The sequence below is a fragment of the Camelus ferus genome, chromosome 1 (genome assembly GCF_009834535.1).
Source record: "Camelus ferus isolate YT-003-E chromosome 1, BCGSAC_Cfer_1.0, whole genome shotgun sequence".
Classification (NCBI taxonomy): domain Eukaryota; kingdom Metazoa; phylum Chordata; class Mammalia; order Artiodactyla; family Camelidae; genus Camelus; species Camelus ferus.
Window position 1 is genome coordinate 75,062,885 of NC_045696.1, and position 576,716 is coordinate 75,639,600.

Consider the following 576,716-nt stretch of genomic DNA (forward strand, 5'->3'; position numbering starts at 1 on the left):
TGTGTCATCGTAGGGCTGCATATGTGTAGTATATCTGTTTCTACAAGCAGCAGGCGGGCTAGAGTAGAGATACAGAAAGGAGTATTGGGAACAAGTGAGTCCATTCACTTTTGCGCCCATTAAGGAAATGAGATTTCCTCTCGTGGGGAGAGAGAAGGGGGCGCGGTGGCTAACCACGGCTGTCAGCGGCTAACCAGAAGTGGATATCGGTACTAGAAAGAAGGCATTTTACGAAACTTTGTTGCGCGTCCTGCCAACGTAAGTGTTAAGTTGTAGCCCATCCCGAAAGAGGAATACACTGCCACAGCCCTCTGCAATCCTTTGACTCACTCGGGGAGACGTTTTGCAATGTCCTTTTTTTCAGATTTGAATCAGCTTGTAGGATTCAATTCTGACTATTCAGAATACGTACTTTTTTCGCGTCTTTGCCACAGAGACTTCAAAAAAGCCATTTTGGCTGCAAATTAGATTCAAAGTGGTGCTTGGTACTGCGTACCATAGAAGCCTGTTTTTGCTTGAGAGTAATGGGATCTTGTTGCCTTTGGGGATCACTACTGGTAAGAGTCGGATTTTCTGCGTGTTTCTCCCCCTAGTGGTCCTTCATTGTAGTGGAAAGGCGTAGAAACAATGATTCTTAGAAGTTTGCCATACAAGTCCTAAAACTAGGGCTTTCACTTGGATTTTTAGAGAGTAAAGGGCTTGGAGGTGACCCACCCTAGAGATGTTACAACTTGTCATCCAGAGCAAAAAGCTCACCAATAACCAGTTTTTGCTCAAATACCACAAGCCTACACCCAATCGTAAGTGAATGTATGATTGTTCAGTGGTGCAGGGTTAGCATTTACTGCCCAATTCACAGTTGATGTATTTGGTTTATTTGGTGACTATTGATCTATTATGTTTTATCTTGCTTCCAAAGGTGTTTGCACTATTATTCAGTATTTAGTGTATGTTAAGACATCTATATGACAAAACCCATTGCTCAAGTTCCTGCAACTGAAAAAAGAATGTTTTAAAGGAAAAACTGAAATAGTGATTCTTAGACTGTTAATCAAATAAAAATGGAACACTTCAGAATTAAAGAATTATTTTCTAAAGTCAGGAGGTGAAATGTCCAAGACATTCTATTCTATTACTATTCTATTCTATTATTCTATTCTATTCTATTCTATTCTATTCTATCATTCTATTCTAACACATTGGAATGATAATAAAAGTTACTTGCCTTTTGGTTTCATTTCCATTGAAAATAAAGGTAACTGATACACAAATCTGACAGTCAAAACATTCTCTAACACTTAAGTTACTACTAAACTTTGAAGTCATTTGGAAACAGGAGTCAACTTGCTTACAAAGAAATATACTTTGGATGTATAAAATTGCCAAGTCAAACAGTAAAAACACCGAGTGATAACACAAGTGAGCCGTCGTGTAACACGTTAATTTGGTTATGGTCAGAAAACATACTTTTAAGATTTCATTTCTTTTCCATTTGTTAAGGTTTGTTTTGCCCCAGAATATCTTGGTGAATGTCCTATGTACACCTGTAAGGGAATATTTCATGTGTGTTGCTGAGTGGAATGTTCTATATCAATTATATCAAGTTGGTTGATAATTTTAGGTCTTCTGGGGTTTGGGTATAGCTCAGTGCTAGAGCACATACTTGATATGTGTGAGGTCCTGAAATCAATCCCCAGAACCATTAAAAAAAAAAAAAAAGGTCTTGTATATCCTTACTGATTTTCTCTAGTAATTTTGTTGGTTTCTGGGAGAGGAGCATTGATGTCTCCAACTATAATTGTGAATTTGTCTATTTTTTTTTCTCTTATGTATATTTTTGCTTTATATGTTTTGACGCTGTATTGTTAGGTGTACATGCACTTAGAATTCTGTTTTTGATGAATTGACTCTTTTTATTGTTATGTACTATCTCTCTTTGTCCCTTGTAATATCTGTGTCCTGAAATCTGTTTTTTCTGATATTATGTAGGCATTCTACCTTTCTTTGACTAATATTTGCATGATATATATTTTCCTATCTTTTATTTATCTGTATTGTTTTATTTAAAATGGGTACTTGTAGACAATACATAGGTCTCTCTTTTTTTAAGTCAATCTGACAATCTTTTTCTTAATAGCTGTGTTTAGATGATTTACATTTAATGTAATTATTGATATTGTTGCATTTGGGCCTACTATTTTATTATTTATTTTCTGTTTGTTCCCCATGGTTTTTCTGTTCCTACTTTTCTGCCTTCTTTTAGAATATTTGAATATTTTTAATATTACATTTTAATTTATATATTGTCTTTTGGATCTATTTGTATTTTTTAAAATAGTTGCTCTAGGGCTTACAATATATACACGTAAACTTTCATGGTCTGCTGAGTGTGAATATTATATAATTTCAAGTAAAATGTGGAAAGACACCTTGCAACCATTTAGGTTCCTCTCTCCCCTACTCACTGACTTCTATTTTATACTTGGTATATGTATTGTATTTATATATATGGAAACCCCATCAGACAATTCTGTAATTTTTGCCTTCAACAGTTATACAGGCATACCTTGTTTTATTGTGCTTCAGTTTATTATACTTCGCAAATATTGCATTTTTTACAAATTGAAGGTTGGTGGCAATCCTGAGTCAAACAGGTCTATATGGTGCCATATTTTACAATAGCATTTGCTTACTTCATGTCTCTATGTCACATTTTGGTAATTCTCATGATATTTCAAACTTTTTCACTATTACTATATTTGTTCTCATGATCTGTGATCTGTGATCTTTGATGTTACTACAGTGACCCGCTGAAGGCTCAGATGATGGTTAGCATTTTCAGCAGTAAAACATTTTAAAATTAAGGTATATGCATTTTCTTTTTTTTAACATTTTTTTATTGAGTTATAGTCATATTACAATGTTGTGTCAAATTCCAGTGTAGAGCACAATTTTTCAATTATACATGAGTATGTGCATTTTCTTGACATAATGCTATTGCACATTTAATAGACAAGTGTAGTAAGAACATATCTTCTGTATGCACTGGGAAACCAAAAAATTTGTTTGACTTGCTTTATTGTGATATTTACTTTATTGAGGTGGTCTGGAACTGAACCTGCAGTATCTCCAAGGTATTCCTGTGCATATTTTAGAGAACCTAAGGATAATCTCCACTCCCAACTCCTATATTCTCTTGGCTAGCTTGCTCACTTCTTTTCATTTAAATGTCAAGGTGCATTTCCCTGACCAGCCTTTTAAAAATTACACACACTCTCTCAACCAGGGCTCCTATTATCCCTTCCCAATTTTGTTTTTCTCCATAGCTCATTACCATCTAACATATTACCTGCTCCTTTGTTTATTATATGTCTCCTTCTACAAGAGTGTAAATTACATGAAGGCAAGGATTTTTATTTGTATTATTCACTGCTATGTATGTCTCCAGTTTTCAGAGTAGTGCTTAGCTCAGAGTAGCTACTCAATAAATATGTATTGAATGAACCAATGGATTTTAGTGATATGCCAATCAATAGTCAGGTTATTTTCAATTTTTCCATATTACAAGCAATAATGCTTTGGATATCCTTCTATGGCTCATGTATGAATGCAAATGTCTAGGTAGTACTGTGCACACATTTTCAATTTTGCTGAATTGCTAAATGCTTTCCCCAGTTGCTATACCAACTTACCATCCTATCAGTTGTGAATTTCCCCTTATCTTTTGTAACAATTGATCACGTCAGAATTTTTAACTTTTGCTAAGTGATGAGTAAAAACTGACGTTCTATTTTTGTTAATATTATCTGCACTATAGTCTGTCAGTTTAATCTTCTCTTTGCTGTACCATCTGGAAAGTATTTATTTCAGTGTTTTTTTTTTTGTTTGTTTGTTTTGTTTTTTTTTGCAGAGGTCGGTAATAAGGTTATTTATTTAACTTCTTTTTTTTTTTTTTAATGAATGTACTGGAGATTGAACCCAGGACCTTGTGCATGCTAAGTATGCACTCTACCACTGAGCTATATTCTCCCTCCTCATCTGGAATGTTGATCTGATCCCTCTATTGAGTTTTTAGTTTTTATGATAATGTTTTAAAGTTTTCCAGAGCTATTTCTTGTTCTCTGATTGTTGCTTAAAGAAAAAAACCCAACCTATCCTGTTCTAATATATGGCATCTAATTTCACAACACCAACACAGAAGCCATGTTATATATGTGATATTGTCCCTTTACCCACTAGTGAGCATAACAATATGCCTGGATGTTTTCTTTTATGTATTTTCTTGCATCTACATTGGGGGTCCTTCCCCCTCAGTTACTCCTCACCTCTGTTTTGTTTGTTTGTTTCAGTATTATGTATTAGAGAATATTGTATTCTCTGCATGTATTATGCATTTCCTCAAATGTTTGGTGACCCAGACTATCCATTTATATTTTAGAATGAGGTGCTAAAAAAGCTGAGTGGCAGGCCTCACAGTAAGATGATTCAGCGGTTAGAATCCCTAGACATTAGTACTAGATATTACTAAGTAATTGTTCCAGAGCCATTTAATTTCTTTTTAAAAAAGGATCCTCTAGTCTTCTGCTTGTGAGGTATGTGACTGATCCTTGGAATTCCTAGGATGAAGGAAGGATTCTGGTTTCTCACTACACAAGATTCAGGTTTTTACAATTACTTCTACTCTGCTGTGCCTGTTTGGTTTAAGCAGAGAGACTTTCTGATTTCAGTTTCTTCAGAGAGGATAGTGATTTGGCTGTGCTGAACTGAGGAGAAGACCTGTCATTCCAGTCATTTTGCACACAAATCGTCTCGCCAATTTCTCTGTTTTCATCCCTGCCTCTCATCGATGAGACTTTCATTGAGGATCTGATTCATCCATGTTTGGAGACTGTCAGGGGTTCAGTGAGGTAAATCAACATCTTTCTCTTTGATAAGCATCTTAACTTACAGCAACTTCTTCTTTTCTATTATCATCTCTCTATTCTCCATTTTCCAAAAATTTGCTGATGTCATTTGCCAGCTAGTATCCCGTTGTCCTCCTTCCCCCATGAGTTTGTTCTTTTTCAAGAATCCATTTAATGTCATTTTTAGGTGGGACTTTGGAAAAAGAGGAATTAAACTTCTGTCAATGTGCTATCCATTTCTGTCTATTTTAATGTATTTATTCTTCTTGATGAACTTATAATCAGTTTCCCATGTTATACATACTCCTCCATACATGGGAATTTATATAGAATTTCATTGAATCTATAGATTAATTTGAGAGGAACTGATATTTCTACGATACCTAATCTTGATTTTGAAGATTCTCTGTTTATCCAAGTGTTCTTTAATATATTTCAGTAAATTACTAACAGGTTCTTCTTATAAAGCTTGTATGTTTCCTATAATCATATTGATAGATATTTTATCTTTTTGATTGCTCTAGGGTATAGACCCCCTACTCCAATTCCCGCATTACATTTCTAATTGATTATAGAAAAGATTTGTATATTTGCCTTGTACTGACCCCTTTGATGAACTGCAAGTTCTGAAAAAGTATAGTTGATTATTTTATGTAAATGTGTAAAAATGTAACTTGTAAATGTGTATCATTTTATAACAAGAATATGAAATGAAAGCTGTTTTATTAAGCTTGATAAAGTTTGTTCATAAATATTATTTTTTATTTTTATGCAGCCATTAATTTGTGAGACTTTTTTTTCTATTTTCTTTTTATGCAAAAAAGCATTGTTATGTTAGAAGTTCCTCTTGATGGAGATACTTTTTATTTGAGAAGTAGTCTATGATCAAATAAATTTGAAAAATGCTGTCTTAAAATACCCCCCAGCACCTCGTATAGTGCCAGACACTTAGCAGTAGGTTCAACAAGAACTTAGTAAACAGATTTATTCAGTCCTTCCAACCATCTTCTTTCCTTCAGGCTTATTCTCTAAACTCAGACAGATGGGAAACATTTTCTAAAAACTCTTCAAGGTGAATATTACATAACATCCCTGGAAACCCATGTTAGTGTTTAACAAATCTCAATGTCAGGAAACTTCCTTACCCTAAGGCTATTTTACTGTAGTTTAAGTCATTTCCTTTTATTCTTTCTTTAATGCTATTAGAAAACAGGTTACCAGTTCTTGTGTATAAATTTGAGAAGAATGTTACATGGAACTAAAATTTAGCTTAAGGTGTACTTTAGAAATTCTTTTTTCCACTTTCTGCCATGATTCTATAAAATGAGGTTAATTCTACCACCCACAAAAAACAATGGATTTATGTATAGCACAATATTGGAAAAATATGTCCAACAATTTTAGTGAAAAGCAATACTTCAGTATGATAATATTTATCTCACTCTCCTCAGAACTCTTAAACCTCACTGGTTTAAGATGGTTTCCTGAACTTGACTAATCTTTAAAAATACCTGGGGAACTTAGTAGATATAAAGATTTTTAGTCCCCATGCAAATGAATTAAATTTGATTACCAGATAGGTGGTGCTTGGTTACTGTAAGAAAAAATAGACCTTTAATCCAGATTCTCAAATTCCCAACTAATTGGAATATCAGGAAGAAGGAACAAAGGAAAGAGGGAATAATTAAATAAATTTTTTTTCCAGAATTGAAGGACACAAATCCCTAACTTCATAAAAGAGTTTCCCTACTGCCTAGCACAAAGTATAAAAAATGACCCCAACTAAAACATGGTAACACCAGAAATAAAGAGGAGATCCTAAAAGATTCCAGAGTGGAATTTTTAAATTATAAGTTTCCAAGCGCCGTCTCTGACTTTTTTGTCAACTTTTTTCAAGTTGACTTTTTAATGTGCATGTTAAATTTTTATTTTGATGGTCTTGCTTTGACTCTATTTATAATTTCCTAGAGCTATTTTTTCCTTCTTGTGTGTTGGTTCAAAGTATTTCCACAAATTCTTTGATACTTTCATCATAAAGTAGAGCCTAATAACCTTTCCTTTGAGTATAGACTGGGCTTAATGACATGCTTCTAATGAAGGAAAAAGAATGTAAGTGATACTGTATGTTCTTTTTTTAGTATTCTGTTCTTGTTTCATAGATGCCCTGTCTTCTGTCATTTCACAGGACATTAGTAATCTTTATTTGTTTAAGTTTTGTTTTTTTCCCTCACTGCATTGTCTCTAATTCCCTTGAGTTTCATTTTTTTTGGATTCAGGATAGTTGAAAAAAAGTCAAAGAGATGGAAGGGGATACAGGTTCTGGGAGTGAGGTCAGGGAAGAGGAGGAAAACAAAGGCTAAGGTCTGCTACAGGAATCAAGAAAAGTAAAGTGAAAGGAGAAGATTAAATATCCCTGAAGAGGAAGAGATATATGAATATATTTTAGAGGTGTTTGTTCTTTTGTTCACAATTTCATCAACTATCATCAGTACTCAAGTTCCTTAATCCATACCATCTTTGACAAAGATTTCTAATATGTTGTAAGTAAGACATACTCAGTGGTTATTCTACACTGTTTTACTTGAATTTGAATTCTTCTATTCCCAAAACTGTATGATAGACAAGCCAAGAAGTTATAAGACTGTGCTAAGAAAACTTACATATTGTTTGTATAACAAGTGGATTGAGTGTTGCATTAGTCTGACAGTAGTTTTCAGACGAAGCTGAAGGTCAGTAGAATCATTGTAGACTCCATTCCTGCTGTCTGTTATTTCGAGTATGTTTTTCAAATGCTAAGAGCCTCTTTTGTAAAATGGGCATATTAATGGTACCTACCTGGGGTTGTTATACAGATTTAATGAGATAAATTGCTTAGAATGGTGCCTGGCACAGTGTTGCCTGTCTTTTCTTCTCCATCTGCTTCACCTTCTCTATTTTCTTCTCCTCTTTATTCTCATTTTTTCCCTTTTCTGCTTCTCCTCCTCCACCTCATATTTCTCCTTAGCATAGGCATACCTCATTTTATCACGCTTTGCAGACATTGCTTTTTTTTTTTTTTTTTTTTCCTGATAAATAGAAGGTTTGTGGCAACCGTGTGTCAAGTAAGTCTCTTGGTGCAATTTTTCTAACAGCATTTGCTCACTCCATGTCTCTTTGTCACATTTTGGCAATTCTTGCAAGATTTCAAACTTTATTATTATTATATTTGTGGTGGTGATCGATGGTCCATGATCTTTAATGTTATTATTGCAATTGTTTTAGGGTACCATGAATCACACACATATAAGACAGCAAACTTAATGGATAAACGTTGTATGTGTTCTGACTGTTCCATGGACTGGCTGTTCCCTAGTCTCTCTCCCTCTCGTCAGGCCTGCCTATTCGCTGAGACACAGTAACGTTGAAATTAGGTCAATTAATAATCCTACAGTGACCGCTAAGTGTTCAAGTGAAAGGAAGAGTTGAACATCTCTCACTCTAAATCAAAAACTCTAAATGATTAGGCTTAGTGAAAAAGGCATGTCAAAAGTCAAGATAGGCCCAAAGCTAGGCCTTATGTACTAATTAGCCAAGTTGTGAAAAAGTTCTTGAAGGAAATTAGAAGTGCTACTCCAGTGAGCACATGAATAATAAGAGAGTGAAACAGCCTTTTTGCTTTTATGGAGACAGTTTTAGCAATCTGATACAAGATCAAACCAGCCACAACATTCCATCAAGCCAAAGCCTAATCCAGAGCAAGAACCTAACTCTCTTTAATTCTGTGACGGCTGAGAGAGGTGAGGAAGCTGCAGAAGAAAGGTTTGAAGATAGAATAGTTTGGTTCATGAGGTTTAAGGAAAGAAGTCATCTCCACAACATAAGAGTACAGGGTGAGGCAGCAAATGCTGATGCAAAAGCTGTAGCAAGTTATCCAGAAGATCTTGCTAAGATCAAGAAGGTGGCTCCACTAAACAGATTTTCAATGTAGCTAAAACAGCCTTGTATTGGAAGAAGATATCTAGGATTTTCATAACTAGAGAGGAGAAGTCACTGCTTGGCTTCAGAGCTTCAAAGGACAGGGTGACTCTTACGAGGGCTATGCAGCTGGTGACTTTAAGTTGAAGCCAAAGCTCATTTACCATTCCCCAAAGACTAGGGCCTTTAAGAATGATGCAAAACCTCCTCTGTCTCTGCTGGGACAGCAGGGCCTGGATGACAGCACGTTTGTTTACAACGTGGTTTACTGAATATTTTAAGCCCAATTTTGAGATCTGCTGCTCAGAAAAAAAGATTTCTTTCAAAATACTACTGCCCATTGACAATGCACCTGGTCGCCTAGGAGCTCCAATGGAGATCTCCAATGAGACATATTTTTTCGTGCCTGCTAATAAAACATCCGTTCTATAGCCTGTGGATCAAGGAATAGTTTTGATTTTCAAGTTCTATTATTTAAGAAATGCATTTTCTAAATTCTATAGCTGCCATAGATAGTGGTTCCTCTGAAGAGCTGGGCAAAGTAAATTGAAAAGCTCCTAGAAAGGATTCATCGTTCCAGGTGCCATTAAGAACATCTGTGATTTACAGAAAGAGGTCAAAAAAGCAACATTAATAATAAGAGTTTGGAAAAAGTTGATTCCAACCCTTATGGTTGACTTTGAGGGGTTCAAGACTTCAGAGGAGGAATTAACTACAGATGTGGTGAAAATAGCAAGAGAACTAGAATTAGAAGTGGAGCCTAAAGATGTGACTGAACTTCTGCCATCTCATGATAAAACTTGAATGAATGAGGAGCTGCCTCTTAGGATAAGCAAAGAAAGTGGTTTCTTAAGATGGAAACTAGTCCTGGTGTAAATGCTGTGAAGATTATTGAAATGACAACAAAGGTTTAGAATATTACATAAATTTCATTGATAAAGTAGTGGCAGGGTCTGAGAGGACTGATCCCAATTTTGAAAGAAGTTCTACTGTGGGTAAAATGCTATCAAACAACAATGCATGCTACAGAGAAATCATTTTTGAAAAGGATAGTCAATAGAGGTGGCAAACTTCACTGTTGTCTTATTTTAAGAAATTGTCACAGCCATCCCAGTCTTCAGCAACCGCCACCCTGATCAGTCAGCCGCCATCAACATCGAGGCAAGATCCTCCACCAGCAAAAAGATTGACTCACTGAAGGCTCAAATGATGGTTAGCATTTTTTAGCAATAAAGTTTTTAATTAAGATATGTATATTGCTTTTTTTAGACATAATGGTATTGCACATGTAATAAGCTACAGTATTGTGTAAACCAAACTTTTGTATCTACTGGGAAACCAAAAAAATCAACATAACTCGCTTTGTTGTGATACTTGCTTTATTGCAGTGGTCAGACACCAAACTTGCGACATCTCCGATGCGTGCCTATGTTAGTATTATACAACAGTGTCTTATCATGAACCTTGAATCTGTTTTGGAGGGACTTCAGGCATTTTGGCCACTTTTACAAGTCTTATCAATATGCTGCAACATCAAATAATAAGATATCGGCACTTACATTTGTTAAGTCATAAGCAGACCTCTAACATAGAAGCTTGATTTCTGTAACACAGCTAAACCACTCAACAAATTTTTACAGAAGGCCTACTCTGTGAGAGAAACTGTGCTGTAGTGGCTATATAAAAATATAACATACTGCTCGTAGTCTAGTGGAGGAGACAGTCAAATTTAACACAGAACTCACAGTTAGAGGCGTTCTCAGAATGCCATGAGCACATACAAGAGTGAACTCTGATGTGCTTACAATGGTCACTGAAGGTTAGGCAAAGGGAAAGCACTTGTAAGGGGTGGTGTGTGTGTGCGTTCTCTGTGTGTATGTGTCTGTGTGTGTGTGTGTGTACGGGTGTGTGTGTTTAGCAGGGAGTTGGGCATAATTCCAGATATACAGAACAACAGAGAATAACATGAAAAACTAAAGAGGTATGAGAGTGCATGTTATGACTGGAAACTAGCAAGTAACTGAATGTAAAATCTGAGAGCCTACTTTGTATCAAAGTTATACAGTAAAGAGAGAGTCTTGAAACACCAAAACATAGGTCTTACCTGTAGAAGAGCAATAAAGTAAGTCCTAACATGGTATCTAAGAATTATAAAATCGGCGTAGAGGAAGTACTCCCATAGCACTTGGTAATAGCCTAAGTATTTGTTTCATACTTTGTTGATGTTTGTTGAATGAAGGAATAAGGAAATGATAAATCTTTAAGAATGTTCAGGAGTCAGCCAGGTTTTGTTTTTCCTTCTGAAATATTACCTTTATGGCACTACTAACTCCAGTGCTTCAATATTTATGTGATACTCCAAAATTTCCTTTATTTGGCCCTTCTAATTATTTGCTGCCATCTAGTGTAATAAAGTTGATGTTGTAATGCTTTTTCCCTAGGTTTATTGAAAAATAATTGGCATATATCTGTGTGTAATTTTAAAGTGTACAGCATGATGGCTACATATATTGTGAAGTAATTACCACAATAAGTTAAGCTAACATCCATTCTCTCATACAGAAATAATAAAAAGGAAAGAAAGGAGAAAAGAAAAAAGGAAAAAAATTTTCTGTTTGTAATGAGAACTCTCAGAATTTACCATCTTTAACAACTTCCCTGTATATTGTAGAGCAGTGTTGGCTACAGTTATCTTGTTGTATATTATATCCCTAGTATTTATTTATCTTATAACTAAAAGACTGTACATTTTGACCACCTTCCTCCAATTCCCCCTCCCTATACCCTCTATCTCTGGTTATCAGAAGTCTGATCTCCTTTTCTAGAAATTTGGTTCTTTTGCTTCATTTTATTTTATTTGGTTTTGTTTTAAGATACACATATAAATGGGATCATACAGTATCTGTCTTTCTCTGTCTAATCTTACTTAGCATAATGCCCTCAGGGTCCATCCATGTTGTCACAAATTGTAGGATTTCCTCATTTTTATGGATGAATAATATTCCATTAGATGTATCTATATAGCTCACATTATATAATAGATTTATAATGTCTATATCTCACATTATAGATAATATAAATATATAATATGTATATAATGTCTTGGCTATTATAAATAGTGCTGCTATGAACATGGAGGTGCAGATATCTTTTTGAGTTGGTGTTTTTGTTTCCTTTGGATATATTCCTATCCCCCCAAAATGGAATTACTAGATCACATGATACTTCTATTTTTAATTTTTTGAAGGTTGTCCATACTGTTTTCCATTTTACAATCCTCCATACTGTTTGCACCAATTTACAATCCCACCAACAGTACACAAGGGTCCCCTTTTCTCCACATCTACACCAGTATTTGTTATCTGTTGTCTTTTTGATGATGACCATTCTAACAGTTGCGAGGTGATATCTCATTATGGTTTTAATTTACATTTCCCTGTGACTAGTGATGCTGAGCATCTTCTCATGTATGTGTCGGCCTTTCATATAGCTTCTTTGTAATGTTGTTTTTAATTAACATGATATTCTGTTGGTTTTTTAGGAGTACTGCCCTTCACATTTCATTTTATTTTAAAAAATATTTCATTTATTTATTATTATATTTAATTATTTTATTTTGGGGGGAGGTAATTAGGTTTATTCATTTTTAGAGGAGGTACTGGGGATTGAACCCAGGACTTTGTGCATGCTAAGCATTCATATTTCATTTTAAAATTTAAGCCATAATTAAAATTTGAATAAAAAGTGGGAAAGTGTCATAATGATGGTAATATTTAATAGTAATGAGTATTCAGATTAGAGTCTATATATTAAAGCTAAGTCAGTGAAATAATCTGATATAAAATTCATGGAATCGTGGGTATAAAAGGTAACTAATATTACTTTAAAAATTAAGAACACTCTAAGGTAGTGCAATAGAACATGGTGCAATCTGGAACACCTATGTTACTGTCTCCTGGGTTCCTGTACTCCATCTGCTCAAAGTTCATTAACATTTACTTAATGATGACTTTTAATGTTTAAAAATGACATAGACTGTATCATTTCTTGATAATTAAAAAAAACCCTAAGTAAATTAAGGTCAGAAAATACCATTTAATTTATTCACTGACTCTAATTGTCATCTGCCTATCATAACGTCATTCTCTCTTTCTCCCTCCATCTCATTCCCTTTCTTTTTTATTCTGTGCAAAGGAAAATACTGCTTTGGTTTTTATTTCACTTTAGAAAACCTGTGGCCCTGAAGAAAGTGTTGACTGGGTAGGTCTGCCATGACATCATCACTAGACTTTCAAGGCAAATGTAAAATTAAATTGCTTTTGAAGCCAGCACTTGCTGTGATGGAGGAGACTCCGGAAGGAGGACTTCCTGCCTTTCCAGGCTTAAGGCCTCTTGGAGTTTCCTGTGGGAGTTACCAAATTAGAATTGACATCTCTTATTAGAATATTTGATCTTTCTTCCTGTCCCCAATTCTCCATCCCGTTGTACTATCAAACACCATGAATTCCTACATACAAGAAACTCCGAGCTCCTGCGGGGGGACCTGAATTTTAGCTCCTGTTATAAGTGATGGTATGACAGTCGAGACACATGGGCCTTACTTTCCTCTTTTATAAATTCAAGACTTTAGATGGGCTTTGTGTGTGTGTGTGTGTGTGTCCTTTCCATCTCTAAGTTGCAGTGATTTTTTTATGCTACTTACTTTGCTGAACTTTATTTATGCTCTAGATTTGAGGGAAATGCAAACCTTGCTTACAGAACAGTTCCTGAACAGGGAGGGAAATTACAGTAAAAGAGTTGTTGGAGAAATAAGGAAGGCTGGGGGGTAGCATATAGCTCAGTGTAGAGTGTGTGCTTAGCATGCAGGAGGTCGTGGGTGCAATCCCCAGTACCTCCACTGAAAAAAAAAAATGAATAAACCTAATTACCCCCCACTGCCAAAAAAAAAAAAAAAAAAGAAAGAAAGAAAGAAATAAGGAAGGTTAACTGCTTGCCATTTTTCTTTTCAGTCCATCTGTTAAAAGATAGCAGAATCATTTCAAACATATCCTCATCCTCTCAGAATTAAAAAAAAAAAAAAAAAAGACCTGGTAGATTAAGTCTGAACAAGTGTTTCTGTCATTAAAAGGATTCAATATCCAGTATTGGGAAAGATGTAAGTTCATGATACACAGTTTTTCACAAGGAAGCCTAAAGCTGGGGGTAGATAAAATGAAATGGAAGGTACAGTATGTACTAGAGGCATGTTTAAATATTCAGAACACCGCAGGAGCTGCAGAATATCCTGACTCATCTTTGATAAGTTGCAGGCTATAACCATCTACTTACAGTACTTGTGGAAACTGGAGCTCCTTTTTATGAAGTAATTATTGAGTTTCTAGAGTGGTTTATGGAAATTGGTCTTATTATTGTCTCATAACTAGGATGTTAGACTTAATGAACACATTCTTCAGATAATCTGAAAAAAAGGAAGTTTCACCTTTAAAAGTGAGGCATTTTACTTCATTTAGGGATAGCACAAGGATCCACTTAACCTGATAAAGGAAATAAAAAGTTATGTGTTAGGTTGAGACTCTATCCCTGTTAAGAACCTTTCCCAGGAGTTTGTATAATGGGAAAGAAGATTTAAGCACTTCATTCTTCCTTTTCTATTTTCTACTTTCAAGCCCCTAAAACCTATCCAAAGACATTTATTTAGCACCAGTTCCCCACTATTGAAGGGCCCTTATTAAAAACCTAAAACAATTTATGATGCCCATCTCATAGTAATTATATTTTTGTATCTAGTAATTAGAAGATGACACACATATAAAAACCTGCCATGAATTTAGACCACTTTGAATGGAATTTGATTAGTTATGCCTAGCACTTCTTTACATTTGGAACATAGTACATACATTATCTGGAGATACTATTCAGACTATACATCATGTTAAGTGAGCAAAAGGATTGGATAATCTCTTGTATTATCTCTACAGGTCCAAGGTGCAAAGGTAGGACCCTGTCTACTGCTCTGGAACATCAAAATTAAGCCAGGTTGAGGGTGGAGGGGGCTGAGATGCATATTGGTTGAGTTCTCTCTCTGGAGTTAGTGTTATAAAAACAAAGGGTATATTGAAAATATGTATGTTTTTCTCCCTCAAACATTCTCCGGCCTTGAGATTTGTGTGCTGCCTTGCCACCTCCCCACCCTCCCTTCAGTACCTCTCCAGGAGCAGTGGTTTCTGCCCTTGGAGATTTCACACACAGGGAACATTTAATAAGACAAAAACAAGTAAGTTTTGGGAGAAATGGAGAAATTGTATGGTTAGGAACATTAAAAAAACACCACAATACACTATCATTATCATATTTTAAAAAAAGATACATCAAGATTAGAAAAAACATAGTTTCAGTATAAAGAGTCAAATTTTAGTTAAATAAATTTAACTTAATGGAAAATTGACTGCATTGTCCTTATTTTTCTCATTTTCTAGCAGATTGGTGAAATTATTTTTATGGTCTGGTGGTTTGGAATCACTGCTCAGAGGATAAAAGCATAATCTTCATTTCAAATAACATATTTTTGTTGAATTTTTGTTTCCTACCTAGAACTTATGTTCAAATCCTTTAAGAAAGCCTCAGGTGATACAGGTAATAACTTTGTTTCTTCCACATTGAAGAAAGCCTCAAACTTAGGTCTAACATCGAATGTTTACTTCTTTCCTTATATCCTGTTATCTTCCTTTGGTTATATTTCTTCATTTTGTCATAAAAAGTACTTTGCCTCATTCCCATAAAAACTATCTGAGGTGGCTTTAGCATATATTGTAATAAAATTAAATAAGAAGAAGAGGAAATGGAGATGAGAAAAATAAAAATAAGGAAATAATGCATTGAGAGTCCTGCATAACTTTTAGAGGTGAGCCTCACGTTTGAATCTAGGATTCCTAACAGTCAAAAGAAAGAGGGAAGCAGATTGATAAATTATCTTTTATTGTATAACAAGTTACCTCAAAATTTAGCTGCTTAAAATACCAAACATTTATTATCTCTGGGGGTCGGGAATCTAGGAGGGCTGGAGCTGGGTGGTTCTGGCTCAGCGTCTCTCACAAGGCTGAAGTTAAGATGTCAGCCAAGGCTGCAGTTGTTTGAAGGCTTGAGTGGGGCTGCAGGATCCATTTCCAAGGTAGTTCATCACATGACAGTTGGCTGAGGCTGATGGTCTTGGTTCCTGGCTGGCTGTTGGCAGAAGGCATTAATTCTTCACCATGACTCTGCACAGGGCTGCCTGGGTGTCCTTATAACATGGTACCTGGATTTCTGAGAATGAGTGACTTAAGAGAGAAGGCAGGAAAAGAAGCTGTATTGCCTTTTATGATCTAGTCTCAGAAATGACATACCAATACTTCTATAGTATTCTGTTGGTCACACAGACCAACCCTATTACACTGTGGGATGAAACTACACAAGAATGTGATCCTTGGAGATCACTGGGGGCCATCTTGGCAAATGGCTTCGCAATGATCAAATTAAAAGATTTAGCATTATTAATTTAAAACACAAAGAAGTTTTGTTGGAAAAAGAAAGCTGTTCCTCCTCCCACCTCAAACTGAGATATGAAAGAAATTTAATTTATTTCATGGAAATGCATAAAGAGGATATTATATGAGGTCATATAAAATGCTCTCAGCAATATGCCTGAAAGAATTCTATATGAATGTTTTTTATGTTACCTTTTGTTATAAATTAAGTGGTTGTGTCCTTTCAAAGTTTATCATATACATGTTATATGATTTTGGGAAGTGGGGCTTTGGGGAGATAAGTAGATTTAGATGAGGTCATGAGAACATGGAGTCAGGGTCCTCATGGTGGGAATTTTGCCCTTACAAGAAAAGACCAAAGAGTACTCTCTCTTTCTGTCTTCGCCATGTGAGGACACATCAAGAGGATGGCCATCTGCCAACCAGGAAGAGGGCTCTTACCAGACACTGAATCTGCCAGCACCTTGATCTTGGAGTTCCCAGCCTCCAGAACTGTGAGAAATAAATTTTCATTGTTTAATCCACCCAATCTATGGCGTTCTGTTATAGCAGCCTGAACTGACTGACGTCCCTTAATGTAAACTGATGGCATAAAAACAAAATATCTCTAGGTGGAAGCACTGATAACAAGAAATCTACACAATCAGTCAAAATTCAAAGTGTTCAGATGTATTAGCATAATACAAGGATAATCTTTAGGGAAATTAGAGTGATGCTTCCCATGTTGACATAATTCTGTTCCTGGGATTATAGATATCAGTGTTCTGAGGATACTTTAAACCAAAGGATTAACATGTCCTATCTTTCTGAAGCATTAAATTTATATGAAGATTTTGGAGGAAAATCGTGAATATTTTTTATCAAAATATTGTGTCACATAAATCCACAAAAAAAATCAGGAGTCATCTTGTTTTGTGTTTTCATGGTTTTATTAATTTTTTTACCAATTTTATGTTTTACATTTGTTCAATTTGTGTATGTTTTAATATTTTTATACACCAGGAATTACTGGGAAATTTGGACTTCTGTAACATTGAGGAAATCTCATATATTTGCCCCTTTGACCCCTCCCAATTGGGAACATTTTTGCTGTGAGCCCACTTCCTCCCTATCATCCATCCCCTCCCCCTGCCTCCAAAATAGTGTTTAAAACTAGGCTGTGTGATATCTCAGGCTACCTGTGGAGGCTCACACATTTAGTATTTTGAAGAATGAGATCACCTCTTTTCAAACCCCTGCATGCATTTGTTTGTGTAGTTGTTTATTTATGATATTGATTATAGAAAATATTTTATTCATAAGTCATCTCAACTTGGTAACATAATTTCCCATAATTAAGTCGTTTGTTTATAACTATGAAACTTCACTTAGTTATACTTTCCATGGCAGTGAGTTCCCTTTTAATATAAATACATCTGAAATTCTGCTTTAGAAATTACTGTAATGCCTCTCTTTTTCTTCTTAAAAATACAATATTATATATTTAAAATTGTATTTTCAAATAGGGCCACCTATTGATAGTGGCAAGTGAAATTTTGATGTATAAGCTTAAAACCTATGAATACATAAATTACTCATACTCAAGTAAAGAAAATAAGGGAAATGATCAAAGGTTGTGAGCATTGTCCCTGAAGACTGCCTCACTAGCAGAAAGTAAGAGTTAGCAGTACTCCAATCATAATAGTAAGAGTCAGCAGTAATTAAAAAATGTAGACTATATTCAGATACTAGGTTATGTGTGGTAGCAAATTAACCTCAAAATCTTAGTGGCTTAATAGTACAGTGGCTATTTCTCATTTGACCAGTCAGTTGTGGGTCCAGTGACTCTCCAGGGCAGCTCTGTTTCAAATCTATTTCCATATTGTGACTGTTATCTCAAAATCTGGCTTCCAGATTAGATCACATACTGGCTGTTAAATGCTTTGAGTTAGAAATGATAGGCATTGTTTTCTTTCCCAGCCCAAAGCTGGCCACATGGGCTTATCTAATGGCAAGGGTAAAGGAATATGGAGCTCATGTATATTTGGTGAGCAGGATATGTCTCTGCCACGGATGCTTCTTCAAGCGTGAGTCTTACTATCATGGACGTGCGAAATAGCTTGAACTTTAGTATGACTTATGGGGATAAAGTCCGAGTAGCCGTGTAAAACCGCCCACCTTTCGGTGGTTTTTAAAAATCAACCACACAAACTATGAAGAAAAATTACTAAAATTTTTAACAAGAAATGAAATAATTAAATCTGCCTTTGAAATCAATTTTAGAATTCTTGTGGACAATGATGCTACTGAATAGGAGAAAATTTGGTGGTAATATGGTACTGTAGATTTGGCTAAAATATGTTTTACCTCAAAAATTCGTATCTAAGCGGAAACAATTGACCTTTTTGAACTTTACCATCGAAGGACACATTTTTATATGCTCAAAACATGTACTCAAACATGTTAAGACAAATATTATTCATGTAGCTTTTCATTGATTTTTGTTTATTTTTATTTACTATGAGAATATTTGTGAATTTGTTTTATTTGCAAAGTGCAAACAAAAATATTTTCAACAAGATGGTGAGTTTTCAGTGAACAGAATAGCAACTGAAAAAATTAATAAATGGGGTGAAATCTATCACATATAAAGCTGTGGGGTGGTTGTCTCCTGAATTTATTAGCTAATACTGTACCATTTACTGAGAACATTTCACCTGAAAAAATTTGCCTTTTAGTATGTTTAACAGGATGGTTAAAAGTGATAAATTGTGAATTTTTTTTTACTGAAAACAATAGCATGCTTCAATGAAAAACTAATTTTGAGGGTAGGTGAATAAAGTTGTTCTTGAGGATCATGAACCATTTGAGACTTAAATTTACATGTGATTAAAAATTATAGCTTTAATGGTAAAACTTCACTTTCTTCATTGAAAATGTTTTTTGACAAGTAATCCCCAAATGATAAAATATACTGACCCTGGATTAAGGAGACTTTCAGTCTTTCTTATGTCACTAGTGGCTTTTTCTTACAGAATGTCTGACATCAGCCTGAAATTTCTGCTTGCACTCAATTATCTTTGTACCTGTATTCAGAGTTTCTCCTTTTGGTGATTTCTCTTCCTAGCTTGTAGTGTAGTAAAAAACAAACAAACACTTACAAACAAAAGTTTTGTTATCTCTCTCTGCACATTTATGGGGTTCTGGGGTCTTCAAAGTATTGTTACCTCAAGAGAAAAGAGAAAATTGACAAGAAATTGAAAACATGCTTGGTAGGAGCTTGCCTCAATCCAATTTTGCAAAATTGGTACATTCTTTGTTACAGCATTTTGTCCACTTACCACAAGTCTGTGCTTTTACTAAACTTTTCCCTGATGGTAACTAATTCAAAACATTGTTTCTATATTCAAAGACACATATTATAAATTAGGATGCAAGGGTTCTAATAGGAAGTTTTTATTTTGGAGTTCCCCATCAGGTTGGCCAAGACTGTTAGAGCCACATTGTTTTTTGAAGACTTTTCCTGCCCAACCCTGACTTACTCCATTTAACTTTGGTAGATATCACCCTCCACAAACCTCATGCACTCCTAATACCATCATAGTGTCTGCTTACTCAAGGACCTTTAGTGACAAAGTAAGGCACCAGCAGTGAAGATTATAAACTGGATCATTCATCATTTGGCTGGCAATGATAGCTGCATTCCAGGTGGTATGTGAGACAGAAATATTTTCTAGCACAAGTTAACAGCCAAATTGCTAACATTTTCACCAATGGTGATTTGGGAAAATGGTGGAGGATACCTTGACTGGTACAATAATTCAGGCTTTGGAAAAGTGCCAGGGTAGTGGTGGGTGGACAATGAATACAAAGACATGAAATTATCTAGCTGGTATTACATTTCATTGATGCTTTGCTTTACAGCAGGCTAATGAAATGTTGACGGCATTTAACAAACAGTTGAAAACCAAGTGTGGAGGTCATAAGGCCTCTTTAGTGATTACAATAGCTTTTATTTCCTGCATTGAGAGAGCAGAAATTACTGAAAACCATATTCGGGACTTAGTTTGAGTCATCAAGCTTCATAGACTTCATTTACTTCTTAGCTAAGACAGGACAGCAATTCGTCAAGATCAGGGCTTTGGTTGGGAAACTTGGGTCCCTGATACATGGGATGAGGACATTTGTGTGGATAACCTCAAAGATTTTGAATCCTCAGATTTCTCTGAACCTTCAGAGCCTACAGAGATGACCTGCCCCTCCCTATTAAGAGGCAGCATTCCTACCTTTTATTCCCCATGGGGAAGACACTACAGAGGCCTCTCCGCTGCAAAGCAACAGAAGCCCTCTCCCCTGGCTTTCAGGCCAATAACTAAGATTAAGGCACAGAATAATCCATCCAGGGGTGTGTGTGTGATTGATATATATATATATTTTTTCATTTTGCTGTACACTGAAACACTGTAAATCAACTATACTACAAGTAAACATAAATAAAATAGAAAAAAGTACTGATCAAAAGTGACATATTGTATGATTCAATTTATATGAAATGTCTAGAATAGGCAAATCCACCGAGAGAGAAAAATAGATGAACAGTTATCAGCTGCTGGTGGGGATTGGGGGAATGGAGAATGGTCACTACTACTTAATGGGTATAGAGTTTATTTTTAGAGGTAATAAAATATTTTGGAATTAGATAGTGGATAGTTGTACAATATTGTGAGTGTACTAAAAATCATTGAATTATACATTCCAAAATGTAAAATCATGAATTTTATGCTATGTGAATTTTATCATAATTTAAAAAGAGATGATCCCTTGCCCAGACCTGAGTCAGTTTTCAGGTCTAGAACCTGCTGAATGAAGAGGTGGCCAGATTCTCAAGAAGAAGTTCCCTGAAACATCACAGCAAATACATGCTCTGACAGTAGCCTCAGTCCTTGTCCAATGACCTAAGTTCATTTATTCAGGTGACTGTTCTGTTCACTGAGGAAAGAGAACTGTCTGGACATGTTGAAGACTATTAGACACTACAGGAAATAAGTTGACACTGATAAACAAAATATCAAAGTGGCATCATGCCCCCTATTAGTCTGCTTGGGTTTGCAGTCCTAGTCACAATCAAGCAAGATAAAGAATTAAAGGAATTCAAATTGGAAAGAAAGAAGTAAAACTGTCACTGTTTGTAGATGACATGATACTATACATAGAAAATCCTAAAGACACCACCAAAAAACTACTAGAGTTTATGAATTTGGTAAAGTCACAAGATACAAAATTAGCATACAGAAATCTGTTGCATTCTATACACTAACAATGAACTATCAGAGAAATTTAAAAAATCCCATTTACCATGATATAAAAAACAATGTAATATCTAGGAATAAACCTACCTAAGGAGATAAAAGACCTGTATTCAGAAAACTATAAGACATTAAGGAAAGAAATTGAAGACAACACAAACAGACAGAGAGATATACCATATTCATGGATTGGAAGAATTAATACTGTGAAAATGACCATACTACTCAAGGCAATCTATAGATTCAATGTAATCCTTATCAAAATACCAATGACATATTTTACAAAGTAGAACAAACAATTCTAATATTTGTATGGAAACACAGAAGACCCCAAATGGTGAAAACAATCTTTAGAAAGAAGAACAGAGCTAGAGGTTTCATGCCTGTCTTTTGACTATACTACAAAGTTACAATAATCAAAGCAGTATAGTACTGGAACAAAAATAGATCAATGGAACAAAAATGATCAATGGAACAGAATACAGAGCCCAGAAATAAATTCACACTTATATAGTCAATTAATCTATGACAAAGGAGGCAAGAATATACAATGAAGGAAAGACAGTCTCTTCAGTAAATGGTATTGTGAAAACTGGACAGCTACATGCAGAAGAATCAAACCAGACTCCCTATAAACAATGTGTCCATTTAAAAAATTTTAATATAAAGTATGTATACATAAACAAAATCAGTTCAGAAAATTCTGTGTTTTCTACGGAGACATGAAGGATTACTCTCCCCAAATGGCCTATGTACACTAGCTGTGGGTGTGATTGCTAAACAATCATTGTATTTATGAAGCCATTTCTAGAAAACAGTCAATTTGGTTTGTTGGTGGTTGTACTGGAAGGTGTGTTTCAGCCAAAGAAATAGCCTTAATTTCCTGCAGTAGTTTGTCTACTACTAGGGCACATGTTGCTATAGTTAGATCTCCTTGACAGTTTAATTAATGATTAAAAAATAAGCATACAACCCTGTGAATGTACTTAATGGCACTGAACTGAACACTTAAAAATAGTGAACATGGTAAGTTTATGTTATGTATATTTTACCCCTCCCCCCATCCCCAGCAAATACTACTATGGGAGAATTTACAAGTTAATAAAATGTTAGAGTTTGAATTTCCTCAGCTCATCATGAAAGTGTTGAAGTTGACTATGAGAGGATGTGACATTTTAGCTTTAGGCAGTCTCTTCCTAGTCTTTACTGCCTTGCAAGTGAAGCTCCAGGGGTCAAGAGAAAGTGTTCTCTATCTGTTTCTCTTTCCCACTTTGACGCGGGGGAGAGGGCAAACGTTCTTGTGTGATTGGAGACCATTGAGAAGGCAGCCACACTATTCTTCCTCCATCCCGGGAAATGTGCAGTTTAAAGTTTCTGTCGCAGCAGTTTAAAGAATCCTGGATATTCTAGCAGCTCCACTCAGCGACTTTAGCGGCAATCAGCGGACTGAGGGCGGGGCTGGAATGAAAAAGGTTTGGAACTCAAAGATACGAGATGAAAGTTGCAAAAACCCTGCCCAGGTTTCTGCTCTGGATCAACTTTCCAGGTTATATGATGAAGAGCTCTTACAATTGGTGGTGGTGCGCCGTTCCTCTGACTCGTTCCTTTGCGCCCTACACCAGCTCAGCACCCCTGCGTTCACAGTCCTCGCACCTCGTGAGCGCGCACCCCACCCGCCGGTGTTGCTGGAGCCTCCGCCACCGCCGCAGTCGCAGTCTCTGCCGCCGCGGGGCCTCCTCCGCCAGGCACATGCGCACTAGCGACGCCGGGCCGGCGCCTTCAGTCTCCTCCTCCGCCGCCTCCCGGTTCCGCAGTCACTTCCTGCAGCTGTTTCCCTGTGGGTCCGGTCGGACTGAGTTTTGACAGTCAGCCTTCAGCAGCCAAGGGGGTTCTGCGGGGCCAGCCGCGAAAGTTGCTCGGAGGCAGGCGGAGTTGAACCAGGCCGAGCCGGGCGCCCAGGACAGACGGCGGCGGACTTCCCGGGCGGACGCGGCGCAGACTCTCCGCGGCGCGTCCCGGGGGTTCCGGTAAGTGCGGGCGATCGCGAGTCTCGGAGCATTTAGGACGAGCCCAGGAACTACGGGACTAGCGGTTCCTTTCCGGTGCGGGCTTTCCACCTGCCCTCCACGTGACTGGCTTGCGCTGCTTTTATTTATCTGTTTGTTTTTAAGCAGCATTTCACGTGTACTCTTTGGATCATCTAGGCGTGCAGCTGCCTTGGCCCTGGCGCTTGCCCCAGCCCCGTGGGAGACCGGGGATTCCATCTTTCGTGATGGCATCCTTACGGAATTGAGGTGCGTGCATGTGTGTGTGTGCACTCTTGTGTGTATGCATGCACATTTTAGGAATGTAAGGTATATGTGGGCGATGCTGAAGTATATGTAGCTTTAATTCAAATATGTAGAAGGTTCCCTAGGATTAGGAACCGTCATAGCTAAGTCTGAAAAACATTCGCCAATTCACCGAGGCCTCTTCTACCCCCAAATTCCTGCGTTCTTTTGAGTCTTTCTTATATGATATACCTTACCTCATCTGATCATTTTTCTATTTTTCTCTCTCCTATTCCTGCTCCCTGCGTTCTGTTGACCACTGAATGATGGTCACCGGCTTTCCCTCCTGTCCAGATTTCCCAATTACAGACTTCCCTAGTTTGCTGAGGTGCTAGTAACCTGTCCCTTTATTGTGTTCTCTTTCCTCAGAAGATTTCTCAAAATGAGAAAGTGCTTGTCTTTAATACGGTATGTGACGGAGTAGGCCCAGTCCAATCATGAAAACTAAGTATGCTTTGATCATTCGTTTTCTTTAAACAGGTATAATGTGAAGCTTTGATTTTCTTTATTGTCCCCTTAACCCCTTCGAATCAGAACATTAACCATCGTAAATCCTTCATTTATGCCACTTCAAGCATCATATTGAATGGCTTTTATGGTTTGAGGAATATTTTATTTACATCAGCCATCATGTTAGTTTCTTTCAATCAAATGCAGTAGTTAAACAGATCTGAGTCGCATCTGTTTTGAGTATCTTTGTATCTTTATATTCCATCATGTCTGCTTTCACCAAAGCCTTCGTTTTAGTATTTCTTTTAGATTTTTATTTTATGCTAAGTTTTTCTTTTTTTGGCATGTATAGTAATACCTGATGTAATTGTCCTGCACAGGTTCTTTTGGGGGAGTTGACATCATTTTGATTGTTAAATATTATAAGAAAGAATTTTGGACTATTTATTCTTTAAATATTATCAAGGTAAAATGTAATCATGGCAAGTCTCTACTTGGTGAGAATCTTTTCTTCAATGCAGGGAATTTTATCACCTCTGGAAGGGGGCCTCTTGTACCTCTGTCCTTTGAGAAGGTCCTTTATTTTGATGGAAACCTGTAGACAACACTGGGTTAGATGCACGCTGGTATTTCCTCAAGTGGGAGTGAGCTTTCATAAAACAAGTCCAGACATGTCTAGGCAATTGGTAGCATTAGATTTTCTGTTTATATTGCTGATTTCCTTTATCCACATGTTTTAACACCTTCCTCCATCATTTCTCTTCTGAGCTGGCAGCTTGTCATTGGCACTTTGGTATCCAGTATGTCTCTGTACAGGTGGTAGGTGTAGTCTTTTAATATTACGAATTATTATAATTAGGTAGTTAAACTTTTAAAAAAACATAGTTCTCCTTCGTTTTCCTTTTTAAAATATCTGTATCTGTCTTTGCTTGATTTGAGAGGAATAATGTGATTATAGAGAACCTGACTTTAAGTGTTCTAAATCTATAATGCCTTTATTAAAATGTTCTCAGAGATATGGACAGCATTTGTCTGCTTGAGAGTAGAATAATATATTTTTTTCTAAATATTTTGTTTAATGAGAAGTATTATTAAATACCATGACTAATAATTTATATCCTTGGCCCATTGCACTGATATTCTCTGTTGCCCCTGACCCTGAATTTAGTATAAAAGTTGTTACTTGGTTGCAGTTTCCACATGTGTATACTTATTAACTGTGGTAAAAGAGTCTTTTAACTTCCCAAAACGTTCTTGGTTAATTTTAGTCAATCTATTATTGTCATAAAATGTACACATTTCTATTGCAGATGGAAAATTTCAGCAGCTTAAAATAGCCATATTCAATTGACTAAGAAAAGAGGTTTTAATAGTATTGAGAGTGGAAGGAATAGAGGATTTTGAAATAAGGATTTTAATTTGGGTTAATTAGAATCGTGGGAACTCAAAGCACATACTGTGGTTCATTTTGAGATACTCAGGGGTAGAAGTTGCTATCAGTGGGAGGCAGGAGAAATCATGTATAAAATTAAAGAGGGATTGGAACATACTGGGTCTTTTCTGAGGGAAACAGAATAAACACTATCAGTTATTTAATAAGAAGGGGAACAAACAGTTGAAAGACTGAGGAACTAGAATTACATTGGGGCTTATGGTAGTGTGACCCAGTATTCCGTAGGACACTTACTTAATACATTATTCTGTGTAGGTGATTTACTTCTAGAGGGAGAGAAAACATTCTGATGTTATAGGGGACTCATGAATACAGTTTAAGGCTATATGAGGTGGGGTCCTACACTCAAGCCTATAGGAAGCAGGCTGAGTGGGGACTGAGGTGGCCTGGAGAAGGCAAGCTTGGCTACCCAGGATGGCACCTCTCCCCACTAACTAGCTAATTGTTGCCCATGTCAGACCCTCGGCCAAGTGTTGCCAGATCATCCTTTTATCAAGAGAAGCCACAGATCTTTTGATTTTTAAATGTTGATGACTAATTCAATTTAAAAAAATGAAAGCAAAACAAAACACTGTATTTTCCAAGCAGAACATATCTGTGACTGCATGTGGCCTACAGGTTGTCTGTTTGCAGCCTTTCCTCTGAAAAGTCATTGGCTCAATTATTTAAATATTTCTAGTTGGTAAGAAAGTACATTTATTTGTCTTTGTCCCATGGTAGCTCTGAGTTATTCCCAGAGTTCCTTGATATTTTAGCTAGTTTCAGATGAAGCATTCTGAGGAGTGACACTCTTTATTTCACTTCTTTTGATAGCATTTTGATGGAATGGAGATATTTGCTAAGGTTCTTTGCTGATAGTTTTTTTTTTTTTGTCTATCTGTGAGTATCATCAAGAGTGTTTAAGTGTGCCTGAGGGAAGGGGTCTGGGCTAGGTGACCTTTGATGTCCATTTCAGCCATGTGACATTTAGATTTAATTAGCCACGGATGCAATGCTATTAATGTTCACTGGGCCAGAGGGATCTCAGCTGGAGCTGTGCCATGCAAAATCAAGCCAAATCTATAAAGCTGTTCTCAGTGGAAGAGCATTGTGTCAATGTGGATTAACAGACAGAGGAAGTCTACTAGATGCGGCAGAAAAGAAAGAAGTCCCAAAGATGATTTGGAGAAGTAGAGGAAAGGGTCAGACGGTCTAGTCATTTACATGTCGTATTGCTGAGGACACATTTTTAAGTAAGTATTTTTTTGCTGTTAATTCAGATTTGAAGACCCAACTTCTTGTCACCCACTGGATTATGCCCAAGGCTTTCCTACCCAATGATCCTCTTGCAACACGCCGGGCTTCCTCTGCCTAAGCGGCCCTCATCCTCTCCTCCTATGTCAGTGGCCGCCAGGTCTACAGGAACCTTGCAGCTTCCACCGCAGAAGGCTTTTGGGCAGGAGGCTTCCTTGCCTCTGGCCGGGGAAGAAGAGTTACCTAAGGGAGGGGAGCAAGACTCTGCCCTGGAGGAGCTGTGTAAGCCCCTGTACTGCAAGCTCTGCAATGTCACCTTGAACTCAGCACAGCAAGCCCAGGCTCATTATCAGGTAAGGGAAGCAAAGAAAAATCAGGCGTTTAGTGGGAGAACATTTTAGGGCTCTGCTCATTTCAGTTGTCCCTGAAATGACCAAGTGTGCTTGGAATAATAAGGTGGTCTTAAGTATTAGTTTGTTTGGCTAAAAGTACAATGTTCCTACTTTGAAAGAAAGCATCACTTTTCACAGAACTGGGTCTCTCTCAGCCTCCTACACTTAGCTTACCAGTCGCTGTAGGCAAATGTGAATCATCTATGTGTGTTAGAACCTGTGATCCTAAGGAGAACAGGTATTTGAAACGTGATGTACCAAACTCAATTCGGTGTCAAATTGTTTAGAACAATAAACATTCTCTTCCAGCTAATATAATTTATATCAGTTCAGGGTACTCTCTACCTATGAATCTTATCCTTTTTCTTATGACCTCTAACTCTTCCTGCATATCCTGTCACTGCTAAGGAAAACACAGGTATCTTTCTGTAGTGAAAATAAAGTGACATTGGAATACTGAGCCCTGTCCTTCTTTCATAATAATCATACTGTGATTCATTTTAGTCTGTTAGTATGAACTGTTACTTATTTCTAGGATTTAAAGCTTTTACCTCCATGTAGAATAGCTAGTGGAAAGGACAATTTTAAAGGGTATTATTACCTAAGAACAAATAGAAAATTAAATTTTGGCTAGAAAGAGACAGTACAGTATTTCTTTTTATTCTAGATTGTTTTCTGTGTGTAAAACTGTGTAACTTCCTTTTTTTTTTTTTTTTGAGAAAAGAGACCCAAGAAGCCATTGAGACCAAATGCCATTGAATGAAAGTACCTATTCTGGGTCATCACTGATTTGACTAATATTTGAAATAATAAGACAATATGGTAGAAAGATGACTGTTACAAAGATATTTCTTCTATCGTGCCTCTATAACTTTCTCCAGCTTAAAGTTTTCATTTACTCTGGGTGTAAGTCTTTTTTGTTTTGATCTTCAAAGCTGATAATTATGTCACTTTGTGACTGTGCATCAGAAATACTTTGTCGGTGAATTGTTTTCTCTGGGATTTAGGGGAAGCATGCTGTGTTACTTCTCTTGAGTTCCCTTTGTTTGGGTTTGTTTTGCTCTCTGGTGCAAAGAGTTGAGTTAATTATATCACTCAGCTCTTGGCACCTGTCATTATTGGTTCATAAAGGCCTCTTGTGTTTTATTTACACTTTTTATCTTTTTCCACCTCCTACTCTCTCTCTGTGTACCACTCCCCATGACAATGGTTTGATACGGGGTCTTCCTTTGCCGGTTTTACCACTCAGTTGGAGTCTGGTAGGATGATGCATCTCAAATCCAAGACCCAGTGCTAGCTTTTGTCTTCATTTGTTCCTATGGAATGTTCTGTTTTATGGCCTGAGGAACACTTGGAGAAATCAAGCCTGGTTTCTAAAGTTTTGATATTTAGCTATATAAAGCCCTTAATAAATCATTAACTTGGGAACAAACCCACTTGTGTGTCATACACATATATAATTACCTTTTACAGAAGAGTTGTTTACTTTTATGAGGGAAAACTCTTGGGCAATGTGTAATTTTAATGTGTGCATGGATTATCCATGAACCTCCTGCCTATTTTTCTCCTAGTATCACTTTGTGGCTTTCCAGACAGTGGTGGATACTTCTGGTTATGCATAGAGAAAATTCAGTTTGAGCAAGGACATTGGATTATAAGGCTTAAATTTGATGAGAAAGAGAATCAGCATTTATTTAGGTTTTTTCTTTTCTTCTACATTTGTGTGTATGTGCTCTCTGAACTTTTTAGCTGATGCGTAGTAATTATACTCAATTTCAGCTCCCTCAGTGAGTCAGTGAATATATAAATTAGGAAATATAAGAAAATAGAAGTAAATTTTAGATAAATTTCTCAGTAATCAGAATTTTTAAGTGGAAAAGTTGGTGGAAAGGGATAGCCTGTCATAGAAACAATTTAGGTAGCCAAGAACTAAGGAAAGTTAGAGTAAAGAAGAAGCAAGTGGGTATTAAGAGAATGGAAACTAATGGAAAGTGAAAAGTGTGGGTATAATAAAAGCAGGTTCCTCAGAGCTTATACGCAAAGATTTGAATGAAACCAGTGCTGCTGGTAGTTCTTAAAGAGGAAGAAGTTTTTTTTTGTAGAGAAACAAAGCAAAGCAGTATGAAAGTACAGGGCAGTTTCATTAGGATAGCATAAAAGAAAGATAATATAGAAGTGAAATATGGATTTTAACAAGGTAGAAATGGTGACGATGAGAGAGAGTATGGATCAAAGAGTAATAAACAATCAGAGCATGACCATAACCTAAAGGTGGGTGAACCAACATATAAGGAAGGCATAGAAATGTTAGCCTGAAAGATGCGTCAAAGACTACACCAAGCATACAAGAATAGGCAGTGATTTTAAAAGGCTACTAAAGACAAGGGTAAGACCAATAAGTAAGGCTTACCAAGAACCAGAAATAGGCAGAGTGTAGACTAAGAAAGCAAAGTGGTTGGTGAGATGATGGAAGTCAAGTTTTATTTCATCTCTAAAAACCTGCTTCGTAATTTTTTAATACAGAGTGATACCAAGATCACAAATTCATTTTTTCAGTTATGTGTGAGATGAAAGGGCTCAGTGGTAGCCTTTTTGTAAGCTGGACACACATTCGTGTGAAGTGATAAATCACTGTTGATTACATTATTCAAAAACGTTTGAGTCAGTTGATACCATTGTTAAAATCTCAAAGTCTCAGATTGCCCAGAGTATTGTAAACAATCTTCGGTCTGGTTTGAGCGGTTTTATACTAGAGTCTGACCATATCATGTTCCAGTAATCCAGGCCACACAATGGAAACTGCTCAATAAATACTTCCCTTTAAGCTCACTACCGTCTTTCCCTGCCATATTCCTGTTGCTAAACTGGGGCTGCCTTAGCAATGACCCACACGTAGCAGTGGTCATCACAGATTTACTTTTATTCCCAGACTTTTTAACCCAGTCACCATGCTTCAGAATACCCTTAGCTGTTGTTTTATTTCTAATGAGATTACCTATTTTTGCAGTCTCAGAATTATGGCTTTACTTATATCTTAATTTAAAATAAAACCTTTGGAGGAAAAACATGTCTTCATTTTATTAAAATCTGTCTGCAGACTTCAGGTTACTTAGGGCAAGCCTGGCATGGAGTAACATAGCACTGTTTCAGCAGCATAAATGCCCAGAGGAAGAACTACTGTAGGATGGAAGGCTATTAACAGAAATTTAAAAAGCAAAAAGCATGGATAAATTTTGCCAAGACAGCCACAGTTTAAAATAAAGTTAATGAGTTTTTCTACTCATTTGCGTACGCATTGAAAAAGAACTGATAATTCAGAGTACCTTTCTAAAATCTGTCATAAACATGGATTTTTATTTTTAATATTTAGTAGCCAAATAACAACCTACCATAGTAATTAGATTAATTTGAAAGGGAGATGGAGCACATGTGAAAAAAAGTAGCTCTTGAATTATAGTACTAAAGTAGTGATATTAACTCATAATACAGAGAATGCAATTGATGTTATTTCCAAATTTAAAGTACTTATTTTGGCACATACATTTTCACATGAATCTCCTAGCTTTGGATTGCATGATCAGAAACCCTACTCTGAGCTAATTTTTTTGTTTTCAAAATGTTCCCATCTGATTGTTTTCCAAATGAACTTGCAGTGTACTGAGAATGGTCAAGATATGCTTCATTAGTGGATAGACGCTCTCCATGATATGCTCACCAGCTTTCTGCCTCCTCAGTGGAGTCCACCCCTACATCATTTCTTTACATTTCGGAAGAATAGATATCCCTTCTTCTGTACAAGGCTGATTCCTCACCTGGCACTCTGGATTTCATTACCTGTTATCTGTTCTTCATCTCAATCCAGTTAAAACCATGCTCAAGTTTTTTTTCCATATAAATAAAGGTAGCAACAGCAACCTCCCCTTTCCTTTTAATCCCTCTTATTAGCAACCTTTCTCCTTTTCTCTCCTGTCCTTAGAGTTCTGCTAGGTATACTTGTCCTCTTCAGGTCTTCATTTTCCATTCATTTCCCAGCCCACCAAACTCTGGTGACCATTCCAATATTCTATGGAAATGATCCTGTTCAAGTTCATCTGTGATCTTTCAGGCCAAATCTAGCTCTTTCTCATTTGACCTCTTTGTGGCATTTGCTGCTGGTAACAGCTTCCTCCTTAAAACATTCTAAGGTATTTTGCTCAATATCATGCCTGCAGATCAAAGGGCTTGTAATGAAAAGTGGTTATCACCTGTTCTCCCTTCTGCACCCGTACCCTACCTTTTCTTCTCCGTTCTTCTTGCTACCTCCCATCTTGGGTTGGCTGTAATTTTATTTTGACACTGTCAAGGTTTATTCTTATTTATGCTGTAATCAAATGAAGTTCCCCATCCTCCATTTGCAGGTTGATCCCCATTGTTGAAAACTGATATTCAGCTTTTGCATTATTATCAGTAGGGAAATGTTCACTGCAAAGTTGTTTCTTACTCTTTGTCGCCAATGTCATGATTCCATACTACTTAAAAGAGATGTTCAAATGGATAGCCCTTTCTTGAATGTCACCAGTTGCTCAGAAATCACATCTATTTTAGTTTGCATCATATGTGGGTTATAACTTTGAAACAGCTTTTTGTTTTTCTCTGAATTTCGTACTTTTTTTTTTCTTTAAGTAGGGGAAAGAATCTTATGCCTTAAAAAAGTCTACTAGCTTCTTAATTCTTGTTATTATTTACAATCCACTTCAATTACTTCATGAAACCCACTGATTTCCTGTTCTAATTTGGACTAGTTGTTTTGCATTTGGATCATGACTTCATTGTGTAGCTTTTTGTATTTCCTACAGTTTTTAATTGTTTTCCTCTTTCCCCTTCTTTTTCTTACATAATGTATCTTTATCATAGCTTCATTTTCCTCTCCAGACTCTCGATCACTCTATCTATTGTGTGTTAGCCCACTTTTTATCCTGGATCTGTCTATCTTCTTGCTCCATTTTCAACTGGTTGCCCCCTGGGTTTGCTGCACAGCTGTTAATTTTGAACTTCTCTTTGTTGATCTATGGTTTGAGCTGCTATTTTCTAAATACACATGTTTTCTTTTTTTTTTTAATTTTGTTTTGTTGGAGTACATCTTCACATTACTTGAAGGAAGAAAGGATAAATATAAATCTAAATGACAACATGTCTTTCTCTTTAAAGTGAAGGAATAATGGGAAATAAATTTTTCTGAGTTCTTATATGTCTAAAAATGTCTGTATTGGGTCTTCATATTTGACAGTTCAGTTCCAGCTTGAAAATTATTTTTCCTGGGAATATTTAAGGATGTACTCCATTGTGTGTGTGTGTGTGTGTGTGTGTGTGTGTCTTCCTAGTGTTGCTGAAGAGAAGTCTTATTCTGATTCTTATTCTTTTGTGGGTAACCTACTTTAATTTTGGGCTTTTTTTTTTTTTCCTGGAGGCTTTAGGCTCTTCTTTTTATCCTTGGTATCTGAAATTTCACAATGATGGATATGTCTAAGTATGGGTCTTTTTTCATTTGTCTCTGTCAGCACTCATGAATCCTTTCAGTTTGCTTACTCCTGTTTCTCTTGAGCTCTAGGGAATTTTCTTTGATACTATTTCCTTGATAATACTCTTTTCTATATTTTCTTTTTTTTTTTTCCTGGTAATTCTATTAGCATTATCTTGGATTAGCTGGATTGAGTCTTTATATTGCTTATCTCTTCTCTCTTTTATCATTCCTTTATTTTACATTCTGAGAGGTATTCTTGAATTCTAATGATATGTCAGATTTTTTTTTAATTTTGACAATCATATCTTTAATTTTTAAGGAACTCTTAAGTTCTTATTATTTCCTTTTCTAGCATCTGTTTTATAGGATATTAGTTAAGAACATGAGGTCATGGGCTTTGGGTGTTCAAGATGTAGACTTACTATTTACTGGATGTATGATATTGGAAACATTTCCTAACTTCTCTGTGCTTTATAAAGATGCTCATGATAATGATGATGCTAATAATACATGCAAGTTAGTATGTAGTAAGGCATTTAGAACAGTTCCTGGTACTGAGAAAGTCCTTAATTTTGTTTAGTTGTCCTAGGGTGCACAGGAATGAGATCGTTCTCAGCTAGGCCATTTATTTATTTGTGGATTTGGACAAGGTTAATTTTATTTTATTAACTTTTTAATTTGAATAACTTTTAACTTACAAAACACTTACAAAAATTTCTGCATGCACCTCATCAGCTTCCCCAAATATTAAAATTTTACATAATTACAATACAGTTATCAAAATCAGGAAATTAATACTGATAACAATAAGAATATCTAATCTATAGGCTCTTTGAATTTTCCTAGTTGCCTATTAATATCCTTTTTCTGGTTCCAGGATCCAATGCAGGATGAAATTTTGTGTGTAGTTGTTATGTCTCCTTTAATCTAGATGGGTTAAGTTTTTCTTTGCTTTTTACCATCTTGCAATCTTTGCAGAGTTGTTTTGTAGAAGGTCTCAATTTGAGCTTGTGTGTTGTTTTCTCATGATTAAATTTAGGTTATGTGGTTTTTTGGGCATGCCATATTGGGAAGGACATGAAGTCAATATTTTGCATCACTGGTGCTGTTAGCTTTGATCACTGGTTACAGGGGTGCCTGCCAGGCTTCTCCTTTGTAAAGTTACTGTTTTTCCTCTTATGTTTAATAAGTACCGTGTGGGGAGATACTTTGGGACTATGTGAATATTTCTCCTATTTTTACTTAGTGATTTTAGCATCTATTGATGGATTTTTTCCTGCAGTGATTATTGTGGTATTTGCCAAATGGTGATTTTTCTGTTTTAATCATTCTTTTTACATGTATAGTTAGAATTTTGCTTTAAATAAGAACTTTTCTTATTAATTAATTAATTTATTTCACTATGGATGATGGATTTTTATTTTATTCCAGGGATATAATCTCTTACTGTCATTTTTTTGATGTTTTAACTGTCCCAGGTTTGACCAGAGTGAGTCCCTTCAGTCTAGTGATTGTAATCTTTTGACATGTCCCCATAAGTTTTTGCATATTCCTTACTTCTGACAATAAAAAGTATTCCAGGATTTTCTTGTACTTTCCCCATACTAAGCATTTCTTCAAGGAACTAGATTTCTTTAATGGAGAATCCCATTTAGAAACCAGAATCTGAGTGTTAGGTGTGCTTGTTGGTACTGGAGTGTCATTGCTTCTAGATTCTCTCATGACAGAGCTAGTAATCTATATGTATGTATACATACGTTTCTATTTATCTATGTGTACACATACTGAAAACTGAGTTCAGACTGATGCTTCCAGTTTCAGTACACCATGACAGAGTTCATTCCAGCCTTCCATCTTTTCTTAATATTAACTCCTTTCTTTGATAGTGAGAAACCTGGGCTTTCATTATCCACAACACATGTGCACACACACACTCACACACACACACTCATACACTCTCACTCACTCACCATACATATAAAGTAGTTCAGTGATTGATAATCTATGTCCTTTTGAAAAACAAACCTACTGGTGAGAGGATAATGTTTTTACAGTGTTCTTTTGGTCTTTAGCATTACAGTGTGTAGTCAAACTACTGTTTTACAAAGTTATTTAGTTTACAAGGGTGCTGCCTGCTAGGGTTGTCCTTTGTATTTTTCTTTTCATGTTTAATAAGTATCATGGGCCAGATACTTTGAAACTATGTGAAAAATTTTTTTCTTCCCTCCCCTGTCAGTGTGGTGATGTTATTTATTTTTTCGTACAGGTTGGCTTATTTCTATTTGTACATTTTTTATTTTTGGTCCTCTTCAATTATTCTTGGCTTTGATTCTTTTTCTAAGTCTGTAAAATGTTAATATAGTTTTAAAAATCAGAATCATACAAAAAGGTATACTTAGAACTAAGTGTCACACCATGCCATCCCTTGTAGTCCATTTTCATTCCCTTATTATTTATACATTTTTAAATGATTTTACCAGCCTGTTGGTGTTACTATCTGGTTTTTCACTTCTTAATTGTATCTCAGCTATTCCTTATTACAGAATCAATGAGCTTATTCTACTTTCCTCTTTCTTTTTCTTCCCATTTTTTCCTAAATTGTTTCCATTCTGTCATAATGTGTAATATTTGAACATTAATCTTTCACCCTCACCTTCACCTTTTATTTAGTCTTTGATACAATTATGTATGTGAAAATACTTACCATCAGCCCTTCTGAAGTTTTCCTAATCATATCTTGTTGAATGAAACTCTAATACTTTTAAATATTAGACTTTTATGTACTAAATTCCTAAGGTCTTGTATGTTTAAAAATGTCTTTCTATAGTCTTGACACTTGATATAGGAATAGTTGGCTGGACATAAAATTCTTAGTTCATACTTTAATTTGAAAAAAAATGCTGCTCCATTATTACCTTGTTTTGCATATTGTGGAAGCCATTCTGATTCTTTACCTTTGTAAATTACTTGATCTTTTTGCCTAGAGAGCTTGAGGACTTTTTTCTTTTTCTGTGAAGTCTCATACCTTTTAAATTTTCCCAGGTACCTGGTATGCCTTTCAATATGTAGATTCAAGTCTTCATTTACTTTTGAACACTTTTAGACAATTTTGGACAATTATAATTTCAAATATTAGTTCTGTTTGATTGTTTTTCTTTTCTTCTTTAGGGATTCCAGTTTTACATGCGTTATTTCTTCTTTACTTGTCTTCCACTTCCATTGCTTCTTTTCTGACCCTTTAAATTTTTTTATATCTTTTTTTTTTATTGGTTTTCTTTCTTTAATGCCTCTTGTTACATTTTCATTTGAGTCTATTCTTCTTTGACACTTGTATTTATTCCTCATTTTTGACATAACTCTCTTTATCTTTCCTGAGTTTAATTTCCCTTATTCTTATTTCTCACTGTGTTTTGCCCATTTTTCTTTGTACATTTTTAATTCCTGATTCAAGATGATTTTTTAATATCCCCCAATTTTCGTTTGAATACTACATTTAATTCTATTTGCTGTCTTCTTCTGTTTCATTTTCTGGCAGAGTCTGGTTCATTTGCTGAGGTGTGTTGATCTTTTGGTAGTAACTTTGTATAAAGTTGGTTTGTTTTTGTCTGTTTATTATGTGGATTTGTGGTGGTTTATGAGATTCCTAATTCAATGGCGACATCTTCTGTCACTGCAGCAAAGTCCAGTTCTTTAATAATTTGGGGAATTTTTTTTTAATAGTGGCCAGGAGAGGGTTTGTATGTCTTCTGATTTTCTCCTTGTTCTTTTTTGCCTTGTAGGATGCTAGCTTTTCCTGTTTTGCCTCTTTTCCTCTTCACCTCCCAGTTGCCAAAGGGTGCCTCTCCCTTCCTTTTTGCCTTTTTCTCCTCTAGAAGCCACTTTGAAGATAGCCACTTCAGATCATGTGTGCATTTAAGTCCCTCTCCAGCAGTTAGTGGCTAGATCATGCTTTAGTACTTACAAACTTAGGGGACTGACTTTTTCTAGTGGTGGTTATAAAGCAATTTTAGGGCAGCTGCCAGATTCCTCTTCTTTCTATCCTGCACTTTTTGTCAGAGTGCTCTTGTTTACTTTGAAGGCTTGTGGCAGGAGTATGAGTGATTGCTCACTGGGGTTTGATGTGTTTTCTTTTTTACTTACAGTTATTTTGAGGTCTGGGCATTCTGTGGCTTCCAGTTGTATGAAGGATATGGTTTTTGTGCAGTTTTATTTGTTTTTCTTATTGTTCTCTATTGTTTGTAGGATATATGGGGAAATGCAAATCTAGGCAGCTGCTGCCTAGCTATGGGAAAGCTCTTGCATAAATTTCTAATTCTCTAAACTTAGTTTCCTTGTTTGCAAAATGGGGATAATTATTATCCCTACTTGTAGAGATTTCATGAAGGTTAAATGAGAAAATATTTATGAAGTGTTTGGAACACTGTCACGTAAGTGGTTAAAAATTGTTAGCTGCCATTATGATCATTATGTATGGAGGCAGTAGCTGCTTGAATACTGCTATGGATCCTGCTTTAGAAATAAAATACCTGAGCCTGTCTAAAGTTGGTCCCTGTCATAGTCCTGTGGATGTCGTCTTCTTCTTCCTTTTTTATGGGGTATGCTTCTGTAACTATGCTTCAGCTCCTGCATCATCTGTGCTTCTGTTTTTACTGATTTCTTCCTGTAGTCATGCAGACAAGCCTAAGCCATCTTTAAAAAAAATCTTCTATTGACTCACTCCCCCCTCCAACTCTATGGTCTATTTCTCTGCTCCCTGTCATGGTGGAACTCTTCTACATAGCCTCCTATACTGGTTGTCTCCATTTTCACATCTCCCACTCTCTCCCTAAGCTACTCCCTGTGACTTTTTATCCCCTACTGCTCTACTGAAATGGTTCTTACCAAGAGTATTCTTGACCTGTGTCTTTTCAAGTATTACTTCTCTGTCCTGACCTGGTGAACCACTCCTTTTTTTTTTTTTTTTTTTTTTTGTTATTAGTGTTTTAAAATTATTTTGAAATCCTTCAGACATAAAATTATTTAAAATAATATAATGAACATGTGTATTTTCCATCTAGCTTCAAGAATGAAAATTACCAATTCATCTGAAGCTCTCTGCATCCTTTCCCAATTGCAGCTACTCCTGTGTTCCCAGCTGTCGCCACTGTACTGACCTGGGATTTATTGCCTGCCGTTTTTTTGTACTTTCACTACATATGTCTTCCTATATAACTTGTAGTGGTTTTCATATTTAACCCCCAAATTAAAAAGGTTGCTCTTACATATTTTCTTTCCCAACATGTTCTTTTTATTCAACATTTTGTTATGAGAATCATTTATGTTGCTATGCATGGCCCTAGGATGTGTGTTTTGACAACAGTATAGTGTTCCATGCCTACTGCAAGTCCATAGTTTGTAGTTCCAAACTATAGACTACAGTTTATCCATTATCTTGTAGTTGGACACTTAAGTTGTTTCCACTTTTCAGTGGTTACAAACAGTTCTTCTAGGTATCTCCTTATATGTGTGTTTCCATTTGGTGATACCTAGAAGTAAAAGTTAGAATGTGATGGGTTATAATGTATCTAGCTAGACTCTTCTTGTGAAACACCTTATTCTAGACTTCCATAATGCCACACTTGTCTGATTTTTCATCTTACTTCTTAGGCCAGGCATTCTCAGTCTCATTTTTCTGGGTCCTCATGCTCTACTATGCTATATTATAGTGTCCTCAGGCTTCGTCTTTGGCTCTCCTCTCTATCTTCCCAGCTTCCGTCTATTCTAATTTATTCGTCAGGCTGACCCCAGGATAGTCTTTATCAAATGCAATCCAATCACGTAGCTGCTTTGCTTAACGTCCTTCAGAGTTCCCCTGCTGCCTCTAAAAGTCCAAGTTCTATATTATGGACAAGATCATTAATGATTAGCTCCCTTTGTATATACCAGCTCCTACCTCTTTTTCAAAGGATCATTTAGACCGTTTCTCCAGCAGGGTGGGCCTTTGCTCACACTGTTTCTTCTGTTCACAATTTTCTTTCACCTCGCTCCTTATCTGCCTCGTAAACTTTTGTTTATTCTAAAAGATGACTCAGATGTCCCCTTTTCAGGAAAACTTTTCCTGACACACTCAGGCAGAAGTAAGAAATTCCTTCTTTGTGAACTCCTAGCATTTTCTTCCTTATCTCCGTGATAATACTTGATTCATTTGTCCAACAAATATTTATTGATTGCCTGCTATATGCTAGAAACTGTTCTAGAAATCGGGGCTAAAACAGTAAACAAGACAGACAAGGTCTTTATTTTCAAGACAAGGTCTTTATTTTCAAGAAGTCTACATTCCAGAGGTTAGGAAAGAGAAAAAATAGGTAAATGAACATTATTTTAGGTAGTAATAAGTGGTACTAATAAAATAAAACCAGACAATGGTGGTGATATGATGGAGATTGTGTGTTGAGGGAGTGGGGCTGGGGAGATGGGCGTGGCACTTCAGACTGAGTGAGATGCTGTTTGGTGTTGTTTGAGTTGAGACCTGAAGGATAAGAAGGAGCCAGCCACGTAGAGATCAGAAAGCAGAACATTCCAGGCAGAAGGAACAGCAAGTACAGGGGCACTAGAGCTAGATGTGCTTGGCATGCATAGGGAACAGAATGAATGGCAGGGAGGCAGGGACATAATGATGAGGGAGGAGGGGTGCTGTGTGAAGTAAAAGCTGAGAGGTAGATAGGACCAGGTCAGACATAGGTATATTAAAGGTAAATATCTTATAGGTAAGATTTGTTGATTTTATTTCAAGTGTAGTTGGAGGCCAATGGAAGATTTTAAGTGAGAGAGTGACATGAGTCTGATTTATGTCAGAATTATCTCTTTGGCTGATTTGAGGAGAATTGTAGGGGGATGAGAGTGAGAGCAGAGCCCGGCTAGGAGTTGTTGCCTACGACAAATGAAAAACTTGGTAGCTTGGATTACTGTGGCATTTATTTGAGTGTCCATGGAAAGAAATGGAATGATTCAGGATATATTTAGGAGGTAGGCTGACAAGACTTGCTGATGGACTGAATGTGCTGGCTTTAAGGAGGGATGGAATCAAGAAAAGAACCCCTCTGCTTTTCTTGAGTAACTGGGTAGAGGGTAGAATCATTTACTGACATGTGGATGAATAATGGTAGCAGTGATGAGAAAGTTCGGGGGGAGGAGACCAAAATTTATGTTTTAGACGTTTTAAGTTGGATATGCCTCTTAAGACTGCAATGTGTGAATAGCAAGGAGGCAGTTGACCTTTAGTTGGCTCTGAAGGTCAGGGATTGTCTTAGTCTGGTGGGGCTGCTGTAAAATTACATAGCCTAGGAGACTTAAATAACAAACATTTATTTCTCATGGTTTTAGAGGGTGGAAGAGATCAAGAAGCTAGCATGGTTGGGTTCTGGTGCAGTCCTCTTCCAGATTGCAGATGGCTGATTTCTCCCTGTATCCTTATGTGACTGAAAGAGGGTGAGGGAGCTCTCTGGCCTCTTCTTACAAGGGCACTAATTAGGCTCTACCCTCATGACTTCATTATCGACCAAAGTCCCAACTCCAAATACCATCCCACTGGGATTAGATTTCAAAATAGGAATTTTGGGGGGGACACAGTCAGCAGAGACAGAGATGGAGATAGATAATTTTGGCAGTCACCAACTTATTGACTGTATTTTTAAGCTATGAGACTGGGCAATATAACCTGGAGTTTACATGTAGATGGAGTGAAAAGAGGACCAAGGGTAGTGCATTGGATGCTGCAGCATTTAGAGAATGAGAGGTAGGGAGGTAAAAGGGAGTCCTAGAAGACAATAGAGTAGAAGGGGGATATCAGTTGTATCAAGCTGCTAGAGTTGGAGTACAGTGAAGGCACAGGCATGACCACTGGATTTGGCTCCCTGGAGGTTACTGTGACCATGGTAAGAGCACCTCTAGGGCATTCCAGTAGCCAAAACATGGAACTTAGCTCATTACTGTAACTGCTTACATATCTGTCTCCTCCTCTAGACCATATGCTAGCCTGGTCTATTTCTAGGGCTTAGCATATGGTAGATGGGGAATTAATGTTTGCCTATAGGTTTGAATTTATAGTGCAGTTTAAAGAATAATATGCTGTTTTACCCTCATTTAGAATGCTTCTAGACCACTGACCCTGCCCACCAGTTTGTATCAGCTTATGAATACAGATTATAAATAATAAATTAAAACACGAGGAGAGAGGCAAATCCATTTTAGTGGAGGCTCATGGTGCATCCTGAAGCCATCTTGCTGTAGTGAAAAAAGGCCTTGCTTTGGATTCAGAAGACCTGCCTCACACTCTAGTCCCTCTGCTAGGCCTGCTGAAGGTGTTGGGGCAGGTTCCCCACACTCTCTGGATTGCAGTTCCTCAGCTGTCATAAGTAGATAACAGTACAGGTAAGAAATTCCTCTTACAGAATCTTTGTGAGCAGCAAATAAGCTAATGCACATGAGAGTTCTTTGTAAGTAGAAAAGATACTCTGTAAGTGCTATTTTTGTAAAAGTAATTGGATTATCCATTTCATTACTGATTTATAAAGATTAGATCAGAGTGTCATAAAACTCATATTTAGGCAGTGGCATGTGAATAGAAACAAGTTGGGGTAGGACATAGATCACTAGAAAATGTGGTACTTTTCCAGAAATATATAGGAAATTAATTTCTCTTGGCTTTGTTCCCTTATCTTCTCCAGATAAATTTAATCATTCTGTTAGCATCGAAGAGCAGACTCTTCTACTTCAAGATCTAATAATCATATCTAGCTAGTGGACTGTTTACCCCAGTGTTGCATATCTCTGAAAGAATAAAATGATAAATCTCAGCAATGTTCTCTTGGGCAAGCTACCCAAGCAATAGAAATAAAAGCAAAAATAAACAAATGGGACCTAATTAAACATAAGCTTTTGCACAGCAAAGGAAACCATAAGCAAAACAAAAAGACAACCTATGGAATGGGAGAAAATACTTGCAAAAGATGAGACTGACAAGGGCTTAACCTCCAGAATATATAAACAGCTCATACAACTTAATAAGAAAAAACAAACAAACAACACAATCCAAAAATGGGCAGAAGACCTAAACAAGCAATTCTCCAGTGAAGACATGTGAATGGCCAATAGGCACATGAAAAAATGTTCAATATCACTAATTATCAGAGAAATGTAAATCAAAACTACAATGAGGTATCACCTCACGCCAGTCAGAATGGCCATCATTCAAAAGTCCAAATGATAAAGGCTGGAGAGTCTGTGGAGAAAAGAGAACCCTCCTACACTGCTGGTGGGAATGTAGTTTGGTGCAGCCATTATGGAAGACAGTATGGAGATTCCTCAAAAACCTAAAAATAGACTTTCCATATGATCTAGCAATCCCACTCCTGGGCATATATCCAGAGGGAAGCTTAATTCAAAAAGACACCTGCACCCCAATGTTCATAGCTGTACTGTTTATGATAGCCAAGACATGGAAATAACCTAAATGTCCATTGACAGATGACTGGATAAAGAAGTTGTGGTATATTTACACAATGGAATACTACTCAGCCATAAAAAAGAATAAAATAATGCCATTTGCAGCAATATAGATGGACCTGGAGATAGTCATTCTAAGTGAAGTAAGCCAGAAAGAGAAAGAAAAAGTACCATATGATATCACTTATATGTGGAATCTAAAAAAAAAAGAAAAAGACAAATGAACTTATTTACAAAACAGAAACAGACTCACAGTCTTAGAAAACAAACTTATGGTTACCAGGAAGGAAGAGGGTGGGAAGGGATAAGTTGGCAGTTCGAGATTTGCAGATACTCACTAATGTATATATATAAAACAGATAAACAAGAAGTTTATACTGTATAGCACAGGGAACCATATTCATATCTTGTAGTGACTTACGGTGAAAAATAATATGAAAATGAATATATGTATGTTCCTAAATGACTGAAGTATTGTGCTGTACACCAGAAATTGACACATTGTAAACTGACTATACTTCAAAAAAAGTATATTTTTTTAAAAAAAGAATAAAATGGTTTTTTCTTCTTTTTTTTTTTTTAGTGAATGCATTAACTCAATTTGACAACTTCTCCTCACAGTGATTACTCATTTCATTTTACTTCTAGGGTAAAAATCATGGTAAGAAACTTCGAAATTACTATGCAGCGAACAGCTGTCCTCCTCCTGCTAGAGTGAGTAACGCAGTGGAACCTGTGGCGACTCCAGCTGTTCCAGTCCCTCCGCAGGTGAGACCCACGTGTTGGTGTGAGGGCTGTCCTATGCACAGATGGTTATGTGTGCAATTTGTCATCTTTGTGCCCATGAAGTTACAGTTGGGCAAAGACTCCTGAAAGGTCCTCATTGGTGCTTTTAACTCCATGAACTGTGGTGCTGGATTTCATGCATGCAAAAGTCTATGATCCCCACAGTTTCTCATTGGCTTTGGTTATGATGCATGAAGTGATGAAACAAAATTATTTCCTGAGTCTTCTGTGCGTTTCTCAAAATTCTGGGTTCAGTGGCCTTGAATGTCTAGGCGAAGCCCTGAGTGAAAAGAGAGATTTTTAAACATTTGTATCTTTATTGCAATTAATCCCATTGACTTTATATTTTGCCTTCCAGCAAGATCAGGTTCTTGAGGCTGCCCTTTTCTTACCTCTATGCAGAGAACCTGGATAAACTCTTTTTGGACTTCGGTATCATGACACACACATGAAAGCCAAGTTCCTTTCGTTCTTTAGGCAAGATATTTCTGTACTTTAGTAGCCTCTGAAATATGGACTCTATTATGTCTTTGAAGTATTATTTTTCTATAGAATAAAATAAAGTTCATTAATAATGGTCACTTTAGTTGAGTACTTACTATGTCAGGTACTCTGCTAAGCACTTTTCATGCATTACTTCATTCAGGGCCAGGACTACAGCGAGGTGAGGGATGCACTTGACTTTGGCACAGAATTTAAGAGGCAGCCAAAACACTCAGTAATCAAGATAAATAATTTAATGTGATATTTTAAAAATTCAAAAGTAATGTGATAAAGTCAATGGTGAACAAAATGTTAAAAACTTAAAGACAGAATAAGTATTACTGATTTTCCTTTTGCCTCAGGCTGCAGTCTGGCTTGGCATGGCTCTGTTGTGGATCCTGTCTTTATTTAAAATTTTGGTATTTTGTTCCTCATTGATTTTTTTTTGCATTATGTTTGACTTGTAAAAATGTTTCTTAAAATACTTTAAACTTTGATTGCTGAGTTTTTTGATGCTCCCTTAAATTTTGTGCTCATGGCAAGTACCTCCCTTACGTCATTCTTGGCCTGGGTCCTAACTTCATTTCATGCTTGCCACAACCTGGCCTTATTTCTCAAAGTGTGATCCGTGGACCAGCACATTGGTCTCACCTGGGAGTTTATTAGAAGCCCAGGTAAGCTAAGGAACTTCTCCACAGCATTACAAATTTTGTAATGTGGTGGAGCAAGGATTTCTCTTGACCTTAGACCTCTACTCCTAAACATCAGGGTATAATTACTTCTCGGAGTGCCAGTTTTCCAGTACTTACAGTATGGATAGCAACACCAGCTCTTCCTCCATCCTCATTAATTTGTGGAGTAAATGAGATATGTTACAAACAGAATCAGAGGACAGGAAAATAGCCAGAGAGATCTTCAGCCTGAGTGGTTGTCACAGTGCTGATTCCTGAAGGCTGCTCTAGAATTGAATGGCTGCTTCCTACTAGGGACTGTTTTCAGCTGGCTACATCCTCCTGGGCAAATAGCCTTAGCCTTCTTTCCTAACATAGCCCTTTGTGACTTTTGAAGACAGTTATTCTGTCCCCAGAAAATCTTCCCTTGCATGTGAAACAGTGCTGTTTTCTTCAGCTGGTCCTGATATGATATGCTTTCTAGATTCTTTGTTTAATATTTTATTCTTCTTTAGCCAAAATCTAATTTGTCACGTTTGTTAACCCAGCAATATTTATCGAGTGCATATTATTTTCCAAGCACTCTGTTAGGTTTCACTTAACTTGTTTCCCAACCTGAATACAATTGTCTGGATCTTCTGGGTATTTCCCTCTAATTATATCATGTCTGTAACTAATTTGTTGACTCTCTGAGGACAGGGGCTGAGTTTTAAATACATGCCTATGTATCACTTCTGCATTAGGTAGCAAGCCCCCTGTTAACAGTAGGTGTTCAGTAAATGCTTGTTGATGGATTCTGAGTGAACTTCGTTCTTTCTGGTAATGTGATTTTAGGCCTTACCTGTACTGCCCTAAATCTTCCATGCTGGGCTTTTTAACTTCTTTTCTAAAATTTCTTCGATGGAGATGGCAGTGAGGCATTCATCAATTTGGTACACAGGTGATTATAATGCAAAACCATGATTAAGTGTCTCCCAGCCTTTTTTTCTTTTCTTTTCTTTCTGGAATGAATTATGTCCTGTCCTTGTGAAGCCGAGTGCTTGTGGTCATGCTGTAACCTTAGGTTATTTTTCAGCTTGTAGAAGGAAGGAACTTTGAGGAGAAGAGAACAAACTCCACATTTTTAAGCCTTGTCTCCTGTGTCTTTGCTGTCAGATGGGCTCCTTTAAGCCAGGAGGCAGAGTGATCCTGGCCACAGAGAATGATTACTGTAAGCTCTGTGACGCCTCCTTCAGTTCTCCGGCGGTGGCTCAGGCTCACTACCAGGGGAAGAACCACGCCAAGAGGCTGCGGCTGGCCGAAGCTCAGAGCAACTCGTTCTCGTAGGTATTGCCGCTTTCTCTGAGGCCAGAGTGTTCTGGGAGACCGACTGTCTTTAGAGAAAAAGGGTAGAAAGGCATCCTGGTTTAGAAGTCTCACTCTTTTAAAATTTCTTTTCTCCAGAGAGCCCTCAGACATCGGTCAGCGGCGGACCCGGAAGGAAGGGAATGAATACAAGATGATGTCTAATAGGAGAAATGTGTATGCAGTACAGAATAATTCAGGTACCCCGTGGATTTCCACATACCTTGGCTGCGTTCTGCAGATTGTCTCCTCTATTTTTGTTTCCTTTAATGGTAATAGATAGCCCTGAGAATTCGGGGGTAGCTGTCATTCTGTTGAATTGGTCTAGTGGCTTTTCAAGCTGGTGTTTATTTCAGGCCTTGTTTACTTATTTATTTATTTATTTCCTATTTAGTATATTATTTGTTTTGATTTTAAACCAAGTGTATGCTTTAAGGTCTCTGGTCATAGTACCTTTATGCTTCTGGTTATTTGCCAGCTGAGAAATTTAAACATTAAAATGGGCTATTTGGTTTAAAGTTGCACCATATTAAATCTCCATTTATTGGGAAAAATAAAAAGATTGTAGCAGTGAGTGTTTAACCAGGGTAGTGAGTCAGAATTACCTGGGGAGTTTTTATAAAATACGCATGGCTGAACCATGACTTAGAGATCTTCAGTTAGTTAATTGAGAGTGGGACTCTGACATATGTGTGTTTTGAAAATGCTTCCTCAGTGGTTCTTATATATAGCTTCAGTTCAGAACTGCTAGTTGACAAGAGTGTTTTCTGCTTTTTCCGATTAGCTTCCCTAGGGAGAGTAGGACTGCATGGTCCCTCCCCTTCCCCCAGCCTCCCACGCATACCCGTAGGAGCAGAGGTCATTTGTGTGAACAGTAAAACGGACAGCCTTCCCTTAACTGGGAAGACAGAGAAGCATAGAAAAAGGGGACATATAAAAAGCATAATGCAATATGATTAATAAAAGACAAAACATATACCAGGTCACTGCAATAAATGTAAGCTTACTAAAGTCCCAGTTAAAAGAAAAAGACTGTAAGATTAAATAAAAAATACTCAACTGAAGTGAAGGAAACCTGTGTTAATATTAGATTAAAAAACTAGGACAGAAGGCAGTTTAGACTCATGTTCTCTGATCAGAGTACAATTAAATGAGATGTCAGTTATAAAAATCTGAATAAGCAAACAAAATTTTTATGTGTTTGGAAAATTTTAAACATATCTAAATAACTCATGGGCCACAGAAGAAATCATACTGGTAATTGAAAATTCTTAGAACCAAACAGTAATAAAAATGTATCAAAATTTGTAGCATGCAGTTAAAGTAATATTTTGAGAAAAGCCTTAAATATTTATTACTATACTAGAAAAGAAAAACAGAAAATTATTGAACTTAGTTATGTAAAAAAAGAAAATAAAATTATCAATAATTCTACCAACATTTTTGTATATATCATTCCAGTTCTTTGTGTATATTACTTCTGTAAAATAGAGATTTGATCATATTTTATGATATTCTTATTTTACTTAATAGCATATTATAATCAAATATTATAATTAAAGAATTTTCTATAACATTGTTTTTAGTGACTGTATAGTTTTTCATTGCATTCATCACTTAATTTTTTGAGTCATATTTTTGGATCTTTCCTTTTCCCTCACCCCCCCAAAAAAAAGCTTTTATCAAGTCTAATGAAATAAATATCCTTGCTGATAAATCTCTGTGCAAAAATTCTCAACATTTTCTTAGTATAATTCTTAGAAGTAGAATCGGATTAAAGAATTAGCATAATCATACAACTCTTGATATGCTTGGAAATTATTTTTTAAATTATATTCACTTTTTAGAGACATTGCCATTTAGAGTTTGGGTTTGGCCCTACAGTAACGTTTCTGACAATGGTTGGAGGAATCATTTTAGTTTTTAAGATTGAATCTGAATAAACTTGTAATTTCAAAAACCCATTAACATTACATTCTTTTAAAGCTAGGAATCTATACTTTCAGCTTGGAGTTACAAATTATAGTGATAATTGGTCAGCCTCCATTCACTTGGTGAATATTTTGAGGTGAATACATTATTTTTGTCTTTTTTTAGCAGGTCCTTACTTCAATCCCCGCTCTCGGCAGAGAATTCCACGTGATCTTGCCATGTGCGTTACTCCAAGTGGCCAGTTTTACTGCTCCATGTGTAACGTTGGGGCTGGTGAAGAAGTGGAGTTCCGGCAGCATTTGGAGAGCAAGCAACATAAAAGCAAGGTGTCTGAACAGCGGTACAGGAATGAGATGGAGAATCTGGGCTACGTATAATGATTGTCATATTCAAGTAGAGAGCTTGTCCTGCCTGTGGTTTGCCTTCTGTCAACATGCCCTGCTTTGTGATTCTTTTGATATGAGTACATTTCTCTGCCTAATGTTAATACATGTAACCTTGCAGTGGTACCATGAGGGGTCAAAACTGGAGAATGAAGAGAACGTACTTAAGTCATGATGTTTTTTCAGGTCAGTTGCGTTGAGCTGCTTAGAGCCTGTGACCTACCTACCCCATGAGAAATAACTTATCTTGACCAAGTTCTGGTCAACTGTAGCCTGACCACTTAGAGCTTTAACTATTTAAAAACTTTGTCTTTTTTTTTTTTCAACTTTAGTGTAATGTACTGTTAAATAAATAATTGTATTGAATTCTTCAGATCACAGTGAAAACAGGTAAGCAGAGGTTTCAGTTTTCCAAGGCTTCTTTGGAATCCACCTCAACTCGATGTATTTTCCATAGAATTCACTGTATAAACTGCAATAGAGTCCTTCTCAGGATAGTTTTTATCATGTCCCCCCTTTACTGACATGCAGGTTTTCTTGGATTCAGACATTCCTAATGTGCTTGTGTACTTCAAAAGAGTGAAACTTCATTTCCAGCTTTCAGTTTCACACATTTTAATTCACCTTCTTTCATCCTCTTTTTCTCTCCCCTAGTTGAATTAGCTTATCTAATAAGTTCATTTTCATGGCCCAGCTATGTTGTAGGTTTTCCAAGCCCCACATTTGAATATCCAGTGAGTTTTTATATATGTATTTTTTCATCTGGTTTTAGGAAATGAAATATGTGTTTGATTTTTCACTTGAGTTATTTCATGATAATAACATGTACTTATATGATGACCTCCACCATATGTTCTGATCTCTTAATATTTGTCTTGGTAAACTTTTTAAGATAAACTGATCCTTACATTTTACTTACATTCTTTTTTGTCTTGCTAGTTTGTTGACTGTCCTGAAAAATACCATGACCTTACTGTTTCCCAGATGCAGAGGAATTTTTTTTAAGTTAGTCAAATTTCAGTATCATCATTTCTAATAGAAAAATACATGAACTTTGGCTTTATCCTTTATGATTCAGCTTCCTTGAAGATAATGAAAATATATTATAGATTACTTTCATATCTAATAATTACAACAGTATTATTATTTTTGTTCTGTTTTTTTAAAAATAGCTCTAGTGTTATACTTAGATTAACTAATAGAGGACTCTCTGAACTTTCATTAACTGTATTTACCTATTTACTGTATTGACGTGGATAAGACCGTAAGTTCATCTCTACTTTTTTGAAAGGTCACGTTCACCAGGAACTTTATATTGAGCAGTATCTTTGCACTATGGTAAATTCACTTTTTATTGCTTATATTACTAATTAAAAATAAAACTCCTAATCTTCCTTGAGAATTCTATAGGCAAAGAGTTGGGGAGAAGGAAAATTATAATCATCATTCCTTTCCTTTAGAACTTCTGAACAATTTTTGAACAATCTAGACCCATATTTAAAATTCAGTTTTGTAATTAACCTCTGGTACACTAACAAGTTACTGTTCCATTGAAGTGGTGGTTTTTTGAAAAGCAGAATTGTTTAGTAATTTTATTTTCTCCCAGAAACAAAAGAATGAAATAATGTTCTGTTGAGTTCTCGCTACATCTGTGACTCTTAGTATGATAACCCTTTTTCCAGTAATCTGTGAAGTATAATTGATTATTTTAGGGCAATTTAGAGCTTATCTTATTGGTCAGTAGTTTACTCATTTTGCTGCTAAGTATACTTTTTTGGTAGATTTTAATATTACAGTGCTGGCCACATGGCTCTATGATTATTTAAAAACCTCACTTTCCCTCCTCTCTTTGTATGTATATGTATGTGTGTATATATATATGTATTTATATACATATACACACACACACATATATAACTGTGTATATATAATTTTGTGTGATACCATAGAGAAAATTTCATCAAATCTTTATTTCAGATAATAGTAAAAGATTGTGGATAAGAACTTACATTTTGTGAAAGTGGCATTCATCCACTTTCAGTTTTTCCTTAGCAAATAAAATTAGAGGAAAGATTTGCCCTACTCTCCCCACTTAACAATTTCATATATAAATACACACACACACACACACAAAGCAGTGGACTTAAGGCCTTGAAGGTTATCCTGGCCTTGCATATTCAGGTTTCTAGTCTCTCAGTGCCCTTAATGGATGTTATGAATGCATAAACGCATTTTCTTTTAAAGAAGACAGTTAGATTTATAGCGTTATTTCTTACTTGTTATATTTCTTTGCACTAAAAAAGAGCTATGTGTTTGTTTTATATGACACTTTAAATACCATATTGCCTACAATAGCTCAGTTTGCTCCTTAATTTCTAGGAAGTTGATAACTTCCAGGATCATTTATAGAGATTATATACACATCCCATCCCCCCCAGAAAAATCACAGATCTCTGTGATAATGGGTTGTGTTTTGGGCTTGTTACCTTGCAATAGTCTCCTGTGTTCCTTAAGTGAAACAAAAGGTGACAGAGATGTCACAAAGGAAACGCCTAAATAAATCCATCTCTGCATGGTACAGTTTCTCATACTCATGCATTCCTTAAAGACAGTGTTTTTCCCTGTCAAAGAAGGCTGTGGTTACTACTGCAGTCAGTGATATGTGATCTCCATTGATTTCATTTTGTGAAATTGAGTCCTGTTCTGTAATGTGCTTTAAAATTTGCAGCCTGTGCTCCCCAGGAATGATACTAGTATCTTTTTTATGTTGTGTACAAGGATGGACAAGAGGCCTAATCAACGGAAAACCTTTAGCCAAATAAGTCAAATAGATTCCAGTATTCATCTGCAAGAACGCATAGCATCAAAGTCTCTTTTCCCTGTGACTATCTGTGTGTAAGTTGTCATTTCAAAACTCAATGTTAGAAGATAACAATTAGAAACTCTTCGAAGATATTGAGGGCAAGAAATTGTAAAGGAAAAAATTTCAGTGTTCCAATTAAAAGATTGGATTGCTTATGCCTTCAAAGTGGTTTTTTTTTAAAGTTCAGCTGCACAACTGAGTGTGCCAGGTAATCCTTTAGACTCTACGTTGAACAGAAAATACTTTATTGGTCTCATCTTTGTGTATCATGTATTACAACTTGTAAATATGTGCATGTTGTTTAGGACATTTGTCTGCTTGTCTCTTATTGCACTGAATTCTGCAAGGTGAATAGTTGTTTTATACCATTCATTTTGAAAAAGTTCCTCCTCCAACTCTTCCTCTCTATTTCCCCATTTCATTAGTTGGTGAGCCTAGAAAACTGTTTAGAGTTTTTGAAACCCTGAGACTGGATGAAGAATCATGGCAATCTGAGACCATCCTTATGTCCCTCTGACTTAAACAGCTAAAAGGAAAGCATGACATTGTCCACCTTACTTTACAAAGCTCTTCTGCAAAACTGTGTGCTTGCTTATGGCTACCTATCTGTACTTTGAACAAAGATAAATGGATATGTGTGTCTATACCTGGTTAAATCTTCCTCCGCAGATAGATTCTAAGGATTAGTGGTGGGATTAATGATTGCTTCACTCCTGAATTGGCTGGGACTGTGAGCAATGACAGTTTGAGGACTGTCCAGTGACCCATATAAAATGAGTCTCGCTTGTCCAGGGGAGACATGTAACTGTTCTGCATAGTATCCTCTACACACGGGCTTAGGAGTGATGGATTTGGAACCTAATGTGTTTAGTTTCCTCAGTGTCAGAACATAGGCTGGGAGTACTTTCTAAAAAATTTGGTGGCACATATACTAAAGACAACAGAGGTGCTTTAGAAATAGAGAAATGTTTTGTTAGTAGTAGGTAAAAATTTAGTGTGGGCCTCTGAATAGTTATTTTGAAAATATTCCACCCTACCAAATTTTTTTTTTTTAACCAGCCAAGTCACCATTCAGGAGTTTCATACATAGTAAAGAGTGCTTAAGAATGCTTTGTTTTTGCTTTAGGGCTTTTTTTTTGGCAGTGAACTCCATTGTGAGCTATTACTATCAATCTAACTGAATGGACAAATAGCTGTGTAAATAGCTTCTCATACGACATTTCTACTGATAACTGACTGTGTCTTCCCGTTATGAATGGGAGGATCATTTATCAACTCCCTTTCTGGGTGGCTACCAAAAAAACACTGGCTTATGGTCCCATGTGACCCTGTCTCCGTTAAGCCCAGAATATGAGTGCCTTTAGCAAGTTTTAGCATTTCACAGAGAGATGATAGAGTTATTGCCATTAATCACAATTCATAAAACAGGAGCTTAGGGATAGCAAAGGTTTGTGTGAATTCTATGTTCTACATCTTTTTTGTTTCTTCATGCAATCTCAATTTGATATTGAGTAAAACTCTTTAATACTTAGTAACTGTGCTAGTTCATCTCTATATTAAAAACAGGCATCTTCACAAATCAGGTTCAAGATATTTTAAAGCAAAATATTCCCGCTTAATTTAAAATTCTAAATTGCCTGAGTACTTTGAATTTTTAAAACACACTGCTAAATTAATTTTATTGTAGAAATACTAACATTTTCCTCAACATTTTATTATGAAAAATTTAAAACATCCATTAGAGTTGAAAAATTTTACAGTATACCCACCGCTAGGTTTTACCGTCAACATTTTATTGTACTTGCATTCCTGCATTTCTGTCTGAACCTATATTCACCCATCAAACAATGGAGTGTTTAAAAATACACATTTTAATGTAAATTTCAGATGTTATTTTTCCCTTAAACAGTTCAGCATAGGTGTTATTAACTAGAGTTTAACATTTGTTTGAATATTAAAATCTTTTAAAAAGCAGTGTGTGAAGTTGATAACCTGAGCCAATTAACATAGGTCTTTGTCTCTTGTGGACTCTGGCTTTCCAGTTTCTGTTTTTGTATGTGCTTCAAGTGAGGGGAGACTCCTTTTCAAACTGAAGTTTTCTAGGGTTGGTCATTTTAAATGCTTCATTGTCATACATTTTAAAGCTTCACGATAAGAATTTTTTCTTAACCCCTCCTCTTATGATGTATTTTTGCTGAACTATGCAGCTTCTTTAAAAAAAAAACTGTAAATGACCAGTTAGGGTTTATTAAATCAGCTTATACCTCATTTCAATCTATGGCTGCTTTTTCCTTGGTGTCCTTTCTCCTTTTACTGCTTTCACCTGTTCTACTGGGAAGTAGAGATGCGTGAAGAGTCAACCCCACAGATGATTAGCTGTATTAAACAACTCTAGAACTGATTAAGTAGTTGAGAAAGTTGAAACCATTAATTTATCCAAAGCCTTTGAATTCCTTCAGAATTCTAACTGCCCATGCCCTCTCTCCAGCCATAATTAGCAGGATTAAAAATGATTGTACTGTACACTGAGTTGTTGAAATTGTGAGCCTTAGTAACCATCTTTAGCTTTACTCTAGTCCTGTTTAGGAAAAAAAAATTGACATATACCTTTATTTTTATGCCTTTTTTTTGTGTATGTGGACAAAATGTGAAGAATTTAAGTGACTTGTTGGGAAGATTCAGTGGGTAAGTCAGAACTGAAACTTCAGTATTCCTGATTCATATTCTTGTGCTTGTTTAATAAGATTCATGGCTTTCAAAATAACTAAACACTTCCTTTGGGACCCTTAAAGTGAAAATGTGTATTTTTACTAATTAGACTTTTATTTTTCAACATTTCACAATTCTTTGAACTTTGAAATTTTTGCATGAATTTTCCTCATTGAATCAATGCAGCTGCTAAAAATCTCACTTTGCTTTTGAATCCTAACTAATAATACAGGTTTTATCAGATTTCCTTTTGCATTTAAATAACCCTCATGATTCACTCATAATTTTCTATGTAAGTGCTTAAGTGACCCCCTCACTAGTGAAAAGAAATGTTCTATATCACTGATTATATGTATATTCTCTACGTGATATATTTTTTTAAGGAAAAGTAACCCCATCCCATGTGTCCAGATGAACGATATTACCTAGGGCAAAGCACACATGAAGTGGTTTATTTCTACTCTGAAAATCTGGCATTTACGGGAACAAAACTCTTTTAGAGTGGCTGGTCATTGTTTTACCTTCTTTTGGTACTTGAGCACCTTTCTGTGGTTTTGTAAATTAGTCTGTCATTTTGTAAGAATTTCATGTTGATTCTGTGTTCCTTGGTGTTCCCCTTGTGGTATCCTCAGCTGATCATCATAATTTAATTTGGGTATGGTTGTGTGTCTGCTTTGAAATGCCTTACTAGAGCATGTCAGACTCTGCTCTGAAGCATTCCGTGTATCTGCTAGGACAGCAAGTTGCCTCTCTTGGATGTATGTTGCCTCTCTGGATGTATCCAGAAGCAAAACTGATTTTGCTTTCACTGTTAAGGTTGCATTTTAGTGCAGATACTGTTTTAAATTAGAGAATAAAATCATGGAAAACCAAGGGGGGACTTTAGAACCCTTCATCTAACGGCATGGCAAACTTTTAAAACTGCTTTTGCTATTTCACTAGAACAATGCCTCTGGTAGAGGATAGAGCTAAAAAATGCCAGCCCAAACTGTATGAAATTGGGACTGTTTCCCACAGTTTTCTCTAAATGTCATACAGGGGTTTAACATCTGTGTATATGTTTCCCAGTGACTACTGGGGAAATCTGTGCTCTGAGGCTTCATAAATGACAAACGTGTCATGAGGTTAAAACCAATCAACTGTGAATTGTGAAATTGAAATTGCTCTTTTGGTTTTATTTTATTCAGCATATTGAATAGAGGAATCTGAAAGTTATTCAAAATTTACACTGCTTATGTTGATGGCTCATTTTGGCTGTGTATCCTCACTTATGTACTGATTTCTGATAAAGGCTTGACGTTATTATGACAGTCATTTTGTGTTCAATTTAATAAAAAGTTTCTGAGTCTTGTCTGCAAATTGTTTGGTTATGAGTGGGAGATCAAGGGAAGCAGGTACTCAGCACCGAGGTGCTGAGGTGTTATTTTTGATGCAGATGGTTGATGGCAGTGTATTCACCATTCGTCAGTCTGCACATACGTGTTCTGCCACCTGCTTCTTGAACTCACGCAGAGTGTTGTCAGCTCTTGGGCTTGCCGTAGAATTGACCCAGCTGCCCACACTACCCATTCCCCCCGTCTCTGAAAGTTAGCCTGGGACTAGAGCAAGTTCTTAATTTTATTGGTATATTTTAAAGTTTATCTTCCCTTCAAATTCTGAGCAAAGTTAGGCTTAGCGCGACCATAACTGCTGCTTCTGGAAATAAACACGTTAAAAAGGCATATATGCCCACCAATCCTTTGGGTGTTTCACATGTAAAATACTCTTACAAATATAATCAGCTTATATAAACAATATATTGAGGTATGGTCTTTTAAGCATTCTGGTTAGCTGTATGCAATGTGCTTTAGAATTTAAATGCTCATTTGAAAAAGAAGATTATAGGGCTGGAAGGTGCTGTTACGGTTTGTTTAGTCAGGATGCAAGACACATACACTTACTGTCGTGGGAGAAATTCTTGTGTCTGCAAGGAAAAATGTTTCTGAATGAAGTGAAAGGATCACATTGAATCTGTCTGTGTGTTGTAAAATACTCAAGGCATCAGCACCTTTTATTAAATCATCTCCAAGGGATTTTTAGCGTGAAAGAAACCCATGCTAATGGGCATAAAAATAAAGTCTTAAACCACAAGAGCTTTTCTTCCTTCAGGCATTTCTGAGACTTATCTGTTTGATGAAAATCTATTCAAGGTCAAGCATGGGGTGTTATCTTTTAAAGTTGCCTATATGGAAAAGACTAGCATTGAATTTTCCCAACCTATTATAAATTGATAAAGGATTGTAAAGAGAGCAGAAATATATCTTCTTGTGATAAGTTTTAAGATTTTTATCATCTGAGTTGAGATTTAACCCACCAAGTTTTATTCCTATTTGTGAGATATTCATAAACTGTTGAAAATCAAGACCTTAGAAAAAGATGAAGGCAGGTAATTATTGTGAAATGTAAATATTATTTAATGGAGATGTGATTGAGTCCTTACCTTCACCAGAAAATAATCACCTAAAAAAAAATACACTGCATTGTGTGTGTGTGTGTGTGTGTGTGTGTGTGTGTGTGTGTGTGTGTGTGAGAAAGAGATATTGAGGGGGTGTATGTGGAAATATGTTTAAGGTGATCAAATACTTGTAATGAAGTATGTCCAAAGGAAAGAGATGGAAATTTGCCACTGGAAGAAATATGCTCCACCACGGGCAGTCTATAACTTCTGCTTGGCATTTCGGATAAATCTTGAAGTGTGTAATTAGAGTTTCAAATGTTGGCTGGCAGCCACTCCTCCAGACAGGAACAAGATGTCTTTCATGTTAGCTTCAGGTTTTAATCTTTGCTGGTGCCAGAGGCTCTTCTCTATCCCTGTTTTCTAGAAATAGCTACTAGCTTATGGACTTTGACCAAAGGTATCTAGTGCCACCCTGTGGACTCTCTAAATCTTACAGTTAGTCATTTGTGTGGTTGGTATGCTCCCTTGGAAGCAGGATCTTTGGCTGAAAACCACCTAGTGGAAGAAAGGAGTTTTTATCCTTAAATAAAGCAAAGGCAGACATATCTGGGAGATATTGAGGAGTGTATTCTTTTATGGCTTTAGTTGCTAAAGTGTGCAGAGCGGGAAAAGTGGTGGATCAGCCTTCAGGATACACATGTAGGTGTGTATGTATATAAACACATATGTGTGTGAGTGGGTTTTTTTTTTTATTTTTAAAAATGTCTATTTTGCTTTAAAAAAATCCATTATCCAAACATTTTTGGGTGTGTGAACAACAAACATGGAAACTAAATTAAAATGATAGTCAATGAAAGTCCCAAACTGGAAGGAAGGACTAGAAAAAAATCTCTCATCAAAGACTGTTGAAAATTTAAAAGTTATATACAGGAGCAAATGTTAGCACAGGTGTAAATTGTGCTGAAAATATAAAACCTGTACTACATAATTCTAAGGTTTTCCCATACAATTTATTTTGGAGAACATAATGTTTTCTGATTCAATAAGCTAGCAGCACATTTTAAAGTCTTTTATTAAATTTCCAAACATTTAGAAGGAGACATTTTAAAGTCTTTTATTAAGTATTTCTAATGTTTAGAAAAAGTACACACTAAGATAACTGGTCCCTGTTCTGTCACCTGTGTGTTCTTGGGCATGTTACTTAACCTCTCTAAAATTCAGTTACTCAGAATTGGAGTATGAGTTGTGAATTCTAGTCATTTATTTTCATCTCTCCTGGGAGTATGGGTAATTTGAGAACTGATCATTTAAAATCAGTTGAGGTTTTTGAATAGATAAGTCCTGAATTCATGCTCCCTTGTTTGCTTCCCTCGAGGCAATCACAGTTACCAGTTTCTTAGGTATTTTCCCAGAGATAGTCTATGCAATATGAATGGTGGCATTCCAAACACATTTTTTTCCAGTGACCAGTGTGCCTTGGCAATTATTCTATACAGTACATATGGATCTCATTCTTTTTGACTATGTGGTGTTGATTGTATGATTTCCAAAATTTCCTTTACTGGTCCTCTACTGACGGACATATAGAGTGAATTTTTTTTAGTTAAAAAACTTCTAAAATTGTGGTAAGATATACATAACATAAAGTGTATCATTTTAACCATTTTTAAGTCTACAGTTCAGTGGCATTAAGTACGTTCACATTGTTGTACAACTGTCACCACCGTGCAACTCCAGAACTGTTTAAATCTTCCCAAACTGTAACTCCATAACTCATTAAAAAATGCTGTCTCCCTCGAGCATGGCAACCACCATTCTACCTTCTGACTTTATGAATTTGACTACCCTATGGACCTCATGTAAGTGGAATCATACACTATTTGTCTTCTTGTGACTGTCTTATTTCATTTAGCATAAGGTCCTTAAGGTTCATCATGTTACAGCATGTGTCAGAATTTCCTTTTTAGGCTAATACTCCTTTTTGTGTGTATACTACATTTTATTTATTCACTCATGGTTTGATGAACACTTGGGTTGCTTCCACTTGTTGGCTATTGTGAAAAATGCTGCTATGAACGTGGGTGTACAAAAATTAAAAACTTTAAAAATTATAAATTATTTCATATGCGCAAAGTATAGAGGCTAAGCAAAGAGGCATACATATACTCATCACTAAGCTCGCCAGCACCATCATCATTTTATTCTGATATTTTTAGGAGAAAGAAAACATACAGATTCAGCTGAAGCCCACTGTGAACCCTTTCCCAATTCTAATCTCATCCCACACCAGATAAACTCTCATCTTGAACTTGATATTTATTATTTCCATGTACAGTATTAATACCATATGTATTCATAAACAATACATAGTATTGTTTAGGCTTTCAGTATTAATATAAATGGCATCATAACATGCAAATATCATTATTTTTCTTTTTTCTCAACACTTTTTGAGATTTATCTATCATGACACGTGTAACTATAGTTTATTCATTTAAAATGCTGTATAGTGTCCCACTGTCTGCACCACAATTCATTCATCCTTCTGGACATGTAGGTTTTTTTTTATTATTTCCTTATAAGTAATACTGCAATGAATTTTTAAAAATTATCTCCATAGACTCTAGAAACTAGATCCTTACTGCAGCACCTTGAAACTTGTTAGAAATGCAGCATCTCAGGCTCCACTCCAGACCTACTAAATTAGAACCTATCTTTATGCAAGATCCCCAGCTGATTCGTAGGCAGGTTAAAGTCTGAGCAGTTAGTTGTTCTCAAACTTAGTCCCACAGCTGAATCATCTGGGAAGTTAGATCCAACAGCAGTAACAATAACAGCAAACTTATATCTACTATATACCGCAGAGATTTTGATTTAATTGATTTATTTGCTCTAGGGTGTGCTGGGGTGTCCAGCGACTTTTAAAAGCTTCTTGGGGGTTGGTATAGCTCAGTGGTAGAGTGCATGCTTAGCATGCACGAGGTCCTGAGTTCAATCCCCAGTATCTCCATCAAAAAATAATGAAAAGCTGAGGTGATTTTAATATGTAGCCAAGATCTAGAATGACTGCTTGGACCAAAACAGCCATGGCTACATTGTACTTGTTGCTTGGCTTTTACTGGGATGCCCCCTTAGAAAGGACAGTTTTACTCACAAGGGACTGGAGCAGGCAGGTAGATACTATTATGGGACTTCTAGTCTAGTAAATTATCAAAACACTTGAGCAAACGCTTTGTCCTGTTTTAAGCACAATTAGTGCTTGGTCCATAGAGTTTACTTAACACACATTTGTCAAGCACTAACGCTATATATCAGATAATCTTCTAAAAAGCACTTTATTAATGTTACCCCCAAATTTATTGGAAAATTTCCTTTCCACTTAAGAAAACTTTGAAATTGTGAGGGAAAAACTTTATTGTGTCAGAAAGTCAGAAGAATACATTAGTAATAAGAAAGTACGCACTGCAGGATGGTGAGTTCCTAGCTTTGGGCTTAGCGGGGCGGGGCGGCACTCCCCTTTCAGCATCCAGTCTGGGGCTCTTCCTGGGGGAAGCTGCCACCCATTCTCCGACAGGGCATGGGTTTTGAGTGCTCAAAGCTACCGCATCTGGAAGGAAGAGAATTCAGTCGAGAATTTGTCCCTCTAGTGGTGAAGACTTTTCTGTCCAACACTAAAATTGGGAAAATTCCTGACCTGTCAGTGGAGTCTTGGGACTACCCACTCCTCTATCCAATTACTCTGCATTTCTGTGAATAAGTCGTAGAACAGAGCATTAAATCACAACTGGATCAGCTATTGCAAAGTTTATGTGACCTGAAAGAACTTTCTCAGAGAGAGGAAATTCTTTTTTTTTCCCATTAGTTAAATCACATAAACAGACATACATACATTTTCACTGTCAAATATTCCAACACTTTTGAAAAGGGAAAATATTCCTTAAATTCCCATTTTCCCAATCCCACTTTTCCCTTCCTAGAGGTAACTAGTACTATTAGCATAGTGTTTATGCTTCCAAACATTTTTCTCTGTATCTCTAAGTATGTAGTTTTTATGTTTTACTGGAGAAGATTTCTAAGTCCTGTACTTTTAATATCTATTCTAATGCTTCTTATTTAACCATGTATTCTCATCTCTATCCCAGATTTGCTAAACTCTTCCATGTACTACACTAGATATGAATTTATGCACCCCAGATACAGCTTAAAAATACACTCTAGGGAATGAAAACAAATGACCAAAGTTGAAGAGTTCACTGCTGTAGAAGAATTTTATTTTAAAAGGCAAGCAGTGACACCTTAGTTATATTATATTTCCTGTTTTGGATGGAGAGAGCTGTAAGGCAAAGCCTTTCCCGGAACTGAGAAGTGTGCCTCTGTTTTTGCATAAGGACTGCCTTTCTCTTTGCTCTAGTGCCAGTGGCTCTTGGCAGCCTGGTGCGGGTGGATTTTCATTTGCTGAGTGTGACGCTGTTCCTCCTCTGTTCCCTTCCTCCACCTATGCAGGAGGACTGATGCATTTTGTTCCGTAGGAATTCTCTCTGATTGCTGGCAGAACAGTATCCAGCCGACAGGTTTGTAAGCATTGTGTTCTGCAGGTGTTCACTCTCAGAATGGCAATTGCCTGATACCATTGTATATTTCATCCACATGCCCTCCTGCCAAGTCCTTCTTAGTGGACTGAGGAAAGAGAATGAGCAGCTTCATATTTCTTTGCATGGGATCACCATCTTATCACTTGGTAGCTTGCAAGGAAACAGGAATTCATCTTTGGGCTCAAGGACTCCACAAAGTCACTACCAATTAAGAAAACTGTGGCCCGTGCTGGATTTCAAGAGAGATTTGTATGCTGTCTCATAATTGCCCTATCACAGGTGGTTGCCACTTTTGGAATTCATGGGTTGATGCGCTGAAGAGTAAAAGCAAAGAATTCGAAGAAGGGACCCATTTCTAAATTAAATCTGGCCAAGACACTCTTTTGCTTAAAAACTTTCACTGGTTCTCCAATGCCTAAAATTTAAATTCTGTTGTCATAGAATTAAATCAAAGCCTTCTTAAGGCAGAGCTTATAAACCAGCAGCGTAGGACTGAATTTGTCTTGCAAGTATAGTTCATGTGGCCCCACAGTGTTCTAGAAAAATTAGAACTAGTTACCAAGAGACCAAGGTCAAGGGATTTAACGTAAAATTTTGATTTGTGGACATACTGGCCAGCATTTCTGTATAAATCAGATGCAATGAGTTGTGGCTGCACTCTTTGGATGGGGCATGAGCCCTCCACTTTGCAACAACCCACCGTGTATTGGACTCCTCTGGGGCTACAGGTACTATAAGCGTTGCTTCTGCCCCACGGCTTCTTTGCTACTGCAGGATGGGAATCAGGAAAGAATGCTCTAAATTTTCTGATGCAGGTGCAAACCTGTATGTGTCAAGATGTTAATACCCTAGGTGGCAACGCTTTAGTAATGAGGATCAAGAGCCAGCTGATCAATACTCCCTATTTTTATGTCTTAGGGGGTAATTCCAAGGTGTGTTCTACACAGCAATTCTCCAGAGCTCCTGGGGAGTCCCCAATGAAAGAGCTGCAGTTTTCCACCGCAGTATCCGGATCCACATTCACCCTTGAATTGGCTTTCTCTCCTCATTTTCACTCTTTCCAGTCCCTCACTCTCATTCCCTGGGAACACCTCCTAAAATAAACTGCTTGTTCGTAAGCCCCTATCACAGGTTCTGCTTTTCAGGTGAGCACCAATGCTGAGACCTCCTCCATTCCCTATTTTCTTAACCAGCTCACTTGATTCATCCAGTTTCCCTTCCTGGCTCTGCAGGCCTTTGCAGTTATGACCCTGGCTTAGAGATTCACCTTCAGGGACTCATCCCAGGTATTCTACACCATGACCATCCCCAGCAAGTCCTCAGACACTCCATGCCCTTTGCTAGTGCTGTTTCCTTTGCTTGAAATCCCACTTCTGCAGCCCTACACTGATTCCTTACTACCCTCCTTCCATCAGCAAATTCCTACTCAGCCTTCAAGGCCAACTTCAGTTTAGATACTGCTGGGGACCCTTCTCTAACTCCCCCACACTCAAGCATCTTTAAAGGCCAAGGAGAAAGAGCTAGGAGAGAGGGAGAGATTGCAGACAGAGGAAGAAGACACTGATGGAGCCAGCTCTGGTTGGCGATGATGGGAGTGGCATCAGGAGCACAGATACAGGGGCTTACCTCTAAAAGGAGATGGACTCTTCATTCTCTGAGATAGGAATAATGATAGCAAACATTGCTATATATCTACTACGCCCTAGGCACTGTTCTGTTTTCAAAATGTTTAATAAATATAAGCTTTTCTTCTTCGCAAGGACTCTCATATACTGTGAGGTATGTATTATTACTACCCCCACTTTACAGATTAAAAAATTGAGGCACAGAGAGGTTAAGTAACTGCACAACATCACACAACTGGTAGGGAGTCAGGTTGCCAGGCTGTCTGGTTTCAGAGTTCGTACTCTTGACCAGTATGTCTTATCACTTCTTAAGGGAAGCTAATGTATTAAAGATACATGTAAGGAAAAGAAAGCTGAGATGGGTGATGTTAGTTGACCTAAATTTTCTCAATGGAGTAGGAGACAATGACAGCCACTGTGATTGTAGGAGGTGGTGACCCTGTTTGAATTTGACTAGAAAGTGAGAAAAAGAAGCAGGAAGAGCAAATTGGTCTTGATCTTATGTTTCAAAAGCTTTTAAAATATCAGTAACACTGTGCCTGCCTCTTAGCATATTGTCAAGTACTTGGCAAATGAAATTCTACTTTTGCCAAATAGCATCATTCCTCTCTTGTTCGTTTTCCTTGTGGCACTTCCAGAAACCATAGTGCCTGAGGCCCTGATATGTTTTGGAAATGATAGTTACAGGAGTGAACCTCAGACTTTCCAGAACATGGGGAAATGTGCTTCTGGAAAAAGGACCTTGGCCTTCCTCAGCATTGCTGTGACCACCTAGCACGGGTTTGGGCACGTTTTGAAGTCTGACGTAGCCTCGGTGGTTTCCAGGACAGAGGGGCATTAGATCTCCATGAGAATGGAAGATGCGTCTCCTGTCCAGCAAATTTTCATGCCCAGGATGATGGTTTATCCACAGCCTGTGGAACGTGGGGGGACCTGGAAAGTTTCGCTTCTGTTTGTGTTATCACCTGCTTTATGTAACCATTCTCAAAGTTTTCACATCATCGCCATTAAAGAAACATCACCTGCTTGATGTCTGTGGGAATCTTTCCCTTAACTCATAACCATCCTTGGGGAACACACACAACTGATTCACCACAACATGGGCAGGAATAAGCGTGGAGTGATGGAAGGACACTGTGCTGGACTTGGGGATGTAACACTCAAATGATTACATTTAACACATTTAATCAGGAGCCTAAATCAAAGTAAACCAACCAACCAAAAGTGTGTTTGCATATGTAGGTAAAGTAATGGGAAAGAAAATGTGGGAAAGGGAAATTGCATTTTCCCATTGAGGCTGGTTTTCCCATATTTAGTTTTGTGAAAATCTTGTTCGCCATCACCATCCTTGCCTTATGGAGTAAGGCGAAATAAAAGCCCTTAAGCTGGGGCAATTACCATTTCACTCACCGGATGGCAACAAATGATAGAACAAGAGTGAAGAATAAAAAGTAACATTCTGAAAACAATCAGGCCCTTTCAGCCTCAGGGCTTTCTGAGGTGAGGCTGGAGATCTCAAGCTTCAGGGGCAGTATAATCCCTGGGGTGCGGGTTCTTCAGCCCCACTCTCAGCGGCCCCGAATTAAGTCAACCTGAGCTGAGTCAAGAAATCTGCATTTTAAACAAGTACCTAAGGTAACCCTGATGGAGGGGGGCCCACACTAGTTTAGATGGAATGTTTTGCTTTTGTTTTAAAAAGATAAGAAAATGAAAAGTAAGTATCGCTTTAAAACTTTAATTTATTGCCAGGATTATTAAGATGAGTAGCCTGGCAAAATCTTGATACTTAGGCTGAGTTTGTCTAAATTGTCAATGTTTGTTATGTGTACTGGTCCTAATACATAGTATTCCCTTATTAACCCTTTGTTGGCTGTGGGATCTATAGTGATATCCCCCTTTTATCTATAATTTGTGTCTTCTCTCTTATTCACTTTTGTCAGTCTTGCTAGAGGTTCATTGGTTTTATTGATCTTTTCAGAGAACTAGTTTTGTGTTTGATTTTTCTCTATTGTTTTTCTGTTTTCAATTTCATTGCTTTCTTCTCTTTAGTATTTCCTTCCTTAGGCTTGCTTTGGGTTAATTTTGTTCTTCTTTTTCTACGTTGTTGAGGTGGAAGTTTAGACAATCTATTTGAGATTTTTCCTTGTATCTGACATACACATTTAGTACTATAAATTTCATTCTTAGCACAGCTTTAGTAATGATATTTTGTACTTTCACTTTTGTTCAGTTTAATATATTTTTAAAAATTTCACTTGAGACTTCCTCTTTGACTCACGGATTATTTAAGAGTGAAGGGTGTGTTGCATAACTTCCAAGTGTTTGGAGATTTTTCAATTTTTCTATTTTTCATTTCTAGTTTGATTCCACTGTGGTCAAAGAACACTGTATGATTTTAATTCCTTTAAATTTGTTGAGGTTTATTTTATGGCCCAGAATATGGTCTATTTTGGTATATATTCTGTGGCAACTTGAAAAGAATGTGTATTTTGCTGTTCCATGGAATATTCTATAAATGATTAGATCATGTTGATAAGTTTTTGAGTCCTATATCCTTGCTGATTTTCTATCTGAATGTTTTAGTAATTGTTGAGAAAGGAGTGTTCAAGTCTCCAACTGTAACAGTGGATTTGTCTATTTCTCCTTTTAGTTTTATCAGTTTTGCAGCACATATTTTGAGATTTATAGTTGGTGTTATCTACACCCAGGACTGCTCTGTCTGCTTGCTGGGTTGGCCCCTTTATTATTACGTGATGTCTCTTTCTGTCTCTAGTCATTTTCTTTGTCCTGAAGGCTTCTTTGTCTGATATTCACATATCCACCAGTGCTTTTTTAATGAAAGTGTTCATGGTACGTATTTTTCCACGCTTTTACTTTCAACGTGCTTACATTGCTTTATTTAAAGTGAGTTTCTTATAGACAGTATATAGTTAGGCCATAATTTTTTAATCCACTCTGCCAGCCTGCGTCTTTTATTTTTATTTTATTTTTTTTTTTTTTTGGTAAGGGGGAGGAGGTAACTGGGTTTATTTGTTTATTTATTTTAATGGAGGTCCTGGGGTTTGAACCCAGGACCTTGTGCATGCTAAACACGCACTATCACTGAGCTATACCCTCCTTCCGGCCTGTCTTTTAATTGTTATATTTAAATCATTTCCATTTAATGTAGTTATTGACTTATCTATAGTGTTTTGGTGGTATATCTTTGTGTAGCATTTTTAATGATTGCTCTAGGTATTACATTATGTATACTTAACATCACATTTTACTAGTGTTGTCCTTTTAGTATTTCAAGTGAAGTGTAGAAAACTTACCCCCATTACATTCCTTTATCCTCTCCTGTTTATAATTGACTTAACTATTTTCTCCACAAACATTTAGAACCAGGTCACAGTCTAATAATTTTTGCTTCAACTCTCAATCATAATATAGAAAACAGAAGTGCAAAGGGAAAGTCTATTGTATTTACTCATATTTTTGGTTCTTGTGTTTCCAAGGTTGCTACCTTTATCATTTCCTTTCTGTTTAGAGAACTTTCTTTAGCTATTCTTTTAGGGTAGGTATGCTGGTGACAGATTTTCATAGTTTTTCCTTTGTCTCGGAGTGTATTGATTTTCTCTTCCTTCCGAAAGGTTATTTTTGCTAGATATAGGATTCTGAGTTGACAGTTCTTTCTTCAGCACTTGAAAAATGTTGTGCCACTTCCTTCTGGCCTCTGTGGTTTCTAATGAGCAATCCACTGTCATTCACGTAGTTTGTTCCTATAGATAACATGTCTCTTACTGCTGCCAAGTTTTTGTCTTTCACTTTCAGAAGTTTGACTATAGTGTGTTTTGGTGTGGATTTCCTTATTTGGGATTTTCTCCCAAACTGAATCTGTAGGTTTATGTTCTCTGCCAAATTTGGGGAGTCTTTATGCATTATTTCTTTGAGTTTTTCAGCCCTTCCCTGTTTCTCTTCTCTTTTTAGAATTCTGATGACATAAATGTTTGATCTGTTGCTATCCTCCCACAGGTCCCTGAGGCTATGTTCATTTCTTTAAAAATGTATTTCTTTTTGGTTGTTCAGATTGGGCAATTTCTATTGCTCTATCTTCTATTTCACTGATTCTTTCCTCAGTCCATTTCATTCTGCTCTTGAGCCCATCCACTGAGTTTTTTATTTTAGTTATTGTATTTTTCATTCCTAATACTTCCATTTCACTTTTCATTAAATCTTCTGTTTCTTTGTTGAGACTTTCATTTTTTTATTTGTTTCAAGTGTGTTTATTATTGTTCATTGAAGCATTTTTATAATAGATAATTTAAAATATTTGTCAGATAATTTTGTCATCTCAATGTTGGCATCTATTAATTATCTTTTTTATTCCCTTTGAAATCTTCCTGTTTCTTAGTATGGTAGATGATTTTCTATCAAAATCTGGGCACTCAAGATAGAATTTGTTATGAGACCTTGGATCTTAATTAAATTCCCTGTATTAGCTGGCTTCCTGAAGCCCAGCTCCAGCAGGAATGGGAGGCAGAGCTTTGTGACTGCCAGGTGAGGATGGAAGTCCAGGTTTCCCACTTGGCATCTATTGACATTCAAGAGGAAGCTCTGTATTACTGCTGTTCAGGGCTGGGAGTTCTAGCTCCCCATTCAGCCTCCACTGACACCTGCCTGGCTGAGAGGGGCTGGAGTGCCTTGTTATTTCTCCCCAGACAGACTCAAGTAGCACCATGCAGGAAGAGTGGCCTCATCACTACCGGGCAGTGGTGTGTATCCTGACTCATCAGTAGGCCCCCTCTCATACCACACCAGCGGGGAGATGGAAGTCCAGGCTCCCATGTGCTCTCCACTGACCCTGCTGGAGTGGGGAGCTCATTCCTGGCTGACGGGAATGCAAGTCCAGGCTCTCTACATGGCCTTCTCAGACACAACCCTGGCAGGGGAGCCAGGTGAGGGTGGAAGTCTAGTTCCTACTCAGCCTTTGTTGGTGTGTGTTGGGAACCAGTTCTTTTCTGTGGTGTTTGGCTCAAGTATAGATGTTATTGTCTGAAAGTTTACTATTTTGCTTGGCTCCTCTTTGTTTAGTCCTTTGGCTAGAGACAGCAGGCTTGTGTTGGAGCTTTTAAAAAATCTGCATTTGTTTATTGGACAGCTGGTCTCCTTAGCTCCAAGTCTGGGCATATATGAGGCAAACAGAAAATCCAGGGTACCATAACCATGTCATTCCGTGGGTCTTGAGGTCCCTAACTATTTTGCCTTCTTTCCTCCACCTTTCTGATTGTTTTTATGTTTGTTTCACATATAACGTTGTACTTAGTGAGAAGAATAGAGAAAAGCACATTACCTCATCTTCCCAGAAACAGAAGTCCAGAGATTTAAAAATCCATCTCCACAAAACAAATGTGAGCTATGAGCTATAGCTACTATTTCTACTTAACATTTTATTATGGAGATTCTCTTTAGGCTGTAAGCCCCTGAAAATTACCACTTTCAACTGTTGTATAACATAGCATTGCTTCAATGGGCCTTAATTTGTTCAACTAATCCCTTTGTTTACATTTTTCACCAGTGTAGATAACACTAAATAAACGTAATTTTTCATAATAATTGTCCAACTCTCTGCTTATTTTCTTAATATATATTTCTAGAAAGGGAGTTCCTAGATCAGGAGGTACAAAACATTAAAAAGCCCTTGGTACATATTTGTTTCCAGAACAGTTGTACTGATTTTTACTCCTAAAAGCAGTGTATGAGAAGGCCAGACTTCCTGTACTCTAAAATTGAATACTATCAGTTAAAGTTTTTACTTATTTAAAAGGAAAAAAGAGTATTTTAAAATTTTAAATAGGATTTCTTTGATTAAGGATTTCTTGAGGTTAAGCTTCATTACAATTCTAATTCAATAACTTTATGAACAATATAGAACCTTAGAAAAACAAATCACCATATTCTGGAGATTTAAAGCTTGATAATATCATGGTATGATATGATATTGTAATATCATATAATGATAATACATGATATATCATAATATTACATGAATCTCCATGTGTGATAAAATCACACAGAACTATATATTCACATAGAAATGCATACAAATGAGCACATATAAAACAGGTGAAATCCGAATAAGGTCTGTAAATTGTACCAATGTTAATTTCTTGACTTTGATATTGTACTCTAGTTGCATAAATTGTTACCATCGGAGGAAACTGGTAGATGGGTACATGGGACCTCTATGAACTATTCTGTAAGTTTTGATAATCAGTGTCCTCTATTTTCATAAACACTTTTCTTTTGGAGTGTCTGAACCAGTCTGGCTCTTAAAGTAGTTTCTTTCAGTTTCTCTGCTTAGATCAGGGACAAAAGTTGTCTTTACTCTAGCTGTCACACCTGAATCTGATATGGAGACTTGTCCTTGGTCACAGGGAGGCCTCACTCCTGCTGGACATATCAGATATTTGGCTGGGACATTGCTTCATGCCTTGTTCCTGACTCATACCTGAACCTGGAATTGCTATTTTCCACTTCATTATTCTGCTGGTTGGGACACTGTGTCTCCTGCCATTTAACCCCAGCTGGAAATGGAGTTTGTTCTGTCCTTTGTTTTTCCCAGAAGAGGATCTTATAATTGTCCACAGAACCTGTGACAATGGGGGCACATGAAGAATATTGACAGGATGGTCTCTGATCAAAAGTAAGAACAGGCACATAAAATGACTGAGTTTTAAAATAGTAAATAATTCTCCGAAGACTATAATAATAGTAAAGAGATCAGGGTGAAGGAATATTCCTAGGCTGTTGGGATTTCTTCTGTCAGGCAGGACCAGAGCCAGGACTTAAAAGGTTGTTTTTCATTATATCTGCTCCCATAATAATAAAAATCAAACTTCAACTTTCATAGTTATGATTTGGGTCATAGAAAACATCCTCACTTAGACATCAAAGTTAATGTGCCTTGCAGGTACATTCCCAAAGTACAGAATTGACAAAATATTTTATTCAAAAGAGGTCTTTTGAAATAGGTTTGTGTGTCCAGATCAGAGAGGGTAATGGTTTCATCGGACTTTGAATTAGTAGGCGGGAATTTGGAGTGCCATGTCCAGTTTGTGATATTACACTTTGATGGGGCCAGCATATACCAGCACAGTTTCTCAAGTATGGATCTTACGCCACCTGCATCAGGAAGGGAGACCTAAACATTCTGCTTCAGATCCCATCCTAGATATCCTGACTACATCAGAATGTTATGGCAGGGAAGTTTGTGTGCCCAAGGCACAGTGAGGACAAACGAACCGAAACTTCAGAGTTTGGAGCAGAAAAATGTTTATTGCAGGGCTGAGCAAGGAGGATGGAGTGGCTCACGCCTAAGAAAACCCCGAACTCCCCAAAGGGTTTCAGCAAAGCCTATTTAAAGGCCAGGTAATGGCGGTTGTCACAGGGTAGCAATCAGCTCGTGCACAATTCTCTGATCGGTTGATGTTGAGGTAACAGGGTGGTCAACACTGTCAACCCTTAGGTGCCAGAGGGTCTGGGAGCTACTTGCTCTCAGTCTTTAAGTAGTCCATTTCTTCCCTTAGGTGGTGGTTTTTAGCATCTGAAAAACTCAGGAAATATACATGAGATACTATTATTAGAGAGGACCTATAGCAGATCAGAGAGGACATACAGCAGAGGTTATGGGGGAGGGGTCTGTCCCAGGAAGGCCCCACAGGGTCCTGCTCTGGTACAAGAACATGGGGTGGGGCTGGGGCTGGGGCTGGCAGGCTTCATTTCACCTTTAACAAGCATTCCAGGTGATCCTTAGGAACACTGAAGTTTGATGTCAAAACACAGCCCCTAGTGTTTTGAGAGACCCTGGAAACCATGCCATCTGAATTTCAAAGGGTACTGCAGCTATTTAATCTAGAGAAGAGCAGGGACTGACGACTCTCTTCATTTCTCAAGAACTGCCACGGAGAATTATTCTCGCTAATCCAGAAGTCCTCAGATCAGTAAATATGAGTTATATGGAGGCTGATTTCATGCCAAAGTGAAAAGAAACTTTTTTCTTTCAAATTAACATTTAAAAGTGTAAGAGTGCCTTGGTAGTAGCCTTCTGCATACTGGAAAATCTCAGTCAAAAGGTACAGGATCACGTGGAATGGAGCAAGGATCTACATCTCTAAAACATTTTCCAAGAATCTGTGATCCTATGTCATTTAATTAGTTCTTCTGCCTTCAGGGTAAGGTCTGTTTGGAAAATCTACATAATTTACATCTTCCCTTGTTAAGCCTTGGTAACCAGTGTGTTAACTGCTTTCTGCTTTGAGGTGCTTTTCCAGATGAGACCTAAATCCCTTTTGATATGTTGAGTCGCCTTCTCAACCCTAGACGTCTATCCAAAGCTGAATTTGAAAGGTTTCCAGGCATGACAGTGTCATGGATGCTTTCCATTATCCTTCTACTTCTTTCTTTCTTTCTTTCTTTTTTTTTTAGGTTTTCCAGTCAGGCTTTTATTATAAAGAAGGTTCCAGAGCGTCCCAGCCTCCCCCTCCCGCGCAGCCCCGAGACTGTCTGGTGCCGGGTGGGTCTGCGCCAGCGGCCGGGTCTTCACAGACGGAGCTTCTGACAGCTCAGGAAGGGCAACTTTCTCAGGGCGTCGCGGGGGTCTCTGCCAGGTCTGCCGGTCCCTGGAGCAGTCGTTTCCAGTGTTGCGCTGGGAGCCCCTGGGGACCTCTCCCCGGGTCCTCTGCGCGAGCGGCAGCTATTCACAGTTGGCGAGTGGTAAGTTTTTTAATATAAAAGCTTTAAACAACAACAACAACAACAACAACAACAACAACAACAACAACAACAACATTCTAAAGATGCTATCTTTAGAAACACTTCCAGCAAGATCAAGTAGCCCAGCTACAGCCTTGGTACAGCGCAGCCTCCCCTCTCGAGGCCAGGATCGTCGGCCCGCCCAGCTCGTGCGGCGGCCTTGGAGCCTTCCCGCGGGCAGTGGGCGCGGCCCCCGCCACCAGCAGCTGCTCAAGCAACCAAAATATGACACTGCTTGAACCCGTGCGTAGTCAAGAACTCTCCGGGTGAGGGGAGACGGGAACAATGTTTCAGTGGCTGAAGCAGAAACCAACCGAGGGCTGGTTCAGGGGGACTCCCTCCGCCAGGTTGGATGAGGTAGTGCTTCCGGCTGCTGGCCTGTGGGCCAGGCGGCCCGTGGCCCGCGGGTTGGTTCGCTGGCGCTGGACTGCGTAGGGCAGGGCCCTCGGCCGTGGCGGGGGGAGTGGGGGCGCCTTCCAGGCTGTGCTGCATGGCCGGCAGGAGCCTCAGCCGGGATGGGCTGCAGGGTTCGAGTTCCCGTCCCAGAGCCCGGGTCGGGGGGAAGGTGGGAGGGGACGGTGCCTGAGGGGCCAGGGCCGGGGGCTCCTCCGCCTGGCTCAGAGAGGCCCATCGTCCCCCACCCCGGCCGCCTCTTCTCAGTCATTCCCCAGCCGGAGTCAGAGGCACTGGGAGCAGAGAGAAGCGGAGGGTGGCGCCCCTCGGCCTCTGCCCCGCTGCCTCAGGCTCAGGCCTTGCTGTAGCACCGGTAGATGTTGTCCTCCATCAGGGCCACCACCTGCTCGAACTTGTGCTGCAGCTGCGTCCTCCGGGCCGTGGGGTTCGCCTCCAGGGTGGTCATGATCTGTGGGTGATACCTCTTGGCGTATTTATAAATCTCTGCCATGGCCACGTTGGTGTTGAACTCATTCTGGTATTTCCGCAACTCCTCGGCCAGGTGCGCGTTCATCTCCCGCTCGCTGAGCAGGGGTCATGTCGTGGATCTGTTTGTAGTAGCGCTGCACGATTTTCTGGTACTCGGGAATCCCCTTGGCGTAGAGGAGCTTGTTGGTTGGCAAATCCTTGCCCAGCTGCAGGTCGGAGATGGAGGAGACGTCGATGAAGGCCTGTGCGATGACCAGGCAGGGGTCGATCTGGTGCGTCTTGTCGATGTCGAAGACGAACTCAGGGTTCTTCAGGATGTTCACCCAGAACCAGAGAGGAAGGCTGTTGGTCTTCCAGATGTGCAGGGTGTCGGGGGTCTGAGATCCCCCTCTTACTCGGCTTGCTCCTCCAGAAAGTCAAAGAAATACTTGACGACCAGTAGAGGCTTGTCTTCACGGATGCTCAGAATGGCCTTGAACAGGTCATCTAGAAACTTGTGCAGTGTGCCCTTGGTGGACAGCAGATAGATCTCCAGGAGCACCTTCTTGCAGTGGCTCTGCCAGTGGGACTTCTTGGGTTCTGCTAGCTCATCCGTGGGCAGCACCAAATGGAAATACTGCTCTGCGTCCAAGTCTCTCACTCGGCCCAGCATGTTGTCCTTCTTGTCTGTGAGGCTCATGGACAGGGAGGCACCTTCAGGGATCTTGCAGTGGGCCAGCGTGTTGAGCTTCTTGCCGCCATCCTCCACCACTGAGGTGTCGTCCATGTCCCGCAGGATGTAGCTCTGCATGCTGGAGGCGAACCACTCCAGCTCGACGTCCTCGGCACGCGGCCACTAGGAGTAGGGCACGTTCTTGGAGAAGACTTCCAGAATCTTCTCCTTCACCTGCATCAGCGTGTCCGTGTCCATGGCTTGCACACTCAGCGCGCCCATGCCGCAGCCCTAGAAGGACACGTTGAGGTTGTGGGGTTTGGCCTTGATGTTCTCGCGCAGCAGCCACTCCTCGCTGAGCGTGTAGCGGGCCTTGCCGGTGATGGCGTCGATGGTCCATCTACTTCTTAAATGATAGACCTACTCGGCAGAAAAGCACCCCTGATGATGAAACCTCACCGTTCTTCTCCATTTTGTAATCACACACACTTTCAGCCCTTACTTTACTGATGAAAAATATTTATAGTTATTTCTGTCTACACTTTCACCTTTCTGAGGTGATTTTGAATGTGCTGTTTTGAGTAAATGTCTAAACTTATGGGCCCAGGGTTACCCTTGGACTTCTTGACTGGCTTCTGTGAATTTAGTGAGTCTTTTACCCATTCCACCTGTTAAAGGTTATCCGTTAACCTTTGAGGGTTACCAGCTCGTTCAAGGGCAGGATGGTGTATATACACTCACGTGCTGCACGCACGTGTGTGTGTGTGTATGTGTGAGATAGAGAACTGATTGACAACAATGAGCTCCAAGAGCCTCCTCTCTCCAGGTGTCCTAGAAGAGGGGCAGAGTATGCCGAGAGAGGGATGTTGCACTTTCTAAGTTAATACTGTTAATATGTATCAGAAGGGGCAGATTATGGAAGAGGAAAGAGCCCACACTTGGCCAGCATTTTCAAAAAGGAATCAACATTGCCAAGTGAAGAAAGTGGAAAGTGTGCATGTTCCCAGATAGAGCAGTCTTATTCCTGGCAGGTGACATGGTTTGGCTTCCTGTAGAAATGCTAAAATATCCCTGCTATTATCTGTTTTTACTGTCAACAATTCAGACACCAAATATGTAGGTTTTCCACACTAAGCAATTCTCTAATTCTATGTGGAGTCCAACAATTTAATACAATTTTGACACTACCCAGAGTTACAGACCCCGGAGGTTAAGGATTCAGTCCCATAAGGCTGCCCCTCACTTCAAAAGCCAATTGCAAGTAGTGGGTCCCCAGGTAAACCACACTTCTCTCTGACTTGGCTACACATTGGAGATTCCCCAGAGCCCCTCTTCAGGTTCAGTAATTTGCTATAACAGCTCACAGGACTGAGGAAAACACTTTACTCACTATTACTGGTTTATTATAAAGGATATTATAAAGGATGCAAATGACACCCAGATGAAGAGATACCAATGGTGAGGTTAGGAAGGGTGTGGGAGCTTCTGTTCCCATGGAGTTTGGGGTGTGCCACCTTCCTGGCACATGAATGCAGTCACCAACTTGGAAGCTCTGTGAACCCTGTTTTGAGTTTTTATGGAGATTCCATTATGTAGGCACAATTGATTAAATCATTGGCCATGGGTTCAATTTCCAGCCCCTCTCCCTGCCTTGGAGGTCAGGGATGGGGCTGAAAAGTCCAACCTTCCAATCACATGATTGGGATTGGTTACTGTGTCATCCAGCCCCATCCTAGAGCTATTTGTGTCCACCAAGAGTCACTTCATTAAGCATAAACTCAGGTAGGGTTGAAAGAAGATTATTATGAATAACAAAAGACTCTCCTCTTACCCCAGCCACTCAGGAAATAAGGGTTTTAGGAGCTCTGTGCCAGGAACCAGGGATGAAGTCCAAATACATATTTCTTATTATATCACAATATCACAGTCCTGTTCATTCTTTTAAATTTTTATTTAAAAATTCCCTTTCTTAAAAATAGGGTGAATAATAGCAATGACAGCTTACTACAGGGAAAGTTGGCTAATGAAGTTAAACTTATTTGAAGTTCTTGAGACCATTGCTTTGGAAGAGAAAGCCTTATTAGTATTAAAACTATTAATTATCATTTATGTAATGATGATTTTTTTTTCTAGAGGATTATAAGTGAATTCTGGGATTTGAATCCTCCCTTCCCTAATTTTAAAAACTAAGTATTGTGTCTGTGTCTCCTATAGAGAGGACCCATTTTGGAGTCCTGGTTGAGGTGGGGGCCACTCACTGTGGTCACTTGGTCGTTGCATCTAACGGGGTAGAGCACTTTACAGTCCAGCAAGTGTGTTCACAGATGTTGTCTCCTACAGACTCACAGCAAACTAGTGAGGAAGGCTGAGGATTAAGTGTTTGGGGCTTTGGGGTTTCCTGCGTGACTCTGCTATTCAGTGAGCTGAAAATCCTGGTCCCGATTTAGCTTGCCTCTGCTTTTGCGACACTGCCCGCTCTGCACCTGCCTGTGGAGGTGCACGCTGTCCGCTGTGCATGGCTGCCTCCCCCACCTCCAAGCCCTCTTGCCCGTGGTCACTGAGCCTCCACCACAGAGGAGTCCTCTCCTCTGAACTGTAGCACCTTAAGTTTCAATGAGACTATTTTGAAAAGTGTCTCAATGGTGGGTTTGGAGTCTTCTTTTCTTTCTTCTTCTTACACTGTGTTCTGTACATTTCCTGTAGGGTGAAGAAAGTGAAAATGAAAAGTAATAAAAATCTCATTGATTTGATCATTTTTAGTCATAATCAAAGTGTATGCAGTTCATGGTGGATGATCAGTAAATATCTGATGGATAAATGAATGAATAGCCACACTTGACGCCTGTCCTGGACGGTAGTGTGTGGTGCTGCAAGTCCTGGAGCCCCGGAACCAGACTCCCTGGGTCTGAGTGTCAGAGGTCCTGACGTCAGGAGCTGGGAGGCCTTAGGCAAGTTACTTAATTCCTCTATTTCAGTTTCCTTACCTGTAACATAGGGATAAAATAGTCTTTACTTTATCAAGCTGTTGTGAGGATTAAATGAGTTAATAAATAAAGGCAAAGGATAGCATTAAAGTGCATTTCCATATATTATCTCACTTTTACCTTAACAGCCACTTGATAGTGTAGTGGGAACACTTCTGAATCTCATGGCTGAGGAATCTCAAATTCAAAGGACTGGTGAGAAGCAGAGAGTGTCTAAAATTCAGTTCTGATTCCAAAGTCTCATTTTCTAGGTTGGAGTTATTTGTTTAGTTCTGAAGATGATTGAAAGACAAAAAAAAAAAAAAAAAAAAAGCGAATAGCTTTGATTTCAGTCAAAGGGTACACATCTTAGAGAAGGACAAACTCACTTTCTGTGGTTGAATGAGATGAAAAAAGGTTGTGCGAAGTATCAGAGATGAGAACAGCCGCTGCCCTTATCACAACCCCTCAGTGCCTCCAGGGAAGAGGAAAAGAGGCAGTTTAGAAGAACTGAGGAAAGGAATCAATCAATTCAATTTAAAACTACATAATACCTTCTTTATTCTTTAGTGTTAGCACTGAGCTTCTGCTGAAAAATCGCTTTGCTCTAAAATGGCCTAATTTTTCCTTTTAATTTGCATTTCCTTCCTGCCCAGATGCTACTGGCAGCTGCCCAGTGGTAGTTTCACTAAAACAACTGTGCTCCACCTCGATGTGTATCTCTAAACTGTCCTTTTACATTTGTTTCTTTGCATAATTTGTCAAACTTTGCAAGTTGCAGAGCAAAATTCTGCCAACAAAAAACAGGAAGTTTGGGCCATCTTTCTGGGTTTACTGTTACTGGTTTTTCAGCAACTAGAATCAAACCCTGGTGAAAGTATTTAACACATTAACAGTTTGAAATTGTGCTCAAGGCTCTGGGCAATGAATATTAAAAAAACAAAAACAAAACAAAAAAAACCCAAAACTGAGCAACAAGGGGACTTGGACACATTATTTATACATTTGGTGAGCTCATTCACTCACCCAGGGAAATCAGGCACACGGCTGCCAGCCCAAGGTTAATTTTATTTTCTTCTCAGCCAGGAGCAGGGTGTGCTATTATACAGAGAGAGAAATGAGGACTTTTTAATTGGCCAAGAGGAACTTCTGCTGCACAAGGATATATTCCGATTGCTGGAGGTCAATGGAGTGCTTTAGGATTTTAAAATCCTGCTGCGTTCACAGTTTAATATGAAATCCTCCAAATTGCTAGAATTCAAAAAACCCTGCATTAACAGTTTTGAAACAGAAGAGGGCATCTCATCATGTTTTTTGTCTGTTTGTTTTTTGGGTTTTTTTTTTTTTTTTTTTTTTTTTTGAGAATGAAAAGGAAACTGGTCTTTGAATGAAAATGAACAGCATTTCCTTTTCGGAATGAATGAATGAAAATACACTGTTCGTGTTTTCAAAAGTTTAAATGTGACTAAAAATGCTGTATTTGCTTTCTAATTGAAGACTTCTAATACCAAGCTGTTTTATACTATAAAGTAGCTGTTAATTAAACACATTATCACATGGATTCCCTTCTTCCAAGTTGCCCAGCCCTTATTAGCCCAACCTCCCTTAACTTCTTATGTTCAGATGACAGTTTTTCTCAAAATCCAATCTGTCTAAGGGTCGGTGAGTCTTCTATAATTGTGTGTAAAATGTGTGTTTGTGTATTTTTTTTTTTTTTTTTGGAGATTTGTAGTTTTAAACATACCATCTACTTTCTCAGGATAAGCCCCTAAGAAGTTTCCACGTTTAATTCCATTTTATACAAATTGGTTCTTTACATTCCGCATATATTTAAATGCTCAGTTTATGACACCTTGGACAAAGCCTGTTATAATAAATACCACTGAATGGAAAAGCTCAGGATTTTCCTAATAATTTAAACCATACCATTATGGAATACAGCAGCAAGCCTTTTGAAAAGTCTTTGGTATTCTTTATATTAATTTCTAGATAGAGCTGAGAGGGAACTTTTTGATCTAATCTGTTCATTTTACTTATTGGTGCCAGAAAGGTGTGAGGTGGGAAGCCCCATAAAAAAGACCGGCAGGACCCCCAGGCAGGGCCACTACTCTCCTGCCAGGGCCACTACTCTCCTGCCAGCACCATCCGGTTCCCTGGCCCAGCGACGTTATCTCACTTTTTGCCTCTGAAATGGCTTACTTCTAGGAAAGTGGAACTTACCCTTAAAATTCTATAGGTTCCCTGAGATCACTCCTGATTGGTTATTTCCTTCACTCCTGATTGGTCCATTTCCCTCACTCCTGATTTGTCCATTTGTAGTACTTCATTTGCATGGAGCTCACTCCTGATTGGTTATTTCTCTCCCTCCTGATTGGTCCATTTCTACAAAACTTGTTCCTAATTAGTCAACTTTTGTTATACCTTATTTACATATGATGTTGCAAAATGTAAACTGGCAGCCTATAAAAGCCTATGTAAACCTACAGACGGGGTCCAGAGCTTGGAGTGTTAACTTCTCTGGGCCCACTGGCGTAAAAAACCTGAGTTCTCCAACTCTCCGAGTGCTGCTTGGTCTCTCGCCTGGATCCAGGCTGCTGTCACAACTGAGCTGTAACACGTTTTTCTGCAATAGTGCAGGGTTCTGTGAAGTGTTACACAGGTAGTAACGTGTTGTGTCAGAGTTCAGGATTACAGCCCAGTCTTTGAGCTTTCAGTCTATTGTTCTTTTTTCTCAGTCTTGCTTGGTCCAAAGCTTGCACTGGTCCAAAACACATGGGACCCTTATATCCCTCTGCTCGTGCATATATGTTGTTTGTCTGTGTTTTTTAATGTTTTGGGTAGGTTGATTTTCTACGTGAACTCTTTGTAGAAAAATATATTTTGTCTTTTTTCCAGTTGATCTAAATTGTTTAACCTGGCAGTGCTCAGTTCAGTTTTATGAAAGAATGAATTTAGTGAGGGCAAAGTGAGTTTGGAAGCAGGAAGGAGCTGTTGGACAAGACAGGGTAGGAAAAGTTAGCTCCAGATTTGACCTCTGGACTTGTTATAATACTTATTGTAAGTCAGAACCTGGTGTTCATTGTTCTATTAATGTCTTCTTCAGTGGCCCCATTTAAAATTTGAGACTGGCCCTTTGTAGCATCCTCTCTATTTCTCTGGGAACATCTAGAACATCCAAGTTGATAATTTTCTAAGAACAATTAAACTTTCAAGAAAAAAAAAATTCCTTGTCATATGGGACATATTCTTGAAGCTGACCCACTATCCCTGAGTCCCAGGATTGGGGTAAAGGTGAGGAATGTGTGTAGCACATATTATTTGGTAATTAAAAAAAAAACTTTTATATTTTAAGGTAGCTATTTTGACTTGATTGATCAAATCCATCAACATAATATCTTGCTTTGCCCTGGGAGTCTTGAGTAGATATCATAAATTACCCTAGAGTTGAAAGTAGAGCCTTTGGGAACCAGACTGGCCTAGGAAGGGTCCTTTCTGGGACTACAGATTTCATGTTCTAGCTAAGGCTGAAGTGCAAGGATCTCCTTGTCTTGCTGGGCAATGTTTCAGCCTGTAGGTTACTTCCAAGACAGACAATTAAGGCTCATTGTGTGCTATTCAATGGTATTCATACCCATGTATCTTCTCCTTACTGCATTTATGGAAGACATATGTTGGAATCTAACAGCTGTCTACGGCATTTTCTTTGTAAAACTATAAGTGATGCTTTGTGCATTCTTTTGCATTAGGTAGATGTTTTATTTTCTTTCCTTTTATTGCCTCACATCACACCCCAACCTTGCCGTAACGCCCTAACCATCTAAGCAGAAGTGTGGGGGACAATGGAAAGGAAATTTAGTTGTAGACACTTCATTTTGGAAAGGAAAAAGTCAGAAGCAGAGTAGGGAGCTCAAGGGACTGGTATTTAGATGGGATATCAATGTTTATAGAACCATAAGGGGAATATTTGTTGAAGACATAGTTGTTATTATTTTTAAACAAGTTACTTAAAAAATTAGGAATATGTATGCAAAGTGAGTAATTCAGAGAGTTGATGCAAATATTTAGACATTTCAGGACCCAATCTCTATTAGTTGCTTTGAAAGGTTAAAAAAATTAGGACCTGATTTATCTGGGCAAATTAAGTGTCTGCATTAGTTAAATTTATTAGATAATTGCTTTGTTCTCTATTTAATTTTTATTGCATAGACATAATTTTATAAAAGCATTTATATATATCCTGGAGATAAAGTATTTTTACAAAGCATGATTGTCAATTCCATTGACACTGGACAATGTCAAAGTGTTTATAGTGGCAGTTGCTTTTCTGTAATAACAATAGCAGACATGTTTATAGCATTTACTACTTACTAGGCACAGTTCTGAGCACTTAATTTCATCTTCAAGTTACAAGATGAATGCTATCATTATTTCCATTTTATAGGCAGGACAACTGAATCTCAGAGACATTAATTTGCCTAAGATCACAAAATCCATAGTGATCTGAACCCAAGTAATCTGGCTCTAGATTCTGGGCATGTAACCACTACACTATGCAATCAGTTGATTTTTGAACAGCTTCTGGATTACCTTCTGGCATCGGCCAACTTGATAAGCAAGAATCCTACAATCTTGAATTATTTTTATTTTAAGTGACTGTTTGGTTTTAATCTAGGAACAGAAAGACAGGGAGCATTAAGTGAAGAGAGCTGGGTGAAGGATAATCAAATAGTCCTCTTAGTTTCTATTTTTCTTCCCATTTTTAATTAAGGCATTTAAAAAACATTCTCTATCATAAAAAAGAAAAATAATGCAAGTGAAATGATTGATGGTAGCTGACTTTGGTTCTCAGTGTTAGGAAAACTATAGGGACAGGTGAGGATTGTAACATATTGGAGATTGCTTGTTTTTATAAAAAGGGCAGACATTATTAGGTGTGGTATCACCAGGTCTTTTTTTTTTTTTTTTTTCAAAAAGAAGCAGGTACTCATAATTTTATCTGACATATGTGAATTTTAATTATTAGCTCAATATTTTAAAAGGTATAATAAGAGCTAAATAAAACCTATTTTTCAGCCAGAGGTTACCAGTTTGTATGTAGCCTCTGAAATAAAGAATATCTTGGCGTTGTGTTTATGGGCATGTGCAGGTAAAAGAAAACATGGAAAAATTGAGTAACTTTGTACCTTAACAGCCCAAAAGTCAATAATAAACTATTACATTTATCACCTTTAGCTGGACTATATTATAAGTAGGAGTTATTTTCAATGATTCAGCCTCCTAGTCAGAGAAAGAAGAGCTATGGAAACTTATAACAGGTTTATAGATTTATAAAGTAAAAAAAAACTTCATAAATATTTAAAGTGAATTGATATGGTCCCTGGACAACGATAATAGATTTTTTTTTTTTACTGTATGCAATTGCTATGGCAATTTGCATCTTGATGGATGGATCATTTTATTCTGTAAAATATAGGCTTAGGCAATAATACTCTTTTGCTACTGAGATATTGAGAAATGTAGACAATAAATACGCTTGAAGGGAACAAGAAACAAAATTGTTGTTAATTCCCACTCCATCCAGTCCCATCCCACCTATGCAGAGTGAACATTTCTAGAAGCTTCTCTGCCTCTCTTTTCACTAATAAGAGTACGGTTGCAATGTGGTAATGGCTCTTTTCTTTTCTTTTCTTTTCTTTTCTTTTTTTCAGTTAATATCTAGAGATTGGGAGTGGTAGAGTGAAGAGCATAGCAAATCCTCTTCCCATAAAACAGTGATAAAACTGGATAACACTGCCAAAAACAACCATTACAGAAATCTGAAAATTGACTAAGGGTATGCAACAAATTGATGTGTTTAGTTTACAAGAGCTGCTGAACTTTGGGTGCAAGCAATGAATCTGTGCTGTATTGACCTAGGCTGCTTCCATCCCACCTCCCTCAGTTCCATCATGTGATAGTTTGGTCAGGGTGGGGCAAGCCATGAAAAAAAGGCACCTAGCTACTGGAGGCAGCTGACTCAGTTTGGAGAGGGGAGTGGGAAACCTGATGCCCTCAATTATTTGTCAGAAACAGCAAATAAACAGGGAAGGCTAATGATGCTGCTAGTCTGACTGCTGTGCTCCTAGTTGGAATAAACAAGACACCAGCAGGCTGGTGAGAAGTTTACCAGGGAATTAAAAGGAATGAGATAGCCACAGCAGTCTGCTCACAGGGTGCTAGAAGCCTACCTGCCTGGAGGGGAGGCTTTATCCCTGCATGAATAGATGCCAAAGATACTCTTAGCTGTACTGTAAGTCCTCTCTTCCTTAAAGTGTGGAATGCAGACTTGACAGTATAGGACCTATGTGCACACGTGCTTCATGTTTATTAAACTTAGTTTGCATAGATGCCCTTAATGTGTTTGTGGTCTAGGGTCATACGTGATAAAACTGAACGCAATTATAGATCACAGGACCAGACCAGCTGTCTGAATCTGGGATTCTTTCCAGCTGTAAATAGTGCCTGGGCACAGAATCAACTAGCAAAATTAAGGGGTGGAGGGCTTGGGTATTTGGGAAAAAGAAGGAAAGAGTGCTAAGACATCCAAATGTTACAAATTAACCCTCCAGGAGCAAGAGCAGTAGAAAGCTACCGACAACAGCAATTGAGGGCAATAAAGCTTTCAGGAAGGGAGACGTATAAATTGGTAAAGAGGAAAATACAGTGTATTTTGACAAGCTAAACCCCCTCTTAATCAGAACCCCCTCCTTTTAAAAATAATTGGAAAGATTCTACTCTTTGAGGAAATTATTTGTGGGAAAATGTGAATCTTTAAGTTTCTAAAATAACTGCAAAAATAAAATTAGCATTTAAAAGGGTTTTGTGTGTGTGAATGTCATAAAAAGCTATATTTACTTTCTTAGAAAACATCATGTATTGTTAAAGTGTCTGGAATCATGTAAAATTCCCAGTTGAATTAGAAAGCTCTTCCCTTCATTATTGTTTTGGTAAAAAATTATTACACACGTAACACATATAAGTGGCAGAAAAATTTAGAAACTCTAGCTAAGTGTAAAATTTTCAAAATTACTCATTTTCCACCACCCAAAGCTAATAGCATAAACATTATAGTGTGGATCCTTCTAGATACATTGTATGTATCATGCTAAAACTGGCTTCTACACTATTATTAAATTCTTGAGATTGGTTGGAATACTGTATAGGGATCATTTTCAGTCACTTTTAGAGGGGTTTAATTTATGTAGGCATGGATGCATTTCTTTAACTTTCTCAAAGATATTACTTGTTGTGAACAAGGGTTTATTTGTCTATCTGTCTGTCTAGCTGGCCAGCTGGCCAGCTGGCTAGCTTCCCTGGATCTAGACTCCTTCCTATATTTGGGGAAGTCCTGTGGCAAAGCTTGCCTTCCATGGTAGAAGCTGAAAAGGTCAGATGCATGTTCTTCAACCTTTCATGTAGCTAGGGATTAGTTTAGGGCTTCACCTTAACATTCTTTGGCTCTTGAAGCAGACAACCAAGGCCAGGACAGAATCCAGTCTAGGGGCAAGGCAGCAGGGGCAGAAACACGCAGGGTGCTGGGTGCAGTGGCTGCTATGTTGGTGACCCCACCAGTCTGGTCTATGACTTAATTTTTGTTTTGGTCCTGGCTGCTGCCAAACTTCCTTTATTTCTGTGTGTTTTCCTATCCTGTTTCTCCACCTTTTCTGGTGATTCTGGAAACTATTCAGAAATCTTAAATATTTTTTTCCTTCTAAATCAGCTAAAGCCTTTTGTTATTTGCAGCTAAGAACTCAGATTGATAGAGTGCACCTCCCAGTTCCACTCAGAAAATGGAAGATTTCAACCATCTCCAAGGAGCCTTGAAATATAGACTAGAAAGAATTTTGGAGATAATCTTGTCACCTGAATATAGTGAAGGATTCATTTCCTTCAGTGGAAAGAGCTAGAAATGTCTGGGCTCCTCAGGTCCTCATTGTCACTTGCCAGCTATAGGATATTAGGACAATCAGTTAATTCCCTGGGTTACATTTTTATGTATATGTGTGTATGTATATGTATATAACCTTTAAAGTGAGGGAGTTAGACTTGAATTTCCTTTAGATTTGGAATTCTATGACTTTTAATCAGATTCAGAAACTTTAGATTTTAGATCATAGCTCCTAATTCTGAATTCTCAGTCCCACTAAATACATTACGCTGAGTAAGTATAAATACTAATTAAACTATCAAGGAGGTGTGCAGGGAGTAAATCTACACCCTTTTTTTGAAGTTTAAATCCATTTGACCTTTTGATAAATTAGTAGCAGCACAGATATCCAGATGGAATCATTTGTGGATGAAGGGACAATGTGTGCTCATGTTCATAGCTGAAGACACGAATTAGTCTTTCAGAATTATAAATTATTAGTTTCCTCTATTATAGCTTCTCAGCTTATAAAAGGAAGTTCTTAAATGTTGTTAATATTGTGTGTGTTAAGTATGATGTCTTTCCCAATAGCATTCAAAGACCCAAAAATCTTATCTCAGGTGAAAGTTTGAAGATTGAAACCAGAGATAGTTTACCTGTATGTTCATGGAAGGCACAGGTCAGTAAACTTTACACTGTCAAGTTGGTGTTTGGATAATGAAAATTTCAATCTGCTTCCTGTGATGCAGAACCCAGCAGTGGCAGAAGCATGAATATTCATAGTAATTTAGTGCTCGAAAAGACCTGGTTAACTTCTATATTTTATAGGTGAGAAAAAAGAGGCTGACAGATTAAATGACTTGTCCAAGATCATGTCACGACCTTCAAATTCAGTGGTAGATTTGAGACTAGAACCCAGGACTTACATCGTAAGCAATATGATGGCTGAGATGGTGTTTCTCTTGATCACTGTTGAGACCCAGAGCCTTGTGCGTAGTGGGCACTTCATCATTAAATGTTGACAGTCAGTCAATTCCAGCACAGTGGAATTTTTGCTATGACATGTATACTGAGGAATCTGAAAAAAAATATTCAAAGATTTGATTTAAAAAAAGCAAGACTTAATATTTTAATGCTGGGAGCCAGTGATTAATGCTTATGTTTAGATTCAAGTTGCTCAAATCTGTGACTGTGAATATAGTATGGAAATAGATGAAAACTGGCCTCAGTCTTTCATTCTGAAAGCTCGAGTTGGTGTAGGATGATGGTGACATTTCTCTCTCTTTAAACAGTTTATCAGAATATTAATATTGATGTAGAGCAGGTGGTGGGGCCGTTTAACCTGTGCTCTAATTAACAGGCCATTAAGATTCTATCAAGGTATCTGAAATATGCACAGCATGGCTCAGGGACGGTTCTCTCTTCCCAGTTGTGTAAGGATTATTTGGGTAAGGTTTTGATCTGAAATATTTACAGTGTATTAAATTGTATGGGCACTTATTTGAATGTGACTAAAGCAGAAAAGCAAATCTTCTCCAACAGTGTATAATGATAAAGTTAAAATGTAGTTTATCATATCAGACTGTTATGTTCTAACAATATTGCTCCAGTTGAGTTAAAATAAAGAGGAGCAGAGATAAAATCCTATTGAAGATAAGTTCAGAAATATGTGTCTAGATTAACTTTGGAATCTTGGTCATTAAGATACAGCTGATCTGATTTCTTAGATCTCTGCCTCTTTCCGCATTCCACTATCATCTCTTCCCAAGTGATGGTTCCTCTTTCATTTTCTGCTTTAGTGTGCTGAGATTTTCTTCCTCTCCAGTGAGAAGAGATTGGACTTCTTTTCATCCATGAAAAAGCAGTCCTTTACATCTTAAGGTTTGCAGTTAGTTCTCTGGAGTTAGAAGATCTATTTGAATATGATAAAATTTTTTAAAAAGATAAAATTTTTTAAAAAGTATATTCTTTAATACTTAGATATCTGGAGTTTCCATATTGGGGATATTTTTTGGCACAAGACAAGTGGCTTTGAATACTTAACTGCAGGCACATGGCTCTGAGATTTTCTGCTGGGGGATTACCGTTTTAGACTGTGGCTGGGAACTTTCCAGGTTCTGTGTTCTACAGAGTACTGTGAACATTATTTATACATTGATGCTAGTTAGAAGACAGGAGAGTAATAGAAGTTACCCAGGATAAATAGTAACCACTCTGAAAGGAGGTAAAAGGAAGTGGCATTTTTAGCTGCCATTAAAGAATCACATTGTATGCAATGCATTTTCAACAAATATTCTGTTATCTAATATGCTAGTTATTCCATTGCTCCATTACCTGGTGCTTTTGTGCAGATACTGTGCAGAAAAATGTATGATAATAATAATGATCTGAGTCATTGTGAGATTATTATGTTTGTTTTATTAAACAAATGGGTTTCAAACTAAAAAAAATTAGTGGAAAAATTAAAAAATGAAATCATATATAAAACCACCATATTAAATAGGAAAAGTAGAACTGTTTGGGACTTATGTGGATTGCAGTTGTGGAGGGGCTGAGCCTGATTCGCTGAGCCACCTGTTTCTGCTCTCTCCATGCCTCGTTTCCCTACACAGTGTTTGCAAACATATTTTTACAGTTTCAGAGAAAATTTACATCCTGTTTGGTATTATTTTAGTGTAACATATTTTAAAAATCAAATTCTAATTTGGAAAATATCAATCTATATTTCACGTATGTTGAGATTCTCTATTAACTAGAATAGAAAATCCATTTTCTGACCTTGCTAGGTAACAGTATATTATCCAAGCAGATTTCATAAGTAGGTTGAGTAAGTGGCTTCACTTATGATTACATTTGAAGGATGTCAAAAGGCACCTGGGCAAAAATATCTCCCTTTCAAGAGGTCATACCTGAAAGAGAATTTTGTAAGGCCCCTCGATTTAAGTAGTTTAAGTAATTACCTTATCTGGGCAGGTAATATATTAGCAGGGAATCCAATCCAATTCGACATGATTGTGTTGAATGCCTGTGATATACAAGGCATTGTGCTGTCTTTTAGGAATACAAAAATGAATGAAACATCCTTTCCTCAGAAAGTCTATGGTTTGGTAGTGGATCCTGGCAAGTGCACATCTCCTTATATGATATAATTTTTGTTTATGGTAGGAAGAAATATTTTGGTGGAATGATACTGGTGAACTTGGGGAGGGGAGTGGATGCTACTGGGAGAGGTTGGTGGCCACAGTCCTGTGGGATTCATGGGCAGATTTAGTATCAGTCTGTGAAGTGTGTGCCATGAAGGTAAGATGAAGAGTATTATAAATAATTTTGTTCCCTCTAAAAACTTGAATTTTACATAGTGCTGTTGGAGCATGGCCAGGAGAGACCAGCTGAGTGCGTGTCAAGAAATCTAACAAAGCAGAATATATCTCTGTTAATTTACCCAAGTCTGGGGTTCGGCCGGTAGCTCTGTAGACTCAGAATCTCTATGTGACCTCCCAGAACTGATGGCACCCCTAGATATTGACTGCCTTCAGCTCACAGAATTGCAAGAGAAGGATTTTTAAAGTAGAATGCCAACACTTAATTTGTCATAAAAATATATGATTGTCAAGTCGATTTTGACAGTTTATGGAATGAATTCTCTTTCTATGGGAAAAATTTCAGAATCTTGTTGGATGATCATGAAATCAGAATAAGGAGAATTATTTTTATAGTCTAAATATTTAATAGCATCAGGCTCTGATGCTTCCATCTTAATAGGCCTATTACTGGTGGTTCATAGGACATTTGGGCCTTTGGATTGAAATTCTGCCTTGGATTTTCTGTCTCTGTATTACCAGGTTCCCTACTATGTTCCCTCTAAGTTTACACATTTCTTGTGCATCTTTCCAGAGATATTCTGTGCATATACCAGCAAATATATATATGTACTCCACCCACATTTTCATCTAAATGATAGCACATTACACAAAATGGACATCTTTTCTATCAGTAGTTATAGTACTTACTCATTCCTTTTTCTAACAGCTGCAAATAATTCTACTATAGAGTGTCATGATTTATTTAATCAGTCCCATATAGATGGGCATTTCATTATTTCAATCTTTTGAAATGTAGCAATGGCATAACTTCTACCTCTTAGTCTCAGCTGGCTTAAGTGGTGCCAGTTCCCTTTCTTCTTAAATTTTATGTTCCTCAAGATTTTATCCTCTTCTCTTCTCACAGTACTCAATGACCCTGGGAAACAATAGTCGGTCTCATGGCATTAATTATCATCTATGTGCTATTGCTTCTCTCATCTGTATTTCTAACCCATATCTTCCTTTTCATGTTCAGAACTATTTATGAATTGCCTGTTGTACAATTCATTAGGATGTCCAGTGTGAATGTCAAGTCTGATACATGCTCTAAAGGATCTCTTTTTATTCACTACTTTATGCCCCCATCAAATATGTTCTTCCTTAGTATTCCCCCCCTACCTTGATGACTGACCCCACAATCTCCTAGTTGCCTAAGGTAGAAAGTTGAGAAGAACCATGACTCCTCCCTTCTCTTCAAAATCTTCATCCAAGCAGTCACCAAGGATTGTTGATCCGATTTCTTAGGTACTCTCTGCAATATTGATTTGTAAGAAATATATATTTGGTCTTTGTCCACATTTCCTGGCTCACAGCTCCCAAAATCCTTGGAATTTCCAAAGTGTTGAGAGGGACAAAGGTGTCTTTTGTTATGTAAATGAAACGACTCTTAGAAGCTCCAAAGGATGGAGATTCACTGCAGGAAGAACCAACCAGGTGATTAGAGGGTTGGGACTTTCAGTCCCACCCCCTGATTTACAGGGAGGGGAGAGGGGCTGGAGGTTGAATCAATCACCATTGCCCAGTGATTTAGTCAATCATAACTATGTAATGAAGCCTCTGTTAAAAAAAAAGAAAAAGACAGCTTTTTGGTCCCTTCTTGGAGAGCTTCTTCGTCAGGGAATCAAAGTGCTTCTGCATGTCAGGCCCCAAGCTCCACGAGGACTGAAGCTCCTTTGTTTGAACCTTGCCTTATCTGTCTCTTCATCTGGCTGTTGATTCATATCCTTTAATATCCTATTATAATAAAACAGTAATATAGTGATTAAACAGGTTTCCTGAGTTCTGTGAGCCATTCTAGCAAATTAATTGAACCTGAGGTTGTGGGAACCTCTGACTGATAGCAAGTCACTCAGAAGTACAGTTAACAACATGCACTTGTCACTGGCTGAAGTCGAGGGTGGTCTTAAGGGGCTGAGCCCTTTGTCTGTGGAGTCTGAGTCTATCTCTGGGGTAGAGAGTGTCAGAATTGACTTGAATTCGCAGACACTGCTGGTGTCTGAGAACTGCTTGTTGGTGTGGGGAAGCCCATTTACTCTCAAGTACTATTTTTGTCCCTATAGGCCAGTGGCTCTCAAAGTGTTGTCCCTGGACCAGCAGCAGTATTAGCATCACCTGGGAACTTATTTGAAATGCACATTCTTGAGACACACCTCAGACATACTAAATAAGAAATTCTGCTCTAACAGTTCCTTTATTGGCTATCTTTGCTTCTGTAAATAATATCTGGAAATTTCAATTTCTCTTTCCATCAGTGACTAAGGACCATGGGGCTAGAGCAGGTTTCTCTGCTGTGATATGAGGGTCATACCCTGGAGTGGGGATCCTGACTGGCATCTCCCTGTGAATAGGTGAGGCACTGGCTTTGACAGGCTTCACTTCAGGAGGAAAGTGGTTTGCCCAAGGTCACACAGGTATGCAGAAGAAACAGAACCAGAACTCAGATCTCTGGATGACTAGTTCACTGCTTTTTCTATTACATACATTTGAACAACTTCAATTATTTTCATGTTCTTTTTGGGTCTAGTCTTTCTCTTTGCCTCTTTTTGTCTTTGCAGTGAAATTTAATAACATGCAATGCAGTATGCTTAGTCAATGGAGTATAGCGAAGAGCTCAGAGGACAGTCCATCTGTATGCCCCCAAATAAATCCTTTTTTTATATTCACACTGATTTTGTGAAGGTGGATTTTGGTTTTACTTGAGCATCTTTGAAATCCCTTTGTGTCTCTAGAGGTCAGTGTGGCTTAAAGAAACTTTGTTTTAAACTATATTCAGTTAACATTTAATTCAAGGCACTTTAATCAAAGGTGACAATAAAAATGATGGCCCAGGGGAGCATAAATTAATTCAGAATTACAAATACTATAAACATTAACATATACAGTCATATTGATTTTGTCACACGGAACTTTTCACTGACCCTATTGACCTTAATCTTAGAAATAATTGAATTGATTCCTATAACTTTTAACAAGTAAAATAGTATCATTTTTGCTTAGAAATGTATGACTCAGCCATTCTAAGTTCCTTTTAGAATGAGGTGTTTATACTTATATTGAAGGCTGTTTGAATGAACATTTGTGTCTAGTCATCTTTGTTTATGATGAGACTTTGAAGCAGTTATATGCCTTTGTCTTCACATGGCATTTAATGCAGAAGAGGCTTTGTGAGCTACCTGGGATGGAGAATTTCCATGGGGAAAACAGGGATGTTATTGAAAAGTCTGTGACAACTACAAGTTTTATTATTCACAGAGCTTTCAAAATTCTTTTCCTTTCCTATTCCTCTTTCTCACTTTTTTTTTCTTTGTTTGCTGGGATGGGTAAGGGTGAATGTGACAAAATTAGTAGGTTTGTGCCATGAATAAGAAATCTTAGATAAGTTTGTCCATTGCAGTGCTTTTCAGTGATCAAATAGTAAATCTGAGGCAAGGAGAGAAGAAGAAGGAGAGCTTATGTTTACTGAGAGTCTCCTTGGGGCCAGGCAGCTGCTAAGTGAGCAAATGCCCCACCTGCCACAATCTGAACCTGCTATAATATTTTTCCCTTTATTGGGGTTCACGGATGAGTTTATTTGGAGAAAGTTTCCCATTGCTAAGATTTTAATAAGCATTGTATAGCAATTAGAGACAGCAAGTTATAAGAAGAAAAAGGAGTGCTGACTAGAAGAAGCAAGCATGTTGGAGGCAATGAAAAGCAGGAGCTAAACTTTGACTATAAGGCAAGAGAAAGAAAAACCCAAAGTGTGGGCCAGCAGCTCCCTATTCACAGCAGGCCGGGCTGTTGTGTGAAGGGAGATGACTCAGCGTACCTTGTCATTCTCACCATTCAACAGTATTGAGCTCTGATAGGGTGCCGGGCACTGTTTTATAGCTGGGGGTGCTATTCTGCCCTAAAGTTTAGTTGATGTGGAAAGGAAATATATTAAAAGAGAAAAAAACCCCTACCCAATTACCATAGTGTATACGGTACCAGAAAGTAACAGAAATGTTCAGAGGAGGAAGCGTTGGATTTGTCAGGAAAGAAGTCACAAGCAAGTTCAACAGATACTGATGGCTACTTATCAAACCCATTTTCTCTTCTTCCTGGGCCCACAAGCCTCCCTTGCAGTTTTAGAGGTGGTCAAGGGAATGAATTTTAGCCAACAGAATATTAACAGCCGTGATGTGTGCCAGTTTCAGTCCTAGTCCATGGACTCCCCTATTCATGACCCTCCGCTTTCTCTTTCTGTAGCAGCAGTGCTGAAAGCCAAGTGTTAAAGATGGCAGAACCACTGGACGGAGGGAGCCTAGGTTCTTGAATCCCTGCTTGGAGAGGAGCCAGGTGACAATCAGAAACACCCAATTTGGACTTCATGAGAGCAAGAAACAAACTTCTGCTGTTTTAAACCACTGAGATTTGGGTGTTTTTCAGTCACAGCAGCATATGTTACCTCACTAATACAGAAAGTGAGACAACAACAGAATGTGAAACAATGTTAAGAAATATGCAAGAGATTAGATAATTGTAGATGGTGCTGAGGATATCTGAGACAGGAAGGATGAAATCAGCACCGTCATGGGAAAGGGAATGCAAGACCATTGGCTAAAATGGAATATTGAAGAAGATAATCAGAGAAGCCACCTTAGCTTGTGGAGGTTAAGGAGTTTGGACCTGACTTTATTGCTGAGGTAGCAATTGGAAAGATAAGAGGAAATAATATTACAATGAAAGTTCAGTTGTGGTTGAAGCATGTTCTAGGAAGATTCATTTGGTGGCAGTATATGGAATGGTTTAGTTGTTGGTGAGGTCAGAATGGAGTCAGAGAGATCTAGGAGACTGTGGGTGAGCTACTCAGACTGGGTAATTAATGGTGGAGGGGACCAAAGCAAAGGCTGAATGAACGAGGCATTATCAAGTATGGATATGAATGACTAAATGTGGGAGAACTGAAAAAGGAAAGGACTATAACTTTCAGGTCCGTAGGTTTAAAAAAACAGTGTAATGCTTGCAATGATAAACTTGGCACAAAAAAAGTGTAATGTTTATTGTCTTTAAGAAAGCAAAGTAGTATATAATATGTTCCAGAAAGACTACTATCAAAATAATTAACATAGAAAATGTCAACATATGGCATGCTTACAAATTCTTTTTACCTTCCTGGGCACATAGAAGGCACACCAGCTTTCCTTGCAGCAAGGTAAAAACATGTGGCTGAGTTCTAGCCAAAGGAATATGAGTATAAATGGTATGAACCACTTCTGGGTCTATCCATAAAATACTGTTTTGATTTCCCAGCCCCTCTTCTTCTTCTGTGGCAATCTTGGAGGCCCAAATGAAGAGCTGCAAACACTCCAAGATCCCTGAGTCAGTACTTGGATGAGGGCTTTTCAGAATTGTCACTCAACCACATTGAACCATGACTTGAGAGAGAAATGAATCGTTGTTTTAACCACTGAGATTTCAGGGTGTATTTATTATAGCAGCATAGCTATTCTCTTTCTGAACTACGCATAACACTTATTCAATCATTCAGCAAACTTTTATTGAGCATCTAATATGTTCAAGGGATGGGCAAGCCCTAAAGTCAAATTTTATTAGTAGTATCTTTCAGTAGAATAGTTCCATGACAGCGCTGTCCCAACGGCATTGTTCTAGAAATTCATTAAAATTTTGAAGTCTCACAACTCTTGTTTACTATCATGTGCCCATTCTTTGGATCTTAATTATTAAATTCTGGTCTTTGTGCAGTTTTTTTTAAACAGGAGAGTTGACATTTTATTTTGACTGCCTTTTGTTAAATTCCTTTTTGACAAAATCTCTACTAACCAGGTGAGAGAGGCTTACAACATATCTCACAATACCTTGCCTGAAATAGTTTTGAGGGTATTGACAGATACAGTTTAGGATTTCTTTTATTTTTCCTTTATCTGACAGCCAGTGACTTAATGATGCCAGAACATCTGCCCACATGTACAAATCTGTGCAGAAACTGAAAACCTTGATCACCTTGGGAATTTCAGTTCTGCAAAAAGAAGTTAAATATCTGAACTTTTTATTAGAATGGCTTTTTATGTCTTCTCTCAGTCAAATCCACCTTCACATATGTAATGTGAGAGTCTGATGTGAACACTCATCAAGGAATAAATTAACTTCCAATGTACTTTTAAATCCTCATCATTATTTTCATTGAACAGTGTCGGAGCAATGACCAAGCATCACTCTTTATGGAAACTGTTTCCAGACTGATCTCTGGAAAACCAACTGTGGCTCTTAATTAGTGTAGCTTTGTGCTTTTAGGTGGGTTGGAAGGTGATAGCTAATATACAGTTTCAACATTCTCCCCCAAATTAAAAAGCAGTTTTATTATTTTTATGATTATAAATATACTATACGAATATTTTACAATTGAAGCAGTATAGAAAAGCATAGGAGAGAGGAGACGGATACTCTAAAACCTACTCAGAAGACAGAACTGCTATGAACATTTTGGAGTATATCCTTTAAGCCCTCTCTATTCACAAACAAAAAATACATACACACAAAGGCAGACAGTTTTGCATAAATAGAATCACAATACAGATATTTTTATAATTTAAATTTTCACTCACAAACCTGACATAGATGTCTGCTTGTCAATAAATCTAGCGGCACAAAATCATTTTAAAGACTATAAATTCCTTTGTAGGAAAATATCACAATATAACCAGTCTGCTGTTGATGGACATTCAGGTTGTCTCCAGTTTTTCACTATTATAAAGAATGCTGTCACAAGTGTATATGTTTATATGTTTGAATTTGTGTGAGTAGTGTAAATTACTAGGGTGAAATTGCTGGGAGGAATGTGAGCACATTTACTGTTTCCTACTTTAACACTGCTGGAATGAGAGCATATTTATCATTTTGGCTAATGCATTGGTAGGACAGTGGAGAGGAAGATGACTAAATTCAAAAGGACTGAGAGAAGGAAATTCACTTGTTTAGTCTACCAAGAATAAGTCAAAACTACCTGAAATACATGACAGAACATGTGCTTCTTCTAAAGGTTATTCTGTGGTTCTTTAAAATCTTTCTTTGTTATGAAGCCTGGAATTCCAATGTACGGCAACCTTTGGTGTATCATGATATTTATTAAAGTTGCATCCAGGATGTAAATTTAATGTGAGTGGCAAGAAAGGGAAAGATTTTATTGGAGCAGAATAATGTCACAGCCCTTCTGCAGTTCACCTGCTTCTTCTTTTGCTCCAAGCCAGTCTGTGGAATCCCTCATGACACTGGTTCTATACGTGTGCTGTGAACAACAATAAACCCATAAAAATCTCTGAAGTCTCAGGGGATTAACACAACTAAAGTTTGTTTTTTGCTTTTGAAAAGTTTGAAGTGCGTCTCAGGAGTCCTCACTACAATTCTCTTCTATGTAGTATCACATGGATCCAGGATTTCTCTGTTTTGGAGAATGGCTTGGCTTCCAGGGTTGACACTCTTAAATGCTTTAGCTCAGACGTAACACACATCATTGTCATCTGCTCATAATTTGTTTTGCTCACAGTGCATTGGTTGCATGACCCCAGCCTAATTGCATGGAGGCTGGGAAATGTACAGTAGCACTGCTGTTTGGTGCAGTCAGACTTGGTATTAATAGTTCTCTTTCTTACTAGTGTGTGAATACTCCTGTGTCTCAGTTTCCTCATTTGTACAATGGGGATTAGAATAACTCTTTCACATGGTGTGAAATGAGAATATGTGTAAAAGCACACAGCAAGTTCTCAAGAAAATAGATGATAGTTGCTAATATTAGTGGTAGCTGCCCTGGGAAATGAACATAATTACAACCAGTCAGGACTAAATCTCTGTAGAAGATCAGATGAGAGAGAACTCACTTCCAGTAAGGTTGACAAAGGAAAGTTCTAGTGTGGAGAAAGCACTTGAGTTCTGAAAAAATTTGCTCCGTCTCCTTTAAATCCCTGCAGAAAAAAGCAGTTTTGCAGAGACTGGGGCATTTTAGGGAAGAAAAATTAGTACTGAGCATATTTCAGTGTGTTCTGACCTGAAATGAAAAACGAATTATGAACAAATGACAGGTAAGCTGGTGTTAGTTACGAGTCAGTAGTCTGTGCTTTATAACCAAAGGCTTCAGTCCTATAAACAAGATGTTATTTTTGGGGTCTGCTGTGTGGCTGGGTAAGCCACATCCCTCTGATGCAGGACCACCTCAAGGTTTGACCCCCAAAATTCCGAGTTAGGGGATAAACAACTCTCTAGATGAGCCTGGTTCTCTCGCAAGAAGTTTCAAGCATATTGATAGCTAGATTTATTTATACCTTTTCAAACAAAGGAAATTTATGGGGCTCAACTGTGGGGACAAAGGGTGAGTAAGGCATTTCCCTGCTTTTGGAACCAGCCTGGTCCCCAGCTTGCTGATCTTTGATTTTAGAGCTCAGCTTCTGACCTCTGCACTTCTCCCTTGGTTTGGCGAACCTGTAGTCTCTTCTCTGGTTTGCTTGGCTTGCCTTTCTCCTCAATGCTTAGCCCTGCTTATTTTCTCAGTTTTAGTGAGAAGCAATCTTAACTGGCCCCTGACTTGGGGAACCCCTTTGGCCTGGCTGAGCCCTGGTCTCCTCCCAGCTGGTCCCAGGAGTCTCAGTCTTTGTGGTGGGGTGGTGTTGTCAAGAGTGAATGCCATGGGCCCAGGCTGCCTGTGTTAGAACCCTGTATCTGCCACTCACTGGCTGAATGACCTGTCAAAACACTCAGCCTCTTGTGCTTTTTTTTTTTTTTTTCATTTGAAAAATGTGGATAGTAATAATAGTACTGGCCTCATAGGGTTGTGAAGATTAAATAAGGATTATATTGAATAAAAGTGCATAGAACAGCACCTGGCCTATAGTAAGTACTTAATGATTTTCATCTATTATTATTTAGAACAAGGATACTCTGGGGTACAGGAGGGAAGCAATTAATTTGGCCCAGGAGAGCCAGGAAAAGCTCTATAGAAATGATGACATGAACAGAGTTTGGATCAATGAGTGAATCCCCCGGGAGGGCTTGGAGGGAGGGCTAAGAGGAGAAAAAGATTGATATGAAAGCTCAGGTATGGGCATAAAATAAAAAGTTCATGTCATGGAGCATTGGATGAATGGTGAGAACAGGGGAGAGGGCAACATGGCAAGTGTCCAGGCTGGAGAAGTGGGACAAGGGGAAACTGAGAAGGACTTTAATGCCAAACCAGTAAGTTGGTACTTGACTCCCAGGCAGCAGGATGCCAACAAGGATCTTCAGGCACAGAAGTGATTATGGTCAGGTCTGTAAGATCCTACTGGCTGTGGTATAAAAGATAGATTATAGTGGGCTGGAGTGTTGGCAAGGAGTCCTGTGTAAGAGGCTCTTTCATTAATCCTAGGGAAGAAATCATGTGAGAGCTTTATATAATAGGTCATTAATAACGACTACTCTCCTCCCCTCTGCCTACTGGGTGTTAGATGGGTATGAAGTTTTTTACTTGTTTGTTTTGCTTTTCTGTTATTTTAATTTTAATGTTTTGCCCCCAAAGCATAATATGAAAAATGTCAGATCTTCTTATACTAACAATTCACAGTATAAATCCAATATACTGCTTCGTCTTCACCCACCCACTGCATAGTCAAACTTTTCTGGTCAGTGCTGCCTATGGTTGGTTAAAATGTATTGATGCGGTATTGCAGCTTTAAGTATGTATGAGCTTTGACTGCCCCGGAATTTAGTTTTTCCTCTGCTTCACTTATCACACTATTAGCAATATACCTGGGTGAGTGACCTAGGGTTAAGGATTAAGTTTAAAAACCATCTTGGCATTTTTCTGCTTGCATTGGTTGGGCTTAGACTGATATTTCATTAAATATTTAGTTTTATTTAGTTTGCTGCAGGGTAAAGTCTAAAAGAAGTTCAAATGGTCTTTTATTTCTTATAGTTAACCTGCACTTCTTGTTATTCTCAAAGGAAAGAATCCTGCCTTCAGATACAAAGTTATTTCAAGAAATTTTACTAGCATATGCCCTACCTCATGTGTTTTGAGTTATGTTACCTATAGAACTAATCCATCAAAAGCTTTGTAAAAGCTCTGCACAGGTCTGGAGAGTGTGTCCAATTGGAATTCTAAGCTATATTTCGTATCTAAAACTTCCCTTCATTTATAAAGCGCATGTTTTTTTTTCTCCCCATTGCTTTGCACCTCTTGAAAAAGTAGCAAAGCTACCCACGGTTTTAGAAATTTCTTTTCTCAGAGCAGCTACGGCAAAAATCTACAAAGACAGAAGAAAACCCTGGCAGATTTTTTTCTCCCCAAACACATTTCTGTTTAGCATGAGAAAAAGACTTTGCTCATGCCATGCAATTCAGCGTTCCTTTTCATTAATTGAATAAAAAGGTTTTTAGAGTTGGCCAGTTCACCCTTCTTTGAAATATTCCGTTTCATTAAACAACCTTTGGAAATGTTCAGCCCAACCTGAATAGTAATGAGGTCCGTCCTTCCTCCCTCCCTCCCTTCTTTCCTTCCTTCCTTCTTTCTCTTTCTTCCTTCCTCCTTCTCTCCCTTCCTCCCTCTCTCTTTCTATCTTGCTTTCCTCCTTTCTTTCTTCCTTCCTTTCTTTTTTTTCCTTGGGTCTTTAGAGTAGGAGAAGGTAACTGGTACTGCCTCCAAAAGTGATTTTTCCAGAGGCAATAAATTAATCTGGTAAACCACTGCTAGAAGTATCTCACCCCTCCTTCTCTGGGAGAATTGCTGGGTTTTTCAGAGGGCTTTTTGAGGGACCTCCTGCTGACACTGAAGACTTCTCTCTGTTGTAGCATCTTTTGTGAAACTCTCTGAGTGTGCCAGAAAGATCCAAGAGTTTAAAGATCATCTGTGCCTCCAAAGTCACTAGGGGTTCTACTTAATTTTTCTTTCTTTTACGCCTGCATTGCCATCTTTCTTTAGAAAAGAACTCTCAGCTTATGTGTAGCCAGCCTCTCTGGAGGGTTCTAGAGGAGCATGAAAGAGGTCTTCAGTGCTTGAAAGCCCATCGAGTGGAGGAGGCTTTAACATATTTGAAATACAGCTCTGAGTGATAGTACCAGGATAAGTAGGCAAAAAAATATCAGGAGGCAAACATTTTCCTCCGTGTACATTCTGCAGGTCTGTGGAATGCTGATGGGTACCAGGGTTGGTGTGTGGAAGGCTTCAGGGTTAATGAAATTAGAAAATGCTGTGTTAATGCTGTTAAACATCAAAGCTAATGAGTGTTGTAAATATCTAAGAGGAGTGTATAGTGTATGCTTATTTGACCACGGAATGTTTTTCATGGAGCAGGTTAAAGGACAGATGCTCCTCATACACCAAGAAAGTTAGGCTCTGCTGCCTAACATGAGAATAAGTTTTACTGTTGTAAGTTAGAAGCCTTAGTAGTGAGTCCACATCTTGATTAACTTTAATCAAGTCCAGTTTATAGATTTTTTCATAGATCATGTCTTTGGTATTGTCTCTAAAAGTCATGGCTGTACCCAAGGCCATCTAGGTATTCTCCTGTATTATCTTATAGGAGTTTTATGGTATTGTGTTTTACAGTTAGGTCAATGATAGATTTTGAGTACATTTTTGTGAAGGGTGTCTAATTTATCTTCTTTGCATTCTGATGTCCAGTTGTTCAAGCACCATTTGTGGAAAGTTATTACATTTTAAGAAAGATAGAAGCAATCTTAGTGCATTCAGAGGAAAGAGACCAAGACAGTGAAGGGAATTTTGTGCTATAGGGAAGGAAGCTTAGGTTTCATGAAGTGCTGAAACTTGTGAAGAGAAAATAATCAGGAGACAAATATCTGTCTTTAATGTTGGAGGAATCGTCAGATGCATCAGTGATTAGACTCTTATGGCCTCAATGGGTGGAATTTGACCAACAGGTAGAAGGAAATAGGTTGTAGCTCCTTTTCAAATTTTTCTGAAAGCCAAAGATCTCCAGAAATGGAATGGGTTGGCACAAGTGGGAGTGAATTCTCTGTTACTAGGTGCCTCCATGGTATGTAGTTCAGCTTTGGGAAATAAAAGGACATCTCTTCTAATTTTGATACCCTGAGCTCTTAAGCCTTGCATAGATGCACTAATCAATCCTTGTAAATGCACAGCAGTGAAGGAGAAGGGCAGCCTAAGTTAGACATGTTTTAGAGTAACTTGGAAACAATACTGGGAAACAAACAAACAAACAAGTCACCATCAGGGCAGGTATATGAGCTTATTCATGGAGATGGTCTGACTTTGCTGCGGATTTTACCAGAAGGCTATCTGCTCACTTTATAGCTGTCCACTAACCCATAGCTGTAGATAATCTTGGAGATAGATGTGTTTAGACCTTTTGGGGCATGTGAGCCAGGGTCTGGAAGTGCCACCTAGAGGACTGCTCTGCTATGTAGCCATATGTCTAGGTGTCCTGTGTCTTCTGCATATGACTGTCAGGATATCACAGCCTGGAATAACTTAATTGAACCTTCAACTTAAAAAAAAAGGTAAATACATACTAAGCATCTGTTACATGCCAGGCAGGCACTTTATTGAAGCTGGTCATGTTTCATAGAGTGATATAGAGAACAATTTTCACTCATTTCTTTGGAAAAGATTTTCAATTTAGTATACCAAAGATTTCTATTCACTGGCTATTCTAAACCTAAGGATTTTGTTCCTTCAACTGAGGAATTCCATAGAACCCTGATGTACTTCAGAAATGTCTCTTTTGTAAATAATCATGAGGGAAAGAGGCTAGGAAAACATGTCTAGTTCCTAGTTGGGAACACTGAGATAAGACTAATTTTTCTAAAATTGGCTGCATTAATTTATAGTCTTATACAATAAATTGAAACCATACAATTGAAAACCATATTTGCTAATGTTTGGTAGTGTGGAAGGACGATTAGCTACTTAAATCATTCTCTATGCTTTAAATAAGCATGGTCTGCATATTCATCATAGGCCATGAGTGACACTCCAAAGATGTTGGAGCTAAAGTTGAAAAGCATGTTGATTGTTATGGGACCAACTGTCTTCCTGGGTGAGGATCAGAATGATAATAAGTTTAATTTATTAATTTACCCAGAAATTAATTCCAGGATATAGTCTTTTCAAATATGCTTTTCCCCTTCTTCCCTCCCTTCTTCTCTATGATAAAATTGGCATCAGCCAACATTTCTCTATTTTTTATTGTTTGCCACAAAGCTCAGAACTAAATTTAATACTTAGTGACAGAAAGTATCACTCATTCATAATTCCTCGTTCACTGTTCTCTCATCTATTTAATGATCAATGATCATTATTTTATGTCTATTTCAGCTATTTGGCCTCATATACATCTTTATATATTGCTTCAAATTATTTTTTAGAAATGGGCAGAATCTACATGCAATATACATGGTACATAAAAATGAAGGCCAGAAGGCACCATTAATAGATGAAACTGTTGGCATTTCACAAGTATTTTTGAAAGTCTTAAGCTTTGCATTTCACCCCAGAGAATCAGGATCTATCATAAGGAGACATCTAGTATGAAAATATTAAACATGACTTAAAAAAGGATGGGTGCCATCTGCTTAATGTTTTCATACTGATTAGAATTTTCCTCTACTGAGAGAGTTTTTCTGAAATAAATACAAAGCTTCTCCTTGCCAGTCTCCTCAGCCACCACAATAACCAGAAATAATTATATAATTGTACATAGATCTTCAAATTCCGAGACCTGATACATCCTGCACAGGGCTAGAGATGTTGGAGGGGCATACGGAATATGAGAGAGAACTGATGTTTGTGTCAGCTAGGCGGAGGCTGGCTCAATGCATGCAGCAGAGAAGGTTGATGGAATGAACCTGGTCAAAGCTGTACTGCCAGAGAAGAGATTCAGCAGGTGCTTTGGAGTGCTGATATCAAACTTGGCTGTGCACTGGAATCACCTGGGAAGCTTTAAAAACTACTGAAGCCTGGATAAGTGTGCAGAGGTCAGTGGTTTTTAATTTTTGTTTATTTCTGTGTTTTGTTTTTTTGGGTAGATGATTTTCTCTGCAGAAGAACTGTCTAAATCATCACTAGCTTCTGGAGGATGTGGGGTTGCCTTCCAAAGGGCTTAGGAGTGGAGGGAAGCTGAGCTTTTTTTCCTTTAGAAAGACACTGGTGACTAGTACTCATGTAACTGCTCTAGGTGACTGTTCTATTTTCATTTGAACAATGTAGCTTTAGCGTAGCCTCTTACTTGTCCATCAGAGACAGATATTGTGTCCATAGGAGGAACAAATATATTTACTTATTTCAAATGACACTTTCACAATCAATACATATTGCCCTGTGATGAGACATGCAGGACCCAGAATTGATTGTCTAGTTTTGAATGCTTTCTCCACTGCTTACTAGCAGTGTCTCTGGGCAAGTTACTTAACCTCTTTAACTGTAGGATGCATATTAGCAATATCAACCTCTTAGGTTTTTCTTTTAACTATGAAATGATATAATGTAGGTAAACAATGTAGAAGGTGGCCTGGGATATAGTAAACACTAGGTCAGTGGGTTTCAAACTGTGGTCCCTCCACCAGAAGCATCAGTGTCCTCTAGGGACTTGTTAGATATGGAAATTCTCTGTTCCCATCACAGATTTACTGATTCAGAAATACTAGGGGGTGGGGCCTGGAAATCTGTGTTTTAACAAGCTCTCTAAGAGATTCTGATGTTGACTAAAATTTTGGAGCCACCTGTGTTAAAGATTATTGTGGTTATTTAATTAATTCCCACCAGCACATATTTCAAATGGCAAACTCATTCTGGTAGTTATTACACTATCTAAAAAGAAACATCCTCTTGTAACTAATTAAACTAATTACATTTAAATAGTCAAATTATTCTCCTTGATTCATAATTCAAGCAATAGCTTTAAAATGATTTGTTTATAATTATCACCTCCATCACTGAAACATCACTACAAAGTTTTCAAACTGGAATATACCAATCTAGGACAAAAAATTTCAGCCTTCCTCTGGGATACAGATTTTGAAAATCTTAGGAACAAGGGTAGCTGTCCTGGATTGTGAAGCAATGGGCTTGACTAGAGCCCTCCAAATTGTGATAAATCAGGCTGACCAGGTGGGATGACACTATTTATGAAAAACCCTGAAAGTCAGAAAAATTAAGCTTGATCTAGTAAAAATTGGTAAGGACTATTGAACTTTTTTGAATGTGGGAGTGATGCAGTGAATGGAAAGTGGAAAGGTTGAATTGTAGTGAGGAGGGCTGGGTACCCAAGGCCAGTGTCCTAGAGCTGGCTAAGCTGAGAGATGTGGAGATGCCAGAGGTCTTAGGTTGTAGAGATGGGGAAGAGACTGGGAGAGAAAACTCACTGGTCTTTGCCTGTGACTATATGTCACATTACAATACAAGCAGTGGCAGGCCCAGGCCCAGGGATGTCATCTAGTGGGGGTTGTGGAGCTATAGGATTCCTGAAGGCAGGCTAAGCAATTGCTTTATATTTCCAGGTGATCTTTCTTCATTGGCTAGTGTGTGGAGGCACAGGCTGACAAGACAAAACAAGTCATCTGGACATCTTCAAATGTTCTGAGATTGGGAGAAAAATGTTAGTTCAGAAGCATGTATTTTCCAGGATTTGTACCAACTGTACTAGATATGGACCTTAAAGCCAACAATTGATCTGGATTCTAGTGTCCTAAGCTGAGTGTGTGTGAGACACTCTGAGAATGGATTTTTTTTCTCAGGGAAGTCTGAGTCTTCCTCATTCTAAGTGGGAACCAGGTTGACTTCCACCTCTTGGGGAACTCTTGCTTAAAAGTGTCTAGGTTCTCAGAGTCAGTTGCCCTTTTTTATCATAGGACCTGGAGCTGTTGGGTGTTGAGTGTCACAGAATTTAATTTTTGCCAAAGTCAATGTAGCATGGAAGTTTTTCCTCCAGTGTAGCTTTTATGATGGGGGTAGGGAAGCAGACCCAAGATTTTTAGGGAATGCCTTACTTTGGTAAACTTAGAGCACTGTGATCGTCTATTTGTGGGAAGATTTGAGCATTAGAACCTAAGTAAGTCTGGGAAGTCACTCGTAGGTTGGTCTACTAAGGCAAAAGAAATAAAAAGCAAAAATAAACAAACGGGACCCAATTAAACTTACAAGCTTTTGCACAGCAGAGGAAACTATAAACAAAACAAAAAGACAATCTACGGAATGTGAGAAAATATTTGCAAATGATGCAACTGACAAGGACTTAATTTCCAGAATATACAAACAGCTCATACAACTCATTATCAAAAAACAAACAACTTAATCCAAAAATGGGCAGAAGACCTAAACAGACATTGACATTTCTCCAATAAAGACATGGAGATGGCCAATAGGACATGAAAAAATGCTCAATATCTCTAATTATCGGAGAAATACAAATCAAAACTACAATGAAGTATCACCTTACACTGGTCAGAATGGCCATCATTAAAAAGTCCACAAATGATAAATACTGGAGAGGGTGTGGAGAAAAGGAAACCCTCCTACACTGCTGGTGGGAATGTAATTTGGCACAAGCACTATAGAAAACAGTATGGAGATTCCTTAAAAAATGAAAAGCAAACTTACCATATGATCCAGCAATCCCACTCCTGGGCATATATCTGGAGGAAACTCTAATTCGAAAGATACATGCACCCCAAAGAAGGATATACATGTTCATAGCAACACTATTTATAATGACAGCCAAGACATGGAAGCAACCTAAACATCCATCAACTGATGACTGGGTAATGAAGATGTAGTGTGTGTGTGTGTGTGTGTGTGTGTGTGTGTACACACACACACACACAATGGAATACTACTCAGCCGTAAAAATGAAATAATGCCATTTTCAGCAACATGGATGAACCTAGAAATTATCATACTAAATGCAGTGAGTCAGAAAGGGGAAGACAAATACCATATGATATCATTTATATGTGGAATTAAAAAAAAAAAAAAAGACACAAATGAACTTATTTACAAAACAGAAACAGACTCACAGACATAGAAAACAAACTTACGCTTCCCAGGGGGGAAAAGGGGTAGGAAGGGATAAATTGGGAGTTCGGGATTTGCAGGTACTAACTACTATATAAAACAGATAAACAACAAGGTCCTACTGTATAGCACAGGGAACTATATTCAATACATTGTAATAGCCTACAATGAAAAAGAATATATGTATATCTTTTATATTTTCTTTATATATATATGTATAACTGAATCACTATGCTGTACATCAGACACTAGCACAACATTGTAAATAAACTATACTTCAATAAAAAAAAAATCTGGGAAATCATTTAAATTATGCTTCAAGTTGCCCTGATTTAGAGTGCACTCAGGTTTTGGTAGGTGAGATTGCCCAAGGTCACCAGGATTGCCTCCATCTATGAGTTTCATTTCTCAAACAGAGAAAACCATCAGGCAGCAAGGATAATGGAGATCGCTCTCACTCTCTCCTCCTTTCTCTCCTTTTCTCCCTTTCCCTCCTTATCTTTCTCTCTCGCTCTCTCTCTCCACTCTGTTTAGACAAGGACTATACAATCTTAGTTTGTGATGAAGATACTTCTGTCAGAATATAGAAATAATTTCTTTTTAAAACTTTAGCTTTTAGAACTCTATTAAAAAAAAGCATGAGATCCTTTAGATAATAATCTAAGTTAATGTTTTAGTTAAAAAAAACAGTTTCAGTGAAACAGGTGAGTCTGAATATAGGGCTAGTTCAGTGCCACCTGCCAAGGTATTATTGACCTTTTGTGTCCGGCTCCAACAAGGGTCCTCCTGCCTGGTGTCTGCTTGTGCCAACAGAACAACCCCAAGTTCGGTTCTGAAGCAAAGGAAAGCTCTCTTTTTGGATCAGAGAATGGAGATGTGCGAGTTCAAGCTCTGCAGCACACGCTCCGGTGATAGGCCATGGGCAGGCTGCTTTACCGGGTTCTCCGCAGCGGGGAGAGGCGGAGTTCTCGCGAGGCTCCTGGAGCTCCCGCGGCTGAGCGGCTCCCTCGCTCCAGGTCGCAGTGCCGGGCGCAGCGCCTCTGCACACGCCCCGGCGGGCCGGCGCCATCTTGAATTGCGGAGCCCTGTGCAGAAGCGCTGCGTGTTGACGGGTCAGGCTGCCGCCACTCCTTGAGGAACTCTGGTCAGAAGCGTCGGGTGTGAGGCCTATGCACGCGGTACCCTGTGAACGAGGGAAACAAAGCGGAGAGGAAAAGAAAAAGGTTAGACTTTATTACCCTGGATTCTGTTTTTATTCTCAGGGATTCTACCAGCCGTTCTCGCAGCTCCCACCTAATGAGATAAGTATCAGGGTCTTTTGATGCAGAGGCACAATGTGGAGGTAGAAACCCCTTTTCAAGAGGATAATGAAAGGATGAAGATGGGCAGTTTTCTTTTTTTCCTGATTCATTCTTCTTAGTAATATAATAGCTGAAAGGCCCCCCTTATTATTCAGAAAAGTCAGAATGTTACAAGTGAGAGAGGATCTTGAAAGAGCGTACTCTCACTAGGAAGAAAAGAGCAACTGGTTGTTTCGGAGGTGTGTGCGCGCGCGCGCTGTGGAGAGCGAGCGAGCGTGCGACTGTGTGCATAGGGGGCCTCAGGTATTAAGCATTTTACAAAGTGTGGGCACAGCTGGTGCTTGGGGATTGAGTCATGTGATCTCTGAAACATAAAATAATCCTTCTCTGTGCATCTACTTTGTAATTACGGCCTGTCAAATTTTATTCTGGTGTTTTAGAAATAAGTACCCGGCCGGAGCCATTTAACCCTTTCCATGCCTTCGAGCTGTTCCATGTGCGTCGACTCAGATGTCACCCTGAGCTGTTGAAACCTGCCTCTGTTGCATTATATTATGTAACCTTTCATTTCACACAGGTCAACACTTGGCTTTTAAGTGGTAGTAAATTTCAGGCACTACTGATTCAGGCTGGGCAGCTAGAGGTGAAAGGCTTTATCTCCCTGGAATTTTTGTGAAATAGTCACTCAGAAAGCAATTCTGAATCTTTTACACAAAGCAAAAAGATTAATGCTGTTCCTGAGGTGACATAAAAGAGATACATCTGCCTCACAAAACTAGTAGCTTTTTCAGTGTCTCATTCTGTTAATGGAGGTTACTCTGAGTTGTTGGCTGTGTCCTCTGGTCTTTTGGAAGCTTGGCCAACGGACAGGTAAATGTTATTTAGTCTTGTCATTATTATTGTGAGTTTTTTCGATCAATTTTTGGATGGAGGAACATCAGTCTGTTAGGTTCATCTTTTCATATCAAAGCCTCAGTTGAAGTTTCTTAAGTTTATCACTACCTCAGATCTGCTGTTTAGTACTTACCTAGCATTCCTTGTTTGGAATTATCAATCCAATTCTAGAAAAAGTGTGAATTACGGAAAAAAGTGTGAATTCTAGAAAAAGTGTGAATTACCTCCTACCATCTTCTCCTTTTTGCAGAGTCTCTAATACTCAAGATTCAGGGTAGCTTGGAAACATAAGGCTTCCTGGCCATAGGGCAGTCTAAAGTTATACTTTGAATTTCTTTAGGGAGAAGTCTACTCTCTCTAAATAACTCTATTTCATGACACTTCTTTGGTCTTGTTAACATTTTGAAACTATTTACCACCTCCTAAGAAGAAAGGAGAGAGGTTTGGGGATGAGCTAGCTCCCAGCTGAAGGATACCCTATATGGAAGCCTGGAACCAATGGAATGCAAAAAGTAGAAGCTATATGCCTGTTTTTTTTTTTTTTTAATGCCGTATGCCCTCATGCCCATACAAAACTTGGCAGGAATTATGACTGAAACCATTAAAAAATTGTGGAATGTATTTTTTTGTGTGCCAGTTGTTATGCTAAGTGATGGTATTGACAACATTGTGAGATTTATGGGACAGTTATTACCTTCGTTTTATAGGTGAATATACTGGAGATAAGATACTGTAATAAAAAAAGTACCCTCGCCCCCCCCCCCCAAGAGATGGATATACTGAAGATAAGAAAGATTAAGTGAATTACCCAAGGTTTCATGGCAACTAAGTGGCAAAGCTGGATCAGAAACCTGTTTCCTCTGACTACATGTCAAGTTCTTATTTTGCACATTCAATAACATAATACAGGTCAACTTCTTGCTACTTAGTTCTGTCTCCTTACTCCTTTCCAGGTCCATGCTCCAGATCCTCCTTCCACCTGTCCCCCTCTTCAGGTCACAGTATAGATAACACTCTGTTGAATGTTATTTCTTTTGGGAATTCTTAGCTTTCCCAGACAAAGAAGTCTTTCTGTTACATGCTCTCAGTTCACCCTGCACTTTTCTTTCAGAATGTATATCACAGCTAATAATTATCTGTGCAGTTATTTTCTAAGGCCTCTTTTACATACAAGACTTTATAGTCCATGAAAACATAGATCACTTCTGTCTTGTTCATCACTTCTCTAGCCCTTGGTGGAGGCAACATACCTAAAACCAGCTCAAAATCTATTCGTTAAATGAAGGAAGGAATAGATAGCACTCTCTGAGTATTAGTTGTTGTGTTATATTTATTATTTTTGATAATTGAGTAAGATGCCTTGTGTGGATACTCAATGAGGTAGTTGAAGAACCTGTCAGAATAACAGGGTGACAACAGAAGTGTCAGGGTTAGTGATTTCTGAGCATGGCTTGAGGTTGATGTGATGGCACAAAGAGGGATAACATGTCCAAAGTGGAGTCTGGAGAGCAGGATGAAGGCAGAGCAAGTGAGCACACTATGCCTTTGACCTACCTGCCAGTCACTTCTCAAGAACTTCTGAAAAAGAGTAGCCTTTCGACTGATAGCTTTGTTTTAAGGGAAAGAATCGATTCATCTCTTAGCTTAGTATGTTAATAAAGAAAGACTTAGAGGCAACTTCAGTTACATAGTTTTTCTCCAAGTATTTTCCAGTTTATCCCATTGTTTTCTAGTGCTATTTAATGGCTTTCTACATTCTAAATCATAATTTATTTTTGAGCCAATGTCTTCATGTCTTACATACTTGAAGAATTCTTTCATATTTGTGTAAGGTTCTAGGGAGAGATTTTATTTTTCCCTCTCGGTTTTGCTACTTAGTTAAAGTCATGTGAGATAACCTCTGTTGTATTTTTATCAGGTCTGTTGCCCAGTATATCAATTCTGTGGTTTTTGCAGGATCTAAGGTGAAGATAAAATAATCTAACCCAAGCTGCCTCTGATTGATGAGTCTGATTTGTAGATTGAAGTTTCATACTAGAGAGATGTTAAGAATGTCAATTTTTAGAGTATTCAGACTAGCTAAAAGAACTATTGTAGCAGTGTTTTAATCCATTCTAGAAGATTGTCGTCAGTGAATATTCAATGCTATGACAATACAGTAAAATATTTTAAACCAAGGAAATTTGATTTTACTGTACCAAAACCTATTTAAGACAATAAAAAGACAGCAGAAACAATTTCTTTTTCTGTATAATAGGAAAATTATGGTTATAAGCAAGTAAGACTGAGGTAGTCAAGTATGTAACAGAACATGCAAGCACACAAATGGCTATTAAATACAAAGAGAAGTAATTAAAGCTAAAAAACAATTATTCTACTCATTCAAAGAAAGAATTAGGTAACCTACAGAAATCCACAAAATACAATTAGGTTTAAAAATAAACAAAAATGTTTCTATTCAATTTAGGACCAACATGAGAGTAGAGAGTTTTGTTAAGTTGTTTGATTAAGTAGTAATAGACTTTTATTTTTAAATAGCAGAATCAAGTTTTTACTTTGATGGTGTCAGGCTTTTCTAGGTGCAGTGAAAGAAATGTACTATATCAGTATATGCTTGATTTAAGAATAGCCAATTTAGGAAGGATTTGCCCATGCAAACAAAGTCAACTTTTCCTCTTCATTTCCTTATAGAGACAGTGGCCCACTGGTCCCCATTTTCACTACTAGGAAAAAGAGTAAATGAACTGGAAAGATCTTTTATTATAAAAGCATAAAGATATAGAGTCCAGAAAGGCCAGCCCTAGCCCTGTCTTTCCCTGCTCTGCCCCTCCCACCAAAATGGTACTCAAATCTGTTTCTGGCAATTATTGATGCTGAAGTGAGTGAGGAACAGAGAATTAGAGAATCTGTTCCATTCGAAGTTTATTTCCCTTTATTTTTATGTCGTTATATTTTATTTTTTTAATGAAAACATTTAGACAAATGCAGAAATCATGTACCCACCATCACAACCAGGATACAGAAAAGTTCCCTTGTCCTGCCAAATTCTGTCCTGCTGTACCATGTATTAAAATTCTTTAATACTCTTTAAAACATTTAAAACTATGTATTAAAGTTTTTTTGCAACATTAATTTTCAGCTTTTTAATATAAATACTAGGAGTGAAATTTCTGACTCTGAATCATATGGTAAATGTATATTTAACTTTCTGAGAAACTACCAAATTGTTTTCCCAAGTGGTTATGCCATTTTGCATTCCCACCAGCAATGTATGAGAATTCTAGTTGCTCAAAAAACCCCCCGAAATTATTCTCTTAGAAGTGTAGTTATCTTTTTGTGGTTTCAGTCTGCATTTCCATAATGTCTAATGATGCTGAGCATCTTTTCATTTGCTTTTTTGTCATTTATACCTCTTCTTTTATGAAATGTCTGTTCAAATTTTATGCCCTTTTTTTGTTTTCTTGCTGAGTTTCAAGTGTTCTTTATATATTCACAGTACATGGGAATGTGATATACAAATATTTTCTCTCAATGTGTACCTTGTATTTTCACTCTCTTAATAGTGTCTTTCACCAAGCTTTTGATGAAGACTAATTTATCAGTTTTTTTTCAATGGATCATGGTTTTGGTGTTGTATCTGAAAACTCTTTGTACCCAAGTTCATAAAGATTTTTTCCTGTGTTTTCTTCAAAAGTGTTACAGTTTTCTGATTTACATTTTAAAGCTATGATGCATTTCAAGTTAATTTTCGCATAAAGTGTGAAATATAGGTCAAGATTCTTTCTGGGGGGAATATTTATGCCTATTGTTCCAGCACCATTTGTTGTGAAAATTATTCTTTCTCTGTTGAGTCTTCCTTTGCATCTTTTCAAAAATCAATTGGTAGAATTCATTGGTAAAAGCATTTGGATCTGGAGTTTCCTTTGCCAGGAGGATTTTAATTACAAATTCAATTTCTTTAGTAGATATAGGAATATTTAGGTTATTTATTTCTTTTTTAGTAGGTTTTGGGTTATTCGAATCTTTCCAGAAACTGCTTGATTTTACTCATGTTATTGAATTTATAGCTATGGAGTTGCTTTTTAGTATTCTTTTATTTTCCTTTTAGTGTTTCTGAAGTAAATGGTAACATATCCTCTTTTATTCATGATATAAATAATTTATATCTTTGCTTTTTTAAAAAAATTGATCTGTCTGGCTAGATATTTATCAAATGTATTGATTTCTTTATAGAACCAACTTTTATTATTGAAGTATAATCAGTTTACAATGTGTCAATTTCTGGTGTATAGCATAGTAGTTCAGCTGTGCATATACATACATATATTGGTTTTCTTTATTGGTTTTTTTTTCATTATAGGTTACTTAGAATGAAGTTTTGATTTAATTTCATTTTCTTTGTTTTCTTTTTTCACTTTCATTGGTTTCTGGTATTGTAATCATTTCTTTTTTTCTACTTGTTTGGGGTTTAGTTTTCTCTTATCTAATTTCTTAAGTGGAAGTGTACCTTATTGATTTGAGATCTTTCTCCTTTTATAATAATAGCATTTAATACTATAAATTTCTCCTCTAAGCACTGCTTTAGCTATATCCCTCAAATTTTGATGAGTTGTATTTTAATTTAATTCAAAATATTTTCTAATTTCTTTTGAGACTTCTTATTTGACCCAAGGATTATTCAGAAATATACTGTTTAATTTCCAAATGTTTGGGGATTTTTTTCAGACCTCTATGTTATGATATCTAGTTTAGTTCCATTATGGTAAGTAAACACATTTTGTATGATTTCCATTCTTTTAAATTTCTTAAGGTTCATGTTACAGGTAGAAAATGTCCTCTCGGTGAATGTTTCATGTGCATTTGAAGGAATATGTAATCTGCTGTTGTTGAGTGGAGTGTTTGGTAAATGTCAATTAAATCAGCCCAGTTGTATGATGGTGTTCCGTTCTTCCATATTTTTTCCTGATTTTTCTTTCAGTTCTTTTGATTGTTGAGAGAGAAATGTTGAAGTCTCCAAATATAATGTGGATTTGTCTATTTCTTCTTTCAGTTATTAGCTTTTGTGTTGGTTATTTTCAAGGTCTTTATTTCAGGTGCATAGAAATTTAGGATTGCTGTATCTTCTTGGTATGAATTGACTCTTTTATCATTATGTATTGATCTTCTTTATCCCTGGTAACCTTCCATGTTCTAAAATTTCATTTTTGTCTGATATTAATATAACTTTCTGGCTTTCTTGTGAGTAGTGTTCCTGTGGTAGATCTTTTCCCATCATTGTACTTTTACCCTATAGGTCTTATATTTTATCTATTTTGACAACCTATTTTAATTAGTATATTCAGACCATTTGCTTTCAGTGTAATTATTGACAATTATGGTTGGATATAGGTCCGACAATATTTAATTTGTTTACTGTTTGTCCCCTCTATTTTTCATTTTCCTGTTTTTCCTTTCCTGACCGCTTTTTGATTATTTGAATTCTTTTTGTTGTAGATGACATGTGTATGACATCTACATAATTTTAAACCCCACCAGACAATGTTATCATTTTTGCTTTTAATAGTCATACTGTCATAGATATTTTAAAGAATGTAATATAAGTATGGCTTTTTCACCTAGATATTTACTACTTATGTTATTTCTTCTTTATTCCTGAAATTCCAAGTTTCATTCTGTTATAATTTCCCTGCTGCCTCAAAAACTTCTTTTAGTATTTCTTTTAGAGCAGATCAACTGCTGATGAATTCTCTTAGTTTTCCTTCACCTGATGATATCTTTTTTCCCTGTTCATCTGTGAGGGATATTTTCTCTGGTTGGTAGTTCTTTTACTGTGTATAAAATGTTCCGTTGTATTTTGTCCTCCATGGTTTCTGATAAGAAATCTTTAGTCACTTGAACCATTGTTTCCCTATATTTATTGTGATATTTTACTCTTGACTTTTTCTATTTTTTTCTTGAAAAAATTGGTGTTTAGTTATTTGATTATGATGTATCTAGGATTCTTATTCTTTGAGTTTATACTGTTGAGGTTCACTGAACTTCTTGAAGTATGTAAATTTACATCTTTCACCAAATTTTGGAAAATGTAAGCCATTATTTTTTGAAATTTTTTCTTCAGAAATTCTTTCTTTTTTCTTTTTAGGATTCGAATGATCTGAATTCTAGAATTTTGAGATTATTTGACAAATTTCTGTCACTCTGTTCATTTTCCTGCAATTTTTCTTTCTGTTGTTCAGATTGGATAATTTCTATAGATCTTTATTCAGTTCCTTCACTCTTTATTTTTTTTTATTGAGTCCACCTCATTAATATTTTATTTTAGTTAATATATTCTTTAATCCCCAAATTTGCATTTATTTGTCATTGTATATAGTTTCTATTTCTTTGGTGAGCACTTCTGTCTTTCCATTCATTTGAGAGAGCTTGCTCTTCCTTCATGGAGCTTAGTTTACAATAACTACTTTAAAGTCTTTGGTAATTCCAACATCTGGTCATCACGGGATTGCCATCTGTTGACTGTCTTTTACACTGAGAGTAGTTGAGATTTTGATTAATGATGTATTGTGTCCTGGACATTTTGAATATAGTATTATGAGTATTATAGTATGAGTATTACAGTATTATGGTATTTGGGTCCTATTAAAATGCTCTGGAGAAAGTCAATAGTCAACCTGGTTCAATTTAGACAAGAAGTTCTAATCCATCTTCTGCGGGCTGTGGATCTGATGTCAATTTAGTTTTTAGAGCCTTTTTAGGGCTCCATCCCTGTGTGAGACCTGCATCAGATGAGCGAGGAGGAGACCTGAACAAGCTCTGCTTGTTTTCCAACCAGAGGCCAGTCTGTGACCTCAGCGGTGGTCTGTTCTGTAGGTTCATTCTCAAAGCCTTTGCTCTTCTGCTTTGGATCAGTTCCACACATGCGCAGCTCATGCATGAACCCAGGACATCATGCGTAGACTTAGGGGGTCCTCTCTCTTCTCTTTAGCTCCCAAACCCTCCAGTTATATGATACCCCTTTTAATAGACCTCTAGTTGCAAAGCTGGGGTTTTATCTTCTTTGCACTGTCATCTATTTCCCTCAACCAAATCTGCCTCAGTGATGAAACAGCAAGAGAAAAAGGGAAAAATCACAGGGATTCTCCCTACATTGTTCAGAGCTCATCAACCTCATTTCCAAGTTTCTCTAGTCAAAGAGAAGATTTTCTCTCACAGTTTTAGTGCCTGCACACTGCTTCTGCCGCAGGGTGCTGCCTGTGGATTTGCTTCAAGGAAGGGCCAGGAGAGTAAGGTGTGGGGTGTATTTTCCCTATACTCTCTGTCGCGTAGGCTCCCACCTCCATCTCTTGTCCTTCAGCTAGAAAGAAGTTTCTTTTGGAGATTTTTGCTATGAAGTTCTATGATTCATGCTGTCTGTGTCTGAGTAAGGAGGTATAGGAAAGGAAAAGAAAACTATGAAACTCACTACCATATTGATCATTCCTCAAGGTTTGATTTCCCTGATCATTTCACATGCTGTTATTAACTTTTCAGTTTTCAGATAGTTGCTTTATTATTTCTTTCCAGAGTTTTTGATTTTAATTCATGGGAAAGATAATAAACTTTTTCCATTTAAATCCAAACGGGAAATTTCCCCTTATTTTTCAAAGCATTTATTTATTCTATAAACGGTGGTCACTTGTAGTTGAAATAGTTCTATTTATTATGTCCTTCAGGTATGTCATGAATTAAATAGAATTTCAGGCTGTCTGCATAACTTATTTCCATTTTAGCATTATTTCTATGGGAAACTATATTCTAAATTCTAAATAACCATCATATGAAGATGACATTTGGAACGCAACTAGCTTTTATCATGTCTTGCAGATGATAAAGGGGCTTGGATCCTGAGGTAGAAATTTGCTTTGTCATTAAAGTTTTCTTTATTTCTGTGTTCTGTACTCTATTGTTGGTTTTGGTTTGGTCGTGTCTTGAGGTATGCCTGCCTCTCTGATTCAGAATCTGTGTCAAGCTGTTTCCTCATGGTTTCATGGCCTTTTTGCTTGATCTGTTCCTTTGCTTCTGTCCTTCTGGGTCTTGATCTTATGCTATTACAGTCTGTTCACACCCTTCATGCTAATAATTGGAGAATATTACATTGACTGAGTATTTTGTCCTCCTCCGATTTTTATGTTGGTGCAAGATAGAGTCTTTGGCAGGTAATTTGGTCATGAGGGTGGAACCATCATGAATGGGATTAGTGTCCTTATAAGACGAGAGAGGTGATCTCTCTCTTTCTTCCCTGTGAGGACTCAGCAAGAAGATGGCCATCTGCAAACTAGGAAAAGGTCTCTTACCAGAATCTGACCATACCGGCACCCTGATCTCAAACTTCCCAGTCTCCATAGCTGTGAGAAATAAATGTATATTGTTTAAGCCACCCAATCCATGGTATTTTTATTGTAGCCTGAACTAAGACACTGACACTATTATGATTTTTCTTCCTTTTAATTGATTTATTCAGAAGCTTTTGTTTTCTATTCTAGGCATTGCTTTAGAAATTGGAGGATACCAGAATGAATGGCATATAGCCTCTGACTTTAGGAAGCTCATCCTTCAGTAGAAGACTATAAATGACTGTACTATATATAAGGATGAAAGAGTGGCTAGGGGAATTTAGAGAAAGACTTAATTAATTCTTGCTGGGGAGTTTAGAGATGACTTGATAAAGGAAGTAGCATTCGAATTGACCTGAGAGAAGAAGTAGGGTTTAAGGATGCATAGAAAGGAGGACAATCATATTTAGAGGAAACTGTATGGAGGAAAGTCAAGGAACAGGAGAAGTTCAAATTGGGATCCATGAGTTCTGTTCATTGGCTGGCAGTTAGGGATTCAGAAGAAGTAGCATATTCCCTTTCATTAAGTACAGATGTGCCATGATATAACCATGATCCTGTTGTTCAGGAAACCTCTTCATATCCTCCTATCTCTTCCTCAGCCTCTGGCCTCCCCTAAGGCATGGTTATTGTGGAAATCAAGAAAGCAACATGCCATGAAAGATGCCAAATAAACACTGGGGCTTCTTATTCTTCAAGGGATCTCTTCCCAGTTTCCAGGTGCAGGTGCAGGTGCAGGTGCAGGTAAAGGTCCAGGTCCTCCAACCTCTCAAAAGCATGGCTATCTTAGCTTGGGAAGTATCTGCTTCCAGGAAGCCTGGATGTGGGCCCTCTGCTCCCCAGATGGAGCAGATTCTCCCTTTTTGTTGGCTGCAGATAGATCCCAAGTGAGACTTGAGAACTGGAGGTCTCATCACCCAGCTCTGGAGACATGTCCAGAAGGAGAGTTTCCAAAGTATTCTAAGTAACTGGAAGGGTTTTGGAATAAGCAAATTGACTCCCAAGATGACAGTACTCATTTGCACTTAAATTTTCTAGTCTATTTTTGTTTTAAAGCCTCCTTACATCATAGTCATCCAGCATATGGCTCAGAGCTGCCTGTCTAAAGTCAGCTTAAGGGGGCGAATTGTCTCAATGCCTCTTACAACCTGTTATTTATTTGAAAGTGCATTTGCAATAATGCATTAAATGGTAGCCTAGTGACTTGAAAGAGTTAATGTGCCTTCCCCTTTTGCTGAACTTCTTCTATCTTAGAGTCATTTAGGCACTTAGGGAATTTTATTCAGTGAATATGAAATAATCATGTCTGACCCAGGTGCAGCGAGTACAGGCTTTGAAAACATGTTAAGACAGGACTGTCTACTGACCCGTGACAAGTATCAGAGAGTTAAAGAATAACTGTCTGTTTTATCGCAGCTATATCTGCTGTCATGTAATATTTAAAGTAATATCAGAACCAAGGCTGGAGGCTAGCAAGCCAAATATCAGCAGATGACTAGGGTCAAGGCAGGTTAAAATCCAACACATACAATTAACTTAAAAAAAAAGAAGAAGCAAACCAGATCATGTCATTTGCCTGCTTAAAAGCCTTCAGTTATTTTTAGGATAAATCTTCAATTCTTTGGCATGACATCAAGATCACCCATGAACTTGTCCCAGGGTGACTTTTTAGGCTTATTCCTTGTACGAATACTCATGCTAATGTGCTAGGGCTGCCATCACAACAGAAATCTACTCTCTCACAGTTCTGGGGGCCAGGAGTGCAAGAAAAAGGTGTCAGCAGGGTTAGGTTCTTCTGAGGCCTCTCTCCTTGGCTTGCAGATGGAGATGTCTTCACATAGTTTTTCCCCTTGTGTCTGTGTCCATATTTCGTCTTATAAATAAACCTGTCATATCAGATTAGGACCCACCCTGATGACTCCTTTTCAACTTAATTCTCTCTTTCAAGGCTCTGTTTCCAAATGCAGTCACATTATGAGGTATTGGGGGTTAGAATTTCATGTACGAGTTTTTTGGGGGGGTCACAATTCAGCCCATAACAACACTTGTGCTCTGGTCGTGCTAACCTACTTTTACCTCTCCAAATAGGCCTTGCTTGCTTTCCCTTCTTTTCATATGTGAGTCCTTTCCATGCTTCCTTGCCTGACCAGCCCCTAGCTGGCTCAAGCATCACCTTTGTCACTGCTAGGCTGTGATCTAGAGGGTCAACACTGTCTTGCTCATTCCTGCACTGACTGAAATTTTGCTGAACAAATGTCAAACTGACAATTTTAGGGACTCAGAGAAAGAAAATGAAACAGAGACATTGTTGACACTTCCTCTGCTTTTCTTTCCTTTACACATTCCTCACTTTTAGTGACACTTGCCAATGCTTGTCCAGCCTAGGCCACCTTTTGGGTCTGAGTCTGGCTTGGGTTAAAGCTGGGTGATCAACACATCAGGGAGGATGCCATGAGGAGGCAAGGGTCCATGTGGCTATGTGAGCTAATCTGCCCAAATGGTACCCACTAGCCATATATGGCTATTTCAATTTAAATAATTTAAACTAAATAAAATTAAAAACACATTTCCTCGGTTGTGCTAGTTACATTTCCAGTACTCAGGAGCCACATGTGGCTGGTGGCTATTGTATTGCATAGCACAGATACAGTCCATTTCCATCATTGTAGATTGTTCTCTTGGAAAGCTCCGTGAGGACCCAAAGGCTAGGTTGGTCTATTTTCACTTCTCTGCCTCACCCTGACCCTTTTGTTTGGGCCTAGGACAATCCCAGGTTTACTGAACTGACCAATTTTTTTTTTTTGTCTTTCCTGAAGCAAATAAAACCTTGACCCCAATTACTATGGTCCTTAGGTATGACTCATAGTTGATCTTTACTTACTAGTGCCACTGGCAACAGAATAAACTCAACACAATTCTGTTTATATCTATACTCAAGGCTACAGATGTATTTAGGGGTAACTTTGAATACAGGTGAAGGTTGTCATAGTGCTCCAAGAGTCCTTTTACGTCCTGTGACTGGGCTACTCTTACAGTCACCCAGTATTATTTTCTCTTTTTTCCTGTTAAGACTAGATATTATGGGAAAATCATATATTAATCTTTTTGTTTAGTCATTTCTTTCTTAGCATGGACTTATTATATTACCTTGCCCTATAGTGTAGGATGGAATGACACAATAAATTTAGGTTAAGAAATTTGACTCTACCCTTCCAGCTCTGTGAGTCTGAGAAAGTATTCTGTCCCTTTGGAGTCTGTTTGCTGTGCTATAAAATGAGGTCAATAATGCCTGCTTCATACGGCTGTAAGAATTGATGTGGGAGGGTGTACAACACCTACTATAGAACACGCATACTAGACATTAGTTTTCTTTCATATTTTTCTCTAGCAAAGAAATTTAACTATTGACAAGTCACCAGAAGAAGCTTTTTCTGGGGTGTTGGGTGCTTTGGGAGAGAGGCAGAGGAGGTGGTGGCCAGATAGCCCTAAAAATATCCCCAGGGCCAGACCTCTATTTTGCCTGAAGTTCTGTTTAAATCTGGGAGGAGGCACAAAAGGTGTAGCATCATTTGGCCTCCTGGATTTCTCCTTCTACAGGTGGTATGTTCCTGATGTAATTCCTTTTACAGTATCCTGAGGCTCTTTGTCATGGACAGAAGCCTCACAATGTGTAGAGAAAGTGACTTCCAGAGGTTCAGAGGAAAGGCTCAGTGTGACAGTTCATTATTTCTGATAGCCAAATTGAAAACAAGTGATGGATTCAGCCTACCAGCAGATTGCATTCACTGGGCTGATATGCACTTTTTGCCCCTGGGAGAAACCCATCAACTCCTCAGCCAGTTACCGTGTCAGCAGGCCGCCTACATTGTGGGAACATGGGATAACAGGACAAGCTGATGATTGACTACCAGTGTTTAATGAACAGCTTTGTACTAGAGAGACAAGTTTATTTTTGAAATTATGCTTTTATTTGATTCTTATGATCAGTAATGACAAAGCAACTCTACAAGGAAGATAGTTTGTGGACTTCTGATTCTAGCATGAAGAAGCTGATTCCAAGATTTCAGCATTTAAAGGAAGTCTTTACTTTTGAGGTGAACATTCCACTTATATAAGAACAAAATTTATTTTTTGAGAGGGTCACCTTTTTTGTTGATGGTCATCACTGACAGCAAGAAGAATGTGTACTCAGAAGTTATAGATGTAAGACAGTGCTGAAAACAGTAGCTCTTCATAGAATGACACAAAAATTTCCTTCAGCTTTCTCCTTGAATTGTACTAAATGTGACTGGTTCTACCAGGTAAATTACTTTAACTCTATTTTTCCATGATATATTTTAAATTTGAAAAACATATGTGAAACTGTTACAATTGAGGAAGATTTATATGCCACTGGCTTACTTGTTTGCCCACTGTGTTGCAATTTACTTCATAAATCAAAACATTTTAGATTTGAGCTTTCAGACACTATGAGTAGCCATGGTGACTGGGGTGGAATTAATTCCTAAATGATTGACTGAGTCGATAGGGTGATGTGATGGTATTTTTATGGACTGCGTAGTATTTAACTTACTTGTTTTATTCACTAAGAGAAATCGTCCTTCCTTCTACTTCTCTTCTTTCTTCCTTCTTTCCTCCCTTTCCTTCTTACCTTTCTTCCTCCCTCCATTCATTCCTTCCATTTTCCTTATAGACCAAGGAGCCTCTAGTTTTACTCCCTGCTATATAATATTAAATCCTATAAAATCGATTAAACAGAATTTATTGAATACCTCCTCTGTTCTAGTCATGGTTCTAGGCACTAGGGATACAGTGGATGAAAAAGGTGTATAAACTTCTGTCCTCATGGAGCTTATGTTCTTAAAGTCATCTCTGTATTTGTTGGGGGTTTTCTTGAAGCATTTTAGAGTGCTTGTCATAAGCTATAAAGGATAATTTTAATTTCTCTGGTTTCAGCATTCACTAAAAAGCCATTTCCACCTACTTAAATTCCAGATGGCCCATTACCTAAAGTTTGGGAAGCCTTAAACATCTCTATCCTTAAGTCTCTCATTTCAAATGAAATCTATGTAGAAACTTCTATGGTTATAAATCATTTTTATTTAACTAAAATTCTTTTTGTTTTTCTTTTTTTTTTTTTTTTAACATGTTGATGGATTGTCCTGTTTCTCCATTTCTACTGGAATGTTTACGAGGCAAATGCCACCCAGATACTAATTCATCTTATTCATTTAGGTTCTGAAATTTTCATCCTCTTTCCTCTGACAAACAATAGATGGCAACATGTTCTGCATCAAGATCATAGCCATTCTGTATTTCTTATGTGTTATGTATTTTTGAGTTCTTAGGCACAAACTGTCCAACTCTCAGACCATATGTTAACAAATTAGGTGATAGGACAGAAGTTAAGCAAAAGAAAGAGCTCTCTTGTGAGTTCCATTTTACATAAACACAACATTTATGAATGGGGCAAAGCTCAGCAAGTTTAAAACAATTTGTTTGAAGTGATTACCTTTGTCCCACCTCTTTTTCTCCAATGTATCATTTTTTAAAATCATAGTTTGCTGAACCATATCTAGCAATTCGGACTGTGAATAAATTTAGTTAAGAATACAAATGACACCAGGAGAGGGGTCAGTTCATGTATAGGACCATTTTCATTTTTTATACTTAATTTTTCCTTTCCCTAATAAAGTGAGACACATTATCCTTTAAGTCACATAGACTTGATTTCTGATATTTAATGATTTTCCTGAGTAAAACTATCCTGAAGTTTGACTTTTTCCTCCATGAGACATATTCTTAGATGTGATGCAAGGAATTTGAATTTGTTGATCATATTCCCTTTCTTCTAAAGAACTAGATTTCAAAGTGGGAAGTGTTTGGTTGTACTTGTTTCGTGGGAAGCTTGTGTCTACAGCAAAAAATGCCTTTGTTCCATTTTCCCTCATTTCCCTCCTCCCTCCCCTAACTTTCATCCCCAAATATTTAATGAATTCTTGGTACATATAAAGCACTGTTCAAGGTGCTATTCTTGGGAATGAGAATTAATAAAAATAATATTATGATGTTCATAACAGTTAATAGATACCATTTAGTGCCTGTTTTGCTATGTTTATTCATGAACATATTTCATAAACTCTGGATGGAGTTCTAAAATCAGGAGCATAGTGTCCTGCTTATGTATTGTAAAGTTGCACAGTAAATGTTAAACTGATTTATTCTGTACATATTGTTAATGAAGAACTCCTTCCATTGTCCCCCTTTTAAATTTGAAGCTTTACTTCTGAGAGTTACTGTCAAATGGGTCCAAGGCAGTGATTTGGTCCTTGGCTTCAATAAGGGTGTTTTTTTTATTTTTTAAAAAATTTTTTCAACTTTTTTTTATTGAGTTATAATCAGTTTACAATGTTGTATCAATTTCTGGTGTACAGCACAATTTTTCAGTCATACATGAATATACATATATTCATTTTCATACTTTTTCACTGTAACTACTACAAGATCTTGTATATGTTTCCCTGTGCTACACAATATAAACTTGTTTATCTATTCTATATATACCTGTAAGTATCTACAAATCTTGAACTCCCAGTCTGTCCCTTCCCACCCCTCTCCCCCCAGCACCACAAGTTTGTATTCTATGTCTGTGAGTCTGTTTCTGTTTTATATTTAAGTTCATTTGTCTTCTCTTTTCCTTTTAGATTCCACATGAGTGACATCATATGGTATTTTTCTTTCTCTTTCTGGCTTACTTCACTTAGAATGACATTCTCCAGGATCATCCATGTTGCTGCAAATGGCATTATGTTGTCACTTTTTATGGCCGAATAGTATTCCATTGTATAAATATACCACAACTTCTTTATCCAGTCATCTGTTGATGGATATTTAGACTGTTTCCATGTCTTGACTATTGTAAATAGTGCTGCTATGAACATTGGGGTGCAGGTGTCTTTTTGAATTAGAGTTCCTTCTGGAATTATGCCCAGGAGTGGGATTGCTGGGTCATATGGTAAGTCTATTTTTAGTCTTTTGAGGGCTCTCCATATTGTTTTCCATGATGGCTGCACCAAACTGCATTCCTACCAACAGTGTAGGAGGGTTCCCTTATCTTCTTACCCTCTCCAGCATTTATCATTTGTGGACTTTTGAATGATGGCCATTCTGACTGGTGTGAGGTTGTATCTCATTGTAGTTTTGATTTGCATTTCTCTGATAATTAATGATATTGAGCATTTTTTCATGTGCTTATTGGTCATTTGTATATCTTCATTGGAGAATTGCTTGTTTAGGTCTTCTGTCCATTTTTGGATTGGGTTGTTTCAATAAGGGTGTTTATGAAGATGCTGACCAGTTGAATTTCATGTTACCAGAAGTCACAAAGAGGGAGAAGGGCTTAAATTAAAAGAGGAGATCTGAATTAAACAAAGTGAAGAACTTGACTCTGTGATAAAGTATGGAGTAATCCTCTTGAGGAGCTTATGGCTTATCCATTCTTGCAAAAGTTTAAACAAAATTATTAATAATTGCTCATTATGGATGCTTATTTACTTTCTAAGGAAGGAGTGATAAAGGCTTTCCCAGAGAAAAAAAAACTGAGGAGTTCATTACCACTAGACCTGCCTTATAAGAAATGCTAATGGGGGTTCTTTAAGTTGAGATGAAAGGATGCTAAACAACAACATTATAGCATAAGAAAGTAAGAAACTTGTTCGTTAAGATAACTATATAGACAAATATAGAATACTGAATTTCTATAATGGTATTTGGTATATCATTTAAAATTCTAGTATAAAAGTTAAAAGACTAAATATTAAAAATAACTAATTAAAATTGTGTTAAATGATACACAATAAAGATAGATACAAATTGTGACAACAAAGCAAAGTGTAGGGGAGAAGTTAAGATATAGAATTTTTGTATGTGACTGAGCTTAAGGTGTTATCAACTTAAAATAGACTGTTATAACTGTAAGATATTTTATGTAAGCCCCAAGGTAATGATGCATACACAGAAAAATCTTATAGAAGTTACAAAAAAGAAAAAGAGAAAGAAGTTAAACCATATCAATACAAGCAACGAACAGAACACACAAACAAAAGTACCACAAGACTACAGGAAACAACAAAATAGCAGTAGTAAATTCTTATCTATCTATAATTACATTAAAAGTAGATGAATTAAACTCCCCAATCAAAAGATATGAAATAGCAGAATGGATTAAAAAATAGGACCCAACCATATACTGTCTATAAGACTCACTTTTTAAAAATTGAAGTATAGTTGATTTACAATGTTGTGTTAGTTTCTGGTGTATAGCATAGTGATTCAGTTATATATACATATATATATTCTTTTTCATTATAGGTTATTACAAGCTATTGAATATATTGTGCTATACAGTAGGACCTTGTTGTTAGAAACTCACATTATATTTAAGGACACACATAGGCTGAGTGTGAAGAGATAGTAAAAGATATCCCATGCCAATTTTAACTGAAAGAAAGCAAGAGTAGCTATACTTATATCAGAAAAAATAGACTTTAAGTCAAAAACTGTCACCATTGTGAAGAGACAAAGAAGATCATTATATAGTGATAAAGAGGGTCAATCAACCAGGAATATATAACAATAAATATATGCACCCAACATCAGAGCACTTTAATATATAAAACAAACATCAACAGAACTGAGAGGAGAAATAGATAATAATACAGTAATAGTAGATAGATGGAATCAGTAGTCAAAAACCTCCTTAAAAAGAAAAACCCAAACCAGATGAATTCTACCAAACATTTAAAGAATTAACACCAATAATTCTCAGATTCTTCTAAAAAAACTGAAGAGAAGGGAACATTCCCAAACTGATTTTGTGAGTCCAGCATTTTACCCCAATTCTAAAGCCAGACAAGGACACTATAAGAAAATAAAACTACAGACCAATATCCTTGATGAATATAGATGTAAAAATCCTCAATAAAATACTAGCAAGCTGAATCCAGTAGCACATTAAGTGGATAACACACCATGACCAAGTGGGGCTTATCCCTGGGTTGCAAGGATGATTCGACATTAAAAACATCAATTAATGTGATATATTAACAGAATAACACATTAACAGAATAAAGGAAAAAAGTCCATGATCATCTCAATAGATTCAGAAAAAGTGTTTGACAAAATTAAACACCTCTTTATAATTAAAAACTTTCAACAAACTAGGAACAGAAAGAAAGTAACTTAACAAAATAAGGGGTGGGGGAGGGTATAGCTCAGCGGTACAGCACATGTTTAGCATGCACAAGGTCCTGGGTTCAACCCCAGCACCTCCATTAAATAAATACATAAAACTAATTACCTCCCCTGAAACAAAAACAAAAACAAAACAAAATAAGGGCCTTATATGGAAAGCCCACAGCTAACATCATCAATGGTGAAAAGCCCACAGCTATCATCATCAGTGGTGAAAACTAGAAGTTTTTCTGATAAGATCAGTAACAAGGCAAGAATTCCCTCTTTCACCATTTCCATTCAACTAAATACTGTAAGTCCCAGCCAGAGCAATTAGGCAAGAAAAGAAATTAAGAGTTTCCGAATCAGGAAGTAAAATTGTTCCTGTTTGCAGATAGCATGAACTTGTAGATAAAAAAAATCTTAAAGATTCCACCCAAAAACTGTTACAACTAATAAATTCAGTAAAGTTTCAGGATACAAAATCAACATACAAAAACACCGGTTGTGTTTCTATACACTAACAATGAACTATTTGGAAAGGAGATTAGAAAACAATCCCATTTACAATAACACCAAAAAAAAAAAAAAAGGAATAAACTTAAAACTAAGGAGGTGAAAGACTTGTATACTGAAAACTATAAACACAGATGAAAGAAAACAAATGGAAAGACATTTTGTGTTTATGGCTTGAGACTTATGTTGTCAAAGTGTCCACACAACCTAATGTGATCTACAGATTCAATGTAGTCTCTATTAGAATCCCAGTGGCATTTTAAACTGAAGTATACAGAAAAATAATTCTACAACTCATATGGAACTACAAAAGACCATAGAATGGCTAAACTAATCCTGAGAAAGAACAAAGCTGGAGGCATCACACTTCCTGATTTAAAAATATATTACAATATATTTAAAAATACATATTACAATGTATTACATTAACTGAAACAGTATGGTACTGTCATAAAGACAGACATATAGACCAGTGGAACAGAACAGAGAGCCCAGAAAAAGATCCACACATATGTAGTCAACTTATATTCAACAAGGGTGCCAAGAATATACAACCGTGAAAAAATAGTCTTATCAACAAATGTATTGAGAACACTGGGCTCACTGGGAACATAAAAAAGAATGAAATTAGACCTTTATATTATACCATACACAAAATCAACTCACAGTTGATTGAAGATGTAAAATTAAGACCTGAGACTATGAAACTCCTAGAAGAAAACAGAGGAGAAAAACTTAAAAACATTGGTAGTGGCAGTGACTTAATATGACATCAAAAGCACAGGCAAAAAGACAAAAATAAATAAATGGGACTACGTCAAACTAAAAATCTTCTGTACAGCAAAAGAAAGAATCAACAGAATGAAAAGACAACCTATGGAATGAGGAAAAATATTTGTAAACCATATATGTGATAAGGGGTTAATATCTAAAATATTTAAGAAACTCATACAGTTCAATGGCAAAAAATCTAATAATGCAGTTAGAAAATGGAGGTAAAGATATACAAGATCTTATGGTAGCTCACAGAGAAAAAAAGTGTGACAATGAATATATATATGTTCATACATAACTGAAAAATTGTGCTCTACACTGGAATTTGACACAACATTGTAAAATCATTATAAATCAGTAAAAAATGTTAAAAAAATGGAGGTAAAGATTTGAATAAACATATCTTCAAAGAAGACATACAAATGGCTAACAGCTATATGACAGGATGTTCAATGTCACCAATCAGTTGCAGGAAATGCAAATCAAAATCTGGGTATTTATTCAAAAAGAATAGTAATCAGGATCTTGAAGAGCTAGTATTCCCATATTCATTGTAGAGCTATTTATAAGCACCAAGATATGAAAACAACATAAATGTCCATTGACAGATGAATGGATAAAGAAAACATGGTATGTACATCCAATAGAATACTCTTTAGTCTTGAAAAAGAAGGAAATTCTGTAATATATGACAACATGGATGAACCTTGAGGACATTTTTCTAAGTAAATGAGTAGTCACAGAAAGACAAACACTGCATGATTCCATTTATATGAGGCACCTAAAATAGTCAAATTTGTAGAATCAGAGAATGAAATGGTGGTTGCCAGGGGCTAAAAGGAGGGGAAAATGGGGAGTTACTAGTAATGTTTCAGTTAACTAAGAGAGCTACTATACAACACTGTACCTATAGTCACTAACAAATAGTGAATTATACCCCCTAAAAATTTAAGATGGTAGGTTTCATGTTAAATGTTCTTACCACAATGAAATAAAACTAAAAAGAGAAAACTTAATTTTCTTCAGATACTTTTATAGTTTCATTTGAATTATTGATCCATTTAGAATTTAAAGTTTTGAAATATGATTTAACTGTGTTACCTTCCTGAAAATTTATAGCTAGTTATACCAGTGCCATTTGTTATAGTCATTATTTTTTCGCTGATTTGAAAGCCCATCTTTGTCAAAAATTTGATATGTTCCTGGACTTGGTATGGTTCCACTTATTTTTCTATTTCTTTCGGGGTACTATGCTGGTTAATTGCTGTATCTTTACCATCTGGTAGAGACAGCCTTCCTGCATTATTTTTCTTTTCAAATTTCTTAAATAGCTTTTTATTCTCTCAGAAGTTCAGAATTATATTGTCAAGTTCCCCCCAATTCTTTGAGTTTAATGGGAATTGAACTAACTCTATAGGTTAATTTACTGAGACTTCTTTACAGTAATACATCTTTTTATTCAAGAATGTGATATCTCTTTAATAAAATCTTTTATGTCCTTTGGTTAAATTTTATCATTTTCTTCATACAGGTTATATGTTTATACAGTTCTTTTGCCACTGAGAAAGATTTTTCCTATTATATTTTATAACTAGATATTGCTGGTATAAACAAGAGCCATGGCTTTTATTACATTTACTAGGTAATGGCCACCTACCAGACTTGCTTATTGTTTTCTTCCAGGTGAGTCCATTGCTGGTGTTTTAAAGAGGAAAACAGGTAGCCTGGGAGCCAGGGTGGGTGGCAGCTGACTGACCACCTTGGAGGCCTCACAGGTTGTGAACCTCAATCTTACATTTATAGAATCTGAACTTTCACCAATACCCCCACAGGTGGGTAAACACCACACTAGCAAAGGCCTCATGGGTAAAACAGATGGAAACTTGTTAATATACTATGGAGGGTCATCCCTTTGTAGGAATGGGAATGATCTTACGTCTCAATCTAAGGTACTTGCATCATTCTTTATTTTGAGATAGCTGGGAAATAAAATTAACAATGAAAAACTTGCTTGGGAAGCAGACAGATCAATGGTCTTGGAGTTCATCACAGTTGGGTAATATTGGAATTGAATTTTCTCAAATCCTAAGCAGATAGCAAACATTTCTCTAAGGTCCAGAATTTTCTGCCTAAGCAGTTTTTATTCTCCTGACTAGTACAAGACATATGCTTCTAGGTTTGCCTTCTGGACCAGCATTTTTCTGCTGGCCAGTGACTTCTGTTAGGGCATTTTTTTGTCTAGATGAATTCTTATTACCAGAAAAGTTAGATAGCAGTTTTTAGAAGAGCAAGACTTTCTAGAGGGACAGATTTTTCTGTCTCCTCCCATTACGTCTTGATTTAATTAGATTAACTTTCAGAAAGTGGCCTTGGTTTTTTGATTTCCAAGTTTAGGCTGTGTGTAGGAATAGTGCATAACTATGAATCCCTCCATACATGTTCTCTACAGCCACAGGGGAAAAAAACAGAGAATTGGTGGCCATGTTGGTTTCTATAATTCTTTTCGCACAAATTAAATACACAAAGGTAAAGTTAATAATTATGTTTCGATGTCAAAGGGGACAATGCCAAAGGTTAAGAAGGGTGGGACGGATAATGCTTAATTCAGTGTTCATCCCTGTGACCTTCTTCACCTCAGTTCCATTCGGTGGTCAACATCAGCACCGCAGCTATGAAAATCCCAATAAGAGCCAAGGGATGTTCCAGGGAACAAAAGCCCTACATACTTTTGATAATATTGTTGGATAACTGTGTAGAGGGTTCTGTTTCTGTCTGTGCCTCAAAAATATGTGTTTTGTTTCTCCTGAACCAGAGGAGGAGAATGAAGCCTCTTAAAAAAATGAGCAGATGAAACTGCTCACCAACTTAATAAATAAATACCACCTTATTGTAATTTGGTTTAATATAATTTGCTGGAGTCAGTCCATTGGGTGTTACGTGAAACATTAGCCAGGAGGACAGTTTCATCTAAGCTTGCTTAAGCTGAGAGAGCACAGCAAATACCCACCACATTCAACATCAATACAAACTCAAAGAGAGCCAGATAGAAATTAACATACACTGTACAGGTAACCTTATTACTAATTAGGTCTAATTAGTCTGAATAAGTGCATTATATTTTGTACTGTTGTTTGAACCTTGTTTCCTTTATGGTTTATGTATTTGCTGTTTATATGTCATGCTCTAGACTTCCCACATACTGCTGAAGTAGGTTGATGGTCTTACTTCCACTTTACAAACAGAGAAAGAGGTTTTAGAAGGTGCCTTCCTTGACTGTGCCTTCCTTGACTAAGTATAGAAGCGAGTAGCCTTTCCAGAGCCTGTGTTTCATGCACCCCCTCTTCAGTACCATCAAGCCTGTCACAATGCATTTAGCGAGAGTGCCTTCACCAGTGGTGGTTGGCACAGGCACACTATGTCTTGGAATAGCTTCCACATTTGTCAGAATAAAAATTTCAGAACCAGAAGGCGAAACCCTCCATAAACTGCTGTTGAATTACTAAAAGGAGTGGCATAAATAGCACTGATATTTTAATCTTTGGGACTGGGAGCCACCAAGAAGTAAAAGTATAAAGAATAAAGAGAATCAAGAGCAGACCTAAACAGGAAAGGAATCAGTCTCTGGAGAGTAAGAGAAACCAGAGGAGAAGGGGAAAAACGTGGGGTGCAGTGTCCCTGAAGTCAGGAGAGAGTAAAATGTTCACTTGGATGAGAACCAGGAAAAAGCCACTGGATTTTGGAATCAATAATTCATTAATGGCTTCAAGAAGCAGTTTCAGCAGAGTGGCAGAGTAGGGTTAGTCCACAAGAGGTTGAAAAGGAAAAGGGCAGTCAGAGAAAGAGGCCGTCTGAATCCAAAGATCCCATTCTTTATGTGATACGATGGTCACTTCTCTAGTCCTAACAGAAGCCTTTGATTTTTATATTTTTTATATAAGTACTTTATCAATATGTGCATGCATGTTAGTGTCCTTGGCCACTGTAACACATTACCAAAAACTTGATGGCTCAAAACAACAGAAGTGTATTCCCTCACAGTTCTGGAGGCCAGAGGCTCAAAATCAGTTTCATTGGGACAAAATCAAAGTGTCAGCAGGGCCATACTTCCACTGGAGACTTCAGGGGAGAATCTGTTTCTTGCCTTTTCTGGTAGCTGCTTGCAGTGTTTGATTTGTGCTCATACTACTCCAATCTCTGCCTGTCTTACATTAGCTTCTCTGAGTCAAAACTCCCTCTGCCTCTCACTTATAAGGACACTTGCAACGAAATTGAGGGCCCACCTGGATAATTCAGGGTGATCTTTTCATCTCAAGATGCTTAGCTCAATCACATCCAAAAAAACCTTTTCCAACTAACATAATATTTATGTTTCAGACATTAGAATATGTGTCACTGAGGGTCCTCAATGTGTTTTTTATATATGGGTACACATTCACACCCAGATCTGCATATGTGGATGTGTGCCAATATAATGTGTCTATTATACAGGCACACCTAAATACACAGGTTTGCGCATGGGTGTGTATATATATATATAATATGTATATTATATAACATATGTGTGTATGTATATATACTATACAGTATATATACACATATAATATGTATTATATATACATATGTCTTTGTATGAATATGTATATATATTATATATGTTATATATGTATATATAGTGTATACTATAATATATACATACATAATCCAGTATCTATGCATATGTAATCTAATATATATAATAAAATTTATATATACATATAAAATGTATAAATTATATAGGAGTACATCTATATACAGGTCTGAGTGTGGAGGTGCATCCTGTGTCATGTGTCTATGAGACGGGGTGTGTATCTATCCTCAGGCCTGGGGGAGGAGACGAAGTGCACCCGTGTCTTGTATCTATTAATATGGGTGCACGTCTATACACAGGCCTTTGTATAGATATGTATATATATAATTTAATATATATGTTTATATACACATATGACATAATATATACATATATAATATGTATATTATATATGTGTATATTCATACAGATGCCAGTGTATGGATATGTATATATATGTATATTATACATATGTCTGTATGGATACGTATATATAATATATACATTATATAATATATGTATAATAATAACATGTATATTATATAGGTGTACATCCATACACAGATCTGGGTATGGATGTGTACCTGTATAATGTGTCTCTTATACGGGTGCACATCCATACAAGGTCTGTGTATGGATATATGTGTGTGTGTGTAATATATATATACATATATATATATGTATATATTATAATATATGTGTATATAATCTACTAAAAGTACATAGCTAATACAATATATATAATATAATATATACACACATATAATATGTATATTATATAGGTGTACATCCATACACAGGTCTGGTATGGATGTGTACCTGTATAATGTGTTTACCCAGGCCTGGGTAGGGATGTGCACTCGTATAATGTGAGTGGAGTTGCACCCCGTCTCACAGACTTGTGACATGGGGAGTGCCTCTGCCACCAGGCCTCGGGGTGTATGTACAACTATATACTTATTTTATATGTAGATATATTGAGGTATATATATTAGATAATATATGTACGTATATGTCTATATACATATATAACATACATATTATATATATACATATACATACACAGACCTGTGTGTTTATGTGCACTCCCATAATAGACAAATGATATGGGTGCACATCCATACCTGGATTATGTATGGATGGTCACCTGTTTAATAGACACATGAATGGGTGCACTTCACCTCCACCCACAGGCCTGGGGGTGGAGGGGCATGCCGTCTCCTGGAGGCATGACACGGGGTGTGCCTCCACCCCCAGGCCAGTGATAGTTACCCCCAGGCCTTGTGATTGATTGATTGGTTGGTTGGTTGATTGATTGTTTGTTTGACAGCTCAGTTTCCCTGCGCTCTGGCTGAGAGCTCAGGTTTCTTGTGTTCTGGATTTTTCCTTTCCCCTTCCTCTCCCTTTGCCCAATGCTCATTTCTGCCTCTGCTACTTAAGATTCCCCCCTCTAGTCATAAGACCCCAAATCTTGGGGATGTAGAGAGCGAGGACTCCTTTAGCTGCTTCCTGCTGATCTGGGGCGATAATGGAGCTCGTTGGGGTCCCAGACTAGCTGCCTGTCCTTGGGCAGGATGTGAGCGAAGTGGTCTTGGCTGATTGGTTGATTACCTTGTTATATAATCATTTGAAGTTTATCTCTAGTTGAGAAGAAACAATTTTCATAAGAAGGTTGAAAAGATAGAGGTCAAATATATAGAGCTAATCCTAGCCAACCAAGGATGAAAGAGGCAAACAAGGGTCTTAAACAACATTGATTTCTGTGCTTTCTGTTGGTTTAGGTTTTAGAAAGCAGTTGTTGGAGTGTTAGTCCAGTGAACTAAAGGAGGAGTCAAAAGAGGGACCCTAATGTCAGAGACATTTTAAATTAGTATTAAAACAGTTTGGTGGGGGCCCTAAAAGAGAAAAGATTTCAACCAGGAGACATTTAAGAAAGAGGTTTATCTAACAGGGATCCATAGTCCCCTAGGGCGATGGAAGAGTCTCACCAGAGTGTTGCTTGGAAAGCAGTCGCAGATCGCTAAGGGGTTCATGAGAATATGTGGCTCCCATCGGTGAACTAGATCTCATCAGGGTTTTCCAGGGGTTGGTTGGTGAGATCTCTTCTAGCTCCTAGAGAAATGGATAGGGTCTCATGACATAGGCAAAAGGGAAGAGACTTGTCTGGTGATAGTAATAGTGTAGCAGGATTGAGTGTCCCACAAACAGAGACAGTGACATCTGGGTTTTCCAGTAAGAATGCCTGATATTTAAGAAGCCGAGCATCTGAGAGCCAGAAATGTCCCTTGCCTTTGAAAAGGTCAGAAACTTGATGGTTAGTGTATGCTTGTATAGGGGCCCCCAGAATTAGCTTAAAAGCTTCCTCCAGGAGAGTGGAAAGGGCTCCCTACACTCTTAGGCAGGAAGGCCAGCCTCAAGCAGTGGGATCTGCCTGTTTGGAGAGGTATCCCATAGTCTGTTGGGTAGGACCCACCCATTGGGTGAGGACCCTCGAGACTATTCTTCCTCTCTCATAAACAGAGAACTGGAAGGGCCTTGTGGGATCTGGAAGCCCCAAGGCCAGGGATCTTATTAGGAGATTTTTAAAATTCTTCCATTGCTTCCTGTTGGGAAGGACCCCACTGGAGAGATCTTCCCAGTCATCTACCCCTAAGGCCCCTTCTGGGCAGCTGGGGACCCCAGATCCCCATGAATCAGCTCATGGATCTGGCATTTAAAGTATTGCACGATAGAGACAGGGCTAAAGAGGCAAAAAAAGGATTCAGGGACAACAGCAAAAGGCGCAATTCTTAGTGGCAGCCTTCATCTTTGCACCATCTCAGAGTTACCCTCCACCAAGACCCATGGTGAGGACAGGACCCAGGATGCCTGCATCAGAGCCACTGTCTCGCCAAAAAGGGACCTGTTTTAAGTACAACCAGGAGGGCCACTGGAAAACAAATGCCCCGTGTATGCGAAAAGTCCACCAGGACCCTGCTCCATATGCAAACAAAAAGGCCACTGGTAGCGGGACTGCCCCCTTTGCCGAAGGGGGCTTGGGGCTCCCAAACCAATGACGGCTGAAATGACTTAAGACTGACGGGACCTGGGACCCTCCCTGGCTCCCACAGGACACTAGGTCATTTCTCCGGTGGAACCTTGGGTAGCCCTTGACGTGGCAGGTAGAAAAGTTGTCTTCTTATTAGGTAAGGTAGGTAAGGGAGCCACCTACTCTGTGCTGACTGATTTCCCTGGACCCTTGTCCTCCCAATCCTGTGTAATAACAGGGATCAATAGAAGGCCCCAGACAAGGTGCTTACTAAAAATTTACTTCTACACAAGAGTTTTTGCTGGTGGCTGAGTGCCCCATCCCCTCATTGGGAAGGGACCTACTTGCTCAGTAGGTCCCAAGAAATAATCCCATTCAAAGACCGTTACATGAAAGACACACATCCAAAAAAATGTCTACTCTTGGCTTTGGAAGCCTGCCTCAGTCCCAAGCCAGAGGAGGTCTCCCTTCCACCCCATATTGATTCTCAAGGAAACCCTGCTGCCTGGGAAACTGACGTCCCGGACAGAGCTACTGTTGTCAGGTTACTATCAGAAACAGGACCACGTGAGGCTACAAGCAAGCCTCTTCAGATCAAAGGCCAACCAAGAGCTTTAATGAAAAAAATCTCTCAAACCCAGGAAGGCTTCTCAAAAGTGTTTGTAAATAGATAGCCAAATGGGAGGCCATCGGTTGGACTAAACTGACCATCACTGATATTCGGAACCATAATAAATTTTTTTTTGAAATGTCTCCCCTAAGCCTAATTGAGAAAAAACAAAACTGTCTTTGTTTTACAAATCCAGTCTTTACAGGACCAGAGGTGTGGCTCCAAAAAGGATACAAAGCCCACCAATCCTTCTACCACTCCCAAAACCTCCCCAATGTATTTATCTCAAGAGACAAGTATTAAAAAAAGATGTTTTTTCTGGCCTTTAAAAAAACAAAAATTTTTCTAGGAGAAACTTCCCTTCCTATGCTTTGGAGATACAAATATTCTACCTTGTCTTCTCCAGGAACTCTGATCTCACCATCTTTTTAAAATGCAAATTTCAAAAAAAAAAAAGAAGGGATGTGGAGGGGATAAATAATTTGGAACTTAATTTGCTAAGGATAAGTAAAAATTTTATCTCTTTTTCATAAATATTAGTAAAAAGGCTTAGCCATCCAGATGGGCAACTTTGATTTGTTCTGTCTGCCAAAACCCCCAGTTTAAATCCAACTTCTTTTGGAGCCAGTAGGTTTACTTTGTTCTATCAGATTCATGACTAAAATTTTAAAATGAAAACTATAAGGTGTCTGGTTTGTATGTCATAGATGTATGGTATTGACACAATTAAATGATAAAAGAGCTCTTTAATTGGCTGAAAGGAAATTAAGTACTTATATAAATACTCAAACATAGAGAAAATTGGCCAAAATGAATTTCAGGTTCACGTTATCTAAAAAGGATTCAGTACTGGTATTGGTATTGAAGCTAGCTTAAGCTTATTGGTTTAATTAATATAAACGTGTCTTTAGAGACATCAATGTTAAGTATAATACTTCAGTTGTGCCTAGGCTTACTAGAGGTCAAGCAAAACTTTATTATATCTATTGCAAATTTGTCAACAAAAAAAGTAACTCAATGTAAAAAAACTTTCAAAAAGTAAACAAAATAAGAGCTTTGGGGTAAACTCTATAGGAGTTTTCTTTTGAAACTATATACCTAAAAGTGTTACGGAAATGACAGGCCAGCCAAGAAACAAGCACCACTCGGAGGTTTGGAGTACCCAGATTTATTATGCCGGCGGGCTCAGAGGGGCTTCTGCTCCGAAGCTCTTAGCACCTCCAAGATGTGTGCATGAGGTTTTATAGGGTTAATTACAAGTTTGGGGTATTCGGCCAATAGGCATGGAACAGCTTTAGCAGCATCATTATCACGAAAGTAGAGGCAGGGAGGAAGCAAACCAACATTTCAAGGCCAGATATGTCTCTTTGAAAATCCAGCTGGCTAGCAAAAAAACGTGAACAGGGAATCAGCAAACCAACACTAATTAACTTAGATTTACGAGTTAATCCAGCAGAACTCAGATCAGTAATCTGACACTTGTTCACTTAGATTTGTGAGTTAGCTTGTTAGCCCAGCCCAGCTTTTCCTTCTCAAAAGTGTCTCTCCGAATTTTGGTACTTAAAACTTAAAACCAAGTTAAAAAGTTCACTGACTATCTGTGTCATTTATAAAATCTTAAAACATTAATTACTGGGCTGATCTAAGTTTATCTCCCTTTGCTTTAGAAAGAAAAACAAAAACAAACTAAAATAAAGTTTCCAGTCAGGAAACGGTGATATGACAACCAATTCACAGTTGCTTTCTTCTTGGTTTTTGCAAGAGATTTAAGGTTTTTGAGGGTTAAAATGATAATATATGTAATTAAAGCTCCTAAAGTAAGTATTTCAGTATACAGTAGGAAAGTAAGATGTGTGTTTTCAGTAAGAGTTTCATTAAAAAAAAAAAAAACTACAAAAAAAGGGAAAAGTTTTCATACATAATCAGGATTTTAAATATCTAACAAATTCAGAAAGTTCTTTGTAGCCCCAGCTAACTTTAAGATGCTTTAAAGAAAACCTGAGACATCTCAGATATTAAGTTAACTAGGATTATTTAATATATTAAGTTAAATGTAATCAGTCGTAATTCTAGTAATTACAAACAAATCTCTATCAATTACAGATGTTTCACCATGCCTTTTAAGTCTTTTTGTTGTTACAGACTGTCCAGTTGTTAGAAAGGTGCTTCATCTTTAAAAAAATTCATCCGAAGTCAGTGGAAACAGTGGGTTACAGCAGTCCCACATCAAATGATGGCCCATACCCTCGGCACTCTGGACACAAAAACAAACGACTGTCCTGCCCCTGGAGCCCCTAGATTAGGCATCCAGAGGATTTTTACTCCTTGATAGGCAGGGTCAAAGCCCCTACTCAGCCTGGAAGTAGCTTCAGAAGATGGACCATCATCCCTCTGCAACCCCTTAAGAAGATGATGGGAGTAAAATCTCTGAGGGGGAATGAGACAGGAAGGGGGCAGGGCACAGCCATTCAAGGAATAGCACAGCAGTTAACACCAGAATGGTGAAAGATTCAACCCCCAGGGGACCTTGAGGCTCAAAATGGTGGGAGATTTGATTTCTAATAGATCTTGACCTTCATTATTCAACCATTGTAATATATTAGCATGGTGAATAACGTGCTCACAGGCGTCAGACAGTCCCAAGGCCGCAGCCCCCTCTCTCTCCCTCTTCGGACACTGCCCGTGCTCTGTCTAAGGAGTGTGTGCATACTTTTACACTACTCTGAGCACCCAACCCCCACACCTCGTGGCTTTTCTCTTGCCTCTTGATGAATCTCTAAATAAATCTACCTTTACTCAACCAAAAAAAAAAAAAAAAAGATCATTTGTTCCTCATATGAGCTGAGGTGTAAGTTAGACAGGCGTGGGGGTGGATGTACACCTATATAATAGACATATTTTGTATGTATATATATCATATCTATGTATGTATTAATTATATATGTATAAATTATATATGTATATATGCATATAAATTATATAATATACATATAATACATACATATCCACATACAGATATGTGTATATATAATATATATATAATGTGTATATATATCCATACAGTGACATGTGTATGGATACACACATGTATAATATAAATTATATCATAATGTATATATATCATAATGTATATATATTATATCATAATGTATATATATTCACATATATAGTGTAATATACATATTTTATGTATATACATATCCATAACAGACCTGTGTATTTATGTGCACCCGTATAATAGACACATCATACAAGTTCACATCATACCCAGACCTGTGTATGGGTGTGCACCTGTTTAATAGACACATGATTCGGGTGCACTTAGCCTCCTCCCCGAGGCCTGTCATGTGTCTTGAGACGGGGTGCCCCTCCACCCTCAGGCCTGAGTATGGAGGGGCACCTCATGTCATTGTGTCTATGAAAGACTCTCTCTCTCTCAACGAATTGGCTCATTTGAGAGTTGACAAATCTGAAATCTGTAGATCAGGTGGGCATGCTCAAAACTCAGTCAGAAATTGATTTTACAGTCTTACTGTAGAATCTCAGTTGTTACTCTTAAGGCCTTTAACTGATTGGATGAGGTTTATCCACTACATCAAGGGTAACCTTTAAAGTCAACAATCAAAATGTTAACCATATCTACAAAATTCCTCACAGTAACAGCTACATTAGTGTTTGATTGAATAACTAGGCGCTATAGCCTAGGCAAGTGAATACATAGGGCTAATCGTAATAGGACACGTATTTCTGAGGGTGTCACTTAGCTCACTCGCTACACCATGTTATAGAAATTAAGATATAGGTTACATAGAATTACAAAGAATAAAAAATGAAGCCCGCTTTCATTTTTTGTCCTCTATTTAATACTCCTCCCCAGAAGAAACCACCATTAACTCTTTGGTGTTTATAATTTCAGATTTTCCCCATATAGTTATAGATTTATATAGTGTACATAGATGTGCATATATCCATTTTATATGTATGAGAAATAAATTTGATTCACTTTTAAAATATTACGTCTTGCAGATCTTTGCGTGTTTGTACATGTGTGTCTACTTCAGTTTTTTAATCACTGCATAGATGTCCAAGGTATACATATACCATAGCATATTTGACAACTTTCCTTACTGATGGACCTTCATTTTCCATTTTCTTTTTACTGTGAACAGCATTGTTATCCTCAGTCATGTATCTAAGTATAATTATATCTCTAAGAGATACCCTTGGAGGTGGATTGCTATGTTAAATGTAACTCACATTTTAAAATTGGTAATACTCCTAAATTGTCCTCCATAAGGGCTATACTAATTTGCACACACAGAAACAGAAAGAGTTTTCATTTTTACACAGTAGTAACACTGGGAATCATACCATTTAAATATTCTACAGGCTGATGAGGGAAATGTGACATATTATTGTTGTTTTAGTTACGCTTTCTTGATTATTTAATGTAATTAAACTTCTTTCCAAATGCTTATCAGCCGTTTTTATTTCTGTCTCAATAAATTGCCCATGCCTATCCTTTGCTGATTATCTGTTGCCTTCTGTTTTTCTTCTTAATTTTTAGGAGCACTTTATAAGACATATAGTTGATTTGTCTATTAAATGAATTGTAAATAATTAATCTGTGTCTTTCACTTGCTTGTGAACTTTTATGGATGTTTTTGAATCTGTCAATATTTTGATGTAGTTTAATCTGTCAATATTCTCTATGGCTTTGTGCTTTGCTCAGGAAAGTTTTACCTATTTTCTATTAGGCTGTGAATAGGAAACATACTGATTTTATATTTTTTTGCAGAGAGTTGATATTTGATTGCCATAATGCTAGCAAACCCAGATAACTGTACAGTGCCTGATAGTTGGCTACAGTTGTCATGATTTTTCGTGGGCTGTGTACTCCCCAAGAGCTTTGACACCACTGAGCTCTCTGTAATCTTTGATTTTTAAAGGACTTTTCCTTGCTTATTGTTCCAGCTGTTATTTTAATTAATTTTCTTCTGGGAGCACTAGAAGCTAACTTACTTATTTCCTTATTTCCCTCCCTGTAATTCACAGATACAGCATTTTTCTTACAATAAAATCAGTAACAAAGAAAGCAAGAATTCAATAGATAAAGCCACAGTCTGACCTCTGGGATCATGCTGGTCATGCGGCTGTTTCTTAGTTTCCCTGTGTATCATTTGTATGTTGGCTTTTTATTCCCTGACATTTTATTAATGGAGAATTAGTTCCTTATTTTGTCATCTATTAATAGTAAGGATCTGAATTGGAGATTATGTCTGGTATGGAAATGAAGTATTTTTTTTTAGTGACAACAGCTGCCATTTCACACTACAGAGATTGGTCCTGGTCAGTGCATCACCATAAACTTACATGGCTTCAAATGATATTCCAGAAATCACAGGAAACACTAAAGATGAATGATTACCCTGTAACACAGTGTAATGGCGCTTCCTATTGGGCTGCAATTGAGTGCTCACCTATTTCTTTGATGTTTTGCTCATTTCAGAGTGAATCTCAACAATATTTTTCTACATAACATTGAAACAACTAGCAAATTCTCCCTACAGAGTTTTTTTTTTTCTTTTTCCCATGAATTCCCTCATATTGCTTGTAGCACCAAAGTTTGGCAAATATGGACTCCCTTGAGCAATTTCAAAGTCTTTTAAGATTATGTTGTCCATTGAACCTTTCAAGATGTGGATAGATTTTAAGGAGTCACAGTTTGAAAGTTTTGTGTTTAAAAACTGTGTTTTGGGCCAATCTACCTAGGTGGGCATAGATAAGACCTGAATATAAGGAATAGGGAAGAGGAAATAAGAAAGAATTAGAATCATACTCTCTCAAGGTATTATATCTCTTTAAAATTAACAAAAAAAAAAGAAAAACATTTTGAGTAGCTTGCATTCAAATAGTTCAAAATTCAAAGTTACTAAAGGTTATACAGTGAAAAATGTCTCTCCCTTCCCTATCTTTTAGCCACCAAGTTCCCTCCCAGAAGGAAAATAACAATACCAGTTTCTTGCATTTGCTAAGATAGTCATATGCAAGCAAAATATATCTATGTATCTTTATAATATGTATATGTGTTATATGTACATGTATGTCTATTTGTAGGGCGGGCTGTCAGGAAGGTCTAGCTGGAACTCTCAGGCATGAGCTGAAGCTTTAGGCCATAGACAGAATTTCTTCTTCAGGGAAACCTTGGTTCTGCTGTTAAGACCATTGAACTGATAGAATCAGGCCTACCCAGATTATCTAGGATAATTTCCCTTGCTTAGAGTCAGCTGATTGTAGACCTAATCATATCTACAAAATACTTTCACAGTAACACCTAGAATAGTGTTTGACTGAATACCTGAAACTACATTCTAGCCAAGTTGACACATAGAACTGATCATCGTAGTCCATGTCTGGTCACCTTGGCACCCTTACACATCTCCTTAAAACATACTTAATCTCCAAATAAAGACAATAACAAAGTCACACATGTCATATTAGGTGGAAATGGGGAAACATTGGTCAAAGTGTACAAACTTCCAATTATTAGATGAATAAGTTCTGGGGATCTAATGTCCAACATATTGGCTATAGTTAATAATAGTATATTATCTACTTGACAGTTGCTAAGAGAGTAGCTCTTAGATATTCTTATCACACACAAACACAAAATGGTAATTATGTGAGATGATGAATTGTTAACTAACCCTATTGTTGCAGATTATTTTGCAATATATGTGTATCAAATCATCATGTTGTATACTTTAAACTTACACAATATTATGTGTCAGTTATATCTCACTAAAGCTAGAAAAAGAGAACTTTTCTCATAACCCAGGAACCTTGCCTCTCAGGCAGGTTTCAGGTGGATAATTCTTAGGTGGGATGACTCTGAAGCAAGAGTTCTTTACTGGTTTTCAGAGTGTCCCTGTGGGATACAATGTAAGCCATGCACAGAGGTGGCTGGCCTGATAGCCTTCCCTTTAATGGGGAGACCTCTCTTTCCTTCCTCTCTTCCCTGCTCCCCTCCTGGTATTTTCTGAACCTCCAAATAATGTGAATCCAAAACAAGGCAAGTATCATGCCCAGGGTGGAGACAGGATTTGAACCCAGGCATTTGGTCTCTGGAGTTCATGCTCTCACTAGTCCTTCTGCTGACACTAAGAGGAAGGCTAGACAGAGAGCAGGGGAAAAGGCACAGAGTCTTGAGAAAGTTTGGTAGGTTTGAAGAAATGATTCAGTGTGGCTAGAGCAGGGGATGTGGGTGGGGGGAGATGAGGCTGGAAATGCCACTGGGATGAATTCATGAACCACTTGTAGGTCAAGTTAAGGTATTTGAGCTTCATCACAAAGGCAATGAGAAGTCATTACATAGTTCTACTCACAGTAGGATATGATCAGATATTCATTTGTTAAAGTTTCTTCTTGTGTAAAGAATGAATTGGGGTTGGGGTAGTGGAGCGATTGGAGGCGGAAAGGCTGATTCTGAGGCTACAGCTACTAGGAGAGTGACAGGGTGGATGGAAAAGAAGGGGTTGATGCTTAGGGCATAGATAGGGGCAGTGCAACATAGTGACAGTGTGGTTGGTCATGTGCCAAGGAGAGCAAGAGGTGCAGTGTGAACAGCAGGGAGGATTGGGGCACATGTGAGTATGAGTGTCTGTGAGGGTTTAGAAAGAGGGCCATTTCAACTGGACATGCTGAGTTGTAAATGCCTGAAGACTCCCCAGGTGGAGATATCCAGAGGCAGATAAATGTAGAGCTCTGAGACTTGGAAAAGAGCCCACACAACTAAATATATACATTTCGGAATATTATTTGATATTTGAAGACCTTAAAGCCATTGGCACATGTGGAGTTCCTTGGGAAAAGGGGAAAAAAAGGCTGTGCAAAAGTATGTGAAGTTTTCTCACACACATCATTTCATTTGATCTTCATAACAACCATCTGGGGTGGAGAGGAAAGGGAGAAAATCAGGACACAGAGGGTGGCTAGGTGACTTGTCTCTTAGCTGGAAAGGGGAAGAGCTGAGGCAAGGAGTAGATCCACTGGCTCCACATCCAATGCTCCTCTCATTACACCGCACTGTTCCACTGTCCCTCCCAAAGTACTTCTGCATAACTTATCGAATGATACAGGTCCTCTCCACAAGTGTTTTTTTGTTTTTAAAGAAGGCATCATATCTTTCCGCATGTTATATATGTATCTGTTATATTGTAGGAATCTGACATATGTCAAATCATAATGTATAATGTTCTTTTCTGTAATTTTTACTAGTTTACCAATAATTGGACATTTTACATAGTGACTGGATATAGGCATAGATGATGCTAAATCCCATTTTTCAAGGCAGTGCTTGCTTTGCAGGTAAATTCTGGGTCTCAGCTACTACCTGGTCATTTTTCTTGGTCCATTCATTTCTGCATCACCTGTTACCATGGTTGTCTCCCTTTTAATTATTTTTGACCATGTGCTAGGCATCCAACCTAACTCTGTAGAATTAAGTTTTAGGTAGTAATAATTCACATTTACTCACTAGACATCCTAAATGTCTATAGCAAATCTTTCTGAAGTTTTTCTCTTCCTCCTTTTATGCTCTGAGGAAAGACCTCCCCAAACAGTACTGTAAGTCATGTCAGGAAAGGATCCTGCCACAGAATAACCTCTGAATATAGAAAACACAACCATTTTTGGCCAAGACTTAAAAAAACCTACTTCACTCTCTTATTTGCCAAGGAGATGACACTGACATTTAGAAAATGTTGCAAATGTGACAACTTGTGACATATTTTATTACACAATTTGTGGCATATTTTACCTATGTGGTGAAAACCCCTGACAATGTGACATACATGTAGGTGAGTCAAACCTTTGTAACATCTCTTGGGCAGCCATAGCCAGAACTTGGTTGAACAGAATGAAGGAGCAGCTTGTGGACAAAGAGAGCAGAAGGGGGCTTGTCATGTTCTGCTGCGGCTGCCAATTTGATTTCCCACCTCTGTAAGCATATGGTAGGTGATGGTGGGAAAAAATGATCCCAGATGATGGCAGGACACCCTCTGTGTTGTGTTTTTCTCAGCTTTCTGCTGTTTTAACTAATTTCCAGTCAGTTATGCTGATGATTTTATTTTATGTCAGTGGTTTTATTTTAGGCAAAAAAAAAATCACCTTTTCTTTGTTCACCAGAGTTTGCTATTCTGGTTTAAAAGAAATCAGGTTTTGACTTATTTGTGAGAAGAGACAGTTTCTGAAACTTCTGTCTTCTACCTTCTCCCCACATTCTTCCCTTTAAAATGTCTAGAATAGAGCCTCTAAATGATAATAACTCATTTAGAAAGCAGATGAGCCCTGCCTGGTGGAAAACTTGAGCAAGCTATTTCTTCTAGAAGGGCAAGTGTGTGTTTATATGTAGACATCTTAACCTCCGTGGTCCTTTTCTACACCAGACATCCTGAGTATACAAATTATTTTGTTTTTGAGGGCAGGAAGTGTTCCACTTACAGCCATCCTTACATTTTTGGGAGAATAAAAATGCTTCTGGTGTGATGCTATTTAGCCATATATTAGGTCATTTTCTTCTTACTCTTTCCAGTTTGCTGGAAATTGGTGACAGAAAGTAGGTGATAAAGGATATCTTCATTTTTTGAGTTGGTAGTTCACGTATGTCCTTAGTCTCAAGTTAAAGGAAGTTCCTGGTAATCCTTTGTGTAAAAATGTCAACATATTTAGATAACGTGTGTGGTTATGCAGAGCCAGTTTCTTGACTCTTTTCTAGGAAGAAAACAGGAACTGGAATCAAGTGTCTGGCACTCCTTAATGTAGCCTTGGTACTGGCACCTCTGTATCAAGTTTATACATTCACTTTCTCCTCTTCCTCTATGTCTCTCCCTGCACCCCTCATTTCCTTTAGAGGTGGCTCTCTGGAGCGCTTAAACTCAGATGTCTCTTTGATCAGCCTCTTCTGCCTCTATTTAAAAAAAAATGTTTTCTGGAATTTCATGCACAGCCTAGATGAGGTTCTGTATGAGGACTGCATTCATTTCCTCACCACTTGGGGAGTGAACAGGAGTCCTCTTCAGAGGTTTCTCCTCCAAAGAAACTGGGGAGCACGTGATATAGTATCTCAGATCAATTTCATCACTCCCCATTGACATTTCTCTGTTGACAGGGTTGCTTTCAAATCTCCCTGGAACTGCCATTGGTTACGAGATTTCATTTGGAAGTGCTGAGGCTGGGGCCATTCTTGGGAAAAATTATAGATGGGGTGAAGCTCATCTTAATATTTTTTGCCCAGCTTACATACATTTTTCTTCCTTTTGCCTTCGAACTCCCAGTGCCCAGTCCTAAAAATAATAGTGGTCTCTGCCTTTTATTATTAATCATCATAAAACAAGTATTGTCATTTCATGAGTGTTTATTATATGCTAGACATTTTGATAAGCATTTGTATATTATCTCATTTAATCTTATAATTTGGATGTTACTATTCCCATTTTCCAGATGAAGAAACTATGCATGAGTAAGTTAAGTGTATTTACCCAAATCTCACAGCTAGTGAATGGTAGGACCAGGATTCAAACTCAGGTCTGGATGTTCCCAAAGCTTTTGTGCTAATCACTTATTTAGATCTTCTCCCTCTTGGGCATTATTAAATTCTGTAAATTCAGGACTCCATCTGTCTCCTATCAGCAGTTACTTTTTATGTTCTTCTATAGCCCTGCCCTTAGGTTTCTGGAGTGATAGATGGTTCTAAGATACATTAGTGTGATGAAGAATTATCGGCTGAGAAAACCAGTGTCGTTTAGGGCCATGTGCAATTTTACTGCCAGGTCACAAGATCTACATGAGAAGGCAATGATCTCTAATGATTACTTTTCAGGTTTGTTTTTTTTTCCCATTTGGGAAGACCTTCAAGTCACAATACAGAGAAACCTGCTTAATTTGCCTACTTTTTGTTAATAATTCAATTACTGGTTTATTTATTTAAGTAACATTTATTGAGCTCTCCTGTGTGCCAGGAATTATATTGGACTAGGGGATGAGAATATACAGACAAAATAAAATGAAGGTGAATAAAACAAATTCATGTCTTCAAGAACTTGTAGGAATACCAGAGAAATAAACCAGGACTATCATGTGGTGTGATAGTGCTTTTATAGAAGGATGCAGTGGGGTGTCATTGAAGCATAGAAGTTAGGCACCTAGCCTGGGCCTGAATCACCTCCTGGTGCAGATAAAGTTTGAGCTAAGTCTTGAAGAATAAGTATCAGTTAGCCAAATGGTTGGAAGAGAGATCAGAGAAAGGAGTCTCAGGCAGAGGAAATAGTAAATGCAAAAGCCCAGAGATGTGAAAGAATTTGGAACATCAGGGATGACCACTGATGAGATGGCTGAAGCGTAAGAGGTGTGGAGATGACAGTGGGAAAGAGACTTGAAGGGCCAGTTCACTCCGTGATCCAAGTCACTTGCAGCAGCAAACTGTTACTAGGTCTTAGGATGTAACTCTTCCTGAATAAAGGCAGAACATCAAGCTGGTACTGTCTATTATTAAATGAAAACCTCTTCCTATTAGTAGGCCTGGATGCCTGCCAATGTCAGGGTTAGGCTGAGTTTGATTTACTTTATGCAAAATAGAAGTGGAAATGAGAGGAGTGACCGTGTGAAGGTGGCTTGTAGTCTTGCCAGCGGCTGCTGTTCAGGTATCACAAACTACACTGATATTAGGGAAAGTAAACTGCTAGCTTTACCTGGTCTTCCAAAGGGCCACTTTGTTCCAGTCTTCATTTTTTTTTTTTTATTGAGTTTAGTGGTAAATGCTGGCAGTTTCTGAGGGTACTCAGCTATTAAAATATTTCATTCCTAAAAGTGGAGACAGTTGCTGATTTCCACTGTTGGATATGTGGTTTCTCAGACAAACCAAGTGGAATCTTCTAAATGGACTTGGATATTTGCTGGGCTAACTTGAGAGTTTTTAGTATTCAAAGTGTTACTTATTCAGCCAGATACTGTGACATTTTCAAAGAAACTGAGAGTTGGAAGGCCTCTTTGTTGGTGTTAGCACAAAACCAGTTTGTTGCAAATGGCTTGGCTCCTAGGGTTTCTGTTAGACCGTTGCCTGAGCTGTATTTAGGGCGCTCACTTTTTCTGGGAAAGCTTAAAAATTTCCGGCTAATTATGACTTTCTAGAGATGGACCTAAGAGTTGCATTTGCACCAAATTCTGTATGTGTCACAGCTATTGGAAAGGAAGGAATATATTTTACATGCAATATGAGTACCCAGTCTGAACACTGTGCTTTCTTCTCAGCATTGCTAGATGTCAGCTACAGCCGCTGAATGCTTTTGGTTAGAGATAGACACTGTTAATTGTTCCAAAATGATACTTCTGTCATGCTTAAGGATGGTGCCAGGACAGTCCATTTGTTTGCTCACCACGGGAAGGAGCTAAGTGTTAGGGTTTGCAGCTGCCTCACAAACTGCTGGACTTACAATGCAGTGAATAAAAGAGCGGAGCTTTGATGTCTCTCCAACTGGAGGAGGCTGATGAGTTTGTACAGACCTAAGTTGAAAGCATTATGTGGATGTCTAGTTGTTGAAGTCACCATGGTGATGCAGATGCTGAGTGATGCTTCCTGTAATATCTCTGTGACCAGCTCTCTCACTGCATGGTCCAAGAAGGAATTGTTTTCTTAAATGTCACATTGTGTGGAAACCCTAAGGGGTAGGGAGAACCTATCCCTTCCTTTCTTCACATGCTTTTTAAATGAATTTACTCCAAAACAAGCAATAAAAGGGGCAGTTGGATCTGTGCTAGTCCAAAGAGGTATTTATCAACCCCAAAGGATAAGGTCCTTAAGAAAAACATGGAGAAATTCTTCAGTAACTGATGAATAGCAATAGTTGCTTAAGTTAGATTTTCTAATTCTAGATCTCCTTTCCCCATATATTATCACTCCTTCCTTTTAAAGTAGTTTCTATTTCTTAGCAATTCTTTCGTCTTAGCATGTTATCAGTTGGCACTTAAGGGAACCTCTTGTCTCTGACTGACACCAAAATTTTCCTGCATCTCTCGTTGAGTGAAAATCAGAATTTTTTTCTTTTAAATTTTATAAGATAAATGGACAATTCATAGGAAAATTGGAAAGTAAATTCTGAGCATTGGTTTGTTTTGCTCCTTTACCTTCTCAGTTACACTAGTTTCTCTTCCCTGTGAATGTAGCACTTTTTCTCCTTCAACCAAAATCTGTGTTGGCAGAAGAATCTGATAAGAGTTTGTCCAAATTGCCTGTGGTGGACACCTATTGTTTTTTCCTTGCCCAGCACCCCTTCCTCTCTTATTTAACACATATCCATTTTCCTGTGGGGAATTATCTGACCCCCACCGGGTGGGGCTGCAGATAACATGCCCTGATCTCCATCACTATGGGGGTGGGCCCAGTGGTGAACAGGTGATACGAAGAGAACTGGCATTTTTGAGGCCTGATGCAAATGCTGGGTTTTTCTCCTTTTCCCATTATAGACACAAGGGATTTTATGAACATGTAGTTGCTGGGGGGTCATCTTTGCTGGTATATGGAGATTACACAAAAGAAGAAACAGAGCTGAGGGAGAGAGAGAGAAAGAGAGAGACAGAGAGTTGGATGGAGGGAGATTTTTATTAAGAGATGTTGTGATGTCTACCTACAAAAATTTCTGGTCTGCTAGTAGTGCTAATAGGTGATGGGTTTGTGCAGAGGGCCTTGATGCTTTCTCCACAGCCTGATCTCGTACTACATTGGTAACAAGTCATATGACAACTTGCATGGGCTTAGGGATTAAATTTGTTTTAGAAGAACTTGGCTGAAGAACAAGTCTGAAAGTCCTAATTAAGTTATTATGTTGTTTGAGAGACCAACTTCTCTTCCCATCTAAATGAAACACCTCCTCATAAAGTCACTACTGGAATGCACAGAATGACATTCACTTTCAATTCCTTGGCACTGCACTGGAGAATGATACCTTAGCCAAGACGAACCCATGGCACAATTGTAGCAACATTTTGTTAGGAAAACATCTATGCTCCTAAGCAATCTGGTCACTTAGACAACAGTCTGGTTGTCATAAAGTTGAATAAGGACGTAAGGTAAAATTTCAGATAGCGTTACTTCTCAGAAGGCCAAACCACACTTGAGAGGTGGTGCAGAATTAAAATTCACGTGGACATTATAAGGTTTAGCTAGCTCATCAGTTTAACTCATCCATGAATGTTTAGGTTCTAATGGTTATATTATTAACCTTTTAAAGTTGATGTCATTTATGCTACCTTTATACATTTCATTTATGTCATAATTCTGTCTTATGTTCTAAACAAATGGAAATTGCTCTTTCCTTACACTCCTTCCATTTTTTAGTAAAATAACACTAATAGAGTAAGTAAGTAATAAGAATATTGATCTGGTTTTGTGTGGATTTAGTGAGTAGGTATTATAGGGAGTCAGATTTCAAATTATCAGGAAAATTTTTAACATTGTCTTATTAACTGATAACCTATGCCATTACTGGTAGGATTCAAGTAGTAACTATCCCTGTCTAGATGATCCCTGCTAAGGATTAGAAGGATGCATTGGTGTGAGTTTTGGGCACAATGGCATTTTAAGTTATTCTAGCTCCAAGAAACCATATACTACTAGTGGTTATACTACTACTATTAATATGACTTCTACATTTTACTATTAATAGTATTAATTGCCATTTGGTAAACATCTATTATATACTACATATATTACTAGGCATTTAACATATACATCCTGATTAGGCTTCACATCAACACTTTGTAGATATTATCCACACCAGTGTGAATTAGAGATCTGTTTTCTGTTTTTTCTTGTGCCTTATTTTGGTCCTTCTAGTAGATTACAAACTCATTCTTAAGAGAGAAGTCAGTGTTGTATACTTTGTATTATTCCTTACAGTTGCTGCAAATGTAAAAGAGTGGAACAGATTCAACTGAAAAATTATCTGTTCAGTCCTCCTTCCCTTCCAAACCTCAGCATCCCTCAGTGTTATCTAAAAGATCCCAAAGTCATGGAAGTGGTTACCACAGTGGGAAAGCTATAGGTTGGGTATTTTCTCAGCTTTCTGCCATCTTAGTATCTGTGTAAGCTTGGGGAGGTTACTTAATATCTGAGCTTCAACATTGTCATCTGTAGGATGGAATAATAATAGTGCTCCCTGTAATAGGGTTGTTATAAATATTAAGTTAGTTAACACATGCAAAGCATTTAAAACATTATTAGTCCCAGTTCTTTCTCCTTTAATAATGAGTATCTAATTGTGTATACATTTAAATTACTTTAAGAGGTTGTTGCTTATTGGAATTCAAGAAGTCACTAGTTAACTCCTTTTCTGTGTTGTTATTTTGAGGTTTCTACATTTTTATCTGGTTCATCAGTTGGGAATTTTTAATTAAATTCCAGAGGAAAATAAAAAATAAAAAATAAATTATCTAGTAATTTTACTTGCATGTGTTTCACCCATAGATCACTTAAAGGGAAGCCCAAGGAACATTAAAGATTATAAATTTTTGTCTTTCATAGTCACAAAGATCTCTCTATCATCTTCAGAATTATGTTTTTCAGATGGAGTAGGAATCAAGTTTTCTATCATATTTTCTAAATATTCATAATATTGCTTATATGTATTTGAGTAATTAAAAGGGAATTTTCTTTATAATCTCTTTAAATAACTTTAAAAACAGTTAATCGTATGTCTTTGGACTGCCATGGGCTTGTCAGCTGAGAATGCAAGAGGTATTCAAATCTTGCTGATGTAATGGATTTAAAAAAAAATTTAAATTACACATTTGAAGTCCTGATTATACCCTATGGATTTATTTGCTTTTGAAAATTCAAGCTATGAATTACAGTATTGCAGAATACTTTCTACTTCATCAAATTAGTTTCACCATTCATTCCACAAATATGACTTGTAAAATTTTGCAATGCCTAGAAAACCTTGATACTACAGTATAAAAAGGTACTTAAATATAGATGAGAAAGATAGATGTTTATCTTCTTCTTCTGATACTGATGTTAAATAAAAGATGGAATGTTTTTGTTTAAAACCAATCCCTCATTCCTCCCCTCCCCACCCCAAACACCACAAGTGAATGGCAATGTGAACAAAGGCTTCCTTTAAATCTGTTATTCAGTTAAACTGTGTGTTAGGAAAAAAAGATGTATATAAAATCTAGCAACAAAAAAGGGAACTGTAAATAGAAAAGTAAAACATGTAGAGGAGACAAATATTCTGTGCATATAGCTTTAAAATCCCAATGGGGAACACTTGTCAGAAAGAGAGACTACACACTCATTAATTTAAACATAAATTCCCAAAGAGCAATGTTCCAATGTGTTAATTTGCCACAATAGGTTTACCCATTGAAATCAGTCCACCAGTCTTGACCAGCAAGTAGGATCTTAATTTTACCATCTAATGGTTCAGTTGAAATGGAATAAAGATTTTCACACAAATACCTTAGTAATGTAGACTTTCCTGGATTGTAATGAGCATCTATTCAACATTGTCAGTTTACAGGTAATGAAACTCCTGGTAAATGTCATCTCCTCACACAGTAGCAAGGTCTTACATGGAAAAGGGCTCTGTTCATTTTCTATTTAAATCACAGGAAGAGATTACTGAACTGGTTAATGAAAACAGCTTATTTTTTGAAATCAGTTAAAAAATCTAAAGTTATGAGTAGAAAGTAGTAAAAGAAAAATAGCTGGCTGGGTTTTCCCCCTTCTTTACAGTGATAGGGTAGAAATATAAGGAAAATGCATAACGTGTTTTAGTTAGGAAATCTGGTCCCTTCACTTGCTACAGGGCTCAGTTTAGAGCAAGAAAAGAAAAAATATTTTTGACTGCAGCTTTAGTAAACAATGAATGATGAAAAATATTGCAGAAATACCTTCAAGAGATCTGACAATTCTGAGCACAGACCTTTTCACATTGATATTGTCTGTATTCCTCTAGGAAGCTTGGCAAATGAATAACTGAGCCCGATTTTGGCCGAAGGAGAGAAGGAAGTATTAGTTCTGGCATTGAACCAAGATTATGAAAAAAACCCAACCAACAAAAAACCCCAATTATTTCTTCTCCTGAATAATAAAGACATCATGTTTGCATATAGAACAGCTTTTGCATTATTGCTCTACATATAAGAATATATTAAGGAACTCATAACAGACTGCACATTACAAACTTAAGGTTCTTTGGTGAAGAATGAAAGAAAACAGTATTTGAGCTTTAAAGAAAATGATCTCATCCATTTTGCTTTTATCTATTGATCCGCTGGATCCTCTCACAGAGCAGGGAGAGATACTGTGTGAGTTTCACCATGGCAACGATTGCCACGCCCCCAGCCATCATACATGTTGGCCAAAAGAGTGAATGGAACACCACATTGGAACTGTAGAGTTTGGTTAGGATGACACTCTTCTGGTTTCCTTCCGGGTCAGAATAGCAGGAGAAGTGTTGGTACTTCCTGAAGTTTTCCATGACAACATTCACCAGGGACATGGATTCTTCGAAATTTTTTCCGCACTTAGGTATATAGGAGCACTGTGGAAAATGAGATAAACTGTCACCAGAAGATACTGTGTGTGTGTGTGTGTGTTACTAGGAGGGGATGGGGTATTGAGGCCAACTTAATGATCTATAAGATAACCTTGATGGCTATTCTTTTCATATTCAAACTAGTGCCTCCTAAAACCCTAAGAACTCATACACTGATAAAAACAATGTTTTTAGGTACCCGGTCAAGATGTACTTTGCTAGCTCGCTCATGCAGCTTAAATATTGATTAAAATCGGATAACTTCACTGGATTCTTTCTGCCATAGCAAAGCATGGTGAGTGTTAATTATTCCCTGTAGAACATACTTTTCCGTGGAATCAGAGTGTCAACCTTTCTGTCTTTGTCTATCCACAGCTGTCCATGTAATATTAGAAGCTACCAGTTCTCTCAGGGGAAGTAGTTTACTCATCTTTTTGACTTGGCTTAATTTTTTTTCATCCAAATCATCTTGGTCAACTTGATACTGTAGTCAAGAAAACAGGTATCCCCGAGTTGCTAAAAAAGAATCTTGGAAGGTGTAGGGATATTGAATAGTTAAAGAGCTGTGATAAATGGTTCATGCCTAGTTAGCATGACAAGGTAGCTTTTTCCATAAAGCAAGGAAAAATAAGGCAAAATCAATTCAGTTAGTTTACTCTTAAATTGGCACCCATCTGAGAATTACAATATCTTTCCTTTGATCTTTTCACCTCTTATCTTTCTTCTATATATCTTCTATATATCTTTTCTATATATCTTTCCTTTTTTCTTTTTTCTACGTACTTATATCCTTTGACTTCTTTCTTTGCATCTCTCTTTTTCTTCCCTGCCCTCCCTCCCAGCCCTCACCCCTCTGTTATATTTTCCCCTCTGTTCCCTCTTCCTGCTCTTTCTCCTTCTCTCTCTCTCCTCTGGATACAGATGGAATTAAAGAAGTTTGTAGTTTTTCTTTTTATTATTTAGGGATTTTTTAAAAATACATTTTTCTTGATTTAAAAAGCAGTCTCTAAGGACATGAAATCTCTGTTACTCTCTTCTTTGGTCTGTAAATGAGCAGTGACAAAACTGATATAACAATGAATCTAACCTTTTAAAAAGTTAAGAAAAAAGTGATTTAAGTCACTTCTCTGTGAGATGTGCCAGTCCTTGGTTTACTCTTTCCCCTGTTTATGGTAGAGTGCTTCCCAATGGGAAAAAAAATCTGTCCCTTGTTATACACATTATCAAATAATTAATTTAACAGCTCTATTTGAATTAAATTGGTTTGTAATAAGATTACTGCTAATCTATATAGGATTTTAATGTGAATTAGAAAACTATGCCCCCTCTTCAAAATATGATTATTTTCTGTTGAAAAGTTGTAGTAATACACTGCTTTTATGGAAAAACCCCACATATTTTGTATTACCAGTTTATAAGTTGTGATATAAATATTTACATCTATGACTTTTTACAATGTGATTGGTACACCTAAGATTGTACTGTACACAACTCACACAACAGTAAGCAGACAAACAATGAGGTGGGCTGTTGGTGAAATTTGAGGTACATTTATGGGAGCTTTGGGGTAGGATTCTGGAATTCCAGAACCAATTTAGACTTGTAGATTTCACAAGAAGAAAATATAAAAGAAATGGAATGAATTTTACTAATGGAGTATATTTGAATGACTCTTTCCCCTGACTTTATTAGTGGGTGTACTGGCACCTTGCATTGTTCACTGTGCTGTAATCATTGGATTATTTGTCTGTAGACAGCAGGAAGAGTCTTCAGTTAGTTAAGAATGGAGGATGAACATGTTGACATTTATCATAAACAAGTCTTAAAGTAATGTTTTCATACAAGGGCTGGTTGACACCTTCAAATTTAATCAGCTAGGAATAAGTGTGAGTATACTCATAAGTGTGAGCACTGCAGAGAGCTGGTACTAGCCCAGCATCAAGCATCTGAAAGTATTTCCAAGAAAGCTGAATTTCTCAGTGAAATATGAAGAAACTTAGTACGAAAATTGGCCTATGACTGCCTTGAAGCAAATTTTCTACCAACTGGATGCCTTCTGGATCAAAAGAGTTTAAAGCAGTAAGGGAATATCTTTATATTTTTCCTTCTTCAAAGCTGCCCAGATCATGTCTATAATTTTTTTCAATGCTTTGCTTCAAAAACATTAAAAAAATTTTAAAGACAAGCCATTTGTGGTTGAATTCAGAAAGAGCCAATTTAGAGTATGAATGCATCAGGCTTCTTTATATTTTGGTGCCAAGATAGCTTATAGTAGTAGTTTCAGTGGCTAATAGTACTAAGTTATTGAAATGATCTCAATAAAAATGGCAGTCCATTAAAATGGAATTTTTTTCTTTTATGCTCTTGTGAATTTATTTGGCTTTAAAAATTTTTTTTTTAGGAAACAGTTAGCAGCCAATGACAAAAATTTTATCACTATATAAGATTCTCCCAAATAAAATGAGATATGAATTACTTTTGAAACCATCTAGCAAGGTTGTAATACAGAAACTGCTTATTAAAGTTTTAAGCCATCAGGGTCTCAAATATTTATGTTTAGACTGACCAGATGAGACATGTCCCATACATGATCGGACTTGGGTCCTGAGGGCCAGTTGCACTTAGAAGTAAGTGCAACTCCATGTTACTAGTGGAGAAAACTTTCCTCTGCCCTTGTGTTTTTAGCTTTCTCTAACCTTGCCACCCACTGCCTTTCAACACATAAGAGGTCTGGTTACCGTGTTACTGTGTTTCTGTAAGCAAGTTACTTGGCTCCTCAGAATCAACTTCTTTATCTATATAATGGGGCTAATAGAGCCTTCCTGGCAGGGTTGTGTGAGGATTAAATGATGAATATGCATAAAACCTCAATAAATTTTCTTTAACTTATTTTCCTATTGGAATATCACATTTGTCCTTATGATCTTCTAAAGTCATTAACCAACTGCCACTTTGGTCTCTTTAAGGAGACCAAATTATATAGTTTTCACAGAAACTGTCCTGTTTGATGGCTGTTATCATGTGTTTCTTGCTTTTGTATCCAGAGAGATTTGACATTATGCTGAATCATATATTAGGATTCTAGTTTTCTGTTTCAAACTATAGCCATGTGTATGTTTCTGAGGCTGGTATAAATTTGGGTCAAGATTTAGTGATCTTATGATTTCACCACATGTTTAGAGGATAATTTCACATGATTGGTTTAGAACCCATAGAATTCATTTCAGCAAATGAAAACTTTTGTAAGTGATCTATGCTTAATTGAAAAAATGTAATATAGATTGAAAAGATAAAAATGCTAGCATTTTTAGATCATTCTTTTTTTTGGTAGAAGTTACAGGCTAGATTTACTTTTAGACTGCATGACAGAAAACACAAAGGAACATGTGAATAGTAATTTTATATACACAAGACCCTCAAAATATGTTAATATTATTTTTTACTGTGGCTATGTGTTATATTCTTTCTTTTGTGCCTAACATATGAATATATAAACCTAGCAAAACTCTGAGGCAGCCATTCAGGGGAAGACTTATACTCGCATCTCTCTTCTTAACCCTGAATTGAGTTAATAACCCTCTGTGCTTTCTCCACTCCCTTAAGTTCTCTTTAGTATTGAAAACACAGAGATGGCCCTGCAGCATGACCTTTCTTCTCTCAGTTGAGAAAACAGCCTGGGTCTCGTCACCTTCTCCTGGCTGTCCTTTCCCTTATGACGAAGATCCAGCAATTTCATCTTCTTTCCAATTTTTCAGAAGCAACTGAAAATTTTCTTTTTCTAGCCTCCCAGAATCTTTCATATCAATAGAGTTATTTTTATTCTTGTGATAGACAGAAGTTTTAAGAAAGTACCTGTAGGGCTTCTGCTTAGAAATGCTTCACTAGGCATGTGTGAAGCAAAGTGACAAGCCTTCACCTTGAAAATAAAAGCTGTGGGGAGGAGTGGGGACAGTGAGAGGTGGGTGTTTGGCTGGTCATCCTTACTGGTCAGCTTCCTTTTCCTTTTGGTGGTAGGGAGGAACTCAAATCTCAGGATCACCTCAGAGGAAGGGTTTATTCTTCATTTGTTCTATTATAAAAAGGGCAGAGTCTTATTTCAGAGAAAGGTTAGTTAATGAAATCTAATCAATATTTATTGAGTGTCTATAATGTGCCAGGTTGTGTGCTGGATATAGGCATCAACACCTGTAGTTTAAAATATATCGTTACAGAGAAGTAGGAAAAGGGTAGGGGTAATGAAATGGGACCAGGAACAGGGCTGAAAAGGCTCTCAGTAAAGACTCTGCCCTTCACAGAAGTGGGCCACAAATTTGTTCTCAGGACGCTGTGGTAGCTAGGGCACACTGGTCTCCAAAGCCCAGGACATAGAAACAAAAACACTGCTTGTGTGAAACATAAATACTCTTGGTTCCAGAGTCAGATGGAACTTTTTCGGTGCCCTCAGACAATGAATATTGTGCACATGTTTATTAAGCATGTATGATGAACCAGGCTTTGTGTTCTGTGCTGGAGAAGACTCAATCCCTAGGTTCAAAGGATGCAGAGATTCCCAGCTGGCAGCTTTGGAGTACTGTGGCCCACAACTATATTCTGAACTTTTGAGTTCTTTGAACATTAGTCATGGACAGAGGAGGTGAGATAGTAAATTGGGATTTTTTTTCATTCCCTTTTGAGACTTCCTGCTCCTTACCATCACTTTTCAAAAAGTGAATCCCACAAAATTTAGTTTAAACTTTTAAAATTTGTACTTCGAGCATCTGCTTGATTTTGGCAAGTGGGACTATTTGAAATATTTGGTAGAGGAGAGGAAAACAGTATTCACACTCTATTATTGCACTGTGGTTTCCTGCAGTTTTAAGATACAGGTCCCTCCAGAGATTTTCCTTTTCTGTTTCCCAGAGCTTTCACATTTATTGTCGCATTTCTGCTTGATGTGGAGTAGAAGAGATGCTTAAAAGACTTAGGAAATCCACTAATGAAATAGAAGCCATGTGGAGCCTCAGGATTAGTCAATAACCACAATAGATTAAACCATGGAGCCGTCAGGTCCATTATGTATCCAGTTAGGCTGAGAGTAAGTCAGATATCTTATCTGACCTTGCCCTTCATGGTGGTCCTCCTTCTCAGCAATCGGAAAGGAGCAGGTTCCCTCTGCATGCTTTTCTTCTTGATGCTCAGTGCAAGCTGTTTGGGAGCACATTCTTCCCTTCATTTCTGCACAAAGGTGCCCTTAGCTGTGCCAGAATTCAGTTTTAGTGAGCAGTGACTAAATTTTGTCAATCACAGAAGCATTTCTGAATATATGGTCCATAGGGAGTTTCTGAACATGTCTAATAAATATCTCTAAATTTAGATAATTATGGGGCTGTCATGGGTCAAAATTTCCAGGAATATTTCCCCCCTCTTTTCAGGGTGAATTTCTATTTAATATCCACTCTGTGTAAGCTGGTATTGAATATACAATCTTGACTATCCCTATGGATAGTTCTATTCCTTGTTCATGACTTTTGCTTAATCCTAAGCACCTCTTGGAATATAATGAAATAGCATAGGTTATCACATATTGACTAAAATATACCATCAGAAGGATAATATTTTACAGAATTTAGGTTTTTTTAAATCTATTTTTCCTTATTCTTTTAAGAGGATGCTCTAATGCTTTGCTTTTTAAGAGATAGCATGATAGAAGCAAAGAGACTTAGATTTTAATTCAGAGCTAATTAGTGAATGTGTGACCCTGGGAAAATTATTTCATTTTCTGAGCTTAGCTTCATTATTGTGAAGTGGAGATGGTAGTGGTACCTAATATGTGGGATTGCTGCTGTAATTAAACAAATGAGCTCATGTAAAATATTTAGTACTATATAGTGCCTGGCACATTGTAAACTCTTGATAAAATTTGGCTATTATTACTTTAGGAATAGGGATTTATTCAGGATGAAATGTGATGATTTTTATAAAATTCTTAGTGTAGTGCTGAGCATGGAGTATATAGTAAACACTTAGTAATTGTGGATCCCTCTTTGTTTTCCCATTTAAATTCTCAGCTTCAATTTATTTTCTTCCCTTTTCTTCTTATCCCACCAACGCTGTGCAGAGGAACTCAATGCTTACAAGCTTTGATTAGAATTCCAGAATCTCAGCATCCAAGCTAAAAGCTAAACAAAATCTAAAGCAGTGGTTCTTCCATTGTCTGGAGACATTTTTAGTTGCCACACTTGGAGGGAGGGTGATGCTAGGTATCTAGTGAGTGGAGGCCAGGGATGCTGCTAAACCTCCCACAATGTACAGAACAGGTCTCCCCACTACCCTCACAGACAATAAAGAAATATTCAGCCCCAAATGTTAATAGTCCTGAGGCTGAGAAATCCTAGTCTAGATGTGTATACCCCTTGGATTTGGGGAACCCAGAAGGCTTCAGACTTGGTGACAAAATGAGGGTGTGATGCTGGTTTGGAGTTATAAATAACTGGCTGATTTATAGCAGTTATTCTTCGCCCCAAATAGCTGTCTTCCTCATGACAGTTATATATAAAATACCAAATATATGGTATTATACTACATAGCGAAAATGGATATATTTTCTTATTTTCCACAATTCTTTAAAAATCTACTCTTAAACCAGATGGGCATGTTTTTGGGGAATCTCTGGGTAAACAAGGTTTTAAACTCTCAGAGGAGATCAGCATTGAGAAATTTAACAACCACAGTGAATTAATACTCAGTCACTGTTTGTGATTTCAGTGACAGCCTTGCAGCCAGGAGAGTCAGGGGCTCTTGAGCCTACTTGTAGCTCCCAGGGACTGCTAGTCAGCCAGATGCTTCACAAGAGAGCATGCCAGCTTATCAGCTTAAGCAGCTTCAGTTGTAATGTTGACAAGAGGCTGGTCACTGAATTTAAAAACTAAAGAAAAAGAATACATAAGAGAACATGAAAATTTAAAAATAAAACTCTTTTGGATATCTTTCTACAGAGAAGCAGACAGCTTGACTGATATCCTTTTGCTTCCTGTTGCCTCAGATCAAACTGTCAGTAGTGCCTTATGTATCTCAATAAAACCATGCCCATTTTTTGGTAACTATGGGAAAGACTACTACTTTTGGTGAGCTTAGGGGAGAGTAACAGGAAGGAGAGGTCAAGATAGAGAATATTTCCATTTTTTTCCCCAGGCATGTCCTGCATATTTTTCATGCTACATTAAGATCATGGTTTAATGACATTTTGACATGGAGATAACTGTATTTTCAATGCATATATTTCTGATTAAAGGCAGAGGATAGCTATCCAGAGAGTGAAGAACTACTGGGCTAGGAAGGGGAGCCTACTGTTTGGTGTTACCTTTCTCCTGGGAGTGTCTGTCAATTCTAGAAGGAGGAGGCTGAGATCCTAGAAGGCTGGGTGGAACTTTTGACAGCCTTGCAGAGCTAGAAGCAGGGATTATCATGAAGGGCTATCAGGTGGGGGCCCTGATGACCACTATTCACTTTGGGTTGAGACTCTTATGAGTTGAGTTCTAGGAGAAATGGTCAACATGAAGAAGACTGATCCTCACAGGGACCTCAGTTCAAACTTGAATATCTTAACTCATGTAGTCAGAATGAGGTGATCATGAATGGCTGGTGTGCCTAGAGGCCTGGCAGAAGCAAATGGAAATAATTTTTGGAAAAATGACATCATAAAATCAACCTAGGCTTAAAATTGTTTTTTTAAAATATTTTTTTTCAGATGTGATGTCTGACATCTAATAAAAAAAATAAATAAATAACCAGACATTACAAGACAACATGAAAACAGCCAAGAAAAGAAGAAGAAGAAGAAGAAAAAAAAAACTAGAATAGGCACATAGGGGCTTCTGATAATGAAGTCATCAAAATAAACTTTCAAATAACTACAATTTTACTTTTTATCTTGAAGAATTTAAAATACAAGAATTAGAATATTACCCCCCAAAAAGCCTAGAAATTAAAAATATAATAAGAGAAATTAAGAATTCAATGGATGAGTTTAACAAGAGATTTGTCAGAGCTGAGGAAAGAACTGTAAATCCGAAGATAGGTCAATGTCTAGATTGAAGCTCAGAGAGAAAAAAGGAGGAAATAAAAAAGAGAGATGAAGAAACACAGGGGATACAATGAGAATACCTAACATATGGTCCATTGGAGTCCAAAAGGGAGAAAGGGGAAAGAACGAGAGCAGAGACAATATTTGATGAGGAAATTATTGAGAACCTTCTAAAACTGACAAAGAACATCAAGGCACAGGGAGAGAGGAGAGGCCCTGGGAACACTAATCAGGCTAAATAGAAATAAGCGTATACTTTGGCACATAATATAGTTCAACTGTAGAAAACCAAAGAAAATAGTCTTTAAAGTAGACCAAGATTACCTTCAGAAAAGTAGTAATTAGACTGAGAGCTGACTTACAAATAGTAACAATGCTCACCAGAAGACAATGGAATGTCTAAAATGTAAGAAAGAAAATAACATCCAACTTAGAATTTTATACTCAGTGAACATATCTTTTGAGAATGAAAATGAAAAGAAAATATTTTCAGACAAATAATGCTGAAAGATTTATTTAGAGCAGATACTGCCCTAAATAATTAAAGAGTTTTCTTCAGGAAGAAGAAAAATGATCCCAGATAGAAGGCCAAAGATAAAGAAAGGAATGAAGAACAAGAAAATGGAAAATCAGAGGGATACATCTACTACTATAGATAGTATCTACTATAGATAAAAATAGTAATATCTACCTGTGCTTAAATAGATATAGAATAAAAATGTTGATACTATATAAATTGGGAAGAAAATAAATGGAGTTAAAATGTTTTAATGTCCCTCATTAGTCAGGATTGCATGCTGTAATCACTAAACACTCAAAAGAGTAGTAACAAATCATAATTTCCAAGAAAATAGAGGGGAAAATGGGCTCATAAAAATAAACCAGTGAAAAAAGGTCATCTTTTCATAAATGGACTTGGGCAAATGGCTATTTGTATGAATAAAAAAGAAACCCAGAAGCTTGACTTCTACATAAAAATCAATTCCAGGCAGATTGTACTCTAAACCTGAAAGAAGAAACAATAACACTTACAGAAGATCATTTGGGAGAATGACTTCATGACCTTTGGATAGGTAAAGACTTTTTAAACAGGACAACCAAACACACACACACACACACACACACACACACACACGCACACACACACACACACACAGAAAAGATAAAAGAAAAGAAAAGGAAAAAATATTGTCAGAATTTGGTTGCACTGAAATTAGAAAATCCTTTTATTTGAACACACCATTAAGATACTGAGAGAGTGAAAAGGCTATATTTTGGGAGAAGATATTTACAACACAATGGTCCAGAAAAGTTCACATCTAGATTTGAAGAATTCCTGCAATGAATATTAAGAAGAAACAATCCAGTAGGAAACTCAACAAGGGACTTGAACAGACATTTTACAGAAAGGATATTCAAAATGCCAATAAATTAATGAAATGGTCTAGATAATATTAGTCATCAGAACTTCAAGGTTCTGATTTCCTGCAGTGCAGGAAATGTTTAATTTCTTTGCTCTCATGGTAGTTATGTGGGGGATCTCTGTAATAAGAGTCTGAGCTGTACTTTTTCATTTCTTACATGTTTCACAGTTAAAAGTAAGGTAAATAAACCAAACAATGACCTAGTATTGTGCTGACAGCAGATAAGATACTGGTCCTAAATTTTTAACGGAGACTTTCTCTGAAAGGTTCACTCCCTGTGTATAGCCTAAATAATGCGTTCACAGGGCTGCAGTCATAAAATGTCATAACGGGGAAATGGATATTGGTCCCACTTTTTGATGCCTATTTAACTTTGGCTAATTTTTAATTCCTTGGAGACTTGAGAGTTTTATAGGCATTACTTACTCAGTCATTACATGACTATTAGGTCAGTTTTTATTTAAAAATCTGACTTAAGGGATTGTGAAAAATATACACTTTGTGATTGTGAGAGAGCTAAGCTATATTTGCAGAACAGGGTTAGGACTGGTATTGTTTGTGGGCACCACAAAGGAAAGGCAATCAGAGCAGACTTTTGTGTCCTCAGAGATATTTACAAGAATTCTTTTAACTTACTGTAATCAAAATGCAAGGTGGGTTTCCTAGTTTGTGTCAGTATATCACAAAACAAATCCCATGTTCTAGTATCACACTTTAAAGCTACTGCATTTTTTTCAGTACATATAGTCTATGTCATTTGAGTGCTGATAATTGTAATGAAAAAAAATTTTTAAGAGAAAGATCCTTATGATGAGAGTCAATTGTTGTATTGGAGAATGGCCTGTTGTCTTGATATATGAGTACTCTGGCCATCTAAATTGTTACCATAAATTCAAAACTTAGTATATTTAACTTAAAATTGATAATGGCAGATTGATTCTGCTGACACTTTACTGGTCATCCCATGCCTTATAAATGCAAATTTTATATGCAGCTTTAACATAATATGTGTTTGTTGAGCCTCCAACATGTGGACTTGAATATATCAGTGCTGGAAAATTCAGCGTCTATGAACATAATATATAAGGAGATATACACACAGGCACATATATTGTGACCATGGGTTGAAGATCTTGCCTGTGCTCTGCTCAACACTTTACGTACCCTGCCCTTATCCCCAGAATGACCTTACAAGATGGTCATTGTTATTGCCTTTTTAGAGAAAAGGATACTGAGGCTCAGAGAGGTTAAGTTACATTCCAAGACCACAAAACTAAGTGACAATGGCCATGGAAAATCAAAATAGAGTTTTACCGTATGGCTCCCAGGTATATAACAAACATCTGGTTTTTGGCTTGTCCAACTCTGTCTAAGCTGCACATTTGCTTTAAAAGACTCAATCTATTTGTGTCTCAATAAGGATATGATGTCTATCCTTCTAAATGGAAGTAAAGGCTAAATCTGCACTGCCACAAAATCGGGGAATGATTTGACCACCAGTTGCACAGAAAATAAATGTTTCCTAAGCAAGATTCAAATACTGTAGTGAGTTCTACACTGGATGAGGCAGGGCTTGCTTCCTAATGGCATTTTCCTTTGAAATAGTGGCTCAGGGAACGTCAGAGAGAAAGAGATGAGCTGGAGTGGAGCTGTTTGGGGTGAATGAGATGCAGTGTGTGCCAAGCTCCTACCTTCTGATTGATTTTCATTGTCTCTTCTGTGTGGTAGAGAAGGAGCTTTTCGCCGGAAGAAGTCAGGTTAACGTACACCTGGAGGCAGGGGTACTGAGAGAGTTTCCAGCAGTCTGGACCACAGCTGAAGGAGCAGTTAAATGTTTCTGTGATGGTTGCATTCAGCAAGGTGCATTGAGCCTCTTCGGTCCACACGCTACAGAGAGAGGGCGAGAGTAAGCACAGGCCCAAATGCCAATGGCAAAGAAGGTGTAATGGGAGGGGATAATTTGTCAGGAACTTGACCTGAAAAATCTTCCAAATCTGTAACACAACCTACTTGTTAACATGTATGCCTTTGAATAGAGCAGCCTTAGGCTAACTACGATATAAACATAGATAAACTTTGCCTGGCATCTGAGAACTTTTCCAGTGACTTCCTTCGGATTTAGTATCATCTTCTCCAATGCTTGCTTTAAGTTATATATTTTTTCCTCATCAGATTCACTGGTAAGCATAAGGCATCTTTTTGAATCACAACCTGCACCCAACCCTGAATCTTTACATTGTAAGCAGCTTCCAGCCATGCCCTGGTCCTCACCTCATGATGTCTGCCCAGTTTGTAGGCAGAGAGGTATAAGGGAGAAGGGGAGGAGAGAGGGCGAAAGAGTGGAGGAGCTTGAGGTCCAATGTGACAGATGGAAGGACAGTGATAGATTTCTTTAAGGGAGAAAAGTTAACTCCACCTTTTGGTTATACCAAGAGCAATCATTTGTTGCATCCCCCTTAACCCTAATGAGTGCTTTACATATACTATCTTCTTTTGTTTTCCCAACAACCCTGTAGATTGGGTATTAATTCCTTCTAAAAGTGAGTGAATTGATGGTCAGAGAAACCAAATAACATGCAAGGACACTCAGCTAGTGTCTCTAATGCGCAGGCTCATTCCATGGTGCTGTGCTGCTGCCCACAAACACAGTGGACAAGAGGCCCTTCTGTGCAGATTAAGGGGCTCCTATCTGTGCCCTGGGACTCTCAATTAGAAAGATTAAACAAACAAAAACCCTTCCAGCTGCCCATTGGTTAGCTTTTCATTCTGAAATATTTATAATTTTATGATAAAGGGTAATATTTGTGATTAGGAAGTAACACACCCAGAATCAATGTTTTGCTTCTAGATATAAGGTGATTACTATAGTGGTCAGAAAACAGCATGTTTCTTTGAAAATTAATAACCCTTCTTTTTGCTGGACATGTGTTGACAGGGCCCCCTTTTCATGTCCAGTTTTATGTCAGGGCCAGGATACTAGCCCTGACTGCCTCTAAGGTGGCAAATTGTATTTTCCTGTAATGTGGGTGGTCAGATTTTGCTTACACGAGGAGGAAAAAAATCTTAGATGGTTCTCAGCAGATGTGAGTATCTGAAAGCAGTTTTGAAATCAGTGAACTCTTGGGGCCTGAGGCATCAGCGCCTTCATTGAGAAGGAGCACAGCTGAAGGCATCAGAGAAACAGAGCAGAGCAGCCACAAATGGGAAAGATGCTGCCTTAATTTTAGTAAATTACTGTGTTTCAGCTGGATGTTGCTTCTAAAATGAAAGTATTAACTTAGGTGGGGAAATGAGTGCCACAAAATGGTTTGATTGTCTTTTGGATTTAAACCTCAATTTTTCATTTGAAAGAGCCTCGTTACTTTAAGCTGAAGCACTGTGAGACTTACCCTGTTAGTTATAGCAATGCTGGGTTTTCCTGTGCTCACAGTGTCCAATTTATGGACAACAGTTAGCTAGAGAGGTTGTGGAGATTTATCATGTGGCTTACGCAGGAGGGAACACACTTGCCATCTCAGTATTTAATTACTTCTTTATATTTTTGGTAAACCTAGTGCAAATAAGAAATGTTTAAAATCTGTTTTTTCTTTTTTAGAAGTTGGTGCATAGCAGTGTTTCTCAGCCTTGATAGCATATTAGAATCACCTGGGGGAACTTAAAAAGATACTGGTGACTGGGTCCCACCCCAGACCAATTAAATCTGACCCTCTGGAATGATGGTGATGGGACCTGGGTATCAGTATTTTTAGTCTCTCAGGAAGTTAAAATGTGCGGTTGAGAACCATTAATGTGTGGGGTGATGGAAGAGTGAGGTGGGATGGAAAAGCAGTGAGGGTGGAGAATGGACAGAGATGTGAAGAGGCAAGAATAGAGATTCTGGAATTAGCAGGTTGTAAGTCTGAATCTTGGCTCTGCCAATACTAAAGCTGTGTGACTTTGGGCAAATTACATCTATTTTAAGCCTCAGTTTTGCCATTTTCATGAGTATATGCCTACTTGCCTTATAGAATAGTTATGAGAATTAAACAAATAACATAATGCCAAGTCCCTGGCACGTAGTAGGTAGTTTATACCTACAGCTGTTTTTTAAAAATCATTGTTATTAAATAACATTATTGATAAATGTTATGTGCTAGGCACTGTTCAAAGTTCTTTTCAAGAAAGTAGGTAAAGAAGAGGACTTCAGGCTGGTCAAGATGGCAGAGTGGTAGGACCACGAGCTTGCCTCTCCTTGTGACTACAGTGTAACCACAACTGAATGCCAAACAACCATCGAGAAAAGATTGGAACCTAGCAAAAATATAAAGAGCGAACCACAGCAGGATGGTAGGAGGAGCGTGCTTGTGATATAATTGGGCCCCCTACCCCCCAGGTGGGCAACCCACAAGCTGAAGATTTGTTAAGTCGCAGAGGCCCTCCCGCAGGAGTGAGAGCTCTAAGCCCCATGTCAGGCTGCCCAGCTCGGGTCTCAGCATTGGGAAGAGAAGGAGACCCCAGGACACCTGGTTTTGAAGGCCAGTGGGGCTTGGCTCTGGGAGCCTCGTGGGACTGGGGGAAACTGAGAGGCGTACATGGAAACTCACATGCACCAGGTCCAAGGGCAGAGGCAATGATTTCATAGGAACCTGGGCCAGACCTGCCTACTGGATTTGGAGGGTCTCCTGGGGATGTAGGGGATGGCTGTGGGTCACTCAGGGGGCATAAAGCTGGTGGCAGACATTCCAGGAGTGTTAATCTACATGACTTTCCTGGAGGCTGATATCTTGATTGGATCATTAGCACCAAGACCTAGCTCCACCCAACAGCCTGTAGGGAAGCCTCAGGCCAAACAACAGACAGGGTGGGAACACAGCCACACCCATCATCAGACTTCCTAAGCCACAAAGGCCTCTAGACACAGCCCTGCCCACCAGAGGTCCAGGACAAAGCTTCACCCAGCAGTGGGCAGGCACCTGCTCCTCCTGTCAGGAAACCTGCATAAGCCTCTAGTCCAGCCTCATCCACCAGAGGCAGATACTAGGAATAAGAAAACAATAATCCCAAAGCCTGTGGAAGGAATCCACAAACACATAAAAAGATGAGGTGGCAAAGGAATACCTCCCAGGCCAAGGCAAAAGATAAAATCCCAGAAGAAGAAATAAGTGATGAGGTGATAGCTAATTTATCTGAGAAAGAGTTTAAGGTAATGATAGTGAAGATGTTCAGAGAAGTCAAGAGGAGTATAGATGCACAAAGTGAAGTTTTTAGCAAAGAGCTGGAAAATATCAAGAATACCCAAACAGAGTTGAAGAATAAAATCACTGAAATGAACAATACACAAGAAGGAACCAAGAATAGACTAAATGAGGCAGAAGAACGGATCGGTGAGCTAGAAGACAGATTAGTGGAAATCACTACTTCAGAACAGAAAAAAGAAAAAAGAATAAACAGGAATGAGGATAGTTTAAGAGAACTCTCGGACAACATGAACCACTCTAATATTCGCAATGTAAGGGGTCCCAGAAAGAGAAGAGAAAGAGAAAGGACCTGAGAAAAATTTTGGAGAGATAATAACAGAAAAATTCCCCAACTTGGGAAAGGAAACAGTCACCCAGGTCCTGGAAGTGCAGAGAGTACCACACAGAATCAACCCAAAGAGGAACACACCAAGGCACATACTCATCAAATTTACAACAATTAAGGACAAGAAGAAAATATTACAATTAGCAAGAGAAAAGCAACGAATAACATACAAGGGAACTCCCATAAGGTTATCAGCTGATTTTTCAACAGAAACTCTACAGGCCAGAAGGGAGTGGCGTGATATATTTAAAGTGATGCAAGGGGGAAACTTAACCAAGAATACTCTATCCAGCAAGGCTCTCATTCATACTTGATGGAGAAATCAAAAGCTTCACAGATAAACAAAAGCTGAAAGATTTCAGCACCACCAAACCAGCCTTACAACAAATGTTAAAGGACTTTCTCTAGTCATCAAACCATAAGAAAAGAGAACACAAAGAAGAAAGAGAAAAAAAGAGACCTACAAAAGATTGCTTTGGCTGTCTGAGGCCTTCTGTGGTTGCTTATAAATTTTGGAATTGTTTGTTCTAGTTCTGTGAGGAATGTCGTGAGTATTTTGACAGGGGTTGCATTGGATCTGTGGATTGCTTTGGGTAGCGTGGCCATTTTGATAGTGTTGATTCTCCCAATCCAAGAGCACAAGAAATCTTTCCATTTCTTTGTGTCATTTCAGTTTTCAGAGTATAGGTAACCTCCTTGGTTAAGTTTATTTCTAGATATTTTGTTGTATTTTGATGTTTTTGATGCCAGTTATAAAATTCTGGTTTTTGAAGTGGAAAAAAAAAGTGAATGAAGGGCAGCAAATGGCAAAGTCATCTTTTTTATAGGTGAGTTGTACTCCATTATATGTGTGTATGAGTGTGTGTGTGTGTGTGTGTATAAATATACTGCATCTTCATTATCTATTCAACTATTGATGTGCACTTAAGATGTTTCCATATCTTGGCAATTATAAATAATGTTGCTGTTAATAGCAGGGTGTATGTATCTTTTTGAGTTAATCCTTATTGTGTGGTTGGCTTTATTCCTTTGATAACTATGTAAGTTTAAGAAGCTAAAGCTCTAAACATTCTTAGAAACAATGAACAGTACATATATGTAAATTTAAAAACATATGTGCAGTAAAAAAAAGATCTATCAAGCCATGAAAGACATTGAAGAAACTTAAAAGACGGATTACTAAATGAAAGAAGCCAGTCTGAAAAGGCTACAAACTGTACGACTCCAACCAAATGACATTCTGGAAAAGGCACAGCTACAGAAACAGTAAAAAGGTCATGGTTTCCAGGGGTTTGGGGAGAGGGAGGGAGGGAGGAATGAATAGATGGAGCACAAGGGACTTTTAGGGCAATGAAATTATTCTGTATGATACTATAGTGGTGCCTACATGTCATTATGCAGTTCTCAAAGCCCATAGAATGTTCAACATCAAGAGTGAACCCTAATGTAAACTATGGACTTTGGTTGATAATAATGTATCCATGTTGATTCATCGATTGTACCAAATATGCCACACTGATGAGGGATATTCAGGGTAGGGGAGAAAAATGTGTGGATGGGGAGGGCTATGTGTGAACTTTATATTTTCTGCCCAATTCTGTTGTGAACCTGAAACTGTTCTAAAAGAATAAAGTCTATTAAAAAAAAAAAGAAGAAGAAGAGGACTTCAGGATAGGTAAGTTGTTGGGGAGGAGGGAAAAGGGAGACAAAAGACAGTGTCCCAACCACCCAGTGGCATTACCTCTGCATGTATGAGCGCAGGAGTGTGATTCCCAGCAGGAAGTACATCATGATGGAGCACACCATCATGGCCAGTCCTAGGAGAATGGCCCGGTCCTCTCCTGCTTTCAGTGCTGTGACAGTTTTCCTTTTGTCCAGGAGGTCGTGGTCCCTGATTTTTTGGTAAATATTTCTGAGATTGAAAATAATACAGTCTTATGTGATGTCCACAGTTAATTATCATACCCCTAGAGAGTAAATATCTGCCCAGGCCTTCCTAGTACAGAGAGGCTGAGAGGGGCCCTCCAAACCCACCTGAGTGCAATTGGATCCCAGCATGTGACCATTATCTCCCAACACACACACACACACACACACACACACACACAGAGCATTAATTCAAATAAATGGCAACATATTTCAGGAATCTGTCAGCTTAATACCTTATTTCCCCTCAGTAGTAATAGAAGTTAGCCTGGTTAACATTTTCCTCAAGCTTACAGTTGCTTAGGGCTCTGTCGGCTTGAGATTTATGAGAAATGAGATGTCCAGTGGTGACCCAGCCTTCTTTTCTTGTATGGTTAACACTTCAGTGAGTTTAGAAAAATGTCTGTCAAATCAAGACCACACTCCATAAATCTGGAAATTTTATTAGTTGTTTTTTTTGTTTTTGTTTTTGTTTTTTTGAGCAGCAATCTACGGTAAGAAAAAACAGATTGGCATTAAACTGTCTCCTAGGTCAAAACCTGATTTAATGGCGTACTAGCTGTATGATCTCTACAAATTCCTCAGTCTTTCTCATTCCCTTGTGAAATGGAAGTAATATGTGTAACTACATTGTTGTGGTTAAATGAGATGACATAAGTAGATTATCCAGGAGAATGACTGACATGATGTATTTAATAAATGTTCCCATTAAAAAATGGTGTGGGGAGCTACAGCTTCCTGACATGGACATTAGAACATCCAAAAATCGCTACTATTCTTCAAAGAATTTCTAAAGGACAGAATGGCAAGGAAGTGAATAATATGGAAATCTTATGAGTGGAGGGTTGGATTTGAAACAAGATCTGGAGGAGAAGGTAGAAAAGAAGTGAGGAATTGCAGGAGTGCTGGCTGGTTAGAGAGGTACATGAGAAGCATGGGAAGGAAGGCAGTGCTCAGGGATCCTGGCAAGGCAGGCAACAACCAAGGAGCTGTGGGGATCTCCTTCAGTTTCTATTTTGAGAAGGGAGCTTTGGATTGCAAGGGTGTGGGAGTGGGGAGCTGTTGGCTTTTAGGGCCTGGGAACGGAGAGGAGGACAAATAGAATGCTGAAAATGGAGAAGGAAACTCTTAGGCCATTTTTATTTTAAGCTTCAGACAGAAAGCCAACTAAACAAAAGGCAAACTTCAGATTTTTCCTTTGAAATTTTCATCGCTAGTCATTCTTGTTGCTTGAAAAAGAAACCAGAGTAGAATCTAGTGTAGAACTTTGCAGGGGAGGAAAGTGATGCCTGTTACTTGTACAATTGTCTGTATATTCAGGGCTTCTATTCAGTTTCATGCTCCAGGATGCCCTTACGGGGTTTTTGGTGGATATACATTCTGGAGGACTGGTTCATTATGGGCTGGTTGTTAGATATTTTGATTCCCTCTGGAGGTGTGAGAATGTGTATGGACTTAATATATTTCTATAAGGTTTTAAGGTAGAGTATTTATTAATCCAGTTATTAGAGTGTAAAGTTAACCAATTAGATGATGATGATGATGATGATGATGATTTAGTTCTCTTCATGAAATAGTTAATACAAATCTTACGTGAGGGGCCTCTGTAGTGTAAGAATCATAGCTAAATAGAGGCTTTGTTCCTCATCTTTTCATGGCCATGTCTTTCCTGGCTGCCTCCCACCCTCACTCACTCTTGGCCACTCCCTCTCATGGCCAGAATCTCTAAGAGTCCATCTTTTTCATTACTCTCCAGCTCCCAAGCCCAATGCCCCTGGACCAGCTGGCCTGCCCTGCTTTTGACTTCTGTGGGCTGGCCACCACCCATGTCTAAGTTCCTATTCTTTTCTGAGATTTTCTTTGGAAATGTGGGATATATCAAAGCTCTTAAACTTGATCCTTTATGAACCTGAATGAAAAAAAATAAATCAGTGCCCATTCACAGCTAAAGCCAGGTTTTTGAAGCAAGAAGAGACAGGCTGAGTCTGAGTGGTTTCAAAGACTTGCTGTAAAATAGTAATCTGATGCTACTTTGCTGTTATTATTTATCAAAATGTATTTAATTCCGGTGGCTAACATTGAGATTTGCATTTCCTGCAGGTGGAAGCCAGCAAGGAGGGAGCAATAGTCTCAATTCCAGAGTAGTAGGCTGTCACACCACATTACTTATGTCAGTCTATACCCATAAAAGAGACACAGTGTAATCAGTCAGTTATGTCACTAGAACAAGCAGCATATAAAAATGATTCAAGTGAGTAATTTAAAAACAAATCACAATTTGGAAATGGTTAACAAATGTTCTTCATGTGCTCTGGAATGTGTAGAGAAGAGGAAACATGATTGGTTTCCACACAGGCTAAAACACATCTGGGAAATCAGGATATTACTCAGCAAAATGAAAGTGAGTGAGTGAGGTGGGACATACTCATGTAATTCATCAATAGATGATAATTGGATTAATAGATAAAGAATGAATGAATGATTTGGAGGAACAAAAAGTTCAGTAAAAGTCCACAAACTTACCTTGAGTGCTGGTAACCTCTACTTACTGAGGCTATGGTCCCTAGCCAAAAGGAAGACTGACATAAAAATGTATCAACATAGGGTAGTAAATTCAATGAAGGAGCCATTTATAGAATCAGTAAAGTAAAGGAGTAGTTTTCCCAGCTTGAGGGAGCAGGACAGGGAGCAAAAAGGTTACAAAAGGCTTCCTGGAGGAGAAATGCCTTAAACAGAATCTTCAGGATGAATCAGATCTAAACAAACGAGACAGGGAATCAAGGGTATTTCGGACAGAAGGAATCACATAAACAAAAGGGTGGAGATTTGCAACTGTGTGGTGACTAACAGAAACTACACAAATTTCACTATTCCTGGGATGAGTGTGGGACAGAGGAAGTGGGGCAGATGAGTTTGGGAAGGTAGTAGGTCATAAAGGGTTTTGTAAGTAATTTAAAGATCTTTATCCTATAGTTAATGGGAAGCTGGCAGAGAGTGACATGGTCAGAACTGAGTTTCAGATTGATCACTCTGCCTGCAGGGTGGAGATCAGATTACAGATGGAACCAGATTTAAATTAGGAAGAATTATGGGATTATTAGTGTAGTGTTGGCAAAGGATGATGAGGGCTGGATCAGACTGAGGTAGAATAGATGGAAAGAAAAAGATGTATGTAGAAATATCTAGTGGATACAACTTCTGGATTTGCTGATTGAGAGAATATAGTGGATGGTGAGGATGTGAGAAAAAGGATGTAGTTTAGGTCTTCTGCCCATTTTTGGATTGGGTTGTTTGTTTCTTTCTTATTATGTTGTATGAGCTGCTTATATATTCTGGATATCAAGCCTTTGTTGGTTTCATCGTTTGCAAAAATTTTCTCCCATTCTGTAGATTGCCGTTTTGTTTTACTTACGGTTTCCTTTGCTGTGCAGAAGCTTGTAAGTTTAATTAGGTTCCATTTGTTTATTCTTGTTTTTATTTCTATTGCTTGGGTAGACTGCCCTAGGAGAACATTTTTGAAATATATACGAGATAATGTTTTGCCTGTGTTTTCTTCTAGGAGGTTTATTGTATCTTGTCTTTATATTTAAGTCTTTGATCCATTTTGAGTTTATTTTTGTTTATGGTGTAAGAGAGTGTTCTAGCTTCATTAATTTACATTGTTGCTGTCCAGTTTTCCCAACACCATTTGCTGAAGAGACTGTCTTTATTCCATTGTATATTCTTGCCTCCTTTGTTGAAGATTGGTTGACTAAAAGTTTGTGGGTTCACTTCTGGGCTCTCTGTTCTGTTCCATTGGTCCGTATGTCTGTTTTTGTACCAATACCATGCTGTCTTGATTACTGTAGCCCTATAGTATTGTCTGAAGTCTGGAAGAGTTATTCCTCCAGCCTCTTTCTTTTTCTTCAGTAATGCTTGGCAATTTTAGGTCCTAGGTCTTTTGTGGTTCCATATAAAGTTTATTATGATTTGTTCTAGTTCTGTGAAATATGTCCTGGGTAATTTGATAGGGATTGCATTAAATCTGTAGATTGCCTTGGGCAGTGTGACCATTTTAACAATATTGATTCTTCCAATCCAGGAGCATGGGATATCTTTCCATTTTTTTAAGTCTTCTTGAATTTCCTTCATCAATGGTTTATAGTTTTTTGTGTATAAGTCTTTCACCTCCTTGGTTAGATTTATTCCTAGATATTTTATTACTTTGGGTGTTATTTTAAAGGGGATTGTTTCTTTACTTTCTTTTTCTGTTGATTCATCATTAGTGTAAAGAAATGCAACTGATTTTTGATCATTAATCTTTAACCTGCTACCTTGCTGAATTCCAAAAATGGGCAGAAGACCTAAACAAGCAATTCTCCAAGGAAGAAATACAAATGATCAATAGGCACATGAAAGAATGCTCAATATCACTAATTATCAGAGAAATGCAAATCAAAACTACAATGAGGTATCACCTCACACCAGCCAGAATGGCCATCATTCAAAAGTCCACAAATGACAAATGCTGAAGAGGCTGTGGAGAAAAGGGAACCGTCCTACACTGCTGGTGGGAATGCAGTTTGGTGCAGCCACTGTGGAAAACAGTATGGAGATTCCTCAAAAAACTAGGAATAGACTTACCATATGACCCAGGAATCCTGCTCCTGGGCATATATCCAGAAGGAACCCTACTTCAAAAAGACACCTGCACCCCAGTATTCATAGCAGCACTATTTACAATAGCCAAGACATGGAAACTGCCTAAATGTCCATCAACAGATGACTGGATAAAGAAGAAGTGGTATATTTATACAATGGAATACTATTCAGCCATAAAAATGATGACATAATGCCATTTACAGAAACATGGATGGACCTGGAGAATGTCATTCTAAGTGAAGTAAGCCAGAAAGAGAAAGAAAAATACCATGTGAGATCATTTATATGTGGAATCTAAAAAAAAAAAAAAAAGAACATAAATACAAAACAGAAACAGACACTCATAGACATAGAATACAAACTTGTGGTTGCCAAGGGGGCGAGGGGTGGGAAGGGACAGACTGGGATTTCAAAATTTGTAGATACTGACAGGTATATGCAGAATGGATAAACAAGATTATACTGTATAACACAGGGAATTATATACAAGATCATTTGGTAGCTCACAGCAAAAAAAAAAATGTGACAGTGAATATATGTATGTTCATGTATAACTGAAAAACTGCTCTACACTGGAATTTAACACAACATTGTAAAATGACTATAACTCAATAAAAAATATTAAAAAAAAAAAAAGGATGTAGTTTAGATTTATGCCCAAGAATTTGACTTGGACAACTAGGGAAATGGTAGAGGGTTTTAAAACAGGGATCCTTATTTCCCTGCTCTTCAGGTTCCTAAGAGGGGATTTTTGCTGCCCTGGCTAAGAATGGAGAGGCGGATTGTGTATTTATAGTTTCATTCCCCCAAAACATAGTGTCCTGAGCTCAGGTGAGGACTGACTAATCTGACTGGTGAAATAGACCAAAGTCTGACAGTCAGAGGCCCTGTCTACATTTTGGGTGAGTTTGAAGGTACACTGTTCATGGGAGGCACATTGTTTTCCCCATCCTTTTGGACTTGCCTTTGTTCAGGCCTGGTGTGCTTTGGCTTTCCCATCTCCAGGTAATAAGCCCCAGTTAGGGATGGGAGTGTCCACAGTTTAAGACTAAGTGGGTTAGCGAGGTGTCCCTCCCATGCTCAGTTCCCTTCAAAGATAGGGGGAAGGATCACCATGCTGTATTTTGGGCCTCAGGCCTAAACATCACCCTTCATACTAGGAAGCCGTGTACTTTGAAGGTTACTGTACCACTACTAACAGAATGGATTGTTCATCTTCCTTTGGCTCTTTGTGTCTATTCTCTGTGAATCTATTTAAAAAGGGGTGTTGGGGGATTAGAAATAAGGGAATGAAGGCTAGTATATTTCACTGAAGTAGAGCTCTCAGGAGGAATTATGAGTCTGGGGCATGACTACAAATTCAGTTTTGAATACAGGAGATTTTCAACAGTAGGTATAGAGCAGGAATTTGGATTTATAAGTCTGAAGCAGATCTAGCCTTGGCATGTCCTGGCAAGGCTGTATGTTTAAGCTCTGTTGGTGAACCATGAATCAATACGGTGGATACAAATCAACATTTATACTTGTTGACAATCTTTTCTACATATGCAGGGAGCATTCTGCCCAAATTCCTTTGGAGAATGTGAGTTACTAATAAAACTACAAGGCAAAACCAAGTATAACAAAATATTTTGCATAAAAAACTAATTATCCAATAAAACTTGATTTTTACCTCAGGCAAAAATCAACACACTGCAGTTTTATTTCAAGCTCCATATTTGGATAGTTTCTTAAAGTTTGACATTAGTCCTGTGGCTCATAAGCAAATTATGTATGAGGTTATGCATATACAAACATGGGTATAAAGAGTAAAATGTGAAAGAAAAAATTTCCCCCTTGGCCTTCATCCATTTAAATTCAGATTCTCTTGATATTTAGCTGACAGGAAGAAATGTATTCATGTTAAGGCAGGGTAAAAGTCATTTATTAATTCGTTTATTCATTTGTCAACATCTTTAAGTCTTCATAAGATGAAACATACTGTGCCAAATTCTGGGGAATACCAAGTATGAATTAGAGCTGTCCTGAGGGAGCTGGGTGAGATACCTATCATTACAACGCACTGTAATGAGACTTTTGGAGAGGAGCACAAAAAGGAAGCAAGTCAATGTGCTGGGGGCTGATCTGCCAAAGAATCAGTTACTGAACTAATGCACCAAGATTAGCCAATTTGCCAATCTATTGAAGGATCACTTGGCTAAAGGAGTAATATGCCCACTTTATCACAGATTTAACAAAGACTTATTTTAGGGAGCATTGTTGTAAGTATAGTAAATTAATTTGGATACATTTTCCTTTGAATAGTTTAAGATGATATTTTAAAAATATAATTATAAAGTATATCCTTCTTATGAATACATTCATAGATATATCTTTCTTGAATATGTTTATGAATACATTCTTCTAATAGATATAACAAAAATTTAGCATTTCATGTGGGAGCCTTTCAGTTTATGGTGATTTTTTTCCAAGTCTATTTTAGAGTCATTTGCTGTTTTGCTAACATTTTAGCATCACTGAGATTCTTGTGGCAAATTTCACATTGTGACTACTTTGATAGATTTGGCAGCTTTATCAATTAACCAAGATTTGTTTCTCTTAACCATTCATAAGATTGTGGTAATCGATTTTGGATGGGAATTTTTAACAGCTTTTTGAAGTTTCTGTGAAGTTCTGTTTGAACAGCTTTATTTTGTCCTTATAACAAAATGTTTAATATGTCTCTGCTCTTGTCCTGTTATTGGAACAGAAGGGATCTGATTAAGAATGGTGAGACCCTCTGCCAGGGGAAAGTTGAAGATCAGAATCAGCATGATGCAGTCTGGTGTGCTGATCCTAGAGAGGGGGAACCCAGGGGCAGAGAGGAAACCAGGAGCAGAGAGGAACCAAGGAGCAGAGAGAGCAGTAGGGCATGGGGTGGGGCAAAGTGGAGAAGACCAGGGAACAGGAGAGACCGGAGGTAGAGGGCATCTGGGACACAAGGAGGGAGAGGCAGAGGAGCAGAGAGATGGAGGGATAATGGCTGCAGAGACCAAGAGACAGAGGAAAAGGGTCTGAAGGCCCTAAATTTGGCCCCCCTGCAGCCTTTTTGGTCCCAGCTAATTCACAAAACTATGTAAGGTTACAATGATTAAACAAAGTTTTTGGTACATAACTAAATTTGATAAATTCACCATAAAGATCAACTGACAAATGGATCAGTATTTGGCAAATTGGCTTTAGGCAAATTGTCTATCGCTGTATTGGTTATTCCTTGAAATGTGCATTCAGTAGATGGGTGATAGATAAATTGACTCAGGACTGTGATTTATGAGCATGAATGTAGTTTTAATTCATGCTTAATTAAACCAAGATGGCCATAATTTGGTTTAAGTGGTGATGGTTAAGGATCCTATAATAGACTGGATTGAATTTCCAATGAGCAAACAATTGTGAGGGGAATAGTATCCAGGCAGAATGTGAGAGAATAGGGTAGCTGAGTGTGGTTGGAATCTAGGATCCAGTGGTGGGGGATGGTAGGTAGGCTGGTTAGATAGGTAGTGGCCAGAGATAAAGGATTTTGTGTCTTCTGAAATTAGAGGAGCCACTAAAAGAATTGAAGCAAGAAAGTGCTGTGATTAGATTTGTACTTTGAAAAGCTCACTCACTTTAGTGCAATTGATTGTGTGGAGTGGTTTAACATCCGGAGGCTAAGAGACTGTTTCTGAAACCCTCTCAGCATTTCAGGTATTAGATAAAGAGGGGTTGAAAAAAAAGCAGTGGTAGAGGAGATGAAAATTTAAATCTGGCCATCATTTGTGTACAGAAGTAACCATGAACACTGGGTTTTAATGAGACTCTTTAGGTAGTCGGAGAAACAAAAGTCAGCAAAGGTATTTGAACTCAGAGAGGGCAGGAAGACAGGTCTGCAGTGGGTCCTGAAGCTGTAGAGAGGTGAAGGGCACTGGCAGGTGTAGGAAAAAGGAGGGAAGGTACGAATAAAGAATTATGTATATCTGACACATCTTGGGGAAAGCCTTTCAGAAATCTGACCATAATACTTAACAGACGGGATATTTGTATTTATGCCTCTCTAGGCCTAGTGAATATTGAGCTGCTCAAGAATTGGAGCCAGACCACATTCATCTTTGTAGGCTCAGTCCCTTGCATTTATTAGGAGTATGCTCCTTTTTGGGCTAAAAATGGCTTCAGTATGTTTAGTTGTGAGACAGCCAGCACAAGGAGGCTCAATGGCCAAGCAAAACCAAATAAATCAGAGAACCATGGCTAGAACAGACTCTTGGCTTCTCTCTTACTATCAGTGGCCACTGGATGCTACCACTAACACAGTTACTATTCTTTCTAGAAAAATTTCAAGGTTTTCAAGCACTGAGAGCTGTAGTTTCCAGACTTCAAGGAAAAGTGCCTTCTGTTAGATCCTATGAGGTGAATCTTTGGGTCAATGGATTGCTGAATGCCAGCTGAGCTTAAACAGGCAGAGTTGCTATGTATCCCTGCCCCAGGAACACAACCTGTAACCTCATGTGGCAGAGCTGGGAGTGACGTTGATTAAAACAGACATTTTCTGCCTTCTGGCCATCAGTTTTCTATGTTTTTTGAGATGTGCTTCTTTGTATGGGTTTCCTCATCCTCTGTTAGTTCCAGATTTCATGGTTTTTCTTTGAGCTAGTGAGTATATATTTATATGGTGCAATTTGATCAGTTTAATTATTATTCTGTTTTTGATCTTTTAAGGCATACATTTCTTTGGGAGAAATGTGCTTTTGGGAACAAATGACAGTCACACATAATATAGTCATTAACAAGAGGGGTTTGGTCTGTGAACCTAATGTTATTATTGTCAATTTATTAATTCACAGGATGTCTTATAATATTTTATGGAGAAGAGAATAAGGATGAGAGCAAAATTATGGAAACAAAAGTTGGATTTATTTCTTTTTATTCCTGCATTTAACTTATCAGATCAATTTCCCAATGATATCTTAATTTCTAAGTCTCATTTCTTTTTACTTGATTATTAGCACATTAAATTTGATAAAAGTTTTTAGTGAAAAATAGGGAAGGAAACAGGAAATTATGTAAACTTATCATTCAGATAAGTTACGTTGTTCTTATGACCTAAAGAGCCTTTGAGAAGTACTGCCTTTATACTCATCACATTATTTGATTCTAGTGCAACAATAGTAGAAATAATTAACAAAAAAATAACTAGGATGACTCTATACATGGAAATGACAATATAGTTCCAAAGAACTCATGGGTCAGAGAATAAAACATGATAGAAATTAGGATACATTTAGAAGTGAATAATTAAAAACACTATAGACCAATTAGTGGAATGTAGCTAAAGCAATACATAGATAGAATGACATAGTCTTAAATGTTTATATTAGATAACAATAAAGTCTGAAAATTAATGTGCTAGGCACCCAACTTAGGAAGTTATAAATAGATTAATAGAACATATTAAAATAAAGTATAAGGGAGGAAATAATAAACATGAGCAGAAATAAATGAAATAAAAGAAGTACTATATTAAAGAATTAATGAAATCAAAAGTTAATTTTTTGAAAAGACTAATGGAACAGACAAACCTCTGATGAGAATAAGAAAAATTAGAGAAGGCTCAAATAAATATCAGGAATTTGAAAACCATAAGTACAGATACAGAATGGATTAGAAGATAATAGAAGATATTAAAAACAATCTTATAGCAAGACATTTGAAAGCTTTGATATATAATTTAAATTAAATATATAGCAAATTCTTACAAATATATTGCTTATTGAAGCTGCTTCAGAAATAACTAGAAAATCTAAATAGTTCTAAATCAGTTAAAAAATTGAATCACAGATTTAAAATATCCTTATAATGGAAATACCACTTAATCATTTATAGGTGAGTTCTACCTATATTATACAAATCATTCAGAGAATCATATTCATTCAGAGAAAGACTTGGTGACAAAGATGCCTATTTACTGCAAATTAATTAATAGCTTTCATAAAATTCCAATAAAAATCACCAGGGTTTTTCTGGTAAGTATGGTAGCCGATTGGATAAGCTGATTCTAAAGTTTATATGGGAGTGCAAACATCTCAGGATAGCAAATACACTCCTTACTACAAAAGAACAAGGTGAGCAACTTTTCTACCAGATATCAAGATGTATTCTAATGCTAAAGTTTGTAAGCTCAAGTGTGGTGTTTTTCTGAGGTAGACAAAATTGATCAGTGGGACAGGCTAGAGATCCATATCCATGCATATGTGGAAACCTAAATATGGTAGATGTATACTTTTAGATCATTGGGAAAAGGATAAACCATCCAACAAAAGGTGCTGGGCAATTGGTTATCCATACAGAAAAAACTGGGTACCTACTTCACACCACACACAGAAGTCAACTTCAGATGATTAAGGACTTAATTATGAAAGGCAAACCTACAAAATATTAAGAAAACTGTAAAGGAGTAGGAGGGTATTTCAAAATGTTACAAATAATTGCTGAGAACACGTTAAAATTAAAAACATATGTTCATGAAAAGACATCATAAAGAAAGTGAAAACACAGGTAAACTAGGAGAAGCTATTTGCACACGATAAACAAAGGGTTAATAGAAACTTTTATACAGGTTTTGAATAGTTTATACAGCATTTTAAATTGTTGCTGCAGGAGGGCTGGTCTGAGTATTTAGTCTACTGTACTGTCAGAAAAGGAAATCTCTGTTATATCTTTCCTCCATCTCTTTCCCTCTCCTGGGCTCTAAACATTCACATGTAACTTTCCAATCCTTCCTTTCACAATTTCCATCTCTTTATACTTTTCCTCTGGGTTTTAAGCTATTTCTTTCACTTTATCTTCCAGTTCTCTCATTTTGTTTTCAACCATTCTCAATGGTTACTATTCTATCCTCCATTAAAAAATTTTAAGTAAAAAAAGCCCAGACTTTTGTAAAGAATTCGTACAAGTCAATAAGAAAAAGAACAAAACTCCAGTAGAAAAATGGGCCACCTATTTGAACAGGCATGTCACAGAAAAGGACTAGGTTCAGTCTTAACTACTAATTTGAAAAATGGAAATTGAAAGCACAAACCCTCTGGATTGTTGAAATTTAAAACTCAAAAAAGCCAGAGCAATGAAGTCACATCTGCAGCTGCTTTGGAAAGTGATGGCATCGCCTGGGGAAGTGGAAGCTGTGTGTACTTTTGAACCAACCATTCCCAAGTTAGGTATGTATCCTGAGGAATGTTTGTACATGTGTACAAAGAGACATCCACGGGAAGTATTATAGCAGCATTGTTAGTACAAAAAGAACTGGAAATAACACCAATGTCTATTAGCAATAGACTGGTAGAATAACTGGTGGTATAGTTATATAATGGTGCACTACACAGCAGTGAAAATGAGTTACAGCTACTTATATCAGCACTGATAAATCATGGGACCATAATGTTTGGCAGAAAAAGTAAGTTGCAGAGCAATTCATATGGTATGATTCCATTTATATAAAATCTCCAAACATTCAGAAGTAAATAATATATTGTTTAAGCATAAAAATGTGACAAACTCATGAAGAAAAGCAAGGGAATAATAAACAAAATTCGGGAGGGTAGTTATCTCTGGACGGGGGCTGGGATGGGGAGGAGGATGCTATTAGGGAAGCATCTCAAGGGCTTCAGAAATTCTGATTGGTTTATTCTTTAAACTTAATGAAGGGTACTCATATGTTTATTATGCCATCATTCTCTGTATGTTAACATGTGATAAATTTTCCTTTGTATCAATTCAGTATTTAATAAAAGCAATCCAAAGAATATTTGATAAACACTCAGCCATAATATCTTTGGCCAATAACCTCTCTCTTCTTTAATTTTTAAATTAGTTATTGCTGCTGTTGTTTTATTTGCCTCCTGCAATTTAAAAATTAACATCGGCTCACCTAACAAGGAGGTTTGTTCAGAGAAGAAAAAGTATTTCTTCATCTTGCTGGGGTTGTGGAATGGAGGCTAAGGATAGAAACCAGTGTTTTGCATATATAGAAAAAGGACTGTCTTTGAATTAAAATCATGGAAAAAATACAAAATTGACTTCAACTTCCCTTGAGCTATAAAAATTAGGTTTCAGAATTTTCAGTGGACTTTTGCTTCCACTTATTTCTCTACCTGTCTGTAAGCTGGTTTTCTGATGTTCCATCTCTTAAGGAATCCCAGGGAAGCCAATATCCTGACAAGTTTGGCTCTGGTCTCACAATAGGCAGTATGGAATGGAGCTGAGGATTTTTGACTGCCTGGCCTCTGGGATTTCTGGGGGAACACAGCTGAAGAAGCTGGACATACAGAGGCCAGGTTTGCAGAATAAGAAACTGAGGGTAGAACAATTACGAGCCATTCTGGGCAGTGCTTCCAGAAATCTAGTTAATTTATTTCTGAATAATTAACTTGAGGACCTTAATTATCTAGATTTATTATCAGCCACCATCATCTTCCTTATCACCATGATTATTGCCACCAAGAGTATCTTAAGCAGAGAAGTCAATTTTAAAACCTGAGTCTTGTTCTACAAGACTGAGAATTAGGCAGTGAAGATGAAATTGTGGTCAAGAAAGAGGTATGGACAAATGAACCAACAACAAACTAAGCATACTGACTTAGTGGTAGATTCTGTTGCTTTATTTGTTGGCTGTTTTTCCATGTGTCTTTGACACTGTAGGCCAAAGTCATGCAGATTAGTTTCATAAGCCTTGGCATCCCCATCCCATAAATAAAGCTTGCTGAAACTGATTTGTTTGTAGTCAATATTTTAATTATTTAAAATCCCATAGTTGCTGAAATCATGCTTTGAATATAAAAACATAAAAGTAGTAATTTAAGAGTTTTATGGAATCTTATTGGTGCTGAATATGAAGCTAATTACTTCTTTTAACTCCACAAATATTGCCAATATATCAAATTCACATATTTATTATCTCCTTTGATATACAATTTTCAGCTCCACTTTAACACAGTTTTCCCCTTGTGGGCTTGGCTGTTTACTGCTGCTCCAAATATCTCATGTTTGACAAGGGCCTATGTAAGCCATGGGGTGCAGGGGAGAGAGTACAGCCTTGGGTTTAAATCTTGATTCCATCACTGGCTAGTTGTTGGACCCTTGGAAGTTATTTAAACTCTCTAAGCCTCAGCTTCCCCATCTGTAAAATGGCATACTAATCTCTATCTTGTAAATTAGAAGAGGGCAGTTTAGGAAAACATGTAGCGCACAGTAATTGCTTCTTAACTGTTAATTCTTTTGTTTGTAAAATATATATGTATATATAGCAGAATGCATTTAATTACTCAGTGAGAATAAATAGAAGGTGAAACAAATACATCATGCTTCACCTGCTCTGATGAAACCTTCAGAATCTAAGGAGGACTGGCCATTGACAGTTATAGTATTCTTGTAGGGCAACAAAATCTCTGCCGTTCTGCACCATCACTGGTAGTAAACTTTTTTTCACAAAATTCCACAAAATATGAAATTTTAAAATGACACAGTTTTATGGTAAAGATCTTGCTGAAAGATGATTCAACTTAGTTGCTTGAAAGCAAATGAAAATAACTTGATTAAGCATTGAGAAAAAGCATGTGAAAACCTAGAGATAAACAAAGAGAAAATTTTCAGTTGATCTGCTTGTGTCATGATGAGCAACAAGACTTTGTTCAAACACTAGTTGCCTTCTGAGCTGTAATTTAAACATTATATTATTTTTTCCATAATTAAGATAATATAACATATTACAAAGTATTTAGAAAATGGAGGAGTGAAAAACATACTTTTCCTGCCAGGCTTTTTCCTATGTATTTTTTTTCTTGTGGCTGAAATTATAGTTTGTATGTAATTTTTCAACTTGATTTTTCAGTTAATATTATGTCAAAACATTTTTAAGTGTTAAGTAATATATTATAGTCCATGATTTATTTAACAGATTTTCTATTGTGTATATTGAAGTTGCTTCTGAATTTTTGCTGTAGTATATAATTATTGTGAAAAACAATATTGCTTTCAGAATTTTTAAAGAATTTTACCTGTAGGTAAATACAGATTTTTAAAAGGAAAAATAGGAATACCAGCTCTCAAAACTCATACTCAAGTAAACCTCCCTCAGATCCTTCTTCTTATGCCCAACACCATTTATCAATTCTGGTTTCTGTCAGATTCTGCAGGCAGGTAAGCCTTGCTTAAGTTGCAATATGTTGGTATAGGAAGTTCTGTTTAAAATTTAGCTTCAGCAAACCCAAGCAATAGTACCAGCTCAATAAGAAAGAGAGAAACTCAGAAAAAAAAAAAAAAAAGAAACCAAATATTTAAAAATGGCTAGATAATTTTATGAATGCATTTACTCCCAAGTTGAAAGGCTATTTTGAGCTGCATAATTGTCATTTTGTCTTTTATTAACACTGCCTTTGCCTTTTAATCTTTTTTCTTATTCCCCCATTTCTCCCTGACTCAGGCTCTTCTTCCAAGAAGTTTGAGAGTTCCATGAACTTGTCTATTCTTTTTTTCATTCTCTCTTAGTTTTTGTTTTCCTTCTCTACCATATGTCTAGTGCCTTGAACTGCAGTTTTCATTACTCCAGTTCAGTATTTATTGAGTAATTACTATGTGCTAGGTACAGTGGTAGATGGGGAAAATTCAAGGGAGAGTACAACACACAGTCTGTGCTGGTCAAGAGGATGGTGAAAAGTCTGACTGAATGCCTATCTAAAGGCAGAGGTGGAGCTAGCTAAGTGACGAGTATGTATATGTGCACGTGTAAAGGGCATTTCTAACAGAGAACAGCCTTTGCTGTTGTAGGAGTGAGCATGGAGAGTGCAAGGAGGATGAAGGCCAAAGTGTCTGAAACCCTGTTCCCTCAATGTAGAACACATCCACATTAACACTTGCAAAATACAAAGCTCAATTGCCCAATGATTTCCCACTGGCATCCTCTCTGGGTAGTTGGGTCAAATGATTCTGAAAAGCCCCCAGAGTTCCAGTGATTTACCTTTTCTCATCGTGTCTGTAAGTTGAAGAGGTCCGACCACTGGTCCATATGAACATCTTAGAGGATGTTGGTCCAGAGGCTCCTTTCCTTATGGTGGAAGTCTTGGAGGAATGGCGAAAAGACCTAGAAGAGGTACATACTGAAGTTAAAGATTCATTACTTAAAGTTTGGGGGACTCTGTGTCAACAGCAAACAATAACTCTCAGAGGACTGATCATTTAAATAAGACTAAGTTTCTTTTGCTGTGGGGAAGTTGTTCTCAACCCTGGTTGCATATTAAAATCAACTGGGAATCTTTTAAAAAACACTGAAACCTGGGTCCCTCCCTCAGAATTGTGCATTCAGTTTTTTAAAAAGCCTTTCAGTTGTTTCTAATGCACTGTTAGGATTGAGACCCACTGCCTTAGGGAAACATGGTTTTCTAATTGATGTTATTATCATATTTCCTCCAACACATCTCCTCTATAAATATAATTTTGGCACAGCCTAGTGTTCTATATTTTTTCAAAATTCTGATTTGGGTTTGGATACTAAAATTCTATTTCCTATTTCTCTGTTCCTCTTCAGACTGTTTTCCTTGATGCTGACAGATGTGACATGTTGGTGATGAAAGATCATATTTTAAATGCGCTCTATTGCCACAGCTGTGGGTTCATCCCTTGGCTGCTGAGTCCCTGAGAATATCACCGTGCAGCAGCAGCAGATGTTCTTTGGCTCCTAGAGGTTAGGCTTGTAGGACCGAGAGTTCCTACAAGATAATAGAGGAATATTGTGTTCCTTTGGTTATGACTTGGCTTGGGGATTAGTTCTTACATCTTGAAGTTAGAAATATGCAATATCATAGGAATCTTAATCACGTATAAAAGCTAAAATGATATGTAACAAATAGAACAAAGGAAGGAAGGTGATTCTTCATGGGTACATAGTCACCTGTGGCTTTCTTTTTGGCTGAGTACATTATTACTGGTAAACATGAGATTAGAAATAATATCAACTATTATATACTATATTAGCTACAACATGGTAGGCAATTTGCATATTTTATCTATGTATCTATGTATATATCATGAAATGCCTATATCTATATAGACATAGGCATGTATATGCCTATATCTGTGTTCTGCTTATATTATGAAAACCCTGCAAGGTAGATGATGCTACGATTTCCAGATTACAAATGATGCTTCTAGGAGATTGAGCTATTTGCTCACATTAACAAAAGGTGAAAAAAAAAAAAAAAGAAAATGTGGAGCCATGTCTGCATGTCCCCAATTCTCATTCTTTCTGGAGAAAGACACATAGTCTAGCCCAGTGATTCTCAATGTGCATATGGTTATCTAGGGATCTTGTGACCATGCAGATTCTGATTCAAGGAGTTTGGGGTGGGGCCCAAGGGTCTGCATTTCTAACAAGCTCTCGATGATCCTGATATTGCTGGTCTGTAGGAAACACTAAGCAGCTAGGCTCAGAGCAGGTGCTCAGAGTCAGTAGTTGGTTATTGGCCCCCTCCCCTTTTTTTTCTGTTTAGCCTTGAGAAAGTCACTTATCTTTTCTAGGGTTTAGTTGTTTTTAATCTGTAACATGGAAAGTTTGAAATTGATAACTTCTGAGATCCCTCTCCAAAATTTTGCTCCAAAATTTTGTGACTCATTAAATTGAAGAATGTATTTTGGAAGTAGGTCCAAGAATGGATCTCCTTCTATAACCCTTGGGTCAGCATCAGAGAAAGAAGGAAAAAGAGGCCATGGGAGGTGGTAGGGGTTTGATAACCAGTAGAGATGCAGGAAGTCATACTTCTACCCTTGGTCTCCTGGGATGAATGGCAGGAATGAAGGGATACACCTGAATGGATACCCTAGACAGTTTCAGAAATATGTAGAAGTTGAATCTGCTAGCTCTTTAAAAGACTTAGATCTGGAATATTTAAAGTTATTTAGGTTCCCTTTTGAAAATCTTTAAAACAGATAAAATCGAGTAGGGATTCAATTTGTTATTAAAACTAGTCAGTCTTCAGGAAATAAAAATGATTTTAATGTAACCTGAATGAACTACTTCATAAAGGATTGGCTTAAACTTTCAGGAAGCTATTTCAACATTGACTCTGATTGGAATCTTCTGATCACTATGGTCACTCTTCAAGGGTTGAGTTGGAGCAAAGAAAAGTGACACACTTTAAGTTCAGGTAAAGCAATAAATTACTGAGCTCCCATCTTGTTACTGGTTAATTAGCCAGCATTTAATAGACACACTGTCCATACAATAAATGCTTTGAAATCATTCAAAGTGAGAGAGCTGCTGTGATATTAATATACTTAGGCTACTTTCCAGACTCATTATTCCACCATCATACCCTTGCTCTGTTGTTTGAAGATGATACGGAAAGGGAGAGATGAAAGATGTATTTATTCTAATTAACTGTCCAACGTTTGTTGAAAGGACTTAATGACTCCTCAGCTTATTCTAAGAGCGGATTTGGTGTTTCTCCACCCCAGTTTTCTTTCACAAACTGTTATTTAAAACCTGTTAAGTTCGTTGTTAATTAAAATGAAAGGAGTAGCTGCTTTAAAGACAACAGTATAAAGGTTCTATGGAGATTGAAAAAAAGTTTCAGGCTTCAAAGAAACACGTTGAATATGTTAATGGTACCTGGTTGGGTGGTTCTCTTAGCTCAAATGCAACCCTCTTGAACTTCTTGAGTAATTACCTCAATTCTGTTTATTTTATAAGACAAGAAACATCTCATTTGAATTGTGATTAGGAAAGTGATATAGGGACAAAAAAGCACTTTATCAAACTTTGTAATTTGGAATCCTAGTACGAAAAAGAGATCTGTGTTAGTGAATGCACAGGGCTGAGGGGGAGGAAACCTGGATCTAATTCCATCACTAATGACCTAGGAACTGGGGTGAACCTGGCTGAGCCATGACTATATGATTGCAGATGAGTATGGTCTGAAAACTAGATGCCCTAAAAGATATAATCTCAGCCTTGAATGAAAGTAGGAGTCAGGGAGATTGTAACATTTTTTTGTCTCAAGAACTTATAAAGGGCTCCTTTCCATTTCTGAAGCACACACCTCCGTAGGTTTCTACTTCCCTGACTCAGTTCATGGTTTCCCTCTGCTCCCTTCCCTGCTGGGTAAATGAGTTTCTCTGTTTTCAGGGCCATCTCAGGTGCCATCTCTTCTGTGAAGCCTTCTCTGACCAACACAAACAGCTTCCTGAGCTCTGTTCCCATTTCTTGGTACTCACCTCTCACAAAGCAAGGCATAGTTTATCCTGCTTGTATGCAAATCTGCCCCCCCTGCTAGGCCATGGGCATTCCAGGGCAGGGCTGTGTCTTTTGCACCTTTATTGCACAATGCAGGACACACAGTGACATACTGGTTGTGTTTGCTGTCTTGACCATCTAAATATCTTTTGGTGGAAAGCGTGACTGAAACAGCACGTAAAACATTGACCAATTTAAACTAGTTTTGCTTTCTTAAAACAGGCTGTTGATTAATCAAACCTGGAGTTATTTTACAGAGACAGCACTGTGCATGTACAAGGCAGAAACCCATGTCTCTTGGATGATCCTGGACCAAGACTCTTTAGTCTGCGGAACTCAAAGAATAGAGACGTTGCCATTGGAGCCCTTTATGAAGTGAGAAGTCTTTCAATAAGGAAAATCTGGCTTCCAGGAACATCAGTAGTTTATATGGACTGATTCGAGGCTAGCCAGTCAGCTTCCAAGTTTGAAATTCCTGTAGCCCTTTAAATTTCACTCCATCTCTGGACCTGGGAGACAGATTTGAGAGCCTTGCCTCGTGTTTTCTCGCTGATCAACCTCACAATAAAGCTCTTTCTTTTCTCAAAAGCTGGTGCTATTGTATTGGCTTCTGTGCAGTTTGGGCAGCAAGCCCTTGCTTGGTAACAAGACCACGGGTACTGATTCTGGCCTCCTTTGCTATGGCTCAAGACTGCTGGGTGCAGCCACTGTCTTCTTCCAGATTGTTCCTTATTAGCTCGGGATATGGTTCCTTCTTCCCACTCCCCACATCCTCTCTTTTCTTCCTTTGATTGTCCTGCTCCCTCTGTTCCTTTCATTGACTTGGACAGAAAGTTTCTACTGCTTGCTAAATTATCACTCAGGAAGTTTTCTGTAGAAAGCCAGCATGATCTAATGAAAATGTGAGCAGGAGAGTCCAATGGGGTGTGCTCGTTTGCCTCAGCTATGTAGGTAGGAATAGTTTTATAGTTTCCTCAACTATAAATATGGGATTAATACTACTTGCCTTTCTGGGTTGCTTGGAAGATTAATGAGTTAATAGATGCAAAAGTACCTAAAGTAAATCAAGGCACATACTAAACACTAGTTTACTTCTTTTCCCCTCTGTTAATTTTAAAAGTGGATGAATTGGATTTTATCTTTCTGTTAAAATATCCAATTAAGTTGCTTTGTATTTGTACATTGAGACTATTGATTTTTTTTTTCCCTTATGGGTCAGTGGCAGACGAAAAACAGTTTTCTGAGATATTGAGATAATGAAATCTGAAGTACTTCCTCATTCACCTTGATACCCAAACTGAGCAAGAGGAGCATAAATGTGGTACCCCTGAATATGCGCTGTACATTAGAATCATTGGACAGAATTTTAAAAAATCTTGGTGCCTAGATCTCAAGCCAGACCAGTGAGAATCTCTCGGGGTGGGTCCCTGGCGTCAGAATTTTTAAAAAAGCTTCCCAGGTGATTCTGATGTGAAGATAACATGGGATGCCCTGCTACACACTCTCAGGCTCTGGTTTCATTTGAGTTCTTATGGAGACTCCCTCTGCTTCTAGAAGCTTCAGCTGAAGACTAACGGTTCTATGAGTGCCTCTCCGTGCAGTGGCTTCTCATTTCCTATCAGTGCCGAGGCCTCGAAGTGATAGCTGTGAGGACAAGTGGCATATGAAGCAGGGAAAGAGCAAAGTAGATGCAGTTTTCTAGTGTCAGTGGCCTTGAGCTATGCATATGGGATACTCTGAATGCACTCTGCTTTATCAAACAGCAAGCCGGAGCCAGTGGAACTATTTAACACTTTATTACATGTCTAATCTTGTGTAAAATTGTAACACTAATGACATCACAGCAGCAACTTAAAAGGTCACTCTAAGTACAGAAATTCAGGAAATCTTCTAATGTGTGAGACTTTGTCTTTTGCAGACAGCAAATTATATGTTCTCCATAGGGATTGAATTGTTTTGACTCCATGGCCTTTGGAGGGAGAAACCAAATGTATGGTGATAATTTTAGACCTGGTGATTTAATTTAGAAAACACTGGTACTTCTTATTAACAGAAGTTTTAAATAACTTTGGGATGTTTTCTTCCAAAATGAACTACTACACCTTGTCTTAATTAATTCATTTGGGTGTCGGTCTGACAATATTTATAAGTGCCTTCAATGTGCCAGGTGGTCTACCGGTGCTGCAGGCACCAAGCCACCCATTTCTGCTTCTGAGATAGTTCATGGAGAAGTCAGAATAACAGATTGACATTTGCACTATACCGGAACTGCTCTTTCTAAGAGTGCTATGATTCCCAGTGAGTATGCCCAATAGCTTCTTATCTTTCCACACCTTATTTAGCCTCTCAGCTTGCTGAAATTGATATTTTTGGTTATTTCCTTCTTCTAAAAATGTTTTACAATGCTGACTTACAGGGCAATGCTCTCTTGGTTCTCTCCCTCACTCTCTAGCTGCTTATTCCATTTATTTGCTGGATTCCTGTTTCTCTATCCATCCATTAAATGTTATCATTTGGGGCACTAGGACGTACTAGTGAATAGTCTCTTGACAATGCGTCATTAGAGGAATGTAAAGACCTTTCTCCCCTATTTGTTGCCTGGAAGACAGAGTGAATAGTTCCATTTGCTCTCCACTTGGAGAGGTAAAGAAGTGTACCACTGAACACCGTAGCCTCTTTGAGAAGAATCAAATAAGAAAGAATGATTATTTGAATTTTTATCGCAGGCTGCTTTTCAGTAGCTGGATTGATCACATATGGACGCCTCTGGCTGAAGATGGGTGTGGGAGTCACTTATGACTTCTGCCACACATGTGGGCCAACTATTGTCCATGTAATCATGTGTTTGACTTCAGATTCAGGAGGACACAGTTCAACTTAAATAATGTAGCTGTCCTTTAGCCTGCTAGTGACTTGGCTCATTGAGTTCAGCAATTCAGAGACTCTGGGCTTCTAATCTTCACTCTGTCACTGAGTAATTGAAGAACTGCAGGCAAAACACTCCTTCCCCTGCCCTCCCCACCCTCCGCGTTGCCACCTATGAAAAAGATGACCGTGGATCTGAACTTTATTCTTTTAGTTAATTCAGCATTCATTTCTTCATTCAACAAATATTTATTAAAGGTGTAATTTATGGCAGGCACTGAGCCTGAGTATTGGGAAGAGATTGATGAATACAACCAGTATGACCCTTCTTTTATGGAGCTTATGGTCTTTCTAGACAAGGAGACAGACTGATCAGACATAGTGTGTATGCAATAAGTTTTGCATGTCATCTACAGTCATAAGAGCTATCAGAAATGATGATCTCAGGGCTTAGCTGAAAAAATTTCAAAACTAGTTTCAGGTTGAAATCCCTCCATAATTACCATAGCTCTACAATGAAGTAGTTACATAACCTAAATACACTGTTAAATTTCCCTGAGTCTCATTTTCTTCATCAAGAAAATTGAAGTAATAACAGATACCATAAAGAATTGCCATGCAGATGATTTGAAATAATGTATGGTATTGAGTAGGTATTCAGCAAATGCTACTGTTTTCCATTTGGAGGAAATAGGAGAAAAAAAATTTTTTTCCAGATTGGCCATACCAATACATCAAACCCTTCTGTTTAATTTTTTTTTTAATTCTATGCAGAAATGGAAAACACATTTCTACACGGTCTTAATTAGTCCACTATTCCATAATTCATTTCTTACTGAGCTTTTCAAGTGGATAATCACATTTGATGTTCAGTTTGATTCCCTCCATGCTACATATTTAAAACCAGTTTAATTGTTAAGCATTCACTCTACTGGGCATCACACATACACAGCTGGTGTGAGAAAACCTGCTCATCACTTACATGTGCTTTTTAGATTGGTACAAATGACAGATTTATTCTGAAACCATCCATCTCTTCTTGGTGAATATGGTTTAACTCTTGCTTTTATTTCAATTGAAAATCAAGGGAGGTAAATTATAACAAGAGCTTTTAATAGAACTAGAAATGACAATAATAAACATAAAGGTATGAGGTACTTCTCTAGATCTGTATAAATAATGCATTTATATGCATTGCTTCATTTGATTCTGACAGTAATCCTTATGAGATCTCTCTCTATTTACCAGACGAGGGAACAGATGTTCAAAAAAGGAGGTAAATTGTCTAAGGTCACAAAACTATTAAGTGTGAAGTCAGAATTTCAACCCACGCCTGTCTGACTCCGAAACCCATGTTCTCTCAACCTGAACATTTTTGCCAAGCAAACCAAGTGCCACAATCCATATCAAATGCATTAAGGGTGCTAAGTGTTGGTGGCAACATTCACTCATTTCTACTTTGAGTACCACATTCTGCCTCATATCAAACTTAGGGAGGGAAAATGAGAGTTGGTGGAAGAATATGGCAGGAGTGAGAAAAGGGCAAGAAAGTAAAGCATAATGATAAGAGCATGGATGGGTGGGTCCCAAGTCAGGCTTTGTTCCTTGTTATCTATGTGGTCCTGGGTAAGTTTCTAATATCTCTTTCACCTCTGTTTTCTCTTCTGCAAAATGAGGATGATAATCATAGTGTATTTCTCATAAAGTTTTTGTGAAGACTGAGTTAATATATGTGGTGTGCTTTGTGAAACTAGAATGTAAGAATGTCATATTGTATCAGTACACTATATATATAACATGAATATATGCAAATTAATATACATATCTATGTTAATATATGGCTACATATGACATCATATAATAATATGTGTGAGTTAATATATGAAAAGTACAACATGGTAGGAATTAAGTATATTATTACCTCTTGGGAATGGGTTAAATATACATTAGATTTAGAAGATATTGGAATCTGTATAAAGGTTCACACCATTAAATATATTCAATAGACATTCATAAATGTGGTCTTTAGTTTTTAATGGAGAGAAGAGTGGAGGAAAGAGTGAGCCATTGAAGCAGCACTGCCATTAACTAGTCTCTTAACTGAGGCCCTTTGCCTCCTGGCCCCCTACTCCTCAGATGTAATGTGAGGAAATTGAAAGACATGACCCTCAGTTTCCTTTCATCTGAAAAATTTTATTTTATTCTGCTTTGGAAAATTGCAATCAAGGTCTGTTCCTATGACTTACTTGACTTCTAATTTGTCTCTGGTTAGATATAATTTCTCTCTATTTTGCATTCTTTTGATTCCTTAAATGCAGTATTCAGTAATGCTCATGGGAAATCTAACAAAGTAGAGGGAGGAGAGAGTAGGCACCAAATGGAAAGGTGAAGTGAAAGCCTTCCAACGATCTTTGAAAAGGGTTTTTATGGATTCAGGCAATGCTCTAGAGCTGGACATCTTGGGCAGAAACCTTGTTTTTGTTGTCAGGATTCCAACAGTCTCTTCCACAGGATTTCTTCCACTCTCCATGCTGCCTCCTCATGTAGCCCCTTCTTTAACCCACTGGTTAAACCACTGTTCTATCCCTAGGGGAGCTGTGACGATGGGAATTTTAGGTGCTATGACAGGTTGGTGAGGGAGATATTTGGGGAAGCAAGAAAATATGGTTCATAGTTCCTACTCTGTCCAGCTGTGGTGGTCGTTGGGTGAACTATAATCAAATTTGTCTTTCCCAGTAGGTGCTCTGAACTGACTACTGATAATATATGTAAAATTCTACTCCTGGAGGAAACCAGCATCCTCAACTCAGTGTTCTCAACATCAAATCGAGTAACCCAGCCCTTCCTTTTTGCCATTGGAGCAAAGATCCCTGTTTTATGTTCATGTCTTTCATATGCAACAGTGGTGAGAAAACATGAACTCTGGAAGTAGAAAAAACTGAGTTCAATTTCTGGCCTTTTTTCTATCAATTTATTGTGAGGATTAATTAAAATAATGAATCTGACATTATTAGCAACTATTTATCTATATATATATATATAGCTATTTATTCACGTTCATAAATAAATGTTTATTTACTTATGTATCCTAATATATCTAGTATGCCAAATTAAGACCATTATTCTGACTGAAGGGATTTGAGACAGAATTCAGAGTAGTCACTGAATATTGGCATTTTAAAGCTGGAAGAGCTATCAGGTATTCTAGGCCATATGCCAGTATTGAGACTTGGTGTATTTTGATTTTCTTAGTTCACACAGTTAAATATATTCAATAGACATTTATAAATGTGGTCTTTAATTTTTTTTAAGGCTGTGGGTAAAAGGCAAATGTCTGTAATTGTAAAAGTAGGTTTTCACAATGGAAAAGGCACTAAGCAGGCAAAGGAAAAGATATTTTAAATTGTAAATCCTGTTTTAACCTAGTGGGAAGGGCCTGTTCTTGAAGATAAAAGAAAAAAAAAAACCTCAGCAATAGGAGTTGTAATTCTTTTTTGATGGATACAGGTTGAAGAAAAACCTATTCAAACTGCTTGGATTCTATAGTGAAAGACTCTTGAGAAATATTAAACTGGATATTTAGTCATCTTTTAAACCTAAATTTTCACAGTTGTCTGGGAAGTGCCTGATGTGATGATTCAATTACTGAGGAAGCTCCATAAATAATATAAATACCTTGGAAGGGTTTGATTAAAGAGCTCAAATCTACATTTTGTAGCTTTTTTTTTTTTTAATAATTTAATAGACTTTATTCTTTTAGAGCAGTTTCAGGTTCACAACAGAATTGAGCTGTAGATACAGCGTTCACACAGGAGAGGACCGGGCCATTCTCCTGGGACTGGCCATGATGGTGTGCTCCATCATGATGTACTTCCTGCTGGGAATCACACTCCTGCGCTCATACATGCAGAGGTAATGCCACTGGGTGGTTGGGACACCGTCTTTTGTCTCCCTTTTCCCTTCTTCCCAGCAACTTATCAATCCTGAAGTCCTCTTCTTCTTCTTCTTCGTTGTCTTCTTTTTTTTTTTTTTTTAATAGAACTTTATTCTTTTAGAGCAGTTTCAGGTTCACAACAGAATTGAGCAGAAAATACAGAGTTCACACATAGCCCTCCCCATCCACACATTTTTCTCCCCTACCCTGAATATCCCTCATCAGTGTGGCATATTTGGTACAATCGATGAATCAACATGGGCACATTATTATCAACTGAAGTCTATAGTTTACATTAGGGTTCACTACTGATATTGTACATTCTATGGGCTTTGAGAAATGCGTAATGACATGTAGCCACCACTATAGTATCATACAGAATAATTTCATTGCCCTAAAACTTCCTTGTGCTCCATCTATTCATTCCTCCCTCCTTCCCTCTCCCCAAACCCCTGGAAACCATGATCTTTTTACTGTTTCTGTAGCTGTGCCTTTTCCAGAATGTCATTTGTTTAGAATTGTACAGTTTGTAGCCTTTTCAGACTGGCTTCTTTCATTTAGTAATCCGTCTTTTAAGTTTCTTCAATGTCTTTCATGGCTTGATAGATCTTTTTTTTTTACTGCACATATAATTTTAAATTTACATATATGTACTGTTCATCATTTCTAAGAATGTTTAGAGCTTAGCTTCTTAAACTTACATAGTTATCAAAGGAATAGAGCCAACCACACAATAAGGATTAACTCAAAAATATACATACACCCTGCTATTAATAGCAACATTATTTAAGATCTTGGGTTCTACATTCAGGACTAAGAATCCGGGAGACTAACCAAGAAGATAAGTGACTGACAGAATTTGAAATCCTATTTATTCTTTAACCCACACATCTATCCCTAAATTGGAAAGAGGCAACATAGATCAAGCAGAAGGGGTTTCTTTTACCTCTCACTTTCATTCCTTGCTCTGTGACATGGGATGAGTTAATTAACCTCTCTGAATCTCAATTTCCTTATCTGTAAAAAATGAAGGTTGTAATATCTATCTCCAACAATTGAAGGAGGGAGAAACTGATAGCCAAAGAAGAGAAAAAATGTTAGGAAGACTTTCTGAAAAGGACAGTTGAATAGGCTCACTGATGTGAGCATCGTATGTGGGGGTTGGGTGAGAGATTGGTGCTTCCTGAAGCAGAGGTCCATGTTTATATAGCAGTGGTGGGTGTAGAGCTGTGAAAAGCAAGTTTGGGAAGAGTTGATAATTGATGCAGTGGGATTCATCATTGCACTTTCCTTTTGTTTCTTAAATATTAATATAAGATGAGTCTCTCTTTTAAAGCAGTGATTCTTAATCCTTTCCCCTTCATGATGCATATTTTCTTGCACTCCACTCCATGGGCATTATCAAGGCCAGGCTGCAGAATAGGCTCCCAGTTACGCTATCCTATTCATAATCAGTCACAGCACACTGTGTCTTGTCATCCCAGCTGAAAACTAATGATTAAATTATTACATTCTTGTGGGGGCGGTGGTAAGGAAGAGTCCAGTGACAGGTACCAGGAGCTGAGTTCGAATGCTAGAGCTATAGGGGGTGACATCCTAACTGGCTAGTCCAGAGCCAGCAGACAAATCCAGGTCAAAGAGTGAAGTGCAAGTGCAAAGTCTAACATCAAGGTTCAATTCAGATTCAAAGACTGGCCTCAGTGGGTTCCCAGGGGAGAAAGGTGGTTCAGGACCATGGAGAACAAGATGCTGGCCTCCCCTACTCTCAGGATTTGAGAGGATTTAAGACTTGCTTGGCTCTAGGATGCAAGGAGTAAGCCTGGAGCAAATAAGGAGAGGGTCGTGGCACAACTGAGACAGACTTGGAAGCAAGTGCCTTCCATCTTTATTGGTCACTGTGTGATTTTTTGCTTTCCTCCTTATTGACCGTGTGGCTTTGAGTTGGCAATTAAGCGTACCTTAGCCTGTTTCTTTATTTTTAAAACGAAATTATTATTGGCATATAGAAGGAACTCAACCAAGTAGCTCTTCTTAATGGATTTACCTCAAAGCTTCAAGTTGTGTCAAGGTCAAAAGATGACCCATTTATTTCTTTCTGAACTTTCTCATCTTACTTCAACTGAAACATAAGATCAAAATAAAGCTCTCCTCACACTCTCTTTTACCATATTGCTTTCAAAATAAAGCTCTCCTCACAATCTCTTTTGCCATATTGCCATATTGCTTTCATATAAGATCAAAATAAAGCTCTCCTCACACACTCTCTTTTGCCATATTGCTTTCATGTTTTTTGATAAATATATAAATACTGCTTTATATATTTGAATTAAAGTATGAAAATAAGCACTGAAAGCAAATTGTTGAGAAGGAAAGTGGCCATTGTTTCTTTCAAGGAACTTCTGTAAGTAATAAAAGGAAATGCAGCTGCAGTAGCTAGGGATAGCTGCCACTTGAGGACATTGGCTAGAATTGTCCATCATGAATCATGGAGCCAGAAAGATTGTTTCGGATGTTGGGGTGTATCCTAGATCTGGAGTTTACACAGCACTGGGGAAACAGGTTTATTGAGGGAGACTGGATGACAAAGCAACCTAAGCTAGCATTGTGACAAACATTTATGCTTTACGGGCTTTACCAAATGTAAACATCTACTTCCTGTTAACTGATGGGTTAAGCCTTCTGTCATCTGAGACTCATAAGATCTTTGGAAGTTATTCTTCAGCCCATTATCTGATGCATCAATCCCTTTAGAATACTCTAAACAAGAAATTATCCAACTATTGGTTAAACTCTAGTGGTAGGGAACCCACTTTCTCTGGAGACAACCCCTCCAGTTGTTGGACATTTCTATTTAATGGAAAGTGTTTCCGTAGTATGAACTGGAATCTGTCTTCACAGCGTTCCACTATTGTTCCTGATTCTACACTCTGGATTGTTCTCCAGATGTTTTAGTGTAGCTGTATTATCCTGCCAGTACTTCTTCACTGTAAACTGCATGTTTTCCTACTGTTCTTTATGTAACATGATCGCAATTTCTTATCTTATTTTAGTCACCTCCTCAGGCCATGTTGCGTTGATTAATGTCTCCCCTAAAGTATCATGGACATAATAATACTAAAATTTGTTATTTAATACTGCTTTATATATTTGAATTAATTTAGTTGCCACAGAATTTTTAAACAACAGATACTCGTATCATTCCTGTCTTCCTGATGAGGAAATTAAAGTATAAGAACATTAAATAGCTTGCCCAAAGTCACAGAGCAGGAAAGCAGAGGAGCCAGGATATGAATCCAGCAGCTGGCATTTAGAGGCTACACTCTTAAACAATGTAAAACTCTATTTTCCTGAATATAGTACTTCTAGTGTCATCTGATTAGTGTTGAGAATGGCAAAACTGAAACTTCTTTCTATTTAGGTATCATGAGATCACATTAACATTCTTGGCTGGTATGTTTGATTGTGATACATACAGGAAATCCTATAATGCTGAAAATTCCACACCAGATTCTAAAGTTCCACACTTGCCTTGCAGAAGCCATGCAGAGGTCCTGGGCTGTATCTTGAAGATGATACAGTCCTTTTATGCATTTTAAAAAACTTTATTTTGAAATCCATCACACATTTTTTAAGCAAGGGAGCAAGCAACATGATCATATTTATATATTTGAAATATTACTCTGAAGGTAGTGTTGAGGTTAAATTAGAGCAGGATGAAGTGATAAGCAGGAAATTAGATGGTGGTGGCAACAATCCAAGCAAGAGCCGAAGAAAGAAGGGACAACAGAGGAGGAAGAGATCCAGGCAGCGTTTGGAGATGTCAGGCCAGGATTTGGTGGCTAACTGATAGAAAGGCGACAAGGTGATGGAAAGAGGATGTAAAAACAATTTCCAGGTTTCTCACTGGAGACTGTGTAGATGGTGACAGCATTAACTGCAGTGGGGAATGTAGTGAAAGGACTGCTGCTCTGGGGCACGGGTGGGGTGAATGGATATGGGGGGGAGGTGAGGAGGGGTTGAGAAAGATAAAGAAAATGCCAAGTAAAACATCCTGGGGAGAGGGCTGTAGGCAGTGGATGTGTGCGGGGACTCAGAGGGAAGCGCCAGGTGTAGACAACACGCTGAGGTTTGGCTTTTGTTCTTGGGAGCCCCGGAGGATAAAGCCCCGGAGGATAAAGTCCCTGAGCTGCCCTTGATGTCTTGCTGTGTCAAAACTCAAGCAAAATGATTCTAATTTTCTTTATCGCCTTGTCAGTTGTAAATGAATTTGCATTTACATAAGGAATAACATGTTTGACAAGAGCCATATTCATCATTTCAAAATGTTCCCCCAAATACTCTAGCAGGGTGACCATTTAGTATAAATGATATATCTGACTATGGTAAGTGATAATCTCTCAAGAAGAAGAATTTCTATTTTAAGAAGCTGTTATTTTTAGTGTGAAATACAGGGCATTTAGGTTTCAGTAAAATAGGAGTTAAAGTTCTCTTTAATCTAATGTGTAAGTGTTATGTCATTCCTCCTCAACAACCTTTCTAAAAAAAAAGTATTCTCCTTTCCTTTATCTTTTAAATAGTTTCTGTGGGTTCTCATTTATTGATGCATTCATTTATATAATATTTGTTCGGAACCTACTAGGTATCAGATAGCACACTAGATGTGAGGGATTAATTTACTGTTTTTGGCCAGCATCAGGAATGTGGGATGTCTTAAAAGAAATCAAGTACTTCAGCATAACAGTGAATTCGGTTAATTGGCAACGAATATTAATTGAACTTCTGATCATTTTTAATAGCCTGTTTTTTTCTCATGTGAATCACATATTAGCTCTTGCTCCAGAAAGAAAAAAAAAGTTATGATATGTCTCTAAACTTTGGATGCATTTCTGGAATCGGGCTGCAAATACTACCTGGCATAGGGAAAAGTAAGCCAGGTTGAGAAAGTAGTTCTATTACCTGCATTTGTATGAGGTTGGTTGTGGGAGACCTGTCAGCCTCTGGAAGTTGAAATCTTTTGTTACCTTAGAGAAGAGCTTCTAGTTAAAATAAGGTCAAAGAGGCAAGGAAAACAGTGAGATGGTAGATAGAAGAAACACACATTTGACCTTTAACATTGCCCTAATTATTTAAATGACATATAAACTGTCAGGATAGTTTTGAGCTATTATCCCTACTGTCTGCTCATTTTGGATACATTCTTAATAACAATGGGAGGGAGAGGGGTGGTAAAGTTATCCTAAGTTTAAATGGAGAAAAAGGAAGTTCCTGCACTTCTAGGAGTAGTTCTTGCCCACACCTCTCCTGGAATATGAATGAGAGCAGAGGACTTTCAGCCCCATAGTGGATCAGAGTTCCTCTCTGTGTAATTTCTCACAGAGCCACTGTCTTACACCATCGGATTCCCTGAATCCCAGGTCTTTTCTTCCTTGGACCCTCCAGATCAGGCTGATTTCTCAAGACTGTGAGATAGAAAAAGGGGATCTATGGAACAGGGGCCTGAGACATTGTTATGGACTGAATGTTTCTGTCCTCCTAAAACTCATAAGTTGAAATCCTAACCTCCAAGGTGATGGTATTAGGAGGTGGGGCACTTGAGAGGTGGTTAGGTCATGAGGTGGAGCCCTCATGAATGGGGTTAGTGTCCTTGCAGAAGAGACCCCAGAGAGCTTCCTCAGCTCTTCCACCACGTGGGGACACAGTGAGAAGATGGCCCATCTGTGAATCAGGAAGCAGGTCCTCACCAGACATTGAATCTCTGGTGCCTCGATCTTGGAATTCCCAGCCTCTAGAACAGGGAGAAATAAATTTCTGTTCTTTATAAGCCACCCAGTGTGTGGTATTCTGTGATAGCAGCCTGCATGGACTAAGACAGGCACAGGAAGTGCTCTGTAGATCTGCTTCTTACACTGCTCATCCTTACTTCTTTTACCTTCCATCTTCCCAAGGCTCAGTGTGAAGAGAGGTGTAGCAATGAAGGGTAGGTCTGTAACTGAAGCAAAAGATCCTGCCCTAGAAGAAGTTGAGTTAATATTTTTTAATAGAGGCACACTGAACATTTGCTCTGTAACTGAAGTGAAGATTTAATGACTTTCTCTCTGAAAATGAGAACAGGTGGGTGGGGAACTCCCTATCTCATGCAGCTCAGCAATTATTTCAGTGAAAGAAAATAAGGTATAACATTTTGGATGAATGTGCCTAGTGAAGTTGCAGAGTCCCCAAAGGGGAAATTGATCTGAAGAATGGATTAGTGAGAAGAGTGAGGAGGAAGAGGCAGTGAACATATATTGTGGTCATTTCCAAGACAAGCACATTCTCCTCACTGCATTTCAGTAATGATCACATTCTGGTGTAAGACTGTCCTGTTCTGTTAAAAATATATTTGGCTGAACAAAGGGGTGAAGCCTATTTGATTATTCTGAAGTCAGATTCAAAAAGGGAGGAAAAAGCAGCAGGCCTGATATAATTTTTTTACTACTACAAAGAAGTAATCACCTACGCAAATATGTAAGGGTCATATTGATTAGTAAGAAAGCAAAGAGTGGAGTAAATCACCAAGGATAAGTAAAAGAAAATAAGGAAATAAAATGTGTTCAGTAAGTATTAAGACTGGAAATCAGGAATCTCTAGGCCTTGAGCATTGGTAACAGAAAGAGAGGACTTGAAGCCTTTTCTCTTGCCCCTATTCCTCACTCAGAAGAGCTGGCATGACTGGTGGATCTGGAAGCCTGCCTGGGGCCTGAAGATACCCTTATCTATGTCAGCTTTCCCTCGTGCAAAGATTGAATATGCAAGGGCAACCAGTAGCAATAAGTAATACCTTCTCTTTCTGAAATTGTCAGCAGAGCTCAGAGCTTTGAAATCTTTGAAGTGACAGAGGCAAATGGTGTGGCTGCCGCTGGCTTTGAGTTGCAAAGAAACCACAAGGGGAGTTCAGGGTGGACTAACTCCCTGATTGGGTGGGTACGAGATGGTAACTAAGGACCAAATTGATCTGAGATGAAAAGCGATTATTACTGGTTAGATAAGACCCCTGACTACTCCTGTATGCTCTAGTTCTTTAAAACTTTCCTCAAATAAATCATTTTTTGGACAAATATTTATTAAGCACCTATTACATACAAGTCATTGTTATCTGCATAAGAAAATTTAGCAGAGAATGAAACAGAGCCTTACAGAGATACTAAATTAAACCAGATGAAATCATAGATATTTGATCATTTTTGACCTATGCAAATGGTAATTTCACATGGTTCAACCTAGTACATTCAAGTGGAGACAAAGAGATAAGATAAATAAGATTATATGTATATCATGTCAGTTGATGATAAGTGCCCGGGAGAATGTTCCACAGGGTAAGGTGGGTGATGCTGTGGGAGGAGGAGGATGATAACTTATATACAGCAGTCAAGGCAGCCTCGCTGAAAAACTGACATTTGATGAAGACTTGAAATGGTAAAGGATTTAGCCAGTGGTAAGAGGTAAGAGATTTCACATTCCAGGCAGGAGGATGTCAAGCAGAAGCATGCCGAGCTGATCCTGTACTACTGTTTTTGAGGAACAGCAAGGAGGCAAATGTTCACATGGCAAAGTGAGTTAGGGGGACGTGGCTGGAGGTGAGTTAGTGAGCTAGGAGGCAGCAGATCATGAAGGGGCCAGTAATCAGTGGGCAGGACTTGGCTTTGCTTTGAGTGACAAGGGGAGTCATTGCAGGACTTTGAGCATCGGAGAGACATGATTAATGTAGATTTTACTGGAATTGCTCTGCCTGCTGTGTTGAGAACAGACTGCAGAGGGCAAGGGTTGAAGCAGGGAGTCCTGTTTTGAGGTTGTAGAAACAGTCAAGACGAGATGATCGACTTGTGGAGCAGTACGGTAGCAGTGGCAGTGCTGAATATATTTTGAGGGTAGAGCTGACAGGAATGACTGAGAGTTTATTGTATAGTGTGTGACAACAAGAGGAGGAAAGGATGAGTCTAAGATTAATCTGCAATTTTGCTGTTATCAAGTAAACACATAAATTATCAAGCAAACAGATAATTATAATTTCATGAGTATTTCTGCTCTTAAAATCTCTGACTAGATCTTTGTGTAATTGTTTTTCCCAAGAGTAAGTGTCAGTTGCACTTACCCTGTGCTTTTAGGCATCTTTATTCATCTACCTGAAGAGTAATCTTGGTACCAACAACACATAAAGGCTAAGAGCCAAACAGACCTGGATTCTGACTCTGCCAATTAGCAGTGGTGGGGTATGTTTTCTGGAAGCTAGCAAAACCTACTTGGAGTGGTGGTTATGGTTAAATAACATAATGCATATAATGAGTCCAGCAATAAAAATTGTATGTAAATTTCAGTAATAATAACACATGTATGGCCACTACTGCTCTCTGTAACACCTTCACATATTTTATCTTATTTTAACCTCTGGATCTTTTATGCTGAGAACAATTTTACAGTGGTTTGTTTTTTTAATGTTGGTAAAAATAATGATCAATCTGTCTCACAAATTTCACTAAAATTTTGGGATATTTATAAAGTATATAAAAGTAATGAAGTAAAAACTGTGGTAGGCTCTGTCTGGTTCCTGGCCTCTGCATAATGCCTCCCTTAGTCCACCTTCTGGCCGCTCCTGACTTGAGGCAGCCTCTCCTGATCAGAACTTTGATGCTTAAGTGCCACTGATGCTCTGTCTCTTGAATTTCTAAGACATTAAAACTAGATTTCTGCCTTAATTGCTATCCCCCAATTCCTATAGATGTAACCTAAGTATTGTCTTTTGTTCCTGTGTGAGAACTGAGTACCTGCCTTCTTCTTATCACAACCTCTCTCAACCTGGAGCTTGATTCTTGAATACCTTCCTGGTGACCAGGACCCTATAACTAGAGTAACCATAGGACTTGTTGCCTGAATTGGAACACCTCTGAGAGTGAATGGGGAATTATTAATAACTATGCAGGGACAGTCCTATCTTTAACTGTCTGGATTGGCACGGCGCAGTCCAATTTTTGCTGTTGTTTATTGGTACTTCCTTTCACTCTCAAATTGTCCCTGATTTGGACAATTAATTGTGTAACCCACTGGCTGAGTTACAGACAAGATGTTTTTCTGTTAAAGGCTAACTTTATCAGAGACTAAATTCCTATATAATACATGGATCTGTTTCTAAATTATACTCTGGTCCATTTATATAATTTTCTTATTCTAGCATCAATAAAGTTTTGATAACTAGCTTTATGATATATTTTAGTATATGAGAGGACTAGTGCATCATTTTTTTTCCATTAAAAATTTCTTGGCTATTCTTTAGTATTTATTCTTCCAGATAAGCTTTAGAAACAGCTTGCCAAATTACTGTTTTAAAAGACCTTAGGACTTTGATTGGAATTTCTCTGAATTTTCAGGTGAATTTGAGGAGAATCAACATTTTTACCAAATCAGATGTTTGTGTACTTCCTGCCTGGACTTCTGTGTATCATTGCTAACTGTGGATTTGTAATTCACATGCTCTGTTCATGTTTGGGGGTATCCCACTGTTTGGATTTGTTGTCTCTCTCCATAGTTATTATTTTCACTACATACTGGATCTCATGCTTTGCACAAGCTGCACATCTTTAAGGGTCTTCATCTGGGTCAGACCCCATTTCTATCTGACCCCAGCAGGGGTCTTTTCCACTTTCACTGGTATAAGAACTGGTCATGCAGGGACAAACACAGGACATGATAAAAAGTACTTCCACTAAGCAGTGAAAGCTTTCCCTACTGTTAGTGAACCTAAAAATGCATTTATGGGAAAATAAATGCAATGGGAAAATAATGGTCAAAAAATCAAATGGTTCCAATGAATTCAAGGCAAATTCAAGGCCATACATACCAGGGGTGAAAAGCTAAATTGATAAGGCTGATTAAGGATGGTGCCTTTGGAAACTGAAGCAGTCTTAGCACTGCAAGCAGCAGGCTACTTTCCAACATTATCCTGCAGGTCTGTTTAAGGTTCACAGATTGTGTACATGAAACTGTTTCTTCCTTGGAGGAGGGATCGGTGGTATTTGTTAGGTTTATTTTACTTTGCACATTAGATAGCCTTTCTGGGAAACTTTGGGTATTGCTGTCACTTTGCTGTTCAATGTTAGTACATCACTGGGAGTCCTTCCCTTTCAGGCTTCGCTCGTGGGAAAATAAGAGAAATGGGTGAAAATTAGAAACACTGAATTGATGATTCTGCCTTAGTTTTTCTCTTGCTCTGTGAGCTAGAGCTGGGGCTCTTTTATTATTCTCCTTGTTAATGCAAGGGGAATTAAGACATAGGTCAGTGGGATAAGTGAGGAGAAATGCAGACCCGCTGCCTGAGCAGTACATGCTCATTGCCTCCCCCTAGTAAGGGCAGGGCTCCTTTATAGAAGTAAAATGGCAAAGCAGGTGTCCTGAGAGCGCTGCCTCTTGACCTTTTAAAATCCGTGTCTCCCACAGTGCTTTTCATTCTGTTTCTGACTAGTCTTGTGTGATACTGTGATTTATAATACAAAGTAGATACTTGGTTTTCATCCCCATTCTGGTGCAAGCATGTAAATCCCTTGGAATTTCCCAAGTGAGAGAGCAGTGAAAGTGTCTTTTTTATGTTAATGAGGTGATTTTTGGAAAGTACCTAAGGATGGGGCTGGTTGCCAACCTTGTGATTAGAGGGTTGGAAATTTCAGTCCTACCCCCCAGACCTCAGGGAGAAGAGGGGGGCTGGAGGTTGGCTCAATTGCCAATGACCAATGATTTAATCGATCATGCCTATGTAATGAAGCCTCCATAAAAACCCAAAAGAATGGAGTTTGGAGAACTTCCAGATTGGTGAACACATGGAGACTGGGGAAAGAGGTGTACCTGGAGAGGGCATGGAAGCTCCACACCCTTTCCCCATACTTTGCCCTATGTATCTCTTCCAACTGGCTATTCCTAAGTTATCTCCTTTTATAATAAACTGGTGATCTAGTAAGTAAAATGCTTCTTTGATGAATCTGCACCGGGGGTCTTGGGAACCTCTGATTTATAGCCAGTTGGACAGAAGTACAGGTGATAGCCTGAGTTTGCAATTGGAATCTGGATTGAGTTGCCAAAGAGGGGATCACTGGAACCTCCATCCAGTAGCTGGTCTGTCAGAAGCGCAGGTAATAGCCTAGGCTCACTAGTGGCCTCTGAAGGTGGGGGACAGTCTTGTAGGACTGAATTCTTAACCTGTGGAATCTGATGGTATCCTTGGGTCAATAGTGTCAGAATTGAGTTGAATTGTAGGACGCTTTACTGGTATCCAAGAATTGCTTGGTGTTGTGTGGGAACCCCCCACCCCTCCCCCATGTGTAAATTGGGTCCAGGAACCAAAAAGACCTTGCCAGCCAAGAAAATTCTGTCGAGTTTTACTTTCAATAATGTATATTACAGAAAAGAAAATAAAAAACCCTGAATATGGTGAATATGCTTTTTTTCAAACGATTTATATAGTAGTACTTCTTTGATTTGAGGTAACTGTTTAGAGTGCAGTATGTAGGATTCAAACTGCTCTGAAGATTTTATGGCTTTAAAAATCCTTAAGGGTGCTGAAATTTGCAAGATGGAAAAAATGGTGTCAAGTGTCCTGGGCTGGGATGTATGAGAGGATCTTAGTCTGTGGAGTTGGTGGAGAAGGACAGGAAGCAGAATCAGGCAGAAACTCATTAACCAAGGCAGCACAGGGATTGGGGGAAACTGTAGCAGGGAAGCAGATGGCCCAGGCATCAAGGTTTGAGTTTCAGGACAGAGTAAGTGCTCAATAAAGAGTTGCTGAAAGAATCTCTGTATAAATTGTTCTGGGGGAATCAGTCTGTACTTAGATTTCTATCCCAATGCAGTGGATAATGGGAGAGGATATCCTCCCTGGGAAAAGAGACTTGGCAAAAGCTAGACTGGGCATCAGCCAAATTGAATGCAGACACTGCAGCCCATGGTTAGGCCAATGATCAGATCAAAGGAAAAAGTGTTTGGACAAAAGCCCTGCCTGATGGATTGGCCCCATATGGAGTGTGTGTGTGTGTGTGTGTGTGTGTGTGTAAGGGGTGCATCATCTCAGGGCTAAAGAGGCACAAACCCACATACAACCTAGGCATTGGGTTGTAGATACCATTTTGGTCTTAACTGAGATTTTGTGGGTGAGGAGAGAGAGAGAAGGTGGATGGGGAACAGTGGTTCTAGTTGTGGTCTCTGATCCTAAATCTGAAAACCAAACCTAATCCCTGGTCCTATTCACACAAGGGTTGTAGATGGATGAAGAGGATCTTTGAGGCACTGGCTCCTTGTACAGTAAGTTCCCACCTTTAGCATCTCTTCAAGAGTTTTACATGAAGAATTACTTTTTAAGAGTTTGGCTTGTTTTTGTTTGTTTGTTTTTTTGCAACACATGGAAAGACATTGCTGAAGTAACAAAATATGAAAGTAAAATAACAAAATATGAAAATAAAATGACAATCCAAGATAAGAGTGCAGTTGTCACAAGATAGTTAAATTAATTGCCAAATCGTTTTCATAAAAAGTATTTTTCATAGGAATCTGGAAGAGGGAGATGTCTCTTTTTTTTCTGGAAAGCTGAGGGAAAATTTTATATGGGAGATGGGATTTGAGATGAATCTATGTTTCAGTAATATTTGGAGAGGCAGAGAGGAGTAGAGGTGCACAGAGATGGATGCAGAAAGGAAGAAAAGCATGAGGTGTATTGCAGGGATGGTGTATTGGAGAAGAGAGAAAGAAGGAGAGAGAAGGGGACAGAAGAAGGTAGAGTATAGAATAGAATATTTGTGTAGGAAAGATAAGGAAAATTTGTCTTAGAATTGCCATCTTCTCAGTAGAAGTAGGAGAAAGGGCACTTAAACATGAGGAGAGCAGAGGTGGGACTGAGGGTTTGATGAACAGAGAGAAGGTGTAGGAGAGCAGTTTTTGAGGGGATTTCTCTGGGGACTAGGGAACAGACGAGTGATTAATAAGTCATTGCCTAGTACAAAATCAGGAAGGATCCAATTTCAGCCTTGGGCCTCCAAACACACACGTACACACGCACAGACACACAACCAAGCAGATTCTAGCAGTGCTGCTCTAGAAGCCTGACTCTGGCATCTGTGAAGAGGAAGTAGGTTGGGGCTGTGGGAGGAGGATTGGTGACAGGTTGTGCAGGAGGCGAGCAGACCCCTGTTTACTAAAGTAAATGTCCTTTTCTAATCACATCTCTTGCTCTCTTTAGAAAAAATTAAAAAAGGTAGAATGTGAAAAGTCAGCAAGAAATGGGAGGCAGTTTTATTTTACAAAACAGAAAATGAGCAAGACTATGACAAGTCGCCTCTCAGCCCGTCTCGTAAAGAGGGGACGAGAGTAGTTGGCAGATGGCAGGCATCCTTTTCTAGCATACAGTGCTCAACGCTCCTGAGGGGCTGTAGTAGCCACAACAGTGCCCTTTAGGAAGAAAAGAGTGGACTCCAGGGGTCAACACCCAGTCTCACACTCTGGGATGATTGTTTCTTTGGTGACTACTTCACGAGAAGGCAAAGCCACCATTACCTGATGAACAAAGTATAATTTGTAAGCAGTCAAGAACAATTTTAGTTGAATGTACGTACACTGTAATTTACTCAGGATTCCTGGACTTCATTATTCATTCCAGACGTGAAGGAGGGGCAATAAATATACTATTTCTTTTTCTTGCTGTTCTAAATTTAGTTTATTGTTCTCGTTGATTGATTTTCATAGGGTCACACGAAGTATTACAGCTAACTTACACTGGTTCAGTTATCTGAGTTAAATGACAGTTTAAACACCCTTTGCTTCTACTTCCATTTTATCCTGTGGCTAATACAATGGTGTGGGCCAGGAGAGAGATTTTATTCTTTGTTTGTTTGTTGTTAAAGTTTAGTTTCAATATATGCATATCATTCTGGGTTATGCAAACTCAGAAGAACTCCCATCATTGGTAACGTGGATTGCTCTTGCATTCATACTAGTCTCATGATGATCTGTGTTGGGCATTAATACTCAAGATAGTTGCTCTGATCCTTGTCCCTTGACTCTAGGAGGTAATATGTTGTAATGGTCATGTATTAAGGATGTCTGCTTTTTGGGTGGCAATTCATGAAAAATCAGTTTGTAATTCAGTGAGTTTATTTGCACAAAGATCCAAATATGCAAAATCATTTGTTTCTAACAAATGGGAGATTTTGTGTTTGATTGGCAAAATGGTAAGTGGTGTGATGAAAGAGCACTGGAATGTGAATCAAATAATGGGAAGTTAATTCTTCATTCACTGTCTAACCTTGATCATTTAGTTTTCTTGAGCCTTGGTTTCCTTACCTGTAAAATAATCCTAATCATGATTTGCATCTTATAATGGTCTCCTAGTTTAAAATAAGTTTCATATCTGTCACTCTATTTAAAAGTGACAATACCTTGTGAGTGTTGACTTAGTTACTATTAGTTTCATTTTTTTCAGATGATAAAACTGAGGTACTAAGGGGTTTTCCAAGTCATGCTGCTAGAAAATGGCAGAAGTGTAACATGACACACAGTGTCCTACTTCCAAAGAGATTTGTTCTACCATTCCACGGTATGGTTTTTGGCTTGATTCCCTTACAAAAAATGGCTGAGAATCAAAAGGTATGATCTAGTCTTCCTCTCCACCTCAGCCACTGACTGTCATGATCACACCCTAAATTTTATCATCACCAGTAACTGCATCATCTCAGAAATCTTGATTTTGAGCATCCTACTCCCTGGTCTATATGTTTTGAAGCTTATTTATTCCAAGATTCTCCCCAATAAATTTTTGATCTTAATGAGTCCCCTACCCAACCACTCTGTCTTTTTTCATTATCTGTAAACCTCTTACCTCTTCCCTTTATTTACCTCTGTAATTACCTAAGTTGATTTCATGGTCTTTCACTGTATCTCCCCCTTGTAGGATTCCATAACTCCTTTGCCTCACTGTCCATTCATTGTATTTGTCAGACTAAACTCCAGCATTGGGTGAAAACAGCTATCCATCTTTTCTGTTCCTGTACAGTGACAACCAAACTTTTCTGAAGAAAATCACAAAGCCTGATACAGTGGTTTTACATTAAATAATGACTAAATTTCAAATGGCATTCAACCACCACTTACAGATCCCTAGTGCATTCAGCTTGTTTCTCTTTGAAACAATTAATTCAGAGCTTCACTTCTCTTGTCAAACAAACATCCCACAGTGTCTAGTTTCCTAACTGATGATCTTGCCTTTTCCACCACAGATCTATACACTTGCTGGCATCTGTTTTCACTTCTGTTTTTCCTTGTGGGACACTTGCCCTGCTCCTATCCAAGATCTTACCCTTTATTGTCACTCAGGGTCCTTTTCTCTCCTATCTTGGAAATGATTTCTCTCCTTCAGTTATTCAGTCTCCTCTCTTCCTCTTACTTGATCAATGCAATCAGCAGGATTCTAGAATCCTCCATAAAAAAAAAAAAAAACAACAAACCAAAAAATGTTTTCTTGATCCTGCATCTCCCATTAGTTACTTCTTTATTTTTCTGCTCATCTTCATAGCAAAACTTTTCAAAGGAGTCAAATAGATCTACTGTCTTCTCTTCTTCATTTCCCCTTCAGTCTTCCTATACTCCACTTGGATGCTAATCTCCATAAGGGATGTGAAACTGCTTGTCCATTGTGCTATGCTAATTTCTACAATGCCAAATCCAATGTATAGGCCTTTATTCTAAATTCACCTGAACTCTTACCAGCATTCAATGTAGTTGACCACTTGTCTCCTGAACAGCTCTCCTTTTTTGAATTCTGAACACCACACTTCTGGTTTTTCTTCCATCTCTCTAATTGTTTCTTCTCAGTTTTCTTAGGTGGCTCTTCAGTCTCTACTTGTTTTCCAAATGTTGAAATGGGTTTTGTCTATGCTTCCTAGATAATGTCGTCAAGTTCTATGGCTTTAAATACCACCTATAGTTAAGTGATTCCTAAATTTTTATCTCTAGACTTCTCTCTCAAACTCCAGACTCTAGTTTTTCAAGCTGAAAATTTAAGAATAACTTCTGATTCCTTTCTCTACTTCACCATACTTTTTCCGCATCCAGACAATCTCCATATTCTATTGTTTCTATCTCCAATACCTCTCTCTAACCAGTCCTCTTCTCTTTGTTACTACTTCTACAACCCTGGCTTAAACTATCAACATTTTTCTCATTTGGCCCTCAGTAATGGCCTCATTGCTGGTGTCTCTGCTTCCTTGATTTTCCCCTTACCATCTGTACCTTACAGCACTTAGAGAGATATTTTAAAATGGAGAATTAGACTAGCCTTTCCTTGCCTTAAATCTGCTAACAGATTTCCATTGCTCTTGAAATTTGAATTTTTTTATTGAAGTATAGTCAATTTACTATATTGTGTCAGTTTCTGGTGTACAGCATAATATTTCAGTCATACATATGCATACATATATTTGCATTCATGTTCTTTTTCATTGTAGGTTGCTACAGGAGGGACTCTCTATAGGCCCTGTGTGGTCTCTCTAACATTATTATATCCTACTTTTCTCTATCCAGCCACACTGGACTTGCCAAGTCTTCTCGGGGCCTTTGCACATACTACTCTCGTTCCCTGGATTGCTCCACTCTCAGCTCTTGGCTTGTTGATCTTTCTCACCTTTTTATGCTCAGCTGAATATCACATCCCAGGGAGCTTTGAATCACCACTCTTTCTAAGAGGCCCACTTGCTTTTCCTCTTTTCCCCAATTACTTTCTACCATTAAAATTTTTTCTTTCTCCTTTCAGCGAGTGTGAAGCTAGAGAGATCCCTGCCGGATGAGGATGTCAGATCTAATTGTCCTCCCAGCCCTTCAACCCTCCCCTGAATCTCCTCAATAAAATGGTTTGATACCCAAGCCCCCCAATTTTTTTTTCTTTCTAGTACTTTTCACAACTGAAATTCCTTTGTCTATGTGTTTGTTTACTGTGCCTCTCTCTCAAACAGAGGATCAATACCTGACATTATGAATCTTACTTATGTTTTTTACAGCTTTTCTTCAGTGCTTGGTACATTTTCCACACCTAGTAAGCTCTCATAAGAATACTTGTTGAATGAATGCATAAACATAAGGGATGTGAAACTGTCCATTGTGCTATGCTAGTGTAACACACCCTACTTTTCACAGATGAGCTGGATTGCTTTAGCAGATGAGTGACACAGGTGGTCTGTATTGGGTACTAAAAGGTAAAATGTTAAGCTATATTGACTATATTTGCTCTGAAACAGCTCTCTTTCCCACGTGAAGAGCCATCTTGTTTTGCAGAATCAAAACTAGAACTAGTAGGATATTGATAGTCTGTAAGGAAATGTTGACTCAGGCAAATAATATCTGTTACAAATAAGGAAGATTTATAGGGGAAATGGCATTGCATAGGATGAATAAATTTTTATTTCTTCTCTGTTTTAAAAAATATAATATTTGACTTCTATTGCTTATTCTAGATGATGGCCTGAGCATAATGCGCAATAGTACTCCAGCACGACAGAAAATGCTCTTAAAACACTGATAGAGAAGCAAGGAATGGGAATCAAAGAGCATCACTCAGGAGTATCACTCACCATGATTCATTTCTAGCTTCTTTGCCCAGGCTTCAAAGTTTTCTTTAAAAGTAAGTTAAGGCTCATTCAGACTTAGAGTTAATACAGACCCAGGGCTTAAGTATCTGAGTAATTAAAGGTATACTACCTTGAAGGTCTCAGACCTTCCCATTTTCACTGAATTCAAGGGATTAAAGAAATCACTCAACCTCTTAAAGCCAAGGTTCTAACACTCAGAATTTCAACTGGTGCACATCCTAATTAGTGAGTCAAGTTATTAGATGATATCCTGATCAGAAAATGATATAAGCAGTTAAAAAAAAAAAACCCTTAGTATCTTTCCTATAAAGAACCTTTAGTTTGATGGCCAATATTTGCATATTATTTCCTACTTGTTACATGTCTCTAAGAAAGTGTTTGGATTATAAACATTTTATTTAGATTATGTTTGTTATTTAAATCAGCATAGCCCTATAGCCAGTTTCAAAGCCTTATCTCCCTATACCCATTCTTGCTTAGTTTCTGTACTCTTCTTCCAGTAGCTTTCTCTCTTTTCCTTAAATTTATTTCCTTTTTATAAAAGAAACTTTAGCAATTACTGGTAGGTACAGAGAAAAACAGAAGAAGAAAGAAAAATTACCACCCAGAATCAACTGCAGTTAAAATTCTGAAATACGATACTTTAGTCATGAGGCTAATTTTGAGGAGTCCTCTAACTTTAACAACAGTGTTGGATAAAATTTGGAAGAAGGTTATATTGTAGATATAAATTAATTAATTTTTGAAATAGTTTGGGCAAAACAAAATAACACAGAAACAACACTGACATTTTGTTTTGCTTACTTGATATAAAAAGGTGGCCTTAATCCAACTGGGGGTAAAGATTTTTTGATGTTTTGTTATTAAAATGACCTCAACCAAAAGACAAAATATTTTTAAGATATTAATATGCATCTTCCGATTCCACATTAAGTTTTAAACAAAAATTCAAATAGTATAACTTTTAGAGGGTCCAAACCTGAAAAGGTGATGGTGTTTCTTACCCCCTTTATGTAATGGAAAAGAAAAATGATGCTAAATAGTAAAATAAGTGTGAGGAATTTCCACAATATGGTATTTATCATAATGACTATTTTGAAGCCATTTTTCCCCCTAAATGTCAGGTTCTTTCATGGAGCATTTACTGGGTGCCGCTGCTTTGCAGGCACCGAGGCATGTCTCCTGTTGCTGCCTCTCTGTTGGAGGAGTTGCTAACATTGCTTGCACTTGCAGCAAAAGTGCTCTCTGAGCTATTGGTCATGCTCCCCTTCTCTGCTGTTGGTGTTAGTATCTCTGGGAAGCAGAGGAAGCCTAATGTATGCCAGCCAGGATGGGGAAATGGTCCATCTGCTCTGCGCTGGGCATTAATTTCATCACCAGTGATGGCTGCAAAGTAGATGTCCCAACACTGGGTACGCAATGGCCATTTATTCAGAGGCCAGGGGAGAGGAACTCTAGTCAGTCTGATTATAGCCCATAATGCAGAATGAGGGCTAAACTCCCTAAACAGTCTGTTCCTGTAGCTGCGGGGGTCTATGCAGGCCCAAACAGATGGACCTGGCCAGGAAGCTGAGTGCACTCCATTTCTAACCCAGCAATATTGCTTCATGATGGTATGACCTTGGGCAAGTCACTTCACCTTCATGCTTTGTAAAGAATGCATTCTACCTATACCCCCTGACTGCTGTGGGGACACGTGACACAGCATCAAATCTCATTCATCTGAGCACAGCACAAATGCCACCTCCTTTGTGGTCATCAAAGAATAATCATTCTTTTTGAATTCTACTGGCATTTATTAGCATCCCTCTTTGGACACATAATAAATTCATTAGTGAGTATGAGATGTATCCACTTTGTTCCAGGTACTATTGCAAGTACTTCAGTGGTTATGAGTGTGGAGTAGTAGAATCAGGTTCAAAGATAAATAACTGAGTTCTTAAGGGCTTACTTTAAAAAAATGCAAATTCCCTATATTCCATCTGATTCTCTCCCCACAGCTTCTAGACTCCTTCATAAGGGAATCTCTGCCTTTAAAAACTCCTTGCCTACTCACAGCACTCATTAGCATTCCCTTTGGAAAGTCATGACAGCATATCGAACACTTACTAGTGCCAGGCATTATTCTAAACGCTTTATGTGAATTAACTCATTCAGTCACCATCACAACATTACTCCTACACACATTTTATAGATGAGAAGAGAAAAACGACACAGAGGAGTTAAGTAACCTGCTTAAGGTCACACGGTGACTGGGTGGCAGAGCCTCACAAGACAGCCTGACTCTAGTGCACACACTCTTAGTCCTCATGGTTACTTCCCATGGTGGGCTGTTGAATGAATGCGTGATGAGTGCTAGATGTTTTAGAAGTGTAAGGCACTTTAGAAGTTTAAGTCATAATAGTATTTTTGCTACAGGCATAAAATTACTACAGGATTACAATCAACACTCTGTAGTATTTTGGGGGAAAGAAATCTCAACATTCTACTTTTGATGTTGTGGTTCAGTAACAAACAGTTGATTAAACTAGTCCAAAATACAAGTTAAGCTGTAGGAGAACTAGAAAAAAAAATCCCTGATTTCTTGCCCTCACTCGTAGGGCCACGGCATTTGGGCCAATTTTGGGTGGCTTGTGATTGCTGGCTCAGTCCACAGTGTTCTCTTCCCCAAAAGACATGTATGAGTTACCTTTTGTACCCCAGACTGATTCTTTATTGACCTTATCTTTACTCTCAGTTTACTCTGTCTAGTACCTAAGCTAGACAACATAGCCTTGTCTTCAGTTACTCCTCTCCTTCACTTTGTGGTTAAATCTTGCCCATTAAGGGCTTCTCAAATATATCCCCTCCCCTGTACTCAGACTGCCATTGACTTCAGTATCTGACATTACACCAGTGTAATAGGTTCCTAACTGTCATCCCAGGATATGATCTGTATTTTCTTGTCTTTCCTCTGGTTTTCCATTCTCTAACTTACACTTAATGAAAATGCACATCTGATAATATTCCTTCCTGTTGAAAGCCATTAAAGTGACATCAAATTGCCTCCAAGATAGACCATAAACTTCTTAGCATGGTGGTCAATGCATTCCCCAATTGGGCCCCAACCTGCTCCTTGGATATCATCTCCCAACATACTTCCATACTAATTCCAGACGCTGTAGCCACACTGGGCTACTTGTTATTTCTGAAATGGATCATATGCTCCCATGTCCCCAGGACACATGGCCTGCCTTCTTGGAAAAATTTCCTTTCCTTCTCCACTGGTTAAAATATTTGATCTTATTTAAGGCAGGCTCAAGTGTCATTTCCTGGCTACCCCAAACTAGAATTTATTGCCATTTCTAACTGCTCTGTGTTTATAGTTCTTCTCCGGCACTTAATTTGTTTTATGTTGAAGGGTGGTAAATATGCCTTTTCCATAATAGATGGAAAGATTCTTGAACTTAAAAAAATTAATTCATCTTTATAGCTGCATACCACCCTAGCATAGCTGTCCTGTATTTTTAGCTTTCTAAATATGTAGAACCCATCTTCCCATGTAGACTGTAGGTTTTTGACAAGCAGTGACCATTTACAATATGAGTTAGCTTACGTATTTCGGGCTTAAGTTGACTTTAAATTTGCTTCTACCAGTTAATATGCTTGTATAGGGGACCAAAAGAGAGCTGTTAACTCTGATTTGTACTTCCAGTGACTGTTGTGAGGGCTAAGAGAAGTAACATCTGCAAAGCACTGAACACACAGTACAAGCTCAATAGAGGTGACAACTGACTGGTTAGCTTTATGGTGAAACTCCTTGGCACATCATTTTATGTGACCGAGACTTGGCCTGAGTTGTCCAGTCTCAGGGACTGGTTGTTTCCTCTAATAAAACACATGTGTAGTTTAATTTTGTAAGTACTTTCCAAAAGAACATTCCTCTTCCCCTCTTCCCCATAATACCCTCAGTTAGCATCACCATGTCTCCAGTTGCTCTAGAACAGATAATCTGTTTAATAGTACCTTGTAAATGCTTTTGATTTTAAAGAATTTATTATTGTTGTTGTTATTTTGACTATTTGTTTCTAAATTAATTATTTGTATCCCCTGGCTTTGGCTTTCCTGGGACATAGAAGAAACCTCACTCTTGCAGAGTAGCATGCCTGAAGCATAGTAGACAATGAATAAATATTTGTTGGCCCAATGGTTGGGGGATAAGTGAATGGCCTTCATGCTCCTGGTAGGCAAAAAAGCATAAATTATTTATCACATGAGTTGTCCAAACCAGTCATGCAAAACTAGCCAGGGCTTGCTTTTCTATCCTGGGGCAGATGGGTCTATTCCTCCCTAAAATAACAACTAAATCCATTGAGACAACAGTGCCATGGTGGGTGCAGCCAGATTTTTAAAAGAACATGAGCATTACATGAGGCAGGAAATTAATTTGTCTGCTGGAGTTGATGAGGACGTTACACTGGGGAACCACTGACTACTAATCTCTTTAGGACTGCTCCCTCTCTCATTTAGACTCTGCCAAGCAGGAGACCCATAAACTCCCACTGTATGAAGAGCAGTGTAAAGTCAGGATTCTTACTAGAAAACCTGACTGTAAGATCTATCTGGGTCCTTCTGTGCAGTATGTGCTCAGCAACAAGGAGAGTCTCCACAGTGACTCCTGAAGCCTAAATTGGAGTAGACAGTAGGTGATGGGGGCAAAGTTTGTGAGGAAACTCCCTCATGTACCAGGCACAGGAATAACGTGTTGTTGGATTTACCCTTCAGATTGGAATGGCCAGTGGGCCATTCTATTGCCCCCTTCAGTAGAAAGTGTTTAGAAGCTGAGTTGGCTGAGAAGTTGGTCTTTTGTAGATGGCTGCCACATATTGAAATTATGCCATGAGATTATAACATAATCACCTACTTATGATCTTTTTTGGTTAAAAAACAATACTAAAACTCCATCCCCTCTTCCTTTCCTTCTCAAGATTCCTATATCTCCATGTCCTATTTCCCAAACCATTTCTTTTTTTAGGTCAAGGTCACTGATTAAAAAGACCATGGGATCTTAATGGCAAAGTGAGTGGATTAAATTCTTATTTGATCTCTTTTCCAAGTGGCTTCCTCAGTAATGAATAAGAGTTCCCACCCCTGAGCTCTAAAAGTATTTTATAGATGTATCTCTCATTACCAGTGTAGTACAGATTTTGTCTTTCTACTTATTTTTTCATAATGAGTCTAATCTTTTCTTTGTGCCCAGTCCCCTATGCCCAGCAATTCTAGGTCTTTGATGCACATTTGTTGATTGACTGGCATTTAAGAGTTTAACAGCTAATATGTACCTGGGTACTTCTTAAAACACATGTCCCAGGGCTGTCCAAGAGTCATGGGCTCTCAAAGACACATCGAATTCAGAGGAAGCTATGCTGTAGTTCTACTGTGACTTTCATATCTGTGCTTATGGGAAAGAGTCCTTCTCTGCAGAGTTACATAGCTACTCTGGGTGTCATCACCAAATTAAAGGCAGGAGAAAATGCTAAAATGATAAATTTAATCAGCTTTCCAGAGGTTAGAAATAATTCTCAGACAATTCTGCTCCGACGCGTCTATATTCCAATCTGTTCAATTTGGCTGTCACAATTTCACCCCAATTTACCCCTTGCAAACACTTGAAATGCTTCCTTTAATTAATTCTCTGCACTCAAAACTTTGAGCAATGCCAAGTTAGTTAATTACCAAAGTTTATGGCTTTAAGCATTTCCTAGATGCAAATTATGAAAATTCTTAGTGAGTGCCAGCATCAGATCTTCAAAGACTTCAGCCTCCTGCCTTCACAGAACTGTTCTGAGGAGTGAGAGGTGGGTGTGCTTGGTACAAAATGACCAGATGGCAGAGAACAGTATCTAGATGAAATTTTCACTCTCAACTGGCAGATAGTTGTTTACAAACATTCTTACTTACCTTACTGAAAATATAGAAAGGTTCAAGGGAAAGTTGTAACCCCCTTTCAGTATGTTGGATTACAATTGTTATTGTAGAAATTCTCTTAGGACAAGTTTCTTACAGCTCTGTGCTGAGTTTACAGTTTGAGAGCAGATATAATGATCATGGATGCCCAATTGCTCTGTTGTAGTGGAAATTTGTTTTATATGGAGTTTCTCACGAGGGAAGGAAGGAAGGAAATAACCTTTATTTTCTTTGTCTATGCTTTCTAATATATTCATTCTTCAGGACAAGTGTGATAGTTATTAATATTCCCAGTGTTACAGATAAAGAAACTAAAACTCAGAGAGAGAAACTAAGTCAGAGGAAGAAACTATGTCAGAAGAAAGATTTGAACTCAGGTTTGTCAGATTCTCTGGGCCATGCTTTTTTCATTAGATCACACTCTCCTTGTAGTAATTTGAACAATAGTGTTCCACCATTAAGAAAGTCATTAATAAAGTCCTTATTTTCCCCCTTGAAATCATGGAGAACCATTTGCTGGCTAAACTGAGAGCTTCTGAGTTTACTGCAATCATTATTACTTGTCAGCAAGAGACAGGTCTCTTGAGTTTCTTAAGTATAAGCACTTGTCTCACATTTCCTAGCAGAAGACAAGTCTCAGTCAATATTTCAGCATCATGGACATGGTGTCACTAAGACACAAGGCCTCAGGATAGCTAAGGAATAGTTTTGTGTTCCAAGGTAACTTCAAGTATGATGCTGCATTCTCAGTTTTTAATAGCTAGGCTCTGTTTGTGGACATTAATCCAAAACTGTTAAAAGCATAAAGCTCAGAATATTTCAAACCTGGGAAAAAGTGTATAGATTAAAGTTCAATCTCTTTGTGGAGAGTCAGTTAGTATAAACAAACTTTCTACTGAGGAGTGGGAAAATGGATTGTACCCCACATGGCCCAGTTCCCTACTCCCACTCACAAGCCATCAATTTTCTTTTCTAAACTTTGAATTTGTGCAGATTATTCTGGGAGTCTTAGTAGTCCCCAGGCTCCTCTACCCTCCCCCAAATAGCATCTGGCAGTGTTTGAGCTGGCAAGAATTGTTTGTTGATAGAGCTATAAAAAGTTTCTCTCTCCTTATTACCTATAAGCAGGAAATCTTGATACAGGAATCAAGAGGGAAACAGAGCAAATATTTACTAGAGAGAATTTATTGTACTAGGTGAATGATGTACTTTTACAGTGGACTAAGCTCCAGGGTACAGAAATAGATGATATATTTCTCATTTTTTTCTTTTTACATGCTTTTGTTGAACATATTTTGGCTATAGTCACTTTTTAAAAATAATTTAATTGTTTGTATTTTACCTGATTTCTTCTTTTTAAAATTGAGTTATAGTCAGTTTACAATGTTGTGTCAATTTCCAGTGTAGAACACAATTTTTCGGTCATACATGAATATACATGTATTCATTTTCACATTCTTATTCACAGTGAACTACCACAAGATCTTGTATAAATTTCCCTCTGCTATACAGTATAAACTTGTTTATCTATTCTATATATATCTGTCAGTATCTACAGATCTTGAACTCCCAGTCTGTCCCTTCCCACCCTTCTCCCTCCTGACAACCACAAGTTTGTATTCTATATTTACGAATCTGTTTCTGTTTTATATTTATGTTCATTTGTCTTCTTTTTTTTTTTTTTTAGATTCTACATATGAGTGATATATGGTATTTTTCTTTCTCTTTCTGGTTTACTTCACTTAGAATGACATTCTCCAGGTCCATCCATGTTTCTGTAAATGGCATTATGTCATCATTTTTATGGCTGAATAGTATTCCATTGTATAAATATACCACTTCTTTATCCAGTCATCTGTCGATGGACATTTAGGCTGTTTCCATGTCTTGGCTATTGTAAATAGTGCTGTTATGAACTGGGGCACAGGTGTCTTTTTGAAGTAGGGTTCCTTTTGGATATATGCCCAGGAGCAGGATTCCTGGGTCATATGGTAAGTCTATTCCTAGTCTTTTGAGGAATCTCCATACTGTTTTCCACAGTGGCTGCACCAAACTGCATTCCCACCAGCAGTGTAGGAGGGTTCCCTTTTCTCCACAGCCTCCCCAGCATTTATCATTTGTGGACTTCTGGATGATGGCCATTCTGGCTGGTATGAGGTGATACCTCATTGTACTTTTGATTTACATTTCTCTGATAATTAGTGATATTGAGCATTTTTTCATGTGCATATTGATCATTCATATGTCTTCCTTGGAGAACTGCTTGTTTAGGTCTTCTGCCCATTTTTGGATTGGGTTGTTTGGTTATTTCTTATCAATTCATATGAGCTGCTTATATATTCTGGAGATCAAGCCTTTGTTGGTTTCATCGTTTGCAAAAATTTTCTCCCATTTTGTAGGTTATCGTTTTGTTTTACTTATGGTTTCCTTTGCTGTGCAGAAGCTTGTAAGTTTAATTAGGTCCTATTTGTTTATTCTTGCTTTTATTTCTGTTGCTTGGGTAGACTGCACTAGGAGAACATTTTTGAAATATATACGAGATAATGTTTTGCCTGTGTTTTCTTCTAGGAGGTTTATTGTATCTTGTCTTATGTTTAAGTCTTTGATCCATTTTGAGTTTATTTTTGTGGATGGTGTAAAGGAGTGTTCTAGCTTCATTGTTTTACATGCTGCTGTCCAGTTTTCCCAACACCATTTGCTGAAGAGACTGCCTTTATTCCATTGTATATTCTTGCCTCCTTTGTCAAAGATTAATTGACCAAAAGTTTGTGGGTTCATTTCTGGGCTCTCTGTTCTGTTCTGTTGGTCCGCATTTCTGTTTTTGTACCAATACCATGCTGTCTTGATTACTGTAGCTCTGTAGTATTGTCTGAAGTCTGGGAGGGTTATTCCTCCAGCATCTTTCTTTTTCTTCAGTAATGCTTTGGCAATTCTGGGTCTTTTGTGATTCCATATAAATTTTATTATGATTTGTTCTAGTTCTGTGAAATATGTCCTGGGTAATTTGATAGGGATTGCATTAAATCTGTAGATTGCCTTGGGCGGTGTGACCATTTTAACAATATTGATTCTTCCAATCCAAGAGCATGGAATATCTTTCCATTTTTTAAAGTCTTCTTGAATTTCCTTCATCAATGGTTTATAGTTTTCTGTGTATAATTCTTTCACCTCCTTGGTTAGATTTATTCCCAGATATTTTATTACTTTGGGTGCTATTTTAAAAGAGATTGTTTCTTTACTTTCTTTCCCTGTTGATTCATCATTAGTGTAAAGAAATGCAACTGATTTTTGTACGTTAACCTTGTAACCTGCTACCTTGCTGAATTCTTTTATTAGTTCTAGTAGTTTTTGTGTGGAACTTTTAGGATTTTCTGTATATAGTATCATGTCATCTGCATATAGTGACAATTTTACCTCTTCTTTTCCAGTTTGGATCCCTTTTATTTTTCTCTCTTGCCTGATAGCTGTGGCTAGGGCTTCTAAGACTATGTTGAATAGGAGTGGTTAGAGAGGACAACCTTGTCCCAGATTTTAGTGGGAAGGTTTTGAGTTTTCACTGTTGAGTACTATGCTGGCTGTAGGTTTGTCATATATGGCTTTATTATGTTGAGATAGGTTCCCTCTATACTCACTTTGGTGAGAGTTTTTATCATAATTGGGTGTTGAATTTTATCAAATACTTTTTCTGCATCTATTGAGATGATCATGTGGTTTTTGTCCTTTCTCTTGTTGATGTGATATGTTGCATTGATTGATTTGTGTATGTTGAACCATCCTTGTGTCCCTGGGATGAACCCAACTTGATTGTGGTATATAATCTTTTTTCTGTGTTGTTGGATTCTGTTTGCTAATATTTTGTTGAGGATTTTTGCATCTATGTTTATCAGTGATACTGGTCTGTACTTCTCTTTTTTGGTAGTGTCTTTGCCTGGTTTTGTTATCAGGGTGATGATGGCTTCATAGAATGAGTTTGGGAGTATTCCCTCCTTTTCAATCTTCTGGAAGAGTTTGAGAAGGACTAGTGTGAGTTCTTCTTTGTATGTTTGGTAGAATTCCCCAGTAAAGCTGTCCAGTCCTGGACTTTTATTTGTAGGAGGTTTTTTAAATTGCTAATTCTATTTCATTTCTAGTGATCAGTTTGTTCAAGTTGTCAGTTTCTTCTTGATTCAATCTTGGTGGACTGTATGTTTTCAAGAACTTATCCATTTCTTCTAGGTTATCCATTTTGTTTCTGTATAGTTGTTCATAGTATTCTCATATGATGTTTTGTATTTCTGTGTTAATCGGTTGTAATTTCTCCATTTTCCTTTCTTATTTTGCTTATTTGTGCTCTCTCTTTTCTCTTCTTTGTGAGGTTGGCCAGAGGTTTGTCGATTTTGTTTATCCTTTTAAAATACCAGCTCTTGGTTTGATAGATTTTTTTCTATTTTTTTTAATCTCTATTTTATTTGTTTCCTCCCTGATCATTATTATTTCTTTCCTTCTGCTGACTTTTGGGGGTTTTTTTGTTTTTTTTTTTTTTTTTTGCTCTTTTTCTAATTTTTTTAGCTGGTAGGTTAGATTATTTATTTGAGATTGTTCTTCTTTTTTTGAGGAAGGCCTTCCCTCTTAGCAGTGTCTTTGCTGCATCCCATAGGTTTTGTGTGGTTGTGTTTTCATTGTCTTTTGTCTCAAAGTATGTTTTGATTTCTTCTTCGATTTCATCATTGACCCATTGGTTTTTTTTTTTTTTTTTTTTTTTTTAGTAACATGTTTAATCTCCATGCTGTCATTTTTTTCCTCCTTTGTTTTTCTGTAGTTGATTTCTAGTTTCATGGCATTGTGGTCAGAAAAGATGTTTGAGATAATTTCTATCTTCTTAAAATTGTTCAGGCTTCTTTTTTACCCAAGTACATGATCAATCCTAGAAAATGTTACATGTGCACTTGAAAAGAATGTATATTCTATATTTGGAGTGTGTCATGTTCTGAAAATATCAACCAAGTCTAGTTGTTCGTTTGTATCATTTAATTTCTCTGTTACCTTACTTATTTTCTGTCTAGAAGATCTGTCCAGTGATGTTAATGGGGTGTTAAAGTCTCTGACAATGATTGTATCCCTGTCAATTTCCCCCTTTATCTCTGTTAGTATTTGCTTGATGTCCTTAGGTGCTCCTATATTGGGTGCATATATATTAATGAGTGTAATATCCTCATCTTATATTGCTCCTTTAATCATTATAAAATGTCATTCTTTATCTTTCTTTATGGCCTTTGTTTTAAAGTCTGTTTTGTCTGAAATCAGTATTGCTACTCCTGCTTTCTTATCCTTTCTATTTGCATGGATTATCTTTTTCCATCCTCTCACTCTCAATGTGTGTGTGTCCTTCTCCCTAAAGTGGGTCTCTTGTATGCAGCATATTGAAGGTTCTTGCTTTATTATCCAGTCTGTCATTCTATGTCTTTTGATTGGAGCATTTAGTCCATTGACATTTACAGTAATTAATGATAGATGTCTGTTTATTGCTATTTTGAACTCAATTTTGCACTTGAGTTGGTATTTCCTCTTTGTTCCTTTCTTTTTTCTTTTGTGGTTTGATAATTTTCCTTTGTATTATCTTGGATTTTTTTTTTTTTTTTTTTTTTAGTTTTTGTGACTCTATTGTAAGCTTTTGGCTTGTGGTAACCATTTTTGTACATATATTAACCCATTACTATAACAATTTGTATTCAACAGAGTAATATAAGCTCAAACCTATCCTACCAAGAACAAAAATTTAAAGAAGAAGAAAAAAAAACCCCTCTATTTTCTTGCTCCTCTCTTCCACTGTTAATAATTTAGATGTCTTCTTTTGCAATTTCATATTTATTCTATTGTAATCCATGGTAGTTATCACCTTTCCAGTTATATTTTTCTCCTTTCTGTAGCATCCTGCTTCTTTTCTACATAGAGTAGACCTTTCAATATTTCTTTTAGCATAGGTTTAGTGTTGCTAAACTCTTCTAGTTTTTGCTTGTCTGTGAAGTTCTTAATCTCTCCTTCTATTCTAAAGGATAATCTTGCTGGATAAAGTATCCTAGGCTGCATCTTTTTTTCATTCAGGACTTTGAATATATCTTGCCACTCCCTTCTGGCCTGTAGTGTTTGTGTAGAGAAATCAGCTGAAAGCCTTATGGGGGTTCCCTTGTAACTCACCTTTTGTTTTTCTCTTGCTGCCTTTAGGATCATTTCTTTATCGTTAACCCTGGCCATCCTGATTATAATGTCTTGGTGTGGGTCTTTGGGTTCTTTCTGTTTGAGACCTTCTGAGCTTCCTGTACTTGGATATCTGATTCCTTCTTTAGGTTTAGGGAGTTTTTAGTCATGATTTCTTCAGATACCTTTTCAATCCCCTTTGCTCTTTCTTCTCCTTCTGGGACCTCTTTTACGCATAGATTGGCATGCTTTATATTATCCCATAGGTCCCTTACATTGTTTTCATTGGTTTTTATTTGTTTTTCTCTCAGCTGTTCTGATTGGGTGATTTCTGTTGTCCTGTCTTCTAAGTCACTTATTCGTTCCTTTGCATTATCTAGCCTACTTATTACAGCCTTTAGGTCATCTCTCATCTCAGTAAATGAGTTGTCCAGTTTTAATTGGATCCTCTTATTAGCTTCAATTTTCTTTTTGACATATTCTGTGTCTCCAAACACAATCTCTTTTAGTTCCTTCAGTACTTTGATCACTCCTTTTTTGAAATAATGATTTAGTAGGCTATCAATGTCTATTTCATTGATCTTTCTTTCAGGGGATTTCTCTTGTTCTTTTACTTGGGAGTGATTCCTTGGCTTCATTTTGCTTATATCTCTCTGGCACTATGGCTTGTGTAGTATCAGTTATCTACTCTGTTCCTTAAGGACAGAGTTCCTTAAGGAGTTTATTTATCTGTCTAAAGTGGATGTGGAAATAAAACTAAAAAAAAAAAAAAAAAAGAAATTTAATAGAAGAAGAGAAAAAGGTTTGAAAACAGCATAATCAATAACAAAAGAAGAAATTGAAGCAAATTAAAAGTGAGTTGTGATGTATTTTAAAAACCTTAAAAGTGGGAAAAATATTTGAAAACAGTATAATCTATAATAGAAGAACAAAACAAAGAGAAATAAAAATGAAATTGAGGAAAATTTAAAAAATAATAATAAAAATATTTTAAAAGAGAAATTTAAAAGGGATTAAAAATAGAAACAAAAAATTGCTTAAAAAGTAAAAATTTAAAGAAGTAAAAGAAAATAGAACAGAGAAGAAAAAAAAAGAAAGAAAAAAAGTGGATGTGTTCCTTTGGAGACTGTGCATTCTTAATAATTTTGTTGGGAGGTCCTTAAATATGGATGGTTGCCAAGTCTTCGCTTTGGTTAGGGGTGTGGCCATTGACCTGACAGTCAGATCCTGCCCTTGTTATTGAATTGGGCCTCCTTTTTGTTTTGTGGTTGTCGCTGCTCCTGCCCTCACCCTGCTGCATGAACTTAGCTTGCTGGTTCCAGAGGCCCTCTGTTCGCACCCCTGGTCTGTGCTGCTCCCAGTGCTTGTTGACAGGCAGGTTGCACCCCTTTTGATGCTGCGGGTCTGGTGCCGCACTTGTGCACACTAGCCAGGTGGGTCACGCTCCCTCCTGACGTCGCAGCCATGCTTGTGCATGGTAGATGGGCAGGTCTCACCCCTTCCCTACTCGTGGTCAGGTGCTGCACTCCTGCAAGGTAGTTGGGCAGGTTGTGCTCCCTCCTGACGTGGTGGTTAGGTGCTGCGGGTGGGTTGCATCTCCTCCCGATGCCAAAGTCCAGTGACTGGCTTGTGCACAGTGAATGTGCAGGTCCCTTCCCTGCTCTGTGCAGCTCCTGCTCTGCCTCAGGTTCATGCTCTATAGGCGGGCTCAGGGAAAATGGCAGAACAGCACTCGCCCCTTCTCTGTGACAGGACTCTGCTCCTTGTTCGTTTGTCTTAGAGGTGCGAGTTCACAGAGGCTCCAGGGCAGAGCCATTCTCTCTGCCATGGGCTGTACACAAGTATCAGTCCCGTCTATGAGGCTGCTAAGCCCCTAGGTACGGATTCATGTCCCTAACCCACCCCCACCTGGGTGCTAAGCACTGGAGAATATGGTGGCTGTGGCTGAGCCTGCCTCTCTTCTCCTGAGAATGTGCCTGTAATGGTTTCACAGGTTTTCAGAGACAAAGGCTATGGCACCCCTCCCCCTAGGGCACACCAGCCATATTGCTTCTTTTTGTTTTTTTCGTATTTTATGGGGGACCCAGGTTGTTCTGCTCTGTATACCCTTCAAGCCATGGCACACAGCACACTGCAGTCCCCTGGGATTGTCTCTGTGCAGCCTGCTCCAGTCATCTGCTCGGCTTGGGCAGCCTGTCCTGTCTCCTACTTGCTGCTTTGCTCTAGGGCTGGGGGTTGCGGGGACCCTTTGTGCCCATTTAACTTAGTTCTGTTCGTCAACGGCTGCTCCGTACAGATCTGGCCTCGGAGATTTCCCCTCCGTCCCGCTGACCTCTCCGTTGGAGAGGGGAAGATTCAGCGATCGAGCGTTATTCTTCCTTTGCTGCTCCCTCCCTGCGGGATGTGTCCTGCACTGTTTGTTTTTCTTCTTTCTTTTTTCCTTTTCTCCTACCAGATTCGTGGTGTATTTTGTCTTTTGAAGAAGGCGATGTTCTGTCAGAGTTCAGTAGGTGCTCTTATTGGCTGGGTGGGTCCGTGGATGTCAGTCTTGGTGTATCTGTGGGAGAGGGTGAGCTAGGAGCATCCTTCTACTCCGCCATCTTGGCCACTCTTTTATAGTCACTTTTGAATAAAGTGATGTATTCAAGCTAGGCAGAATTAGGCCTCCATATACACAGAAAAATATTTCAGCAGAAACAATGGATGGTTCACTGGTCTTGGAGTCAAAAATCCCAGACTGGAGTCTTACCTCTAGTGACAATTAACAGACTAACATCAGTCACCAGACTTTTAAAAACCTCTATTACTGTATCCATAGAATGGGTACTTTAGAAATGTCATTCATATTGTCTGCCATGCCCACAGCCACTTCTATCTGGTCCTGTTTTAAACCAAGTAACCTCATTTCCTATAGTCTTAGCAAACTGGACCAGGGTAGACACTGACATAAGGTGGTTTAGCAAACTTTGAGGGGATTTGTCATGAAAAGATGAGCTGAGATTTGAAATAAGAAACAGAGAGTAGAGTCTTGAAGTAGAATCAGGGCCAAGAAAGATCATGGTAAGTGGAAGTTAGGAGCCCTTCAATCAAGCAATGCTGAGATTGAGAAAAAAAACTTAATAGATTCAAAGACTATAAAGCCAACTATTATGTTTGCACAGACATTAAGACCCCAGGCTTTGTAGTGAAATAGATGTGGATTCTTGTCAGCTGTGTGATCTTCAGCAAGTTATTTAACTTCTCTAACGCTCTAGTTTCTTGTCTGTAAAATGAAGATAGTAATAGTGCTTTCATCATAGGGTTGTTGTGAGAATTATATAAATTAATACAAGGAAAACTCTTAACACAGTGCTTGGCAGTTTACTAAATCCTATGTCGGTATTCATTGTCACAACTTTTATTGCCTAAGAAGCACCGTAACAAGTGCTTTATATGATGTATGTCAGTGAGCCCTTCAACAACTTTATGAGGTAGGTTCTGTTAGTATTTCCACTTTACAGATGAGGAAATTAAGGCACAGAGAGGTTAATTAATATCTTTACTGTCACACAGCTAGTAAGTAGTAGAGCTGGCATTTAAATCTGGGCTTTTGGGCTCCAGAGTCTGCTTGTTGACCACTACCTTCTACTGCCTCTCCATAATTGATATGTCCCAATAAGAGGAGAGCAGAGAAACAGAGAGTATCTGAGCCCTAGAGGTGGCTGGCAACTGGTGTGAAAGAAGAGCAAAATAAGCCTGTGGAGATTTATGGCTGTCCTAGGTCCAATTACAGGTCCTAGGAGCCTGACTGTATCTGTTACTGTGCTTGGGATCCCACAGAATCCTTGTGTGTCCTTCCGGAATGTAGCCCTTTTCATAAGGGGGCTCCAGTGAGGCTCTGTTCCAAGTATAACAACAAAAAAAGAGTACTTGATGAGACAGAGCCAATTGGTATCAACCCTTGCTCTGTCTTCTCTAGGCTGTGTGAAAGGTTTTTGTTCCATGAAAATTGAGATCAGTTTGTTTTGGTGACCCCCAGTCACCTAATATTTAGCATAGCACATAGTAAGGGCTCCTGAAATACTTACTGAATGAATGAGTGAAAAACTGAAACACTGAAGAAATGCAAAATATCATTACTTTCTTCTAATGATTGATATCACAATTCTCTTTCAAAGACTAATTCTTCATATACCAGTCTATATAGTTACAGAAAAGGACCTTCCACCAGAAAACCAAAAATATGTATTATAGTCACAGAACTAAGTGGTTCATTTGAAGGCCTAAGAGAGCAAAAAGACATTCAGGTTATTATTCTGTATTTATCATGTCAACAATTTATCAGGCACAATGCCTAACTATAAAAGACCCATTATAGCTTCATTGAATGTGAAATACTGTGTTATTAACTTGCTATATTAAGTGTGTTTCATTGTAATGACAGTAATTTCAAAGAGATCAGTCTCTTTCCATCTCTGCTGATAGTTAAGATTTAACTTCTGTCACTACATCAAATCGTATTCTAGTGAGAGCTGACCTTCTTGAGGGTCACAAACTAAAATCGGTTAATGATATCATTTCACAAATCTCCAGAAATAGATGTTTTACATTCTGACTAATGTTGCATTCTCCTCAAGCAATGCCCTTCTTTTTCTTGCTGAAAATCCACAGCAAGACCAGCGGTCGTTGAATGTGAAAACTTCTCCGGCTTCCCCTTGATCCTTCGACATGAGATGCTTAAAATTTAATGCTGAAGCTTATAGCATCATGAGCTCCAGAGATAGAACTAAATGAAAAGTCAACCTTTCGGGCTGTATCGCTGGGCAGGCTTTTGTGTTTTGTGTTTGTTTCTCCCTCCCCACCCCTGGGGTGACTGAAACAGTTTGCTATCAGAATGCTCTCCTGTCAGAGGAACTTGGTGATTGACGTGATGCAGGGATTGGAAAATGTCACTATTAAGGAATTACAGTAACCAGAGCTCTTTCCGACCAAGTCCAGTTGTGCCTGCAGAATTTTGTCAACATAGCAGGATCCTGAGGATTCACTGTCACTTGTAGTAGCACTTGAGAGCCTATGTTTGCTTTTTCTCGGGGAAGATTCAGAAGATGAGAAAGCTCGACTGCTCTGAGAATTTCTGAGCCTCCTTAACCTTGGAGGATGGAGCCATAAAGAGGAGATTGAGAGAGAGTGTTGGGCTGGAGGTGAGGGGTTGATATAATCTGATATCCGATGTGGCTGTGACGGGTTACCATTATAATTTATTTTTTAAATCTTTATAAAAACTTAGAAATATAAAGTTGTGTGTATAACTTCTAGAGTTGATTTATTATTCTAATAAACTTAGATACTGTAACTTCTCAATCGGGGCTAGAACTTTGGGAAAGGACATGTGCTGAAAGGGAGAACACTGTGCCTGATATGGCCACAGGCCCTGAGACCCTCTTTCTGCACATCCTGCTGCACTGCTATCATTTCTTAAGTCTTTTCTTCCCTTTGCTTTCCCTCTAGGTGTCCTACTCATTTTGCAGACCACGCTTGGTCCTAGTAGTCCCTCAACGTGCTGTTTCTTGTAACAGCCCCAGATTCCAAAAATCATGCTGTTTACTCTGCCCTGAATTCCACACAGGCCTGTGAGACACACCTGGACAAAGCCCAGTGCCTTCCTTCCAACCAGCCACCCCTCTCTGTCCGGTCAGGGGTTTAACACTTCTTGGCCAGCGTATCCCAGAGCACAGTGATGGGAAATGGTGCCCCACAGCCATATTGAAAAAATATTGCAAGGTGTATGAGGGCATCAATTCAAAACTTTCAGGGATTCCCTCATCCCCAGCCATATGCTTACTACTGCAGGTATATTTGTCCTCCTGGGTCACTTGGGGAATGTTTTTGACAGTCTCCATTATACCCCTGTTTGTTCCATTGACAAGGGCTCTGCATTGACTGCCTTGTTGCTGTGCAGGGAGGCAGAGAGAATGAGCCTCAGTTTTCAACCGAGATGTTAATTACGCTGGTGACCGACCTGTCTTAATGGGGCTTTATTGGCATCTTTGCCCCAATCTCAGAAAATCTAAACAAAACGTCTATTTAAAATTTTGCTTTCATTTTCACCTTGACCGAAAAATGATCATTATTCCCATGGGTTGGGTAATGATGTGTTAGGGGCCAAATGGGAGTAAATTTTGAGGAGTATCCACTGTCTTTAGTTATTTGCTTTCCCACACTCATGACTCCACAAGCAAGGGATGAGCATCAGATTAGAGCAATCTGACTGTAGCTGAGACCTGCGTGTGCAGGTGCAGCCCCGTCTGATAACAATCCCTGCCTTGTTGGAAGAATGTGCCATTCCATTAGAGGTTTTATGAATGTGAGTAGAATTTGAATCTTCTTAAATTAATGTAACTGATTTCCCTAATCATTCACTGCAGAGTAGTTTTAGTGGCTGTGCTCCATGAAATACATACTGACAGTGAAATTGCCTTTATAAGGTGTTCTGTGACTTTCAATGCTATTATTCCTTAGTCAAATGTATTTTTATGATGGATATTAACAGTTGGTTAGACTCTTTATACCTATTATCCATAAATCAGGGCATCTACAATAATTAAGAAAGATGAATTTGTTAAAACTTACGTTTATTCTTCCATATAATAATCTTAAGAACTGGACAGGTGCTTATTAATTACCGAGTAATTAAACTTCTCTCTTATTACTGGACAATTCTAAATCTAGTCTATGAGCCCTGATTAGATGCAGAGTTGGGATTCACAAGAGAGGGATTTTAATCACTTATAAGGCAAGTTCATTTACTCAGCATGCATCTACTGATGTCTGCTGTTGGCCGGACCCCTCGCTAGGCTGTGGGGAGGGGGCAACCAACACGAGGAGGATATAGTCTAGCTCTTAAAGGGATTACAGTCTCATAGGTAATGAAGGGGGTGCACTCTTCATCTGAAATCCACAATGGGAAGCTCAGAGAGTATCAGCCTCCTCCCCTTTTACCTCCAGCCCAGAGGCAAAGAGCCTTCATGGAAAAAGGCAGGGAGGGAAGCTCTGTTAGGGGCAAACCAGATTCAGTTAAGGGGAGGAAAGTAAAGAAAAAAGAATTAATGGGGAAACATTTGATGGAAGTAAGAGGCGCTTGTAGAAAGCTAATAAAATCAATGGGAAAACAAAAACTAGGGATGTCTCCCCTTCTTTCCAAGAGAGCTGGGAGGAAGGAAACATCCACTGAGTTTTTTCTATGTTGCACACTGTGCAAATTGTTTCATACATGTTGTTCCAATTGTTTCTTGAAACAGCCCTCTAAGTAAATGTTATGTCCATTTTATAGGGGAGGGACTGAGGTCAGGAATATTAAATATCTACCAAAATTCACATTCTAGTACACGGTGAAGGTGATGTTCAAATACAGGTGGTCTAACTTCAAATACACTTTTATTTATACATGCCAAAATTGTAACTGAAAGTTCACAAACATGTTCATTCATTCATTCAATAAATACTGAGACCTTATTATATGCTTGATCTCAAAATTATTTCTTTCACTCCTTTCTTTTGGCTTTAATGCTACTCTCTCTCCTTGTCTTCTGCTTCTTACCCTTTTAAGTTCCTCTAAACTTGTTACTTGTAAAGAATTGATGACTTTGCATCCCAGGTCTGCTGTTTGAGAAATTAAATCATTTTGTTATATTGAGCCTCAGATTTGTCTCCAGTAAAGTGGAGGAGAGTAAGAATCTCTACCCCACGATGTTGGATAGTTAAAATGAGGTAGTACTTGTGAGAGCGTCTGTTCGGCAGATGGTAGGTACTCAGCAGATGTGTGCTCGTTAATGTGTTCACCAAAGATTCTCTCTGCCGTGGCAGGTGATACAGATACTTGTCTCCTTGGAGACCAATAGTCTTACTGATGGTGATGATGGTAAATAATGATGAAGAAAATACTTAAAGACATAGGTCATAAGTGGGCTTCCTAAATTTGTGTTTTATGTGGTACACTCAGTGTTAAAAAACAAGTTGTTGCCAACATTTAAAACCAGAAAATTTTGCATAAAAACCCAACTTCCTGAATTCTCTTGGAAAGTGGAAGGACCTGTAGTAGTATGGTGTTTTTGACATTAACTAGAGCCAAGCAGCCATGCTGCCTAGCTGGGACGACCGTATGTCCTGGTTTGCCTTGGACAGCCTGGTTGATGCCTGTTTCCTTAGCATAATTAATGTAGTATCACTGTTCCTTTTGGTTTGGACAATATTTTGTCTGTTCCCCTCATCTCCAGTGTACTATAGTGTCCTTAGCCCCTTATCCAGGCTGCCTGTCACCTTTATCTTATCTGCTTGCTCCTGTAAGCATTTGAATTTGTGACCTTTTTTTAAGGGCATCTTCTTCCTTTTGACTTTGTTTCAATAGCATACTGTTTTCCAAAAGGAGGCTTCAATTTGGAGGTCAGAAAGATTTAGCTTCTCCATCTTCAGAAGCTATATTCACCAATCTCTCTTGAATGCAAGGAAAGGGTAATGTCCTGTGAAGTGGCACCTGCCCTATGGAGAGCTTCCACCAGCTCTGGTGATTCACTGGAAAATTTGGTCAGACCAGACTGTCCAACTGAAAAATTCATTTAGCTCTGCAAGGAAACAGCTATCTGGCGTTGTCCCCAGAGGCAAATTCTTTGAAACATTTAAAGAGTGGAAATAAGACATTATTCCCATCACTACACGATAATGGACTGTTACTTTTGTGGAGCTCTTTTCCTTTGACATAGAAGCTTCTCCCTCAACGTGTCACTTGAGGTGGGCAGGAAAGTGTCTTTACCTCTAGTTTTAGAGATGAGGAAGCTGAGTGAGAGGCTAAGTGACACACGGCCTATAGGTTATGGAAGTGTGTCTGGCCTTCAGTTCTTCTGAATCCTCCAGTTCTGCACCTCCCCAACATGCAGGCCCTCACACATTTTTCTGTTATCTAAGGACATTTTCCCAATCTAGAGGCCCCCGTCACACATAGATCACCCATATTATGACTTTTTCCTAACTACATATCAATCGATCACTGGAAATTGTATATTTTTATAAAAATGTGTGACCTTGCCATGAACTTCCATCACCTTCTATATGTTGAGAGATAAAGTTGTTCAGTAAATATTTATTGTGGGCATACAATGGGCTAGATATGATCCCTGACACACTTAGTCTGGGAAGAAGAGAAACAGGCAATAGGAAACAATAAGCAAAACAAAAAGACAACCTACGGAATGGGAGAAAATATTTGCAAAAGGTGAGACGGACAAGGGCTTAATTTCCAGAATATATAATCAGCTCATACAGCTTAATAAGAAAAAAAAAAACCCAAACAAAAAATGGGCAGAAGATCTAAACAAGCAATTCTTCAGTGAAGACATACAAATGGCCAATAGGCACACGAAAAAATGCTCAATATTGCTAATTGTCAGAGAAGTGCAAATCAAAACTACAATTTGGTATTATCTCACACCAATCAGAATGGCCATCATTCAAAAGTACACAAACAATAAATGCTAGAGAGTGTGTGGAGAAAAGGGAACCCTCCTACACTGCTGGCAGAAATGCAGTTTGATGTAGCCATTATGGAAAACAGTATGGAGATTCCTCAAAAGACTAAAAGTAAACTTACCATATGATCCAGCAGTCCTACTCCTGGGCATATATCCAGAGGGAACCTTAATTCAAAAAGATACATACACTCTAATTTTCTTAGCAGCACTATTTACAAATATCAAGACATGGAAACAACCTAGATGTCCACTGACAGATGACTGGATAAAGAAGTTATGGTATATTTATACAATGGAATACTACTCAGCCATAAAAAAGAATAAAATAATGCCATTTGCAGCAACATGGATGGACCTGGAGGATGTCATTCTAAGTGAAGTAAGCCAGAAAGAGAAGGAAAAATACCATATGATATCACTTATATGTGGAATCTAAAAAAAAGACAAACTTACTTACATAACAGAAACAGACTCACAGACATGGAAAACAAACTTATGGTTACCAGAGGGGGAAGGAGGTGGGAAGGGATAAATTAGGAGTTTGAGATTTGCAGGTACTAACTACTATATACAAAATAGATAAACAACAATTTTATACTATATAGCACAGGGAACTATATTCAATATCTTGTAGTAACTTATGGTGAAAAAGAATATGAAAACAAATATATGACTGAAGTATTGTGCTGTATACCAGAAATTGACACAACATTGTAAACTGACTATACTTCGATAAAAATATGTTTAAAAAAGAAAACAGTCAATAGTCAAATAATCACAAAATGTGTAATTAGAAGGTTTAATTGGTGGGAAATTCAGATGTTCTCTGCCATTAGGAGTTTACATTCCAGTAAAGTGAAAGTACTGAGAGTTGTGAGAGGGCATGGGGGTAGGAAGGGGATTAGGCTGGATTGAGAGCTAGTGAAAGCTTTTCTTAGGAAGTGAAATTTGACTTGAGGTCTAAAGTAGGGCTGGGTTAGGATGGAGAATTCTAGGTGTAGAGGAGGAAGGTTGTGCAAAGGCCCTGAGGCAGGAGGAAGTTTGGCTCATTGGGAGTAGTTACAGCATACCAGTGGGTTAGAGCTCAAACAATGAAGGATGTGATACAACCTGAAGCTGCCCGATGACATAGGACTTCGGGGCCATGTTGAACATCTTGGACAGTATTCAGAAAGAAATGGGGAGTTATATAGCTCAGCCACTACTGCAGTTTTAAGCAAGTAAGCAGTAAGGTTGGATTTAAAATTTGAAAACATCAGTCTTGCTGAAATTTAAAAGTAGAATAGATTGGTTGTAGAGGGCCAACAATGAATGTGGACAGGTTGTAATGCTGGAGGTGCTGGTGGCTAGGACTAAGGGGAGGAGTGAAATTGGAGAGCAGACCTGGTGTGGGATTGGAGACAAAGAGTGGAGGTGACAGACTGTCAGGATTACTTGTAGGTTTCTGTCTTGGGTGGTGGTGATGTCATTTATTGAGATAAGGAACAGTGGAGTAGGAGCAGTTTTCGGGAATGGGAGATTAACACTAAGGAGTTAATACTAGTCGTTTGTCAATGGACAAACATGCTGACTGTCACTCATCAACATTAACACCAGTGTCCTCCGATCTCTTGGTGGGGAGATATTATTGCCAATTTGTAGCCAGTCTACAAACTTTTACTGGCACCTACTTGAGTTTTTATTAAATACTAGTTTTACCAGCAAATGTGTTTATTTCATATTACACAGCCCTCTTCAAAGTGAGTATCTTGTGTTTCATTGGCAAGTCATGGCACTGGGGATTCCACTTAGTAGAAGGATTTTAATCTAATTCTGAGTAATCCTGTCATCTCCAAGCCGTCTTTCCTGACATTACCCTCAACTCACACTTTACATGCAGCTCTCTTAAACCACTACGCACAAATCTATTATGATTTTTTTCATATTAAATTGTAATCTTTTTTTCTGTTTCCACCACAACTTTGGGAACTTCTTGAGGGCAGGGGCCATATCATTCACATTTGTTTTCTAGGTGTCCAGAATATGCCTGCCACATGGGATTTATGCAGCAAATGATTGTTGAGTGAATGTTTTATACCATAGACAAGTTTTAAATTTGTCATTCATTAGTCTCATTATTATCCCCACTAACAATGTACTATAATGACCATGGGAATGTTTTCTACAAAGTTGTGAGAAGGAAGTTTGAGACCTAAATTGAAGCCTTTCAGGCTGTTGTTCATTAAAGTGTAAAGAAAAGCTGCTTTAGTCTGAAACATTCTGAAATGCATACTTAGAGCCATTGGCTACCTGATTTAGGGGCAGAGATGGAGCTAAATTTTGCCAGAATGCTATGTAACAGTATTTGGTGATAGAGTTGGGGAGGGGAATAAACTGGGTCCAGGTCTTACTCAGCTTTTACCATTCTTTAATGAAGCTGGTAGACAGCCTTTCTGTCATCATTTTACAGTCTTCTTTTATTATTACTTGGGCAGGGACATTCATGCATGCATCACACATCATTGTTTGGCATTAGTACCTCAATTAATTTAAAATACTAAACATTCTTGGCTAGTTTGCTTTTTAAAAAAATACTTTGTTAGTATTATTCCTCTCCCTGAGTTTCCAGCTTGTTCTTGACAACTGCTATAAGTCCGCCAGGAACTCGTGGAATCTGTGCACACAAGAGGCTCTGTTAGAAGCCATTTTTCTGAAAGCTGGTGCCCATTATGAATGTCACCCAGAGCCATCCGTCATACCCGTTCCTGAGTGGGCAGAGGTGAATTAGCCTCTGGTGTTGTGTCAGGTGCTTCCACAGCTTGTAGGGTTTGGTCTTAGACATTTGTCTTTAGCTGCAGAACAGCAAGGTCCGGAAAGGAGAGTACAGGCTGTTCTTTGATGACAAAGACAAGCAAGCCTGAGTGGGTGTGTATGAGGGAGTCTTAATCTAGCAAAACAAGGCAGAATTTAGAAGTAGGCCATTTTAACATCTAAAGCTAACATTCACCATGGCCCTGTGGCACTTAAATGGTTAACTCCTTTAGATAAGCTGTCTTTTAAGTAACTTTGAGTCCTCTTATTTGGCATGAGATAGATATTTCTATTGAGTAAAATGTTTTTATTAATTGAAAGTTATCTTCTTTGCCATATGTAAAATACTAATTTTTCAGTAAATGTGTTATGCTGGAAAAGGTATTTGTTTGGTGCCCAGAGAAATGTTGGTTTTGCAGCTGAGTTTTGTCATTGACTTTCCTTGTGTCCTAGAACAAGCCTCTTGGGCCCTCTGAGTCTCAGGTATGTTGTGAGTATTGAAAAGGGTGTGTGAAATGTGTCAAGTGTGTAGCAGACAGCAAACAAATGGCAGATTGTATTTGTCCTCATATACATATTTTACTGGACATAACTGAATCATCTCTGATGTTGGCTATACCAGCATTTTGCAAATATTTTCTTCTCCATAAGATTTATTAAAAACCCCCATCCTTGTAGTTGCTGAGGTCCAAAATCTTGATCCTTTCTTTCTTTCATATCCCACACTCAGTTGATGAGGATGTCCTATTGATCCTACTTTCAAAATGGATCAAGAATTAGCCACTTATTACTACCTCCACCACTACCACTCCTCGGCCCAGCTACCATTGTTTCTTACTTGGATTTCTACAATGTTCTGGGTCTCTTTGCTTTTATTCCAGATTCCTTACAGTTTAGATTTTAGACTTAACAGAAATCAGATGATCATAAGACCCTTCATTGGCTACCTATTCAATGCAGAATCAAAGTCAAAAGCCCTTACAAGGGCTAATAAGCCCCCTGATCTGGCTTCTCATCACCTCTCCAACATTGTCTCCTCCTGCTCACTCCAGCCACATTGGTTTCTTTGCAATGCCTTGAATATAAGATATGCTTTGCCTCAGGACCTTTTCACTGACTGTTCCTTCTGCTTAGATTGCTTTTGTTCCAGCTCTTTATATGGCCAACTTTCTCGAGAATCTCTTTCCTAAATGTCACCTTCTCAATAAGACCTATCCTGACCTCAACTGAAATTGTTAACTTCTGATGCCTGCCTCCCCAAATCCCTTTTCTACTCTTGCCCTATTTTTATAATTTTCTTGTTGTAGAAAATTTCAAACATATACAAGAGTATATTATAGCTAAACTCCATATATTATCACCCAAATTCAACAGTTGTCAACTGTGGCCAGTGTTGTTTCATCTACTCTTACCCACTGCTCCTCACCCCAGATTATTTTGAGGTAAACCCAGAATCATGTAATTTCATTTGTTATTCAGTCAATTGTCATTTTCTATTATTTAGAATTATTTGATTTGTAAGCATTATATGTACATTTAAAAGTGCACATATGTTGTATTTTATGTACATGGATTGAATAGCTGTTTAAGGACATTGAGTGCCTCCTGGAAAATTATTTTCTGTAAGATTCAAGCGTGGAAATCCAAAATCATATAATTACATTTGTTACATAGTTCTCATTATTTGTGGTAATTATGTTCTGTAAAGTCGCTGTGAACACTGAGTTAGTAAACACTGAACTGTTACTCCAAGGGAACTAGAGGATTGAGTTAGAATTCTGTGAGCCTCTGGTCACAACATTTTCATCAACCAATTAATCTATAACAATTCTATTTAAAGATACCATATTTGATATATGTAGTTGATTCATTAACATTGAACTCATGGCACATAGCACTATAACATGCCTGAATGAAGCTTAAACACGTATTTTCTCCATAAGGTGCATCACAGCCTTCTTCGTTTAAGAACACTAGACAAGACTTTAGCACTACGCTTGGGGGCCATTTTAAACAGCAAAATCACAAACAAAAAGTATACAAATGTGGCACTAAATTGACAATGGAAAGGACTCTTGTTTACAGTTATGAAAACTGAAACAAGAAAGCAAACCATTGCCCTGTTTGACTTCTGTTGGGAGCTTGTGTGTCAGGTGACTTAAATATTTTGCTGCTTTGCACATGTCCATGAATAACTGCAAAAACATTGTGAATATTGTTTTGGGGTTCAAATAAATTTTTGTGAGTAGGCGAAATTGCAAATGTGGAATCTGCAAATAATGAAGATTGAGTGTATTTTAGTGTCTATCTCTAACAAAAAGATTACTTTATGGGTTGTGTTTTGTACTTCCATCAAAAAGCACATAATGTCTATTTGTCTCTCATTCTGTCATGTAAACCGCCATTGATGCTCATTTCCTAGATCAGTGGTTCTCAAGCAGGGTGATTTTTCCTCCGAGGGAACATTTGGCAATGTCTGGAGACAATTACCAGCAGCTGGTGGGTAGAGCCAGAAATGCTGCTAAATATCGCAGAAGGCACAAGGCAGCTCCCACAACAAAGATCCAGACCAAAAAGTGTTGAACAATGATGCTACTCTAATTCTGTCATTCCTGCTTTGTTGATTAGCTGAGATATTTTTATAGAGAGAAACTTCCCCTCACGGTTTAATTATAGACTTTGATTATCCGAGGTACATATCATGTAGACGTGGCAGGCTTTAAACACAGTGGTGCTCAATATTGTCCCATCTTTGGCCAGCAGGAGCCTATTCAAGTACGTGCTCGCCTAGGTCTGTTTCTCTTTCTCCCTTCCTCTCTCCCTCCCTTTCTTCCCTCCCTCTAACCTATCTTTTAATAAAATATATAACTTACTTATTTAATGTATTTATTATGTATTGTTGTATCTTCCCCCACTGGAGCAAGCATACTTGTTTGTTTTCTTCATGAATGTATCTAAATATCTAAAATAGTGTCTGGAACACAGTTGACACTTAAATATTTATTAAATGAATGAATAACGTTGAGTGATTGGAGGGCATCCTATTTTAGATTTTGTGATCTAAGTCAGTCTCTGTAGATGGTGCACTGATATAAAACCTGAATGGCAGGAGGTGCCGGCCATGTGAAAAATTGGAGAGAGAGCATTCTAGGCAGAAGGAAGGCTTAATGCAAAAGTTCTGATGCGCAAATTAGCTTGGCTTATCCGAAGATCAGAAAGAAGGCCACTGTGGCTGGAGCAGAGTGGGCAAGAGGACGTGGTGCCTGGTGAAGCTGAAGCAGTAGGCAGGGTGGAGCTCTCATGGGCCATGGTACAGAGCTTGTATTTTATTGTTTGGTGGGAAGAAATTAGAAGGCCTTGAGTACTAAAAGACTTGATTTGAGTTGTATTTTGAAAAGAAACACTCTAGGTCCTATGTGAGGAAGTGGCCTTTCAAGGGCAAGAGTAGAAACAAGAAGACCAGTTAGGAAGCCACTACAGTGGTTGAGGATTAGATGGGGTGGGATGTATGTGTGTGCTGGGAGGATGGTGGTAATGACAAAGGAGAAAGAGAGAAGCAGTTCAAATACGAAAAAATGGAAACATATAATGTATTCTGAAAATAAATGCAATTACCTAAAATATCTAGTAGGTTATTATGATAATAAGCGATGGGCAAGGTACACAATTTGAGAATTTATAACATCAAAGTACAGATTCTTCCAGCAGCACATGATTGTCATTAGTGTTGTCAAATAGTTCAGTCTCTGACTTATCTGGAAATAGTAGATGTGCACTTCCTCATTCCTTTGTGGTTAGTTGAGGCCAGTTGTGAATGGAAGTGGTATGTATCACACTGGACTAGAGCTTTGATATGTGTCTGTGTGAGACTCTAGAGATCTCTTTTCCACTGCAGTGACGAGATGGTGGCTGCTTTGTCAGCCTAGGTCCCCCTCAGAGACTGCAGTGAGATCCCCCTGTCAACCAGCAATGGACATGTAGCATGAGTGAGGAATAAACCTCTGTTGATTTAAAACACTGTGATTTTAAAAAAAATTACAACATAATGTACTCTATTATGATAGATACATGGCACAAAAGGCAAAATCTTTAAGAGGGAAAAACCAAATCATCTTCCACGAAGGGTTTGGGAATGACCACCATTTAAAGATGCTGATCTCCACAGCCTGGTGAAGCAAATACATTAACACGCTGGGATGAGGAAAAGTGTCAAATATGCCTAGAAATGGGATTTTAAAAAATGTGATATTCTGCCAAGAACGGTCATTTTATCAGACTATTTATTAGGAAAAGAAATTTCTAAAGGAATCTTTGACCTGGCTGACTTCAGTCCAGCACTGAGCTAATTGAAAATCTTACCACTTGAATAAAAGTCAAGACATAGGAGCTGCCCCTCCCCCTCAAAAGACACAGGAACCCAGAGAGAAAGGCTCAAAGAGACAAAGGATTTCAAGATCATGGGTGGTGCTGGAGATTAAACAAACAAAACAAATAGAAGAAGAAGGTAGAGAATTAATGAAATAGCTGACTGGAGTTTGGTCTGCTTGCAGCTTTTGAAACTGACTCTGGAAGATATAATCATTTCAGCATCTTCCTAATCAATACTGTGAGCTGGGACCAAATTGATTGTATAGTACACGAAACACAGCCTTGGAAAAGTTGATGAGACCTAGACACCATGATATATTTGGTCTGACTCACTCACTTACTGTATGCAATATTTGGGCCAGTTTCAGTAAAAATACAGTCCTGAAAGATTTTTTTCCTTCCCTCATGTCCTAGTGTCCCCTTGGTTAACAAACCTGACTGGAACTTATTTCCTTTTGCAATGTTTGTTCAAGATTTTATAACTTGGCATCTAATAGATACCTACTTTTTTTGTTTGTCCCATATTTTATTTCTGGAAAATGATGTGATGGGCCAGAGTAAGAAACAAATCCCTCTTCTAAAGATTTAACCAGATCTATATGTGCCCTTACAGACCAACACTTGATCCCTTGATTCTCAATGCTGAAAACAGATTAGGTAAGTTTACAGGAGAATGAGATAGGTGCAAACGATGAAATAGGAATTGCATTCCTAGGTAACTTTCCAGGAGTGTTCTCAGTTCAATAGAGGTGAGATGCCAAGTCTGAAGTGTATGTACTATTATTCTTTTAAGGTAGAGTATATCCCTATTAAAAATGTCACTTCAAGGAGCATCAACTGGGAGTGGAGGCAGGCATCTGCCTGCTATAAAAGTATAGCAGGTATAGAGGGGAAAAGTGGATGAGAAAGAGCTGAGCACCCCTAGACCTGGTGCTGACAGAGGCGACTGGTAGATGTCTCTTGCAAAGAGCCGACAAACACACAAATTCATCCCAAAGTCAGTCTAATCTCTTCTGCTTCTTGGACAGACAGCACTAGCATGATTCATAACTTGGCTTGGAATAGTCATCTGTCTGATGGTGTCATGGGTAACATTGCTTGATGCCTCCTGCCTGATACTTTTTGTGTGGAAAAATAAGCAATTGCATTTCCTTTCAACAGTTTCTCCCCCTTCTCCTTGGCCCATCATATTTCCCAAAATAACCTCACTGATTTGCTGGAAAGATTTTGTGGATACAAATATGTCTTTAATGTCCTTTGACTGCCAGATCTAAAGATATGAATGTTGTTAGGGTCCATGTCTGGGTGAAGTCACCCATTTTTATTGTGCCTGATCCTTATTCCATTTCTTTAATGAAAAATCTCAGGCAGGAGACTCATTGGAATGAAAGAGCAATGTTAATATGCATTGTCATTATCAGAGTCTGTCCCAGGTGTGAAGGGATGACTCAATAGCTATTTTGTGTGATAAATGAATGAACTCACAGATAACCACATTCCCACATTAGACCTATGCTTGCTTTTAAGGCACTCACAGTCTATTAAAAAAAGCAGACAATTAAGCACATTATATCGGTACTGTGTGATAGGTGCTATGTACATATTGGTAGCAGTATGTGTGAAGTATAACAAAAGCTTATATAAAGGGCGTTTAACCCAACCAGGTATCATTTTTCTTTTGCTGCTGTAACAAGTTACCACAAACTCAGTGGCATATAACGACCCAAATTTACAGAATATAAGTCTTGTATTTCTGTAGGTTGAAGGTCTGACACAGGTGTCATGGAGCCACATTCAAGGTGTCAGCAGGCTGAATTCCTTTCTGGAAGAGAACTGTTTCCTTGTCTTTTCAGGCTTCTAGAGGTGGCCCGCATTTGTTGGCTTATGGCTCCCTTCATTTATGTTCAAAGCCAGCAACGTTTCCTCTCTCTGACCTTCCTTCCTTAGTTATGTTTCCCTCTGACCGCAGCCAGGAGAGTTTCTCCAATTTTAAGCACTTACATGATTATATTGGACCAACCTTAATAATTTAGGATAATCTCCCAATCTCAAGGTCATTTACCTAACCACACCTGCAGAGTTCTTTTTGCTATGTGAGGTAACATATTTTCAGGTTCACAGGGTATGGACATCTTTGAGGGAGACTGCTATTCTGCCTTACCACAATGGGGAAAAAAGTGAAAGAAAGCCTTCTAAAAGGAGGTGAAACTTGATTTGAGTCCTAAAGACCAAACTGAAAGTCTCAAGGTGAACAAGGCAGGGGAGAGTTGTGGGGAAGGCATTCAAGGTCAGATAAGAACCTCAGCTTAGAAGGGAGAAATACGTACAGAAACCTGTACATGGATTCAACATATAATGAAAGCTAGAATGGATATTTCCTTGGTCTTTCAAAAAGGTATATGACTATTTCTTATTACTTCAGTATATACCTAATCAGTCAAGAGTTTTGCTATCATCAGCTTATTAACTCTTGTTTAATTAGCAGCCCAACAAGGGAGGCAGATGGTACATATTATTAATGGAGATGGGTTTTTACTTGCAAGCTAGTGGTCTCTAGCTAGGGCAATGATGAAAGTGTGATTACAGCAGGATGGGAAAATCAAGTGAAATGAGAGCTATAATAAGAAAGACAATATGTCTTCTCAATTAATCATGGGAGGAAGACCAAATTAATGAAAGTAGTGACAGGCTGCCATTTTGAGCTGTCTTGGCCCAACACCTCGTATTGTCATAAATGAACAGTTTACGTTTTCTGTGGCAGCGTTTCTACTTGAAATCTTGAGGGCAAATGCGGAAGTGTAAATACATAATATATTTGGAATATCTATTTCAGTGTATATCTTATGATTAGGAAGTCATAATGGAACAGTCTCAGGTCCAATAAAAGCAAACTCAATGTTCTTCAGATTCAGCATGTATTAGAGAATATTTAAAGAAATATTGGAGGAAATTGATTCACAGGAAAAAAGCCTGTGAACCCACAATTCTATAACAAGTAAAAATATTCTTTAGGAATGAAAGTGAAATGAAAACATTTTCAGGCAAAAGAAAACCAAAAGAATTTGTTGCAGAACCTGTTCTAAAAGAATCCAAAAAGGAAATTCTTCAGACACAGAAGAGAAATGATACCAGGAGGAAACCTGGAACACCAGAAATAAGGAAAGAGTAACAAAAATGGTAGATACAGTAGCTTGTCCTCTCCTTCTAAGTTCTTTAAATACATTTGATGCTTAAAAGCAAAAATTAGAATATCATCATTAAGGTTTTCAGTGAGTGCAGATGTAGTATATAAAACAATTATAACGTAGTAGGGAAGGATAAGAGACCTCTGTGGTGATAAGATTTTTACATCCTACTTGAAGTGGTAAAATTGATTCTATATAGCCTGCAGGAAGTTAAGTATGTATATTGTAATCCCTAGAACAGCCACTAAAATAAAAGTACACTGAAATATAGTAAAAAACCCCCCACATTAGATGAATTAAACACTAAGAATATTTAAATAACTCAAAAGAAGTCAGGGAATGAAAAACAAAGGAATGTGAAATAGAGGAAATGAACAGAAAGCAAATAATAAAATGGTATCCCTAAATTTTCCATGAGTATATTAGATGGAAATGTTGTATATATACCTAACTAAAAGACAGAGATTGTCAGGATGGATTAAAAAATAATGAACCAACTATATGCTGCCTGCAAGAAACTCACTTCAAACAAAATGATATGGATAGGTTAAAGTAAAACAGTGGGAAATGATATGCCATCCAAACACTAGTTGAAAGAAGAGTGGGGTGGCTATGTTAATATCTAACAATGTAGACCTCTAAGCAAAGTAAATTACCAAGGATAAAGAGTAAGTGCATTACATCATAATAAAAGGTACAGTTCACTAAGAAGAAATAACGGGTCTAAATGTTATGTACTTAACCACAAGATTCAAAATACATGAAGCAAAAACTGACATAACTGAAAGGAGAAGCAGATAAATCCACAATTCTTAGGAACTTTCAAGACTTTTTTCTCAGTAAGCCATGGAAATAGTAGACAGGAAATCAGTAAGGACATAAAAGACCTAAACAACATTACCCACCAACTCGATATTAATTGGCATGTATAGAACATGTCACCCAGTGATTATGCATGAAATGTTCTTTCTTAATTGCACATGGGAAATTCACCAAGATAGACCATGTTCTTGGTCAAAACAAACCTTAACAAGTTGGAAGGATTTGAAATAATGCAGAGTATGTTCTCTGACCATAATAGAATTAAACTAGAAAGCAATACCAGGAAGATATCAGTGAAGTCTCTGAACACTTGGAAATGAAAAACACTTTTGTAAAAAACACATACCTATTCTCTATGCTGAAAACTGCAAAATGCTGATGAAAGAAATCAAAGAAGACATGCATAAATAGACTGACATACTGGGTTCATGAATTGGAATACTCAGTATAATAAAGATGTTGATTATTCCCAAATTGATACATAGATTTAGTGCAATAATCAAAATTCTGGCAGACTATCTTAACAATATAGACAATCTGATTCTAAATGTTAGATGAAAAAGCAAAGGAATTAGAATAGCCAAAGCAATTACTAAAGTGAAAAACAAAATTAGAGGAATTATACTACTTATTATAAATTTCAAGACTTATTATAAAGCTACAGTAATAATACAATCTGGTATTAGTCAAAGGATAGACACATAGATAAAAGGAACTGAATAGAGAGATGAGAAATTAATCCACATAGTCAACTGATATTTTTATGAAAGTGCAAAGACAATTCGGTGAAGAAAGGACAATCTTTTTAACCAACGTGTTGAAACAATTACACCTATATGTGTAAAAAAAGAAACTCAATTTAAACCTCACTCCACCTATATAAAAATTAACTTTAAATGAATGATAGCTCTAAACTTACAGCATTAAACTATAAACTTTAAGAAAAAACACAGAAGAAAATCTTTGTTACCTGGAAGTAAGCAAGAAGTTAGAGGGCATGACACCAAAATTGATAAATTGCACTTAATCAAAATTCAGTATTTTTGCTTTGCAAAGACTCTTTTAAGAGAATGAAGATACAATCTATGAACTGGGAGAAAAATGTTTCAAATCACATATCTGACAAAAGACTTGCATCCAGAATTTATAAAGAACTTGCAAAATTCAACAGTAAGAAAATAAACAATTTATTTTTTAGAATGGGCAAAAGACTTAGATACTTGACCAAACTAGATGTAAAGATTGAAAACTAGTACATGAAAAGATATTCAACATAATTAGCCATTTAGGAAATGTAAATTAAAACCAGGATGGCCAAAATTATTATTAAAATGGCCAAAATTAAAATATACTGACAATAATACTCAGTGCTTGAAAGAATATGGGAAAACTGAAATGCTCATACATTGTTGGTGGGAATGCAAAATGGTACAGCCATTCTTTTCCATAGTATGGCAGTTCCTTATAAAGCTAAGTGTACATTTACTATATGACCTAATTAATTGTGTTCCAGGGCATTTCTCCCAGGAAAATTAAAACTTATGTTCACACAAAAACCTATACACAAATTTGTAGATTATTTATAATTGACATAAACTGGAAACTACTTAAATATCCTTTGAGGAATAATGGATAAACAACTATTGTACATTCAAACAATGGAATAATACTCAGTAATAAAAAGGAATAAACTCTTTATACATACTACAACATGAATGAATCTCATATGCATTGTGTTAATTGAAATAAGCCAGATTCAAAAGATTACATACTATAAGGTTCCATTTATAGGGCATTCTGGAAGAGGTGAGACTATAGGACAGTGGTTGCCAGTGGCTCAAGGTGGGGGGAGGATTGGGAACCCAGGTATAGCAGGTTGGGGAAACTATCTTGATTGTGATGGTGGTTACATGAATCTATACATGTGCTAAAAATTCATAGAATGAAATACTAAAAAAAGTCAGTTTTACTGTCTGATGATTTTAAAACATGAGAAAAAAAAGAAATATTTGGACATAAAGATTATAGAAGCTGACCAAGCTGCTGTATGTGTCTAGTTTACAATGGTATTTTTGATGTTGAACAGGAGAAAATATAAAAATTGTGAACTTGTTCCACTTGAAAATCATACACATCCCCAAGCCCCTGGAGGAAAACAGGTTTTAGAAGCAAAGAAAAGGCAAAAAGAAATCAGACTTGGAGAAGGAATACAGTGAAACCACATGTCACCCACTGCCCTCGGAGAGCAGTGTTAACCATTTCTAAAAGGGCTCAAAAATCTAGCATGTCGCCTAGGAGTCATAAGGTGAGGTGCCCTCCCAACCTGCTCATTGGGCATCAGGGTTAACTGTGGCATCGCCAGAGCCTGAAGAGAAGGATCTTGAAATGGAGCCCACAGGAATAGTTAAAAAATCTTGCAACTCTCTTGTGGTTAAAAGACACCAGTGAGGGAAAACCTATGGCTTTGGCCTGGTTGGAATAATGCCAGCCTCCCCCGTGCAGGATTTGCCATGTTGAAAGGAGGGACTGTTGACACTCGATAATTGTAAGGGAAAGAATAAAGCAAGTGTTGAAAATGCAAGGAAGCAGGGCTAAGCTGTGACTCACTGTGCTCTGCAAGCAGCCCTCATCCGGAGAGAACTGATTAGGCCCAGCGTAGTCAGTAACATAGTGATGCTGGTGAAAAAGTGCCAGGTGGGGCTGGAGGCTGTGACAGCTCGTCAGCTCAGGGGCCCACCCTTACCTCTGGAAGACCATAGCTCGAGTTGAACCCCATCTCACTACCGTTTGGAGGACTGGCTGCCTCTGTGAAGGGATCAGGACCCCAAATCTGCGACTGAGTTTAGAATGAGACAGGAGGAAATTCATGTACTACATTTGGTTAGGTCAGCAAAATACTTAAATGATGCATGGAAAAAATAGACTGAAGTATGCCGATGTGCTTCCTGGTGAGCTTTCTCAGGTGGTGTGATGCAGGGGAAAGAACGTGGGACTTGTTCTACACCCTAATATTGTCTCAATTTGACAAGTGGCCTGAAGCAATTGCCCATTGTATTTGAATTTAGAATTTACCTAATTTCGTGTCTCAACCCAGAAACTGAGGCCGGGAAAGATGCAATGTCTTGCCTTTGGTAGCACAGTAATTTAGTGCCTGAACTGGCTTTAATGGCAATCTTCTGACTCCAGGGTTGGGGAACAGATGAAAAAAATGTTTCTGATCTTATAGGTCAATCTAACTTCTGAGAAGACTTTTCTTCATTGAGGGGAAATTTAGGTAGGTAGATAAATAGATAGATAGGCAGGCAGACAAAATCTCAGGTACTTGGTAAGGTTATTTTTCTTTTACCTCAACTCAGGATGATGCAATAAAACAATATCCACCAGAGAGGAGATTATAAGGAAACGTTCATTCTCAGGCACAAAGCAATAAGATACTATTATATCCCAAGTATGTGAGTTGTAGCTGGCCAGAGGTTGTTCTCCTCTGGCATTTCCAGAGAAGAGATGGAGAGTGGCTTTCATAGAGTGGCTCAGACTAGGGATTGCTGTTGCAAGGGCAGAAAGTTAGAAACAATAACCTGAAGGAAAAATGGATCAGGTAAGCTTTACTTACAAGAGGGATAAGACATGTCCATTTGTTGGTGATAAAGAAGCTATGATGGTGTTGAGGCAGAACAAGTAAAGTGTCTGGAAGAAGATGGAGAGTTTGGGGAATGATGCTCTCACTTTTCAGGAGTCACCAAAGATCACGTTGCCCCTTTTGTAACCAAAGATGTCAGAACCAACAAAATTTCTGACTCCTTTCTCTTCCTGGGTAAGTTCCATCACTAACCTGCTTTGTCCCCAGAGTTTCCTGAGGCTTTCTTATTCATCTTTGTACCCCTTAGTGTAATCGAGTGTGCCAGCACACAGCAGGTACTTGATACATGCTTGCTGAATAAGTTGATAAAGCCGACTTTTTAAAAAGGGCCCTGTAAGTCTAAGGGATTACTGTGTTTATTGAGAGGATGCCTCCCTGAAGCTATCTTATCTCCCAGACAGAGAAGCCAGTTATCATGCTTAATATGGTCAGAGGGGACTTTTAACTTCAACTGCCCAATTCTATCTGGGGGAGGTAGCTGAAGCCAACCCAGCGGAGTGTGAATCCTGTAGGCTGGCCCTCAGGTAGGGTCCCTGTACTGAAGTTGTACTAGGCACCATCATTATCTGGAGGGCCCAAGACTTCTGGCAAACCATAGCCAGGGAAGGAAACCAGTGTCAGCTTGAGAGAAGCATGATTGACAAAGGACTCAAGGTCTGAGTAAGAAGGCCTGAACAGGATCTGAGGAGGTTAGAAGCAGTTGGGAAATGTATTTCCAAAGTAGGAGGCAGGTAAATTCAGGAAGCCATGGCTTGGAGGCAGGTGCCCAGTCTAAAAGCCCAGGTCAAACTAGATACAAGGATAAAAAAAACACAGTAGGAAAACACTAGTTTTCTTCCCTTCAATTTTCCATTTATATCTGGACATATCTTGATGTTGATATAAAAAATGGGGAAAACAATAGTATTTCACTCATAAGCTTTTTGTGAGGAAAATAAATAAGATAGCATGTGGATGTTTAGCATGCCCATGACATATAATAAGTGCTCCATAAATATTTGATATTATTGTTATTTTGCACATTATGTAAGCATTCAGAAATACCATAAATATTAATTGTAGAACAGAAGCCAAGATCACTGCTGAAGTATGTGAACAAAAACTGTAGAACACTCTGCTCTGTCCACTGGGAATGAGCAGTCCATAGGTAATTCAGAAGAACCACTGGGAACTGTTGAATTATAAACTTTGGGAAGAGGGACGTGTGTATTCAATTGGGAACAACTGGCAGGAAGGACAGATACCTCACAGAGAGGGGAGCACTACAGAGGATGGTTATATAGTGTGGGAGCTGGCGGGTAATTCCAGCATTTCTTCCAACCTCAATCAGGGCCATGGGACCACTGCCGACCTCTGACTTGTTTCCTGTGAAATCAGCTCCTGTTCACCCGTGGTCCTGGTCAGTTTTGTTTAGTTGTCATCCTACCACGAAAGGGAAGTTCACTAAGCCTAGGGCCCTTCATTATATCATGTGATTAAAACTAGAGGTGAGTAGGACAATAAACTCCATCCATTAAATATACACAGCATCTAAGGAATGCCAAGTGCAGAGTGTTTAATATATAGTCTCTAAAAGCGTAGAAGCTGGTTCTTTATTGGGTGTGGCAATAAATCCAACCACAGGAGCATGGTGGGGTTTTCCAGGTAAACTAGATTTATAGTAGGACTCAGAAAGCAGAAGGACAGCCCCATGATGCAGGCCCTAACTTGTCCCTCATTGAAATAAGTGTTGAATCCTTGATGAAAATAAAATTGGCTCAAAGACACAGGCAGACATATATCAAAATATTGAGAAGGTGGACTTCAGAGGAATGGCTCACACAAAACTTTCATTTGGTTCCCCAGAAGGAGACTTTCACTATTTGCCTCAAACAACCATCATTTCCGAAACAAACAAACAAAACTGTACCACTGCTCTTTCATCTCTTTTCTACCCAAATGAACTGGGTATCCAGGAGTTAAATCTCTGCTGTGGCTCTTGCAGTCCCCCTAGAATAGAGCTCTAAAAGGAGACAGGCAGCTGTTTCAGAAATGCATGAGGCAATAATCAGCCAACATTGCTTACCAAAGCACAAAGCTCTTGAGAACACAAGTCGTTATTCAAATCAGCCACAAACTCTCTCTTTTTTTGTCTTCAGACTGAAAAAGTAGGCTGGAAACTTCAAAATTTTCTCTGTAATTTACATCCAGAATAAACAAAGTGGTCATATTCATTTTTATCTTCAGTGTTATAGAAATGCCAGGACAGACATACAGAATTTCAGAATCAGGGATGAAAAGCTTCAGAAAGCAGCAGATGCATTATTTCTAGACAGAAGACTCTGGTTCAGCTGTGATTTCCATGGCCAATCTCTCTCCAATATCTCAAAAAGAGAGGGGCTCCTCCTCAAGTGCAAAAGCTTTGCCACATGCTGACAAACATTAGATGTTACAAAAATGGATCTTATCTAGTCACTGCTGTTTAAAAGCCTCCCCTGGAGCAACACTGCCCACCAGCAGGTTAACAAGTGCAAACTCTTTCATCTGACCCCAAAGACCCTTCTCAATATCATTGCAACCTACCTTTCCAAACTTGGTTCACTTGCTCCTGCCCACTGGTCCTCCTTGTTCATAACTAGGTCATGCTTTCTCCCGAGTCTGCATCCTTACACATGCTTTTCCTTCTGTCCCAAGTGGCCTCTGCAGTCTTCACTTGGCAAATTCCCACTGGTCCTCCAAGACCTAGTTCAGATTCACTTCCTCTCTGAAGCCTTCCCTGGTTGTTTCAGAAAGAGAGAGCAACTCTCTTCACTGCCGCACTGCACTGTAAGCACTAGAGTCAAGTCTAGAGTCTAGGGGAGCACTTACACATGTTTGAGGGTCTGCCTCCCCAGTGAACTTCTTCAGGCAAGAACTGTAGCATATGTCCAGCACAGGACCAAATACTAGCAGTTCTGAAGAAATATTTGCTGAATAAATACTGAAATAAAATATAGGGTAAGTTTAGAAGCAGTGAAGAAGACAGGCCATGTCTGGTACTTTCAACACGTGTGTGTGTGTGTGTGTGTGTGTGTGTGTGTGTGTGTGTGTGTGTTACTGAAAGAAAGAACATGCAATTTAATCATAATCAGGAATCTTTTTCTTAGAAAATTAATACCACGTTTTTCTGATTAGTAGGTTTTTTTTTTTTTGAAGAATTCCATTTCTCGTGGCCAATAGAAAAATGTGTGGAGACCTTGATAGTTTAACAGATAATTGTAAGATTTTTTAATGTAAGGGGGAATTTCTATTTTCCTTAAAGAAATAAACACTCTAATAAGACAATGTGGACAGATACTCTTTTCTACAAGGTTAGTGATCAGAAATTTGTGCCTTCCTAGGCCCTGTTACTTGGGTACTTCTATGTAGGTTTGCCCCACAGGGCTGAAATTTTTATGACAGTGGTCATTCGCAGACCACATTGCTGGAGGAGGTCATCAAGAGGACATGACTGCTGGTTGACCCACGAGCTGGACAAGGGCAATCACAGGCTTCTCATCCCCTCCCCTGCCCTTGGAGTATGTGTTCCGCCCACTGTCTTCATAGCCGGAGCCGTTGCAAGAATGCAGCCTTGAGATGCTAATGTGTTATTGAGACCATCTGAGTGGTATACATGACTGAACCCAGTTAAGTTCTTTACATAAACTTTTAAGATTCTGTCGGGCAGTAGGGAGACCTATTTCTCTTGAGGCCACCCAAGGAAAGTCTCGTATGTAAGTTCCCTTGCTTATTAAAACTGCCACCTGCCAATCTGGAATGATCTCCCTCTTTATTCGGTCTCTCCTTGCCCTCTGTGTGTGGGGCAGGGTGGGGAGTGGGAGGGTGGCAGAGCAGGAGTCTAGTCCCAAGTATGTTGCCTCCAACCGGATGTGGGCCTTTGGACAAAGCAATTCCTGTCTACATTTTGGTTTCTAGATTTTCTGGACCAGATCTCTAAAGTGACCACTAAGAACTACTTTTGCTCTAAGAGTAGGTGACTTCAGGAGTAGATACTTTTCTTCATTTTCAGCTACAATATTATTTTTCCTATTTTGTATGCCAATTAAACATTCATGTAGACCAGCCTTATAGAGCTGATTTAATATAATAATTCTATAATTAACAGTGATTTGACTTAAGAAATTTCCCAGGAATGAGATGCAGTTTCTATGAATATTGGCCCATATCAAGTGTGAAAGAATAAAAGTATAAATTTATAACCACAAGATGAAGAGGCTCTGACATTTACAAAATAATCATTGCATGCCAATCACTGTATATGCTTTATCTAAATGGATTCTTTTAATAATCATGCCAAAGCTATGATTTTACCTTAATTTTACAATGAGGAGACTGAACATTATCCAAGATAAATTGACTCAATTCATACTTGAATAATTTCCTCCCCTTTTTCCAACAGAATGTATGTATATATAGTAAAAGAAATACAAAAGACAAAAAGTATTAAAAATGTGGGTTCTTGTGTCCACTCCCTTTTGGTCTACAGCTGCTTTACCTTTCTGTTTAGTTTTAGTTTCAAAAATGGTAATTTTTATCACTTGCTATTCCCAATTCATAGATGTGTTATGAGGCCCATAGAATAAAATATAAAAATCTCTTTGAATAATACAACACCCCTTAAAACTTCAGATTATATAAAGAGGCAGTTTGCACAGTGGTTGAGGCAGAAATCTCTGGGGTCCATCTGAATCCTGGCTCTGATATTTCTCATGCGTGTGGCCTTGGACAAGTTACTTAACCTCTCTGTGCTTTAGAGTTCCCATTGGTAAAATGGAGATAATAAAAGCAGCTTCTGCTTATGGCATTTTTAAGAAACATGCATGCATGTAAAACAATCAGTATTGCAGTACCTCACATATAGAATGCATGTGATAAATGTCAGCTGTCAGTAGTATTTTCCTATTAGGTTGAAGTGACATGAGAGCAAAGTCCTTGTATGCCTTGTTCAATGTAGTATCTTCAGCACCCAGGCCAGTGGCTGAAAACTGGGAAATATTTAATAAATATTTGTTGAATCAATGTAACACCTACATGCATTCACATCTCTGCAGCCTTTTTCTACTGGACTGTACACACTACTAATTGAGTAATATGCAGAGTCTCTTGGGATAGGTTTCCAAAATAACAGGTGAATTTTTAATCAGTCCCAAGTTCCACCCATTATATACAACATCTACAGATTACTGCATTTAGGTGGTTAGGCTTCCTAATAAATATGTTAATCTTATTATTTCCTATTGGGGAAAAAATGACATGGAGCAAGCAGATACACCATTAATCTCTTGGTTTGAATAAGGTTGCTAAGGTAGGGATATCCTAAAACTTAGCAGGCACAATAGAAGCATTACACTCATAACATTAACGTAGAAAACACAGACTACTTGAATACTCCCAAGTCACAGTGACAGCAGACACTTTGTCTGATGGGGAGAGGGTAGAACTGAGGGAACCAACATTGGATGCATGTTGCCATAGACCGGATAATTGATTTTCATTAAGCCCCGTAACAACGCTGCATTTTACAACTTCCTGCCTCACAGATGTGGAATCAGAGGTTCAGAGAAATTAAATAATTTTCCCCAAGGAAACATAACATGATTTGAAAGGAGTTCACTATATTTCAAAACTAGTGCTTTCTCCAGTAAACCCAAGCCTGGCACATAGAAAATCATCAGAAAGTGGCAAGTATTAAATAAAATGTTATTTTAACTCTATTTCTTCTGACTGACCAGAGATGATAGCAGTGATGTTTGGTTTATTCTTAATTTTAAGTGGAACTTCCAGCCTTTTCTGAGGACTCAGCCTTCTCTGATTCTCTGGGTGAAACTGGGTTCCCTGGAGGAAGGGGATCTACTGTCTGAGAGATTCCTCGCAGCCACAAATGAAGCTAATCTTGAGGCTTGTTCTGTGGTCTTCCAATAACTGGCATAAGAAGCTCATGGAGTGTCTGATGAAATGCTTATCTCTTGCTGCACCCCCACCAAGTTTACCAAAATAGAATATTTAGGGGTTGGGCCTGGAGGTCTGCATTTAAAGACCTTCAGGGGATTCTGATGCATATTAAAGTTTTATGAACAAAATCTAGGACTTTGTCCACTGTATGCAGTGGACCACAGGGACAGGTTTTGCATATTCTGAATCTGGAGAGGCTGCTGGAGTAGGGAACCTCCTCTGGGCTTCTCTGAGTGAGGACAAGGTCTTCCTGGGCCCATGAAGCAGGCTTCCTTCTCTTATGAGGGATGGTGAAGTCTGGCCTCTTGGTTCTTAGAGGATAGTAGGGGATCTGTTTTGAGAGGAGAGGCAGGGCCAGGCAAGAAGGAAGGGACTGTCTGGGACTTACCAAGGACACTTGGCTATGATAGAAGTTTTAGGAGCTCAGGATTAGTTAGGTTCTCTCTCTGCAAAATGAGAGAATAAAAATAACTGACTAAATGACTAATAACTAATTGACTAAATGACTAATAACTGAATAAATGACTAAATGTCAGGCATCATATTAAGAGTTTTGCTTCTATTATGGTACTTAATCTTTACAATTAAAAAATATATAAATATACACCATTTCACATAGAGGCATTATGGTGTGGTAATACAGCGTCTGTGCTCCGGAAGACTTGGGTTTGAATTTTGACTCACTATCAGCAAGTGCCATTTCCTCACCTATCAGAGACTCAGTTTTCTGTTCTGTAAAAAGGGATTAATCATAGTATCTGCCTCATGTGTTTACTGTGAGGATGGAGTGCAATGAAAACTTAATAAGCTAATGATGTGACATATTTAGCATTGCTCTTCGTATATAGTAAGTGCTCAATTAATGTCCCCTTGACAGCAATCTCCATGAGGGCAGGACTCAAGCCCTTTCAGTTCGTCACTGGGTCCCCAGCTCCTTAAGCATAGTAGGCACTCAACAAATATCAAATATGGGTTGAATAAATAAATTAGTACATAATAGATGTAACAGAGGAAGCAGCTGAAGGCCAGGGCCTCACCAGAGACATAGGAGGCTGAATTATATCGATACTAGAAGGAGGTCTAAATAGTAAAATAAAATAAATAAGATCCTCAGAGAAGGCTGAAAACTTCCAAACTTTTCTCCCTACCCCATTTAGTAGCAGGAAGAATTTGAATGTTTTGAATAGCTTTCATATGCAAAATGGCTTTTCTTTTTTGCCTGAATTGAGGTGGGAAGCCCCATGAAAAGACCAGCAGGACCCCTCAGGCAGGGCCACTACTTTCCCACTGGTGCCATCTGGTTCCCTGGCCCAGCAGCATTATCTCGCTTTTGTGCTTCTGTAAAATGGTTTGCTTCTAGGAAAATGAAACTACCCCTAAAATCCTGTTGGTTCCCAAAAGCTCACTCCTGGTTAGTCCATTTCTAACACTTTATCTGCATATGGCACGAACTTAATCCAAACCTAAGACCCTATAAAAACTCGTATAAACCTACGGACGGGGTCCAGAGCTTGGAGCGTTAACTCCTCTGGGCCCGCCGGTGTAATAAACCTGAGTTCTCCAACTCTCCAAGTGTCGCTTGGTCTCTCGACTGGATTCAGGTTGCTGTAACACTTGCTGTAACATAATCGCAAGCTCTTGTGTGTATAGACACACACACTCACACCCCTAATTGAGTTAGGAACCCGGTGAAAACAACCTTGTCTTCAGGCCTTGGGCCCAGTAATAACCCTCTGTGTGAACCAGGGAGAAACACAGGGCTGCTTTCCTGTAGCTGGCATGCAAATCTAGAATTTAGGATTATTGAGGTTTGCAGTGAGGCACCTGAGAATTGTGTCCATCTGATAAGGTTCTCTCCAAAGCCCTTGACTCTGCTCTATCTCCTTCCTGAATCGGTATGTGAGTGGCTAAGGAACTGTGATGGGAAAGGAAGAAATGAGAAGTTTAGAAGTGATTGTAAGCTGGAATCCGATGCTCTGTGACAGCCTTGTTCTGTGAATGAGATGGAGCTGGGGCCCTGCTTTATTCCGATGGCCTGAGGTTGTCATCAAGTTCACATAATTCATGCCAATGGTTTATTTGGTTTAATTGTATTATTTCAGGTCCCTGGGGGCATCTACTTGGGCTGGGAGACTGAACAGGCAAGGCATAGACAGGGGCCCTGGTGACTGGTTTGTGCTGATTTCCTGCCACGTGGGTTTGGGCGTTTCAGGGATCAGGAAAGGTAAGCATGCATTTCCAGGGCATAGGCTGGTATTTAAGCACATGGCAGAAATTGCTTTTAATCCTCGGCTCCTCTATGAACCCAACTAAGAATTTCAGACAGGGATCTTATCCACATAATCTTAGTTATCTGTAAAAATGTTGGAAATATTTTCTTCCAGAATTGTAGTGAAGATGAAATAAGATCTACATGTAGTTGCTTAAATGAGAAGCACAAATAAAACCTTGAGGAGGCTGGTAAACAAGCACCAGAACTGCTTAAACTGGTGTGTTAATGTGTTAATTAAAAAATTCTCAACTTCCAAAAAAATAGAATTTTTACTAGACAATTATGTTATTTCATTTGAAGTTAATGAACTGAACTGAATGAACAAAATTCTATTATTTAAAAATATTCTGTAATTTTTATTACTTCAATAGTGTTCTTTCTAATGTTTAATTGAGTTAGGGAGTCTGTATAAAAAACTGAGTTTCTAAAAAAAACCCATTGTGTTAACGTGTCTTTTGCTATTTATCCAGCACTGACAGTGACAACTGCTAGTGACAAATCCCAGAAAAATGGTATAAAATCAAATATCTCTTCTGTGGTTCTGCTTCAATACTTTGTGTGTCACAGCCTATGGCTGGAAGTTTAATTCGAGACATCCTCAGAGCTGAAGCCCAGGTGACTTAACTAAGGTGCCTGGAAAGCAGGAAGTGTGTTGCCTAGCAACTGGAAACATTTGAAAATAGCCAGTACATCTTCTGTTTAGTGTTCGCAGCCTTCCTGATTTTCCAATACACATAGCAGATGTTAAGCCTCCTGTTTAAATTTTAAAGGCATGAAACAGAGTAGTGAAAAGTGGAGACAGCGCTTTCATTTGCAAACTGACAAATTGGCTTCAACTCCAAATCTTTGGGAATTTGCAGAGACTCATTTCCTTCGTGTTGATTTCCTCTTCCTCCACTCTCAGACAGAACCAGTACACTGCTATTTTTTCCTCCTTTAACCTATAAGAGGGTTAAGCTTCTTATAAATCAGAGATGTTTGCTGAGAATATTGATAAAGAAGGTAAGGATAGAAAAAGACTTGGTGATGATCATCCATTCATTCACTTGTTCTTTCATTCATCTGTTGGTGAATTAACAAATAAATGCAGTATTGTTTAGTAATTAAGAGCCAGAAATCAGACATATCAGAGTTCAAATCCCTGCCTTACTCTGAATGACCTCATTTGAAATTATTTAACCTCTTACCAAGTTTCAATTTCTTCTTCATAAAAAGGAATAATAATAGGATTTGCCTTGTAGGTTTGTGTGTGTGTGTGAGAGAGAGAGAGAGAGAAATGAAATAAAGTAGGTGAAGGGATGAACATAGTTCATGGTACAGAGGGAGCTCTACATAAGTTGTGAGTGATACTCCTGCTACTGTTGTTACTGTTGTTGGTAAATGCCCACTCTGTGTCCATTCTGTGATACGGAGGTTTCTGTAACTTAATGGGAAAGAGTGGAGGCTCTGGAGTTGGACTACCTGTTCAAACAAGTTGCTTAACCTGTGAGTGCTTCGATTTTCTCGGGTGTAAAGTAAGGGTAACAGTAGCATTTTACCCCACAGGTGTTGTGAGAATTAAATGAGAAAATAGCCCAAAGCAAGGCATGTAGGGTTAGTGCTCCATGAAAGTTATCTACTATCATTATGATTATACATCATTACCGATGGAGTTACATGGATGAATAAATCATGGTTTCTCGTCTTGAGGAGTCTCGTGGGGGTACAGGCATTCACCAGAGCACACACCAGAGTCTGTAGAAGCTCTAGTAAGGGTGTTACCCTCCTAAGGCAGCCATTAGAACTATGTTTTTCACACGTGGCTACACATTAGAATCACCTTTAAAAATGACTGATCTTAATATGCAGCCCAGTGTTGATACTTATCATATTTGCTGCAGAATTGGCACAAGCATCTGGGAGGACCTGTGAGGTTCTTATTCTTGCTGTCTCTTCCCTGCCATGATCATTTCAGAGCAACACCTGCAACAGTAGTAATTCCTTTGATGTTCCAGGCAGTAGCACTAGCAGTAATAGTGCTACTGATAGTAACTGTTGTCATTTATTTGGAACTTACTGTGGGCCAGGCGGGCACTTTGCCAGGTGCTTCTAATTTCTCATCTCATCTTCTCATCTCAACAACCCTAAAATTTAGGCACTTTTGTCTCCTTTACACAGATGAGGAAACCAGTGAATAAAAAATTTAGCTAGTTCACCCAGGGTCTCATGCCTAGTAAGTGGCAGGTGCCTCTTCTCCCCTCAACTGAGCTATAAGCTATCTCTTTATACCAGAGACCCTGAAACTGGACCCTGGAAATCAGTACCACATTGCCACTCACCTCCTTCAGGCCTTTCTCCTCATATCTCCACTTGTAAATAGAAGAAATTAGCTGTGTTCGTTTTGTGGTACTCCAGTAGCTGCTAACTGTGAGGCATTTTGATGGAGAGGAGCCTGGATTCTCCCCGAGAACACAGCAGCATGGATGTGGACTGTAGTGTGGACATGCAGAGGACTGAGGGGTTGGGAAGGTTGGGAAGGCAAGTTAACCATTAGGGCCGGGTAGAGTTTGGGGCTACAGAGAGATCTGTTCTTGTTCATCAAGGGAAGAAGTCTGGACCTGGCATAGGACCACAAGCCAGAAAAGAACAACTTCCTCCTTTCTGGAAGTTCCCGAGAGCACAGTAGTATTGGTCTGGATTGGGCATGGAAGGTTGTGAGATTAGAAAGACAAGGGAGACAAGACCAGACCTTGTGTCTAGTCAATTTTCGTCTGCATCCATTTGGAAATAGAGTAGATGTTCTAAATGCGGTTGTTTCTGTGCCCTCAAAAAGACAGGTCAGGGAGGGTTGCTGATGTCGCCTTATCATACAAGGGCAGCATGGGATCACAAAAGGAACAGCTGTTGTTTGGGGAAGTCCCACTCTGTGCCAGGCACTTTGCATAAATTATCTCACTTAATTACTAAAAAAATCCCACACACTTGGAATTATCATGATCTTACTACAGAGAAAAGTATTGAATCTCCAGTACTGTAAGTATTTTGCTGAAGACCAAGCAGCTGGTGATTTGAGAACCAGGCAAATACCTCCTGCCTGTGGCTGCGACACCAAAGGCAGGGAGGGGCCAAGACGTGTAGGGGTTAACCCATGCGTGTCTTGCAGAGGACGCTCACACTCAACCTCCTGCAACTAATTGTGAGACCTGATGAGCCAAGGTTTCCCCTCCCCCCAGACACTTCAAGGTATCTCCTGTGGTCTGACATGGGGGTGGTGGAAACAGGGGCTTGGTAGAACGAAGGCCAAGTTATGCCTTCCATGTTTGTACTTCTCCCCCACTGCTTCTGTATCTGTTTTTCTATGTACACTCTTTTTGAAAGTGGGGGATCAGGTTCTTTTCCTTTTAACATTGCTTCCAGGGTCCTTGGCATTCTATTTTTAGAGGAGATGGCTTTGACTCTGATTTTGCCTTTTGTTTTAACTATAATTATTTCAGATATGCTAAATCTAAGTAACAGTTCAAAGAGCATGGGAATAAATGATAAGAATAAAAAAGTTTTGTTAGCAAAAAAAGCTATTATAGACAATTATAAAAAGCACCCTTTTTTGGTTCCCCCAATACAAACATTATAACCCTTCTGGGTGTATGTGCATGTTTGTGGATGTGTGTATCTGGAACTTATTTTCAGACATTCTTTCCTCTAATTTGAACATTTCTGAAATCATAAATTTTATAAAACTAAAATTCATTCTCATTTATATTACTTGAAAGTAGACGATGAGATACTACCTAGAATTCACCATACTGATACAGGTTCTTGGCTAGGCCAATCCTAGCTTATTGGATGGCTGGAGAGACAAGTCAGGCTTGATTACTGACAGGTCTCTGCCAACGGCTGGACAGTATCTCCCACCCCCAAGAAGCTGCTGCACAGTGATGATGTGGTTGTCAACAAGTCTGGGACTTGGAAGTGACCACCTAGGAATATGTCCAAGGAACCATCTCTACACGGATACTGCTGGGGTAAGGGCCAGGGACTCAGGGTAGGTCTCTGCTCAAGAGTTAGTTAGCCACCAGAGAGGCTGTATAGAGATGTAGTCTGTGGATGGGTTCCCCAGATGTGCTTGGTTTAGGACCTCAGCTTGAGGGCTGGGGTTGGAAGCCTGGGGCTCTTTTGATTACTGGGACCACGGATTTATGGGAAAGGGCCTGGCTTTTTGGCTTAGAGAACGCTGGAGATGAGGTCAAAGGAAAGTTTGTACCAACATGGGTTCAAGTTTGAAGAGGGAAAAAAGGTGGTGGTGGTAGGTGCCCAGAGAGGTGCGAATAGAAATGGAAGAGGCTGGAGACTTGTGAAAGTTTCCTTTCATAGAATTCAGGAACTGATGGTAGTTGGAAAATTCTGCAGTCACTCAAAAGTGCCGTTTATTCCTAGCCTTAAATGAAAATGTCCTGTGAACAGGCTGGGGCTGAGCATGATGCAAGAGTGGTGGACTTGAGTCGTGATTCTCTCATGAACTTGTGTTATTACCTTGAGAAAGCCAGTTAAACTTTTGAGTCTCATGTTCTTAAATTGTAGGAGAGGAGGAAAAGTGATTGTTTTCTTGTTCTCCCTTCCTACAAGGTATCTTTAAAAAAAGTTCTCACCTTTGTAAAGGGCAGATACTTATTTAGAGCAGCACTGTCCAGGAGTATTTTTCTGCAGTGATGAAGTGTTCTGTGATCCTGCACTGACTGATGCAGTAGCCACCAGCCACTAGCCACTAGCCACATACGGCTCAGACTGAGCACTTGAACTGTAACTAGTGAGACTAGGTTAAAGAATCTTAAGTGAAATGAAATGAAATTTAATTACTTTAGCTTCATGTGGCTGATGACCATCGTATTGTATAGCTCTGGTCTAGATAGCTTTGAAACACAGAGTATGCTTCTAAATTACAATGTGTGCAGGGGATGATGCCGAAAATATTTTGTAAATGGCATAAAACAAGGGAAAAGCTCTCTCTTATTAGGTGCCCTCTCTCCTTGAAGGCTGCCACCAGTGTTTTGAACCATCAGAGAACGTTCGTTGTAATTTACACAGCAGATTCAATATAGGGCGTATCACTTATCAGCATGGCACTTGAAACTTAATTGTTTTCCATGAAGATTGGAGATTTCAAATAAAATTACCTAAATATAAAAGCACTTCATCAAAGACTAAAGCTATATTTCTCAAGTTCCACCATTATAAATTGAGAGTATTCTCTTCTTAGGGCATGATGTTCATTGGTCTATAAAGGAAAGCTTTTCTCTTGTTGCTTAAGAAATATATCTTAGACCAGCCTCCTGAATATTCTTTGGGCTTAAAACTCTGGGAATTGTGTTGATTGATGCCATCATTCAAACCCCCTATTCCTCACTTTAACATCTTATAATAAATACTTGAAATTTCCTCATAGATTAATTTCTTTCAAAAGTATTCAGTATTTAGAAAGAACTTGGATCTCAGCCAGCAGTGGTCCACATGGAAGAGCCAAGATATATGCACTCATGTAAATAGAGACAAGTTTACATGAATGAGACCCATGGAGAATGTTTATATATTCACACGACTCTCAAAGCTTTTATGACTCACTTATGCTACATATAGTTTTCCACAATTTTGGCCCAATGTTAACTGAGTACCATTAGTTAAAGAATTCCTCTCTCTGTAATTAAAACCCTTGTATTCTTTTTAAATTTCAACATGGATAATCAACTTGAATAGCTACTGTTTTTTTTCTGGGCATCTGACGGGGATTTATTGGAGTGTCTGTGTGACTATTTGACTGAAATGACCATGTGGAAGCAAAAGGGGCATAAATGGAGAACTAAGTATCTTCTTGTTCTTTCCCTTTTATTTCTTTTTTTTTTTTTTTTTCCCCAGTCACTTCCTTTTGTTTTCCTGAAAGCTTTGGGAATAGTGGAATGGTGGAAAGCACATAGGGAAATCCGACCTCCAAAAACATTCCAGCTCTGCGGCCCTGTGCTCAACTCACAGTGTCCTCTGGTACAAAATGGGAATGCCAATATCTATAGAGATAAGAATGTAGAGTATTCAGTACCCAGCAAACAGGAGCTGTTTAATAAATGGTTATTAATATTATTGGCCAGACTTCCTTGTCATTCTCTCTTTTCTCTCTTTCCCTTTTTGTTTTCCTCATTTTTTTTGTTCTTTGTTTTCTGTTAATTTTAATCATCATTTTCATATTCCTTTTGGCAGTCTTAAAACTTTAATGGGATAAACATACAGGTATAACTAACAAAATAATCTTCATTTCTATCTTCTTTGTCCACCTCCTTTTCCTTAGTCTGCAAATCTATGGTCATCCCAACTAACTAGTCTGTATAAATATTTTTGTACCTCTGTGTATACATTATACATTAAAAATATGTTAAAGTTGTAGAAACTCACTAAGATAAAACAACGTAAGCAAGAATAAAAAAATGAGTAAGTACCTACTTTACATCAGGGTCTGGAATTAGATACTTTCAGTAAGGAAGGAATGTGTGCTGTGTGCATCCTAACTCCAGCTGCTTCCATGAACAGAGATTTGACATTGATGGGTTCACACCCAGATTAGGTTCATATCCCTTGATTAATACTTTTCTGCACTGGTACTTATATAGAAATGAATGCTATTAGAATTTAAAAGAAAATCATCAGACGAAATCTATTTTTGCTTTGAAAAAATCCACCCAGCATGTAGGCAGCATTAATTAAGTGAGTTTAGATTGGCTGTCACAGTAAAATCCTGTAGGGGAGAACCTTTGGCCCTTATAATACAGCTCAGTGAGGCTCAGTTTCACACTCAACCAGGCAAACTCTCTACAGCTTTAAGACTTTAAAATACTTTAAGTATTTTAAAAACTTGAACAATTTCTTGGGTTTCTTTTTTAAGCACTACTCATCAAGAGGATGTTGTGGTTGAGAATGAGTTGGAAAAGGAAATGATCTCTTGTTTCTTTATCTGGAGTGCCATTAGCTGGATGTATCTTCTCAGATCTCTTCCTAAATCTGTCACACTAGATATGGAAGAATATTTAGAATTCTTATGTTCTGTAAGGAAACAGCCATATGATGACACAGAAAAAAATTTCTTCACTTCTTCACCTTGCAGCTATGTTTCCTTTTTGAGAAAGAAGGCCATTGGGCTAGCACTGTATGTCTGAAAAATTTTTTTTCAATGAACCTAAGTTCCAGGGGTCATGACTCAGTTAACCATTCTGGTTAAAGGATGGTAATCTGGAAGAAAGCTTATCCACACACTTTCCAACATATTTGTCTACTACTTAAGGTTTAGGCATAAAATGGAAATTTAAAGAAATTTGATAAATACAGTGAAATGAAATTATTTAGTTGATAGGAGGTAAGTACTGAATTGGGTGTCAGAAAACCTGGTCTTTTTCTAGCTGGTTTTGTATCCATAGGCAATCAATATGAACTCTTTGGGCCTGAGTTTTCTCATTGTAAAATTAATATAGTTATGTCTGCACAAAATAATTGTGAAGATTAGAAGAATTTATGCATATGAAAGTACTTTGCAAACTCGAAGTCTTTTAGTAGACCTGTAGATTCTGGATCACTTTGGTCACTTCTGGAATATGTTTCAGAGGAGAGTCCATATCTTGCCTGGAAGTTGGTTGGAGCAGATGACCTTTAAGCTTCATTCTAACCTTGGGTCTATCACAGGAGGATTAAATCTTTCTGTGGGTGAGCTATCCATAGTGCTGAATCTGAGCATATTATTTTATAAAGGGAAGTTATATTTTATGAGGGATATGTTTTTAAAGACTTTGCATAATACATAATTTGAATAATCCAAGGCTAATTTCCCCCAAATTAACAAGTGTAAAGGAGAGTGCACTGTCAGAGTTCAGAAATCTACAACCATCGTGACAATTTCTCCCTTTCTTTTCTTTCTCTTCCTTCTCCCTTCTTTTCTTTCCCTCCTCCTCCCTTATTCCCTTTTGTCCTCTGCATTTTTCTTCTCTTCCTCCTCCTCCTCTTCCACTCCTTTTCCTCTTTCAGAGCTGCTTTTTTATAACTAGATGCAGAATTATCTATTATTTATTAGAGCTCTCTCTCCTAAATCAGTGGCTTATTTTTCTTGGCACTTGCTTGTCCTTCTTTAAAGTGTTTTAGCATATCTGACCTTTCTTCTAAAGTGATTTATTTTGGGGGTTTGTTCTTTGCACTAGATTTGATTAATGACTAAAAACATTGTTATAGTATATTAAAAAGGTGTATAATCATAACAGTGAATGTTAAAATAACAGCCAAACAGTCACCAGAATTATCCAGCTAAGTTTTAATACATATAGCAATATGGTTCACATGATTCTGGCAAAGAATATCAGTTATTAATGCCATTTGGTGACTGCATAAGAAGCTTATAATTCACTTGGCTTGCTAAATTTAAAATTGTGTAGTTCTAGATTTTTGAAAATATGGATGTTCATTATATACAATTTTGTGTATAAACTTCATTCATATTTTCTGTATCACAGTATTTCAAATTTGTATAATTTAAATGTGCACAAAATGCCAGTCACATTACATTTTAGGTAACATGTGTTTACCACTCTTACAATAGGAATTTTCCCTATTACTTGCCAATATTTATTCACAGAAACCTAGGTCAGCTAAATTTAATACTTTAAAAATGACAAGTGCAGCAGCTTATTAGAAAGCAATAATGAATGAAAGCACTTGAATAAGATGTTTTCAGCTTATTTCAACATATGGGTTTTCTTTATGAGGACCATCTACACTCAGGCTAATGGTTAAACCACTGCTGGAGCCCCTGATGCATTCTCTCCCCTGTGGGTGGGGTTTCCACAGTAATATTTCATCCTTTCAATAGAGATATTGTAGAGTAGTGGTAGGAGAACATGACTGGAGCAAGAAGACTTAATTCAAGTTGCTGTCCCACTAGTTACTAGCTTTAAGATCTCAGAAAGACACAACCATTCAGTCTATGTTTCTTTCTTCAGACAAAGGAAGGGGGAACTATTTCCCAGAGTATTTGGGTTTCAAATAAGATCTTTTGGATGACTGCATTCTATAACTTCTAAAGTGTTATGGTGGGGGGAGTGTATAGCTCAGTGGTAATATGTGTGCTTCGCATGCACGAGGTCCTGGTTTCAATCCCCAGTACCTCCATTAAATATAAACAAACAAACAAACAAACAAACAAAGGTAATCCCCCCCACCCAATAAACTGTTATATAAACACCAAGATGTTATTACTGGTAAAACATATCTTCTCTGAACACTACTCAAAGCACAATAAAATGTGAAAAAAATGATACTCTTAAAAATCTGTGATTACCAAGATGCTTGCCCTTATCAGATCAATCTATATTTATTTTTTTTACTACCATTTTGGAGGAAAGAATGTCACAAATTCACTATAACAATATACATGTGCACTGTAATACACTTTATAGTCTTAGGATTTTCTGAATGTTACTCCATTTAAAGTCTTATAATACACAATAATGCTCTGAAGACTTTTGTTTGACTTAATCCAAAACTGATAATCAGTTGAAGATTCCTTTTCTCTGTTTCTTGTATTTTTACTTCTTACTGAGTATTTTCTTTTACTTGTGGAAGACTTATTGAACATTTGCTATTCAAATAACAATACACACTGATAGCAAAGCTGATATACATTGGTATTCACATTTTTTGACAGGAATATGAAGGGAGTTCACCATCTTTACTTGTCTTCCTTTGTTTTTCTCATATTCAACAATTTCTCTTGTCCTTTCCATAAGAATCAAAGAATGCAAGTATAAATAAATAAATCTTCCAAAGACATGAAATCTGAGCTAAAATTTCAATAGTGAAAGAGAAAAAATTCCAAATTCCTTCTTTAGGTAACTTTTTTTTTTGCCTCTTTTATTGTCCCTGGAATTAGAACAATACCCTTGCAGATCTCTGAGATATGGACTCTCAAGGTATAATGGACAAGTTATAAATAAAAAAGCATTGTTAGGGAGTTTTTAGCTTCACAGTTAGCACATTTACTTGTTTTTGTGCTGCGCATGTTCTACTATTGTTCTTCACCCTATAAATTTATCATGTTTTTTAATTAAAATAATGTTATTTACTCTGTTCTCACTTACTTTGAAGCCTGAGGTGATATAGATCAATAAGATTTGATGACAAATTTCATAAAGTTGTCAGGAAAATATGATTATCTACTAGAATTTTAAAAATTCGGAGTACAACTGTTGCCACCACCTTTATTTATTCTAGAGATGAAGTAGCAAAATTTATGTCATAACACTAAACCTCAAGTCATTGTCCTATAAAATATCTTTCACCTGAGTACTGAGAATCTCATTAGTTTCTTTATCACTTCAAAACTGCTAAGCTATGAGAATTTTTATCTGTAATGTAAAAAGCAAAGGAAAGAGTTGTTGTAGCCTACTTAATTCTCGATTCCCAAATTTCGTCACCCTAAACTTAATCTCTGTCCTCCTCTCATATTTCAGTAATGATTTCGGAAATATTACTCAGACTTTAGTTAACTGAGTCACCTTAGCAACAGTGGACATGAAGTTTCCAGTAAGATTTCAATTGTGTCAGGCAAAGGTACTTTTCCTTCCAAGTATATTCATCTGTAGTTTCACCTTTAGGGAGACAACCTATTTAAAAATAAGTTGTTTATAGAAATCTTCTGTTTCCAAGGATTTTTGAATTTTTCTCTTTAAACATATTTCCAGACAAGACAAAAATAATTTAATGCAAGTACTGAAACTTTCAAAACGATAATATTTTCCTAATATTCTCTGTTGGTTGCACAGGAAGAAAAACAGCAGTCATCAAAGTAAATCATAAAAATTGAGATTCTGCAGTCAAAGTTTATTTTACAACCCTCTTGTTACTTGCATAGTTTTTGAAACTTCTTCTCTGCCCTGCAGCACTATTTGCACCTCCTCCTCTAATTGTTTCACTCATATGATTCCTGAGCATTATTCTAATTCCCACAAACAGCAGGAGACTTCAGCATTCCACTGGATACTGCCTTTCGTGTTATCTTTGCAAAAGTCTTCCTTTAGTAATAACTACTTGATTCCCACTGTGCAGCCATGTAGAAACTCCAGACTCACAAACACATTGAGGCTTGTTACAGAAATATGATGAGAATCAATGAAAAAAACTTTTGGATGTGAACATTAATCTTCCTTTTATCAAGCTGTAAACCAAAAAATCTGATTTGACTTTCCAAATTAGCCACGCAGTTCACTCTCATCATGCCGAGGAAAATCAGGAGTCAACTCTTCTTTAGTATCACTGCCTCTATTTTGGAAAATGTCACAGCTGCAGCCAAAGAAGTAGAGGTTTCCTTAGTTCCCCTTTCCAAAAGCACCCTTGTGCAGATTCCTGGGTAGAAATGCAGAGCTCCTCGGAGTTATCCTTAGTCTCCTCCAGTGGGCCACTTTGTCCTTGGATGGTATTTATTTTCCTAAATCAAGCCTTCTCAAGAGATATTCCCCATGCATCTAAATCTGTTCACAGATTCCATATGAGGCACTTGCTAATTTGCTTCCATGGTCTAGAAAATAAATAAAAGCTCTCTGTACTTCTTCCGAGTAGAAATTCATAATCCACAGTTGGTTGGGGTATGATTTCTCCCTCTTTTAAATATAAGGTTTCTTGAACTAGGCAGATATAGTATTTCTAGATATCACTCATCAGGGAATCTCCCTGGTAACTAACTTTTCTCTTTGATGATTTGTGTTTTGAGAAAGTTCTTTCAATTAAAGATGAACAAACTAGAAGTTGTATACCATATATAAATATGGACCTAAGGACATACAAACATAAAAAGGTATTACTAAAAAGTGACAGTTCCCTATTTGCAAAAGTGTTGGAGTATTAAGGCCTCTCTCTCTGTCTTTAATATATTTAAATGATTAGGGGTAGTTTATGAGGGAATATTAGTTAGTGGTTTTGCATTTTAAAAGTGATGTTTCTAAACAATATATCATCATAATAATTTCATAAGATATGGGGTTTTGATGGTCAGTATTTTTCCATGAAGCCTGGGAGAGTTTCTCCTTTAACCAGAATTTGCAACTTGGGTGACACTTATCTATAATTTAAAAAGGTAAAGTATAGATTACTTAGAAAATATTGACTGAACTATTAAACGCATAACTAAGTTTTCTTCTCTTGGTTTCTATCTATCACTGTTTAAAAGAGGGAAAACATTATTGATAAAGTTCATAGTGAGGAAATGAAAGACTGCCCAGATTTGGAGTTAATAACTTCCTGCCAAAAATCTTCCCACTTGCATGCCAATAGCCCTGTGAGGCAATGTGATGATGTTATGCAAAACAAGGTGAATAAAATATTAATTATTAATGTCTTAATTTAAAAATGGAACCAGTGTTGATGTGGCTGGCAGGTTTGGCAAGGATTAGCAATAGCTGCCTTGATCTCTGGCTGCCTTTTGATGGTACTAACACTCGCAAGCTAATATTGTAGTGCTAGCTGTATGCCTCAATGTCATAAGGTAATAGTCACTCCATGGGGTCTATAAAAGAAGTATTCTTAACTGTGAGTTTCTTGGGCTAATATATCATTATTGCTATTTGGGGCTTTCTCCATGAGCTTATGAAGTACTGACAGCTACTGGTCTTAGCCCCACCCCTGCTCCTATCTATCAAGGGCAGTTAGTGATAGAGCCTAGACAGACCCAGGACTTCACAGCCCTTACTCATCAACAAGATCACTCTGCTTTGTAATCAGTGGACCTCTCTTCTCAGTCTGCTGCCTTATACCCAGTGGCGTTAAACAGAGGCAGTATCCCTGGAGGAGCTGTCCCACATTCAAGGTTTTGAAAAAAGTATGAGTGGAAGGAGGAAGAATTTCTAGCTGGGTGAAGGATTTATATATTTGTTTAGGTAAGAAAGGGAGAATGTTGTAAATGAGTGCTTTTGATAAATGTTTGGTAAGACTGGGAAGTCAGGGTCATTAGCAAAGAGAAACAATTGGAGGGTGAAGGTTAAACTGAGATTTAGGCTGCACTGTCCAATATAACAGCCACTAGTCACATAATCACTATTAACCACTTGAAATGTGGCTAGTCTGAAAGGTGATGTGCTACAAGTGTAAACTACACATCTGCATTTGAATACTTAGTATAAAAAATAATGTAAACTATTTCATTAATTATTTTATATAATTACATGTTAAAATGATAATATTTTAGATATATTATGTTAAATAAAATAAATCATCAAAATTAATCTCAGCCGTTTCTTTTTATTTTGCTTTAATGTGGCTACTAGAAAATTTAATTGCAAATTTACATATATGGCTCACATTTGCAGCTTGCATTATGTTTCTATTGGACAGTGTTGCTCTAAAATTTGAACTTGAGGGGGATATTGCTTAGGAGATGCTGAAGGAAAGATCTGAGTAGATAAGTGATAAAATGGAAATTTTACTTGAGGATTGTGTTATTGTGGCTTTTGTGGCTTAGAAAAATTTGCAGGGAGAAGCCACTAGAGAAGCAGAAGAGATAACTGATAACAATTATTGTGCACTGACTTCCAGGCACCCTGGTCCATTATCTTTCTTAATCCTCATAACTACCTTGGTATGTAAATATTCTTATTTCACATGTGAGAAAGTTGAGGTTTAAAACACGGAAGTAATTTGCCCCAAATTACCTAACCTAATGAAAGAAAATTAGGGATTCAAACTCAGATCTGCTTCATGTCCTTCCACTTGACCAGGGAGATGGAGAAGACTGGCAAGAGCTTCTAGGGACATGACTCTGGAGATGGGGAACACCTAGAAAATGCTACAACAGAAAAGCAAGCAGGCATTGGGAAGAGACCAGTATAAATGGTTAAGAAATGAGGGATTTAAACAAAGCTTTAGAACCAAGAACCCTGGTGATATAGTGGCAGATAGGATAATGTCCCAAGTTCCAAGTTGGGGGTTATGCTGGTAAAAAAGTGCTGCTTTCTTCAAAACACAATCTGTGAATTAATTCCAGTAACATACACTAATTGGGCTCCCATCATATGTAAGACACTGTCCAGCAGGATGGGAGGCAAAAAGAACCATTAAAGATAGTCCTCTAGTCTCTTGTCTACTTGGAAAGGCAAGAAATAAGCCTCTGAAACCATTGACTTGTAACAAAGCTTGAGGTAATGGAGATAATGGAGCCTGACTAGGCATTAGGAAGTGTAACTTCTTTCTCACCCTAGATCTCTGGATAACTAGCAGCATGACCTTGTATGAGTTAATGTTCAGTTTTCTTAGCTGTGTAAAGTTGGCATAACATTATCTTTCCCACCTCTCATGCTGTTATGAGGACCAAAACCCAGATGAGGCTATGTGTATGATTATGCCTTATGAATTGTCAAGTGCTATACCTGACTTGAAAATCCTTTCATTAGTTGTTACTGGATTAGACCAAGGTATATGACCATTGTTTCTTGGGGACCTTTATTAAATCTACAGATGTTGTCAGGCTTCTAACTCATTCCCAGTAGCACCTGAATGTGAACTCCATCAACTAAGTTAGCTATTTTCAAAAGTAACATTTTTGAGCACATATAACTCATTATTACTTCTTATAGCAACTCTGTAAAGTTGGTATTGTTAGCCCCATTTTACTAATAAAAAACTCAAAGCTCTGAGTTTAAGTAACTCTATTTTAAGTGTGAGAGGATGGCCTTAAATCTGTGTTCTCTGTTGTACAAGGTGCTGTGTTCTTGCCTCCAATTCCCAGAGTCTGATTCTGTGGGTCTGGAGTAGGGTATCACAGTAGGTATCTGTATATTTTTAAAAACTTCCTAGAAATTTCATTAGGCATCAAAGCTTAGGAACCACTGCTCTAGCATACTCTTGAACATCTCTGGGACAAGTGTTGTCTTGTGAGGCAGCTGAGATCTGACTGTTAGAAGAGCCCAAATCTGCTTTGAGGAGCTTCCACTGATAGGCTCAATCCTATCCTGCAGGTAGATATGAGTAGCCTAAAAATCTTTCAATGTGTCATTCAGACACTTCATGTGTTCTTCAGGGACACCTGTTGAAGGCATCTGGGGCCCCTTCCTAAGAGATAGTCTAACTGAGTCTTTAGACTCCAAGTCTATTACTTCTTTCTTCCTTGGGACACATTTTTTTTTCCCTGAGAGAATAGAGAGGTGAGAATTAGAGAATGAGTCACTGATGAGGTAGTTAAATGAGAAGTGATCACAACCAGGAGAATTTTGGATGCCTGGATTGGATATATATAAATGCCAGCAGAGCACCCTGGTGGGAGGTGTCAGAGAAATAGCCTCAGCAGCTTCAAGGGCCAAAAGAAATAAAAAATTACTGGTATTAAAACTAGGTTCTAATATTTCTTTTTTTAGTAAAATGTAATATAAGTTATTTTAGTCGTGTTTCTGTTTTCCTGCCTTTTCAATTTCCCAAGTGATAAACAAAACAAAATAAAACTTCAAAAACAAAGAAAAAAATATTTGGATAAAGAACAGCCCAAGTGAGTGACAGCCAGCCTCCAGATAGCCTCGGGTAGGATGTGTAGAAGCTGTCAACACAGCTGGAAGACACGGGCAGTTCTGAAATAAGTGTGCTTCTAGCCAGACAGGCCTAAAGAGACCTCTGGGGCCTTACTAGGCAGGCTCTGGTGGAGTCAGATTAAAAGAAAAGGCAGAGCCCTTCTGCCATCTCCAGCTCCCTCTATCCTTATCTTTCTCCCACAGGTTTTGCCTCAACTTTATTGGGATTAGGGGAGATGCACAGTCTCACTCCAGAAAAAGAGGCAGTGGGAGGCAGAAACAATCAGCTGCTAGTCTGTGTGCAGGGGGATGCTTCAGGGTTCCCCGGGGGTCTCCTGCAGTCTGGAGTGGATCCTATCCATCCTTCCTACTGATATGTGCCAAGGACAGACTCTATGCTCTCCTCCAACCACTTGGGGGAAAAGACCTCAAATATATCTTTAGGTGACATTTCTAAGGACAATGCACCTTGTGAATGGGGGCATTTTAAGCAACCCTGACTCAATTCTGTGTTGGAAAGAAATGAAGGAAATATAAGCCAAAATAAAATGGTGAGAGCCCTGCAATGGTGAGGGCACAGCCCAGGTTTTACTGCACTAGGGAGTTGTCAAATCTTAATGTTTTTATAGGTACTTGTCAGTCCACTGGTTCTGATTTTTGGTCATCTTTATTTTAACTGTGAGCCCCAGGGTCAAAGAGGGCAGAGCAGGTGAACATGAACTTGGGTATGACTTCCCTGTGTTTCCAGAGATCCTGAAATGTACATGTGGCCTCTCCTGCCAGTCCCTTAGACCTCCTTGAATATAATTTTCACTACCAGAGATACTTTTGTCAGTATTTAAATTGGCATGCCACTCAGTCTGCCTTGTGTAGAATTATATTTTCCTGTATCCATGCACCCATTGACTGTAGGCTCTGAGAGGAAAACTTGGGTTTCTGGAATATCGACTGAAAATCAGGCACTGTGCTCAAGATTTTAATCCTTATTCATTCATTCCACTGATGTAAAATGAGTCCTTACTTAATAATACCTCATGTTAGTAATGAAAGTAGACATGTTATTGTAGCTTACATCTTCTGGGGGAGCCAGCCAACAAACAAACAAACAAACACACACATTGATATGTGAACAAAACAATTACAGCTTGTTGTTAAGTGTTAAAAAAAATGTGTAAACAGGGTGCTGTTGTAGAAAATAATGGAAAGGTCTATTTTAGAAAGGGGGTCAGGAAAGGCCTGCAGGTCCCATTTAAACTGAGCCCTGTAAGGTGATGAGAAAGTCACAGTCATGCCAGGGACTGAAGGAAGCCTGTGGTAACAGGATGCTACATGTCCCTGCATTATTCCAGGACATGTCAGTCTCCTCTCCCCCACCAACTCGAGTGCCTGTGCATAGAATACAAAAAATATTTGCATATCTTCCTGTGCTTTCTTTTTCTGGTAGAGACAGTCAGAAGAACCTCCATTGGGAAGGTCTTCTGAGTCTTCACGTACTGGTGGCTCTTTATGTTGTGGGCTTATGTCAGGAATGAGGTGATCAGCCTACACAGAATGTACCCCAAGGCACCCCCATTTTGCTCAGCCATTCCCAGCAGGCTGCCACATTCCATGATGACAAACAAAAAGAAATTCTTCTCTGATTTTTTTAAATAGTATTGCCAAGTTTTCCTTTTTTTTCTTTTGTTTTTTCTCCTTTCTTCTTCCTCCGACTTCTCCCCCGCCTTTCTTCTCTTTCTTTCTGTCCTTCCTGATGGTCGTCTCTTTCTTGTCTTCTTTTTTCGTAGTCTTTCTTCTTATCTTTTCTTTCTTCTTTCTTTTCTTTTCTTTTCTTGACTTTTATTTCTTCTCTTTTCGGGCCTCATTCCTTCCTTCCTTTCCTGTCCTTCCTTCCTTCCTCCCTCCCTCCCTCCCCTCCCCCCTTCCTTCCTCCTTCCTCCTTCCTTCCTTCCTTCCTCCTTCCTTCCTTCCTTCCTTTATGTAGCTACCTTCTTCCTCTATGCCTTTTACATTAATTTCTTGTAAGCTCTGGTTCTCCTTATGTGGTGTACAGACTACAGGCCAGGAGTGTCAGAAACAGGCTGGGAGATGAAGCCCAGAGCTGCTGGTGGGAAGACAAAGCAATTGGGGCCAAGGGCAGGGGCGGAGGGGGTGCTGGGCCAACACAGAGGGCTTCCCACCAAGAGAGAAGGCCAAGTCCTGACCTGGCTTCCTGCAGGTCCACGCTTTCTGTGTGTGAGCCCCTTCCCATGCCTTCTTGTGTCTAGTCCTTCTCATTGTCCTCTCTCTTGTGATTTCTTTTGTTGTTCAAAGTCTAAAGTTGTCCTTCATGTAAATGTTCTTGTTATGGCTTCCAGCGTTTTACACAAGAAAAGTGATAACTATTTATAAAACTACTGCAGGTAAGTGGAGGGTGGAGAGAAGTCCCTGAGCCGAGGATTATGAAGTATCATCAGCCTGGGAGAGTCTGACTTCCCACTCCCAGAGTTCTGGCAAGACTGCTTTTGTTTAATTTGGTTTTAATTCTATTAATGGGAGCAAAGGCTGTGTCATGAGGAAACAAAAATTAGGCTAAAGAAGCCTTTTCTTCACTGAGGTTGAGCCATTCTCTCGGCTGCGGTGAAGGGGCTCTGGGATCTGACCACTGCCTGAGGCTGACCAGCTTTGTGGCCTAGGGCAGGCTACTTGCCTTCTCTGAATCTCCATTTCTTCATCTGACATGAGGGATAATGCCTCCAGACTCTTGGGAGGATTCAGTGAGGTAATGCAGCTGAAAATGTTTTGTAACCTGTAAAATGCTAAACAAATGGGAGGTATTATCTTTCTCTGGCATGGAAAGGTCAGGAATAAGTGAATGTCAGGCAAAATGTGAGAAAATTGCTTAGAGTACAAGCATGTTGACTCTGCTACGTTGGATCTGTGTCAGGCCTCAGTACTGCTTTAAGGACATCTGCTGTAAGAGGTTACTTTACCCCCAAGTGGGTTATGTCTGACTCTGTGGGTTATTGTTACCTGGGTGCCAAAGAAAAACTTAGAGCTTAGGGTGGAATACTTAATGGTCAGGGGAGGCTGAGAGGTCTCCTGAGGAGGAGGGGGGTGTGGTACAATCAAACCCAATACCCCAGGACCCTCTTTTTGCAGAGGCAATAAAGTGAGCTTGGTGGGAATGATTGAGGCTGGAGGAGCAAAGCAGATGGTGAGGAGGGTGTGAAGGTAGAATATGGATGTAAGGTAGAGAGGAGGGCAGTGAAGGAGCCCTTCTGTGTCAGTCCTCACCTGCACTATCCATCTCTGTGTGTGTCTGTTTCTCCACGGCCTGGCCCCCTCTCTGCCAAAAATTGGCCTGTGCAGCCCTCAGCCAGGTGTGAAGCCCTGGTCATTTGTGCTCACCTGGTTAGTCTTATCACTGGAACCACTGAGTATGTCCAGGCTCTCAGGCTAGACTGGTATCCTGAGTGGCTTCCAGTTCCTCATTGAGGCCTGAGTCCTGCCATGATGCCAGCCTGCTTCCTCTCACCTGCTCCCCTCCACAGGCCTGAGTGCTTCCTCTAAACCCTTCTTCAGCCAAGTATAGGAGCATTCACGTGGGCCTGGGGTCAGAGACTTGAATGTGGATACTGATCCCATCTCATTCTAGTTGGGTAAGTTTAAGCCCCTGATTATCCTCTCTGAGCCTCACCATTCTCATCTTTAGGATGGGAATAATATATGTATTTGAACACTTATGAGATAATACATGTAAAGTACCTGGTGGACCTGACATATAATACGTGGTTAATAAATGGTTGATATTATGATTATTATGGTTATTCCACATGGAGAGGCTCCTGAGAACCAGCATGCTGCTACCAGCCTGACAGGTGGCCAGAGACTCCTCCATCCACTTGATCTGAAGGTTTCGGTATCAGTCTTTGTTTCACAATGATCCTGTGGACCCTCTAATTTATACTCTGGCCTCTGTTGTTTGTGGTATGCCTAAAACTGAGCCCGTTTTCTTGTCCCAGAAGTGGTCTAGAGCAGAGCAGATTATTCCACTTTTAGACATGCTTTTCTAAGAAAATGTGTGAACACTGATCAAAGATTTCCTATATTTATCAAAGCAAACACTTCTTTTAAACACCTAAGAAAAAAGTGCTCCAATGCTAGCTTGCAGTCTTTACTTACCCGTGCTCACCCTTGCTCAGGTTTGTCCTGACTCTACCCCGAGCAGGTGTGTCAGAAGTTCTGACATCTGCAGAAATCAATTCCGGTGGAAAACTGGAAGTTCTTCCGTCTAAACTTAACTTTACCTTGGTCTCCTTGGAGTGCCCTCAGAGATATGGTAGCTGGTACCTAGCTTCATTCAACTTAGAAGAATAAACTCCATTATTTCAAACCTCATCAGGTTCTGAAAGTCTTGGCTGGTGTTTACTACTGAGCAATTTAAATACACCAGAGTTTTTACCAATGCTTATTAAAAGGCTCATTAGGCTTTTAAGTACGAGTAGCTTTTATAATAGGACATGCTGATGAGTCAATTAAAAGTAAACCCAAATCATATTTTAAAATTATATTATCCTTCATTCAACGTATTTAAAATATATTTGCTGAATCTCTATCATGTGCCAGACCCAATGTGCTGGGAACACAAAATAATACACATCTCTGTACTTGTGGACCTTCCCTTCTGGCGTAGCAATTAGTAAAGGAAATACATAGGTTATGCATCATACATGAAGGTAGTAAGTATTCTAGAGAAACATTAGGTAGGAAAGGAAGATAGGAAGTGCAGGAGCTGCAAGTGTGTTTATGGTGATCAGAGAGCCTTGCTGAGAACGTGGGAGTGACCCATGTGAGTTCTGGGAGAAAAGCCTTCCAGGCAAGGAGAGCAACAGGTGAAAGAGACCACACAGTGGGAGCATGCCCACTTTGTTCCAGGAATAGCATGGAGGCCCTTGTGGCTGAACTGGACTGAGCAAGGAGAGAGTAGTAGATGAGGCCAGGTTGTGAGGGCCAGATTGTGAAAGGCCTGGGAGGCCACTGTGCAGACTTTGCCTTTTATTCTGAGAGAGGTGGGTGCTGAGAAGTGTCATGAGCTGCCTTGCCCTTTAACAGGGTCACTCCCCACTCTGTTGGGAATAGACTGTAGCGGGGGGAGGTGGAAGCAGGGAGACCTGCCATAATTGAGGTGAGAGATGAAGGCAGTTTGGATTGGTGTGCTGGAAACGGTGGTGTCAGATTCTGGCTCTCTTTTGAAGGTAAGGTCAATCAGTCTTGATGGATTAGGTGTAGGAAATGAGAAAGAGGAGTCAAGGATCTCTCCTAAACTTTTGACTTTAACAACTGAGAACTTACCATTAATTGAGAAGAAATGAAAGTGGATTAGGTTTGATTGAAAATCAGGCATTCAATTTGAACTCTTAAGGTAAAGATATATATGAAATATCCAAGTGGAGGTGTCAAGTAGGCAGTTAGATCTTTGAGTCTGGAGTCTGGGGTAGAAATGTAAGGAGTTGTGAGTTTATAGAAGATATTTAAAGCCTTGGCGTTTGGTTAAGTCCATCCAGGGAGTGAGTGTAGAAAGAGAGAAGAGGTAGGAGAGATGAAGAAAAACAAAGGAGACTAAGAGCATGGCGTTCTGAAACAAGTGAAGAAAGGAGGAGGGCAGGATGAAATCACCTGTATCAGATGCTTCTGAGATGTAAATAAAGTGAGACCTGAAAACTGACATTTTGATCTAACAAATAGAGGTTTTGGTAAACTTGATGAAAATAACTGGTGGAGTTATGTTGGGCAAAAGTCTAACTGAAGTGAATTTAAGAAAGAAAGGAAAAAGAAGAATTGGAAAGAGTGATTACAGACAGACTTTTAAAGAAACTTTACAGTAAAGGCAGAAAAATAAGGCACTTCCTATGGGGAAGTGGAGTCAAGGAAGGGTTCTTGAGGATTGGAGAATAGTAGCTTGCCTTTAGGTTGATGGCAAAGGTTCCATGGAGAAGAAAAAATTTAAGGAAGCAGTGTTGGAGCACTGTCTTGAGTGGGCCTGGAATCCAATACACAAGTGAAAGACTACCCCCCCCCCCACCATAGTAGCCTGGGCAGTTTATCTATAGTATGAGGAAGGAAGTCAGGAGTTAGGAACACAGAAGGTGGGTTGGTGTGATGGTGGGAGCTTGAAGGAGTTCTCTTATGGTTGCTTCCATTTTTTATTGAAGTAGGAATTAAGATCAATCATGAGTTGAGAATGAAGATGCGGAGTAGTGGCTAGAGATAAGAGAACTAGTAAGATATGAAACAGAAGAACTACACTTGACAATAGGCTGGGGAAACCTAGTATGCTTGCTCTTAGACCCATTTGAGGTTTATGGTCATGAATACAAAGTGGGTCTATATTCCATTGTTGTATCCAACTATTTTCAACAGTATGGGTACAAGTGCAGAATAAGCAGAGAGCTGAATTTACCCTGGGTTGAAGTTTTGCCAAGTCTGATGAAATATGAGAGGGCAAGAGAATTGAGGATGCCTGAAAAAGAATGATGAATCATAATGGGTTGTGGACTTTAAGCTGGCTACAAGAGAAGGTGAAATAAGGACAGGGACGAGGCAAGAGACAACAAAAGGACAGTATTATCAATGGATTGTAGATCTTGGTGCCACCAATGGTTTTTGGCAAGTACAAGAGGATGAGCTGGAGAGACAGGAGGTGGTGGTCAGAGAGTGGGAGTCTTCAAATTTAAATTGTGGTCAGGTTGCAGGTTTTGGTAAGGACAAGCCTGGAGATGTGACCCTGGGAATGAGTGGCTGAGATAGGAAGGTGGACAATATCACTGAAGGAGAGGTGTTTCAGAAACCGAAAGGGCAGTGTTTGTAGGAGACTCATCAATGTGAATATTGCTAAGAATTTGAAGAATTCTCCAAATTTAAGTGAAGATATGGAAGACATTAGTTTAGACTACATTATCAACTTCCTCAGCATGCACAAAGCAAATGTTCACTATGGTATTTCACTATGGACATATGAAATCATGCGACCAGTGTTAGCACAGACCTTTATGCATGTCAGGTGCCGCTCCTCTACCCTTCTGTGAACAACCTTCCCGTCTGTCGAGGCTAGCAGTTCCATTGCAGTCATTCTTTTGCTTGCCTGTTCTCCTAGCCCAACTACAATCTCTTTAAGGACAAAGACAACATTATTGCTCACAGAAGCGTCAGAGGTTGTACAGGTGCTTGATATGTATTTGTTGTTATGTAGTACACGGCAGTTAGAATACTGATTTGGAAGCCTGACACGCTAATCTAATCGAATCCCAGTTGCCTCTGATTAGCCATATACACCTGGAAAAGACACAAACCCATTTCCTCTTCTGTAAAATGAGGAAATGACACTTCCTTATAGGGATGTGGGAAAGTTAACAAAGTAAGCTTTTACACATAAAGTGCTCAGTATTGACCTGGTCCATAGATAATGCTTAGTAAATTGTAACTTCTGATGCATGAAAGCAATAAAATATCACATTTGACTGGGTTATTTCCCGAGTAACACAATTCCACATCACCCAGCACTGTACAACAGTCCTTCAGAGAAAAAAGCGTACTAGGAGCAAGCAGACTCTGATCTCCAGTGATCTGGTAACATGCCCAGTGAGAGATGATGAAAGAATGATTCTGTTTTTTATTAGTAGAGCAGACTTCATAAGATCTCTTGGCCAAAGCTGTGGCCCCCTCTGTACATGTGGCTCAGAATATGCAGTGTCTCTGTCTCCATAGCTACTCAATGGCTGAAGTCATGTTGCCAGTTCTTGGCTCTGTGTTGTCAGTGATTACATTACTATAAATCACAAATTGATTAAATCAGAGCACACAGATAGGATACATGCTTATTTATAAGCACAGGAGCTACTATTTCACAAAGGTGCACTTAATTGTTCCTAGGCTCTGTTTTCAGGGAAACAAGGATTGACACAGAACAAGGTGAAGTGGGCTCAAATGTACACTTTCTCATTCAGTGAAGCCTTTTCCTGCTCCTTACTAAGCCCCTGATCTTTTGATTGATCAGAAAACTGTGCTGTGGATCATCAATTTCACCTTCTGTCTGTATTCTGTAATTTCTCCCTAAGCTCAGAGATTGCTGCTCTGAGACACCGAAGGCTGAGATAATGAGTCTAGACCACTCATTTTCTCTGCCTAGCAGATGGGAACACCTGTCAGGTGTGGCCAGTCTGCCTCTCTAGAGGTTGGGCAGTGGTGGTGTATTCAGACCCTCTTTCTCTTTCTAAATGTCAGAAGGTTATACAATTAAAGGAGAGTCAAAACACCCATGTGAACTCTCAAAGCAACTGAAAAATATTTCTTATATTTTAGGTTTGAATTTTAGTGGAATTATCCTGAATTGGAAACTTTAATTGCAAGAAAGTTTTCTTTCGATGGGCTTAAATGTTTTTAAGAAACAACGTGGGCATTTTGACTCTGACTAGATCTCTTTAGATCACTGCAGGTTTAAACCAACATCAACCATGTGTTCTATTTCCTTGTAGCCTGTGTGTTTGCGTGTGCGCGCGTGCGCGTGTGTGGCGGGGGGCACTTTCAAGAGTCAATTCTTTTAATGCAGGCATCAGATTGAATATGAAACTGGGGCGATTCTATTGTTACCTGCTACTTTATTGAACCTCTCCTACACTCAGGTCTCCCAGGAGGAGGAAGCAATCTCCTTTGTGCACATCCCTGGAGCACTCTTTAAGTGGAAAACCTCTGAAGAGTGAGTCAGAAGACCTAGATTTTAGTCACAGAGCAGTTACCAACAAGTGGGTGACCTTGGGCAAATCATGGCACCTCTCCAAGCCTCAGCTTCCTACTTAAAATTAACAAACGAGTTGCTTTACAGTGGAAGCAATACAGCAGAGTGATTACACTTTTTGGCTAGAAGTCAGATGATCTTGTTCAAATCTTGGAATCAAAACTTAAGAACTGTATGGTTTTGGTCCTTAGTTTTATCACCTGTAAAATGGGGATAATAATTGTAGCTACTTTATAGGGATTAGGCCCTCTGCTGTACATCTCTCCCATGAGCTGAACAATGGCCCAAGATCTTTGATGGGTTAATTCAGCTAATTTTAGATCCACCTAACATCAATTCAGTAAAGACTTTAGAACTCTGGCATGTAGCATTGAAACTTTTGTTGTTGTTATTGTTATACCTCTAAGGAAACTTCTGGTTTAAAATTTTTCCATTTTAATAAGTGGAAATTTATTAAATTTAATTTATTTTATTTAATATTGTTCACTTCTTTAGTCTCCACTCGCTTCTGGAAGGTCTTTGATTGTTGATATCTAGATGTTGATATCTAGAGGGCAGAGCCCAGGGATGCTGCTGTTGGACATTCTACAGTGCACAAGACAGCCCTTCTCCTCACCAACAAAGACTTACCCTGCCTGCCCTTGAGGATTCCAAGGGGAGGAGGAAGGAGTTTAAAGGCTGCTTGGAGAATCTCTTAGAGATTCATTTTCCTTTACTTTGCCAAATTCGTGAATATTGGCAGTAGTGATGCTTCTGGCTCCATGTGAGTGGGGATGGAGAAGGTTAGTTGCCCATTTTATAATTAACTTTCCGATGAAAAAGCTCAACTTCATTCCTCTTCCTCAAATAAAAAAAATTTTTTTCTAGTCAAGAAAAATCAGTAAAAACCTATTCTGGCTGCCTACAAACAAAACTTTTCTCGACTGTATCTGCTTCCTTTCCCTTATCTCTGTGGTTTGCTGCCTCTTGCTATTTTACCCTCTACGTGGGATACAGCCTCCCTCTACTGCTCATCCCTTTCATCTTTTATATTACAGTCCTGTATTAAACTCTACTACAGTCCTACTCATCCTCTAAGAAAGGACTCACGCATGACTCCTTCCATGTTGCTTTTCCGGATTACCCAAGTGTTTCTTGTTTACCTCTGACTCCCAGAGCCCTGTGATTTTATGTCTCACAATGTATCTCATATCCTGTCTTGCATTATAGGTGTTGCTCTTCTTGTTTAATTGCTCCTTCTCAATGATAAGTCTCTGGAAGCTAGGAATTGCCTCTCATTCATCTCTGAATCATGTGCAGAATTTAGCACAATTTGTGGAATGTTGCACACAGTGAAGTCTCAGTCAACATTTTGAATTACAATATTGTCCCCATGACTAAACTCCACCCCTGCATGGTCACAGCCGTCACCCATGACATCCATTGGCTTGCACTAGTATTCCTGCTTTACTTTTCTTAGTTATTACCTTCACAGCCTCCACACTCTTCCCCCTCCTTCCCACCTCTCCTCTCTTTTATTGTTGAAGGTTAATTATTTTCATTGACGAAATCTGCCAGGATACACTTCACTTGTCTGTTCTCTTCTATTAACAACATGCAAGCTATTTTAGGAATGTAACAAAAGGCGGCAGCTGCTATTTATAAAACAAGAAGCAGTCTGAAGTCCCCTGTGGGTCACGTGCCCATCCATCTTCATTTATGTTTGAAAGAGGTTTTTCCTACAAGCCCGTGTGATTTCCTTTTTTCCTACCACACCACCCACCCTATTCACTACACCAATCATTAAGGATTTTCATTTTATTTTTACCTTGGCTTTAATTTTCCATTTGATTTAGATTCCTCGCCTATTCCTTCTTTCTTCTCATAAAAAGCAGAAGAAAGAGAGGAAAAAAAAACCTCACTAAGCTATGTAAATGTCTTTTTATGAATTGGGCCTCTTGAGATGAGTGCTTCATTACTAAAGGAAAAATGAACCTTCTGCCCCTGTGATTTGGTAATAGAAACGTGCCATTTTATAAAATCTTAAGCGTTTTTAAAATCATATTAATATATAAACCATTTAATATTATAATCACTAGCCATTGAAGAACAGAAGACATGGACAATCGCAGTAAGTTACTAAAAGCAATAATAGTTTTATTTTTAGTGCTGATGAATTGAATTTGGGTCAGCTCATAAGTACACAAAAATGTCCACATATATATATATGTAGGAGTTGTGGTTCAGATGCACACACTGGAGCAATTCTATTAGATTGATGCACAGATTCATAACTTTAGGACCTCATGAGTAATGAGATTCATTATTTCAAGTCTCTAAAGAATTTCTGAACTTAGCCCCTTGACACTTCTTTCTTACCCCCATCTCACCTCACTTCTGCCAGGGTTGTAATTTTAAAGATAATCACATCTTGTGTTTCCTTAAAAATATCTATTATTTCTCCATTATGTACAGAATGGGGTCCGAAACGCCTAAGTGTGGCAGAAAAAACTCTTATGCATCACTCCAATATACCTCCTGACCTCATCTCCTGTTCCTTTATTCAACACACATTTTACTCCAGCTGCGACAAACTTCTTTCTCTTCTTTGAAGACACTGCAGACCCTTCTGTGCCTTTGATCCTCTGAACAACTTCCCAATTCCTGGAAGGCTCCACTTATCCCCATCTCCCCTTGACTTGCCCTCACACTTGCTTCCATGATGTGATAAATGTGGAAAGGTCTAGTGGAGGGCTTGGTGCAGAGCAAGGGCTCAGTAGACACATGTTCAGTGAATGAACAGACAGCTGCGTTTGCAAATCCAGACAGAGATCTTTGCTTTACGAATGGGTTATGTTATGGATGTTTATAAGTCAATTGAACCCAGCATGACTAGTCCATGTGTAATAATGTTTTTATATGAAAATAGACACATTCTTTCCTTCTTTAAAAGCTCCTAGGGGCAGCAGAGGACACTTCTTCCTTAATAATCATCTCAGTAATTATTCCCCAGAGGCTGCTGCTCCATCAGCCTCGGGGGGCGGGGGGCAGAAACCCTGGGGATGGGACAGGAATGGAAGTTTGGGCAGGAAAGTTGATATTCAGGAATGAGGTTCTGGGGAGCAGAGGCCTGGCATGGTAGAGATTCTGATGGAGGTTTGTATCTATTTCTCTAGAGCTGCTGTAACAAAGTACCACAGACTGGGTGGCTTGAACAATTGTGAGAAATTTATTTTCTTACAATTCTGGAATCTAGAAGCCTGAAATCAAGATGTTGGCAGGGTTTTCTTTTAGGGTCTCTCTCCTTGGCTGGTCGACAGTCGTCTTCTAAGTGTCTCCACATCTTCCCTCTATATGTGTCTGTGTCCTAATTTCCTCTTATTATAAGGACACCAGTCAGATTGGATTAGGGTTCAGCCTAATGACCTCATTTTAATGTAATTACCTCTTTAAAGATCCTGTCTTCAAATACAGTCACATTCTGAGGTGCTGGGGGTTAGAAATTCAGCATACAAATTTTGAGGACACAATTCAGCCCCTGACAAGGTGGTAATGGGGAAAAGCAGTGGGAGAGCAGTGGTTGCTCACCGGAACCCTGGGAGGGGATTACAGGTTCCTTGCTTGGCATTCCTCACAGTGCCTTACTCCTGGTGGCATTTAATACAGGTTTTGGAATTGAGTGACCATCTCCACTTAGCAGTAAAGTTAGATTCTGATTATTTCCTTTTAACATGTACATACACTTTCCCTCTGCCTTTTTTTCTTTGGAATTTATGTTGACATTCTCATTTAAATAATTGCTGAAAATACTGGCTGTGATCAAGGATTGAAGCATTCCCTTATTCACCCTTCCTGTGAATTGAGCAATGGACCATGATTTTTAGGTAGGCTTATTTAACTAATTTTAAATTACCCTAACTATATTGCCATGCAGGCCACATTTCTCCACAAAGATGTTTTGTTTACATGTTTATTTCATGAAGGGTCTTCACAGAATTTTCATTTATGTATTTATTGCCAACCTGATTCCTAAGAAAGGACTTTGAAGTGGCTCTTAAGATGTAGACACAGTATGTCTCTGGCTTCATCTTCACTTACCTCTTTCATGACCTTGCTGCAAATGCAAGTACCATTGATCTGGCTCGTCTGACTTGTTCTCAGTGAACCATGCTGGTGCTTTGTAATTGCCATTCTCTGGTGTCCACAAGCCACGTTTGTAAGTAACCTTTCTGGAACACTGACATCTACTTCCCTGGTCTGAAGCTCCCCAGCGACACATGGACATCTATGATGAATAGACAAGTAGGCTAAAATGTAGAGGTCTACACAGCTGCTCTTTGGGCAGTGGGATTAGCTAGAGTCATACTAGAGGTCCTTAATATGGAATATTGTGCCAGGACAGCCACTCTCTAGTTTTTCTTCTGATGGATGATTGCTAGGGGAAGCTCAGCTCTGAGACAGATGACTTATGTGGTCTCAGTCTTGCCACTTATTATTCTCTTGACATTGTATTACTTGTTTATTTACTCATATATTTGTGTACCCTCACTCTAGAAGACAAACTCCCTGAGGGCAAGAACTGTGCCTGTCTTGTTTGCTGCTCTGTTGCCATCGGTAAGTTCCTGATATTAAGCAAGTCACTTAGATACTTTAAAGCTAAAATTGCTTATATGTCAAATGATAATACCGATATTTGTTCTGCCTAACCTCAAGGTCACTGAGAACATCTAATGAGAGGTAAAGGCAATTTATAAACTGTAAAGTGGCCTATAAAGATAAGGTAAGCAGCTATAAGTGTGCGGTTTTGAGTGACAGGAAACAAAAGAAGGAGACATATATAATAAAGAGCTTTAATGTCACATAAAGCATTCAGACTTGATGAAGTACAAATGAAACCTTTAAATGAATCAGTTCTCTTCCTGGGTTGCCAACTCACAACTCAGCTTTTTTTTTAAACAAATGTTAAATTTGATTAGAGAAATCTAAAATAGCTATAACTATTTGAAAGCACAAATTGTTGAATTTTGCAGGTGGCACATGAACCCGTCTTCCCTTATGAATAAACTCTTTCAAAGGTGGGACTTCCCTCTCAAATGAATCCTTTCTATGAGAAATGCCCTTTGGTGAAACCTGAAAGGTCGCTTTGAATTCATTGAAGCTCTTTGTTTAAATAATCATATGAAAAGATCCCTCTTCAACTCCTCTGTCAGCAAACAAATGCCACAAAGCAGAATGAATTTTACACCTTTTGGGAGTCCATTAATTTACTTTCAGTGGCATTAAGTAATGAGCACTCTTACGGCAAGGTCATAGTTGCACTTTATATCGAACAACAGTCCTTTCTCATATATGATACATAAAGCACATTTCTTGCTCAGGGCAGAATGTTTTATTAAAATTATTTCCTTTGTTCTTTTGTATAGATTGTCCTTTGTAACAATAGAGATTGTCTGCATGACATATCTCTTTAGGACAGCCATTGTATAATTATACTAATAGAGCTTAATCTAATGCTACATTAATTTTCTTCCATTATTTTCTCCAAGAAGGATGCCACTATTGTTTACATGACAGTGCAATTTCTTTCTTTCTTTTTTTTCCTTTTAACTGTGGGAGATTTATATTAAGAGGAATAGAGGACATAAATTTCAGGGCATGAGGAGTCCTTTGTCGATCCTCTGGGTACAGAGGATCCTTGATAGTTACAGAGCAAACAGACCAATCTTTGTATCCGATCTCCCCACCCCACTACAATCATTCTATTAATCAGCCGTTCTTGATGAAACAGAATAACATATCCTGTAGCAAACAGGAGTGTATGGGCATGTTGCCTGACATTGGAACCATCCCCTCTGTCACTTGGACTTGAGTTTTTACAGCCATTCACTCAGACTAGTGTAAAAACCTCTCAATCAGTCTCTTTCTTTGTCTCTGCTCACTCTAATCCACCTTCCCCTCTGTTGCCTGAGATATCTTCCTAAAATGCCAATCTGACCTTGTCATCCATTCTCTACTCCCATTAAAGTTCCCCAGCTCCTCAGTATGGCATAGAGAGCTCTCCATATCCTGTCTCTAGAGTGGCTTTCCACACTTGACCCTCCTCCCCCATTGCTAACATTCCAGACGCCCACAGGGAAAGCCCAAATGCACTTTCTTTCTGGAAGTCCTGCGTTGACACGTAAAGTGTACAAAGTGAGGTAATAGTATTGTCTTCTGATGCACTGATGCCACGTTTGGTATCAGCTGGGTCTCTACAGAGCAGTTATGTTAAATTCAATCTTTCTAATAATATAAATGGCTTAAGGAGTAAAAAATAATCTCCCTTTAATTTGTACTTTTTGAAATGTTCAATGAGGTTCATGGTAGCTCTAAGTCAGAAAAATCATTTGGAGGTAAGATTAGTAATGTCTTCATGTTTTAGGAGGAGGTGGCTTAGGAATTTATAAAGAAATTGACATCATCTAGAAAATATTAGGGGGGATTTTCCTGAAGGCGAGTACGGTGGGATTAAGAGCATGGGACTTGAATTCACATTGTCTTGGGTTCACACAGGGACACTCATTTATATGCTGGGAAGTTAGCCTATTACATTAATGACTCTCAGGAAATCATGCCTCTTGTGTGTGCATACCCTTGTTGAGTTCCATCCCATATTGACCCTAGGCTTGGGACATCAGCAATGTGACACAAACAGAGGTTTGAAGACAGCTTATTCATTGAGGCTTTCTTTTTGTGGCTGCTTACTGGGAACCCTTTTACAACCAAGTGAAGAAATCTAGGCTAGCCTCCATGAAGATGAGACACCACACAGACCACGTGGAGAGAGAAGCCCTGCTGTCCCAGCCCTTCTAGATATGTATGAGCCCAGCCATCACTACATGGAGCAGAGATGAACCATTGGAGCAGAGATGAACCATCCCAGCTGAGCCCAGGCCATATTGCTGACCCGAAGAATTGGGAACAAATAAATATTATTATTTTTAAACCACTATGTTTGCGATACACTAGAAGGCCAGGTTACTTTTCTTAGACCCATTTTATCATTTCTAAATAAGGCTAATTTTAGTAGCTTAGGGTTGTTGTGAAGACTCAAAGAAATAATCCATTTAGAGATCTTAGCATAATAAGTGATCAATAAATCTTAGTTCTTATGACAACATTATATTTTGCGTCAGTAACTATTATAGTGATTAAAAGGTCACTAAAATTTGGAGTGAAATAATACAGTTTTCATATTTCTTATTTGATAACATTTCTCTGAGATACTATTATCCACTTTTAATATGTGAGCAAATAGAAATTAAATGATATGATTGACAAGCGAGTGTTTTCCAAGTTTAGCCTCTTTGTATTATGTAATAGATGATAAAGCTCTGATTACAGTTTTTAGTAAAACACCAAGAAAAAGGTAAAGGACTTTATGGAGTGCATTTTGTATATGGCCTTCGTCCTTGGGCATATTGTATAGCCCTCAACAATGTGCATCATGGCTTATTTCATTTTCTGTCTTGTATTTTATGTGTATCTCTAAGTTACCTCAAATTCTTTTAAAAAATTCTGAAGAAGCATTAGAAAGATAGAATCAATAGAAAAATGCACAGAATACTACCTAAGTAAAGAGATGGCCCTTTGAAGAGTTTACGATGTTAGATAAAGCTGAGTAAAGGAAAGTATGTGAAGGGAATAGTTTGGCAAAAGATAGTCTGTTTTTAGGATTATCTGTGAGAGTAGAAAATTATTTCTGTGACTATGTAATACTCTCAGTCCTTCAGAATAAAAACCTCTGTGCTCATAATCATGAAAACAATATTTATTCAAATTCAGAGTTAGTGCCTCTGAACTATTCTGTGTGACCATTTCTAAGAAGAGTTTCAGTAGCAATTATTTAATTTCTAGCTAAATCTCAATGCTGTCTGTAACCTTCTTGGTTTATTTAATTTCTCTGAACTTTTGTTTCCTCATCTGTAAAATCGGATAATAGCAGCTACTTTGGATTTTAGAGGATTTTAGATCAAGTATGTTTTCCACCTGGAGCAGTGCTTGGATTATAGGAGGTGCTCAATGAGTTGAAGACATATAGAACAGAGCTTCTCAAACATTAATATACATGTGAATGACCTGGGGGTCTTCTAAAAATTCAGATTCTGATCCAATAGATTTGAGGTGAAGTCTAAGATTCTGCTTTTTTTCTTTTTTTAAAATTTTGCTAATTTTATTGATTTTATAAAATTGATTTGTGCTCACTGATAAAATTAAAAACTACTGAAACATTTTTAAAAAGTTGAAAAAAATCAGAAATAATCACTGTTAACATTTGGGTAAACATCCTTCATACAAACATAAGGACATCTATCTCTTCTTATATACACATACATTCACATTTCAATTTTACATACTATATATGCTACTTTGTAAGCTTCAAATCTCACTTGTTGTGACAACTTTCTAAGCAAATAAAAATCATCATTGTTAATGGCTGCATTGTATTCCAGTGCCATATGTAGTTACTGTAACTTTATCAGTCCCTTTGAAACAAATTAATTTTTTTCTAGTTTTTCACTGTCTTACAGAATTCTGAGATTCTGCTTTTTCAACAAGCTCCCACATGATGTTCTCCCAACAGAGAACAGGGGTCAGCAAATTATGGCCCACAGGCCAAATCCAGGCAGTTGCCTATTCTTGTAAACCCAGTTTTACTGGAGCACAGCCATGCTTATCTGTCTGTGTCTTGTCTGTCTTTTCTGTGCCTTGTCGGTGTCTTATCGGTGTCTGCTGCTCACTACAGAGCAGAGCGGTTGCAACAGGGGCTGTAGAGCCCACAAAGCTCAGAATATTTCATGTCTGGCTCTTTACAGAAAAAATCACTCAGCCCCAATACAGAGCTCTGTACGTTTATAGCCCCTGTAGGGGCAATGCGAGGCTGTTAAGGGGAGATGGGAGGATCTGTCTGAGGAATCAGGTTATTATGATGGATCTCACCAGGACCTCAGCAGAGGGAGTGCAAGAGGCTGGGAATGGGTTTGACTTCATCTGCGAGTGTCAGGCACTGTGTGTAGGATGCAACAGGGCCTGGTGAAAACTGAGCAGGCTTAGAGTCTTGGCCCTGCCAGTTACTGCCTCTGTGACCCCGAGCAAGTCATTTTAACTTCTCTGAGCCTCAGTTTGCTCAAGTGTAAAATGAGATTCATCAAACCAGCTCGTGAGTTATATTAGAAAATTAGTGATTATACATGAAAGATACTGAACACTTAACCTGTTACAGGTATGGTCCATGTATCCCCTCTTCAGATTCCTATGTTGAAACCTAATTCCTGAAGTGATGATATCAGGAGGTGGGATATTTGGGAGGTGATTAGGTCATAAGGGCTCAGCCCTTTTGACTGGGGTTAATGCACTTATAAAAGAGGCTGCAGAGAGCTCCCCAGACCCTTCTGCCATGTGAGGACACAGCGAGAAGTCTGCAAGCCAGAAGACAGCCCTCACTTGACCGTGTTGGTATCCTGATCTTGGACTTCCAACTTCTAGAACTGTGAGAAGAAATAACTGTTGTGTATAAGCCACTCAGTCTGTCTTACAGCAGCCCAAATGGACTAAGAAATTATTAGTACTGCATTAATCAAAAAGAGAGAGTTTTCTCATTTGTGAGTGACATGGCTGCTAGAATTTATAAGCTTTTATGGTGCTCAGAGTCAAGCGGGTAGCTGTTTCCTGGTTCCACACTGTCATTCTTGGGAAAGGGTCCTGGTGAGAGCTTGGTCTCAGCCAGGTGCACTAGGCTTCATGTCAGAGCTCCAGTCATGATGGTAGAAGTTCAGCACCCAAGACAGAAGACTCATCACAGTGATGGGCAACTTTTGTTATAATAAGAATAATGTTGATTTTATTGAGTGCCCACTATAGTCAGTTGCTTTACTAAGCATTTTGCGTGCACTATTATTATTATTTTCCTATTTGCCCTCAGTTTTATTGAGAAATAATTGACATACATTATTGTATATGTTTAGGGCATAAACCATGATGGTTTAATTTATGTATATTGTGAAAGGATTACCACAATAGTTTCAGCTAACATCCATATTCTCATATAGATACAATGAAAAGGAGGGGGAAAAAAGAAAAAAATTCTCCTTGTGATGGGAACTCTTAGGATTTACTCTCTTAACAACTTTCCTATCTACCATACATTAGTGTTAGTTACAGTCATCATGTTGTACATTACATCCCTAGTACTTATTTATCTTATAACTGGTAGTTTGTGCCTTTGGCCACCTTTCTCCAGTTTCTCCTTCCCCAACCCTCTGGCTCTGGTAACCACAAGTCTGATCCCTTTTCTTTGAGTTTGGGGTTTTTGTTTTATTTTTGTTTTATAGATTTCCCATATAAGTGAGATCATACAGTATTTGTCTTTCTCTGTCTGACATTTCACTTAGTATAATGCCTTCAAGGTCCATCAGTGTTATTACAAATGGTAAGATTTCCTTGTCTTTTATGACTGAATGGTATTCAGTTGTATACATATATAATACAACTTCTTTATCCACTCATCCATTGATGGATACTTAAGTTCTTTCCATGTCTTGGATATTGTAAATAATGCTGCTGTGAACACAGGGGTGCAGAAATCTCTTCAAGTTAATGTTGTTTCCTTTGGATATATTCTCAGAAGTGGAATTGCTGTATCATATGGTAGCTCTATTTCTAATTTTTTGAGGATCCTCCATGCTGTATTCCATAGTGCTGCACCAATTTACAACCCCACTAACAGTGCAAAGGGTTTCCTTTTCTTCACATCCACACCAGCATTGCCTTTTTGATAAAAGACATTCTAACAGGTATGAGATGATATCTCATCATGGTTTTAATTTGTGTTTCCCTAACGAGTAGTGATGCTGAGCATCTTTTCATGTACTTGTTGGCCTTTCATATATCGTCTCTGTAGAAATGTCTATTCAGATCCTTTGCCCATTTTAAAAATTGAGTTATTTGGGTTTTTTTTGTTTTTGTTTTTGTTTGCTATTGAATTGAATGAGTTTGTTGTGTATTTTAGATATTAACCCCTTATCAGATACATGATTTGCAAATATTTTTTCCCATTCTGTGGGTTGTCTTTTCATTTTGTTGTTGGTTTCTTCTGTTGTGAAGAAGCTGTTTAGTTTGATGTAGTACCACTTGTTTATTTTCGATTTTGTTGTTCGTGTGTTAGTTGTCATAATCAAAAAATCATTACCAAGACATGTCATAGCTTTATTCCTGTATTTTCTTCTAGGAGTTTCATGGTTTCAGGTCCTACATTTAAGTCTTGAATCCATTTTGAGTTAATTTTTGTGAGTAGTGTAAGATACCAGTTTCATTTTTTTTATATGTGAATATCCATTTATCCCAGCACCATTTATTGAAAAGAGTATCTTTTCTCCATTGAGTACTCTTGGCTCTTGTGTCAAATATTAGTTGATTGTATATGTTTGGCCGTTTTTATTTCTGGGCTCTTGATTCTGGTCCGTTGTTCTATTTATCTGTTTTTATGTCAGTACCATACTGTTCTGATGACTATAGTTTTATAGTATAGCTTGAAACCAGTAAGTGTGATGTCTTCTGCTTTTTCCTCTTTCTTAGGATTTCTTTGACTATTTGGAGTCATATGGTTAGGGCTGGGTACTATATTCAGTAGTAGGTAAGGTATGAATTAGCTTCCATGCCCTGCTAGGGCAGCAGGACAGGACCCCCAGGACATGTACAGCTCATTGTGTGGAGAACCAACTTGGGTCAGAGTATGCACTGAATTCTCTGGTCAGGTGAGGCCACTTGTTTTGCTCTCAGATGGGGGAAGCCATAGGCTGTTCTCTGTTCGAATGCTACTCTATGTAGGGCTGTTGAATGGGCTCCACAGTTTCCTTTGTGCTCCAGTTAGGCTCCCTGGTCAGACAGGCTGAAGGCTGTATTCATCAATAAGTAGGGCTACAAATTCCCTGCCTGGGCACACTGTGGGAATCAGTTCTAAAGCCTGTAAAGCTCTTTGTTGTCTTAACTTAAGCTGACCCACACCCCAAGTTCCCTGGCCGACAGGGCCACTGGCTTTGCTTTGCCTGCCTTTCTCTAGGCTCGAGAACCACTGGGCTGCACAGCTTCCAGGAGTTGTTGCCAGGCCTTCTGTTCAGATGGGGCCTGAAGACATTCTTCACAGTTGCAGGGCTGTGTCTCAGCTTCCCTACCAGGACAGATAGGCGAGGGGCTGCTCTAGGCTACTCTCAATTTCTAATAGGCTCCCTGGTTGGGAGACCTTCTGGGAGCTACCTTAAGCCTTGGCTTTGAATTAATCCTGTGCATAGCATGTGAACCTTCCACGCTTGGCACTGGCTTTACTCTGGGGGCAGTCAGCTCTGCCTGCCCACCTGTTGGCTGGAGCACCACTGGGCCACTCAGCTTCCAGCAGTTTCCACCAGCCCTTCTGGTCAGATGAGGCCAGAGACACTCTCCAAATTGGGTAGGGCTGTGTTCAGCTCCTTTGCCTGGGCATGGGCACACCAGGCTCTAGGGCTGGAAAAACTTATTTGAGGATCTGAATCAGGCAGATCTGCATCCCACCAAGATCCCCAGTCAGAGTGCCCCTGATTTGGTTCTGCCGATGAGCAAAGTTGCCGGTTGGGATTATTACTGGGGCACTGCAGGTCTGAACTCAGTCTTGGAAGATCTATGTGCTGGTTTTTGCAAGTCCCTCCCCACTTCTCAGTCACAGGCAGATTCCCAGAGGTTGAGCCTAAAGATTCCCCTACAATCCCTATGGTGTGAAATCAGAATAGGGGCTCCCACAAAGTGACCTCAGTGCTGGCTGTCCCCCGTTGGGAGGAACTAGAATCTCAGGTGAGCTCTCTCCCAGTGGTGCTATGCTGGCCTGAGGGAGGGGCAATGCAGTCAAGGTGTAGCCACTTCTCTTACCCTTCTAATGCAGTCTGTCTTGGTTTCTTTGGTGCAGTGGGGTGCTTCACCCTCACCCCTGTGTTCTAGGATTCTCTCAGTGGTGTCTTGTTCTTGAATAGTTTTTGATTATTCTTCTTGTGAGGGGGAGCTAATGACCTACTTTGTTATCTTGGTGACATCACTACGTTATTTTATTTAATCTTCTCTACATACTCTGCAAATGTAGGTACTATTTTCTTCACTTAAGAATGGAGAAAATTGAAGTTCAGTACAATTAAGTAATTAATTCAAGGTCAGCCATGTAATAAGTGGCAGAACTAGATTAAGACTCAAAACTCTCCAGTTTGGAACCTATACTCTTTCTCATGGCCATGAGGCAGGATGGGAAGGCTGCAGCTTTGAAAAGCAGCTAGAGCAAGGTCTGTTGGAACCCTAGCTAATTGTGGGGATGTCAGTTTCAGGCTCCATTCACTGCTCAGAAGGGGTCTCCTAAAAATACAACCAGGCTCACTCATGACAGGAAATTGTGTGAGGCTTAAATTGTAGGTTGGGTAATAACTGTAATGATAATGATGATAGCAACAACTATTTATAAAGTCCTATGATAGTCCGTGTGCTACTTCCACTGTGTCATTTAATTAACATAACTTCCCTACACAATGGGAATTACTCATTCCAAGAGAAGTTGAGTAGCTTGTTCACAAAACACATATGGTTTCCATTATGGATCTGAGTGTGCAGATCAGCTGAGCTATGGAACACACAGACTGATCAACTTGGGATTGCATCTTGGCTGTGATATTAGCTAACTGGGTGAGCTTGGACAAATTATGTGCTCCTCTAAGTTTCAATTTCTTTACTACAAACAAAGGGAGTTTCACCAAATAATATCTCATGGATATCTCAGATCCAACATTTTGAGGTTCTATGAAATTAACATCAAATGACCAATACTTCTACTTAGAGAAATTTAAACTTTTAAGAATGATAGTTTTTAGGAGCACGTCGAGAGCTTTAACTTTCAGAGTTCATAACATTCATCCAGGTATTTAAAGATGAGGGGTCTCCATATGTAAATGTGGGTTTGTTCTTCACAGCTGTTTTATTTGGCTGGCAACCTGAAGATTTAGAACTTTCTGCCTTGAAATCAAATTGCATAATATTATGCTTCTGTGATTTTCACCTGGCAGTTGTCACACTGGATCTGGTCTCCATTCTGGAAACATGAATAGAATTCCAGAGTGAGTGCTTCACGGATGAACTGACTTTGCTATTTGAAATGTTAAAAACACTCTTAGCTCATTGCTTTGCAAAGCTCCTTTAGCAGGAAGAGGGACCAGAAGGAAATGTATGACTTTTGAATGTCCTTCATTTCACTATTGGATTTTTGTTGAGGCCTGAGCTCAAGCATCTGCCTGAAGAAGTAACTTGGGGTTCACAATGGTCTGATGGGGTGGGAGCTATCTGCCAAGCATAATTTCTGTTCACTCAGCACAGTGCATGCCAGACTTAGTGAGGGTATCCTAATTTGGGGAGATAACATTCTGGACATATCAAAAGCCTTTGGTATAGTTGTCTGAGAAGTCCTTTAAGTTTATTGTTATTTTGAGCATCATTTACTGAGTAATATGTTATGTACACTGCACGTGTAGCTATAGGAGGCTTGGAGTAAAGTAACAAAAGCAGAAGGCACGACCCCCTGGGCTTTCTTTCCATTGCCTGGCATATATTCCATCTAGATTGGGAGGCAACCAACCATATGTCAATTAACCAGTGGAGAAATTCAGCTTTTAAACCATTGCTGGAGAAGGTAACATAGATGTTCAGAGAAAAGGGAAACAATGGGAGAAAGGGATCTGCACAGGACCTAGAAAAGTCTTCGTAGAGTAATTGGTAAGATAGGTTTTCTAGTTGGGTACCAGAAAAAAGGGGAGAAGGCTACAAGGAAGGGGTAATTTTGCCCTGATTCAATAATAAAGGTCAGTTTATGACTCATGAACAGATGGCTTTGACTGAACTCCTCAGTGCTGAAAAGACTAGCAGCTTACTGGACCTTTGGTGTCATGAGGAAAACCTGTTTCTTAAAGTACACACTTTGAAAGTTTGAGAAATGGGCTGGGAAATGGCATCTTTTTGACAAGATCTTAAGTTTTGGAGCCAATAATAGCTGTTTCTACTCCCAGCCTTTCATTTTTCTTCTCTTGCTTTCCTTATTTCTCTTTCCTGGACTCTTTCCATGTATTATTGGGTTCTAAATTACCAGTTCCAAGATGGAAGTAATGGTAAAATGGAGCCAGGCCAAGGTCAGAAACTTGGGAAAGTGTGGAACAAAGTGTTAATTATGAACAAAAGCATAGCTGACGACAGGCCACCATCATGATGGCAGCCTTCATGCATTGCTGGAAAGTTTGCTGTGTGCTAACTTACCTCATTTAAAAATGGACTCCTATGAAGTGGGTGTAGCTATCCCCACTTTATGGTGAAAACCCAAGGCTTAGAGAAATGATATATCTTGACCAGTGTCACATAGGGGCAGAGGAGGGGTTTCTCTCCAGGTCACTCCACAGCCAAGCATTAAGCCCTAGGCTGAGAGCAAGAGACTTTAAATCCAAGCTGGAGTGACTGAGCAACTAAAACAATGCTTATGCTGTTTCATAAAGGATGCAGAGCGAGTAGGTGTGATCCCTGGGAGCCTGGACAAATGAGCTCAGAGACCGTGTTTGAGCTGAGCCCTTTTTTGGGTAGCATAACAGTATGGAAAGTATATGGGATCTGGAATTAGTAAGTGCCTTGCCATGTCCTGGCTGTGTGGCCTTAGGCAAATTGCTTCCACCATGTGAACCTTAGTTTTTGCATTTTGCAGGGATGTAGTGACAGCTGAGGTACAGAGAGACACAGAGCAGCTGGCAGGCAAGCAGAGCGCCAGCACATAGTAGATACTCAGCCAAGGCAAACTATGAGAGGTCCAGCCTGCATCTGGGTTTTACTAGGTTCCTTTTTTCCCTTCAGCTGCACCTGCTTCTTGTCTCTGCTACTTCAAGGAAGGCATGTTTTGATCATTTTGATATATGCTATTTAAACTTCACACTTGAGACTTAGAATATGGGCTGAGATGAGTACAGCATTCTTTGAGATGGTTGTGAGAACACCTTGCCACCTTTTTTATTAGGCTGATTAACACCTTCCTGACATATGCTATAATACCATTATTCAGATGAATTCTCAGGTGATAATTTCCACTCTGTAGGAATATCATTTCAATTCAGCATTTATTAGCATTAATGCTTATTAACATACTAAAGAAAAGAACTTGCCTGTTCCTAGAGAATCATTTCTGAAACTCCTACCTTCCATTCCTGCTGGAGTTTAGTTGTCAGAAATAGTTTCATTCACATTTAGTACACCATGAAATTATCTCAGAAGAAATTTTACAGAGATTCCCATTTGTATTAATGTAATATAATTGAAGTCTTAGTTGGCACTTTCTAGGTCATGTTTACACGTACGCCTGCTTTTATCACATTTTAAGTATATCTGCATGTCTGAATATGAGACAGTTGATGCCATATTCAAAAAGATAACAATACGCCTTTTGTGGGTCTCCTATGTAGACAATGTGCCAATCCCACTTGGTTTCATTACTGTTCCATCTCGTGTTAAAGGAGACTGGCAGCTGCTGGGATGCAGACCTCCTGTCTTCCCTGTGCAGAGAGTGAATTCTGATGGCAAGTTGTGAAATTCAAGAAGTCTGAGAAGTTTCCGTGAACGTGCTTTACAAAAATAACTTTACAGCGTGGGGCTCTGGGGAAAGTCTCAGAGGACCCAGGTATCTGCTTCAGAAGTGTGCTTCCTGGGACTGAGGGCCCAACAAGGTATTCTTAGCTGCTCCTGCCTGGAGCCCAGAGCCTAGGCCCTCCCTACCTTTCTGGAAACCTCACTCCTTGGCCCAGTATCAACAGCACTATCACCACTTCTGTGGGACTGTCTCGCTTCCCACATTTTCTCCCTTTCTCATTCTGTCTTTCCCTGAGACTACTCTGTAGAAAAGGCTGAAGAAGCTCAAAGGGAAATCAACAAGGGAGGGTCTCTACTGTTCTCATAGTTCTTTCCCAGTTACTCTAAAAAGCTTTCTCTTGGAATCTCTCAGCACTCCACATGGGCTAGAGCTGTAGTATGTTATTTCTCATTCCACTGTCTTCTTGTGAATGAGACTTAGAGATCATTCTGCATCAGCTCTTTGTCACTGAATTCCTCACCTGTGGTTTCAAGCTGCCCTACACCACTTGAAGACTGGATTTAGGTCTATTATTATTTACACAGTGCTATCACATTTATGAGAGAATTAAAATTAATACTCAAGCATACATTCTTAGTTTGTCCAAGATTTTCTTTTTCATCGAAGGGGGTATTTAAATATAACACAGTTTACTAAGACCCACACACAGAGAGAGCTAACATTTACTGAACATAATGCTAAGCACATTATATACTGCTTTATTTTATCTCATTTAATTCCTTTGACTGCTTTCTGAGGTAGAAGCCATTATCTCCTCATGCTGTAAATGAGGAGACTGAGACTTAGAGAGCCTGAGATTACACAGCAAAGAGGTGGCAAAGCCAAACATCGAACCTTTTCAGGCTGAACATGGAGCCCACCGTTTTAGACAAGTGTGCTATACCATCTTTCAAGTCAGAACAGTAATAAAGGTCCACTTTACCTTTTGCTGATTGAAATATCTTCGCCTCTGTGGTTTTCCTCAACAAAATTTAAAAAAACATTTTAAAAACAATGAAAGCAAATAACAAAAATTCGAGCTTTTTTTTTTTTTTAAATCCAAGTGCTGGTCTACAGTCTAAAGTCATTCCCCAAGAGATATCATTTATGTAAAAGCATTTTTAAAAGTATAAATTGTTAATTTTGGCTATTTTGCTATTTTGTGTTAATTTTCTATATCCCATTGATTTTTGTCATTAATTTTATTGTTTCTTTCCTCTTTATTTCTTTGGGTTTGTTCTATTGTTCCTTTGAGTTGAGTGTTCAGTTCAAATTTCTGGTTCTTCTTATTTTGTGATAAATATATTCAAAACTATAAATTTTCCTATAAATATTTTAGCTGTGTTCCTCATATGTTGACATGAGATGCTTTTACTGACCTTAAGTTTAAAGTGTTTTATAAGTGTACATCAATAAGACCTTTGAAAAGACAAACAAGAAATATCAACTTATGGAAAGACTCATTTTTTAGAAAGATGAAAATATTTAAAGTCCAATATGAAATAAGGAAAATTGTCACAACAAAAAATAAGTTAAAAATAAATAAAAAGAATATAGTGAATCATTGCATGGCAGTAAACTTGAATGAAAGGAAATAGATGCATTTCTGGAAAGGTATGAAATGCTGAAATTGGCCTAAGAAGAAAGAGACTTGCTTAGATCTATAACCTGAAGCCTCTAGGTTTAGCATATTTCACAGATGAGAACCAAATTTACAAAAAAATAGGTAGTTTCTATCTTATGGAAATGTTTTTAGGAAATAGAATAAAAGGGGAAATTGTCTAACTAATCTCACAGATTATTTCATAGATTTTTAGATGGTGTTGGGAGAATTGGCTCATTATAATAAAAAAAAGTTGGATTCCTACCTCGCATCATATGTAAAGCACCTCCAATTGAAATAAATTTTAAATGAGAATAATAAAAATGTAAAAGTAATAGAAGGCAATGTTTGAGAATATCTGTAATTTTTAGATGGGGAAGAATGTCTTGAACAAGACCACAAGAGCAGTCAGGATCACGTCCACACTGTTTATTTCTATATCCCCAGAACCTAAAACTTAACATCTGACTCATGCTAGACGTTCAGTTAAGCTTTATCGAATAAATAAAACAGACTTGATTATCCAAAACAACACGAACTGTCTTTAAGCACTTAGCATGTTGTAGATGAATAACATAGATTTCAATTAATTCTCAAAACACTCTCATGTAGGGTTTCTTGTTCATGTTTCATACATGATGAAACTTGGGTTCAGAGAGTTTGAATAACTTTTCTATGCTTAAAAGTGGTGGCACTAGGATTTTTAACTCAGGTGTTTGGCATCCATAAGACATTGCCAGATCCTGATGCACTTTTTTTTCTCATTCATTTTAGTCTCCAAATTTTACTTCGAGTGTATTTCCAGAATATAAAAAGGGAAAGATAGAAGAAGCACACAAGTAACAAACTTCAGCTTCCTGAGAGGAATCTTCTCCTTTTAGCTTATTCTTCCACAGGCATCAGTATACATTGCAACCCAGGATGATTCATCAGAAGGCAGGCTGGACCTTGACTTTGATCTGGTTAGATTATAAATTGACCCAGCAGAATCAAAATATAAAGAGTTTATAGTTGTCTTCTTTATTACATCTTTTTTCAATTACAGTATAGCTGTAAGATCATATTTGTTTTCCTTAAAGCTTACTAGCATTTGTCCAACTATAATATAGTATAGGGAGAGGTGGACCCAGATTAATTATGTAAAAATGTAATGAATATTACTACTGAAAATGCCTTTTTAATAAAGATTATGTATCTGTGGAGCTGGTGTAGTTTTTATTGAAGTCATTTTTCTCCTTCTTGAGTGGAGGATAAATGTTGTCTAATGAACTCTGTCACTATGGCCAGACCAAGTTCATTAACAGCCTGACACATTATTAGCTTACTCTCCAGAGTTGTGGTTTGGGAGATTGATGTCAGAGAGCATTTCACCACCCTTTCTCCTGCAGACTAGTGCTCAGATCTGCTGGTCTCAAGGAGATGCTTCAGCACCCCTCAAAGAGCAGATCCTGACTTCTTGAAAGTGAATGTCATTTTTCTGCAGGGTACACCCCACCATCCCCTAACTGTTTCCTTTTTATGCCCCTGTAAGTCAGGGGAACAGATGCCATCTGCCCCTCAGAGATTCAGCCTACTCTTTTCTGGCCTGTGTAGCTAAATTATGATGTCTGGACCAAAATGAAGCCAGGAGTTAAACCAAGCTTTCTAATTTGGAGGAAACAAATTAATGTGCCTGATTATTCATTACAACCTGTGTCACAGATATTGAGCTATTGCCAGATCCTTGTCTGTTTCCAGAGCCTTGCAGTGCAGCTCAGGTGGTAATGTGCCTTGGGCTCTGCCCTATAGCGATTTGCTTTCCCTGTGATCTTGAAACTATCTCTCCAGGACTGTCATCTAGGCAGGGAGATAGATACCCTAAGGAAACAAATGTTCCCAGACCCACTTCTTTGGACACTGTCACCTTTTGTGATACAAACCACATTTCCTTGTGTTCATATCACAAACTCTCTTTCGAAAGTGATGATAACTTTGGATGCAGGTTAACGCATGCAGATGGATGCCACAGATGGAGGCCTGCCTTACTCCTACTGGAAAAAATATGTGCCCTCATTATGTACTTCCAGGAGGACCCTGTAAAACATCTGTCTCCCCCACCAAAAGTGGTGCCACAAATTCTGCTGTTAAAATTGTTAAATACCTAACACTTTTTCTTGTGTTGGAAGGTAAATGTACACACTAAGAATTATTGATTTCCTTTTATTCTCGGTGCTTCACCCTGATCCCCTCCCTTACCATCTCAGTGCACAATTTCCATCTGCTTGCCATGAGCAAGTATGTGTTTTGCCTTAGGGCTTTCTCAGGCCTGCTTAGCAGGACAGAAGATCCATTAAGAAGTGACATTTTACTCCACCAGGAGCACCCATAACCAGTGACTGGATAGAAAATTCCTGCTTCCTTTGAAGTGTCCTTCTACACTGGCTTCTAAGGTTTTCCTGGTGCAAGTCTACTTCAATGACCTGAAGAAGTAGCTGGTTTGATATCACCCCTTCCCTGGCTGCCTTTCCTTCCCAGTTTTAATTAACTTCCTCCCCACTGTTGTTTCTTTCTACCCCCGAAAAAATGACTGGCACTAGAATTGTCACCTTAGGGGTTTGCTTTAGTAGACTTTCAAATATGAATGGAAATGAGATGACACTTCTTAGATCTTGGATAAAGGAGGGGAACTACCATTAGAAAAAGAAAAGCAAAATTATAAAAAACAAGAACATATCTCATAGGGGTGAAGGCCTGGGAAAGGCTTCTTCATTTAATTTAATTAGAGTTCTGTGTGGTAGGAACTTACCCCCATTTTACAGGTGGGTAAACCAAAGCACAGTAAAGTGAACTTGCTAAGTGCTCACAGCTTGAAAGGGATGTAGAACTTCGATTCATACTGAGATCATGTGTTGTGAGTCCAGTGCCTCTATAACACCACGTTTGCCTGCCGCTCTGCCTCACAGCTTTGGATAGGGTGCAAAAGGAAGGGTGGGTCTACAGCAGAACCTGACATAAAGCCGAGAGGAAATGCTGATGATGCAACACTCATTTAGCTCGACAGCCTGTGAGTGACTGAAGCAAAAGCAGCCCCTTCTTAGCCTCAGTCATCTCACTGCCACACTCATGCTGAGGTTAGCCTGCCAGGTCGGGCTGGTTGAGTTCTAGGGTGAATCTCAGCTCTAGGTGTGACATAGCACAGTGGTACAGGTGTACTTGTGTCTGAGTATGCTCCTCAGTCACATGGCAACATGGGGGAGATGCCCCTGGGAAATCATCAGAGCTGGTTTCCTGTCCTCATCTCTGCCACCTGCCCCTCCTCCAACATCAGTATTCCAGTAATGTACCACTTCTCTTTCTTGGCCACACTGTGCTTTCTTAGTGTCTTTGCACATAGGTTCCTTTAGCCTGGAATTCTCTCTTGCCTCCTTTTTCCCAGGAGAGTTTCTCCTTTACCTTAAAGTGTCAGTCAAGCACTACCTTCTTGGATGTCTTCCCTGATTAAGTACTTTGATTAAGTACTTTATTTTCGCCTTGGGCATTTTCATTCCTATCAGACCCTAAAGAATTGACAACCAGATACTGGAGGTGAAATGGCGGAATTGCGGGAACCTTAGGGATATATTTCACATGCTGGTTATACTGGGGAATGTGGCTTATTGTTTGGATGTCTAAAGGTGTGGAGTGTGAAGGGGAATGGAGAAGACAGTTGACTGTTCCTGTAGTAGCTCTATGAACAGAGTCTGAGATTTTCAGGGATGATGGTATTCAAAAAAGACTTAGCATTTTCACGGACAGATCTGCGAACTAGGCAGTAGTGACTTGGTAAGCAGCGGAGATTAAGGAAGAGGAAGGAGCACATATGAGGAATCCTTGAAGGTTCTCAGAAATAACAGGGTAAGACCCTGAGAGAGTCAGGCTGGATGGACTGAAATTTGAGGCTTTTCCATTAGTGGAACTTTTTGGTTCCTACAAGCTAGGAAGATCAAAGAGACCTCACTTGTAGCTCCTGGAGAGGAGGGACCTTGTCTGTGTGTGTATATGTCCCAATAAATCTTTATTATGGACTCTAACATTTAAATATTCTATAATTTTCACATGTCACAAAATATTATTCTCAGTTGGATTTTTTAAAATTAAGACTTAAGAGCAGTTTTAGGATCACAGTAGAATTGAGAGGAAGGTACAAAGATTTTCCATATGCCCCCTACCCCTTCACATGCATAGCCTCTCCCATTTTCAACATCCCCCACTGAAGTATACATTTGTTACAAAAAATGAACCTACATTGACACATCATAATGACCCAAAGTCCATAGTTTACACTATAGTTCACTCTTGATGTACATTCTATGGGAACCTTGTCTTTTTTGAACTTTATATTTTGAAATAATTATAAATTCACAGGAAGTTGCAGAGAAATGTACAGGGAAGTTCTGTGCACCCTTCCCCTAGTTTCTCCTAATGTGAGTATGTTACACAACTAGAGTACAATATAAAAACCAAGAAATTGACATATTGGTACAATCCCTAGAGCTCATTCAGCTTCCATCAGTTATAATGAACTCTGTGTATATGTATATGTGTGTGTTTTACATAGTGCTGTACAATTTTATCACGTTTAGCCTTTCTAACCACCACTCCAGTCAGACACTTAACTGTGCCATCACAAGACTCTCTCATGTGACCTCTTTATAGTCACTCCATCCTTTCTATTCTCATCCCTAACCCCTAGCAACCACTAATCTGTTCTCCAATTCTGTAATTATGTTATTTCGTGAATGCTACTTAATAAAATCATATAGTAAATATCCTTTTGAAATTGGCTTTTTTTTCCACCCAGCATAATTTCCCTGAGATTCATTCAGGTTGTTGCTTGCAGTAGTTTTTACCAAATTGCTGAGTTGTATTTCATGGTTTGTACGTACATAGAGACCTTGTCTTTTTATCTCTGTATTTCCGGCATGGTATCTGGCACGTTGTTGGAGCTCAGTGTTACCTATGTGACGAGATAACTGACTCTGCAAATAACTTGCTGGGTCAAATATCTTGCCTGAGTGGGGAAAACTAGAGTTCATTGTTTCCACACCATTTAGCATAGCCAAATATTCTGACCATCTAATTCACACCCACCACCATGAGCTCCTCTAAATGAACATGCTCCTCATTTGACTGGAGAAGAAGTGGATCAAATAAGACTAATCGACACAACAACTGTATTTGCATGCTAGTGTGATCAGGCCAGACTTGAAATTGGTGATACGTTTGAAAACTTTAGCCTTTAGTGTCTTGATCACCCTGCATGATTTTTACCCTAGCAGTGAAGTTCCAGTAAAAACTGGAAATCTCAGAAAAGGTAGCTGCATTAATGATGGAGTTTAAGTGTAAAAATCTGATGAGAGAATGTCAGAACTCCTTCCTTCTAATAATAATAATGCTTTCCATTTTCTGTTGTGCTTAAAATTATAAAAAAGCAGTTTCACAACCATCATCTTGTTTAACCCTGAATTAATACCATGAAGTAAATAGGAAGCACACAGTGGTTGTTGGTGGTAGGTGTGGTTGTCATTTGTCTTGACAAATGAGACCATAGAACTAGAGAGATGTCAGATGATTTGTCCAAGATTGCACGATTACTTAATAAATGAACCTGGCTAGAACTCTGATTTTTATTTCTACCTTCAACTTATTAGACTGCTATTTCTCATGAATAAGTAAACCCTTTTTAGAAAAGGAAAAATCTTTGCTTTTTTACTTAGAGAAGAATTTGACTCTCACGATGTCAATGTCAGAGTATCCCATGTGTGGATTTCTATAGCATTGACTTGCTGAAAGTCATGTTTGTAAAAACCAGAAGCTCCATCTTGAATGTTTTTCCCCAAACAAATCTTAGAGATACTTAGAATAAACCAGTGTATGTTATTACACATGATTCCAGTAATTTATTTTACCTGGGGGCAAAATCCCAGCTATTTAGTAAGTCTTATAAAAATCTCCAGATGGCTTAATTATACCATTTTAGAAGCTAAGGATATGAAAATAAAAATGAGTAAGTAAGCATAATTTGGAAACATACAGAGATGGAAAATAGGAGTTATGAGGAAGAGTAGAGTCTTTAAAAATGAGATCTTCCCATTCATGATAAAAACTCTAATAAAGCAGGTGAAAAGTACGTTCTCAACTTGATAAAGAATAAGTACAAAAAATATACACTTAACATCATACTTAATGATGAGAAACTGAATGCTTTCCCTCTAAGATCAGGAACAAGGGAAGAATTTTCTCTCACCACTCCCATTCAACATCATACTGAAAGCCCTAGTTACTGCAAGAAGACCTGAAAAAGGATTAAAACGTATAGTTTGGGAAAGAAGAAATAAAACTTTCTTTGTTCATAGATGATATGATTGTCTACACAGAAAATCCTGAAGAATCATCAAAAAAAAAATCTCTTGGAATTAAGTGATTATAGCAAAGTTGCAGGATGCAAGGTTAATGTACAAAAGTCAGTTGCTTTCCTATATATACCAGCAACAAACAAATGGAATTTGAAAATATAGAAAAGCAGTACTACTTAATATTCCACCAAAAAAGAGAAATGCTTAGGTATAAATTCAACAAAATATACAGGAACTATATGTGGAAAACAACAAAACTCTGAGGAAGAAATTAAAGAAAATCCAAATAAATAGAGAGATACCCCATGATCATCGGTTAGAAGACCCGATAGTATTACGTCAGTTCTTTCCAACTTCATCTATAGATTTTACATAACACCGATCAAAATCCCAGAAAGCTATTTTGTAGATATTGACAAACTGTTCTAAACTTTATTTGGAAAGGCAAAAAGCTTAGAATCACTAACACAGTACTGAAGAATGAGACTCATATTACTTGATTTCAAAACTGACTATGAAGTTAAAGTAATCAAGATAGTGAGGTATTGGTGAAATGATAGATACATACATCACTGGAACAGAATTGAAAGCCCAGAAATAGACTTAAATAAATATAGTCAACTGATCTTTAACAAAGGAGCAAAGACAGAGCAATGGAGAAAAGGTAATCTTTCCAAAAAATAGTGCTGGAGCAATTGCAAACAAACCAACTTAGACAGATTTTACATCTTTTACAAAAATTGACTAAAAATGAATCATAGACCTAAATGTAAAACGCAAAACTATAAAACTTCCAGAGGAAAACATAGGAGAAAATGTAGGTGACCTTGCATTTGGTGGTAAGTTTTTAGGCACAACACCCAAAGAACAATCCATGAAAGACAAATTGATATGCTGGTCTTTATTGGAAAATGAGAAGTTTGGCTTTGTGAGTTGGGAATTAATTTTTGGTTGTAAGTAATATTAAAATTTTAATCCAAATTTTAACAAGCAAAGGAAAAAATTTTTTCAAGCCTTGAGACTTGTCAATAGAAGTTACATCTTGTGCCCATTTCATTAGACTGTAGTAAGTTGCAATCTGTAAAGTCCACAAAAATGTGAGGGTTTTTCTTTTCCTGTTTAATCTTTCACTAGTACGTGGCACTGCTTTCCGTCTAGGACAAAGAAAGACAACTAATAGTTATTGAACACCTGTTCTGTGGTAGGCATACTAGACACTTAAATACATAACTGCAGGAGGAAATCTTTTCCTCTCCCACTCTTAGCCATGAGGTTAATACGTCCTTATACTGCTCACTGATTCCAGCCTTTATTCCATACAGAAATAATAGGGGAACGTTCTGCAGGTTACACAAAAAATTTGACCAGAAGATAGAGAAAAACTTCTATTTCAAAGGTTCTTCTGATGTTTTATAGAGGTGGACATAGCTATGAAAGTGCTCTAGGGGGTCCTATTTTTCTAATGTCCCAGGAGGCCTTAGATGTTAGTGATGATTCATGGAGAGTGGAAGTTCCGAAGGAACGTGCAGCAGGAGAATGGACAATTTAGGATTAGGTTGAGAAAAGCCTCTTTTTTCCCGAAGAGGGATGCTACTCCTGAGGGTAAGGAACCTGGGGTTGGATTACAGAGATACTGTTTTATTTATTTTTATTAAGAACTCTGCCCGGTAGGTGTTATTTTAACTGTTTTATAGATAATGAGGTGAGTCTCAGACAGGTAAGTGGTTTATTTTTCAAAATAACACAGCCAGTAGTAAATAACAGAGGCAGAATTAAACAGTTGTCCAACTCCAACTCCAATATTCTTTCTTCTCTACCAGGGACAGTGTAGTATAATGGTTATGTTCTAGTCTCAAGTTACTTTGGCTCACTTTCTGCGATTTCCATTTATTAGCTGTTTAATCCTGGACAATTTATTCAACATATCTGTGCCTCAATGTTCTCATCTAAAAATAGTGAAAATCATGTGATCTTATCAGGTTGTTGTGAGAATTAAATGAAAGAATCAGTGACAAGCTTTTAATATATTAAACAGTGCATAATAAAGAACTGGTACATGTCAGCTAGGATTATTCTAACATGACTTTGCCTCTGTCATAAACATAAAAGTAAGGCATATTTTAAGATGCTACTTGGATTCATAGACATTAAAAAAATATCTGACCAGCAACTTGAATGTTGGGAAGGGCCATAAATAAACCAATGTCATTTTAGAAGGCTTGTATGGAGGGGGTTCTATGACAATTTGTTAGTCTATACCAGAATAGCCTGTCTAAATCATCCATCTAATTCATATGTTCTCTCCAATATACTTCCTGGATGAAAAGTACTTTTTTCACATCTGTCTCCTCTAATAAGACACTCAGTAACTTAAATCTACATATGAATTGGGGCCATAATATATCCACGTTCTACATTAGTTGCTTAAGAAGTTTACATTCTTGTCAAAAATGTTTAAAAAATATTTTAACATAAAAAGTGAGAAGTACCATAAGAGAGGTGTAGATTAAACACTGTCGGTGTTTGGAGGTAGAGAAGATTGCTTCCAGCAGGAGGATGTGGAAAAGCTTTAGAGAAGAGGTAGCATTTGATTGGTGCCTTGACGTAAGAGTAGATTTAGACATGTAGAGATAATGGTGAAAGCAATCTAGAGGGGAATAAACCCAGGAGAAATGTAAATAAAGGACAGTGGGAAACAAATGAAAAAAAGTTTTGTTGAAATTAGGTTGTGGGAATCAGAAGCAGTCTAGGGAGTTTGAATTTTATGCAGAGGCTAAGAGATACAATTGAATATATTTAAGAATAATAGGCCTTGACCTACCCTTTGGAAAATAACTCTGGTGGCCATTTACAGACTGGGCCACAGGAGAAAGGGAAGGGGTGAATGAATAAGTTAGGTATCGTGGAAATCCACAGTGAGGTCTGAACTAAGGTGCTGATGGTGAAAGGGCACATCTGCAATGAACTGCGGAAGTACAATGGGCGGGATCATGCTATGTTTGGATGAGTTTCCAGGGACAGAGAGGCACCTCATACATTTAAGCGGTGCAGCTAAGAGGTTGCTGGGAACCTTCAGTAGAAACAGAGACAATAGGAGGAGTAGAATTGACTGAAATCACTGTAAGGATATCGTTAAATCTGAAGCCCAACCCATAGGACCACCAAGAAGAATGTCCAAAAAGATGTTAGAAAGGGGGAATAATGGTCTATCAGAGATGGAAAATAATCACCATATGCAGGGTTCATCATGAGCCTTGGGTTTCTTCTATCACCCTTGTGACTGACTAGTGGCCCCAGTTTCTGGCTATGAATATGTTAGTGGTTTCTCCATTAACTATCCTTGTGACCTGCATTTTACTTATGTTAGATTATTTACATACACCAACCCATAGAATGTTAGAATCAGATGGTGTGGGACCTTAGAAACTTTCTCTGTAAAAGATGAGGAGACTTAAGATCTGTGTCATTAAGTAACCTGTAAAGCTTATTAGGTACTGATGAAGGTTCTGCTCACCTGCCCTCCACCAGTGACAATTCTGCTGTGTCATGAGACATGTCTCCCCAAAACACCCCTGTGCCATAAGGTAATTCTGCCCACCCCTGTGTCACAAGAAACTGCTGACCTCAGGAAAAGAAAAAGCAATGCTCAGAAGAGACCCCAATGGTAGAGAAAGATGATTCTTAGAAAGAGGCCCCAGATGGCTCCCTTGGGTTACTACACAAATTTTGCATATTTGTTTCTCCTGAAGAGGAATACAACACTGGAAGGTTCAAGATACTAAGAGGCTTGGGGAGTGCATTTTTCTTTCTCATCATTTTTAAGTCCCCAACACACAGTGATCTCACAAGGCAACTAATTAATGGGTTCCTCTATTTGCATTTGTAAATGATACCTCTGAGAAGCATAATTCATCTAAATTGAAGGGACATTTTGTTTGAGAAGTAATTTGCCCTGAATCCCTGACTTGGGGTTGGAAAATTGGGAAGAAATGAGACACAGATTTATTGTTGTATCTGACTTGCAGGTTCTGATCACATCAACTACTCAAATAATGAATTATTTATTAGATCTAATTTTAAACCTTAAGTCCAACATTACTTTGTAGTTTGGTAAAAATGAACAAACCACAGACTGTGTGGGGTGTACAGGTGGAATATCCTTTCTGCATCTTGGAAACAGTGATGTCAACAGAATTATGAAACCCTAGCAGTAACAATTGTTTGTGATACTAATGACTATGAATTAGTAGGCAATGAGCAATAATTAAAATATTTGATTATTATAATTATAATAATAAAACATTGACCACACAGTGATTTTTACAATGATAATAAGCTAAAGAAATAATTTTATGCCAAAATATAAATATTTAAATGTGGCCATATGGACTCAGGGGTGAATGATTGGTGTGCGAAGGAAACACAGAATGCATATCTGAGTGGAAGGTTTTCCAGCTCTCTGACCTGACCACACAGTCGGGGTGAAGAAGGAATTTTGAAGAAGGAGACTGGTGAGAGCTGTGTTATAAGTGACGAGAACCTTGGTGTGGAGAATATTGCAGGATGCCAAATGATATTTCTGTTAATTTACAGAAATCTATGAAGTGGAGCCTCTCAGAGCTATTCCACTGCTGCTGCATCTAAAGCTATCTTTTGCTTTTCCCTCTGTCCGGTGTGAAAACTGAGCTCATTGTGAAGAAGGTATGTTTTTGTACGTGTGTATGTGTTTTTGTATGCGTAACTGTGTGAGGGATACCATAACACTTGAAAGCTGGAAACCCATGTCTGTTGGAGACTTGTCTAAATAACCTGTATGGCCTCATCAGCCTATTGGTAGGGAGCAAAAAAAATTAATGTTTTGTCTCCCAATTGTGCTCTTAGCTCTCTCCAGTTCAAGCACACTGGTCAAGTACCCTCCCCAAGCAGGTATTTTGGCTCATCACCTGGGCTGTTGAGCATTTGCTCAATCAAGTCTTTGTCTATGGGCACTGCTGGCCCTTCTCCAGGCTTTGTCTCCTGCTGTGTCCCAGAGCTGAAAAATCGTACACCAAAGCAGAGACCAGCACCCTTTGATCTCCAGTCCAGGAGCCTCAATATATTCCACATTGGGTGGGAGAGGGGAAACTTTTCCTTTTCGCTGGGCTCAGACTTTCACCACTGGGCCCTCCACTGCCTCCATCTGTTTCACCCCAGGAGACCACGATCTCCCACCTCAAAGGCCTCTATTAGAGTTCGCCAGTTCAAGTAAGTAGAGGCCTGTGGTTGCTACATAAATTTGTTACCTTCATCCTGCCTTCTTAAACATTTCTCCTTCAGATCCTGTATCAGAAGGATGGCAGTTGTTTATTTTGGCTTTTAAGGAGTGTAGCATTGGGTTTTGCACCACTGGACCAAATTCGGGGTCTTAGTTTGATCCGAGGGTTTAAGAGCATATTCTGTGTGCTGCCTTTTCCCCTTGATCTAGACACTCTGCGCTGCAGTGTTGTTGTTATGGGATAAAGGCAGAGGGACACACCCAGCAGTCACACAGGGCCCTGTGTTTGGTGCCTCTGTTTCGAGATGTGTGCAGTGCCTGAGGCATCATGCTATTTTGTTTCTAAAAGAAACAAAAGCATCAGAATAACATGGTCTTGCCTCCCAGATGATACGGAATAATTCATGACTTCAATTAAACTGCTCTCAAACCTGTTGCATTGTCAACCTGTTGCAGTGAATGCAAACTAAACAGGCCATATTTTTATTTTAAAGGAAAGCATTTTCTAGGCAAAATTGGAAACCATGCATGATACGAAGCTGTGGCTAGAATCGTTGTTTCCTCCATAGAATTAACAACTAGATTCGGTATGCTGGTGATTCTTGTATGGATTAAGAATGATATTAATGCTATTTAAAACGTTTAGTTAAACACAAATTAGTTAGCCAGAGAAGTGGCAAGAGAATCTGAAATCCAAAAGCTAAATTTTTTTCAGTAGCTTTAGTCCCACATTCTTTCACCAAATCCCTTAATTTGAATTGCAACAAATGGTACATCTGAGTTTGAGTTTCCTTCTCTAGTTCTTTAAATACTCTGGCTGCAGTCAGGACCCATTATCCATTCATGCATGCATCCATCCAGTGTCCATTAGTGACATATCTAAGATCATTTAAAAATCAAAATGGAGTAACTATGGTTCAGTCATCCAAAATGGAGCCAGGTGGCCATTGTGGATGCAATTTCAGACAGGTTCTTGCATCCCTGAGAACCTGAATTCTCTGAACTGTATCACATTCAAGGGCACCAGCAGCTATTTTTAAAACAATATCTGCTAGCAGCTGCTAGCTGCAACCTTGTAGTTTTGAGGTTCCTACCCGCCTCCTCACTTCACAGCTGTTTAATCATTTCAAACCCCACCCAATCCCTGCTTAACAAGTACCCTTAATTCTTGCCAGCTCCAATCCTAATTCCTGATGAACACTTTATGTAACCTTGTGTTCTTTTGCCTTTATAAATGTTGCCTGTTTTACAGGATATATGTTTTCTGGGCTGCAGTCCTAATAAACCTCAAATAAATGACTCCCCCCCTTTTTTTGCCTTAACTGTGTCTCTGCTCTTGGAATTCTTGGTTAACACCACTGTGTGCTATTTGTACCAAAATGTGGCAGCAAAAGGGGATCAAGGAATGCCAGCTGGACATGCAGAAGCTGAGTAGTTTTGTTGGCTTGTTGTGGACAGTGGGGTGAAATGCATACAGGCTCCTTTGGCTAAGAAGCATGGGTGCCCCCGCCTGTTTTCCCAGTGAAACGGTGACTGACAACACTAATAACTTGTCAGTCCCTTTTTGGCCCGTGTTAGGCAGGAAGCACCACTGTGAATGATGTCTTTCCCTGAAATTTCAGAAGGCAGTGAGAGGCTTATCAGCCATAGAGAGGAATGAAACTCAAGTGGGAAAACAGCCAAGAAGGTTGGGTAGTGAGTGAGAAGTAATTTTCACCTCCAAAGATCATGTTAAGAACAATAGAAAATGTCTCAGCCTTTTTTGAAGTTCATTTATCTGAACCCTTTTGAAAGTTAAGCTTCCATCAGGAGTCAGTGGAAAAACTTCCTCTGACTTAGGGATGCTGTGTAGTTTTATTGAATTTTTTGGTTTGGTTTTTTTGCTTGTAAATAATGCCTCACACAATGACCAGTACTGATGAAGAAGGTGTTCCAGATAATTGTAATTTTCTTCTTAAAACACGAAAGCTGATTGGTTAGGCTTTCACGGAAATTTTTCTGAAAACTCTTCTGGCATTTTTGACCTCAAGACCAGAGCTCACTAATATTACGGAACAGGTTTCTCAGCAGATCTGAAGCACAGGCCCCTATCCTCCACATCAGTTTGCATCTACTGATACATATAATAGCTTCCATTTTGTGTCTGAGAAGGTAAAGATAAGAAAAAAAAGGAAAGAAGAAGGATGGAGGAAATAGCATGATGTCTGTTATCCTGTCACTTCCTTGGGTTTACTGTAAACTAGTATCTGAAGCCCATGGTATAGCTCTAAGCACCAGAGGCTAACACAACTGTTTTCAACAAAGAATTTGTGATATTCTAGACCCACCCTAAGCCTGGTTGGGGTTCATGTGAAAAAGCATAGCAAAGAGTTTGGAAGGGGTCACTCTCTCTGTGACTGTAATTGAAAGATCTCAATAGTCCATGATCTTGCCATTAACAGTTTCTTTATAGGGGAGCTTTTCAAGGGTGGCAATCTTGTTGGAAGGTGGTGCTAAGACACTTATTTTGAAACTGATATTGTTTCAAACATACATTTTAACCTAGACTGTAGGTTTAGTTAGCAGGGGATTCTTGGAGTGTTGATGGAAATTGTTAGCGAAGGAAGGAATTAAAGCCTTCACAGGTTATCCCTTGACACTACCTTGCTTGCCATGGTCCTCACATGAACACAAATGGTTCAGTGGTAGCAGAGTCTCTTAAAGCAACTTCAGGGAAGTGAACTTTGTGGTCATTCATATATGGAAGTAAGGGCAGGAGAGAGGCAATATGGTGGACACTGGGATAGGGTGAGACCTTCCCTTAGCATAGAGATCCAGAACTATATTAGGGCATAACTATAAAAGTGAATATCTTGGTAACGCTTATTAACATTGGGAGTATATTAAATATTATTGCATCATTTTAGATTTCTCAAAACCATTGCCCACATAAGCTGGTTACTGTGTAATGATTTGTAATGCAAATTGCCCTTGAAGGGTACAAAATATCCCTTGTTCACTCTAAATGGGCCCAAACTTCTTGAGGGGGTTCAGTTTGTAACCTCACCACATCTCCTTGGTCTTTCATTCACTTCTTGAATTATCTGTATTCATTGCATATTTCTTTGAGGTCAAATAATTTGTCTTATTGATCTTTATGTATCTATCAGTAGCTGGTACAAAGCTTTTCACATAGCAGGTACTCAATAAATGTTTTATAACAAAGATGACTGTGATCTTAGAATATTAGTAGCTGTATTCCTCAGAGCAGGACCCTATTTATGTTTTTCTGGACCTCTCTGATCCATGGCAGAGAGTCCCAATGTGATTTCAGTATCTTAATGCTTCCCAAACCTCCCATCCTCACCCCAACCAAATCAGACCCTACAGATAGGGTCTTGACTTTGATCTTGACCCAGCCCCCCAGACTTTGATAAAGAATTTGTCTTTTGCCACCCCCTGTTCCTCTGACCCTGAGAGAGATTAATTATACCATCTGCCTCTGTTAATTTTTCCTACAGAACTGCTTTCGGTTCATCCTTGCCTCTCTATACCACAGAACCTACTATTTATGATAAACAAATCCAGGGAGAGAAAGTGGTGTGACTATATGTACAACTGTAGGAAAATTTAACACATTCTATAAACACTGAATTACAGTGAGTAATTCAATATGGCTGGTACTAAAAATGCAGGAAGGAAGTCAAGGAATAGAAATTTGGAAAAATAACTGGGACTTGGAATAAGGAGTTCGGGGTTATGATGCAGATAATTAGGAGATTTAAAAAATATTAGCAAAAAGGAATGTTCTGAATGAAAATATTCATTACATACATTAAATTTAATTAAATTTACTTCAGTTAAACAAGTGAATATTATATTTCTGCAATCATATCAGGAGAAGGTACTTAAGTAGACTATAGATCTTATAGGGAAATCAGTCCATATTTTTAGACTATGAGCAATTTAAAACTTAGTGTGTTTTCTCAGATATAAATGTAATGGTTAAAAAATACACACACAGTTGGAAGTATTCTGTCCAGGGCAACTCAACTAGAATTCTTCAAAAGACATAGGCATTTGAGCATTTCCCTTTCTTTAGCATGCTTTTCCCTTCCCCCAATCCCAGGAGACAATATAGTCCTCCTTAATACAGAAGCCAGAAAATGACCTCCCTCAGGAGAGTCGAACATATGGAACATATGTTCCTTGAACATATGGGAAAAAAATTTTGCAGTTGCATCTTCCAATAATGGTTCTTCAATTCACTGGAATCATACTCTGAACTTGGAATTTACAAAAACTCATTGTTTTTTCTATAGTTTTAGACTGTAATTCACTGAGAACATCGCTAGATCACAATCATCAAACCTCATTCTCTAATCTCAGAAGTGATGGTTAACGTACCTTCACCACTATTTGACCACATTTATTCTCTGATTTGTGTTCTGTGTTACAGGAAGTTAAATGATAAATGCACTTTAATTGGTGAAAACCAGAATCGTTATTTTTCCTATCACAGGTTTCCTTTGTAGGAAATATTTATTACAAGATCAAGTGGGGACAGAGTCTGATTCAAAGAGGAAAGCCCAGTGCTCTTCACTCCTCATGCTCAGTTCTCCTTACAGCATTAAGTATTAATGCAGAATCCAAGAGAGAAGTGTTTAAGGAGGAGGGCGAAGAAAGGTGGTGGCTGGGCTGGCTAGGGAAGGCTGGCTCTATGAATCACATAATAACCAGTCTCTAGAATCACTCACATTTAAAGTATGGGTATGAATGTATTTTGAAAATGTTGAAACATGGAATGAAATCTTATATAGTTAATTTAGCGCTAAGCTGTTTACCTAATTAAAACTAGCTAAATGGTTAGTTTGCACTCACAGACATTGGCCGGAAGATTCACACTGCTGTTTCTGTACAATTACAGCTGGCTTCTTTAGCATTTTCTAGATTTCAAGTTTCACTTTTGTTCTTGTATCAAAATTTATATTCTTGGTTTTCCTTTGGAAAATTAGTGACTGAAATACAGGAGCAGAATATTTGATTGCACTGAGTGCTATCTCTTTAATGTCATTCTTAGTCTTTGAGAAGCAACAACTTATTCAAATACAATGTTACCCGATTAGCATAATCAGGGTTGAAACGGCTCATATAATACAGGTGGAGATAGAGCAGCATAATAAGCAGCTGTGGGTCTATTCTTTTCCACCTACGACTGTAAATCAAATGGTCACCCTGATGAGAGAAAGTTGACAAAAGGTTTTCAGGGACAAAGTTGAGGAGGTATCTGAACATTTGGGAAAGTTGTTTTCTGGAGAATGCAATTATGAAACTGAAATAAGTCAAAATGAGATATTTGTCTGATGCACTGAGAGAACAAATGTGAAAATTCCTTAAAAAAGGACTAGGGGTTTTGAGTTTCAGCATCAATCTGGAGATGAAGATCCGAACTGAACATGAAAATGTCCTCCTAGGACATTCTAGTATAATTCTCTAAATGGATATTCAAAGCCATGCAATCAGACTTTGAACTCATTTCAAAGGCAAAATTAATGAAATGACATAGTATAAACTGATCTTAGTATTTTCTTCATAGTGGGATATTTAAGAGAAAACAATACCCGATAACCAAGAGATCAGGACAATAATGAATGAATATAAAGGCTTCCAGCTTTCCTTTCTGGTCACTTTTAAAGCTTAGGCTTTTAATAAAGAGGGAATTAAATAAATCTCAAAGTTTGTCAGTAATCTAGCTGACTCAAGCCTTTAAACCTCAATGAGGCAATCAACAAGTTGGTATTAATAGTACTTAATTATTTTACAAAGGATAGGTAAGCATATATAAATTGCTTTTATAATCTCAGATTGCACCATTGGCCAGCGTAAGGTAACATAGTTACAGTAAACGCTTACCATGTGCCAGGCATTTTACTTACATTATTTTATTCAGTCCTTCCCACAACTGCACATAGAAGCCTTTATTATAATTTTAACTTTATAGATGAGGAACAAATGTTCAGAAATGTTAAATAAGTTGCTCAGTTCTGACATTTAATCAGTGGCAGAACTGGTGTTCAAATTCAAGTCTGCCTAATTCCAGGTCCTCTTTGCTTTTTTGCACAATCTTATGTATTGCCTGAGTGAACATTACCAGCAATGGACGTTTGCAGAAGCTTTTCCTACTATTTTCTGTTTTTCTCAGTGGTATCTTAGGTTGAACTCAAGTCTCATTTTTTAGGGTAAATCCTGTTGAGGTTTTACCTTTTGCAGCAAATACACATGAAAGGACATGAGCAGAAGACCCCTGATTTATCTGAGCAGGGTAGGAAAGTGAACAAAGGTGTACTGAGCATATTCTATGTGCCAGGTATGAGGCATATTATCTCTTTGAATCCACCCGACAGTCCATTTTGCAGAGGAGGAGGCAGGTTCAGAAAAATTAAGTAACTTGCCCAAATCTGCATAACAAGTAGGTGAAGAGCTGGGATTTGAACCCAAGGTTGTCTGCCAGCCCCATCTCCTCCTCCCCTATTTCACACTGTTCTAGGCCTCATAATGTACAGCCTAAAGAAGGCAAGCTGCTCTCCCTGTTCCTGATAGAGCTGTTGGTGTAGGTTAGAAAATGGAAAGCTATTTGATTTCTTCTGAGAGGCCCCCCAATTCAAGGTATTGTACAGATTACTAATGTAGAGGGCAGATGGATCACACTGAATAAATGATAAATCATCTCAGTGAGTATGTTTAAAATGGAGAAATTGACTCTAGGCAATATTACACATTTTCTGCAGTGGAATTGAGCCATTTTCTTTAGACACTTTTGTGAAGACATTTTGCAGCTGCTAAAATGAATTTGTGTATTTTCAAACATCTAAGGCAATAATGAGAAACATTTTTTAAAAAATTGAGCTGTTCATGGGCTGGGTATCAACCAATAAAGAGATAGAAGAAATAGATACACTGGAAACAGGTATTTTTTTGGTTTTGTTTCTGTTTTAATTCTCTGAGGCTTGATTAAAGGAAAGCCAGGATCTGCCCTTACTTGAATGCTTGTAGCAGTTTAAATTTGCCCTGGCATGGCTCAAGTCTCCTATGGATGAGGGGCCTTGGGTGAACTAACAGATCTGGGAATTGGGCCCAGACAGAAATAACAAGTAGGTGCTAATTCACATGAAACTTGAGGCTCTCAAGTAGGCATCTGTGTCTGATGTAACTTCTCATCCCTGTGGTGCAATTGTCTTTGGGGTATCCTGTGATCTGAGACTTTCTCTCAGGAGAGCTCCTAGGCAGGTGTTCTCCCTGTGAAACTCTACCTAAGTCTTGCTCAGCACTCAAGGAAAGGGCTACCTAGGGTTTGCTCCATGACATCGTGGTTGGCTCTGACCAGTCATTTTAAGTGCAGGGCTTGCATACAGTCCATCAGTATTAATTTGTAGATATCTACAGGGCATTTTCCCCTACAGTGAGTACAGAGGCAAACCATGAAGGAAAACTTGGAATGAATTATATAAATTTGCTGATCCTTAAATCAAATCCAAACATTACTGTTTTTATTTTCTACTGAACTGAGAAATGAAACAAAGTGTTTTTTTTTTAATTTTTCATTAAACCCTAGTGAACTGGTTTGAACCTGTAACTAATTCATTGAACTGGAACCGGATTAAAACATCGAAATATTTTCTAAATCACACGCTAGATATGAGTCACCTGAATATTATTCAGAGTCCCTGGTGGCAAGTGTTTGTTCACTATCAAAACTAAATTCAAGGCAACGATTTATCCCTGCCGTGTGTCTCTCTGTGTGGGGACTGTGATGCTGCAAGAGGCAAAGGCATTAGAACAGGGAGAGACAATACCTACTAAATCAGTGCTGCAGACATTTCTTTTAGCTGCAAAATTTTATTTTATTAAACAAACTCTGACTCAGAAATTCAATATAAATCAGATAAATGTGATCCTGTGTTGTTTGAAGCAGTGCCTGAAGCTCAAAGCCTAGGCAGCTGGACTTTCTCTGCTGCCTGTCTAAGGAATACCGACACACAACGGAACACAGTTTGAAAAGCCCTACACTAAATATTGTGCAGGATTTGGGTTCTTTGGCTTCAGCCATTCCTTTGGCATAGATGATTCCTAAGTTCTATTTTGAAATCTCTCCTGAATGCTAATCCACTTCCAATTGTTAGATAGCCATTGTTCATTTAGAGTCCTTACTGGAGTCTCAGACTTAAAGTCTGATGTTGAATTGATTCTATGTTCTCTCAAACATACTCCTTCTATATTGATTATTTGTGTTAATGTGACCACCATTCTTCTGGTTAACCAGGCTTGCAACCCACTTAACTCATTTAAACTTCTTTCTTATATCCAACCAAGAAAGAATCAATGTCCCACCTTGGTATAGTCCAATCAAAGCACTCTAGGTTGGTGTCAGGCTTGGTCTGTGATAACTTTACTCAGATTTGGGGTGACTAGTGGGATCAGTAAGAGATGCTTGGACAAGGAGAGGCCAGTAGTTGCCTCAGATGAGGATATGGAGCAAAGCTGAGGGAGCAGTTAGAGAGGTTTTCAGGAGTCACAGCAAGGTCAGTGCTTAAACCGAGGGCAACTCAGGAGAGCATCATCAGTCAGTGGTGACTGGTTCAACCCCATATGTGTTGAGTCTCAGCTGGGTTGTCTTTAAGGCACTCTGTGGCCTCGGGCAATCAGAGAGCTAGGTTCTTCTTTTGGCTGTACCATTTATTAGTTATATGAACTTGAGCAAATAATTTTCTGAGACTCAACATTGAGGATAATGCTTTTCCCCCCTGCCTTCTTTGAGTTTGTGGTTAGAATTAAACAAAATAGTAATGAAATATGCATCATAAAATTTAAAGTGCATAGTGATGGTGTTGGTGGGTAAGCTCTCTGAAGTCAGCTTTCCACTTGTTTAAATACTTACCAAACAGCCACTGTGACCAGGTACTATGCTAGGCACTCAGTACAATGATCAACACAACCTCTACCTCTCAGGGACAGATTATGTCCCTGAAGAAGAGATGGGGAGGAAGGTTCTAAACAAGTTATTACACAACAAATGGCAGTTTTCAGTTAAACTACACTTACTACCTGCCCATCTTGTTCTAAGTGTTTAACTTATTTAATCCTTGTAACAACTCTGTGAGAGAAGAAATGATATCATTCCATTTTACAGATGAGGAAATCGAGGTCCAGAGGGATTAAACAACTTGCTTCAGGAGTCTCATATCTAGTGTCAGAGCCAAGAAAATAACCCAGTCGTTCTGACTCTAGACTCCATGCTTATGCAGATGATCACTATATTAAACTACCCCCCACAGGTGACTTGGTACATCTGATGAGTGAGAGCAGTCACTCCTGAATTCCATAGTTAACTACATCTCTGATCTTTAGTTCCCTCACCTGGAAAATAGGAGATAATACTAATACTTATTTTGAGAATAAGATGAGATAATATTTGTAAAGGACTTAACACAGTAACTGACATCATAAACGCACAATAAATGTTAGTTTTACCTATCGATTATGATAAAAACAATGAAAAAATGTGCAGGGTGCTTTCAGGAAGTAAAACAGGAAGACCTGGTCTAGACTGGCTGAAAGGAGCAGGACAGTACTCCTGGAAGAAATACTTAGGCTGAGACCCAAAGGATGAAGTAAGAACAAAGGAGTCAGAAGGAGAAGGGTTGAGGGAGCAAGATGTGGGCAAGAAGGCCTTTAGCTCTTTCCAGGAGCAGAGGGCAAGCCAGTGTGGCCGAAATGGATGGAGCAAAAGAAGCAGGAGTGGGGAGTCAGGCTGGAGCAGTGAAGAGGGGAACTTCTTCTCCATCTGTTCCTCCCCTGTCATTTCTACTGCCATCATGCTAATTCGAGCCCTATTATCTCAGGCCTAAATTAGTTCAATGACTTTGTAATTATTCTTCCTGTCTCTCCTCCCTTGCATCTTCCATTCATTGTGTATATATATGGCAGATTAAGGCCTAATGCATTTCTTTGATCATGGCACTGTCCTACCAAAAAACCTTCAAAAGTTTGCCAGTCTGTCAGACTCTAAACTCCTTAATCAAGCAAGCAATGGCATTGCCAAACGGGCTTCCACCTGTTCTGGGACTTTTCTCTCACAACTTCCTTTCAAATGCCCAAAACTTTTTATCAGTCTTGCTCTCTTTACCTTTCCCTGCCTGGAGTGCATCCCCCCCCCGACTTTGTTTCCAGTCTGGACCTATGTAAGTCCTACTTATCTTTCAGTGTCTGTTTCAAATGTTATCTTTTCCTAGGTCATGCCAGCCAGGAATCATGTCCTTGTACTTAAAATGCTATATCTTTTTTATTGTATTTCCTGGATATAACTTCTAAAAACATGACAAAAATAAAAATATTGTTTATTTTCAAAACTATGCATAAAAAAGTAAAACAAAAATCATCCTACTACTCAATCTAGCTATTGTTAGCATTTGGGCATATTTTTTCTAGTGGCACATTGAAGATTGAGAACTTAATTCTTACATACCTTTCATTATAATCTCATGTACATAAAAAGTATTTGAAAATATTATTTTAAGGGCTGCACAATATTTGAGTGTAGGAATATACCACAGCATATATAACCCCATGGGAGTTCATAAAAACAGTCAATGAGAATTCCTATCTCCTAGGGTTGCCGTGAAGATTAAATGAGACATTTATTAAAGCTCTTACTTAAGACATGGCAGATGCTCAATAAATGATGACCATTGTTCCTTTTATTTTGCCAGAAAATTTCCCCACAATTTATCTGCTCTCAGCTGAGAGGTAGAGCATGTAGTGGGAAAGGAAGAGGATGCTTGTATGTAAGGGACTCCTCTGTACCTCTGAAAGTAATCATGGTTTTGCGTATGAGAAACAGAAGGTTCCTGTTTCTCTCACAAGAAAATGACTCTTAAATAGTGATGACATTTCTTTGGAAAAACACAGTGATTTAAAAAAAATAACAAACACTATTAAAAGCAAATATTCAAAAATCCTAGTAATTCTATATCATAAGAATTTGTATAATTCTTACTTGTTTCTATGTTCCTTTTAGAATATACACACACAAACCAAGAATCACCATAAAAATTCCAATATCTAAGTAAACAAACAAACAAACAAACAAACAAAAATATGACTGCTTCTCCTGCCCTGTGCAATACATATTCCCCCATTTCCCCAGTGAGAGAGATGGATGTCTATCTAGTTCTAAAATCTCTCTGGGAAAGAAAATGGAATTTTTCCTCTGGTCATCCACTGCACCTGGTCCAATGAGAAAGGAATGGGTTGGAGATAAGATAGCTAGGTTCCATTTTCCATTTTCACAAATCATTTGGTGTAAATCTGTAGGCATATCATGAGAGCTTATTCTCTTCTTCAATTTTTCCATCTATGAAATGGGAATTATCAAACCAATCCTACATATAGTTCAGGGTTGTTCTATCCAGAGAATAAGAAAGAACGTGAGCATTTCAACTTTAACACTAGGTCCTGACAGATCAAATGATTTTTACCAGCCTGTGGGTGAAATTGTAAAACCCTTCTTTCTAGCTCTTCCCAAACCATTTTGCTGTTAGTTGTTTTCCTTTAGAAGTTTGAATTTAATTTTCTTATCTTGTCTATTTTGCTCATACCTCCCTTTGAGCCTCTATATCCAGTGACTATACTTTTATCTCCTCAAAATATATTTTCATGTTTGTTTAGAATTATTCATAGCATGGACCCATACTTTTAAGTTCTCCTACTCCCTTTGTATTCTGTGTGTCTCCCACTACATCCATATTCACATTTTATTTATAGGAGAACTCTAGAACTACCACAGGTATGACATTCCTGTAAGCTGAGTAGCAACACACATCCCACGTACGTTGGAATACTCTTTTCATTAAAGCCTTTAAAGAAAATCTGGTTTTAAAGGACAGTGTTAACAAGATTCCAGAGCATAGAAGAAAGTTACTCATGTTAGATATTCACTGGTTTAACCTCAGAAATTATGAATGCTTTCTTTGTTTTCAGTATTTGCTGATAAATCAACTTGCAAACCTGGCACATATGAACACACATTTTCTGCGCATGTTTTGAAGGACTGATGCAAACTGAAGAGATCATTGCATTGACTTTATTCTCAACCTTGTTGATCCTATATAGAAATTCTCAACTAAAATACAATGCTTCCATTGCTGAGAATGAAAAACAAACCGCTCTAATTATAGGCCTGAAATGTGGACACTTTAGGAACAAGAAGTGAGCAGCTGTTACAACCAGAGGTTTGAAGAGGCTCTAAGGGAAAGGAATTTTAAACATGCGGTAATATACCTCACCCACAGTCTTTCTTGCCATTTAATTTCTTCATTTATTACCTGTTTCCCCTCAGTCATCCCATACACGTCAGATTCTTTAGAACTTAGTCGAAAGATCTTTCTTCTACGAAATCTATTGTGCTGTCCCTTTCCATGCACCTAACTCACCATTGGTTTCTGTGTTCCATCCTTAGTGTCACGTTCACCTCTCTGTAAGAGCCATGTGCTGCAGTGGAAATAGCACTGGTCCTAAATCTGACTCTGGATCTCATCCTAAAAAGCTACTTGAAAGTAGCCAAAGTATTCAATCTTTTAGGACTTCCTTTTATTTATCAGTAAAACGAGTGGGTTGAATTTGATAACGTCTAAGTTTCTGTCAACCTTATGATTCTGTTAGTGATAAGCTATTATATTAGAGTTATCAGTATAATGTGTCATGTTTACAGAATTCTTAGGCTAGCCAGGGCCTTAGAGATCATCTAACCAAATTGGGTAATTTTACTTGTTAGGAAACTGATAGATTAAGTAATTTACTTTGCATCAAATAAGTTAGCCACCAATGGGATCACATTCTGGACTTTCTCATAAGGCAAATAACTTTAAGTTATTTGTTGCTAACAAATCAGATGAATGATATAGTAAGGGGAATGCTAGCAGGTATTAGTTAAAATGAGAATTTTTTGGATTTCTCTAAGTTTAAAAATCAAATATTGTCAACCCAAACTTGTGAATTACATTTATAATTTTTCAGTTTATTAAAAAATCCATAAAACATTTAAACTCATATTCGAATTCTTGAACTTAAACTATAGGGCACACTTAGGTTATGAGCAGAGAGTAAAATGCTGCTGGCTGTGTGCTATAAAATATTCATGGTTCTGGGTGTTTTCCCCCCAGGTTTCATCTCTTCTTTCAGCATGTTTCTGTATTGAATGATAATTCAGTTAACCTCTGTTTGTGGTGTTAGCTTTCCTATTTTGGAATTAATTTTATAACTTCTCTGGATATATCTTACTTAGTCTGTCTTGTCCCCATGCTGTTCTCCCACTTCATTCCAGCTGCATGTCTGTTCTATGGTCTGGTTCTCTCACCCCCAGGCAGTGCTTTCATTTAACAGGGAACAGCACTCCCATTTGCTTTGCCCCAGAGGGCTAATACTGTTAGAAAGGGGTGGGCAGGGATGAAGGCATGTTGAGGATGCGGTGATGAGAGAAAAAGAGCAGAAATAAGATGCTCCTAAGGGAAAGAAGTGAGCAGAGTCATAGCTGTCGGGCCAGCCTGCTGAGTTTCTCCAAAAAAAGGTTGCCACAGCTGTCCTGAAATGGCTCTGCGTCTCCTCGGTGTGAAGACTCTTGTTCTGAGGCTTTGAACTATGTTACAGGAACTCTCTTGCTTTCAGACCAATATATGTGCAATGTCAGTTTCACTTACCAGCGTCCGAGTTTGCTTTCACACAGACATGACATTTTCAAAAGTCCCCATACATAGAATTAAGGTACTTAAACTAAAGGATCAGCAGTTGAATTTCCAATTCACAATAGAATTTCAACTGTGCAGAATATGGTCTCATCAGCTTGGTACTACATCCAGCTACCCCTCAACTACAGCATCCTCCCTAAGTCCACAACATTGCTCGTTCCTAAAGCCGGTGGATGCCTGTGACCCTGTCTTGTTTGTCCTCTCCATTTGTAGAGCACTCTCTCCTTCTGCACTAATTCTCTCTCCTATTCTGTGCATTTCTCGAGCATTTCTGGTTGCCTCTCTGACTGTTTTGGTCTCCCTTTTTGGCTTTTATGTTTGCTCATTCCTTAAACTATTTGTCTGTTTATTTTCTGTTTCTTTGTTTTATTTTCCTTTCAAGATTTGGTTCTCAGCTGCTTCTTTTCTTATTTACACGTTCTCTCTGGGCCATTACTACAGCTTCAATCTCTATCTCTAATGCTTATGCCATACCTTCCCAGAATCTTACTTAGCTTGTGTCTCTAGCCTTTCAAAATTTCCTTTGGCTCCTAAATAACATACATTTGATATCTACTTTTGAAATAACATCCATTTAATTACTTCTTACTTAGGTGACCCATAAGCACCATTCTCAAGACCCAAATGTCATTTTCTGCCCCAAATCTGGTTCTCCTTTCCTCCCTATCTTAGGGAATAACACAATCCTTCTGGCTCTACACTCTGGACACTCCGTTGCCTTTGATACGCAGTTGGTCATTGAGAACTGTCAGTTCTACAGTCTCGATACCTCTCCATCACCACTCCTACCTCTCTAGTCCAGGCTGCTGCCATTTTTACTATAATGGCCATTTTAGGGGGATGTGCTTCAATCCCCAACTCCACTATATTAGTGGTCAGTATGTGGTCCCCAGACCAGTTACATCAACATCACTTGGGAGCTTATTTGAAATACAAATTCTCTAGAGCTTAAACATCATAAACTCTTTAGTTGGGCCTACCTATCTGTGCTTTAACAAGCCTTCCAGGTGACTTTGGTGCTTACTAAAGTGTAAAAGCCTCACTAACCTCATTTCCTGACTCATTTCATGTTTATCCTACGGAACTACCGTCTTTTACCCACCATGCCAACCTCTACTGCCACAGGGCCTTTGTACATGCTACTTCCTCCTCCTCCTCCCCTGGCTGACTCCTTCTCATCCTTCAGGCTCTACTGAGATGCCACTTCCCCTGGAGAGCCTCCCCCAATACCCAAAGATCAAGTAGGGGCTTGTCCTAGGTGTCCCACAGTGTTCTGTGGCAAAACCTACTTCTCACTGACTTCCTTTAATCACAACTGCCAGTAACTTGCCTATCACATCCTCTAGAAAATGCTGGAGGATTTGGATCATGTTTATTCTATTCACTAAATCTTTCCTTGCAACCAGGATTATTCTAGGCACATCGTAGGTGATCTAGAAAAAAGAGTTTTGGACAAACCATTCTGGTTTGAGGCCTGCTTCACTCTGACTTCATGCTGCCCTACAGCTACAGGTTGAACCTACTCCAGACTGGTGATTTTTTCTGATCCCCCAAACCTACTCTTTACCCATTCCAGGCCTCTGCCATGCCAGCTAATGCATCTGAGCTGATGACTAGGATGTTATCCTTGATCCATCCTTCTCACGCCCTCCTCCCCCCAACCATATCACAACAGTCAGGAGGCCCACTGAGGAAAAATTATGCAGCGGTCTGTTATTAACTACAGAGAGACCTAATAGTTCAGTCTGGCAGAAAACCCTTCAAGTCAGCCACTCTCCTCCATTCTTTGCCAAGGCTACTCAAGGTAGGCAGGCAATTACTGGCCAGATATTTGCATAATGGCTTCTTTTTGTTGCCTTTGTTCTTTCCTGGTCCCAACTAATTCCTTGAGAGCAGCACTGTTAGTTCACTTCTGATAGGAACCTTCTATACTGATAAGTAAAATTTAGGTAATGGAGAATTTTCTGGTGGTGCTGTAAGTTTTGGAATTGCAGAGAAGGAGACGAGACCCCCAGGCAAGAGAGAATAAGGAAACTTTCTGTATACTTTCTTTATCCTGTGACTTAAAAGGAGGGGCCTTAGTGAGAAGAGGCCTTGAAAATAATGTAAGTTTTTACTTTTCTATAATTATTCTAGCAGCTTTCCTTCTAAGTCAGCTGCGGACAGGGACATTCACTGACCCTAAGATTATGCTATCCAGAGAGTTTTGTGTTATTTTCATACAACCTAGAAGCCTCTACAGGGCCACAATAATTAAAGATGTTTGGGAGGGAGATTCCAGAGACCTTAACACATAACCTTCTTAACCTCTCTTATCTGCTTCTGCCTCAATTCCTACAATTTCTGTCCTGTGGTCCCTCCCCTACCACCCTCCTCTCTGTCCAAAGCACTAGAGATTCCTCTCTCTCAACTTTAAAAATAAATTCTTATGTGGAACTTTATAAAATGGATAAAGCTCCTTTTTATAAGAATACATTTATTTCCCAATGTGTAGCTTTAATTTATTAAAAGTCAATGTATTCCTCAAAAAATTAAAAGTAGAATTACCATATGATTCCACAATCTCACATCAGGATGTATATCCCAAAGAACGGAAAGCAGAGTTTTGAAAAGATACTTCAGTGTATCTCCATGTTCAAAGCAGCACTATTCACAATAGCCAAGAGGGGAAAGCAACCCAGATGTCCATCAACAGACAAATGGATAACAAAATGTTTCTGTACAGGTATGTACATACAGTGGAATATTATTTAGCCTTAAAAAGGAGGGAAATTCTGACATATGCTATACATTAATAAATCTGAGGACATTATGTTAAGTGAAATAGGCTAGTCACAAGAAGGCAAACACTATGATTCTGCTGTATCTAGAGTAGTCGACAGGAAAAATGGTTGCTGGAGAATGGAGTTATTTAATGGGAATAGAGTTTCAGTTGCAAAATGAAAAAGTTCTGGGGATGGGTTGCACAACAATAAGAATATACTTAACACCACTAAATTGTACACTTAAAAATGGTTAAAATGGTCAATTTTATCTTATATGGATTTTGCCACAATATTTTTTTTAGAAAGTAAGTGTATAAGAGAAACAAGGTCAATGTTTGAGTTTGAGAAACACAAATACTTGAAATCTGAGGTCATGGCTGGCCATTCATTTTTAACATTCAGCATGTGTTCTGATTGGGTTGTATCATTTTAAAAAAAAAGTCTGGTAGCCTAGTGACTTTTTTTTTTTTTTTTAAAACAACTTGCCATATAATCCCAGGCTGTTTAACTATTAAAGATTTCAGGAGAATAAGGAATTAAATTGGAAACATAAATTCAACCTTTGCTGACGTGTTAAAATTTTTTCTACATCACATTGGATTTTTTTTTTTGGTCAATTATTCTTTTTAACAGTAATTAAATAGTCCTAAAAATAAATAGAAAGCAAATGCTTTGTAACTCCTACAAAAGCTGCATAAAACCCTAGAGTTTTGGTGAACCACAACGTGAACACCACTGCTCTAGGAGACTATGCCCGTGTCCTGCCTGGTTTGCATCTCTCTCCATCAATTCTCCACACGTCTGCTAGACTCACTTTTCTGAGACGCAGAACTGACCTTGACATTTCTCTGCTTGAACATTCTCAGCATAACTTTATCCCTGTAGTGTGGAGCCCAGCCCCAGCTGCACCTGGTTAGCATTGAAAATTGCCACTTCAGGAAGTTCCCCAAATCAAATAAATCGAATCTCTTAGGATGGGGTCTGGGTATATTTCAGAAGCTCCTCAAGTGTAATGTGCAGCCAGAATTGAGAAGCACTGACTTACAGGAAAGTGTACACACTCCTTAACATGCCTCACAAGACCCTCAGGATTTCATCTTTCCCCAGTTGTGCTTAACATCAACATGGCCCTGCATATCTCTGATCAAATGAGATTCCCTGGGCATGTGCTCACTCTCACCCTTTCCTCTCCTGCTTGGGCTGCTCCCTCTGACTCTGGCCTTTTCATTCTTTCCCCTGACAGACTGACATTCCACCTTGAAAACACAGCTCAAGTATCACCAATTTCATGTTGGTTCTTCCCTTCCCTTACCCCTTCCTACCTCTTTCTTCTGACAAATGAGCAAACTCTACTGTAATCATAGCTTTTCCTTCTTACCTCTGCCTCACTGTCTTGTTTATTATTGATGTGCATCCCTGCGATAAGTTTCCTTACCCAAATGAATGACTGAACAAATGGATGAATAAAGAGAACATCTATCAGTTCCGTGAAAATTCTGATCACTTGATCTCTATCTATCAATTTATATTCTGTAGTACTTTACAGATGTTAATTATCTACAATTTGCATATCAGAAAAGTGCCTCTGGGTAGTTATCACTTGATTGGACTCAAACCTAGAGTCCTCTGTAAATCCCAAGCTCATCTCACCAAACCCTTTTTTACCTGGAACTACTCTTTGGGTTCAGGTTGAGAGAGTGTAGCTAAACGGTCAAATAATCTGAGCTCATGACTATGTACTGTGTAGAGAGTTTGAAGCTGGTGTCAGACTCTAATTAGAAACTTGAGGTCTGTATACCTTGTCTGTTGTCCTGTTGTATTTCTCCAGATTCCTTGTCATCAAAATACTGTCCCTCTAGAAGTTTGAAAATCTGAGTTCTTGTCAAGACTTCATGATTTGATTTTCCTGCCATTTCTTTCCCCTCCAAATTTTAACATTGGGAATATTGCAGAGCCAACACAAAAGGGGGAATTGCAGCCAAGGAAATTGTAAACAGGGCCAATTAGTATAGCTCAAAGAGGGAAAAGTGAAAACCGGTGTCTAAATACCTTACCCATAACCATGTAAAACACAACCCGTGGCAGGATAATGAGTGGGGATGGCACATTGTTCAAATACATGTATGTGAAATTCCTGACTTGGCAGTACTCCAGCACCTCCAGTATTTTTACTTCAGGAGTCTGAGTACAATTCATAGTGAAAGCTGTGTTTGTTGTATCACTGTGTCAGTAGTGGAAATGACAATGTGACTTTGTCCCCACTCATGCTTTGCATGCCAATTTTATCTCAAACGAAACTTTCCATTTGATTATTCAGTGGACCTTGCGGTGCAAACTCAGTGTTGTGCACATTTCATGAGGAATGAACCTGGAGAGAGGCAAATGGCTTTCGGGTGCCTGCACACTTATCAGTGAGCTTTACTTTTCCCAGTGCTGTGTCCTGTGGATCATTTTCTCCTTCATAATGATGATAATGGAAATAAACTTTAAACTAGACGTTAATGGAATTGTTACTGAGCTGCAAGTTGTGTATCTTTGCACCTATTAACATCACAATCAACAGAACATTCCAGAGTGCCCTGCAATCATAATTAATTCAGCGAGGCGATGATTTCCAAGTGGCTGAGGAGCTCTTTTATGATGTGATAAAAATCCATTATGGGCATGAGGCATAAGAACGTCAGTGACTTCAGCTCCTCTCTGTGATGCCCATTTAAGGCAAAGAGCTTGAGACTGTGACTAACCCTGTTCCTTTGTAAGTGCCCCCAGGATAGCGGGCACCTGTGTGGGGAGTAGCTGCAGGCCTACCTGTGAAGACTGAGCTTCGGGATGGAAACCTCACTGACCCTCTTCTCTCCTGTTCAGCCATATGCCACATGGAGACCTTGGTTTGCAGTGAACAATGCGATGGATGTGTTAACTGAAAGAGCTTCTAGTATAAATCATTTCTTTTGATTTTGGAACAGATTTATGGGAACTGTTTGAGAAACAGATTTGGAACCTGACACAAAGCTGGATCTTCTGTCTTTTAGGCATATGGAGGTTCCTTTCAATCTGGTTGATTGCTGGACTCCACTAATTCTAACAAGATTTTGACAACCCCCAGGGTGGTGGTGGGGATATGGAGATAGAGAAGGGAGAAGACCATGGGAAATTTTGTTGGATCTTTTTAAGGAAGAAACAAGGAGCAGTTAACCTCATCCAGAGGGAGAAAATGGACTGTAATTTAGCTTGTGTTGATGTTGTCTTATGGAGAGTAAAACAGGGTCATGATGAAGGAAGGCAGTAGTGCAGAGTTAAGGAAGGAGCTTGGATTCTGGGGTAATGAAGATTTGGATTCACATCTTAATTCTTTCAGTTAACAGCAGATGTGTGGCTGCAGGAGTTTGATCATGTGATTCTAAGTTTGTTTCCTCATTTGTAAAATTATGTCTTTCTGGTTACGATTGTTGTGCAACTTAGATAACATGGCTAAAGGCTAAGTGTGTAGCAAGCGTGAAATCAGTGATACTCATTCTTATTCTGCTGTTGTTGAGGAAAGGTTATTAAAATTGAAATAGATCATCTGCATCTGGATGCATAGGAGTGTGTGGATTTTAGAAACTTAGTTCATAAAGGGAACGTGTCCAAGATGGGAGGCTAATGCTGGAGAGATGTCAGATCTGAGTGGAGTGCAAAAGTATGTCTTGACATCTGAGGGTTCAAATCCAAGCACAAAGGAGGCAAGGACTGACAGGGGACAGGTAGTTGAGTGGAAGGTGAGTCCAGACACATTTCGGGGGCATCATTCTCCTCTGCAGTGCTGCTTTGGAAAGCCCAGGACTCTGTGCCTGAGGGTGTTTATTCTAGTGATTAAACCTAGTTCTGTGACATACACAGAGCTGCTGATCTGCTAAGTGGTAACCAGTAAAGACCAGTTATTTTCTCAGTCTTCCCAATGAAATGGAAAAGGACTGCTTGCCATCCTGTGAAAGTTTTATTGGGCTGCCACTAAGGATATGGGACAGACCTCGGGATTCTCAGAAAGGTGACATGCAGAAGTGGGGCACTCGTTGGATGACCAGGATCCATTAATCAGCTCCCATAAATGACTTTGCCTCCTCAGCCTTAGTTTCTTCACATTTAAGTAGGGGATGATAATGCCCACATGCCCAGTGTATGGATGTCATGAGGCTCACAGTCAGAGAGCTAGAATGGATGATACAGCACATCGTAAACTGTCAACTATCATGTGAGGATGTGAGGAATTTTTAATGTGCCCAAACACCTCTTTTAGCTGTGATATCCATCGAAAACTTGACAGCCTCATCATACTGATGTATTGATTTGTTTCTTTTTGCAAATATATGATCACTAAGTTACAGAATAAGAAGACATCAGTAATTCAATGTATTCAAACAGCTATTTGTATTCACTGTGTCTATATTAGCTTAATAAATAACTTCATTTGTGGTGTGTTCTTGGAAATGAGAGTTGCCAACAAGTTTTCCATTAGAGAAGAAGGTGAAGAAGGAAATCCTTTGAGTGATACTGATGCGAGACTTTCGTATTATTCACTTCACTCTGTAAGTTGGTATCTCAATCAGTATAATTCATTCATCATTCATGTATTCATTCATCTCACTTTTTAAGTGTTTTTGTATGCTTACATTCCTCTTTTATATCTGTATTTACTTATAAATAATGCCTGTATGTTGACAACTTCCAAATTAATTTCTTTAGATGCCACCTTTCCCTTAAATTCCAGACTCGTACATCCAGCTGCTTATAAATCCTCCCCAATTGAATGTCCAATAGCTACCTCAAATTCAACACCCCCAAGACTGAACTTAAAATTTGCTACCATCCCCTGTGAATGTGTTCTTCCTGTTATGTTTCAATAGGTGGCTACTCTGCTTTTCCAGCTGCTCTGACCAAAAATTGGGGGTCATCCTTGATTTCCTCCCTTCATCACACTCTACATAAATTCATCAGCAAATCCTATTGCCTCTAGTTTCACAACACATCTGGAATATGGCTACTTCCCACTATCTCCAGTGTTTCCCCACTAACTTCTTGCTCAGGCAGGTTAGGGTAATTCTCCTAATGTCTCTGCTTCTGCTGTTTTCATGCTTCCCCACTCCCACAGACCGTTCTCACCACAGCAGCCATAGTGAACTCTATGTTAAAATACAAAACAGATCATGCCCCTTTTTTGCTCTCACCCTTCCAATGACATTCCGTCTCACTCAGAGTCTAATGAAGTCCTACATGATCTACCTTATTTTCTGCCTCCCACTGTATCTCCTAATAGTCTTTCCCTTGCTTACTTTGTTCTTGCCTCAGTGGCCTTTCTGCTATTGATCAAACATGCCAGGCATATTGGGTGCATAAGGAGGGAGGGAGGAGGGCATCCCAGAGGGAAAAGACAGCATCTTCGAAGTCATGGTTCTCAGAGAATTGGGCATGACTGGAATTTCAGTGCCTCTGGGGGTGAGCCTCTACAAAAGATACAGGCTTAGCCGAGTAATGAATGGCCAGGTATACCATGTCCAAGAGGTTGGTCTGTATCCCAATAGGTAATGAATAGACAATAAAGAGTTTTAGGCGTAGGAGTGACATAATCAGATTTGCATTTTAGGAATTTACAGTGGAAGATGTAAAACAGGAAACAGAGTGACCCTTTGGGAGGACATGGCAGTAGCTCAGGCAGGGAACTTTAGAGGCCAATATATGGCTGGGACATTGGAAACAGATGATCAAGAGTATTATGGGCTGCAGAACATTAGACACTGTGGACATTAAGTAACCATTGGTCAAAATCAATAAAAGTTTGTTACCAGCTATTTTCTAGAGTAGGTATCAGTGGGAAAAATTCAGATCACTGACTCAAAAAAAAAAAAAACTGCTTAGAAACTAGTTTGGAAATCTTAACTTATCCAATAAAAATGCAGACTTATAAAGGACCAAATAATGTATTTTGATGCAGTATTTTCTGGCTAGACTCTATAATACACTTAACTGTGGATTTTCAAGTCATCTAGTTCGATTGCCCCTTTAGGAGGAACTGAGTCAGGTGATATATGACTTCCTATTGGTTTGCTTATTTTATTAGACACTTTTTTCATTTCTGGTACTTGTTCCCAGATGTATCACTTTCCATTTCGCACATCATAAATGTGTACATAAATATTTTAAAAGTTTCTGTTTATCCAAGTTGAATATATGCCATTTAATGGATATTAGCTCTAACTGAAAAGCACCTAAAGCACTAAACTGCTCTGGCCGTAAGCTTGGGTTACTCCAGACAGCAGCAGGAATAGCGTGTTCGAGCTGGCAGGGACCTTACAGCTCATCTACAACATCCCCATCCCAACCCCACCCCACTGTCCCTAATTAATTTTTCAAAAGAAATCAAATGGTGACGGGACTTGCCAACCTTATACCTTTGGTGGTCAAAACATTTGGAATATGCAAATGATGTTTTCTGAGGCCGTATTACACCAAAGGAGTCACACACAAAAGGAAAGGACTTTGCCATACATTAGAAGCCCCAGAGAGCAGGCTAACAATATAGGCCCATCTTACAGAGATTCTGACTCAGCAGAAACCCTCACTTTTCAAAAATACCTCTGGGCCATGACGCTGATATAGATGATCTATGTACCACAGTTTGGGAGTGACTTAAACAAAACAAAATAGGCAGGCACAAACAATGAGTTTACCAAAACCTACAGACCTGCCACGATTGCAGTATTTCCCACATCTGAGGCTGAAATATACTACACTTTAAAAAAAATTCTTTTCTACTAACATCTGGTTTTATGGAAAATACACACAAATCATACGGAAACCTGAATGGCTAATGCCAACATAACATGATAATTGCAAATCCAGCCATCCCTTTCCAGCAATTTGAGTATCAAGCTCTCCTAATTTCGATGCATCTCACATACGTATAATTCCTTAAGAGAGTCTGAGATAAACGTAAACATTAAGTGATGTCTGTGTCCTCAGTGAACATCTGCCTTAGGAAACCAGATGTGATCAGTCCTTTGGGGGAGGCAGAGGCTGATCAGCATTACCTTTGTATTCCACCTAGAACTCTTGGCTTCCCAGAGTCTGAAATAATGTGGTCAAACTATACCTTTGGAAATGCTTTGCTTGAGGGCTGAGAGTGGGAGATCATGCATTATGTTGCCTGAACTAAATCTACAGTTACTTGTGTGATTAAGATAATTTAGACCCTCCATAAACATTGCCAGTAAAGGCAAAAAGCAAAAAGGAAAGTCTTCTAGGAAACAAGGTATGTTATGATGTGAGGGGGATGCACTTTCTTGGCTTTGCATAGAAATATACAAACTTGAATTGGGTTATTATTTAAAAAATCACATAGGACTGAGACTTAAGGAATCACATAATCCAGTAATTCTTACCAAAAAATTAGCATCAAAATCCTTTTTTAAACTATATAGAAAGCTCTGAATGAAGCTAGGACATCAGGAAAGGCTAGGCCTGATCTCAGCCTGCCGACTAGCAGACCTGATACCCTACATCAGGGCCCGAGGGCTTCACAGGAAGGCACTGTATGAGTCCATGCCTTCATGGTTGAGAGCAGTAACTATGACCAAAGAAGTCAAGGCATTTACCTATAGTGGGGAAGGGGTGGTGCCATGAAGTCCAACTCAGCACCCAGATACCAGCACTCCCCCAAGGCCAAGCTGCCACTCAGTCCTTGATAAAGACACTGCATCACAGTAGATTCTCGAACAACACAGGTTTGAGCTGCAGCAGGTCCATTTATAGGTGGATTTTTTTCAATAATAAATACTTCATATCACTACAAGGTCCATGGTTGGTTGAACCTGGGAATGTGGAGGAACTGTGGATAAGGACGACTGACTATAAGTCATGTGCGAATTCTGAGGGTCAACTGTGTAAACTCGTGCTGGGTAGCCTCTTTGTACTCATGTCAAGGACTGGCTAAGAGCTGCTTTCTTCAATATGGATTTCTTTAGGGAAACTGGTTGAAAGCAAGGAGAGATAGGGAGTGCCACCTCCCCCAAGGAAGGTCCAGGGACTGAGCACAGGAAACGTTTTTGGAGGAAATGGAAGTCTTAACTCCACTGTGCATACCTTGAAGCTCCCTGGGTAGTTGATGATTCTAGGAAAGGAATGAGCTCTGAATTCAATTCAAAGACAAGGGGTGTGAAACTTCACAATCAGCTCTTCATTTTGGCAGGCACATATGTATGCTGTTTCCTCCAACAAACTTTTTATTTATGTTAACCATTGCATATTGATTATATTGGGGAAGTTTGAGATTTTTCTCTTGGCAGTTTTCAGCTCGGTGGGACTGACTGTGAGAAGATGAGAATTACTTTAAATAAAGACTTATCAGATGGTGATTCATAAGATATTGACCTCTTTTCCATTCTAGACTGCACCATTTAAAAAATAAGTTTCCTAGACAAAATTTTGAAGTAGTTTACCTTTAGTCACAAATCTTATGTTCTTTGTCTTTTAGTGGCTCATGCAACATCATAAAACACTTTGAAGTAAAGTTAATAGACTTGCTTTTTCTTTCAATCAAATAGGGACTAGGAAATCTCCCTGTTTTAGGGAAAAAGAATGTACTAGTCCTGCTCCAAAACTGTAAGTGCAGTATGACTTTAACTTTTAAAAAGTAATTCAAATATTAGACAAAAGTAGGGTGGTTGAGGGCATGGGCATTGGAATTGGACTCTCTGGGTTTGTGTACTGTTTTTTACCAATTAAAAGCTGTGTGACTCTGGGCACGTTACTCAACTACTCTATGTCTTACGTTCAGCCATAGATGGGAGATAATAGTGCTTAACTTCACAGTGTTGTTGTGAGGATTAAATAAGCTAATGAATAAATCTCTTGGTGAAGTGCCTAGTACATAGAGAGTTCTCAATAAATGTCAGCTGTTTGTAGGACAATAGGGTGACCCTTTTCTTTTAATTTTCCAAAACACATTTCAATGAGATTATGCTATATGTTATGTTATGACAGAAACTACAGTTATAAATATAAAACAGAAAAAGTACCCCTTTTTGAAAATTGAAAATTTGCAATATTTGAAAATCTCCTCCTTTTCTTAAATCCATCGTCAACCAAAATGATGTTCAATTTGAGTTGAATAGTGTGTTTAAGAAGGGGAGATTGGGGGAGGGACAGATGGACAGATAAAATTGTTCCACCTGCTCTTCTTGAAAAATCCATTCTCCCTTCTTCCCTGTCAACTGACTGTCACATGACCTAGCACCGAACAAGAGAGAGGGAAGAGGAATGAGAGGAAGGATGAGAACATGCAATTTCTTGTGACCCTCTCCAGATCTCAATTGGATAACATTTCAATCTCATGCCAACACTTCCCTCTCACTGCCACTCTTTGGGGCCTGTCATTTTCAGTGTGTTGATATGCAAGCAGATTTGACTTGATCACACCTCTATGTAGGTTTAGATAAGAAGATCATTAGGAAGGTTTCTAGCTCGAAACGAACAGTTTAAACTGTTAGGACTTTCTTCAAACCTCTTTCTTTAGAGAATGGAAGAATGGAGTTCTGAATTTAGGTTGCACCTTGCCCTGCCACTTCAACCAGTTAACCAGCAGGTCCACTTATTGAACACCTTCTCTGGGCCCAGGTTATAATACTTGGACCTGACTGGGTCATGGCCCCTCCAGATGGCTTCACACAGCCCCTTTTCAGATGTGGATGGATTCTGGCAGGGCTCAGCTGAAAGAAAGCAGCGACTGAGTCCCTGGGGCGTGCGGGCTGTCTCTGAGCCATCCGGACTGTCCTTGGGGATTAGAGGCAGGGATGGTCTGTGGGGTGTGGAGGCAGTTGGTTATCCATCTGGACCCTCACAGGCTTCCGTGTTTGTGAATTTGGGTAAAAACAAGTGCACTGACAAAATTGAGTGATTTTTGATGCTTCTAGTCAGAAATCTGGGGTCTAGAAACCTGCTCACCCGACTCAAGGGCTTGGAAGGTGAAAGCTGAACAGTTGGAATGTTGCCGTAAAAACCTGTTACATTTGTTTCACAATGAGCTTATATCTTAAATAATTTTCTTTTCAGATAAACTTACCTTTCTTTTATTAAAGCACTTTTTTTTTTCTTTTGGCTATAGGAGATGGGTAAAAAAAAACCCAACCTAATAAGAATTTAGTGTTCAATTTGAGCCCAAAGGGGAATCACTTTATTCACATAGACTGTTTGGTCATTTAATACTGGTGTGACCTGAGCAGTTACTAGCTGTTGAGCACAGTCTGTGCGCCAGGCCCTGTGCTACATGTTTTATATCCATTATCTAATAAATCACTCATGTCAGTCCTTTTGTTTTCTCTACGAGGAGCCTGAGGCTTAGAGGAGTGTAGTAATTACCTAATGTCCTCCAAGTAGTGTGATGATGCTGTGAACTGAGCCTCAGTGCCTTTAGATATGAAATGAAAGTCCTAATAGCTACCTCCCAGCGTGTTTGTCATGAATAAGTGAAGATATATACACACACACACGATATATAGATATGTAAAACAAAATGATAAATTCTAAAATTATACACACACACACACACACACACACACGCTTATGTGTGTATGCGTTTCTGGAACATAATAAACATTTAATAAATAGCATTATTTTAACAAGGGTCCCTTTCCACAAAGACCAGTTTGCTTCTGTAGAGGAATATGTGGTGAGAAGTAAGTGAAGAAGCTTTCATTTGAGGTTTGCTAACAAACTCTGTGGGCAGAGTTCTAGTTACTTTCTGCCATTTCTCTGCTCAGAGTTTCCTGAAAATTTTTTATCTATCTCAAAAGACTCTCCTGCTTTTACCTCAGATGACGGTGGCAGGGCTTTTAACCTCTCATTCAACTTCTAGGTGGAATGAGAACCTTTTCTATCTGGGTGCTTTTCCCTGCTATGCTATGTGCTCCTTAAAGGCAGGGACTGAATCTGGTCAAGATGACTTTTTTGGCCTGGGAAGGTGCTCTGTTACCTGCCGTCTCCTAGTGGGTCAAGCAGAGTCCGTGGACACCTCGGTCAGAAAGATGACTGGAAAATGTGGTTAGCTCACTAAATTCTGTCTACTGAGGGAGAGAGCTTCTTGGAGCCCAGGGGTCCTTCTTATACCCTCTGTTTCCTAATACTTCCTGGGGCCTTAGCCTAACCTGGGATAACTAACCTGTGCTGGAAAATTTATTAGGAGGTTATCTGTCAAAATGGTTAATGATTTTCCCCAGTAGATAGAAAAATTTAGTACAAAACCCAAAGAAGTTAACACCCATACAGTATCAGTAGAGAAACAGATAAATAAACCAATGGAGCAGAATAGGGTGCAGATCATACCCTTCATCCCAACTATTATGTTTATATGCTAAGTGTGGCATTTCAAATCAGTAAAGGAAAAGGACTGTTTTACTATACCCACTTGACAGAAAAAAGAATATTTCTCTCATAGCATCCAAAACAAATTCTGGGTAGATTAAAATTCTAAAACAAAAAATCTATATTGTCTTAGAAAAAGTATAGCAGAATAACTTTATAATCTTGACATCAAACCCTGAAACCATAAAGGAAAAGACTGGCATATTTGACTATAAAAATTAAGAACTGACACAAAATATATGTAAATATAGAAAAAATATTCAATAACATCTTAGGAATGGTTAACTTCTTGTGAAGGTAATGTAAAGGATATGTAATCATACATAACTTAGGCTACTAGAAAAACATTGAAAAGAAAAATATTTAGAAAAAATGTATTTTATCTATCTTTTACCTATTTTTCTATTTTTTATCTATCTATCTGTCTGTCTATCTATCTATCTAAATAGGCAAGATCTTTATCCACTTTTACCGTGTTTCACTTTTACCTTGTATCAGCCCTGCTTATTTATTCATTAGTAGAGACTGTTGATTCCATCTTTGGTTACATGGCTCTAGAATCTTCTATCCCTCCACCTTCCCCTGCCTCCCTGTCCTCTTCTGAGATAGATTATAACATAACAGACTGCCTTCAAAAACTGACTTTTAAAGACCCAAGATTTATTTTAAGCTGAAATAAAATGTTGACTAAAATAGTTCATCCTCAGACTCCCTGTTTGACCTATAACCACAATTACTATCTTTTTTTTTCCTGTCCAATGACATACCACAAAATTCTTTTTTGATTTGGATCTCTGCAGGTCTTTGCAGCTGGAAAATATTTCTAACTCCTGTTCAAGGCAGGAGAAAGTCAGGGTTGGAAGAAATGTTATAATTCATCTAGTCAAGTCCCCATTCCAAACTTGAATTTCCCCACAAAATCCCCTCTTGCTCCATTAATGTGCCCATGCCAACTACACATCCGTGTGAATGAAGCAAAGAGCAGAGAAACAGCAGGAAGGGGAGCTGTGGCTTATACCCTAAAGTCTCACTAAGTTTTATATGCTACTCTACCATACAGAAAAAAAGGTCAAAGATTGTTTTATAAAAGGCCTTACTTTCTGAATGGGACTTCTGTAAGTAATAAACTTACATGCAGTTTTGGAACATTTATGAGAATGAATCATTCCTAAATTATCAGCTCACATTATCATATAAATGATCACTTTTGCTTTCTTTCCCAGTAGGGCTATAATCTCTAATAAAGCAGTTTATACATGTTTTAAGTGAGACAACAGTGCCCCAGAAAACTAACATTATATTGCTTTAATAATTGAAAATGCAAAATTACTCAGGCAGCTTCCATCGGATGCCCAAATTTCTGGATCAAGTCCCTTTCAGTCCTCCCTACATCTGTAAGGAAAACAAGTCAGACTGAACTCTGAATACAGTATTATAAGAAGTGTCTGAGGCTTGGTATAGTCAAAGACCCAGATCAAACTGCTACTGATGAAATCTGCACCCAGACTCTGACTCTCTCCTCTTCCCAATCATAAAAACTCTTCCTACAAGAATTTGGGTGTCTAGAAGAGAAAATAAGTGGAAAATAATGATCCTACCTTTGATGCATGGTGGCCATGACATGGACAATTAAAAAGAAGTTCTCTAGTCTAGTGAAAAGGATGGTTAATATAATAGTTTGGACTTAAGTGATGCAGATTGGCTCTGTGGAAAAAGAAAAAAAAAAAAAAAAGGAGTGAGCCTGAGGGAGGAAAACAGACCTTCATAAATTTCATCATGCCTCACGTGGGACAAAAGAGCCACTGGAATTAGAGTTTGTTCAAGTGTATTATGATGATGCTGTCTTCAACAAGTTCTGCCAAAGTTCAAACCACAAGCACTTTTAGAGCTGATAATTGCCTGGAGAGATAATCTGCTTTCTGTTCCCTGAAAACTAAGTGAAGGAAAGAGGATCCTGTCCAGAGAGTTTTAATTTGCCCAAAAGCCTTAATCGGATGATGGATTTTCCTCTGTGGACCCCTCTCTTAGACTGTCAAGAGCCCTGCTGCTAAATCTGAAAATGTTGGCAGACAAACACTCCTTGTTAGAGGTAAGGACAGTGATGGGTGCACACAAATACAGTATATAAACACTGCCTCTGCCTCAGATGGTTTCTGTTTGTTTTTTGAGGAGGAGGGAGGGAGGTATTGAAATCTTTTGCCAGTGCAAAACAGCAGGTGTAATAATTAACTTGTCCTTTGCTCAGGAGAGTGCATTTGAGTAGCTCCGGCTTACTTGATATTAATATAATAGAAATCCGACTATTTGGTCCCAAATCAAGAAATAGGGGTTCTTTTTCAATACAAACTTTGGTTCTTGGAGAGGGAAGGAGAGGGAGAGAACATGTGTGAGGTTGAACAGGCTCTCTCTGGTAAGATGAGTACAACTGTTGCCTGGGGCAACCTCGCCCACTAAGCCTCACCAACTGATCTTAGCCTATAAATGTAATCATCCTTTACTACTCAAACCTTGGGCCAATTTATCACTCTTGTTCAGGGATTTTCGTAGTGAACAGTGGACTACTCTGGAGCCACTAAACTTATCTGCTGGCTGGGATGTAACAACCATGAGCTTACTCCTTTCATCACCTTCTTGAAGCAGAGGTGTTAACCCCATCAGCCAGGACAGCCTCTTGGCTAGCTGCCTTTTTCCTTCTGTATATCTCCTTTGTTAGTTCCCTTGTAGAAGCTGGACATGACAGAAGATCACAAAAATAACACTGTTTCTGTTTAAATAAATGATTTTGACCCAGGTTTTCCTGGCTGCTGAGAGCAGGTGGTTTAGTCTAGAGCCTCACAGCCTACTCTTCTCCTGCTATTGTATCACTTTTAGGCCATGAGACCAGATAATTATAATACTGTGGAGTGCAGTGACTAGCCTGCTTGGGAACTCAAAGAAAGGAACCACTGTCTCTGCCTAGTTTCTTCCTATTTTGGTTTCAGGGTTTTCTGAGTGCTTTTATGTGCATTATCTCATTTGTTACTCAAAATAGCCCTGTGAAGAGAGTAGAGTAGGTGTTATTCCCACTCTTATTAATGATAGTTCTGAGGTTCGGAAAGGTTAAGGAACTTTCCAGGATCACACAGCAAGTAAATTTTAGGTTTGGGAAGGAAATTTATCTTCTGCTGCCAAATTCTATTCTCTTGAGGTCATCATGGTGAAAGATCTAATCAAAGGCAAATCATTATTGTTCTAACGTTTTGTGACTCAGTCATATTTGAAAATAATAGTTCAAATTTCTGAACTGAGTCTTTATAATCACAGAATACTATCTTAACTACTGAATTAAATAATATTTTTGATAAATTCTCAGTCAAAAAGAGACTGAAACCTACCATTATTGAGTTTCCTTTTTATATTTGTATAACTTAATTCTGGTTTAGATGAGAAAATAAGATTTAGCCAATGATTAGTATAGGATTAGCCAAATATTATAATGTAATTGCTTTCATTACTTTGTGAAAAGCATATAGCAGATGGATCATATATTAAACAGTCAGTTATCCTGTAAGTACAACAGCAATTTTTATAATAACTTTTTAAATTTCTGAAACTTTCATTTTAATATGTATTAATAACCCTAAGGCAGACATTTCATCCATCAAGTAAAGATGTGTACTTTAAGATTGTTCACTTAAAAGTTCTAAATCATACATTATATTGAACTCAAAGTACATTATTTCTCTTTCCTTCTATAATCAGTTGTACTTATGGAAAATTGTTCCATCTTAAAAGAAGACTAAGATCATTAAGTTCTTATTTTGTGTCCCAAATTTTCTATACACCAATCTCTCTTTTAATCATAAATTCTACCACTGAGAAGCTGAGTTTCAGAAAAGTTAAATAACTTGCTTATGGCCAGTGAGCCATTTAGTGATGAAAATAATACTTAATCCAGGTCTTTCTCTGCACCAAGAGAAATTGTTATTTACTTCTTATAAATGTATATATAAACAAAATCATATACAAAGTCCTCTATTTCTGGAATATCTAAAGGAGACATACAAAAATGATGTAGAAAAAAAAAAGAATCATTCTGCAGGGGAAAGTTCAATGTAAATTAACTTGAAGGGGAATTAGTGATGCATGTGGGAGAAGGTCATCTGAAATAAGAGACCTGTTGAATGATTTCCAACTGTATTTGTAAAACTAGATGATCCATGATCTGGTAATTACATGATCATGCCTATAATAAGAAAGTAATTAAAATATTTTAGTCAATCTACTTATCTGATTTGTATGAGCTTAGGGTGATATATAAAAGCTGGCAGAACTTGAGAATGTAACCTCTAAATTTGGGCAAAAACTTCCGATAAAAATTATATTTTGATGAGATAGAGCTGTGGAAATTACAATGCACTAAGGCTAAATAAATGGTGAAGTGTAGGGACTTTGATTTAAAATGATGTTCCTAAAGGGGATGACATAAATATATGCAAATAAAGTTTTTCCCAGTGAAACTAGTCTTGATAATGCACTCTCCATTGAACACCATGAGTACGTATTATAAGCGTTTTTGGATTACTCACAGTTTCAAAAAATGTAGGATTGGTTGTTATCTACCTGGCTTGGGATCCAATGTTCTTCCCTTCACTCTACTTTATACTAGTAATGATCATAATCCCTTATTGTCTAAAATTGCTTTTACATTCCTTATATCGTATTGGCTTTTACCATATCAATAATCCTGTGGAGTAGGAATCCTAGCCAATTGCTGTCATTTCTTACTGTCACTAGAACTTATTTTCATCATCTTGGATTTATGCTTCTACATGTTTGTAAATTGATTATTCATAGCTCATAATAGCTAGTATACATATTTTAAGCTTGATATATTCATTTTAAACTTGGTTGGGAGGAGAACTAATGTAATATCTTAGTAGTCTTGCTAAATTTTTCTTATGGTTATTACATAACCCACTACTGAACCACACTGCTCATTCTATTCCTCTTAATTATTGGGTACAACTTCCTTCTGTAACCTTACCCTGCTAAAATTAGCATCTCTTCCCCCTCCCCACTCCCAGGTATTCTTATTATATATTTAATATTTCCATAGCATTTACCACCAGCTGAATTTATCTCATTTGTTTATTTTCTTACTCTTATTATTGTTTCTCCCAACTAGAATGAAAGCATCATGAAGGCAGGGACTTTAATAAAAAATCTTGTTCATCTTTAATAAAAAATTGTGTCATCTAGTACATAGAACAAAAGGTGATGAGTGAATTAATGAATGTGTGGATGAAAGAGAAAAACCAAACAGTCATACTTTGAGCCACATGACCCGTTCCTCCTGATGATCAAAGCCAGCTGGACAATGGTTGGGCACATGATTTAAGGGCAGCCAATCCTTAAGTTCCACAGGAATGTATGACATGGCCTGGTATAAAAGACAACGTATAGAGAGCAGCCCTAAGGTAGAGTCTGAGGCCAAGTTGGGTAAGCACAGGTAGAGTATGAAGAAGTGCTCATAAAGCAGAGAGAGAGAAAAGATATGCAAGGGAGAAAGAAAGCTCACGAGGTTCTGTAGTGAGAGGAAGAGGAGCCCTGTGAAGAGCCAAGTTAAAGTGGTGGAGACAAAGAGTAAGGAGGCACAAGCCCTGCTGTCTGGGGCCTCACTGCCACCTGGGTCTGTAAACAAGCTTCTGCTTCTGGCTCTTCCTCCAGGAGGACCTGCTCTGCCTGGCATCTTCTTGTCTGTGATAAAATGTGTTTCCTTGGTTTGTGTACCCTTAGTGGACCTGTTTTTACACCTGAAAGTACCTCAGTCAGCTATCCTACCTGATGTGTACTTTAGAATGTAACATGTTCCATTCTGTTCTTGAAAAAAATCATCTAACCTTGGAACAAGATTTTATGGTTTTAGAGTGCTTTAATGCATATTATGCCATTTGTTCCTGAGAGTAACTCCTCTCTATAAAGTGGTTCTTGATTTCCTCTGGATGGGGAGTTTCTGTACTTGATCTATGTTGATCTCTCTTTTAGCATGACTCAGGGTTTATTTGTACAAATGCTTTACCTTTGCTATTAGACACTCAGTATCTAGAAGGCAGAGACTAAGTCTTGTTTATTGCATTGCTTATAGCATTTAGTATGGTGCATCATAACATTTTTGCAAAATAAAATCTTTGTTCCAATATTGAACTGATTTTAAGATTTAATGTAAAGAATTTCCATGAACTCTGATTACAGTTATTTATACTAATGAATTAGACCTTAAGTTATGAATTTTGGAGTTGTTATTTGAAATATTTCTTTCCTCAAATATGTATGTATGTAAATATTTTCTCAAATATTTCTATTTGTGGTTATATTTGCATTATAACCCTCACAATGTCCACAATAGTTTCTGGAGAACCTCCTATTTTGTTGTATGAATTTGTAAATAAGTGATCCAAAAGAACACTAAAAGCAGGCATTCAATTATAAAATTAGTGAACTAGGTGCTAGATCCATTTCTTTTATTTATTCCAAGCCTTTGTTTAGATTTTATTCTTCAAAATCATAACTTTTCATACTATATCTCAATGAGGTTCTTCAGATTTGGTGACTGCATTTCTTACTATGTAAGTGGTGTTCAGAGGACTGACTCTGGGGTCCATAATGTCATTCATTATCCAAAGGATTCATATTTGCCTCAAAAACACTGGAATTTCCCTTTGTTTCATCTTGCTATTTTACTTTTAAAGATACAAAACTGAAGAGGGGTGATAAAAGTATTCCAACAACCAAAATGCAAAAGATTACAAGTCTTGCTCAAGGGCAGAAGAGACAGCACTAGAATTTTGCATAAGATGAATAAATCTCCTTTTTCATTCTCATGAGATGATTGTGATCTCATATGTTGGAGATACTTGGTAATCTTACATTAATATTAGATAGAATAGAGTGTAAGAATAACATTTGGTCTTCAGGTGGTAGTGCCTTGAAAAAATCACGAATTTCTGTTTCTTAGCTACTCATATGTTTCTTTAGAATACCCATTTCTTAATGGGTATTTCTTAAATGGCTGTTCATGCTTTCACTAATTATTTGGTAAACATTTATCAAGCACCTGCTATATATTGCAATGTATTGTGCTAGGAACAGGGGCAATAAGATAAAACATAGAAAGATACACTCAAACAACTGATTACAAAATCCTGTGATAGGTGCCAACGTAGAATCTAATAGTTAACTCTAATCTAGATGTGGACAAAGGAGAGAATCATCAACCCGGCTTTGTGGAGGAGCAGAAAGATGCTCGAGGAATCTTACAGACAGACGCTTGAACTGGCTTTGAAGAAAGAGTAGAGTTTTTGATAGAAAAGAGTAGAGTTTTTGAAGAAAGAGTAGAGTTTAGAAAAGAAGGGAGATTATAGTCAGAAATGTGGTGAAGTAAAATGATATGGACTATCCTGGATAACTGCAAAGTTATTCATTTTAACTGGAAAAAGAAAGGCAAGTGTTGGAGAAGGAGTTTGGAGAGGAAAGGATGATTAGTTCATGGATGGCTTGGAAGGTCAGCCTAAGAAATGTATTCTTTATCCTGAGGAAACTAGGGAACCATTGGGAGGTTTTGAAAAAGGAATGGCAAGTTCAGAGTTTCACAATATCAAAGGTAATGCGGTGGGGGCAAGGCTGGGATGGGGAGATTATTCCTCAAATTGATATGTGTTGACAGCATTTTAGAGCAAAGATTGCAAGTGAAATAATATATTACTATCAATTGCTATTATTATTGTTCACACACATAGCAATTTTAAAGTTCAGAAATTAAGGGTTATTGGCTAGAACAAGTTTAAGCAAATGATTAAATACCATTCCAGAAAGCACATTATGTCTACCTGTCCACCTGCCTATCCCTGTCTTCACTTCAGCACAGGAAAATAAAGTGGAGATACACTGCAGAATATGTGAACACATGTGAAGAGAGGCAAGTGGATTATTTCCTACTTTCATGGAGAAGGTGTGTCTGATAATGTGTGTTCATAGGAACATGAGGAATAGTGGTGTAGAATAGGGCTTGAATCTGTGGAACTGGGCTTAAGATCCAGTTCTAGCACACACTAGTTACGTGACTTTGAAAAGTTAACTGATTTCTCTGAGCCTCAGTTTGTTCATCCTTAAAATGGGGTAAGTGATTCCCACCTTATCTATTTTAAATGGTCATTGTGAGAATCCACTGAGATAATGTCTTAAGTACAGAAGTGGTTAATTTATGTATGCTTTCAAAACAAGGTATTCCTGAAGAATACCAATAGCAAGAGATCATTATTAGATGATCATTAGAACATTATTAGACAATCTTTCTTCAAAATGCTTAAGTACAACTATCTACTCTAGAAACTAACTTACTATCTTAGGTTTATCCCTCTCTGATTTGTTTTCCACTGTATAAATTGATGTACAAATGTAAGAATTAACTTTTATGAGTGATGGTGAAAATTTTACCATTTTGAATGCTACAATGATTGTTTCTTCAAGCAACAAGACATTTTCTAGGATTAGCTGCATGGAATACATGCTAAAGAACAGTAGTTGGATCAGAGCACATGATTTATTTTTAATTACACCTTTAAAAAAGGGAAATAATTTTGTACAGAGGAAAGAGAATTTCAGGTGGAATCATATCACTTGCTCATTTAACTGACTCAATTAGGCTATGAAATTATATCTACAGGAAATGTAGATTCACACATCCATACAATTCACCTCACTTACAAATATTCCTTCAATATTCCATCACTGAATATTTACTTAACACATTATTAGAGGTTGCTTGGAAAGATACATCAGCATTAGAATTGGAACTTCAAAGCATTTCCAGCGAAACTTGAAAGCATTTGAAACTCTGGTAATCTTAAAAGCTTAGCCATATTTTATGTTCTCTTTATCTGCAAAGTAATTACTGTGGCAGGATCATATAGAACTGACTAGAGCCCAAGAGAAGAGAACTGTTGAGCTCTAGTCAGTTACCTTTGTCCAAAGCTGCATGAACTGGCTTGTCCTGCTTAAGGGAACTAAAATGAATATCCATAGATCTCACTATGATGATAAAAAAATGTCCACAAAAAAAAGAGCATCACAAAGAATTTTGTTTTTCTTCTTAATTTTAGAATCTGAAGATTTGAAACTCCAAGCAGTACTGTACCAAGACTGCTCAGGTTCACGGCCAGTAGATGGCTCTCTTTTTTAAAGCCAAGATGCTGTCCAATGTACTGAATTGAGGGGTTCAGATTAACCTGTATCATAAAGATGACTGAAGTAATGGAACTTTGAGGCCATTTCCTCCCTAGTTAGGTGAACTTGCATGGAGAGACATAATCAATGTTTTAAGTGGATCTTCCTTGTCTCTATAATTAGGATGCAAGCTCATTGAGGTCTCATTTCATGCTTGCACATTTACATTGACTTTTCCTTCTGCCCTTATTTCTCATCTATGCTGCAAATTGATGATAAAGCTTGTGTTAGATCTAAATTATTTGATTGTAGGCAATGCTGACACATTTTACTGCATAACACGCTTTTCCAGTTCTTCTTATATAATACTCTAAAGCATCTATCATAAGAAAAAACTGGGGTTATTTTATTTTATAACCATAATTTATGTCTTATTCCAATCACATTATCTAAATTATTAGATGCCATCTATATTTTAGATGATGCTAGTCAAAAGGAGAGTTATAGAAAAAAATACTTGAGGAATAAAACTATACCCTATATATATACATGTATATACATGGGGCAACTAAAAAAATAGAAAGAATGGAAGTGTAATAAATTTGAGATTGTATTCAAGAGGCACATAAGGCCTCAGTGTTTTAAAAGTATGTGGTTCATTTGTGGAGGGCAACAGGGGAGACATGGTGTAATGGAAAAAGCACAAAATGTTTAAGTCAGAAGATGACTAGCTTTCTCTCTTGGGAAAAACACTTGAAGTCTGAATTTCAGCTTCCCAATCTGATAAAAATATAATATCCACTTCATAAATTTGTTGAATGATTACACTCTATAAGGTGATACAGGTAAAAACTTTTATGTAACTTGTAATGTAAGGTAGTATATCTTTTTGGTCAAAGCCCCTTTTGTTCTTGGTAAAGTCCATGGATTTGATTACTTATTTCCTCCTCTTTTTATAAAAAAGAAAACTGCCACATTTCATATTTCTCTTGACAGCGTTTCTTTGTGAGGAGGTTTTTGCTAATGCTTTTTGCTCTCTTTCCATTTACTCTTTGCTTCAGGATCAAGTGTTCAGCCTTTTTTCCCCCTCCACAATGGCTGTTGATAATGAAGTGGACAGGAACTAAGGGGTAAAGCCTTTATTACGCTGATTTATGAACAAAGGAAACTTTTAGCAAAGGCAAAAGGCATCATTATTGATCTCAGTCCAGAAAGAACTTTGAAATATTTTAATTACAATGAGCTTCTGTTGCTACAGTGTTCATTTTAATAAGACTTGATTTTCTAGTTTTATCGTTAATGAAGCATTTCCACATTTTCTCCACTCACTTTTCCTTTCTCAAGCTAAATAAAAATCCACTCTTAGGAGCTGCTTCTTTTTTTTTTTTTGTAGCAGGGCATGGTGAATGATTTAAAAATAATGTGTAATGCATGGTCCTCCTTTAGAGAGTTATAATTTGTTTCTCTAACATAATTTTAAATACATGAAAACCAGAAAACCTTAAGAGAGAAGCTTAGAAGTTCTGATAGGCAGAACTTTCAAGTTAGTGATGACTTGCAAGGTGCTGAAAATATACTGGGAGTATTAGCCACAAACTAACTCATTCTGTGTATTAAGAGAAACCATCATTTATAGAAGAAAGAGCCTGTGCAGACCAGATTAAATGTGATAACTAACAAAAAGGAAAGCACATGTGGCTGCATTCTAGGTATCTTGCTCAATGTCAGGAACGGGAACAGTGTACTGTGAGAGTTATACTTCTGGGTAGTAACATGATTATTTCATTTTTCAGCCCCTTTATGATATAGATCAGGAAAAAAGGCAAGCAATAAAAAGATATGAGTTGAAGGAAGCATAGATACAAAAACCATTGGCAGAATCAGTCCTGCATGATTGCTCAGGATGACTGAATTTTGAGGTAGAAGTTCTGATGTCTTCAACTCTCTCAGAAGGTCAAAGACAATTAAATGTATCCCATCCCCCTAAATATTTACATTGGTAGAATTCTTTACCACTTACGAAGTGTTTTTATATATGTTATCCCCTTAAATTAAAGAGTGCTTACAATGTTCAGTGTTCCACGTGGTGAGGAAAACACATTCCCTACCCTGAGAAAACATAGGTCCTGAGGCGGTCTGGGGCATGTAACAACTGACTACAGTATTTTGGAGGCTCAAGGAGAGAACATACAGAAGATATAAAAATAATTACAGTAGGGAACGATAGTTGACGTCTATTATTTTGTTTCCTTGACATCCTATTCTTTGGGAAATTGCTCCTTTCTCTCATCACAGGATTCTAGAGAGAAGAGCACTCCTCTCCTTCCCCACACAGATGCAGTCACATGAGCCAAGGTGGCAAAAAAATGCCCTATCTTTCTAACCACTATAATTGGTCATTGTGATCAATGCAGGGCCAATTTAATCCAAGCAGGGGCCCTTGAATTCCTTTTGGGATAATTATTTGGATGTTTGAAGAGAGATCCTCTCTGTCTTTCTGAGGGCAAAGTCTATGTAAGTCTGAAACTGATGGTGGCTGCCTACTCTTAATACATGGAGAAAGACTTCTGGAAGATGTAGTCAGTCCAAAAGAAAAGGAGCCAAGAAATAGAGGATATTTTGGAGCAGCTGGATCTACCGATGCCAAGGCTGGGCAACTCTTGACATTTTTACTTAAGAAGCCAGTATATTTCATATTTGCTTAGATATGTTTGTTTCTGCCATTTAAATCCTGAGTTCTGTATAATATAGAGACTCAATTCTTTTGAACCAAGTCCTAATTTCATCTACCTATCTATCACTCAACCTATCATCTTAAAGATTTCACTGAATACTCCAGTTAGGATAAATATTTATTAGTTCAATGGGTACTCCTTGAGTGTCTTTCAAGCACTGGGGAGGCACTGCTTATACTGTACTTCTCCCTCTGCCTTTTTTTTTTTTAATCACTTCTTTTAAGAGCTGTGAAATACTGACTGTTAAACTGAGTGAATATTCCTGTGATCATAGCATGAATGTCATCAGAAGGTTTTGTACTCTTTCAAGAAGGAATTCCATCCTCTCATACTGGATGCTTGAGATATCACTGGCATTTATAAGTGTATACTTGGAGGGATTTGCATTTTGTCTGTGATTTTAAATGGATAAACAGAGAAGTGTCACGAAAAAAATAGCAGAAATACACTTCCAAGCCAGTATAGTTACACTTACAGAAGTGTAGTGACTATTCTAGTTTCAACAATTATTCAAGTCTTTTAACTCTGAAACATTTGCAAACTTGCTTTGACCCAGATAAAGGGGAGAAAAAGACACTATTCTTTTTTCTGCCTTTTGATTACATATCTTCATATCTATCTGTGTCTGATTATATATTACATTATAAACCAAGTCTTTATATTCATGGCAGGAACATGTGGGAATTAGACTTTCCATATGTTAATTTTCTAGGTAACTGAAAATTACCCCCTTAAGTGATAAAATTACTTTATAGCATTGAACTAGTTAAAGAGATCTTTTAAAATGCATTATATGTTTTCATGTTTTAAGTAAAGCATAGTAATAATAATATAGCAACTATTTAATAAGTGGGTTCCATATGGTGGTCTCTGTGTTAGCCTTTTACATTTAACATTTCATTTAGACCTACTTCTGTGATGGAAGAGATACAATACAATCCTTATTTAAGAGAGAAGTAAAATGAGGATCAGAATGGTTAAATAACTTAGCCAAGATCACAAAACCACAAGGAGATAAAGTTGGGATTTGAACTCACATCTGTCTAACTCCACGACTGCTGTTCTTAACATGATGTTGCCATTAAGAACATGAAGTGTGTGCTTTGCAAAGATCAAATCATATTCTCCCTGGCGTTCAGGTATTCTAAACCATTTTTCCTGGTGCAAATGGCCTTACACTACTCTTTCTTTCGAATTATACCTGCCTTTTATAATTTTCTCTATATTTTCTCCCTTATTGTCAGAATGCTAACTGTAGCTCTTTGCTATTGTAAGTAGACCTGGCTGTAACAAAATGCATCCTTCATTTCAGTAGATTGCTTCTTAGCTGCTTTAAATCTAAGTAAGTTTTCTAGGATAAGTGATTTCAGGTCCTTTGTATAGCCATGTGGAGGCAATAATGATGATAATAATATAGTGATTATTTATTGAATATCTTCCATAAACCACTAGATGTATTATTTATGTGGTCTACTTAATCTTTACTTTTGACATTTCTATTGCTTGCTCAGGACTTTTTCCCTTTATTTCCTTGGTCTCATGTAGGTTTCAAACAGATGATATTGACTAGTAAATGATATCTTTCTTAAGTGAGGTACTTAGACATATTACATATATTATATATAATGTATTTATATATATACACTTACATATATGCACACTCAGGAGCTCTAATTACTTACACTGACCTTTTTGCCTCTGGTCAAATATTGGCAAGGGTAAAGATGGGACTAAGAGAACCCAGAATGGTGATATCCCAAAGGCACCTTTGATAGAGTCAGCATGTGTTGGTTAGGAAATGATTTAACTACTTTGTTAAGTGCTGAAAGGTTTGAAAGCATCTTGTTAATTCATATGATTATGCATTATTATGCATCCTCATCACCTAGAGCTACAAGAAGTAGGAAGTTTATCTTTAAATGAATGCGTCTCAATTATTCTAACACCAGTGTGTTTTGTTGTAATTGTTCCTTTGGAGCCATTAGGTGGTGGTTAATCTGTAGAATATGAATACACATTTTAAAGCACAAAGCTGCTTCATGACTTTTTGCAAAGTTTGAATTGTAAGTGTATCTTCAGTAAAATAATTTTTGCTGAAATATCCTCACCCAAGCATCCTCACCCAAGAAAGACTCCCTGCATTATTATATGGATGTTTTAGGGGACATGGACCTAAGGGAAGGAAAGACCCTAAAGGGCAGCTAGTTCAACCATCTTTGGATACTTCAATTTATTCTTATGGTCGTCCCTGTCAGTGAGAGTCTGCCCTGCTCTAAAGGGATAATTCATTATCATTTTGTTTAATTTATCCACTCTCAATATTCTTGGAACTTTGGGAGTATTTTTTATTTTCTTATAATCATGTTCTTCTCTGTCTTGGTTGCCTGTTTCAGGGTTCTATCCCTCACTAACAATTATAATCTTCAGTGTTGTTAAACATTGTAGTACTTCTAAAAATCAAAATTCTGCCAACCATGGGATTTATACTGTGATGATGTGATTTTCGAGAATCCCGATTTTCAGCATGACACTATCTGAGAAAAGCCAGAGCAGATGCTAACTGCTTACATTTGGAGATATAAATACTTTGATAAAGTGTATGTGGAAGTGGTGTAATCAATAGCTGTGTGTACCTGACCAAGCCTGTCAGGGTAATTTAATAGTTGGAACTGCTGGAAAGAACTGCACTCTTGGGAAAACAAACTATATGACACAGCACCGTTTTGTGTAAATCTTCATGTCTAGAAGTGTGTGTTTATTTTTTTGGCAGGAAGATATGTTTATGGTTGCTACCATGGCCTCTGTCCATGCTTTAATTGACTTTCCTTGGAAAATTTTTGCCTTCTCTCTCAGGTAATTCTGCTTTGTATCATTTTCTGCCTTAGATAAACACATTTCAGGAGAGGACTGCCACACTGTAAAACTTAGAAGTAGATTCTGGAGGAAGCACTGTGCTGAATCCTGATTGCCAGTGGCTGCTTGTATGATTTTTGCCTTCATTATGACTTTTAATCTTTCTTGAACGGAACAGCACATATTTACTTAAAATAGTTAAATAATACAGAAGAGCAGGAAGTAGTACATGATCTCGTCATCCCAGCTCCTCACTTTCATTCTCTAGATGTAACTACTATCAACCACTTGGCAGATGTTAGTCCAGGCCTTTTATTACATACATACAGATGTAGATACACTTTATCAATAAAAAGTTGATTTGCTACATACCATATTTTTTATTTTTCACTTCATCTATTTCAATATTTTTATTGGAGTCAAGGTATTCTAGAATATAGATACATTGTTATTTTACTGAAGGACCTTTAGGTTGTCTGCAAATTTTCAATATTACAAATAATACTGCAGTGGAGACAATTGTACATAATATCCCCCCACACTTGTGGAGGTCTTCCTGAGGAATAAATGGCTATAAATGGAATTGCTGAAGCAATAATTTTGCTCCTTAAAATTTTTGATAGATTCTGCTGAATTACTCTCCAAAGTAATTTTTTATCGATTTGTAATCCATCAAAAGTATATGAGAGTTGGGCAAGTTTACTAAATTGAGCTCTAATTTTCTTGTGTTATAATATGGGCACAAATATCTTTTTCTCAAGGTTTATGTGAGGATTAGATGAAATAGCTTGTGTAAAGCATCTGGCACTGTACCTGATGCAAAGTGGGTGCTTCATAAATCTTCTTTCCCAGGTTTTTACTTCTCTAGCTGCTTCACTTTACACAAAGCAACAGTGCAGCAATTATTAGTTGGATCCAGTTTTTCCATCTTGATTATAGTCAGTGTTCTCAGCACTTCAATATTCATAGCTACATTAGTACTAAGTTTCATAAGTCAGAGTTGGTTCGGGTTACTATTGTCCTTATATTGTCATTATCCTTCTATGACACATGGTGCCCATTGTCATCAGAATTTCAATGTTTTACCAGTACTTTGCAGTCATCTTCTTGGTCTTCTTGTTGTGACTCTTAGTTTCCATAATTTTGGAGTTTTGAGACATGGATTTCTGTTTTGAACGATCCAACATCAAAATGTCCACATCTACTTGTTCAGACAAAATGTTATCAAGGCGGCTCTGAGAGATTTGCAGATACTAAGTTCTGATGGTCTTCATCACTATGCCCACGCCAGTTACTCCTTAGTTGGAGGACTCTGGGGGTACTCTGGCAGTTACTTTCCTAAGTCCCCACGCTTCCACTGAGACCACCCGTACTTTCTAGGATTGACTATAACTCCCCCATACTTCATTTTTCATGGGGACTTAATTTACAACTTCTGTTGGTTACCATCTTAGAGCCGGGATGAGTCTTATCTGAGAAGTAAGATGTGATGCAAGACCAATCAGTAGAGGAGAAATGTCTTTCACCTTACATATTTTATGCACGTTTAATGGGACCCAAGTTTACAAGTTACCCTAGAAAATCATCCAGGTAGGGACACTTTTCTCTAAGAATGTGTGGGCTTTGTATCCCTCAGAATATGGTCCCCCAAGCACCCCTGTGAGGTGCCCTCCCATCACCCATAACAGAACTCTTTTAAACCTTGAACAACTCTGAATACCAAACCTTAATATAATAGATATTTCTGCAGTGCTAACTCTGTGCACTGTTCTGAGTGCTTTACAAGTATTAACTCATTTAATCCTTAATGGCTGCCCCTTATTTTCTGGTTCTGCAATTTAAGGGAAGATAAAACATCTCTAACTCTTTCTTTATATAACAGCATTTGAATACTTTGAAGACAATCATTAGGTTCCCCAAGGGCTACTCTTTTTCAAGTTAAAGAATCTGGTTTACTCAATTGTTTCACATACTGCCTGACCGTGAGTTATTTCATTTCCTGACCACTCTCCTCTGAATGTCCTTTGATTTGATAATGACTGTTTCAGAGACTGCAAGCTGTCTGGTTCTGGCCCACAGATGTGTTTTGTTTGGCATGATGCCTTTTTTATTTGTTTTGTTTTTAAATAAAAAAGAAAAAGGAAAAGAAATGTGAAAGCCTTTCCACAATGCAGGCATTCTCCAGCTCCAAGCCTTCATCAATGCCTATTAATCCGGGCCTCGCTGCCCTTGGCCACTAAAAGTGTTTGAATTTGAGACCCCTGCTGAAGTGTCACATCTGGAACTGAACCTAGCTGTGGTCTGGCTACATCTCAGTTGAAGGGGGTCTTTCATTCTATGGCACTATCAATATTGCAAATTGAGATTTATCTGTTATAGTACATTTCCTTGGAATGCATTTTAACCCATGTGTGAACCATTCCTCTACACAGCCTCTGAAGATGGATTTGGTCATTTTTACCTTCAGAATATAGAATTCATTTGCACCAAAGCATTATTGAAGAGTGTACACTTTGTTGAGAGCTTAGAACTGGAGGCAAAAGAGAGGGTTTATAAAGCCCAACATTTTCCTCCAGATCTCTTTCCTTAGCCTTACATTTCTTGGCATTCTCCATCCCCATTCCCCCTCTTTCAGTGCAAGCACTTAGCTTTACTGATTCCTGATTCCTTTCCCAGAATCCTCTTTCTGGGGCTTCTCAATCTCTTTCCCTTAATTATTCAGAGTAGTTTAGTCCTCATCTAGCTGTGCCAAACCTGGTGGTCACGGCTGTCATCTCCTCAGCTGACAACAGAGCCTCCACTTATCAGGAACCACTTCCCATAGAAGGCTGCAAGAGATTACCATAACCAAAACATATTTTTACTGTCACAATAATATTCCTTGTTTTGGAGCTAGGCAGCATATCTAATCCAGCTCTCTCTTCTTCCACATGGAGAAACCCAGATCCAGAATGATAACATTTGTTAGCTGAGACAACAGATAGCTTTCAGAGAGGTAGGCATAAAAGCCAGCACTGGTACTTCCCAGGTCTCTCTCTATAACATTGGCTATGTATAATGTTACTAGAAACTCTGTTTACATATGAGCTGTCACTAACTCTAAGTACAGTAAGTCTTGGTGATATTATTTTAGATTTGACCTTGACCATACCAAAGCATATAACTGAATTTCCTCTCCCTTACATACACACTATATGCATCCCAGCTCAGTGGCTGAAAGGCTGCTGTATTTGTTTCCCTACTGAGTTTTGCCATAAAGTGCCTTTTGGAGCTTATGACAGAGCATTTTAAAAAATGTGAAGAACTACACAGTGGGAATTTCCAGCTATGCTAACACTAGAATCTAATGCAGCAATATTACAGAATGATGGCATTTTAGAGTGGAAAGAACCTTATAAATCGTCTAATCTGATCCTCCTCTACTTTTACCCATGAAGAGATTTAGACCTGAATGGGTTGGTCTTTTGCTGAGAGTCTTAGAGCCATTTAGTTTTGGGACCAAGACCAGAAGCTGGCTGTCCCGCCTCTAGTGCAGTTGTACAACTCTGCAGAGCTTTCACATATAAACAAATAAACAGGAAAGCCTAGTTCTCAGCACTGTTCTGTGTTTATTGATAGCAAAGGGGATCATGTGCCACTTATAGTAATCGCCTAAGATTTTATAATAATCCTTGCATTATCCTGTTAAACTGTGGCTGTAGCTCTGTGCGTAATAGATTGAAATCTATTATTCATAATGCCATCTTGTTCCTGTTCAAATAACATTATCATTATGACTAAAATTTTCTAAATTCATACTCAATTTCATAGCAGTGAGAAGAAAAGGCATTAGAATAAAGAGTTTTCATTTGTGAATTCAATTCAATAGATATTTTTCAAGTACCTACTGTGTGCCTAGTGCTATCCTTGACACTGTTTGGGAATTCAGACCCCAATATTGAGGGCTGTTATCTTCAGAGAGCTACTATTCTGTTGTGGGCTTCTGAGTGTCCTGGGACATCTGGAGAATGAGGCAATGTTGTTTGTAAGGAGGTGGAATAGTGTAGTGGGTGGTGGCATGGTTGCAGTGTTGGTTTGCATCCTGGTTCTTTTATTTACCAGATGTGTTATCTTGGGCAAAGAACTTCAGTCAAGTCGCAGTGTCCTCATCTGGGGATAAAAATAGCACTTACTTCAGAGAGTAATTTCAAAGATTCTATTAAAAGACAAGATAGAAATCACTTAGCACATGCCTCACTTGTAGTTCTCAAATATGTTAGCTAATGCTTAAAGTCTTTATTATGTCACTGAAGCTTAATGTGCTTTGAAGAGCAGTAAAACCAATTATCTCAGTACATTTAGGGGAAGAAAACTCGGGTTTTGGGTCTGAAATATCTTGATTTTATTGATTGACTGACGGCTAGTTGATTGAGTGAATTCTGTTGTGTGGCTCAATGTAGCCTGTTTGCCCACAGCAGCAATCTCTTGCTTTGACGAAGAATCCTAAGAGTAAAGTTAGGATAGCAATCACTTTGCTGGGGGTTATCTTCGGTTTAATTATGAATCATTTGTTCTTGGGAGAAATGTCCTCCAAATAGAAGTCTCTGTCCCTCTGACTGTCAGTGTTTCCTATTCACCTCAAGTTCTCAGACAAAGGTCTCCTGACTGGTTGGCAATTACTCGGGTTCCCACCCTGACTTATCTCAGCACCCTCAGTTGTTGCCAATAAATTCACCCCTCAGAGGAGAACATTTGAACCAAATGATACAAAGGTTTTGGAAAGACTTGAAGCATTCTGTTCGGTGATGTGAGATAATCAAATGAACTGACTAATTACTTGCCAAATATTTTCTTATCTTTTCTTCTCTTGTCTTTTTTTTCTTTCTTCCCTCCCTCCCTCTTTCCTTCCTTTCCTGTCTTTCCTCTTTCCTGTCTTTCCTCTATCCTTCCTTCCCTCTTCCTTTCTTTCAAGCTTTTTGGTTTTTGTTTTTTGTTTCAGTATATATTCATTTTTCTCTCTCCACCTCGCCGTCTCTGTCTGTCTGTCTCTCTGTGTATGTGTGTGTGTGTGTGTGTGTGTATATATATAATTCTTTTTTTAAACAGGGAAAATAATACAGGGAAACAAAATGATCTTAACAATGCATCTGTATAATCTAAAAGAAGAAAATTATGGCTAATTTTAAATGAAATGTTTCTTAAGCAACTTTGCAGTCAGGGTATTAATAATCATTTTACAAAGCGAGTGACATATACCAGAGCATATTGGAATATTAGGGATCCGTGAATTGCTGTCAGTTTGAATTTGTATATATTTTCCCATCACTAAAAATACTGTGATCTAATTTGCAGAGAAAAAAAATCCTGTAAAATAACACTGTTGTTAAATATGTTTGTGTGAGACAATTTCTACATATGCAATACCAATTAGAGATCTAAACACATACTTGGATAATTAATATGAGTAAAGATCAAAGACTTGTTGCATACAACAATCAGTTAAGATCTTTTTCCTGTAGTAATTTAGATGTTTGTATCTATTCTCCAAGTTAGTAAGTCTGTTCACATGTCTAGACAGAGCTTCTTTCAGAAAATTGATCAAACAGAAGAAAATTCTGACAGTAACATAATTGAGAATTTGAAAGACTGAGAAAAAACACACAATTCTAATATATTAGAATTGAAACCTGCAGCTTATGAACTGACACCACACCATTTTAAAAAATATTTCTCGTATACACTAGAATCAAGAAACAGCCCCAAATCCAACTGAGAGAAGGGAAATCACTTCCCTATGAAAGAAAGCTTTCCCATGAGTGATCATCTTCTCTTCCAGAGGCAGGTAACATTGCGTTCTCTAATTTTCCATCTTCCAGCCATTTTCCAATTCATCTAAACCAAAACCTTTCTGTTTAATTGTAGCCTCTTTCTGGATAGCAATCATCACCAATTCCTAGACCAATTCAAGAGGATGAATGCAAAACAAACACAGTTCTCTGGGATACTCTGGCTTACCTCTAGTGCATGCCACTCTGTCACGTCACTCTCTGCTTTGTTGCACACTCTCGGGTCTTTCTGGCCTGTCCACAGGGCTCCTGAGATGACCCAAGAGTGTACTGTATGCTTGAATGGGATTAAAAAAAAAAAAAGAAAAAAAAAAAGAAGAGAGAATGATGCCCAGAGGCCTTTGTACCAAGACAGAGTAGTCATTGTTCCATGCCCTCCCTGGCTGTGTGGGGTGAGGGAACAGAGCATTCAACCATGTAAGGTAAATAGCAACTAGCCTAGTGCCTGGTGCAACTAACCAAAGGAAGTGAAGGGGCCATTGAAGTGCAGGGCTAAAGGGGAGACTGTTGACTCAGGCACTCCTCTACTTTCCAGGTAAGAAACGAAGTTGAGACATAAATTTATTTATAATTTTAAAAGACCTGGAAATATGATCCATGCAATATTCTATGTAGTTTGTTCTAAACTATTTCAGGACGCCTTTGTGGAGCATGATGGCAAAAATTAAAATACAGGTGGTTAGAAATGGAAAGGGCCTGAGAGATAATCTAGCTCATTCATCTGGCTTTACAGATGAAACATGCAGACCCAGGGGGTTAAAGCTATGGTCCACGAACTGTGGCCACACAGCGCAGGAGACACACTGATTTTGTCAGCATGCACTGCCCCTTCTTCCTTACCTGGAACACGTCTTTTTACAGTCTTGCAGGCTCTATCTTGCTACCTCTCTGTGCTTGCAAGTTTTCCTCTTTCTCTTTGGTTGTATTTCAAACAGTGTACTGTGTGTGGCAACTGAATTATTATAGTTATCTGTATATTCCATAGGCAATTTAAAATTGGCTTGGGTTAAAATGGGAAACTTCACACTAGTCATAAGAAACTCTTAAGAGACGCAGCAATTCAATCTGGTTCACATAATAATAGCAATAAAGAAGAAATTGAACATTTTTTCTCTCTTGCAACGAGCTAAAAACAATTTATGGATTTCTTATTAATCCTCCCAGAAGAGCTACTGCCGTTTTGTTTACTGGGAACTTCAACCACAGAGGTCATGAGGCTGAGTATACACAGGAGCGGCAGGCGCTGGTGTGGGTATCAGACTTTATCTCGAGGTGCCTTGGTGGTGCTAACTTGCTGTTTGATCTGGTTGAATCACAGAATCTCTCTGCACCTCAGTTTACTCATCATTTAAATGGGAGGAATTGCCCAAGGTGATCCCAAGAAGCCTTCGTGGACAAGATCTAAGTGATTTCACAGAGATCTGAGCCTGCGGCTTAGATTTTCTCCCTCTTGCTACTCCTGCTTAAAGTCTTCCCTGAGGCTCTAGACCTTTTCTGTTCTTCTCAGTTCCCCCTGTTTATAAATTTTCTTCTTCTTCTCTTTTTCTGGGGAGGAACAAGAAAGACAGTAATGCCTTTTCTATGTCAGGGATTGGCCAACAAATAAGAGTAGAGAGAATTAAGCAGTAAATGGACAATTACCTTATTTATTCCTGGTGGAATCCTAGTAGTTGTTCAGGACATTTAAATTTTTTTCATGATTCAATGTCACTCCTGCCTGCTTACTTGAAGCATCTCACCTTCTACTTTCTTAAACTGAAATCATCCATTATGGGTTCTTTGAACGTTCTTCCTTCAAAATGTTTCTGCTCTTAATTCACCCTTTCCCTACTCCCCATTCCAAAGTTACCCTACTTCCATTTTAGAGGAAGAAGAGTGCCTGTGTCATCCAAAGTGACCCTCTATTATGGCCTTAATCCAATGCCCAGTTCTTCTAAGTCAGTGGCTCTCTTACTTGAATACATATTAAAATCACCTGGGAGAACTAATAAATAATAGAGGTTCCCGCCCTACCTGAAGCAATTTAATCAGAATCTCTGCACATCAAGACTAGACATTAGTATTTTAAGGGTCCCAGTTGAGTCTAGTGCTCAGAAATGGTAGATAACCATGGCTCTGGGGTCTTGAAATATTAATTAATCTTTATATATTCTTCAACTTTAATCCATTTTACTGCTCCTTCTCATCAGTGTGCAAATGTGCTCAGCCTTCTGTTATCTTAATCAAACACCTTCCCTTGTCCCTCAAGTTATGATTCCATGCATTGTCTTTCCTCCTAGTTTGCCTTCTCTATAGTTCTGATCCAGGCCAGTCCTGAATAACTTTGAGGGCACCACATGTCCAACAAAGTCCCTCTGTCTTCATCCCCCTCCAGGCTCTCTGCAGGGCGACACTCCTGATCCCCACTGCCTCTGTGACGTCTTCTCTTCCTTGGATTTCTGTGATTCTATGTTCTCTTGGTTTTTTTTCCATGCCCCCCAAATTTCCTTTAATTGTGCCTAAGTGTAAATGAAGTCATGAAAATGGCTCTGAAATCTGCATCCCTCTCCTGAGTAGCAATTTACCTCACAGGGAGGCTTCCTTATCTGGATGTTGTCCCTCCACCTCAAACTCAACATGTTCCAAACCCAGCCTCATCCTCTTCCATCAGTTCCATTCTTTCCCTGTGATCCCCCATGAAACTGACCAACACTGTCTTCCCAGTTTCCTGGGCTTAAAAATTCTGGTTATCTGTCACTTTTTCTCTCTCTTATTTACACCCCATGTCCCATGAATCACCAAGTTGTGTCTCTTTTACCTTTGTAAATTTTAGGACATCTGTTTCCTCCTTTTCACTTTTAATTCTTACTTCACCCCCTGTTTTAAGCCACAGGTCAAATACTCACTCCCCTATGGTATTCCATACCATAGCCATTCCAAATGCATAGTCAAAATTAGCCTTCTTCTTCTTGGCAGTCCTAAAACACTTCATGGGTCTAGGGTGAGATTTAGCAATTCTACTTTTTAGTATATTACTGCTTGTGCTGTTTTCATTACTTAATTGCAAACTGCTTGATATTAGAGACCATATTTTTTTGGATGGAGTTAGTATTAAGAACAAGAGACTTATAATATATCTGAGTAAACAAAAATACACACACATACACACCCCACAATCACAATACACTGGAGACTGTTATACATCATTAAATGTAATGTTGGCACAGGGCTTTGTGAACATTTATAGCCACACTTATCATACCAGCACATATTATATATGTGTTATCTTATTCAAACCTCCCCAAGCCCTACAAGATCAGTATTATGAGAATCCACTTTATAGATGGAAGTGACTTGAAGTGACTTGCCTAAGAAGACACAGTCAGTAATGGAAGAGCAGAGGTCAAATCCAGATATAAAAGTTCATGCTCTTAACACTGTATGATTTCCTTAGATTAAACCTTATCCTTTGCTTGCACATTGAGAGTTGATGGACCAGGGGAGAAGACCCTTTGCTAAGGGAAGGGTTGTAGATGGTGAAGAGCAGTTTTATTTCTGAAAAATAATAAAACGTTTTGTATATTCTTTCTTTTGACTCTCATTGTTCTTGTAACCTCCCAACTTGAGCAGGAGGTAGTGGGGGTGGAGGGGTTTCAGCTGCACTGTGTGAGGACACCCTTCTAATGTGCCAGCTCCTCTGGTCTGTTAGCCCACCATTTGCATCATCTCTTTTTTTCAGCCTGAAGGCTTTGTCTTTAAGAAATCTAGGTTAAAATGATAAGACCCTTGGACTTGGTCATACATTCTTATCTGTTAATAGTTGAGGAAGAATTTATTAGACAACCTTATGAAGTCCTCTCTTGACCACTCCTACCCATGATAAAGTCACTTGCACGGACCTATGTTCTTTACATGACACCCAGATGCTTGCGGTAACCCAGACAGTATTTTCTTCTGAGTAGTAATCAATACTAGTTTGCAAGGAACTTGAGGGCAAAGAAGCATGTTCTAATCTTTTTATCAATTTTAGTATCTTACTAGGCTAATGATTCTGAATGTAAATTATACTTGTTTAATAGAGGTAGTGTGAATTCAAGTTTTTAAAAGGAGAAGCAAAAGCATAAGTGCTTTTTCTTGAAAAGGGCCCAATAATTGATTGTTGAAAAGAACTGAATTAAATTGATTTACAGTTAGGTCACTTTTTCTATATCAGAAAAAAAAAAGGAAGAAATTGTATTTTCTTATAAGTTTCTAGGTGATCCTGATAAGAGAAAAAAACATTTTTCTTTAAATATAAATGCTTATGTACTCTGTAAATCTCACTATGACTTTAGGTTCCTTTCTCTAACGAAGGATGAGGAACAGGCATAGTGCTTTGTACCAACTTCAGTTTCAAGGTTTGACTCTGATAAATATTTCAAGTTTGAATACTTATTAGAAGTTCATTCGAATTTACCTAGAACCATATCTTCTTAATGTTATCATTTTAAATACATAGTGTGTTGGAATTTCTTGGAAATGGTGACTAAAAGTATAGACTTTGGAACCAGGATTGTATCACCTGAAATTGAATCAAAGTCTTAATGCTTGCTGACTAATTTTGGATTAGTCGCTGGACTTTTCCGTGCCTCAATTTCCTTATCTGAAAAAGAGAGATGATAAGAAAACCTACTCATAGATTTGTCATCAGGATGAGATGATTTAGCATGGTACCTGACACATAAATAAGTAATCAATAAATGTTAGCTATTATTAATTTTAATAGCTTTTGCTAAAATAATTTGCTCCTGGTACATCCTTTTTCAATGATTTCTTCCAATGATCTACTCTCTCTTTTCTGCCTACCATTCTCTTACAAGGGCTTATTTTCGGGAAAACCAATTTGAACATCCCCCTGGTACCATAAGAATTTCTAAAGCTGACCAGAGAATGCCCAGTGCTAGGTGACATTACTGTCCTCAGCCCCAAACTTTGTCCCTTTCTGTCTCTGGGGCACATTCCCCATCATTTCTTACATTCAAGTGGCTTGCCCATGTGTCTGCTTTTTAATTTTGTTTTCAACAGGCATTCTTAAAAATTTACTTTGGCTAATATGTAGTACATCTTTCAAATTTTTTTCAATCTAATCTTGTAAACACATCCAGACCAAGACTAGCCCCAAATCAGATTTTTGTTTGTTTGTTTTCTATTTTTTCTAGCATGGTGCCAGATGGCACTTAGGTAGGATAATAAAGAAAATCTGTTTTCCTCCTCACATTTTATGTATCTGTCATAAATCATAACTGACTTTAGATGAACAGCAATTTAGAAGTTCAAGTTTCAGGTGAAGTTTCAGTTTGAATTGCATTTTAATGTTTTATTAAAATTGATTTGCTTTTGTGAATATGAATTAATTCAATATCATTTTGAGGAAGTTTGTTGACAAGCAGTGATAAAAATCCAGACAAGATAACATTTTGGCATAGGGTAGTTTTTTTTTTCCTGCTTATCTTTATTGAAGAACTACCAGTAAGAAATACTTAGCTTTTATTATACCTTTGAAATATGGATAACATCAAGCTGCTCTACCTAGCAAAGAAGAAAAAAAATCTTAACACCATTAAGGGTGCTGTCAGAATTGACTATGGTATTTATTCACAAATCTAGCCGAGTACTGAGGCTTAAAATGTGTAACTTATTAGGTCATTGCTTTTGAATACAAATTATAATAATTTCAGGGTAATAGAGTGTTTGAATTTCTATAATTTAAAGAAAAGCAAGGATAATTATTATATTTGCTTGAGTTAAAATAGTCACAAAAACAGCAACAATAACTACAGAAATGGAAGGACCTGTGATCCAAATTCTACTTAGACAGAGGAAAGGTAACTTTATAGGAAAGCAGCTCATGTACAACACTGATGAGGTCAAGGTCGATTTCTAGAAAATGGGATGGGAAGGAAATAAAGCTTATAATGCCACTGATATATATTGGGTTACGGAAAGTATTAGGTAAAGAGAACTGAGACATAATTTGTATTTCATCTGAAATGGGTTGTCAGCCTGAATTATCTGAGAGATTGGTGGCAGAAGAATAGAATGGTTTTTTGGTTTTGTTATTCAAAAGATAAGACTAAGGAAAAAATAGAAAAACAATTTGATGATATGTTAAGAAAAAAATGTGAAATCTCTTACCAGACATTTCGCTCCTCTGCTTAACTTCTGCTTTCTCCTTTCCTGCTTCTCAGTGTGGAAGCTTGTGGTGGGAGTGCTGTGGAATCATTCTTCCATAGTTACCATTTAGAATCACATCTGTAAACCTTGGTCAGCATCTGGCTGAGGGCCAGCACCATGCATTAGGGGTTTACTTAGCGGGTAAGGAGAGAGCAGAGATAGATGTTAATCCATGGGAAAGCAGATTGCCTGGGTCAGTGGCCAGCAAGACCTTTGTGCATGAGTCATGTGCTTCCCGCTGTTTCCTTGAGCTCTGGGCATGACCTTTTTGGGATCTCACAGCCCAGGCTTGCACACTGGGAGCCTGTGCACATTGGCATCTGGGCAGAAAATATGTCAAATGGCCAGCAGGTGTCAAATGCAATGCTTGAAAATTTGGGAGTCAGGCTGGTTCGTCTTGAACCCCAACTTTGCTGCCTACAAGGTGTATTACCTTGGACAAGTCCACTGTTCCTTCTGAGCCTCAGTCTTTTCAAGTGTAAAATAGAAACAATACGAGCACTCAATTCCTGGAGCTGTTCTGAGCTATCAATGAGAGAATGCATATCAAATGCTTAGCACAACGCCTTGAACTTACTGCAGGCTTACAAGCTTCAGCTGATGTTGTGTAAAGTGCCTGCTGTCCACAGAGTGCTCAGTAAATGTGTATCATTGTGGACATTTTTAAGGTCTTGTTAGCAGTGACCATATCAAGAACAGCTTTTTCTCCACGGTTGTTGTCTCCAAATCCTCTCTGGAAATGTCCGTGTCTTGGTGAAGCAGGCTTCAGAGGCACAGGTGATGGGTTCGTAGTTAGGCAGTGTGGCCCTGGGTTTAGAGTCAGAGGAACCGACTAGAGTCGGCTAGAAAGGCTGGCTCTGCCATTACTTGCTGTGGGACTTGGGGCAGGACCTTCAATGCCTTTGAACGTCAGTGTCCCTGTCTTAAAATAGGGGTGATAATGCCCACCACACAGAATTATAGGACTAATGGGAGATGAATTCAGTGTGAATTCAGTGTGCAACCTGCAAAATAAGGTAAGGTGCTAGTTCACCAACTACCAAGAGGCCCCATGGCCAGCCTGTCAAAAGAAAGAATATCTAAACTACTCCTGCTTCCTTATTGTCTCTTTGCAGCTGCCCTTACTCTTGCTTTCCTTTTTGGGGAAAATTTTTGTTAAAGAATGGTTTGCTTCCTCACCATCTTCTCAGTCCTTTAACACCATTGAAACTGATTTTGGTGCTTTACTTTGTTTTGGCAAATGATCTTGCATTTCACTATTGAATAAGTAAACTCCCAAACCACAGACTCCAAAACCCTTTCTCTTTGAACTCTGTAATATTTGACATGATTGCTTATTGTCACATTAATAACAAAAACAACAGGTGCCACTTCTTGAGAGGCTACTGCCTGCCGCACTGTGCTAGCCCTTTTGCACCACGATTTCATGTAACTTACACAAAACCTCTAGGTGGCAGGTATTATGGCCCCATTTTATGGAGGAAGAAACTGAAGCAGATAGATGTTAATTAACTTGCTTAATGTCATAATTGACAGAGAGAGAGCGAGCGATTGGAACCCTATTAATACTGTTTCTTCTTGGAGCTTTGCCCTTAGCTTCTATTTGTAATCTTTCTCTGTCTATTAAAATACTCAAAGCCCTATGTACCTTTATTATGGCATTTGTCTTATTCCTAACTCCTGCAACTCAATATGATTTCTGAGTAAATTGTAATCTCCTTGAGGAACTCCTTTAACAGAATGACTTGTTGGGACAAATTATTATTATTATTTTTACAAACGGAGCATTAAACAAAGAAGGTTTCCTTGGACTGAAAAGTCTAGAGTTAACACTAAGTAAAACATAAAAACATCAACTCCTTACTAGATCATTTACCTTTATAACCAACATAACACTGACCTTCTCAGAGTAAGAGTTTCCTTTGGGTTAATTGGTTGAAAGGCTTTTTCATAAATACTGCAGGGGTAGAGAAATATAGATGAAGGGACAAAATGTGCGTACTTATCTTAGAAGTTGCATTTGAAAACATCATTGCTGCTCTGATTAATGACAAAGAATCCCAGCCAGGGTGAGTGTAATGTGATTTAGATAAACTCTAGGTAACATAATGCTCAGGAGAGAAATTTGAGCAAGTTTCCGTGATGCCCAGATGGACCATAAACAAGAGACAATGAATGTTGTTCCTTTCCCTGCTGACCTTTGTTTAACAGAACTCTCTCATTAGAAAAGAGCTTGCTTTAGCTTATTGTTAAAATTGCTGTTTGCTCACCTGCTTTGAAAATGGAACAGGCAAGGGCAAGCACTGAGGTAGATTAATAGTTTGCCTCCTTGGTGCTGGTGCAGTGCTTTCCTCTCTATCTCTTCAGGCCAATAGTGATAACATTGTTTTTATGTGTATATATATATACTTTTCCCAATGAGCAAGGGGCTGATGTATAAAGTGGATGCAAAGCATAAATATGGGACACAACAATATTTTAAAGAAAAGTATACTAAAATATAGAGGACAACTGGGTCTAATAAAATTGCCATTTTTTCTGTAGGTGAAAATAATTGAATACAGGAAACCTCATATGGCTCAGTGTTTTGCAAGAGACCTCGACTTACATGGAACAAAATCCTATAACATAAGTGACACTATCCCACTTAACTAATAGAGGCAAAGCTCAGAGAAGTTAAATGATTTGCCCAAGGACACGCACTTGATGGAATCCAAACTCGTCCACTTTTATTTTATTCCATAAATCTTCCTTTTCATAAAATACAGTTCCTCTCTTCATAAAACTTGTAAATAGAAGAAAAAAAAAGAAAAAAGATGTATGTGTATAATTATGTGATAAGGAAGTGGCAAATGGTAAAACCTGCTCAAAGAGTTCAAAGACCAGAGCTGTCCCTTCTATTTTATCCTGGAGGGCACGGATTGGAAAGGGCAAAGGAGAAAGGGGAAAGGGATGAGAGAAGGTTATACCCAGGAGGGGCCACTGGAGGGTGGATAGGAGTTTGACTGGTGAAAGTGAAGGGGGAGAGAGGCCTTTCCTGGATGTCTGAAATGCATTAGGCCAAGGGACACAGGCATGAGGATGTGGTAGTTATGTCTGAGGGGTGGGAAGCAGTATGGTTCAGTTGTATCACAGGGTGAGAGAAGGGAGCTGTAGTAAAGATTAGGCTGCAAATTTATCTGGACACCAGATATTGGAGGATCTGCTGTTCAGGCCTGGGAGGAGACTTTATTTGCTTGGTTAAGCAAGAGTCGCTGAAGGACTGTGATTAGGGAAGTTCCAAGATCAAGGTTTTGCTTTGCAACTATCCATTAAGAAGATCTGTGTAGAAGAAAATAGGCAGGAAGAGATCTCAGCATTTCTTCTCAGAGTTTATGTATGACAGATCTACCTGGGATGTTTGTTAAATTTTCAGGCTTTACCCCCCAAAATTCTTATTAAATGCAGGCCATACAACTTGATATTTTAAAAAGCTCCCCAGGTAATTCTTGTGCAGGTGATTTAAGGACAGCACTTTGAAAAACATCAGACTTGGGGCAAGGAGCTTGGTTAACAAACAATCATATTAACCAAAGTGTGAGAATAAAGGTGCCTTATTTGCATAGGGAGGAATAAAAGGCACAGATGAAAAAGATATTTTGAAGGAAGAATCAATAGGACTCAGTGCAATTAGGTTTATAGCTGGAGGAGGATTGAAAGAATTGTTGATGTTAAATCCTGGGCAATCAGTGGCACAATGAATAGAAGCATGAGGCAGAGTGGCTTTATTAGATCTTAACACGAGTTTAGTTTTGCCAAGTGAATTTTGAAGTGTAAAATGGTAACCACAGGGAAATGTCTACCAGGTAGCAGGCAATGTAAGATGTAGGGTGGGGAGCAAGATTGCAGCTGGAGAGATAGTAGGATGTATGGCTAGACAGGTAATATTTTCAATTATTGAAAAAAGCATAAAAAAGTTAGAAAAGGAAAAAAGAGAACCAATCAATGAGGAAAGATGAGATAGAACTGTAAGTTGGGAGGGGACCCTGGAAGTTAAAACATAATTAAAATCAAGGGAAGAAAGGATTTCAAAGGGAAAAATATAGACAGAGAGTGAGGCCGTACTGTAGTGATCAAGGGTCCTGAAGGCTGTGAAAGGGCCAACAAATTGGATGATAAAGGAATCCTGGAAAGGATGAAGAGGGCAGTCGCAGAAAAGCAGTGTGTCTAGAAATAATGCACCGGTACCTTAAAAATAAATGGGGAGCAAGGAAGTGGAGACCGTTACATATAGACTACAATTTCAAAATGTTTTTTTGATGAAAGGAAACTCTAGTCATGCTCCGGTGTTCCATAACCTCACCATCTATCCAGTTACTCAAGGCAGAAATCTGATGTGGTCCTTCACCCATATCCTCTCAAAATTAGCCCATCACCCACTCTCTGATATACCTGCCTATGCACCTCTCCTTCTGTTTTTCTGCCACCTTGCTGCCACCTGGTCCAGGCTACCATCATCTGGATTATTACTATAGCCTTTCAACTGGCTTCTCTCTCTGCCCACTCTTGCTTGGCTCCCTTTTGATCGTCACATTGTGATAGATATACCTTTGCAAAGCACAAATATCTAGCCTGCCCCCTACTTAATACCTTGGATGCCTTAGCATGACCAGTAAGGTCCTAATTAGCCAGTCTCTTTCTGCCTCTCTAGCCTTATCTTTAATCTTCCTGCCATCTAGCCACACAGTCCCCATCTACTCTAACAGGCTTCCTTCTTACCTTGTTTACCAATTTTTTTGAAAGTACTAATTTTCACAAGAATGTAAGCTCCATGAGGGCAGGAAATTTTCTCTCTTCCTCCCTCCCTCCCTCTCTCTCTCTTTCTCTCTCACACAAACACAAACACAAACAAACACACACACTGAGTCCTTGGTAAATGCTGAGTGAGTGCAGGGCCATGCTGTAGTCTTTGCCCATGTGCTTCTTCATTAAACAGCTCAGTCATCTCAGAGATGTGTGACTCTATGAATGTCTTTCTCATTCAGGGCTGTCACCCCCATGGTTACAGCAGGAGGGGATCGTTTCTGATTTGGCTCAGCATTGTAACTCCAGTACCCATCACAGTGCCTAGTCCCCAGTGGATGTTCAAAAATTACTTGTTGAATTGGATGAATGCAGATATGAAATAAGGACTGATTAGTTAGAGAGCGGGAGGTTGGAGAATGGATTTAAAAAAAATAATGATTTGGATGCCCGAACACATTCATAGGCCAAGGGGAAGAATCTTCTAGTAAACAAACTAGACACCATCTGAAATCAAAATTACACACACGGCAACTTTTCATATAGATATAACTCAGAGCTCATCTTCTGTTTTCTTTACACTATTTTTTTTTTTTCAGTTTCAGTTCAGCAGACACTAAATCCACTTGTCAATGAGGAAATAGACCTGGAATACTGAGAAGCAGGTTGTAATAGACATTCTCTAGCCACTTTTCTCCATATCAGGGCTATTGTTGTCTTTTATATAACCAAAAAGATTTTCTCAAATTTGGCAACATATTATCTAGGCCTTCCTTTTCCTTTTGATATGAATTTTGTTTCCCTCTCTCTTTTCTTTTGATTCATTCCAACAGAGAATTGAGTCCTGTGCTGTTCTATTTTTATGTTTTTAAAGCAAATAGTTACCTTGAGTTGTCTACACAGAGAACCCTGCCTGGCTGTTCCCAAGCACCACACAGGATCAAATAAAACCACTAGGAAGCAAAGTTGAACCAGTCATTGATCATCCTCACAGAGAGGAAGAAACTGGACCAAACCTGTTGCAATTTTGCCTCTAAAGTTGGGTATTACTTTTTTCTGGATGTCAGCTTGTTTGTTTTTCCCCCAATTTTTTTCACTTGGAATAAACTAGGAAATTTTTAAAAATATCCAGAGACAGTCAATGGACCCAGATTTACCACAGACATATAATCCCTTTGAGGAAATTATAGTTCAATTTGATGGAGCTACAAGTTTTCCCTATGGTCAGAAATTTTTAGATGCTATACACAACCAAACTCAAGACATTCAAGAATTATGTCATGGGCAAGATTTACCAACTGCTTCTTTCTCCTTCGCATAAAGTGCCCTATGCAGCATGGCCAGAATGACCCTCTGCATCTGATGCAGAGCAAGAAAGACTCTAGATTTGCCTGTGAATTGCTGCCTATTTTTTTTTTTAACTTTCTAAGAGTTTCAGTTTGAAAGATGTTTCACTTTTTCGGATGAGAGTTAGTGAGTCAAGCACATGACCTTTGCCAGCTTTCCAGTAAAAAATTTAAAAATAATAATAAAAAGACTTAAACAGTCTGACAAACCAAACTCATTATTTTGAAGATACTTCAACTATGTCACAAAATACAGTGGAGTTCCCTAGACACACATAGGGTTGTAACGGCTTTATTGCAGGCACACGTAGTATGGTGCTTACATTTATTTTGACAAAGTTCCAGACTGAATCCTCCTTTGGTGGAAGCCTACATGGATTGGTTTTGTAAATCATTTCCAATCACAAATGCCTGTGAGTAATATGACTCTGTGAATAAACAGGCAATATCAGGACTCCCAAGCCCTTCTTTCCTTCCTCCTCCCCAGGAGCGCTGTCTAAACCAAATACACAAAGGGGATTCAGTGGAATTAAGATTTGTGTGGTTTCTGGAACCCTAAATCTCCAGTCAAGCAACCAATAAATAATAAGACGTTTACCTGACTTCTGTAATATGGCTTTACCTCTGTGAATAGGGGAATGTATACCAGTCAAAAAGTTATTTAAAAAACCATATATATTTAGTACAGTACTATTCACGTGGGAATTATAAAGACATAGTGTCTGCTCTCAAGGAGTATGCAACCTAATTATCTAAGCTAAAATTGTATTTTACTACTTGCCTACCTATTTTTTTTAACTCATTAAATAGACATATTGAAAACTGAAAATGAGCTCCCATGTCCAGAGTATTCCAGAGTTTTAATTTCACACTCAGGAAAACACCAAGGTGACAAGGAACCTGCATGTGAGATTCATCTGACATTTTTCCCTATTTCGTACAAATGCTGGCAAATGTAAACCAAAGGCCTCTTGTCTAGTAATATAAGCATCTTCTCTTTCTCTCCTAAGAAGTCAGCAGGCTTGACATTTTGACAGCTGATTTATTCCCTCCCCTCCCCCTGAGCTGAAATTCTCACTGGGGCTCATCTGTCACCCTGGCTTTGATGAAGCGGGAGTTTGGAATTTGCTGTCTGAGGCTGTCAGACTCGAAGTTGGCTTCAAATGGCACACTCCACCATACTCTTTAGAAAGATGGGGTAGCGACTGTGGGCAGACAGTAGAGAGGAAGGGATGGGGAAGCAGTCACTAAATCATCTGATTATATGGCCCAAGGAATATAAAGAGAAGAGGTGAGACAACAGGTGAATGAGAGGTGAGTAAGCACATGCAGGTCAGGGCTTCATTATTACAAAAGAGTTCCATATAGCAGTCTATTTCTGAAGTGCATGACTGATTTGTCCCCTTGGTCATTTACCCTCCTTAGGTCAAAGTGGTCACTAAGACATCTGGTATATACATCACTGATTCATTCATTCAAGAAATACCTATTGAGCATTAACCATCACCAAGAACTCCAGTGCTAGGCACTGGAAACACTGCTATGACTGTGACCCAGTCCTTCACCTCCAGGGGCTTTCCCTGGGGAGAAGGGGAACTGATAAATGAACCAAAGATTATAGTACAGGGTGCCAAGGGCCATGGTAGAATTATGCACAAAGTATTCTTGGAGCAAAAAGGAGTAATATCTTCTGAAGATTTTTAAAAAACAATCAAAGCTTGAAAATCTGTGACGTTTTAATGACAATGGCATATCCACATTTTTGGGGAGAGATACTACTGTTGGGACCAGTTGCACTTAAAGAGGTAGATTTGAGAAATGACAAAATATTAAAGGAAACACTCATGCAAATCCAATAGTTAGTGGCACAAACCAACCTTCAAGAATCTGAAATTTGACAAGTTGTTTGGTGCAGGATGAAGTTCAGAATTGATTAAAGAAAAGTTTGGCCTATGTTGTAAATTAGTATTTGAGACTTTCCCAATAGTTGAATTGCATGTGTTGATTTTTATTCATCAATTATATGAAATTAAATGCTTTTGCATTAAGAAATTAGTAATGTAAATCTGGAATAATTGATGATGTTAGTTGCCAGTTTCATGCATGTCCTGCACTAGAGTCATGCTGTAAGATGCACTCATCTGGTCAGTTTACCAGTAATTCAGCCCATACAGCCATAAACAGAGTGAAGACAGGAAATCTTGAAATGGGAGCCTGATAAGGCTGAGAGAAAGCACTTGGTTAAAGTCCTTTTTAACATGAATCTGTAAAATTGGGTTTGTATCTCACACAAGCAGACATTTTCTTGATTTTTCCAAAGTTGCATCTTTCATTTTGGGGCCTAGTAAGAAGCAAGCAAACATCACAGATTTCAGGAAATTCTGTGTCTGGTGCTGGCCAAACGCTCAAACACCTCAGACTCTTACATAATGTGATGCTTACATGACTCTTACATGATTTCTATTGAGTGAGCTTAGAGACATGCCATACCAAGAAGTTAGAACCAAAGAAGACACTTTAAACCCAAACTGTGTCATAATATGTATAATGTTTCAAGTTTCATTTTAGATAATAATAAAGTGCTGATAGGTAATATGTATTATGCACTTAATTTGTGCCAAGGACAGTGTTAACAGCCTTGCATAGATTATCTCGCTTAATCCTCACAGCCCCATGGTGTACTATTACTATCTACATTTTTGCTGAGGAAAGGGAGGCTCAGAAAGGTTTAAGCAACAGGAACAAGCAGAAGTGGGATCCAAATCAAGGTCTTCAAGGCTGTGAAGCTGGTGTTCCAGTGCTTCTTTATACTGCACGTTTAAAGATTGAGACTTGCGTTCATTTAAGTTGTTTCACTGGAATTTGAGTCTACTCTTTGTTTAGGGAAGGAATATATAAGGCACCCACGTTGTTCACAGAAGAAAGAGAAATTTCTTCTTCAGATCCTCCCTTTTAAAAAATTTCCCTAATCATTCGCAGCCTTTAGTCACTAAATACATTAAAGATGGTTAAGCTGACATTCTATTTATCAGGAGTCTCTATGGCTGAAGGGAAAGTAAATTTCAATAGCTTACTAGTTCTTTGATCTTGAGCAGTTTTAAGGATTACATCCTCTGCACCTTGGTTTTCTTACTTGTTTAATGGAAAGTATATTTCCTACTCTGACATACTGTAAAGATGAAATGACAATGAGAACACTCTAACTTTTTAAGCATCTCCTCTGTGCCAAGTACTCTAATAGGGCACTGGCATACATGATCATGTTTAATCTGCAACCCAAAGAGATAGGTATTATTATCACCAATGACCAGTGAGGAAACTGAGTCTTGGTAAGATTTTTAAAACTTGCCCATGGTCACATAGTGATGAAGAGGAGAAGGTGAGATTCAGACCACGTCTGTCTCTTTGTAAAACCCGTGCTTGTCTCAGATGCTGTGTCCTTTTCAAATCACTACTTCTGTAGGCTATAAAGCATTATAGAAATATTAGGCATTATTATTTGGACACAGTTTGGAAAATAATATTATTTTATCATAATGTAATTATTTGAAAACATGTACCTTATGAATGATAGAAAGGTCACCGTTAACCAGACCATGAAACTTATCCTATTGATTTAGAAAGAAAGAAATGAATGTAAGTGAATAGTACAATTGCTGATTATTATTGATGGATTCCTATTGCTACTGGGGCTTGTTGCTCAGAGAAGTATACTGACCCCAGCTGTACCTTTCAACCTAGCTTTGCCATCCCTTCTCCCATCACCAAGAAAGAGTAGAGAAAACACAGGTCATGTCTGTCTGTAGTTATTTATACAGACTATATATAGTCATTCATATAGATCTGTGAAAATGCCTTTTTGAAATAGAAGTCATCTTTTGGATAAGATCAAATTGAGGTAAATTGAATTTTTATTTGCTTTGACATAGATTGGGGTCAGTGATGTGATTTTTAGTTCTTTCCCGTATAGGGAAGAGAAAGAAAATCTTCTTGATAAATCTCCTTGACTTTCTTCAAGGTGTTCAGTATCTTTCTTTTTGGAAAAAGCAACAGAATGTTATGTCACAAAGCTTAGACCCTGAGGTTGAAAAACTCCTGCTTGGAGCCTAATGCTACTAATGGATTTTGATGGGGGAAAACATTCAATTCCTACATTCAACAATTTATTTATTCATTTAATGATTGGTGCTGCAAATATATCAGGAACAAAACAAAATCCTTGCTGTCATAGAGTTTACATTCTAGTAGGAGAGAGACAGACAATAAAAACTCAACATACAATATGTTGAGGGCTAATTTGCTATGCTATAGAGAAAAAGAAAGCAGGGACTGAGGGTAGGAAGTGTGCAAAGGGGTGTAATTTGAAAGGAAGTTTTCAGTGAAGTCTTCTCTGATAAAGTGACATTTGGCAGAGACCTGAGGAAAGTGAGAACCTGAATCATGTGGCCGTGGAGGAGAAGAATTTTCCAGGCATTGGGCACAGAAGAGTCAAAAGCTCTGGGGTTTGAGAGTGCATGGCATGTTTGAGGAAGAGCCAGGATGTCAGTGTAGCCGCAGTGAAGTGCTAAAGACAGAGTGGTGGCAGGAGGGGGCGGGGAGGAACCCAGCTGCTGATCATGCATGGCCTGTGGGCCATTGTAAGGATCTGGCTTTTGTCCGTAGTCAGGTGGGAAGATGTTAGAGGCTTTTGAGCAGAAGATACTATGATTTAACTTCAAATTTGAAATGACCACTGGTATTGGGTACAGAGAAGAATCAGTGTACGGGAGCAGAGGAGGAAGAAGCAAAGGCTCAATGGTGAAAATATTGCAGTAGTCTTAGAGCTAATGGTAACTTGCCTAGAGAGGTAGCTGTGGGAATAATAAGTAATTGATTTCTAGGTACAGTTTGAAGGTAGAGACAACGGGATTTTCTGTGATATGTGAAGAGAAGAGAGGATTCAAAGAGGACTCCAAGACTTGTCTTCTGAGCAAGCAGAAGAATGGAGTTTCCATTTATATACATGAGGGGGAAATACGGGAGGAGGACATTTTGTGTAGAAATTGAGAAAATTGATTTCGAATATGTTATGTGTGAGATGCTTATAAGGCATATAAGTGGATATGTTATATAGGTAATTGAATATATAAGTAAGGAAGTTAGGAGAAAAGTCCAGGGTAGGGATTAGAATTTGTGGGCTGTGTATAGGTAGTTTCTAAGGTCTTGAGACTCATTTATAGAGTAAGTATATAGACAAAGAAGATATTTATAAGTGAGCCATGGAGCATCATTTAAAGATTTAGGAGATAAAAAGGAGCCAGCAAAGGATATTAAAAAATACTGTATCTATATAGAATTATACACACACACACACACACACACACAATCTCTTTTTCTAGGAAATCTGATTTAAGATGTAGGAGTCAGTCTCTGAGAAAGGATGATGCTGAGTTTTTCATGATGTACCAAGAAACCCAAGAAGGAAGGGTCTCTTATAGGAAAGGGGACCTCTGCTCTGTCTTGCTTGGACCACAGGTTACTTTGGAATTTGGGGTGAAGACACAGTGTGTGATATGACATATGATAATAGGAAAAGGTGGCAATGTGTTTGGAAAAGGAGACATAGATAAACTTTGATGATGTTAATCTCCTTGTGACTATTAATATATTATATGCTTTTTGAAAAAATTTAGCAACTCTACTAATGAATGAAGAGAATGAAATACACCAATAATTCCACACTGAGATAACTACTGCTAACATTTTGGTGCAGTTTTTTCTCCATAGGACGTATCTATTAAAATTAGGATTACTTTGTATATATATTTTTGTAGTCTGCTTTTTTATTTGATATAATAGCAGAGATATTTTTGGAAGATTCATTTTTCATATTTTGATGAAAGGAGAGAGATGATCAAAGGGAAGCTCATGTTAGTTTGAGAAATGTCTTGTCCGAAATCTACCAATAAAGTAGAATGATGCCTGGGTGTATTTATGAGAGGCAGAGAACAAGGACGATTCCTGGACTTGGTGACTTGTGTCATGGTGACTGATACGGCTGTGCTACTCAAGGGGACTGAGAAAACAAGACTGACCAAAGCTTTGCTTATTCTTTATGTGAGGGTAGATTCCAGACTTGCCTTCTGAATAATTGGAGAATTGTTGGTTTTTTATTAGTAGATGTAGCAGAAACTAAAAGGAAATAACATTTGGAAATGCTTTGGTTGATATCTACTTATGTAAACAGGTAATGAAATTTATTTGTGACACAAAGCAGGTTGTTTTGACTTAACTACTTTGGCTTTTTCCACAGCTTACAAAGAAAAAAAATGAGCACTTTCCTCCTTTATTTTTCATGCTGTGGTGGGTCCAGTATTGACATATAGACCAACAAGATATAATTTAGAAATTTTTCCAATAAATCTGTGAAAATCGTGAAAAGCATTTTAGTTTATCAGTAAAGTGTTACAAGCATGACCACAACAAAATAATTTGTCCTATTGACAACTTTGATGTCATGAATTGCCCCTACAATAAATGCTTGATATGACTAGATTCAGAAGACATTGGTAAAATCAGAGTCAGTGAAAGTCCCTTTCAAATGAATGAAATTAATTAAAAAAATAGAAACAATATTCAGTTGTAAACTTCTGACAACAGTAAATGAAATGCGTGTGTGTGTTTCTGCTTATGTATTATGAGCTTTCTCTTTCTACATATGAGCTCTTGACTGGTGAGCACAACTGGCTAGAGAATGGGACTTCACAAGGTCAAGGTCACACATTCCACTGGCCACACAGAAGCTGAAAACGATGTCATAGCCATCAATTGCATCAGAAATTCCGTACAGTCGTTTCATGGACATGTGCTCTTGGTCATAAAGACTAGCCAAGAGAGTTTGGCTGGTTCAGTAACAATCATCACACTACTGGGAAAAATAGACACACAACTTTAAGCATCGATGCCACACGCTATAGGGCAATGATTTCAACTTTGTATGTTTGTGAATGGCAGCATATACACAGAAGCTCACAAATGTACAAACTCAACTGCATCATAGAATAGAAAAAGCCCCACTGAGCTTTGATTCCCGTATTTAGCTGAAAACATACTATAATTGTCTTTCATTTGTATTTCTAATTAATACTGCATTAATATAGAAGTTTTAGATACATTTGAAGAATATTACATTTGTTTATAAACATACAATTATTCTATGTATCTTTGCCATTCATTATAACCAAATCAGTGCATCAGAACTAGTTTTTCAAAGTCTAAAGCAACATCTTTACGTCTTGGAGTTTACGAATCCCATCATGAAAATAACACAACAGCACTGAGAAATTCACTCACTACATTTCTGCCACTTCACATTAAGGGTCACATGCAATGACAAACACTGAAACTTGCACCATAGATCAAGTTGGGGAAGGACTGGTTTCTGATCGTTGCATTTTTGCTTTAAGAATCTCAGTGTATGGTTTCCTGACATTTCCTTTTCTGAGTGAGCTATACCGATCCTATAATAAAGTACAAAGCAGTATAAGTTCCCTTGCAAATCCACTCATTATCCACTGGACTTTGGAACCCAACTGCCCCTCTGATCTTTCAAGGAGAATTGTGTTTTTATGCTGTTCACTAAAAAAAGAAAAAAGAAGGGGGGGGAAAAAGGTAAAAGTCACGTCCATAACCTCTAACGAATCATCATTTCCATCTGCAGCCTCCTCAGTTGTTTAAAAGCAAGAGCAGGAACAGAAAGCCCCTTTTTCAGTCTAAAACTCTTGCTCTGCTTTAGCAAAACCATACAAACAGTGTGTATCAGCCTTTCAATATGCAAAATGGATGAAGGTCCCTAATTTTCTTTTATAATAGATTAAATCCAGAGTACTTTTTTTTAATCAGGGAAATCCCTTGTAACCTTTCAATTTCCCCCTTTAAAAATTAGACTCTATGAAAGCACATTGACCATGGGAATAAAATATTTGCTTAACAGGTTTCAAGTCTTAAGGACAGCTTCCTCTTCTTTATTTTTCTTGGACCTTTATGCCTCCCACCCAACAAAGTCTTTGCTTAACCCTACCAACAGCCCAGCTGGCACTATAGATAAGAAGCAAACTGTTTTTTCTCCTTGACCTCTAATCATTCTACTCCACGGGAAAAGCAGCGTGGAATGCACACTCAGCAGGCTACGAGCCTGGAGACAGTTTGTCCTCGAGGCACTGCTGCCATAAAACATAATAGTATCCACTGTGTTTTGCTCTAAGCGGATCTGTCTCCCACTCCCCTCTCTCCCCTTTCTGCTTCTCACTCTGCACCTGGCTGCAATCCACGACCCACACCGCACAGAGCAAACAAAACCACGAAACAGCAACAGACTCCTTTGTTTTACATGCAAATCCTACCTCCGGTAGTTGTCACATCTTCCTCAAAAGCCACGTTTAATTTTTAATGACAGCGATCCAGTGCAGTCCTCCAAATAGCCACCGGTAATCATCATTGCCTCTTGTGCCTAAAGCCTTTCTGGACCATTAATGTCACAACCCTTTCTAACTCATAGCTTTAATACTCCCTGCTCAAAATGTCTGAAAGAGTTTGGAAGGACAATAGGAGTGACAGGCACGCTAGACAGCCATGCTTGAAATTAGTTATCCGAAGCTCCGTTGAAGCTGCTTCTTACTGTTTTTAAAGCGTGCAGGAAGCAGGATTTATTAGCCTATGATAGGCATGCTGTTTCTGTTTTTATTAAATACTGTAATAGGCTGTCTGTTAGCAATGCTGTGATAGGTCCAACATCACTTCCCCACTGCTTTCGAATTCTCATATTAAAAAGGGAGAGAGGGCTCAGACTTCCTTACAAGACTGAGACAAACACTACCCTGCCAACGGATCAGATTTCCCAATTCTCTTTAACTACAGGAAAGAAAATTGCTTTTTGAAAATAGCTATTGTTACATGGAAAGTGAAGTTGGGAATAAACATTCTAGAATTCCCCAAACAATTCTCACTCCCAGCAAGGGACTCCTTCTCTTCCCAGTTACAAAAATAAGCATTCTCTTGAGTTAGGTAAGAGAATCAATCCCTAGGAAACATTCTCATCATTACTGAGGTAGGATTCAGAGCACACATTTACATAAAATCTCAAATTAAGTATCAAATGGACTGAATGGATCAATGAGCACATTTATTTTTTCATACTGATTTACAAAGCTTTGTGTTCAGTTTGAAGCAAACATACGTCCTGCACTTCTGTCCAAATGGAGAGAATGAATGACAGGTGGAAGGCATGGGGATGTGTGTACTACCTCGATCCACTTTGGACAGTCATGATCCTGGAAGGTGAAAGAGGAATTTCTTACCATTGGGCAGAGACGAGGGTATAACTTGGCTGGAAACACTACTCTGAAAAGTTCTAAGCACTCTTCCAAATAGGGAAGCAGAAGAAAGTTCTTGGTAGCTCTCAGTAACACAGAGGATGCGTTATGCTCGAACCACCCAATTTTAGTCCTTTTCTTCTGCTGTTCCGTCTCCCCTCCTGTTATCCCAGGAGCAATAGTTATATACTAGTTACTATGGAAACCAAGTGGTCTGCTCCAGGGGAGGGGCTTAGGAAAAGCTGCAGATAGAATATGCAGGGAAATGTACTGGTCTATAGAATTGAAAGTGAGGTATGATTAACAAGCAAGCAAACAAACGGAAACTACTACAAAACAAAATCTGAAAGGGAATGATTATAAATCACCATTGTTTAATTACTGGTAATATTTATTATCTAGAAATATTATTATGATCATAGCATTCATCTTTTGTTATATGCAAGAATTCAATATCTGAATTGCTCAGATGTTTGATTTTAAAAAAGACACTTTTTTCCCTCTTTGTCTCTCTGGTTTTTTTTTTTTTTTTAAGTTCTGGTTGTCAGTTTGATTATGCCCTGATTGTATGTGAATTTTAATTGTTACTTGACTAGTCACAATTTCTTTTGAAGAATAAAATGTGATTTAGTGGAAAAATCTCCTTGTATCACAAACTGTAACTATTTCATTCTGGTTGAGTATCCTTATAGTGGTTTCCCTGGGGCAAAATCAAAATCAGAAAATATTGTAATTTAAATTCCAAAAAGTAATTCTGTTCCCACTATGTTGGTAGGACAAAAAAAAATCTTTTTCAAATTTTCAGTTCTTAAAATAGAAAAACAAATTTTTGTGTGTGTGTTTTGTCCAAAACCTTTCACTAGCCTCAAGATCATGCAAGAGGAATTATTTCTTAGCAGAGTAATTAAATTTCACAGTTGTAAAGAGTCTGGGGAATATAAAATTATTGTCTTTAGTACCTCATTTTCACAGTTTGTAATTGGAGTGACTGACAACACTGAAGTAAGAGCACAAAAATTTCAAAATGAAATTGTTGGGAGGTAATTCTTCAGGATTTGTAAAAAAATTCTATTTTTATTTTTTATAGGAAAGCATATCATTTAAAAATTTGTACTGGAAGAAGGATTATTTCAGGGGAAATGAATTTATGATAGTCTCTTTAAAAAATGATGGGTGAGTAAAATTATAAATTTTACATCCCAAATACTTTTTTCAAATGTACGGAAGTGTTTAAATGACAATCTGAAAACAATTAACAGCACTAAATATGATTTAGAAAGAGAGGGAGAGAGAGAATCAGAAAACCTCCCTAGGTGGATACTTCCCTCTGATCCTACAAGTGATTAATTCAGGGAACAGCTGTTAGTAATACAGGAGATAGGGTAAGATTTTTGATGAAGTAAGGGTGGGGCTGGGGAAGAGATGATTAATGATGCTTTAAGAAGGCTCTGTCCCTGGAGGGGTAGAGGCCAACTGACCTCTCTGATGATGAAGGAGGCTTCTGGAAAAGACAGTTCAGATGGGAGTGGGGGTGGGGTGGAAGATGGTTTGTTGAGGTAGTGGAGAAGGAGCAGGAAACCAGGAAAGGAAGCTGAAGGGAGGGCAAGAAGAGGAGAAGAGATCCATGTAGGAGGAAGGAAAGAATTTCATGGTGTTGGAAGAGGGCACAGGCTTTGGAATAAGGACACCTGATTTTGAAACTTGGCTGAGAGCCTATTTGAGCCTTTCCTGTGAAATGGGGTGTTCAGAATAGCTGTTGTAAGACTGCAGCAATAATAAGGCAAGGGATGTTGATAAGGGAGAGTAGAGGCTCTTGTGAACAGAAATACTAGAATAAATGCTAGCTTTTACTGAACAAGAAGAAAGATGGAGATGAGTGATTAGAGAGGAGGTAAGAGGAATGGGAAAGAGGGGAAAAGAAGGTAGGAAGAAAGGACGCATGGCTAGGAAAAAGAGGGGGCTTGGAGGAGATAAAAATTTCTCTTGTTGGATCACATATATCTTGTGTTTCTTGTTTTTGTTTTTGCTTTCTGGATCACGTTCCAATAACTGTCACCTTAGTTCTCTCCCTGTGATGAGGTTTCAGATAATAAAGTATCTTTGGTGCTCACACTTTTTTCAACAAGAGAGAACCTATGCTGAATTTGTTTAAAAGTGTATTCTCCTGTATCAAAAAGAGCTGATCTGAGGATTGAATTTAGTAATTCGTAGCATTGCTTTTTTGGATGGTTCCCTGGAGAATGAAGTTTGGGGCAGCAGAAGGCAGGAACTGAAGTGATATTTCAGAACTATATTACCAAACATATTCAGCAAGTGTACTCTGTGCATCTGTAACTTGATAACATTTTTGACGGCATCTGCTCTCTGAATGCACGTAAAAAACTTGTTCTGAAAAGAATATGTGTATGTTAACAAATATTAGGTTGAGAATTGGAGCCTGGGCGAGAATGATGTGATCACATATGCAGAGAATTTGCAGTTTACATGCACAGCCTGCAAGTTAAACAGTTTAATGAATGGAATGATGAATGCATAATTTTATTATGAGTCATCACTATTAAAATGAAAATTTGATAGATACATAACCAGAAAGTGTAGTTATCTGTTACAGATACAAGTGCTAATTGTATTTTGGAGTATATAATTTGTGCTCTGAATAAAACAGAGAGTAACTGCTTTTGCCGTGTTGTATTTTTCTAGGAACAACGGGAAAGTTAGTTTAGAAACTGCTTCCTTCCTGTTACATTCCTGTGAAAGCTGAAACTGATTCACTCTGAAGACTCAGTTTAGATCCATAAAAGAGGCATTCTCTAATATAAATGTCAAGTCTTAGCCCTAGAAAATAGTTAAAACAGTTGATGAAAATCTGACATTTAAAGCACAGTGTCTGATTTCCAAGATGACTGAAGTGCCTTTCATTTGTCTACATCACTTTTCATAAAGATTTTCCTTCTCATTAGAAATTTTTTAAAGTTCACTAATGGAATAATAGTTTCTAAAACATTACGTTTATGGAGTATATTCACACAAACGTATTTGATCCTCAGAACAAAGTTACTGAGAGGTAAGGCAAATATGAATAGTTCCATTTCCATCTGGGGAAATTGAGGATGAGAGAAGTTAAATGATTACCCTAAGGTCACATAGCCTGTAAATATGTCTTCTGACTCATAATACAGCATTGTTTTTATCTCATGAAACTTTTATTCCTAATTGTTCTCCTATAAATATCTAGAAATATAAGTACTAGAAGAATTTTTTAAAACCATAGAAAAGAAAAAGTGTAAACTGGAGCTTACCAGCATATTTTTTTTCTCTTCCCATCTGGCAAATATTCATGCCTGTTTTTACCTTTGATTTTCTAGTTCTATGTTTTTAAGTTGGGGTTGGTAAACCTTTTTAAAAGATAAGCTATAGATTTTCACAGTTCTTCTAAGGACAGAATTGACATTAGATATAATTCTATACTAATGACAGCAGCTGAACAGGATCTCTGATCTGTGGGCTACAAGCACAAGCCCATCTAGTGAGGCCATGATTTGGATCACTGTCTGGGATTCTTTGATTGTATTTCTGTCTGTATTCATGAAAATTAGGAGAGAAAGTCCTGCAGGAAATCTCCCTTTCCATCAGCAGTTACTCCTATCAGCAGGTTTCAAAGAATTACCATTCTGTATGCCTGTGGTTGAAATGGGAAAAGGAGGCAGATGATAATAGAACATTCATGTTAATTGATTTACCTGAACTTTCGGAAGGGGAGAAACTTTCTCCCTAACATTCCCCCTCCCACCACCAAACACAGATAAAGATGCCCTCTCCCTCCCCTGGATGCCCATGAGAAAGCACTGGCACAGGCTAGTTTAACCAACTTTCTGAAGCCATCATTCTTTGGCTGAGCCATTGCATCTGGCAGACAGCTTACTGGGGCTGCATTTCCATCCTCCTGAAGCCTATCAGGGGATCAGACATAAATCAGTTTTAAAATAAAACATAAAATAGAGCAGTGAAAGTTGTTGGAGTTTTATTTCATTTGGGTTCTCTTACTTCCCGGGGCCTAGATGCAATATTCCTGCTTTGGGGAAACATGCAGTATACCAATGTGACACTCCAGACATGGTGTATCTATAAGCAATCAAGGCGAAGATGATCAGTAGTTGCTATTGTTATTCTTATGACTTACGGCGCTGCAGTATTATGTACCCTACACAGCGTAGCATTAGATATGATACCTGCTGCTTTCGATATCAGTTAATTAAAAGACATCTGTCTTAAAAACAAAATGAAATAAAACAAAAAATCCCTTCTATGCAGTAGGCTCCAAAATTGGGTCCAAAGGACAAGGATTTATATGTATGTTGGTGTTTGCATTCATGTGTGTATTTTAATAACACACTAAATGTTGCTAGATCTTTAGGGTGGAAGAAGAATTATTTAACAAAATGCTTTTTAGCAAGTGTGTGAGCATTCATTGTAAAAGGTTCCACTGTGCAAAACTATAGGAAAATCTATTATGTTTGTTAATTGAAGAATTTCTAAGTGTTATTCAATGCTAGACATCTAAGAAAGTCTTAATAAATATTTCTACATTTCATAATTTACTTAGGGAAAGAATCAGCAAAATGGATATAAACAAATACATTCTGTATACAGAAATGTATTTGTAAAGTTACTTTTATCAAGAGTATAGGTTAAAAAAAAAAGAGTATAGGTTAGCTTTAAAAAAATCGAAAGATATCCCATGCTCCTGGATTGGAAGAATCAATATTGTTAAAATGGTCACACTGCCCACGGCAGTCTGACAGATTTAAAGCAATCCTTATCAAATTACCCAGGACATATTTCACAGAACTAGAACAAATCATAATAAAATTTATATGGAACCACAGAAGACCTAGAATTGCCAAAGCATTACTGAAGAAAAAGAAAGAGGCTGGAGGAATAACTCTTCCAGACTTCAGACAATACTATAGAGCTACAGTAATCAAGACAGCAAGGTATTGGTACAAAAACAGACATAGATCAATGGAACAGAATAGAAGCCCAGAAATGAACCCACAAACTTTTGGTCAACTAATCTTCGAATCAGGAGGCAAGAATATACAATGGAATAAAGACAGTCTCTTCAGCAAATGGTGTTGGGAAAACTGGACAGCAGCATGTAAAGCAATGAAGCTAGAACACTCCCTTACACCATCCACAAAAATAAACTCAAAATGGATCAAAGACTTTAAACATAAGACAAGATACAATAAACCTCCTAGAAGAAAACAGGCAAAACATTATCTCACATACATCTCAAAAATGTTTTCCTAGGGCAGTCTACCCAAGCAATAGAAATCAAAGCAAGAATAAACAAATGGGACTTAATTAAACTTACAAGCTTCTGCACAGCAAAGGAAACCATAAGTAAGACAAAACAACAACCTACGGAATGGGAGAAAATTTTTGCAAATGATGAAACCGGCAAAGGTTTGATCTCCAGAATATATAAGCAGCTCATACGACGTAATAAGAAAAAAACAAACAACCCAATCCAAAAATGGGCAGAAGACCTAAACAAGCAATTCTCCAAGGAAGACATACAAATGATCAATAGGCACATGAAAAAATGCTCAGTATCACTAATTATCAGAGAAATGCAAATCAAAACTAGGATGAGGTATCACCTCACACCAGTCAGAATGGCCATCATTCAAAAGTCCACAAATGACAAATGCTGGAAAGGCTGTGGAGAAAGGGGAACCCTCCTACACTGCTGGTGGGAATGCAATTTGGTGCAGCCACTGTGGAAAACAGTATGGAGATTCCTCAAAAGACTAGGAATAGACTTACCATATGACCCAGGAATCCCACTCCTGGGTATATATCCAGAAGGGAGCCTACTTCAAAAAGACACCTGCACCCCAATGTTCATAGAAGCACTACTTACAATAGCCAAAACATGGAAACAGCCTAAATGTCCATCAACAGATGACTGGATAAAGAAGAAGTAGTATATTTATACAATGGAATACTATTCAGCCATAAAAACTGACAGCATAATGCCATTTGCAGCAACATGGATGTTCCTGGAGAATGTCACTCTAAGTGAAGTAAGCCAGAAGAGAAAGAAAAATACCATATGAGATCGCTCATATGTGGAATCTAAAAATAAAAAAGAACATAAATACAAAACAGAAACAGACACTCATAGACATAGAATACAAACTTGTGGTTGCCAAGGGGGTGGGGGGTGGGAAGGGACAGACTGGGATTTCAAAAAGTAGAATAGATAAACAAGATTGTACTGTGTAGCACAGGGAAATATATACAGGATGTTGTGGTGGCTCATAGCAAAAAAAAATGTGACAATGAATATATGTATGTTCATGTATAACTGAAAAATTGTGCTCTACTCTAGAATTTGACACAACATTGTAAAATGACTATAACTCAATAAAAAAATGTTAAAAAAAAAAGAGCATAGGTTAGATATGACGGTGGCTTCACTGCATGCCCTGTTTTCCCACCTAAAAACAAAACACTGTATAATTCTTATAATAAAAGTGAATGGAGCTGAAGGAATCACGCTCCCTGACTTCATACTGTACTACAAGGCTACAGTAGTCAAGGCAGTGTGATTCTGGCACAGGGACAGACACGTGGATTGATGGAGCAGGATGAAGGGTCCTGAAATGAGCCTGTGCACTTATGGTCAATTAATATAATATGACAAAGGAGGCAAGAATATATGGTGGAGAGGGGACAGTCTCTTCAATAGGTGGTGCTGGGAAAACTGGACAGCTATATGTAAAAGAATGAAATTAGAACATTCTCTACCACCATATACAAAAGTAAACTCAAAATGGATTAAAGACCTATATGTAAGACTGGATACTCTGAAACTCCTAGAAGAAAACATAGGCAGAACGATCTTTGACATAAATTTCAGCAATTTTTTTTCGAACCACTCCTGGAATAATGGAAATAAAAGCAAAAGTAAACAAATGGGACCTAATTAAACTTAAAAGCTTTTGCACAGCAAAGGAAACCATAAGCAAAATGAAAAGACAACCTACAGAATGGGGGAAAATATTTGCAAATGATATAACTGACAGGGGACTAATTTCCAAACAGCTCATATAGCTTAATATCAAAAAATAAACAATCTAATAAAAAAATGGGTAGAAGACCTAAATAGACATTTCTCCAAAGAAGACATATAGATGGCCAATAAGTACATGAAAAGATGCTCAATATTGCTAATTATTAGAGAAATGCAAATTAAAACTACAATGAGGTATCACCTCACACCAGTCAGAATGGCCATTATTAAAAAGTCTACAAATAATAAATGCTGGAGAGGATATGAAGAAAAAGGAACCCATCTACACTGTTGGTGGGAATGTAAATTGGTCCAGCCACTATGGGGGACATTGTAGAGGTTCCTTGAAAAACTAAAAATAGACTTACCATATGATCCAGCAATCCCACGCCCAGGCATATATCTAGAGAAAAGTATAACTGGAAAAGACAAATGCACCCCAGTGTTCACAGAAGCACTATTTACAATAGCCAAGACATGGAAACAATCTAAATGTCCATAAACAGATGACTGGATAAAGAAGATGTGGTATACACATACACACAATGGAATATTACTCAGCCACAAAGAAGAATGAAATAATGCCATTTGCAGCAACATGGATGGACCTAGAGATTATCATACTGAGTGAAATAAGTCAGACAGAGAAAGACAAATATTATATGATATCACTTATATATGGAATCCAGAAAAAGTACTACAAATTCTGTTTACAAAAACAGTTTCAAGTACATAGAAAACAAACTATGGTTACCAAAGAGGAAAGAGCAGGGAGGGATAAATTAGGGGTTGGGGATTAACACATACACATTACTATATATAAAATAGATAAATAAAAGGACCTACTGTACAGCACTGGGAACTATATGCAATTTTTTATAATAACATATAATGGAAAAGAATCTGAAAAGAAAATATATATGTATATGTATAACTGAATCACTTTGCTGTACACTTGAAACTAACATTGTAAATCAGCTACACTTCAATAAAAAATTAAAAAAAGAGAAAAGTGATACATACTCATGATTGGAAAGTTAGAGTAAGTAGACAATATAAACAAAAGTTTCCTGCAGTGCTATAATCCACAGATAACGTATTAATATGTATTATTAATATTTAAAAAACTAGAATTACATTGCATATGTAGTTTTTTATGTTAATTTTCTCCTTAACATTATAACATGTTTTCCATGTTATTTTAAAATCTTCAAATCTTTTTTATTTTTTTATTACTTTTTTTCTTCCTTTTTTGTTTCTTCTTTTTTTTTTTTTAATGTTCTTTTTTAATGGGGGGAGATAATTTTTTAGGTTTATTTATTTATTTATTTTTCAAACACAGGTGCTGGGAATTGAACCCAGGACCTTGTGCATGCTAGGCAGGCACTCTACCACTGAGCTATACCCTCCCCTCTTCAAATCTTTTTTAAAAGATGCATAATATTTTATCATATGAATCTTCCCTAGACTATTTAAGAAATCCACTGTTAAACACACAGGTGGTTTTTAAATTTTTCATTAGCATAGTGCTCTGCTGAAGGTCTTTTTACATAAATCTTTGTCTACATCTCTAATTATATTTATTTAGGATAAAGTTTCAGGTCTGGATCATTGGCCTGAAATGTGTGAACATTCCAGAGGCTTTTGGCATGCATTACAAAGCTGCTCTCTTGAAGGACTGTACTGTTTTCAGAGTTCCACCAGTGGGATCTGCCCCTGCCCAGGACAGGGTATTCATTGGTATGGGAAGAGGATGCTTTATTCCTTTATTTCACACAGAGAGATTTATTTCCACTTTTATTTTTGCTTCTGGGACTTAAGTGGAAGTCAAGTGTCATGTAATGAGAGGAGAGAGAAAAGAGGCAATTCCACTAATGTTGGAACTTTGGTTTCAGTTTCCTGAAGTGGAAATGTTTTTATTCCCATTGTGGGGAAGGGAAAGTGAAGACCTGCTGCAAAGCCTGGGGCTTACATTTGTGGTTCCTGTTGCTTAGAGCAGAGTCTCTCCTCAACAGTGTTCTTTGAAACCTGAGTCATGTCTGCTCTTGGGGGATTCTGTTGTATGCCAGAGATACAAAAAAAAAAAATCCAAAAGTTAAATCTGGTGTGTCTTTCTGAAAAATCAATTTGCTTACAGATTTTGGAGGCAGGAGTTTTGAATTTCTGTGTTTTGCAAAGTTTTTAGCACATACATAAATCAGTAGAATTGCTTTTCCAACATCATTAAACCTGAAACTTTTCCAGATAAGCTCACCAAACACAACATTTTTATGAACTGGAAAGTTATTGGGAATCTGGAACTTTTTTTGTCTTCAAGGAATTCTTATGCCATTTATCAAAATGAATAGAGAATGCCTTTGATGGGAACCAGTGATGATAATATGGAAGGGTGGAAGCATTTCTCAGCAAATTAGAAGAGACCTATGTTGCCTGTTTCATGAAAAAGGAATTTGTCAGCTTTCTAAGATTCAGAAATTTTAGATGTTACACACACAAAAACTGCCCCCACAAAAATCAGATCAATATCCTGCTGAGATTGCATTCAATCAAATATTAATTTACACAGGAATCCATGTTTTATTTTAATTCCTGCTAAGGAAGTAACTCAAATTATGTGTGTGTGTGTGTGTGTGTGTGTGTGTGCGTGTGTGTGTGCATGTGTTGTATTAATTCCATTCCTAATATGTCTTTTTAAATTATACTAATTTTAAAATTATGTTTTTAATTGGGATCACTGACTGGTAGTTAAAAACAGTATAATCTTTTGAAGTGAGATTGAAATATCAGAAAATATGCAAGATAATGAAGGAAATTCAAAATAACCTGAAATAATTGAGACGTGTCAGAACCAACATTCTTAAAGCTTGCTGCAAAGCTCTTGATAGCGACAGAGTTGATAGCGTGGCCCAACTATGTCTAGTAAGTATGTAATGAGAAGCAGCAGTCAATCAAAAAAAGTGTAGAATGTCCCCAAATGTTTATTTAAATTAATAGTTTATTATTATTAAGATGGAATATTAACATTATAAAATGGAAAATATTGGATAAGTATTTCATAAAACCATCACTTCTACAGGGAAATTTAAAAACTAATCATAGCTTTTGAAGAAAAAATTCCCCAGAATTTTAGCAACTGAGAAGAAAATGTCTTGGGTAGATTTACTATAATGCATTGCATTATAAAAATCAAGCAAGCCATTCAAAACAGCTTGACATTATCTTTAAGTTCAAAATGTTATCTTTTTCATTTCCTTTGGAGGATGAAGTTCATGGAATAGAGGATAATTTGGTGAAATCTTAACTATGAACGTGGCCAGATGGTGACTTTGTGAAAATTAGAAAAAAAAAACTACCTCTTCATCAAAACATTTATGAACCACCTGCTAGAAAATTGTCCCTATAAGTAGGAAAAAACCCCTATTATATCTAGGAAATAAATTACAGCCCCAGAATTACAGAGTAGAAAACTTGCATGAGGCCCCATGGTGGCCTTGTGTGTCCGAACAAAGAAGAGGTAGCACAGGCAAAAATGATGCTTCCAAGTCTGTGTTTTAAAAAGGCTGAAATTAATCCTGTTATTTTCCTTATATTTTCATGATACTTGGATGTTAATAATTTTGATATTTGACTTATTTGATAATTCATGATCACATATCCATATATATATATATATGTATATGGAGAGAGAGGAAGAGCCAACTAAATACATGATTTTCCAACTAAACTATTTTATTGGATATTAAAGAGGCTGGTCTGGTCCCTGTTAAGATGGAAAGTCAAATGCAAGATATATTTTGAGGCACAGAACAAAAATATGAGGCTTAAAAGGACAAGAGACATGGGGATTTAATGCAGAAAATCAAACAGGTAAAAACAGGTGTTATAGGGGCAGAAGAAGGAAACGGTGAAAAAGAGACAATAATTTTTAAAAAGTACGAAGAAATTGTTTTCCCTGCACAGAAGAAAGATCTGAAATCCACTGGTGTCAGGGAGGATTTACATTATTTTCTCATCATCGTCTTCAAATAGAAGTGCTCCAGTAGATCTTTGTTTACTGTGTGGATATTTATTGAAGGAACCAAAGAACCAACGGAGGCAGAAGAAGAGAAGACGTAGGAAACAGTGACAAACATGCACATTTATATCTGCACAGACACACACAATTGGACAGAGACAGGCTGACTGGCAACATGCTGCAAAGATGCTCTGTGAAGACACTTGAGGCAGAATGGTCACCCTGAAAAAGGAATTCTGATAAAAGCCTGGAACGGAGAGGGAGAAGATGAGTAAAAGCATTCCAGAGGACTTCTTGGGGAAAGGAAGAGAGGACCAAGTTATTTAAAGTCTCATGTTACAGAGAGGACGGAGGAGGGGACAAGTTGATGAGAAATACAGCATCCTGGTTGTGGAAACAGTATTCTAGTGGGAAAATACTTAGTATTTAAGAGTAGTTTAAGATGTAGGGAGAGGAAAGATATTCACTGATGGAATGGAATAGTACAGTAAAACTTCCAAATTAACAAAAGAAAAAAAGATCCACCACACTGAATAACAACATGATTGAACTAGGAAAAAGAAAAAAAATAACAACAATAATATAAAATAAACAATTATGATAAAGTGGAAAGGAAGACATAAATTGAGTATATTGGCTATTTTATGATTTGTAAATAGATTTTTCCCTTTAAAAGACTGAGACTATCAAATTGGGTTAAAAACAATTTCAACTCATGTATGTACTATTCATAGAGAAGTAGAATCAAAGTGATAAATAAAGGTTGAAAATGAAGAAGTAGAAAAGGAGAAACCAAGCAAATACAAGCTAAAAGAAAGCAAGGGTTGCAGTATCAATGGAAGTCAATATATTTAAACTTAAAAGCACTATAGAGGATAAAAGTAGCATTATAAAATGGTAAAATTGATCATTTCTGAAAAAGCTATAATAGTCATAAGCCTATATTCACTCTCCCATCAGTTAAAAAATATAAATCAGTAAATACATAAAGCAAAAACTATTAGAAATCAGATAACTTTTAAATATTATAATAGGCAATTTTATTTTAAATCAGTGACGGTGCTCTCCAAGAAATGGACAAAATGAACATACAAAAAATAGGTAAAATCATAGAAGAATTGAACAGTATCATACATCAATAAGTATTTTTAAAAGGCTTCCATCTTTCAAATAGAGAATTATAAACTATATTTATGAAATGATAATATCAAAATAATAATAATAATAATAATAATAATAATAATAATAAAAATATGAAGTACTTGGCTACACAGAAAATCCTTACAGATTTTTAAAGGTTAGAATTTTTTGAGCCACTTCTTCTATTACATACTAACAGAGTTAGTGAGTTACCATTGGATCAAGGGAGAGTCAAATGGAAATGCTTACTACTATGTAGAAAATACAGAGGAGGACTCTGGATGCTATAACCTGCTACTCAAAAATGTACAGCCTTAAATGACTTTACTATTAAAGAGGAAAAATGAAAAACATAAAAGCAAATAGTATGCATCTGAAGAGATTAGAAAAGCAATTTTGAAAAGCAAGAAACAGAATATTATCAAGATAAAAGCAGAAATTAGTAATATGGGAAGTAAGAAATGGAAGAAAAGACAAATTTGAAACCTTAAATAGTCTAATGGAATAGATTTACCTGTTATGAGCTGATTAAGGAAAACACAGTGAATAAAAATATACAAGACATAAATGAGAAAAAAGATATAACTGCACATATAGAAGATTAAAATAATTGTATGGAAATGAAATATTTGAAATCCTAGATGAAATGAATAATTTGCTATCAAAATGTAAGTTGGTAAAGCTGAATGAGAAATGAAACAAAAACTTTGATAAAGCAATCATCATGGAAGAGATAAGATCGAAATTAGATATCTAGGTCTGTGGAAAGCCCAGAAACATGTATTTACAGCTGAAATTTTATCTAAACCTTAAGGAACAGGTCATTCTAAAGCTGTTTCTAATCCAGATCATAGAAAAATGAGTAAATCATTTAATTTGATTTTACAAAGTCAATATAACTTAGTACCAAAACAGGATAAAGTTATTTCTGGAAAAAAAAAAAAAGAGAGAAACAAAAACCATGTAAAGAGGGAAAGAATGATCAGGATCATTAATGGATATGGATTTAAGATTCTAAATAAAATATTAGAAAATAAAATACAGCAAGATATCAAAAAATAATATATTGTGACAAAGTTGGATTTATTCAAGTCATGCAACATCCATCAATCTATCAACATAAGCCTTCAACAAATTCAAAGAGAAAAGCCATGTGATCTTACTGGAAGATGTTGAAAGGCTTTTGATAAAAGTCAGCAGCCAGCCCTAATAAAATTCTAAGTAAAATAGGAAAAGAAGAAAACTGCTTAACATAATAAAGACTATTTATCAAGATCTAACAGCAAGTATCCTAAATGTGAAGCTCTCAAGTCACTCCAATTAAAATAAGGAATTAGAGATTCTCAGTTTAAATTTCTCAATGGATTTTCCATTGGTCTGTTCAGATAGTTCAAGCTTCTTGACATATGAAGCCATTCCTATGTGGCCTCTGGCTACTTTTTTTTAGTTTCGTTTTCTTCAGTTAACTTACACATAGGTCACTGCCCATCCACATCTGCTTCTAGTCCCCCCCACCCCGCCCCGCATTGATGTTGTTCACTTTCCCATCAATTGCTTTTGCTCAGGCTGCCTTCTTTTGCCTTTGTGCCTGCCCATCCCTCTCCTCTCATTTTTGTCTGAGCAAGTCCTCATCTCTAAGACCCAGCTCCTACCCTCCTATAAATGCCCTTGCATTTCTCTAATACTGCTCTTGAGAAATACTGCTTGAGCCCAGAAATAGGGTCCCAATTTCCTTTGTAACCTATTGTCTAACACTGCCTGGCACACAAATTGCATGTAATAGAAGTTAACTGAATTAAAGTGTGAAGAGATGAACAAAATCCATGAATACTATGACCTCTGTTGTCTTGCTTCCTTCTCCCTAGTAACAGTGATGGGGTGATTTCCTGCTGAGATGCTCACTCATGATGATGACAAAACTTGTCTCTTTGTATGTAGATGAGTTCTCTTTTGTTTTATGACCCATATGCGTACTTGACAAATGATGCTGTTAATGCATTTTACTTGCCGTCTGCTTCATGAACTGCCAGTCCTGTCCATATCTGCTAAATTATTTGTCTGTTCCTTTGTTTTTGCCATTGTGTACTGACAGAATGGAGAGGTGAGGATGGGGGCAGAAAAGATGTTTCAGAAGCTCTGTTAAGTGACCCAGAAGTCTTTACTTTGCAGATGTTGTTTCATATAAATTCTCTAGTGTCCTGCTGGGTTGCTTTTCTTGGCTAACAACTCATTGGACGTTTTGACAACCCTTGCTTGTAAAGTGTGCACTTTAATACTTTAAGTACAATTCCCAAGATTGTCTAGGAGAAATTGACCCTGAATGGATTCAAAAGAGTTCAGTCAGTCAGCCTGAGTCTTCATTTGCTGAAATTAGCCACTTCTTGTAGATTTTTTGGTCTCCTTTTCCAGCTTCTGCCATCTGCTATTGTTACATAGTGCAGGTGTGCAGGGCCTTCTTGTTCTCCTGTAAACATGACTCTGCCATCCCCTTTATTTGTTTGGTCACTAGTTATTGAATTGTTGGTGGTTTGACTGACCATTCCTCAAAATAGCTGCTTCAGATGCTACTTCTCCAAGGGGAATGAGAAGTAGTAGCTAATGTGCTTTATAGTTAATAGCTCAGATTTAATTGCTTTCTCCTAATTCAATATGCACAATTTTTAATAAGCTATGTAATTTATGCTCAATTGTCCAGTTTACTTGGGCATGTAAAATGTACCATCTGGAAATCAACATCATTTTCCTCTATCTTCAAAACTCATTTCAAGTACCACGTTCTTAGGGAGGTCTTGCCTGACTCCAATCAGAATGAGTCAGAATTTCCTCTTCTACTCATGTCAGTATTTTAAATGTGTCACATTTTATTTCAGTTATTTGTATCTCTTTTACTGAGGGCTGAAGCTGTGTTGGATATGTATTTTTACTTTGTAGCTTCCTTTATTAGCACAATCAGCAAGTGCTTCAAAATTAGCAGATGCTCAGGAAAGATGTATAGCCTGACTGACCAGCCACCGTAGTTTGAACTCCTTATATCCACCTTTGTGGGTCCTTAAAAAATGCAGAAAACCAGTGGTAGGGAATATCCTAATCAGAAACTTCCAGTCATACTTCTTTAGAAGCCTGGTTTACTGGTGGATTTGTAGTTGGAAAGCTGGGTTTCAGTATCGTGGCTGCCATTTTGGAACTGTGTGTCCTTGGGAAAGTCATGTGCACTCAGCCTGTCCATTTGTAACATGGAAATACTAATATGTTGTGGCCACTTCATACAGGTGTTTTGAGAACCAAGTAAGAGGACAGTTGATAAAATTTAAGGCAGTATGCAGAAGAAAGCTGTTGAAGTTGCTTCTGCTCATTTTGACATATTCAGTGCACCCACATAGGTGATATGATATTCTAAATTTTTTGCACTTAAATGCCATCTGAAAAAATGATGTATCACACAAGCGGTATTCAGCACTCTAAGAGATGATGAGGGTGATTTTGCCTTCTGGGTTTAACCAAAGCTTTGGTAATCCCCAAAGATAGAAATATGTCAGGTTACAAAAAGGGAAAATGAAATAAATAATTGGAGCATCTTTCTGTAAAACTGGTTGCTGAATTTTCTTCGGGGGTTTTTGGTTTTTTTTTTGAGAATAAATGGGATTCCTTATATTCATATACACAGGAGGCATCTGACCAAATCAGGCTGTCTATATAAGACCTTTATTGAATAATTCCAAAGGAATTTCACACTCTTGCCCTCCTTGATATGAGGTCGTAGAATTCAACTGGCTTCAAATAGACCCATGTGTACTGGGAAGTTGCTTCTGCTTCCCCTCCCTCTGCATATTCTGCTGAGTTTGATTGATGCCTGCTGGCCTTCCAGTTGTTAAGTGATGGATTACTGATCAAACACTATCTCTCTGACAGGGCCTAGAATGATTTAGAAAACTTCAAATTTTACTTTCACGTGGAAGACCCATAATCACTACCTTCTCTTTGCTAGTTCCTTCAGTCTTCCAATCATTATTATCACAGTTCCTTTTTTGGGGTAATCAAAAACTGCTTAGAGACTAAATTGTCCACCTCTATGCTGGAAAATTTGGTACACAGGGCCTTTATCAGGTCTCTAAGCTGCTTTCTTCATCACCTGGGACAGGCATTTTTTTGTCTATGACCTTAAATTAATTTTATGCTAGCAACTAGCTGCACTTATCAAAGCATTGAGGACTAATTTATTTCTTTTATCTTAAAAAATAGATTCAAGTTCTATTATAACACTTGAAAAAAATTCCACATCCTTTGATCTCATCCCCTTATTGCTTTTTAAAATCATAGTTACTTGGTCTTTTAGAACTGATATACTAAAAACTGATTATGATAAAACAATACAGACCACTTCTTTGGAAAAGGACAGATAGAACAGACTGAAGTGCAGAAACAAAAATGCAGTAAAGATAAGCCCAAAGAAAGATTTGCAAAAATGTTACAGATTTCTTCACTGAACTCTTTGAGATGTCATTGATTCAGATGTTACTTACTTTGGTTACAAGACTTCATTCTACTGAACATCAGTTGTTACTTCCCTAGAGTAGCATTTTTTTTTAAAGATCATTTTCTGGTTATGTTTCTCGTCTGAGAAGCTGTTCTGACTTACATTCCAGGACAATAAAATAGTTGCCTGCTGTTGTTAATGGGTTTTTAGCTCAATTAATGAAATTAATATACGTCTAGGAACATACTTGAGATTAATGGGAAATTATAGGTCTGTAACCCCAACTTTTTAACAGAGAAAACCATTATAAAATGTATGTTTCCAGAACACCAGAGTTGATATAGAATCTGGCCTAAAAATACCTGCCTTTGAATCTGACTTTTGCCATTTACTTTTATATGAATCAGGGCTGGCCCTTTAATTTCCATGGGCTTCTGTTTTCTTATCAACTAAATAGGGCTTACAACAGCTACCTCATATAGATGCCATTAGGTTCAGTTATTTGAAAGTTTTTTTTTTAACACTCTAAAGCATAGTACAATTCAAATTCGCATTATGGTTATTGCTTATCAAGATCAAACACTGTCAGAAGAACCTAATCTCCTTTAGGGCAGGAGGAAAGCTATGCTTCCTATAGATGTCATTTCCCTTGACCTTGGTAATGCTTCTAGCTTGAGATTTGTTGCACAGTATCAACCCTTATGGAAATATGGCTGAGGACATATACAGTTCCTAGGTATGTTTCTAACATCTGGTTGGAAACATAATCTGAGAATGGTCCTTAAAAATAAATGGCGGCCTGGGGAGGTAGCCAGTGTTGTTCAATAGGAAGAAGTCTTGGGTCTAGGGTAACTCACCAAGGTAAATTTCAATCAATGACACAAAGAGAGTTCAAAGAGACTATTAAATTATTGAAGTATACCAATGACAAGATTGTATAAGCTGGTTCTACCACTTTGATAAAAGATAGATTCAGAATTCAAAGTGACCTTGGTGGTTTAGAAAAGACATCAGAAATAGACTCACTGAAGTTTTGTCTAACTAGGAGCACAGGTAGACACAGGATAGGAGGAAGGCCCTAATGTGCCCATATATATGGGGGAGAAGACCAGGCTATGTGTGAGGAGGCAGAAACAGAGAGTGAGGTTCTAGGTAGTTATCAGATTGCTGTGAGTCAGCAATGCGGCACTGCAGTTAGAAAGCGAGCTGAGTGCAGCAGGGCACGGCAGGGAGGTGGCATGGAGCAAAACCTGAAGGTGCAGCTCCTCTTGGAGGGAGAGCTGGGCAGGTCACACTGGATGGCTAGTTTGGGGAGCCCTGTGGTCTTCCTGGCTCAGGATACTGCCTCTGATTAAATACCTGTAAATTTTCATTTAGGACACCTACCCTGATTTCTTTTGTAGAGGGTTAAGGTGGGAGCCATAGAGATGAATTACATATGGGAGAGTGCAATTATCTAAAAGGTGAATGCTATGCCCCAACCATCTTAACCCTGTTATTAAAGAATTATTTGTGAGTTGTTTAGAAATTTTCAAAATATTTCAAGGACATCCCAACTTTTAGCTCTAATCAACACTTCATAAATAATTCCATAAGTTTACTATTCATAAAGGTACTGTGCACAGAGACCATTGCACTGCCTGTCTTGTCTAAACTTGCTTCCTTCCAGACAGCCCCACTCCCTTCTGTCTGCCTGCTGAACTGCTCCTCATCCTTCAGGTCCCAGCCAGAGCCTCACTCCTGTGTGAAGCCCTTTTTGACCTTCCTGGGAAGAGTTACATCCTTTGTGCTTGCTTCTGCTGCATCTTGTACATTTCCTTGTTAGAGGCTCATTAATCACACTAGATAGATTTAGAATGTGAGCTTCTTGAAGGTATGGGTAAAATCTTATTCATCTTTGTATTCTCATCACCTAGAAGGGTTCCTGGCACATGGTGTGTGCTCAATAAATATTTATTGAATGATTCAAGTAAAGGAATGAATGAAGGCAAGTGTGTAAGTACAAGATCTATGTGGGTAGGTAAAAAAAAAAAAAAAAAAAAAAAAGCCTGGTATTTAACCCAAAGAAAGAGCCTTCAACTTTGTGCATTGCCTAGTATGTACCCCACAGGCACTCAGGGAGTTGCATTTTAAGCTGAATTTTCAGTTTCCAGTGAACTATAAAGAAGTCTTTGCTAGTAACAGCTAGGCATAGTCTTTCCTCCCTTTCCCTACAGGGGAAGAGCTAGACTAAGTCCCTTTCAACTTTAAGATCCTTTCTTTCCTCATGCTAAGCTCCAGCACTTACTATTCTTTGGCCTGGACGAGTTTGCTGAGGGTCCATGATGGAGACAGAATCAGCCTGAAAGGCACAGTTCCACCTTCAGCAACCTGCAGGAGGCTTCCTCTGTTGAAGCGATCTAAAAGTTTAACGAGTGGTGACATTTTTGTATTGTCACATATTCACTTAAAAATGAAAAGCAATGTGAAGCCAGCACTTGTGTTTTTGAAGGCTGCAATGCATAAATGTGTCTTTTTGACTCTGTAAGTCTCTCTTCTCATGGAAAGTTTGATCAGAGGGAAACAAAAAATCTTAACCCTAGCATTGTCTCCAAATGTTCTGTGTTTGTCCTTTGCATGAAACATTTGATGCCTGTTGAGGATTTTAATGATCTGTTCCTGACTCCGGAGTGGCTCATCTCTGAGACGTGATTCCCTCCATCAACTACCATTTTTGTTTCAGAAACAAACAGAGCAACAGGAAACTGCATCATGTGCCTAATGGCATGTGTTAAAAACAACAAAAAATCTCCGTTTTCCTCCAGCTCATTTTTAATATTAATCTTTCCGTGAGCATGTTCAGCTGTCTTTACTGTTGTCAACATGTTTCTGGGCAGGCTAACTGGGGTGTCAGCAAACAGCAGCAGCAGGAAACCTCCAGTCCTGACAGTTACCGAAGACTCCCCTCCAAGCAGTGAGTTTAAAAGGCACATACTAATTTTTGTAAACCTTAGACTCTCAACAAGCTTATTTATGTTATGATTTAATTGAATGTTTAAAAATGTTATGGTTTTTACAGTGCCTCCTGATTTTATTAGTTCCTTTTACCAACAAATGAGTTATGGATATTTTAATTTATAGATGCATTCATAAGAGTCTGGAAGATACAATTCGTCAGTCACAGATATCAAGACTTCAGTGAGGGACCCAGTAGTGGTGAGAGCGTGAGCTTGGGAGCCAAGGACACCTAAATTCGATTTATGGCTCTGTAGTGTCCTGGCTTTATGACTGGAGAATGAGCTGCTCTCTGCCTCAGCTTCCCCATTTATGAAGTAAGGTTAACATTATCTCCTTTGTAGAGTTATTGACAAAATTAAATCTTACTACATGAATAGCTCTTAGTACAGTCTTAGATACCTATCAAATTCTTGATAAATTATGATGGCGGTGAAGATGCAATTTTTCAGCAGGCAGGATTCAGCCTGACAGGTATATTCCTGGACTGTTTGGAGAACTCAAACCCTTATTTGTAAAAACAAATTCCACTCCCTAGGATGGGAAAATTGAAAGGTTTTCACAGTGTTAATTTTCAAATTTCTTGAAAAGCACAAAACAGCTGAAAGTTTCACCTGTTTAGACTTTCTACTAACAACATTGAGGATACAAAGCCCATTCTATGTAAATGTAGACACTGTATTTATCATTTATTTTCTGAATCTCTACATGTCTTGGACCTTTATTTTATTTAAACACTTGAGTGATAATTAAGTTGCAGGAGTATTTATGGCCAGTTTATGTTTGAGTGACCTTCTCTTAGTCTTGAATGCCCTGCAAACAGTTTCTGACAAATAATTATATTTGGGAGAAATTTACAAAAGAGGATCAGTAGAAATAAAAAAGGTGTTGGTATTTTAAGGCAATTAATATTTTAGGTTCCTTGGTAGTAAAAATAGGACTTTACCAGATGGCAGATGTCTTTTTGGTTACCAATGTCATGCTGTATTTTGAATGAAGAGATGTCAGGGGGAGGAGTTTTTGAGAACAGCTTTTTCAGATCATACCAAGGCATGCAGTATGGGGCTTGGGAATTGAGGAAGAAATGGAATAAACAAGGAAGGTATTTTTATTGCATAAGTACATGAACTTTGTTCTCTTGAGAAAATGTAACTTTTTCACATGAAATTATGCATGAGGGCTGTGGAATTCTGTGCTGGGGATATGTGTTGGAAATGGAGCACGTGAAGACAATGACATTCCGGATATCTCAGGGTAGGGGTCTTCAAAGTAGCTAAGAAAATGCCTCCCTGAGGAGATTTCCAGGGACAGAATAGAGAGACAGGACAGCAGGTCTGTCCCGCTCTGGGCTCCTCTGCAGTGTTCTTCTTCCTGTGTCACTCATGGATTGATGTAAAGACTCTTGTAAGCCCCTGGGAAAGGCACTGGGGAAACAAATGTATCCCCCAGACCGCTCATAGCCTGGTAGAGATAGTAGAATTTAGCTCCCATTTACAGACAGGAGCCAAGGCTAGAGCAAAGCCAAGATCTCTTAACTATGGCAGCTGGTGGCAGTTAGACCTGAGCCCAAGGTTTTTCTCAGTTTGACATTCTCAGACCTTTTCATGTTTCTTGTGAGGGCACTGGAGAATCAAATGGCTGAACCATGAAAGGACCTCAGTGATAAATAATAACTGACATTTACTGAACACCTACTGTGTGCCAGAATCCTCACAGGTACAATCTCTTCTCCCTTGTAAAGCCCTCAGGACAGGTATTATCTCCATTCCACTGGAACCACAGGGAACTGAGGACCATAGCGGTTGAGTAAATAGCTCAGAGTTGCACTGAGCTATCATTTAAACTCATATCTTTCTTGAGCCAAAGCCCATGCTCTTCCCATGATCACATGGCTCTTTAGGGTATGCCTATATCTTCTGGCCTATTCGCATTTCTTTTAGCATCAAGGTGAGGTTGAGAGGAAATATACATAGTTATATGAGTTGATTATACATCCAGATGTCAGTGTAGCCCCAAAGCATGAAGTATGTGTCAATATTTTTTTTTCCTATAGTATTTTGTCATGATGAAGCAGGATAGTATGTGGAAAGGACACAAATTGGGAAGTTAGGCCATGTAGATTTTAGTCCGAGTTGCATCACTGCAAAGTTGTGGCCTTGGATAAATCATTTAACCCCCTGTGCCCCAGTTATTTCAAACAAAAACGAGGAGTAGACTAAATTACTGTACCTCTAAATTTTCTTCCAGGTGTAACACTCAGTGATTTTTTAAAAGACCTTGAAACCCTTCACTAACATAAATCTGCACCCCCCAACCAACTACCATGTTTTCATATGAAAAGATTTGGATACTCACATAGCAGATAAGTTATTTCGGGTCCATTTTGAGTGCAAATAGACTCTCACCCTCCTGACTGAGTCATCAATGATGCTACAGTAGATTCAGGAGCACACTTTACAAATAATTCCCAATATTCATGAAGATAATTAACTTATGCAGGCATTTGGAGACATAATACAATCTTGGAAATATCATCTGATGCTGGAAATGTTTACTAAAGATTTATTTATTTCCCCAGTCAGCTGAGGCATGAGCGGGAAAGAGAAGATATTTTCATGGTTTTATGTGCTCTGTGGGTACTTTCTTGGAAATCTCCCTAGCTTTATTATTTGCTTTCTAGACTGATTAATTATTTTGAGAAAATTATGTAAGCAAATGCTAGTGAAAGAATTACAAACTGAAATGCCCATGTTAACATATGTCATCATGAGGTGATTGCTGAGTTGAACACCTAAATGCAGAATCTCTACACCCATCGTGACCACCCTTGACAGTGACCCTTGAAGTTAGGCATTGTCATCTTCTTTTAATCAGTTTTATTGAGATACAATTCACAGCAAGGATTCAAAAATCTTTCAGAATTTATGTTACATGCTCAAAGGATACTCTTGTGTATGGTAAAAATACTACTTGAGCCCAGATCTATTTTACTAAAAGAACTATGTTTTTCATTAAGTTCCCTTCATGATCACTGGAGGATGAGAAGGAGTGAGTGTTGTGAGATGAGCAATCTTGTTTACTCTGTGCATGCAGAGAATGGGACTTCCTACACCAGAACGTGAGGACTTGTGATGGGCTAAGGAGGGTCATGACTTCGAGCTGTACACTGGTGCTCTGCAAGCATTTCCCTTTCACCCTATGTACAAGTGTTTTATTTTCTTTTGATCATTGTCCACTCTTTCAAAATCTTAGAACCACCAACATTTAGAGGTTATCTGGTTCAGCCCTCAGTTTTACAAATGAGATGATAGACACTCAGGGAGAAAAAATAACTTACTCAAGGTCACATGCTCATCTAAGGTTGACTAAAAGTAGAATTCGGAAAGTTGTGTTTAATTTGCCATACTCTCTTCCCTGCTTCTTTCATCCACTTTAACCCTTGATCTGCTTGAGTGACAGTAAGGTAAACTCAGGCCTTTGGAGCCATGGTAATACCAAACTTTGTCACTGCAGTGTAATAGAACTGCATATATGTGTCACACATAAAACTTTTGAAGAAACTGTCTTTGTTATAGGGAAAAAAAGTTAGTTGCATTACATTTAATCTAGAGATTTTGGAACAAAGAAAGCATCTTTCACTATTGCCTCTAGCAGAACAAGTGTAGTAGGAAGTTCATAATTTGAATATATTAAACAATTTGGAGCACAGTTGTTTCTATCTAAAGATAGACTAAAGCAGAATTTCTCACCTTGAACATTTATTTTCTCTTTATATTACAGATACTCAGCATAAGCAGCAATTTCATGTTACCTAATTAACCCACACTTTTGATATTTTAGGGAAATATTGTTATTATGCTTCTGATTATCCTCCCACATTCTTGCCTCTGCTTCTAAATTTTTACTATGGCCTCTGTTTTTGTTTTACTTGCTTTCTTTTAAAAAAAACGTGCACACAAAAATCTTCCATTATGTAAGTGAAAATAAATGGAAGTTTTTTTTACTTGATGTATTAATGTAAAAGTCTACATGAAACCTTTGTTAAGATTTTTTTTTCTCTTTTGGGCATGCCACATTATTGTTTAAGTTTGTCAGTTTAATTTTGTTTTTATTGAAGTATATTCAGCTTACAATGTGCTAATTTCTGGTGTGCAGCATAGTGATTCAGTTATACATATATATATTCTTTTCATATTTTTATTATAGATTATTACAAGATACTGAATATAGTTCCCTGTGCTATGCAGTAGGATCTTGTTGTTTTTCTATTTTATATATAGTAGTCGGTATCTGCAAATTCTGAACTCCCAACAGTTTAATTTTTTATTGAAATGATATCATCACAGATTGGTTTCTCTGGCAGTAAATGCTGAGATGGAGTTTAGGGTATGTCTCAGTTTCCTAGGCTGGCCATAACAAAGTGCCACAAATGGGTGGCTCACACAAAAGAAATGTACTGTCTCATAGTTCCGGAGGCTGGAAGTCCAAGATCAGGGTGCAGCAGGGTTGGCTCCTCCTAAGATCTGTGAGGGAAGGATCTCTTTCAAGCCTCTCTTCTAGCTCTGGTGGTTTGCTGGAAATCTTTGGCATTCCTTGGCTTGTGACAGCATCACCCCAATCTCTGCTTTTATCCTCACGCAGCATTCTCCCTTTGTGGATGTCTGTGTCCAAGTTCCCCCTTTTATAAGTCCACAGTCATACTGGATTAAAGTCTGCTTTACTTCAGTGTGACCTTAACTAGTTGTATCTGCAATAACTCTGTTTCCAAATAAGGCCACATTCTTAGGTCCTAGGGGTTAGGCTGTCAACATATGAATTTGTGGGGGACATAATTCAACCCACAAAGGGTACAAAATGCATATGTATCAGGGTAAGTTGCAAGAAGCAGCACAGAGCAAAGAAAAAGTTTAAATTTTGATGCAGGCCCCCACAAAGCCTCAGACCATCTGGCAACTAGAAACAAATATTGCCCATCAGAGTGTCGTTCTGAGAGGCCTTTAAACTCTGTCTCTCTTGGTCCTCAGGTGCGAGCTGCCTGGGAAGGGTTTAGCCTCAGGCAAGGCGTTTGTCTATGCAGAGGCAGACCCTAAAGGCACTGACAGGTGAAGGCTGGCTGCATACAACACTCCCCATCTGGACAGCAAGTCCTTCCATGCAAGGACATCTGGGCGGTGCATCTTCATGTCTCCCACAAATATAGTGAGTATTATTGACCTCTGTGAAGCTTAAAGAAAAACCTTAATCTCAAAAATATTAATCTTGTACAAATATCTTTCTTTCCTACTTAAATGACTGACACTGTTCTCGATTGCCTACAGGTTAAGATATAAATCCCCTAATCTGGCTCTCGAGACACTCTGTGTTGGACTCATATCTATTTCCATCTCTCTCTCCTCTTCCGCAGAGTCCTCTGTTCTAGCCAAGCTGATTTTTGTCTATGTAGGACATAACCTTCCCATTCTTGTCTCCCCTGCTTTACTCAAGTGAAACTCCTTCCTTAATATTCTTCACCTGCTGAGGTGTAACAGTGACATTGAAAAGGCAGATTTCAGTCCAGTTGGAAAAGCCTTGAAGGCCAGACTAAGGTTTGTAATTAAGTCTGTAGTCTAATCTAAGGGTTGACAAAATATAGTTCAAAGGTCAAATCTAGACCATCATCTGTCATTGTAAATAAAGTTTTATTGGAACACAGCCATGCCCTTTTGCTTGCATACTGTCTGTGGTTATTATTACACTTCAGTTCTGCTTAATGGTAGGGTTGTATAGTTACAACAGAGACTGTGTGGCCCACAAAACCTAAAATATTTACTATCTGGCTTTTTACAGAAAAGGTTTACTGACCCTCTAATCCAACTTTTCCTTTGTAGTAGAAAAAATACAACCTTTCTCACGAAGTTCTCTGGATGGTTTCTGCCCTAACTGATCTCCAAACTCTAAACTCATAAGGCACATAGCTAATTTCCTGTGTTGGTATTTGTGCTTCTGAGGTCTATGTCCCTGTGATATTGTGATTTATAGTAAGAAATACATGTTTGGTCTTTGTTTCTGGCACAGAGGTCCTAAAACCATTGGAATTTCTTAAGAGTTGAGAGGGCTAAATGTGTCTTTTGTTATGTTAATAAGGTGACTTTAGGTTACCTTAAGATGGGGGCTGGTTGCCAGAGGTACTAGGTATCCAGAGAGTTGGAACTTTCAGTCTCCCTACCTCTAGTGAGGGTGGCAGGTACTGGAGGAATTCAATCACCAGTGGCAAATGACTGAATCAATCACGCCTGTGTAATGAAGCCTCCATAAAAACCCAAGAGGACAGGGCTCAGAAGGCTTCCTGGTTGGTGAACATGTGGAGATTTGGCGAGAGTGTTGAGCCCCAGGAGCATGGAAGCCTGACACCCCTTTCCACGTGCCTTGCCTAAGCATCTCTTCCATTTGGCTATTCCTGAGTTATATAGATTTATAATAAACTGGTGATCTAGTAAGTAAAATGTTCTCTGAGTTCTGGGAGCTGCTCTAGTAAACTAATCAAGTCCAAGGAGGCGGTCATTGGAACTTCTGATCTGTATAGCTAGTGGTCTGGAATCACAGGTGACAACTAGTGCTCATTGTGTATTGAAAGCCAATACACTATCTCTGGGTAGGTAGTGTCAGAATTGAGTTGAATTGTAAGACACCTAACTGGTGTCTAAGAATTGCTTGGTGTGAGGAAAAAGCCCACACATTGGAACTGGTGTCATAATTGTAATCCCACAGCCCTAACCAGATCACACGTTTTCTGTGAGAAGAGACTGTACCTTCATTTTATTTTGAATGTTCCACAGTGCTTAGCATGGAGCATTGGTTGGTTACACGGAGATTAACATCACTTGCTTGAGATGCAGTTTGTTGGAGTGTGGAACAACGGTGTTCAGAGTCCAGTTGATCCAGGACCTCCATATTGTTTGTGTCACTTGGGGAAATGATACATAATCTCTCCCCACCTCAGACTTCTGCTTGACCCTTCTACAGTTGTCACAGCTTTGAGGCTACGAGAGTCTTACAGGTGGGTGGTACTTGACCTAGAAGACAGTGTTTTGTTCCAGGCTAAAGCCAAGGAGATACACAACAGCTGTCACACTAATGCAGAGCCGAGTAGAGGGCACTCTGTGCAGGCGTGATTCATCCACCTCATCGGGTTCCTGAAGGATGAGGAGGAATGGAGCGTGTGCCGAGGTTGTTAAGTGTGGGTGCTAATGGCATACAGGAAGTGACAGTCCTCTGGGGTGAGGGAGTGTCCCTCTCTTTGCAAGATGTTTGCCTTCCTCATTTCCCTCCCACCAGTATTTCAGCCATAATGATCTGTGCTCATTTCCAGATGGCCACTGTGGGTCACTACCCCCTTGACTGAGAACCACTGGTTGTACTAGGGTTCTGGCTGTGTCTTAGAGAACACTGAGGACATTGAGTTGGGTTGAGGAGATTTCTGGCAGAACAGCTCTACTTTTACTTGTTTTATATCAGTGAGATTTTGTTTAAAAAGATACCTACAGTTAAAGTTTTTGGAAATAGAAATGCAGTTGTACAGTTGAAATCAAACATTGCTTAACTGAACTCTGAATAGTGTCAGATCAAGGCTGAGAAATGGTCCATTCAACTGAAGAGCGGGATAAGAAAAGAATGAAAGGGTTCCACCCTATCAAGACTAATGCAGACCTTCCCCATCCTCTAGAAATGCATGTAAACACTGGCATCCTATTGCAATCATAATGACAATAGTAATGTCCATTCACTTGGCCATGTTGTGAGCTTCACATTACATATATACTGTTTCTATCCTTATAACAATTTAGCATGATAGGCATTATAGAGGCAAAATAATCTCATAGAAGTTGAGCAATGTCCCTACACTCATACAGCTAGTGACTGAACCTGGATTTAAATCCATAATTTAGTATAAAAGCCATGTACTGTCTACTCTACTAAGTTGTGATATGATATTATTTGTAATTTGTTCTTCACCTAAAATTTCAAACTAACAAATATTTGTATTGGGTGTGTTGGTATGTTTACTGTACTTAAATTTTAAAAGATCATATGTGACATATTGCATATGAGAATTTTTTTTCTCCCAGTCAATTCACTTTTTGTCCTTCTAAAGGCTCCCCTTGGAGAGGGAAGCAAGGCATTTGCACTAGAGTCACCCAACAACATTTGCCCTGTCCCAGTGCCTAGTTTGAACATGCCAAGCATGGGGTATCTCCTTTAGAAGGACATTCACAGGGGCCCTCTTGCTGTGTCACTTATTACTCAGGGTTGGTACAATGCGTGGATCAAACATCTCCACAGGGGCCAATTTTTATTTCTAGTTAGTCTCAGGAATATGTTTAGGAGGCAAATAAAGCACCGTTTGAAAACTGGGGACTTGTGATTTTCTTAGTCAGAATAAATGTTCATCACTTAGAAAAGCTCCAAGTCAGGCCTGTAGATGATTACGTGTATTTCTATTGTTAAATAAATTGGACAAGTCAATTGGCTCTCAACAATGGGATATGGGAGTCTATCTTGCAAAATCAGCTAATGTACCCAGTATCACTCACAGAAGTCAGAAATGAGACCGTTATGTATATATCAATAGTAAGCCAATTTTAAGAAATGCAGATACAGGGTTTCCTCCTTTTTTGCTCATAACCCTCCCCCCCATATGTTTCATCTTTGACAACACAGCAGAGGCATGCAATATTTCCCACTTATTTTCTGGCTTACCACATAGATCAGTTGTCTGGGAAATGCCATAGGGACGTTTTTTCTGTATTTACTTAGATTGCTTATACAAATTGCAAAAGGATATGAAATTCTATGGGCACCTGTAGTTTATACATTTGTCTTAGAGTTTATGGTGTTTTGGAGTTTCATTGTCTTCTTTTGAAATAAAGTATGTTGTAATAAGTTTGGGCCAACCAACTCTAGGCAAAACCATTTTGGCTAAAACTTCACAGGCTTTTTATTTTCTCCCCTCACTCCTTTTCTCTATTTAGTGTCCCTTTTCATGTGGTCACAATAAAATGTGGTCTGATAAATTGAAATCAAATTGTGATATGCATGGACATGTTAGAGGGAGAAGAACACTGCACTTGCAGCTTTAAAAGCTGGCTATTCTTTGCTTTTAATTTCTTTGGCTTCTGGATTGACTGAGTGGCACTGGGCAAACCATTGCTGGTCTGGGCTGAGGTGTTGTCACCTGCTGGGTGAGCACTGGGACAGGGGCAGCAGCGCTGGACGAGTGCATCCCACTCCCTTGTCCTGCATCCATGCTGGATGGTGGGGATCTGGCATGGCTCTAGGGCCCACAGAACTAATGTCTGACTTCATTGTCCTTTTCAATGCAGGGAGTATTTACAAGTGATCAATTAAATGTTAGGTTAAAAACAAGTTGTCACCCCTTGTCAAATGACTGGTTGGCTCTTTCCAGCTTGCCATCATGAGCTATAATGTGAGATCCTTCTAGAGAGTTTTACGTATGCAAAAAACTAAGGTGGAGCACAGCACTTAATGAAAAATAATAACTTGCTGACAATAAACATTAGCAGAGTATAAAAGAAAATTTGGGGAAGGACAAATGGATGGTTGAGGCTTTCTTAATATTCTTCAAATCTTATGTTTTAAACATCATTCTATACTATTTCTCTTTCAGATTTCCATTTCATTTAGACATTTAAAAACTAAATAATTTCAGTTGTTAACTTACAGTTAATTTTTTAATAGGAAAAAATTTTTTCCCATTACTTTAAAGAGGATGAAAATTTAAAATGTTTTTCAATTTAAATCAAAATTCTGATCACTATATGATAAATGCCTTGAGAATCTCATTAGAAATAACTAAATCCCACCCCATTTTTGGGGGGAAGGGTGTGATAGAAGAATTTCTAGGATACATAGTGCCAATAAAATAGTCATGCTTTTATATTTTAATTTTGACCTCTTGGCTAATGTTCTAATGATGCTGAAATCCCCATGAATGATTTACAGTATCATTTAAATCCTTTTATTGAATGAGAGACAGGTATTTCCAAGCTGGGCATGATTAATGTCTCCCATATTAAACAATACATAACAAAATAGTTCCTTAATGTTGTATAGTACTCTGTGATAGACAAATGCTGTCTAATATGTTTGTTTTATTTGATTACCTTTTTATTTATTTAAGCATTCAGGAGCCTATCACACTTTATAATAACCGTAGTTTAGAGTGGAGAAAAATTATGGGTAGAGTAGCTAAACTAACTGCTCAAGGTCACACACATCTCTAGAATGTCCTGGAGCAAGAACTTGAATCTAAGTTTCTTGACCTTCTGTTCTGAGATCTTTTGTCTACATTTGGCTTCTTTTTCTAAAATTATTTTGGGTTTAATTAGTCAGAACACATTTAAATATGAATAAGAAGTAATGGGTTCTAAGGGAGAAAACAATTGAAGAAATATTTTTAAAAATACAAAAATTTTTGACAAATACAAGAAATGTTTATTAATATGGGTTTCTTAATAGTTTATGAAGACCTGATACTGGCCTCAAACCCTCAACTGATACGATTTTTGTAGATGACATGCTCTTTGTATTTACTTTTAAGCATGTAAACATGCTGGGGACACACAAACAAAAGTCCCACTGCCCTCTACTCACACACACACACACACACACACACACACACAGACACACACAGACACACACTCTCTCTCTCTCCTCTCTTTTCCCCATATCCTAATCCCTATTCTCTGTCAGGGGAAGTGTATTAGAGTTTATTAGAAGAAACAAGCATTCTCAGATTGCCATATACCTTGCATGTACTGGTAGATTTGTTTGTTTTTCCTTTTGATGGGATTTTAGCCTTTTGTAAATTACAGGCGGGGCCAAAGAAAGCACCTGTTCTTTTTCCAAACGCTGCTTTGTTTCTCTTGAACTCTGGCGCCCCTGTAAACTCAGTAAAGTCCAATGACTCATGTAACATTATAATAATAGCACCCCAAACAGGCTCACTCCTCATGGTCATACCAAGATCCTCGATGCCAGGGGCCTGTGAATTTTCCTGTATCCTTATTGAGATTGGACCTATACTAAATACTGGTCATAACTGTTGACTTGAATAGAGCTGTTTGTTAGAAAGGACATTAAAGGGTGTAAAATAAAAGAAGTACGGTAACGAAAAGAGTCTAATCTTTGGAACTGGACAGTCTGAGGGATTTACTTCAGGCTCTATCATTTACTAGCTAGAATTGTGCAATTACTTTAACTTTTTGGAGACTCAGCTTTCCCATCAGGAAAATAGGAGTAATATTCTCACCGAATAACATGTAGCAAAGTTCCTGATACATGGCAGGTGCTGAAAGGTGGTTGTGATTGGAATTATGCTATTGTTGATGTTGCTGTTATTTTATTATTATTTGTTTCTTGTTAGACAGCAAAAATTTCAAATATGGAAAAGTCATAGAACTTAGCTATTTCTGTTTTGGCTGAGTTGAGAATGAAACATTTCCTGTAAGAGAGAGAGTCTATAAGTTCTGCTCTTATTTCGTAAGGTTGAAGAGAATCTTATACCAGCATATGGAATGAAATTTGATTTAGAATATTACATGGATTAATTTTATACTGACCCATAGGATTAATCTGCCTAAATGACACTCCCCCAGGAGCTGGTTAGTACAAGCAGCACAGCAGAATCCATTAACTCCCCTTTTAATCCTAATTTTAATGTAAATGTCAATGAGCAAATAGCATTTACTGTATGGAACTTTGCTGTACATCCTACGTGATTGAAGGGAACTACTTATGGTGATAGAGGTAGCCTGAGGTCAGTGAAATTTCCCTTTCTGGTTTACTTTATATGGTAATGTGCAGTGCTATGATGGGGTAATGTGCAGTGCTATGAGAAGTACTTCAACCTGCCCCACCCCAGCAGATGGTCCCACCCCAGCTCTTCACTCACTCTTTTTTTTTTTTTTTCTTATTGACTGTTAACTTTTATTTGCCTTTCCAACACAAGGCATAGGGAACTGGAATAATTCCTCCCCCTCCCAAAGTTTCTCTACTTGGTTTCTCTTCAAAATTATTGTAGGCAACTTTTTTCTTTTGAAAACTAAATCTTTGATCTTTGGGAAGTAATAGTCAAAACTTCAAAAAAAATTTAGATACATTATTAACTAAATCTCCAGTTCAATTATGAAAATGTTTGGGTTTTTCCAGCTTTTTCTCTCCCCCTGCATGTATTTGTGTCCATTTTGATGATGAAGCACACCTTAATTTATCTAATAACTATGTTTCTAAAACAATTTTGTTTTGAATCTATGCAATACTAATAGTGATATCAGGTGATTTTTGTACAGTGGTTCCCCTGCTCACTTTGCTAGCAATGGAGGGAAAAAGACAACCTGAATATAGTCTCTGCTTTCATGTTGCTTACTGTCTAGTAGGAAAAGACAAACATAAATGAGAGCAGTAAAATATTACAAACACTCTGATGACATTGAGTGTAGAATAGGGAGAGTAGTCAGGAGTAGTTAGAAGGCAGGAGTAATTAATCCCCAATTCTTTATATGGTATTCAAGGCCCTTTGCGATCTCACAACAGCCTAATGCGTCAGCCACATCCTTCACCATTTTCTGTACCCGACCCCTACTCCCCACAAATATGCAGAGGTACTCCACAGTGTGTGTATTGTATTCATTACCATCCTATATTAAATTATGTCTTCCTATACGTGTAAGCACAGTTGCATTATTTTAATTTTAGATTGACCTGAGAGTGTCTCTAACTTGGTAGGAATCCTAGATCTTGACTGAGATTTAAATTCAGGCATCAGTGGGAAAAAAAAAATTAACATCTTCCAGGCAAGATATTGCTTCCTCATTGAGAATCTTGGAAGTTACATTTTTAAGGTAACTGCCTAATCAGTACCTGTTTTCTTGAATATAGTGCCTGAGGGAAAAGACTAAAGAAATCCATTTTATTAACCAATCCAAGGAGCTGACAAATGTTTTCCCCGGAGAACTTTCTAGAAGCAGGAATCCAAGTCTCAGTGCATCAGCACACTGGCTCTCAGCATAACATTTTCTCCTGGGGCATTGTGGGCAATAGGCCTAAAAACAACATCTATGTAGTTTCCACTACAAATTTTTGACTCTTGTATCTGATGTGAATATGGCTGAGAAGTTCATGGCAACTACTTTGCACTCAGATCTCAAGAGACATGTTTTGCATAAATAGTCTCCCAGGAACACATTTGTAGTGCTAGGCTTCTAAGTATACCTCTGTGTCAGGAGACTTCAAGCCTGGCTAGTCACCTTCTCAATCTTCATTTCATTTATTCTACAATCTTTGATTACTTACGATGTGTTAGATAACGTTTGAAGAAATGGCCAAACTTGCTGTATAAGTGTTGATGACTATTCAGTCTGCTCCAGCCTTCCCTCACTGGGATGAAGTGGTGAAGGCTGTAGTCGGGTTTTGATGGTCAGGTCCATAGTTGCCATCTTAAAAGTGATGTATATACTAGAGTTTTGGTCACTTTTCTTGAGGGAAACAAGGACAATTCCACATCATTCCAGGAGGATTTTTTAAAAACTTTATTATTGAACATGGTTCTGATGTGAGATTTGCCAAAGGAAGCCAGTCTAGCTGAAATTTTCCATTATCTGAATCACTTCCTTAAACTACAGTTTACAAAATTTTTTAGAGAGTATTTTGACTTACTTTTAATGATGACTGTGGTATAGTACCAAACTATACAAGGACTGGTATGGATGTCCCCAAAGCTGTGAAATGAAGAAGTCCAAATCAAGAAATAATTCGCATTTTTGCTAGACTGAATCCCTTGCTTGGGAGAAGTGAGGGCCAAAGAAAAGGGTAAGATCCCTGGCTGGTGCTGGAAATGGTTGAGAGATCTTCTGGGGTCTGTTAGTCTCATATTTCCAGAGAATGTTGAAATCAGAAACAATTACTTAAATATTATTAAAAGGAAAACCAGCCAAATGATTTAATGAGAAGTGAAGCAGTTATAGCCACATCACTCCAGTGTCTTGGCAGACTGCATCTTTGAGCCATGCCTGGTGGGTAAGGATTTATTTCTATTCTCTTTGCATGCCAAGGGAATCCACCAGAGTTGGGGGTGGGGTGGGGACAGGAAGGAGATGTTTCATAGCCTACAAAAGGAACATAACCCTGGAATACAGAGGAGGTTAGGTTAAGGACAGCACCTAGAGTGAAAGCTTATAAATTGAGAATTAATGGAAGAGGTTAGCTGCCTGAGAAGTAATGTTCACTCAGAGAACCAGGCTGGTTTCTAAATTTCTTTCACAAACTCAAAGGATTTGAGACTGGAAAGAAGTGGACTTTATTGCTTTCATTATTTATATGACCTTGAGCGAGTCATTTGATCTTTGTAGAGATCAGTTTCCTCATCTGTAAAATAAGGAGATTGAATTAAACAACTTTTAAGGCCCCTTGCAGGTCTGATATCTATGAGAATAGACGCACTGCTACTTAAAAGGATTAAAAATAATATCTATCCATTTTCCTTCTCCCCAACAAAAACAAAGCAAAGAAAAATAGACTATATCTCAAACAGAAATTCCACACTCAGGTAGTTAGATTGGCAATGGATTGTTAATAAATGCCACAAACACTACCTTTGTCTTTAGGTTAAAAAAGAAATCTCAACAGGGCAGGATCCCTTCGGGTCTGCCCTGGGCTGGATTACAGTCAGTGCATCCCTGCCTCTTGCCTGCCCATGCCTCTTTTGCTCCTCTGTCCTACCTGAAGAGTTTATCCTTCTCCTGCTGCATGACCCTCAGCCTCTCTCTCACCTTCATGTCTTGGTGCACCAACCTCCCTCTGCCTGGCTAACTCTTGCATATACTGCAGGACTCACCACAACAACAGATTACACCAGGAAACCTGAGCTCCAGACACCTTATCCACCCACGAAACACCCCCCTCAACCCCGCGCCCCACAAAACAGCAAAGTCTTATTTAACTGGCCCTGTCATTTTTTGCTCTCTAGCATCTGAGCATTTCTCCACAATTGTAATTTTCAATTGTGTATTCACCTTTCTTCTCTACTAGTCTGTAAACTCCTTGAGAGTAAATGTCTTACTTATTTTTGAGTTGCAAGGTTGAACAGTTTGCTTGACACTGGGAGATACACAATTAATATTTCTGAATAAAATGAATGAAAAAATAATTTAACACTATCCAGAGAAAGATACAGAGAAAAAGCAACATCTTTAAAAGAAAAGAAAATCCAGACACGTCTGCTTTTTCTAACTGTCTATTGCAGACAAATGCTCTGTCCCCTTCCCGTTGGGAAGAATCTAAGAGCTGAAGGTAATACTAATCACTTTCCATTTACATAGAATTGCCAATTTTCCTGAGCCGTGTTTGGCTGGTAGCAATGGAGTCTAATCTGGTCCTATCCATTGGAGAGCATTCCATTCTAATAGCTGCCTTGCCATAAATTGGAAATGCATCACGCACAAGCTACTAATTTCTGCATCATAAACTTCTAATGTTTCTTTAGGCTGATGGGTTTTGTGTTTCTTGAAGTCTGGCGATGAGCCAAATATTCTTTTCTTCTAGGTAATGCCTTAGGTTGCCCCACCCTTGTGCTACCCTCCTGTCCCAGTGCTCAGTGGAAACCTGGGATTTCTGGATGTGGTAGATCTCTTTTCCAAGATGCAGTTCCCTCCTTAAACTCAAATATAAACTTCTAGATGCTGACTAAGAATTAAGAGGTCAGCAATCCCTGGAGTTTATGTCTTGGTAGGTGCACATGTCCCAGTTTTAGGCACACTTTAGTCAATCCATATCACTTCTTCCCCAAATCCTTCTGATACTTCTCCCTCTAATTCTTTGTGGGGGCGGGCAAGTGCCAAAAGTGGAGAGTGGCCCTCAGCTGAAGCCACTGATTGCTCACGACCCATCCTAAGGCTAGATATTAAGATGGGTCTGGGAATATAGGAATGAGTAGGACACGGTCCTGAAACTTACTAAGGACTACAATTTAACAATTATATTACAATACAGTGGGATCAGTGTTCACATAGGAGCAAGCACATACTCTTTCATGCCATTTCTTATCTCCTTGATGTCTGATGGAGTGGAGTGCCGTGCATAAAATGTTGTCTCCTGCTGTCCTAGAATATCTATTTTCCTTTGTTTCTTCAAGAGTTCCTTCCAAACTGTTACCAATCCAGAGCAGGTGAGGGAAGGACAGAGCTCTGACCTGACTCTAGACTCACCCACTAAGGCATCCAACATTTACCTCTGTGAGGCACGGAGACTACGGGGATGAAATTCCTGGGTCCATGCTCTTAAGGGGCTCACATGCTGGTGCGTATGTTGAGGGAGGGGATACACCTTTAACATGTTTGCAATCCGATTTTTCTTGACCTGATGGAAATATTTATGGAGCATAGTAAAGACAGGAAGTCCACGCTGGAGGGCGTGTGTGTGTGTGTGTGTGTGTGTGTGTGTGTGTGTGTGTGTGTGTGTGAAAGAGAGAGAGTCAGAGAGAGAGAGAGGACTTTTTGAGCTGAGACTTGGGAGGTAAATAGATGTTTACCAGGCTAACAGCAGGTGACAAAATGGCATTCCAGGCTGGATGGATCTACTGTCTGGGGAATCAAAGGTGAACATTGCTCTTACTGAGGTGGGAGAGAGAGGGTTTTAGAGAAGTAAACTGGTAAATATTTAACAACTGGCTATCCTCTTCCCCTCCCCCAATAAAGGCCTAATCTGTAGCAATTGTTGATTTCCACAGTATAAATTCTCCCATCCTGGCCACTCAGTCTACCACTGTGACAGCAGTAAACACAAAGCTGAGAAGATTCTAGTAAGCAGCTTGTAGGTGCCACCTCCAGCACACCTGGGCTTCCCCTCTTCCTACACCCAAATAACACACAAGATCTTTACAATCACGTCACCTGATTGCTCCATGTGATATACTGACTGTGCACCGCCAAGTCTATGGCAGATTCTGAATGTTCTCATGTCCTCACAGGACTGGGAATCAGGAGACCTGGGTTGTGGTTCTGACTCTCCAGGAACCCTGTGACTTTGGAAAAGTCACTTAGCCCCTTTGAGATACACTAAGTCTGAGCCCTATGTGATTTCCAAGACTCTTTACAACTCTAATAGTCATTATTCAGTTATTCCAAGGATGTATTTTTCCATTGATTTTTTTCTAGATCACATGTCTTTTTATCTTGACACAGAATGGAGAGACCTTGGATTTTAAGAAGCTCAGTAGAAAAAAAGTTTCTTTATCTTTATTGGTCCTAATGAGTATTTTTCCTCTGTGAAAGGGATTTTATTGATCATTACAAGGCTACATTCTGAAAAGAGCCTTGTCAGTGATTAGATATTTGAATAAAGTGGGTTTTACTTTTCTTTCAGGGTTGTTACATGGTTTAATGAGAAAATGCAGTACAGGAATACAGTTGAAGAGTATAATGTGTTGCCCACTCTTAAGGTATTATTTTAAACAGGTTTTTTCTATATTGCAAAAAAAAATGTAGCTATGCTAAAATAAAAAACAAAAGTAGATTTATTTATTTTTTGAAATATCAACTACAAGCTGCAATATATGCTGTTTACAATATCTGCCTACAATGTAAATGATGGCTTCATGCAAAATAATGCTATATTTTAAATCATTAATGATCTACACTTTACTATGGGGAATATACAAATCTGGTGCTCTGTAAGAAATGTTTATAAACATGTGAAATTAAAACTTAATAAGAGTCAATTTTATTTTGTCTTATATAGGAGTATCATGAGACATTTCAGCACTCCTGGCACTGAAGTATTTAGAATACACTGAAACAGTAATGGAAATATACTTTGATTAAAAACTGAAAAGTACCTAAATAATGAATTTAAAAAGAGGTAAAAATTATCAATAAGTAATTTATCTGGCTTAGAGGTTTATACCAGAAATCCACCAATTATTCTCCTTTATTTTTTGCATCAGCAATGCCTGACACCTTTGTCCTAGCAACACCAGATCAGTCTGCTGATTGTGTTATTTCAGACTAACAGTTTGTTCATTCAGTGAACAATTCCTCAATGGTTAGGATTGAACTAGCAAGTTACTTTACTGGTTATTCATCCACTCCACAAATATTTATCACACACCTACTATGTGAGATACTGTTGGACACAGTGGGAATATAAAGATGGATCAGATTTGAGAATGCAGTAGCAGATTGAATGATGACCCTCAAAAAGAAACGTTCATGTCATAATTCCCCAAACCTGTGACATTATTCATCATTTATTTAGAAAAAGGGTTTTTGCAGATATAGTTCGGAATCTTGAAAAGAGGGGATAGTTTGGGGTTATTCAGGTGGACCCTAAACCCAATAAATGTCTTTATGAGAAAAAGGCAGAGGAGATTTGACACAAACAGAAGAAGAGGAGGCAACATGACCATGGAGGCAGAGATTGGAGTGATGTGGCCACAAGTCAAAGAATGACAACAGCCACCAGGTGTTGGAAAAGGAAGGAAATTAATTCTACCTAGTTTCTCAAGGTAGAGTGCTGCCCTACCAATACCTTGGTTTCAAACTTCTGGCCTCCAGAACTGTGACAGAATAAAGTAATGTTGCTTCTGCTACCAAATTTGTAGTAACTTGTTATTGTAGCCTCAGAAAACTAATGTAGATCCTATTTCCAAAGAAGAGAACGTATTTCTATGTTCTGTTGTTCTCTTAAGTTTGGTTGGAATGAGAGTTTGGAAGAAGGAGAGATTAGTTTCTATTGGAGGTATCAAGACATATTTAACTGGAAGAAGGTATTTGAGAATGCCTGGAGGAAGAAGAATTTAAGAATCCTTTGAAAAATGAATAGAATTTGGACTTAGAAGGATGGCACTGATGATAGAGATGTTGGAGGATGGTGGTGGTGTGAGGTGCTGGGGTAGATGTGTCTGGGGTGGAGGTGGAGGTGTGGTGTATTACAGGCAGAAGGAAGCTTGCCATCAAGCTGTAAAGTGAGAGACCAGTACCGAGAAGAGGGAAGGGTCAATTAGTTTGGGAATGAAAGAGACATACGGGAAACCGGAACCAGAAGGGGCTCTGTGTGACTAGCTAGAGTGTGGACTTCATTCCATAATCTATAAGCGATTCGTTTTAAATTTCTTTTTAAGCAGAAGGATGACAAGGTCAAAATTGTGTTTAAGAAATATTTCTGGCTACAGTATGATTTGGGTAGGGAAAGTACACAGAGACAGGTTAAGAGAAGATAATGTTAATTTAAGGAAGCGGAGTGTTATGTGCTAAGCTGTATCTCTCCCAAATTCATATGTTGAAGTTCTTACCCTCAATGTCTCAGAATGTGACTATTTGGAGACAGGGCCTTTAAAGATGTAATTAAGGTAAAATGAGGTCATATGAGTGGACTTTAATCCAATATGACTAGTGTCCCTATAAGAAGAGGAGATTAGGATACAGACAACACATAGACCAAGGGGAGGCCATGTGAGAATACAGTGAGAAGGTGACCATCTGCAACCCATGGAAAGGGCCTCAGAAGCCAAACTTGTTGATGCTTTGATCTTGGTCTTCTAGCCATAGGTTCTCTAGACTTGAAAGAAGATAAATTTCTCTTGTTCAGGTCACCTAGTCTGTGACATCTTGTTATGGCAGCCCAACAAATTAATCCATGGGGTTTACACTAAGGCTGTTTTGTGACAAAACACACTATTCTATCTGGAGATTTTTGATGTTTGATGTTCTACCTGGAAATTGGTGTTGTTATTTGCTCTCCTAGATAGAGTTGTGGCCAACATTACTAAAAAGACACACAGTTTGATATTGTGATCTCCCAAAAGGAGGTATACTATTGCCATGTTCTGATTCTGAGAGCATGGTACATCCTAAGGCACAAAAGCAAAACCAGTTTTATAGTTGCTATGCTATTACTTCTTTCTAGGATATTAAACAGGATCTCTTCTGGTTCACAAATATCATGCATTTTTCTCCTGCCTCCTTGATCATAAATAATGATACAAGACAAATGCTGCCTTCAGGTCTTTGTTGATTGAGTTATGAAATATGCCCATTACCTGAGCTTCTGGGCATCCAGGCACAGTAATCCATCTTGATCCTCTCCTTCTAACCTGTCCAGAATTTACCCATCAGTCAGTCAAATGCCTGACTAAGTGTATGTGTTTGTCTTGAAAGTGAATAGCAGTTGGAAAGTAAATGAAAAAGATTTGGACTATCCCTGTAGTTCATACTGCAGGTTTCTACCTGAGAAGAAAACATTGTTGGGGCATCTGGATGGAGTGATATAAAATAATTCAGTCAAAAACAGCTGTAAGAAGTGGGGGCAAGAAGCCCAGTAGGATGCCCATTCAGGTGGCCCAGTGGGGACTGGTGTGATGGTCTTCAGCCCTCTGCAGTGAGGAAGGGACAACTTGGGGAAAGCAAAGGAGATAAGAAAACTCAGACTAGGTTTAATGTTTTTCCCATTTATGCTTTTTTTTTTTTTTAGGTCTTATAGAAAGTAGAGCTACTGACTGCCTAACCCAATGCTGCACATTATGGTCACCATAAAGCTGGCTGAATCTGCTAAGTATCCAGCAGCACCCTATACGTTCTGGGGGAGAAGGAAAACGCCGGCTCCCAGGGAGCTGATGATCATCTGAAAGGCAGGTCACATATTTACCTTATCTAATATTGTAAATTAGTGTGGAACCGACTGCACTACAGTTGGCTGACTTGCTGTGGGGTATCAGACGGAATCTGGATTTTTTCCTAATGTGTGCTCAACCACGTCAAGTGAGGTGGAAGCCGTGAAAGGAGAATAAGACCCATCTCTGTCCCAAAGAGCTCTTAGGCCAGCTAAGTACACAAGACTTACTAGATGAAATCGCAGGTAACAAGAAAACATTGTTCAAATGAATGGTGTCTCTATGTGCTTGAGAATTTAGAATTTCAGAAAATTAAGAGGGCTGCATAAACCAGTTTAGTTGTAGGAGGCTTTGTGTAAAGTAGGGCTTGGGGTACTCATGAATTCATTTATTATTCATGCATTTCCCATCCATGCAGCAAATATTATAAGCTGTATACAATGTTCCAAGTTCTGACAAAATGATGAAGAAGACAGGCGTGATTTCTACCCTTATGAAACTTACAGTCTAGTGTGAGACAAATATTAGTCATATAATTATACAGATATGAAGTTATAAACTGTAACAAGTGCCTTGAAAGAAATAGGGGGAGTATTCTGGAGAAGGAGGCAGTCAGACTGATAGTTACTCAAACATCCAAAGGATGAGTAAGAGAATCAGGCAGTGGAGGTGGGGCACAGTCCAGGTATATGACACAGATGAGCAGATACTTGAGAGGGAGAAGGCACTGGCCATCTTCAGAAAAGCAATAAACCATTGCTTATTATGCTTCTTATTATGGAGCATAATAAGGGGGAAATAGCACCCAGTGGGGTGAAAGATTCTTGTTTGTGACGTTTCTAGGGTCATGGTTATCTTTAAAGATCTGCTGAGACCTGTGCATCCTCTCTCCAGAAATATGTTTGTATATTCCCAAATCAGGAAGTTCACAGATTTCCATATGCCTGCTCATGAACTTTAGAGTAAGAACTCCTGTCTTAGGGACAGATGTGATTAGAACTGACTCTCTGGAGGAAAAGGGGTTTTGGCACAAGAAAGAGACTGGGAATGAGGAGTATTTGCAGGATTGCAGGAGGCTGGGGGTTCTCACTAGGCAGGGTTTTTATCAGTCTTACTTTATCAGTCAGTTCCACTGAATGCTCTTAATTCACAAAAAGTCAAGGTGAATTATAGGGGAAGGGATATTGTCATGCTTGTGGACATCTTGAATTTGCTTACAATGCTAATGGTGGCATTTGGCCTTTAGATAATGACTTCTCTTCTCCTCCTGGCTCAGCTCTCCCTCCCAGTGCAGTCCCCATCAGCACCAGTGAGTTTATGAGGGAGGTGACGGCAGAAAAACAGACTCCACGGTGCTGATTTCCTAACTCAATGGGCTTTGAAAACATCAACAAGAATATTAGCAAAGCTGTTGAATACAAACGCTTTCCTAATGCATTTTTAATTAGTATTTGGCCAGTTAAGTTAATCAATTTGTAAAATATGTGCAAGGAAAGGTCTATTAAAATAGAATTCATATTGATGAGGTAAACCTTGCCATAAACTTGAAACTACCAACTAGATGCTTCCTCTGATGGAGAATGTGTGCAGGTAGGAATGCAGATCCCCTGTGGAGACTATTTTCAATATTAATTATCTTGCTGTGCCTTAAATGTTTTTGTTTGGATGTTAAAAGGTTTGTGAAGATGAGATTATTTAAATGGCAAAAATCAATTTTCCTGAACTTGGACAGTCTTTTGCAGTCAACTGTAAAAAGCCAAAGGGGGTGGAGAGAGAGAGGCTTTTTATGCATCTTGTTTCTTCTTTTTCAAATGTGAAAACAAACTGAGTTGTTAGTACAAAGAAAAGCAGGGTGTGCATGAGAGGGAAAGCAGTGGGTATAAAACACAATTGTCTTTCTTGGGCTGACAGTGCACTGGGTGGAAGGGGAATCCAGCAGCCGTGGCCATGGCCAGAAGCCTTGTCATGAACTGTACTCCCTGAGTTCAGAAGCTTCTTAGTTTAGGTGTCAGGAGGGCTCAGGCCAAAAATGTGAGATAAAAACGTGCAGCATGACTGCTCGGAGGAGGGGTTGAAATATGCCCCAAGGAAAGGGAATGTCATCTGTCAAACTGCAAACGCCTGCCTCTTCCCCAGGGCCAATGTGTAGCTTCAGCAAAGTTTGATTTGAATTCAGCAGATGAATAAACCTGTACTCTACTGCAGGCCTGTGCTCAGCTCTGAGTTGGACCTGTCCACAAAGAGCTTCTTTTTGAGCAGAGGAGGGAAGCCTCATGCATCGATACAACTCATACAGAGTAGACTGTGTTATATAGGAGCCCTGATGAACAGGCCTAATGTATAGTAGACTTGCATTGCACATTTGATAAGTGTATTGGTCTTCCAGGGCCACCATAACTGAAACACCACAGACTGGGTGGTTTAAACAACAGAAACTTATTTTCTCACAATTCTGGAGGCTGGAAGTTCAAGATCAAGGTGCTGGCAGTTTGGTTTCTCTGGAGGCCTCTCTCCTTGGCTTACAGATGACCACCTCCTCTGTGCGTGCATGCCCCTCTGGTGTCTCTTCCTCTTATAAAGACATTAGTCCTATTGGAATAGGGAGCCACCCTTACCACCTCACTTAACCTTAATTACCTCCTTAAAGGCCCAGTCTCCAAGTGTAGTCACAATGGGAGTCGAAGCTTCAACATATGAGATTTGGAGGAGACACAATTCAGTCCATTATAGTGAATGAATGGATGACTGATTGAATGAAGAGGGGAATAAAAATATAAGTCTATAGTGCTATAAAAATAAATGGAAAGAAAAGATTAATTTAGACTTGAAGAATTAGGGACATTTCTTAGAGGATGTATGATTTTAGCTAGGTCTTGAATAATGACAAGGACATTGATAGGACAGTCTGAGGGAGAGAAAGGAAGCTATATCTTGCAGAGGACAGAGAAGCCTTTTGTAAGAGTCTAAACTTGTAAAAAATTATCCCGTGACTCTTAAGTGTAATGCTCTCCACACAGGAGAAAGATGGTGAATCGAACAATAAAACTTCATCATATATTAAAATTGCTGAAACATGTATTTTTAGATCCATATTACAGTAAATTGAAAGGGAAATGGGAAATAGGCATTTTCAAATATGGTGAAATGTACACATAGGCACCCAGAGAGGAGAGAAGAAGGTATAGTTAGGAAGGAAAGAGAGAATGGATCCTTCGTCCCCTGGGAGTCTGCCACCTGTGGGATCATGAAGGGAAGCAAGCACTACACTCACTTCTCACTCAATTATCTGTTCCTCAGGATGTGAAAAGGAAATAAAAATGGAGTTGGTATTGCTAATAGAGCTCTCTAAATGGAGCTGGGAGGCCACCGAGGAAATGTGACATGTGCATCTCAGCCTGGATGGAATCTGACCCTTTGACCACTTACTGTCCAACTGAAGGCATCCAGAACATCTTCCAGAAACTTATGGGACACTTACACTAAAACTATTCCTGATTGCCATGACTTAAGGACAAATTCTTTCTTGTGTCAGAGCACAGCCACATGGCTTTTGCCTTTACAAACCTCTGACCCTTTCTCTTCCCCGGAACACTCTTTCTGTTTGACCCAAATCTGTGTCTCCTGAATTGTAATTATTAAGACTCCAAGTAAACTTTTGTTTTTTTTTGGTTGCCAGTGAGAATATGAACATAACAATTTATCTCTCTATTGGCAAACAGAGTGTTCTAGACTCTAAGTTTGAAAGATACTTTCACCTGATAATTTCGCATAAAGAGAAATTTTATTTATTGTTTTAATATTCAAATGGTTATTAGTAAACTGAATTAAGAGGCAGAAGGAAGTAATTGTAATGACTAGGGATGCAGGGAAAGATGAGATTAAGAGATGAAGGCATAACTAAAAGGAAGAATGGGGGGTGAGGGAGAAGAATCAGAAATAGGAGTTGAACAGGTTTATGGACAGACTGTTAGTCAAAGCAGGCAAATCAGTTTTGTGAATTACTCTTGCAGCTTCCCTGTTGTTTTCATGAGCTGTTGAAAGGCAACACAATGAGAATTAATACCTCTTTTAATAGAATCCACTGTTTAACCAGTGGTAATGGTTCTTTAACTTCTCTTCCTCAAACCGTAAAAAGCTCTGTTCTGAAAGGAAGAGGGACAGTAGTCCACCTGGAATAAATTTTTCTCTGGGTTTCAAAACAGAGCAATACCACCTCATATTCCAGCAGACTGATTCAGTCTTCTCCCTCCTCCAGTCACACTCAAGCAAATGACACTCTCATTATTCATGCAGCTCGTCATGGCTTGAATCCCCCTCATGGGGTGGTGGAGAGGACACAGGCTCCTCTAGAAGATAGCTTCAGAATTTCAGGTGTTCGAGGATAAGAGAGAGGGGGCAGAGTCAGGGTCCTGATGTTGCTTGAAACTTCCTTGCTGGGAAATTCCAGTGTCCCCTTCCAGACAGAACCCCTACTCCTGACCATACCTGGTTTCAAGTCATTGTTGTAGAATTCTAATCTAAGTTAAGATCCTCAGTCTTAAATCAAAGCCTGATACTTAGCCCAGAGGAGGCAGGAGACCAAAGAAATTGATCTGGAGAGCCAGAGAGCAGTAGGAGGATGCTGCTATCTGGCATTATGTAGAATGGGGGCAGAGGCACGTACACTGGCTACCTAACATCTCTGCTTTTTATTTTCTTTCCCCACTGCAAGCCATTGCACCACTAAAGGGATCTTTCCAGTGCCCACGGGATCATATCTTCTACTTAAAACCCAGTATCTCCCCTGTGTCCTCAGAATAATAACGTATCTTCCTGAATAACCCCTATAATCTTCTCTAGCCTCACCCTGAGTATATGCAGGCTATGGTGGGAGGCTCAGGGGCTGAATGAATATTTTTAAGCCTCAAGTGATACTTGGCTCCAACTTGAGCCATCTTCTTTTCCTCGCAGCTTCCTTGCATACCACTTAACCACAGGCCTCTCAAATCCTGAACGTTATTGACCACATGTGCCATCTCCAAGAATGTTCCCCAAAATGGTACAGACACAGCTGGCTGATTCTCTCACTCAAGGGAAAGTCAGAAGATTGGAGTCTAGGTAGAAGTAACATTCAGAGCAAGCACTTGCAGCAGAAATTTCCCAACTGATTTGAAAAGGCATTATTTGTTGAAACAACAGATTTTTAGGAAGATTGAGAAGGTTTCTCTGTTTCTATCTCCCTATAGTACAGATGTCAGCCTTTTCCCAATGAAGCTTTTCCCATCAGTGTTGCATTTTATTGAGATCACTGCTTCTCACCAGTGGGTTAGAGCCATTAGTGCTACGATTTTTAGCGATCGTGACCTCTCATTACCCAGGCTGTTTTGCCTCATGATCACATAAAGCATACGATAATGGAACCAGTGGCATTTTAGATTCCAATACAATTCATATTTTGTTTAGCACTTTCCCCCTGTACACTTTAATTTCTGTGCATGGCTGAACTGCCTCATTTCCACGGAAATGAAGTTAGACCCAGTGGCTGCAGGCACTTTGGTTCTAGAGGTGGTGATTCATTCCTGAGCTTCTGTGTCTTTCTACCTCCAGTGGACAAGCACATCCACAAATGCACACAGACTCTGTTGTTTCCATTATCCTTCCTAAGAGTATGTATGGAAACAAATCTTTGCTCTGCTCTATTGTTTTTAAGAAGGGCCATTAGAAGTCATAGAGCAAGTGCATCTAAGTGCATTCTGGGTGGCCATGATAACCAAAGGCTTGTTATTTTATTGATATGTCCTACTTTTGGTTGAATACAAACACATACACACCAGAGAGACATGCAATTTCAATCATTTTTTGTAGAACTGACTGTTTCTTAATGGGTCACTTAATTGATTAGTGCATGCTTGCTGAATGAAGCAACCATTTTTTCTCCCCTGACTTCAATTGATTATCAATAAAAGTCATCATATTGGTTTGGAAGCATGGACAAAACTTTAGCTGCGTGATGAAAATACCTTTGCCTTTCTCATTGTTTTCATGGTTGCTATAAAGAGTCTTAATAAAATCTGAACAGCAGTCCTTCTGAATGAAGTTAACAGCATCATATACTGCCTCTATGGGAAATAATTTTTGCATTTAAGTAGCATGAGAATTAGAGAACATCCTGCTGCTACCACATTTGGCGTTTCACCACAGGTAAATGCTCTGCCAGCCCTTTTAACATCTGTTGGTAAGAACTGCTCATTTCCAAAAGAACTGTAAAGAAGACTGAGGCTGCCGCTCTCTTAGCATCAGACTCGGATCTGGGTCTTTCTTATTTCATATGTTTCAGCTACTAGAACACCTGAATTTGAGGACTTTTACCTGCTTTGTCTTCCGTTTTGTCCAGCACAGACTTTATTCATTTCCTCTCTGCATTTGTTCAGTTTCCTACTCAATCCTTTTCATCTTGTCGAACTTCTTTAACTCTTAACCAAGATATATCTTCCCTTAGCCAAAACAATGCTTGGATCTTTGAATGTACTTCATCAAAAACATGAGTTCAGTGAAGTGTGAGGAACTCTAGTTCAAACCACTGAGAGGAAGGGTTTTGGGTAAATTTCTGGAAGATGAAATGTGGGTGGGACAGCTTGCTGGATAAATGGGTGTGGGAAGCCAAAGTTGAGAGCACACACAGGAAGGGAAAGTTTGTAATAGAGGTAAGAACCCCTTCTCAAGGGATGGCTCCCCCCAAAAGACAATGTGAGGATTTGAAGGAGGGTGGTAGAAATCAAGTTGATTGCTTGGGAATCTGTTTCCTAAATGGCCACCTGAGAGAGCCTTCTGACCAAGGCATTTTGCCTGTCTGTTGACACATAAGCATTTCATCTGAAAGAAGTAGAGAGGCCTACATGAGAGGTGGAGTGCCTCAAAGAATCCTTCAGGGGTTTTGTCTTTGGGGTTCTCCAGCCGGCCTGCCTCTGATCTACTTGTGCACACAGTGGAAACCTGCCAGCCAGCAGAGCTTCCCTGTGGTCTCTCCCTCAGGGTAGAGGAGAGAACTTCATCTCTAGGGTGGAGACAGAAAGGGGCTCTCTTGGATTAGTGACGGAAGATGTGCATCTAAGATGGGTTTGGAAGAGACGCTGAATCTGGAGATGCAGAAATGGGTGGGGAGAATGAAAACGCAGTTCAGCCAGCTGGAGAGCACAGTGGTGAAAGACAGGGACATGGGGTCGGATGTTCAGAACTTAGAAAAGTTTTCAGTTATAAGAGAGCAGCTGGCTTAAAACTCATTACTATTTTTTTAAAACAGTGGAACTTTTGTATATAAGATTAAAATATAATAGATTTATACATTAAATGTAATATAACTATTAAATACAAATATAAATTTTAATAAATATAATGGAATTAGGGGCAGGGGCTTACCTCTTCAGCATCTCCTTCCCCACTGTTAGCCCCTGACATGGATTCTATAGCATTTCCATAAACACTAGGGTTCCAAAAATGTATATAATTTGAAATCTACTGGACCAGACTGCAAAGTACCTATGAGGAGGAGTGAAAGAATGTTGGAAGGGTGAGTTAGGGCATTTACTTACAAGGCTTTGATTGGTCATATAAAAAATTTATTCTGGAGACCCTGGAGAACCTTGGACATTTAAAAACATAAGAACTTGGAAATAAATTATACATATATATATTTGAGGAAGGTTGAACTTTCAGTGTGACATGGGACACATCAGAACGGTGATGCTGAAAGTGAGCAGTGCAGGCTGGGGACTGGAGAGGTTCCAGGTGAGAACCTGAGGCAGGATGGTGGAAGCAGGAAGGTAAAACATGGGGTGGTGTGAGACATGGAAGTGGTAGGACTTGGGTGCAGTGTGTGGGCGGGGGTGGAGGTAGGAAGAAGCAGAAGTCAAAGATGCCCTCTAGGTTGTGAGTCAGGAGACTGTGTTAAAAAGGATGCCATTAGTAGAGACAGGAAATACAACCCAAAGGGAAAAGCAGCAGGTTGGAGAAAGAGGATGATTTGCTGAGAGAATTTAAGGTGCAGACCTCAGAGTCCAAATTACTTAGAGATCACAAGGGAAGCTAAAAACACATTGATGGGCTGAGAAATGCATTTAGAAAGATGAAGTTAACAAAAGAAAGAGAGAGAGGAAACTTACTTTAACATGCATGAAAAAAAGAACACCCTCAGTTCAATAAGAGGGTCCAGTAGGGAAATATCTCCTTTATAAACTTCCTTTGCAATTCCAGTTTGAATCCTTTTGGCTTTGAGACCTTCCCAAGAAGCCCACCTGCAGGACACTGGGTGTCAGAGATCAGCTGAGGGAATGCCCCGTTGTGTGAGTGTTAAAGAGAGCTATCCCAGCAGGACTTGTTTCTGAGGCGGAGGGAGGGGAAAGTGTTGCATGGATGGGCAGGGCTGCTGCCTCTGTCTGGATCGGAAGCCCAGGGAGCAATTCAAGAGCAGACTGCTTCTCTGACACCTCCCAGAGCCTGCCTTCTGAAATGGTTCTCTAAATTGTATGGCCTGCCAACTTCCTGATAACTGTCTTAAAACACCTGGAATTGAAGGTTAAAAGTCACAAACAAAACCCTTTCTGTTGCCATAGCAAGTGATCATCATTAGTCAAGCTATTCAGGGGACAATGAAATCCCCTCTCCTGTCTGCAGGTGCTTTGGCTGGACTCCCTTTGTCTTTGCCTGGCCGCCCTGGTGAAGGGGGCTCAGCCGGATGGTCTCTTTTTTAGGTCTCCTCGCAGTCTCCCTACCACCGCGGGGACTGCTGCTAAGGGCTGGCACTCCTGCGTGAGCCTGCCTGGGGGCCCTGGCAGGTTGGAGAAGCTCTGGCCTGGCCAGCCTCGCCTCCTGGCCCCTGACCAGGCGAGGTGGGGAAGGCGCACCTAGGCCTTTTGTTTCCTCTCTTCTGCTAACCGACAGGGACATGGGCTGCATTTCTTTTGCTTCCTTTGGAAGAGCTTTGGGATTAAGGATCCCATATAAATGGAAATTATCTTATTGAAAGTAGAAAGTGCAGGTATGCATGAGATGGAGAGGAAAATTTCACATAGGCTTTTGGTGTTATTTCATATACTCTTTCGTTTGTGTGTGCAGGATAGGTGATGAAAAGGGATCCTGCTTTCTTATTGGCACTGTCCTGGATCCATGCCTGTAGCACTTCATTCCTGGGTTACTTCCACAATTCCCTAGCTGGCCACCTCCGGTCTCTCTCTATCACACTACTTAAAATACCCTGCAGGACACTGCCATATACCTGGATAAAGGCTAACATGAAAAAGACAACACCAAGATTGGTGAGGTTGTAGAGCAACTGGACCTTTATATAGACTGCTGGCAGGAGTGTGAATCGAAATAGAGCTTGGGCAAACGTTTAGCAGTATCTTCTTGAGTTGAACATGACATTCCCTTTGACCCGGCAGGTGAACTCCTACTATATGCAACAGAAATGAACACACAAACTCACCAAAAGACTTACGAGATGTTCGTAACAACATTGCTAATAGCCCTAATCTGGAAATCACCCAAATGTCTGTCTCAACATTGCAAGTGATAAACTGTGGTATATTAGTACAATGGGATACTGTATAGCAAGAAGAGTGATTGAACCGCAGTTCTACCACAGCATGGATGGCTCTCACGAACACAATAGCAAAGGAAGTGAGACATGAGAGCACATGTACCATAGTGTTCCAGTCATATGAAGTCCAAAAACAGACAGAATTAATCAGTAGCATTAGAATTCAGGGTAGCAGTTACCTTTGGTGGGTGGGGGGCACTGTCAGTGACAGGAAGGAAGAATGACGGGGTCTTCCAGGGAGCTGGCAGTGCTGTATTTCTTGACCTGATTACTGGTTACTTGGTTACTGGTTAATGCTTACTGGTTACTGGTACTCTGTTGCATGGCTTTGTGAAATTCTACCAATGTACACTTATTCTGTATTCTGAAGTCTATCTATATTATACTTCAACAAAATTTACAAAATGAAACTCCTGCTGTTTTGATCTTATCACCTCCTGCACGGAAACCTCAAATTGTTCTCCACAGCTTTCAAGTTAAAGTTTAAATTCCTTAGCTCCCAATATGAGCTTTTCACAATCTGTCCCCATGTATTTCTCCAGCCCTGTCTTCTACCCATTCCTGCTAAGTGCCTTACACTGGGTTTTTTTCAACCCATTAGTCTTCCATGCACTTGTATATCTTTAAGATTTTACTCACGTTTTCCCCTTTCCTTGGAAAATGTGTCCATATTTGTTCACTTGATCACCCAGCTCACATAAAAAATGTCACTTCCTTTAAGAAACTTTTCCTGACTTACCTGGACAGACATATTTGCTTCTCCTGTGCTCACATTGCTATTAAAAGCACACCTGCCTAGTTCAGAGTAAACCCCCATATGTATTTGTTAAATTAATGATTTCGTGGTGAGCAGGGCAACCTAAAATAATGGGATTCATATATCTAAGAACCTTGTGTCGTGGATAGATGCACACACTGTCACTAGGAATTACGGGCTTTACTGTTTCTCATTCTGTTCCCTTAATGCTGTTGCCCCTCACCTCGCAAAGGAAGAACATCTCTGTGGACTTCAAAGCTTTTTATGTGGCTGCATTATTTACCAGTGCTATCTCTTAATAGTTCTGGTATCAGCTGCAGACCAAAGATAATTTCATTTTGCACTTATCTTTTGGGGGGATGGGAGGAAATAAGGAAGATACATGTATTTGTTTATTTCCAGTTAAAATACTATTTTAATCTACAGAGTATGAGCAAGAATAAAATAGGGTCAAATTATGCCATGTTCTTAGGACGCCTACTTCTTGGACCACTTGTCAGTATTTTACCTGCATCTTGGGAGAAGTTTCTAGATGTCAAGATTTCATTTCTGCAGATTTAGGTCTCTGCATATTAATTTGATCACATTGTATGGCCTAGAAATAATCTCCCAGTGTTCTAGCCAGTTATTGTATTAGGAATAGATACGTACTAGGAGATTAATATTGGCTTGTGAGAATTCATCCTTATATGAAACTACATGAGTGTACATGTGGAGGGAAAGAGAAAAAGTAGACTACATGAAAATTTGTTTATGAGCCTCCAGGGCTGTAATAGAGAATCAAAAACAAGTGAATAAAAACTCACACTAATTTAAGTGGACAACTTTTGGGTATTTTTTTTTCCTTTTCCTTTTATATATACCAATTCAAATCCTTACACTTTCTCCAGCCTCTGCAATTACAGTTGCTTAATTCTCTGTCTACCCTAGAGATATGAATGAGCTAAAAAGAGACTTTCTAATCAGCTCTTATAATTATGCAGTCAGATGGAAAATACTGATAACCAAGTCTTATTCTTAGTTATGAATTTTGCATATTTGGAGGTAGATGGGTGGGCTGCAACACAGAGTAGCGCATGCCTGGATCTGGGATGTGCCAGTGACCCTCCTGGGCAGGCATCCAACAAGCCTTGGTTTTCACAGGCAATCTTAAAATATTAAAAGAAAAATAATTCACTTGGGTTTGTGTAAGTGTTTTTCGTATTGTTTATACTTATTTTTAAGTGCCATCAGATCACTTCCATGCATTTAAGGCCATTGTGCAACCTGAAGCAGGATGTGGTGAAACCACTTCCCTAAGCAGCAACACAGGGATAAGGAAGCAGCTCATAGCTGGTTGGCATCGGAGCAGAGCTTGACTCAAATCCTGGGCTTTGACTGTGGCTTATCTTGCTCTCCTTGACCCACTTTCACTCTTCCCATAGCATCCTGCTGCCTTACAAAACTCATAGGTATTAGATAAAATACATCCCCTCTGAATATAGATTATTGTAAAGAGGTTGGATGCCTCAGTCTCCTATGTACCAATACAAAGTAAAAGACCTCCTCTTCTCCTCCTCCTCCCGTGGCTGGTAGAATTGGCTGCTGGGATGATGGCACACAGATGGGCTCTCCTAGCCTGTCCCCAAGGCCCTAAGCACACTCCCAGGGGGCCTCCAGAACTAACCACATTAACCACTTCAACCAGGCAGCATTTTACCCAAGTACTTCACGAGAGACCTTCCCCGACCTCAGCTGTAATTCACCTGTTACAAGGGGAGTTGCTTGAGGAAGAGAAGAAAGCACGGACCTGATCACCCCAGAGACCTGGGTTCCAGTTCCACATCTGCCATTTGTTCTTGCCTCTTGGAGTCTGAGGCATGCTTTGAATGGACATTCCTTATGGGTTATTTGGAGATTGAGTGGCATTCATGCAAATTTTCCTGGCATGTAGTTAAAAACTCAGAACTACTTTAAGTTGTGTCCACAAAGGCTTACGGATTTCGGACCTCGTACGGTTTAAAGGCCCTCACGTTGTTAGTGACTCAGATTGTGCTGGGGCAACGAGTCCAGCCTTTCATATCCACTCCATTGAGCCTCGTCACGGTGCCTGGTCTTTCCAGTTAGACATTTTGTCCAGTGTATCTAATTATGTGCCAGATCTTCCCCACCTAGAAAAATGGTTTTTACTCACTTTTCAATTTATGACATTGGCCATTTAAAAAAACATTGGGAAAGGTTTGGGGCTCTGGGAGGGTAGGGCCTGAGCCCGTTTTTCCCTTGTACTTGCCGGGCATAGTGGATGAATGAAGGAATGAATGATTGGGTCAGAACATGCTGGTAATTCTCTCCAGCTTCATCATCTAAATCGAATGGAAGCCACGACGTCGCGTCCTGCTGTCAGCAGGCCCCTGACATCGTCCTCACACTGTAAAGGGCAGGGCACCCATTTTGGGTGTCAGAGTTCCAAGTTCATGTATTGGGTCTGCCACTGACTCACAGTGTGACTCTGGACAATTAAAATTAACTTTGAAATTGAGGAGGAGGGATGATATTTATCACGGTGGGGGGTGGGTCAACCAATTAATTTGTATGGCATACTATTTCATAGAAGTAAGTGGGTAATGAGTATGGTCATTAAAGCAAATTAGTTAATATTTCAAAAGTGAAAGCAAGACTACTGCATGAATGAAATCTGAGATTCAGAATTTTTAGGGTGAAGAGCAGCATGAGGGGCATGATGACCAGCAACGCGTGACTTCAACCAGACAGCACAAAGCTCTGAGAAGCTTATGTTGCTTAGAACGAGAGCATTACTACTATTCACTGAATCCAGGTTAAAACCTGCATAGACACACCGGCTCTAGGTGCCATATACTTCTCTCTCTTTTTTTCTCTCTCACTCTCTCCAGTTGTTCCTAAGCATGATTTTTGTGTTTCTGAAGTTTTCATGAGCTTTCTCAAAAACATAAGAGTTCAGAGGTACAGAATCAGCAATAAGGAAAGACCTTGGAGGCCATCTGGTTTCACACCTTAGTCTTACCAATTCTTGTCCATTAAGAATGACCCCTGTAATTTCCCTGCCATGGGCTTACTCATGCTACTAGCAGGGGAGATCAGCCTGTCTATTCTCCACTCATTGGGCTTAGGTCTGCCCTAGAATATTATGCAGAAAAAAAAAATCTGCTTGAAGTAAGCTGTACTGTTCCCACAAATTCTTCTTTTAGTGATAAAGCCCCAGCCTTTTCATCATTTCTACTCCTAGCATGTATTCCTGCCCCCTCACCACTGTGCCCTCAACTGCCCTGGACTTGTTCTAATTTATCCAGTTTGTCCACAGTCCACAGCAATGGCTCTACCCTGCTAAAATTTCACCTGCTGGCTCCCTGCCCTCACCACTCTCTTGTCTCACTGCTGTGGCCCAGTAGCCCCACTTGAGGACCCTGCCCTGCAGGGCCCTTGGAATAGTTCTGACCTTGGTCAATAGAATCTTAGGAGCTCTGGTTTGGTAGCTCTTCTGATTCAGCATCCTGACTTCTAAGCCTATTTTTGACTCTGTGACTCAACTTACATTAAATGATTTTCCATCAAACTCATGTAGTTAAATTTTCATTCATCTATCCATTCTCCATAAAGTGTTTATTTAAAATCTATAAATTAGGGTCTGGGTATTTTAAAATGGATGCATCATAGCATCTGCCTTCAGAGAGTTCCTAGTCTGGTGGGAGAGAAGTGTCCAGACACATCACTGTATAAGGACAGAGCTTGTTAAAGCATTTCAAGAGCTATAACAATCAGCATGGAACTTCATTTCCGTCTGTATGGATCTTGTTCTGCTCCTCTGGGCCGAGTTCTTGCCCTGGCCACTCACAGCAGGCCCTCTGGCACTGACTGCTGTGTGTCTGTACCTCCCAGCGGTAGTGACGAGGCGGGATTCCCACTAGTAGTGTGACTTCCCAATGTTTCCATCTCTCACCACATGCTGGGGTCTTCCCTCTTCTTGAAAATCTGCATCGTGCTCTTCCTTATGGTTCTACCTACTGGCTGGGTGTTTATTTGCACTCTCTTTTATAGGTGTTTTTAATGTATTCTTTCATTAGGTTTCTGTTGTATAAACATAGAGTGGTTCGCATGACATGGATCACTCTTGGGCTGCTTCCCTACATGTTAATGATGAATTTTAGGCAGTGTGTCTTGTTGTCAACCCTTTGATCTGCTCTACTCACGTGTCATGCTAAAGGAGCACATAAAAGCACCTGTGAGCTCTAGTTCCTGATGCCAGTGTTTACCCAGCCTGTCCTCCCTCCTTTCTGCTCCAGTGTCCTATCCTGCTCTAATATTTGTTTCTCCTTCCATGTTCTCCTGCTTTGGTACCCTAGCTCCCAACGATGCAGATCAGAAGTCCACTTCCTCATGATATAGAGATCAAACTAAGATAATAACTCCTTAGATAGGAGGCAATGTTGTGTCCTGGAAAGAGCAGAGATCTTAGGACCAGACAAACTTGAGTTAACACCAGGTTATAACACTTTCTAGGTATGTGAGCTTAGGTAAGTTTAAATAACTCAGCTAATCTGATCAAGAGATGTCTTCAGTGAAAGTGGAGATAATAACTCAATTCACCGAGTTATGAGGTCAGCCTGAGTCAACAGATATAAAGCTCTTAGAACTTGGAAGTTCCTTCATAAATACTTGGCCCTCCACTCTTTTGCATATAAACACACACACACACAAAACTCATCTGTAACTTTAATTTGTGATTGCTTTTCTGACACCAAACCTGGGAACAACCATAGTGTGTTTGTGTAGTATTTCTGACTTGACAGAAACTGCTATTATGTGCCTTGGCAAGAGTTTTGTTACATTGCCTTAAAAATATCATTGAAAACATATTTACCATTGGTCTAAGACAAGCTGTGGAATAAGAACATACATTCTCTTGGAAGCTGTTAAGACAGAGGAAATCAATAGAGACCATTTTTTCCCCTGTTCACTTGTCTTTAGCTCACAGTGCGTTTTTTTTTTCCTCCCAAACCAGCAGAGTAGTAAGTGTATCCATATCGTTGTATCAATAGTATAATGGTTGGAAGCAACAACTATGGAATCAGAGAGCTCGGGTTCAAGTACCAGCTCTAGCACCAAGTAGGTATATGATCTTGGGCCCTCATTTCTATTTTAGTGAAATCGTGTTAGAATACCTCTAATAATAATAATAATACTTAATTTAGGTGGTTGTTTTGTGGTTCGCCTGAGTTAATGTGTATGAAGCATTTAGAAAACAATGTGGTCCCCAGGAAACACTGCATCAGCTTTTGCTGTGATTATTCTACCCAGCATTATTATTACTTAAGGAAAATCTTTGCCAGTCCATTAGCAAGTATCTCTTATGTTAATCTGAATTAATTTAATCATGAAACAGTGATTTTTCATTTGTTTATTTTTCATTTATGTTCTTTCTTGATTTATCAGCCGCATTCTTTCTTAACATTTATATTCATATTCTCTACCCATTTTAAATTCTTTACTCATTAATAATTTCAAAGAACTTTTTTATATTGATGATTATATTCCACCATTGCCTTTGCTTTGTTATTTTTCTTAAATATATATATATATATGTATATATATATATATATATATCTTCAAAATAGAGGTAAAGACAAAGTTTATTTAAAAGCCTCTTTAATGCAAAATTTTGAAATTAAAATATCCTTAGCTTTTCAGGCATTCATCCTATATTTTATAATATTTAAGGTAACATAATGATCTGACACAGTTGATTATAATTGTTTAAATTGCAGCTGGTGTTTTAGCCAAGTAATCAATATTTAATTATGTACTTTTTTAGGGAAATAATTCCAGGAGACTTAATCCTATCTTTAAGCAATATGTGCCAATCCAACTGTTTTTGTCTAACTATATTTTCAGTCTTGATCAATGGGCTTCAAAGTGTACACTAAGATTTTTGGCTAACAACATTGCAGGGTGATGGTATGAATAATAAACACATATACACGTGTATACTATTTTTCCCTATGCAATTGTATTTGCTGAACTTACATAAGACAATATGTTTCTAATCAATTTCATATTATTCAGTTGTTTTCTCACTTAGTAAAGACTCTTCCTGACAATTTTCCAAACAAGCATAATATATAATCAATGAACTTTTTAGAAGACAGAAGATAGTAACAATGAAAAATAACACTTAGAGAATTCTTACTATGTGCCATTATGTGTTTTAAGCACATTATGCACATTTGATTTACTTAGTTCTCACAAATAACATCTGGAGCTGGTGGTGTGATTCTCGTTTTACAGATGAGGGCACTGAGGCATAAGAAGGCCAACTCGCCCAAGAACACCAAGCTAATAAGTGGTAGAGCAGGATCTGGACCTAAGCAGGATACCTTTAGGGTGCTGGCTTAGCAACCTTTTTCTATAAAGCTTCAGATGGTCAGTATTTCAGGCTTTGAGGGCCGTATGGTCTCTGTTGCAGCTACTCAGCTCTACAGCTGTACTACAAAAGCAACCCTAGGCAGTATACAAATGAACGGATGTGGCTGTGTTCCGATCAATTATTATTTACAGACAATGAAGTTTGAATTTTACATTTAATTTTCACCTGTCACAAAATATTATTTTCTTTTGGTTTTTGAAAACCATTTATACATGTAGCAAACATTTTTAACATGTAGGCTGTATAAAAACAGGCAGTGGGCCACACTTGGCCCTCAGGCCATATGTAGACTGCTGACTCCTGTTCTGTGGGGTAAGATCTTAGTCTCTGTGCTCCCACTCACCTCCACATACTAAAAAGTGAAGACGCAATTAGTCTCATACTAATGGTGTTACCTAGTAAAGATAACTCCTTATTCCATTTAGGACAATGTTAATTACTATGATCAGAAGATACTACTTATTAGAACTATTTCCTTTTGGTGTGAAAGTTAAAAGTTGTTCAGTTCTTATAGTTCTCCTGTGTGTTTGCATTTCTTTCACCTTCTTAACTGTGGTATAACCCTTTACAGGCTGAATCTGTATAATAAAAGTGAAGACATTTTGTAATTACTGGGCTGGCTTCACTAAAGTACACATTAATGGTATAAATCGGAGTGAGAAAACCCAACCTTGGGTTTTGAATTATGCTGCTTTACTGTCTGTATTTATGAATTGTGGTTCATCATCCAAACGGTGTTTTGCTTTGGGTCATGTGGATAGTAGCTCATTCACAGCACTGGCATCTGGCTTGGTTTGTTTATCGTAGAAAAGAAATTCCCATTAAGCCATCCTACAGCATGATTAAATTTTAAAATAACATTGGCATTGTGGCAACATCATTTTAATTGTTCTTCCTGCCAGCCTGCATGGCAGTCATCTCATTCATTAGCACCTACCACCTGTCCAGAAGGCACTCAGTACACCATCTCCAAGGCAGTTCTGAACAATAAAGTGAGTGATGTCTAGACATGTCATGTTGACATGTAAAGCGACTGTGGCTTCTGAGCTATTGCATAGGCACTGACAGCTTTCCTTCTCTGAGCGTTGTGAAGTTCTTCTTGAGAGGGGAAAGGCCAGAGCCCAGAGGAGCAAGATGGGAAGAAGTCAGCGCTGTTTGAGAGACAAGCTTCTCAATCTCATAAAACTTTGTACATTGTCTTCACACCAGAAACTGTTGGAATTCCACTGATTAACCATATCAAGAAGGCTGGAGAGATTTATCTCTTGAGAAAACGAAGAACTATAAGAGCTTTTCAAACCAAAAGGCATTGGATTATTGTGTGGTGATAGGGTAGCCAGACAATTTGGAGAGCTTTCCACAGCTAGGAATTGTGGCTGCAGATGTACGTGCACTTGCTTTCCAGCTCTTAATCACTGTCAGGTGCTTTTCCATCCAGGATCACTTTTGGCTTTTATACCATAACTCGGTTTAGCAAAGGGGGCATTATTATCTCCCTCTACAGCTGAAGGAAGCAGAGCCTAGATGGGGTTTATTGATTTATCCAAAGTGACTGGAGTGAAAGAGCCACGACTGTACTGGGGCTTCACACTCCTGCTCTGACACGCTTTCTGCTGCGGCCCGCCACGTAGACCACCTAGGAATGGTTAAATAATGCCAAAGCTACCAGCTGTTTATACAGGGAAAAGGAACAAAATATAAATATTTTAAGACCTTAATAAGAGCAAATAAAAACAAATCTAGGTAGGGCCTTGATTTCCTGTTCAGGAGACATGGATTCAAATCATACATTACATTGCTAGGAATACAAATCTAAGCTAGTCAGTGATTAGCTCAAAGTCTTTGTTTCCTCTTCTGTAAAGTAGGGATGATAAGACACCTCCCTTAGTTACTGTGAGAACAGAATGAGATGAAGCCAGCAAAGCATCTGGCACAGTGCCTAACACTTAGCTGATGCTTAATAAATACCAGTTTCTCTCTTCCTTTTTGGAATTCTTTATTCTCTGAAGCTAGATGTACATGGGTACTGCATCAGAGGTATTTTCAATCATCTGTGCAGTCTCTAAAGGACTTTCTTTAATTTGAAAGAGCTTTTGCAGATGCCACTATAATCTTTAACTTTCAATTTTATTGTTAAAACTTCTTCTGATCCTCAGTGAACTGAACTATGCAAACCAACAAAGAAAACCAGGATTGTTTAGGAGCGGTGGGAGTCATTAACAGTCACTTTGCATTTTTTAATGTTAAATTTGTTATTGTGGTAAAATATACACAACATAAAATTGACCATTCTAATCATTTTAAAATGTACAATTCAGTGGCATTAAGTACATTCACTGTTGTGCAACCATCTCTGCCATCCATCTCCATTTCATCATTCCAAATGAAACTTTGTACTCATTAAACTGTAACTCTCATCTCATCTCATCTCTCAACCCTGGGTAAACACTAATCTACTTTCTGTCTATATGAAGTAGTCTGTTCTAGGTACCTCATATGAATTGTTTTGAGTCTTTAAATATTTTCTCTTACATGTTGTTTCTTTAAAGTATCTTTAAACCTAACTTCCATTTTTTGCAGTATTGTGTAATTCTCAATACTTGATGAATTTTCATTTCAGAGGAGACCCCAACATTTAAAACTACATCTTTATTTAATTAAAAACTAAACTTCCAATAGAAAGTGACAGTGGAATTGAAAAGAATTTATAAAGTAATTAAAAAATTTCCAAGAGCAAACACTGCATCAATGGCAATTATACCCAGGAAGAATACGTACCTACAGGCACCCTTATTGGGTGGGTGCGTAAAAGAAAAAAAAATACTTGTGTGTATTAACTATCCAAAATGAAATAATATTAGCTGTTATTTTCATGTTATTGAGTAGCTTGTATCTGAACTTATAAAAACTAGATCATAAAGTTAAAATGACTGAAAATAATTATATTGCTATTTTTACACTTTTGCAAACAAATATATTTGAAAATTTAAATATTTTTCTTTATATTTTACTGTAAACAAACACTTTTGCATTCTTATGGGCTTATTTAGTATACACCAAAGTTTCCAGTGGCTCCTCAACCCCTTTTAAAACTACTTTTGAAATCAAGCCAGTAATGACTCCTAAAGGATGTTTTAAAAGGCAGAAGCATTGCGTTTTAGAATCTTATCTACCTGTACCTCAGAGTCTACTATTAATGGGTTGAAAAGCATTACCTCAATTATGCAGCAACCTTGTAAAGAGAGATTATTACTTCCATTTTACAGTTGTGGACATGGAGCTCCAGAGACGTTGAGTGACTTGCCCAACTCACACAGAGTCCCTGTCCCATCTGGGAATCAGATTCAGGTCCTCCACGTCTTAAGTCTTGGACCTGTTACTCTCGAGGCTGCTGCACTGACAGCTCCAGGAGGCATTATTTGAGCTCCATACCTGCCCCCTTTCCCTTTTCTATGTCATGATTTTTTTATGGCACCACCTGCCTTCAGTTTCTTGTAAGTACAGTGTTTTACTACATACTGCCAGACTTTCATCTCCCTGAAGTCTGAAGTAGTCTTATTCACCTTGGTATCTTCCAGGACCTCATGTGTCACTCACTAAATGCTTTCTGAAATGAGGGAGCGTTGATGCAATTACAAGTATATCACCTGAGGCTATCTTTCTTGTGCCAAAATACTAGGACAAAAAGGTGAAAATTCCAGGCAATAATTCAGATACATTTTACCTATATCGAGATACTTTTTTTGGACAAACTCCTATTTGGAAGCAAATAGGGCTTCTAAAACACATGGCTGTGTCTTTCATTTTTAAACAGGAAGATTAATGGTAATGATTAATGGTTAATGAGCAGCAACTTTACTATTAGAGTTGAGCCTTTGTTGATATGTAGCAGATTGTCTTCATGATGTCCAATTAACTATTAAAGTTAGTATTTTGAAAGATTTCAGGTAGACTACACAAATTTGGAAAGAATTCAGTTTTGTCACTGGTAACGGACTTTATCCTGATTTAGAGATTCCATTTAGATATAATGGTTGCCAAATTTTGATTTCTATAATTTAGTTACAAAAGACAGACTATGAAACAGGTTATCAATAGTGCCAAAATAGCAAGGTTATTATGAATTAAGTTACAAATTAAATCCTGGACATTTAAGAAACTTAGGTCTAAAAACAATTTTGTATTTAGAGTTCTCTTGACTATATACATATATTGTTTATATAAATATATGCATATTCAGTTATATCATACAACTGTAGTTTCAGATTCAACTTTCCTGCAGTATGTAAAACAAATTGAAGCTATCAGTGTCATGTGTTGCATATATGGCCTATCTGTCAAGTATTTCCCTTTTTGGCATCTCAAGAACAGAAAATTCACTGGGGATAATTGGAGGTCTGTACATTTTGTGTCTGCTATGTATTATTTGAGCCTATATATTCATTTAATTAAAATTTCATAAAACCTAAGATTACACTCTCTCCCTAGGCTATGAAAAACACTATCTCCTGAATTCACTGTCACTATAATTGTATATCCTCTGCCAATAACAATGCTTTATATTTTCTGGGTTTCAGACCAGCTTTAATATGAATTTTCTCCCCAGATATTTTACAGCACCGTATAACACAATTAATGAGCTAAATTTTATAATCAGTCTTAGAGAGCAAGGGAAGGTAAGAACTGTTAGCCATGAGGGAAAGAAATGTTTCTGGATGAGATCGGACGGAAGACCAGAAGTCACTGCAATGCCTGTCACTCCAGCAGCTACAGATGTCAGCAGCAGTGCCAATTACTATTGCCCTGGTAGAAGTACAATCTTCTAAAAGCTTAAATGGCCTTTGGAGAAGAGAAAGCTGTTAGCAATTCAATGGTCACAGAAGTAGCATTTGAAAAGCCTGAAGCTAATTGAGGCTGAGGAACCAAGCATTTCTCTGGAGTTCTTAGGCTGAATCTGGGCATCTGGGAAGCTCCATATGTCTTGGTCTTACAAGTCTGGTGCCTCCAATGACTGCTGCTCATTAAAGGGCCCTGGTCATAGGATGCTGGACACTTAAGGATTGTGGGTGAGAAAGAATTCTTGAGTAGGTTTAATTTCTCTCTTGGCTTCTAAGAATCTGCAAGTTCTCAAAGAGCTTTCATCATGCATGTCACTCTTGGTATCATCCACGTCTCTTCTTCCTCTTTCCCATCTTCCTACCTCAGTCAAATATTTATTCCACACTTTTATTCATATGGTGCCCTGAAGTCCAGAGTAACAGATAGATAGGAGGGAAGTGTGCTTAGCATGACAACAGTCAGGTTTAATATAGAGGGGCAAGGTAAACTATTTTGTTTATTTTGTAGTCCAACTCTAACCATGCAGATGTCTAACAGAGGCTTCTGAATATAGCTTCTCTTAGATGGAAAAACTGCTATGATAAAGGAGATGAAGTATGAACATCTGAAAGGAATAAGCTATAGTGAAATAATGTCTATTTGGCAATCTTGGGACTGTATCAACAAGGATAACATACATGACTGCTTTTAAGTATTGGGCACTTCAGGGTGCACCTTGCTGGCGTTATCTCATATATTCCTCACATGCAGCCTATAAAAGTTGGTATTGTTATCATCTTTATTTGGTGTTTGTGATGTGGAACTCATCCTCAGCTTCCCCTATCACTTAGTACTTTTAGTAATGGCTTCATTGATTTCATAGGGTACCAACACTACTGAGGTTCTAGCACAGCATTTTATTTGCCATCTCTATACTACCCAGACCTGGCATCATGGGAACCCGCTTCTTTGGGGCTGCAGCAGATATCTGGGGGTTTTCAGACCAAGCAGCTCATCTCTTCCACTTTGGGAATCATATCCTCCAATGAGTACAGATTTGGTAGGATCATGAATGAAGAAGCTCTTTTTTTTTTCCTTAGCCAGATAGTGGGAGAAGACCCGACTAGGACCACCAGACCTTTCTCTATGGAATTAGTATATAGAGCAGAAGACACAACAACTGAAAATGATGGTGTTCCTGTGAGAGTGACACCCCCACAATGTAGACATCAAGAGATCTTTTTGTCCTGTTCAAAGACTGATTCTTCAGTCCCTTTAATGCTCTGAGTTACCCCATATTATAACAAGCCAAGCCATTCACATATATGCTTTTCTCCTGTGGTGCTCAAGTTGAGGAAAAGATGCTTATTCACTTATCGGTCCTCTCTGGGGAATGGACAAACTAGAGGAAGTCAAGGATGCAGGGAAGGCTTTCAAGAAACCAGGAGAAATATGAGAAAAAGCAAAATAGAAAAAATGAAGTTTGAGAAAAACAATCAGAGGTGAAAAATAGGTATTTAGATGCATCAGTCTTTCAGAAAACAGCGTCTCTGGTATCCTCGTCACTGATCTATATGTCCTGTTCAATTACATGACTGATGCTGTGCTGTGCGGCACTTATAATCCAGTGCAATTTGACTGACCTAATCCATCAGAAATGACAGGTCAAAAATGGGCCTGTCAGTTTGAGTAATTGAAAAAGAAGCAGCTCTTTGAAATGTCGTTTTTAAATGAACTTTGAGAATGTTAATAAACTTGATTACCAACATTAAAAGGAAAAAAAATTTTTTTAATCCTCTCCTGTTTCCATTGAAAGCCTGATCCCCCCAAAACCAAACATTTGGAGCCTCTGATAAAGTCCCAGACTGGCTGCTTCTGGGCTCAGTCTCAGTCAATTTATGTGCCCAGGATCATGCTCTCCCAAGAAACTCTCCTAATTTCAAATTCTGAAATTTTCTTACTCACTACATTGAGCTAGCTCTTTTCTTCTCTCAGCTACTCCTCTTTTGGAGAAGAGAACTACCAGGCAAAGGACAAGCCTGAAGCAGTCTCCCCTAATAATGTTTCTTTCTTTTAAGTATATCGTGCAACACCTGTAAGAGTCACAGTCTTTTCTCAGGGTCCTCCCTCACTTTCTGGTAAAATGCAGCTACCTGTGGCCTGTGCCCTGTTTGAGCAGCAAAGTCAACACAAGTGTAATTGTTCTGTCTGCCCTCTGCCCAGTCCAGCCCACTGTGGTCCCTGCAGGTGTAGCCCTGCATTACTCGTGGACCATCTGGGGCAAGGCTGGCGGTGCACTGGACCAGAAGGAAGCTGATCTGGCTGCATGTCCACTATGCCATGAATCTGCTGGGAGCCCTGAACACGTACGAGCATGATGTGCCATCGACTTCTGTTAACCCAGTCATGAGAGCCCACCCTGACTGACTGGCCTTCTGCTTCAGTTTATTTTATTGAACCTCTGAGTTCCTGCCATGAGCACAACCCTGTCCTCAGAGACTCAGCACACTTGGCTAGGATCTGGCCTCCAGCCCTATTCTTACTGACTATCTCTTCAGGATTGAATTTTTAATCCCTAGTCACCACATTAAGAGAAAGACTAATACTGCTCCAAATAGCCTTGCCTATGCTGAGTCTCCGCACCCCTATGCTGCCTGACCTCAAGACTCACACCTTGTCTGTACCTTTGCAGTTGTGCCTCACCTATTAAATTGGACACTTTGATGCTGACAGCACACTAATCAGATTGGCCAAAACCTCTGGATGCTGACCGTCAGGGGGCAGCTCCACCACCAGAATCATTTCTTTAGCTCCAGGCTCACTGACTTGCAGTTTCTCCCCATGTTTTCCAGCAGTACAAACATTTTAATGATTCCAGCATACCTTATAGCCAAGCGCCCACCCTGAGTTAGGTCAGGTTCCTGTGCATCAGACAATGAAGAGAGAATCTCACACTTCAGAAAGGAGAGGTGGATCAGAAAAGTTGTTCAGAAGTATCTGCGGGGAGAATTCCAAATAGCAATCAGCAAGGACACGTTAAAAACAAACAAACAACCCAGCATTACTAATTATATACTAATTAGTTTACTCTTTAATCTACGTAACAGTCTTATAAAATATAATTATATTTGAAAGTGAGGAAAACAAGACTGTCAGGAGTCAACACAGCTGTTACACAACTGTATTTTATGCATTGAGGATTTGAACACAGGGCTGTCTGATTCCAAATTCCCAAACTCTGCTGCACTGTTTTGCCTCCTTGTGAAGCAGGATCCTAAACCACAGTGCCCTGTCAGTCCTTTTGTTGTTTAGGGCATGCCTCATGTTCCAGCATCATCGTGTCACCAGTCTCAACATCCTTCATTCAAAAATCCATCACCTTAGCACTCCCATATTTAAACCCTCTCATTATGCTGATGCAGAAATTGAGTCTGAGACTTCTTTAAGAAAATGGGCTAATTAGTGGTAGAATCAAAACTAAAGCCTGTATCCTGATTCCAGTTCAGAGCTTTTCTTATCAGTCTCAACATTTCCTTGTTCATTTATTAAATATTCCTAAGAAAAGCTGTCCCACAATATGGATGAACTTAGAGATATTATCCTGAGAGAATAAGTGAGATAGAGAAAGACAAATACCATATGATCTCATTCATATGTGGAATCTAAAACATAAAAAAAATGGACAAAGGTAATAAAACAGAAACTGAGTCATAGATAAAACAAACTAGTGGCTGCCGGAGAAAAAGGGGATGAGTGAAATGGGCAAGGGAGAATAAGAGGTACAAACTTCCAGTTATAAAATAAATAAGTCATGGAAATGTGATGTAGAGCATAGGGAATATAGTCAATATTGTAATAACTCTGTATGGTGAAAGATAGTAACTAGACTTTTGATCAGTTTGTAACATCTGAAAGTATTGAATCTCTAAGTTGTACACCTGAAACTAATATAATATTGAAGTCAGTTATACTTCAATAAAAACAAGAAAAGTTGTCACATAAATTAATGTGATAAATAAACTAAAGAGAATTGCCAATGAATTCTGCCTGGCAGAGACTCTCAGACACATCTGCTTTTAAGACAAGTCATGTGAAAAACTTCCAGTTAGACAGGGAAGATTAGACACAGAACTCTAACTTTTTTCCCTTTACTTCATTTTACTAAAACAATTGTAGAGGATTTTAAAAAGCATAAACCCACAAGAAGAAAAAAAAAACAGAAGAGGAAACAATAGTGGACGTGAGATTTTAATGTGTTTAGAAGATGGAAAGCAAACAGCTGGGAGAGTGGCAAAAACCTAAGTGCTTTCAGAATAGGCTACCAACCACAAGCAAGGGAATTTATCTTGAAAAATGTTATCGTGATTCCTTGTTGGTCACATCATTTGCAACTGTTTCCTCCCATTCCATAGGTTGTCTTTTTGTTTTGTTTAAGGTTTCCTTTGCTGTGCAGAAGCTTTTAAGTTTAACTAGGTCCCATTTGTTTATTTTTGCTTTTATTTACATTACTCTAGGAGATGGATTCAAAAAAATATTGCTGCAATTTATGTCAAAGAGTGTTCTGCCTAAGTTTTCCACTAGGAGTTTTAGAGTATCCAGTCTTACATTTAGATCTTTAATCCATTTTGAATTTATTTTTGTATATGGTGTTAGAGAATGTTCTAGTTTCATTCTTTTACATATACCTATCCAGTTTTCTCAGCACCGCTATTGAAGAGACTGTTTTTTCTCTGTTGTACATTCATTTGTACCTCCTTTGTCATAGATTAATTGACTATAAGTTCAAGGTGTTTTTCTGGGCTTTCTATCCTGTTCCATTTATCTATGTGTCTTTTTTTTTTTTGTGCCAGTAGCGTGCTGTTTTGATTACTGTACCTTTGTAGTATTGTCTAAAGGAGGGCTGATTCTTCCAGCTATAGAATGGGAGAAGATATTTACTAATGATAAGGGGTTAATTTCTAAAATATACAAGTGACTCATACAGCTTACTATTTTTAAAAAATCAAAAAATGGGCAGAAGACCTAAATAGATATTTCTCCAAAGAAGACATATAGATGACCAATAAGCACATGAAAAGATGCTCAACATCACTAATTACTAGAGAAATGCAAATCAAAAGTACAATGAGGTATCACCTCACATTGATCAGAATGGTCATCATTAAAAAGTCTACAAATAATAAATTCTGGAGAGGGTGTGGAGAAAAGGAAACCCTCTTACACTGTTGGTGGGAATGTAAATTAGTGCAGCCACTATGGAAAACAATATGGAGATTCCTTAAAAATAAAGTTATCATGTGATCCAGAAAGTCCACTCCTGGGTATATACCTGAAGAAAACTCTGTATTGAAAAGATACATGCACCCCAGTGTTCATAGCAGCATTATTTACAACAACCAAGATATGAAAGCAACCTAAATGTCCATCAACAGGTGAATGGATAAAGATGTGGCATATCTATCTATCTATCTATCTATCTATCTAGATATAGATAAATGGACTATTACTCAGGCATAAAAAAGAATGAAATAATAGCATTTTCAGCAACATGGATGGACCTAGAGATTATCATATTAAATGAAGTAAATCAGACAGAGAAAGACAAATATCATATGATAATCACTTATACACAGGATTTAAAAAATGATACAAATAAACTTATTTACAATCCAGAAATAGACTCACAGACATCGAAAACAAACTTATGGTTACCAAGGGAGAAAGCAGGGGAGGGATAAATTAGGAGTTTGAGATTAACATATACACACTACTATATATAAAGTAGATAAACCACAAGGACCTACTGTATAGCAGAAGGAACTATATTCAATATCTTATAATGGAAAAGAATCTGAAAAGGAATATCTCTCTCTCTATCTATCTATCTATCCATCTATGTATATATAAAGCTGAATTACTTTGCTGTACACCTGAAACTAAAACAGTGTTGTAAATCAACTATCCTTCAATTTAAAAATTTTTTTTAAATGTCATAATGATTCCAGAATAAAGGCAACCATGTTGGGTTATGGGCTGAATCCTAGAAGTTTGATTGACGTGCCCTAATAGGATAGTCAGATCCTCAGGTTCCCACCCCTAATCTTAGAAGCCAGGTGAATACACGTCTCTAATTCAGCAGGAGATAGTGGGCTTATACTCTGGAGAAACTGACCAGCGATCCCCTTGACTTAGAGAGATCAGATGGTGGTGAGACCTTGGGCTGAAAACAGGGGAATTAGGTAAAAGTCTGAATACTGAAATGTGAAATCTCCAGCCTACTTCCCCTGATAGGTTTCTAGGATATCTGTGAAAATCTTTGACCTTACCAGTTCTTTTAGGCAGAGATAGACTGTTTTCTGGAAAAACTGGACAGCTTCAGGGAAGAGGTCTGAAAGTACTGATATTTTGGGATTCTCCAAGGAAAAATCAGCTTTTCATAGGATCTCACAGTGAAGTCTATCATTTGGCAAGTCCCACCTTTACACCCAGAGCTTCTAGTTATTGTTGTTTTAAAATTTTTTTATTAAAGTATAGTTGATTTATAATGTGTTAGTTCTAGGTGTGTAACAAAGTGATTCAGTGTATACACACACATACACGTATATACATATTCTTTTTCAGATTCTTTTCCATTATAGGTTTTTAAATGCCTTGCTTTTAAGTAAGAACAGACAGCCAATGGTGAGCATGCATTATTGAAAGTATACAACGTGGAAGATAGAGAATAAGACAGAAGAAAACAAATAGAAGAACTAACTAAGAAAAACTAACTTGTGAAAGACGTATGGAAGACTAAGGGCAAATAGCTCTACTTTACACAAAGCTCCTATAAATCAATGTGAAAAGATAAAGCTTTGTCTTTTGGAGCTCAGCCTAGTGGAGGAGCCAAGAGAATGATATGAATTGGCAATTTACAGAACAAATGTAAAAATGACCTGACTGAAAGATAGTTCCATGTTCAGTAGTGATTAGGAAATACTATTTAAGACAAAAAAAAATGCTCGTTAAGACATATATTTAAAAATTTTTTTGAACTGGCAAAATTTTCTTAAAATGGATAGTGTCCAATGTTAAAATGGGTGCGAGGAATTGAGCTATTCCATATAATATTAGTCAGAGTATAAATTGGTATAGTATTTGGGGGGACAGTTTAGTACTCTGAATAACATTTAGAAATAATGTTAAATTATGCATAGTCATAGTCTCAACTTCACTTCTAGAAACCATGTGTCAGAGATATTCACAAAAGTATACAAGCTATAAATACAAAGGTGCTCGTGGATGGCTTATGTGTAATAGAGAAAAACTGGACACAACCTAAATATGCACAGACAGAGAAAATCGAGGAAATCATGAAATTTAAGATGCTAAATTAATTCAATATAATATCACATAGCTGTTAAAAGAATCAAAAAGACATGTAAGATTTATAGACAAATGCCCACGATATAAATGAAAAACTGTATTAAAGAAATATGTGTATAGTATTACAACATTTTGTCAAAAGGAAAAACACCACTTAGTTTATATTTGAACACGCACGCACATTTCATACAAAGAAAACTTACTGGAGAATTAGCAGATCACTAATAGTGGGATGGGGCGATGGTTGTAAGAAGGACATATACTGTTGATTTTCTCAAGTATTTGAACCTACTTTTTACAAGCATGTACAAATTGTTTACTTTCAAAACACTCATGATTCTTTCAGATTTGATCCACATGCACAACTAACTATCAAAGAGTGTTGGGGTTTAGATTAGAACCATGCCTGGCTCAAAGCAGTTATTAATAGTTATTGTCTGAACAAATGATTATCACCAACTGTTTGTAAATAATTCAAACCTCAGCTTACAAAACTATCTTTCTTTAACCTTTCATTGCACAATTATCTTCCAAAAATGGTAGCTAAATCTGGTTCTTAGTGGCTTACAGGAGCACTTCTGAGTTTGGTCATTACACTTACCCGTGTTAGGAGTATCATTAAGACCAAGAGACTAAAAGGAAGGAGTAGTGAATGAGGCTTTACTGCCGAACCAGCCACAGGTTAAGGGAATCATGTTTCCGCACCTCCATGAAGGCTGTGCTAAGGTCTTCGAGGTTCGGATGCATGTGGTTGAGTGATGAATAGCAGGCCTTGGACAGCACTTGGTTGGTGTCTGAGCTTGGCATGGGGCAAGAATTAAACAGTGCCTTCAGCAGTTGTCTGACACTATTACTGGCAGCAAACAATTCCAGAAGGAGCCATGCGTGGCCAGTGATTTCCTTTTCAGCCCTGTCTGTCGTGCAGCACCTGGAGCAGCTGCACTAGGAGGCGGTAATTGATGGCTTCGATTTACCCAAGAAGAATAACGTGGGACATTACCTAGTTCAGGGACAAGCCCTTGTGAATATGAAACTGTGCCCTCTTAGTAACAGGGGACTGTTGTAGATCTTTAAACTGTCATTTCTGCCATGAACTAAGCCCCACCAAATATGGGCTTCTCTCTGTGTATTCCTGTCCCAGTCCTAGTCTGAGAACAACTTGAGAACTCGCCAGACCTCTGCCTCAGCTGCGCATTGCCCACTGCACCCACTTGCTTTCTATGGCTCCCTTATGGCCTGTGATTCCATTTGTGCTGTCATTTTGCAATTTTGATTAGTTGTCTTATTTTCAAGCAGTGCCGAGTTTGCACATCACATCTAGTCTCTCACATTAGAACAATGTGCCAGAAGAGGGAAAGAAACTGTATGGATGCCATGTGGTAAGCAGAGTGTTTCCTTTCCGAAAGTCTTTCACTGAACCACCGCCACCACGTCACAGGAGGGTGATTTTTTTGCTGGTAGAGAGAATATGCCTGATGGCATAGGCAAAGGAACCTACTGCGAACTACAAATTTTTGAAGACCCTGTAATTTATATTTTAAAATTCTTCTGAATTTTGCATTTTTATCCATTATCTATGTATTTATTTTAATACATAGTAATAATTAAAATTACTTAATATAGACCAAAACAGATGCTCCGAGAAGAGGAAACTTTCTCTCTTGTGGCAGCTTCTTATTCTATGCCCGGGTAGTATGACCCTGGATGTGCACAATCCTGGAGATTTGGAGGAGCCATAAAACAACAGTCCTAAAAGTAAGGTACTATTAGATCAATTGTAGAAGCAAACTGACTGAACCTCAGGAATATTAAATAATTTGTGAAAGTTCACGAACTAACACATGGTGAATCTGGGACTCTAACACAAGCAGTCGTTTCCATCAGACCATGCTGCAGAGATTCTTTTCTATTAATGTTTCTCCTGTCTCTTTTCTCTTACCTTAGCACTGGATAAAAAGTTCATCATACCAAGTACAAAATGCATTCTAAAAGTTATTAAATAAATTCTTTGATATGATTTTTTTTGGGGGGGTAGCAACTTTGGAGTTGGGGTAAAGCAAAAATGTCATTGAAAGCCCTGAATAAAATTTTAGGAAGTGCCAGGCACTGACCCTCTGCTGAGGCTGCGTTCTTCTCAGATGATGTTTCTGGCAGAGTGACTGAGTAGCAAATCACCAGATCTAAGTTCCAATTCCAGTGATGCCACCAAATAACTTCCCATGTATGGGGGAGTGATAAAGCTCTCCTATGCTCTCCTATCATTGTATTATTGAGGAGGTGGAGGCTGGGATCAATGTCTTTGAGGTCCCCACTGTCATTTTCCCCCAGTGGAAGAATCACTTGAGAGTGGAGAGAATCCACACCCACCAGCCTTTTTATAATATTGCTTGGGCTGATTCAGGACACAGTGTATTTTTTTTTTCAAACAATGATTTCTCTATAGTAATGCTCTGTTGTCTACTCCATGTTTTGTTTTACCCTAGTATCTAATGATCTACTAGAACTGTGTGAACTGGAGACCAAGGTTAGCTGATACTTGAGGAAGCTCCCCAAATCCTGGCAGACTCATGCTCATCCTTGGGCTCCAGCTCCTCTTTGACTGTCACCTGCTCTGGCCATTTGGTAAGCTTCAGCCCAGCTGCAGCAAGAGGCCCAGTGGAGTGTTGATTTGTCTTAGCTCAGATGCAACTCACAGTGTTATTTTCACAATCTAGCAGTTCCATGGAAAGAAAGGAATTCTTCCTCCATCAGCTACCAGCTACCTGCTGCTGTCCGAGAACCTCTGGTTCTTCAATGATGCAGGAGGCAGAAAAGTAGTCTCCCTACCTCACTTTTAGGCATCCTTCGCCATAGGGAAGGTGATTACAAAGGATCAGCCATTTAGTTAACTTCCACGGCCCACAACTGTCAGTTTCACATTCTCCTTTCTTTTGGTTTGGTATTTGATTTAGTACTCTTTTGGAGGGCAAGAAAATGAGCCACTGCTGGGGTTTTCTGGAGAATGATATGGGACTGGTTTTTGATATTTATTTATTTCTCTTATAAGCAAGAGGTAAAAAACAATTGAGGTTCATCTGTTTTTGCAAATGCAGGAAACTTCAGTAGAGCATTTTTAAGCTATACAGTTCCTTGCATTTTAGATTTAGCTGACAGACTATTGAATGACAATAATTCGTTAGAAGGCATTGGAATGCCCACCTTCGGTTACTAAGTCATTCAGTGAAACTCTCCTAACCAACATTCACCTAAAAAGTTTGATATCATCCTCAACACCTCCCTTCTGTCTCATTAGCAATGTCAAATTATACCAGGTGGAGGTTATTTTATGTTTCTAAATATCTCTAATATCAGTTTATTTACAAGTTCATTAAATACTTATTGAAAAATAATATGCAAGATATTTGAACTTTTTTAAAGGTAATATACCTTTTAATATAAAAGCAAATAAGAATATCAAAAGATGTTCAACATCACTAGTATTTAGGGAAATGTAAACTAAAACTACAATGAAGTATCACTTGACACTTGTTAGAATGGCTTAAAACATGACAGTGTCAAGTGCTTGTGAGGATGTGGAACGCCTGGAACGTGCACATACGTTGCTGGTGGGAATGTAGAATGGCACAGGACTTTGGAAAACAGTTTTCCAGTTTTTCGTTAAGTTAAGCATGCACTTACCATATGACTTAGCACCCTAACTCCTAGGTATTTATGCAGATGAAATGAAAAATTATGTTCACACAGAAACATGAGTGATTTGTAATCCCCTAAACTGGAAAAAACCCTACTATCTTTCACCCAGGGCATCAGTAAACCTTGGTTCATTCATACCGTGGAATACTACTCAGCAATAAAAATAAATGAGCTACTGACACATACAACATGGATGAATCTCAAATGTGTCACACTAAGTGAAAGAAGCCAGACACAAAAGGCTATGTACTTCATGTTGCTAGGGACTGGGGTTGAGAAACTGACTATAAAAGAGCAGCATGAGAAAATTTGGGGAGTGATGGAATCCTTCTATATCTACATTGTCATAGTGATTACACTACAGTATACAATTGTCAAAATTTGCAAACAAGGTGAATTTACCAGTGTGCAAATTATTCTTTAGTTTTAAAAAGAGAAAACAATTTATTGAGCACTTTCTGTGTGGAGGGAATCGTTACCATTCCTGCAGTGAAAAAGCGAGACCAAGTCCTTGCTCTCCAAGATTTAATGCTGTGTTCACTCTGATCTGTGTCCACTGTCAGCACTGAAGTCCATCCGGTTTTTTTTTGTCTCTTGCCTACTTTAACCCTCTAAATTGATCTCCCTGTTTCCCAACTCTTCTCTTCTCCAATCCATTTTCTATAATGTTGCCGAAGGAATTTTTTAGGATGTAAACTTGATTATGTTTTTCCATGTGGTAGTGGAAAGTTCCATGATTTGTTGCCCTTTAGCCTCTTTAAAACATCTTTTCTATGTTTGGGATTTCCTACATTATGGGTCTTCTTTGCCCAGGTCAAAGATAGAAACTCACATTTTCAGCCTCCCTTGCATTTATGGGGCTGGCATATGACTTGGGCTCTACCAATCAGAAGAATGTGTGAGAAAGGAAGTGCTGTGTGGAATTTGGTTCTGTCTGGGGTGACAGAAATGGCTTTCTTGAAAAGACTGGTGGCAGTATTGTCAACTAGTGCCTAGGGTCATTGGTGTGACTGCTGGAATATGTGCTCAGTGGAGGTGAGAGGTTTCTGCTGGAGCCTCCAAACCTGGACTCTGTCCTATCCAGAGTGTCTCTGAATTACTTAATATCCTTTAATGAAGCCTTTTTTCCCCTTAAGCTAGAATGGTTATGGTTTTTCATGTGTTTAGTGTACCTCTGAATCTCAATTGATATACTTGCCTATAAATCTTCAATAACTTTCTACCACCTTAGGAAAAAAAATCTATACTTCTAACCATGGCATGAAAGGCCTTCACCATACAGCTCGAATGTACCTTATAGTCTGTTCTGTCCTCATTATGCTCTGTTTTAGTCACCCTGAGCTTGAAAACCCTGGAGAGGTTGCATCCTCACTTTATGCCTGTACAGATCATGCTCCCTCTGTTTGGTACAACTTTCCCTTATGTTGTCTCACCATTTTACAACCCTCTTCTCGTGTTGTCCCTGTTCACCCTTTACCCCATTCATCCTTCAAAATCCACCTCAAATATCACCATCTCAGATGCCTTCAGTGAAGCTGTCCTTGGCAGCCTTACCATAGTCTCAGTGCCCCAGAGATGTTTGCTTCCTCTTCTATTTTAGAACTTCTCATATTGTATTATAATGAATTCAGTAATACTTACTGAGCAAATACCATGTGCCAGGCATAAAGCCAAAATTGCGAGTAGGAGTGAATTAGGTAAAGAATGAAGTAGAGTGGTCCACACAGAGAGACCAGCACAGAAAGCTGGTAGGCAGGCACACGGAGAGTGAGTATCCAAGTAAGGGTACATGTATCTAGGGCACTGATAGCAGGTGAGTCCCCTTCACTCTCCCTTAAATCCTTTGAGGCAGGGGCCAAGTCTTACTCATCTTTGTTCCTCTAGTGCAGCTGAGCCAGGCACAAAGTAAACATTCATTGAAGATTTGCTAAATTAATAAGTGAATGACCAGGTTATGTCTCTCCCCAGGCTTCTGTCTGATGCTTGAGGAGCACTGGAGGACTGGAGGAAATAGACTTAATTTTCTGTTCATCAAGTCAGGGCCAGGATATAGGAAATGACTTTAATTATCAAGCAAAGTTTCCTATATCCTCACACTAATAATCCAGTATTGCATTGCTGTAATAGTCATAGATTAACTTTAAAAGTGTTGTCTTGGATAATTAATTATTTAAGAGCCATCAGTTTACTCATCTTTAAAAGCTTATTAACAGCAAATATCCCGGATCTGCTTTTTATCTGATCCTATCATCATAGCAACCTTATAAATCAGCTCTCTGATGTGTCCTAACATTATGGCTAGGGCAAAAGCAGCAAAATGATCTTCTGATCATGACACAGGAAATCAATGGCATAGTCAGGAGGTCATTCTTTCCCAAACGTCTCATTCACAGTCATGGATCATCTTTTAGTAAAAGAGGTATCAAATAAAGCAAGGGAAGTATGCTTAAATATACCCAAGTGTGGTAATGTAGACACCTCAAGTAGCCCTGTACCCTCAGGGTACAGAATAAGGGCTTCTTGGTGAGGCTATAACTGGAAGCACTGAACTTCAATATTGTCCCCAGGCCTTGTATTTAAAATGCATGCCATTGCTGCTTTGGACAGTTCTGAAAACCTGCTCCTACCATCAGATAGCGATGCCTTTCCTTTGATTTGGTACCAAAGTTTAAGCTGAATTTTAATCACCTCCTTAATGCTTAACTTCACAGAAAAACAGACTGGGTATTAGGGATATCTTTCTGATGTTTTCAATGAACTAGAGGCACAGGCTTTGCTGTCATCTTCATCCAAGGACAAATTATAATTGGCTAGACTAGCAAATTGCTTTTTCTTATTGGAAACTGCCATTGCCACATTAGATTGAAAGTAAAATCCTTACTGTATGGATGTGATGTGGTTCTTCACCATGCAGCTGTAAGAGAAAAGTTGGTTTTCTAAACTAATGTTTATAGAGATAATTCAGTTTGTGATACTGAGGGATATAAATTTGGGAAATTACTGGGAATGATTCAGCTTCCATTTTTTTCTTGAACTCTTGCAATTGCCGTTTTTTCTCCCTCCTTAAACATATGATGGTGCATCCATCTTGTTAGAAGCATCCTCAGAGGATATAAATGAGCAGTCTTCCTTAAGAGGAAGGTGAGAATTGAAAGGAGGAATATACCATCATCACAAACATTTCCCCCAGATGACAGACATGGGACTTCATATTGGTATCATTAATCATGTGCGGCCCTGTGACTGTCTGCCACACAGCTCTCAACTAGACACACTTCTATGTGTCTGTGAGGCTCATTTCTGGATGTTAACGATAGTTGGGTCTGGCTTTACTTTAGTGGAAACTCAGTGTAATGAATGGGGGTCTGTGGCTAGTCTGAACATAGGACACTCAGGATTATATCTTCATTAAAAAACAAGGTATTACACATTTCAGAAGCAGAATAAAAATGTTCTTCCAGTGCAATCAGACATTCTATGCCTAGCTGAAAGCAATTGGTTAACTTTAATACACCAGTGGGGGTGAAACTTTGAACATCTATTTTTTTTATAGTCTAGTTTTATAGTCGGATCCTTTCAGAACTCTTTACTCTCTTCTGTATCTGTACCACAGGTAAGCCTTATAAACAGGCATCATGGTACAGCAGACACAGCAGATTTTGGAAGCAGATTATCTGGGCAAATTAGGCTCTACTAAGGTAGTGACAAAATTGTGTGGCTAATGGGTATTTCCCATGGCACTCCACTTTCACCAAAATCTAAGGACAATCTTGTCCTCAAAGGAATTATATTAAGTTCAATATTCAGATATCTTAACACAATGCCATTCTAAGATCTTGGGTTCCAGTTTCTCTAACTCTTCCCTCTTATGGAGTAGACTTTGAAGTCAGCCTGTTGGGATTTTGATCAGGGCCTCACCACCTACTACTGTGTGGCCTTGGACAAGTTACTTGGCCTCAGTTGCCTTATCTCTAAAATGGAGATAATAGTGATTTTGTGATGATTACATAATACCTGCTAAATACTTAACACAGTGCCTGGCACGTAATAAGGGCTCAAAAACACTCACTAGACAGGCTCTGAGACAAAGGCTGTGTGTGTGTATGCACACATGTGTGTTTAGGGGGTGGGTTATAAATTCCTGTAATTTGTGAAATTGGATGATCAATAACTTAGGGTACTTTTGTGGTAAGGACAGATTATTTTAGTGAAAAGCTAGGCACTTCTGAAAGAATCATCTAAAGTGTGAAACTGTTAGGCTTTGGGAAGATATGCGAAGATTATAACACCAATTCACTGAGTACTGAAATGGTTGAAGGTTGCTCTGTTCATCAATTACATAGTCATTTACTGTAAGCATAGATGTGGATAAAGCAGTGTGATAATTTACTAACCTGTCTGATTGAGGATGAGCTCCTTGAGAGAAGGAACGTAGCTTATTTGTCTTTGAATTTCCAATGTTGACCTAATGCCTGGCTTGGAGTAGGTGCTCAATAAAAGTTTGTTAAATGAAGAAAGAAAGAATAAATGGGTCCCTTAAAGGAGGCATTTCCTAAAAGTCAGGTGGAAGTAGCAGAGTGGCAAGTTTTGTTCTACTCTGCATGAACTTATTCTGTTGATACCATGGAGGGACCCAGGGCTTTTTTGAGGTTCCAATTTAGGGAGAAGCTGACAACTTTGAGTTTGTGAGCAGAGATACTCTTCTGATTTGGAAATAAGTCATATAACAAACCTAGAAATGGAATATGGTTATACAAAGATCTAAAGCCTTATTATACCATTGCTAGTTACATGTTTCCCAGTATGAGTTTGTGTTTCCTTTCTGGTAATGATTAATCCACAGAGCTAATGGGGATACCTGTTACTGCTTGGTGTTGCCAGATCCTTGTGTTGTCTTTAGAGTCATCAACTCATTTTCTTAATAAATCATTATCCCTTGCAGAGGAGAGTTTAAGATTGAGTACATGATAGTGCCTGAATTTCTCAATAAATAGAGTAGAATTACTTCAGGAGAGAAATTATAGGCAGGATGGCAACACTTGTGAGCAACAGTTTAAAGAAGTTGAAGCTCCTTTGGGTATTGATAAGATGGTGCTGGGCTGAAAATCAGTGGTTTTTCATGCTGCCTGGTCAGGGGAAGTGTTAAGGAGCTATTTGTATATATAAATATCTTAAATTGCCCCAATCTATCTCCCTAATGTTGAAACAATGATGTTAATGGACCAGTGTGAGATGGCACAGAACTTTCTGACTTTCAGAAAGTTTCTTGTCCTCTAGAGATAGAGGTACTTTAGGAATTCTGTGCTAAGTCTAACATGATAATGAGAACCACTTCAAATGGAGTGTGCTGATACAGGTCATGGAAATAAAATTAGGATTTATGAATGCATAATGGTGCAAAAACTCATGAGTGATGAACTGGAAAATTTTCCATGTATTTCTCTTTTTGAGATCATGTAGCTTTCTTTGTCCCTTTTAGGTTTAAGTTCAACTTAATGATGGCCTTAGTTAACTAGAGCTGGTCCAATAATTCAGAGATCAAGAACAATGGGTACTTTTTACTGACGGTGATCACATTTAAAACCTATGAAGTCCCTCCTCTCTTCTTTCTAATAATGGAAACTTCTATTTCCTGCTGGAAAGGTTAAGGCCTATTTGGATAAACCTCCACTTCACAGTTTGTACTATTTTCTCATCTGTAAGATGAGAGGGCTGGACAGGTGATTACCTAATGTCCTTAGCTCTAATATTCTGAGGGTCTAGGATTCTATGTCCCAAGAAGCTTAATATTCAAGGATATCTGAAGAACACATGTTTAAAATAAGGAAAATATGCATTGGCATGATCACTTTTATCACAGTCTTTATTAATGGATTGATTGAGTTATAATTAGACTGTAAGACCATATTCTTCCGATAAGTCGGTGCTTTCTGTTGCCTCTGGTTCTCCTGACAGTATACTGGCCATCTTGATTAATATTGGCACAGTCAGCTTGGGACATGTCAAAGGGAAGTACCTTGAAGTTCTCCTCTCTCACCCCACCTTGAAGCTCCTGCTGTCCTTGTCTTTGCTGTGCAGTTTCCTGATTGACTGTTCCAGAATCTAAGCCTAATTGTCAGATGAGTGCAGTTTCACAAACCTATTCTTCACCAAGTGTATTGTGATTTACATCGTTTGGGTCCACTCCATTTAAATCACTGTGTCATAAAATCTGAAGGCTGGAAGTTAACAGGGAGACATATTGTGATACCTTAATTCTCTGAGAGTTTCTGCTAAATCATGTGGCATGTGGATCAGGGATGCAGATTCAGATGCCTCACCACAGGCACATATTTCAGTTGGACCCTCACCAACTGAAAGGGACTAACACCCCATACCCAGGTGTTCTTTGGACTGGGTCTGTGCAGCCAGCTGGGAGAGTAGGCCTAGTTATTGTGTAGCTAGGTGAGTCTCTCCCCCAGAATCAGTGGGGCCTGCAACCCTCAGAGGAGCTTCCTTGTATTCCTCTCTCAGAGAGGGATTAGAGATTGGAATGGGAAAATAAAGGCTAACGTGTAATCTTGTGAGAACGTCAGTCAAGTCTTGTGAAGAAGGTATACTTGAGCTACACTGAAATCTGCACTGAAAATCATCCAAAGTGGCTCTCTTGTGCAAATCAGGCATTCAGCTGATGACTAACACATTTTGGATGAGGCAACAAAGGACAAAATATAGATATTACTGTCCCAAGGCATTGATTTCACTTAAAGTGACAAAATCTAAAAATTTAGTAGAAGGTGCTATCCTGTGAAAAGGAAATACAACTTCTGAGTATCCCTCAAGAAGACAGAAATAAAGCATACCATTTTCAGTTATGGACTCTTGGTTATGATTTCATGAATAGTAGATAACATATAGCCAGGACTGTCTTGGCAAGCTGTCCTAAGTGAGGCAATATGTACATGTAATTTTAATGTGTTTGAACACAAAGATGGAAGAAGAAAATACAGCAGGCAACACTTTTAACCACATTTTCCTTTTTCTTTTTGCAAAGAAAATGTATTTTTTAATATGAAGCAGAATCTAATTATGCACAGTGCTTCTATAAAGTAGTGAAAAGCAGTCTTTACAATGGTGATGAAGATATATGTGTCAAAGTGTAGTCAAACATGACAGCTATTAAATGCTTGGTTGGAGAAAGATCTTTAATTACACAGGACATTAGATACAGTTGGATTGAGAAGAATTATTCGCCAAGTCAACAAAATTATTCTCGAGGTTAGATCCTTGTTGTACCAGTGAACAGAATTAAGGGGTACATTTTCAGCCACATTCAAACTTCAGGCACCACCAGGTTAGACCTTCTTTGCTGTCCCCCATGATCACTGGCTGTGCCTTCTTGAAAGGGACATTCTCATAGTCACTAAGGTTTTGGGGAGTGTGGGCTATCAGAAATGTTACTGATACTTAAAAACAAAGAGATCCCAGAGGCTTTTTACACAGGAGGAATAGTAGATAGTACAGAAGCAAGCAATATGGAAAAAGCAAGAGACGGCAAGGTCTGGAAGGGCCCCAAGTCTCAGACTCTGGGGCCAGAATTCTCTCTTTGGGAAGGGATTGGCAAGAGCAAAGCAGCCCTCCAGGCTTGGGTGCTCTGGGATAATTATGGGGTGGGTCAGGAGTAATAGTAGCAGCTAAAGTATATTGCATGTCTATTGTGTGCTCAGCACTGTACACACACCTCACTTCATCTTCATAGTGACCTGATGGGGTAAATATGAGTATTTTTCCCATTCTACATGTCAGGAGAGGTTAGGTAATTTGTTCAACGTAGCTAAATTAGGAAGGAATTTAAAGTTTAACCACCTGAGTTTGCTCTTGACTGATGGATTTCCTTGGCCACTGGACTTTTGATGCTAAAATCAGGATAGTCCTAAGCAAACCACAATAGTTGTTTACCCTAAATATGATGGTACCAGAGCCTGAGATATTAATCCTTATGCTTCTTACTGCCTTCCCAAGGGAAGGGGTTCAGGTTCAGGGCAACAAGGCAATGGATCCAAATGACAAGAACCTGGTACAAAGAGAGGTTTTGTCTTGGGAATAAGGCTCAGCTACAGTGCTGAGCAGAACAACCAGCAGAGTGAACTTAATGGTGAATCACCTTCTAAGGAAGGTAAGAGTGGCCCCAGAGCTTTAGAGGGGAAGGGGAGAGTTTGTAGTTCTGGTCAAGAAACCACAGGTGAGGAGAGGCTCCTACAGCAGGAGCAGGCTTCTGCAGATGACTTCCTAGTCAGAGACATTTGGAGGCAATGGAAGTATTAACGTCCATGATTTATTCTGAACATCACCTCTGACACTAATACTATATAAAAAATCGATGATGATCAAAAGAAATGGGATTTTACTGGAACGCCCTTTTGCAGGGCTTCTGCATCCCTGGGAGTGACCCTGCTAAGTCCCCCTGTTGTGCTCACAGTCTCAGGAGAGGGCAGCTGCTAGATTGATGCTTGTGGGCCCCGTCTAGCACTCCGGCTGCTGCTTAGAATAGAGCCTGGGCAGGAGGGAGATCCCTGAGTTTGTTTTTTGTTCACTCTTTGAACTCCTTCACCTATGTTCTTTGTTTGGTGCTTTGAGAATGTATGGTGAAGCAAAAACTGGATAGAATTTGGGCTCAGCTGGTTCTGTCTCTGATTGTTGACTCTGGCACTTATAGCTGCATACCCTGAGAAGTTGACTTCCATGAATCTTGGCTTTTTCCATTGTAAAATGGGAATTTAAGGCAATACATGGCTATTTTAAAGATTAGAAATAATGTATGTTAAAGTGTGTAGCACATGCTAAATATTCAACAAATGGGACCTGTTATATTACTGTAGATCCAGACCCCCAGAGTTCAAAATGGAGGCTTGGAATCTTCAGTTTTTAAATGAAAACTACCTTCCTGTGTTGGAGTTATCATTTTAGCTCAAGGATGACACCTTGTGGAATTCTCAGACAACTTGGGACTTATTTCCTGGTTTCCTTATGTTACTAAATTTCTGGAGGCTGACCCAGTAATTCAGATCAAGGAAAACCTACCAGCTACTTAAGTCAAAGAAGAATGGGCAGAGCAAAAGGAGGTTAATTTAATTTTTTGGAACTATTTTGGGAGATTATTTCAGAATTTAATTTTAATTTATTTGGTTATTTATTTATTTAGCATTTTCCCAGAAAGAATATTATCTGAAATTGAGTCTTAAAAATTATTTTAAGCCTGTCTTAAGTCTTTGTCTATTTGCTTTCCCTGACCAGTTCTGCACTCAAAGACCACCCATCTGAGGACTCCTGTATCACTTACAGGCAAGAGCAGCTACATAATTTGTGGGGTCCAGTTTAAAATGAATTAGATCCTTTGTTCAAAAATCATTAAGAATTTCAAAATGGCGGCAGCAGTGCATTAAACCAAGAGTGGACCCTTCTAAACATGGGCTCTGTATGACTGTCTCTTATTAAGTACTTTTTAAAATATGTACCTATCTCATTAGAATAAAAATTCTTTGCTAGCAGAAACAAAATACCTTTTTTTTTCTTTCTTACCTTTATTCGAATTTCTGAGATCATTTTCTCACCTTAAAGCTCCCACATTAGAAATAAAACAACAGTTTAGGCAGACATTCTACTTAGGTAGCACTTCTGTATAGATGATGTTTGGAGAAGACAGTCTGGCTATGGCGGAGTTGTTAAATGATGGATGATCTGTCTTGAAGTTGCCTTAGCATAATGAGCATTCTGCTTTTACTTACATTTGTGGTTATTTGAGGGAGAGGTTTGGGGGGGTAACTGATGTAGGTTATGGGGGAGCTAAATTATCCACACACTATCCCTTGTTTCGATTCACATTCACCAGTGCAGAGCTCGGTTTTACCTTGAACAATATTGCTCTAGATGATTTGTGGATTCAGACTTTCTGGAAGAGAATCGAAGACCAGTTCTTGGAAGGGACAGCAGTGGTGGAGATGGTTCAATAGATGCATTGACCTTGGTTCATAATGACCATTTAATTCGAGTTAAAATTACTTAGGATTTTGATAGGATCACTTATCATTGTGCTTAGAGCATAACAAATGGTAAATAACTATTGACTCAGTGGAGACAGGCATCTCCAAATGGTTGATCGTGACTGTTTGGTCAATTGAAAACCTGGATTTCATTGATTATGGCTGTTCTCCAGCCCTGAGCTGGCAGCATTGTGAGAAGAGCCACACTATGTGTCTTGAAGCAGATAATTTCAAATGGTAGACACCAAGGGCATTCACCTTTCTCTCCTCAGTTTTCCTTAGTTCTAGCTTATCCTTCATGCTCCTATAACTCTGAATGGCTAGGATATAGCTCCCAGGATGCTTTAACTTCTTTCTCACCTCCAGACCTTTGCCTGGGTTGTCTCCTTTGCCTGAGTTTCCCTCGCACAGTCCCATCCTCCTGGCTGACACTTGCCCATCCTTAAAGGCAAAGTGCAAACATCATCTTCTAGTTCACTTATTGTCATAATTATTATTACAGAAGGAAACATTTCACTTACTGTCTCTCCTTATATGTAGTACTGGGATAATACACTTTTCCATCAGTTCTTGTAACTTTTTTTCCTGATGAGCTGTAGAAATAATATTAAAGAAAAGGAAAATGAAATGATTTCGACAGAGACTAAAATGAATTTAATACCATTTTTTCCTAGAATCAAGTGAACGATCAAATGAAAGAATTTTATTGAAGATGTTTAAAGATCCTTCCAACTAGAAACTGTGATTCTAAGTTGCCCAAATGACCTGATTTTATGTAAAATGCTTTTATGTTGTGGCCATTATTTAATGTTGTATGCATTTACTTAACTACACAAAGGCTTAAAGAGTATTATGTGCACACTAGGAATTATAACTATTGCCAGAAGAGGTGCAGTGAACTGCATCCTGGCAAAGAGGGTATCTTTATGGTGTCCACCAACATGCCCATCTGCAGCACTTCTGTAATCAAAACGATATAGCCAGGAGCATGGGAAAATGCATTTGTACCACAGTCTAGGTGGAGCCGTCCTTAGAATATTGGAAATCAAGGCAAATATCCTTGCCTTTTTGGAGGTCCCTGGCTGCTGTAAGTCCAAGGTGGCTGCAATGACTTGGTAAGATGAGGAAAAAGAGGTAATGTAAGGTTTTAAATGCAGTCTTGTGTGTAAATATGTATAACCTGTGTTCCATGTACATAAAAGACCTTAATTTTTTTTTGAAATCAAGGTGGCAAGTTCAAAAGAGTTTAACTGCAGATAGCTTCCTGAAGTCTGTTTACAGAGACCTGGGCAGACTCTAAGGATCCAATAAGGGATGATGACATACTCAAGGTCTAGCAAGAGTGACACATTCTTCCTCCCTGTGTCTAAGAGTAGAGAGGCAAGAGCCAGAGTGGCTATGAAAGAGGGATTGCCATCAGAAGCTACAGCCAGAGAGGCAGAGAAGAGCAAGAGTAATAAATACCCTGACCTTTCTGTCTCCAGCCTTTCCCTGCACCTTTCATTGGCCAATCCTAACCAGGAAGCCAGAAGCAAAGGAGACCAGGGATTCAGTTATTAGGAGTCAGACTCAGAACAGGACAGAGAAGTGTGGAGAATGGATAGGGTGCAGGAGCAGGTGGTGCTGTGAAGTAGCCCATAAGCAGCAGTGGACTGCTGATGGATCAGCCCTTGACAGTTGCATAGATTCAGCTGGTAAGGAGGCAAGGAACCCAGATGAGCTTAGACAGTTGATCACATGAACTTCATATTTACATCCATTCTCCTTGCCCCCCAAGTTCCGTGGGGGCCATGTGGAGATGAAAACGGGTAGATACTGTGCACACAGTGAGCTGTGCCAACGCTGAGGAACGCTGAGCTTAGCAAACTCCTCAGAGGGATGCCAGCAAACATGCCCAAGCCTTGTCCCTGGGGGAGGACATTATCCTGGTCAGAAACAAGTCTTCTCTCTGCCCTGGAGGGGGATACTATCTCTACCTTCCAAGGCTATTTGTTATGCATACATCCTTGAAATGATCATCCTGTACAAAAGCTATCACAAGATTGCTAGAAATGCTGTGGAGAATTGCATTGCCTCCCATCCAGTGGAAACGGAGATTAATCAGCACTGGTATGAAGACATTTAATATTTACATAATCTGCAGGTGGGCCTGGATGTCTGACTTTGCTCTCAGCTCCACCCTCTTCCACACTCAGGCCTAAAGCTGTCTATGTGCCATAGTCCTCTTCTTTTCCTTACAAGTGTGCTTTTGCTGTTGATTTTTTTTTTGAAACCACATTTTACATGGAGTAAGGAAGGAGTACATCTTAGTGAACACAACTGACTTTAGCTTAGACAAATGGAGGTCATCCAGCATATTATTATGTAGGTCTGTAACGAAAAACTGACAAAATGTTAAGAATGTAGTCTAGACCTCAGCTAGACTACTGAGTGGGGTATTACTATGGTTAATAACCTGATAGAGGAAGGAAAGTTGCGTGGTATGATTTGCCCCTAGCTCCCTGCAACCCTCCATGTTTCTTAGGACAGTCTTGAACTCTTCTAGACAATGGTTAAGACGCAGAAGACTTCACTGGTGTTGAAAAGTACTGGCAGCAGGAAATGATGGCAAAATTCCCCCATGTCTTAGCATAAGCTACTGTCTGTCTGTTCCTTCTAGCCAGGCATTTATGCTGACTCATCCCCAATTTGCAGGTGCTTCCCAAGGCTCAAAGGAAAGAGAGGTCCCTGAGGGATTCTTATTCAAGTGTTCTAGTTTGGATTAGTGTTTGGGGAATAAATACACATTTTCAAAACCTTGTGGATTCAGTGAAGTAATACAGCACACATTTGTTCAGTATCTAATTTGTAGATTGCTTAGAGGAATTTATGAGAAATAGTACCTGGGGATCTGAGACCAGATAAATCACTGCAACTCTTTTCATAATGTGAACCTCTGTGGGCCAAATATGATGACAGGTTGGTGTGTATTTGTTCAGTATTATTAATGATTTGTAAATCCTGAACTTCTTAAGTGCCATAGTTAATATTTAATGAAATACTTTTTCCTAAGACAGGTGTAAATTAATGACAAAGAGCAAAATAGTATAGTAGATAAATATTTATTAAAGTAGAAATGATGCAGGAAAAATGGATGTGGGGTGTGAGGAGGATTGTGTCCCAGGTTGCAGCTGAGCCCCTGGGACGCACCCCACCAACTGTGGGTCCTTAGCTTCGTGCAGGAGAGAATTCAAGAGTGAGCCACAGGTGAGTAAAGGTAGATTTATTTAGAAAGATACATCAAAAGGCAACAGAAAGGCATGAGGTGTGGGGGTTGGCTGCTCAGATTAGAGTAAAAGTAGGTACACACTCCATAGACAGAGTGGGGGCCATTTCCAAAGAGGGAGAGAGTGAGGGCAGCAGCCAAGCCATGTTGCCAGTTTTTCTGGGCTCGGTAGCTTTATATCTTAATAAGTGGAAGGACCAGTCTAACTAGTCTGGGGAAAGGGCTGGGATTCCCAGGAAGTTGGCCATTTCCCACTCTTTGACCTTTTGTGGCTAGCCTTGGGACTGTCTTGGTGCCTGTGGGCATGTTATTCACCATGCTGCTGTATTACAATGGGCGTATGATGAAGCCCACGGATTATTAGACTTCAAATCTCCCTCCATCTTGAGCCTCAAGGCCTCCTGGGGGTTGAATCTTTTGCTATTCCTTGTGTTAATTGTTGTGTTATTCCTTGAATGGCTGTCTCCTGCCCACTTCCTATCTCAGAAAGACTTTTAAGTTACATAAAACCAGATAGATGGAAATATGCTACTTTTGCATAATTGTGGATAGACACAGGTCAATGAGAGTAAGCTCAAGATTGGAGACTGCACAGATTTTCTGATAAGATCCCCCAGCCTGCCTTCCTGGCCTTATATCCAACCACTTTTCACCACCTTCTGCACACACGCACTACTCTGTCTCTCTCTATTTCAAGGTCCCAGCCTAGACAGTGTCATCGCTTGTACTCCTCTGAATTATTGCACATCTGAACTTCCCTGTCCCCTTTTTCTTACATACAAGCCCATCCCTCAAAGCCCAGCACATAGTAAAAAATTAATACATGTTTGCTGAATGAGCCAATTCATGCATTTATTTGAGCTATAATGATTTTTGTAGGCATGTAGGCGGAGCTGTTGGATAGCATTCTTGTCTTGGGAAGCTTGAGGCTGGTTCCCCAAAAAAGATCATTTATACTTTTGCATAAAAGGATGTTATGACATTCTACACAAATTGTATATGTCTGTCATAGTGGGAGAAGGAATTTCACTTCCCCCAGCTATTTGATAAACAGTGATTGAGTGAGTAAATGTATCATTTGAGAAATTATTTTTCTCCCTCTGTGTCTCGTATATGATGTTATGGCTAAAAAATATATATATATTCTTATCTGTAAATGAGTAGCATTGCCTCTGCTGTGAATATTCCATTAGTGACTTGAATGAGAGATCTGAAATCTAATATTAAAGGATTTTTTTGAGATACTTTACTAAAATTCTGCTCAATGTTTCTCCTACCCTCAAAAACTTAATTATAATCTATAAATGAAATATTTATTGATTTTTCAATATTTCTTTTTTCCTTATATAAATTTATATCAATATTTCAAATAAAAGCAAAAAAAAAAAAAAAGGAACTGATAACCTATCTCACATCATCTTTCCTCATAGAACTTAGGTCTGAAGGAGGATCTGAATGTGGTCCCAGCTCCAGGTCAAAATCGTTCTGGACTGTATTCCAGTCCAAAGCTTCTTGAACATTATGTTCATATAAATCACTTGGGCATGGTGTTAAAATGCAGCTTCTGGAGTGAAGCCCACGCTCAGGTTTATTCTTAAAGACACTCAGGAAATACCTTTTTCCAGCTTCTTTTTCTTCAACTGGTTGGAAAGGAAACTGAAGGAGACAGTGGGATAGGATTGCTAGATTAAATACAGGACATCTAGGTAAATCGAATTTCAGCTAAACAGCAAATACTTTGTTGGTATAAGCATGTCTCAAATATCGCATGGCATAACTTTATACTAAAAAGATTGTTGTTTATCTGAAATTCGAATTTAACCTGGCATCCTGTATTTATATATACTAAGTCTGACAACCGTAAATAGGCATAAAGACAGAAAATCTTGGCCCTGGCATTAGGACTGAGCTGACTTTGAGTCCTGGCTTGTCATTTGCTAGCTGTGTAAATGAGGCAGTTTTAGGACCCAGAACTTCTGTTTCCTCATCTATAAAAGAAGAGATAAGAACACTTGCCATGTGGGGTTGTTGTGAAGATTACGTGAGTCGATGTGTGTCAGGTGCTAGGGCCGTGGCAGGCGATTGAAAACAAGGCCAACAGCAGAGACCCTGTTGAGGTTTGCCCATGCTATCAAATCTGAAAAGAGAGCATTGTATTTACTAGGAAGTAACGTTTGTAATATTGTATATTTTCATGTTGCTTCAACATAGGAAACTAATGCCTGATTTTCTGTGAATAATCTTTATCAGTGGCTTTCACAGCTTAGTATGTAACAGAATCACCTGGATGACTTGTTACAAACAGAATGCTGGGCCCCACTCCTAGACAGTATAATTAAATGGTCTTGGGTGGACCCAGGAATCTGTATTTCTGACAAGTTCCCAGGTGATGCTGATGCTGCTGGTCTAGAGACCCCTATTTGAAAATCACTAATCTCTATCACAAGCAGTCTAGCTTTTCCACAGCTCTCTTGCCTTGTGTGGTTTAAGTGGTGCCACCTACTGGACACGATAGAAAAGAATTGCAGGAGAACCTTAAGCATTTTAAAAAATGATCCTGAGGGTTCTGTCAAGAGCTTATAAATCTTTGTATCTTTTATGAATTGAGAATAGACAGCTCATTTTTATCATGATACAAGAATAACATTTTGATTTTGGTGTTTCTTTTTTAAGTAAAGAAAACATTAAGACGTTCTGTTTACAGCTACATGCATAAGAGCTGTACTGCAACTAATTAGCTGAACTGCTGCCAATCACTTGTTGATTTTGAGTCCCCTCAATTGCATTGCAGGAAGGAATACATCCTGGTGCAACAGGCACAAAAGAGTGTCTCTTCAGGCCTCTGTGTGTTCATCTGTGTAATGAGAGGGTAGTCTCAAAAAGCATCCTCTAATATTCTGTGATTCTACTCTAATGACATTTTGCTTAGCATAGCCTCAGAATGGAGAATCACATTTAGAATGAAAGTCTGTTCTCTGACATCATATAACCCTCTTGTTTTATAAAAATTAAACTAAATATTTTTGGGTTCCCAAGTGCCTTTGCCTTTTCTTTCCAGGCTATAATTTCTGTATCAGTAAAATAATAATAATAATGATACCAATTTCTTTTACAGAATTATTTTAAGGATATAACATAAGCGGTAATAACTGTTGTATTAGTTTGCTAGGGCTGCCGTAACAAAGTATTATAAACCGGGTGGTTGGAAAAACAGAAATTTATTTCCTCACAGTCCTGGAGGCTGGAAGTCTGAGGTCAGGGTGCTGGCAGGGTGGGTTTCTTCCGAGGCCTCTCTCCTTGACTGGTAGGTGGCTGCTTCTCTCTGTGTCCTTACATAGTCTGTCTGTGCCCAAATCTCCTCTTCTTACAAGGGCACCAGTCATACTGGATTAGGGCCCACCCTAACAACCTCATTTTAACTTAATAACCATCTTAAAGACCTCTCCAAATGTAGTCATATTCTGAGGTACTGGGGGTTAAGTCTTCAACGAATGACTTTTGGAGATATAATTCAGCCAGTAACAGCTGTGTTTAAAGCACCGTACAAATATTGTTTTGAAACAGAACCTTATCTGCTTGAGTTTCATTTTCCACATTTGTAAAACAAGAAAGCTTTCCTGAGGGAATTCTGAATGACTCCAACTGTAATAGTCTGTTGTGCTCTCATTTCTCTAACTCTGCACAGTCTACGGTGAAGGAGAGAAGTTTCTCTGGAAGCCACTGTGTTCAGGTCCTGGGATAGGAGACCATCTGTGTTCAGATGTAGCAGAAAGAGCATGGAGTCAGATGACTGGATTTGATTCTAACTCAGCAATTTTCCTATTGAGAAACGTTGGATACAATGTCTATAATATCCAATCTCTCTCGGTCTCAGTTTTCTCCTGTGTAAAATGGGGCTGTAGCACCTTCCTAGAGCTGCCTGTGAAGGTAAGGGAGGTAACAGGCATAAGGCACCCAGCACAAAGATCACTTAACCCTGGGGGCTCAGTCAATGGTAGTTACATATTGCACAGTCAGCCTTGCCTGCCTCTGCTAAGGGAGAATGAATCTTGCAGAAATGCCCTGTCGGCATCTTGGAGACTGTCACATTCTTCCTTAAGGGACTGCTGCATTCTATTCTTTCTTGAGTCACATTGCTGACCTGGGAAGCAAAGCAACCCATCTCCCTATTGCAAAGCTACGACTCCCTCTGCAGAGGCTGGAGAGAAAGGCTATTGCAGCAGTTACCCATCATTACATCAGAAGCACAGGAGGTTATATTATTTTCACTGAATCTTAGCTAAGAACCATTTTTCCACATCTATCATTTTGATAATTGGATTATATTCTATAGTTTGGATAGACAAAAATTTCCCCATTCTCCTATCTATGAGCATTTAGGTTGCTTCTCATTTTATAAATGTTGCAATGTGCATCTTTGCGCATATATTTCCTACTTCCTCCTTCTCCCAAGCTGTTTCTTTAGGATAAATTCCTAGAATTGAGCATAAGCGTTTCTATGTAGATTAGACTTTAAACAAAGGACACCTAGCTTTCCTGCAAAGTGCTATGGTCTTTAAATATTTGCTTCTCTGTAAAAGATAGCCTCTCCTATCATTAAAATACTTAGTACTGAGGCATATGGGAGAGTACCATCTGCTGCCTTGAAAACATTACTTCCTGCAGTTTCCTGCTTTCCTTCCCTGAGAGCAGGACCAGGTACCAGCCAAGGTAGTGTCTGCTCCCAGGCTGGGTACATGATGATGGGAAGAGTGCTCATTAAGTGAGGTCACACTGCCAAGTCACCAGGCCCAGCATAGCCTGTATTTAGAATGTAGAGGGCAGCCAGACACTACATCCTGACTCCTTTAGGAAACTGTTGCTTATTGGGAGCTTGGGATACAAGCCACTGAAAATGATGTGTGCTGCGCTCTGGGCTGTTTGCTGCTCTGTCCAGCCTGTCTTCCTCTTCTCACTGGTACAGATCTAACCACCTACATCATTAATTGCTCTTTGGTCCAGCTCTCTGCTTTGGCCATTATTGCTCTACTTGTGAAATGACTTTTTCTCAGTGGCTTTGGATTGCAATCAAATGTCTGCCAACAATCACTCTTTATTTTAATACATTGATTTACATTCATACAAAATTATTCAGAGCTTTACATTTGATTTTGAGCTTCTTCAGGGTAAGGATGTTCACTTATCATCTATATCCTGAGAGTTAAGAATGGAGCACATTCTTGCCATCAATGTGCAATAAATTGATGAATAAATGAATGAACATCTATTAATTGAGCCAGTATCACCTAAGTTGAATGCTTGGTCTTTTTATCCTCATATCACCTTACAGGGCTTCAGTACAAGCCTGATGGAAAGATTTACCCAGATACGCCATTTTTTGCTGTTGTTGCCCCATTTTTTTTATCAGACAGATTTAGAAGCAAAATAAAATAACTAGAATGAAGAGGAAAAAGGCTTGATTTTGATGCCTGTTTCCACACTGATTTCCTGGGTGTTTTATGAGAACTGGCTTTTCATATTAAACTGAAAACACCATTTTAAAATATTCAGACCTAAATGTCTTCTTATTTTGAATAAGGTACTTCCTTGAGAAAAGCTCCTCCTTCACAAAATATGCTCAGATGTGTAATGAAGTGTAAGACTTAATCCCATTTATGGTTAGATTAAGTTCCCCTCTTTTTGTTAAAGTCTCCAACCATTTGATTCTGAAGAAAGCTATTGGAGAGGGCTGGAGGCAAGTTTACGGACTTGGTATTTTTTGGAGAATATAAAATGGTTGCCTCTCATTTCATTTTATTCCACTTCATTTTATCTTATTTGGTATTTTTTTCTTTAAATGGGCACTTTAAAACTGTTTAATTCCTGACAGTTTGTGTTGGGAGGCAGCAAGATGAGAAGGTCTCATTGTATGTATCATACGATTCCTATGTAGAGCAATTTAAATGACAGAAGATCAAATCTGGGTTTGAAAAAGTTGCATGCCATAGGACAGGAAGCTGCAATAATATGTCTGGAGGCTGTTTTTCCTAAGATTAGAAATTTGTTACTGAGACCAGGTAAATACAAAAATGAAATGTCATAAATATGAAATAAAGTAACATAAAAATAAATGTATTTATGCGTTAGTGCCAGTGACTTAGCTTTATTACTTTAAATCTATATACATATATATCTTTTAAGGGGGCCTATTTTATACACTGGGCATTATGGCGATAAGATATATAATGCCAGGGATTAATGGCTTTTTAGTGTCTACAAAAATGTTTGCGAGTTCAAAGATAAAATTTGCTGGCCCTCAAATATGAAAAATCATGGTAAACCAAACTTGAAAATATTTAGTTATCTCAAAATATAGCATTATATAAACAGGACCCAAAGTTAATTGATATTCACAAACATTTTATTGTATCTGAACAATTCGTGGGTTAAAATATCTTCATATCACAAGGGTTCTTGAGTATGTGCTGTGATTGCTAGATAATTGAAGATCGTAAATTAAATGAATTAGTCACACTCAAGTAATTTAAAAAGCAAAATTATAACAATACTATAAAACTATAAAATGTTCTCTGAAAATATTTTATAGCAAAAATAATATTTACCATGGGATGTGGGGACATTTTAACAGACGATAAAATGTGAGATATAACTTTAGGGCCTATAACAACCTTAAAGTGGCCCTAATTTTTTTTTTAATTAATAGGCTTTATTTCTTAGAGCAGTGTTAGTTTAACAGAGGAATGACCAGCAAGTAAGAATTCTATTATATCAGTCTCTCCCAAAGTTTCTCCTATTATTAATGTTTCGATTAGTGTGCTACATTCATTATAATTGGTGAGCCAGTATTATTACATTATTATCAACTGAAGTCTACAGCTTATATTAAGGTTCACTCAATGTTGTATAACATATGGGTTTGGACAAATGGATAATGACATGTATTCACCATTACAATATTGTACAAAATAGTTTCACTGCCAAGTGGCTCTAATTTTAAGACATGGGCATCTATACCATGAACTTTCACTGCACGTACGAGTTTTATTTCTCATGACCAGTTAGGACTGTCCCATTCACCTGTGGTCTCTATCTAGCTATAGCCAACAACCAGTATGAATCTGTCCAAAATTATTTTTCTTATTATTTTGGGAGAGGGGATTCTAAGGTACTATTTTCCTTATTAATCTTGTTCTGCTTCCTCTTTTTATTTTCTTTTTTAATATTTATCTGGCTTTGCTCTTTTTAAAATTTTCAGTTTTTCCTTTTAGTGGCATCATAATGAGTCTATTTTCATGGTGACTAATTTAATTTTCTGGGGTGTGTTCCAATGTAGGAGACTTAAAGTGCTTTGATTATTGTCAGGATCACTATCGTTATTATGTTTGTTCAGGGCATCTATCAGCTGTTTGATTTCCTTTCTTTTTCAGTTGGTTGCCTCAGATACTGGGTCCTTATTTCCTGTTGTATTCCAGATTTATTTTCCCAGAGTATTACTTGTCTTTGGATTTCCGTCTTTGTGGATATCATTCTAAAGACCCAGGGAGTTATTTCTTAGGAAGCTTGTGACTGTTTTATAGTTTCTGTCTTTCAGGATATTCTGACTGATTGTTTAGCCTCTGTTAGCCAGAGAGAGAGTAGACTGTAGAGGAAATAACACAGGACTTAAAAATCAGAAGTAGTTTCAAGCTCCATCATGCACTGACAAAGCATCAAACCCTTAATAAATGGGGATAATGCTGCCTAAGCTGCCTTTGAACATGCTAGTCCTTCTGCTTGGAATATTTATCTTCTTTAATCTTATCTGAAAAAATTCTATTATGCATTCAAAATCCAGTTCATAGGTCAACTCCTTCAGGAAGCCTTCCTAGACCCTTCCAGATAGAGTCAGTATTCCTTCTTCTGTCCCTCATACTCACCCGCCACTCACTCTGATGTAATTCATGTCAGTAGAAGACAAAGAATAAAATGAGATAGTCTTAAGAATAATACGTTTTGAACCATAAAGCTCCTGTGGATTGTTTTTAGTAGACATCGCACACTTTACCAAGTTGTGGTTCCTTTCCTCAGAGAGTTCAGCATGTAGTAAGTATTTGATAGCACAAGTATGGTTGTTTGTTTATTTCTACATTCAAAAAATGTTAATTGAGGCACCAACTATGTCCCAAATACTGTATATGAAATGTATAGCCAAGGGAATTAAAAGTTTCAAAAGGTGATAAAATTTAATACTTAAACACTAAAAGCAAGCAAATAAGACCAAGAATTAGTAACAGGGGCTTTGAAATTGAGAATGTACATCTCAGTTGCTCGCAATCAAAACAAGTAACAGCTTGGGAGCTGTGAAAGGACCATAGCTACCTCCCTGCTGTGTTACTTATCATCATATTCATGTGAAAGAGAACTTGGAGTTTGATAGTATAACCAACTGAATATCCTTTACGTATCCTTTAGAAGTTATCATATAAATCTATATCTGGTATGTTCTGTTTCATTCTCATTGAAAGATCTGACTTCAATTATTCTTTTTTTTTTTTAACATTTTTTATTGATTTATAATCATTTTACAATGTTGTGTCAAATTCCAGTGTTCAGCACAATTTTTCAGTTATTCATGGACATATACACACTCATTGTCACATTCTTTTCTCTGTGAGTATTCTTAATAAATCCTTTTGCTCATAAAGCCCTGGTCAGAAATCCCTGTAAGTTATATATGGTTAATTATACAACACTGAGCTGAATGGCTCCTACCTGACTATGTAGGTCAGGATTTTGGTGCCCACACAGGGTACGCCCATGGAAGCTGTGTCCTCTACAGAAATCTGTTGTCACAAGGTTTATTTCTGTCTGTATACATTACCTAGTGGAATTTCTCCCAGGTCTTGGTTTCCTCATTTATCTTGTACCTGGGGCTTCCAGATCCTTTCTTGACCACTCAGCTTTCCTCTATGGGCCTCTTGACCAACCCTGATATTTCGGCTTCTCTCTTTATTCTCTGCCTAATGGTGATTATCCAGCTGTCTGACCAAAGTACCATGTTAGCCTTTCAGGGCTCCATACTCCATAGTCCCCAGTAACAACTCATCCAGTCTACCCTTTTGGCTGCCGTAAACCATGTCACAGCCACACTCGCTGCCCCAAAGCTGATCAGCCTGATGGTGTGGTATGTAACTTAGCAGATATCTAATTCATTATGGAGAATCACTGATTTGCCATTTTTTCATTTATTCATTCACCCATCAGCATTTATTAAGCGTCAGCCCCAATGTGAAACTCTGAGATAGCACTGCCTTTGTGGGGCTCACAGTCTTATTTGGATCAGATAACCTCTTGTGATTCTATCCAGAATTTTAAACTCATTGCAAACAACTGTGATGAATGTGTTTCTCTACCCTTTCCCTGTGGTTGTTGGTTTGTCCTATAGCCTTTTGGGGTCCACATCCAAAGCACCTAAACTGGTCTAGGCTTGATGGTGGCTTCATAGGTGAGAGTTGCCTCTACTAATCATATGCTGATATATGGCCTTGGATAGATCTTTAGGACTAGATGTTGGAAATGGCATTAAAGAATAGAAGATAATAAATGCATGTTAAAAGAACATTTTGTTGTCCACTTAAACTGTAATTTCTTGTTTGAAGAATATGGCTCATAAATGGTTTCAGTATTATATTTATTGATTAATTTGTAGAAATAACCTCAAAATAAACATATGCAGATGAAACAACAGAAATAATCTTCATTACACATTGTGGAGCCAAACAAAATGTGCCTTGTACTCTTTGGGTACTTACTCTTCATTTTGGGGAATATTGGTAGAATAAAAACATACTAGCAAGGCAATGAAATGCATCTTGAATTCTCATTGATCATAAGACTTCTTATGAGCTCAACTAGACTGTTTTACAACTGATTGGTTTTATGGTCTCTCTTCCATGTGAAGAAGAATTTTCAGTCTCTCAAAAATCTCATGAGCAATTAATCATTTTTTATTACAGTAGCACCATCCTGGCTAGAGTCCCAAAGACTGAGTGATGTCAGCAGTGGTCTTATATTCAGGGCAATGTGAAAGTCCTCAGATCCTGCCATGATTTTCCTAATGGGAAAGACTAGACAGGTATTGGGAGCTGCTGAGGAGCAATATTTGTCTCCTTTCTTGCTTGCCTTTAAACTCATAGAACTAGACTCTAAATCTAACTGAGTGTGCCACCAAAGCATTAAAGGAATGATGAAGCCCTGCCACGGAGATTTATAAATCACCTTTCCTATGGGAGATGGTATTGCACAGTGGTTAGAAACAAACAAACAAAAAGCATTTAGTATCCATCACCTTCAATATTTCATCAATTATAAGATGTCCTCTTTCCTCTATACTTCAACATCTCTGAAATTGGGGCCCAAATTGCAATTGATGGCATATTGTAGTTTAATTGGCTGCATTTTTGTCCTCTATGAGTAGTAGATGAAACAATAATGGTACTGTCATCTCAGATTTGATGATGATACGGTACTAGCTATGTGACCTGTAGACAAGTTACATAAACGCTCTGTGCCATATATCCCGCAGTGAATCTCACTGCACAACACTTGGCACATAATGAACTACAGAAATAAAATTATATGCTCTTTATTACACTGTTTCATATTTCTTCTTACACTGTCTCTGTGATATAGGATGGAACATAAATTAGATTAATTCTTCACATTAGTAACAGTGTGTTTTTTTTGGTGATTATTTACTTGTTAAAATTATTACTCTACCATGTGTTGATTTACTTTAATTGTGAAAAATGATCATAGGAAGGACAAGGAATAAAGTATGGAAATGAATAACAATATATGTTAGCATAATGTCTCGTGTTTTTAAAACCACTTCGCAGTCTTATCGTCATTTGAGCTTTTCATCTTCCCTATGAGGTAAAGAGCAAGGTGTTATCCTCCTTTTAGAGAAGCGAAGAGATTGAGTGACTTACTCAGAGACACACAGGTACTTTTCTAAGTCCTGGTCCAGAGCTCTCCTTTGCCACTGAGACGTTCCTGACTCTCAGAGCATCAACTTTCACTACTTTTACATTGCCATTAATTTCCAGAGGTCCTCTCTCATATTTCTAAGATACTCCCACTGTGTATCTCAGCATCACTCCCAAAATGTTTTACATGAACAAACTGTCTTTTCCCTCTAACAAACCCATTAGAGGTTGCTCACTAGGTTTACTTCTTTCAACCATGTAGTTATCCTGTCACAGAAATGCAGAGTCCTGTTTAACCCTTCCCCTTTCCTCACCATCCTCTCTCACAGTTTACCAGTACCAATTTCTTTCCATCATTCCTCTCTAATGTCTTTCCTTTTGAACCTTCACTGCTATCTTTTTTTAGACAGGAATTTCACAGTAGTCTCTTAGTTTTCCAATTCATCCTGTAGTCAGCTGGCTTCACCTTTTAAAATGCATTTTGTATATATGTCACAGGCTCAATATTGGGCAGAATGAGGTCTAAGGACTAACACTGAACAATCTCAAGTCTAGTTAGTGCTGTCTTTTCATCACAAAGGGCTTGGCAATGATGGACCTTGTTGACCAGGAGAAACTAGTATTGTGAGACCAACCAAGAGAAGACAATGCCAGTCTAGATAAAGGAACGCCCTTGTAGGGCTTCTCTCTAATCATTTAAACTGATCTTTATTGTCTTCCGAAAACACCTTCGACACAGCCAGTTCTTCCAATAAAACTTGGACCAACTCTGCTTGTTTCTGTCCTGTATCTTTGCTCATAAGGCTTCTCAATCATTCAAAAATGCATTTAGTAAACATTCATTGAGCATTTTCAAGGCAAGAGGAATATAAAAACCCTGCTTTGCTCTTAGTAGTTCAGAGGGAAGTAAGGAGAGGAGACAAATAAGCAATTAATTATAATACATTGCAACAAATGCCACTGCTTGTAAAGTGTTTACTGGGGACATAAAGAAGCCATAGCTGGGTCCAAGGCAGTCAGGAAAGACTAGGAAGTGAAGGTGACACTTGAACTGATCATCTCCTTCCCCTCAGTCTTTCCAGATCCTGTTCAGGCATCCATCCAGTGGCACAATGCCTCTCAAATGCCTAAACCCTTTATTGAGGTGTCAACCTGTTTATCACTTTCCAAAACTCCTTTGGAAATTACTGTTATCTCTTGTTTTGGTATTGTCATCACCTGTTACTCAGTTTCCTGTATATTTTCCTCAGTTCCTCCAGCTAGATCACAAACTCCCAAACACCAGGGATCATGCTGTATATTTTTTAGCATCCACCTCTAGATACCGGAACTAAATCCATGTTTATTAGAAGGTTTCTTTTGATCCTTCATGTACATACTAATTTTCATGATTAAGAAGTCATATATACATGCAGTCACACATTAGTGTCCTGCATGCTCTGATATTAAAAACAAATTTTTGAGAGAAGAATGCACTCTTCTAAGGTACAGTTATAACTTCTAGTGGAACACGCTACTACTAAATATTTCAGGTTACATGCAGCAAATCCTAAGCTGATTATTATGATAGTAATGATTCTATTATTTACTGCTCAGAGAGAAATGTACACATGTTTGAAACAAGCACTGCAGGCGAGAGGAAGCGATTGTGTATGGTCCACAATATACGCAGTGTTTTACAACAAACATGCTGGGTAGAATGTATATTGATTTTTTAATCCTTAATTGGGATTTCAGGTCTATAAAATATTTGATATTGCTTCCTAGGATCAGGTTTCCTTGAATAAATACAGGTGACTGCTCTTTCCTGATAACATTTTCACCAATGATTACCACACTGACATCATGATGTACCCTCTTTCTTCTTTTTTTAGTACACAAAGAAAGCTTAAGCTATGACTCTTTTTGTTTCACTTACTGACAACAAACAAAAAACACAGATGAAAAAAACTGGCAGAACTTATAGCAGAAGTAGTGTGCATGCTTAAAAATAAATTAACTATTCAAAGCTGACTCAGTTTGCAGTTTAGAGAAATTCAATCTAGGGAAAATTCAGTTTGTCTAGATTTGGATTTTTTGGATTAAATGTCCAGTTTAATAACCAGACTGTCATTGAAAAATGTGAATTTAGTAATATTTTTAAGTGTTAGCATTGGGCAATATTTTTAGTTTTTCAGGAAAGAACTCATAAGATAAAACTGAAGTAGAATATTATTGTTACACTTTGCAAAATACTTGGAAGGCATTTGAGAATATATGACTTTTATCTCTATACAGTTATATATCTCAAGATTCATTATGGGCGATAACTAGCAAAAATCCACTAGAATGGACTTATTCTTTACCAGTTGCCAATTTGGGGATTTAAATTTATAAATGATTTCTTTAACAGATTTCTTATTAGAGTTAAGAAACAGATTGAAAAAGCTCATTTAGTGCTTTAAAAATATTATAAAAGTTATGTTTATACGAAACATTTCTAAGTTATAAAAAAAAACAGCATCTAGATGCAGAAAAGGAAAATATTTGTAAAAATTCAATAGATTATTTCCTAGGTTTACTGTGTAGCATATTGTTTTAAGAGAGCCCAGGGGATCCATATGTCAGGAAATTGCTTTCTATACGAGTTATAAAGGAGGGGTGGCTTCTAACATTGTATAAAGGAGGAGACCCAAATTATAACATTATAAATATTGAAATCTAGCATTATGACCCATTGGCATCACATCATGTCATAAATAAACTTGTACAAATATTGTCAGCAGTGTATTAGATATGAATTATTAGGAGATTGGAGACAGTTCTTAAGTATACATTTTCATTTTCAATATGCACATACATTTCATAAATATACATTTTTATCTAACATTTGCTCTTCCACAATGGCCATTCTATTTGTTCACCAGCTGAGGGAGGTTAATAACAGGGGTGCTCTTCTCCGTCACCCTGGAAAATTTGAATAAAAGTCTTTTCGTATGTCCAAGGCAGGCCCTCACTTTAAGTTCATGTTGTTGTGAGACTTGAAAGAAAGACATAATTTTGGTTTGGGGCTTATTTACCTAAATTTTCATGGTGAGTTGTAATCAAGTACACTTATTTCCTTAACTTCTCAATATTGTTTCAAATATTATTCAAGATAACCCGAGGACAATAATTTTAAAGAAAGATTGCTCAAGTAAACCTACTGAAATTTAATTTTCATTTAAATGCTTAAACAGTTCCGCTAGAATTGGTAGCCAATTCCATAACAATATGGGTTCATTTTTGGTTCTAGCACCTGATTGTTGCTGACATTAAACAGGATACACAAGCAAGACCTTAGATAAAAATTCAACTTTTCTCACCAAATGCAATTTTACATGATATAACAGTGAGTAAAAGGTTCACAGATTTACTTTAAGTTTGAGGTTTAAATAATTAACAAATTTGACTACCTTTAAGTTTTCTTATACTTTTTACCTTTTTATATACATAAAGGGGGGGGGGACACTTTTGTAAACTTCACCAAATGCTCACACATTATTTTTTTCTTTCTTTTGTTACTGCAGTTAAATCATACTTCCCTATTAGGAAGTGGGAAAAATTATCCCAGTAGAATATCTTTTAGTAATGCTACTTCTTTTAAAAATCATTCTACTGATCATTTTTTAAAAAAATTACTTACCTTGTTGTATCTGTGTGCTGTTCAAAGTTAAAGCCCATTTTTCAGGTAGTAGGGAAGCTCCTGGGCTGAGCATTTTCTGGCTTATTCATAAAAACAGCTTAAGCTGAAGAACAGGAAAGCAGTGAGTAAGACAAACATAGAAACCCAGGAGAAAAGATGTGCCCTGAAGACCTGTGCTAATGGCAACGGAGAGAGCAGAGGGAGGGCTCCTCTGGACCTTTCCCCTGATTTCCAACCTGTGTTAGCAGAAAGAGCTCACAGACAGACGTGCTTGTTAGATGTTGAAATGCTTACTTAAGCCAAGAGATGTACTGAAACCAGTTTTTTTTTTTTTTTTGCCCACATAAATAAGGCACATCATGCACTTGTACACTAACACAGCATACAGTGTGCAAAGATAATAGCTTGTTGACATCCCTGAATTATTTAGAGTAATATAAGGGACATAAAAATGTAACCTGCTGTTTGTTTTAGCAACTGTTGGAAATGGTTTAGTTTGGTTTTCAACTCAAGTTATAAAACTGACTTGCTGTTTTAAAAGCCAACTTTTATAGCAGTAGCTGGCTGAAAAGGCTGGAGAAAGATCATACAGGCAAAGTACGTGGTTCTGAGAAGAGGTTACCCAGTGAGAAGAACATGAACCAGTTTCACTGATTTGAAATGATTGGTATCTTTGATGTCTATACCCATGTACAGTGAGATGAAAAATCAATGTTTTAGCTTCTAAAGAGAAAAAGGTATCTTTATTGTGGATTTATTCCTGTGCATGTTGTTTTAGACAGGAAGATTCTGAAAAATGCTTTGTTAATGTAACATGATATGCCTGGAAATAAATGAAAAAAATCATCAAAATAGTGTATTCATTAAATTTTTTTTCTAGATTCTGACTTACATTTGTTCTATCTGCCCCCTCCCTCATAGACCATTAAGTGATGTAGTTTTATTCATTAGTAAATATACTGGTCCATGTGCATCCTTTGACATGCATGGGAGCTTTGGATTTTCTTGTTAGTAGAAGGTAGAGGAGTGTTTGAATGTGAAAGTCATATCCAGACTTGTGGGCATGGGAAGTGGACAGGTAGGAGGGAATCCGTTAATCTGGTTAGTGGATGCTACTCTGTGCTTTATCCCAAAACATGGTGACCCCTAGAGATTTAAGAGTTGCAGAAGTGGGCATATGTTCATAAAGTGAATGGTACTTCCCTCGGTCATTTCCATGTTAGGTCCCTTGGCCTCCTACAAGTTTGGGGATCTCAGTTCTAGACTGTTGCCCTGCTGCTTGCTGGCTGTTGGAAACTGGGCAGACCACTTCCCTTAGACCCTGGCATAAAAAAAGAATGTCACTCCTTAATGATGACTTCATAAGGCCAAAGGAAAGTGCACTGGCCTGTATCTTCACTTTTAGATCATGCTTCTGTTTCCCAGGACCCCTAAGTGCCTTTCTACATGTCCCCAAGCTTGCTTCCATAACTCACATGGACCTTTTCCCAGGACCACTCAGTGGGCCTGAGAAGGTGGCCAGGAGTGGCTGTTTGTGGGAGATGTGGAGGCAACTTGGACTGGGCTAGAGTATTACTGCATATTCGTGGGAGGGTCCTTCCCATGGAATCCTGAGATGGGAAGAGAAGAGGGTGAGCCAGGGAGCTGGAGGTCAGGGGCAGAAGGCTACTCTACCTGCACCTTACAGGTGCACAACTCCAGGGAGCCAAAGAGTTTTAAATACAAACTCGGCCTTGAAAATATATAGTCACTTGTTAAGGTAGGATGATTGGCTATATTTTGTTCAACATTTTGATAGATTGATTTAAATCTTAAAAAATTTTAGGTATATGAGTAGAGGCCTTCATTTTTGTTCTTGCCCACTCCCTGTATATATTAGGGTTGGGTTTAGTGTATTTTTCCCCAACATTCTATTTTAAGAATTTTGAAAAAATGGTACAAAAATATCCAAATATCCACACCTAGATTCATAAAAGTTAACATTTTGCCAATGTTTTATTTCTTTCTCTTTCTCTCTCTCTGTTTCTTTTGCTTAACTATTTTGTATTAAATTGCAGGCATCAGTAGACTTTACCACTAAATATTTTAGCATGAACCTCCCCGAAATAATTACAGTCACCTCAACCATAATGCCATTATCTAACATCAGAAAAATAACACTAACTGGTAGTATTTAATGTTTAGTCTTTACATGCATTTACCCAAATTGTACCAAAATATCTTTTTAAGCTATTTTTTCAAACTAGGATTCAAATAAAGTTCACACTGCATTGACTTGATCTGTCTCTTTAGAATCTTTTGAGCTAGAACCATCACCTCCCATTTTCCCCTCATTACACTGAGGTTTTGAGTCCTACCAGTTGTTCCTTATACTGTCCCAGTACTGTATTTGCTGATTTTTTCTTCAATGTGTCATTAACTAGTTCCTCTGTTTCCCGCATCTTTAATAAATTGGATGTTAAATTTATAGCCTTGATTAAATTCAGATTTAATACTTTGGCAAAACATTTCAAAGGTATGGTCTTCTTCATATTGTATAATATAAGAAAGCATGCTATGTACCACTGGCACCACTATTAAGGATACTAAATTTGATCATTTGTGTGAATTTCCATAGGTAAACTACAGTTGACCCTTGGTATCCACAGGGGCATCAGTTCCAGGACCCACCACAGATACCAAAATTGCCTTGTCCCTAGTTGACACTCTATATTGGTGATTCTGCATCCATGGATTTAACCGACCACCAATTGTGCTTTGTTGTATGTATTTACTGAAAAAAAAAATCCACATGTAAGTGGACTTGCCCAGTTTGAACCTCTGTTGCTCAAGGGTAATGATATCTCAGGGTAATTTAAATTTGATTTTCTCTCACTGTGAGTGATATTAATCCTCTTTTCTTATGGGACCATTTACCTTTTTCTTTCATTTTCTGTGAACACTTTATTAATGTCTTTTGACTGGGGTACTTAAAATTATTTTTTAATTTTGAAACAAATTTAGATTTACAGAAGAATTGTGAAGATAGTGCAGAAAGTTCCCATCTACTTTTCACTTAGCCTCTCATATGTCAGCGTTTTACATTACAGTGGTATATTCAATGAAACTAGGAACTTAACATTGGTACAACATTATTAACAGAACTATAGACTTTTTTCAGTGTTTGACAGTTTTCCCACTAATACTATTTTTTCTGGTCCAAAATCCAATCCAGAACACAACATTGCAGTTGGTTATCCTGTCTCCTTAGTCTCTTCCAATCAATCTGTAGCTGTTTCTCAGTCTTTTCTTTTTTCCATGACCTTGCAGCTTTTGAAGAGTATTGGTCAGGTGTTTTGTAGGGTGCCCCTTGATTTGGGTTTGTCTGATGCTCTCTCATGATTGTACTGGGTTATAGATTTTTGGAAAAAATACCATAGAAGTGCTTTCTCATTGCATCATATAGGACATGTATGATATCAACATGACTTATAACTGGCGATACTACCTTTGATCACTTGGTTTAGGTATTTTCTGCCAGGTTTCTCCACTATAAAATTATTTCCTTTCCCCCTTCCATATTCTATATGGTAAAAGTGAGTAAGTACAATCCACACTCAAAGGAAGGAGAATTATATTCCACCTCTTGGAGGGAAAGTATAAAACCGTATGTTAAAACCACCATAGTAATTTAAAAATATGTTTGTGGAGATACTTTGCAGGTATGAAAATATCCTATTTCTCCTTGGAGTTCTACCCACTAATTTTAACACTTGCCAGTGGATCTTGCCTGCAACAATTATCGTGTGGTATTCTAATCATGTTTTCCATTTTCTCCATTTCTTCTACATTTATTATTTGAAATTCTTCTGTAAGGAAGATTTGTCTTTTAAATCCCATTTAGTTATCAACACAATCATTTCTTTATTTATACACATAGATATTTATTTTATTTTACTTGGCTTGAATCTAACATTTTTGTTATTTATCATGTTGCTCAAATTGTGGCCATTGGGAGTTCTTTCAGATTGGGTGCTTTTTTTGTTTGTTTGTTTGTTTTTTCTACGCTACCTTGCTTTCTAGCACTACATAATACTTCAGGCTTATCCTATATTTTGCTTGTAATATTTTATAGGCACATGAAAGTTTAAATTTTTTATTTTGAAATATTTTGCAAGGAGAGGAAAGTGCACTGGACTGTATTTTCACTTTTAGATCATGCTTCTGTTTCCCAGATTTGCAAAGAGAGGAGAGTTTCTATATAAACCTCACCCAGTTTTTCCTAATGTTGACATCTTACTTAACCATGATACAGTTATTAAAGCAAACAGTTCTTCCATCCTTCCTTACCTTTTATGACTGTGACAGTTTTGAAGAGTATTGGTTAAGTACTTTGGAGAATTATCCCCAATTTGCGTTTTCTGATGTTTTCTCTTTTTAGATGGGGGTTATATGTTTTGGATGATGAGACATACTTTTTTAAACCTCTTCAAGTGTCCATTTTCTTTATCTGTAAAATGAAATGATATAAATACCTTGCTCATAGGTCTGTTATGATAATTAAATGAGGCAACAAGTGCTCAGTAAAGGATTTGACGTACAGTAAGCCTTTGACAGATGTTAAGTATACAGTCATCATCATCATTGTCATAGTTATGCCTGTAATTATTAACATCGCTATTGTCTTCATTTTCACCATCATTATTTCAACAAGTATATGTTGAACATCCAGCAGTTTGGTCTCCTGGACTCAAGTTTCAATCCCTGTCCTCCTCAAACCCATTCTATACATACCTACCACAGTGACCCATAAAAAAACAAAACAAAGCAAAAAAACTCTCAAAATATGTATTTGATTTCATTAAATAATGTAAGTTATTTCATTTTGTAAAAATTTTCTTCCGTATTAAGTGACTATTCATCACCTCCAGGCCCAAGTTTAAACTTTTTAACGTGACATCAAAGTCAATTATTACCTGGATCCTGCCTACTCTTCAGGCTTATCTCTAACTAGTGCTTTGAAAAGCAGCTATCAGGTCCTCACACTGAAGACAGTCTTCTTCCTCTTTGTTTTTTAACTCATGTAGTTCTCTGTGCCTGGCTATTTTCCCATACATCCCACATCTACCACCAGTAAACTTCCATTCGTCACTCACGATTCAATCCAATTTAATCTCTACCCAAAGCTTTTCTTTCTCTTTTACAGCTTGTGTTAAATATCTATCCCTTATGTTGCCATAACACCCAGTCACTCATTCATAGATTCAATAGATATTTATTGAACACTGTCTATGTTCCAGGTTGGAAGTTAACTAGAAGCCCTGAGAGGAGCAATCCTATAAGAAATAAGATTGTAGATGTTCAGTGAGAAAGCTATGGCAAGAATGATGACCAAGCATATACATTCTGATTTTTCTTACTTTCAGAATGGTGGCAGGGTGAACATAAAGTTTGTTTTGAGTCAGCTAAAGTTTTTAAAGGCAGGCCCATTTTAGAAACTTCTGAACTCTTGTACTCTCAATATTTATTTGAGGAGAGTCACAAACTTAAGGGGTAAACTTCCTTTACAAAAATTTGTCTTCCCTAATATTAAAGGAGGGGAAGTCCAAAATTTATTGCACAGCATTCACTGCACCCTTCCCTATAAAGAGGGATGGATGCCTTTAGAGCTCAAAGGTCTTATTTAGGAAAAATAATATTAACATGATATTGTGAAGTTATCTATTCTTTTAATCCTTTAATTTACTTTTTATTCTTTTTACAAAGTACAATAAACTACTCATATGCTGAAGATTTTTTTTTTTTGTCCTTCTAAGCACACATATTCTCATATATCTCAATACTATTTCACCATTTTCAAGCGACTGAGCTCACTTGGATGGTGGTCAGTGTTGAGAATAAGAAAAGCTTGAGGTTCTCTATGAATATGGTGGTTCCCCCAGTTCAGTTTTGATTTAATAAATTATTAGAGAGTCATGTTGTACCTGTGTAGAGGTGACTAGTGAAGAGAAATTGACAATAATTGCTTTTTTTTTTAATTAAACTCATACATGCTAGTGACTATACTAGGTGCTTTACATACATGATCTGATTTAACTCTTTCAACAGTCTTCCAGATTAACCATTAATGTATCTCTGTCGAGAAGAACCTCAAAAATATTGTCACTTTCCTAAAAATGGCTAGTTAATAGTCTGTCTGGGATTTAAATCTATATATTCAGGATTTGAAATTCTGTGCTTTTCCCCTATGGGAACATGTGGTCATGAAAGTGCCAGGATGAGGACAAAAATATGAGCTCGAATAAGATGGCAGAGCAGAGATTGCTTCACTTGGCCAGACATCATAATGACTGGAGGCAGGTTTTTCAAAATAGAGATTCCCAGGATCTACTTTTGGGTGATTTAGATATGTCTTCTCCATGGAAAAAAGTTTAAGCAATTCTGAAGTGGAATATTAACAAAACATTTGGAAATATTGTATAGAAAGACAAGGTTATTTATCCTTGGAGAAGGCAAAAGTATAGCTGTAGGAGGAGAATTATTTGGAACTCTTTATAGGAGAAAGAAATGAAATTTAGGACTAAGAAAATAGGTTATGATATACTAACCTGATATCCTAATCTTATTTCTCAGAAGTTACTTTGAATGACTTCTGGCTATTTCAAAACACGTACCTCAGAGAATTAGAATTTACTACCACTGAAGCTATTCAGAAGAATCTGCTACAGGCTCTTGAAGGCAATTCCTAAAAAGGAGTTTCAGAAATTATTTGAGTGATGGCAACATTGTGTAGTTTCTCAAAGGAAGGTGCCAGGGCTTATGTGTATAGGTATAACACAGGTTTTGAAAGAGCTTTTCTTATTTTTTAAACTTACATGTTTAAAATAGTCACAAAAGTTTGTGTTGACAGTGAGATATTAGGGCTTAATTTATAATTTAAATGTATCCCCATAGTAGAAAATAACATAAGATTGGATGGTCATTTAAAAGGAAATAAAAGAAATTTGGCATTATAATTGAGGGATAGTAAATATGTTTCAGGGTTTCTTTTAAATTCTCCATATAGCTAAGAGTTTAAAGTACAGAAGTTATGATTTATGGGCTCATGGGCTCTAAAGTCTGGGAACATTTCACTCTCTAATCCAACCGCTCATTTAAAATTTTATTTATTTAATTTTTTTGAGGTATAATTGACCTACAACATTATGTTCCAGGTGCAAAAATGTGATATGATATTTCTGTACATTTCAAAGTGATCACTGTAAGTCTACTCATCATCTGTCACCATACAAAAATATTGCATTATTATTGACTATATTCCCCACTTTGAACATTTCATCACTGTGACTCTTTATTTTGTAACTGGAAGTTTATACTTCTTAATCTTTCTCACTATTTCACTCACACCCTACACCCCTCTGGCAAACACTTGCTTGTTCTCTGTATCTATGATGTTGTTTCTGTTTTGTTATGTTTCTTCATTTGTTTTAGTTTATAGAGTCCACATATTAAGTCTAGTCATACAGTACTTGTCTTTCTCTGTCTGACTTCTCTCACTTAGCATGATACCTTCTAGGTCCATCCACATTTTTGCAAGTGGCAAGACTTTATATTTTTAATGGCAGAATAATATTCCATTGTGTATATATGTCACATATTCTTTATCCATTCATCTATTGATGGCACTTATATTATGTTTGTATATTTTGGCTATTGTGAACAATACTACAATGAACTTAGGGGTTCATATATCTTTTCAAATTAGTATTTTTGTTTTATTTGGGAAAAACCCACCAGAGGAACTGTGGTGATGGTTCAATTTTTAATGTTTTGAGGAACCTCCGTACCGTTTCCCACTATGGCTGCACCAACTTGTATTCCCACTAACAGTGCGCAGGAGTTCTCTTTTGTCCACATCCTTGTTGACAAATTGTTATTTTTTGTCCTTTTGATAATAGCCATTCTGACAGATGTGAGGTGATATCTCACTGTGGTTTTGATTTGCATTTCTCTGATAATTAATGGTGCCGAGTATCTTTTCATGTGTTTGTTGGCCATCTGTATGTCTTCTTTGAAAAAATGTCTATTCAGGTCTGCTGCCCATTTTTAATCTTTTTTTTTTTTTGATGTACGAGTTCTTTGTATATTCTGGATATTAACCTCTTGTCAGATGTATTGTTTGCAAATATCTTCTTGCATTTAAATCTTTAATTCTTTTGAGTTTATTTTTGTATATGGTTTTAGAAAGTAGTCCAGTTTAATTCTTTGGTATGCAGCTATCCAGTTTTCCCAACATCATTTTTAAAGGAGCTATCTTTTGCCCATTGTGTATTCTTGTCTCTTTTGCCAAAGACTGATTGACCATATAAGTACAGGTTTATTTCTGGGCTGTCTTTACTGTTCCATTGATCTATGTGTGTGTTTTTGCACCAGTATCATACTGTTTTGATTACTGTAGTTTTATACTATAGTTTGAAATCAGGGAGTGTGATACCTCCAGCTTTGTTCTTCTTTCTTAAGATTGTTTTGGCTATTCAGGGTCTTTTGTGTTTTCATACACATTTTAGAGTTACATGTTCTAGTTCTGTGAAAATGTCATAGGTATACTGATTAGAGAGCGCATTGAATCTGTAGATTGCCTTGGATAACATGGGATATTTTAACAATATTAATTATTCCAATTCATGAGCATGGTAAATCTTTCCATCTGTTTGTGTCATCTTCATTTTTTTTTCATCACATCAGTGTCTTGTAGTTTTCAGTGTACAGGTCTTTTACACTGGATTCTTCTTCATTAGGTTTATTCCTAGATATTTTATGCTTTATGGTGCAGTTGTAAATGAAACTGTTTACTTAATTTCTCTTTTTGCTAGTTTGTTGTTAGTGCTAAAGAAATTCAACGGACTTCTGTATATTAATTTTGTACCCTGCAATATTGCTGAGTTCATTTACTAGTTCAATAGTTTTTGATAGCATCTTTAAGATTTTCTCTGTATGGTGTCATGTTATCTGCAAACAATGACACTTTTACTTCTTCCTTTCCAATTTGAATTCCTTTTATTTCTTTTTCTTCTGATTGCTGCGACCAGGACTTCCAGTACTATTGAATTGAATAAAAGTGGCGAGAATGGATATCCTTGTCTTGTTCGTGATCTTACAGGAAATGATTTCAGCTTTTCAGCATTGAGTATGATTTTTAGCTATGGGCTTACCATAGATGGCTTTTATGATGTTGAGGTATCTTCCCTTTATACCCACTTTATTAAGAGTTTTTATCATAAATGAATGTTGGCTTTTCTCAGAAGCTTTTTTCTGCACCTTTTGAGATGATCATATGATATTTATTCTTCATTTGGTTAATGTGGTGTATCACATTGATTGATTTGCAGGTATTGAACCATTCTTGCATGCTTGGGATAAATCCCACTTAATCATGGTATATGATTTTTAAAAAATATATTGTTGAATTACGTTTGCTACTATTTTGTTGAGGATTTTTGCATCTGTGTTCATCAGTGATATTGATCTGTAATTTTTTTTTTTTTTGTGGTGTCTTTTTCTGGTTTTGATATCAGGGTGATGCTAGACTCATAGAATGACTTCAGAAGTGTTCCTTTCTCTTCAATTAATTAGTGTGAGAACAGTTTGGGAATAGTTTGAAAAGGATAGGTTTTAACTCTTCTCTAAATGTTTGATAAAATTCCCCCATGAATCCATCTGATCCTGGACTTTTATACTGGGGAAATTTTTTCTTTACTGATCCAATTTCGTTACTAGTAACTGGTCTGTTCTTCCATATCCAGTCTTGGAAGTTTGCACTTTTCTAGGAATTCATTCATTTCTTCTAGGTTGTCCATTTTACTGGCTTGTAATTGTTTGTAGTAACCCCTTATGACCCTCTGTATTTCTGTGGTGTTGGTTGTAACTTACCCTCTTTTATTTCTGATTTTATTGATTTGGGCTCTTTCTTTGTTTTTGTTTCCTTGATGAGGCTGCCTAAAAATTTATCAGTTTTGTTTATCTTTTGAAAGGACCAGATCTCAATTTCATCAATCTTTTCTCTTGTTTTTTAAGTCCCTATTTCGTTTATTTCTTTTCTGATCTTTATTATCTCTTTCCTCCCACTAACTTTGGGTTTTGTTTGATTTTCTTTTTCTAGTTCCTTAAGGTGTAAAGTGAGGTTGTTTATCTGAGATTGTTCTTGTTTCCTTACGTACACTGGTATCACTATAAATTTCCCTCTTATAACTGATTTTGCTATGTCCTGTAGATTTTGGACCATTTTGGTTTTGTTTTCACTTGTTTCCGGGTATTTTTCATTTCCTCTACGATTTCTTCAGTGACTGATTGGTTGTTTAATAGCATATAGTTTAGCCTCCACATGTTTGTGTTTTTTTGCAATTTTTAATCTTGTAGTTGATTTCTAGTCTGATACTGTTATGGCTGGAAAAAGATCCATGATATGATTTCAATCTTTTTAAAATATTTGAGACTCTTCCTAACATGTGATCTATTTTGAAGAATATTCCATGTTCACTTGAAAAGAATGTGTATTCTGCTGCTTTTGAATGGGATGTTCTCTCTCTATATATGGATGTGAATTGATGTAAGTAGGGTGTTAAAGTCCCCTACTCTTATTTGCTACTGTCAATACAAAAAAAAAAAAAAGGTAATATTTGCATTATGTACTTAGGTGTTCCTTTTGAGTGCATATATATTTACAATTGTTATATATTCTTGTTGGAGTGATACCTTTATCATTATGTAATGTCCTTTGACTCTTGTTACAGTCTTTTTTAAAGTCTATTTTGTCTGACATAAGAATCGCTAACCCAGCTTTCTTTTTATTTCCATTTATGCAAAATACCTTTCTTTATCCTCTTACTTTAAGTTTGCATGTTTTAGTTCTGAAGTTCTTGTAGGCAGCATATATGGGTCTTGTTTTTGTATCCGTTCAGCTACTCTATGTCTTTTGATTGGAGCATTTAGTACATTTATATTTAAAGTAATTATTTATAGATATGTACTTATTGCTATTTTGCTAATTGTTTTTGTAGTTATTTATTACTTTCTGCTTCTTTTGTTCTCTTCCCTTGTGATTCAGTGACTGTCTTTAGTGTTATGGTTGGATTTCTTTCTCTTTTTTATGTATATATTTATTATAGATTTTTGGTTTGTGGCTACTCTGAGGTAGATGTGTATATATGTACACATATATACATAAAGTTAATGATCTCTTAAGTCTGAGTGCATTCTAATAATCCTATATTTTTACTCCTTCCCCCACACATTTAATATTTTGATGTCTTTTTGTTTTGTGTATCCCTTAACTACTTATTGTGGACATAGATGCTTTTACTACTTTTGTCTTTTAACCTCCCTATTAACTTGTAAATGGTTGATCTACTACCTTTACTGTATATTTGCTTTCACCAATGAGATTTTTCCTTTCATAATTTTCATATTTCTAGTTATAGTTTTTTTTTTCACTTAGAGAAATCCCTATAACAGTTCTTTTAAAGCCACTTCAGTGTTGCTGAACACTTTTAGCTTTTGATTGTCTGTAAAATTCTCTATTTCTCCTTCAAATTTGAGTGATACCCTTTCTAGGTATAGTATTCTTGGTTGTAGGTTTTTTCCTTTTATCACTTTAAATATATCATACCACTCCCTTCTGGTCTGCAAAATGTCTGCTGAAAAGTCAGCTCAAAGTCTTATGGGGTTTCCTTGTTTGTAACTTGTTTCTTTTCTCTTGCTGCTTTTAAGATTCTCTGATTTTTGATGTTTTAATTACAGTGTGTCTTGGTGTGGATCTCTGTGACTCATCTTATTTGGGACTCTGTGCTTTCTGGATCTGAATGTCTGTTTCCTTTCCCAGGTTAAGCTAGTTTTCATCTATTATTTCTTCAAGTACATTCTCTGCTCCCTTCTCTCTCTTTTTCTTCTGGGACTCCTATAATGCAAATGTCATTACAACTTGATGTTGCCCCACAGTTCTCTTAAACTATGCTCACTTTTTAAAAATTATTTTTTCTGTTCAGCTTGGGTGATTTCCACTACTCTGTATTTTAGTTCACTGATCCATTCCTCTGTATCATCTAGTCTACTGTTGATTTCCTCTAGTGTACTTTTTGTTTCAGTTATTCTGTTGTTCAGTTCTATTTGATTCTTCTTTATAATTCCTAACTAACTCTTTGTTAAACTTCTCACTGTGTTCTTCCATTCTTCTCCTGAATTTGTTGAACAACTTTATGATCATTACCTTGAACTCTCTTTGGGTAAATTATTTATCTCCATTTTGCCTAGTTCTTCTTTTGGGGTTTTCTCTTGTTTCTTTGTTTGGAATATATTCCTCTGTCTCTCATTTTTCCTAATCCTCTGCTTTAATTTCTATGTATTAGGTAGGTAGATTACATTTTCTGATCTGGGAGAAGTGGCCTTATGTAGGAGACATCCAGTGGGGCCCAGCAGCACACTTCCCTCTGATCACCCAGAGTATATGCTATAGGGTGTGCCCCCTGTGTTGGCTGCATGGTCCCTTCTGTTATGGTGGGGGTGACCATTGTGGGCCCAGTGGTAGGCAGGGCTGGCCTTTGACCCAGTTATGCTGTCTTGTGTGGAGGCTGCTAGCCCATAGGTCGGAATAGGGCCAGGTTGTGGAGTGACTGGCAGTAGTTTTTTGGGGTGTTCTGGGTTTGATGCTGGCCTACTGGTGGATATGGCCAGGTCCTGGGAGAGCTGACTATGGAAGCCAAGGTGTCCCAGGACTGGTGCTGGCCCACTGGTAGATGGGTAAGCCTCTGGCACTAATAGGCTAGAGGGAGGACTCCAAAATGGTGATTGCCAGCATCAATGTCCTTGTGGTAGAACAAGCTCCCCCGAATGGCTGCCACAAGTATGCTTGTCCCCAGAGGGAGTCTCACTTGGCTCCAGCCTCTCCACGAGGCTCTCCAAGATCAGCAAGTGGATCTTACCCAGGCTTCTTTCAAACTACTTCCTCTTTGCTGGGTCTTGGAGCATGTGTGATTCTTGTATGCATCCTTTAAGAGTGAAGTCTCTGTTTCCTACAATCCACTAGCTCTCCTAAATGCAAACCATGGTGGCCTTCAAAGCCAGATATTCTGTAAGTTCATCTTCCTGGTGCAGGACTCCAGGCTGAGGAACCCAAAGTGGGACTGTGACCCCTCTTTACCTGGGGAAAAACTTTGCAATTGTGATTATCTTTCTGTTTGTGGGGTAAGGATCTGTGTCTCTGCTCCTTCTATCTGTTTTATTGTGGCTCCTTTTTTATATCTTTAGTTGTGGAAAATCTTTTCTGCTAGTCTTCAGGTTATTCTCATAGATAGCTGCTCTATAAATGTAATTTTGCTGTGCCTGGAGGAGGAGGTGAGCTCAGGGTCTTCCTGCTCTGCCATGTTGGCCACACCCCAACTGCCCATTTTTTAGTTGTAAAATTTGCAATATCCTTGCTAAGAGATGGAAAAATGTGCCACTGATGAAAATCTCATCATTTCTTGAGAAGTCCATTCCATCTTTATGCAATCCTGATATAAATAAATTTTGCAGGGGTGGCGTGGAATCTGCCTTTTCTTGCTTCTATCCATTGTTCTCTGTTGAACCCCTGAAGACCCTATGAATCAGATCATCTTTCTTTGCCACACTTCTAAAATATCTATCGCCTCTAGACTAATCATTTCCATTTCTTTAATTGTTCTTCATACAAGCATAATTTCAAGCCACTTTAGCATCCAGATTTCAAGTCACCTTATCACTCAGAATGTGCTCTCTTAAAACAATTTTAGTTTCCTTATATTCCTCTCAAATATGTGTATCCACAAGCATTTTGAAATTTAATAGTGTTTACTAGATACTTCTCATCACATGGTGTCATAGCAATGCATTATAATGTAGTATAAGAGTTTCTCAGTAGTCTAGATAGGATGATTTTAAAATTATTTCTCCTTTAATGTCTGTCTTCCTCAACTTGACTGTTATCTCTTTGAGGTAAGGGAATAGGTTTATCTTGGTCATCACTCTATCTTCCACACCTGGCATAGTGCCTTTCTGATGCACAGTTAGTGTTCTATAAGTATCCATTGATTGAATGGCTGGCTGTTAAGGTCTGTGGCATCATCTTTATTTTAATTCAATAATAAATTACTTACCCATAGTTTCAGTAGGGCTCTGATATAAACTGGTTCATGATAGTAAATCTCATAACTATTTCCTCCAAGAGCTATAAAATCTTTCTAGCATGACTTTTTATAAAGAAGAAACATCACACATCAAGAGGATATATAGTAGAGGATAAGGTGATTCTGTGATTCTGACCTGTGGAGTATCCAAGTTATTGATGCCTATTTTTTCTTATGAATTCTTTTGTTGATTTCTCAGTTTGGAAAGAGGTGAAGTGTTAGGTGATTACTTAGTTGATCTGAAATAACCTTACTACCATGCTCTCAGCATTTTAAACAGTATACATATGGGTGCCCCTCCTCCTAAGGATTCTTACTCCTTAATTTTCAAAATTTTTACAGATGACTCAAATGCATACTGATTGAGAATCATCAAATTAGAAGTAGCTTAGACAATGAAATTAATTTGGATGTAATAATTGTCTACAAATGGAAAATAACAAAATTTCCACTCACTGAATCCTCTGGAAAGCCAGCTGATTCCTGCCTGGGACTTTTTACTGTTTCCAAAATTAACAGCTAACCATTTGTGGCTGAGGGAAATGTCTTTTAGGTAATAATATCAAGCAGGGTGGCAGAGTATCATTGTGCTTCTTTTTCTCTATATTCTATAACCAGAAGCTGAAAATGGATTTTATTATCTCCTTTTAACTCCCTCTTTCGACACTCATCTTATACCAGGGGAGCACAGGTCTTGGTGAGTGAGATGGATTTGGACTAGGACTGAGACTTGAATAGGAATAGACCTGAGACTGTCAGTCATTCATAATTTATCAAAGTTATTAAATCCAGGGACTCTTTATTGGACTCTTTATTCAGTAACTCTCTCTCTCTCCCTCCCACACATCCTTACCCCTCTCCTCTTCTCTCTTGACTTACTGCCTCAGCATAGTTTGCAAGCAGGTTTTTTACTCATTCAGAAGATGTTGACATTTTTCTGTCCCAATCTTGGCCATTGTGTTTGAATGTAAGATAATTTTCTGCTTTGAAAAAGCTTGCAAGACTTCTATTTATTACAAATGTAAAGTTAGTCACCCATGTTCATTGAAGGTTTCTTCACTCTTCTCTTTCTGTTCACTATATTTACTCTGAATTTGGTGGCTTACGGCCAAATGGGAGATTTTTCTAATTAATGTTCGTGATTATCTGACCTTGAAAATGGGAAAAGGAAAGACATCTCAACTGTATTGAGAATTTCCTCCCAAATATTCTTATAATTTTTTTCCCTTGGAAAAAGGAAGGCAGAGTTCATATAAAATTTAGTTTAAGACCTGAATATGTTTTGGCTTCAAACATACCATAGTCCAATTTTACTCCAGTATCTGAGAGCTGGCTAGAAAGATTTTGTTTGATTGAATATTGCCAAAGTTTGTCTTCCTAAGTAAGCTAAATCAGTAGAGCTCATAGTGATGTAGACAGCCAGGAAGAAAGGGACCCCTAGGATCAGGTCTGCTCCTCACCCAAAGGAATAGTCCATGAGTGGAATGGACACCTCACAATCTGTGTCTTTGGAGGAGGCTTTGAGAGCCCACTATAGGCTTTCAAGTCTTCTAAAAGAATAAAACACACCAAAAATAAAAGCTCAGTGCAGTCATCTAGTTATCCAAAGCATCTTTTATGTTTCCTCTATCATCAGACCCATCCATCATACGGAAAAAGGAATTCCTGGCCACACACTTTGGGAACAGGGAAATGAGAACAGGGAAGTAGGTGTCTGATTACTTTATCTTTTCCATGTTTGTCTGCAGTAGACAAATAAATAGGCACTTCCCCACTGGTCCCCTCCCTTATTTTAGTATTGGTATAAAGGATTTTTAATAATCCAATACTTAATTCCTCGAGCTATGAAACTAGCCTCCTGTTCTTACCTTTAAGAAAGGGAACAATAGCAGTTTTTCTGATCTCAGACTAAATTTAAATCATAATGGGTAGCTCTCTCAGGCTTACATATTAAGCCTCTCATTTAAAAAATAAACCTTAGTCTTTTATTGGAGAAATTTCAGCCATGGTGGACTGAGGTAGGCTAGTGTGACTGTGGGATACTTTTTGCAACGTATGGTTGCAAGAGGGCTCCTACATTCATATTAAAAGATGGAAGCACTATCGAGCGGTGAGAATGACACAAAGAGTAGATTCCTATATTAAAATCCCTGTCACTCCTGAGCTTTTCCTAAGACTCCTGATACACATAAAAGAGCCTTTTAAAAGCTCGTTAGTGACTTTGATCTTCTATCACCAGTTCAGTTTCCCCATTGAAATTCTCATCCCGACAAATTAATCTCATCACTTCTAAATGATTGGCAGAGAACTTTCAGATCAGCGAGCTCACAGTGCATAGTGATTTCAGGTTTGTGGCCTTGGAGTCAGAGGAACCCAGGCTTGAATCCCTACACCTACACTGATTAGAATGACCTTGGACAAGTCACTTAACCTCCCTGATTCTCAAATTCCTTACCTATAAGAAGGGGATAATGATGTTCAACCTCCAAGGGAAGAGACAGAATATCCATTAAGTGCAAGCAGCAAATAAATGGTGGCTAATATTTTGATAGTCGCCTTACTAACCTGATAGTCTACTTGTTCCCTCTTTTCTCATCAGTTTAGCCGAGGCATTCAAAGACATAGTAATGATGATTATAATAGTTATTGGTATTAATCCTTATTTCACTTCACATTTACTAAAGTGATATGTTTACAGGCATCATTTGGGATGTAACAAATATTCTTATGTTTCAGAGCAAAGCTGAAAATTAAGACTGAATGTACTAAATATAATTCACATTCATCCCTATCTCCCCACCCTATAGAAATCCTCTACTGTTTTTGAATTTCAAACTTCCTTTTTTCCTTTTCTTGATTATAGTTGGTCTTTTTTCCACAATGAATGCCATTAAAAAAATCCAACTCTGTGACATAGTAGTGGAAAAGGTAACTTCGGGGAATGATTTAAACTGGAAACATATTTTGTTTATAGGGCTCACTTCATCCCAGTGCATTCTGCATGGAATGAGGGCTGCCTCAGGCCACTGGCTTCTCAGGTATTCATTAATCCTGAAGTAAGCTTCAGGTTGAGGTCATTACTGCTTAATTACAGTTTGTGATTACTGGCACTTTCTTCAGTGACCTTATTCTGTGCGCTGGCCTGTTTGTTCACCAGAGAATCCATGCAGCTGGAAATTTTGGCTGACTAGAATGTATAAATAGGGATTTCTTTCTTTTATTTTTTTTTCTTGGCTTGAATTGAAGACCGTTCTTGCTGAAATGTCAACACATTTTTCTCCCATCTGGATATGGTTAATCACAGTGCTTGCTTTTATATACTTTTTCCACAGAAGCTGTGCTTTTGAGGTGTGCCTGAATTTATCAAAATGCTGTTTTAAATAAGCGGAGCAGAAGTGCTCCTCTATCATTATTTACTCCTTGTGGGCATAACAGGGGAGGTTTTCTTATGAGCACTTCTGTGAATTAGAACCTGTAGTCTAGAGACGATCCAGGACTATGCAGAAACCGGAAGGAATTTTAACTCCATGATTACTCCAAAAGTGATATTGTTCTAAAATCATAGGAAAGGAGGCTTGACCTAGTAGCAATGAGTAATTGACTAGGAACTAAAAAATCTGGTTGGATTCTATGCTTAATTGCAGCTGATTCCTCGGCAAAATAGTTTTACTTATTCACACATTATTAATGTCATAAATAATTATTGAGTGTTTCCTATGGGCCACACAGAGGGAAAGGTTTTGTGAATACTAAAGTGTGGGAGGCCTGAGACAGTATTTTCTCTTTCACCCTTGTGTCTACAACACCTTCCATGGTGAATGGCAATATGTAAATAAATGAGTGTGGCTGGACTCCAGTAAGATTGTATGTATGGACAATGAAATTTGAATTTCATATAATTTTTGGCCTGTTATGAAATATCCCTTTTGAGTTTTTAAAAACTATTTTAAAATGTGAAAACTATTCTTCGCTTGTGGACTGTAGAAACAGACAGCAGTCTGGACTTGGCCTATGGGCTGTAGTTTAACAACCCCTGATGCATACCACAAGCAGAATAGATAACAGCATGATCATTGTTGCCAGCAGGTTCTATGGGAGCACATGGAACTTTCAGGTGTCTGGGTCTTTCCCAAGGAAATGATGACTACTGTGATGGGACCAAAAGGATAGGTAGGATGAGTCAGTTGAGGCCAAAGATAAGCATGTGCAAATGTCCAGAGGCAGGAGAGTAAATAGAGTAGATGCATAATTGAAATACAGAATGTAATATGGAAAATAGTGATAAATGCAGAGTCTGCTTAGGTAAACAGGGGTCATATTATGAACGGCTTTATATGTTTATAGAGTTTTGGAGCAATAGGAGCCTTTAGAAGGTTTTTAGTAAGAAGTACAGGATTAAATTTGTGGTTTAAAATATCTCTATGGATGCACAAGGAGGATGGAAGAAAAATGATTCTGTGCCAATATGACTTTATTTATTAAAAACGTGACAGGTCAGATTTAGTCTATGGGCCATATTTTGTGGAACCCTGCTGTAGAGTCAGACAATTTGACTGGAATCTTGTTCCATAATAACTGTTTTTTTAAAAAAGCAAATTACTATAAGTATTTACTATTAAGTTCTGTTGAACTCTTCTCCTTCGAAGGAAAGCCCATCAGAAGTCCATAAATATAAATGAAGAGTAGAAAGGAAGCAATAACTCTGGGGAAAACTTCAGACAATATCTGTTTTATTTCACTGCATTGAATGCTATTACCACCTTCCCCCGGGATTTGTCCTTCTGTAGGGTAATTTTCTCCATCACTAGTTCTAATGTCCCCTTACCCTCACATCTGAATCCTGATTTCCAGCTCCAGGATAATGGCCATGATTACTAGAGTTATAAGATGACCAGCTAACTAACTTAAAACCCAGTCTTAGTCTTCTAATTTCAGTGACTTCAAATTCAGGTAAAGAATGGCAAGGCCTGTCTGCCAGATTATTCAATTTTAAAGGACTTTTTTTGTCTAATATTGATAAAAGAAAGAACCTAAAGTGATGAAATCCTAAAGACTATCTAGAATACAAATGTATGTAAGAAATAAAATGACAAAAATGACAAGCCTGGGTAAAACACTGATAAAGATGAATATAAACAAATTCTGTAGAAGTAAAGACCTCCCCTTCATTGAAGGATTCAGCACAAATATCCATGGTTGAAAGTTTTGGCTATAGGAACAGAAATTAGAAACTTGAAAAGTGTGTAGTGGAAATACCTATGGGCTGGGGTCAGTAAGACCAGGGTTGTAGTTTTATATCTGCAATAAATTAGTAGCTGTTTGACTTTGAACAGGTGTTATGATGCCCTATGAAATGAGAAATGATAAAAAGATGGTATCACTATTTTTCCCTTCACATTCCTCGCTGCCTTTGCCACCTTATCACCCCAGAGGAGATAGACTTCAGTAAGGGTAATTTTCAGTAAGGGTGAATACTTATAATACTATGTTAATATGATGAGAAAAACAATAATTGTTAGACTTCACACAAAAACTAATAGAATTAATGAGTTCAGCAAGGTAGCAGGATACAAGATTAATATACAGAAATGTGTTGCATTTCTTTACATTAACAATAAAATATCAAAAAGAGAAAGTAAATCAAAATTCTGCTTAAAATCATGCCAAAAAAAGAGAAATACCTAGGAATAAACCTAACCAAGGAGGTGAGTAGTACTCCATTGTATAAATATACCACAACTTCTTTATCCAGTCATCTGTCAATGGACATTTAGGTTGTTTCCATGTCTTGGCGATTGTAAACAGTGCTGCTATGAACATTGGGGTGCATGTGTCTTTTTGAATTAAGGTTCCCTCTAGATATATGCACAGGAGTGGGATTGCTGGTTCATATGGTAAGTCTATTTTGAATGATGGCCATTCTCCAATGAAGACATATTGAGTTGACACTGACGGTAGATTTTCCAAATATACAAACATTTGATACAACTCAATATCAAAGAAGAAAACAACCCAATTAAAAATGATCATTTTTCTGATAATTAGCAATATTCAGCATTTTTTCATGTGCCTATTGGCCATTCATATGTCTTTATTGGAGAATTGCTTATTTAGATCTTCTGCTCATTTTTCAATTGGATAATTAGCTCAATATTGCTAATTATCAGAGAAATTCAAATCAAAACTACAATGAGGTATCACCTTACACCAATCAGAATGGCCATCATTCAAAAGTTCACAAATGATAAATGTTGGAGAGGGTGCAGAGAAAAGTGAACCCTCCTACACTGTTGGTGCGAATGTAGTTTGTTGCAGTTGTTATGGAAAACAGGATGGAGATTCCTCAAAAAACTAAAAATAGACTTATTTTTCGGGAAGTGCAAATCAAAAATACAATGAGGTATCACTTCACACTGGTCAAAATGAGCATCATCAAAAAGTCTACAAATAATAAACACTGGAGAGAGTGTGGAGAAAAGGGAACCCTCCTACACTATTGATGGGAATGTAAATTGGTGTAGTCACTGTGGAGAACAGTATGGAGGTTCCTTAAAAAATTAAAAATAGACTTACCATATGATACAGCAATCCCACTCCTGGGTATATATCCAGAAAAGATAGAAACTCTAATTCAAAAAGGCACATGCACCCCAATGTTCACAGCAGCATTAATTATGATAGCTAAGATATGGAAGCAACCTAAGAGTCCATCAACAGAAGAATGGATAAAGAAGATGTGATATATAGATATATATATCACAATGGAATATTACACAGCCACAAGAAGAATGAAATAATGCCATTTGCAGCAACATGGATAGACCTAGAGATTATCATATTTTAAGTGAAGTAAGTTAGACAGAGAAAGACAAATATTATATGATATCACTTATACGTAGAATCTAAAAAAAATAATGCAAATGAACTTATTTACAAACCAAAATAGACTCACAGACATAGAAAACAAACTGTGATTACCAAAGGGGACTGGATTCGGGGGTCGTAGGGATAAATTAGGAATTTGGGATTAACATATACACAATACTATGTATAAAATAGATAAACAACAAAGACCTACTGTTTAACACAGGGAACTACATTCTATATCTTTTAATAATTTTTAATGGAAAAGAATCTGAAAATATATATATATAACTGAATCACTTTGCTGTACACCTGAAACTAACACAGTATGGTAAATCAACTATACTTCAATAAGCAAAAAAGCAAAAATAATGATTGTTATAAATTAATCACTCAAAAATTTCATAATAAATTATGTGGTTTAAAAGACTCATATAGATGAAAATTCTTTCACAATTGATCTGCAGATTTTAATCCTAAAGTCCTAACAGGTAAGGTTCTGCTTCCATTTAGGATGCTGAAAGCTGCAAAAGAATTTTACTGCCATCCTAACGATGAGAAAAAGCCAGATGATCTACAAAATTATAACTTATCCCAAAGTCATCAGAGTTACTAAGGTCAAAAGACAACCAAGAAAACTGAATTCTGAAAAGTGACAGATCCCTTAGCAGGAGGAGAGCAGACACAAATCTTTTTGACTTCGGCAGAACATGGGAAGAATACTTGCTGCCACAGAAGTACGTAAGAAAAAAAATCAGTCCGAATTGTGAATACTTCTTAAAGGCCAAGATTAGGTGAAGATTTCCGTTTAAAACAACCTGAGCACCTCAGACACAAGGAGTTTGTCCTCACTCAAAAGCTCTTCCCCACTGGGCTACGTTAAATGCTCTAAGAGAGATGGGGCACAGGGCAGGAGACAGAACCCCTTTCCACCTCCTGACCCGGATATGCAGGAGGTATTTGGATGACATGGGTGACAAAACACTGCAAAAAGCACAGCTTACTTCACCAGATCCTTCTGTCATATGAGACAAAAGCCCTAAGCCACTGGGAGAGGATAGAAAACACTTGGCACCAAGAATGCCGATGGAGGGGCAGGAAAACCCCTTGGTCCTAAAATCCTGCACCAGTACAAAGAAGAGATCTGCTACCACTTGTGAAGCGCCAGAAAACTATCTCCTGCCTAAGACCTGACACGGTTTTGTAAAAAGAGTTTGGCTGCTATGGGAGGGAGAAGAGGAGATGCTGAGAATCCTTCACCCACAAGGCCCGAATGAACAAGCCTCACCTGAGCTTAGGGGAGCAGTCCATCCTTTGGGGGAGGGGAAGCTTTATTTTTTTCACATTTAAAATATGTGTTCTTACTTTTTAAATTTTTGTTGCTTCAGAATGAAATGCTTGATCACAGCTTTGGATGCGACTTTCTTTTTTATGGTATCTACATGAGAAGATGAATGTTAGCGGAACCTGTTGTCATCACTTCACAGTGTATGTAGATCAAACCATCATACTGTACACCTTAAACTTTACACAGAGATACATGTCAGTTAGTTCTCAATCATACTGGAAAAAAATAATTAGAGAATTAGTTAACTTAGATAGTCTCCTATCTATTAAAGATAACTTATGCACAAAGAAAATTACAGGTGAGATGGCTTCCCTTATTAATTCTACCAAATGTTTGTACCATGCTACAAAAACTCCGCCAGATAATTGGAAGAGAAATACTTCCAAAATTATGAGGCAAATTTTGCTTAAAGACATTGAAAGAAAAGAAAACTATAAGTCAATATTCCTCGTAAACATAGATGCAAAAAACCTTAAACATAGGCATCATATTCTGTCGGCAGAAAATATGATCCTCAAAGGGTATCTTAGTGGTTAGAGGAACTTCCCAAACTCACTCAGCTCAAAACTCTCAAGATTCAAAAGGAGTTTAGACTTCAGCTTTAAATTCTATTTGCTAATTTTGTCTCTAATCTTACCTCCCCAAACAGATTGCAAATACTTTGTAAATGCTAAGTATTTTTGTAAAATAAAATTAAGAATCATATCATATTTCTATTTAAGTTTTTCTCACTAGTATAGCAATTAGGCATTTATTTAATATTTGTCCAGTAGTTTGATAGCCACAAATGCAGAAGTAAATTGTGTCTAATAGATGAATTTAATGCACACTGGGCTGCTGTTACTGATCCAAGTCTAAGACAATTATCTTGGTCTAGCTAATGGCAGCTCCTCTCTATGCATACACTTTTTGTTGTTGTTTTTCTTTTTTTTAAATTGTAGTATCGTCAGTTTATAATGTTGTGTCAATTTCTGGTGTACAGCAATATTTCAGTCATACATATACATACATATATTCATTTTCATATTCTTTTTCATTATAGGTTATTATAAGATAATTGAATATAGTTCCCTGTGCTGTACAGTAGAAACTTGTGGTATATTTATTATTTTATATAGTACTTAGTTTCTGAAAATCTTGATCTCCCAATTTATCCCTTCCCTCCCCCTTTCCCCAGTGGTAGCCAAAAGTTTATTTTCTATGTCTGTGAGTCTGTTTCTGTTTTATAAATAAGTTCATTCATATCTTTTTTTTTTTTTTAGATTCCACATATGAGTGATATCATATGGCATTTTTCTTTCTCTTTCTGGCTTACTTCACTTATAATGATGATCTCTAGATCCATCCATGTTGCTGCAAATAGTACTATTCCATTCTTTTTTATGACTGAGTAGTATTCCAGTATATAAATATACCACAAATTCTTTACCCAGTCATCTGTCAATGGACATTTATGTTGTTTCCATATCTTGGATATTGTATATAGTGCTGCTATGAACATTGAGGTGCATGTATCTTTTCAAATTAGAGTTCCCTCTGGATATATGCCCAGGAGTGGGATTGCTGGGTCATATGGTAAGTCTATTTTTAGTGTTTTGAGGAATCTCAAACATGATGGCTGCACCAAGCTACAGTCCCACCAACAATGTAGGATGGTTCCCTTTTCTCCATACCCTCTCTAGAATTTATTGTTTGTGAATTTTTTTATGGTGGTCATTCTGACTGCGGTGAAGTGATACTTCATTGCAGTTTTGATTCACATTTATCTAATAATTAGTGACACTGAGCATTTTTTCATGTACCTATTGATCATTCATATGTCTTCACTGGAGAATTGCTTGTTTAGGCTTTCTGCCTATTTTGAATTGAATTGTTTGTTTTTTTCTTTATTAAGTTGTATGAGCTGTTTATATATTCTGGAAATTAAGCCCTTGTCAGTCTTATCATTTGCAAATATTTTCTCCTATTCGATAGGTTGTTGTTTTGTTTTTCTTATGGTTTCCTTTGCTGTGCAAAAGCTTGTAAGTTTGATTAGGCCCTATTTGTTTATTTTTGCTTTTATTTCTATTGCCTGGGTAGATTGCCCTAGGAGAACATTGCTAAGATTTATGTCAGGAAATGCTTTGCCTATGTTTTCTTCTAGGAGGTTTATAATGTCTTGTCTTTAAGTCTTTAAGCTATTTTGAATTTATTTTTGTGTATGATGTGAGGGAGTGTTTTAACCTCATTGATTTACATGCAGCTGTCCAGTTTTCCCAACACCCTTGCTGAAGAGACTGTCTTTTCTCCATTATATATTCTTGCCTCCTTTGTCAAAGATTAATTGACTGTAGGTGTGTGTGTTTATTTTTGGGCTCTCTGTTCTGTTTCATTGATCCATATATCTGTTTTTGTGCCAATATCACACTGTTTTAATTACTGTACCTCTGTGGTATTGTCTGAAGTCTAGGAGGGTTATTCCTCCAGCTTTATTCTTTTTCTTCAGTATTGCTTTGGCAATTCTGGGTCTTTTGTAATTCTATATAAATTTTAGGATTATTTGTTCTAGATCTGTGAAAAATGTCCTGGGTAATTTGATAGGGATTGCATTAAATCTGTAGATTGCATGCATTTTGATACAAATTTTTAATTTAAATATACCTTCAAAAAGTGTAGAGTAAAAAGTATGTAGCAGAATAAGTTTTACAAAGTGAACAAACACATGTGACCAGCACCTAGATTAAAAACAGAACATTGTCCACATCCCAGAAGACCTCTTTTGTCCCATTCTAATTATAACCACTCCACTCTCCTGACTTCTGACACTACAGACCTAATTTGTATGTTTTCAGAATTTTAGCAATAAAATCATGATGCACACACTCTTTTGGGTCTAGCTTCTTTTACTCTCCATTAGGTTTATCTATGTTGTTGTGTACAATTATAGTGTGTTCATCCTCACTGCTCAATAGTATTTACTGTATAAATATACTGCTATTTATGTATCTAGTCTACTGTTAGATTGTTGGATAGCTTTCAATTTGGGGATATTATGAACAGTGGGGGCATTATAAACATCCTTGTATATGTCTTTCGGGGCATACACTTATACATAGCTTACATCAAGAAGTGGAATATCTGCACCAAGAACACGTGTATGCTTAGCTTTAGCAGGTACTGTCAAGCATTTTTCCAATTTATAGTTCCACCATCAATGTATGACAGTTCCAGCTGCTCTCCATCTTCCCTAACATTTGGAATTATTACCTATTTTTTTATTTTAACGTTTTTGGTAGACATGTAGGGGTAATGGCTTTGTGATTTAAATTCATACTTTCCTGTGAATTACTGAAATTGAGCATCTTTCCTTATGATTATTGGCCAAAAGTATATGTCCTTTTGTGAAGGGCTTGCTTATCTCTCTTGCTCATTTGTCTTTGACTGGATTGTATCATGTGTTTCTAATGATTCGTAGGAGTTCTTTGCATATTTTAGCTATAAATCTTTGTTGGATATACTGTTGCAAATATTTTCTCTCAGTTTGCGGGTTGCTCTTTCACTTACTAACGGTATCCTTTTATGACACAGCCAAAGCTTTAGTCTCTTAGAAACTTTCTGTGTAAATGTTAGTTTTATGCCTGCTGCTGCTCTAGAAATAGGTAACTTTGTGAGAGGAAAGCCAGCAGTATGCCTGCAACTCCCCATATCTCCCAAAAGCCTACTTTTTTTTCTTTCTCTATCTTCCAGTAGCATCCCTTTCTGGGTACAAAACTTGGATTATCATCCTTGTGCCCATTCACAAAATTGGCAAATGCCTCTAGGGCAGAAGTGACTGCAGAAGTCCACTTACTTCTGCTGCATTCTCCCCTCTCTGCAGTATGGCCTTTCCAATTCTCTGTAGACTTCAAACAGATGATTACCATCTTTTATCTTGGTTTTCCGTCTTATACCCAGTGGCAGCATTGGTGTGCCAAAATCCACTTCTTGCCATTTTTAAGTAGAAATCTACCACAGTTTATTTTGAATTGATAGATACTCTATCTATCAACTATCAATCAATCAAAAATGCCAGCTTAAAAATATTTTATGTAAAATGGACTTGCAAGTATTACTGTCCTTTGTCCTGAGACATTTTTGGGTAATGGCATCAGCAGACCTGGAAAAGAAGACCTGTAGATAATTAAAGGAGGCTTCAGTTTCATTTGATTCTGGGAATTGAACCCTGATTAGAAGTACTGGAAAACTAAAGTGGAGCTGATTGTCCTCATAACGTGGGAGAAGTGAAACAGAAACAGATTTAAGGGTGCTTAAGCACGTTAGTAATGATTTTCTCTGGCATGACTAGCTTTGTTGTTAATTCAACTAATGTAACTAAGTCATGGGTTTGGGCTCTCTCAGAAAACCATGGAAAAAAACTGAAAAATTACTTGGCAGATCACGCACAAAAATTGTGATTTGTCTGAAATGAATTCCTGACTGAGATTACCAACATGATTCCTGCTTTTGTGCCAGTGGTGGAGCTTGAACATATGAAGGCATGCCTATTGCTGGCTAAGGCAGACTTATCTTAGCATATGCCATGGCTGCTGCCTGCAGGTAACAACATGAACCATCCTAGTCCTTTTGTCTACGTTGTCGCACTTACTAGTATTTTAATTTCTTAATTAGGTTTCAACAGCTTTTGTGCACACAGTTACTTTTTTATCTAAACAATTGCCTCAACACGAAGCAGAAGCATAAAACATAAAAACATTTAAATAATATTTAGAGTCTCCCAGGGGACATTTTGGACTTTAATTTTAGAGATGAGAGATTTCCTGAAGATGATCTGAAATGCTTATTTGTTTGTATGGTTTTTAAGAAAATTCATATCCGAGCAACAGTCAATAAAGTCTGGTACAAATAATGTGACTTGATAATAGTTAAATATCTAAGTCAGAGATGAAAAATTATTCTCTGTCATTGCACTCAGTAAAGTAACAGTTTGTGTAAAACCTTATCTTTTTATAGTATATAGATGTGTATGTGTATATGCTTATGTACACATTTATATGTTTAAAATGGACTTATACTGTATATTATCTTTTAGAATCTGTTTTTTATATAACTATATATATTGAGAAATTTCCCTTGTCATTACATTTTCTATAAAATGTGAATTTAACAGATTCCCAGTGTAGCAGCAAAATATGTATATAGTATGTATACACACCACTGATGGATATACAAGTTGTTTGAAACTTTTCACCATGTTCTATGGACATTCTTATATATAAATCTTTTTGTACACATCTGATCATTTTATTAGAATAACTTCTTGCAAAAAAAAATTGCTTCCAAGTTTTTGCTCAAGTCGTCTTGAACACAAGATTTTAACATGAATATCATTTAGTTTCTGAATGCAGCCTGTATCTTTAAAAAGTAATTGAGGTTAGGAAGCTATTTTGGGGAAGAGCAGGAAAGGTGTAAAGACCAAGTGCAAAATGGCTGAGAGAATGGAGGGACTCAATACAACTTATCAGGTACTTGACATTAAAAATTATGTACTGTGTTGAGCTATTGCTGTGAGGTGGTGTGTGATGGTAGTACATGGGAAGTACCACCTTCTTGCACAGCACACGTGGGTGACCACTTTTCAGCTGGGCATCAAGTAGGAAGAGTATTCTGACAAAGGGCTTTAGTGTTTCCTATCTTAACAGCAGAGGAGAGAGTGGAGTCCCCTACACAGAACTCTGCGAAATCACTTGTGCCACTCAGATCTGAGGGACAAGGCTGACAACTCACAGGTAGCACATGGAGAAATGCAATACTTTTTATAGCAGTTGACTTCATTACTCTGAAATACATCCTTTAGCTTTGTACTTCAGCCCCCAAACTTACAGTTGGACCTTGGTTAAGGGCCCTGTTCTTTGATAGCTTTGGGGCAAGGCAGTATTGCTGAGCCTTAGTTTTTCCATCTGGCAAAGATGTATTACAATACTTTCAACATTCATACATTCATTCCATGAATTACGTAGCAGACACTGTTCCAGACACTGGTGATACAGTGGTGAATATGAAAACAGTATCCCTGCCTTTATGAAGTTTATGTTTTATTAGAGGAGAACTGAATGAAGTAAAAACTATGCAGTGCTTGCTAGCACCCTTAGAACAATAAGCCCTGAATGAATGATATTACATATATTACATTTATTATAAAATCGTATATGTAAACTTTACCATTGTAATTTTTTTTAGTACTTTAACAAGTACCTAGGCAAAGTTCAAATCTGGGTTTTAAAATCTTGACACGGGCCCTAGTAGAGCAGCGGCCATATGGCTCCCACAGAGGTGGAACGAGACCGAAGTGGAGCTCAGTCGCTTCATCTCACCAGTAAAGAAGCGTCATTGATCCTTGACAAGGAGGTGATCAACCTCGGAACCAGCCTAATATTCTTTGTTAGTCGTGTCCTATGTGTTATAATCTATGACTCGTTCTCATTATATTGCAAGTTTCAGTTCTTTGCAATGATTTCTACTATCATTTTTATAAAGTATTAAGGTCAATATTGTTCTATATAAATACCTGGATCAGGAGAACACAATTCTGTACTCTGAGTAAACAAATGAGAGCAGGATTCTTTCTCAGTGAGGCCCCTCATTTTCCCTAGAGTTAGAAAATCCCCGTTTGATACCTTAAGAAAATGTTCCTCTTTCAAAAGAAATTATGACCTTTCTCTGACCTTTATTATTTATTTAACATCTATTGAGCAGGTGAGTCTTTCACATTTCTCAGAAAAGAATGACGAAAAGGTGAGGGAGTAGATGGAGTTTATCCTGCTTTTTAAAAGCTCATGATTCGATCCCTCAAGAATTTGTGAGGAGAAATGGATAGTCCAGTGGTGAAATATGCAGCACAGGTCTTTATCACTGAATATTAAAAATTACTTAAAATTGTCCTGGGAATTTTACCAAGTCTCTTCTTAAAGAGAAAATGGTGTTTTTAAAGACAGAATAGAAAAGAGTAAATATTCCAGAGTTATAATTATAGAATTATGACATCACCATCAAACAGGCCAAGTACACTTAATAGCAGAAGGAGATAACAGAAATGCAAAGGTGATACTTGGAAGTTCAGAATACCAGTCACAAACACAAATAATTCTTTTCTCGTCTTTTTTATCAAAAAGCTTTTGGCCGTTCATTTCCATTCAGGAGGCTCAGACATATGGCATTATCCATTGCTCAGCAGGCATTTTCTTAATTGGAAAATGTGTGCTTTTCTTGCAGATTCATCAGGATACTCTGGAGAAAACATTTTACCATCCATGGACGTTTGTGTTTGTTCCTCTTTATCTGCATAGGAAGTCTTGTGTTAGTAAACCCAGTTGCATTTGTGTGACACAGTCACTATTTCTAGCTTGGTTAAGCGTTTGGGTCGAGGGTGGGAAAGGGAAATCTCTCTAGACCGCAGATAATGCTTTTAAAGTCTCCACTGTCTCCATTTCAAAGGAAAGATGCGTGACGAGGGCAATGAACTAGAGTGCCTACATTTATAAAGGATGTATTCGAAATAAGCAGATCTTTTCCAAGGGCTCTCTTACCACCTGGAAGTAGTTTCCAAAGGACATTGTTCTATCACAGTTAAGTGCTCTGGGGCTTGGGGGAAGGACTCTACTGAAGAAGGCTTATTGCTGACCAACAGCCTCTTCCCCTCATCTCCCAGCAACCTCTGGGGAAGGATGCAGGTAGGATGGTCCAGTGTTGGATTAAGGGACATCTTGGAGAATGGTAATCCAGTACATGAACCCTGATTCCTGACCTCATTGCCTTCCAGGAGAATTGTGTGCTAGGGAGCAGATGTAAGGGCTACTGTGACAACAGGAACGTTAATCCAGGTAGTTTTCTTTGAAGGCGCTTTATGAAGTACAAGATTTGAAGGTAAAAGATTAAAGGTCCTACAGAACAAAGATAATCTGTCACATCTCTTACACCCAGAACTGACATTATTTGTTCAAGTTCAGTGTTTTTGGCATTCATATACTTGTCTCTTATACTCCCAATGGCTGTGAGCCCAACAGCATAAGACTCGAAGGTCCTAGTAACTTAGACTTGCACTACATCTCCATTTGAAAGGCTCCAAAGAATATTGTCCTATTTCTCCACCTGCCTCCTTCTTTCTCAATTAGACAGGATATGTTTATCTTTGCATCTGTTGCTGTGATGCGACTCTGGCAACTGAGAAATAGAAAATAAGTAGTCTGAAGAGATTACTTAGAGAGACTGGCCATGCTGAGGACGATATGTAATGTTTCCATCTGCCCAGCTGGCCATCTCTGCAGCCCTCCTTATGTGAGAGGCCCCAGATGATGGAACAGAACATGGACTTTGGGGTCAGCTTTCCTGGGTTTGAATCATAACTCCACCTGCTAATGCCTATGTAGCTTTGGGCAAATATTTTCATCTCTCTGTGTTTCAATTTCCCTTTCTTAGAAAAGGAAAGGGTAATAATGTTTGTGCAAAGGAAAGGTTAATAATGTCTGTTTTGAAAAGTTGTGAAAGTTAAATGAGTTAATACATTAATAGCACTTGGAACAGTGTCTGCTATGTGGTAATGACTATATAAAAGTTTCCTATCCTTATTAGTAGTTCAAGAGTTCTTTATAAGCCCAAACTTCACGGGGTTCTATGAAGTTCTTTGAACCCCGTGAAGTTGTATACAGAATTAATGTAGCTGCTTATACAGAAAATTTTTTAGCAGAGTGCTCATACTGTTCATCAGAATCATCTCTGAAATAAAATAGTTTAAGGACTACTGTGACAGACTTTATAGGTCTCCAAATACTGTGTTAGTTTCTATCATCAGCAAAACTTAGTGAACCATTACTAATTTTGGCTCATATGAGTAACAATGAAATCTTCAACTAAAATAATCCTTAAGAATTTATTTACAGGGTGTATGAAAGCTATTGGTTAGGCGTGCTGAGTTTGTCTCCTGCAGTTTTCTCTCAGCTGTTATTTTTTATCCACAGTTACAAGCAGAAGCCAGCTAGAGAGGTCAATCGACCAAATTAATTAATCAAAGAGGACATACAATATTGAATATCCCCAAACTTGGAGCATTTTCCCCAGCTTTCAAGCTGCCCTGCATTAATGCACTGACACACTAGATGTCAGTGTTTCCATGAGAATGAATAAAGGCATTCTGTTGTCATCCTTGAAGCAAAGGATTAATTGATTGCTATAAAAAGTTAGATGAAATAAAATGTTCTCCTTGCTCTTCAAACGAAGATAAGCTAATAACTTTGGACACAATTTCACTCCTCTGCGTTCACCAAGTGTCCAATTACACATCCTTTCTGCCAGGACTTTCAAAACAATATAAAATTGAATGAAGGCAGTGAAAGAAGTCATAGGAGGATTTCCGCAGAACACCATCCCATTCAGAAACAAAGCAATTTAGTATGTGCCTCCAAGATTTCTAAATGCAATGACTTAGTAAGTAATATTCTTCCTGTATATCCCTCTGTGTTCCTTTGAGCTTTATTTGGGACATTTAAAAAAAATCTCTCTTTATAAAAACAATCTTTCAGCCATCTTTCTTTAAGTAGGCTTGCTTAATTGGGACAAAGATGATCCTATTTGAATCATAAATCTGCATGAAATAGTCCTGCATTTTCAGATGTTCTGTTTTCATCACTTGTCTGAGCATACATTTTAGATGGTGTGCCTCAGCCTTCAGACGCAGGACAGTCAGGAGAGCCACAAAGAGCTATCTAGAGATGCAAGAAAGCATAATAGAGGAGATATACGAAAATTATATAATGAGAAGTATCTAAATGAGTAAGGAGGATGCTGAGAGTGTTAACTCAGGGGAAATACCAGAACAAGGGCTTCCTGATGTCCTTGCCCTTGAGGTTTTATTTAGTACGTGTTCTTTCCCCCCATGAACAGATAGCAAAGCAATGTGACTTTATAGCATTCTGTTGCATGCGCACTGGAACTTCCCCAATGTCAAGTATCACCTGGGAATTTAAAGTCTACCATGTACACTAAAGAACCAAACCAAGGAAGCTGGTCAAATGCAAGCTTCAGTTAAAACAGAGAGATTGATTAGGGTGGAAGTGCTTTTCTAATCAAAACAACAGGAAAAATGTGTTCCAGGGATTCAGCCCTCTCGGGTTATTTTCAGAACTGACAACCACAGAAAGCAGATGGCCTCAGAGGCTGTTCTGGATATGGGCTCAGAAACGTAACACAAGGTTAACAGTGGCGTCTGCTGTCATCCGTGAGGCATCAGAGTTCCAAGAAATACTCCAGTTCCAGAACCTTCTCTAAAATAGTGTTTCCTCTGTGCATTTTTTTTTTTTAAGTTAATGCGATCAAGGTTTAAAATGGCTCAGGGAAAGAGGACCTTAGTTTACCTTGGAGGATCTACTGGAAGACTTCTACAGAATCCAGTCCCTTTACTCTTCCACAGTTTTCTGTTACAACATGTTGAAAGTAAAAGTATTTGTTTGTGAATGACAGCTTATTATTTTCGTTAATACAGTATTTCAGTGTAATAGTCTACACATTTAAAAATGTAATTATTTATTTTAAAAGAAATATAGACAAGTTATTTATCTAAACCTAGGGTTGTAGACCTGAAAATATCCTGATTAATAGTTATGGTGAGGCTTGGGGTTTAGCAATTGGAGCAGGACCAATCACCTCCAAATAATTCCTCTTTTTCCCCTTGCAGTTGGTCACCAATGTCTGAAGTGACTTCATCAGAGATTCACAAAAGAAATACCTTTGCCATATGAAGAGAATCCATTCATTAAATTACTATCATTGATGTCTTAGTGTGAGTCATTTTTTTTTTGCCTCTTTCTAATGTCATGGGAAGGACAACAGACAAGTGTGTCAGGTTCTTCCCAGAGAGGGTGGATCAGATGGACTGTTCTGGGTATAAGAGCCTAAGGAAACCATGGAAGTCTGGAGGTATGAGGTAAACAGAAATATCCAAAAAATTAAGATGGATACATTGAGTTAATAATGAAATCTTAGGAGAGTATTTTTCAACTTTTTTTTTTCAATTTTGCATTGGAAAGGCCCTAAGAACAGAGCATTGGTTCCTGAAAATTATGCAACTGGTCTTATCTGAGAAATGCCATTCCTAGTGGGAAAGGCAGGATAACAAGAGGTAATTAATGGAGTTCTTGGTGTGATGGTGTGTTGAGTTTAGTAAATCACTGACCTCTAGACCTCCATGCTGGGGGTGCTGGAAAGTCTACTACCCCTCTCCCTCTTTTTCCCAGCTGTGCAGCCCATACGTAGGGGCAGGTGATTATAGTTTTAGAGACAGACACATGATTTTCAAGAATTACTTTATCACTTGTGCTATGTTAACCTTGAGAATTTCCCTGAACATTTCTAAACTTCAATATTTTTTCTCCTTAAAATGGGGGAAAAAGCCCCATAATCTGTCCAAACAAGTCATAGGGATGGTTTTAAGTCGAAAACAGCAACAACTAAGTGTAAATGGGTTTTGTGAGCTGTGAGGTGCTTTACACAATCTCTTGAGTGTAATTATTTATATAAATGTTGCAGTTATATCTTCTTAAGGTCTTTTAGGTCATGAAAACTGAAGTAATCGCAGGTAAAAATACGTCTGGCACGAACTAGGTTAGAAATCGTGGCAATGTATAGAATGGTATTAGAAACAATTTACTCCTCTAAGAAAAGAAAAAAGAAAGAAATACTGTGGAATTTTATAAGACCCTTGGCACAGACTTCACAATGTGATATCAAAAGATTTGGGGGAATGGAATGAGATTGCAGGGTTGTAACAATTTCCCTTTAATGTTTTCTTTGGAGATGAAAGAGATAAGGCATTTTTTAAAAAGTGTATCCTAAATGCTGACTTAACTTGTGACCTCTTCAAAACATTTATGATCACTCATTTTGATGGCCTTCCTGATGTGACTAAATCTTATGAGTTATTTTTATTAAGATCTTGCAAAGTTGCCAGATAACTAATTGTGGTGGAAAACAGCCAAGGAGCAGGGCTCAGAGTGGTACAAAATTGTGGGTTCTCTCTCCAGCTTACCACTTATCAGCTTTCCTAATCCTTCCAACAATGTCCTTTACAATTTGGACACACAAATTTGTATATATTTTTAAATTTATTTTCTGTCTGTGTCATGTCTGTGTTTGTAATTTGCTTCTCTCTTGTTAGATTATCTCTCCCAGACATAGTCTGTATCTTTTATTATCTTTGAAACTGTCTGTAGGGTCTAATGTAAATTTAGGCACATGGATCTTTCTCTGATATGTGTCCTTTCAGCTTCAGGGAAAGGAAGCTGAGTTCTAGATACAACTGAGCTCCTTACTAGATACACACATGTTATAATTATCTTTATAGAATTGGATGCTTTCCCTCTCGAAGACCCAAAAGAAGACAGAAAACTTAGCTTATTTCTTCACATTAATTCATTCATCAAACACCATTGAGTGCCTATTGTATGCTAGATTCTGTGTAAGATTTGGACTTACTCAACAAACGTGAAAAGAATTCTGTCCTAGATGAATAGTAGAATGAGGATTTCGGAGAAAGAGAAATGCAGAGGACAGTTTCACCTGGTCGTGGGAAGGGAGGCCCTAATGACTGAGCTTTAAGATTCATATACATTTGAGTCTCACTTGTTCCTTTTATCCTGATCCTCTTTTAAAGAAGACATCCCACAGAAGCTCCATTTTGTCCTCACATTTGGTTTTCCCATGGCGAAACTCATTATTAATATCAGAACGTTTCGATTATCTTGTATTTTAGTTGACTCCTTACCTTTAAACTTGGCTTTTCCAAAGACTCTTCAAAGTGGTAGGATGAAGAAGGAGCATCCTTTGGCCAGTGAGAAGGCAGCACTAAGTGACAGGACTCTGTTGTCGAAGAACACACAGGGTGGTTGAGGGACTGGCAAAGATGATAAAAGACAAGATGAAATGAGAATAGGGAAAAGCACTGTAAGTGTAAGAGTTTTTAATACCAGTGTACCGGTAGACCCAGGTGGGTAAAGCAGAGACTAGAGGTAAAGGAAGAGTGGCAATTGTAAACTTAAATCTTAGGCACTAAGATGGTTTTATGGATACTGTGTAAAGGTGAGTAAGATTTTTGTCATCTTTTCCTACTTTTTAAACTTTCCTCAAGTCCTGCAGTCCCTCCCCAGTGATAGCTCAGAGTTATATCTGAAGGCAAAGCATTAAGGGACCAATACTTACACTTAACGATCTTAAGGGATCGTGTCTCAACATTAGGAACTGAAATGACTTATCTGGAAGGCTCTGATTGTTGGTTATTTAGGTGGGGGAGTAAAGCTGTGTTCCCGACATGCCTCTTAAATGATCAAAGTGATGGCATACATAACGGTGGAGGTGTTTCTCCTATATTTGCACATGTGCTTGAACTGGTTTGTTGGTCTACATGCTAATACTGATCAGTTGATTGGCCATCTGATGGCTGTGGCTCAGGGTGGGCACTAGTTAGCACACTAATTACACAATTAACTTCAGATTAGGTTATTTTAGATGAAAGAAAAGGAAGGAAGGGGGGAAGAAAGGAAGGAGGGAACGAAGAGAGAGAGAGAAAGAGAGAAAGAAAGAAAGAAAGAGAGAGAGAGAAAGAAAGAAAGAAAGAAAAGAAAGGAAGAGAGAAAGAGAGAAAGGAAGAGAGAAAGGAAGAAAGAAAGGAAGAAAGAAAGAAAGAAAGGAAGGAAGAAAGGAAGGAAGAAAGAAAAGAAGAAAGAAAAGAAAGAAGAAAGAAAGAAAGAAAAGAAGAAAGAAAGAAAGAAAAGAACGAAGAAAAGAACAAACAAACCTATCCAAGGGGAGAAGTTCTGGAATTTGTGGGAGGCAAATGAAACCCATGCATAGAGAAAGTAACGGCATGGGATGACTAATCTCACCTAAGGAAGAAACACTCTTACTGAGAATAACTATATCAATATATGTAAAAGAAAATTTATTACAGTATCCTTTAAAACAAGAAATATTGGAAATCACATAAATACCTCTCTGTGAAAATAATGTATGCTTACATTGTAATCCTTAATGGATGCTGTTTCATTTTATGCTTCTACATACATCTAATTTTTTCCCTTAGGATAAATTCCTACAAAAAGAATTTCTATATCAAAGGATATACATGTATTAATTGATTCAATTAATTCAGTATTTTGCAATCTCCATGCCAGAAAGGTTTTAAAACATTTAAATTAATTGTTTGAGTGATAGATGTTTTAAAAATTATACTCCCACCAGCAGAATATGAAAATTCCTATTTATTTACCTCTTGGACATTAGGTATTATCCTTTTTTTCCTACACTCTAATAGATAAATATTACATTTTACTGTCTTTATAATTTTTTGTTGTTGTTGTTATTAATAGACCAAGCATTTAAAATGCTCACAGGCCATTTTTATTTCTTCTTTTACTAGTTACCTCTTCATGTCCTAAGTCCATTTTGGGGGGCTACTTTTTTCTCTTCATATTCATTTAAAGAACCATTTATGTATTCACCTCAAATATGTTGCAAATAGTTTTCCCAGTTTATGTTTGCATTTAATTGATTATTTTCTTTGTTGTTATATGGGCTGTTCTAATTTTTAGGTAGTTGCATTTATCAGGCTTCTACTTTTGGCCTGCTTTTAGTGTCATGCCTAGAAAGATTTTCTCTAGCACGATGTCATTTAAAATAAAAATTTATTTTCTCCTATTATCAGTATGGCTTATATTTTTTATATATAATTTTTTAATCTTGATAACATTTGTCATGGTAAAAAGTAGGAATCTGACTTTTTCCCCTAAGCAATTAGCCAGTTTTCCCAATATCATCTATTGGGGTATCTCTTTATCACATTTAAAATTTTTTCACATGCTTCCGTTTCATACTAGTCTGTTCTTACAGTTCGCACCACACTGTCCAAATATTATCATTCTGAATTACATTAACATCTGAGAGATACTATCTCACTCCATCACCCTTTTTTATATGTTTCTACTGTACTTTTTATTTATCCAATTATGGAAGAGACTAAAATGCCAAAAAAAAAAAAACCCTCAACAAAACAGTAAAAAGATCTTAGTGTTAAGAACTAACTCTTGTAAGAAGGAAAAGCAGGAGTATTAAAGATTTTTTGGATGATTTCAAAGAGGATAAAGATTATCTAGCAGAGGAATCTAATTCTGATTCAACTTTAGATTCTCCAGACTCTGTTGATCCAGTTAATCATATAACAACTGCCACTTCAACAGATTTGGAAAGCAATTTGATAGCCTCCATAAGGCTGTAATACCCAGGACCAAAATAACTACTGACTGACCAGACATTCAATTAAAATAGGGAACACTCAGACAAATGATGCACACTTGGCCTTTAGGAACTCAAGACGTGTATTTCATGACCAACCAGTGATAATGAGCTATTTCTGTCTAAGAAGCAATGTACCTCCAGTGACCATGTGGTATCTAATTGTAAGGAAGCCCAGGCCTGCACTTGGGAATGCACCACTGAAATCCTTACTATTTGCAGAGTGAAACTTGTGGCACAAGTAGGAGACATGGACTTTTTAAGAAGTTTCTGATACCTGGGCTCCACCAGGAACTTAAGGAACTAAAGACACCTACTCCACCCTAATCTCCAAAGGTGAGCATATTTATTACTTTCCATGTGTCCACCTTTCATAACTGTATCAGTAAAAAAATTCCCAATATAGATAATAAAATATAATTTTAAAGTTTGAAATGCTAATCTTACAACTTTAAATAAAAAGAGTCAGTAAGAGTGATTCTTCCAAAACTACCATCTCTTTTATCTCAGATTAATAGATTTAATCTAGCTTTGTACAAGAACTGAAAGTCCCCTTAGGATATCTCTAATAAGATGGTTGTTCAGCCTCTTTTTGAATATTTTCAGAGTCAGGAAGCTCACACTTTTCTAAGGCAGCTCATTCTGCTTCTTTTTAAAAAAATTAGGTCAGCTATCTCTTCCTGTGACTTCTGTGGTTCTGTCCTCTGGAGCCTGACACACAGCACATACCTACACGCTCTTTGACAAGCCAGTTCTTTAAATGTAGAATGAGATCAAGTGCCTGCAGGATCTCCAAGCCGCCCATTCTTATTCCTGCAACTGCTCCTCCCACAGTGCTATTCTCAGGCCTTTCCTGGTTCCCTCTGGTCTATGAGAACATGGGGCTCCAAACCAAATGCAAATTCTGAGTCAGAGTCGATTAACATAGAGTATAGTGAGAGGAATCATTTAAAAAATCGATATATTTGTCTTTGTTTCCCAGTGTCCAGGTCAACAGGTACATAGGTGCTTATTAAATATTTGAAGTCATAAGTGAATGAACAAGACACTTGATCCTTTTCATGACCATTGAAAGAATTTTACCAAATAGGTTGTGCTTCTTACCAGAACAAGTCTTTTGTACATATGTCCCTGTTCCTTGAAGTGTGTGGGAAAAATCATAGTAGGGCAGATTAAGTAAATTTTAAGCTTAAACTTTGCTTAGGTAGCTTCAAGTGCTGTATACATTTTACTTTATTTTTATGTTGTTTAGAGTTCTAGGACCTAGAGCAGAGATTTGGTTTGTGGCGGCTCTATGGATCTCAGGAAGGAACATTTCATGTGGAAAGTTGCTGCGATGGCCCAGTGCACAGACATCGGTCTTTTTTAACGTGCTGGTGCCAGAGGACGTGCCCCTTTGTTTAATGCCCAGGCAGTCTGTTTCTCTGCTGCAGGTTACTTTTGTTAGTGTTTCTGCCGTTGCCAGAGGTGTTTCTGTTGAACCTGGCATCTGTTTGTGCACTTTTTCCAAAACTGAAAGCTAATTTAGGCTTTGTAGTGTAAGAGACCTGCTAGCTCTTTCCCCATCTGATTTTACTTCAGCCCCAAATTGCCACTGTAATGAGGCCATTTTTAACTTTTTTTCCTCCCAAATGACTTATTTTTCCTAGTGATTTTTTTCTCCCCTGGAATCTGACCTTGTACATCTGTGGTTGAGTTTTATTAGGGAAGCTTTCTACTAATACTTCGTGACTTCCCCAATTCTCCTCTGCCCTCTTCCCCACTTCCCACTGCAACTTCTTGGTCTCGTATTTGTATAAACTTTCCTTTGTCCATAACAGAATTGGCTCTGTGCCTTGCACTCTCTCATAACTACGCACTTAGCATATTGTGGGCTATTTCAGGGTGGGATGAGACTCATTCCTAGGGAAGTGAAGAAGAATTAGCTGCAATATTAAAGAACAATCATGGTCTCAAAATTTCTACATGGAGAATTTTAGGAGTGATAATCTGGTTGAAAGCATTGGAGGAAGGGTGTGGCTAGTGGCGTTGTGTTGAAGCTGTGTTCAAATGTAAAGCAAAGTTTCTACTTAGATTGTATCTTTGTTGAGGGTAAGAGGTGATTAAAGATCATTGTGGCAACTAAAGCCAACTTAGCTAGTCATCTGTTCCACCACTGCGTGCCTTCATTCCAGATGTTAAGTGATCAGAAGGAGCGCCCTCTTGAGTACTTGGCTTGCTCCTTCCCCAGGGTCTGCTTCCCTTTGTTTTATGACAAGGCTAGGATGGACAAAGGCAGCTCAGCAATAGAAATGAGAACTCAGGAATCTAGTGTCTGCCTTGGCTCCAGATTTGCAAGAGTCAAGCCTGCCTCCTCCAATTCCCTCGACCCAACTTCCTACCCTTGTGCTCCTTCTGGGATGCTCTTGGTATGTGGTGTGGGGAGAGGGAAAACACATTGGCTCAAGAGTCAATGCCTGGGTTGGGATTCAGGCTGTGGTACCTGTTAGTATTAGGACCTGGGCTGGTTATTTAGCATCTCTGAGCTTTGGGTAACTTCATCTGGGAAATGGGGGTGAAAAACCAAAACAAAACAACTACCTTTTAATTTTGTTGATGAGTGGGAAGATTGAACCAGATATTGGGTGCTGAAGTTCTCTTTGTATTAGAAAGTGTTGAACAGATACTACTCCTTCTCTGCCTGCAAGGAAACAATGAAAATTATGTAACAATTTGAAAAATATGAAGAGCTTTCTCCACCTTCTGGTTGTATTTAATTCAGTTCCATTCAATATATTCTTTAATTGGATTGATGTAGTTTATGGAAGGGTGGTGTATGGAGGGGTTTAGACTTACTGACGGTAGTTCCTTAGCATCAACTTAACATATAGGACTGCACTTGTGCTGTGGTCAAAATTCAATGAAACATCTTATAATAATACAAATAACAACTTGTAAGAAAACCGCTTCTTAGACAGTGAGTCCTGTGATAGAATTTTATGTGGTGTGTGTGCATTGTGCCTGTTCAAGGGCCAATCACTTCTTTCCTTCTACCCAAAAGACGTGTGTGTGTGTGTGTGTGTGTGTGTGTGCGCGCGTGCGCACATGTGTTTCTCTACATGGAAGACCTGAAGACCTACTATTTCACAGGCATGCATGTACGTGATGATGTGAATGCCAGTACACACCGTGATGCAGTAGGTTACAGTCGGGCATGCTGCTACTCTAAAAAGAAGAAAGGTCATAGCAAGATAACCTTTCCTCAAGTCTGAATGCCTGCTTTTGAACCCTATCTCTACCACTAATGTGCTATCTGACCTGATAAACTGCCTTCCCAAGTTCACTTTCTCAGCCATAAAGTAAGAGTTTTAATTTTTAAAATATTCACCTCATAGGGTTTTGGGAAAGATTTCACATAATACGTGTGAAAGATATTTGTAAATTAAAGTGCTATATATGTGGCAGTTTTATTAATAAGGTGTGGGGGGGGGGTTCCTGTGTGGTGCACCAGCTTTGCTTTCCCAAAGGCAGAGGGTGGGGGGACACTATGAGGGAATCAGAAGTTGATGCCCTGTGAGTACTTGGCCTGAAAGCCAAAGTGAGGACAGCTTCTCCCTATTGAGAATCTCCCTTCCATGTACTTCCATGCTCACAGAGTAAAAGAAAGAGTGATAGCGGGAGGACTATCAGAAATGGAAACTTCCTTCCACAGCCCATAGGGTCACTCAATAGTATCTTATCACAAAGAATGAGATAAAGGAAAAAAAGTATATTAATTTTAACACATCTTAATTGAACCCAAAGACACTTTTCTGTGTGTGAATCAGTTGAAATCTTTTAGAATTGCACTGACCCCTAAAAGGAGACAGTCATATACAATTATATGAAAAGTGAGTCCTCAAGTAGAGTGGAATATGTCATGCTAATGTTGTTTTCTTTTTCCTTATGTAAATATAATTAATCTATTTTACAAAAAGGCACCTCCAACATTTTTAGAATGAGCCTTTGAGGTTTTTTTATTGCAAGAGTAAAAGAGCAGATCAGTAAACCCGAACTCCAAATGATGTTGATGATATTAATCCTAGATGGCATTTACTAGAGTAAGTGTGGGAAAATAGTAATTTTACATTTGCATTCAGTGATTTTAAAATAAACATACATTTGGATGAACTTACTTTTTCTCTCAAATGCAGGTTTACTAGATTGAGAAAGATTTGCATTTATTAGATCTGGGGAAGATTTGCATTATTTTTACTATGTACAAAGTTGAGAGTCTTACTTTTGCTTAAGATGTGTGAAAGAACACTTAGTTCCCTTCCTGATTTTGTGTGGGTGGCCAAGGAACTTGGATGCCTTCAGGGATGCAGGACAGGTTCACTGATCTGTAACCCCAGATCAAGGTCAGAGAAGGCCTGAAGCAACAGATGGCTGTGAGGCGCTGCCTCACCTGAGGAGAGGGACAAAGCTGTAGCTGTATTGGAGAGAAGCTGTCACAGGTTAGAGAGATCTGTCTGTGGGCTCCAGGGCTGAGACAGTAGACACGTTGCCGAGAGCACCTTGAACAACCCTACTACATGGTCTTCGTCAGTTGTTTTCACAGCCCTGGACGTCGGTGATGTGTGCTCAGGGGCATCTGATATCTCAGCTAAATGAGAGTCCAGTCTACGAGAGGGGCTATAATGCTGCCAGTATGAGTTAAACCATGGGTAATCATTAGCTAACCCCATTTCAGCTGTAACCTGCCTTCACGAATCAAGATGATTTTCACTGTTGCTACAGAAGACTTGCATGTTCTCTAAGCAGCAGGCAGCCTAGACAATAAGATGTTTGCCTGAGTTGTTTTCCGAGAACTTGGAGTCAGCTGCCTAGTTCAGCTGAGCCTAGAGTCAGCACATCTTGTTCAAGCTGAGCTGGTTAAGACTGGATGGGGATGCTGACCCTTCAACGGGGTGTGCGTGAGTGTCTGCTGGGTGATCTTTTGACCATGCAGACGCCATGGCTTAGTTACACCTGCATAGAACCCTGATTACTGCACATTTTCCCAGTCACCTTTGCCCACACCTCAGACCATTCTGCAGCTTTATTCTTTTTCCCATAAATATCTCGAGCCTCTTGCCTTCAGGGAGGTGGATCTGAGACTTGCTCTCCCATCTCCTCACTTGGCTGCCTTACAAATAAACCCTCTCTTTGTGGCAAACCTCGGTGTCTCAGCATCTTGTCTGCTTGCTGTGCATCAGACAAAACAAACCTGGTTCAGTAACTCGAGGACTTCCGTGGGGAAATTAGAAAATGGAAAGAATGGCACAAGAGGAGGAAGGGATGGAAATTAGACAATATTTCTTCGGTCAGCCCTTAGTGCCTTTCTTTCACATTTTGCAAGCACTTTCCGAAAGGCCATGTTTTGATAATGAAGCTCATGACCAAAGGTGTTCTGGGGCTTTAGACTATAAACACTATAGAAAGACACATGCTGACTCTCCATACCATGCTGCACTGGGATTTGCACAGCCTCCCGTTGTCATCACTAGTACAAACTAAATGGACACATCCATCAGTTAGGGTTTTATTAGAGCACAAATGTGCCCTCTTACATGAGGCAGCACTGGGCTGAGTACTGTTTGTGACACACTAACCGTGGAATCAGAAAGTTTACACCAACCTTCCAAAAGTGGCAATATTCAGAACATATAAAATGATGATAGGTAAATGAGAATCAAATTAGCTAATATGTACAAAGAAAGCACCATACCCAATAAGTACAAATGTAAAATATAGTTATTGTAGATAATTTTGGATTACCTTTCTACCACGCCCCACTTAATTAGAATCTGAAAGTGGTAATACATTTCCCCAAAGCTTCTAATTAATTTCCTTAATGTAGTTTACCTATAACACACTCTAAAACAGCTAGGTAGGATCTGTCTCATCCAGTTTCCTCAAAGCATTAAACAGTCTATGTAAAAATACGAAATATTCCAGATTCTCCAGGGCTGGTCTTTCAATCTTCATACAATTTATATATTCAGACAGTTTGATTAAGTCAGATATGAGACTGACACAAGCTAGAGTTAAATCTAATTTCTCTCAATTGTGCACACGCTGGTAGATATTGCAGAACCCAGCCAAGTGTGCAGGAATTCCAGGTGGTGTTCTTTTCATCAAGCAGTCATGGTTCACTAGCCTGCTTCCTCTTTTAAGGTGGAATTAGGAACATACACTGACATCTTTATCTAAACCAGATCAGCACGCCTGGTAGAATGCACTGCAACACTATGGACTGCAACCGTGAGTGCCTGGCATGTGATATTATGGTAGAGGACGTCGAGCAAGTGCACATGAAGAAAGCATAGGTAACAGTAACCTAACCAAATCTGGTTGAACAGTTACTGTGTGTAAGGCACTATCCTACCCACAGGAGGTCTAGTTACCACTTCCATGAATCTCAAGTGGTAGGTACCACTATTATTTCTATATTACATATGAGAAATATAGAGCTAGAGTGTTTAAATGATTTTCCCATGGCCAAATGGCAAGACGGATGCAGAACTCAAATCATCTGATTGCAGACCCAGGCCCTTAACCATTCTTTGTTTCAATTTTTTGCTTTGGCCTTTAGACATTTGAATGTTTGATACATTTACCTAGTAACCTGGTTAAGCATCTCTTACCTATATGTCCACCTTATCTACTTTCTTAGAGAAAAGAAATCCAGCCATTAATAAACTGATTATCTACCATTTCCTGGTGCAAAGAGTTCACTAGCGCATTAACTAACACCAAAGTAAAACGAAACTAAACAAGACAAAAATTCAGGCTGGAAACTTTAGCCTTGAACCATTTATCAAAGCAGGTACATTCTGTGCTTTAATATATGGCTATTCCATCCTGAAGGTTCTTCTTCTAAGAGAAGATTCATGAAGAAATGTACAGATAAGAAATTTTAAACAAACGAGACAGTAGGACATAAGGTTTTCTAGGCAGAAAGCATATTTTTAGGAAAACCTTCTCTGTTTAATACGTGAAACTCAGTTTGGATCCTGATGAATTATATTCAACACAATTTGCAATTAAGATGCTTGAAAGTAATTAACTTAAATAACCCTCAAATATGAAGCAATATTGTTTAAAATCATGGACTCTGGAGTCAGGCAACTTGAATTCAAATCCCAAATTTGTCACTATTTGTGTGGCCTTGGGCAAAACAATCTGTCAAAGCCCTTGTTTCTTCCTTTGGAAGATGAAAATAATTATGTATCTACTTCAAAAGTTTGGAGGAATAAATCCAATAACATTTGTGAGTTTTAAGCTCAGTTCCCACATTGTCATAAGCAATTAGTAAGTAGTGGCTGTTTGTATCTTGGTCTATGGTGCTTGGGAGAGATCTAGGGTAATAAAAAGACATGAGTATCAAAGGCATACAAGTATTAGGTGTTGTTGTGAGTTTGGATTTATTTCTTCAGGGATTATGCATAAAGGAAAAAGAAGAAAGAGGCGAGGATAAACCATCTAGGGTAGGAGAGTGAGGAGTAAACAGCCCATGAGGAGGACTGATGGGTGACTGGAGGAATAGAAATAAAATCAGAATCTTAGGAAAGAGGGAGTGTGTTAGGGTTTTCCAGAGAAATAGAACAGAGGGATGGATAGATAGACAGACAGACAGACAGATAGATAGATAGGTAGGTAGGTAGGTAGATAGATTTATTGTAGGAATTGGCTCACTGTGGAGGCTAAGTCTCCCAGTCTCTCCTCTGCGAGCTGGAAAACCAGGAAAGGGGGTGGTGTCATTCAGTCTGAGTTCAAAGACCCGAGAACCAAGGGAGCCAATGATATAAGTCCTATTCCAAGGCCTGACAATCTGGATATTATGAAAAAATGCATAAAAGCATAACATAAGGTAGCTGCTGAAACAGAGACATGCACCAAATGCTGTGACAACACAGCAAGAAAATCTACAAAGACTGAGTATCATTTGTGTATCAACAGACGGGGATCTCGGGGGACATTCTATCTTAGAGAAACTAAGGCTGTAAGCAATTAATAACTTGAGTTTGAACTCAAGGTGAAATGGGTCTAGATTCAACACTATACCCCTCCACACTGTCTTTGCTTATTAATTCCAAGGACAAGGTGGTTTTTATTAGCTTCCTATAGAAAAAAGGAGTGTATTTTTCTAGTTATTAACATGGAAGACAATTTAATGTGATTATGCTATGGATTTAGACAGACCTGAGTTTGAAGCCTGACTCAGCTGCCTACCAGCTGTGTGACCTAAAACAACGTATTTAATCTCTGTGCCTTTCATTTATTCAGTCATTTAAGGATTAAATGAGATAGTACGTAGCGAGTGGTTCGCACAGACCCTGACCCATAGTGAACAGTTCAGAAACCTTGTTTGTTTTTATCTTAATAGTCTCATTAACATGGGTACTATTGTTATGACCCACTAACCTTGAAAGAAAAGTTCCATATCTGAGAAAAGACTAGGCTAACGGTATCACTGTCACAGAAACTTTGGAACTTGAAGGCAGCAGAACCTGAAAATTGCTTAGTTGAGATCTCAAAGACCTGATTTGCATTATGTCAAAACATATGCTACTTGCAACGAGGATGCCAGTGATTAAGTATGAGTGAGATGTGCAGACTAAGTATTATGGGAATGGAGAGGAGAGAATGAATACCATGACCAGAGCAGGGGCTCTCCAGGCTGGGTGCAGCAGGAGCAAAGGCATGGAAGAGGCAACATAAAAGTTTGTTTAGAGTGTGGTAAGTGGGGTGGTTTGGCTAGAGTGGAGGGACCAGGCTGGAGCGTTGATGTCGGAGAGGCAAAGCTCAGACAAGATCCAGAGGTAGGATGCGCATGTGAGAACATATTCTTGCCAGAGACGGAATATGTCTGTAATCACTTTATTTGCTTTGAAGAGTTTTCTCTCAAGGAAAGTAGTGTCATTCTGCAACCAGAAATTAAATATAATTTTTTCTTAGTTCTGTTTAAATATATTTTGTAACGATGCCATTTAAAACGTATTAACCTCCTCATCAACAGTGTTGTTACCAAAGAGGACCCTCTTGTTCCTCCTTCTGCTTGCTTCAGTGGGCTCTCTTTCTCATCTAAGCCCTATAGACTTTACCCTAGAACCATCTGAAAACTTTCAATCTGTTGTATTTTCACCTAAGAATCTTGCCTCCTAAACGTGTGTGTCAGTGCATAACTATTTTCAGTGCAGTATTGTTTGTAACCACAAAAAATGGGAAATAAACTTAATGTCCATTAGTAAGGACATTAAAATAAATAGTGGTATAGTTATACAATAGAAAACTATTCAATAGTAAAATGAAACTAAATCTAAATGATTTAAAACATAATGTTGAGTTTAAAAAAAGCAAGCTGTGAAGTGATGTTTAGAGTATGACAGCATTTTATAAATTTAAAAATTCACACAGCAATAATACATACTATTTATGGAAACGTGAATATATTTAATAAAGGCATTAAAACATGGAGTGTTTTAGGGAGAGATAGATTAAATTCATAACAATAATTGAGTTTGAGATGGGAATGTGGTATCTGGGATTGGGAGAGAAGTAAAAGAGGGCTTCAATGTTAACTAAAAAGCTTTGTTTCTTTTGTAAAAAATGAGAAAAAAATGACAAAATATAAACTTTTATTCATCTGGGGAAGGTTTATATTTAGGCTGCTATATTTCTCTCTGTAGTTTTCTGTATTTTTTCCATCTTATCAAGAATAAAATTAAAGATAAAAATGATCATTAACAACCTTCACTCATTTCATGGTGCTCAAAATGTACCAACTTTCAGTTATAAGATGAATAAATTCTGGGGATGTAATTTACAGCATGATGACTATAGTTAACAATACTTCATTGTATGTTTGAAAGTTGTTAAGAGAGTAGATCTTAAAAATTCTCATCTTAAGAAAAATAGCTGTAACTATGGGAAGTGATGTATGTTAAGTAAAGTTTTTGTGGTAATCATTTTGCAATTTGTACATATATCAAATCATTATGTTGTACACCTAAAATTAATACAATGCTACATGTCAATTACATCTCAATAAAAAGAAAGAAAGAAAAATGATCATTAAGGGATAGATCAAAATGCTGAATCTCACACTTTCCACCTTCCAAGACTCCTTTTTGTTAATTTAATTCCTCATAATGGACTCTATATTCTGAAAGGTTTTTTTCAACAAGTTACATTTATTTAATACAATTGGTTTCCCCACTTTTCTTTTAAAAAAATGTAAATGGCAGTAAGAGCTTATCATCAGTCAAAGATAAGCATTCATAAAGGTACATGACACAGTGACTGTCGTTTTACCCAGATTTATATTTGCACTGGATGCGATGAAGTTGATGACTGCTGAGAAAATGATGAAGGGGCAGGTAGGGCAGCCTGGGTGACAGCCCGGCTCCTCCTCTCCAGGCAGCACTGCTGCTCTCTGCTCTTCATTAACCAGCTGATGACTCTTGTGAAGGGATTACAAACTTTGTTTTTCACAAATTCATCTATATTCAAGGTTAACATTATTATCCTGACTATGCTGTGTCATGAAGTTTAGAGTTTACTGGGGGATGTGTGAAAAATTATGCAGATAGCTATAATCAAGAATTCAAAAATTAATTAAGGAAATGTAAGGATATATCTTCAGTTATAATATACTGAATTAGGAGATTAAATATAGCATATTAGGAGATATTATTTACAATAATGTATCCATGGAGAAGAATCATGAAATTGCTGGGATCACCTTGGGAATGCCAAAGGTGTTGTATAACTCCAGCCAAAGCAAAGAAACTTGACAGTTTAGTTAGCTCATGCAGTCTCATTATGGGCAAATACATGATTACTATTTTAATTTTTGAAATATTTAAAGTAACTTGGAGATTTCCATTAATATCTTTGTGGGCCCCTAAGTAGTGAAGGACTTCAGGACGGGAACAAATACACTCACGGGGATCTAATTAATGTTTTTTTTTTTCAATCAATGAAATGGTAACAACTTGTCTCTAGAAAAGTTCAATCATTTCACAAGTATGACTATTTTTTCATTTCGTCCAAATTTAGGAGTTAAATAGAAAAGCAATAAATTACAAAAATACAAATTTTGGCATGAGAAAATGGAATATGGGCACATCAAGAGGCATCATTTATATGAAAGATGTACAGAAAAGCAGTGACTGGTGTCTGGGAGTTGAAAATTCATTAGTGTGATAAGGTCTGAATTAGAGAAAAGCATTGAAATCACCGTAATAAAACTATAAAGGAAGACCAAGGAAGCTGAGGCCATAATTTCCCACAGAAATTCTAAACTGAATAAAGGAAACCATCACTAATTTATAATTGCAAGTCACCCTAACTTATTCATCATTCCCATCTCTGGTACATGCTTGGCAGTGTGTGAGATGCCTGCCAATAATGCTGGCTGAAAAAAGAGAATATTTCTGCCAGAGTGGAAATACTGTGCCAGATTTCAGAGGTAATTTTAGGTCACCAGTCCCAAGCCAAATATCTCCACTCTAGAAAGACTGCTTAATGCAGTGAATAGGGGAATGGGGGAAGGGGACCCCTAAGCCTCCAACTCCATCATGTCTCCTGCAAGTCATTACTTCAGTTAGATTTCTTTCTGTGTGACTCCAGAAGGCTCTGCCTGCTAATGACAACTCATTTAGCAGAATGACAGTTGTTTGATACTCACAGGGAATGGAGCGAGCATTGCCTGACGTGTGCTCTGCTCCTTCAAACATCCTGCTGCAGGAGAATCTTTACTACAAGGGGCATTAGAATTAAATGTGAGCTATTAAGGAAGGAAAAACTCTTACTGTCTGATATTAGCCTAAAAAAAGTGTGAGAGAGAAGAAAACTCTGAGAAATAGTACAATGCTTTACTCTGGCCTACCAGGTAAATTGATTGCTACAGCATTGCAATCCATGGGGTACCCATGCAGTAGGGGTTTTGGGCCATGGATACATCAACATAAATCCTTATTTGCATTCATTTAAGAATTCATAGGACCAGTTGTCATAGGGAATATGGTTCTTTTAGGCTGTCCATCTGTGTGTAAGCACACTCACCCACCATAACATTTGGATGATTTAGGATTTAAGTAGCAGTAAGTCTGGATTCTGAATAGCTCTGTGTAAACTTTAGGAAAAATGAAAACATGGATGCTATGATACCATTTTGGCTACCACATTTGATTGACTTTCTTTGATGAGATTTTGGAGACTAGTTTGATTTACTTTTTTCTTTTTTTTAACCCATCAAAACAGGACTGGAGATGAAAGGATAGCGATTACTGACATTTCTGCTGCTTGGCTTGGCTCATTAAAGTGATTTGATCTGTAAACAGAACCCCATTTTTGTTTAGCTGCTTGAGAGATAACTATTACAAGACTTTAACAAAATGTTAAAAAGAAAAATTGTGATGCACATTTTACATTTCAGAGAAGAGTGATTTGTTCAGGAATTTGCATTTTGGTGAAGAATATTTCTTATTTTTCAGATCTCGGATTCCTTTTTGTAGAAATGCACAGTTGGCTACATGTGCATAAACAAATGTGAAACTGTATACTGAGAAGCGCTGCATTAAGAAAGCGAAATAAATCCAATACACAGTAAGAAAATATCATTCTGCCACTTTCTGAAGGAAAGGGTAATATGTTCCCTTGTGCCAGAGTTCTCCTGGCATAAAAAGGCCTAGACTACATCTTTGGGCGTTCATTACTTCTCTTGCTCAGAGCCCTCATTCATAAACCTGAGAAAGTTTGGTGTTTTTAGTGCCTTATACTGCCTCATTCTTATTTAGTCTAGGACAAGGTATTTTAAAAAAATGTTTAAAACCAATCATTTGATGTGGTCCCTTACTAACATTTTCCTTCTTGGAAACCACCAAGAAATTTTTTCTTTCTTCTCTCTGTATCCTGGAGGGAGACTTTGCTAGATTCATTCTGTTGTCAAAAATGAAAACTTCAAAAAAACCCAAAACAAAACAAAACAAAACAAAAAACCCAGAGTTGGTAGAGTGTCCCTATGGAATTCCTTAAAGAAAAATAACCACCCCCTGATCTACTGGCAGGAAGTAATCTGACTCCTCTCTGAAGATGAAACCTACTTACCTTATTATCTCTGTATCAGCCCTTCTTAGAAGACCATAATGGTTCTACCACACCCTTCTGCGCCCGATTACGTGGATATATGATGAGGAGAGGTATGTGAGGATGACTCTGAAGGGTCTTCCTATTTATTCTTTTTTAAATAAAAATTGTGTCTGTGTGTGTATGTGTGTGTGTGTGTAGTGTACAACGTGATGGCTTGATATACATATGCATAATGAAATGATTACAACAGTTATGCTAATTAATATATCATTTCCTCACATAGTCACCATTTTTTTGTGTGTGGTGAGAGACCTGAAATCCACTCTCTTAGCAAATTCCCAGTAGTCTTTGAAAGAGTCTTATTATGTCTCTTTCTATTTAATGCTTACTCAATGGTTAGATTTTAACTTAAGTATCATTATTTTCAGGAAAGTTTTCAAAAATCTCTAATTCAGGTTAATTTGTGTATATGTGTGTGTTACACTATCATAAAATCATGATGTTTTTCTTTCCTACAAAAAACTTACTTCCATGTTTGTGTGTTTATCTGTGTTATTTGACTTTAAGCTCAATGAGACTTGTGGTTGTTTCTGTTTTCACTGACTACTATATCAGGTACATAGCATGGCTCCTGGTATTTAATTAGTATGTAGTAAAATGCTGAATGACTGTATACATGAATATATACAAGGCAAAAGACTTGGTAAACAAAAAATTTCCAGCAATATCAGTAAATGTATTCACAGAAAATGAAATAATTTACTATCTTATAGCTAGAAGTATTAATTTTGCCTGCCAAAGAAGACTCTTTGATACTTCATAATATACTTAAAAGGAAGTTTTCCCATCACCCTCTCTCTCTGTTTCTGCCTCTGTCATTGAGTGAGACCCAGTTTTTTCAACGTCATTATGATGCCCTTCTAGTCAGACATAAATGCTTCTCCTCAGTCCTCTTATTCCTTGACGTCTCAGTGATACTTGTTCTGTTGACATCAGTCCTTTCCAAACTCCCCTTTGCGCTTCTCACTGATCTAGAGTGGTTCCCATTTCTCTTCCACTGTCTCCAACTCCTCTTTTTTCCCAGTCTATTAACCGTCAGAAGTTCCCAAATTCATTTCTTAGTCTTCTGTTCTAAAACTTTGTTTTGTAGAAGCTACTATCCTTTATTTGTTTTAAATCTTCATCCATTAATCAATTGCTCCTAAATCCTAACCTTTTGCCAAATTTCTCCATCAAGCGCCAGCCCTTTTGTTCAAACATCCTACAAGAGACTTCTCTGGAAGTTCCTTCAAAACCAAAAAATTCAGTTTGACTATAAACAAACTTCTTAGTTTTGTTGTTAAGAATGCTCCACTTCTCCTCATCCTCATTTCATGTTGTATCACCAGTCCTCCTATAAATGGGAATGTTTGGAATTAATGGCAAAGCTTGATGCACTTTCAGGTAGGTTCCCCTTGCCACCCTCATTTTTATTGCCGTCCTCTGTCATTGCCCTACACAAGGACTTCATGTTCACTTGTCAATTTAACGTCCTCCTAGCTTCCTTTTCTACCTCTCATATCTCCCATTTTCCCCAGACCATAGCTCACCTTTCTCTAACTCTTTTTTGTATTGAGTAACTGTACTATATAACTGAGTCCTTCTATTATTAATAGATTATTATGTGAAAGACTATTCAGAAATCCATTTACTAAATCATAGGATTCTCAGCAAAAATACCATACTGCCTCCTACAACTGACAATATTTTTACTGCCTTCTTTTTTATTGAGGTATAGTTGATTTATGATGTTACATCAGTTTCAGGTGTACAATGTAGTGATTCAAAAATTTTATAGATTATACTCCCTTTATAGTTATTATAAAATATTTCCTGTGCTGTACAATATATCTTTGTAGCTTATTTATTTTACACATGGTAGTTTGTACCTTGTAAGAAAGTTAATGATGTTTGTAACACACTCTCCCCCCAAATAAACACAAACACAGGCCATTAGATAAATAAATAGATGAAAATGATCAGGAACATCCGCACAGCCATCTGCAGGTGATGGACACAGCTGCCCTGGCGCTCAGATCTGGTCCCATCTACAGAACTTTCTAGGCAGAGAATCTTTGCTACTCTCTTATTCTCTAGTGGTGCTTCAAGGCTTAGCATTTTGCTTGCTATTATTTTATGACTTTTATTCTCACTGAAGCCTCCATACGGTAAGAAATTATGATGTCTACCAGCTTGTCTAGCCTCTCCAGCTTTACAGTAAGAGAAAATAAAATAGACAAACCAAAGCAACTGTAACTCTACTGACTAATTTTTATGTTAAGCAATGTGAATAATAGATAGCAAGTCAAGATTCCACCATTAGATGACTGGAAACATGTACTTGTTAGTTTTGTCTGTCTAAATGTGAGCCCCTTGGGGGAGAATTCAAGTTGCACACTGGTGTTTTTTTTTTTTTAATGCACAATAAATAGTCTTCTTCAGTCTGAGTGATCTTAGATCTAAATTGATGTAGTTTGAAAAAATTTAATAGTTACATTTCAGCATCAAAAAAGTTTGGTAACTACTGAAAAGAAAAAAAAAGTACATAATCCCACGACTCCAATTTGTTTATTAACAGTTTTCTATATTTCCTTCTAGTCTTTTTTCACATTTATGTGCCTTGCATGCTTATCATCATAGTGTATATGTTATTTTTTTCCTCTGAAATTTAAAAAAACAACATTGTATCAAGTATTTCCTCTGCCTATGCTACATAGTTTCCATGCTTCTCTGATATTTCTCTAAAAACAGGATCTAACAAGTGAGCTGGATAAAGTCTAAGGACTCATGCTAAATGCTTTCTTCCTTCATAGTAATAGGCCAGCTGCCCATTAACTCTTATGCGTCTAGTCACTGTGCCACATACCGGTGCATGCTGTTTTTTTCCTAAAATAATTAATTTACTGGGAATAATTAAGGCACATTGCCTTGACATCAAGAAAATCAGAATTGGCTCTATATGAGAGATTCACCCCTGCCAACTGAGAAAAAAGGATTATGTTTTTATCTGTGAAATAAATTCTCAGACATCTAAGCATGCTCATGCTGAGAAGGAAACATTCAGCCATTTCAATGTTTAGAGATGCAAGAAATTTGATCTTTTTCCTTTGGCATTTCCATCATATTCAGCTGTCATCTTGGGCTGTCAGAACTGTCCCATTACTTATAAATCCTTTTGGATCTGTGTTCATCAGTTACTGCATCAGAAGCCCTAACTCTCAGTAAGTCTGAATAAATTTAAATTAAAAAATAGATCTGGGTTAACTACAGACTTGGTTCTCTTTATTTTGTGTAATGCCTAACTATTACTTTCCCCTATATTTAAATCAATCACTTTCTTTGCCCTATTCATTTGTACCCTTCACTAATGCCCTGCACCATCCATCTTTTCAAATTATATTTTGGCTTATTTGGGGATTATTATTAGAGAAGCAGTTTTGCTTTTTTATTATTCATTATTATTCCTCATTTTATTTTTTTTAAAATTTCATTATTTTAGTGACTACTTCTACATTTAATTTCTAATTGAACTTGAAGATGTATCCACCTTCATGCATCCATCCATTCTTGCATTCTTCCATTTATTTATTTACTCATTTAATAAGAGCCCTCCTTTCTGGCAGGCAAACACTAGTTGGTTTCTAGTTCAAAGAGAGGGCCAATTTAGTCAAATAACAGTTTGTGACCTATTGATTTTTCCAAAGCATCTCTGCATGAAATCAGGATCTGTTTGTTTCCTTGAAATGAAGTCTTTATGTAGCATCTCCTGTTGTTAATATAAAATGTATTTTTTCCCAACAATCATTTAAGATTTTCTTTTCCATATCTTTATTTTAGAAGCTCACAAACTTTGTTTCCTAAACTGATACATTGGTATTAAACTGGCATTATTCTTATTTAGAGAATAAAATACTTCTTTTTTCACATGCTAGTTGTCACTACGTTTCGTTGTGTTTCCCATTGCTGATCACTGGTCTTTGTTCTTTGAAACTTTGGCCTATTTGAATGCCTTTGGCTTATGCGGATGTACTAGAACTTATTTTCTTGTTATTTTCTTTCTTCTTTTCTGGACTTATTTTCATTAATTTTTTTTCCTGCTCTGTACATAGGGGCAAATAATTATTTTAGTTTTTCACACTCTTCAGTCCTTTCTGCAAATACTTTTGATGTTTTCTTGCTTTAAGATTATTCTCTAGACAGTTCTCAAATACAGATTCAAGCAATTGTTAACAGTTATTTTGGTGTAATAACGACTGATTAATTACCTAGCTCTTTGCTACCAGTTTATTACATTTTAAATGAGACAATACTGGACTGAAGCCAGGTAAATATTGTTAGTAATATTACAATTTTTTCCTTCTCTGAATCATGGTTTGTGGCAGGTCTCTTGATTTTTTCATGTTTTTACTGGGGAAAATGTGTTTCTTCACAAGAACATTTTGACTCTTAACACCAGCTAATCTATGCCACTCTCCCTAGAGGCATTTCCCTTTAGCTTAGTAAACATTTGATGAACTTGCTGCCATTAGTAATTATCTCTTCCTATGTTAACCACTCAGACTCTTTCAAACTTATTCACATAACTTTAATCCACTGAGAATAAACCCTAAATTTTAGAATTTACTTGGGCATTCGGAGCAATGAATAATTCCTGCTAAAGGAAGATTTACTGGGAAAATAATGCAGAATTGTTCCAGATTTCATTGGATTTCTATAGTGTTGTCTGAAGCATTTTGTTTCTCAAGAGAACCTTTCCCCACCCTATTCCCTCAATATGCACTTTTGATATAACTTATACTTATTAACTGTACAAACTCTCTTTGTTATACTGACATCAATTTTGGTCTTTTATAAGTTGAGTTTTTACTTTTTGTGTCTGTAGCAAATGCATTTGATTTAACACATAATTTGCAAACATTCACCAGAGAACATTTAGATCTTAAGTCAGGAATTGTCAGTACTAACAAATTTCCTTCTATTATTATCAATTCACACTTCTACAGTTTATGAAGACACTTATCTCCCCACACTCCTACCAATACAGAGCTTCCCGTCTCTTTCTGTTAAAGCCCCTGCAGTTACCCAGGGTGTCTGTGTTCTCTGTCTTCCCTCTGTACCTCTGTTATGCACATAATATTTAAATACCCTTTGTCTTAAAAATTGTCAAATACTACCTGTGCATGTGAATAAAATGTAAATCATTTTCCTCATTCTTTCTCAAGGGTAATTATTTTCAACAGTTCAGTTAGCATGTGTTTTATAAATCCATTCTTAAACATATTTCATTAATAGGTATGTTATATATGTGGTTTTTTTTACAGACACATGTTAAACTGTATACATTGTTCTCTGTTCATTTTTTCACTTAAAGTATTGTAACAGTATATATTTATTTTTAATAGCTGAATGAATGTTTTTTTATCCTGTTCCTTTTTAGTGAACGTTTAGTTTATTTCTAATTTTTTCTTCATTATAATATTTAAATGAATATCTATAGTTGATAATGGAATTGATAATGGGAGGTAGGAAAATATGAACATACTTGACCTTTGAGCCACACTGGTTTAAACTGTGCAGATCACTTACAGGGGTATTTTTTCCCACAGTAAATACTACAGTACTACATAGTCTGTGATTGGTTGAATCTGCCGGGGGGGGGGGGAGGAATTGAGAGGGCTGACTATAATTTATAGGTGTGTTTTTAACTGCTTGGAGAGTCAGCATCCCTAACCCTCACATTGTTCAAGGGTCAGCTGTATATCTAATTTTATTAGCTACTGCCAAATTTATTAACACTTTTTAATAGAATTGGTCACTTTTCTGATGTCCTTGATTATTTACTTGTTGTATCTATCAGTTTCAGAAAGATGGATGTAAAAAAAATTCCCCATTTTGTGGATTTGTCAATTTCTCCGTAGTATTAATTATGCTTTCTACGTTTCAAGATTATATTTTCAGTGATATACATGTATGATTATTATATCTTCCATGTGGGCTGTTCTTTTATTATGATTTTATATTCTTTTTTATCACTATTAATATTTTTTCTTAAATTCTATTTTATCTAATATTAATATTCTCATACTGGTTTTATGTTTTCTTTTGGTTATTGTTTACTTGGAGTACTCTTCTTTCTTCTTTATAAACCTCATGTGTGTAGAATTGGATCAATAATAAACCATAGATTCTATGTGTCAAATAGAGTATATACTTTCTAGGGTTAGAGTCATTGTTCATTATGAGATTGCCTTTTGATACTTTTGAACACTTTTTACTGACATATTTGATTAGTTCATCACTGATTTTAACCTAATAGCATGAGTAATGTCGAGCTCACTTCAGGAGTAGAAGTGTCGGCTGTCATTTAAGTTTGGTTTGCTTGTGCTTTCTTTGTAATTTTAGCCTCTTGTTTCTTGGAAGAAATATTTTAAAGTCTTTGACCATTTTGGGGGATTAGCCCAGCTAAAAAGCGTAACAGAATTGACAAATACACTTGACATCAGAAATCAAAATATAAAAGAACAAAAGAATAAGTTCACGACTGTCAACCCCTTTGGATCAAAGAAATCTCATTCTTCCCTTAGGATATTTTACCTGTTATGTGTGATACATAATCATTTGACATGCAAAAATGAGGGTACTGGTGTCCATCTGTACATTAACTATTTAGTAAAGCTTAATTTATTTATTTTAAATACAAATTACATTTCAAAGAATGTATAATATTTTCTTTTCTCCATCGCAGTGAATCAGCTAGTGTATTCTCAAAAATGTGGTCTGGGGACCTCTGGTGGCCCCAGAGGCCCTCTTCCTGGAGGTCCATGAGATTAAATTTTCATAATAATACTGGGAAATTAATCACTTTTTTTTTTTTTTTACTGCGTTGTCATTTGCATAAATGATGCAACTGCCATGGGAGGACAAACTGTGAGAGTCTTAACAAGAATCAAAGTAGTAGCAATAAATCGTACTGGTGGACATTCTTTCATTGTCGCAGGAAAGGAAAAAAGTAATACCTGAGACAGAGCAGGAAAATTATTAGTTTTATTCAATCCCAATGTTTGAGTACACGTCTTTTTAATATTGTGTATGACAAAATATGCATAAAGCACTTCTGCTGTGTAACAAAAGTGATGGCTGTCTTGTGCAATTGTTGAGAACTGAACTTGCCCCATTTTTAAGATGAAACACTATTTTTTGCTTGAAAAAAACTATTGCTATTCAGACTTGAGTATTTGGCAGACATTTTCTCAAAAAAGAATGAAGTGAGCCTGTCACTTCAAGGAAAACAACTGACAGTATTTGTGGCCAATGTAAAAATTGAGCTTTAAAGTTAAAATCAGAACTTTGAAAACATGTATCCACCGCCATAAACCTGACAGTTTCTCAATACTTAAATACAGGGCTGGCTACATAATTTGCAGGCCTTAGTGCAAAGTGAAAATATGGGGCTCCATGTTCAAAAAAGCAGGGGAAAAGTACCATTAAGGGTTCCAAAATAGAGGACAGTTTTCTTTTTCCCATGGTCTTTTTTATTTGCTACTTAATGTTCTTCTAAGTAAAGAAAATTAGGTTAGTAGCCTGGCTTTCACTGTTCATATTATGCGAGACCAATTTTATGTACAAATATAAGAATGTTTGATTCACGTGCAAAATCACAGCAATTGCACAGTTAGTATTTCCCTAGCCTACACATGCGTTTTGTTGTTGTTGTTCCAGAAGAGCAGAAATGATACACAACCCTAAGCAACTTTTTATTCCATTTCTTGACGTTTGCACATTCTATCAACGTCATCTTCAGCTTATTTATGACTAAGGAAGGACTGAAAAGAAAGGAACTGTGGGTTGCCCTATCTTTCATTTTCTTACTGTCATCATTTTCAGCTAAGACGGTTGGCTATTACAGGAGAGGAATCCTGATAAGAAAGGATATGATAGAGTTCCTAGGTGGTTCGCCTTTCTTAGAATTCACTATCTTCTTTCTGGGTTTGAAGAAAATTCTGATTTGATTTAAAGATATGGTTTCCCCCACTTACTCCAGCATAAACTTAGCAGGCTGACCTTTACTTTGTATTTCACGGAGCTCCCACACTTCGCGGGTGCACCGGAACTTTGTGATCATGGGGCACTGTGAACGCTATATGCAAGTGAGGGGCCAAGGCACTGCGGACGTGCATGCTGCGTTTTGCACCCATCTTTTTTGGTTTGTTGTCCCATTGGGCTTCACTTACAAAACACAAAGTCAAAAATGAAAGTATTAAAAATTTGAAGTCAGCAATATCAGAGCATTAAACCAAGCACTGGATACTTTTGGGTGTGGAGGTCCTCTACAACTGCACGGCTTCCACTCCCATAAATCCGACCCTGCTTAAAGACGTTTATGACCTTAGTGGTGACACTGATGCATGTGAATTGTTGCTATTATATAATCCAGTATGGTAACACTTGGGAGATTTGCATAAACCTGTGAACCAGTATTTTTCCAATGATCAATGAACAATGTTACAAAACCATGAATGGATGAAACATCCATTCAAAGCATAAAATAGGCGGATGGATTTTAACTTCAACAGAAGGCAGAAAGTTAGTTACTATGGTTTCAGATTCCACATAGCAACTAGCTTTTAAGAAACTATCACCTATTGATTTTTGGTGCAGGATCAAAGATGACTATTCAAAAATATTTGGAAAAGGTTGAGTTTTTTTTTTCCTTTTCCAACTATGTATCTTTGTGAAGCTGGACTTACTTCATATACTTTAACCAAAACATAATATCGCAATAGTTTTTTGTTTCTTTTTTGGTAGTGCAACAGATTGATTGTAGAAGCAGATATAAGAATCCAAGTGTTTTCTATTATAACAGACTTAATCAAGGAGGTTTGCAAAAATCTAAAATAATTCCAGCATATACACTAAAATTTTTTTGCAAAATATTTGTTTCTTAATTAATGTGCTGTTTATGTAACATGAAATGGGCTTCGATTGTTATTATTAAATGAATTATAAATTAAGTATTTGATAATTTCTGTTTCAATTTGGAATAGAGAAAATCTACTAGAAATAACCCATGTGAAGAAAATCTCTTAGGGACTCTAAATAATTTTTAAGATCGTTTGGGGATCCTGGACCCAAAAAGTTTGAGAGCCTCCTATCTAGTACAACAAAGAGAGCATCATGGATTCCTCAGCACAAAATTGAAACTTACTGTAGTAAAAAATAAGTCATGACAATCGGTACTTTTAAAAGGTAATAAATATACTACCTCTTAAAATGAAACTCTTATTAGTAAGGTGTTACAACAGAATGTTAAATAATTGGGGTTCAGGTAAAAAAAAAAAACTGTATCAAATATAAATATGAAACTTATGCTTTTATTGACTCAAATAATATTTTTTGTCATAATTTTCAAGATATACATCCTAGTTTTTGTTCATTTTCTTTTGCCTCTAAATTCTTATGTGTTTTTAATCTCCTGATTACAAAATAATACATGTTTATTATAAAGTTTCAAAGATGCAGATATAGAACATTGTAAATTTCCTGAATTCTCACACTTAAAAGGCATTACCAAGTTGTTGCATCTCCTCCACTAATTTTTAATCTTTGAATACAAATATTATTATTATTATTATAAGTTTCCTATAACAATGTATGTCAAAATCTGATAGTGATGGATATACTTTTTTAACTTAATATTATCTTGTTTTCCTTTTAAGAAGGTGTTTTATTACCTTTTGGTAACTTAGCTTGGTTTTTTTTTTTTATGTTTTTATTCAAGTATAGTCAGTTTACAATGTTGTGTCAATTTCTGGTGTACAGCACAATGCTTCAGTCATATAGGAACATTCATATATTCATTTTCATATTCTTTTTCACCATAGGTCACTACAAGATATTGAATATAGTTCCCTCTGCTATACAGTAGAAACTTGTTTACCTGTTTAATGTATACTAGTTAGTATCTGCATAACTTAATAATGTCTTAAACTATATTGTTTTATAGTATCTTTCTTTAATGTTGTTATGTAAGATATGTCTTTAAATTATATAGTTATGTATGAAGTATGGATTGCTTCTAGTTACTAAACAAATATTGACCTGATATGAGTGATTTGGGTTAGATTTTTATTATTCAACTGATTGGATTTATGGTTGCTAAACACATTCATGCATGGACTTTTCCATTATGCAATTAATCATGATCAATAATACTAATAATTTATTAATAAACTTGCCATTTTTATTTATTACAATTGAAATTTACTTATGGCTAAAAAATGAGCATTACAGAATCTCTAGTCTCAAAAAAAAACCTAGAATCATATAGAGGAAATACCATGCACACAGATAGCCATAATAATGAGTAGTGTGTCACAAGTCTATTAAAAACAAGGCAAGTGCCAAATGCCCAGTGACCTACATGAATCAATGTTTGATGAACAAAATTAAAGCTAAAACAAAGAACTTTGATGAAATATTTATCAGCTTACAAGTCTCTTTCAAGAATGAAAAGATATTTTTTTCAGTCCTATGTCATGGTTAACTGATGCTAATATTAATAATTAAATGAAATATACTGAATGGGTCAGCTTTTGCTTAAATAATAGTTATGGGCAGGTCTGTTGCCCTATTTATAGGAAAGAAGAATATCCATACTTTGTTCATAAATGTCTTCTGTACTCAACTTGGGTACCATTCTGCTCATCTTTGCTATTGCTGAGTATATTTGATTTGACACTAGAAGAGATGAGGACATCTACACAAGGAACAACATGCAAACATCACAAATCAAATAATTCAAATTAAAGCATAATTCTATTATTAGATTATTTTTAAAGCATTCTTCCAGTACTGTAGATATTAGAGCAAGATTAGTCAATGATAATAGTATAAATTTACATAATCTTTTTTAAAATTAAAATGTCAATAAAGTGGCAAAAAAATCTGTATTCTTAAACTCAGGAATCTAATTAGTGGAAATGTATCATAAAACTACCCAAACACAAGAAAAAAAGCTATATGAACAAATTGTTTATTATTGTGTTAAATATTCCAATAATAATATTAATGGAATATGGAATAAATCATTATCTAACAAAGTGATTAAATATACAGTCATAAAAATAGTAAAAAGCATTTGTAAAGACATAGTTACATCTTCAAAAGTTAAAATGATAATAAAAATGAGCAGACATTGGAATCAGAGCTGCATAAAATTATGAATGCTTTTGGATAAATGTCATTGGGGAATACACACAAGAAAATAGAAAAGTTATGCCAGAGTAATAAGATTACATTTGATTTGGTTTTATTTTGCAGAACATTTTTTCATATTGCTTTTTCTTGGTAAAAACATACACAGCAAAAATTTCAAAAGGCTTTCTGAGAAAATTACAGTATAATGCATTGCTCTTAAAATTGAAACTCAAGTTGGAAACCTAGCTCTCCATTTATATATATGTGATTTTAGATAAATAACTTAATTTTGTGACCTTTGTTTCATCAATAGTTAAATATAAATTCCACTGGCCCTACAGAGTTATGACATTAATTAAGATTATGTGTGTGAAACATCCCTTAAAGCTCCCAAAACATACTTGATATTCAGTACATTTTAGTTGAATCTGTAATCAGAGGAACTTTTCTTTTTTTTTCATTCTAGTGTTTTTAAAATACTAATAAACTTTGCCAGAAGGCTTAACATAATGGTCTTGAGGTTATACACTTTGGGAATTCTATTTGATAAGTGAACTTCTTATTTTCAACACATTTTGATTGTGTGTGGTTGAATGGTTTTAAGTAGGAAATCCATTTTTATCTCCAAAGGCCATTTATTGTTCTACCCACAATGATCAAAAGAAGTCAATGAGGTGTGTACATAGATCAGGCAAAATGCTTTACTTTATCAAAAAAAGCAACTAATCTGCAATGATCCTGTAAATAGACTTTCTAATTCAAATTCTTTAAATGTTTTATGTTGTACAAATAGTTGCAAAGGATTATAAATTCTTTGGTGATATTTGATTGCAGGATTCTATGAAAACATCTATAGACCACCTATTAGAGCAGTGGAAATAGCACAGGAGTGGAACTTGGGAGAACTGTGTTCTTGTAAATTCACCTTTTTCCCTCCCCTCTTTGCCTGTAAATTTAGAAGTTGGACTATAAATTATTTCAGGTCTTTTTCAAATTCTGTGATCTTATGATTCTATCTATCTATCTAATCTATGTATTGATCAATCTACCTATCTATCTATCTATCTGTCTGTCTATCTATCTATCTATCTATCTATCTATCTATCTATCTATCCACCCATCCATCCATCTATCTGGTATGCATTTCTTAACAACAGAGCACACGTCAATAGAGCTGGTTATTACAATATTCATCAGCCAACTGTGTGTTCACAAATACCTGAAGTAAACCCTGTTAAAAGGGCTGCACACTTTCCTAACTATGGTTGTCCTGCAGGCAAAATTCCTTCCTTGTATATTTAATTACAGAGAAAATATCTACCTCATTATTATAGAAAAGCCTATAATATTACAACATAGTCAGCAAACCAACTTTTGGGGGGGAAAGTAGGGCTGATACTTACTGAGAACTTATTATTTTCTATGCTTTTTTTTTTAAAGCACTTAACATGCATTATTGAATTTAAAATTCAAAGCAATATCCTACATAAATACCATTTAATCTATAAGGAATCTGATACCCAGATAACATTTAAAACTTTCCCTAAGGCCACACAATTAAATAGCAAAACTGGGGTGAAAACCTAGGTCCATCTGTGTCAAAGGCTGAGAAATTCTGTAGGGTGCCCTACTGCCTTCTGAGGGCGACTGGCTAATGAATGTTTCCTCAGATACCTCTCTTGTCTATAATCAGACATCTATAGATATTCATAGAAATCTTTTTCCAACTGGAAATAAAAGTGTCCTGGGTTTTAGGATCCCTGGTTTGCCAAGTGAAGAGAATGAAAACAGAGAGAGAAGGAAGCTTTATGTCAATTTTTCAAAATGCACCAGAATTGAGAGCAGCTACACTAAAATGAAAAATTGGAGCAAAGCAGAATAAGCAGAGAAAAGACAACAAAGATGTGATTGACCAAGTATGCTTATTGAATTATTAGACAGGATGAGGCAAGAGGAAATAAAGATGTTTCCACTAATGATGACTGATAGTTGGCAAAGATATTTTTGAAACAAGATAACCCATTCTCCACAAGTCAAGTGACAGGATCAAACCCAAATTTTAACAGAAAAATATGTGGCCATGATAGAGTACACTAGTATGAACAGCACAGGCATAGCTCTGTCAATTGATGTTTCCTGCAACTAAAGCAAGATATTACTGAAGTTGCACGTTCATCACTTTCTAAACTAGATGTCAGAGATCTTAAAACACTCCAGAAGGAAAAGTCCCATCTTTTATATTGTGAAAGTGATAAAGCACACTGCAGGAAATGTAATTTTCTTGAGGATTCTTCCCAAAGGATTTGATAGAGCATAGCATTTCTTATGTGGTTTTAAATAAATACTCTTCACAGAAATTTTAGCTTTTGAATCCAACTGAAACCATAATTCCTTATGCTAAATACATGAAAGGACAAAACAAGTTAGAATACAGAGCATTGCTGTGAACCTGAATCTTGATTGCAGAGCAGTCAATCAGCAGTCTGTAAGTTACCACCTCGGTTTAGTCATATTCCCTTTTTTCCATACATTGCCTTATCATTTGGGATTTTATTTTATTATTTGATATTGGTTTAACAAAAATGAGACGTGTACTAGTTATCTAGTTTTGTGTAACAGATTACTCTGAAATTGAAGTGGCTTGAAGCGACAAACATTTACTATCTCACAGATTGTGTGGCTCAGTAATCCTGAGTGGCTTATCTGGATGGTTTCAGTTCAGGATCTCGGACAAGGTTGTAATCAAGGTGTCGACCAGGTCTGCAGTCATCTCACGGCTCAAATGCAGGAGGATCCACTTCCAAGCTCACTTTGGTGGCTATAGGCAGGTCTCAGGTCCACTTCTAAGCTCACTCATGACATGGCAATTGGCTTCCCCAAGAGCAAGCAATATAAAAGGACAAAGTAAAAATTGCCCTTGAGGGAGAAAGATTGAACTAAACATTTTACCCTTTAAACAAAATGATGCATTTACTTCTAGAAAATAATCCAAAATCTCATCCCTATTGTGTGTAGTCATAGGTCAGGAGTGTCTTTTTAATAGCTCATCAAAAATTACAACTGACTTGTATGTTTTAGTTGAGCCTAAAAAATAAGAAAATAAATATCTACTCTAAATTTAACCTAACCCCAGGGCAAAGAGAAAACCAAACACAATTATAGTCATAGACTATTTAAGAATAAACATATAAAACATAAGATATAACATATAACATGATGAATTATATTAGGAATTAACAATATAAACATGAAGCGACCATGACAAATTTGTGACCTTGAAACTTTTTTATAAAATAAAAAAGTAAACATATGTGAATCAAGCAGTTAAGATACAAAGTTAGAAAAAGTAACTAGTAAAACTTATGGAAAAACAAAAGGATGATAATAATACTGATAAAAGTATAAATTAACACATAAGGACAGAGCAATGGAAATTTGCTGACCTTGTTAAGTAATTACAAGAGCTCTTATTCTACAAGGAAGAAAAAAATCTATTAGCAAATCTAATAATGATTAATGTATGAGGATATTTATTGTAAAAGTGGGATACAGAGGGTAAGTCATGATACATCTACATCAAAAAAACTCTCTAATATTTAGAAATAATGCTTTGGAAGATATCCTTTCTCTTGAGAATAATAAATAGTATATGTCATATTTATAAAAATTGTGCTGAAGTGCATGATATGATTAATTTAATTAGAATAGGTAATATTTGATTATTTCTCTAACTTGCTGGAATTAACCATTGAATGATAATACTATAGTTAAATATCAAGTTGTCTTCCTATAAGTTTAAAAAAATTATATAACTTTAGACTTCTTTCAGTATGACACACTAGGTAAATCTTTCCAAACTACTTTTTGAGGTCAAACAAAAAGCTAAGCAAAATATAAATACTTATTTGAAAACAATGGAGAAATAGCATGATAATGAAAAATTATCAAGCTAGGATACATTGGAAGACTGAGGCTTGGGAAATGATTGACATTTGAATTATATTTCACCTGGGAGCAGGTGCAAAATCTGTAGGGGCAGCCAAAAGGAAGAGAGGATGCATGGCCCATTTGACAGCCTCATAGGGCTGGAGTTCCCTAACATTGAGCTGGAACCTAGAAGGGGTGCATCGCAAAGTAAGAGTGAGTCAGAAGAAGGCGATTTCTTCCAGGGACTGAGGTTCAGCTGCCTGTACGTCTTAGCTTTGAGTAATCCTGGATTGCTAGGATGATCTCAGTCACCTTGAAAACAAAAAAAGGAATATTTTGAGAAAAAATAAAATAATTCCAGTACCCAAACTATTGCTACAGTTTTGAAAATACAATATCCAAAACAAAATCAAAATACTAGTCATACAAGTAGTAAAAATAATATGAATGACAACTTGTATCAATAATAATGATGATAACAGATATGAATCTACTAAGGGCCACATAGTGAAAGTATCAAATGCAGTCTTTAAAGTAAGTATACTTCTTATGTCCAAGGAGGTAAAAATAAAAATTAAAAATTGAACTTGATATTGGGGAAGAACCACACAGAAATTCTATGACTGTAAAACATATATACTAAAATTATACTAATAGATGGAATTAATAACAGACTAACTCAAAAGAGAGTTGGGGAACTGGATTACAAACAGGAATACATTTCTCATAATGAAATAAAATTAAAGGGATAGGAAATACATAAAAGAGAAGAGGAAGAGTTAGGACATAAGTCTATTTATGGGTACTTTAGTCCCAGAATAAAATGAGAGAGAAGATGAAGCAGAAACAGTATTTGAGAGGATAATAATGATTGAGAATTTTCTAAAATTGAATAAAGATTCAAGCCATAGATTCTAGAAATCTTACACATCTCAACTAGCTAAATTTAAAAGAAAGCCATATATGTAAGCTCATAACAGCAGTTTTGAAAATCAAATTCAAAGGGAAATTTTAATATGATGTCAGAAGAACAAATACATATTATTTTCAGAGATCAACAATTGGAATAATACCTGAATTTTCAAAAATAATGATGAAGACAGGGAGGCAAGGGAACAGTATTGTCAGAATGCTGAAAGGAAATAATTGCTAACTTAGAATTATAATTTATTGAAAATGTTTTTCAAGAGTGAGAGTCAAATAAAGACACTTTCTGACAAACAATATCAGAAAATTTGTTATTATACTAACACTGAAGAAAATACTAAAAAGGAAAATTATCCCAGATAGAAGTTAAGAAATGTAGGAAGAAGTGTGATGCATCAAGAAGAATAAATAAAAAGGTAAATGTAAATTAACATTAAATGTAGAAAACAATATGAACAAGGCATTGTGGAATTTAAACTATATAGATGATTTAAATGCATGATTAAGTGCCAAAATAGAATCCAGAGTGTACAACATAACATTAATAATTTTTAGGATACAATCTAAAAATATTTGAGTCATACACACAGACACACCACACACACACACACACACACACAGAGGAAAATGTGATCAAGTCTCTCTCACACACACAAAAAGAGGACAAAAAAAGATAACAAATTATAGATGACCCAAATATTGAATTTACATAAAGGATGGTGGAGGGTGAGTGGATAAATGGCCTATATTTTTGCAAGATTTCTGCAATATTAAATCTAAATAAACTGAGAAAAATTAAGTGCACATTATAATCCCTAGAGCAATCACTAAAAAAATTGTGAAGAGGAATAGCTAAAAAGCTGAATTTTAAAACACATTCAAATAAACCAAAAAGAAGGCAAGAATAATGAAACAGAGGAATAAAGGATACAGACAGCAAAAAAATAATAAAATTGTAAACCTAACCATTCAACATAACCAATAAATCTGATAAGTATTGATAGAACATGCATTCTAATTAAAGGACGGAGGTTACTAGGAAAGAATAAAAAGGGCAAGATCCAACTCTATCTATAAGAGAAACAGTAATATTAAGAAACAGGTCAAAAGTAAATAGAAAAAGATACACCATGCAAAAAGAAAACCTCAGCATAGAAGCTGGTGTAGCTATATTAATATCCAATAAAATAGATTTAAATACAGGGTATTACTAAACACAGAAGTATTTCTAACATAAAGAATATTATTTCATAATGAGAATGGGCCAATTGATTAGGAATCCACAAAAATCATGAATGTTTGTAAATCTAATAACAGAGCCTTAAAACCTTTAAAGCAAAAATTAGCAGAATTAAAGGAAGAAATAGACAATTTGACAAACATTTTAACAGTTCTCTCCCAGAAACTAGTGCAAAAGCTAGACAAAAAAATCATTAAAACCTTAGATGATTTGAACAACACTATGAAACATCTTGACATAATTGATATTTGTATAACACAGCACCCAACAACTATAGAATACACTATTTTTTCAAGTACATATAGTACAATCACCAGAATAGATGATACACTGAGCCATAAAATATGCCTCAATAGATAGAAATGAGTTGAAATCATATGGCATATCTTCTCTAACTACAATGGACTTAAATTAGAAATTAATAACAGCACATTTAGGAAACTTCAAATATTTGGGACTAAAACAATATACTAATCTGTGGGTTAAGGAAGGAATCACAAAGGAATATAGAAGATATTTCAAATTGAAATAATAATGACAGATGTTACAGCTATTACAAGGATAATGTGTAAATATTTTGAGCAGCTTTGTGCTATCAAACTTGAGAACTTAGATGAAATGGGACAAATTCATTGAGAAATACAAACTACCTAAGCTCACTCAGGAAGAAATAAGTAACCAGAATAGTTGTAAATCTGTTAAAGAAAACCTTTATTAGAATATTTAAGTGGTTGATCCACAACCTTTACCATATATTAACCTTTACTAGGTTATAAATAAATTCTTATAAATTCTTACTTCTTGCTGTAGCCTTTTCTTTACCACTTAGAGAAGACCCTTTAACATTTCTTGTAGGTTTAATTTAGGTCTTTTAGTCTTTTGCTGTCTGAGAAGTTCTCTATTTCGCCTTCATTTCTGAATGATAACCTTGCTGGGCAGAGTATCCCAGGTGGCATGTTTTTCCCTTCCAGCACCTTAAATACATCATGCCACTACCTTCTGACCTATGGAGTCAGTTGATGACCTCATAGGGGTTCTTTTGTATGTGACTCTGTTTTTCTCTTGCTGTCTTTAAAATTCTTTCTTTAACTTTCATAATTTTAATTATGTCTTGGTGTGGGTCTCTTTGGGCTCATTTTTTTTTAAGTGAAGTATAGTTAGTTTACAATGTTGTGTCAATTTCTGAGGTACAGCATAATGTTTCAGTCATATGTGTACATACATATATTCATTCTCATATTCATTTTCATTATAAGATACTGAATTAGTTCCCTGTGTTATACAGTACAAATATGTTGTTCATCTAATTTATATATAGTAGTTAGTATCTTACTCTCTTTACTTCCTGTACCTAGAAATCTGATTCTTTCTTTAGCTTCCTAAAGTTTTCAGCCATAATTTTATCAAATACATTTTCTACCCCTTTCTTTCTCACTTCTCCTTCTGGGACCCCTGTAATGTGAATATTAGTATGCTTGATGTTATCCTAGAGGTCCCTTAAATTATCCTTATTTAAGAACTTTTTTCTTTTTACTGTTCTGATTGGTTGATTTCCATTATTCTATCTTCCAAGTCACTTATGCATTCTTCTGTATCACCTGGTCTGCTGCTAATTCCTTCTAGTGTGTTTTTAATTTCAGTTATTGTAGGTCTGACAGGTTCTTTTTCATATTGCCTAGTTCCTTGTTAAAACTTTCACTGTTCATCTATTCCTTTCCCCAATTCAGTTAGCATTCTTATTGCTAATGCTTTGAACTCTTTTCCTGGTAAATTATGTCTGTTTCATTAGAGTTTTTCAGGATTTTTTTTTCTCTTGTTCTTTCATTTGAAACAAATTCTTCTGTCTTCCCATTTTGTTAAGCTTACTCTGTCTCTATGAAATTTGGTGAATCATTCACCTATCCTGATCTTGAATGGGTTGTCCTTGTGTGGAAGCGTCCATGTACAGTCTTCATGTGACCAATGGCTTTGGTAGGAGACTGGATCTGAAGTGAGCATGGGTAGCATCTTCCCCCAAGGTGTGCTGGCAGCCACTGCCTTGACGGAGGGTGGGGCTGGAGATGAGGGGGCTAGAACTAGAGCCAAGTGTTGAGTCAGTACACCTCCTATGCTCAATGGCCATTACTGCCCTACTGAGGGCAGGGTGAGGACCCAGACCCAAGGTGTTGAAGTAGAAGCCCTGAGGATCTGGTCCAAGCTGGTTCCATTCCCTCTAAGTTTTCAGACTTCCTGCCCCCTAATGGCACCTCCATAGTAGTAGGGAGCAGCACCAAGGCAAGATGGACTAGAGCAGGCAGCAATTGATGGCTGGGGTGCCTGCAGGGATGATCCTGCAGTCAGAGCCCCGGGCTGTTTCAGATCTGCTGCCCTGCACACCATTTGGAGGCAAAGCTGTGTCTGAGCTGTCTCTGCTTCCTCCACATGCATGTACCTCCCCTAGCTATGGCACATTTGCCCCAGTGGGGAACAGCACCAGAGCAAGAGGGGCCAGAGTAGGCACCCAGTGTGGGCTGGTTTGGGCACTGGGACAATCTTGGCACACCAGTCAGAGCCCCAGGCCATTCCCCAACCACCATCTCCACACACACTGGCAGTGGCTGCCCTGGCCCTGTTCAGGTGCAGGGCTGGGTCTGAGCCAGCTCTCTCTCTCCCCAAGTGTGCACTTTCCTCATCAATGGCAGCCTTTGCCCTAATGGAGAACAGAGCTTGAGCAAGAGGGGCTGGAGCAGGCTCCCACTGGGGGTTGAGGGGGACACTGGGATGGTTACAGAAAGTCGACCAGAGCCCCAGACCTTTTCCAATCTGTTTCTTCTGCTTTGTTCCTGGGAGTAAGCAAGTGTGTGTGTGTGTGTGTGTGTGCACGCGTGCTTTTCACAAGAAGTGTCTGGATTCCTTATAGCCCTCTGATAAGTCCCACTGGTTTTCAAACAAACTGAAAGGACTCATCTTCCTGGAGTTGGATCCCAGGGCTGGGGTGCCCAACATGTGGCTCAAGCCCTTCACTTCCCAGGGAGGATCTCGGGGCCCATGTAGCCCCTCTCCTCTTGTGTGACCCCCACTAGGGGTTCAGGTCCTGAACTGATCACTATTCCTCCCTTCCTACTGGATTCTGTGTGGATTTTTGTTTATAGCCTTTGTTGTAGAAGAGCCTTTCTGCCAGTTTTCAGTTTGTTTTCTTCAAGAATTGCTCACATGTAGATGTGTTTTTTATATGTACTTGGGGGGAGCTAAGCTCTGTCTTCTTGACCTTTGCAGTTCAGTGATGGTCTTGAGACTCAGACTCAGCCTGCATCCACAGTCGGAGATCTTCGTCCTGGGTTCTGAGGGAAGTGGAGCAGATCTTATTCTCTGATTAATGTGAACTTTTAATTAGGGGTGTATGTATTATTGACTTGAAATTCTTTTAACTCAAATGTAATATCCAGTGCCCACAGAAATAAGACTTTTTGAATTTGCTTAGAGTAAATACTTCTAAAAGCAAAAGTCTTTCTCTGGCTTTTGACCATGTAAAAATCACTGTGAATGTGCACTTTCACACTGTAATAATTAAAAAGAGGAGAATTTATGTCATCCCTTTTACTTTTAGAAACACTAAACACTTACAGAAAGTGCCTTTAACCCTTGACCAAAGAGGACCAGAGTTAAACATGAAAAAAAAAGGATATAATGGCATTACACTCTCCTTCCTTCTCTACTGGGTTTGAAGCTCTTTCTCTGTATTTTCTCTTCCCCTTCAGAAATTCATACTCTCTAATTCAGGGACTTCAGTCAGGAGAAGATGGCTTGGCTTGAAGTTTAATGAGAATCTATTACCACCAAAGCAATCACTTTGCAAATTGACAAAACCTATATTTATATTTTGAAATTTTTTCTTACATTTTGAGTTTCATTTCTAGGGGTTAAGGTAGGCAATGTTTTCTCTGTACTTGAGAACTGAATAATATATAAATAAAAAGTAAAAGAAACTTTCATGTATGAATTCTAGCTATGAGTTGACCCCTAGTATTCCCAAAGAAATAGAAGATGCTCTACTATGAGTTCTGTGTAGGATCCTAATTACCTTGAACTAAGGAATTTGCCACTTAGAAAAGTGAGTTAAATATGCATAACATGTCACAGCAAGCCCCACAATGATACCTGTTATTTCTTTTCACGTACCTCCTCATTGTTCAATTAACAAAAATATAAAATTCTGAGGTTCAGAAATAAATGGTATAGAATCCATTTTATAGGCATTTTGCAATTGTATCATCTTTGTAATCAGAGGAAAGCTTATGTATATTGACACCTAAGAAACACATAAGTCTATTTTAAATTTTCTCTCATTCTCAGCACATCTTGCCTTTAATGCTATGCTCTTGGCATCAGATTTTTGTTTTGTGATCACAAAACTCATTGTTTAAACCTCATGTTTCAAAGTATGCTTTGGGGGAAAAATAACCCTATTCATAAGAGTACACTCCTCTTTCCACAGTCACTATGCCACTCTCACTTTGACATTTCCTGAAGGTCACTGTTCAGGTTTCAAGATCATGTTGCTGATTTTTCTGCCTTTTTTGCACTATCAGAGAAAGGGAATATTCTGCAAAGGTTTGTTGGGCTCCCCTGTTCCCACTGGAGCCTAAAGAGAAGAAAACCGATTCCTTCAGCTTCAGACTCCCTAGGCTAGCTTCAGATTCTTATTTAGATTAAACACTCATGGCTTTCAGAGACCCAAAGAATCTTAGACACAAAGCACTGACAGATTATAAAATCTTTTTGGATGCCAGTCTCTACTCTAAATATCAGAATGAAAAATATCATCACCACTAACATAAATTCCCGCTCCGTCCCCTCTCCTCCACTTCCCAAGTGTGTAGTATTTTAGAGCATTTAATTTCTGTTGGAGGCAAAACTCATCATCACATGAAGGTGTTTGGCTGAAATGCAGTGACAGTATCCTCAAATGCTGAGCCCGAGTATCGAGAAACAAAGCAAAGAGGGTCCTGGACATTTACTGAGTACCACAACTTTCACTTAATCTTCACAACTCCACAAGGTAAATAGGCATCAGAACCCTTGTTTTAAGGAGAGGGAAATGGGTCCAGAGATGAGGAGCAGTTTGCCTAAATACACAGAAAGATCAGTCTGACTGGCTTTTGTTACACATCTGGTGAATAGTTGCAGAATCCTCAAATGTTTCTGGGCCAATTCTGTTTGAGTTTTATTTTCTTAAGAATCTTCACTTTGTTACTAATTTTTAAAAGATTACAGGTGTTGTTCTTACTAAAATCATTCGAAATGTGGCCAGGTGATCTCTTTCTCCTCCTGGAGAGCTCTGACAACCAGAGGTAGGATCTGACACCAAGTAATTAAAGTGGATCAGAGCTACATCCCTTCAGCAGGTGAATAATGTTGTCAATAACATCAGTGTAGGGGACGAATTTGTCCACTGTTATTTCAGCCATTCAAGGGTGTTCAGTTTAACCCATAGGCAGCGGACAAAAGGATCATTCAGTTTAACTGGATCTGTAGACTGTGCATTCTTTAAGGAACAGCAAATATTGTTTGGAGTCTAATGTACAGGGCAACCAAGGAAAGACCACTGCAAAATAGAAATGCAGTAACTTGTCCCCCTTCAGAAATGTTGAGACAGTAAAGAGACCACACCCATAACATAGTTATACTCCTTAAAAGAAAGCTGCTATATATTCCCAAATATATATATATATTTGCTGCTTAGTCACTGCTGTCACTGCTGGAAATAGCACAGGATTTAAGCATAAAGGTCTAGCCTGAGTCCTGACTTGGCCTATAATTACTTGTGAGACTTTGGGCAAATTATTTAACTTTTCTCAGCTTTTGTGTCTATATTTTTGAAATTAATATTTTAATATTGACCTAGTACGGTAATTTTGAGAATTGAATGAGCCAAAGCACATGAAAATGAATGGTAAGCCCTAAAAGGTATATAAATAGTAGTTATTTTATATTCACCTATCACTAGAAATTTAATATCATATTCGTATAGCAATAATAGCAATATACCATAGCTTCCCAAAGTGTGCTCCACGGAAACCTAATGCCACAGATATTCCCTGAAAAGTGGGATTTAGGTGTTTTTGGTACTTTTACTCATTCCAAAATAGTCACTGAGTCTTGCTAGATGCTCTTCTTGGTCAATAATGAAATATGGCTCATAATTTTCTGTTTTGTGAGGCTTGCAGTCCTACAACATGCCTTATTATATCTCTTTGTACTCAACCCCAATTGCAAAAGTATGTGTGTTGCCTTTCCTGGATGTTTCCTGGATAAATTTCCACCCAGTGTATTATTTTCATTCTTCTCTCGTGAACCTCAGCCTACACCATAACACCTTTCTCCTCTAGGTGTGCACACACAGTAGAGGAAATAATAATGGAGATGAAACAATTTGTTTTTTTCCTCAGTCTTAGAAAAAGAAGTAAAAAGCGCAGCTACAGCTATAGTCTATTGATTTGTTTTTTATCCAAAAAGCTCAGTTTATTGCTGGATTTTTTTATAGCATTTTCAATAATTTTATTTAAAGTTACTCATAAGAGACTTTTCTAACTTCTCTTATTTTCCCAAGTCCTTTCCATCTAAAATCTTCATTTACATCGAGTTTGAAACTTGTATATCTTCTGGGTAAAGGTCTTTTTTCTCTTCTGAAAAATATATGCCTGCTTCTGAAACTAACTGGGCAACCTTTCAGAACGGGAAGGACAAAGCTTGAAGGCTAGAAAAGATGTTCTTTATTTTTGTACTGAAAACTCAATACTCTGGCTTGAACTTACTGTGGACAAGCCACATATTTGATGTTCTAAGGGTGCACTACATGGCTCTGCTTCTACGCACAATGCCACGTCTCACATCCCATAAATAGGTTTCATTTGGAGTGACTGATTGATGTAAAGCATGTTCCAATCTTAGAGTCATGGATTTTAGAGCTTCAAGTCCACTTGTCCTATTACCCTGTATACTAAGAAAGATAATGCATTTTTAAAATGTCTTTCCTCTGAGGTTTACTGAAGTTTTAGAGAAAGTTGTGAGTTGTGATTAAGAACCTTAGAAAGAGGAGTCAGGAAATTTGAGACTGAGTTCAGCTAATATAGGATCCATACTAGGCAGGTCTCATATTGATTCCCTAATTCAGTTATCTATTTACTTCATTCAATCATTTATTTATTTTTTAAGCACCATTTGTGCAAAATGCTAGGGGATTTAGTCATCATCTAGGTCCAGAACAGCTTATTTACTGCACTCTTGGTGTCTTCAGATCCATTCCTGCTCCAAGGGCAGCATCAGGCAGTGCACTTTTTCTCCAGAGGCCTCCTGTGAATTCTTAGCACAATGTTCCTGAAGCCACTCCGCTCAGACTTGGTATGTGAAAAAAAACTCTATAGATACCTTTGACCTAGGGAGTAATGGTCATAATATCTAAATTATTGAGCCTTTTTGCTAAGAATGTCATATGGTTTATCTCAATTAATCCTCACAACAACCCCAGAAGGCAGGTACAGTTGTCATTCCTTTCTTACAAAAAAGGAATCTGAGGCTCAGAGAGGTTAAGTACCTTGCCCAGAGTCATGCCAGTTTAGCTAGGGTTGAACCCAAGCAGCTTGAGTCTAGAACCAATACTCTGGAGAATAGTGCTGAGATTTTTCAGATGCAAAGGTATCAGCAGAGGAACCCACTAGTTCACATATAGGTGGTGGCAACAGTGAAAATAGTGACAATCATTTTAAGTTCCATTTCCAACTCTGACATTGAAAACCCTTCGTGGTTCTGAAAAATTACAATGGTATAAGTTACCTCTATCACGGGATTTGAGGGAAGAGTAAAATGAGGGAAATCAGCACACGTGGGAGAGTTGTTACCGTGAATGACCTATAATGGGCACCCAACAAAACTGGGTAGTTCTCTTTCTTTCCTGAAGTGTATAGGGGAAGAGTGAGGGATTCTTGTCTTTCCTTTGTCTTCTAACTCTCAGCCTGGAAAATAAGATCTTTTTTTCTTTTGGGCATTTTGGGGATAGAGCTCTTCTACCTCATTGGGATCACTGGGATGATGGGAGAGAGCCTGACCTGTGGAAGATGACAGTAAGGTTTGTCATCTCCATAGAAGAGCTACCATCACCATGGTAGATTTTTTTTCCTTTTGCCTAAAAATTAATTGATACCTGTAAAATATAGATTGTTCTGTGTTAAGTAGTAATTGATGCTGTTGTCTGTCACTTACATTTTAGTATAAACTGGAACTTTGGCAAGATGGTTTTATAGGGATCAGGACCAGAATTCATTGTTTTATGAGATGGGCCATGCCTAGGGTTGACACTGCATCCATAGTTGTCCAGTCAGAGGATGCAATGAATGGTTTCAAGGTTTATGTGTATGCTGGGGGTTGGCGGGTGAGGAGAAGTAACTGTATGGGTGCACAGATATGACCTGTGTGGTATCTGATGTTTGAAGAGAAAGAATGAGGAAGATCAGTCCGTGGTTTTACTTAAATCAAATATGCTTTTAAATTATGTCTCACTTTGAGACTGACATCACTTTAAAAGACGGGTTCCTACTGCGAAGCTTCCGGAACAGCCTTGGGGTATACGCATGGGAAATTACTTCATGTTGATAGTCATCCCTGTATCCCATCAAGACCAATAAATGACCCAGTGGTTTAGGAGTTCTTCTAGTGGCTGATTTCAAGCCTAGTAAATATGAAACATTATTCAGAAAAGAAACAAAACTCAACCACTAAACAAATCATCATTACTCATAAATCTTGCCTGATTGTTGAAATAATCTGAATGAGAGATATTCACTGCTAAAGGAAAGGTGGGTAGATGAGACTTAAAATGAGATGCCATGGGTTCAAATGCCAGTGTTACCATTTCAAATAAATGTGAAGCCTATTTTATTTAACTCCTTTAAAACTTCATTTGTAAAACAGGAATATTAATACTTAGCTTTATGACTGTTGAGAAGACTAAATTAAATGGGTGTGTAAATATGCTTGGTACAGTAAGATGGTATGTTTTAGCCCTTTTAGCTTAATGGCACTTGAAATTTCCTGGTCTGTCCCAGAGGCATCTGGTATAGAAGTATATAAGCTGTTTCCATGATCTCTACATAGCCTTGGGAAAAGGGCTTTACGAGGCAAATGAGTTCAGAAAGCATATGGTTAGCCCTAGTTCTCTCTTTAAGTTATGTTTTCACAGAGTGCCATGAAGCTTAAGTTGGACGTTGGTAAACTTTCTCATTGGCATTGGAACTACCTCTTGTCAACAGGAAGCTCAGTGGTTCTCCTCCCAGTTCTCTTTCTAATAGGAGAGACTGCATTATGCAATGAAAACAGTGAATTAGGAGCCAGGAGATCTGAGTTTGCAAATCATAAAGAGCTTCTTAAGGACTCTGATTTCTTACTTACAAAATAAGGGATAGACAGATAATGTTCTTTAATCTACTTTATAGCTCTCTGGCTTTCTCTTTTATTTAATCTAGATTCTACATGACTCTCCTAACTCCTCTTTTTTCTACCATTCTTCATATCTCTAAAAAAATTGGACTATTTTTCTTCCTTTCTTGTCTTGTTATTTAAGAGCTTAACTCCCTTTAGAGAAAAGACACACTGTGTAAATGTGAAATAGAATGCTATGGCTATTTATTTCTATGCCAGTCTTGCTCTAAAAATTTTACATTGTGGCTAAGACTGTGTAGAGATTCTCTTGGTATGTTTCCTATATTATCATGTAAAAAAATCAATTTTTTATTTCAGTTATGTATTTAAGTAAAAGAAGTGTGCTCCTAAATGTGTACTCCCCTAATAAAGATTACAAGAGTTTTAAAAACAAGGCTTTCCCTGCCAGTTACCTTGCTATTTTCTTTTGTTAATGATATTCAAGCTTTTGTACTCTAGAGGTCAGTATAATGTTACAAATGGAAGGCTTTTGTTTCATGATAAGATCTTAAAAACAAGGCCTTTAAATTCGAATCTCACATAAAACTGAAAAAAAGAGCTCTCTAACCACAAAAAGGCTCTTATAAAATGACGATAATCTGAAACAGAATGTCCAGGGGGAATTAAACAATGATTGAGGTTGAGGACTGAATTACATGCACAAAATACTTCCCTAAAGTGATATAATCTTGGGAACAATAAAATATAAGCAGAAGGTGGAAAATAATATAAGAAAAGACAAAACGAAAGAAAGTCATGAAGAAGCATCAGATAGAGTAGGAACAGATATTTAAGGTCACTTTGAGAAAGTCACTTTTCAGATTCTAGGATGCTTATGTGATGTTTAAATGACAGTGACGAGAGAGCAGTGAAAGGAGATGCCTGCCTCTACAGCAGGAGTACCTGCATTTGACAAAAATCACTGGTCTTCCCAAACCCCCATTCAACTCCCACGTCTCATTTTCAGTCAGTGAACCTGCTTCCTTCACCTAGAGAACCAAGGCCGTAGCTATGATAGACTCAGGGTCCCTCTCACATAAAGCCCTTCAGGCTGGTTTATATCTGCCGTCAGAATCACTTCCTCTCTTTTAGCATCAGAAAAGAGGATATCCCACTTTTTGTTTAAATCTGAATTCTGTCAGTGTTTATGGCCCCATCTTCTCCCCTTTGTGCCAAGACTTGCTCCATTAGACAGCTTCTTCAATTTGCATTTTTAACCTTTTATTTTTCTTTCTTTTTCCTGGCTCATTCTCCTCAGCTGGTAAACATGTCTGAGCATTTCTTACCTAAGAAAGGAAAAAGAAAAGAAAGGAAAACAAGAAAACCCTTGTCTTTGCATCTTCATTAAGCAAGTCTCGGATCTCTACCCTCTGGTCCTCTAAGTCTCTGGTAAAAATAATCTGTTACCTCTTCTAATTCACCCTTTAATCCATTGCAGTCTAGTGTCTGGCCTCACCATTTCTCTGAAACTGGCCTTACTAAGTCACCAGTGACCTAAATGACCAATCCAATGGATATTTTTCAATTCTTGCCTTATATAGAATTTCCTGCTATATTTGACACTACAAATTATATTCTTCCTCTTTTCATTTCTAATCCTTTTTCTTTGGAGACATTTTATTCAACTCTTCTACCTGCACACCTCTGGCCTTTGTGGACTGCTCTTCATCCACTGACCACTTACCTAAGAGAATCCTCAAGTCACTCTCATATTTAAAAGTCTTCAATGGTTCTCCATCACTGTAGGATAAAACCAGGCCCCTTGGCATGGCATAATCTGATGCCTCACCTTAAACAGTACCTTGGGCATAAAATTATAAATGTTTGCAAAGTGAAAATACATAACAAAAAATGAATATAGGTTTTAAATTTCTTGAGTTTGTACTAATCTGTTTAGTGTTTCTGTATGCTTATTCAAACTTGGACCATGCATCACAGTTTTTGCCTGGACCAAAAGTCTCTGAATGTTTGGGTGGTATAATTTAATAAGATATAGTATACTGTAGTGAATTGTGTCAATCTCTCTACTTTAATATAGGAAATCTTTTATTTTAGCACTAGGCCTTCTTTGAGGAACTTACTTCCTATACTAACATAAGTTTTTGTCATTATCATTGTGATAGTCTAAGTATTCTAGATCTCATCTACTCTTCCTTCTTTAAAAGTAAAGAACTAATATTGTTGCATTTAGCGAACCTTATATTTGATTGAGCCAAGAAGATGGTCATTATCTGTATTTCTTTCATGTATTGTTCCATATCTATCACAGCTACTCAACTCTGCCCTTGTACAAAAGCATTCATTGAGAATACTAAAAAATGGGAGGGGCTGTGTCCCAATGAAACTTCATTTGTAAATACCAAAATCTGAATTTCATATAATTTTCTTGTCATAAAATATTATCCCTCTTATGATTTTTTTCAACTATAGAAGAAAGTAAAAAAAAAAAAAAAAAAAAAAAAAAGTCTAGGCTACCAGGCTGTATAAAAATAGGCAGTGGTCAGGTGGGTATTGGAATCAAGTGGTCTGGACTCTGAAACAAACACCAGGACTTGGAATAAGCCATTTAACCTCTCTGAGTTTCTTTCCTTGACTTTAAAATGGAGCTGATAATATCTATCACATTGTTTTGGTGAGAACTGAAAGGTAATACATGAGGATATGTGGTCACAAAATATGTTCCTAATAATTGAAAATCTACATCTCAGTTATTTTTGTCTTATCTCAATGGTAATTCCTGATGGAGAGAATTAATTTCCACCTTTTTCTAGTGTCAGTAACAACAGGCCTTTTTAATATACTTTAACCTGTTATTTTTTCTTAACCTTCACTGGGTTTTGTTCTTCTGAGTGTCCCTTACCTTTCACATAGATGATACCTCTGTGTATGTATTTCATCCTGTAGCTTTCTCCTGTTTTTTTTGAAAAACACTTATTGAATGATTTATGGGATATGAAAAAAAATGTTACTGGGAAACTTTACGTCTTCATTTTTGCTTTAGAGTAGTAAAATGGTCAATAATTTTTTGTCTGCTTTAAAGGGTTTTCTTTCACATTTTAAAAATTAATTGCAATCTTTATCTCTTTTTGAAATGTTTCCTGGTATTGTTAAGCTTTAAAAATAAGTTTATAAAAGTATTTTGAACAACCAATTCATTTAGAAACAGTGGGATGGCAAGACCTGATCTAACTGTATCCACTAACCATTTTCCAGGGCTGGAAGTCTGGGAGTAGGGGGAGGGGCAGTCTCATGGGGGAATCTTAAAACTGGGAGCCTTTCTGACATATAGGCACCATTACCATTCAGATTGTGTTCACAGAGGGTAGGCTCTGTTTGGGCTGCCATGGGGAGGAGGAGGAAGCAGCAAAATGCCAATTTCTCTTATTCCCTGTTATTCTTTATGTCATGTTTACAGCAGGAGGGGTGGATGGGACAGAGCAGCATCTCTGCTGATGCCACCTCCCTCCATGGAGCCCCCTGCCAAGATGTACTGGCAGCTCTGTGAGATGAAGATTTCATCCTGGTGTCCTGGCCGGCTGCCATCTGGCCAAAGACATTTTATCTAAATATTTCCAAGGCGCCTATCTCTGCAATATCGAAGTGCTCAATTAGATATGGCCTAAGTCTTTGTAGCATATCAGTGTGCACTGCTGAACAGCTGCTGCATTCCAACAGAGGGTGAAATCATCTCTATATATAGAGCATGGCAAGCTGTTTGGAACAGTGGCAGATTTAAGCAGGCAAATGCACACCTGAGCTATAAGTCAGTCACCTGCCCAGAGTGACAGCAGGGTCTGGAAAAACACTTACTTCCTTTAGGATGGGGCAAGTGGCATGGAGGCCACAGGGTCCTTTTTCAGATTTTTTTTTCTATAGCTTACGGCTGTATATTTTTCTGTAAACTCCACAAGTAGGGAAAATCACTGTCTACCAAAGGGACTTTATTTTCTTCTGTGATTTTCTCTTACAACTTGGGGTTTGTTTATTGATAAGAAGTTCATCACATATCAGCCAGTTCCCGGGCATTGTCATTTATTAAATATCATTATTGTAATTAAGTCATTGTGCACTTTGTCCACTTGGTGCCTATCTTCTCTATTAGGCTGTGAGCTCCTCACTCCTGGCACATAGCACTTGAATAAATATTTAAATATTGAATGTTATGACAATTCATAATTCCTTGTGGAGTATGATGTCTTGGTCCCCACCAAAAGGCCACAATTATTACTCCTTCAAAAATGGTCTGGAAAAGATGTGAAAATACATTTCCTAAATTCTTGGGTTGGTTCTCAGCGAGCTATAGCTACCAGTTTGGTGATGGATACCTGGCACTGGAAAGGATCCCAAGAGGTCATCTAGATCTCTCTCTCTCTCTCATTTGGATTGAACATAGGTTGCTTTGATTTGGAGACAAGAACAGGATGAGTAGCTAATTGTACAAAAATGCCTGGGCAGAGAAACAAGATGGAGCTGGCATTGGAAGTTCTGAAGTTCCTTATTGGCTCAACCACTAACTACCTACACCACTCTGGGAAAGTCACAAAATTCTTATGGGCCTCAGTTTCTTCATCTAACAAACAGAGATAATAATCCATGTCCTGCTCCCCTCACAGGATTGTAAGGAGGATCTCCTGCAAGAAACTGCTTGAAATTGCTATGCAAAATATGCCGCCTAAACATGGAAGGTGTACTCTTACATTTGTCATCTTTATCTTATCTGTCAGCAAGGGTCAGACAGCACATAGAGCATCCCATCGCTGGACATCTGGAGGCAACAGCTCCATCTTATCCATTTCTCCCTTTAGTGACTGTAAAAGTGTGTCAAGCGGGCAAGCAGGCAAGAGGGATTATCCAGGGAGAGTCAGCTTCCCGGCTTCTTGATAATGCAAATCACCTGAACAGAGACCCACTGTGACTTCCTCTCAGGTCTCTTCCCTCTGCCCCTCAGCAGGTAGTGACTCCACCTGACTTCACAGAATTAGAAACCACTGAAGGTCAAATAGTGACCAAATGAGGAAGACCAGAAGAGAACATTTCATTTATGGCCAATGCTCTCCTTATCCTACAACCCTGTTATCAGCTATTAAAGCCAGAGCACGTCTGTCAGAAGGTACATTACTTCCTGGGGATATAGGCTGACCTTGCTATCAGAACTCCGATCTCTCAATGATAAATTTGTAAAATGAACTTTGACTTCGGTGAGGCAAGCAAGATGCAAACTCTTGTCTGGTGTTAATTTGTGGGACACACCTAGTTTTTCATTGGCTAGTTACTAAACAGAGTCAGAGTGATAAAAGCACATACCACCAGGAATGTGAATCCAGGAGCCCAGAGCAAAGAAGGCCTCCCTGGGTGAACAGCTTCCTTAAATCGGTTCTAAAATTCTGCCATAGGTCATGAAACTCCATTCTAAGTATATAGAATAACCCAAAGTAGGTAAATGCCTTGCGAGCACTAATGTTTTTTTTTTTTTTTGAGTTCCCCAAAGGCACAGGTGAGAGAATATTCATCCTCTCTGCACCCTTAAATTTTCTCTCGCCTCCTCTATCACTATTCAGCCTGTGCTGGTCCTTTGAGTCACCTAAATTGCTGGTCTGACAGCCAGGTACTTATGGGCAGAAGGAGGAGGAATTGCAATGATTACATATTAACTTCAGCCTAAATGAAATAGATTTCCGTATTGCTTTAAAATTCATAGTTCTATCTTCTGCATCCCCCCCTGGGTTTCCATGCTTTCTCTATAAAAAGGCAATGTGACAAATTCCTTTGCCAAGGCTTGGATGTTGGGAACTCAGAGTTTTTATTTAATCATGGTGCTGAGTTCCTGTCTGGCCTTGAATATGCTATTTTACATTTCAAATATTCCATCTGTAAAGGCAGAATGATAATTCTCTCCCATCTCACAGGGAGTTGGGACATGATTGATTATTTAGTGTTTTAAAGAGCTTTGGAGACACCAAGTGCTAAATAACTAGTATTATTTATTAAACACTCTCTGAACTGGTTAAGGATCCTGGGAAAAGCTGAAGCTGAAACACTGGCCAGCTGGCCTCTTTTGACATCAGATCTCGTCAGGTGTCTCTTTCTACAGCACTTACTGAGTGATGAAGTGCTGTGTGTCTAGTAATAAAAGGAATCTGGGTCATTAACTTGGATTGTCAAAACTGTGCATTTCTTTATTCCTTGTCCTATTTTATTTTGTGAGAACACAGTTCTAAACCATCATATCAGTAGAGATTCCATTATATAATAAACATGCTAAAATAAAGTATTTTATCATGAAATGTGCTATGTTTTATCTTAAGATGATAGCTGGTGATTGGGCTTTGAGGATCCTTGGCCAATGCACACGTCTGAAAGGAAACCATAATTATCTGTGAGGTTTACCACTTCTGTGATGCTGACTGGATCTCTGAGATTTGGGGGAATTTCTCAAGTTTGGTACACTTGATACAGATTACTTAATTTGTTTGCTAAACATATATTGCATTTCTATAATGAGTCAGGCCTTAGGTTAGGACACAAATATAAATCTCTCTATTGCATATGTTGTCTTGATCACAGAGGGTTTTGTAATGTTGGGGAAGCATAGATAGTTAGTGATAACTAAAATGCAAAGTGAGATAGAAGCAGGGTAGTATATGAATACAAATGAGGGTAACTGTTGCCTTAGAGAGTCAGATACTGGAGATGTTTAAATTGGGGCTTTAAAAGGAGAATATTTAACCAGCTAAGTAAGAAAAAGGGGTAAGAAAGGGAAGAGTATTTTTTGCAGAGGGTGTAGTAAGTGAACTGAATATTTGAGGTTCACCATTTTGTGGCAGGACATGAGAAAGGGGTGCATAGATTTACCTATTAGGTTCCACTTAAATATTAGGGAAGAGGCCCTTTCACTTTTATTGATCACAGATTAACATCTCTTGCAAGGAAGAGCTCCTCTTTTGCAAATGCCTGCCACACACAGTTTTCTTGACTTCTCATGCAGTTCATATGGGGAGGAGGGGCAGGGGCAGGAGTTGCTTGAGGGTCACACTCCTTACAATGATCCAGTATTGCTCCCCCTCCCACCTTGTGCCTCCCAGTGATGACTAGAATCATAAGAAACCCTCCTCATGGTGAGGGGCTGGTCTTCAGCAAGCCCACACTCCCCCAGCTTAAAGCCCAGGCATTAAAGTAGGTTGCAGGGAGCCACAGAGGTCTTGGGAACACTTACATTCAACCCTCGTTGGGGGGGGGGGGGGCAGGGCACTGGCTATCACAGTACCACAACAGTGTGATTCTTTCCAGGCTTCATTAGTCTTCAAGGGCCGGATATCACTGAGATTGTTTGGGCAGTCTTCCACTACGTACAGAGGGCCATAACATTGTGAATGTTACCCACAATCAAAAGGTTGTAAGTGTTGGTGCAGATATGGAGAGACTGGAACCCTTGTACTCTGCTAGTGGAAACACAATGGGGCAACACTTATGGAGAACAGTGTGGTGTTTTCTAAAAAAAATAAAAATAAAAATAAAAATAGAGCTGTAATATAATCCAGCAATCCTAGTTCTGGATATTTATCCAAAATAATTGAAATCAGGATCTGGAAGAGGTAACAAAGACCTATTTAATAGAAGTATATTGTAGCTGCTGCTCCCTAGTCCTTTAAATGTTTGTATTTATGTTCCTTAGACAAGTAGGCAGGATTTTTCTATTCTTTGTACAGAGTTTATTGACATTAATTTGAATAACAGAGCCAGAGGCTTAGATGTTTCTGAGAAAAATATGGAAATAATTTTTGCACTGTTCCTCTGCTTTTGCATCCCAACAGAGGAGGAGTGAGTGCAAAAAACTTCCAACCTCTCCACCACTATCTCACCAACATTTGGAACCCTGAAATTCTTTTCATCCTAATGATAAATACTGATTTTTGAGCGCCTATATGCTGGCCCCTAACTTTGATGATCTCGTTTAGTTCTTACATTATTCAGTAAGGTGGATTTTATTATTTTGAGTCTCATTTAGGACTTTAGGAGATGCCAAATCCAGAGAAGACAAGATAAACCACAAGGAGACAAGACAGTAGTCAAGGACCAAAAGTGCAAACATAGGAGACAAAGGATGACTGAATCAAAGGAGCTTCAGATACAGGAAGAAAGGTTTTAGGATGCAGGACCTGAGAAAGGAGGCAAGCTCCAGGCTCCAGTGGAGAGCAGAGGAAAAGGGCTCAGGGTGATTGTCTGGGATATTCGCAGTTATATGTGACTTGCTCTGCTTTTATGTCCTGACTAGGGAGGCAGTATGGGGGCAGAGTGAGGTATGGGCAGGGTTAATTTAAAAAGATGTAATGGATACATTTAAATCACAGGTAAAGGTGAAGGTTTTAAATTTTTTTACTGAAATATAATTTTCATTTTAGGAAGGGAAACTGAAGCCAGAGGTATGAAGCTCTAGTTATTAAATTATATGAATCTGTGAGCAGAAGTTTGAGGAGGCTTGAGGAGGTTGGAGGGGTACAGCATACTTTGGGAGTTACCAAATCACACCTTAACATGGACACATGTCTTTGTCTGTCACAGGGGTCCATGGAATAGGCCAGCGGGCCAAATTCTACTCTAAAAGACAGTTTCAGACCTAGACCTGGCTCTGTTCTTCTGCTTATTTAGTAGCTTCCAGACAGCTACTGTATTTATTATATGGTATGTGTTGGGCTCATCCAATGTCATTAAAAAAGCACAGAAGATGTTTCTACTTGTTCTTCCATTTGGCTGTTGGGTAGAATGCTGATTTGTCCTTGTTGGTATTATAGTGGATTTACATAGAGAGTTAATTTTCATGACCTGTTTCTATAGGACTTTTGCCTAAAAATGGTTCTTGTATTTTAAAAAGGTTGTAAAGCATACACACATACACAGAGAGGGTCGTGGGTTGGAGAGAGAGAGAGAATAAATATGGGACAGAGGCTGTGTGTCGCCTATAAAGCCTAAACTAGTTACCATTTAGCCCTTCACAGAAAAAACTTGCCACCACCTGGTCTGTAAGACGGGCCCGCCTAGAGGTGAGATGCTCTGGTTTATCTCTCAGCCTGACGCAGCCTGACTTGATGGAGGTCTTTCCACTCCAGGGCTTACTCTGCTCTCACTGCTGCTACCCAGCGTTGTCCCGCAGCCTAGAAAACACATCAGCAGACTCCATTTCAACTCTTAATGGGTTGTGACGTGAAAACCACTAGTGCAAATGAGGCCCTTTCTAGGAGTCCCTGCAAAATTAAACAGCCTATGGAGAGCAGACCACTGTCCTTTCTGTTGGGAGGCAGCTTTTAGAAGTTTTAATTGCTGATGCCTTTTCCTAAAGGTAAACAGTTGCAACGTTGGCAATCTGTCTCCTTTCAGGAGCATGAAAATCATGAAGAATTCATAGGAAGCTGCTCTAAATGTCATAGATTTTTGAAAGAAAGCTTTTAAATCAATCAAACAACATATACAAATCAAAACGTGTACTATTTACATAACACCTTCCTTTATAGACAGCAAGAACAGTTACTAACACTTGCTTTAGTTTTAAGTGCTAGAGTCTGCAGTGAAAAACATCCACAGTTCAGAAACCAAAGGTAATTTGGGAGCTTAACTTTCTTATTTTACATTCCAGTAATAATAATAATAATAATAATGACAATAATAACAGCACTATCATCTTACACATCTATGAAAACTTACAGCTTTACATGCATTTCATATTTACATTTCATCTAATCCACATAATTAGCCTTATGAGTTGTGAATGGCACAGCCAATATTAAATTTATTTTACTAAAGGAAACTCTATTTAGCAAGATTAAGTAAATAATCCAATGTGATCAAGCCAGAAAATGGTAGAACTGAAAACGAATAAAATTATTTGGACTTCTGGCCTGTGTGATACTTCTACTATACCAACGTAACACTTGCTTAGTATCATAAAGAATTTTAATGTTTAAAAATTGTGATTATAGAATTATCATTCTGCGATTAACAATTAAAAAGAAAGTAATGATTAAAAGTGCATAATAGTTAAGAATATCTTAACTGATAGCTCTTACTACTATTAATGATCACATTCCTGACTTTGAGCAAATTCTATAGATCTAAAAAATAAAATATAGATCTTAAAAATATTCCACGTAGATTAATTCCAATTATTTGTCCCTGGTAAATATTTTTTCTTCTTGCATTCCAATCCTTCAAAAGATGGAAAAACAACCCGTTTATTACTTCCCTGGCTAGATTCCTCATGGTCTAGTCATCTTTCTTACAATCACCTAAGGCCATGATCCTGGATTAAGAGATTTCTTTCCAATAAACTTCAAAAACAGTTTTCAAATCCTGTCAAATTCCTTTGGAATTTGTTTTTGAGTTGACTGCTCTGTTCCATGTTTAATGAAAAAAGCAAATGTATCATGATCAAAATGTGTCAAAGTCAACTAAAAAATCAACCCCAAAGCTAACCTTGAAAAAAATATATTATTATTTGAAGAACTGCCTGTGGTTAATTAAAAATAAAGTTATTTTCCATGAAATATTCTAGTAATCAATTGGTATTTAACAAAAGATACATTTTAAAGTGGAAAAAAAAGCTGTACTTTATTGTATCTCAACTTAGCAGTGAAACTTTTAAATGAACGTTTAATATGCTGGTTGCAAAATAAAACATCATGTTTCAATTGTACATTTAAAAACAAAAGAAAAAAAGAACAGCCTGGAAACATATAAGAGAAAAGACAAAGCATTTATTAGTGAGGCATTTTATGCAGTACTGACTTTAGACCAAAGAATAAACTCCATCATTAAATGAATATAATAAATACTGGTTTCCACATCCAGGAATATGCTCAATTGGTGAGTTTTAAGGAAAACAAGGAATAAACTCAATTCCTACCTAAGCCTACATTGCTCTGTTCCATGAACTATTTTTTTTTAAATAATGTTACTTTCCTGAAAAAAATAATACTCAATATACAAAACTTGGAAATAGAAAAAATAAAAAAGAAAACAAGTATTATCACATCAATTCCCTTATTAATTTTTTGTTTTTTCCAGTCATTATGTAATATATATATATATATATTTATTACAAAATACACACACACACACACACACACACACACACACACACACACACATCTTTGTTCATAATACACTGAACTGATAGAACTACCAGTCAAGTTTCCCTAGCCAGGTGATTATATCAACTATTGATATAGTTGAGTCAAACTATATCAATCTGACTCTTTCCTGACACTATGAATACAGGAAGAAAAAAAAAAGAGCCATATAGTGGTAAGCAGATGTGACTGACAATTAGCTCCCAATCCCTGGGTCCCCAAAACTGCCTCTTCTGAGTCTGATTCTTTAGCTTTCCTTTGGCTACCCCTCCCCTTCCTCCTTCTCCACCTGCTTCTCTTCCCTCTCTTCCTCTTCCTTCTCCTTCCCCTCCTCTGCTCTCTCTTTCCCATCATAATCTTTGGCTTAAATTAGCTAACATTTGCTTCTGTTGCTTGCAACCAAAGAAACAGAACTCATACCTATGCTATATTGTATCCTATTTTTGTTATTATTATGTCATCATATAACACATCAGTGAATTTTTTTTTATATAGATCCATGTCAGTATATCTAATTATTTTCTAAGGATACATCCTGAGGTAAAATTACTGGATTAAACATTATAGACTTGCTAAGAGTCTTGCTCTTCAAAAAAAAATGTCAATTACACTTTAATCAAGATTGTATTTATATATATTTCTCATGTTATTACATTATTATGATTTAAAGATATTTTGCTAATTCAATAGGGAAAATTGTATCTTTCTATTTGATTTTGTGTATTTGTTTTACTCTGAATGGATACACTCATTTTATCCTTACACTGAGTCTGAGCTACAGCAGGGAACGACTTAGATAATTTTGTCTTCAACTGGCAGTGTGATCCAGTGGTTTATAAATCATTTAGGTTATAAAAAGTTTAAAATACAATTGAGTGTTGCATTTTGAATTCATTTAGCCTTATGCATTTATCTAGATTTGGAATTCTTACTATATAAACACTTTATGTGTTTCATCTTTTTATTCATATGATGAGAATGCTTATATTCATTTCTTACATCTCTTTAAAAAGGCTTAGTTAAGTTCAGTGAAAAAAAAAATGCCTTGAATTCTTTGGAGAAATGTCTTAATATTACTTTGTGTAACCAACTTGCTTTAAGAGTTACTTCTACAATTTAGTACCCTTGACCTAGCATACAAATTTTTAAAAATATAATGCAATCATATTAAGGTATGACTCAGAAACCCAGAAACATGTTTTTTCTATTTCTTATGTATTTTAGTTTATTTGTTTCTGGTTGTTATGCTATGAAAAATATACTACAAATAAGATATCTACTTAAAGGCATATGTGATTGAGGTATTTGTTAGACTGTGGTCAGTAAACATTACACAGCAGAGAGTAATTTTAAATGTAGTCATCTTAAATTCAGTCAGTTTTTAATATCAGCAGAGTTCCCAAATTTAATTTACTAAATAACTAGTGGGGGTAAAGAAAATTCCATTCACAAAATGAATTACAAGATAGTTTTAGAACCAATTTTCTTACTGGCATTTACAGACGGTGACTATAGTCAGATATAAAAGAAAAGGGGGACCTACAAAAATCTAAAGAAAAAATATAAAGAAATTGAGATTAAGTGAAAGATAATCCCAGGTGCAAATATACACACAGACACATATCCACATGAGTTACTTGTGTGTAGAATGGAGATAGATTTATGAATAGGTGACATTCGTTGGCACAATGATTTCTGCTCAAAATTGTGAGGATTGAGCAAGTTAAACCCCACCTATCTGAGCTTATACTTTGCTCTGGGGCTCAGCTCAGGCAGTTCTATCCCCAGGAACCCTCCTGTTTTCTTAAACCTCAATTCACCTCCCCCTTAAGTCATAACTCTTCATTTAAGACTTTGTTCTATATCTTTCCAATGCCTACTCCCTACTGGATGGGCAGCAAAAGCCCCTGTCCCAGACATGTGTCCCACCCTCCCCCAGCCAGATGACTAGCCTTCTGCTGCATGCTTGTCACAAGTGCAGTGTTCTACCCTCCTATCTGAAAGGTCTTCTGAGAATAGTATTGCCAGTTAAAGGTTCCATTGATTCTCCCTATCCACATGCAGGGAAGCCATTTTGCTTGAGTTTTTGTTGTTCACTTTTTCATGTCAACTTTCAGGATGACTTTTGTCTAATAGCAATTGCAAGCAATTTACATGTCAATACTTTGGACAGATCCAGTGCCTTCCTCTTATTGCACTGAAGAGGTGTGACTTAGAACTACTTCCACTTACTCCATGCAGCAGCAAAGATGGACCAAATAGCTTGCTGAAATGTGGTATGGAAAAAAAGTTATAAGCCTCTGGCTTTCATAATAGTCATAAGAAGAACTGATTTTCTAAACTGAGTAGTTTACAAAACTACAATAACTGTTTCTCTACATGTGGCAAGACAGTAATTTCAACTTCCTTGCAAACTGCTTATCATAGCATGTAGGCAGACAGACAGATGGACAAATAGACAGATAGATAGATATGGAGTAATTAAGAGTATTGGTACCTCTGACTTCCCATCAGTTTTGTCCATTTCCTATTCTTCAGTGATGGGATGTAAGATATCTTTACAATGACTCAAACATTTTTGTAACCATCCTAGCACCGACAAAGGTCAAAAGCAATGATCAGTGTGCTTTGAGTTTTCTTTAGTTACAGGTTGTTTTTTCCACTATTGTACACAAACTGTACAAACACAGACATGCATTCAAAGGGGCAAAATTATTTGAAAGTCTGCTTGGAAATATTTTTAACTTTATGTGAAATATAAAGCTGGTAGCATGGTGACTCCCAACAACTAGATTTGGGTCAAAATACATGAGTTGTCCTAACATCACTGCTAACCAGTACTGTGATCTTAGCTGGGTCATTCACTCGTGAACCTCAGTTTTCTTCTTTATAAAATGAAAGCGTTGATCTTAAAATGATCTTACAACCAATTTTGACATTTTGTGATTTTTACTAAAAGGTTATTTTAGGATTTTTAAGTCAATTATTTTGAACAGTATTAATAACTTGGGGTATATTTTTAAAATTTTGTCTCTTTTGTACATGTCATTTTGTGATTTGTGTTAACTGTACTCTGCTTTCCCTGAATGTAATCTTTGGTGTAGAGTTGGTGTTGTCCATTATTCAAAAAAGAAGTTTTAAATTTAAATTTGACTTTTTAAAACATGTTATCAATTAGAATTTCACTATGCTACATAATATTTCCAACAGATGTTTTATAAAATATAGTACCATAATTAATGGATATTCAGACACATATAGTAAAAATCTTGCAAAAATTCTTAGTGACAACTTTGAAAAAAATTAGAATGTTTATATGAAGCAATACAAATTAGCACGAATTCTTTGTTCCAAACACTACAGAAAGAAATAAAAGACCCTCACTGTGCCTTTCTAGTATGTATATAAACTGTATCACAAGCTGATGTCTTTAAGGTAAACAGAAAAGTATATGATGTCACTAGCATCTGTACTTCAAACACATTTCTTCCCAGCATTGGCAATGAAATTTTACCCTTCCATCCACATTCTCTGAGGCAATCTTTCTTATGACAGAGTTATGATCACAGATTGCGTACTGGGAACAGGGAAAAACACCATCATTTAAGAATGCAATCAAAGTCTTGACTTTGTAAGTGCATCATGTTCTAACCAATCTAGTTAAGTAGGTAGAGGAAAGCTCAGGCTAGAATCTACCCTCGACATTCACTATGGTACATCCTAAGGCCATCACAAATTCCTAGATTTATAAACGCTATTATTATGCAATTTTCCCCACAAAAAGCAGTAAAATAAAACCAAAAATAAAGACATTATTCTGCCCTCCTCTCTTTAAACTGCCTAACTTCTGTTTATTCTTCATGTCTTAGCCTTCCCAGGGAGAAATTCTCCGGTCAATACCTAGGTGAGATCTCACAGCTCCCTGAAAATCATCTCTTACAATTACCATTATGCTTTGTTACTGATTTCTTACCCAGTGGCTGTCCCTTAGCTGCAGGGGCTGAGTCAGCATTGCTCAGCACTGCATCTCCCATGTCGAGTACAGCCCTTGTCTCAGAGGCACCTTATAGCTATCTTTTTGGAGAATGAACGGCTCAAAGTATGTATTTGATCTATTGAGATCCTTATGAAATTAGCAGTAAGCAATAAAAAATACACTATGAAGTTGAGACATAGCTGCTGGGCAGTTAGCTAGGTCCACTCACTAGTAGCCAACTCACATCTGAGCATGGTCTTAGCACACACAGGGTTTTCAAGGTTTTAACCAGAATATTTATAAATGTGTACAAATTGTGTTTTTTTCCTCGAGGGCCTGCGAGTAGTTAAACAGTGATGGTTATATGCCAGGGTTCACCAACCTATTATACAATAAGTAGGTTTGTTTCCTTTGCTAGTTCCATGGTCAGGAACAAGTTGTTCAGCCTTTATAAAGCTCAGTTTCCTCATCTGCAAAATGGATATCATAATGCCTTTCATATTTAAGTCACATGCGTTGTTCTTGAGAATTGGGTGAATTGATTAGCAGGAAAGGTTCTTAAGGATGACTCTGCAACTGTACTGGGTTTGCACAGACTGAGTGATGCCATAGTTATTTCAAAGAGAATTGCGAGCTACAATGGTGTCCGGTTGAGGAACGATACAACAAGCATCTGTTATTTCATAGCTATTTGATACCAGTTTTCAACAAACTCCTGGTGATTGCAATCAATGGATCTACAAAAAGACATTTGCCTCAGAACATGTGATGCAGCTTTACCTGGCTGAGAGCCACCATGAGAAGCAGAATTTGTCACAGGCTTGTATATCCAAAGGTTCTGAAGGGAGGAAAAATCCCTTTAGAAACACAATAATACTGCTCATATTAAAAATTGTGATGTCTCCCATGGTGTCAATTTTAACTGAGCACAATTCTTTTTAAAAATTCTTTGAACATTTATGCAATTAATTCAAATGCAAAAATCAATTAACCGTATATCTCATAATCAAATCAGTTTCAAGTGAGTGCCCCAAATTTCAAGAGGACTTTGAAAGTACAACCAAAGTGAAATGGAACAAATGAAATTTTTGGTGCTAGCATAAAAAATGTTTTCATTAATTTTTTTCAGCCCTGAATATGGCTGCACAATATTATGTAACTTACTGAATATGTCAAGGTTGCACTCATTATGCTATTTTAACATACTAGGATCATTGTATCTTGGTATGTATCAAAGGTAGGGGATTTTGGAGAAAGATATCAAGAAGCCTTGGTTCCCATAGGTATTTAAGTCAGATAGACTTACATTTAAATGCCTCTTAAAATTAGCTGTGGGTCTTAGGTAAATTAATTAAACCCATCAGGTTTAGAGTTGTTTTGAGGAAGATGCCAGGCATGGGGTCTGCAATGAGTGTTTACCACACCAGCAGGGGCTCTTGTTGTTAATTGTGTGTACTCTGGGCACCCCCATGCCCTGGCCTCATACACCCAGTTGTGGGCTAGACAGAGGCTACTGCCTTGTCTGAAACAAGCACATAGGCAATGCAACTGCTTATTGTCATAATGACCTTTTAATAATAGATGTTGCCTTTAATATAATATTGTTTCCCTGCTGTGGAGTGTGACCCAGTGACAGCTGAGGTGCTAAGCCAACCGAATGCCTAGGTCAAGGATACCAGGTTGTGTGTGTGATTTCAGAAGCCCTGGAAATGTCCCTTCCCCATGGATAATCATCGATGCTTTTCCCTACCTCATCTGTTAATATTTAGAACTAAACTGATTATTTCCAAGCACTTCTTTTTCTTGAGAATGCACATATCCTGAGAGGGATCCCTGGAGAAATTTATCAGTACAGATAAAGAATTTTTGAGGAGGTTTTGGTGGGAGTATGGGAAGTAAGGCAGAGGGTTACAGGCATTTGGGCTGGAAGAAGAGATCTTGCCTGAGGGAGTCCTAGGGTACAACACAGGAGGCTAGATCGGCAATGAAAATTTATTCACTTTTTAAACAAATATAAATTAATGTCTATTGTTAATAGCTCCACAATTTCTTGGCCATGTGACTTGATTCAAAAAATTATCCTCTTTGTGTATTAGTTTCCAAATCTTAAAATGGGAATAATATTACCTATTCCATAGGTGGTTGTAAGAATTAAATGAATTAATAGGTGTAAGATGATTAGAATAGTGCCTGGCACATAGTAAGGATGAGGACAATTGCACATTTTTAAAGTAGCACAATCAAATTTTTTTTTTTTAGAAAGGATAATTTTAACAATTGTTAAGTCCTCAAAGCACCCCCATTAAGAACTGTTTGCACATCGAAATTGTTGGGTAAACAGGTAAAGTTTTGTTTATATTTAATCTTTGGTTCCCAAGACTCATTACTTTTGTAAACTACTTTTAACACATGTTAGTTGGTAATAGTCCTCATCAGTTCACTAAAATGAGTGACATCTTGGAGATAAGATTTTTAATAGACAACATCTACTAATTTAGTGATCTTTGTCAGGCATTAGCTAGTTACCAGAATGTACCCAGCTATGCACAATTTGGTATTTTAAAAATGCATTTATTTTGGTATTTGATACAGTTAAGCAGCTGCCACATTCTTATCCAAATATACTGGAGTGATTCCTCTGTTTTTGTTGGGAAGTATTTTGCAATTTATAACGATGAAAAGTCATTAACAAGGCTTTTTAAGTGGTGGGATGTGCAAAATGCTCTCTTAAATGGAAAGATCAATGTTCATTGCTGCAAAACCCTAAAAATTAAGTTATCAGAAAGCAAGATAGCAAAATTAGTCTGTAGTTAGATACTTATCACTCGGAAAGAGCAAGCGGACAGTGCAGCAGAAGCTG

At 37.9% G+C, this 576,716-nt stretch overlaps 2 protein-coding genes, 3 long non-coding RNA genes and 1 pseudogene across 14 annotated transcripts; 4 read left to right on the top strand and 2 right to left on the bottom strand.

Moving 5' to 3' along the window:
* Positions 1-23,439: 23,439 nt before the first annotated feature.
* ZMAT3 (zinc finger matrin-type 3) lies at positions 23,440-55,037 on the top strand. 6 transcript variants are annotated; one of them, XR_004321513.1, is made up of 8 exons: positions 23,485-23,693; positions 23,871-23,960; positions 27,159-27,485; positions 43,156-43,275; positions 45,603-45,769; positions 45,891-45,991; positions 47,889-51,001; positions 53,623-55,037. XR_004321513.1 is itself a non-coding variant. In XM_014558434.2 (7 exons), the coding sequence occupies exons 3-7, from the start codon at positions 27,216-27,218 to the stop codon at positions 48,098-48,100; spliced, it is 870 nt and encodes a 289-aa protein (XP_014413920.1). In that variant the 5' UTR covers positions 23,485-23,693; positions 23,871-23,960; positions 27,159-27,215; the 3' UTR covers positions 48,101-55,037. The 6 variants fall into 6 exon arrangements, 3 of the variants coding, with proteins under 3 accessions (XP_006183838.1, XP_014413920.1, XP_032339835.1); XR_004321517.1 differs by having other exon boundaries at positions 47,889-49,444; XR_004321520.1 differs by having other exon boundaries at positions 47,889-48,292.
* A 16,487-nt stretch (positions 55,038-71,524) lies between these two features.
* LOC102503756 lies at positions 71,525-75,652 on the bottom strand (annotated as a pseudogene).
* A 29,264-nt stretch (positions 75,653-104,916) lies between these two features.
* LOC116664975 lies at positions 104,917-287,278 on the top strand. Its single transcript, XR_004321542.1, has 3 exons — positions 104,917-105,109; positions 284,671-284,730; positions 286,780-287,278. It is a non-coding gene; the product is annotated as an uncharacterized LOC116664975 (long non-coding RNA).
* Positions 149,733-379,563, bottom strand: KCNMB2 (potassium calcium-activated channel subfamily M regulatory beta subunit 2). 5 transcript variants are annotated; one of them, XM_032483962.1, is made up of 7 exons: positions 379,290-379,563; positions 358,758-358,865; positions 339,570-339,675; positions 183,451-183,573; positions 167,602-167,772; positions 161,990-162,185; positions 149,733-150,818 (listed from the first exon to the last, which is right to left on the bottom strand). In XM_032483962.1, the coding sequence occupies exons 3-7, from the start codon at positions 339,587-339,589 to the stop codon at positions 150,534-150,536; spliced, it is 795 nt and encodes a 264-aa protein (XP_032339853.1). In that variant the 5' UTR covers positions 339,590-339,675; positions 358,758-358,865; positions 379,290-379,563; the 3' UTR covers positions 149,733-150,533. The 5 variants fall into 5 exon arrangements, with proteins under 5 accessions (XP_032339853.1, XP_032339848.1, XP_014413900.1 ...); XM_032483957.1 differs by lacking the exon at positions 379,290-379,563 and adding an exon at positions 364,742-365,084; XM_014558414.2 differs by lacking the exons at positions 339,570-339,675; positions 379,290-379,563 and adding an exon at positions 364,742-365,084.
* LOC116664969 lies at positions 309,203-420,636 on the top strand. The gene is made up of 3 exons (XR_004321536.1): positions 309,203-309,484; positions 404,990-405,164; positions 420,486-420,636. It is a non-coding gene; the product is annotated as an uncharacterized LOC116664969 (long non-coding RNA).
* A 125,405-nt stretch (positions 420,637-546,041) lies between these two features.
* On the top strand, positions 546,042-567,666 carry LOC116664970. Its single transcript, XR_004321541.1, has 3 exons — positions 546,042-546,224; positions 558,674-558,682; positions 567,656-567,666. It is a non-coding gene; the product is annotated as an uncharacterized LOC116664970 (long non-coding RNA).
* The last annotated feature ends 9,050 nt before the right edge of the window (positions 567,667-576,716 follow it).

What these genes read in the sequence shown, in the direction of transcription:
- ZMAT3 (XM_006183776.3), top strand. Translation starts at nt 27,216, where the DNA reads ATGATCCTCTTGCAACACGCCGGGCTTCCTCTGCCTAAGCGGCCCTCA. An exon ending in CTGTTCCAGTCCCTCCGCAG is followed by an intron (nt 43,276 to 45,602) that starts GTGAGACCCACG and finishes CTTTGCTGTCAG; the next exon opens with ATGGGCTCCTTTAAGCCAGG. An exon ending in TGCAGTACAGAATAATTCAG is followed by an intron (nt 45,992 to 47,888) that starts GTACCCCGTGGA and finishes GTCTTTTTTTAG; the next exon opens with CAGGTCCTTACTTCAATCCC.
- KCNMB2 (XM_032483962.1), bottom strand. Translation starts at nt 339,589, where the DNA reads ATGGCCACCATGCATCAAAG. An exon ending in ATGGCCACCATGCATCAAAG is followed by an intron (nt 183,574 to 339,569) that starts GTAGGATCATTA and finishes TACCTCTTCTAG; the next exon opens with GTCTTTTCGCCATTCCTCCA. An exon ending in CTGCGCTCATACATGCAGAG is followed by an intron (nt 162,186 to 167,601) that starts GTAATGCCACTG and finishes CTCTCTCTGTAG; the next exon opens with CGTGTGGACCGAAGAGGCTC.